Source organism: Schistocerca americana, chromosome X, assembly GCF_021461395.2.
Source record: "Schistocerca americana isolate TAMUIC-IGC-003095 chromosome X, iqSchAmer2.1, whole genome shotgun sequence".
NCBI classification, from domain to species: Eukaryota; Metazoa; Arthropoda; class Insecta; order Orthoptera; family Acrididae; genus Schistocerca; species Schistocerca americana.
In genome coordinates this window covers 114,981,510-115,529,865 of record NC_060130.1, presented here as the reverse complement: position 1 = coordinate 115,529,865, position 548,356 = coordinate 114,981,510, and the positions used below count along the sequence as shown (strand labels likewise).

The window sequence follows — 548,356 nt, the reverse complement described above, 5'->3', positions numbered from 1 at the left end:
TCACCACGACTTTTAAGCAGTTTCTTGTTAGTATGGATAGCTTCTTCAAATGGTTTCTTTGAATAATTTCAGTTTCAAAAATCTTTAACACGCGAATGATAACGTTTTTCAAACAGCCAAAACTTTCGGTCAACACAGATTTTATTCTTTGTCCAAGATGCTAGTAATCTGTACTATATTCCTGTGTGAGCAAAGTAAACTAATTCTGATGAGGCACAATTAGCTTTGCAGCAAAAAATCAAAACATTCAGAACGACGAATTGCCATTTCTAAGTGAGTTTCGGGTCGGAGAGTTTCAAATCAACAACCGACCAATTAACAGCACTAGGTGCGTCTTCTCACGCTGCACTTTGAGAAAAGTAGACCCATACGAAGACAGCAAGTAATTATTTATAAGACTCGAGAAGAATTCGAAGTGTTGCGTGGTATTCCGTATTAAGTCAATTAGATTTCATCTAAGAGTGCGGCAACTACAGTGGGCAATAGAGTTCAAAAATGGTTCAAATGGTTCTGAGCACTATGCGACTTAACTTCTGAGGTCATCAGTCCCCTAGAACTTAGAACTAATTAAACCTAACTAACCTAAGGACATCACACACATCCATACCCGAGGCAGGATTCGAACCTGCGACCGCAGCGGTCGCCCGATTCCAGACTGTAGCGCCTAGAACCGCACGGCCACCCCGGCCGGCAGCAATAGAGTAATTCCGACGATATGACCCAATGAAGTTCCTGAAATTTACGGTTGGAATTTTGGCATGCATCGCAGAAGCTTTTACATGAAGCAATTACTGCTCGCACATTTAAAAAGCCGAGACACGTATCTTGACACTGGACTCTAGGAACAATTGGCAATATTTGGTGATAGGAATATTTTTTAATCAAACTAAGCGACTATCAAACTTACGAACGACGTGTTAAGTGATCTACAATGCCGTCGTTTACAGTTCGAAGACAAAACATAAAATCATTATCATTATGAATGATTCATCATCACTATCGCCTCCTAGGAAAAACGAACATCGCGGTTAACATCTCAATCTCACCAAGGTAATTAAAGACGAACTATTAGCTGGGTGGGACATGCTTAAAGCAGGAAACGCGTTGCACAATTCCCGCCAACCATTATGTCATTTAACGAGACCCGGGAAAAAATGAGATTTCCGTTCGTGTGAATTCAAAACCAAATGTTTTAATTTTGACAGGGTCCGAAAACGTTCCCCTTCCGAATGAGCTTTATTTCTTTGCAATGTTTTGTTCTGAAGGCTTCGCGGAAATCATTTACGAACGCTGGAATTTCCTAAGCCCCCGTCATTTTCAGACGGACATTCATAACAGAAACTACGCCCCCCCCCCCCCCCCCCCCCCCCCGACCCGAAGAAAAGTCATTTCGCCAGTTTATGATCCCTACCTACAATTACAATTTTGTATTTAAATGTAAATTAGATCAGAATATGTACCGCACTTTAAATTACGGCACAACATTGCAGTGCCGACGGTACGCGGCGTGTCTGACGGTCCTTGCTATTGACAACAGTAGTGCCCAATCAATCTTCGCCCTCAAGCTTGCATTCCTACTGCTACCTTCCGTCTTTGGTTTCTTTTTCCGGCAGTGTTAATTATACGTTAATAGTGGTACACAGCAGTACGGATAGGTGTACTGATTGAGATTTGGTCGATATGCACATCGCGCGTAGGCCCACTGAGAGCCGTGGACGCTATCCTAAGCCGTTCCCGCAGCAATGGCATTAATGCCGCGGCAATGAAAGTGGTTGTATTGCTCTGTGCATTGTGTTGTACGTTTTGGTGGTTGTATACTACAGGTTTCTTCATTCTTGTTAAGGCATATTTAAAGAGACAAAGGTAAGTATGGTCACAAACCGAATAAATCATAAATGTGTTATTACTCTGTACCGAGACATCGGAGATCACGGGTCCTTTGCACCGAAATACTCAGAATACTCTCGAACCACCTCAGAAATTCTCAGGGTTCTGGTTCACCTTGTATAATATGGGGAAGCACTAAGGAAAGAAGAATCACCAACAGAATCTACGTTTTGAACGGCAGAATTTTAAGCGACAGTTTTGAAAAATTTCAGATTCAAGGGTCAACTGGAACAAAATGCGACGCTTCTCATTTTTATGATGAACAATATAACTGTTCGTCGGAAAGCCCAAAAGTTCTCTTGGCTCCCACTCAAACCTCGGATTTGACTATTACATCTTCGAATGGCTCGCTTCAGTACAGGTTGACCACCATAAAACTGGCCTGCATTGTTTTCAGCATTCCGTAGAAACGTAATGTAAACAACGTGATTATTAGAAACCTGAAGAGAGAACCGAGCGTGAGAGTAGTATGTGCAGACGCGTCACAACTTGTTCGTGTCAGAGCTGCAAGTATGGGTCGAGACGGCTGCAAGCTGTTCCGGGCTAGCACATATATACGGAAGTCCAAAACAAGTGAGCATGCAGACCAAATATGTTTTGGATGTAATATTTAAAATTATTCTCTCCCATTTTTCCAGATTTTACTACGTCGATCAAACTACGTCGCACTTAGTGTAAATCATCTTGCCTTGAGGTTCCTGAAGTCATAAAGCTGCGGAAACAGTAACCCACAAATACGTATCACGGGCATTGTTGTATACGATTGTGTCTTAGCATTCGACGACTGCACAAGCAATAGTCTTTTCCGATCTGATAAATAGTGATTTGCACACAGTTCTTACATGAAATCTGACTGACTGGCCTCATACACCGCATTTTAAGAGATAACAAGACGCTAAGAATCCGTCTAGATTATTACCTATTCATGAAAGCTCCTCTACATGTTTAAGTAAAAACCGTAATTTTGCGACTTCCTTTTCCCTATAATTTCCTCAATTTGTTTAACCAGGTTGAAGAAGCCTGGAAATCAGTTATGTTTATCTCGCTTGCAATTCAGAGGGCCCACTCTCTTAGATTTCCCTCGGTATCTGTACACTGCCTCACGAGCAGTTGAACGAAACCGGCTTCACATACTGCTTAACTTTAAGCGTTTCCTCCCTCTTCGTTTAAACGAAAAATTTACTGCCTTTCTACGCATGTTTTCTTAGGGTTTGGTAGGTACTCTATTTTTCATTGGAACTTTAGTTAGCACAGCAATCATCGTTCGAACAACAATTCACGGAATCGTCCGAGTTATTTCCTGTTTCTTAAATGTCCCCATAATTTCTAACAAAATTTCGATACCATTCGAATAAATGTCCAGGAAATTAACTAATAACACACATGTAGGTCTTCAGGAGAAGTAGATGATTTCGATTAAATACCATGTTTTTCAAGTTCCATCTTTGGAATGTTGGAAAGATTAACTGGATTCCATATTACTATGAAACTCTGGAACCTCCACAAAGACAGATGCTATTAGCAAACATATACGAAGAAAACACTAAGAAACTTAATTCAGTTTTATCTCCACTGTTAACACTCAGCAATACTGCAAAGGCAACAACTAGCTATTATGGATATTGAATGAGCTGAAAATTCGAGCGAAGGGTAACTGAACAACTGAGTCAGAGAAACCATCAACGGAAACATATTTCCTTTACGAACTACGATCGCGTTGTGCCGTGTTATCTGTTTATCGATGTGCAGTTAACCAATTTGCTTGCCGTGTTGTGCATGTGCTGTCTGCAACACCGGGGGTAGGGGTGTTCCTCTAGCCGCCTAGCGAGTTACGGATCTGGCTACTTTCAACATTAAAAAAAAAATGTTTGCAGTGTCTCCTAGCAACAAAAATTCTGATCATCTTCCTCTGTCTAAAACCATAAGGCAAGGCAAGGCAAGAAGAAATCTACGTGTCGCGTGTCACACGTAACCTCTTCGATTAATTACACGAGACGTTTATACCATAATACATAATGAGCAAGAGATCGTGGATATGTTTATAGTTCAAGGGTTAGACCACACAGTGCTACAGAGGTGTATTAGATCCTCGTCTCTTGTCTGTGTGTGTGTTTCGAGCTTACAGGCGCTCAACGGCGAGGTTATCAACGCCCTAACACAAAAGAAACGAATGTGGATGAAAACACTAAAATTGTTGCACAAAGGCAGGATGAAACCTACTCATGCACGCACTCTAGCCTCACTCGATTTGATCGTCTCCTGTGTCAGGAAAATTTGGCTACCGAGAAGAATGGTTTTCAACCAATTCGCATTGTCAGTAACTAGTTGCGCCACGAAGTAGTTCTATTCTTGGGTACAACCAACGCGAAGATGGTGTTACGATTTCGTAAACGAAAAACAGCCTACTTCGGCAGAAGGAAGCAGTCGTCTTACCTCCATCTTGAAAACCAGTGGTGCATACAACAGGAAGTCATCGCTCCTGCTACTGATGTCGAGCGCATCCACGCTGTATCCATTATCAGACTTCAGAGAAAAATAAAGTATTTAAAGATAGTTTACGGAAACATTTTTTAAAGGAAAGACTATGGGTAAATCAGAAGCTCTCTGAGAAACGGTTCTCCAAGAAGGGCACTCTTTTATATAGCTTTATGACCAACCTCTTGTATAAACCATTTTGTATCTACAGCCAGAAATAACGCTTAGACGCTACATTTGTTTACCAACGTCGAAGATGTCAAAATATTTTATTGCGATGTTATACTCTATTACGATAATCTTCGTATCCTTAACCAATCCACTTGCTCAGTAACAACTATGACTCAGGTGTCACCATTTCTAAGATGAAACATAGCAGTGTTGATTCATGGTGAATGTTTATTTCATGAATCACACTGTTTTCTGACACTAGCGATAGCAGGATGGGACAAGGGCAAAGATATCACATTCCTTTCATGCTTGCACGGCGTTCTGCTCTGTATCAAATGACGCAATGCAGTAACTTGCAAGGAGTAGACGAGGGAGCAGAGATTAATGAGTAACCGGCGCCGCCGCTTGACTTTTGAACTGTTAAGACGTGAGGCGTTCACTTTCAACTGTGAGAAAGAGTAATGACTCACTGCCTACATAGGGAATTCGCTCGCTGTGCTGCTCAAACCTGTTAAATAAAACCTATATACACAATAAAAACCATAGAGGACATTAGTGCTGTTGAGAAACATTGCCTCTCATTTTTAATCATCATAACAACAGGAACTACCACTGGTTAACGCTGCAGTCTTGTCAGAACCGCACAAACGGATGGTACCAGCACATTTTAATTCCACGGAATTTGTAATATTAACACTTTTTTCTGTAATTCTACAAGCGTGCTATGTATAAATGTGTTAATTATCTCCAAAGACCTTATACACTGTAAGGAAATTACACTTTTTAAGTGCATTTCTTTAATTCTAATGTAATTTGCTGCAAGTAAATGTCTTAAACTGCATTTCTCTTTGTCTAATGTACGTATGCCACTTTTTTCGCTTTGTAGCGAAACAAATATGGTACTAAGTATGAAAGCGACTTCCTCTCGGGAAACGCACTCATCAAATACAATACGCACGAAGCCCTTGAAAAACAGTAAAGTCTCGAAACTTTTCATAAGTATCAAAACGAACCATAATTAAAAAGTTATTTATTACAAAAATAGGCCATTTCTCACAGAAAAGTTACGAACATGTACCTGCGGGTTGAGTGAAATCGCGATTCGTCAACCTATTTCAAGGAGACTGGGCTGGACACTTAAAATTATAGACGATGTTCAGAAGCAGTCTGGAAAGACAGAGTGATATAGAGTAGGCTGTGCAAAAATAATTATTAAGAAAAAAATTTCGATAAGTCACCGTTTCCAAGTCAAGTAGCATTGAAGTTAGCTAATCAGGCCGTAGCGCGCTTAAATTCAAGCGGCACGTCACCGACTGTGCATCGAAACAAGAGAGCGATATAAAAATTGGATCTGTGACACTATCAAGGCCCGAACTCGAACCAAAGGAGGAGCAGCCTTATGTGCTATCATCTACATTCTACGGTATGAGAACATCTAACTGGTGGGCCGCTTGAATTTGCGCCCGTGCAACGGTCTGGTTGGCCAATTTCAATGCTAATTAATTCTGAAACGGGGCAACGTATCGAAATTTTTATCTAAACAATTATTACTCAACGCAGCCTACTCTGCAATAACCTCAAAAGCTTCTTAAACTGTTTTTGACCACCCTGAATATTACTAACGATCCACCCCGGGTTCGCTCGGGAAGAGCTAAGTTAGGACGACTTGAGTGGCGTAGTGGTAATTGTGTTTACGGACCACTGTGTAGCGCTAAGATTCAGGGAACAACGTTAGGTAACTGAATATTAACTCCGAATTCTGTTATTACTTAAACGATTTACGCCAGCTAAGTTCTCAGGAGGCAAAACTCAATCGGCACTCACCCTCAACTTGCATGGAATACTTATAAATTATATACATGAACCCTCCTCGTGAGTCAGTCTATTAGAGAAAACCGTATCAGAATCCCTGCAGTAGTTCCTGAGATTAGCCTTTACATAGACAGCAAATCACGGTAGAGGATTTTAACTTACAATATTTAGTGAAAAGGAAAAAGCCTTTATGCACGTAGTCACGGCACGAGTGTTTTCCGTAAAACACAGCAACTGTAAATTCATCCTTGTACAGGTCCCGAATAATGGCTTACATTCTACCCATGCCAATTAACTAAATGCAGTCTTAAATAAGAGTCCGGTCGGCATTACACACAGTGGAATAGATCACGTTAGTTCTTCCACCATCCAACAGCAGAAACCTTTATCCTTCATTCAATGTACATAAAGCATTAGTTTACTTTAAATTCTTGACTGATATACACAAGATGAGACGTGAGCGCAGCTTACGCGTCGAGTTTTGAGGCTGTGTTTCGCCAAGGTCCGAAAGTGAGTCATGCGCGGCGTCTACATATATGGGGAAGTCATCATTTGTACAACAGGGGGTAAAACGTTATAAAATGGTTAAAAACGTGGATGATATTTAAGAAAACGGCTCAATCGGTAAAGTGGAAAAACGTATTAACCTTGTTTCGGGAAACCAATTCTTAACACTGCGTCAAGCGCAAGCAAAATTCACTCTAACAGCTGCCAATGCAAATTCGACGCACCTGGAGGTCTCTTCCACGTGAATACGCGGAAAACTGTTTCAAGCATTCCTCTGCGATGCCAAGCAATTATCGACGCTGCGGGTGACTTGACGTATTATTAACTGTAATTGCATATTATGTTTGTTCATATACGATGTATGTATGTGTATGCGTGTTTTCAAATACATTTTTCAACTTGTTAATACGACCACGATCTTACTTCACAGACTGTATGTCATTACAACGAATATTGGTATGAGCACCATAGACACAGTCAGAGATGGTATGCTGTTGCTTCCTTCTGTGAACCACGGGTGCGCAAACCTAAGTTAACGGCAAACCTAAGAGTGCAACACGTAGAACAAGTTACACTGCAATTTTTCATTTTTTTATCGAAGACGATAGTTGCCACAAAGTCTTAGAACTAAATGAGAGGTACTCGTAACCTCCCACGTAACAGACTGATTAAATCAACCGTATCCTCAAAACAAACACCTTAAAAGGCGGGTGACGAAATGTGGAAGACCATTCCATATGTATTATCATGGCCTCACATCGGTCGTTATTCATTAAACCCTGCCTCAAACCGCTTTAATTTAACAGGTAAGAGATTTAGCGGCAAGGTGATTAACCATTACACAAATTATAGGCTCTATTGTTGCCGTGATTAACAAAGTAACAGCGTCTCTGTACCAGTCAAGTCTCCCTCGTAATTAAAATGGTTAAGATATTCTTGTCACGTCACTTCACTTCTGACTACTACTCCTTGTTTAGATGCTGAAGTTTATCTCCTACCCTCCATGCACAAAACGTCATTCACATTTCGGGTAAGTCAAAATTGGATACAGGGACTGTAGCTACAGTGACGTTTATCTCGCCATACCACACGAAACAATTCCCATAAGCGACTTAACGGATACTAGAGTAAACAATAAGCTGACTTCCAGAGCCTTGAAAGACAACATTCACTGTCCGCAACAGGTGAACAACTCCAAGGCTCGCCAAAGGATAAAAAAAAAATTACAGATGTCTTCAATTCTAAGGTTGGTTTGAACATCAGTGTTTTACTAGGTATGATCTTATTGTATTACCGAACACTATGCTCACACCGTCAGTTACAATGGTAGCCCGAGTTTAACGCTGACTCCGAACCACCGTGCTGTTTATTTTTCTTCTTATTATGTAGAAGATATCTTCTAGTTAACCCACAGAAAAATTCTTGCGACATCCGAGGATAGAATCGCAGCCCTTTTGGAACTTTAATCACGATTACACAGCTATGTGCAGAGTTAGATTTTCCATTTGGCGTTTCGGTGAGGACTGCAATAATGATACGGAAATTTATCTTTCTTGTCGACATTTAAAGTTTAGACAGGAACTGCTACTATCAGAGATGTAGAAATTACCTTCACTCTTTGATTTAGCATGCGATGATGGGCGTGTACTGGCGCCATTGTGGACTCTCCGTGGACCCAATGACAACGCACAGCTTGCCAGCAATCCGTACCACTCAGGCTTCCGTAGAAAGCACGTACCAAGGTCCGGAAGAATGGCAACCATGCGCTTCCACAGAACAAAGACGGTCTGTCGCGCATTGCTGTCTTTCAGGGAAGTCTAGCCCCACCTAGTACATTTGTACTAATGGTCAAATAGTGTGCTGCCCGATTTTGATATTCGGGATCTCCATCACGTCATATTATGCCAGGATAGCTGAAAACGGTCGGTTAACTGCGTCACACATCATGTGATCTGAATAAATTAGTAATTTTGTATGACAGTGCCACACACATACATAAAGCAGAGAGAATTATGTCTACCTTCTATCAGTATGGAGGAAAAAAAAAACCTTTCGAACAACGACAATGTTCCCAAATGAGCCACAAGTGAACACAAAAATAATCCTGCAACAAAACAGTGTTTTACAGAAAGCTCTCGTCGTTTGGAGACATGGATACAACTGCTGGAGATGATTCTAATTAGGTACATCCATATATCGTAAAGCTTTTCTTTCCCTAATATGAACCGTTCAAGAAATGCACTATGTATTGAGCACCGTACAAATTTGGCAATTACTTCACGATATGAAGATTCATCCGTTCGATAGAAAGCAAATACAGACGTTACTTACTGAAAACTATCTAGCAATAGAAGAGTGAAAAATGTACGGTCGCTCCGACACTTGAGCGATACGCGCTGTGCACGACCTTCAAGAGTAACACTTAGAATGCAAATCGCATGTCTGAATAGGTTTGCTCCTAGGCGCGGCATTACGCTGAAGTGCTGACAGACAGTAGTTATCTCGTGCTCTGCAACAACAGGAAGCCGGAAGTCGTATCGTCTCGCCATCCAGGAGCGCCAGACTGACTAAAGCAAGGCGTATTTCCACTGCTGTCTTCCACCGTAGCTATTGTTCTACAAACATCTTTAACGAAAAAATCATTGATAACACGACTAAATCTGATAACCAGATTGCAGATGCCAGTAATAACCTCTCTATTATTTTCGAAGTAGCATTTTTTGCTACAACTGCAGGATTTTCTCCACCTTATACCACTGAAATATGTTGTAATTGAGATAGAATAACTTTATGCTAAAATTCGAGATCTACAGTAAAAAAACGGCAGACTGCGGCATAGCAAAAAAATTGATTCTCTGCTAGCATCTGAACAAATCTAGGAGTTCCTGCTACCACGCTTTGGTTATTGAGAAAGCGTATTTTCACAGTTTAGAATGAGTGCAACCTCTTTCAGATTTTCATCTAACATTTCGTAACAATGATACCTGTAGGTCTTCGTAAAATCTTGCGTTTCTCATTCAGTGAAACTCTGCACAGCGTTCTTTGACCTTCTCGTAACCGTAATACTGTATGTAGGTCTACGGCAATAACCTAATGTTTCCTTCGATACCTGTAGTTTTTGAGAAATACCACCTATAGCTTAAAATGCACGTGCCACAATCCTACCGTTAAATTTTACGTATTTACGCAATACAACTTTATTTACGCCAGTTAATAAGTCTGAAAGGTAATCGGTAACCATAACTTTTGCTTTCATGAGGAGGTACGACGGAGCTTCCACACGGAAAAATACGCTTCCAAATTCAAAATAGAAGAACCGCAAACTATGCAACATTCTTCCCACGCCAGATGAGTTTTAGCAGGACTTCAACTGTTCAAAGATCTGAAGCTGAAAACATACGTTTTCAATCGGCAAATGGTGAAATCCACAAACCTAAGCAGCTATGACATAAGCCTGGTTGTTACATCCGCTGCGTGGGAACGACTATCTTTAACTGCGAAGCTGTTCGACTGTTCGCTTGCAAATGATGTTAACATCCATAGAAATCACGAGTCGGCGGCAAGGTGTTAAATGTCCACGTCTCATCACAGAATGTGGAGGTCGCAGGCTTGCCCCCTCATTTCAAGCGGTGACCTGTGGTATATCTGACGACTGACTACAATGCCGCTGTAGACAAGTGTTTCGGAGCACATCGTTCAGAGCGCATTGTCGAATATGGGGCGCAACAGACGACCACTAATTGTTCTCAACGACTTAGTCAACTACGACTGCGGTGGGCACGGCATCATAGAGACTGGAGCGTGGAAACGTGTAGCCTGTTCGAATGACTCACGTTTACTGTGACACCAGGTCTATGATCGTGTCAGATTACTTTGTCACACAAACAAAAAAGTACGCATATTTATAGGGTTAACACAAAATCGTTTGTTTTACAGTTTTTCTGGATACTTTGCTCACCAGTTGAAATTCATCGAAAACGCTCGGCCTATAATTTACATCTTTGAAGTTCTAAATGTTAGTAGAAACGTTTTACTGAATTTTCAGTATTTCCAGTTTTTCACAATATTTGGCAGTCATTTTAAATTCTTTTCAGGCACGTTAAAACCTTTTTTTCGTAACTGCAGTACCACTTCGCTCACATTTTTATAGGCATGAAGTAACCACTATATAGACAGTGCGTAATTAAATTTTATTAGTGAGAAAGTGCTGACTGTAAACAATTTGGTGACCTCATATGCCTTGCGATGACTCTAGAACCGTTGCCATGTGTTCCCTACGTCAGTTAAAACTACATTTACGCCTCAGATCGGATATTACGTGCATTAGTATGGTAACTTTGAACCTAGATTTGGGTAACGAATAACAATATCAAAAAATGTTCGAGGTTCCCTGAGAACAATTTTAAAACATATGGTAAAAATTTCCACGATCACCCATGAATAGAAAGTATAGAAGTGGCCATCCCCACAAATAGTACCTTCGGTACCCAGAAATCGTGGGTTTTGGCGATTTCCTCAGGAGCCAACCACGAATAGGCCACCTAAGGTTCACCCTAGAACACACCTCATGCAAAAGAATCAACCGATTTGCTTAACTTGCTTTGTCTGGAAGACATGTACGATGTTTAAATTTTGATCCGGTACAGCAAGATAGCTAAAAGATGCCCGTTCTCTCGATGGGTATACAAATAGTCGCTAGGCCAAAACTCATGATCCCTTCAAATAACCTTACAGATCGGACCACCACACCTAAAAACCTTTTACATAGTGTGAAGGACAATCAAACAATTTAAAACTAGAGGTGGCAAAATAGTCTACATTAAAACTGAGTCCAAACCAGCACAGCTGCTGATTGAATTTCCACTGTATGGCGACCGGCTTCATAGCCTGGAGGTATACCTCCGAGTCATATAAAACTGATACTTCATGTGCCGCGAATTCTAAGCTACAAGTGCGCGAAAACCATGTCACTCCACGGTAAAACCTTGAGGATATACCTCCAGGGTATGAAACCTGTCGTCATACAGTGGAAAAACAAACAGCTATTGCGGATTTGGACATTCGCTCAATTTTAATAGAGACTGTTTTACCATCTCTGATTTTAAATTGTCTTCCACATTTTGTACTTGACGCTTCACCTCCGATCAGAAGAATCAGGGAGATAACCCCCTCAAAAACTGCTTTTTCGCGCGCGCCATTTGGAACTTGTTGATATCATGCGCAGACCGATAGGACACTTGTGGGAAACAGACTCAAAATGGCCTACAACCCACCTAAGCTACACCGCGGGAGATTTTGGCAAAAATAGTCCTTTGATATTAAAAACATTGTTATTGCATTTACAGGATGTAAAACTGCCACTTTTCTAAATTTTACCTCAATATATTGTGAATTTTAGCAGCATAAAGTATCAATCAAATAGTTTTGTTTGTGTGGCCAACTTACTATAAAACTGATTTGTTTGCAAGGGATGAATTTAGATCGAATTGTAAACGTAATTTCTTTTGCATAAAGTTTACAAAACTCTCTTTCATTGCCCTCACGGGAAATATTAAATTAACAATGTTAACCCAAATAACCGACTAAGCCGGTGACGTGAGAGAGAGAGAGAGAGAGAGAGCAAGATGATATTGAAAATACTGTGCAGCGCGCATGCGCTGCGGCTTCGCAAGGCCAGTTTTTAGTTTTTTCCGGTTTGATACACAATAAGTGTCCTGTATCAAACTGTTCGTTCAAAAATGTTCAAATGTGTGTGAAATCTTATGGGACTTAACTGCTAAAATCATCAGTCCCTAAGCTTACACACTACTTAACCTAAATTATCCTATCGACACACACACACACACACACACACACACACACACACACGCCCGAGGGAGGACTCGAACCTCCGCCGGGACCAGCCGCACAGTACACGACTGCAGCGCCTTAGACCGCTCGGAAACTGTTCGTTTCAACTTCAACTACACCACTGTAGTACGCTGTAAACAGTTATCGTTTACACCCTGTATGAAATCTGATTTCTGCGTGAACAATGTGGCAACGGTTCTATGTTCATCACTTGTCTTGTTCTGGCGTTTTTCTTCGGACCTTTGAGGAATTTAGCGATAGAATTTTAGATCTATTGAAAGTTATTCCAGTGTATATGGATTGATACTGAAAATCTCCAAGATCTGTTTAACCTGTTGCTTCCACAACTTCATAGAAACTCCACTGGGTCTAAACAGGGCACATTTCATTTCACTGTGAAACACCTTTCTAAGAAAAGTCTAGATCACTCACGCAATGGATACGTCCTAACCATCACAGCTGCTATTGAACAGTAATGTTCTCTTTGTAGGTTTAATTTTAACGGCTCAGACTCATTTCATATTCATAATGAGAGTTTCTGCTGGTGGAAGCGCAACAGCTTTTCCAAGTCTCAAAGAGTTACAGACAAAATTTCAGAGATGTATACCGGTGTTAACCGCTTTACACACAATTAGCTATGTGCACATCTTCAGATTTTTATTCCCGACTACTAGATGCGCCATTTTTGCAATGGTTGCACGATATGAATTAATTATCATCTCCGCTTCTTGCTCACAGGCACAGTGCTTGACGTTAGTAACTAGTTGTCTGTATACTCCGATACAGTATCGGAGATACAGATGTTGAAATCTGGAAGGACTTTCCATGTTGCAAATCGTGCTGGTACCTTTATTTAATGAACATTAATGGCGATCGCCAATCAGCCACATGCGCTCGAAGGTTTACTGCATCTCCTACCTCACCTCGCGTACTACGTGGTGTTTCAGTCACATGCGTACTGCAATTCAATAATCTTTGTGCCTCAGTTTTTTTCGTAGGGATACCTACGAAAATAGGGAACCCATTTGCTGAAATGGTACTTGAGCTCAACACTTCAGGTGTTTGTTTATATTTCATACAGCATAAGCACAGGAAAATGGAAGAGGCCTCTGGAGAAGAGAGTTCTAAGCATCTGTACGAATATCAAGCACTCTGAGGAAAACAAGAACTGAGAAAAGAAGGGAAAGCTGAAAGATGCAAGGAATATATACGGGGGCTATAAAATGGAAATGAATTTTAATGCAATATTATTGAAAGAGAAGAGGTAATACATGAAGAGGAGATGGGAAATATACTGCGAGAAGAATTTCAAAGAGCAACGAAAGACGCGAGTCGAAAAAATGCCCCAGGAGTAAGACGACATTTCCTCAGAACTAATGATGTCCTTGGGAGAGCTAGCCATGACAAAACAATTCCACCTGGTGTGCAAGATGTAAGAGAAATACGAAATACCCTCAGACCTCAAGAAGAATGTAATAATTCAAATGACAAAGAATGCAGGTGTCGATCGCTATCAATATTACAGAGCTATCAGTTCACTACCCGTATTCCACGTTTGCCAAATACTGGCACGAAAGGAAGATCAGTTTTGGTTGCCCTACGACTTCTCTTAGGATTTGTAGACTTAGTGAAAGCTATTGCCGATTTTGACTGGAAGACACTCTTTGAAACTCTGACGGTAGCACGGATAAAATACAAGGACCGAAAGGCTATCTACAACTTTTACACCAACCAGACGGGAGTTATAAATGGAAGGTCAGAAAACGAAGCAGTGGTTGAAAAGGGAGTGAGACAGGGTTGCAGCCACCCCCGTTGTTATTCCGTATATAATTAACGGGAGTCAAAGAAAAATTTGGAGGCGGATTAAAAGTTCTGGGAGAAGAAATATAAACTTCGACGTTTATCAATGACTTATTACTTCCAGAGATAGCAAAGGACTTTGAAGAGCAATTTAACAGAATAGACAGCGTCTTACAACGGCAATGTACGACGAACATCCACGGAAGCAAAACAAGGGTAATGGAATGTAGTCAAATCAAGTGATACTGTGGAAGTTCGATTAGGAAACGAGACATAATGAGATCAGTGTTGCTATTTGGGCAGTAAAATAAGATTAAGGCCGAAATAGAGGAGACAAAATGTAGACTGACAATGGTAAGAAACGCGTTTCTGAAGAGGAATTTCTTAATAATGAAGTGTTAGCAAGTCTTTTCCGAAGGTATCCGTATTAGTCTTGGATGTAGCCTTGTATGAAAGTGGAACGTGGACTATAAGTAGTTCAGACCGAAAGAGAATGAAAGCTTTTGAAATGTGGTGCTACAGAAGAATAATGATTATCAGATGGGTAGATCGAGTTAACTAATAAAGAGGCACGAATAGAATTTGGGAGGAAAGAAATGTGTGGTATAGCTTAACTTAAAGGAGTCTGTTGATAGGACACATTCTGAGGCAGCAAGGAATCGTGAATTTAGTATTTGAGGGAAGTGAAGCGGTAAAACTTGTAGACGCAGATCAAGAGATGAATATAGTAAAGCAGGTTCATATGGAAATAGGTTGCAGTAGTTATTCAGAGATGAAGATGCTTGTAAAGTATAGTCATGCATGGAGAGCTGAATCAAAACAATTTTTGGAGTGCGACGAAGACGACGAGTGAAAGGTGAAATATGATGGAGCAAGTACACTGATATGTTTCAGTCCGTAAGTGTTTTATTGTGTGAACAGATTTGGTAACCAGTAATGGTTTGGAAATCATAGTGCCCCCCCAGAACTTTGTAAGGCAATTAAGTTAGATTCAATTGAAAATATGTTGATATGACAGCGATACGCCTTTGCAAATGCCACACACTATGATCACTTTTACAATAGAGTAGAAATTCTGACTTTTACACGCCACCACGTAATTTCGCCGTTTCCCACATCAAGAGAGTAGGAACCAAGAAATAAGGCGCTACTCTTGAATTTACTTCAAAGCAATGTTATCTGGATCATAAGCCTTCCCAGATTTCAAGCACACCAGAACTTAAATCTTTATATGCTGTCTGTGCGGCCATCCTTCATTACTACGGTTTTTGAGGCACTCTGCAAAGGTCTTGCACCACAACTTCTATTCAGAAAAGTAATGAAATATTTCTTCCAATGCGCCAAGAGCTCTTGAATGGATCAAGAAGGTACAATTTTAGAGCTTTCAGAGCCCTGGATGAGCAATGGGCTGGACCAAACAATTTAGTCTGGTAGCATCAGATTAGTCTTTCTAGACGTGGATCTACATACGTACTCCGCGAGACACCGTAAGGCGCGTGGCGGAAGGTACCCTGTACCGCAGGTAGTCGTTTCTCTTCCTATTCCACACGCAGGTGGAGCTAGGGTTAAATGATTGTTTAAATGCTTCGTTATGAGCTCTAATTTCTCGTGTCTTGTTTTCGTGGTCCCTATGTGGCTGGCGGTAGTAGGCTCGTTCTGCAGTCAGCTGCAAATGTCGGTTCTCTAAACGTTCTCAGTAGTGTTCTTCGAAATGAATGTCTTCTTCCCTCCAGGGATTTTCACTAGAGATTCCGAAGCATATCCGTAACACTTGTATGCTTATCAAACCTACCACTAACAAACCTTGCAGCTACCATCTGAACTGCTTCGATTTCTTCTTTCAATCCCAAACTCTCGAGCAATACTCAAGAATAGATCGCACTACCGCCCTATATGCAGACTCATTTTCAGATGAGCTACACTTTCCTAAAATTCTCCCAAAAAACCGAGGTCGACCATTCGCCTTTCCCAATACAATCCTCACATGCTCGTTCCATTTCATATCGCTTAGCAATGTTACATTTACATATTTAAATGACCTGACTGTGACAAGCAGGACACTACTAATGCTGTATCCAAACATTACGGATTTTGTTTTTCCTTCTCACCCGCATTAACTTACATTTTTCTACATTAAGAGCCAGCTGCCATTCATCGTATCAACTGGAAAATTTGTCTAAATCATCTTGTATCAACCTACAATCACTTATCACCGACACCTTCCTGAACATCACAGCATCGTCAGGAAACAACCGCAGATTGCTGCCCACCGTCTGACAGATCATTTATGTATGTAGAAAATAACAGTCCTGTCACACTTCCCTGGGACACTCCTGATGTTGCCCCGCCTCCAATGAGCACTCGCTGTCGAGGGCAACATAGAGTGTTCTATTACTTAAGAAGTCTTTGAAATATGTGAAACTTCTGTTACCATAGTTTCTTCATGGCATTCGCTCGAGTTCCACAAAATTCCCCTCCCTAAACCTGCAATTTCGATATCGAAAAAAGGTTGCAAAAGTTGACCATTTAGAACTTATTAAACTTTTTTAAAGAAAATATGCTAAAAAACAATTCGCAACGTCTCAGTCTTATTTGTGCACACTAGACTGTTAGCCAGTCGCTCTAAAAATATTCGGAACTCTACAATAAAAAATACAATCTGAAAATTAATAGCAGATCTCCTACGTACACTTTTTTTTGCTGATTATGGTGGATTGTAATTCTTAGTTGACCGAAGTGACCAGCAGCTGTCCATTTTTCTTGTTCCGGTTTTCGCACTGGTGACTTGATTAGGCAGTCGAAACCTTGTGCTAAAGATCAACAGTTTCCGTCTAACGCAAAAACCAAGAGGGCGGTAATCCATTGGCGTTACGGTTCAGAGACAATTGCTGCCCCAACATTTTACCCGCGGCCGATGTCACTACCCACTCCAGCGTTAAAGCCGGCAAGTAACAAGAGCCTTCATCACTTCATCCACCAAACATGTATTCGGAAAGCCTGCAACTGTGTAAATAATGATTTAAATAATGACGTTACTATACCAGTTAAATAATTATTACTTAAACCCACAAGATTATCTCTATAGGACATCTTTGCAATGCATCCAGCTGGCTGGATCCGTTCTTCATATCTACACTAAATGTAGAGGCGGAAGTGCCTACGAGAGCAATTTAGGGATCAGTTATAAGTTTAAGACGTCGTCATGATGCCTAAATTACCTGTGCTTGTAGTAAGTTTTGGAAACTTACCAAGTTTCGTTTTGAATATGAAGCCTAATCTGTGAGCACAGTGTCTCCCCTTCTTTCTTTCCTTTTTCACGATGTAGCAATCTCAGACTGCTTGAAATTGTCTTCCGGTGTTGCTGCTTCATCTTCCCATTTGGGGGTGAGCAGCAGCTATCCTAAATACGCCTGTATTAGCAGCTATAGGGTCCATTAGGTTGTTACGAGGTCTCAATAAGACGATCACAACAACGCATACACACCTACCTACCTACCTACCTACCTACCTCTCTCTCTCTCTCTCTCTCTCTCTCTCTCTCTCTCTCTCTCTCTCTCTCTCTCGTGTGTGTGTGTGTGTGTGTGTGTGTGTGTGTGTGTGTGTGTGTGTGTGTGTGTTTTCAAAGTGAGCATCGATCCCAACGGGATCACAGTGCGACTCGACACGTACAGGAAAAGCCAGCACTTAACGTTTGCAGGTCAACCAGGAGAGTGTCATGGCGTCCTGCGCACGTCTCGCTCTAGCGCTTTAGTGACCAGTTTCGCCGTCAATGAGTTCCTTTAAAGGAACTGGGTTTCTGTGTCGCTTGAGACAAAAGTGTGATGAACCCTTTCACCGGCACAGCTGCATGACCTAATATTCTTGTCCTCCATACTCCAAAAGTTATGGTTACAACGAACGCTTAAACATAATTAGGAAGGATCAACTATTTTACGGTTCAATATCAAAGACTTAACTTACTAATACGAGTGAGAGATAAAGGTAACTCAACTTTGAGAAATTTATAACTCATTAATCTAATGGATTTTAAGAAGCAACTTATTCTGCAATGTTACTACTTTTAGTGGTTAGAAATTTAAAACCCAGTAAGGTGAAAACTAGAGAAACTGCTTTGGCATATAGCTTGTAACCATATCCAACCCCTCCCTCCCTCTCCCCTTTTCCCCTTCAGGATGTGGGCTCGTGCACTTTTGGCGAAGTTTAATTTATATTTGACTGCTAAAGAAGATTTCACAGGCAGGTTTCAACTATTCTTGTACTTTGTCCCTTACAATGGGTAGTCAAAAAAGCTATGCAATATTTGTTTCTTTGAAGGTACGTTTGTATAAGTCGAACACACTGAACCGCTCCACAGTACCGCAGCATGCCTCTAGGAGCCAAATTAATATTGTGCAGCCTATGAATGAAGTAGAGTATCGTCCGGTAATTCATTTACGCTGCAGCCGAAAAGGAATTTCAGCACGATACACCATCAACAGGCTGCTCAATTTTGTTTTTGCTCCTCTAGCAGGATGCTACGATAATGAGATTGGGAATTTCTTCAATTTGCAACAGGACTACAGACATGTAGCTACAGAAAAATTATCTAACTATTTTTTCGGAGTGATGAAACTGCCTACACCTCGTAGGTACCCCACCGACTTTTTTTATAAGTTATGATGTCAAAACGAAAATCGGTAACCAAGCCCAGAGACCTCGCGGTGCTGACCGACAGTTGTGGCATTACAACCAAATGGCCCCATTTGGATACGGTGTAGAAGGGCAAGGAGTCAGTAAAAAGTTCTCAGACGTCAGCTTTCAAGACCCTGGAGCCGCCACTTCTACTCATATAGCTCCTCAAATGGCACCCCGACGCTGAGTAGACCCCGATCCAGTCCTCGCACACGGGAAATCTCTGACAGCACCAGGAATCTAACCACTGTCCTCCACATGTCAATCACACGTCGTGACCGCTCTTGGCCATTAGTTATTAATAAAGAGCAAGATTCAGTATCCATTTATTCCCCTGCAGCAATAAGTGGATATGCAGGGTCTTTACTTCACCATATCTGAGGCATCCTTCCGAAACTTGTTGACACTATTTCGGCGGACACTGGTCAATGACACGTCGATACCAAATGAAAGGAAGATGGAAAAGAGGAAGAAAGCTGCTGCTGCTGCTGCTGCTGCTGTACATTGGTTTCTCTTCGGGTGTACGTTTACAAGAGAGTTTTAAATAGTGCCCATGATAGATTAGCCTGTTTGTGGGCAGACTACAGCCGCAAACAAAAATTGCGCCGTGTATACTACACATTCAAAGTAATTTTTACACTTCTGTGTGTCGCTATGAATTCACAGAGTCGAATATGTGCACAAATAATTATGTTAGACGGCAAACTATCATATAGAAACATTGTAAATCAACAATCTTTGAGGTCATAGAGCGAAACGAGTTTTGAAACCCTTTTACAGCCTGCTCGTTATGTTTATGGGATTATGGAAAGGACACAACAACAACAATAATAATAATAATGTCTAATCATCAACTTGCTGTGTGCTCTGCACGTTATCTACGCTTTAGTCGCTAACGTCTCAAGGGGTTGAGTTATCCTGTTTTCGCCAATACATCGTTTACTTTCTGTAGCTGGTGGGAAGAACAGCTACAATTTGAGCAGTAAATTCTTCACTAAGCCATACGGCAGAACTACAATCGTTTACACATTTAGGGAAATGAAATACAGCATTTACATCTACAAATATACACCGCAATTTATTATACAGTGTATGGTGGAGGGAACTTCGTGCAACAATTATTTTCTGATGTTTTCTATTGGCGTAGTGACAGATAGAAAAAATGTATCATCCATATCCCTACTAGAACGGCTGATATTTTTGAAAATATCGGGAATTCGATACATCGATATATCGACGGATAAATTATCGACGTACCGCCCTATGAAAATATCGGCTGCACATTGTAAATATATTGCCGTTTTTAGAGCTGTATATTTAAGTAATGATTTATTATTAGATATTCTGTACATCAATAAGCTAGCAGCCTGCTTAGAGCAAGAACTGAAAGGAAAACAATGCACGTTCACGCTTGGCGATAATAACTTTGCTAACAATGGTAATTGCATGTGAGTGGCACAATAAAAGGTGTTCGGTGGGTCAGTCGTCGGTTTTGTCACATATTTTGTCCGGAACGCTTCTTGTCGACTCCCCTTTTTTTCCATTTCTGCAAACGCCAGCGACTTAGCAGTTTTAGAGTAAAAAATGCGTGGCGAAGTTAAACGCTGCAGGTTTCTGTCGGTAGCACCGAGCGCGAATTACGTCAGCTATCCCTTCACACGTCTCTACCCACAGCAAAGATGAATCTTGTCATCAAGATTTTAATTTTTTTAAAGGCAGCTGATCTGCTATTTCTTCTCATCGGAAATCTTTTTATTACATTCACCCCCCCACCCAGTGCAATCTGACTACTACTTTGTGTCACCTATTCTCGCTTCACACAGTCAAAGAGAAATACTGGACGTGATGAAAGCTCAGAAAATAGTAGGACACCTTCACACAGTTAAAGTGAAATTATGTTCAACTACAATTTCAAACATTTACCGAAAACTGCAAAAAATATATGAAATAAAAATATCGGCACTCGACATTGCCATGTCTACATTTGGAATTAAATTATTGTCTGTAGATAATGACATTTCTTGGAAAAAATATAGATATATCGACATTTTAACAACCCTACGTCTTTCTTCCAAGGATTCTCGTTTAAGTTCCCAAACATTTCTATTACACTTTTACATGGATTATACAGACCTGTTAGGACCTTTTCACGTCTCTGAATTCGTTCGATGTCTGTCATCATGCCTACTTAACAAGGACTTCTAACACTGGAACAATACTTTCTAAATTGTCCAATTAGTCTTGTATACGATTTGCTTTACAGATGCTTTGCATTTTCCCAGGATAATTCTAACAAATTTAAGTACTCCGTTAGTCTTCCATCATACTGATTTTACAAGATCGCCTCACGTTGCTTAGTATTGCTCCCTAAATAATTATACGATGTTACATGGTCAAGATGTTCACCACTCGTCTTTTAATATTATACAACCAATTTTTTCTCTTTGCTGTAAGTATTATCCTGCATTTATTCACATTTAAGGAGAGCTGTCATTCATAACACCAAGCGGAAATGTTGTCCAAACGTTTCTGCATTTCCTTAATATAGCCCAACTAAACTTCCCTGTTGACAGCAGCAGCGTCAGCGAACAATCTTGTGCTGCTATTGATCCTGTCTGGAAGTTTATGTATACCGAGAACATTAGAGGGCCTCTTTCGCTTCCTTGGAGAGCACCCGATGTTACTTTCGTTTGTGTTGAACATTCATCCTGCAGTAATACGAAATGGGTTCTATTAGTCAAATATTCACAAATACAATTAGGTATCTGCGAAGCTACTCTGTACGGTCGTAACTTTCTCAGTAGTCTACGATGTGGCAAGAGCCTAATGCATTTTGGAAATTAAGGAGATAGAAGCCATCTGCTTCACTTGGATCGATTATTTGCAAGTAGAATGGCTACAATTTGAGCAGTAACCAGCCGTTTTTTACAGGAGCGGTTGTTCCCGCGCTATTCATCCTTTCCTCTTCCCCGATCAGAACACCCTAACCACTTTAGACATCAACCCACTCTCGACATCCCATTTGGGCTGCACATATCTCACTTGTCATGCCATGTACGCGAGATCACGGCACCTGAATCCCACGCATGTCTCAAGGCCGGATACAAGACCTTGCAATTCAAAGAGCAGGCGCTCATGGCAGTCTCGCACTGAATTCAATTGGTCCAACGGAGGCATTTCGAAATCCTATTCAGCTAACAACTGCGACACCACAACTACGCAAGTAATTCGACTCACACAGTTTTGGGTGATTGGTTGGGGGTTAAGGGCTAAACAGTGAGGTCATCAGTCCCTCGGTGGCTCATCTGGAGTTGGCGATTCCGCCACAAATTTGTTCAAATTATGAAAGTATGTAGAAACGGTATATTCCTTGAAAATATTTAGACCAAAACAGAGAGAATTTAAGGGCAAGTAAAAGTATGTGGCTTGGGCCCGTACGTAATTAAGAACAGACTAACCACAGAGACCATGAAGTGAAACAGACTTCCTACTATTAATGACTTGTTTTGAATATCGGTAAAACTACAGTGGCATGAAATTATCGAAATTCCTATTCTGACAGTACTCTCAACATTAAGTGCCCTTCCTGTTTGCACTTCCATTGACGCAGAGCGTAGACTCGTTCTGAAGTTTACAACGTAATGATATGGAGAGGTCAACCCTGTTTTTCAGGATAAAATAATCTAAAACTAAAGCAGATTAGAGACAGATCACAGTCTCAGCAGCACTCAGTGTACCACACCATAATGTGAAGGCTCTGGCTTGAACTGCACGACCTAGTGAAACTGCAGATCCTTCTGTATTCCACACATACGACAGTATGTGTTTCACTCGGGGTAGCCAAGACTACCAACTTTATTGTGGCGTTAACAACATCAAGATTAGACAATGAATGAATGCAGGAATATGCTCTTCAGATATCAATTTTCGCTTACTGAATGATGTTCTTCGCAGTCATACGAAAGGAAAGAGGTAGTCTGTATAATCACAAGTATACTGTGGACAGAGCCCAGTTTGATGCTTGAGGGAATGCAATATGGGGAAGCATGTCGGATGGGTTTACCTTCATGTCTACATAGGTGGTTGGGGAAATAATGAAGTGTTCAGAGGTATGGAGAGGAAGCACTGAAGTTGGGTGCTCTACTTATGAGGTAGTTCAGAATCTCTTCATGGACAGGACTGCCATCCTTATCGAGTTACTCTGGTGAATTTTATTTATTTATATTTTGTGCAGATATCCATTTTATGGAATGACCAGCGTAGTCTAATTCCAAGGCACCGCACAGGCCACGGGTATTTCTTAGAAATAGGATAACACAACCAATGGAGTTCTTGAGATACCTCCTAGAGAACTTGCCATGTCGCTGCCACACACATGTGGCAGCTATATTTGGTCATATCCTCATATTAACTGTTTGTAGTTTACGCGATTTTCTAGTTTATCACACTTTTAAATTTGTTCCTTCGACTCCGGAACTTCCCTAATTAATTGGACAATCATATGTCTAATGAGATTGCTTCTGGATCATGACACCGCAGGTCACGATGATACCGTCATGTTTTAACATGTGAACTGTAATACCTAGGTTCACTATCAGTGCCCACTGCTTAGCAGAAGGCGTGTGTTAGTTTCATGCCAAAATCGTTACTGGACCTACTCCAAAGAACACTATGAAAACACGAAGTAGGATTTCTGCTAGACTGCTGCAAATACAGTCTCCCAAAATAATTATTGTGGCGAGTAAGATTGCTTTACCAACAAATAAAAGATTCTGCTAAAGAAACGCGTAATACGATACTCGCAGCAGAAAAGACAAGGGGGGAGGGCTATATGAGAAACATTCAGTGTTGCGATTTTTTTTTTTACCAGCAACAACGTATTGCGCGTCAGACTTAAAACTCCATGGCAAACATGGATGTACTCGAGTGCATGACAGTTGTGCTGCTGTTTCTGGTGACAGGAATGAAACTAGAAATGAAAAGAGTAGTGAGTGAAATGTTACGCAAATATATCATTAAGAAAAGCAGACCGGAAGATTATGCACTGCCGGTAAAAAAGCAACACCCTGAAGGACAAGGTCATTTTACTGATATGTGAGATGTCAGGTACTTCGTCATTGAAGGAGTATATGATAAATTAAGACAAAGAAAAATACATGTCACAGTAAAGAATGTCCAAACAATCTCATCCTGCCATAGTGGCATCCTGTGATAGTCTTGAGCATCTTCCGGCTTTTGTTGCAATCCGGCAATGGTTCTTGCAGGTCCTGGAGAACGCACAAGTTCTTGCTTTATCATGTCCCATACATGTCTCAACTGGCGAGAGATCTGATCTTGTTCGTTAGGACAGTAGTCGTAAACCACGATGATCACGTTACTCCGTAGCAGCCTTATCTCCTACTGGAAAAGCACATCATTTTCCTCTCTAAGAAATAGCAGTAGCACGGGGATAACAGCCCGTGCAATGTAGCTTCTTTATCCTGAAGAATACAAAATGTGACCGCGAGTTGTAACTAACCGCAGACCGCGCAGAATTTTGCGATTTTATTCATCCTGATTAGAAATTGGGTGCCGCAATCTCTTCTAATCCATACAGGCGAAATTCGGTCAATGAGACTAAATGCCACTACGATATCATTGCGATTTAGTGACCTCACCAAAGAAAGACTGATGCCGCCCTCCCCTTAATGGATGACAATTTACAGAGGCCGACGTAAAATAATTATGTACTTAAAACGCAAAAATTTCCTTCGCTAAACACAAACGTTCATGACTACTGCAACAGACAGCATAGCATGCGGCCGAAAAATGCAGAAGCAGACAAAGGTATTTCATCGTGGGCGGATGACGATCTGCTGCTTTCAAAGTCATAACCAGCAGCTAGATAGCGCTGGTTGTTTTGTTATCGGAAGGCAGTAAACTAGACGGCACATGAATCTCTAAAATTCCTAGTAGACATCCATTAAGAAGGATTCCATGAGATTCGGTTAGTCAAGAATTCCTTTTCTCAATGCTGATCAAGTTGGTACCGGGACTGATCAATGACAAGTTAAAATCCACTAACTATAGTTGGATACATCTTCACATATATACTACTGCAAAACACACACACACACACACACACACACACACACACACACACAGTGCTAAAAAATTTAACCAGTCGCCCTTTTGACATGTCAGAGGACCTTTATTTAATACTTTGCGAGTAAACAAGTTCAGAACTTCACCAGAATTAAATGTCCAGAGAAGTAAGGAATAGATCTCTTCCAGTTTCCTCCATACACGACCACCTTCAGCTTTTCGCGCACAGTAATAATTCACATCCCACTTACACCATGTTCATTTGGACATATATCTCCAAACTGTAATACACGGTTTACATTTATGATTAACCTAGAAACGTAAATACAAAAAAAGCATAATTTAGTCGCGCATCACACGCAGTAGATCTGAAATACTGAAAGCACAAAGTATGCCGTCCTGGAAAGAAACTCGCTCTACCTGAACGCAATGGGGCAAAAAGTCAGCCGAGACGGAAGCTTTACGCTTGGCAGCTTATGTAGAGAAACTGGCCGCTGGAGTTCGTCGCAGATTCTGAGGAGAAAATACACAGTTACTCTTCAACTGATGGCGAACTCTTCTTTCATTAGCAGCCTGGAAGCTGACTGTTTTTGCAAAAAAGCCACCAACCTAAAGAGAAGCCACCAGCCTAGATGTCTCAAAGACAACGTCAACACTAACGAGCAGTGCATTGCAAATGTGTGACTAGGAGAGCTCCCTAATTAATGTGTTCCAAAAGTATTTACACTGCCCAAGCAGATATGCAGTTTTTAAGAGCTAAATTTAATGCTTTCATTTCATTAAACCTACAATGACTTACAGTTTTGTGTAAGTGTAGAATTTGCAGCCATTGTCATCTTCAAGAAAATCTTTCCAGGTATGTAACTCCATAATGTTACAAAGACCAATATTTCACCTACTGTTGCAACAGGCGTTCCACAAGCATTATAAGAGCCACCTTCAACAGTAGCCAAAAAGTTGGTCCACATGACTATGAAATCATATTTTATTGAAAAGTTACAGTTCCTTTTGTTTTCAGCTTTTGGGAATTCTGGAGTGACTTTAGTCACAAATGAGAAATGACAGATCACTCCAAAACATAGTGACCACTCACTCAAGAGAACAGAGCTGCATGAAAGTGTGTAAGCATTCTTGCACAGCAGCATTTGTTGAGAAAGAATCTTGTCCCTTGTGTTGACCTACTAGACAATGAAGATTGCTAAAAAGGTTCATCAGTAAACAACACTGTATATCACTTAACCTGAAGCTTACTGACAAAAAATTATGAGCTAGGCCACGAACTGAAGATGCATCTGACTATCATGAGCAACATTACCAACAGAATAAAGGGAAAGATTGGGGCGAGGATTAACAGTTTTCAGCTTTCCAGAATTTCCATATTACAACATACTGCTACAGATCAAAAGCTGCATTCTGACTCACCAGAAACAGGGTTACACAGTTGTCAACTTCCGTACAAGTTAAGCTACCGTAATTCTGCTTCCTACATGCGTAACACTGGATTGAGATTATTTAAAGAAGCTTTTTGGATTTCGTTAACAACACATATTTGAATGTGTGATTGATAAACAGTAAAAATATACAACAGGAATACTAAGCATTAACTGAAAGATCACGTGGCAGTTCTCCCCCTTTACACAAGCAATGAGAAAAAAACTGTGACAATGCCAACAGGACCACAGTCTCACTTTAGGATCAGTCATCTTTCACATTTGTAGTTGTTGCTGTTGCGGTCTTCCGTCCAGAGACTGGTTTGATGTGGCTCTCCATGCTACTCTACCCTGTGCAAGCTGCTTCATCTCCAAGTACATACTGCAACCTACATCCTACTGAATCTGCTTAGTGTATTCATCTCTGTCTCCCTCTACGATTTTTACCCTCCACGCTGTCCTCCAACACTAAATTGGTGGTCCCTTGATGCTTCAGAACATATGCTATGAACTTATCCCTTCTTTTAGTCAAGTTGTGCCACAAATTTCTCTTCTCCCAATTCTATTCAGTACCTCCTCATTAGTTACGTGATCTAACCATCTAATCTTCAGGAATCTTCTGTAGCCCCACATATCGAAAGCTTCTATTCTGTTCTCATCTAAATTATTTATCATTGCTGTTTAACTTAATACAGGGCTACACTCCATACAAATACTTTCAGAAAAGACTTCCCGACACAAATCCGTAGTTGATGTAAACAAATCTGTCTTCTTCAGGAACATTTTTTCCTTGCCATTGTCAGTCTACATTTATAGCCTCTCTACTTAGACCATCATCAGTTATTTTGCTTCCTAAATAGCAAAACTCATCTAATTTGAGTGTCTCATTTCCTAATCTACTTCCCACAGCATCACCTGATTTAATTTGACTACATTCCATTATCCCTCGTTTTGCTTTTGTTGATGTCCATCTTATATCCTCCTTTCACATTTAGAGGTACAAAACAAATTTGGAGTGTCAAAATGTGTACACTTCAGTTTCACACTTGCGTAAATATGGCACTTGTTTAGCAGTTACTATTTGAAACACCACTACAAACAACTGAAATATACAAAAGCGCACAGAAAACAGTACATGCATGGTTTATCAACATTTTTTATTGCTGGGGAAAAAAAATTAAATTAAAAAAATGGACTCTGGTCCTGGAATGTAAAAATAAATGATCTGGATAAAAAGACAAACATCCAGTTCAGTTATTCCGCTTAATGCTTGACCTGTCCACTGTGTGCTTAACTTCCCTTTTTCACTTGTATGCTACAACAACAATGTAACAAATGTAGACTGAATAATTCAATATATAAAAGCAATGCACATTATCTTGCTGCTACATAGTTTTTAATTTAATAATTCCTACCCACCACTTTTTATACATTACAGTGATAGAAATTCTTCTACACCATAAGAGTTGTCAAGGAGAAACTTCACCTGTTAGCTTGTTTTCAAATCTTACTTTGCTGTCTGTCAGACATTTTATATCACTGGGTAAGTGATAAAAATTTTGTCGCAGCACTGTGCACCATTTTCTGTGGAAAAGATAACTCAAATGTCGAGTAATGATTGTCATTTTTTCTTCTGGTATTGTAATTATGTACATCACTATTCCTTTTTCATCATAGGGGATTATTTACAGCAAACTCGATGACGGAATATACAAGTGAAGCTTCCACTGTCACTGATAAGAGTACATACAACTGAGTATAAAAGATGGGAAGAAATGGCAATATAACTATAAAACTAACGGCTGCAAGATATGTTACTTGCTGACATCTGCACTAGAGAATGCTCCAACCACTGTAACACTTAAGAACTTGTATAGGAACACCTTACAGAAGAAGGTGTGGGGTTGTAGGCAGTGAAAAATGGTAAGAGGCTACATGAACATAGTATAATTTTTATGTTATTAACATAACTTGTTCCAAGTACATAAAACATAAAATAAATATATGTTGGGCATAACTGAATGAAGTAGTTCATTTTTTGAGACACTGGCCTCAGAGTCAGGAGGATCGGGTCACAAACTGTGATTGGTCATCTCGATCTCATTTTTTCCAAATCACTTTATGCAAATCCAAGGACGGTTCTGTCAACAAAATCACAGCTGATCACCTGCCCTATCCTTTTTAAATGTGTGAGTACATTCATATATCTATATACATGGCTCGCGTTTTCCTTGTATTAAATTTACCCCCTTCATTTTACAATGATCTTTTCAGCAAATACCATACTAATACAAACTTTAATTCAAATTTTTATACAGAGCACCACATATCACATCCACAGTTGGAACAGAAGGTAGGTCCACATATAAATTCACATCCTGCATACTATGGAACACTCCAAGTGTGCCCTGCTGAAATATGAAGCTCATTGTTTGCCCCACTAATTGTGGTTAATACCCATCTAATAGGAAATGCCTTAACAGGACGGTCAAAGCTACTTTGTAGGAGAAACAAGACAGTGAAGTATTTAACTTCACTGATAATGGTGCAATGTCAATGTTTCTCTAACAAGACTTCAACTGACTTCTGTCGGCTTACTTATTTTCATTTCCCCAGTTCTTGGGTTTCCAATAACTAGTAGAATGATACCACCTACCAGACTTTTGGCGAAAGAATTAGGAGAATTTACTCTCTCCACAACACAAAATTTAATGTTGCACCAAATGAGTGGTCAAAACATGCACCAAAAGTATGATAATGAGAGCTCATAGCTCTTACCACTCAGTTCAGTATCCTGGATTTATCAAACCTAAATACAAACACTACTGGGTGAACTTCCATGTGATAGTCATTATTTGCCACCACCCACTGAGTGTAAACAGCCTGACTAAGGAACACTTCAGACAATACTCTCTTGATTGATCCTAAAGGGCTAACACCATAGTTTAATTTTTCATTGTAGGGGATGGTAGGAATGCAGCCCTGTGAATTTATAATTGTAAACAGCCCCTGACTAAAAGGATGGTTTTCTTGAATTCTTCAGCTATCCCTTACAGACACCCCTTCCCATAACACCGTGTTTCAGGTTACATGGCCCACAGGCAAGACTGAGCAGTGCGAGCCTCCGTGGCCATTTACAGATGTCGCCTGCAGCGGACGGACTAGAGAACCACAGCTACCACAGATGCCAACTGGAGACTACAAAAACAACATCTAGCCAGGAGAGTCAACAGGTGAGAAGCTCATTATCCCAGACAACGGCAGCTGATTGCGCAGACCCCACGTAGCAATCCGAGTGTTGTAACCTGCGGCCAGAGATCGGCAAAGGCAGCTGCAGTTTTTCCTCCAGATCGAATTGCAGTCACAGTTACAAAGCAAAAGCCATGGACTACTGAGAGATGCCATTGTCTTAACACACCGTATTAGTAAGCAGACTTGCTACTGAAATCACCACAGCCACAGTTGCTGCATTGCAGGTACAGACAGTCTTTGGAGAATGTTTACTATTGTAAGTGTTAACTTCTCATGGACTAAATTTTTGTCTGTATTGTATAAATAATAGAGTTCATGTCAAGGTTGTGACAACACCTATACTTCCATCAGTTCGACAAGGGACTTACACATGTACAGCATTTCTCCAGATAGTTGGCAAATTTATGGACAGCCACTGCAGCTGTTATACTTTGGTGGGCAGTATGTGGACCTCACCAACAACTAATTCTGTGTAGCAAAGTTATACAGTACAGTGTTGTTCTCCAGGTTTTCTATCTCTTAATATTGTCTTCAGAACATTCAGTGTTTATTGTGAACATATTTGTCACCAGATTTTCTCACTGCATTGGTTTTGGTCAAGTAGGACTTTATTAAATTTCTGGTTATTTGGTGGATGTTTTGGACTAGGATTCCACCTCTTGTAGTCTTAGTATGTGATTAAGAATTTAATTGTGTCTCATCTGTCCTAGGTGGCACAAGCACTTTGCCTTATGAACGTACTGCTGGCAGTCAGTGCCTCTGTAGAAAAACTGAATGCCGCTTAGAACTTTGTACACCAGCTGGAGAATCAGAAACAACGACAAGCGTTTGGCTAATAACACCAGCATTCCACCCATTTGATGCAGTACAGGAACTGTGGGCCAGTTACGTGGAGAGATCGACAACATTTTAATGCACACAGAACTTTCGGTGATGTAACTAAAGACACCTTTGTCTAGTGGTGGTGCTGATGTGTGTAGACCGGTTCATCAACTTTTCCCATACACAAACCTGAGGGTTACAGTAGTGTTGAGGACATGTTACGTGGATATTTTCAGAGTAAATTTCTAGTTGCAGCAGCATACCATAAGTTTTACAGTACACATAAGAAGCGTGAGCAATCATTTAAAGAACGAGTAGCTACATTACAAAGCCTTTCAAACAAACCAACCAAACAGATGTAAGTGCTCAACTGCAAGAAAACCAAAGTTTTTCAGACAGACCTCAAGTGTAATGATATTCACACGAGACAACGAAATGGGAAACACCACCAGGCACCTAGGCCTTATGCTATGCCTCATAACAAGGACAAATCATCTACCACTGTTAACTCTTCTTGAGCCAAATCTTGCTCTGTGTTGCTAATATGCATGAAGTGCTTATTTTGTCAGAAGATGAAAATTTATTTGAAGAAATTATGTCGGACTGTCAAATTCTCCAGTCACATTCGTGTCACAGATGATTCATTTGATTGATTGATTTTAACGCCGGCAATTTTGAAAATAAAGTGTATAGAGTTACACAACAGGGTAATTTTAGGGTATTTGATTTGAAAGTAATGTGTACAGTGTTCTTTCACAAAATGATGACACTGTGTTGGAGGATATTGGCACCAACTCACAATTAATAAAACATTCCGGGCTATTATGTCGTTGTCTAAGGGATTTCACTGGATGGGGATGGTGGTGGTGGTGGTGGTGGTTGTTGGATGTTTAAGGGGGACTAAACAGCGAAGGTCATCAGTCCCCCATTCCAAAATCAGGCGAGCCGAAAAGCTACGAAGCAGATAAAAACCAAAGGGGGAGGAGACGTCCCCCCAGGCGCTAAAAGCACACAAATGCAGCAACAAACACTACAATCAAGAACAGGACAGAGGAACACCAGACAGAAAGAAACAGAAGAAAGGAAGATGGCCGGAGACTGGTTGACTGACCACGAGATCAAAAATGGGAAAGAGTCAACCATCTCACGGCACACCAGAACAGCAACAGACACAAGGACAATAGACACAGAAAGGGAAAGGCGCAGGACCTCCCTAAATCGAACCATAAAACGGACTACCACGGATAAAATTTAAAACGGTATCAGCCATGGAGGCATCGTCGGATAAAACCAAAGCCAAAGTGCCCGGGAGATTAAAAGATTGCCGGAGTGTGCGCAGTCGAGGACACTCCAGCAAAATGTGGCCGACCGTCAGCCGGGACCCACACTGACACAAGGGGGGATCCTCCTGACGTAACAGATGGCCGTGCGTCAGGTAGGTATGGCCGATGCGCAGCCGACACAGGACTACCGAGTCCCTGCGAGAAGCCCGCAGGGAGGAACGCCACACATCGGTCGTCCCCTTGACAGCCCGTAGTTTATTCGGGGCTGTCATGCCACGCCACTCAGCAGCCCACATCCCAAGTACTCTACGGCGCAACACCAGCTGCTGGTCGCGAGCCGTAAGGCCGATCTCCAAAGCTGGGGCGTCTATCGCCCCTTTGGCCAGCCTGTCAACACGTTCGTTCCCCGGGATGCCAACGTGACCTGGCGTCCAAACAAAAACCACCGAACGACCAGAGTGGGTAATGGTGGAAACAGACTCCCGAATAGAGGACACCAGAGGAGAAGAGGGATAGCAGCGGTCGATGGCCTGGAGGCTGCTCAGGGAGTCACTGCAGATGACGACGGACGCATCTGAGCAGGAACGCATATGCGCAAGAGCTCGCAAGATGGCCACCAGCTCTGCAGTAAAAATACTGCAGCCAGCCGGCAAGGAGCGTTGCTCAACATGGGCAGCGTGAGCAAAAGCGTAGGCAGTGCGACCATCAACCAGGGAACCATCAGTGTAGACAGGCTCACAGCCCGGAAATGATTCGAGGAGCGCAAGAAAACGGCGACGGAGGCCCACAGGCGGAACCGAGTCCTTAGGTCCCTGTGCCAAATCCAGATGGACGGACGGCCCCGACAAACACCAGGGAGGCATAGGTGCACGGACCCGGAAGGGAGGCGGAAGAGGGAATGAACCCAATTCCGACAGCAGGGACTGAACGCGGACAGCGACGGAAAGCCCAGACCTAGGTCGCCGTTCGGGCAGATGGAGGACCATGGCAGGGAAAAGCAGGCGACGATTGGGATGGCCTGGCGAGCAATGGACGTGGACAGCATAGTCGGCGAGCAGACGATGGCGGCGAATCCGCAGCGGGGGAACCCCGGCCTCCACCAGTAGACTATCCACGGGGCTGGTGCGAAAAGCGCCAGTTGCAAGCCGAACCCCACAGTGATGTATGGGGTCTAACAACTTCAACACTGAGGGTGACGCAGACCCATAGGCCAGGCTCCCATAATCAAGCCGGGACTGCACAAGGGCTCTGTACAATTGCAGTAGCGTGCAGCGATCTGCACCCCAAGACGTGTGGCTAAGGCATCGGAGGGCGTTGAGGTGCCGCCAGCATTTTTGCTTCAGCTGAGTAACATGAGGAACCCATGTGAGCCGGGCATCAAACACGAGTCCCAAGAAGCGGCAAGTGTCCACCACTTCAAGCAGGTAGCCGTCGAGGTAAAGGTCAGGATGAGGGTGGACCGTCCGACGCCTGCAGAAGTGCATAACCCGAGTCTTGGCAGCAGAGAACTGAAAACCATGAGCCAGAGCCCATGATGCTGCCTTGCGAACGGCGACTTGCAACCTGCGTTCGGCGACTCCCGTAGTCGTGGAGCTAAATGAGATGCAGAAGTCGTCGGCATACAAAGAAGGAGACACCGACGACCCCACTGCTGCAGCCAGACCATTAATGGCCACTAGAAATAACGAGACGCTCAACACCGAGCCCTGCGGGACCCCATTTTCCTGTATATAAGAGGAACTAGAGGTGGCACCGACTTGCACCCGGAAAGAGCGGCGCAATAAAAAGCTTTGAAGAAAAGCCGGGAGCCGACCACGAAGACCCCACCCATGCAACGTGGCGAGGATGTGATGCCTCCATGTGGTGTCATATGCCTTCCGCAGATCGAAAAATACAGCAACAAGGTGCTGACGTCGGGCAAAAGCCGTACGGACAGCAGATTCCAGCCGCACCAAATTGTCCACTGCAGACCGGCCCTGACGGAAGCCACCCTGGGATGGAGCGAGGAGACCGCGCGACTCAAGGACCCAACACAAACGCCGCCCCACCATACGTTCGAGCAATTTGCACAAAACGTTGGTGAGGGTAATGGGACGATAGCTGTCCACCGCCAGTGGGTCCGCACCGGGCTTCACGATGGGGACAATAAGACCCTCTCGCCATTGCGACGGGAACACGCCCTCGTTCCAAATGCGGTTAAAGATGGTGAGGATGTGTCTCTGGCAGTCCCTGGAGAGATGCTTCAGCATCTGCGCATGGATACAGTCCGGTCCTGGTGCTGTATCAGGGCAATCGGCGAGGGCAGCGAGGAGTTCCCTCTCGCTGAAAGGAGCATTGTATGTTTCATAATGACGCGTGTGGAATGAGAACGGCGTCCGCTCGGCTCGCTCCTTTAGAGAGCGAAAGGCGGGGGGATAGGATGCAGTCGCAGAGCTCTGAGCAAAGTGCGCGGCTAGCCGTTCAGCAATGGCGGCAGCGTCCGTGCAGACAGCGCCGTCCAAGGAGAGCCCAGGGACACCCACAGGGGTCTGGGAGCCATAAATCCGCCGGATACGGGACCACACGTGCGAGGACGAGACACGGGAGCCCAGGGAGGAGACATACCTCTCCCAGCACTCCTGCTTACGCCGTGCAATAAGTCGACGGGCGAAGGCACGGAGCCTCTTAAAGGCGATGAGGGTCTCCAGAGACGGGTGCCGCCTATGACGCTGGAGAGCCCGCCTACGGTCGCGAATAGCCTCAGCAATCTCCGGCGACCACCAGGGGACAGCCTTCCGCCGAGGGAGGCCAGAGGAACGGGGGATGGTAGCCTCGGCCGCTGAAACGATGGACGTGGTTAAAACACGGACCACCTCGTCAATGTCACCCTGTGGGGGAGACGCAATGGTTACAGCGGAAGTAAAAGCTGGCCAGTCAGCCCTGTGGAAAGCCCAGCGGGGCAAGCGCCCAGAAGAATGACACTGTGGCAGTGACAAATAGATGGGAAAATGGTCACTACCACACAGGTCAGGATTCACCCTCCAGTGGAGGGATGGGACAAGTCCAGGGCTGCAAATAGAGAGATCAATGGCCGAGAACGAGCCATGGGCCACACTGAAATGCGTGGGAGCACCGGTGTTCAAGAGGCTAAGGTCGAGCTGAGCCAACACATGCTCCAAGGCCCGACCACGATCATCGGAGACAGTCCCACCCCATAGAGGGTTGTGGGCATTGAAATCGCCCAGAAGCAGCAAAGGTGGCGGGAGTTGAGCCAGCAGTGCAGCCAAGACATGTCGGGGGAGCTCCCCATCCGGAGGAATGTAAACAGAGCAAACAGTAATAGCGGGCGAGAGCTCAACCCTGGCAGCAACTGCCTCTAAAGGTGTCTGAAGGGGTACTGGCGAACTACAGACCGAGTTGTGAACAAAGAGGCAAACCCCACCTGACGCTCGATGACAGGCAGCACGGTTCTTATAGTATCCCTGATAACCGCGAAGGGCGGGGGTCCGTAGTGCAGGAAACCAAGTTTCCTGCAGAGCAACGCAGAGAACAGGGGAATCACTCAGAAGCATCCGGAGCTCAGGCAGGTGGCGGAAATAACCGCCGCAGTTCTATTGGAGAATGGAAGCAGGAAGGGACTGGGAGGGCGTGAATGCGGCTAAGAGGCAGACAGCGCGTCAGAGCCAACTGTCGCCACTGGGGGAGAGTCAGCTGAGTCCATAGGAGAGGCCCCCAAGGGTTCCGTGAGGGCGAGATCCGCGGCAGAGGCGAGGATCTCCACCTCATCCCCAGAGCCAGGACTATGTACAGCAGGCGGTGCTGAAACCGCCGGAACGTCCTTCTTCTTGGACACATTCCGTTCCTTCTTCTCGCGTCTGCCCTTAGGGTGAGAGGGCTGGGAGAGCTTCTCTGAAGGAGCGTCGGAGGCTGACGACGACGCAGAAGCCCTACGATCAGCAGGTGGCGGAACCTTCAGCCACTGGCTGACATCTGGCTGGGAAGGAGAAGAAACGGAGGAAGGGAGAGCCCCAAGGGACCCCTTCCGCGAGAGAGGAACCGGCGGAGGCAACGCCGCCGGAGAAGGAGGGGGAGGAATCGAGCCTCCCAGTTGTGGAGCAGATGTAACTCCCGAAGTAAGCTTGGGGGGAGCGACAGAAGAGGGTTTGCCCCCAACTGCTAAGGGGGCAATAGAGGAAGGCTTGCCCCCAGGCACGAGGGGGGCAGACTGAGAGACATGGCCCCGAGGGCCCACTGAAGGCGGCACAGATGAAGCGACAACCGTCGCTCGCGGGGGCGACGATAACGTGGCTGCAGCATAAGATGTTCGAAGGGAAGCAGGATACAACCTTTCATATTTCTGTTTAGCCTCTCGATAAGTAAGCCGGTCCAGGGTCTTAAATTCCATTATCTTCCGCTCTTTATGAAGAACGGGGCAATCCGGCGAGCATGGAGAGTGGTGCTCCCCACAGTTGACACATACAGGCGGGGGCGCACATGGAGAATCGGGATGAGAGGGGCGTCCGCAATCTCGACATGTAGCGCTGGATGGGCAACGGGAGGACATATGCCCAAACTTCCAGCACTGGAAGCACCGCATCGGGGGAGGGACGTATGGCTTCACGTCGCAACGGTAAACCATTACCTTGACCTTCTCGGGCAAGACATCACCCTCGAAGGCCAAGATAAAGGCACCGGTGGCCACCCTGTTTGTCTTGGGTCCTCGATGGACACGACGGACAAAATGCACACCACGTCGTTCCAAGTCGGCTCTCAGCTCGTCATCGGATTGTAACAAGAGGTCACGATGGTAAATAATCCCCTGGACCATATTTAAGCTACTGTGGGGAGTGATGGTAACAGGGACGTCACCCAGCTTATCACACAAGAGCAACGCTCGTGACTGGGCTGGGGAGGACGTCTTGAGGAGGATGGACCCATTCCTCATTTTTGACAACCCTGCCACTTCCCCAAACGTATCCTCCAGGTGTTCCACAAAAAACATAGGCTTCGTCGGAAGAAAGGAGTCACCATCAGTCCTGCTGCAGACAAGGTATTGCGGTACATAAGGCTCCCGCTTGGCACTAGACCGGCGTCCCTCCCATGGCGCAGCCAACGAGGGGAACGTCTGAGGGTCATATTGCGCAGCATCGAAGTCGACTCTACCTCGCTTAGAGACGCTGGTGGCCGTGCGACCACCAGCTTGGTGTGATTTATTGCGCTTCATTGCGCCACATCCGCCCAGATGCCACCTACTCCGAACGAGGGCTCTCCCCAAGGGCGCCACCCAGCCAAAGCAACGGGTACCTGGCCGATATCCCGTTGCCCGGAGTCCCCGTGCCCCAGACAAGATGGGCACATACTCCTTGGCATGCATGGGGAGGAAACAGCTCTGGCATCTGTAGTGCGATCCCTGCGTGGTCAGGGGGCTACCACCAAGAGGGTACATGACGACCCCACCACAACGGACTGGCTACCGTGCTGGATTTTAGGTGTTTAAAGGGTCCACAGTTGTCGTAGGCGCTAAGAATAAGAGTGCGCACAAGGCGAGAAGGAGACAACCCAGAAGATATTGGGCGTAGTCCCCCCCACACGACAATAGGTAACATGCAAGATGGTGGAGCATGATGGACCAATACAAAAACACCACGTAAGGTGTCCTTCCCCAAATGGCACGCACTGACGACGGAAATTTGGAAGAAAAAAGGAGGTCAAACCCAAGAGGGGACCATCACAGAAGGCCGAAACGTTTGAGACTCCTTTTAGTCGCCTCTTACGACAGGCAGGAATACCGCGGGCCTATTCTTACCCCCGAACCCGCAGGGGGATGGATGGGGATGAAACATCAGATTTTAAAGTGAAATCCCTTCGACCACAGCATAATAGCCCGGAATATTTTATTAATTGTGCAATTCTGGCCATGGAAGTTTACATTTTACACTGACACCAACTGCTGGATAATTTAATTTCAGCTAGACATTGGTTCATCAAAAACCATCAGCAACAAAGTAATACCTATGCTTTAACTGGGGCCCCACAGTTGTTCCAGTTTCATGGAATGTTGAGTTACAGTGACCAGACTATTCACATCAGAGGTCATCGTCAAGTACAAGAAAAAACATGTGCACTCTCTGCTTTTGGTAACAACTGTGTACAGCAGTCAGTACCTTGGGTCTAGACTTATTTCACCTTCTGGGTTTCTCAGTTCGAGATTCAACAAATTAGCATATGTGTCAAGGCTGGAGGAACAGCCTGCACACACCAAGTAAAGGCATATGTTTTTGGGCTCATATGATGGCATTAAGGACAATGAAGCAAATATCACCTGCACCCTGATGTAACACCAAAATTTTGTAAGGCACATCCTGCTCCTTTTGGACCGTTGCACAAGGTTAAACAAGAGTTGGACCGACAAAGCAGCTGGCATTAACGAACTGGTGTCCAGTCGACAGTGGGCCCCCTGGGGCTGTGAGAGCCCTAGCCTTTGTCAACACACATCCCATTCCACGAGCAAAAATCACGGCCAGGTTGGTTGGTTTGTTTGTTTGTTTGGAGTGAAAGGGACTAAACTGCAGGGTCATCAGTCCCTTCATCAGTTAAACAGCAAATCATGAGTAGCTGTAAAATGAAGGAGGCAAAAGGCAAATCCTCAAAAGCCCAAGTGTTACTAACACAATAAAAACAGGGATAAAGCTCAGAAAATGGACAGCACAGACAAGTAGTTAAAAGATCAGTCATGACAAGGCATTAAAATCAAGAAATGAAGAAGAATACACAGAATAAAAAGGTGGAAAGGGGAGAGGACAGACTGGGGCAGCCAGCAAGGGTGGCCAAGGGAACCTGAGGAGGGAGGGGGGGAAGTAGGGAGAGATTTTTTTTTTGGGGGGGGGGGAGCGAGAGAGAGAGAGAGAGAGAGAGAGAGAGAGAGAGAGAGAGAGAGAGAGAGAGAGAGAGAGATAGATGCTGTCTCAAAGCAGCCAAATTAGGGCAGTTTATGATTAAATAAGCCACCATCAGGAGGTCTCCGCATCAGCAGACAGGGGGATCCTCAACATTTGAGAATGTGGAAATGGGTCAGCCAAGTGTGGCCAATGCGGAGTCTACAGCAGACAGTGGGTTCCCTGCAAGAAGCACTCAGGGAAGACTGCCAGATGGTCGTGATCTCCCTAACGGTCCTCTGTTTGGGGAGACCTTTCTGAGGTCACGACTTCCAGCACTCGATGGCATATTAATGACAGAGTCCGGTTCTGGCACCGCCATTTCCAGAATCAGCATCCTGGTGGCCAGCATGGCCATCCAGTCAGCTCATTAATTTCCCAAATCCCAACATGACCAGAGGTCCAAACGAAAACGACTGGCCACGAAGCTTGATGGAGGCCGAGACAAGATCCTGCATAGCCGTAACCAGCGGGAGAGCAGAGTAGCAGTAGTCTATACCCTGAAGGCTGCTAAGGGAGTCACTGCAAAGTAGGATATTCTTACTAGTGCACGAGCGAACATGACCAAGGGCTAATTTAATGGCCATCAATTCAGCTGTGAAGACACTGCAGCCATTTGGCAAAGAGTGGAGTTCACTACATTGTGCATTTGTGTATGCAAAGCCTGTTTGTCTGTCGCCTGGTGAGCCATCAGTGAGTACTTCAAGGACAGTCAAGAACAGGCAGCCAAAAATCGTGGGGTTGACAGAATCTTTTGGGCCAAAGGAGACAGAGGCAAATTTGAGGTTGGGGCACAAGCCACAGGGGCAGATGCGATGTCTCCCTGACCAGAGGGAACAGTGGAAAAAGTTGCAATTCTGAACAGACATACTGGAGGAGTTCGGCACTTGTAAGCCAGTTCTGAGTTGCCACTGTGGGAGGTGGACCTTCCTAACTGAGAAAAGGACACGGTAGTTGGGATGTTCAGGGAAGCTACGAATGTGTGTAATGTAATTCAGCAGCTGTTGTCGACGCCTGAAGGGTAACGGAGGGACTCCAGCCTGGGCTAATAGGCTATTCACCACAGGGCTAGTTCGGAAAGTTCCTGTCGCAAGTCAGACCCCACAATGATGAATAGGGCCCAGTATCCGCAATGCTGAGGGTGATGTTGAACCACATGCAAGACCCCCCCCCATAATGAAGACGAGACTGAATCAGGGCTTTGTAGAGCCACAAAAGGGTAGAACGATCTGCACCCCAGTTGTGTGACTGAGGCAGTGAAGTGTACTGAGGTGTCGCCAGCACTTTCACTTAAGTTGGCGAAGATAGGGAAGGCCAATCAGCTGGAATTGAAGCCTAGTTCTGGAAAGCAGTGTGCCTGAACTACAAGAATTAATTTATCGCCTAGGCAAAGCTCTGGGTGCGGGTGGGCAGCATGATGGTGACAGAAGTGCACAACATGAGTCTTGGCAGCTGGAAACAAAGCCATGGGTGGGAGCCCATGACTGCACCTTTCATACGGTGCCCTGCAGGTGATGCTCAGCATCATCATACTAGAGGAGCAATAATAAAAGCAAAAACTGTTGGCATATAAGGAGGATGATACCAAAGATCCCATAGCTGCTGCCAGACCATTGATGGCCACCACAAAGAGATGACACTCAGTACTGAGTCCTGCGGAACCCAATTCTCTCGGATATGGAGGGAACTGAGTGAAGCACCCACATGAACCCAGAATGTAAGGAGTGACATGAAGTTCTTGACAAAAATTGGAAGCGGAGCCCAGAAACACCAGCCATGTTATGTAGTAAGGAAGTGGTAACGCCACGTTGTGTATAAGCCTTCTGTAAGTCGAAAAAGACAGCAATGCGGTGCTGGCAACGTGAGATGGTCGTCCGGATGGTGGACTCCAGGACCAACAGTAGAGTGGCCTTTGCAAAAACTACCCTTAGATACAGCCAAAAGGCCCCAAGACTTGGGGAACCAACACAGCTGCTTGCTCGCCATGCATTTAAGCAACTTACATGAGTGTCCATCTCATGGGGGTTCTTACCTGGTTTCGGTACCGGAACTATCGCGCTTTCTCGCCACTGGGATGGAAACTCACCCTCATTCCTGTTGTGATTAAAGAGGGTAAGAATGTGAAGCTCACAGTCCACTGAGAGATGTTTCAGCACTTGGTTGTGAATGCAGTCTGGCACTGAGGCCATATCAGGGCAATGGGGTAGGGCACTGGAGAGTTCCCATTTACTGAATGGAGCATTATATGGCTCCTGGTGTTGGGTAGTAAAAGATAAGCGCATTTGTTCATCCCACTGTTTTACGAACCAACAGGCAGGGTGGTAGTTCTCAGACGCAGATGCACGAGCGTAATGCTCAGCTACAGCATCTGGATCAGTATAAATGGTGCCATCTAAGGAAATACTTTGTATACCTGCAGCGGACTGGAAACTGGAGAGTCGTCTGATCTTGGACCATATCTGTGATGGAGAGGTACGTGATGTCCCGTTCCCATAATTGTTGTTTTCATCTTTTTATAAGGTAGCGAACATGGGCATCGAGACGTTTAAAGGCAATTGAGGTGCTCCATTGAAGGGTGCCACTTATGACACTGGAAAGCCTGCCCAAAATCTCAAATGGTCGCAATTATCTCTGAGGTCCACCAGGGTACCATCTTACAGCAGGGTGATCCTGAGGAAAAGGGGATGGCTTGGTTAGCTGCCAAAAGAATTGCTGCCATAGTATGCTGAACAGCTGCATAGATACTGCCTTGCAAGGGGGAACTAAGGATGACAGCAGTGGTGAACCCACTCCAGTCAGCATTGAGGAGAACCGATCTTGGCGGGTGTCCAGGGGAGCAACGCTGAGGGAGGGACAGAAAGATTATGAAGTGGTCACTGTCACACAGGTCATCATGGGCCCTCCAGTGAATAGAGGTAGAAGACCACAAAAATCAAGTTGTGCCAGTAAAGTTTCAATGTCTCTACCATGGCCAGTGATCATTGTTCAACCCCACAGAGGATTATGGGCACTGAAGTTGCTGAAGACAAGGAATGATGGGAGTAGCTGAGAGAGTAATGCATACAGTACATCCTAGACATGACATAATTGGGAGGGAGATGAACATTACAGATGGTAAAATCCTGATGTACCCATACGCGAAGAGCTATAGCCTCCAATGGAGCATCAGGAGGCTCTAGGTCACAGTACATTGAGTCCAGCACATACGTACAACCTTCACCTGGTGCCCTCAGTCTGTACGATTCTACGAATGGCCAACTATCTTGGTGATACCATTATCACTTGCTGCTGATGAGCGCGAACAGTATCTGGGTTTTAGCATCCCATCCAGCAGACTTGGAGATGGACACAGATGAGCTGCAATGGTCATCACAGCAAAATAGTACCAAATGCTGTCACAGAGGGTACAGACAAAGTATAGCATGGACAAAGCCACTGACCCATGTGTTTACCTGCTGGCAGCAATCGGCCTGGCCCAGCAGTTCTAATGCCGATTTGAACTGCTGTAGGCCAAGCCCTCACCTTGCACAATGCTCTGATTTTGTGCGCTCAGTTGTCAGTTGCCCATGCTGGTTGCATGTTGTTTTCCTTCGTGCTTGTTCCATACGCCTTGTTTGGACACACTGCTCCCCATGGATTGATTCTCACATCAAGTTTCATTTTTTCTTCCGTGGTTCAGAACCTGGCTTCTTGTCATGCCACCACCAGGTCATTTAGTTTGCATTTGTGCTAACAGTGATGCATTGCAGCATTGCCACATTTTGTACAGATGTTAAATGGGTCACATCCTCTCTGCAGATAGCATCTGTCACACAGAGAAAAACCTCCAGACTATCATCCTACTCCCAGGTCCTGCTAACATGAAACAGCTTCAGTATGTTTTAGAGCAAATTGTATATTACCAGAAGTTTATATTGGCAGCAGCCAGAACAGTGAAGCCAAGTCACAAATTACTAAGAAAAGCCAAACACTACAAATGGTCCCCCGAGTGTCACCAGGTGTTCAATAGACTAAAAGACGGCACTCCTGTGTTCCAAATGCTTCGTCCATTATGACATCTGCAAGCCTTTAATTGTGACCACAGATGCTTCTGACATTGGGATCGAGGTGGTGTTGTCTCACAGAACAGGCACAGTGCACAAGACAATAGTGTTCGTGATCAAAACACTGAACAGGGCTCAGTCCAGCTACCGCAGTTGAAAAACAGGTCCTTGCCCTCAGTTTTCACTGTCGAAAAATTCCATAACTACATCTACAGACGCAAATTTCTGCTGCAGATAGATCACAAGAACCTGGTAATGCATTTTCACCTGGCAGCCCAAACCCCTGTTAAGATGCAGAAGCACCCGGAACCTTGACAGTCGGTCACACTATCATCCTGTAACTGAGATTGAGTCCCGGACACCATCCATCCTTGATAAAGCTTTGTTCTGTCACAGCTACTGGCAGGCAGGGCTGCTTCTTTTAATGCATGTCTCTAAATATGTTTCAGGATCAATACTGACACTATTACGGCAGATTCATGAGAGGGACAAGTCAAACACTTCTTGAAAATGCAGTGTCTTTCATCAAAGACAGCCTAGCCATCATCAAAGACAGTCTTGACACACATCAAACTCGTGCATGTTTGGAGTTTCTGAATGACTCTGTCAGACTACTAAGGGGTCATCATCTACACTATGGTGGGCAACGCATGGGTCATTATTCCGGCAGGATGTCTTCAAGCTGTTGCATCAATGCCACTGGGATACTGTCACTACTAAGTGTATGACTCGGTAACATGTGTACTGGAAGGGAATTGAGAAATACAGAGTCCCTACTTTGAGCCTGTGAACTCTGCTTCAAGTACCAAGTGGCACCCCCAAGATGATATTTCCCCTGGCTTGTGCCACGGAGCCTTGGAGCTGGCTGCATCTGGACTTTGCAGGTCCCTTTCTAGGAGTGAATTGGCTCATCATGGTAGACGCCTCCACTTATTACCCTTATTTGTACAAATGCACAGTACTGGTACAACCCAAACAGAGTACTGAGCATATTTTCACTGTGAAAGGACTTCCACTCACCATCATGATGAATAATGGTACACAGTTCACAGCTTTCAGTCCTCCTGCACAACCAGTGCCTCCACAGTGCAACTGTCCATCCTTAATTGAATGGGATTGTTGAGCAGTTGGTGTAGACTTAAGGAGCAAATGCAGAAGTTTGCACATGACTATGTGCTGAAGAACACCTTACTATTGTTTCTCACGTATTACAGGAGTATCCCCCCTCCCTGCCTGGCGACACGCCACCAGCACAATTGTTGCATGGTCAATAGATGCAGAATCACTTGATCCTTATAGAGCCCCACCACCAGAACAACACTCACCACCGGTTTCGACAATAGGAAACGCCAGTTTGCTGTCAACACCAAGGTCTCATATTCAAAAGCACGAGTTGGTAAAAATGAATGATTGAAAGGGGTGGTAATTTGTCGAGTGGGCAACGCCATGTTCTTTATCTTCACTACTGATAGTGACAAGAGGTGGAAGCATCAACCAACTCCAACCAGGTATATAGGCACCCCTGCCTTCCAGCAATCTTAGCCCTCTCTCAGTTACAGGTGCCACTAACATGCCTTTCCAGGTGGAGGACAGGGGGAGACTTCGAAATCACAGCAGCCCACCAAAGCCAATGTCCTGCCATTGCCTGAGACAATGAGCACAGAACCCATCAGTGCCAACATGGAGGTCGAGATGCAGATGGACATCACCCTCCACAAACCGTACCAGCCAACGAAGATTTAGCTTAGACTTTCCCAGCCTGCCCCTGCTGGATAGACATCCCTTCCTACAGCATGGTGTTCTGGGTTGCATGCACCAAAGTCAAGGCTGTGAGCAGTGCGGACATCAGTGGCCATTCACAGAGAGCACTTGCAGCAGATGGACTACTGTGTCACACCCATCACGGGCACCAACCAGAGACTACGATGGCATCATATGGACAGGAAAACCCACAAGTGAGGAACTCATCTTCGACAGCAGCAGCCAATCATATGACCCCAATGTAGCAGTTCATGTGTTGTTATAACCTGAGGCTTGAGACCTGTAGGGTCCGCTGACGTTCTACTCTGGAGCACTGTTACGAAGTTATTAACAAGTTCTGTGGACTATTGACAGACTTCACATTGGAATACGCCTTGTTAGTAAACAGATTTGTTATTGGGATTACTACAGCCATAGTACTGCATCGCAGATGCTGACTGTCTCTGGAGGATATTTATTACTGGAGGTGATAACTTGACATGGGCAAAGATTCCACCAGTATGAAATACTGGTGCACAAAAGTTCATTTCAAGTTATTTTGTGAGTTATAATAAATAAGACTTCTTGTACTTTGAACAACTTATTTGTGTAATAGTTTCAGAACACTACACTGCCGAGTAAAGAGTGACAACAGTGACATGGCCTAACAGTAGTAGAAAGCATATCATAACAGTTTTTTATTTCCTTTTCGCATGATTGATTCTGGTACTTCCAGCTATATCTTCAGATACACCTATTCATACACCAAAACCTTCCAAAAATTACATTACAGCAGTGCATATCCATACTTCTATATAAAGACATGCTGTTTAATGTTCTTGACCGATTTGCTTAAAAGTTTTACATGATACTCTAATAAACACTAAGATGGACAAAGGCTATTTTTTTAAAAAATAATCTATAGGTTTTATGTTAAAAATGACTTCAAGAACGAAAATTCTATGTTGTGTTGCAAAAATGTGACATTTCTTTTTCTTTCCCAAAGTGAGTTTTCACTGCAACAGAAAAGCATTTGAACTACGAGACATCAGCTTTCCCATATATAATTTTACACAAACATTGCATACACAACAGTGTGCTGTTTTGTTTTGTTTTCTTTTTTTCTTCCTTGCAGCTGATTGTAACAGCAAAAAGAAAAGTTTTATTTATGGCTAACTTTGTAATCCAACCAGTTCACAGATTAAAACTATGGTATATACTGTCACTGAAGCTACCATCCGAACAGATCCAGCAGCTGGTGAGGAGTCTCATACCCTGTACACCTACAATCCCAACTGATTTAGCCATTCATTTTAAGCAACTTCCATTCCCAATCGAGGCTTCGTTTCCAACAACAATAAACAAAGCTATGGTCAGAGAGAGTGGAAGATGAGCTGTATTTTTTTTTTTTTTTTTTTTTTTTTTTTTTGGGGGGGGGGGGGGGGGGGGACAGAAGAGGAAGAGGACTGGGGGGGGGGGGGATAGGAGGAGGTAGTAATTCCAGTTCTTATATGTATTTAGCAACTGCAAAGCACTGCCGGGATCACTAGCGTTACTCGTACACTGTAAGTTACAAGTTTCAAATTTACCATTCATAAGATCAGATTAATATTCTTGTGCTTAAGTCAGATTATACACGAAAATGTTAGTACTCTTAGCCATAGACTAAATATTAGGGCAATAATGCTTTGTATCTTAATTATGTTATAATATTTTGTGTTTTAAGTGTGTTAAAAGTCATAATATAATGTTGGAAACCAATTTGAATTACAACCATTTACTCTGGGAATGTGTGTGCCACTTCATCTGATCTTATGACCAGTAGGTTCCACAACTTTTGACATGAACTATATGGGTAAGGCTGTCATGATGTGTAAGCACTGCCGTGATGTAATTTCTGCGAAAGGTTGCTATGTGAACAGCTGTATCTGAAAATCGGGCTGGCAGTCCTGAAATCAATTATTTAATAATGAAATTAACAACCATCCTTGCAGCTACAGGTTATTTTCTTTATATTTCCTGGCCAACACCGCCCTTTAATCATAATTACATAAAAAATTTCCCTCATTATGTATAAAATCTCTTAATAATCATTTGTGTTTAGAAATGCCTTTTATGCAATGGTAAGACAAAGTACCGAGTGAAAGATGGATGTTTTAATGATACCAGATTGCAGATCCCCTGACGGCAAAAATCTATTTTCTAGATAAACAAAACAATGAAATCACTGAAATTATGCCAAATGAAAAGAAATTTCAGGTAAAATGTAACTTGACAAGCCCATAAATGGGTTTACCTGCTTTCTTCAACAGTTAACAATCCTCCCTCCCTCCCCCCCCCCCCCCCAAAAAAAAACCGTTCTGGTGGGGAAAAAAAAGCAGAAGAAAACAGATGATGTGTAACAAATGGTTGCCATCAAACTTTACAAAATTTAACATATAAGAGAAACAGGAAAACCAAGCATGATTAGTAAAGTGAAATTTATGTGTGGAGATAAACATTTGAGGCCACAAAGTATATGAAAAATCAAAACAAAGAAATCTTTAAATAAAAAGAAAACATGTAGGTAGAAAATAAAGACTTGTCCGATAGGTCTTACGGACTGGAAAAAAAGCACTCGCAAAAATTACAGGGCTGAAATACGTGTGAAAAGTTGTTAATACCCTTAACATAACTACAGTTTCAATTCCTACACCATTTTGTTCCCTACATACCCTTGGGTCCAGTAGACTGACACTGCTGGATACTGACTTAGTAAGCAGACAATATACCCTAGACACTATGGAATATTCTCTTGTTCACAGACAAAATGAATAGACTTTTATCTAGGTTTGACACTAACAAATCATGAGACTGTCTTGTCAAAATGATTACACTGGACACTACACCTTACTTCCTAAAATACCGGATTTTGCAATTTGATGGCATGAAGTACAAATTAGCCTACATTATACCATAGCTCAAGATGCCAAATATCTTACAATTTATCTATTTGAACGTCGAAAGTAGTTGTGTCTTGCCATTTTGCAAACAAATGAATAAGTGTAGAAAAAGCTTGTTATGATTCAATTAACAACAAGTGTAAAAGTAATGAGGTGTTTTATTTACCCATTTGAAAATTAACAGCCTCAAGAGCACTTGGACATGAGCTTTTATCATAGACTTAAGTTCCTCATTTATTCCACTTCCTTTCAAACTGTCTTTAACTCAAGCCTCAAGAGCTGTGTAAACCTTCAGCATACATCAGTAAAGGACATCATTTAAGACTTATCAGTGAAATATACTTCATGTGATTATTACTACAATTTATTTCAATGAGTTGAAGACTATGTGGTCCATATCAGTTATGCCGTATTTGACATCAAATGTCAGTGGGTAGCTCAAACTGGGCACATGCACGATTTTAATTTTATATAGTTTGTTCTAAACGAGCAAGCAACAAACAAAAATATATTATGATAAGTTGCATGAAAGACTTGCAACAGCAGAACTATCTAAACCATGTGTGGCCCGTCATTAAGCTCACTGGGATCACATAAAATGTGTATACTTACTGCTTTACATTACTTAACTGTAACTGTTATGAACTGACAACTGATTGATTGAACAATATACATAATTAAAGCAATAAAATCTTTTTAGGCACCATTGTAAATCAGACAGTGAGGTTTCTTATCCTTCCCCCTTCTTTCCAGATAAGTGGTGAGCTTGAAACATGGGAGGAAATTTTCCCACCAGCTTCACAACCAAATCTTTGCACTGTCATATCAACATGTTTATTTAAGAAGTCTGATTCTTCAATCCGATTTTTACTGTACTTTTCTTGTGTATGGAAATGTGTACTTGCAAGTATGGTAGTGCAACAGTTTTATGTAAAAAGGGCCCAGTTTTAAGTATCAAATACGGCTGCACATGTGATCTCATATTTGAATCGATATGTCCACCCACATCAATGTATGACAACTACTACTGCTTCTTACTTCTTTATACCAACAACCAATGGGATTTAAGGGTTGTGCAACGTAAATATCACAGGAAAGTACTTGAATGGCTATTGGAATCCAGTAGTAATGAACCTGGTAAACAGTTAATGACCAAGAGTAGACAAATTCAACATTTTCAACTGGTTTTCAAAGGCTTCAATTTTTTTTACTCACCTGCAGTTTTTTATTCATTAAAACTTCAAAGGGAAAGTTGTTATAAATCACAGTAATTTAAAAAATGTCCATCTCTACAGAGAGTTAAAGGTAATCAGATTTCTGCTGACATACATTGTTTGAATAAGATGCTTTATTCAAAACTAACAGCAAATTTCCATAACACTCCTTTTCATACAGTGTAGAATGAAAAAGGAAACATTGCCTGTAGGCAGGTAGTACATTTGCTATTAGCAGATCACACTTCAAGTCAAAAAATAGAGAGAAATTTTCAAAGCATGTTCTAAATCCAATCAGTGAATGAAACTTACAGCACAAATTTGTCATCCTGTACTTATGTAGGTAAAAAAAAACTGTAGGGAGGTATGGAAACCCAACAGAGATTCACTAGATGTTCTAGTCTACAGCAAAGTGTTACTGGCACATGTTGGGGAGGGGGGGGGGGGGGCAGAGAGAGAGAGAGAGAGAGAGAGAGAGAGAGAGAGAGAGAGAGAGAGAGAGAGAGAGAGAGAGAGAGAGAGAGAGAGGGGGGGGGGGTGTTCTCTAACGACTCATCACAACAAATTTCAGTTTGTTTTTCTGCTACAGTAACTACAAAATCGAACTAGTTACAGTATTCTTCAAAATTTAACTGTGCAATGTGAAGGCACTGGACATCATGGTACTAAAACTGTAGTGTAAACACTGCAACAAACACTGTATGAAGTGCCTTGAAATTTTACATCCCTGTCAGATTGTGTAAGTTTGGGAAAGTTTCTCAGCAGTTTGCCTGACACTTTTTTTTGTTGAAAGGATTCATGTTATAAAGAATTTTGAATATGCCTTTATTGTCCAATGATGTTAACACACTACTTTAATTTCAGTTTGACGTTAAAAGTATAGCACACATTACATCTGCATAGTTTGCAGTTTATGTGAGCCGATGAAAAATTATGTAAATGTGTTGCTATGGCCCATGGTGGCTTAACCAGTGCCAATTTCTTTTCGAGTAAAAACCCAGTATCCCCAGTACCAAAGGGACCACACACAATGGCTATGCAACAGCAGCCATAGGTGGGTTTCTTTACACAGGATTCCCAGCCTGATGATACATTTCTTTAAGTGTCAGAACAAAGCTAGAAGAGGTCTCTTCAGACCCTAAGCAAATGTTTCCTTCAATTTACTTGAATTTTTTTTTTTACAGGTTTTACTAATTTGCTGTAGAACTTTCAAATGATACAGCACAGCAATCACTCGTCCTTTTCTTCCAGGTTTTATTCAGTAAAACTAGATTTCAGCTAGTGCATAGCCATTATCAATGTACCATTTCACAGTATCAATGCATGTTCTAGTACATCAGTCCTCTGTTGTTCGTGATTCTCACCCATCATCTTCCCATTTACCTGAGATGCCCAAACAGGGGACTGAGATACTAGAACATGCATTGATACTATGAAACGGTGCTCGATAATTGCTAGGCACTAGTTGAAACCTTGATTTGCCGAATAAAACTTGCAAGAAAAAGGACGATTGATTGTTGCGCTGTATCATTTGAAAGTCCTATCACAGTCATTGAGTGCAGCCCCATTCCTAATGGAAGGTAACCTGTTGCTGTAGAATGTCCCGAGAAAAAAATATACTGCCACCCAGATGATTGTCACAGAGTGCTGGAATAACTGCAATAATGGGCTGTTATGGAATCCAGCTTTTGTGACCCCTTCATGGACAATAAAGTGAATTTGTTGGGCCACGTGGGTGCACAAAGCTTACTGACGCACCCTTCTCCTCAGCGCAAGTGTCACAGATATATCCAATCCACCACTCTCTTTCATAAATGCATGCAACATCTAAAATATAATCACCTAGGAAGGTGGTATCACCAAAGCAGGAACTCAACAATTACTGGACTTTGTCATAGCTGTAGATGAGTGGAGGAGGACTTCACCTCAGAGTGGCTGAAAGGAGGTATGTCATAGTAGAGGAATCTAACAACTGCCACTTTCTGCCTCATTTCCACCCATCTTCTTCCCACCTACTCAACGGCAGGGTGGTAGTATTTAGTGGAATGGATCCTTAAGCCACAGGACTCGCAATATGTGCTTCCTTGGCTGCCACTTCATCTAATTTGTTTCTCTGAATTCCCACATGCCTTGCTATCCAGCAGAACAACACCGTGACAAGTCTTTAGCAGTTACCTGCAGGCAGAGAATTGTGCCCTGAATAGTCTGCTTAGCATCTATGCTCTGTATCCTAGCAGGTCATGCAGCCTGAGTGCACTGCGTATTTCACTGCACAAACTTACCTTGTTTGTTCCAGTGTCTCATAACAATAAACATTGCACCACATTACATTCATCTGGTGAGTGGTTTTGTGAACAAGCCCAGGAAACAATTTCATAGCAGTCAAGGAAGTCACCACAGCTTATACTCACATCTCGATACCACCATTTTAGTTTTAGCAAACACTTAAAAATTCACAAAATGTAGAATTAAAAATATATACTGCAGTACTGCCATTCTCATACATCAGGAATAATTCTGGAAGTCTTCAGTAATGTGGATGGCAGTCAATTCCAACCTTCAGTTCATGTTAGTGCACATCCCATTCCAACCACAACTAAGCTTTGCTTTGCACAGATCCTGAATCATCTTGTGGCTTCTGGAGTATTTTTGAAAATCATTTCAGTCATATGGAGGAGCTATGATTTGAAAGTCAATGATTCTGGCACAGTGAAGAACCTGTAAGTCTGACACCACAGGGAGCTGCTGTAAGATGACAAGTGATGGCTCTCCAGCCTCAGGCTGAGTTTGGGGCCAGTGCTGTAGGCACCTGACTTCACACAGTGTTCTAAATCTTGAGGTATGTAGGTTTTGGGTTTCCATATACCATAATCTAGTTGGGATCTGTAAGGGCTGTATATAACTGGAGAAGACATCTTATTTTGACAAGTACAGTAAATAAGGCACTTCAGGTTATTCAGCTGCTTTTGGAGACTTTTCTTCAGGTGCCTCAGGTGTGCTAAACATAATAAATGACTGACCCACAAACATTAGCTTATAACTTAACACTTTTGAGATCAAACCCTGAACACAGCTCCACCTGTAATGTGTTAGATTGACAACACCCAAGTACAGGGCAGGCCGCAATTTTCTTGGCATGTGAGCCACCTATCTCTCGAAAACTGGACTCCACATTTGTTGAGTGGGCAAGAAAGTTTGGAACCTCAAGAGGAAGAAACTGTTCAATAACATACATTTTCTGTCATTATTTTAAAATTCATAATCTATCTAAGAACTAAAGTAAATATGCAATATAAATCTTGAAGCTTGGCCCTTTTTTTAGCATGTATTGCACTTGAAGATGCATCAATTACATATGTGCCAGTGATTATTTAAATAGACACAAATGCCCAGTTTCCTAGGCCCAATATTCTTGTAAGTGGCCAGTCTCCAAATTGTTAATAACATCCCTCACATGTAGATCTGGGAAATTTAAGACAGACTAAGGAGAATTAAATTCAATATAATTGTAAAAACAGTATTTTCAGCCCAATGCGACTAAGTGACTGGCTGCTGCAACTGGAGATTTGTGGTGGGGGGAGGGGGGCAGAAGAACCTGAAAATCTTCCACAAATGAGAGAAATGTACAGGATTTACTTACATTGGAATATGTCATGTATATTAATTGTATCATAATTTATTTTTAAAAAAATATAGTACGCTGCCTGTAAGCTGTCCACTTAAGTTACAAGCTCCCAACAGTATATTATTATGCAAGTTTGCTTATAAAATTGACAAAACTACACACATTTTAACTACTTTACATGAACAATCTTGTTTAGTTCCACATTTTACAGCTCAATAACACAAAAAAAATCTGCATCTCCCCATGGCCCATATTCAGATAATGGCCAATACGGTCAGAACTGGCACAGGAGCTACCAGCTTCTTTTCTTCTAAGCTGGCTATGCATCCAATGACGGTCTTCTAGGTCAGTACAACTTAACAAATGGACTGGTCTTTCACATTACATCATTAGCACCTACTGCCAATTCACTGTACTACGATGTAATTTATTTATTAATTTTTTTTTAACAAACATCCAACAAATATTTCACACTCATAATACCCAAAATTGTGTCTATCCTGTTTCTATCCAGTAATTCGTGTAAGAATCCATACTGACAATACCCACGTGTGTATACTGTAAGGGGTACAACAGAATCATTCCTCTTCTTTCACTGTTCGCAGATTTAGTCATCTGTTGCATTGAATGGAGATTAGATTCTTTACTGTATTCACAAGATAGTTGGCAGAAAATATCCTAAAATACTGGAATGTTATGAAGTTGTAATTACCATGCTCAAAAGAGACAACTTACAGATAAGATTCAATGTCTACCATCCCTCACGCCTATGTTACAACTACTAAGAGCAGTGTTGCTTACAAACTGTTTTTCATACTACACTTTATGTACCTCAGACTACAAATCTTCACTGTATTTTACATGAAATCTCACATTTAATCCTTATTTTAATGTTCATTTCTTTTCATAACTGGGCTTAAATACTGACAACAACAATTAATGACATATGATTCTGACATCGTGATTAGCATGCATAACCTACAATGCAAAAAATCACTGTTCAAGTTATTTGGCCATGGAGACAATATTGTTGGATCACAAATATCAAAGGCTGCTGAAGAGCGCCACTGCAAGAGCAATGCAGCAAGAACATATCCCACTGAAAGAACAGTTTTTATTGATGTTTCTTCAGAACAACATTGCTCAGTAGAAAGTTGAATATTTCTGAGTGACATAATTCTCCTTTTACAACCTGTAAGACATAGCTTTACAAACTGTGAATTAAAAGTTTTGATCGAGATAAGAACTTATGAACATTGGTAGACAACCACACAATCCCCAGTGATGGTGCTAGGAATATTTCCTTCAGTTTATTCTAGTGTGACTGTAGTGTACGATACTCTGGATATAATTGTTATCAGTCACTATCGGGTCATTCCATGTCAAGTCACCCAGGCCTTGACGCCAACCATGTCAGATTTTGATGAAACTTGGTACAATTACTTCTTTTATCATCCTGAAAGCACTTGTAAAATTTTTTTGCTTTATCTCTTATAGTTTTTCTTTTATAAATTTTTAAAATTTTTAGATTTGGCGTTGTTCAGCAGTCGGAAATCTTAACTTAAAATGTGTCCTCACAACTAAAAAAATTTGTGTATTAAAGAATACTCAAGATATCAGTACGAAATTTTTGAATAAGTTTGTGTATTATATCTAAATGTTAAAAAAATTACCATAAAGATATATTAAAATCTTCCAAATGAAAAAAAATTTACAAGCTTTTTTTTTAGCTAACGGATGTTTAGTTTTACAAAAACTGCAATATCTAGAGTCTCAGACCTGATAGAAAGCTCAAATTTGTTTTAAAATACTCTCAATTGTATAGGCTATTAGATAAAAGAAAAATTATGTTGGCTTTTAAACCTGTTTAATAGTTATCTAATTTTTAAAATAATATTAATTATATTTTAAAAATAAAAAGTACCAAGTGACTTAGACACCGAAAAGAAGTTTTTGTCTTCTTGGTGTAACAATGTACGCTTTGATTTTGTTTTGTTACTCCTGTGTTTTGAAATAAAAAATTATTACAGTGTTAAATAGTGCTTGGATAGTATTTCATTAAGTTTATTCGAACTTTCAATAAGTACTGTTACTTACTTTACAGAGATTCTTTTCCAATATCCTATAAAAGTAACCAGAACAGTAATCAGACCAAAAGTGAAATCAGTATGTCAGATATTCAAACCTATAGCGTAGGGTTATTTAAAAAATCTGACTGTTTCCAAACAACCTACACACCTTCAAAAAAGTTACAACTGGTATCTGAATTGAGTGAGGCAGAAAAAGATTTGATCCACTTACGATCTGGAATTAATCTGTATGAAATTGAGAATATATGTTCACACCACAGCTACTACTTTTTTAATGTTTTTGAAAAGTAGTAAACAACATGTGTAGACCCACTAAAAAACACAAAAAGCCCATCAAAAAATCGTTGAGAAGTGTAGGCTTGGATCTTTCTAAACAATTACTGACAAAAAATATTAGCATAAAACCTGGACAAAAGCTTTGCTCAACATGCCGTAACTTTTGTGAGGAAAAATTAAGAGTTGAAGTCAATGCAGGTGAAACAGATGATGAAGTCGTGGTTGAATTAGAATCATTGGAATCCAGAAATGAATCCCTCGTACAAACAAACATTGCTCTTGATAATTTAGGTTAACACCGATAAAGCTTCATGGCTTGTCAGAACAAAGTAAAGGGTCTTATTTTAAAAGGAAGGTTAGCAGTATTGAAAAGACTGCAAAAAAGGCAGTTTCAAAAACATTAAAATATGATGCACCAAATTCTGATGATGACGAAGAAGATACAAGTGTGGTTGAGAAAGCAAAGGATTTTGATGTAATGATTTCTCTTACGAAAGAGAAGATTTCATCTGTTGGGAGGTCTAGAAAAATCCAGATTCTGACCTTGGCTCCAGATTCTTGGAGTCGAAATAAAGTGATGAAAGAATTTAATGTAAGTGAGTACATGGTGCGACAAGCTAGAAAGCTAAAATCTGAAAAGGGTATTTTGGAAACTCCTGGTCCAAAAAAAGGTAAAACTCTTTCTGAAAATACCGTAAGACTTGTAACAGATTTTTATGAAAAGGATGAAAGTTCCAGAGTGCTACCTGGAACAAAAGACAAAGTAAGTGTTCAAAAAAACGTGTGCATGCAAAAAAAAAAAAAAAACGACTCATTTTGTGTAACTTGAGAGAACACTATTATTCTTTCAAATGGGAGAATCCTGAGGTAGAAGTAGGATTTTCAAAATTTTGTTTCTTGAGACCTAAATGGTGTATCCTAGCTGGTGCTGCAGGCACACACACTGTATGTGTATGCAGTATCCACCAGAATGTTGAACTATTACTGGATGCTGTGAAAATTGAAGAGTCTTATAAAGACCTAATTAAGACGCTTGTGTGTAACACGGAAAACCAAAACTGCATGCCACATCACTGCGACAGCTGTCCTGCAAATACTGCACTAACTGAGTACTTAACTGAAAAACTAAGTGAAGATTATGATTTAGAAGAAGAAATTGTAATCAGTCAGTGGGTTAACACAGACAGGGCAGAAATGATCAAACAGTCTATCAGTGTTGAAGACTACATTTCTTTATTGGTTAGGTCATTGGAAAAGCTCACCCCGCACTCGTTTATAGCAAAATCCCAATCAACAGCCTTTAAAAGATTGAAAGAAGACCCACCACCCAAAACAGCAATTATTGTGATGGATTTCAGTGAAAATTATTCCTTTGTTATACAAAATGAGATCCAAAGTTACCACTGGAATAGAGGTGGTTGTACTCTACACCCAGTTGGAGCTTTTCTAAGAAATGAGGAAAACAATGTTTTTGTTTCCAACCACTGTTTTATTAGTGATGACCAAGAACATGACACTGGTTTTGTTAACTTTGTACAAAAAGAAATTACAAAGTGGCTGTCATTACATCATACTGACATTGACTCAGTTCACTACTTTACAGATGGTTGTGCTGGGCAGTACAAAAATAGAAATAGTTTTAAAAATTTGAATGAACACTTGAGAGACTTTAATTTGAAGGCCCAACACTCTTTTTTTTGCAACAAGTCATGGGAAGTCAATTTGTGATGGCCTAGGAGGAACTATTAAAAGAATTTTAAAGAAAGTCAGTCTACAGCTTTCAGACGAAGAACAAATAATGACAGCAATTTATGTGTACAAGTTTTGTGAAAAAAATATTGAAAACATTCATTTTCACTTTATTGACAAAAAAGAAGCTGATTTGCTACGGTTAAAACTAGAAAAACGTTTTTCAGCAACCCGAACCATTCCTGGAACAAGAAGTTTTCATAACTTCAAACTACTTCCGACAAATAACCTTGAAATTAGAAGGACTACAGATAGTGTAAAACCCTCCTTAGTCTTTTCTTTCCATTCTTCTTCTGATTGGGTTCGTGTTGAACCATCCATAAATAGCTATGTGGCTGCAAATTATGATGGTAACTGGTACTTTGGACTGGTAAAAACAATATTCAATGATGAAGAATATGCAAAAATTCTATTTCCACATCCTTCAGGACCAGCTGCATCATTTTATTGACCTCAAAGATAAGATTCTTGCATAGTGCCTTTGGAGCACATAGTCTGTGTAGTAGACGCACCTCAATCAAGCGGCACTGGAAGAATGTATTACTTCAAAAAAGACTGTATCAAAAGAACTGAAAGCTCTTGGATGAAGTGGAAAAACAATTTGAATCAGCATTAATGTTTATTAAAAAGACAAAATTACTCAAAAAATTCAATGTTTCAAGCAATCAGTTGGGTTATACATAAGTGTCGTAAGTACACTATCTTTGTACATAATTCTAATGTAATCTACTATAATTAATAAACATGTTAAAAAGCCATCATTATTTTTGTTTTATCAAGTAGCCTATATGTTTAAGAGTAAATTAAAACAAATTTGAGCATTCTATCAGGTCTGAAACTAGATATTTCAATTCTTATAAAACAATACATCCGGAAAAAAAAACATTTTTTTCCATAGAAAATATTAATATATTTTAATAGTATCATTTTTATCTTCAAATATGTATAATAAACAAACTTGCTGCAAAAATTCATGATGTTATCTAAAAGAGTTTTTAAGATAAGCAATTTTAAAGTTTTGAATACAAATTAAATTTACCATCTCCGAAGGTTCAGAAAATGCAAAACATAAAAACTTTAAAAATTTATTTAAAAAAACTATAAGAGATACAGCAAAAAAATTGCAGGTGTTGTCAGGATGGTATTAGGGCAATTTGAGCCAAATTTCATGAAAATCTAAGGTGGGTGGGTGTAAAATTTGTTTTTTATTGGGTGATTTGATATGGAATGACCCTATCACTATCTCATATTTTTCAATCCAGCTACCATCTGGAGAAGCAGCAATTATACAAGCCATTTTGGTTGAATTTGAAGCCTACAGTTGAAGTCCTATCAACAGAGAGAGGAGATGGAACACTACATCCTAGCAGGTGGTTTTTGTAGTCTTTGGGAAATGATTCAACATAATCTGAGCAGTGTCCATGTGTATACATTCATCCCTGTTTTGGTAAAGCTGCTATAGGTAGGTGGATGTATGTATTTACCAGAAATCATGTCAAACTCTCCTTGAGTTAACAGAAAGATTGAACCACTCCAAAAACATTTTCCACAACCTCTCCATGCTCTTAAGTAACTATTATGAAGTCTTGATAACTCAAGCATTTATTTGTCATCACTTTACACATTTTGATATATTCACTATCAGAATATCAAGTAGACAAAAATGAAACTTTAACAAGTCCAGCTAGCATGAAACACTTCCACAAAGAATACAGAAAATAATTTGAATATTGAACCTGTGTGACATTTTCTACATGACATTGCCACAACCTATGAATTTTTGAGTTGCATTTCTCCAATAACTGGGAAAAAAAAAAAAATGTTGAGTAACACCTCTCTGAGTGTGTTGAAGTTGAACCCCAGTCCATAGAGCACATTAAAGTCTTAATTTCAAGGAAATCTTTCAGAGCTTTAATATCTATACATGGTAACTAAAAAACCAAACTGTCACATTGATGGTGAAACAATTCCAAAACAAATTACCAACGTGCGTGACAGAAAACATAGTGACATCATCATCAGTAACAACTCGACCCACAATCCCATGTCAGGAAAGACTGTCACCCTTGATGAATTTTTAATTCACTTAGTACACTCTTGTTATTTGCTTTCCAATGGGTTTTTAGTGAACATAAACTGATTTCTTCAGTCAGAAGCTAAAATTCCTGGACTGTAATCATTCATATTGTTTTAAGACAACCACGAGGTTTCCTTTTCTTTCTTTTTCTTCTGGTGAGGTGTATAGCCTGCAACATTTATATGAGGGATTTCTGGGCTCAGAGTCCAGCAGCCTTAATGGGAAACTTCTGGTAATGAGTAGTAAATTTTTTTCTTTCTTCTTTTTGCAGCTTTTGTTTCTCTTTGATCGTCACAACTGGCTTGCACTACATATGTTTAAAGAGTTGAAGCAGATGGTGTTATGAATGTAGATGGTTATTTTTCACTCCGACAATACTTACTTCCTTCAACTGTCAGAACTCTATACCTTCATATGCAAATATTGCATACCAACAGACTACACCCTTACTAAAAATTAAAGCAATATTTCTTAGTAACTACTGAGTATATCACATGTGCTTTGATGCTAAGAATAGCTGATGCTTGACACGCTCTAGCTATCTCCAACAGAAGCATATCATTGTTCACTTTACTGACTTTGCAGTCACCACAGTTATATACCAACATGTGAAGGATGTGCTGTCTAAGTTTCTTTTTCTGCTGCAAATCTGACATGGTCATCAAATGCTGTTACCTAGTGCAATCTGTGTGTCACCTGACTGACTTAGTAATCATTCAGCATGTATGCCAATAAACTAAAAAAAAACAATAACAATATTAAAACACACTTGCTAACAGTCACTAGTTTACAGCCCAACTCAAGTTACATTGGCTTCTCTACTGAATGTTGCAGTTTATCATCAATACTTACTGCTTGTTACTCCATTGAACTACTATTTTTCCCCTCTCTTCCTTTACATATTATCTAAATCCATCCTATTCCCTTATCTAAATAAATGAGACTGGGTTGCAGTGTAATGAAAAAAGGAAAAATAGTAGTAGAATATGGACTGGAGGGGGGAGGAGAATGTGATTGCACACACTTGGTTTAAGAATTATGTAAGAAGGTTGGAAACATGGGAGAGATGTGGAGACACCGAGGTTTCAGACTAATTATACAATGATAAGGCACAGATTTTGAAATCTTATGTTAAACTGTGTGCCATTTTCAGGACAGACATACAATTTATTGGTTATGAACTGTAGACTAAAAATGAAGAAATTGCAAAAAGGTATGAAATTACAGAGATGGTACATGGATATGTTGAAAGCACCAGAGATAACAAAGTTTCAATGGGAGCATTAAGTGATGTTTGACTAAAACAGGAGAAGGTAATACAGTAGAAGATGAATGGGTAGCTTCAAGAGATGAAAGTGAAGGCAGCAGATGTTCACATTGCTAACTAGACAAGGCCTCTTAGAAATCATCGGATAACAACACAGGAAATACTGAGTTTGACAAAAAAGAGAAAGTACTGAAATGCAGTAAACATATCTGGCACACCAGAATACAGAAAAACTAAAAAATGAGGTTGGTAAAAAGAGCATAATGGTTAAGTGCCAATGGCTAGAGGACAAGTGCAAGACTGTAGAAGCATGTTTATCTAGGAGAAATATAGACAGACAATAGAAATACTAAAGAGATCTTAGGGGAAAGAAAGCAACTGCATACCAAGCATCGATTGATTGTTCTGTCTGTTCTTGTACGAATATTTTACACACCATGAATGAAATACACACAACACTCAACATTCCACAATATTTATTATTTGTTACAGGAACTGGTTTTCAGCCATTACGCCATCACCATGTACAAGGATAAGCAGGCGGTGCAGTGACATTTTGTTGGATCCAAGATTTTAAACTAATGCATGTACAGAGTATCTCCATTTCCTGAGATGGTGATGGTAATGTTAATGTTACAGTTATCAATAAAAATTCTTTTAACGCGATGAGAGAAATTATAGTAAATAAAGGAAATGGGGCATGTGACTAAAAGGGGTAATTTACGATTTGGCCTGGAGGGCATTATGAATAGTACCTGCAGTTAGAAGTTGTGAGTATGAGAACTGTGTGTGGTTTTTCAGTACCAAGCTTCAGTTAATGGATATGTGTTTATTAATTTCCATTAATTCAAGACAGTTCACCTTCCTTCCTTCATAGATGTGATATAATACTACGTGTTTCACCTTTTAACTATGGCCTTCTTTAAGCAGGTGGTCTGGAAATTAGTCTCTTTTTCTAAGTGTTCCTTCAAGCAGCTTCATACTGCCCTGCCAGACTGACCGATATGGAATTTGCCACAGTTACAAGTAATTTTATATATTCCACTCTTTTACAAAGCCAAAATGCTGTCTTTACCATTGGGCTAAAAGTGTACAACAGTGTTGTGCACATTAAATGATGTTTTTATGTGCCTGGATTAATTTTTCTGGCTCCATCCAGCGAGACTTTTCCCAAATATGGAATTGTGCATCATTTCCTGCATTCTTGATGTGAGGGTCAAGGACAGGGTAAAGAAGACAGTACACCTGGTGTTTCTGCTTTTTGTGCATTACGGAGTCCACTAAGGTATGAGGATATCTATTGTTTGATGCTATATGTTTGGTTGCATTTAATTCCATCTGAAAGTTGTCTCAACCCTTGGGGGTGGATATTAGCCGATGTATCATAGAATGAAAGGTAACATGTTTATGGGTCATCAAATGTTGAGAATTGGCCTGTATTACTGCAGCTTTGGTGGTAGGTTTCCTATACATCTTGAAAGTACAGATACAGTCAATGTTGTCTATGGTTACGTCTAAATAATCTATGCAGTTACCCCCTAATTCAGTTGTGAATTTTGTATACTGTGTTTAGAATTTAACTGTTTGAGAAATTTTTGAAGCTAGGTAGCATCTGTCCATTGACATAACACATCAACATACCTAAACCAGCATTTAACCTTGGAATGGAGTGGATTATTTTCTGAAAACTGTTTCAAAATTGTCCATGAAGGACAGGAATGTGCGGCGATCTCACAGCTAGACCATTCAACTGTTAGTATAACCTGTCATTGAAACACAAATAATTTCGTATTAGACAAGTTTCTGTAGCTAATCTTACGTCACCTGTGACAACCATGTTAACTACTGAATTATCTAGTATGACTATGAGAATTTAAGGCACTCCTGAACAGGTGAATAAATTGAAAACATCAAAACAAACCAGCTTAGAACTAGGTGGGATTTTCATGTCTCAACTTTTTCAGTAAGTCAACTGAATTAAGTATACCATGACTATGTTTGAGCTTGGATTCAGTCGACTTAGTGAACTAAACAGAGAACGCATGCAAATATCGAGAGCCTTAAAATTCTCACATAGTTATTAGGTATGTTATCACAAATAACATAACGTTAACTACAGAAACTAGTCTAATACAAAATTACTTCTGTTTTAATGACAGGATATACAAACAGTTGGATGGTCTAGCTACGCGATAACCACATTCCAGTTCTTGCTGTAATCTTCATCTTCAGTTTTTAGAAAGTAATTCACCCCCTTTCAAGGTTAGATACTGGTTTAGACATGTTGACAATGTGGTGTGCTTATGGACAGATGCTACCAGGCAGCTTCAAAAATTCCGTAAACAACTAAATGCTAAACAATATATAAAATTCACAATGGAGCTTGGTGGTAACTGCATAAATTATTTAGGTCTAACCATAGACCTCAGTGACTGTATCCATACTTTCAAGATTTATACAAAACCTACCACCAAAGCTGCAGCAATACAGGCCAATTCTCAACATTTGGTGACCCATAAACATGCTGCCTTTCATTGTATGATACATTGGTTAATATTCATCCCCAAGGGTGAAGACAACTTTCAAATGGAATTAAATGCAACCAAACAAATAGCATCAAACAACTGATATCCTCATACCTTAGTGGACTCCGTAATGCACAAAAAGCAGAAACACCAGGTGTACTGTCTTCTTTACCTGTCCTTGACCTCACCTCATGAATGCCATAAATGATGCACAATTCCATACTTAGGAAAAGTCTCACTGGATGGAGCCAGGAAAATTAAACCCAGGAACATAACATTATTTAATGAGCACAACACTGTTTTACACTTTAACCCAATGGTAAAGACAGAATTCCAGCTTTGTAAAAAGTGTGAGAGATATAAAATTACTTGTAACTGTGGTAAATTCTGTATAGTTCAGTCTGGCAGAGCAGAATATAGCTGCTTGAAGGACCACCACACACAGGATGGAAACTTAGGAAAGGAGACTAGTTTTGCACACCACCTGATTAAACAAGACCATAGTTACAACGTGAAATGAAGTATTACATCACATCCATAAAGTAACCAAGATGAACTATCTTAAATAATGGAAATGAAACATGTCCACTAACCCAAGCTTAGTACTGTATGACCAGACACAGCTCCCTTGCTAACCACTTCTAACTGCAGGTACTACTCATAATTCGATCCAGGCAATGTTGTAAATTACCCCTCTTAGTCATATGCTCCATTTCCTTTATTTCAGTTAGAATAATTACTCTCATTGTGTTAAAAAAAACTTTACTTGTATAACAACAGCTGCTTTACTCACATGCTTAATTCACTATTATATCTTACTTGTTTGTAATTTAGGATCTATTAAAAACAAGATTATTTTATTCAGCCATATCTTTGGAATATGACACCTAAGTTTATTGTTCAATTGTTTTCTTCTATATACCACTGTTGTAATTTGTCTATAGTCCATTAGTTAATATGCTACATATTTTAACTACGTTAAATACTCTTACACTGCATTTACAGTGAGTAATCCCTCTTCTTTTATTCATAATTGTAACATTAATATTTTCATCTCTGGAAATGGAGACACACTGTACATGCACTAGTTTAAAATCTTTGGCCCAACAAAATTTCTCTACACCACATACTTACCTTTGTACCCGATGCTGGGAGCAGGCAGCCAAAAACCTGTTTATGTAATAAATACTAAATATTGTAGAATATTACACCAGTTGCTATTTTGTCAAAAATGGACATTCTGAGCCCGTGGCTGTGTACAAAATATAGGTTGACTCTTACAGAGAAGACAACAGCAACAATACTATTTATTTATTTAAACAGCACCATTACCAGTTTCGAACCAAAAGGTTCATCTTCAGATGGCTGGTTCATATTATGACACATTTTACATTAGCTTTCACTATGTTTTCCCAAATGACGAAATTTCCTTTGATGGTGGTGTCCCACAACGAAAACAAGATGCAAGAATGTTAAATTTTTTTTTAAAACTGTAATTGTGCCTCACAACGATTTTAAATGACAAACTAATTACTGTTTTGGTTGTAGGACACCACCACCCAAAATTCCATAATTTGAGAAAACAAAGATTGAAAGCTAATGTAAAATTTATCTTAACATGAATTAAACATCTGAAAATGAACCTTTCTGTTCGAAATGAGTAAAGGCGCAGTTTAAATAAATGAATGGCGCTGCAAAAAGTGGCTGGTTGCTGTTGCCTTCTCAGTAAGAGTCAACTTGTATTACACCAGTGTTGGGTGTATGTTTCATTCATAATCTATATCAAGACCTCAGATGACAAGCCAACTAATCAAAGAAGGGAAAGTGGAGAGATGGAAGAAATATAACTAAGGGCTCTACAAGGGAAGTTAACTTTATGATAGGTTAGTACTTCATTCATCCTCAGCAAATGTATGTTATAGAAAGGAATGAAGAAGGAGACAAAGATTAGGTGGGATAAACAAATACACAATACTGCAAGAAGAATATGACAGAGCAGTGAAACACCTAAGACACAAGACGACCCCTGGAGTAAACAATGATCCCCAGAGTTACTGACATCCTTGGGAGAGCACACCATAATAAAACTTTCCAACTGACATGTAGTAAGATATACGAGACAGGTGAAATACCCTCAGACTACAGGAAGAAAGTAATAATTCTAATTCCAAAGAAAGTGGGTCCTGACAGGTATTAATATTATCTATCAGTTTAGTATGTCATACTTGCAACATACTAACTCAAATTATTTACAGAAGGATGGGAAACCTGGCAAAAGCCAACCTCGGGGAAGATCAGTTCAGGGTGTTGAGAAATGTAGGAACACATGAGGCAATACTGACCCTGTGACTACTATGAGAAGATAAGCTACATAAAGACAAACTCATTTTATAACATTTGTAAACTTAGAGAAAGCTTTTGTCAATGTTTGCTGGAACAGAGTCTTTGAAATTCTGAAGGTAACAGGAGTAAAATATAGGGCGTGAAAGATTATATACAGCTCATACAGCAACCACACGGCATTTGTAAGTGTCTAAGGGGATAAAAATGAAGCAGTGGTTAAGCAGGGAGTGAGACAAGATTGTAGCCTATACATTATGTTATTCAATATGTGCATTGAGCAAGCTGTAACTGAAACCAAAGAAAAATTTGTAGACAGATTTCAAGTTCAGGAAGAAGAAATATAAAAACTCTGACGTTTGTCAGTCACATTGTGATTCTGTCACAGACAGCAAAGGACTTGGAAGAGTTGTTGAACAGAATGGATAATATCTTGAAAAAGAGATAATAAAATGAGCACCAACGAAAGTAAAACAAGGGTAACAGACAGTGCTGCAAGTATGGATTACAAAATGAGACACTAATGTAATAGCTGAGTTTTGCTACTTGGTCAGCAAAATAACTGATGGTGGTCAAAGCAGAGCTGACAAGACTGGTTACAGGGCAAGGAAAGAATTTCTGAAAAAGAGGAACTGTTAACATGGTGGATGATAAGCAGTTGGACAAAAGAACAGCTTTTGAAATGTGGTGTTATAAAGGAATGCTGAAGATCAGATGGGTGGATCATGTAACTAATAGGGTGGTACTGAGTTGAACTGGGGAGAAAAGAAATTTATGCCCCAACTTGACAGAAAGAAGGGATCCACTGATTGGACACAGTGTGGGAGGTAAAGATTACAGAGAGAAACCAAGAGATGAATATGGTAAGCAGATTCGAATGGATATAGGTTTCACTGGAGTTGTTCAGAGATGATACGGCTTGCTCAGGACACACACTAGAGTGGATAACTACATCAAACCAGACTTTGGACTGAAGACACCAACAACACATTTTAATTTTGTGGGGATAGACACCACTAAGCAAGAACTTATCCATTCCTTCACAAGTGGGAAGAATACCTTCCAGACAGGGTACAGGTTCTCACAAGTTTCTGCACAGATTTTTATGAAACATTAGCTCTTGCTCTCACCATGCAGGTACAATTGCAGTTTGTGTTAAGTTAGCTTTGTTATCTATATGTATTCACATTAATGAGCAGGTGGAGAAAGATTATGTGGAGCTGAGTATTTTACTACTTCTTTATGTCACATATGTAGGGGCAATTCGTACACTCAGACAAGAATGACGACGAACCACGAAAGATTTATGCAAACTGGTCACAAACTGATATTCATATGGGTGGTCACAAATTGATATTCATACAGATGTCAAAGGAAAACATAAAATTGTAAACTCTGTCAGCCAACAGATGAATGCGTGACACTGCAGCGTAATTTCATCCCACAGCTGGCAAGGATAGTAAGCAGCTGACATGCTCATACCAGGGCATGAAGTCTCAGAATTTCATTCTGTGTACTCAGAGGGACAGTAACTATGCCTCACTGACAGGCACATGGACAAAGTACACAGATATCAGCATTTGAGACATGAAATGGAGCTGGGCTAAAAGAAGCTGATTGGAGTAATTGGTGAATCACTTTACCTTTGAACAGGAGCAATGCCACTATCGGACAATGTTTGCAGAAATGAGTGAACCATGACCAAACACACTGCCAAGAAGGTAGCGTTCAGCCTAGAGAGACGACAGAATGTGAGAACCAAGCAATCATCAGACGTACTCAAAGCCCCAGATGATTTTTTATTATTGATTTTCATCGCTCCAATGTACAACTGATGCTTCAGTGATCACAAGGATCATTAATAGGCAGCTCATGGATAGGGGGCAGAGCTCACGATATCCCTTGTGCCAACTACCATTGACCTCCCATGTACCAACAAGCCCGTTTGCTATGGTGCCTGGCACATTCATCCTGGAATCTCACTGACTAGAGTAGAACTGTCTTCAGTTATGAGTCCTGATTCAAACTGGGCCCCAATGACCATTGAAGATGTGTCTTGAGATGCCTCTGACAGTGGTGGGAAACCAACCTGTGACCTGCCATATGGCCCCACAACCAGGAGTGATGGTCACAGGTGCTATTTCATTTCATTTCATAGCAGGACCCCTTCGGTTGTCATCCTTGGCACCCTTACAGCACAGCGGTATGTTGACAATATTCTACACACACATTTGTTGCAAACCATTCTGGGATTACATTTCAACAAGATAATGCCCACCCACATACAGTGAGAGCTTCTGCTGCTTGTCTTTGTGCTTGGCATACTATCTTGGCCAGCAAGATCACTGGATCACTCTCCAATTTAGAACTGTTGGAGCATTATAGGCAGGGCCCTCCAATGAGCTCGGGATTTTGACAATCTAATGTGCCAACTGAACAGAATTAGGTATGATATCCCTCACAAGGACATCTGACAAATATCAATGCCAAGCACTGCATAACTGCTTGCATAAGGGCCAAAGGTGGACCTATGCATTATTAACTTGCTCGAGTTGTGAATCTCTTTCTCCTGAATAAACAATCCACTTTTTCTGAAGTTGTAATCATTTATTTGTCTTTACATGTACATCAGATCTACAGATTTCTGTCCCATTCAGATAATTACTTCGCAGTGTATCTGCTTTTTTGTCTTGAAGGGTATTTTGCTTTGAAAGCTGAGCTGGTTGTGAGGTAGGAGGACAGTCCACTAATGTCAGAACTCAAAACATATACTACAATGTAGTAAAGGTAAGTGCTGGGATGCTTTCAGGAATCAGTTCTTGTGCCCCATTCAAATCACTGGGAGCAGTTGTCTGTCTATTTGCAGATAACTCAGAAATGGGTTAATATTATAAGTGAATACATTTCTGATTTTCAAGGATTTAAGATTTCACTATACATTAAAGCAATTCTACACAGGCCTCTACATTGAGATCAGCCGATTTCTGTTCAATGGATTCAACGAGAAAAATGAAAGCAGCACTTTTTTAGCCCTCTAAAAGTTAGATTTACACAAGGTTTCACATTTTTAAAAATGTTACCATGGCATTTACTCCATTTTGAGAAATACATTGTTTTGTATATGTGCTCAGACTGTTTTGGATTCAAAGTGGTTCGACAATATTATCTGACCCACAAAGTGGTAAACTTTGGAAGACAGGTCACCTACTCTTAGCAAAAGTTAAAAAGTTGTGATGGCTATAGTGAGGGCACGTCTTACTGTGTTTCTATTTTTCGAAGCGTAATATAATGAACTAATGTGCTTATGTTTTCAAAAGTGTAATATAACCAAGTTTCCATGTTCTAGTTATATCAGTGATCCTACTACTTATGCTTGATGTCAGCTTCTTGTTGAAGAGACATTTTCTTTCCTTCTTTCCATGTTACACAGTGAGCAAACGTATTGGACTTGCATTTGACAGGAGTGATGCTCTTACCCAGTCCTGTCATCCCGATGGGCTTTCAATGGTTTTCCTACGTTGCTAAGGTGAATGCAGGAATGGGTCCTTTGATGAAGGAATGGCCAATTTTCTGTCCTCACCCAATCCTAGTCTGCTTTGTATTGTATATGTTTATACACATATATATTATTTTAGCAATGTAACAGACATTACCTATACGGCTGTGCTGAATAGTCAAAGGACAAATAAATAACAGCCTCTATTTAAATTTATTTTTGCTCACCCTTTCCCATTTGTTTACAAATTGCTGTGGTTAAAAACAGTCCATTTATTTCACTACACGACACTAGTTTTAAAACAAAACAAAAAATCCACACACTTTTTAGAACAGTTTGAATTAAACTTTATTAGCTAGTTTTTTTACACTGTACTGTCTAATGACAGTGCGCCAAAAACCGTTTTATGTTGTGTGACCACTTATTGAATCAGCAGCTTCAGGAAAGAAAACAGGCACACTGACAACAATTTAGTCTTTTGCTTGTGTTATGATTCTGTTCTACCCTAAATGGAGAGATTTGCAGTTTGAACACAATCACCAACAATTTTCAGTTCCAATTTCAGTACAAGAGCACAAGATGTATCAACATTTATTCGACAATGAGTGCTGGATTACACAAACATGAAGACTTCTTTTATGTGTATTCTGTCTGTCCATTTCAAATTGGAGAAGTATTTTACGGTATTATAAGTACACCAATAATTTAAGTGCAGTTTTATCTGCAGTCATTCAGCAGTCAATATACTTAGTAAATCTGCCGAACACCGCATTTCTATCTTAAAATCTGTCAACGAATGGTCGCAAAAGGTCATATTTTTGCGTTATTTACATGTCCAAAACCTCATATGTATCAGTCTTTGCAGAGTAATTGTGCGTCGAGAGGATGTGTTCCTATGTAATGCTTCCCATGACGATTTATAAATGATGCATGGTACGAAAATCTGCTGTAAATCTATGCGCTTCCATTACGACTTTAAACAACTGTCACTCGAACCGCCTATTGTGGGAGGACAGGAGTCATCACGTTTTACAATCACAAAGAACTTAAATTTATACAAGTGGTTAATCTGACATTCTAAAACGAGTCAATGGCTAAATCCTCATCCATACTAATCACGAAAGAAACCAATAATTTTTCCGCAGAGCAGAGCCACTGCAGTCACAGGATTTCAACACTCCACAACTATGCTAGAAGAACATACCATAAATGGGGATTCAATTACGCTATAAAAGAGAACTAACTGCTGTTATAGCTAGCTAATGCATCAAAGGCATTTTCACAAAATCATGACAAAATACCAATATTTGTAAACCAAGTACAACAACAAAAAAATAACAACAGTGATTCAGTGAATATTACACAAAACGTTGTTCAAAACAGTTTATACTTACTTGCTGGAATTACGGCTCGAGCCGTCAAGCCCGACGTTAAAGCTTGTGGACGTCATTTTCACCAGTCTCTTTGTGGTTTGCAGGTTTCTAGGGTGGATCTGTCTGAACGCTAACCGGCGTAAACCGAATCCGAGCGCACCTCCTATTGGTCCGTCAGAGTATGTAGGCAGCACAGCTCTGAATTTCAAAACTGTTCAAAACGAATGGTAGTGCATCTATGGAATCAGACGTTAGAACAACGAAACCGAGAGATGACAAATTTCGGCAGAGAACAGCTAACCTTACCGACGTCTTTTAAAGTCTATTTTTCCTCAAGCAGTCACCACACGTTAGTCAGACATGGACACAGATGTCCGTAACGTTTTATTAACATGTAAATATCGTAACAACCACTTTATTGTGTTGACTGCAGGAACGTAGCACAGCAGCTGAAACCAAAGTTTAAAAATTGTGGTTAAATTACTATATTCAGTCGAGTAAATTGTAATTTAAGGCATTAATATGAAAAGCAGCCACAAACCTGTAAGTTTTCAAAAAGGACTTCAGCCACTCCAAGTTACTGTGCGCACTATAAGCGTTAAAGATTGTTCCAAATAAGTGTCAATAGACCTATCGTGAGTAAACATATCAAGAGACATTTTTACAAAGAACACACGCAAAACAAAAAGACGGGCGTCGTTACTGGTTAATCACTGGCTTTGGAATAAATTATATTCGTTCAGACGTAATTTGAGGTTCTCATTTGAGATACGGTGATCGCATCGTGGCCGGCCGGAGTGGCCCAGCGGTTCTAGGCGCTTCAGTCTGGGACTGCGCGACCGCTAAGTTCGCAGGTTCGAATCCTGCCTCGGGCATGGATGTGTGTGATGTTCTTAGGTTAGTTAGGTTTAAGTAGTTCTAAGTTCTAGGGGAGTGATGACCTCAGATGTTAGTCCCAAAGTGCTCAGAGCCATTTGAACCATCACATAGTGCACAAAACATCTTTCGCTTTATTTCCAGCTCGTAGGTCTACTCGAGGTTTTGTAACGAAAGAGAAAAGGCGGACTTCCATAACAGTAGACTATGATACATCCATAACAAGAAAAGTCAGTTATCTGTACCGGTACAGAAAATATTTACTGCGGTGTTCCTAGGTTGGGTATACGCACGGCTTCAAGGAGTTTTCGTGTTTGATCTCGGTAGCCTGTGTATTAACAAAAGCGGCCATGGATTGAGCAACACATCGTTGTCTTCACCTCGAATATATTTTTCTTGCGTGTCTAGTAACTGGCCTGCTATCATTGATTTTACGCTAAATTGTAACTTTCTGTGTCAAAGAGGTAAATTGATAAGCATAATTTTGCCGTATATCCTCGCTAGAATGGTTCTACATTCATTTCTGCACCGCTTATACTTTTCTTTCCGCATCATGTGCCCACAACGCCACCAAACGGCAGTCAGTCTCGCTCTGGGGTCATAATGTTTGGATCATAAGTGTGTGTTCCTCCATACACTTCATAGTATCAGGTTGTTCGTATGACAATTTAACTAAATATAGATGAGGACCCGTGTCCAGTTCGCAGTGTTGCCTCGGATGGTCTTGGTGGGAGAAATGGAATGGCTGCACTCAGCCTCGATATGCAAATTGAGAAATAGCGGCTCCAAGGTCAGAGAAGCCGACTACGACTGGGACATTCCACCCAGGAGGATTCCACACCCAGGAGGATTTATGGGTCTATGGAATGAGTAATTAATGTAATCTAAGAGCGGTGTGCTGGCTTTAAGCCTTTCCATACCTCATCCTAGTGGGAAAAAAAGCCACCACCTTGGTTTCTACTCCGTCTGATTTCTGTACAAAAGCGTGTCATAAGTTTTTGCTTTTTTTTAAAGAGGGGGAAATAAGTAGCCAGATGTTACAGATTCTACACGATTGTCGAATCACTTCTTCACCTTGTGCCTGAAATCACCATTTCACTTGTTATTCCTTGCCTCAAATATCAGTGCCTTCAGAATATCCGTAGCTCTTGGAGAACAAATGAGAACATACCTGTGCTGTATACTGTGCAGTGATGGGTATGACCATGAACTAACTATCCTGCTAAATAGTCACAACTAATTTATGATGAAGAGCCTTTGAACCACCCATTTGCATAGTTTGTACCACAATGTAATGTGATTATCTGATTATGAACCTGATCCATCTTGGTTCTCCAACACTAACAAATACTAGCATTCTTGAATTGCTCAGGTAGCAACACTCTATGCAACATTTCCTTCATTCCTACTACCCTCATTCAATGTCTATTGTCTGCTGAACACAATTTGTCTACATCCCATGCTTTTCCCAGCATATTCCACTCACCTGCCTCATTCGGGAGGACGACGGTTCAATCCCGCGTCCGGCCATCCTGATTTAGGTTTTCCGTGATTTCCCTAAATCGCTCCAGGCAAATGCCGGGATGGTTCCTTTGCAAGGGCACGGCCGACTTCCTTCCCCGTCCTTCCCTAATCCGATGAGACCGATGACCTCGCAGTTTGGTCTCTTCCCCCAAAACAACCAACCAACCAACCAATCACCTGCCTCAACATTGGCTGCACTCTCCCACTTTTACCTTTCTTTTTCAGTCTGACTCGTTCATTAAAGGCGTACTGAGAAATAAGCGTAATAAAATATTGAGTGAAATGGCAGTAATCCTTTCTACACATTCAACAAGTATTATTATATAGAAATATACATTGGTGAAAAGCCACAGCTACACATTAGCTACAAAATTTTGCTTTTTCTGTGCTGTAATGGTCATATGGAATGCAAGAAAATGATTTTGCACTCTCTCTCAAAAATATATTAGGCCTAACTGATCTTGAATGAAGCATTGATGTTGATGTTGTTGTTATAGCTGTGTAAGCAAGCACACCTCACATGCATGACTGCCACCTCCAGCAGCTCCAAGAAGAATGCTGGAGACGACAGTCGTGCATGTGAGGTGTGCTTGCTTGTGCAAATGAATGTGTGTGTCTCATTTTCTGATGAAGGCTTTGGCCAAAAGCTGATGTATAAGCATCTTTTCATTGCGCCTGTATGCAACTTAATGTGTCATCCTTACGATAAGCAGCGATTTGTCCTTTCATTGTATTATTGTTATTCCAACCTGCAGTTTCTATTATTTGATTGTGTGTAACTTTGGCCAGACTTGAAAGGTGCTTTAAGAGTCAGACACACTGTATCAGACTGATAAAGAGCAGATGCTGTATCTGGCATTGGTTGATTTGTGTCAACTTATAAAAACATATTTACCATAATGAGGATCATCTTTATGCATGAAATCACTGTTGTAGCTGCCATTTATCAACCATTACGGAAGATAATATATGACTTTGTACCAGTGCTATAAGCCCTCTTCACTGGAAAGTTAAGATTTTTTTGAGACTCATTTTTGAAGTTAATGGGACACTAGAGGCGAAAGGAATTTCAAAGGAGGTGTGAGCATGCTGTTAAGAGTGAAATATTTCTCAAGTGACACCGTGATCCTTAGATACTTAGTTATATGCCTGATATATGAATAAGTTCACAGTATCTCCTTATGATAATGAATGTGTCAGTTGATTTACATGACATCACACACATTCATCCCTTCATGAAGAAGAGCATTCAGTGATGTGGGACAATTTAAGGTACTACAGTTTGCAAGACAAATGTTGAATTTGTATTTATTTTTTCCTCAGTTTCCATGGAATTGTGAGCTGAAGTCAGTTTATCATGGGACAAGCCATTATGTAATAGACTCGACAAAAGAAATATCAAGAAATAAAGAATTAAAAAAATAAATACAGGAATTTTCAGTTATATTCAGAAATGGGCTCCAAACTACAGTGATAAACTCCTGTATAGAATGAAATGAATATGCCACAAGAAAGCCTTTCATCTTAGCTTTATAAATATGGGGCTTATCATTTACATCTTTCAGTATTCCTGGAAGCATACTGAAACTAGAACTTGCAAAAATAGTGCACATCTTTTTGTACAATACTTATGGTAATGCTGTACAAATGCAAATATTTTTTTCTGCTTTGTGTCCACTGAATGAATTCTGCAAGTTTTTTATGTGCCCGGGTTATTAACCATGTATGTTATGTCTTGAGAGGATGTATTTGCAAGGTGGCAGATTAGGAATTGCAAGACACTTGAACAACAGTCCAAACAAAGGTGACAAGTAGCCACTACAAATCATTCTGACTTTTCTGGTGTATAAATATTATTTGTGAATACACAGAGTTGCCCCGGAAAATGTCACTAGACATAATAAAACAAAAAAAAGGAAAGTAAACATGCTTTTACACCTCATTGGGAGTGACAGTCAAAACTGTTCTTATAGTTAAGATAGTGGCACTCAGTTTCTGCACCAGATAGTGTATGTGAAATTATCAGGACAGCTTTCCCCCCGTCTTCAGCCATAAGAATTTAAAATGTTCAGTTTGATCATCTTTCAATGATAACATTCATTTTTTCCCATATTATGTGTAATAAACTGCATACACTGTGTTTTGCTACAGTTAACCGACAATTTGTTATTTGTAAGCCAAAAACTGATTTTACCAACTACCGTGTGTGCAAGATCATTAATTTTATGTGCCGCATTTTCTGAAATATGGTATTTTTAGTCCTTTTTTTTAAATATCCTGTCAGGTATAGAGGCAGATCAATGAAATGCATGAATAAAAGCAATGAACTTAGGTCATAGGTCCACCACTTTCCTATGTCCTAATAAAATTCAAACTTGTTCCCTGTTGACTTTGGAGGACAACCCCCCTGCTTCCTATTTGTGTACTAAGAAAGGAAACATGAACTTTTCTCCAATGTATGCAAAAGTATAACGTGAACCACACTGTCAGATATATATGTTAAATCAATGTCAGTAGATTAAATCAAAGAATATACGTTGAACATGAAAGAATAAATTTTCTGGTGATGCTCCTTTTCTGAAGCCAAAATGTGTATCTGACATAGTACATGTACAGAGACATGATATAGTCGTAGCCTTCTCAAAAACCTTGAAAACTTATTATTGAGGAAATTGGAATGTAATTATTGACATCATCTGCTCGCTCTTTGTATAAAGTGATTTTACTTACAAGTATTTTATTCTCCATGGATACTGACTGCACTAGCAAACTAACTGGACAGATGACAGAATTGCACTAATATATAGTGCCCTGATATTCATAAGCTTATCAAAACTGAAGATTACGGTACCCAGTTGACTTAAATTTCAGGACATTATTCAGATTATTCTACTGACTACATCAATAAAAGGTTATTCCATTTTACAATTTATAAACTAAAGTTTTGAGTTTCACGAATTTTTTTTTTTTTACTGTCCTTAGATTGTTTGTCAGTTACAATGCTATGAGCCTGAAATAACTAAAAAGCAGAACATTTCTATTCATTTTTCTTAAAAACAAAGTACTCATCTAGAGAATAAAATGGATTTTCTGTTAAAATGAAGTTCCAGTTTCAAAGTGCTGTAAAAAAACAGAAGCTGTTCAGAATTAAGTCATACTTCAACAGAATATTATCGAAGAAGGGGGAAACGTTATATAAACAAAAAAATATTTTTAAAAATTTCATTAATTTCTTTTTCCATTACAGTTTCACCTTCTTAGGTAATATTCTGTTCAAATTTGATATCATTCTGAGTTGTGATTCTTTTTTCTTTTCAGCATTTTGAAATGAACTATGATTATGATCACACTGTATACACACTTATAATGCTAAGCATACCTGAGAGAGAGAGAGAGAGAGAGAGAGAGAGAGAGAGAGAGTGGGCGTGCGCGTGCGCATGCGTGCAGGAAAGGAACTGCTAATTTGGAAAAATAACTGTAATTTTGTCAGTTATACTAAGCTTCAGTGTTACTGGCTAAAATTCTCTTAGTTTTCCAGCTGCATTAATTTTTTAATGATATCTCAAACATTTTATGACCATCTCCATTGCCATTATCAGCAGCTGATGGCTTTAACTGACACCGGGGGGGGGGGGGGGGGGGATATTAAGCGTGTAACAATGGGGATAAATTATATTGTGGTGATATCATGCAAAGGACACAGAATTTATGTATGCTACAACGGATTATATTGATGATTATGTCAGAGGAATGCTAGTAGAGCCATCAATCAGAGAGTAAAGAACTTGGCATACTCCTCTGCAGATTCTGAGCCCCAAATACCAGTTTCCTTGGACCACTAAGAGTTTAGCTACTTTCTTGGCCAAAGCTGTTCATTATCTGATCTTAATGGTTTCCTCGATGACAGAGACTCAATAGAGGTGAAATTATTTTGTGGCCTAGTGACTTGTCTCTTTCTGTACAGTGTTAGTGTAAAGTCGTGCATTATAAATATGTTGAATTCCTATGGTTATATTTATGAATACTAATGCCAAATTTTGAATAATAAGTGAATAAACATATTACGAAACTGCTATTTCAGTGTCTCATTAAGTAAACATTTTTAATAGATATGAAACTCTATACCAAATATGTCTCAGCCTGACCACAAATGTTTTGCAGTGCATGTTGTATATGATACTGATAAATATAAGGAAATACATACTGGATTATTGTTGTAGATAACTACACAAATGAGAAGTATGAATAATTTGTTGTGACTTGCCGATCATTCAAAGTGTAAGTCTCTGTTCCTTTCATGGATTTCACCTCAAATGTATCGGTTGTTGTCGCAATTGGCTCCTTTGAAAGATCCTGCATCTTTGGAAAGATCCTGCGTCTTTGTCCTTTGCTGAAATGTGCTGCTCACTTCTGTCCGTATATTTTCATAAGCAAACGCATGTGGTAGCCTCTCGTGTTGCCTTTTATCGTTGTCAAAAACAACCGAATCAATCCTATCGCGCTTGGGCTGCTGAGCTTCACGGCCTCAGTCGAAAGTGTCAATTTGTTACTGACGTTCACAAAGAATCCTACGCGGATTCCATGGTACGGGATGCTATTATCAGGTTGGCGCCCGACAAAGAAGTGAGGCAACGTGCCCTTCAGTTGGCAAATCCAACTCTAGATGAAGTCCTATCCATTGCGCAGTCTTTTGAAATTTCTTGCGCCGCTGGAGTGCAAATAGAGGCGTGGGGTGACGTTGGGGACATACAACCTCTGTGCGCTGTTGACGACACGTGCGGCGTGTCCCCACCGGCCGACGTGGCCGCAGTACGCTCCCATGCGCAGCCTCAGCCTAACCGTAAACAAACCTCTAAGAAACTGCAGCAAAACCCACAGCAACTTCCTTCATGTCCGCGGTGTTTTACGAAACATTCACACGAGGATTGTCCCCAACGTTGGGCCGTGTGTCACAATTGCAAAAAGAAGGGTCATGTGTCTTCCGTTTGCAAATCCGACCACATACATGATGTTCATGACCGTGACCCTGATTCTGCTTCTGTGTTGTCTGTCAATTGCACTTCTTCCCTTTCTTTCAGGGAAGTTATTCCTCACAGTCCAAATCCTTGGTCAGGATGTTCGCATGCAGGTGGATACTGGTTCTGCTGCCACTATCATTAATTCTCAGACGTATCTTCAGTTGGGTTCTCCTCTCCTATCACCTGTCACTCGGCAATTACAGATGTACAATAAACAGAAGATTCCTCTCTTGGGACAATTTAATGCTGAGGTATCTTACAAATCTGTCGTTAGCACTGTTCCCATATTTGTGGTCGACCAGAGTAACGCAGAAAATCTTTTTGGTTTCGATGCCTTTTGCGTTTTTGGGTTCTTCATAGATGACTCTGTCAATATCGTCTCTGATGCTATTCCGTATGCTCAACTGGATTCCTTGTCGACGACATTTTCATCCCTTTTTTCTCCTGGGTTAGGCCGTGCAAATGACTTTGAAGCTCATATCACGCTCAAACCCACTGCTCGGCCTAAGTATTTTCGGGCTTGGCCCATTCCTGTGGCCCTTCGTGATCGGGTAAAACGGGAGCTGGATCTTCTCACAACTTCAGGAGTCTTGCTTCCTGTCACTTCCAGTGATTGGTCCTCTCCTGTCATTGTCATTGCTAAGCCCAATGGTGACATTCGTCTCTGTGGCGATTTTAAAGCCACTGTAAATGCGCAATGCCTCATCCACACTTACCCTATGCCTCGACCTGAAGAATTGTTCACTAAACTTGCGGGAGGCCAGTATTTTTCTAAAATTGACCTGTCAGAAGCTTATCATCAACTTCCTCTTGATGCTGCTTCCCGGCAGTTTCTGGTCCTTAACACGCCTTTCGGCCTCTATCAATACCAATGATTGCCAATCGGGGTTGCCAGCGCCCCTGCTCTCTTTCAGTGATTCTTGGAACAATTATTGCTCCCTGTCCCTGGGTGTATCAATTACTTGGACAACATTGTTGTCACTGGCTCCACCACTGAAGACCATCTTCAGAATCTCCGCACGGTTTTTCATATCTTACAGACTGCCGGTCTTAAGTGTAATCTTCATAAATCACAAATTTTTCAGGCATCTATCACGTACTTCGGGTTCCAACTCTCTCGGGATGGTATTCATCCGCTTCAGAAAACTGTCGCTGCGATCGATGCCCTTCCTCACCCTACATCTGTTAAGGAACTGCAAGCCTTCTTGGGGAAAATAGCATACTGTCACAGGTTTTTACCGTCTGGAGCTTCGGTGGCTCAGCCGTTGCATCGCCTGTTGCATAAAAACGTGCCTTTTCACTGGTCCACATCATGCGATGCGGCTTTCCAGAAATTGAAGACTATGCTGAAGCAGGCCCCGTGCCTGGCTACTTATCGACCTGGCCAACATCTCGTTCTTGCCATGGACGCCTCTCAATACGGGGTTGGTGCAGTCCTTGCGCACCGTTTTTCTGATGGTTCTGAACAACCCATTGCTTATGCCTCCAAAACGCTCACAGATGCCCAACAAAAGTATTCTCAAATTGAAAAAGAAGCTTTGGCCATTATTTATGCTCTTCATAAGTTTGGTGTTTTTCTCTATGGATCCAAATTTCATCTTGTTACGGATCACAAACCACTTGTGTCATCCATCAACGTCACTTCCCGACAAGGCTGCACACCGCCTCCAGTGTTGGGCTCTTTACTTGTCTCGTTTCAATTATGAGATTCATTTCCGGCTGACGGCTCAACATGCGAATGCTGATGCACTGTCTCACCTTCCCATGGGTCCTGATCTGGCATTCGATAGGGACGAACTTTTGTGTTTCCTCCTGGATGTTGCCGAGCAGCGGGTTGTGGACGGGTTCCCCATCTCCAGGGACCGGCTGGCGGGTGCTACGGGTTCTAACCCTACCCTCTCCCGGGTTTTACGCTGTATTCAGAAGGGTTGGCCAGATCGTCCGTCCGCTAAGACTTCTGATCCATTGCGGCACTACTACACTTTGCGCTACCGCCTCACGTCTAGGGATGGTGTTATCCTCCTTTACACCGACAATGCTTCACCGCCTGTTGTGGTACCTGTGTCTTTGCGTGCGTCGGTCTTGCGCCTGCTTCACCAAGGGCACTGGGGTGTCTCTTGCACAAAATCTCTGGCGCGCCATCATGTGTACTGGCCCGCCATCGACTCTGAAATAGCATACATGGTCGCTGCCTGTGGCCCTTGTGCGTTACAGGCCGCCACCCCGAAGTCGTTTTTGTCACCGTGGCCTTCGCCTGAGAAGTCCTGGGAGTGTATTCATGCTGACTTCGCGGGACCTTTTTTAGGTACTTGTTGGCTACTCGTAATTGACGCCTTCTCCTACGGATGCCGACACATCGCCCATGTCTTCTGTTATAACAACCGGACTTGCCGCAAGGGGCAGATTGGTGCACGGGGCCCCAGCAGACTCGACCCCTATGTCTCCTGTCATCTGGACCCGTTATCATCAGGGACACTTCCGTCCATATGGGAAGCCGCCGCCTCGAGACTTTACGGCCAGTCAAACAACGCCTATGGACGTTAGCAATCTACAGGCCACCTCCATCAAGACCAGCGCAAAAATTTCAAAGGGGGGAAAAGTGTTGTGACTTGCCGATCATTCAAAGTGCCGCCGCGCAATTACGCGCATCCTCTACATGCGTGCTGTCTGACAGCCATGCAGCAGCCACGCCACCTAAGCGGCCAGCCAGCCAGCGGCCGCTAGACTTGGACTCAGTGCTAATTTGAATGTTACCTTGTTCACATGTTTTGCTTGGTCAACTTGCTCTGTGAGTTACATATGTTGTGTTGTTTTGAAATATATGTGTTTAACTTGATGTTATAACATAATTACTCTGAGGAAAATGTTGATACACACCATATTGTCTGTTTGGTTTCAAGATTGGCCTCTTTTTTTTTTGTGCTGTCCCCCAGTTTGGTTCCATTAAATGAAATTATTGTTGTATTAACTTTGATAATACCATCTATAACGGTAGCATGTACAATGTTTTAAAGGCAGATATGACAAGAAAAGCACATTTTCTTTTACAAATTTATGCTCCTTGATGAAATACCTTTTTATGCCTTCGAAACTTATAGTGACATTCCTACACATCTTGAAGCATATTCTGCTTCTGTTTCTTGTTTTCTGTAATTTATTTATGATCCTGATGTTGGACCATCTACAACTTTTGGTTTAAAAACTAGCTGTAGCTAGCTTTGGTGAAATCTTTATGTTCACCCCACTGCAAAGGGTCTTACTGAAGGAACCTTTCATTCAGATAATATAGGATAACAGTATTGTTATTTTTGTTATAAACAAATTGTGTAGTCCAATTATTGCTAATTTCTTGGTGTTGGTAGACTGTTATCAAAATCATTTTAATTTCTTTATCTGAGGATTCTGCTTCATGATTCAGTGCATGAACCATTTTAATTTTTGATTCAGAAAACTAAGTTGGATTAAAGACATGCAAAGCAGCATAACAAGAAACAGGCACCAGAAATGATTTTTCTGTTTTTATAAAGTAATGTGAAAGATATCAGAGACTATGGCAACCTGATGCTTATAAAATGTCAAGTCAAAACACCTCCAGCTGTATAAATTTCCAGTTCTTATTTTATTTTAGCAATCAATCCAGCTCTACATTACTCTGTCTTCGGCCCCCAGGCTGATGTATAGGAAGAATCACACCCCTGGTCCAATCAAAATAGGGGTCATCATTCAGTAACTGGTATCCATAGAGTTCTTCTTAGCACAGTGATCCCTTTGATTGTCACTTGCCAGCTCATGTGATGAACAAAGGGATTGCTGTGTTAAGAACAAATCTGCGGGTACAAGTCACTGAATGCTGGGCTCTGTATTGACTGGACCAGAGGTGGGATTCTTCCTAAATGTTGGTTGGGGCCTGAAAATAGCATAATGTAGTGCTGAAGCTGGTTGCTCAAATAAAATAACAACTGGAAACTTATATGGCTGGACGTGTTTTGATTTGACATTTTATACTGAACAGGCAAGGTCCAGCTTCAATCTGTATAAAGATGGACTTACAGAGACCTGATGTTTCTAAAGTTTTGAAAGAACACTAAAATGCAAATATGATGCTTTGGATTCAGAAGAGGAGTCAAATGGTGTTTGGACATGCACATTGATAAGGAAAACAAAAGCAACAAAACTCAAATTTTCTTCTTGCAGTTATTATTCAAATCTGTAATGAGAACACCCACATATGCAAGTAGTAAATAGCTTATACCACCCACCTAGTGTGACGTATGGCACCTGAAGCACAGGAAGATACTCCACAACATGGTGTTTCACCAAGAGAGGTTGCAGTTAATCTCAAAATGTCATGCAATCCTCTACAGGCTGCACATCAGAGTATCTCAGAAAATCTAGGATTTAAAACCTATCAATTTGATCCAAGTGTTCCTTGAATTTTATGTGCTGATGAGGACACAAAGAAATGACTGATATTAGCTGCTAGCGGGCATTGATTTAAATCAATGGGGAAAGTTAAAAATTTTTGCTAGACCAGGATTTGAACCCAGGTCTCTTGCTTATTAGGCATGTATGTTGACCACTGCACTATCTGGGCACAGTTGTCATTGTGACTGCATGGACTGCCATAGCATACCTCTCGCCAGACCGAAGTTCTCAACTTATCCACGCACTACTGATGTAGGGCCCCCGTGCCCATAATCCTCATTACTTGTGGCATTTCACCAATTCCTATGAGAGTATGAGCAACATGTTTGGAAGAACAGACACCACATATGAAATTAAGGTGAGAACAACCAATTGATCACTTCAACACAGATGCACATTACCTTTCATTCCGAACTAAGCATTTTGACATAGCTTCAAGACTGGTATAATTGAGCTTGTGTTTCTACATGCTCGTCTTTTCCTCAAAAATGCTTCTGAGAATCATTTTAGGTACCTGATGCCTGCAAGGTAAATATAAGAGGTATTTTTCTGAAAAAATTTCACTCAAGAAAGTACCTGTATTTGATGATGTGTCATAAACTAATGCTGCAGTATATGACAAAAACTCCATTCAGTGAAAGTTTTATAAACATTTTTCTCTTAAGTTAAACACCTGAAATCAGAGTAAATTTGCCAGCATTATATGAATAGTAGATTTTCTTTTATTTTCAAACATTTATGTGTAAAATTTATAAGTACTTAAATATATAACTTACTGAATTTTGTATTCAGTTCGCTCACTTCTTCACAGCTGCCTCTGCTTACTCAAATCATCATCTTTATTTCTCACCTAACTGCTGATCAAATCCATGCCTGAACGTTGTCCTTCCTTTTAACTGATGGTTTATTAAAAACTGACTATTTTTCTGACAGTATTATGAAAGGATAGTTGCTACTCACCACATAGCGGAGATGCTGAGTCGCAGATAGGCCAACAAGAAGACTGTCAAACAAAGCTTTCGGCCAAACAGGCCTTCATCAGAAGATAAAACACACACACACACACACACACACACACACACACACGGCCTCAGGACCAAGGCCAGACTGCGAGCAGCGGCACATGATGGGAGAAGCAGACTGGGAGGTGGGGGTAAGGAGGAGGCTGGGGCAGGGAGGATGAGGGATAGCAGGGTAGTGGGAGGAGGGGGAGGGGGACAGTAAAGTGCTGCTAGTGGGAGCATACAGGGCGAGTTTGGGAGAGGGTGGGACAGCTAGGTGCAGTCAGAAGGTTAGAATGGAGGGCGGCGGGGAGGGAGGGGGGAGGAAGGTGGCAGCGGAAAAGGAGAGAAGTAAAAAGACTGTGGGTGCACTGCTGGAATTGAGGCCAGTGTTGGAATGCGAACAGGGAAGGGGATAGGTGGGTAAAGGACAATGGCTAATGAAGGTTGAGGCCAGTGGGGTTACAGGAACATAGAACATATTGTAGGGAAAGTTCCCACCTGTGCAGTTTGTCTATTTTGATGAACGCCTGTTTGACCAAAAGCTTTGATTGACAGTCTATTTGTTGTGCCTGTCTGCAACTCAGCTTCTTTGCTGTACGGTGAGTAGCAGCTATTTTTTTCATAATATTGTCATTATTACATCCTGGATTTTCCATTGTTTGACTATCTTTTTGAATGTTAATGATATTGAAAGTAAAAGCATGCATTATGCAATCAAGTTTTTTTGAAAACAAATCTATTGCATTACATTTGTGAATCTCCAATAACTTTGCAGCATATTCTTGTGGTTGCCTCCATTATTGATAGAAAGCTCACAATTTCGATGTGGAGTTTCTCAGCTTCTTTGTCAGGTATTGTGATTTTTTTTTTCTAATGAATAATCGCTCCCCAACAAGCTAGATTCACAGGTAAATTACATGTCCACAAATTGTTAAAAAGAACTAGTAGCAATTGGTTGACAGATGACAGTTTACTTCCAGTTGTTTTGCGCAGAGAGGACCTGAGCAAGTGAATTATCTCCCATAAATAAACTGATAATGAAGACATTGTACTTGCTATGATTACTGTCTTCTCCCAAAAGTGAACTGCAACTGGGTTGCCTGGGTTGGGTCAAATAAATGACTTATGTAACTTAGAATAGCTCAACTTGCTATGTTCTCTCTGTACCTACTTTAATGTCACTGTCCATTACCTTATCAACATGATCTGTGAAATGAGAATGCATTAATTTAAGGACATTGAAATACTGTAAGCTATCTGGTTGCATTAGGCAGTGAATGAATTTATCATGTAGAAGTAATATTTTGAGAAGTTTGCAGTTTTTTCTCTAGATTTTCTGACTTTGAATGCCCAGGAGCACCCCTTCCCATTTATTCTACTGAGCTCAGTTTCGTTCAGTTAATTTTTACTTGAAATGGAACCAAACAGTGGAGGGGGCATGGGGGGGGGGGGGGGGGGTCGGAGAGGAGGGAGGGCACCGTGGTAACATAAGAAAAAATATGAAACTTTTTAAAAAGTGGTTTGTAAGAACCACCCCAGTACATATAATTTCTGATATTATACCTACATAGAGCTGTATAGTGTACAATGAGCAAAGAACATAATGACCAGAAAGGTTGCAATATTCTGATCATGTTAACCAAATATGGGCTTTCTTTTAGTTGATGTCTGGCATGATTCCAAGAACACCATAAGAAAAAAAGATAAATGTGAAAGCAATCCAGCAAAACAGATCGACAAAAGTTATTTCTTTGTTATCGGCATTTTCATGTTAAAAAATGTAGTGGTTCCGAACTGTAAAGTCGATGTTCGCCCTGGAATCCGACCACAGCAGATTGTGAAACATTTCAACAACATTAGGAACACGGAAAAATCCAACCAAAACAACAATGATTCCAACACAAATTTTAAAGGTGTGATAATTCACGTAGGGACAAACTCTATTAGAAGCAGCAGACAAGAAGAAATTATAAATGATATTCGTAATGTAATTTGACCAGCCAAAGGTTTGTTTACAAGCTCCAGAATTGTTATCAACGGAATTCTACAAAGAAGATCGGTGAGTAACGCGTATACAAACAAAACAAACACTGGCATCAGGGAACAGTGCGACAAACTTGGTGTTGTATTTGTTGACCCAAATAAATTTCTCGACGACAAATGTCTGGGTAGGGATGGCCTGCACCTAAACAGACTAGGTGCAATGACTTTCAGTAAAATGCTCCTGGACTTATGTAAAATTATAAAAAATAAGGGAAACTAATACGGTCTGCAGGGGGTGACTATCCAAGAATACCATATGCAAACAAAAAACGTGAGTGTAATCGTAATAAGGAAGCAGTTGAACCAAAACAGAACAACATTAAAACGAAAAAAAGTGGGAATGCAAATAGTGTTGGAAAAAATTACTTAACAGTTGTTCACCAAAATATATGTTCCCTAGCAAATAAGACCCAACAGCTAGAAGTTGAGCTGGAGTCTACAGAGTGCTCAGTTGTTTGTCTCACTGAGCATTGGTGCAATGAGGCTGAAATTAATCAATTAGTCTTGCAGTCTTATAATTTAGCGTGTGCATACTGTAGGACTTCTATGAAGTGTGGAGGCAGTTGTATTTATGTAAAACAAAATTATCAGTATAAGACCAGAAGCGATTTATGTGTAATCAGTGAAGAGCAACATTTTGAACTGGCAGCAGTTGAAATCAGGGACCAATACAGGTGTAGGAATTTGATTATCTTATGTATATACAGATCTCCTAGTGGAGACTTCAACATCTTTTTCTCCAAACTTAATCATGTTCTTGACAAGATATCCACTCCAAAGAACCCCATTCTCATATGTGAAGACCTAAATGTGGATAAACTGAATCCTGATTCTACATGGGACTCATTACAAAGTCTTGCTCAAAGTTTCAATCTAGTTCCAATGGTTAACAGTGCAACTGAAATAACAAAATACTCAAAGACAGCTGTTGATCAGGTATTAACAGATTTAGGCAAATAAAACTGTGAGGTGGTGGTAGCAGAGCTAGGATTATCTGATCACTCAGGTCAAATCATTAATATAAAAGTGGCTCCAGAAGAAACAAAGAAAATGCATATTTACAGATGAATTTTTTCTAAACAAAATAGACATGAGTTTGCCAAACAGATAGCAGGACAAACATGTGACTCAGTATACTTAGAGGTAGATGCAAATGAAAAATTCAAAAATTTCATGACATTGTTTAAATTAAATTTTGAAGAAACATTTCCTAAAGTATTATGTCCATTATCAACAGCAGGAAAAAGCAAGTGAGTCACAAAAGGAATCAAAAAATTGTCTGAACCACTAAAGTACCTGAGCTCCCTTAAACACAGCCAAACTAATCCTGCTTTCTCACTCTTTTATAAAACATATAGGAAAATGTTGCTTGCAGCAAAGAGAGCTCATAACTACAAACTGGTACTCTCTGCTGAAAACAAAAATTAGGCAGTATGGAAGATTGTGAAGCAAGAAAGTGGTACCAGGAAAATGAATCTGTCAAACTTGAAAATCAAAGAGGAAGGGACTCTAATAAAAGACCCAATATATTTGGCAAACTATATAAATGATTATTTTAGTAGCATAGGAATAAAATTACAGGAAAATTTTCTAACAGCCCATCAGGTCAAAAAGCCAAATAATGGTGTATCACACTCAATGGTGTTGTTCCCTACAACACAGGAAGAAGTCTATAAAGCAGTCAGCAAACTGAAAAACAAAAACTCAGTTGGTCTGGATGAAGTCCCCATTTATAATTACGGACTGTATCAAGAGCCTACTTCCACCTTTAGTTGATATTATAAATCAATCTTTCAAGCAGGGCTACTTTCCAGACTATTAAAAATATGCGAAATTACTACCTCTCTTCAAAAAAGATGATGCAGGAAAAATTGAAAATTATAGGCCAATTTCTCTACTATCATGCTTTGCAAAAATATTAGAAACTATTATGAAAGATAGGCTAATGAATTATTTAAATAAATACAACTTACTGTCTGTTGACCAGTTGGATTTCAATCAGGGAAAAGCACAGAATCAGCAACAGCACACCTCACAAAACACATTCTAGAAGCATTAGATAAAGGGAACTACACAACAGGTATATTTCTTGATCTAACTAAAGCGTTTGATACAGTAGACCACAACATATTGTTGAATAAGGTAGATGAACTGGGAATAAGGGGACTTGTGAAAAAGTGGTTCCAGTCATATCTAAAAAATAGAAGACAGATAACTGATATCTCACATATTTCAAGTTGCTCAAACTATATTGTAAAGTATACTTCAGACCCAAATTATGTAAATATAGGTGTCCCACAGGGTAGTGTCCTTGGCCCAATACTATTCCTCATTTACATAAATGACTTCCCACAGAGCATCAAGCATGGACAAACAATATTGTTTGCAGATGACTCAAATGCTCTAATCAGTGACAAATCACCAGATGCACTAAAAGAAAAAGCCGAACAAACACTAAACAGTCTACGTGAGTGGGCATCCAATAATAAACTAACACTAAATCTTAAAAAAAACAAATGCTGTTAACTTCTATGTCCGCAAAAAACCACACTATAACAACTTTAAGTTAAACGATGAAACTATAGAATGTGTATACTACACAAAATTTCTTGTTATGCATGTTGACAGTCAGTTAAAGTGGGAAGAACAAATTAAAATACTTAGTAACAGAATCACTACAGCCTGCTATGCTCTTAGAATTCTGACTGCAGTGTGTGATACTACATGTGTCAGATCTGTATATTTTTCTTATATCCACTCTGTTATTACCTATGGAATAATATTTTGGGGAATCAACAGTAAAAATATTCAAATAGTTTTCAAATTACAGAAAAGAGCAATTCGTATAATATGAAAAAGTCTTTAGTACACAGCTATGAAACTAGAAACCAATACAATCTGCATCTAGAGAGGAAAAATAAAGTTAAAACTCAGCAGAGCTTGTTGTACAATGCCGTTAAATTATATAATAAATTACCCCAAAAAATAAAAGATATTGACACAATCGGACAGTTCAAAACAAAAACTAAAAAAATTTTTATTAAATAAAAGTTATTGCGCAGTAACGGACTATCTGAATTAAAACATGTAGTGTAATTAAAGTAGCCTGCATTGTAATACATGAGGAAGTAATTATAATATGAAATCCAAAACTGTACAGTACTATAAGAAAATTACAAATTACATAAGGATATAAAACTAATTTAAGATACCTCAAAAATGTGTGTAAATACTAATTTTATGTGTATAATTGTAGGTATATTGTACTGTATATGATTTTGATGACGAAATCCACACAATGTAAATTGTTACATGGATTAATAAAGAAATCAATCAATCAATTTGTAAAGTGTTCCCCAAAGACAATGGTTTAAGGTTTTGTGTCAGCACTTGCTTCACTGCTTGAAGTTACGCAAAACGGTAATACATGGAGATCACAATGTAAGATCTGATAGTTTGCAGCAATGTAAAAATCTGTACAACTGTACAACATAGCTCAAGAGAGGTAGGTAAGTTGTGTAAATAGTATGGGCAATTATCTGAACCATCACTCAGCTGTGCCGCAAATTTCCAGGCATGTAAATTATTATAACAGTGTGCTCACCCTTGCTTCTATCCCCAGGGGGCTCACTGCTCTATGGCACATTTGTGCTTGGCTACCACATGGCCCCAGCCTTTGCAGCATCTTTTCCCTTATATGCTGCATGCCTGTCCTCTTGCTACTCCTTTTCCCCTCCCTTGGGGAACATGTCTGGTCTGTTTTTGGAAATGTGTTCTGCATTTTCAGTAGCTGTCATAAGAGCAGTCTCACTACTGTTTCTTGTTTCTTTTTTCCTTTCTTCATTCACCTTCTCCTATCCTTCCTCTGCTTCAGCGTTTGAGGCTCCTCTTTTTCTTCTTCCTCCCTGTGCGCTCCTGAAGGCCCACTGCATGCGTTTGACATGTAACAGGTGACTGGGTAACATGTAATTCCCAGCCGCAGGTTGACAGGTAGGGTTCGCACATACCCCCTGGTACAGGCCAGGCCTAGGGAGGGGTGATTGCCTGAGCTGCTACCTTCCCAAACTGCCGACTGGTCCCTCTGTCAGGTTTTCAGGTGTTCAGGAGGTGTAACGTGAGATGTGAACAATCACCTAAGGCGGGTGAGGCTCCCTCTGAGGGAAGGAGCGTGCCATCAGAGACACTGGCAATCATGGGTGATTTCCTCACAAGGAGCCAATCATCATCTTCGCAGGCCATGTCTACCAAATATAAACGGAATGAAGCTCCTGATTCAAAGACCCTCCCAACTGCACCATGGTTCCTTTTGGTTTCACATACTGAAGACGGTCAATCCTTTACAGAGTTAAATCCATTTCTTATTCAGAAAGGCGTTGATGGAGTTACCAGCCTTGTGAAATCCTTCTCTCGTTTACACAATGGCACTTTGCTTTTGGAGACTACTGATTCTCAAGCAAAACAACTGATTGCCGTTTCACTTCTCCACGGCTATCCTGTTCATGCCGAGGCCCATAAAACTCTGAATTCTTCCCATGGTGTTATTTACACCACACTGCTCAATGGTCTGACCAAAGCAAAAATCCAAATGTACCTCTCTGATAAAGGTGTCATTGCCATCCATTGGGTGATGAAAAAGGTAGATGCATCCTTAGTGCCCACAAGCACTCTTTTTCTCACCTTCGATACAGTGGTGCTTCCGTCCAAGATCAAAGCAGGCTATGAAGTTATCACAGTCCAACCATACATTCCAAACCTGATGCTCTGCTACCAGTGTCATCATTTCAACCACACTCAACACCCACCCAAATATGTAAACTGGGGTAGGGATGCGCACAAGGGTGGTTGTCCACCTCCTCGTCCTGGCTGTATCATCTGCAGGGGCAACCAGGCCGCATCCTCTCAAGATTGTACCATGTATCTTGATGAGTGTGCTGCCCAGGAAATCAAGGTAAAGGAGAAAGTACCTTACCCTGTTGCTTGCAGGTTATTGGCTAGTCGCAAACCCTGTGTTGTACCATCTGGCACTTACTGTACTGTACTGTACTGTACTGTACTGTACTTCCTACATATTGCTACATGAAGGACATGGCCACACAGACATGCAACCTCAAATTCAGCACTGAGGTTGTGAAATTGCTCAGTGTTTTGGTAGCATCACCATCTCCTCACCCTGCTGTGCAACAAGCCACCAAACATTCGCCTCCCGAGGCGAAGTCACCTGCTATACAACTGGCAGGCCAGAAAGGACAGAAGGAATACTACTGGGAAGACTTCCTATTTCCCTCCAGCCAACAGACATCTGAGTCTTCCTCTGCCAACCAGAAAGGCTTCAAGAAGTCAGACAAAGGCAAGTGGTCTTCTCCTTCACCGACTTGAAGATTCTCTTTGATGGTGTAGCCACACATTACCCTCACCCAGCCGACCTCCATGTCACCGGTGCTCACTGCCAACCATTTTTCTGACCTGGACTCTGCAAGTTGACAGAGGAAGATGCCGACACCCCTGTAGGTCTCATGGAGAAAGATGCTCTTGCCTCTGCACTCTGTAGCAGTGAGTCTTTGAAGGCTGGCACTTGGCAGCCGCTGAGGTGACACCACTTCATTTTTCCCTCATCCCCTTTCCTTGTTATGACCCTCCTTCAATGATCATGGCCTTCAATCAAACAAAGAGAATTTATGACTGCTCTTAGAATCACAGTGTTCGCTGACTTCAGGAAACAAAATTGTGTCCTCACAACTGCTTTGAGCTCTCGCAATTCGTCCCGGTCCATTTCAACCTCCCCCCCCCCCCCCCCCCCCTGAGGACAGCACTGCATCTCATGGGAGAGTCATGCTGCTCATATGGGATGACGTTCATGGTCAGCCCATCTCCCTGACTACCCACCTTCAAGCTGTTACAGTTTGCTTTTTCCTTCCTCACTTGACCTTTTCCCTTTGTACCGTTTACTTCCCTCCATCATTCGATGTCACTAGGGCAGACTTCCTCCAGATTATTGGGCAGCTACCTCCCCATTTCTGCTTCTTGGTGACTTTAATGAGCTCTCCCAAAACCTATCTGAGAGGTACCCTCTTGGCTGAACTTCTCAATTAACTTAACCTTCTCTGCCGTAACACAGGAGCACCCATGCTCCTTTCAGACTCCATGCACACGTATTCCCATTTGGACCTATCCTTCTGCACTGCCCAGCTTGCCCATCATCTCAAGTGGTCTATTGTCTCTGACATATACTCGAGCAACAATTTCCCGTTTATTATCTGCTGACTCCTACCCCACCTACATGTAAACCCAGATGGCAGCTTACAAAGGCTGACTGGAGGCTTTACTACTCCCTGGCAACCTTCGATGAACAATGTTTCCCCAGGTGTGATGACCAAATCAAATATCTTACAAACATTACCCATATTGCCGAGGAACATGCCATTCCTCGCACTTCCTCTTTACCACGGTGTGTCCCAGTCCCTTGGTGGACTGAGGCGTGTTGCGACACAATTCACAAGTTGAGATGTGCTCTCCACTTTTTTAATCATCATCCTATGATGGCAAACTACATTCATTATAAACAGTTGCCTGCAGTGTGTCATCACATTCTTTGGTGTAGCAAAATGCTAGCTGGATTTCATTCTCTAGTTCTGTTAACAGTTCCACTCCATCTTCCGTCATGTGGGCCAACATCCGACGGCTCTCTGGGACCAAGATCCATTTCCCAATTTCTGGCCTGACAGTAGAAGACGATGCAATAGTGGTTCCTATTGTTATCTCCAACACCTTGGGCTGCTATTTTGCAGACATTTCAAGCTCCTGCCACTATCACTCCTCCATTGTAAATGAGCGGAGGAGGCTCGGGCAATACCCTTCTCTTTTTAGAATCGTGATTGCTACAATGCCCCCTTTACTGCAAGGACATTAGAGCATGCTCTCACTTTATCCCAATCCTCCAGCCCAGGGCCAGATGATATCCACATTCAGATGTTGCAACACCTTTCTCTTGCAGGCAAGAACTTTTTGCTTCATACATACAACCACATCTGAGCAGAGGGCACGTTTACCAGACACTGGCATGAAACCACTGTCATACACTTGCCTAAGCCCAGTAAGGACAAACACATTCCTTCTAGCTACTGCCCCATTTCTCTCATCAGCGGTGTTTGCAAGGTGACGGAACGTACAATTCATGCCCAGCTGGTATGGTTGCTTGAGTCTCGCAATTAACTAACGACTGCACTTTGTGGATTATGAGCTCACCATTCTGCAGTTGCCCATCCCCATGTCACGAATGGTTTTCTGCAGAGATCCCAGACTGTGGCCATGTTTTTTGATTTGGAGAAAGCCTACAACACCTGCTGGAGGACTGGTATCCTCTGTACAGTCTACACGTGGGGCTTCTGTGGCCGCCTGCCCCATTTACTTCAGGAATTTTTGAAAGACCAAGTTTTCAATGTACGTGTGGGTTCTGCCTTGTTGGACGCCTTTATCCAGGAAAATGGTGTACTTCAGGGTTCCATCCTGAACGTGATCCTCTTTGCTGTCGCCATTAATTCTATAATGACCTGTCTCCCACCAGGCATCTCTGGCTCCATTTTTGTTGACAATTTTGCCATCTATTGCAGTTCTCCATGAACTTGTCTCATTGAACAGTATCTTCAGTGATGTCTCAATTGTCTTTACTCATGGAGCATCGACAGTGACTTTCATTTTTCCACTGACGAAACTGTTTGTATGAATTTCTGGTGATGCAATTGGTTTCTTCCACTGTCTTTACATCTTGGACGTGTTGCTCTTCTGTTCATTGAAGTTCCTTAATGTTCTCTGCGTCCCGAGTGGTATTTCCTGGGGAGCAGATCGTATGACCCCCCTCTGTTTGTACTGGCTTCTTGTCCATTCGAAACTAGACTATGGGTGTTTTGTTTATGCATCTGCACATCCGTACCTCTTACACTGTCTTAATACTATACACCATTGTGGCATCTGTTTGGCCACTGGTGCCTTTTACACTAGCCCGGTTGAGAGTCTGTGTGCAGAAGCTGCTGAACTACCACTGTCCTACCACCATGACTTTCTCCTATGCATGCTGCTTGTCTGCCATGCATGGCCACCCATCCTATGCCTCCTTCTTTGATGACTCCTTTGATCACGAGTATAGGGCATGCCCCTCTTCTCTGTTATCTCCTGGAGCTCACATTCAGCTCTTGCTCTGGCAGCTTAGCTTCCACTACCTGCCACTTTCCTGGTGGGTTTGAACCCTCCACCACCTTGGCTTCGTGCACAGCTTGTGTTCACCTTGGCCTTCATCTGCGTCCTAAGGACACTACTCCAGCCTCACTCTATCACCTTCAGTTTCGTGACCTTCGCACAGAACTTAGCAATAGTACTTTTGTGTACACTGATGGCTTTCGGACTGACTGGGGTGTCGGGTTTGCCTTCATCATTGGCACTGATGTTTTTCAGTATCAGCTTCCGGAACATTGCTCAGTATTTACAGCACGGCTCTACACCCTGTATCAGGCCTGGCATACATGTGGAAACACTGGCTTTTCAATTGTGTCATCTTCTCATCTGCTCTGACTCTCTCAATGCCCTTCAAAGTCTCTGTGTGTTGTACACCATCCATTCCTTAATGCAATGGGTCCAGGAAAGCTGTCACTTGTCACTATTGATGGAACCACTGTGATGTTTACGTGGGTTCCTGGTCATGTCAGTATGACAGGAAACGAAGCTGCTGACACTGCTGCCAAGGCTGCAGTTCTTGTACCTCAGCCCGCTAGTTCTTACATTCCCTCCAATAATCTCTGTGTTGCCATCTGTCAACATGTGGTGTCATTTTGGCATCACCTCTGGTCCTCCCTTCGTGGGAACAAACTCTGGGTTTTAAGCCTCTCCCAGTGGCTCAGATACCCTCTCGCCGTGAGGAGATTATTTTAGCTCTGTTGCGCATTGGGCTCTGTCTTTTTAGCTGTCACCAGTTGTTAAGTGGTGCTCCCCCACTACTTTGTGCTCATTGCACTCAACCTTTGACGGTCCGCCATTTCCTGACGGAATGCCCTTTTTTTAACCACTTACATTCTTGTTTGTATTTACCATCCGAGTTATGAGCCATTTTACCAAACGACGTGCATGTATGACCTTAGTTGCTTTTGTGCCCTAAACCAAAACAAAAAATCCTTGCTTCTGTCAAGATCAGCCAGTTCTGTTTATGAGACTTCATAATTTTGGTGTCATTAGTCCATATCAGCAAATCAATGGGCAACGTTTGTGGTTTTACTCAAAAAAACCTAATGATAGCATACCGTTGGTGGTTATTGTAAGACAACTACTAACACAAAATCTGAAATTAATCTTTATCCAATCTCACTGTCAAGACTTACTGCAAAAACTAACTAGTGGCCAGTATTTTTCTAAGATTTATCCCATGGATGCATATGTTGCTATTAGACAATCAGAAGCAACAGATCTTGGCATTCAGTATACATTTTGTGGAGTTAGCAGTGGTGGAGTAATCTAATGTTTCATGCATTTTGATTGAATATTGTTGTGTCTGCATTTGCAGACAGCAGATACAAGGAAGACATTTATGCTAAAAAGAGAGACTCTTGCATGGGTAAAATTCACACACTCTTATTTACGATTTATTTATTGCTGAAACTGGCAAGATTGTTGGATTTATAGTGATTTGTGTCAGAATACTGCCACTGATTGTCAGTAGTCACTTCTAATAATTAATAATTGGGGTGTAGGTGCTGATGATGGCAGCTCTCCAAGGTTCAGTGTGTCTTCTTCCAGATCTCTGCACATGCTAACTTATAAAGGGGTACAGTAGGATACTATTTGCTCCATTGTGGGTGTGTCCACTTGCAGCAACTTCTATCTTCATATGTGCTACAACCCGTCGGACTTGCAGTGAGTGATGGGGAATATGGTGCAAGTGCGGCACATGCTGATAGGCAGCCTGGATTTCATGTGCAATTGGCATGCACACTGCTAATCCCTCAAAGATAAATATGTAATTAACTTTGGTAGGTGCTGAGATGGAACTCTGAACTGTTGTTGCAGTAGTGTGAACAGGGTAAAACCCTTCCAGAAAGTCTTTGAATTTAATTGAGCAATTATCCCAGATGATGGTGGTCCTCTTTATCCTTTCTGGAAATATCATGGCTGCGAGCAGATGGACTAGTGGGACTTGTGACAGGGCCATAAACAGGAAAGTTCAGAGTGGTGTGGCTGCCACCCAAGCCAGTCATGAGAACTACATGTTGATTGACAAAAGGCAGTAATATTTGGATCAGAAACTACTATGAACCGTGTGTCATCATTGCCCAAATGTAATATATCCAGAGAGGAAGTTCAGAGGAAGACAGTCAGGTACAGTTGGTTGGTTCCAAAATAATGAATAGTACATGATATATAGCTTCACACAAGACTGGAGAGTTACTGTCAGGCTGCTGTGCTTGGGTACTTAATGCAATTACCAGGAAATGCTGATATGGTGTGAGCACTGCACACAGGAAGGACTGTGGCTGATTCGGACATTTCTAGGATCTCTGACTTATTGTCTTAGGTGACATTTGTATCTTACGATACTAAACCCTTCCTCTATGTAGCCTAACAAAAGGTAGCCATCTTTATCTCTAAGAATAATACCCACCTAATTATTGTACCCCCAGTTGTTGGAATTACTCATAATTTGATTTGGCAACTCAGATAAGGCAGCCAAATGAGTCAATGTCCACATGTGGCCGCATCAGTGGTGTGTCTGACCTTCACCTTTCAACAGGTCAACACCCCATGAGGGATCCTGTAGCTTTGTGTTCTGTTCCACTCACTCTGGTGACCTTCTCTCTTCTTCTGATAAAGGTGCCTTCTCTACCACCTGTTCCACCATTCTGTACTCACTGGTAAATGTTCTAATTAACAGTCCTTCACAGTGCTCTTCCTCTTAAATACATGAAGTCCTTGTGTGGTTTAGGTTGCTACGAAGAAATGTGTAAGTTACTTTTTTACAAAAACAGATCATTATAGCCTTACCTATTTATAATTATAATAGTTTGACATTTAACTCAATAAATGAAGTCTCACATTTTGAATCTGCCTCCTAGAATTTCCACAATGGCAAGTCCCATGTTGGTTTTGGTTGAAGTTTACTCCACTATTCCTTCATGTGCTGCACAAAAGATTCAAACAAATCCATCTTTGTATCCCTAAATTATTTTGTGCATTATTAAGAAAGAAAACTTTTTGACAGTTTTTTAAATCATGCTATGACAGTGCCATTACACACTAACACATCATCTCTGTCCATCCCTGAAGCTGATATGCAGCTGGACTCACTAGTAAGATGTACAGTGCTGATCTCCTTGCTTCCCCATCATCATGCAACTGCCCAGGGAATTATTATAATATGTGCTGATTAAAGGTGGATGGTATTTAGTATGACAGAAAATCAATCTCAACAGCAGGTCAGAGACAAAGCTGCAGTTGAGCAGATGTAAAACTCAGCTACCCCAGAAACAGAACCACAAGTATGTGACACAGCTGTGATAGTTACTTGTAGCGCTCTATAAACTCTGTGTGCATTTTCTACACCAAATAGCAGCCACAGACATCTATAGAGTCCAATGAGAATAGTAATTACTATTATGTTTTGACATTTTGAATTTAATGGCAATTGTAAGAAACCATCTGCCATCCTGAAGCAAGTTTCAACAGAAATTCTTCTTGCTTCAGGATTGGGTATAAGCCTATTGTAGATTTTGTCTTTACTGTTGACCTAAAATTACCACATTGTTGAAGAGAACTACTAGATTTCTTGATAAATACCAATGGCATGCTTCATATTACAGGTTCAAGGATGACAAAATTTTTGAGATGGTTAAATTTACGATTGCCTGGTGTTGGTAGGTGCAGAAGTTGAATGTGCGCCAGAGGGTATGGACCTGGATACCCTCTAGGGCTCTCTGTACTCCAGTGTGCGCCTGGACCGCAAGCCTCACCGTGCGAGTGCACCACTCTCCGTACCACGTGAAGTCCACGGCCAATTGCGTTTCCTGTGGTCATGTATTTATGCGACCGCACAGTGCTACCCCAGCAGTCTGGTACTCGCCGTAGTTTGCGTGTGCATCTCGGCCGTACTGCATTCCAGTTTTGTATGTTGAGATACATACTGTTGTTGTTTGGAGTGTTCATGCACTGTTGTTGTCTCACCATGTTTATCACGTAATTTCTTGCTCGCTTGCCTCGTGTTGTGTCCTGGTCAGTCATAGTGTCTGTCATCCCCTACTTGTTCATCTGTCCTGACTGTTGGTTGTTAGTGATACCTCCAGCAGCTCGCCTGCCTGGCAGCTTTGTGTCTCCATTTGCTGCCATGCACCACTCGCCGGTGGCTCATGGCTATAACATTGGCGGTGAGGTAAAAGGTTCGGTAGCATGGAGGCTAAGTTGGTCTGTCTCCTCGAGGAATAGCAACAGCTCATGCAGCAGCAGCAGCAGCAGCAGCAGCAGCAGCTGTTCCTGTTAGACGTCTTACAGCAATCCTTGCAGTTGCTGATGGACAAAGTCATGGCATGAGATGCCCTACTGCACCAGCTCCCAGGGGTCCCAGTTTCTGGGTGATTTCCCTAAATCACTCCAGGCAAATGCCGGGATGGTTCCTCTGAAAGGGCACGGCCGACTTCCTTCTCCATCCTTCCCTATTCCGATGAGACCGATGACCACGCTGTCTGGTCTCCTTCCCCAAACCAACCAACCAACCCAGTTTCTGCCACTTACACATGTCTGCCATTGTTTCTGCCCTTTAACAATGCTAAGAAAGACTCGGAAACATCATCTGAAACATTTCACTGTGTTTCAGGTCATGGATGACTCCCTACGGCGTCATTATTCTTGTCCTGGACGTCACTAAACACGTTCCTTCTGCTCTGCAAGTTGGCACCATTGTCAGACGGTGTGAGCTGCTGATTAACTACTATCCCCAGTGATACCATGTCGTGGCATCTCGGCTTGAGTTCCACCAGTACCATAAACAGACCAGTCAGTCATACTATTCTTGGGTCACAGACTTGCAGAGTCTCAGTTGCAAATGCGACTTCACTTGCACCAATCAGTGTTGCAAGGCATCGTATGCAAACTCCTTGATTCATGATATTGTCGTCCTACTGGCACCCGATCCAGAGGTCTGCACGGCTGCAATGAAACTCGATAACCCCTCGCTGGAAGATATTCTGCGCATAGCCCACTCCTTTGAAATTGCAGAACCGGCGAATGAGTGTCTCATGGTGAGGCCACAGATGGAAGCAGCAGAGTCCTCCCCATGGGTGCCTCCCTCGCTCAGTCAACGTGGTACTGTCCACAGAGAGCAATGTTGTCGAGATTCCTCCTGGTCCAACGTTTCTATGGCTTTGGAGCCACTGGTCACCCCTCATCGGCGGTTGCATGGTGACCTTCCGTCTTGCTCGCAGTGCTTTTCTGCCCTCTTTTGCGCAGACTGTCCTCATCACTGGAAGACTTGCATGCTCTGTCAGAAAGACTGCGATTTCTGATCTGTCTGTCTGCACCCACTCAGCCCGCTCTCATACCCACCCACAGGGCATCAGGATATGGTGGACATGCTGCAACCAGTCGTCCCACTGGATGTCCCATTGACATTCTGCATATTTAACATGGCCGTTCATTTCCAGGTCAATACGGGGGCCACCATTTCCTCGATCAATCTGGCAATGTATACACGCCTGGGTTTCCCAGAGCTGTCTCCCACCTCTCGGCAATTGGTCGCATACAGTGATAGTTCAATCCCCCTCTGTGGGAAGTTCTCGGTCCTGGCCACCTATAAACATGTTCCCCGGCTCCTGACCATATTGGTGGTCGCCCATCCTTTGGCTTCAAACGTTTTTGGACTCGATGCTTTCACACTGCTTGACTTTTCAGTTTCAGACAAAGTTAAGGTCGTTTCCACTGCCGTCCCATTCCAGGACCTCAACGATCTGTGCTCAGCCCATGCCATCCACAGCTCGCGGTCGTGTTCTCGCTCCCCGAGCATGGGTTCCCAGGTTCGATTCCAGCGGGGTCAGGGATTTTCATTGCCTCGGGATGACTGGATGTTTGTGTTGTCCTCACCATTTCATCATCATTCATGAAAGAGGCGAGGTTGGACTGAGAAAAGGTTGGGAATTTGTATGGGCGCCGATAACCGTGCAGTTGAGTGCCTCGCAAACCAAACAACATCATCATCATCATCATCTTGTTAGTGGTGATCAGGAAATCCAATGGTTCCCTTTGCCTATGGGGGGATTTCAGAGCTACAATCAATGCACAGTTACTCGTTGAAACTTATCCAATTCCCCAGCAGGAAGACCTTCTCACCAGACTTGTGCATGGTGAGTACTTCTCCAAGACCAACCTGGCGGAGGCTTGCCACCAATTACCCTCAGATGCAGAATCCCAGAACATAACTGTCATCAACATACCTTTGGTATTATATAAATTCCATTTGGTATTTCTGCGGCGCCAGCCGTTTTCCAGAGGTACCTGTTGCTGCCCACACAGCCCATCCTGGCTTGTGTCAATTATCTTGATCATCAGCTGTACACACCACAAGCATTTGAAAAATCTTTGGTACCTTATGTCACACCCTGCAGGCCGCAGGCTTATGCTGTCAGCTGGAAAAGTGTAGTTTCTTTCAACTGGAAGTTGAATACCTGGGGCACAGGCTCAGTAAAGATGGCATTTGTCCATCGGATTGCAACGTCATGGCCATCAATTCCATTCCCCACCCCAAGGATGTACCTGACCTCCAGGTCTTTTTGGGCAAAGGTAGCTACTACTTTAAGTTTTTTCTCCAGGCTGCTGACGTTGCACAACCCCTCAGCAAAGCTTTCAACTAGACTCCTGCCTATGATCAAGCTTTTCTACACTTGAAAACTATGCTCAAGTCTGTCCCTTGCCTGAATCCCTTCTCTCCGGATCGCCCCTTTGTTGTGGTGGCTGATGCTTTTGGCCTATGGTATTGGGGCAGTCCTGGCTCACTGGAATGAGGACAGTTGAGAACAGCCCATTGCGTATGCATCCAAGATGCTATCCACAGCACAGAGGAATAATTCTCAGATTGAGAAAGAGGCTGTGGTGGTTGTGTTTGCCATTCAAAAGTTTCCCATCTACCTGTCTGGGATGAAGTTCACACACCTCCCAGAGCAAACTGCTCAACATCTCCAGTGCTGGTTGCTGCTCTTACGCAATTGCACTTAACCTTATCTGTATTAGCCCACCTCTCAACATTCCAATGCAGATGCCTTGTCCCGTCTCCCCTCGGGCCCTGATCCCAAATTCGACCAGCAGAAAGTCCTCTGCTTTCAAATTGATACGACCTGCCAAGATACACTGGACAGATTTCCCGTCACAGCTGCACAGGTTGCGTCTGCAACACACCAGGTACCCCATTCTGTGGCAGGTTCTCCTACTTGACTCATGGTTGGCCAAACTACTTGACTCACCAGTTGAAAACTGAATTCAGCCCCTGGCATCATCTCTCACACAGGCTCTCAGTTGTGGTTGGTGTCCTTCTGTTGGCCACAGAGGCTGACACCCATCAGGTGATCATCCCACCTGATTTGTACAACCATGTCATACGGTCGCTACACTGCGGGATGTCCCGTATACAGACGTTGGCTTGCCAGCACGTGTATTGGCCTGACATCAATGGTGACATTGAGTGCTTGGTCCGTGGGTGCATGGTGTGTGCATGTCACCACTCTGCAATCATTTGCACCGTGGCCCACACCTCACCAGCTCTGGGACCGCACTCATCTCGATTTTGCGGGCCCATTGTAGGGATCAATGTGGTTTCTCATTTTGAATGCATACTCTAGATACCCATATGTGGTGCACATGGTGACCATCACGACTGATGCCACAGTCACGGTCCTGGCACAGGTTCTCGCCATCAGAGGCCTGCCTCGTACCTTGGTCTCCGATAGTGGCCCACAATTCACAGAATCCTCCTTCCACGCATTCTATGAGGCCAACGATATCAAACACATCCGCACCCCTCCATTCCATCCATCCTCCAATGCCACAGCAGAACAACTGGTCAGGACATTCAAACAACAGCTGACAAAAGCAGTTGAATCTGCTGCCACCACATTGGCCCTCACCTTATTCCGGAGCGTTTATTGCACCCCGCTGATTGATGATCATTGTCTGGCCGAACTCCTCCATGGGTGGCAAGCACGAACCCTGTTCCATCTGCTAAGCGATTGCTTTCTGAGCCCTGCTTCTGACCCTTTGCGCTACACTCCAGGCATGACCATGTGGGTCTGCTCATATTGGGGCAAGACTGCTTGGACTCCCGCCTCAGTAGTTGCATCCCACGGGCTGTGTGTGACATCGGTACAGACACAGAGGGGGCTCAAGTGCCACCACCATAACAAACTCCGGCTTGGTACTCCTTCGTGGCACCTCACATCCCCCAACCCCCTGCCTCCTTCTGGTGTGCTTGAGGCCTTCGAGTTGTCCCCACTGCCGAAGGCCGCTGCTGGCACTCCTTCCCACATCCATAAGGATAGGAGGCGCTGTGCGATGCTCTGTGCTCCGGTGACGTTTTGACTGATTCCATGGACTGCCTTCCCAACTCACTGCTGGCGGTCAACAACACAGTGTCTCCCTGTGTTCCCTCCTTCTGCTCACCATGGCGCCATCTGGGGCATTTCTCCCCCTGCGCGTAGGTTTTGGGGGGGAGGGGGGGGGAATCATTCTGCAATCAGCTTCAGATGGCGGTTATCTAATTTTTTCTCAATAGTATTCCACAAAATGAATGCCACCTTCCTTCCAGGGATTCCTATTTGAGTTCCCAAAGCATCTCCGCATGTAGTTTGAACCTACCAGTAACAAATCTAGCAGCTTGCCTCTGAGTTACTGTAATGCCTTCCTTTACCCAACCTGATATGAATCACAAACACTTGAGCAGTACTCAAAATAGTGCACACTAGTGTCCTATATGCTGTCTCCTCTACGAATGAACCACATTTTCCAAAAATTCTTTGAATAAACTGAAGTCAGTCACTTTATTTTTGTACCACAATCCTCATATGTTCATTCCATTTTATATCACTTTCTACATCTACATCCATACTCCGCAAGCCACCTGACGGTGTGTGGTCCTTATGCAAGTAGTTATTCGGCATGACATTTATTGATAGAGTTCTTGGATATCCTCCTGAGAGATATTGTGCCAAATTCTGTCCAACTGGCATATTAGATAATCAAAATCCTAAGCTGGTTGGAGGGACCCTGCCCACAATGTTCCAAATGTTCACAACTGGGTAGAGATCCAGCAACCTTGCTGGCGAAGGTGGGTTTTGGCAAGCATGAAGACAACTAGTAGGAACACTCACCATGTGCAAGCAGGCATTATCTTGCTGAAATGTAAGCCCAGGATGGCTTGCCATCAAGGTCAACAAAACTTGGCATCAAATATCATTGAAATACCGCTGTGCTGTAAAGATGTTGCAGATGACAACCTAATGGGTCATATGAAACAAAATGGCACCCCAAACCATCACTCCTGGTAGCCGGGCAGTATGGCGGGTGACAGTCATTTAGTATCTCACTGCTGTCTGAGTCATCTCCAAACACATCTTTGCTGGTCACCAGCGCTCAGTTTGAAGCAGATCTCATCACTGAAGGCATTTCTACCCCAGTCAATGAGATTCCAGGCTGAAGACATGTCTGGAGATGCCCGGACAGCAGTGGGATACCAACCTACTGTCAGCTGCCAAACGGCCTGACGCCCGCGGCTCGTGGTCTTGCGGTAGCGTTCTCGCTTCTCCCGCACGGGATCCCGGGTTCGATTCCCGGCGGGGTCAGGGATTTTCTCTGCCTCGAGATGACTGGGTGTTGTGTGTCTCATCATCATTTCATCCTCATTCACTTGCAAGTTGCCGTAGTGGCATTAAAGAACTTGTGGAGCGGCGGCCAAACTGCTCCGCGAGGATCTCCCGGCCACCAATGCCATTTGCTCATTATTATTAACGGCTTGACAGCCATGAGTGATGGTTTGGGGTGCCATTTCTTTTTATAGCAGGACCCTTTTGGTTGTCATCCACTGCATCCTTAAAGCACAATGGTACATGAACGATATGATGCTTCATGATTGCCAAACCCTACTTTGGCCAGCAAGGTCACTGGGTCTTTCCCCAGTTGAGAATGTTTGGAGCATTATGAGTAGGGCCCTCCAACCATCTCAGAATTTAGATGATCTAATGCACCAATTGGACAGAATTTGGCATGATATCTGTCAAGAGGACATCCAAGAACTCCATTAATCAATCCCAAGCCAAATAATTGCTTGCATAAGGCCAGAGTGGTGATTCTTCTGGAAAATCTGGAATTGTCAGGGAATTACCTCTTACCTGAAAAAATCAGGGCAATCTCAGGGAGTTTCAGGAATTTCATAAAATCTTAGGAATTCTGTATTTTTAACCTAGTACTGAAATTTAATTTTAGTGAGTTTTATAAATCACAAATTTTAAAATACTTAATATCTCAAAGTGTGCTAATTATATGAATATTATTTTCTATAAATTATCAGTGTCTAAAGCTGCAGTGAAACTACTGCTTATGACTAGTATATCTCAGCTGAGAGCAAAGAGAAAGTCTTACCCCTCCCCCACCCTCTCCACTCAACATTTCTTTAGCAGGAGCTTCTCATGATACCATCTTGCTCCTCATACCTGGAATTCCCATAAGAGAGAGAGAGAGAGAGAGAGAGAGAGAGAGAGAGAGAGAGAGAGAGAGGGAGGCTCTATGATGGAATGGGGTGGTCCACAGTTTTAATCAATCTCAGTCTCCTTCGCCTTATGAAATGTAACTGTCACTCTATGCATAATTGTACATGCACTTGAAACAGAAATAATGGGTCATTCAATGTTTCATATAAACTGGCATGGGAAATCTTGTGGAAATCACATTGAGCTTGGCTGCACTACCACGATTTTGTCAGTATTCCACATTAATAGAGGTCCACTGGACATGGCTTACTTGACTCACGCAAGAAATAAGCATTGACTGTTGTCAGCTATGCGTTGAGTTTGTATTGATTGTTTTAGGAGACAAAAATTTTTAAACAGTTTCAATAATTGAATAATGATATTCCAAGATTCAAATCTATAGTTTCCATATTCAACTATCCTACAAAAGTCGGGATCTGAGACCACGATGGCGGCCAAGTTGAAAGTGTATCATGTGTCTCCACGAAAAATCATAAATTTTGGTAGTAAAAGGAAAACGTGTACAAGTTGTAAGAATGAAATACTGAAGCTGAATGAACGGATATCCAGTCTACAGTTTACAATCGATGCTCAAAAGGTGGAAATAAGTAAACTACAATATGAAAAACTTGAGACGCTAATGAAGAAAGAAGACTCGGTCTCGGGGAAAATGGAAGATAATGATTGATGGAAGTTGTACTCAGAAGGTAAAAAATTTGAAAGGCAGTGAAAATTTGGTGCAAAAAAACTCTTTTGAAGTGCTTTCTGCCGTGGATTCAGTGAACACGTCGGAAAGGGTTGAAAAGTTGGAAAACAAAGTAGGCAAACCGTTGCTCGTTGTAGTAAGTCAAACAGTGAAAATACTGCATCAGGAGATATTCTAAAAACTCCGAAAATTAGTGTGCACACCTACAGTGCCACAGACTTAAAATGCAACAAAGGAAACTACGTTAACAAACGTATCTCCAGCGAAACTGCAAACTGAAGTACATGTAGAATACACGCGGAAAAAAAAACAACGCTAGTCAGGTGAGGAGAAGAACCTTAAATCCTCCGGTTACAAAAAGTGTGAAACGCAAAACAATCTGTGGGTTAGGTGATAGTCACGGCCGCGAAATTTCTGCAATGTTAATGAGAACATGTAGTTTCAAGGCATCTGGTTTCATAAAGCCAGGGCCCCCATTGAGTGAAACAACGGACCTAACATCAACTGACGTAACTAGTTTGAATAAAGACGATTTCGCTGTGTTAATAGGAGGATCAAACGACGTCTACAGAAACGAGACATGCAAGGTTATTACGGAAATGAGGAAATGTTTAAATAATTTAACCCACACAGATGTACTCATAGTGAACATCCCACATCGTCATGATTTACCACCCTGGTCGTGTGTGAACCGCGAAATTAATGTTGCAAACGAGTGTATCACTGAAATATGCCATAACTTTAAGAATGTCGATATGGTAGATATATTCATTTAAACACGCCAGGAAAGAAATTACTAGCCGGAAAAATATGTACTCGCATTTCGAAGAAGAGTGAAGAAAAAAGTATAAGTGACAAACAAACAGAGATTAAGAAGTGTTTTAGACGAGTTACAAGCTGTGCCAACGGACAAACGCAAATTCCCAAGTGGTTTAAATCGATTAGGCGAGAAACAAACAATCAAGTCGTCACCCGAACGAAAAATACGAAATGGTTTAAACCGAAGTGGACACATGTGGATAAAGCAAAACTTATACAAGCTCCAGAAGTTAACTCACCAGCTGATTGCCACCAGCAAGCAGAAGCCACACACAAGAAAGATAGCGAAATTTTTTTAGGGTAAGTGCTGTATTAGAAATGCCATTACGATAACGAATCAGAAACCGTTTCACCTAAAGTTACGAAATACTCAGATTTTGCTATACTACACCATAATGTTCAGTCACTCACAAATAAAATTTCCATGCTGGAAGCACTATTCCAGTATGCACTTAAAGATAGACATAATTCGCATTACTGAACAATGGCTACGAAATGAAGAAGTAAAATTAACCTCAATCTCAGGATATAGATTAACAAGTCATTTTAGCCGAGAGTTTTCCAAACATGGTGGCTCTCCTATCTTTGTGAAAGAATAAATAATGTTCTGTGATGGCAGTACAAGTTATATTGACTCAGTTGAAAAAGACTTTGATCTTTCGATTACTAAACTGGCAGAGCTTAATTTCATATTTCATAGTTATTAACATATATAGAGCACCAAGTGGAAACCTGCGAATCTTCATGAATAAACTAGAGGTCCTGCTGAACAGGATCAGTTCACTAAATATGAAGATAGTGGGGATTTTAATATTGATTTTTCAAAAGACAGCAGCACCAGAGATGCTTTGATAAATATGACCAACACATTCAATATGATCCCCACAATACACTGCCCAACAAGATTAACAGAATGCACAAATTCCAATATTGACCAAATATTCACAAATTACAGATCCACAAGAAGAGTGCTGAGTATGGGTTATAGTGATCATGAGGTACAGCTGCTGTGTATAGAAATGCCAACAAGTAGTAGCAGTTCCGAAAAAGTAGTTGAAAAAAGAACCTTTTCTGAAGATAACATTAGAATTTTTAATCTCTTTACTGGCGAAGGAAAACTGGGAAAGCATCGCCACTCAGAACAATGTTGATAGCATGTACATGAGTTTTCAGAGCATCTTTCTTCAATGAATACTTCACTTCACTAGCTGAAGACCTCATTCAAGTACACTGTCAAGGACTAGTTCCAAGTTTCTCCAGCAAGTCAGTGATCTAGACTGCTTCTGTGTATGTTTATGAAACAAACTCCAATAAAATTATACGTAAAATTAAATAATTAACCAATAAAATGTCAAGTGGTCTTGATGAAGTACCTGATTTCACATTAGAAGAATGTGCTCACCACATAGCAAACCACTTGGCAAAAATTTTCAACCTCTCTTTCAAAACTGGTGTATTTCCAGGTATTTTTAAAATAGCAAAAGTTTCCCCACTGCTAAAAAAAGGTTCTTCTGAAAAAATATCAAACTACCAACCCGTGTCACAGTTAAGTTCCTTCTCAAAACTTCTAGAAAAACTCTTCTATGACAGGCTTTTAAGTTTCATAAATAAAATATGCACCTCTTACAATACAACAACATTGTTTTAGAAAGTCTAAATCTACACAGACAGCAATTTTCGGATTCTTAGACTATTTTAAAATCCCTTGATCAAAATAAATTAGCTGCAGGTATTTTTCTACATCTTTCAAAAACTTTTGACGTCCTGGACCATAACATTCTGCTCGAAAAATTAAAAAGACGAGGAGTAAGAGGTGTGGCACATAGCTGGTTGTGTTCACACCTAAAAAACCGCAGGCAGGAAGTATCAATTCAGTACGAATTCAACAAAATGAATAAAACAATAAACAACTCCTTTCTTTCTAGCGAATTAACAATAAAATATGGTGTACCATAGGGCTCAATCTTAGGTTCTCTGCTCTTCTTGATTTATGTGGACAGCTTAGTTGAATATATGAGTCCCACAAAAACTATCCTGTTTGCCAATGTCACCAGCATATTGCTCAATGAATCCAGTCTAGAAACTTTGCACTCCATAGCTGAAAGTTCTATGAAAAAACTTTCTGAGTGGTTCACAAAAGACATCATTATAAATAATGAAAAAACTGTGTGTCGATTTTCATTTGATTCCTCCAACTAATCAAATGTATTCAAGCACAATTAAAAAATGATCGCCTAGGAAATGTAAGTGTCACAAAATTTTTGGGTGTATGGGTTCAGAAAGACTTAAAGTGAGACACAAATATAAATAACATGTCTAGAAAACTATCATCTGTGTGCTATGGCCTAAGAATTTTAAAGGCTACAACAAGCAAAACAACAGTACTGCAGGCATACTATGCACAGTTCTACTCACTAGTCCGATATGGGGTCGTTTTCTGGGGATACTCAACTCACAGTGTAAAGGTTTTTAGACTGCAAAAAAGAGCTCTAAGAATAATTTGTGGCCTTAAAAAGATGAAATCCTGTAAATCCCATTTTACTGAGCTTGGTGTTCTAAATGTTCCATGTTTATTCATTTATGAAACTATCTTGTTCACTAGGGACTGCCTCCTGATAGCAGCAAACTGCTACAGAACAAAACTATACACAACTATAATACCAGAGGGAAATCAAATTACATCAAAAATATCACAGAGCAAACACCTATCAGAAGAACATAATTAACATTGGTGTAATACTACACAATAAGATACCAGAGGAAATAAAAAATGCTACTCATCCAATATTTAAACTAAACTAAAGGCATTTCTAATAAAGCACTGTTTCTGTTCTGTCAGAGAATTTCTGAATACGTAACAAAATTAATTATAATAGGTACCTATTTTTAATTTGACTACTATTTTGCTAATACTATGTGTTATTGTAACTTATCTTTGGCCTGTCCAATATCAATTGTACAATTTGTGCTGTATGATAAAACTGGACCAATAAAAAATCAAATCAAATCACACAGAACAAAAAGCACCAGGTTTTTGGGCTATTGGTTATGGGTAGATAGGAAGCTCCCCTGCAAAGGAATATATCCACAGCCTCCTGCAGAAACTGAATACAGCTTATTTCTGAGTGCAATTTTGCTCGCATTCAGCATCACAGAAGAATGTTTAATTGGCATACTTTTAGTCCTTGATTTTATGTGGGATATTTTGGGGCAAATCACTTCAGGTGAAAGAATATCTAACACACATGAACAATCAGGGCTGTGTGAGGAGTTACTTCAGAAATCTCATGTAGCATCTATTTAACGGTGTTGGGGATTTTTATACTGATATCACAGTACAAGTACTCACTATGTCATTTGTGGTTGAAAACATAGACTTGCTTAAAAGGAGCACACCCTCAATTCAGGCAACACAAGACAAAGGAATGAGTTTCTTCGGTGAGCACATCATCAAGTTTTGTCCCAAAAAGTGTGAATCTCTCACTTTCATACATTTTCAGTAGTTTCCACAATAGTTAAAGATTCTTTGTTGTGAATCAAGGTCTTGAAATTTAATCTGCAGGCCTTTCTTTTGTCCTAACTCCCATCTCTTGCAGAAATACAGAAGGTTCACTGTGTTATGAGAATGTAGTTTACTGAGATGATGCCAATAGTAGACAAAACAGAGGGACTGCTCATTTCTGTTATTATTATTATTATAACTCACTAAAATGGAATGGAATATAATAAAAAAACTGTAAATCTAATGAGGGTTCAGACTTGTGTACGTGATTTAGCCATTCTGATTTAAGTTTTCCCAAATCATTCCAGGAAAATTCTTAACTGGTCCATTTTAATAGCTTATGGTCAACATCTTTCTCTTTCCTTGCTTTGCAAAAATTACATATATTCTTATGCTTTAAGTTTATTGTCATTAGTGTGTTTGTAACAGATTCTTGTAGTTCATTTTATTATTCTGATTTTTGTGTCACTTATAAAGTTCTGGATATGTTATGACCTTGTGTCATTGACAGAGTGGTCCAACTGAGTACAAATCGATTCGTTAAATACATTATAAGCGATAATGTGTTACTGTATGAAGTCCGTGATTACTTTTAATATGCATGAGATGATAGATGACTACCATTGAAATAGAAGATGTTTTGAGAAAGAATAAATTCTTACAATGGTGTACTCACTGCTGAAAGAGTCTAGAGAAGACTGGAATCAGCGATATACTTCCTCAGACCAGTTCACACATGTCATTTGATACTCAGATCAGATCATCCTGATCTATTCTCACAGAAGACGGTGAGTCAACGTGATTTTTTATACTAGACTATTGCATGGAGAGTTGTGAGTTGAAAACTCACCTGAACTGTAAAATTTTAATTTCTATGTTCAGTCTGAGTACATTCTAGAAATATCCATAAACGTCAAGGAACATTGTACTGGAATATTCTGTAACTGTATATATACCATATGTGCTCTGGCCGGACGCAATTCGCTCCGCACTCTTGTATGTGCAAGTGCCGAATAAACCTTTGTTAAGTGAAGTTAGTGTTCGTCATTCATCTAATTACACCTTCTTATGTGTGACATTATTCTGGTGGAGACGCTGGGTACTGGAACTTGTGATAGCGCACATTATTGATGACACAGTGGCTCCCATCAGGCCATGACAGAGCCGCTAGTTACGTGGCAAGAGACCAGGGTTTGAGCCATATTCAACAGATTGCAACCTGTTGGAGATAGAAGAAGAAGACGTTATGAAAACAGCAACTGTGTGCCACCACATGAGATATCCTTCCAGGTTCTCTGGTGACAATGGCCATGACCCAGAAAGTGGCTGAAGGTATATGAGCAATAGCCAAATTTAACAATTGGGATGACACCGTGTGTTTGGCTAACGTATTTTTCTACTTGGTTGGCACTGCCAAGCAATGATATGAGAACAACGAGGAGAAGTTCACAAGCTCGAAAGTATTCCTGGCGGAACTGTGCAAGTATTTAAGCGACACACAATGACAAAAGTGCAAGGCTGAAGATAAATTAAAGTGCAGGGCATAGCGTCCAGGAGAAACTACAGCATCCTACATTCAAGACATCTTGGAGCTGTGTAAAATAATGGATCCTAGAATGAAGGAGGAAGATAAGGTTGCACATCTCATGAAGGATGTTGCTTAGGATATGTATCAAGCCCTACTCCTGAAGGAGGTTTCAACAGCAATGGACTTTATAAAATGGTGCCAGTATATTGAGACAATGCATCAAAAAAGAATTACATGCAAGAAGTTTGAACGGCTTCCAAACGTCGTATCGATGTCTGTGATGGAGGAAGGAACTGATTTCACAAGTTTTCTTCATCAGATAATGAGAGAGGAAGTTCAGAAGGCACTTGTATTGCACGGCGAGCAAAAACCCGAGACGCTTCAAGAGGTCATAAGGGGGGAAGTGGAACAGACATTGAACCCAATCTCTCGTCCTTTATTTCCCTTTAAAACGGTGAAAAAGTTGAGACCCAGGCAAAGTTATGTGCCTACAATGTCGCATGAGGAACATGTTTAGGCACCAAGGAAGACTGACGTCTGGAGAACCCAAGATAACCAACCAGTACGTTTCCACTGCAGACGACTGGGACATGTGGTGCGCTATTGTCGAGAAAGGCGGCGGATATTTGATGACGCCCATGCTAGAAGACAGCAGACCAATTTTAGCTGACACCAACTCCGGGATGACGAAGATGAACAAGAAGATGTGGGTGCAGGATAACGTAGATTACCATCGCCACAAGCTAGCCGCTGGAGAGGACGCTCCCCAACACACTGATCAAGGTCTCCATCGCTGTTTAGAATCTCCAGCCGATCACCTAGCCACCGCCACCTGGAAAACTAAAGGGTGCGACTACGTCGATATCCTCATGGATGGCTGACAAGCCCAAGCTCTTGTGGACTCTGGATAATCATATTCAGTCATTTCAGAGAAGTACCATCGCCAGTTGCAGAAAACCATATTCATCGACAACAAAACATTTCTGCTGAAGGTGGCTAATGGGAAATATGTAAAACCTACAGGAAGATGCGTCATTTGTATGGGTATAAGTGGCCATACACAGCCCTTAGAATTCATCGTCTTACATGACAATTATGGATTGTGGTCACTCGAAGATTATGCTAGACGAGATGAGATAGTGTGGACAGGAAGATGCGCATCAGAGTGAGTGGAGACTATGTGTGCTGGATGAAGTGATCATTCCCGCAGTCAGTGCTAGAAAGATAACTGTCATGCCATGCATCAACCCATGGATCTTGTAGTGGAATGTAAGATAAGCATACCACTGAAGAATAACTTGGTCATCCCAGCCTAATTCGCCTCGTTTAAGAATGAATTCGGTGAATTGTGTATAGTTAACTGTCAACGAGAACCACAGATCATTCCAAGATGCATGTGCATAGCAAATGCTGAGCTGTTAATTGCCGAACAACTGAACATAGAAACCTCCCATGCCGAGTCTGTGGGCGAAATTGGCGCTACTACTACAAGACAAGATCTTCTAGCTCGACTATCACCAGATCTCACTAAGGAACAACAGAAGAAGCTGCTTGCATTCTTCAAGAGTTCTCTGAATGCTTCAATTCACAGGTGAAGAGCAAATTAGACAAATCGATGGTGAAGCACCGGATTAGCACTGGAGACCATCAAACAATAAGCCAGAGAGCATACCATGTGTCAGCAACAGAACGTCAAATAAGTCATGACGAGGTAGAGAAAATGATGAAGAATGACATCATTCAGCTTTTGCAGAGCCCATGGTCGTCACCAGTGGTTCTCGTCAGGAAGAAGGATGGCAGTTGGCGCTTTTGTGTCGATTACAGGAAGCTTAATGAGATAACTGAAAAGGACATTTACCCCCTTCCACAAATTGACGATACACTAGATTGTCTGAAGGGGGCTAAGTTTTTCTCAACCATGGACATGTGCTTGGGATACTGGCAAATCGAAGTAGATGAGGCTGGTCGTGAGAAAACTGCATTCATCACCCCTGAGGGCCTGTATGAGTTTAAGTTAATGGCATTTGGTTTGTGTAATGCACCAGCAACTTTTGAACGGGTGATGCATAATCTTCTAAGTCACCTGAAGTGGACGATGTGTCTTTGTTATTTAGATGACATTATAGTGTTCTCAGAGACATTTGATGAACACATAAAAAGACTGAGGGCCGCTCTTAAGTGTCTCCAACAAGGCGAACTAGAACTTAATCCAAGAAAGTGTCTCTTTGGAGCAAAAGAAATCAAAATACTTGGACACCTTGTATCAAACGAAGGTGTGCAGCCAGACCCAGAGAAGGTGAGATTTGTAACGGAATTTGCTATTCCTTAAAGTATTAGAGATGTGAGAAGCTTCCTCAGATTATGTTCTTATTACCATCGATTTATCCAAGACTTTTGTATCAAAGCCAGGCCACTCCAAGACTTGTTAAAAGCCAATGCTAAATTTATCTGGGGTGGTGCTCAACAAGATTCTTTCGATGTGCTGCGAAAAGCTCCGACGACTGACCCTGTACTTGGTCTATATGACGAGAGAGCACCTACAGAACTACACACAGGGAAAAGAGAAGGTTATAGTCTATGCTTCTGGGACACTTACAAACGCCAAGAGAAACCATTCAACTACAGAAAGGGAATGCCTTGCTGTGATCTGGGCCATGTGCAAATTTCGACAGACCATTCACAGTTGTTACAGACCATCATTCACTTTGTTGGTTGACAGGTCTTAAGGATCCAACAGGACGACTCGCCAAGTGGGCACTACGTCTTCAAGTGTATGAAATTACCATAGTGTACAAAAGTGGAAGAAAAAAACCAAGATGCCGACTGTCTCTCAAGAAACCCTGTGCAAGACATACGATAAGATCTACAAGAGATTTTTCTAGCCAGATTTGTTTAGGAATGTCTGTCACTGTGTGTCGCACTGTCGAGAGTGCCAGAGGAGAAAGGCAGTTCCTCCGAAGCCACCTGGCCGACTCATAGCAATTCCACCAGCCGAAACACCTTTCAAGCATGATAGGATTGACCTCCTCGGACGATTACCAACGTCTGCTAGTGGCAATAGATGGATTATTGTTTGCACAGATTATCTGACATGCTATGCCATTACAAAAGGCGTGAAAACAGCCGAATTCATCGTGGAAGACATTGTATTAAAACATGGTGCCCCCAAGGTTGTTAATTATGGATCGAGGGAAACTTTTTCAATTGAATCTTGTGACAGAGATAAACAGCCGGTGCAACATTACTCATCACATGACGACTGCCTACCATTTGCAAACTAACAGGCTTACCAAACACCTTAATAAGACCTTGGCTGACATGCTATCAATGTTCATCAATGTTGAGCAGAGCAACTGGGATGAGGTGCTACCTTTCATGACGTTTGCCTGCAACAACGCCAAACAAGACACCACAGGATTTACGTCATTTTTCCTGGTGCATTGGCGTGAGGCAACTACGACAATGGACACTGTGTTTCCATTACATCCTGATGACGTGAATGATGACTACATTGGCCAGGTGTTAACCAGAGCTGAGGAAGCTCGGCAGTTAGCTCAACTCCTCACACTGCAGGCTCAAGAAAACCATTGCCGAAAGTATGATGCGAGCCACCGCCCTGTTGCCTACCAGCCTGGTGACCTCATCTGGAGCTTCACTCCTGTTTGGAAGGTTGGTATCTCTGAGAAGCTCCTCAGGCGTTACTTTGGACCTTATAAGGTTGTAAAACAGGTGTCTGATGTTACTTATGAAGTTGAAGATTTCGACCCCGACGCAAGACGACGAAAGGTCAGAGATGCAGTCTACATCCTTCGAATGAAGCCCAATAAAGATCCTGCAACCCAGGGGAAATTTAAAGCTCTAGCGACAGGCAACAAGCAGATAGGTGACAAAGAGCGTAGCAGCAAAGGAAGTTCTAAGAAGATCACCGCCAGGGCGAACATCAGTCATCAGGAGTCGGAGTATGCAGGGCTGATGACTCATTCCCAGACTAGGAGGATGTAAAACCAAGATGCTGTTCTCTTAAGGAGGGAGCAATGTCGCAGAAGAACCTGCATGCATTCACCATTGTGTAGTGGTTATGATCCTAGACTGTTGCATGGAGGGTCGTGAGTTTAAAACTCACCTGAACTGTAAAATTTTAATTTATATATTCGGTTCGAGTACATTCTAGAAGTGTCTACAAATGTCAAGAATCATTGTACTGAAATGTTCTGTAACTTTATATATACCATATGTGTTCTGGCCAGAGGCAGTTCGCTCCACGCTCTTGTATGTGCAAGTGCTGAATAAACCTTCTTCTACATGACACTATTCAGACACCGAATTATTCTCTACTGAAAATATTTGTGCACAATATAAGCCACAAGTGGCTGAGCGTTAATTAGCACCTTGTAGAATTAAATCATCACCTATTGTACTGGTGTGGTCATATACAAAAGGATGAAAAAATATTGAGACAGTCTTTATGATAAGTGTGGTATTACACACAAAAGCCAGTTAAGAAAATGTGTTTTCTTTACTCATTATGATAGACTGAAAAGTATGAGACAAGCTTGGTGCTTACATTGTAGCAGTGCTGGGAGTGACTACTTCGTTAACTGGCGCAGTATCCCTTTCTACTTCACTATTTACAACAGACTTCCAATGCTGGCATAACTTTTCAATTCTGAAACTCTTGAAATAACATGGTTTTGAGGTGAAGAACTCATTGAGCCATGTTTGGAGACCATTTTCATCCAGAAAGGAAGTTTCTTGAAGGCTGTTTGATAGAGAGTAGAAAAGGTGAAAATCCGAGTGCTTAAGATCGAGTTAATAAGGTTGGTTTGGAATGACTTCCAAACCCAACTCCAGTATAGTGTTTTTCATCAGTCCAGCTGAATGCAGGTGTGCGTTATTGTGGAGAAGCACCACTTCACACAGTCTTCCTGCTCATTGTTCTTTGATTGCGCCTGCAAGACATCTCAGTTATTGGCAATAAATGTCAGCAGTGATGGTTAAACCTTGGGTAAGCAGTTTGTAGTACACTGCACCATCGCTGTTCCACCTGATGCATAACATTTCTTTTGTGAATGTGCCAAGATCTTTGTACAAGAGTTGCTGCTTTGTTTGGGCTTAACCATTCACTTCTTTCCCTTATGTTAGCATAAAGACACCATTCTCACCACCAGTAATGATACAGGATAGGAATGTAGGAATGGTCAGTGTTGTTCACAACCCAATTGATGACAAGCAAGCAGAGATGGACATGGGGCCACCCATTGATATATTTTTTACTATTATTACTGAACCTTCCCCATTGCATGTGTATGTTGCACAATGGTTGAATGATCACAGTTCATCACATTTGCCAGTTCTTGAATACATTGACATGGATCATTTGGGTTAATGTGTTTAAACCATCTTCATCCAATTTTGAAGGTCTTCTTGAAGGTGGAGAGTCACTGATGTCAAAACAATCCTCCTTAAAATGAGAATACCATTTTCTTGCCATGCTCTGTCCAGCGGCACTATCCCCATACATGGCGCAAATGTTTTTGGCTGCCACCATTACTGTGACCCCTCTATTAAACTCAAACAGAAGAATATGATGGAAATTTTCTGATTTCTCCACTTGGCACTCCATTTTCTAGCATCCACAGCACCACTCACTATGTCCAAATGACAAAATGGCAATATGTAAACTCAAACATCAACAGTGAACTACAAATAAAAAATGACAGTCGATAAATAAACCCATAACAACTGGAATACCAAAAGAGAAAACAAAAATGCTATGAACTTATGCACCAGCCTAATACTTAATGGCATGAAAGCTTTAGGTATGGGCCTGAAGATAGAAAAATAAGCTACTGAGTTTGCAGCAGACATTAACTGAAGTAAAGATGCAGCAAAACCAAGGCAAGAGGGGACAACCAATCCCTCAATTGAAAATAGATGATGTTATAATGGAACTGTCTTGCCACTGACAGAGCAGATTTTGGGATACCAGGGACCATCCTAAACAGATTCACTGGACTGATCCAATGTTTTACTACTGTGCCATATATACAGTATGTTCAAAAAAAGTCTCAAATACATTGAGAGGTGGCATTACTCATCAAATCAAGATAAGTAAGATCAGTAAACATGCATCCAGGGATGCATACTTTCTGCTATAAATACGTGTTTACAGGTGGTGTTCAACATGGTGTCCATTCATTACAATGCACCCCTCAGCCCTGCGGCTTAAGGAATGGCACACCCTTTGAAATATACCCTGTGGTTGTAGTAGCTGTTGGCTCGCATTAAAGATGCGGACCTGTAGTGTTTGCACATCATTGATTGGTGTGGCGTATACCAATTCCTTCAAGTGTCCCCATAACCAAAAGTCTAGGGGATTGAGATCTGGGGAACAAGCAGGCCAAGGCATGCCCCCTGCCCCCCAACCAATCCAGCAGTCATGAAATGTCTGCATCAGATGTTCACACACATTGTGACAAAAGTATGCTGGTGCACCAACATGCATGAACCACATTTGAATTTGTTGCTGCAATGGCACAGCCTCCAGCAAGGTAGGCAATGACATTAATGAGAAACTCTAGATAATGTGCCCCAGTTGACCTATGGCCCTATTAATCTATTGCCAAGTCTGCCTGCCCAGACATTGATTGAGAATCGGTGTTGATGCCCTCTTTCTCGAATTGCTTGGGGATTTACTTCTGTCCATACATCCTGGTTATGGAAATTCACAACACCACCACTTGTGACCCTGCGTCATTGGTAAATAAAATCTTGGATGGGAACAGTGGATTTGTGGCACACTTCTGCAACATTCACTGACAGAATTGCCATCTGCCATGACGATTCTGTGGTGTTAGGGCCTGAATGTACTGTAGATGATATGGGTACAGCAATTGTTCAGGGACTACTTCCCCAGATAAAAAAGTTAGACATGCCTTCCGCTGCTGCTAATCATTGCACATTGGTCCCAGAGGTTTCTTCCAGTGAACATGGCACACGCTCCCCTGTGTCAGCCGTGCGGACGGGCCTTCCACTGTCACTCTCGCAAGGTGCAAGGGTACCTGTGTGTCTCAGACTCTTCAAAAATCTGGTGAACAGCTTATCAGGGGATTCTCTGCACTGTGGATATTTTTCAGTGTTGAAGGCACAGGTCTTGCAGGCTATGTCGGTTTGCTAAACCATATCAGAATATCATATCCGTCACTTCACTTGTTGAGTAGTAGGCTTCCATTGCCAGCAAGTGGTGGAAGAAAGAAAATGTAAATTTATTACACCATTTGTACATACAAACAGCACAACAACAGTAAACATGTAAGTGAATCCACATTTGGATGAAGATAAAACACATGGATATGCACTCAGTGTTGGCAGTACTGTACAATAAGGCACACAAACATGACAAAAACTGACGTAGCCCGCAACGTGACTAGAACCACACAACTGACTGCAGACCACTTAATAGTACATTGAGTATTGTGAGTAAGACATTATAATACCCTGCTGGCACATTTGACAGAATACCAATGTAACGGCTCTGCTAATATCTGCAACAAAGTGTCACGCAGCCTCTTCTCTAAACACATTTATCTCAGAAAGTATGCATTTCTGGACTCATGTTTATTGGGCTTATTTTTCTTGTTTTGGTGAGTACTACTGCCTCTCAAAGTATTAGAAACTTTTTTTGAACACCCTTTATAAAGAAATCAGTGACTGTAGAAAACTCTCACACATTCAGACAACCACAACTAACACACAAGGCCACAGTTGTCTCCGAGTGCTAAGGACCAATTGCGACTGCGTTTGAAGTAACCAACAGTCCAGTTTGGGTTGGTATTGCAGCTCCAGAAGAAGCATGGAGCAGGGAGAGGGAGGGATAGCAGGGTAGAGATGGGGAAAGATGCTAGAGCTGCCTCTTCTACACCCTCACTATACACCAAAGCTGGACTGCTGCTCCCATCAGACACAGTTGCATTCAGGCTTTGCCACCCAGAGATGACATTGGCCCTGTGTGTATCAGTTGTGCTTGTGTGAATGCATGTGTGTTTTCTACTTATGATGAAGGACTTAGCCCAAAAGCTGAATATTTATCTAGTACCTCCTGCTGTGGAAGTTGAACATGCGCCAGAACAAATGGACGTGGTCAGCCCATAGAGGGCTCCGCGTCCGCGGCGGCTATTCCGCGCAGCGGCTCTTGCGCAGCGAGGGCGCCACCGCTATGCCACATGCAGACAGCGGCCAATAGCCGCTCCCTCTGGTTTCACATATAGGGACCCACTCTGCCCTAGTCCAGTCAGTCTGGTACTCGCTCTGGATTGTGTCTATATCTCGGTGGTACTGCGTTCTGGTCGTTGCTCGCTGTTGACATTTGCCTGGCTCTGGTTCTGAGTGGATTTACTGTTGTGGTTTGTACAAGCCTCTGTTGTTTATCTCTTTCTTGTTGTGTCGGTCATTGTCAGTTGTTGTCGGTTGTCATTGGTCTGTCGTCTGACTCGTCCTTGTGTTTACCCGGTGGTGCGTGCTCCACTGCCGGCGGCTTCTCCGCATGGCGGCTCCGATCCGCAGCCCAAGGCGGTTGGTTTAGGTTACTACAATTTATAGCATTATGTCTGTGACTCAGTGCCTTCTTTGTGTGATGAGTAACATTCTGTCCATTTCATGTGGCTGTTACTCCATCCTGGACTTTCCACTGTTTTAATTTGGTGGTAGAATTGTTTGAAAAATGACAAGTATTAGGAATTGTGGTTTATTTATCTCATGATGTACGTTTACAATCCATTTGGTTTGCATACAGGAGAGATTATACGCATTGTTATGTCTGTACTTCAGATGTGGATGGTAAACAAAGACATTAAATTTTATTTGCTTTTTATTTAGTATACAACAAAAGGTGAGGAACAAAGCAATATAAAAATGTATTGAGTCAATTTACACTGAATAACTTAATTGTAATACTACATACAGTGTCAGCTTTCTCAAATAAACTCCCTTAGACTGCAGTACAGTTTTGGTAATGCAGACAAGCAACTAAATTCAAAATATTTTAGATCTACCACACAAAGGAAAAACTGACATCACATTTCATATGGGAGCTTCCTGGGGCTCCAGGAGGATCTCATTCACAGCACAATAATCAGGTTGTGTAAGAGCATAAATTACTGCCTGGGCAACATCATTTGGTGTTAAAATCTTTACCTTATCACTGGCATCATACATTTCTTTTGCCTGAAAACAGAAATGAAAGTGTAACAGTTCCACATATTTGTGATCAACTTCAGGGATAATGATAAGGTTTTAACCATAGCATTATGTCAAACCCCCGTGACAGATTCATCATGTAAAACAGCCTTTATGTAGACATATAATGTACATCAAGAGTTGAAGGTAGCCTGAGGAGCTTTATAATAAATCTACATCTCATTAATATACACTGTTTCATTTCATGTACACTTGTGACTACAATATTTTAGAACACTGAGAACTTCCATAACATAATTTATGTATAATTTGTATTTAGTTCACATAATAATGAATGTATTTGAACTAATTGATCTGTAACTTGTGTCACGCTCAGTCGAGAACATATGCTCAGTTTTATCCTTAAACTTCAGCAAATTATGTAAATATGTATGATTATGTGCAAGAAAGTGAAAAAATTTAGTACACAAATATCAACTCAGAGCCAAAAATTGTGCATTTTGTCAACTGTAAAAAATGATCTTGACATCAGGATTATTGAATTAGACTATATACTTACATAATTTACATACTTTAGACTAAAAGTAGCATCTGCAATGAACCATACAAATGTTGGCTTGTTTCCTGCTTTCATGCGGTATGATCAGCCCCAACTGAACATCTCTGTCAGGAAGGTCAATATGGAGCTAGATCAGCTACTTCGGTTGGCTACTTTGTCAGGCATAGGTTTGGTTCCTGTTGATGGTATTGGTAGGTGGGACTTCACAAGACATGGCTTGCATCTCAATAGGAAAGGAAAGGGTAAATTGGCTGGGATGATGAAATGAAATGATCACATGGCATTGTTGGCTGGGAGGTCCAAGATGGGTTCGGCCACCAAGTGGAAGTCTTATTTCAGTCAGCACAACATTGGGTGACTTGTGGCTGATGATGAGGATGAAATGATGATGAGGACAACACAACACAACACCCAGTCCCCGAGCAGAGAAAATCTCCAACCCGGCCGGGAATCGAACCTCTGCCCAGTTCATGGGAGGCAAGCATGTTACCACCAAGCTAAGCAAGCGGATGGCTGGGATGATAGCAAAATCTTTAAGGGGGGGGGGGGGGGCAGTGAAACTCATGGAAGTACCACTTTTTTAGGCTAACATCAGTGTCCAGTTATCCTTAAATGAAGCTTAATGAGAAGCTCAGGCAGGCAGGTACTAGAGATGTTAAAATATCATAAGATTCTCATAACAGTATAGTAAAAAATAATTTTAGTGTGTCTCAAGATTCTCATAAAATCACAGTGAAAAATAATGTTAGTATATTGCATCAGAATATCAGGGGATTAAAAAACAAAGTAGATGAGTCTCTTGTTTTTTTGGCAGATTTAGAAACTGAGGGTGGAATGGATGTATTATGCCTGGCTGAACATCATATAGTCGCAGGTATGGAAATGGTAAATGTAGGTGGATATAAGCTTTCAGCACATGTAAGTAGAGACAGTACGGAGAGAGGAGGCGTTGCCATATACGTTAGAATCTGTCATAGTATGAAAAAATTGGAAACTAAAAAATTCTGAGTAGAGCAACATGTGCGTGTGAGATTAAACTAAATAATGGTACTTTTGCAATTGCAGCCATGTATAGGACACCATTGGCAAATTTTCAGCTATTTTTGAAACACTTGTAAACTTTGTTGTGCTATTGTCAGACAGAGGGAAGCAAATTATTGTTTGTGGGGATTTCAATGTAGATTTTCTGAAAAAGTCGGATAGAAAGTTTGACCTTCAAGTATTGTTTGGTTCTTTCAATTTGGCATCAGTTATTAATTTTCCTACTTGTGTTGTATGGGAAACCAGCACACTGATAGATAATGTTTTTATAGACCAAGATAAATTTAATCAAATAAAAACTTTTCCTGTTAAGAATAGCCTATGTGATAATGATGCACAGCTAGTTACGGTATACGTATGATACAGCTCCATACAGTAATGCTAAACATTCCTCCACAATAATGCATTCAATTAACGATTTAACAATTGAAAATTTTAGGGAAAGCTTGAAACAGTTAGACTGGGATGAGGTGTACAGGGAACCTAATGCTAATTTGAAATTTAACCTATTTCATGACACCTTTGTGAGTATATTTGTAAACAGTTTCCCTAAGACAACAGTGAAATATAGTTGTAAGAAACGATCTAAAAAGCAATGGCTTACTAAAGGGATAAAAATATCTTGTAAACAGAAAAGGAAAATGTATCTTATAGCTAGGAGGTGTAATGATCCAAAACAGTGAAAAATTATAAAAACTACTACACTGTATTAAGAAAAGTTATTAAAAAGTCCAGAACTATGTGCATTATGTCTGAGAGTAGCACATCTGATAGTAAAATTAAAACAATTTCGAATATTGTTAAAAGGAAAACAGGGCAACCGAGAGTACAGGAAGAATGTATTTCTATCAAACTCAATGAAAAGTTTGTTAACAAGAAGTCAGAAGTAGAAAACATTTTTAATAATCATTTTTAAGTGTTGTAGAGAAAATAAGATCCAGCTATTCATTAGAAAATGCAAGGCATTACATGGAAGAGTCAATACCTATGCAATTTTATAAAATCGAAATTCAACCCACCTCTCCTACTGAAATTAGAAAAATAATAAATTCACTCAAAAGTAAAAGCTCACATGGAATTTATGGCATTTCCAACAAAGTACTAAAAGCTTGTTCCCAATAGGTGAGTGGGATACTCAGCAAGATACATAGTAGATCACTGAAACAGGGCATTTTTCCAGATAGACTGAAATATGCTATATGGGGATAGGTCTGATGCTAACAACTAACACTCAGTCTCACTTCTGACAGCTTTATCTAACATTCTAGAAAAAGTAATGTATTCTAGAGCAGCATCACATATTTGTAAAAATGAAGTACTAACAAAATATCAGTTCGGTTTTCAGAAAGACTTTTCAACAGAAAATGCTATATATGCTCTCACTGATCAAATATCAAATGCATTGAATAACTGAACATCACTCATTTGAATATTTTGTGATCTCTCAAAGGCTTTTGATTATGTGAATCATGAAATTCTTCTAGATAAGCTTAGGTATTGTGGTATGAGTGGGACAGTGCACAAATAGTTTAATTCATATTTAACTGGAAGAATGCAGAAGGTTGAAATTAACAGTACAGATAGTCTTCAAGAATCAGCAGATTTCTCTAACTGGAGAGGTATCAAGAATGGTGTCCCAAAGGGTTCAGTCTTGGGTCCCTTATTGTTCGTAATATTAATGACTTGCCACTTTATATTCAGTGCTGAGTAATCAGCTGATGAAACTGTATATAATGTCTTTCAGAAGATTATTAAGTGGTTTTTTGCAAATGGGCTCTCACTAAATTTTGAGAAAACACAGTATATACAATTCTGTACAGCAAATGGCAAACCACCATTGATAAATATAGATTATGAACAAAAGTCTGTTGGTAAGGCAGAATATTCAAAATTTCTGGGTGTGTGCATTGATGAGAAATTGAACTGGAAGAAACACATCGATGGTCTGCTGAAACGGTTAGGTTCAGCTGCTTATGCTATTAGGGTTATTGCAAATTTTGGTGATAAACATATCATTAAATTAGCCTACTGTGCCTATTTTCATTCACTGCTTTCATATGGCATCATATTTTGGAGCAATTCACCATTAAGAGAAAAAGTATTCATTACACAAAAGCATGTAATTAGAATAATAGCTGGAGCCCACCCAAGATCATTTTGCAGAGATTTATTTAAGAAACTTGGGATATTCACACTACCTTCACAATACATATATTCACTTATGAAATTTGTTATTAATAATGGATCCAATTTCAAAATTAACAGCAAACACTACAAGAAAGGATGATCTTCACTATTCTGAGATAAATCTGACTTTGGCAAAGAAAGGGGTGAATTATGCTGCCACAAAAATCTTTGGTCATTTGCCAAATAGCATTAAAAGTGTGGCAGACAGCCAAACAACATTTAAAAACAAATTAAAAGAATTTATGAATGGCAACTCCTTCTATTCAATAGGTGAATTTTTAGAGCTGTAGTAGCAACTGTAAAAATAAATAAATAAATAAATAAAAATAAAAAATAAATTATTTTGTGTAAAAAAACTTATGTTAAAGTGATACATTCCACAATATTACAAAATGTTGTATTCGTGATATGGAACAAATATTGATGTATGTATGTTGGAAGTATGATTGGGTGTTAAATGAAATGCTCACATAGGTTCAGCTACAAATGAAGAATGTGGTAGGTTTCATTTTATTTTTATGACATAAGAAACTGCTGTCAGTACATGGAAGGAATTAAGATCTACTAAAATATTTATGAAGTATATGGTGTTCATACAAGATTGCAATAACATGAGGTATCAAGTGTGTGTGTAATAGGGGAGATTAGAAAGATGAAAAACTGAAGAACCTCGAATGGATGATACTTGATGAAAGATGCACAATATCAAACAAACAAAAATATATTTCGAGAAGTAGTTTCCAGTGAGCCATCTAGGATTATTTTCAGAGACCCTGGATACCACTCAAACATATTTTGTAAGTATATAGTCTGACTACAGCACACATGGAAGCATAGAAGATTATATGGTTCCTAAGCTCTATCTTTGAATTGAAAGGAAATGTACCCATTTTACCTTATTAAAACAAATATCAATTTTTCACACTTCACAGTGACTTGTTGAACATACACGCAAATGTAAAATGACTGGTAGAATCATTTGGGAGGTATTTGCTTACTACCAATCAATTGTACAAGGTGTACAACTTTGCTTCCACCATTTTTTCCCCACCATTTGAAGCTTTAATGAAACAAATTGATTTCACATGTATCATTCAAAGTATTTTCCATCACTGGCTACTACTTTTTCCCATCTTTTGGGCAGTGTACGAATCCTGTGTCGAAAAAATTGTTCATCTTTTGAAGCGATCCATGAATCGATTCATTTTGTGACTTCTTCATGAGATTGGAAGTGCTAGTCAGCTAGGCCATCTGCCATTGATCTAAACAGGTGATAGTTCAAATGGCTCTGAGCACTATGGGACTTAACTTCTGAGGTTATCAGTCCCCTAGAACTTAGAACTACTTAAACCTAACTAACCTAAGGACATCACACACATCCATGCCCGAGGCAGGATTCAACCTGCGACCGTAGTGAAACAGGTGATAGTCAGAGAGATCAATGTCTGGAGTATAAGGCAGGTGGGGTAGGAATTCCCGCTTTAATGTTCCCTAGTACATTTTGACCTCTTTTGCAACACGGGGTTGAGCGTTGTCATGCTGCAAAATCACTTTATCAGGCCTCTCGCTGTATTGCAGCCATTTGCCTTTTAATGCTCTGCTCAAATGCATTAATTTCATTCGATAATGAGCACCTGTGATTGTTTTACGTGGTTTTAACACCTCATAGTACACAACGCCAATCTGGTCCCACCAAATGAGGAGCTTCACCTTGGAGCCGTGAATATTCGGTTTGGCCGTCGACGTGGAAGCCTGGCCGGGATATCCCCATGATTTTCTGCGTTTATTGTTATTGTAATAAACCCATTTTTCATCCCCAGTCACAATGCGATGCAGAAATTGCTTCTGTTTTTGCCTCTGAATCAACTGTTCACTAACACATAAATGCTGTTCAACGTCTCTTGATTTCAGCTCACACAGGACCCAAGTTCCTTCTTTCTGAATGATGCCCATAGCCTTGAGACATTTTGGGATGGCTTGCTGTGTCACTCCCACTAATCGCGCCAATTCTTCTTGAGTTTGACATGAGTCTTCAGTCAGCAATGTCTCCAATTATGCATCTTCAAAAACATTCTCTCTTCCACCACTATGCTGGTCTATGACATTGAAATCACCGTTTGTGAAGCGTTGAAACTACTCAACACGTTCTTTCACTAATAGTGTCCTTAACATATGTACTTGAGAGCATTTGATGAGACTCAGCAGCTGTTTTCTTCATACTGAAACAAAACAGTAACACCTCCCGCAAATGACAAGAATTAGGGTTGTAAACTGACATTTTCAATCAAGAACAACTTTATGATGCAGACACAAATCGAGTAATGTTTGAATGAGGTTATGTTGGCTGAGGTCCAAGCTAAGTGCCTAACATCTGCAATCTGTCTCTTTCGACCGCTACTTACCGTAGTCACCACCTATCGGCAAACGGCGGGAGCAAAGTTGTACACCTTGTAGCTTTTGGTCTGACTAGAAAGTTGTTGTTGAAATTGCAGAACTATTTTCAACCTAGTTTTTACTGGAACGTCTTTTGCTGCTTTATGTTTACAGCCATTCTCAAAATGTATAGAATATTGTATACTGAAATACTAAACTGAGACAAATTATTAATATCTTTACCAATGAGTAAAAGTCAAACATGGTTTGATACTCACTTCTACATCTGTTGAGTGACCATGGAGCTCTGTTTTGACATCACCTGGTTGTATACAAGTTACTTTGATACCTGTTCCCACTACTTCTTCCCTTAGCGACCTTGACAAAGCTTCAATAAAAAACTTTGTGCCTGAATATACAGCAAGTCCAGCATATGCCTGAAAAAGAAACAAAGAGAACATGTTATGAGGGTCTTACAGCAAACTTTTGTATAGTTGCACTTTCAGAAGCCTCACCTTCCTTCCAGCATCAGATGATATGTTTATAATATGTCCACACTTTCTGTCTACCATCCCACCCAACACTGCAGACAGACAAGTCAAAACACCATTTATATTCACATCCACCATTCTTTTCCAATCAGATAATTTTAGGTTTTTCATTAACGTGTAATACATAACTCCAGCATTATTTACCAATATGCTGATAGGTCCTAACAATGATTCTGTTTTTTTCACTCCTGCACACACCTAAAAGGAAAATTTGAGGTTATTAGTATCAAGGTGACATTATCACACAACATAGTGCATTTAGTTCTAAGAGTTTAATGTATGGTAACCACAGGATAAATATTTTAGGAGTGAGAAAACTCCACATTTAGAGATAAATTAACATCATCAGCTAGCTCTTAAATTGATTTAGTTACACTACCGGCCATTAAAATTGCTACACCACAAAGATGATGTGCTACAGTTGCGAAATTTAACCGACAGGAAGAAGATGCTGTGATATGCAAATGATTAGCTTTTCAGAGCATTCACACAAGGTTGGCGCCAGTGGTGACACCTAGAACCTGACATTAGGAAAGTTTCCAACCGATTTCTCATACACAAAGAGCAGTTGACCAGCATTGCCTGGTGAAACATTGTTGTGATGCCTCGTGTAAGGAGGAGAAATGCTTACCATCACGTTTCCGACTTTGATAAAGGTTGGATTGTAGCCTATCATGATTGCCGTTTATTATATCGTGACATTGCTGCCCGTGTTGGTCGAGATCTAATGACTGTTAGCAGAATATGGAGTTGGTGGGTTCAGGAGGGTAATACGGAACGCCATGCTGGATCCCAACGGCCTCGTATCACTAACAGTCGAGATGAAAGGCATCTTATGCACATGGCTGTAATTGATCGTGCAGCCACATATCGGTACCTGAGTCAACAGATGGGGACGTTTGCAAGACAACAACCATCTGCACAAACAGTTCGACGATGTTTGCAGCAGCATGAACTATCAGCTCGGAGACCATGGCCGCGGTTACCCTTGATGCTGCATCACAAACAGGAGCACCTGCGATGGTGTACTCAATGATGAACTTGGGTGCACGAATGGCAAAACGTCATTTTTTCGGATGAATCCAGGGTCTGTTTACAGCATCATGATGGTCGCATCTGTGTTTGGCGTCATCGCGGTGAACGCACATTGGAAGCGTGTATTCGTCATCGCCATACTGGTGTATCACCCGGCATGATGGTATGGGGTGCCACTGGTTACACGTCTTGGTCACCTCTTGTTCGCATTGATGGTACTTTGAATAGTGGACGTTACATTTCAGATGTGTTACGACCCATGGCTCTACGCTTCATTCAATCCCTGCAAAACCCTAAATTTCAGCAGGATTGTGCATGGCCGCATGTTTCAGGTCCTGTACAGGCCTTTCTGGAAACAGAAAATGTGCGACTGCTGCCCTGGCCAGCACATTCTACAGATCTCTCACCAATTGAAAACGTCTGGTCAATGGTGGCCGAGCAACTGGCTCATCACAATACGCGAGTCACTACTCTTGATGAACTGTGGCATCGTGTTGAAGCTGCATGGGCAGCTATACCTGTACATGCCATCCAAGCTCTGTTTGACTCAATGCCCAGGCATATCAAGGTTGTTATTACGGCCAGAGGTGGTTGTTCTGGGTACTGATTTCTCAGGATCTATGCACCCCAACTGCGTGAAAATGTAATCACAAGTCAGTTCTAGTATAATACATTTGTCCAATGAATATCCATTTATCATCTGCATTTCTTCTTGGTGTAGCAATTTTAATGGCCAGTAGTGTATTATCCTCATTTTTACTTCAAAGGGTGGCAAACTTATGCTACATTGATGTTCCTTTAGAGCTTTATTTTCATTCACAGAAAACTTTGATTTTTGATTTATTTTTACATCGTTCATTATATTCAACATTCTGATGTCAACAAGGTTAAATGACAAGAAGGAAACAACTGTTTTTTGGACAAGAGTACACAAAAATGAAGGGAGAGGTGTGAGAGTGAGTAGGAAGCCAAAGATGGTGTATCAGTAAATGCTAAGTCAGCTTTGGTATAGAGATAATATACAATGTGTGATCAAAAAATAATGGGATTTTTTTTTATTTTGTGGCCTTTATACATATAGTTTTCAATTTTTTTTAAATCTCGTTGGTACATATGTTCCTGATACATGTTTTCATTTTCAGCTGTTTTGAATATTTGATTTATTGTTGACAGTCAAAAAGGTTATACATATTTTTGAGTGCTCAGTGAATTTTTACTTTTGAAAAAGATGGATCAAGGAATTTCCATTAAATTTCACTTGAAAACTAGAATAAAGTTCAACAACACTTTTGAAATGTTGCTGTGGCTTTTGATGAATCTGAGTGATGGGTTACACCAGAAAATTATTCCATAAGAGGCTATTGAGTGGAGATTTGAAAAATACGCCAGGAGGTTGATTTGTTTGTCCAAGACTAGCAGTTATACAAAGAGCAAAATTAGGTGAACTAATTGTTTGAGAAGGTCAGTAATATGCTTCCTCCAGTTCAAGTTTTCATCAATATGTACTTCCAAAAATTTTGAGCATTCTATCATATTTACTGAGTACTGCTTATGTGCTGCATCAATAGAATTGTTAGTATGATTGTCTTTGTTGTACAGATCTGAATAAAGTGTGTTTTTTCAAAATTTGGGGAGAATTCATGTTCTGAGAACCACTTGTACCAATTCTTCTAACTGAATGTTAAGTGGGAGGTCATTCATGTAAATATGGAATAGAAGTTTCCACAAAATTGAGCCCTGTGGGACTCCCATTGTGATTTCTCCCAAGCCACAAAAATTTTCTGCCCTTCCAACATTGTTTGAATTATTCAGCACAACTTTTCACATTGTTTGTTAAGTATGTTTCAAACCAGGTATACATAAAGCCATCGATTCCATAAAACTTAAGGTTTTCCTACTAGAGTAATATGACCTACACAATCAAATGCCTCAGAAAGATCACAAAAATACCAACAGATGATATTTTATCATTTAAGGCTTGTACTGTTTCATGAGTAAATGTGTAAATAGCCTTCTCTGTTGAGCAACCCATCTGGAAACCAAACTGTGAAAATGCTAAGTAAATTGTTTCAACTTAAGTGTGAGATAACACTTGAGTACATTAATTTCCGAAATACTTTGGAAAAAGATGTCAGCAAGGATACTTTATGAAAACTGTTTAATTCTGTCTTGTCACCTTTCTTATGAAGAGGTTTAGCAATTGCTTTTTTTTTTACCTGTCTGAAAAAATTCCCTGTGCCAGCAGTGCATTGCATGTATCACTAAGAATGTTACTTATTAAGTTGGAACAGCTTTTCAGAATTCTGTTTAAAATTCCATCAGCATCAGATGAGCTTCTGTTTTTTAGAATTTAATTAATTCCATTAATTTCTGTATGTTGGTGCTACTTCAAGTTGCTTAAAATTTTGTAGAATGACATTTTTAATATATCCTCTGCTTCTTCTGCTGAACTATTGTATCTTATATTTGCTGCTACATTTAGAAAGTGATTGTTAAAAGTACTTGCAACTCAGTAACAACACAGACATTTAGTCTAATTGTTATGGTATCTTGTCCTCTGAATTACTGTCCTATCTCCCATTTGAAAATATCCTATATAGTTTTAGTCTTACTAATCTGCTTTACTTATTTCTGTCAGGATGTGCATACTTCTGGACATTTCAATTACCTTCCTTAAAATACTACAGTATTTTTTGTAGTATGCAAGCTATGGTGTCATCACAGTGACTTTGGTTACTAAAATTAATAATTCAATCAAGGAGGCCAGGAGAGTATTTCTGCTAGAAAGAGCAGATAGACAATTGTTAGCATCCCACTAGAACTGAACTGACATCAGTTCCAGTACAATGAACATAGAGGAATTATGGGCAAAATTTTAGTGGATTATAAATCATACTTGGGAGAAGTATGTGCCGAGTAAATGGATTAAGAATGGGAATGACCCACTGTGGTTTAACAATGGAATTGAAAAATGCTGAGGAAGCAAAGTCTGTTGCACTCTCGGTTCAAAAGAGAATGTGCAAATGACAACAGGTAAATTAATAGAAATTCATGCATCTGTAAGAAGATTGATGTGTGAAGCTTAAAAATGCTTTAACTATCAATTTTTTGTGTGCACTGCTTCATAGTTCGTGAATGAAGTTTGTGCTTGATTTGGCCACTGGAGGATATGCGGCCTGCTAATATGACAGCAGTTGCATGTGCAGCCTGCTGGCATCAGTGGAACTAATGAATATATAAGCCAGAGCACAAGGCTCCACTGGTCACCTGTGTACTGCTAATTGTATTATACCTTGTCTTCCATGTGTGTACTGCTCAAGCAATAAATTACAGTGTTCCTGGGTTAAAACACTTTTTGGCAATGAGGATGGGATTGTCTCCATGTGCTCCACATCAGTCATTACTCCTTTGAGTTTAGTTTCCGTGGAGGCAGTGCTTAAATCTCTTCTTGAGCAACAGCAGGCACTGACAATTGCTATTTTCAGTTTAATGACTACATTGGCATAACTTGTGGTATTGCCAACAACTCATCTGCAGCTGTTTCCTGCATATGATGATGCAGAAGAAGACTGAGACTCTTACCAAAAATGCCTGCAGCAACATTTCTAGGCACTTTAGGTAACAGACGTAATCTTGGGCGAGGCCCTTTTTTGTCATGGATTTCACCTTGCAGGTATCAGTTGCTGCGCCAGCTCACCCCCATACAAGAACCTTCAAGTCTTTCTTTTGATCAGATGTGTGAGTTACTTTCTACCTATCACTGTGAACTTACATTACTGCTGCTTGTGTGGAGTTTACAGCTGCCAATAGCAGCAAAAAGAGCCTATGCCAATCAGATGGTTTCAATTATATGATCAGAGAAATCAGATGATGTAATTATACATCTTGCTCCTGATAGGGAAGTTGGAGAGTGAGATCTACAGTGTGTAAGTCCTACACTTAGGCAAGTATTTAACATAGCTCAGTCATTTGAAGCTCATGGGCTACTGGTAGTCTGATAGAAACCTTGTCCAAAGTTTCAGAAATCAGTTCCTATCAACCATCCCAACCTTCAGTCAGCTCACAAGGGAATGTAGATGCTATAGCAGCAGTCCAGCAGATGCCTCAGCATCGTGTAGGTAATCGGTGTTTGCGACAACAACAGCCCGCATCACATCAGTGACAGCCTTGCGCTCCGCTGCCTTCATGCCCATACTGCTTCATTCAACATGAATGGATCCCATGTACCAAGCACTGGGCAAAGTGTAATAGGTGTCATAAGAAAGGAAATATTGCTTCTGTATGTAACTCCTTTCCAAACCTGAGCGAGGATGAAATGAACTGGGATGTGAACAGTGTGTTCAGTGATGATGTCTCAAAGCAAATTATACACTGAAGCGTGTGTGTTTAACAAGTCATTGAGAATGCAGGTGGATACTGGTGCAGCAGCAACATTGGTGAATTCTCAGACTTATGTAGACTTGGGTTCTCCCCTTCTGACTCCATTGTCATGGAGGATGGTGAGTTATCACAAACAACAGATTCCCATTCTTGATCAGTTTTCTGCACCTGTGACTTACAAGGCTATGATTCGTTCATTAACGTTCTTAGTTGTGGATAATGCTTAACTGAAAATCTGTTTGATTTGAAAACTTTTAAACTGTTTGAAATATTCATCAATGCTGAAGTGCATTTGCTTTCTGATTAAGTTCCATATCAACAGTTAGATGCTCTCTGTGTCCAATTTTCCTCTGTATTTTCTCCAGGACTGGGCTGTGCAACAGAATTTCAGGCTCATATTACAATGAAACAGTCTGTCCACCCCAGTTTTTTCCTGGTACTTTACTGCTAACTTTATGGAATCAAGTAAAAGCAGAATTAGATCATCTTCAGTCCCTTAATGTTGTTCAACCTCTTTTTCCAGTGAATGGTCAGCACCACTGGTGGTAGTGAAAAAGCTACTGAGTAAATTATGCCTCTGTGGTGATTTTTGAAAATCTATTAATGCAGTCAGGCACTGATACCTATCCTTTGCCATGACCTGATGAGCTGTTCACAAAATTATCAGGGAGGGTCATTGTCTTTCAAAGATTTACTTGGTAGAGGCATACTTATTTACAGCTGCCACTCTACAATGAATCTAAACCCCTTTTAGTTATCAATATCCCATTTTTGAAAATCTATTAATGCAGTCAGGCACTGATACCTATCCTTTGCCATGACCTGATGAGCTGTTCACAAAATTATCAGGGAGGGTCATTGTCTTTCAAAGATTTACTTGGTAGAGGCATACTTATTTACAGCTGCCACTCTACAATGAATCTAAACCCCTTTTAGTTATCAATATCCCATTTTACACTCATCAGTACCAGCTTTTTCCTTTTGTTGTGGCAAGTGCACCAGTTATTTTTCAGTGCTTTTTAGAGCAACTTATTGGATCAGTTTCATGTTGCATCAACTATTTAGATGACATAGTGGTGTCTGGTGCCTTTACAAAGGAAAATTTGCAGAATCACCATGCTCTATTTTCTGTTTTACAGTGTGCAATGTTAAATTGCAGTTATGCTGGCATTAAACCATTGTGCCAGCATGCTGATGCTATTGCAGCATTGCCACACCTCATATCCATCAAGGAATTACAGGCCTTATTAGGCAAGATTGTGTACTACCACAAATGCATACCAGATGCTGCTACTGTGGCACAACCGCTCCATGCACTATTACATAAAGATGTTCCTTTCCACTGGTCCCCAACTTGTGACTGGGCCATTTAAGTTATTGTTGAAATATAAGCTGCAGTCAGCCCCTTGTTTGGTCACTTTTCAGCTGGGCCAACACGGCAACAGATGTGCATCTCAGTTTGGTCTTGGCACCATCCTTACTCATAAGTTTGCAGACAGTTCTGAACACCCTATTGCATAGGCCTCTAAATTCTTAAATTCAGTGCAACAGCATTATTCTCAGATAGAGAAAGAGGCTTTGGCGATCGTTTATGTTCTAAAAAGAAATTCATGTTTTTCTATATGGGCCTAAGTTTCATCTAATCACAGACCACAAACCACTGGTGTCTCTTTTTAACCCTTCAGCGTCCTTGCTGGACAGAGCCACACAGTGCTTGTAGCAGTGGGCTCTTTTCCTGTCGGGATACAATTATGAGATACATTTTCAACCTACAGTGCAACATGCAAATGCTGACACCTTATTGTGTTTGCTGACTGGTTCGAATCCAGAGTTTGATAAGGAGGAATTACTTTGTTTTCATTTAGATGGTGATGGTTGTCCTATTACTAGCACTAAAATTGCAACCACAGTAGCTGTGGATCCTATTTTAAGCAAAGCTGTTTCTTTTGTGCAACACGGCTGACTGGACAAGCCATCTGGCTGTGCCTCTGATCCTCTGAGATATTATTTTGCATTGCGACTTTGTCTTTCTGTCTGGGATAGAGTGCTGCTACAGAGGACACCACTCCTTGGGTTGTACTCCTGTTTGCCCTTCGGTGTGAGGTTGTGTGTTTATTTATTAAATGTGAACCACTGGGGTGTGTCACGTACAGAAGCATTAGCACGCAGAAATGTTTTTTGGGCACCCATTGATGGAGGAAATAGCACAAGTTGATGCAGCCTGCCTGCAGAGTGCCACCAATTGTGTGACTCCCTGTGCTGCTTTGTTACTGTGACTGGATCCACAGCAGCCTTGGGACTGAATTCATGTAGATTTTTCAGGACTTTTTTGAATTTCTACTGTCTAATTGTAATTTACGCTTATTTCAAGTTTCGGTATGTGATGCATTGTCTGTCTACTTTTGTGACAGCAACAATTTCCAGTTTGTCAAAAATTTTTGCAACGGAAGGTCTTCCATATACGTTAGTTACAGACAATGGCCCCCAGTTCATATCTCAGGAATTTGAAGATTTTTGTAAAATACATGGTGTTTATCATGTCACAGCTTCGCCTTTTCACCTTTAATCGAAAGATCAAAAACGGAAGCAGAATGACTAGTATAAACATTTAAGACTCAGAGGAAAAGTATGTTTTAGATCTGTCACCAAAAGTAACTTTTGGCCAGTTTCCCAGTTCTTATAGGTTCACCCCTGTTGGCAATAAGAGTCTGGCAGAGGTGTCACACGGTCGTCAGCCTGCTTCAGCCAACACTAGGCTGCCCACCTGCACCAGCGCCAAAACGCTTCCGGCCTGGCACAGCTGTTTGGCCTCAAGGATTTGGCTGCTGGCTAAAATGGGTGCTACTGCTAATTGCTGACTCCTGTGCATCATTTGCACAGCTAAGGGGTGGGCATTGCAACATGTCAACCAGCTATGATCTCGTGTGGGTGCACCTCTGCCACCCCCGTGTCCTCCATCTGCCTGACCATCTCCTACATTGCAGCCGGGGCCCTCACCTTCTACGTTGCCGCTGCCAACATTTTCACAACTGTCTCCTCTGCTGTGGGTGCCCCCTTCAGCAGTCAGGAACCACGGCATGACCCCGGCTGCTGTGCTGTCATAAGCAACACCTCCAGCTCTGCTGTCACCATCACAACTGGCACCACCTGTTCCACCACCTTTGCCACAATCTCCTTCCCGGGGGGTTGGACATGGATATGAAAATGGATGCTACACCAACGTCACCTGTTTTGCCATATCCCCTCTCACTGTGAGGTGGGCACTGCACCTGTCCACACTAATGCCCCTTCTGACCCTACAAATGGGTGGCAGTGCATCACATGACACGGCAACCTATGTCGGCCATAGGAGAAATGGACATGAGCACAGTGCTCACTTCTTCACACTGAAAGAGGAGTGCTGTAATTCCTAATTTTGTGTGTACACTGCTTCATAGTTCTCATGAGAAGTTTATGCTTGATTTGACCACTAGAGGCCACTAGGCCTGCTAATACGACAGCAGTTGTGTGCGCAGCTCCCGGCTGTGCCCCCTGTTGGACCTAATGAATCCACAGGCCGGAGAGCAAGGTTCCACTGGCCACTTGTGTATTACTAATTGTATTGTACTTTTTCTTCCATCTTTTTGTACAGTTCGAGCTATAAATTACAGTATTCTTAGATTAGAATAAGAACAACTATCACTGTCATAGCTTAGCAATAGACCTTGAGAACTGAAGAAAATTCTGGTGCTACATAAAGTCGCTAAGTGAGTCTAAGGCTTCCACCCAGCCACTCATTGACCAGCCTGGTGTGGCAGCAGAAGATAGCCAAAGTAAAGGTGAATTTTCAGATTTCACATTTAAAAAATCTTTCATGCAGAAGAATCATACAAACATACTGTTGCTTGACCATCACACAAACTCCCATGTGGAGGATATAGTAATAAGCACCACTGATGTAGTGAGATAACTGAAAGAGTTGACAGCAAATAAGTTACCAGGTCATGATGGAACCACAGTTCAGTTTTACAGAGAGTACTCTACAGCATTGGCCCCCTGCTTGCTTTTATTGTGAATCTCTCATCCAATGCAAAGTCTCAAGTGACTGGAAAAAAGTGCAAGCACCTCCTATATATAAGAAGGGTAAAAAAATGGACCCACAAAATTGCAGACTAATATCTTTAATGTCAGTTTGCAAGAGTCCTTGAAAATATTCTGAGTTCAAATATAATAAATTTCCTTGAGAGGGAAAAGCCTCTGTCCACAGATCAGCACAATATTAGAAAGAATTGCTTGTGTGAAACTCAGCTTGCCCTTTTCTCACATGAGATTCTGTGAATCATGGATGACGGGCAACAGGCAGATTCCATATTCCTAGATTTCTGTAAATCATCTGACACAGTGCGACAATACTGACTGATAATGAAGGTACAAGCATACCAAATAGGTTTGGAGGTATGTGAGTGGCTTGAAGACTCCTTAAGTAAGAAAACTCAGTATGTTGTCCTTGACAACATGTGGCTTCTCAGTCATATAGCACTCTCTCTCCTATTGTCCACCCGAAAGTTTCCCTAGAACCCCATTTATTGTCCCCTAGCCAACTTAATCCGTACTTTTGAGGAACAGACCTATAAATACATCAGGGGGCCATTATGGGAGCCAATATGGCCCCTAATAAGCTAATTTACTCATGGGCTGTTGGAAGAGATATTCATGAAGACCTAGAAGGTGTGTCCCCGGACATGGTACAGATTTATTAATGACATCTTTGTGATCTGGTGTGTCTGGGCAGAAGGAGGGGCATAACTGGTGGCACTCTTGCTCAGGCTCTAGAGGGAGGCATTCACACTGTCTTCGCCAAAATCAGAAATCAATGAAAGTTATCTACAGAATGTATTTGCAGGAAGAGAGCCCAGTAGTTGGCTGCTGAGAGTTAAATCTGTGGGGAGGGACTGACCCTCCATGCCCAACCTCTACACCAACAAACAGAGATATAATTTATTATAATGGCTGCCTGTTCTCATGAAACACAAAATCCATTTGATGGCTATTTCATTGTCTGTGAGTATGAAATATAGGATAATGTCCAGCTTCAGTTCCTTGCTCATGTTGGTGAAAGTAGTACATTTTACAAGTGTATGGCTCACTGTCAAGGGGGTTCATACTCAATTCAGGTCAGATTCACTCATTCTAGGATAAATTAATAGATGCACCAGGTGGCATCTAAAACTGCAGAATCTAAGCATATCAAGTGTTCAGTGGAGGGCCAGAATTTGTGGGAGCTGCATTCTACGAATTCCATATAGGCCTGCCAATGTGTTGATCTAGCAGCACTGAGGAGCTGTCATTCACTGAATGGGTCATTGAACTGTTGAGCATGTTCTGTGTGCATGCTCTACTGTGCTGTGCGGTGCTTATGAAGTAGAAATGAGAATGTGGGGCAGTAATTACTTTCAATTGTATATTTATAAACTAACTTGTCCAAAGTCTTATACATAAGCTGCTTTTGTAGACAACAGGACCAATAATAATACAATACAACCACAGGATTTGCCACATCATTTCTTTAAACAGTTAAACATAGGTACTGTGCTCCTGAAAGTAGTTCAAATTCAGTATTACACAGTCAGAAGAGACAGAGTTGTTGTACATTGCTGAACACCAGACTCTTGGTCCTATTAATCAAATGCTATATTTGCCACTGCTGCTTTGATGTCATGGACATGATAAGGATTTGATGTGGACATAATTAAAACAAAGGCATTTCTTATTGCAGCAAGATCATACAAAATTTCAATTACCTACCCTCTCCTCTGAATGAAAAAATATTTTGTTAACGTTGACCTGTGGAGAAACGATCAGCATAATAAGATAAGGGAAATTTGAGCTTGCAGAAAAAGAAATAGGTGTTAATTTTCTCTGTGCTCTGTTCTAGAGTTGAATAATAGAGAATTCTGGAGGGTAATACAGAACGCCGTGCTGGATCCCAACGGCCTCGTATTACTAGCAGTCGAGATGACAGGCATCTTATCCGCATGGCTGTAATGGATCGTGCAGCCATGTCTCGATACCTGAGTCAACAAATGGGGACCTTTGCAAGACAAAAACCATCTGCACGAACAGTTTGACAACGTTTGCAGCAGTATGGACTATCAGCTCGGAGACCATGGTTGCGGTTACCCTTGATGCTGCATCACAGACAGGAGCACCTGTGATGGTGTAATCAACAACGAACCTGGGTGCATGAGTGGCAAAACGTTATTTTTTCGGATGAATCCAGGTTCTGTTTACAGCATCATGATGGTCACATCCCTGTTTTGCACCATCGCGGTGAACGCACATTGGAAGCATGTATTCGTCATCGCCATACTGGCGTATCACCTGGCGTGATGGTATGGGATGCCATTGGTTACACGTCTCGGTCACCTCTTGTTCGCACTGACGGCACTTTGAACTGTGGACGTTACATTTCATACCCGTGGCTCTATCCTTCATTCGATCCTTGCGAAACCATAAATTTCAGCAGGATAATGCACGACTGCATGTTGCAGGTCCTGTACGGGCCTTTCTGGATACAGAAAATGTTCGACTGCTGCCCTGGCCAGCACATTCTACAGATCTCTCACCAACTGAAAATGTCTGGTCAATGGTGGCCGAGCAACTGGCTCGTCACAATATGCCAGTCACTACTCTTGATGAACTGTGGTATTGTGTTGAAGCTACATGGGCAGCTGTACCTGTACACGCCATCCAAGCTGTGTTTGACTCAATGCCCAGGCATATCAAGGGCGTTATTATGGCCAGAGGTGGTTGTTCTGGGTACTGATTTCTCAGGATCTATACACCCAAATTGCGTGAAAATGTAATCACATGTCAGTTCTGGTATAACATATTTGTCCAATGAATACCCGTTTATCATCTGTATTCCTTCTTGGTTTAGCAATTTTAATGGCCAGTAGTGTACACGTAGATGTAAATGTAGAAATGTGAAGAATGATATGGCGCTTGGTAAGTTTTTTCTCCCTCGATGTGAGACTTATATGTATGAATTTCTAAAATTTTTCAGTCTTATGAACTGTGTGCAGTTCCCTGTAAGCATACCTCATCCTCATTGCAGACATCCATTTGCACGGCAATAGCCATTGCACCCTGTTCTTCTATTTCTAGCTGAAGTTGTTTAAGCCTTTCCACTCTTCTTGCAGCCATTGCGACTTTGGCTCCTGCCAAAGCTAAGCTCTCAGCGATTGCTGCACCAATTCCAGAGGAAGCACCAGTCACAAGTGCAACATGTCCAGAAAGAGGCAAAGTACCTGTAAAAAATGTACTGATTAAAAATAAAAACTTATGCTAACAGTTAGTCTTTACAGACAATTCCTGCATATCGATTTATTTGCCTATAAAACCAATATAGCTATAGGTGTAGTTATACCTCAATTTTCATCCCAATTTCTCTGATATACTACACTAGACTATCTTCCTGAGTTGAACATTTGAGTTATGTTCACAGTCACAACAGTCATCAGTTCATGTTATTTTACATTTTCTGAGTATATTACGATGAATTGGTAAATCAAATTAGCGCACATTTTTCTTGGGTCTTTTTAATTCTAAGATGAATAGTAATATATAGTGCTCCTTTGGTGCCCATTGCTTTTAGGTCGGTATTGCATATCAGGTGTAGTAATGCCCTCTGTTCTTGATTAAATGGTCTCTATTGCAATTGTAAGAGCTTTGAAACTGTGTAAATTTCATTCAGTGAAAGCTCTTGCAAGTATGAATTATATCATTCCATCACACTGGATGTCATTGGGTGGATAAAAATGTCTCTTTATTTTGTTTTTGTTACTGGCAATTTCATATGTGAATTCTTGTTCACATGCATGTATAGTACAACACATCAAAATCAATATATTTGTCTAACAGCCCACATCAAATTACACAATGGTAAAAACATTGACTAGATTTTTAATTAATCTTTGTTTATTGAAGTTGGATCTGTAGACAACATACATAGTATGGATCCACTCAAACTTGTATCATCGGTTCTAAAAAGTATACATGTACCTAGCGTGCCCAGTTAGCCATGCAGTCTAATGCACTGCTTTCCGGGCGGGAAGACGTGCCAGTCCCCGGCATGAATTCACCTGTTGAATTAGTGCCGAGGTCCAATGTGCTGATCAGTCTGTGGATGGTTGTTAAGGCGGGTTTCCATCTGCCTGGGTGAATGCGGGCTGATTCCCCTTATTCCACCTCAGTTCCACTATGTCGGCGACTGGTGAGCAAACACCGTCTCCATGTACGTGTATACCGTAATTGGTCTACCACGCAAACATTTGGGGTTACACTCATCTGGTGTTGGTGTGAGAAGTTCCTGAGGGGAGGGGGGGGCCTCCACTGGGGCTGAACCGCACAATAACCCTGGGTTCGGTGTGGGGCGGCAGTGGGATGAGTGGACTGCTGTAGCCTGTTGTGGGGTTGTGAACCACTGAGGGCTGCAGCGGGGATGAAGGCTCGCCTTTGTTTCTAGGACCATAGTTCAATACAAAACAATACAATACATATACCTAATAAGTAGCATTTAGGAAATTATGATTGCATGCATCAATATTCTAGGTCCATACCACTTTAATTACAATGTTGCTTACACTGTCTATGTTACATGTGTACATATTTCTATATGGTCTGAGAGTTTCTTTCTCTCTCTTTTTAAGAATGTATTGTGTGGTTTAAGTGAGCTACAAAACAGTTTCCTATCATAAATGTTTTGAGAGATTTTTTTTTTGAAAATATTTATATTGTTATGTCTCGCAAGTTTGAAGGAAGTTTTCTAGGTAGTGTAGAATGTTTGAAATGTTCGTAATTCATAGTCTGATACTCTGGGATGAAGTTACAGTGAAGATACTTCATATTAGAAAATCCACCATTGTTTTCTTGTTGCTCTTTTTTACACAGAATTTTTGTGTCCTCGTTGAAGTTCCTGGCTTCTATTCAGATATTCAGATTATTAATATTTTTTGTGGGAGAACTGGAGAAACACTGTTAAGATGTGTTAGCTTTTTCTGTATATTTTGCAGTACTTTTCATGTACTGTGTGTTGTTCAGATTTGTTGGTTGGTGTTGTTGATTCTTTTCACAGAGATGAGGTGTTGTGACCTTTCTGTCTTGTCTGAGCTTTGTCGTATTTTCTATTATCTGCGCAAACCTAAAGGAAACCTTTTTCTTACCTAGTCTGTTTATATGCAGCACATGGAGATTAAAATGAAACCTCCTAAGTCTCAAAGTTCCCAAATAAAAAAAAGAAATGTGAGTAAAGTAGGGCAGAGATAATTTGTTATTTGGAATTAAGAGTCATTGACAGAACTAGATGGAAATATATTTTATGTCATTATAGGCAAATCAGAACTAGAAGTAACATCAAGTATGCCCCTGAAAAGTGTATAATAATTGTAACTTTAGACTTTTGCAGGTGATTAAGTTATCTATAATGAAGTAATATCTGTATAAGTTGCACAAATATATAATCTTGATAAGATTTCAAAGTGGTGCAAAGATTGTCAGCTTGCTTTAAAAGTGCAGAAATGTGTAGTTGTGCACTTCCCAAAATGCAGAAAAGTAGTATCCTACCACTGCAATATCAGTGAGTCACAATTGGAATCAGTAAATTCATACAAATACATGAGAGTAACAATTTGTGGGTATATAAAATGGAGCAATCACCAAGCAGGTGGTAGACTTAATTTTATTGCTGGGATACTGGAAAAAAAGTTAGTGTACAAATGAGACTACTTAAAAACCACTCATGCATCTCAGCTTAGAATACTGCTCAACTATGTGGGACATATACTAAACAGCCCAACAGGGGATATTGTATGTTACGGTCATGGCTGGTTTGAGAACATTTTTCCACACAAGAGATATTTTATTTGGTAGCCGCTCCCCCTCCATCAGGCATTAGTTGTCCTCACTTGGGCCCTTCATAAGACATTTAAAAATAAATCTAAATCTAGTGATCATGGAAACGGCTTGTTTTCTCTTTTCAGTAACTACTGACTGACCTATTTCACTGTTGACATCATTTTCCAAAATTTTTGAGAAGGTGATGTACTCTAGAACAGTATCTCACCTTGGCAACAATAATATCCTCAGCAAATCACAGTATGGGTTTCAGAAGGGTTGCTCTACTGAGAATGCCATTTACATGTTCACACACCATATATTACAAGCATTAAATATCAAAATAGCACTGGTAGGTATTTTCTGTGACCTATCCAAGGCATTTGATTGTGTGAATCATAGCATACTCCTGGATAAATTGAAGTTTTATGGGATTGATGGTATAGCCAACCAATGGATCATGTCATATCTAACCAAAAGAATGCAGGAAATTGTACTTAGTAGTAATTCACCCAATAGAATCCAGGGACATAATTCTGACTGGGGAGAAATCACCTATGGGGTTCTTCAAGGCTCAGTCTTGGTCCACTACTGTTTCTCATATATGTAAATGATCTACCATCTAATGTACAACAAGCAGAATTAGTTCTTTTTGCAGATGACACCAGTATTGTAATCACTCCCAGTACACATACAGAAATGGAAGAAATGGTGAACAAAGTTCTAAATAGTATCATTGACTGGATTTCTGCAAATGTCCTCACCCTGAATTTCACAAAGACACATCATATTCAGTTCTGCACCTCTAGGGGTTCTGCACCACTGATAAGTGTAACACATGGTGATGAAAGAATATACAGGGCTATTACAAATGATTGAAGCGATTTCATAAATTCACTGTAGCTCCAATCATTGACATATGGTCACGACACACTACAGATATGTAGAAAAACTCATAAAGTTTTGTTCGGCTGAAGCCGCACTTCAGGTTTCTGCCGCCAGAGCGCTCAAGAGCACAGTGAGACAAAATGGAGCCGAGAAAGCGTATGTCTTGCTTGAAATGCACTCACATCAGTCAGTCATAACAGTGCAACGACACTTCAGGACAAAGTTCAACAATGATCCACGAACTGCTAACTCCATTCGGCGATGGTATGCGCAGTTTAAAGCTTCTGGATGCCTCTGTAAGGGGAAATCAACGGGTCGGCCTGCAGTGAGCGAAGAAACGGTTGAACGCGTGCAGGCAAGTTTCACGCGTAGCCCGCGGAAGTCGACGAATAAAGCAAGCAGCGAGCTAAACGTACCACAGCCGATGGTTTGGAAAATCTTATGGAAAAGGGTAAAGCAGAAGCCTTACCATTTACAATTGCTACAAGCCCTGACACCCGATGACAAAGTCAAACGCTTTGAATTTTCGGCACGGTTGCAACAGCTCACGGAAGAGGATGCGTTCAGTGCGAAATTTGTTTTCAGTGATGAAGCAACATTTTGTCTTAATGGTGAAGTGAACAGACACAGTGTGCGAATCTGGACGGAAGAGAATCCTCACGCATTCGTGCAGCAAATTCGTAATTCACCAAAAGTTAACGTGTTTTGTGCAATCTCACGGTTTAAAGTTTACGGCCCCTTTTTCTTCTGCGAAAAAAACGTTACAGGACACGTGTATCTGGACATGCTGGAAAATTGGCTCATGCCACAACTGGAGACCGACAGCGTCGACTTCATCTTTCAACAGGATGGTGCTCCACTGCGCTTCCATCATGATGTTCGGCATTTCTTAAACAGGAGATTGGAAAACCGATGGATCGGTTGTGGTGAGATCATGATCAGCAATTCATGTCATGGCCTCCACACTCTCCCGACTTAACCCCATGCAATTTCTTTCTGTGGGGTTATGTGAAAGATTCAGTGTTTAAACCTCCTCTACCAAGAAACGTGCCAGAACTGCGAGCTCGCATCAACGATGCTTTCGAACTCATTGATGGGGACATGCTGCGCCGAGTGTGGGAGGAACTTGATTATCGGCTTGATGTCTGCCGAATCACTAAAGGGGCACATATCGAACATCTGTGAATGCCTAAAAAAACTTTTTGAGTTTTTGTATGTGTGTGCAAAGCATTGTGAAAATATCTCAAATAATAAAGTTATTGTAGAGCTGTGAAATCGCTTCAGTCATTTGTAATAACCCTGTATAGGGTGGAAATTTCAACATTCTTAGGTGTCCATATTGATGATAATTTAAATTGGAATAAAACACATTTTGGAACTCCTAAAACAACTTAGTTCAGCCACATTTACACTTAGAATCATAGCAAAATCTGGGGAGAGAGAAATCAGTAAGCTGACATATTTTGCTTATTTTCATTCAGTAATGTCATATGAAATAATGTTCTGGGGTAACTCATCTTTAAGAAAGAAGGTCTTCATTGCCCAAAAATGTGCTGTAAGAATAATATGTGGTGCTCACCCGCGATCACCTTGTAGACATCTGTTTATGGAGTTGGGCATTCTGGCTACTGCTTCACAGTATATTTACTCCCTCATGAAGTTTGTCGTAAATAATGCACTACAGTTCAAAAGGAACAATTAGGTACATAATAACAATTAAATGTTGCAAGTGTGATGTTTAATTCTTCAATGATGAAAACATCAACCTCAAATACGTGAGCTTAACAAATAAACCTACAGTGAAGAATTTTAATGTCGATTTAGTGTCAGATAAAAGTGAAATATGTATATTAGGAGATAGCCACCCCAAAGGAGTAGCCAGTATAATGATAGCTATGCAATCTCGCTACAAAATTACAATTGTTGTGAAACCAGGTGCTCCTCTTGGTGAGATTATGAAAAACTGTGAGCAGTTAACAAAAAATTCCTCTGTCTGTGTCATAATAAGTGGTGCAAATGGTGTTTATCATAATGAAAGCCATCATGCAACAAGAACACTCAAAGAAACTTTGGAAAAACTCTCACATATAAAAGTTTTCGTGCTTAGTGTTCCACATAGGCATGACTTAATAAGTAGCTCATGTGTTAACTTAGAAATTAACAAAGTCAACAGGAGAATAAGAAAACTCTGCTGCAGTTTCCCACAGTCTACCTTTATTCATGCAAACAGCATGGAGAGAGGTCACTTTACAAAGCATGGTATGCACAGGAACACACAGGGAAAGGAAGCTATGTGCAAACAAGTGTTAAATGCTATTAACTGCAATGCAGTGGAAGGTCATGCTGTAATCCCTCTGCCAGTAAGCTTAGTAACAAAAATGAAGGAAATGAATGCATCAGAATTTTTAGTAGTTAGATGCTCAGATGATACAGTTTCATCATCAAACAGAGTTAACTCAATGGTTACATGTACTTCAGAAGAACAGAAGAAATCAGAATTGAAGAAGAAAAGGCAGCAGTTCCACCCTTTGAATCTACAGTAGCACTACTTGTGCACCAACCTTCATGCAGTTCATCAAAAATATCATCGTTAGCAGAAAGGCCAGCTGCAACAACAGTAAGACCCCAAGAACCTACAGTAACAGCAATCTTATTCCCACCTACAAGCAAGTCAATAGCTTCATCATCTTCAAGGGAAAAAACAGCATCAGCTCAAGGTAAATCAACAAGTAAGTCAACAGATTCATCATCTTCAGTAAAGAAAGCAGCATACACTGAAGAAAAATCAACATCGTCACAGAGAACAGCAGGTAAACGTAAAGTTGTGTGTCCTCCTCATCTGAAGGATTTTTTTAACCACAGGCATGAGAAAGAAGAAAACACCAAAATAGGTAATAACCCAAACAAATTCTCCATTTTTCATCAAAACATAAGGGGAATAAGAAGCAAACTAGATCAATTAGAAGTTAACATAAATGAAAAAAAAAAAATTATGAACAAAGCTCAGATCTTATGTTTCTCAGACCACCATATTACAGAAGGAATTGAAACATTACATATAGACAGTTATAGCCTTGCCACCTACTACTGTAGACATAGCATGGGAATAGGTGGAGTAGCTATTTTCATTAAAAATAACTTAACTTTTAGATCTGTAGATGTAAGGAAATATTGCATTGACCAGCAGTTTGAAGTATGTGCAGTAGAAGTGACATTAAACAGTTCAAAATTAATACTGGTTACAGTCTACAGGGCACCAGGTACCAATTTCACAGTCTTTATGGTGCAGTTTGAATTGATACTATCAATCTTATTTTAAAAAATAATGACATTATCTTACTCTGGGACTTTAATGTCAACTTTGCAACCAAATACAACAACAAAGGAGAGCTCCAGAACTTGTGGAGTTTCTACAATTCTACATTGGTGGTTGACTTTCCTACTAGGATAACACCTGACTGTCAATCTCTGATAAACAATATATTTTTAGATGTAAGTTTATACCAGAACTTCACTGTCACCCCAATCTTAAATGGTATATCAGTACATGATGGACAGCTCCTCACTCTACATGACTACAGACCTCTCAAGAAAACAATCCCATCCTGGAAGGCGATCAGACTTATGAACGAAGAGTCCCTGGAAATTTTTAACCATAAGCTGCAGCATATTCATAAATCTTTTCCTATCCCACTTTGAAGAAGCTTTTCCTAAAAAGTTTGTTAGGAACAATATTTCCTCATCCTTAAAGAAGCCCTGGATCACAAAGGGTATTGGCACTCCGTCTTCAGGCCACAAGTGGCCCATCGAGACCATCCGACCGCCGTGTCATCCTCAACTGAGGATGCGGATAGGAGGGGTGTGTGGTCAGCACACTGCTCTCCCAGTTGTTATGATGGTTTTCTTTGACCGGAGTCACTACTATTCGGTCGAGTAGCTCCTCAATTGACATCACGAGGCTGAGTGCACCTCGAAAAATGGCAACAGCGCATGGCGGCTGGACGGTCACCCATCCAAGTGCCGGCCACACCCGACAGCGCTTAACTTCGGTGATCTCACGGGAACTGGTGTATCCACTGCGGCAAGGCTGTTGCCCAAAGGCTATTAGAGTGTCATGTAAATGTAAGAGGGAACTTTATATTGCAGCCAGAGGGTCCAGGGACAGAGAATTAATCAGCCATTATAAAACGTATTGCAAAATCTTAAAGAAAGATATTCAGACACCAAAAGCACTGTATTATATAAAAGAAATTGATAACTCCAATAATTAAATGAAGACTGTCTGGCAAACAGTTAGCAAGGAGACAGGGAACAATAAAAAAAGACCCATAGAAAACTTCAAAATCAAACACGAGGGAATCTTGTGGAAAATCCTCAGATCATAGCTGAAATCTTTAATAAACACTTCCTGTCAGTGTCTGAGCAAATAGGCTGCAAGGATTCTGTGAATGATGCCTTGACCTTTTTGCTAATGCTGTCCCTAACAAAATCATATGCATATTAGACACATTACAGTATGAGAAATTGAAAACCATGAAAACCGAGAACTCCTGTGAAGTAGACAATATTTCTAGCAAATTGATAAAACAGTGCTGTACTTCTGTAATACTGTGTCATATTTTCAATGCTCCTTTGCAACAAGAAATTGTTCCATTGATCCTGATAGACTAAAGTATGCTATCATGAAGCCTCTCTTTAAGAAAGGGGAGAAACCTGATGTTACAAATTTCAGACCAATATCTCTTCTGACTGTGTTTCCAAAGGTACTAGAAAAACTTATGTATTCTAGAATTTTAGAACACCTACATAAATTCAATATTCTTAGCAAACATCAGTTTGATTTCCAGAAAGGTCTGCAACTGAACAAGAGATATATGCCTTTATAGATAAGGTTTTGGAATCTCCAAATGAGAAAATAGTGACAACAAGGTTATTTTGTGATATATCTAAAGCCTTTGACACTGTGAACCACCAAATACTATTACTGAAGGCAGACCATCAAGGAATAAGTGGTGTAGCAGACAACTGGTTCCAGTCATACCTGACAGATAGGAAACAGAAAGAAGTCTTAGATACATTAGACAATTTGTGTGGTGGAATGATTTTATCAGAATGGAGAGACATAAATTGTGGAGTGCCACAGAGCTCTATTCTTGGTCCTTTACTGTTCCTGTTATTTACAAATGATGTACCTTATTCGACCATGATACAGTGTAATTTTACCATCTTTGCAGATGACACAAACATAAGGGTTAATGGTCATAAACGGGAAAATGTTCAAGAGTCTGTTAATATTATTCTTATAGATTTAATGAAATGGTTTAATGCAAATGGTCTTTCACTAAACCTTAGTAAGACTAATTATATTCAGTTCATCCCAACTGCCAAAACTGAGGAAGCAATGACTGTTAAATATGCCACACAGGTCATAGAAAGAGTGGAAGTAACAAAGTTGCTAGGTGTGAAGATTGACTGTAGAGTAAATTGGTCCGATCACATTTTAGATCTTTAGAAGAGACTCAGCTCTTCAATTTTTGCAATGCGAATCATCTCTGACAGTGCAAACTTAAGCATTAAAAAAGCAGCATACTATGGTTACTTCCATTCTTTGATGGCATATGAAATTATTTTTTGCAAAGAAAGTATTCATTTCTCATAAGAATGTTGTAAGAGTGATATGTGGTGTAGACCCTAGATGCAGTTGCAGAAGCCTATTCCAGAATCTGGGTATTCTTACAACTACTTCTCAATACATATATTCACTTATGTGTTTCATAAGTAAAAACACTGATTTATACAAATGTAACAGTGAATACCATCAGTGCAACACAAGGAGGAAACGTGATTTCCACACTTAAGGTAAAAATTTGAAGGTTGTGCAGAAGGGTGTACAGCACTCTGGTATAAAGATATTTAATGCTCTTCCTCCAGAAATCAAATGTGAAATAGCCAACACATTTACATTTAAAGAGCTTCTAAGGCAATTTCTTTTAGCCACACCATTTTACAGTTTGCAAAGGTTTATGAAATACAGTGAGAAACTGCCTTAAAATAAAATAACATGTATTATCATATAAACTGAACATTAAGCTATACATTCTTGTCACATATGTAACTCTATTAGTGTTAACTGCTTATATTTAACTCTCTGGGTTATATGATGTTTTCATATTTAATTTATTATGTTTTATACTTTGTAATCTGTAGGCCTAAGGTTTCTCATTTCATCATATTGTGTTACAGATCATTGTAGCAGTTACATAACTTTCTAAACTTTACTTGTGAACATAGTGTATAAGTACTTGTCATTGACAATGTAAAAATTGACACACACTACGTACATCTGAAATTCTCACATTTGGATTCATGGTGTAAGAAATAAATTGCAATACTAGAAGAGAAAATGACATTCATTACTCAACATTAAGGTCGTCTTTAGCACAGAAAGGGGTGCACAACACTGCAACAAAAATTTTTGACCACTTACCCAGTGATATACAGACAGCAAGGTAAAATTTGAAAATAAATTGAAAAAGTTTCTCCTTAACAACTCCTTCTATTCTGCAGAAGAATTTCTATGTTTGTAATGTGTAAAAGGTGGTGGGTAGGAATTGCCAACTCAATCTGTAAATTTTGTTTCCATTTCAGGGGGCTGGGGGAGGGGAAGGGGTGAATAATTATATGGTGATGCTTAGAGTACAAATAGATGCACAAATTAATTTGCAATATGAATGTAAAATGACTCGTTCCACATCATGATGCCGGCCGGAGTGGCCGAGCGGTTAAAGGCGCTACAGTCTGGAACCGCACGACCGCTACGGTCGCAGGTTCGAATCCTGCCTCGGGCATGGATGTGTGTGAGGTCCTTAGGTTAGTTAGGTTTAAGTAGTTCTAAGTTCTAGGGGACTTATGACCACAGCAGTTGAGTCCCATAGTGCTCAGAGCCATTTGAACCACATCATGACGTTTATCATGCAAAATGATCCATGGGACATGAAAGTAAGTAACTAATTACTACACACACATTCCTCAGCAACAGAAATAAATTTCTAAATCTCATTTCATTGCTAAATATAAAAACAAGAAACAATTCATTTCCATTTAGGCTTATTCTAAGATCTCTAAAAATTTGTAGTGAAAGCAGAAGAAACTAAACTTATTGTATTGTTATAGTTTCGATAACAATGTGCTATATATTAAACTAAGTGACAAAAATGTAAATATAAAATTTTCTGCTATTTTTTGTTTACTAATAGAACTTTTTAAATCTATAGTTTAAAAGTTGTTTCACTTTTCAATGAAAAAAATGAGACAGAAATACAAAAAAATATCATCTAATTTTATGTTTTCATGTATCAGACACTGTTCAATTGTGTAAAATGTACGTTACATTAAAAAAAAACCCTCATCAGTTCAAAATTGATAAACATGGTCAAAATTTTTATGTACATTACTGAAAAGGAAGGCACAGGTTTGTGTTTGATACAAAAAACAAATGCTCTATTAATAAAGTAATATATAATTGTTACAGTTGTTCAGCATATGTACCGACATTTTTTTCCATTGCATAAAATCATTGCACTGAAATTCTTGTAGCCTTCAACTAGTAAAATCTTTCAAAATAGACAAAATAGAATCACAATCTTTTGACATCAAGTTATTGCATTCCATAGCTAAAGTTGACATATCATACAGTCTTTGGGAGAGTGTTGACCGAAGGTGTATCTTTACAAACTTGTTTTTGAAAAACTCCTTTCATCATTAGCTACAGATATAGGTAAAGTGAGGAAGTTGCATATACTTCCAAAACTATTGAACAAAATGTCGAAAAGATAGCTTTTTGCAATATAAGGTAATGAGCTATGTGAAAGAACTTTCAGCAGGAAGAATGGGCAGTAAACTTCATCCAATTAGAAGGGGATTTGATTAAAAGTTTACATTTCAAATACAACTCTATTAACGAGAGCAATATTTGATACTGAATTAAGTGATAGAATTTTCCACTTAGGCACCTCCGGTGTCCCTCTCAGCTTGGCACACTAAGAGATTACTTGTGTCAATTGGACCTTAAACTGCCCCTGGTTGAGGTGTAATATACACTCAGATAGAGTGGTGTGTAACCCTACGCCTGCTGTACTGGTTTTTACCTATCTCGTTTCTTCATAACTGAACAATTGTGGAATCTTACGCGGTACATTGTGGTAGGACCACACTCTCACCACGTGGTTTTGAATGAGAATAATACGAGTAGCTCCAGCACAATTTCAGCAAGACTTTTTTTTTTTTTTTATTAGTAGCTGCTGAAATATTACACACTGCAGATCTCGTTTGTCTAGGGGTTCTTGAAGTTTTATCTGCAAAATAATCATTCCAACAATCATGGCCTGGGTTTTCTTCCTGTTTGAAATAAACACTACCGGATCTGAAATACTTTCAGCTAAACATTATATTTATTCGTACTTTTTGTTAGTAACTACACCATTTTCACTATGAACATTGATACTCTAAACGCATTATACTGCACTTGTCACATAAACACGTCCATCTCCCTCCAATACCGACAAAGAAGTGGCGGGCAAGCCAACATGTGCCCAGAAGTTTCAGACATTCCTGCATTCTAGATTCTTTGGTCTACTGACTTTAATAAAGTCCAAGGATACATATAAATAAACACATATAAATATACAGCATTTAACATCTCAAACGAATCCATTATTTATCATAAAAGAAAATATTCATAATTAAATAAATTAAATACATTTTCTGGCAACATAATGAAATTACCTTAACTCTTTACTGTGGGCATCGTACTTTTCGCATGAGATAAACTTTATCTCTGACACTTAATTACATTACACTACGTAGACAATAAATGATGGTTACAATAGTTGAAACCCTGTATTAGTTAAATAGTTAAGAATAGACAACACTTTGGAGATTTTATTTTTGTAATTTGTTTTTGCATGTAATGTGATGTGATGGGGATGCCACATGTCGTCAAGGTGGAACGTTGTTTGCAGTGTTATCAAGAGTTGTGGTACCTGTATTTTTACCATGGTTTTGATGTCCTCACTCGGAATAGCAAGGCGTGCCACCAAATAAGGAACTTGCCATGACAATGATGATGATGTCACAGTGAACAAAAGAAGTCCCAGAAATGTCAGGTCATTTTCTCATTCATATAACATCAGTGTTGAAGGAACAAACTCAAAATGTACATATATGAAATGTTTCTCTACATTAAGTAACTGTATATGTTCTCAGAAGAAGTGCTTTCTATTCATTTGTAGAAAGTTGGAAATAGTTCAAGACTTAAAGACTTCAGTACAATAACTACTGCAAGTACAAACTTTTAGCACCAACCCAGTCTTATTTAATCATTTCTTTAAGGTGCTGCAGTTGAGAGTTCTAAGTGAGGAAAAACACATAGATATATCTGCCATAGAGATAAGCAAGACAGATGAGGCACAAAGGTTAACTATAATATGTATTTACCGTTCACCCAGTGGTGATATAGATACTTTCACTGCAAAACTAATCCAGATTCTAGACATGGCTTCGAATCCTAAAGGGAAGGCTCTCATTTGTGGCGACTTAAATATAAACACACAAAACCCAGATAGATTCTGTAACTCATTCTTGAATATATTGCGCTGTTATAAGTTATCACCATTAGTTAACAGAGCCACGAGGATAGCCAAAAACTCATCATCAACAATTGATCACATCATCACAGACATAGATAAAGAAAGTTGTGAAATTATTGTAGATAACCTTGGCCTTTCTGATCACTCCTGTCAAATCCTAAAATTAAACATAAATACAGACAATACAAATAAAACATACACATACAGAAGGGTTTTCTCCAAACCAAACAGATCAGAATTTGCCAAGCAAATAAACAGTTTAACTTGGGAAGAAGTGTATGCTGAAACTAGTGTAAATAAGAAATTTTCTAAATTCATGTCACTATTTAAACTCAGATTTGATGAAGCATTCCCAAAGGTGCAAACTGCAGTACACTCACACAAAAGAAATACCTGGGTGACCAAAGGAATAAGGAAATCCTCTGCAACACTCAAACAACTGAACATGTTAAAAAACAACCATAGTGATCTTGGTTTCCGAAACTACTACCACACATACAAAAGAATATACAGAAGAGTATTACAAGATGCAAAAAAAGCCCACAATGACAGTATTATAGAAAAGGCAGAAAATAATATTAAAGCAGCCTGGACTGTTACCAAACAGGAAACAAACAGTAATAAATTATAAACAGTAAATATTCAAATTAAACATAATGGTGCTATTATACATAACCCAAATACACTAGCAAATACTGTAAGTGAGTACTTCAGCAGTGTTGCTACCAAGCTACAGCATAAGTTTGGCAAAAAACAGCCTGAACAAAAATTGAACTATATGGCTAACTCAATGTTACTGTTACCGACTTCTACAGAATAAGTAAGGATGGTTGTGAAGAATCTAAAGAATAAAACATCAGCAGGTTTAGATGAAGTGCCAGTGTGCTTACTGAAGGACTGCATTGACAGCATACAACATCCTTTGGCACACATCATAAATGAATCTTTCACTGCAGGCTGCTTCCCAGAATACTTAAAATGTGCAAAAGTCCTACCTCTATTTAAGAATGGCGATCCAGAAAATATAGAAAACTATAGGCCCATCTCATTACTCTCATCCTTTTCCAAGGTAATAGAAAATATAATGAAAAAGAGACTAATGGATTTCCTAAACAAGTACAACCTACTGTGTAAAGAACAGTTTGGTTTCAGGCCAGGAAGAAGCACAGGTTCAGCAGTAGCTCACTTCACAAATTTTGTCTTAGAAGCACTTGACGAAGGTGAACATGTAACAGGCATATTCCTTGACCTTAGCAAAGCATTTGACACGGTAGACCACAAAATACTACTAAACAAAATGGAGGCACTAGGAATAAGGGGAACAGTAAATAATTGGTTTCAATCGTACTTGGAAAATAGGGTACAGTGTGTAGAGATCTCACAAACGAAGTTCAGCAAATTGACAAAACACATTTCCAAACCAGAACATATTAACATAGGAGTCCCTCAGGGAAGTGTGTTAGGGCCAATACTGTTCCTAATATATATCAATGATTTTCCCCAGAGAGTCAAATACGGGGAAGCAATACTATTTGCAGATGATAGCAGCATCCTTATCAGTGATGAGTCACCAGACAAATTGAGAGACAAAGCTGAAGAAACTCTAGATCATATATGCAAGTGGGTAATAAGCAACAAATTAACCCTCAATATTAAAAAAACAAACAGTATTAATATCCACATAAATAAAAAACATAATAGCATAGGCCTAGAAGTTAAAGATGAACTTATAGATTGTGTCACAAACACAAAATTCCTAGGAATGCATGTTGACTCACAGCTTAACTGGACTGGCCATATTGCAGCACTAGAAAAGAAAATTGCTACTGCTTGCTATGCACTCCGGATAATTATGTCAGTATGTAATAGTTCATGTGCTAAGACTACATACTTTGCATATGTGCATTCAATAATTAGTTATGGCATAACCTTCTGGGGTACAAATGTGCAGAACATACAAGCAATTTTCAAGCTGCAAAAGAGGGCAGTGCGAATAATAACAAAAAGCAGCAAGAGAGCTCACTGTACTGATTTATTCAAAACCATGGGAATCTTGACAGTACCATGTGAATACATCTTTCAGACTGTGATATATATAAAGAAATACATTGACCAGTACACACAAAACAGATCTATACACCAACACTGGACTAGATCCTGCCACCATTTGCATCTTATACGAAAAAACAAAACAAAAACACAAAATTGTTTATTATTTAATGGAATAAAAATGTATAATAGACTTCCAGAGGAGATCAAAGCTGAAACTGGAATACATGCCTTTAGGAAAGCTGCAAAAAGTTATTTAGGAGATAAATGTTACTATACTGTCAAAGAATACTGTAAATGACATGTGTTCACCTCAATTCATGCAAGAGTACCTTTGTAAATTTATATTTATCTGTAATTAAGATTGGTGTGTATTTGTTTTGTGTAACCCATGCAAGAATACATTTGTAAATTTATATTTATTTGTAATTAAGATTGGTGTGTATTTGTTTTGTGTACAAACGATTAAGTTGCACCATAGAAATATGTACTACCAGAAGTACTATTATGTATATACTCATTCCATGTATACAGTTGACGACATCCATACAATACAAGTTGTCTACGGATGAATAAATGAATAAATGTGAACAATCTGAATCAGAACATATATATAAAAGGCAAATGCAATGAAGGTATACAATGAAGGGCAGCACAGATGACCACAAGTTTGTTTCACTCATGGAAAAAGTGCTGAAAGACTTGAAATGCCAGACTCTTGAAGACAAGACACCAAATACCCTGCGAAACCCTATTTTTGAAGAACCAGAACTAAGTGGAGAATCTAGAAGTGTACTTCAGCCCCTACATATCACAGCCATTCTTGTGGCACTACTTATGTGAATGGAATGGGGTGAAACTGTGAAATGTGGTACAATGGGAAGTACCCTCTGTCACGCTTTTCACAGTGGTTTGCAGAGTGTGGATGTAGATGCACACATAGGTGTAGATGTAGACATAGACTGAAGAGGTATATTTCAGCAGCAGAGTGGTTCAACACATAAATCTTATTCAGAAGCACCATGGTTCAAATTCCTATCCAGCCATCTAGATCTTGATTTTCTGTGCTTTCCCTAATTTGCTCAAGGCAAATGCTCAGATGATTTCTTTGAAAAGGACATGATCAATTTCCTCAATCTGGGCATCTGGTCTGTGACCAACAACACTGTTACTGATTAGACTTGACATACTAATTTTTCTAGCAACAAATGCAACAGGTGACAATAAGGTAAAAATAAAGTTAATCTACCACCCGAAATCTGGCTCACAAGGACAGGAAATTAGAAACCGGACTAATAGATCATTTACACTATCTGTCAAAAACCACATTGAGCAAAATAATCTGCTTTAATTTATTGAACCTTATATTATATTTTTAGCTGTCCAATGGACTTACAACAAGACATGGGCAATTAGATTATACTAAGGTGATTTTCTCTCTCCCATCCCCCCCCCCCCCCTCACAAGTCACCCTTCCAAAGACCAAATTTATGATTCAACCCATGGATCATCCGATAATTGCAGATAAAAAGAAGCTCTATGCACAGGCACTTTTTATTGGGTGCTTTGAAACATGTGGAACTACCAACACAACTCTAAGAAAATTTAGGAAGAAAGGATTCATTACTGCCATATAAGTGAGCTAAGTAAAATTTAGGAAGAAAGGATTCATTACTGCCATATAAGTGAGCTAAATGTGAAAGCTTGACAAGAAGTAACAATGAACTGTCTAAAAGCCATTAAACAACTGCAACTGAGGATTATATTGAATAAGTTGAGAAATTCTCTTCAGTTGTAAATGACATATTTTTTATTGCACAACTACTTTTGGCGACTATTGCTCCATAATTAGGTCCCACACATTGTAAGATTTATTAATTCTTCTGTGTACCGGGAGGTAGGCACTCCTCTTATTGCTCCACTGCTTCCTAATGCTGCATGTGTGAGAGTTACATCTTCTGCAGTTATCTGGCTCACACATCCCACACACGACTTAACAAACCATATGATGTATGTCACACTATGATGGAACAATAGTCTTCAAAACTAGTTGTGCAATAAAAATACATCATCTGTCTAATCAGTTCACCAGAAACAGTATCCTCCCTTTGGTAAAGAGGAAACTTAATATAAAGGGTGCAAGCCAATAAAGGATATTGTGCATTTGTTCATACCCTAAATTGAAAGTACACTGAAGTGCCAAAGAAACTGGTATAGGCATGCGTATTCAAATACAGAGATACGTAAAGAGTCAGAATAAGGCACTGTGGTTGGCAATGCTTACATAAGACAACAAGTGTCTGGTGCAGTTGTTAGATCAGTTACTGCTGCTACGATGGCAGGTTATCAAGATTTACATGAGTTTGAATGTGGTGGTATAGTCAGCACATGAGCGATGGGACACAGCATCTCTGATGTAGCGATGAAGTGGGGATTTTCCTGTATGACCATTTCACGAGTGTTGTGAATGTCAGAAATCCAGTAAAACATCAAATCTCTGACATCACTGCGGCCAGAAAAAGATCCTGCAAGAATGGGACCAATGACAGCTGAAGAGAACTGTTCAATGTGACTGAAGTGCAAAACTTCCACAAATTGCTGCAGATTTCAATGCTGGTCCATCAAAAAGTGTCAACATGTGAACCATTCAACGAAACATCAGCATGGGCTTTCGGAGCCAAAGGCCCACTCATGTACCCTTGATGACTGCATAACGCAAAGCTTTATGCCTCGCCTGGGCCCATCAACACCAATATTGGACTGTTGACAACTGGAAACATGTTGCCTGGTCAGACAAGTCTTGTTTCAAATTGTATGTGTATGGGTATGGAGACCACCTCATGAATCCATGGATGCTGCGTGTCAGCAGGGGACTGTTCAAGTTAGTGGAGGCTCTGCAATGGTGTGGGGCATGTGTAGTTGGAGTGATATGAGACACCTGATATGTCTACATATGACAGCATCCTGTCTGATCATCTGCAGCCATTCATGTCCATTGTGCATTCCAACAGACTTGCGCAATTCCAGCAGCGCAGTGCAACACCCCACACATCCAGAATTGCTACAGAGTGGCTTCAGGAACACTCTTCTGTGTTTAAACAGTTCTGCAGACCACCAGACTCGCCAGACATAAACATTATTGAGCATATCTGGGATGCCTTGCAACATGCTGTTCAGAAGAGATCTACACCCCTCGTACTCTTACGGATTTATAGTCAGCCCTGCAGGATTCATAGTGTTGATTCTGTCCAGCCCTACTTTAGACTCCATGCCATGTTGTGTTCGGCACTTCTACATGATTGTGGGGGCCCTACATGACTTTAGGCAGGTGTACCAGTTTCTTTGGCTATTCAGTGTATAAGAAGAAGAATGTTTTGTGATGCGTGACCAAGAACTTGATACAGAAAACCTGAGCTAGTTTTTTACACAACAGGATGAAGAAAAGGAAATTTCACCAAAAGATGACGATGAGCAGCTAGAAAAAATTTCAAATGGTGAAAGCATGAATCTTTTGGCAAAGAAGGAGGAAGTTCAAAATGTATCTATGCAACTGCAACAAATCTGAAGTCTATGCAGCTTCCAGATACATTTTAAAAAGAAGCAACAATCAAGAACTTCTTTTTTACAAGTTCATCTATAAAACTCTGAACTGATTCCAGTTGTCCTCATGGTGTCCGACAGATAAAAACTTTTTCATCAGCAGTTTCTTTCATTAATGTTACCTTTTTGTTGAAATATAATAAATAGCTGACATTCATCATATTTGTAGGACATTTTAAACTATTATTATCTCTATATTTTATATGTGCTGTGGTTTTAGGAATTAATTAATCAGTTTTCAGTTGTATCTTCACCTTCAGTTTTTAGTTAAATATTAGACCTTGGATAAAAACGTTTTAGGTTAGTGGCATTAACTATGAAACAGAATGCTGTATTCAACTAACATATTACTATAGTATTTAAAAAAATTATTATGTTTTTTCCCTTGCTTTTTTTCTTTTTCATGGGTATGTTTTAAGCAGGAACCCAATAAGCAGATCATTTCAAAACAGAGGGAAAGACAAATCCACAATGTTTATTTCCATTATCCTTCAACACATGATGCTGAACTACACTCTTATCTTGTGAAATCTGAGACTCTAATCTACATCAAATATACAGAATGAAGCCATTACATAGTGAAATTTACTATTTCAGGGTCACTGGCTGCAAATTTTGAGTGCCAAATATGTGCAGATGTGTAGTTTGTATATTGTTGGCTAACACTGCGCCAGCTTGGAAAAACTGAATAACGCAGACTACATGTACCATTAAAATTCACCATTCCCTGAAAGTAATAAGGGAACAGGAGAAAAACAGCATAAAGTAAATAAGTAAGCATAGTAATGCCTCAGGTGTTCCCCGCATGACTGATTAATCATGTACATTCAAATTTTCACCTGAACTGTTGATGAGACCAACAACTTGGCCGAACACCTGAAATTACACTACTAATAAATATTAATGAACAATATAAAAAACAGTTGTTAAATAGAGGTGAAACACCACCAAACTGACATCTCAAGACAAAATAATCAATGAATACAATTTAAAAAAGAATTTTTAGCACTAAAACAAACAAATACTACCTACTTTCTCTGCGTGCCCTTTTTGGGCAGGGAATCAAACCAACTTTTGACAGATTCTGCAGGTAGATTTTCATGAGGTCTGTATTAACTGGAGGATACTGAAGCCGCATTTCTTTTAAGGCTTCTATGAGATTTTCTTGCCTGAATGTGCTTTGATCAGAAAAGTAGCTAGCATCCCTGAAAATTTTAATTATGTATGTATAAAAGGAAAATTGTATGTAATGACTAATTATTTCCAACAATAGGACATGCTTGATTCAAGACATATTTCTTTTTATACTCACATGACATATGAATCCAGTAAATAGAGGAGGGCTTTCAGTGTTTCAGAATGATCATCTCCAGTTTGGACGCCACATTTTATGATATTATACCACTCATCATATGGGACAATTTCAAGGTTATAGCCCTCCACTTTAAGAAGCTGCCACATCAAGCTTTACCAATGTAAAATAAAGAAGAAACAGATACAAAATGTGTGCATGTACAGAAATTGTGATCACTGAGAAAATACACTACTATAACGTTCACAATCCATGTCAATGGAAACACACCATAGGTAGGAACAAAATGAATTGGAAGAAAAAAAAAAAGAAAATAACACCACTGTTGAGGATCCTTAAGTGCCAAGTGCCCTCTCCAATCTCCCCCCTCCCCTCCCCCCCACCCCCTCCCCACAAACACACACACACACACACACACACACACACACACACACAGTGATTCTATGTTGATTTCACAGAACAGTAATTTAAACAGGACATTTTCACTATTACAGTCGTTTGTGGTGTAGAAAGTTCCTAGTTAGTGTCTTGTCCCCCTAAGATATTAGAGAATCATAGAATGTCCCTGAAAAATGGGCTGTGGCTTTGGAAGTCATAAATTTTTTGAGAAAGTATCTCTTGCTTGCTTGAAAATGGTTACTGAGTATATGCACTATCAGTTGAACATAAATATTCAAGTGGTTTGAAGGAAGGAAGGGAGTCTATGGTTTAACATCCCATAAATTGCTTTGAAGATGCTCCTAAAGCTAATATAATTATAAACTCCACGTGTAAGACTTATAGTTGATTTCTGTTGGATGAAAACATTCAATTCTCACAGAACTTTTCCAGAGCATTAGTCTGTGGATAAAGAGAGACTGGAAATGTGTAAAGTATGTGACCTGTTTTACTTACATGTCAACTCAACAGAAATATGGAAATAATTGTCAAAGCAGGACCAAAATCATTTCTACCTGAGATTAGTTTTTTATACTTTAAGTGGATAAGTTCACTCGTACTAATGCTTAAACCTTGTGAATTTTGTTGAGTATATTCAAGTAGAGATAGGGGTGTACTGCTTTAATTTTGTCTTTATATAGGAATGTTTCCATTCTTCTTTTGGACTTGCAGTTCTTGTGTTTTTTTCTGAGTTTGCAATTAAACTTATTGGATATAGGTTACACCTGTCTTTAGGCCTCATTCTGTTAGACCAGTTACAATCTAAAATATGTTCACTTTTTACAGTTTTTCAATAAACAAAATCCACTGATTATGGCACAGAGGTACCGAAACATGTTGGGGTAACAAGAAAAAATGGTGTTTTGCAAAGAAGGCAGAACCTATATCCAATAAGAATGTTTCTATTTTGTCTGTTCCACATACATTTGTTATACAGCCACATGTAGAAATGAGGCTAGCAATATAAGAGAAATGAAGATTTGTGAGTGAAGTTGTTTTTTGTGGAGTAGGGTTTATGTACAGATTGTCCCAAACTGTTCACACAACCACTTCACCATACAATTGCAGTAGTGAATTTGAAAATAAGAATATTCATTCATAAAATGTTGTGTGATACATTGTTTGTAGGAAAACCTGTGATAAATTTCACTGTGGCAAAACTACAGGAGACAGAGGACAGTGCAGTGAAATTTGGCATTAATGGGCTATGGCAGCAGACAACTGATGTGGAAGCCTTTTCTAACAGTATGATATCACCTGCAGTGCCTCTCCTGGGCTCATGACCATATCAGTTGGGCCCTAGAGGACTGTAAAACAGTGATCTGCTCAGATGAGTCCCAGTTTCATCTGGCAAGAGCTGATAGTGGGGTTTGAGTGTGGCGCAGAACCCATGAAGCCATGGACCCAAGTTGTTAACAAGGCACTGTGCAAGCTGGTGGTGGCTCCATAATGGTGTGGGCTATGTTTACACAGAATGGACTGGGTCCTCTGGTCTAACTGAACCAACCATTGACTCGAAATGGTCATGTTCAACTACTTGGAGATCATTTGCAGCCATTCATGGACTGCATGTTTCCAAATAACAATAGAATTTTTATGGATGATAATGCATCATGTCACCAGACCACAGTTGTTCGTAACTGGTTTGAAAAATGTTCCAGACAGTTTGATTGAACAATCTGGCCACCCAGATCACCCGGCTTGAATCCCATTGAACATTTATGGGACATAATCAGGAGGCCAGTTTGTGCACAAAATCATGCACTAGCAACACTTTTGCAGTTTTGGATGGCTATAGAACCAATGTGGCCCAATATTTCTGCAGGGGGCTTCCAATGACTTGTTAAATCCATAAGCTGCAGCACTATGCCAGGAAAAAGCTGGTCCGACATGATAGTAGGAGTTATCCCAAGACTTTTGTCACCTCAGTGTATTACATATGATCTGATGTTAACATTGAACTTCATCTTAATATTCATGACCAGAGTTGTGCTCTATCTAAAGTACAATTCAGTAGTTCTGGTAAGTACATAAATGATGTAGTAAATGGTAGGATAACCAATAGTGTTGGTAGCATTATTACAGAAAGAAACACAAATGAAAGTGTGTGAGAGAAACTGGGAATTGACCACTTCTCTTTGTATTTTGTTTCCTTGGTTTCTTGTTTTGCATGTACTTAAAAATGCACATCATTCAGTGTTAGTCCACTGTGTGTTTTATATACTTGCAAAATATTAATTACATTTTATAAATAATAAAAATTAGTTGATAACATAAGTTCTACATTTTTATGTAACCATAGCAATTACTTTTGATGCAAGCTCAGTTTGCATGCACAAACATAAAATATCTATATAATTGTTACTGTTATTTTGTACTCAATAGAATGTTCTTCATCATGATAAAAGGCAAGAGTTTCCCGTTGTTGTTAATAAGTGTGAAAGTTGTTTATGGATACCAGGAACATATTTTATGTGAGATCTGTGAAATATTGAAGTGACATATGATATGTTTTTGTTTTGTATTTTTTTTAATTTTTCAGGACATTGCATTCCCTAGTGCTATATGATAAATCTCTATTTTTATATTTTTACTGCAACATCCCTTTTTTTCACATCACAAATCAACAATTTTTAATAAAACCTTAATCAAATATTGACAGTTTCAATTTTGCTATAAATACTGCTTATTTTTAAGTAACAGGCAGAAGGATAAATATGTAAAATAAAAATGTTCTGTATGTTACATGGCCCTTTATATGTATCCTAATTCAGTTTCTGTTCTGTTTGGTTCAATGCTTCCCATTTCTGGGGGAATTTAGTAATACATTGATCACATATGCAAACAAAGGGATTGAAATGAGGTAATGCCTGGTAGGTATGCAACAACCTAATGTTCAGGTAACAAAGTTATGGTCCTAACTGACAAAGGCTACTGCAAAAACTACTGTAGTCTATGCTTACTTATGACAGTCTATGGTAGCCTACAGTAGTTTTACAACTCTGTTCATGACTATTACAACTCTATTCATGACTTATTAAGATATGGTGCAATATAAAATTCAATAGAGTTACAACCACAACAGTAGGCATACTTTCTCCAGTGAGAAACACTGAACATACTTGAATTAATTTATAATTTATGTGTAATCAACTATCAGTGCATTAATTTACAGTGTTCAAAATGGTTTCTGTTCCCTGCAAATATATGCTTCAGAATTTTAAGCTATGTGCATGAACATTTTGCACTGAGAAAGCATCAGTGGTAGTCATGGCTACATGTAGGAGTGCTGTCAATACAAACACAGTATCTTGTTCATTTCTATTGTAACTCAATGACTTCAGGTGACCCAACAGTAATGAATCAATGGGATTCAAATTAAAAAATCTTGCTGGCCACTGAATATAACTACCAGACTCTAGTCTCTTATTTTGCCACTTATTTTGAAAAAGTCTTGCAGCAGGATCACAATGTGCCGGTACATGATCCATTTGGATCCACATATATTGGTATGCTCTCAGAGCGACATCTACTAACAGAATAGGAAGTACATATGTGAGGAAAGTATGGAACTGAATTGAATGCAGTTCTCAGGAACAAAATACAGATTACTGAGCCATTTAAAATTCCAGCTCGAACATTAACAGACATTTGAAATTGACCACACCATTCATGTAATATACAACGGTCTCCAGGTATCCACTGATGCTAGTTGTGTGTGTTCTCAATATCTTCTATGGTAAATCTAGCTCCATCAATCCAAAACAGATTAGTTAGCAAATCTTGATGTTCATTACACTGTCGCAGTTGCCAATAGAGCAAATTTTCAGTCAGTTATGGTGATACTCCAACCATAAGCTATGAATTCTAGTGTAGTGATAAGGGTAAACACCACACATTGTAAAGGCGTATGGACAGTTGTATGTGGGATTCCCATATGGTATACTGCCTACTGCCTGCCAAAATGATGACTGGGCATCTTTGTGTACAGTGCAAGTACACAAGTTTCATTTGCAACAGTTTGTGTACTTCAGTTACGTCCCACATCAATACACCCAGCAGAAGCTGGTTGACTAATTTAAAAGATGTAAAATAACATTATGGTCTTGTTGTCATCATTCTGGAAAACATTCTGCATAAAGCCAGGAAGAAGTGTTTATGATGCTGTTATATTCTGCGAAAATCATATACATGTGTGCATACTCAGTTAAGTTACACTTGATGTTTGCAGGATGACTTGAAAGTAATTAATGGATTATATGGCCACAACTTGTACAGTACAGATGGGAATGTACTGACTACACTTTTCATACCATTAACTATTTTTGTGGGTATGACAGACGTAACTGATTCCATTTATGTAGTTGGCATCAAATTATGTAAGTCAAAGCTCAGAATAGCTGGAACTGCTGCATTTTTTAGCTACACCACCTGAACCTGTTATTGGACAAGTGCTACATAGTGCAGTCATCAAATTCACTATGTTTTACTTAATGACTTGTGAAATAAAATATTGTTGTGTTGCAAATGCCTGCATCTATATGCTTCAAAATATGGCCATGTTCAATGGCATTGGTAATGTTAAACATAAATTTCTGATTTTACGGTACAAGATTCGCTACACTGCTTCTGCCTGTTGTTGACAATAGTGTCTGATTCAGATGAAACTGCAACATTCATTTAGTGAAAAAGAGACCAACATTCATTTAGTGAAGAAGAGATTGAAACATGATTTGCATTTGGATAACACTTCATTATGGATTGTGCAGAAATGAATGTACTACTCAACAGGCTTGTCTTTCAATAGGCTTTCAGCAGAATTGAAAAAGAAATAAATGATTACCCCAAGTTTTCAACCTAAGTTGAAAGTCTTCTTTGTGGCACACTGCTCGAAACTACATAACAATGAATCATATAAAATAAAGTATTAGTGTAATCCTAACACTAAGAGCTAGTGTGAGAAATTGACATCATTCAAGATATTTCTATTCTGTACAGATGTTCTTACAGTAGTTCAGAACACTTGTCTGTAATGTATTTATTTGTATACTGTTCACATTTCTTCATATTTTATTAATCCTTTAATTTATTTTGTTTATAAATGTTCTAATCTGCATTTTTTAAACTGTGTACTCACTCATTTGATTACATAATAGCTTTAGTTTGCATGGTTCCACAGACTATGATAAATTAATAAATAATTCTTTTAGACACAACAAGAAACATTCTTAGATTATTTTGATCTTTCCCAGTATTAGTTGTTGTCAAGAGTCATGCTTGGTTTGTGTCACTATTTGTTTCAGTCTCCCATGACCTTGTATCAAATCAAGTTAATTCTCTCTGTGAAACTCCAGTCACAAGTATTTCCCACTCTGTTTTCTCATTTCCATTGTGAACTCATTTTCTCACATTTTTATTTTTAACTCTTCGTGACATAACTTTTTGGAAATGTAACATCAAACTGCTGGAGAAAGAAGTATGAAAATTAACCAGTTTTAACACCATCCACAATCAAATGCTGCACTCCACATCATAGTAACATACTGTGAATATGATCCATGTAACATGCAATTAATTAACTATCCAACACATGACTGGTTAACCTCTTCCCAGTGGAGCTGTTACAGGTGTGGTATGTTACTAAATTACTAGTAGCAAGTTTTAGAGTTGTCATTTCACCAGAATTGGCAGATATACTGTTTACTATAGCCCACTGTTTATAGTTTAGAGTATGTATCGTATACAAATAGTGTGCTAATGGTATTGGCACCAACTACTTTTGATGTCAAATAGTCATGCAAATATTGTTGGTGTGGGAAGTAATTTAAAAGTAGCAATTGAATTGTAACTGCCAGTAGTTGCTACAAGCTGATAAAAAATAAATGTTAAAAGTCTTAACTTACAATTATCTTACTGCAATATTAGATTTCTCTTACAACTTTTTACAACTGCTCAAAGGACTTTCATATGTTTGAACTTTCAGATGTTTTCTGCTTGTGAAATATGAAATTCTATAGTTGTGGAACCAGTGGAGCTGTTACAGGTGTGGTATGTTACTAACTAAATTACTAGTAGCAAGTTTTAGAGTTGTCATTTCACCAGAATTGGCAGATATACTGTTTACTATAGCCCACTGTTTATAGTTTAGTGCCTCTTTTCACTGCATTGCAAAATGAATCTGCTATGAGGTCTAGAAAAAGTGAGACTAAGTGAATGATATACTGATAGCATTAGCCCTTTTGCTGATGAGCCACATAAGTAACTTCTTCCATTTTGCATTTACATTGTAGTCATTATTTTTCTGATGTTTCCAAATTTGTGGCACTGCATTAATCACTTGCCTGGGAGATGCTCTCACTCTCATGAACAATTTTCTGCACTCTGCATCCATGTGTTGAACATAATGTATCCTCCAGAACAGATCAAAATGCTGAATGACTGAAATAATCTGATAATATCAAACAGCAATTATTTCATACAGAAATTTTTAAAACTAGTAGAAGGGAGGCATTAGTTGTTGAGATGAAGCAAATTATTTTTCTTTCATTCAGTCTGTCACAGAGACTGGAATAACAGTTAATTATATCTGCAGTTGATGATAACACCTCTAGAGTAATAACAAATTTCAGTGCTTTACTGGAAATATTACTGGATGTAAATTGAGCTGTTCCTCCAGGGATTGAATAGTGTCCTAGGTTCAATAAAATGTGAAAATGAACTTGGATGATGTCCCACAAGTTCCTGTCTGTGTGTCTGTAAATGCTGTAACTCTTTGTCATGCCCACCATTTGATGATGAGCCTTAAGTGGGTAAAAAATGACATTTCTATTTTGCCTCTAATTTACTTATAACCCAGAAGCATTCTCTTTCAGTTTCTTTACATAGGGCTCAGAAATAGGTCATTCAGAGGCTACAGTAGGTGAGTGGATGTGATAAATTTAAGCTTTCGTTTCTCAAAACCTGAAGATCAAATTTTGACTCACAAAGTTCAAACTAAAAGTGCAAATAATATTTTCTTTGCATTAGTAGCACTCATGCTTTAACAGTATATCAGCCAAAAGTAAAAATGTTTGTGTTGAATTGAAGGGCACTTGACTGGCAACAAACAAATAGAACTTCTTTTAAAATTAATTCCAGATGTTAGTGGCTTGAAAACTACCTGAAAATACAAAGAAAGGGCACATTTTAGTTTGTATTTAAAGAGTGAAAGATAGAAAAAATATATTACCATATAGTTCAAATATATAGAGAATAGCCTACTACTTGAAAATGTTTCCTTAGAAATGCTAAGTTGCTGTCCGTATCTAGATTGCAGGCTACCAAATTTTGTTTGACAAGATAGCTGCTGAGTAAAAAAAAGCTGTTTTGGGAGAATATCTCTTGAGCTTTTTTCTGTAAAATACTTTATGCTGCAACACTTACGACTGCTGATAGTTAGATGAAAATGAAATAGTTACCTGCTGTCCATTGTTTTAGTGTTGATAAGATTGAAGACTTTTCCCAGAGAATGAATTTCCTGTGTCATGTTTACAATTACTTTGCTTAAAAAATCAACTGGTGTGAGTTCAATCTGAAATAAAATTTATTAACTGAAGTAGCATCATGCATACATTGTGGTGGAACTATAGAAAGAGAAACAAGACTGTAAATATACTTGGCAGAGTAAACACACACACAATTTGTTAAAATTATAACATTCTTATTTATTACAGTTAAAAAACAAATATTGCCACAAAAACAAATCAATATTAGTGTCAAAGGCCTTCAAACATATGTCTGATTCATATTGATAGGCCTAATCTTGAAAATATAGGACCACCTGAATGGCTAACACAATGCATTCGTTACAGCCTACTGTCAAATGTCAACTGTTCAAACTTAGACAATAATGCCTCCCTGTATTTTCTAATGTTCATTTGTACATTTTTTAACTTGCTAAGACTGCAGTATATGGGAGGTAACAATTACCAGACTTATTTTATTTCTATCATTCTGAGCAATATTATTATGAGAAGGAAAGCTGTTACTCACCATATAGTGGAGATACTGAGTCGCAGATAGGCACAACAAAAAGAAAGCTTTCAGCCATTGGCCTTCATCGACACTAGACACACATGTGCGAGCAGCCCCCCCCCCCCCCCCCCCCCCCACACACACACTCTCTCTCTCTCACTGTGTGTGTGTGTGTGTGTGTGTGTGTGTGTGTGTGTGTAGTGCTGATGAAGGCCAATGGCCAAAAGCTTTAATTGTGAGGCCTATCTGTGACCCAGCATCTCTGCTATATGGTGAGTAGCAGTTGAACGGAATGTAAAGTGTCTTGAAAGGAGGATATAAGATGAATATCAACAAAAGCAAAGTGAGGATAATAGAATGTAGTCGAATTAAGTTGGGTGATGCTGAGGCAATTAGATTAGGAAATGAGTCACTTAAAGTAGTAGAGGAGTTTTGCTATTTGGGGAGCAAAATAACTGATGATGGTCAAAGTACAGAGGATATAAAATGTAGACTGGCAATGGCAAGGAAAGCATTTCTGAAGAAGAGAAATTTGTTAACATCGAGTACAGATTTAAGTGTCAGGAAGTCGTTCCTGAAAGTATTTGTATGCAGTGTAGCCATGTATGGAAGTGAAACATGGACGATAAATAGTTTGTACAAGAAGAGAATAGAAGCTTTTGAAATGTGGTGCTACAGAAGAATGCTGAAAATTAGATGGGTAGATCCCATAACTAATGAGGAGGTATTGAATAGAATTGGGGAGAAGAGAAATTTGTGGCACAACTTGACTAGAAGAAGGGATCAGTTGGTAGGACTTGTTCTGAGGCATCAAGGGATCACCGATTTAGTATTGGAGGGCAGTGCGGAGGGTAAAAATTGTAGAGGGAGACCAAGAGATGAATACCCTAAGCAGATTCAGAAGGGTGTAGGTTGCAGCAGGTACTGGGAGATGAAGAAGCTTGCATAGGATAGAGTAGCACGGAGGGCTGCATCAAACCAGTCTCTGGACTGAAGACCACAATGACAAGATGCCATTTGGGCTCTGTTTTGCAGAGGAGAAGGGAGGTTCAAGAAAAATGAAGACCTACGTGACAGTCATAAAGCTTCAACTCTTGTTGCCCATCATAGGGAATAGGATGTAACAACATGACCAGAATGTGAAGACCTGCCAGTGCTGTCATAACGAGGGCCACTGAAAGGATGTAGATCCAGGGTTCTGTAGTTGGCTGCAATGAGGACTTCTCACTCAATGGGCAACTGCTTCTCCAGGAGAGGAAGCAACGCTGTGAGCTTTTGTCTTCCACAGTCTGTGGTTGCTTGTGATGCCTGGAAGAAGTCACATCCAAGAATAACATCATGACTACATTCTGCTTCCTATTGGTTGGAATACTTATGATTCACAGGCTTCAGCAGAATCACTTTCATATCATGGAACAGAATATTCTCTGGGTGCCAATGATAAGCATTTGACACTACAGAAAAAGAATTAGCTGAGTCAACTAGTGCCCGGACCGGTTGGTCTTTGATGGTGACACCGATGAGATTTCCTGTCACATTGGTAACTGACTTTCATCTGTGGCACCCACACCTCCATAGATAACCACCTCACTTAGTTTTCATGAATTTGGTGGCTAGGCAAGCGGCTGGCAGTGCTCAACAACAACAGGATTCAAGAAAGGCAATAGGAGTAATCCACTATATTACAGGCCCATATCATGAACGTTGATATGCAGCAGGATTTTGGAACATATATTGTGTTCAAACATTATGAATTACCTCAGAGACAATGGACTGTTGACACACAGTCAACACGGATCTAGAAAACATTCTTGTGAAACATAACTAGCTCTTTACTCACACAACGTTGTGAGTGCTGTCAACAAGGGTTTCCAAAGTCATTCCATATTTTTAAATATGCACACTCCTTCAGGACATCTGAAGCACCCCTTCTTCCTGGTGATAGCATATTAGTGAGCTTAAATTCCATTCCATCTCTAGCTGCCATCTTCACAGTTCCTCCAGTTGACTCCCAAGACTTTTGTCAAAACAACTGAGATGGGGAGACATCTGCTGACGGCAATTCCTCATCAATCTTTAAATATTTATCACTGTTGTCTCTGGCAGAAAGCTAACAATATATGAATTCTCCAAAATATAATAAATCATTTTACTTGCAAAAGACCACAGTAGTGCAACATAAAAACCAATCTAGTTGATGAGGTGAGGAACAACAGCAACATATGAAATGTGACTGAAAATTTATGTGAATATGTCCACAGATTGGAACCCTTCTGAAAAACTGTAAATCATCATTCTAGGCAGTGATTGTTGACCAAAGCAAAATTCAATGCAAGTTTCTTTGTAATTATCACAACCCTGATATTCTAAAATGGAGTTAGACAGGGGTCAATTGACCCTTCCCACTGTTCTATAGATACTTCATGAAATTTCCATGAAGTAGTGAACATTCAGAAAATTGCAATACACTGTCAAGAGTATAAATAATGAAGAAAAGTCATGAAGTCTCGTGGAAAGACATTAAAAATGAATTAGTTATTGCAGAAATAAAAGCTGAAAGTCTTTTAACCCTTCTCACTGTTCTAGTGTTAATTATTTATGAAAGCAGTCAAAGAATGTTTTTTCTTTAAATTACAAATGTTATAATTATCCACATTACTGTTCTCAAATTGTAAGTAACTCTTAGAGTGATGTGCAGCTTATAAGGTAGGTGGTGGAGATGTGAGTACCTCATGATTCGCCAGCCAGTGGTATCATTCTGCCACAAGTGTTTATTGCCATCACTTTGGGGATGCTCTATGAGCATTAATTGCCATTGCAATCTTCATTGTGGGTGACACAAAGGAATCACAACAAATATTACAGTAATTGAATCTAGTAGAGCCTCATGAATGGAAAAAAACGAGAGAAAGAAATGAAATGATCATGTGGAATTGCTGATCGGGAGGCCCCGTCTGGGAAAGTTCAGCTGCTGGGTGCAAGTCTTATTTCAAGTGACACCATACTGGACAACTTGTGTGTTGATTATTATGATATGATCATGATGACAACACAACACCCAGTCCACTGGTGGAGAAAATCTCCAACCCAGCCAGGAATCGAACCCGGGTCTGCTGCATGGTAGGCAAGCATGTTACCACTAAGCAAAGTATGGGAAACCCCATTAATATAAATTTGTTGAGAGAGTATATTGCCAGGAGATTAAGGAATTGGGGCATATGGAGTGTGGAGGAGACATAGAGGAAGCGTTCGCTTCCTCTCTCTGTGCAGAAAGTGTCATGCAATGCACTTAGTTATACACACATCACTTTAGTGACTATTTTTATATGAGAATAAATTTATCAGAGAGTTTTTTAAACAGTTATCCACAATAGTTTTAATCCAATTGTCCACAAGTTTTTATGAAATGGTAACTTCATGGTTCAGTATTGTAGTAATCAAGTAATAAACAAATATGATCCAAGTACACCAACATGGCTTTATTCATATACTTCTGAACAATAATGGAAACAAGCCTCTCATGACTCGACATGTAACAAGACAAAAGAATCATACTGAAGGTGTAACTCAAGTGATACACAGAACAACTCATGTGAGTGATGCAAACTAAAAGAACATAGCAGGAGTCAGCGCTGCACTGCGTGCATATAGGTGTGAGTTGCCAGTAGATGACACTGCAGAGACTGTGCCATGTACACACTTCCTACAGGTGGCCTCAAGTGGTTGGCTGCACTGATGCAGTTGACAGTTGACTTAAGCACACACACATGGCAATACTAAACTTGGTGCATTCACACTCACATGCACTAATAGGAGGATACAGCACACATCTCCCTCATGTGATGAGGGCACCCAGGTGATGGAGGAGACACTGGCAGCCCAAAAAGAGAGACACCATTTGTTCCAGAGTGGCAGCAGCCAGTGGCAGGGATAGGATGCCATGCCAGGTGGGCACTGGAGCAGAGGGCTGGAATGTGGGGAGACGTGGGCATGCCTAAGGGAGATGGGTCTGTACTGCATCCAACGACAGCACTGGGGAGGAGGGTGCTGTCACCATCTCTGTGTTGTCATCCACAGGCAGGTCAAAGTGCAGAGGAGATGGGGCTGGACCCACCAGTGATGATGGCTGAGGTGATAATGGTGAGGGGGCCAGTGGAGACGGCCCGACCGGAACAGCAGGCTGCAGTAATGGATGCGAGGCTGGAGGCAGACCAGCACCTGGTGGTGCAGGGAAGCTGGAACCCAAGGGCACTGCACATGGAGGAGGCAGCCAGTGGGATGGGGGTGCCTCCACAGCAGGCAATGATGGGCTCAAGGTGGAGGGCAGCTGGGTGGGCTGTGGCAACTAGGGCCACACCCATGAACTGGTAGCTTCTGGAGAGCAGGGTCGCAACTGATCAAAATGGCGTGCCACCAGCCCATTGGCCTTACAGACATTACAAAGACAATATCCCCAACAGTGGTCAGTATCCACCTGGGCCAGCAACCAAACCCTTGCACCCACACAGCCAATCCCAGTGCAAAGTTACCAGTTGATCCCAGTTGTGGCAGGTGCAGCACATGGCACAGAAGGTGGAGGAGCATGCATGGCTGCTGACTTTGAAGCATCTCAGCCGGGCTCTGCTCCCCCATAGGTGTGAAGTGATAGGTGCTCAGAAAATGGTAAAGGACATCGTCCAGGAAAGAATCCACTACGTATGCATTAGTCATTCTACTTTGCCATTTGATTGAGGGTGGAATGGCAGAGCTGTAACATGATGAATGCCATGACGGAAATGAAACAATTGAAAGGTGTGTTAGAAATGAACTGAGGCCCATTGTCAGAAACTAAGGTACAAGGCAACCCCTCAATACAAAAGATCCTCAAAAGCATATGAATTATGATCTCAGCTGATATTCATGCACACCAGAGAATGTTCGGAAACTGTGAAAGTCCATTTACAACCAACTGCCAATAGGAATTCAAGAAGGGTCCACTAAGTGTACATGAATGCATTCCCATGGCTGGTGCTCCACACTAGCGAGGGCCAGGGGACAGAGATGCCCTGGGGGTTGTCTCTTGTTGGGCACACTGCTTACAAGCCGTGACAAAATGAACAATTTCACCATCAGTCCCTGGCCGAGAAACATGCCTACTAGCTAAAAATTTAGTGTGTAAAACTCCCCAATGGCCCTGGGAGAGAAAGCTTTGCAACTCATGCCATAATGTGCTGGAATTGAGAACTCTGGGAGAGAAGTCTTCCGTGGACAACAGCAAACACCATCAAAAACAGAAAGGTGATACTGTAAGGAAAAATAGTTGCACAGTGCTTCCAAAGCCCAACCCAGTGGTTTATCTGGCCAGTCCTGTTGAGCAAACCGAACCACCTTGCATAGAGCCGGGTTGGCGGTAACAGCAATTGGTATGCGTGAGTTCACAATTGGAAAATCCTCGATTGTGGCCTGCATTTAAATATCAAGATGGAAGCAAAGCAATTCTTCATGATCACTGTCAGGATCAGGACCCACAGGAAAGTGGATAAAGTGTCCACACTGGCATGTTTAAACACAGGTCAAAAATTGTTTGTAGCAATATGAGAACAACGTCCAGTGTTGTAGGTGGGGTGCTGCCTTTTCAGTCAAGGAAGTGTGAGGGTTGAAAAAGGAATCCAAGGGGTTATGATCAGTAATAAAGTGAAACATGGAGCCATACAAAAAAAACATGAAATTTCTGGAGAGCATAGACTACAGCAAGAGCTTCTTTTTACTCCTGAGAGCAACACAGCTGGGCCAGAGTGAGAGGTTTAGAGGTGAAAGCAACAGGTCGTTCAGAGCTGTCCACATATTGGTGTGCTAGGATTACACGAAGGCCATACTGTGAGGCATCAGTCACCAAAACTTTGTGCTGGTCCCGAGAGAACATAGCTAAACAAGAGGCTGAGAGTATTTTGGATTTCAAAATTTCAAAAGCACATTTTAAGTCTGAGCTCCAACAAAAATGACATTCTTGCATAACAATTAATGCAATGAGTGGGCCAATGTGGCCACCTCTGGCTAGAATTTATGGTAGTATGCTATCTTCCCCAGGAAGGCCTGAAGCTCCTTCATGGACAAGAGGCAAGGCATAGACATAACAGTGGATGTGTGGTCTGGCAGAGGGCAAACCCCATCCAGTGAGGTTGGAAAAATTAAGATCGTGTGAGGTTATATCTTAAGCTTGCAGATTGTAAGACAGGAAACAAAGTGTGCAGATTTGTCAAGTGATTGGCTGTGGAGGAGCCCATGACAAAAATATCATCCAGATAATTAATGCAACCCAGGACAGACATCGTCAATTGCTCTAAACATTATTGGAAAATAGCCACACCAAAAGGAAGGAGGAAATATTGATAGATACCAATAGAAGTATTCAGAACCAGAGTTCACTGAGACTCTTCATCCACAGGAACCTGCAGATATGCTTCAGATAAATCAGTTTTAGAAAAGTATTGGCATCTTGTCATTTTCAGCAACAGTTCCTCCTGGCATGATTGTCTGCATGTTGACAATAGTACTCAAGTTGCCACAGAGGTGAAGTTTCCCCGACAGCTTCCGAACTGCAAGCAGCAGAGATACCATTCACTAGCAATAACAGGTTGCACCACCTCTTGAGATTGAAGTCCATCCAATTCTGCTCTCACTTGATCTTCCAGGGTGACAGGATAGGCTGCACATGACAAAAATGAGCAAAGCCGTAGATTTCAAAGAAATATGAGCATAAAAATTTGCAGCACAGCCTATACCTTCTGAAAACAGTTGTGAAAAATCCTCACACAGTGTTTCCAATTGAGAATACAGTACCTGATTGGACACAAGGTGAACTGCATCAATGATAGAAAATCCAAATGTCTGGAATGCACCTGTCCCGAACAAGTTCTCAACACCAGCATGGAACGAACCACTGACTTGTAAGAGGCAGATGCCCTAAATTGTCCCAACCGTGGTTCAAAATGGTTCAAATGGCTCTGAGCACTATGGGACTTAACATCTATGGTCATCAGTCCCAGAGAACTTAGAACTACTTAAACCTAACTAACCTAAGGACATCACACAACACCCAGTCATCACGAGGCATCCCAACCGTGCAATGTTCTGTTTGTTATAACTGATCAGCTTACACAGGACTGATTGCAATGGCAGTGAACCTAATCAATAACATCACTGCACCACCTGTGTTGACCTGAAGCTGGAGCACTTGGCAAAAAATACTTAACTCAATAAACAACCTGGAATAAGTCACAAGAATTGGAGTCACACATTTTATGATCATGTCCGTATCCTGAGCAACCTTCAGCAAATGACACACAGAGGTAATGTGGCCTTTCTTCTGGCATGCATAACAAGTAGCCCAGCTCTTAGGACATGCCGGAAACAGAGAATGCTAATACTGATGCTGGCACTGTGGCAGTCGTGGCTGCTTGGGCTGGTCTTGGTCTGCTCAGTGCTAGGCCCGCATGTTTACCACAGCCACTGCCGCTTGCTTGTGCAAGCTCTCTGTCATCCAAGAGAGTAGATTTTGTGACACTACTGCCACATTGCCCCATGCTTCAATTTGGTCACCTGCTGCTTGAAAAACTTCAAAAGATTGTGCTATTTGCAAAACTTCTGCCAACAGGGGTTTTTCACAGAGTAAAGCCTTCTGGTGCACTCCATTGTCTGGAGCTAAACAGGTAATTGCATCGCACACCATACAATCTGCATAAGAGCCATAATGGGTATCAGTAACTTGCAGTAGAAGAGATCCACAGTCAGAGGTATTGGAACAATTTTTGCTTATAACTTTCAACTTGGCCATTTATGACCAGGGTCCCTTTCCTCAAATTGATACATTTATACTTCATCATCATCCTTGATTGTCTGTAACACGATCACAGAATCACTTGGTGTAATGAAAGTGGGAGTGATTACATATACAAAAGATGGAATTAATTCAAGGCCATAGACCTAAACCAGTACAGCTCTTTGAGTACTGTACCTCAGTAATAGACTTGGAAAAATGGATGAAAAATAAAAAGTTAAGCAAATTTTTTATTTTCATTACTAAAATCAGTTACCATACACAAGCTGTCAATTGCTGAACTTATGCATTTCAGAAGTCGATGGTAACATTGACACTGAATAGATGGTTGAGATGTTCAAGTGCTGACAAATTTGATAATTTTAGTAGTCTCAACCTGCTGTAGATATAATAGCTAGTTAGATGTTTAATTTTAGTGCATCTGCAGCTGTATAAGTATTAGCATATGAAAGTTTACAGAAATTAAGTGTCAAATAATGCTATTAACATTGTTACAATGACAAAAAATTTAAATACTGTAGTAAATAAGAGTTAATATTTTTTTAGAGAGTAGTTATGAGCAGAGGATGAAAATAACTAATTGTTTTGATGTATGTTACTTTTGTATAAGCTATCACATACACATGTTTCTTCCAAAAAATAAATGTAATAAGTCAGTTGTTTCTGATTAAATAAAACAATAAAAAATCGTGAAATTATAAATTTTTTAGCAATCACTAATCTGTCTAGTCTAAAAAATGTCATCAGAATGGGCAAGAGTGCAAACTGCCACAAAGATGTGAAAAATGCTTATCAGGGTGAAGAAAGCTTACACATTTTTCATGTTAGACACTGAGGAGCAACAGGTTTGGATGGAGACATGACAAGCTTTTGGCACTGCAGTAGTTGTACCTATCACTGCATGATTATGAAGAAGGAGCAGTTGATCTTCAAATTCAAAGTTGATCTGACAGTAGCACAGGCTGAATTAAAATAGTTAAGAGTGACTTGTGGCAGCAGTAAGGTGAAGAACAGGATATATGACTAGACTGTTGTCAAATCTGCCAAATCAGGCAAGAGGTTCAAAAGATACTGCAAGTCTGTTAGCTTTAGTCTAGACATCTGCAACAGCTTCACTGTTCTGCAGACTATAGGCGAAAGTGTGCAGACAGACACAGAAGTTCAGGAATGCACTGACAAGAGAGGAAAAAAAATGTAGGTTAAGATTAATAGAAATTAGAGCATTAAAAAGTCTTCTGCTGGGGATAATCATGGGCTGAAAATGTTTGAACCTAATACATAACTTGTTGGGTAAGGAATATCAGGTAATTAGCATTCCCAGACAAGCACACCTGTGATTTAGGCTCTCTGGAAAAATTTCTTGGTAAGGATTATTTAGTGATTATTGAGGGTACAGGGAACAAGTTGAATCATAACCTTGATTATGCAATTGAGAATGGTACCAGGAACATGAAAATGCTCCACATGCTACTGTGAAAATTGTATCACTCTTGGAGCAATATGACAACCCCTGGATGAAGTATTCTGTCAAATGTATAAATTCTGAGCTTCTGGAGTCATTAACAGGGCACTATGTGCCCAATCCCTGATATTTCCAATATTTTCACTTGGCCTTTTTAGGGTTAATGTTTCTGAAAGCCAGAACTGCCAAATAACAACAGATACAGATCAGAGGGAAAATAAAAAATTATAATTTGGACAGCTGAAAGGGTGACATTCATAATACATTTTGACTTTCACATTGCAGCATAAGAAGCTTGTTATACAAGGAAGATGAGCTTCTTGTATCACAGTAGGAAACTGAAAAATCTAAAAGCATTTATATAGATGTACTATGCATTACCTGAACATCATTCAGAAGTTACAGACATTGAACCAATGCACTTAAATGGATACAAAATCACCTTATTGTAGTCATAATACAGAGTGATTCCATGGTGGTGGACTTGTTAAGTAGAAGAGATGTGTTTCACAGTAGCAAAGATGAACAAGGGCTCATAGCTATTAAATTATGCATTTTAGACGCCATGTTTACTTAACATTTCTTCTTTTCTTACGATATTGCAGTGCCTGTGTTATTCTGATGACGATGCACTGCGGCGACCACAGCCCTTGTGAAACATATCAGATGAATTCACAATTGGGAATAATGACCACCATCAGCTGTAGAATGGAATGGCGACAATGAAAATTTGTGCCGGACCGGGAATCGAAGCCAGAGTTCCTTCTTATTGTGAGCAGTCACCTTACCATTTGGCTATACATGCACATTACGAACACATCAGATGAATTTGCAATTGTGAATAATGACTACCATCAGCTGTAGAATGGAATGATGACAGTGAAAATTTGTGCCAGATTGGTACTCGAACCTGGATTTGGCTATCCATGCACGGATTCCTCACTGCAGAGACAGAAACTGTGGGGAATATTCACAAACGTTTGTGCAAAGCCTACAGAGCATCTGCTGTTGACAGAACAGTTAGCAGCTGGGCACAGAGGGTGAGGTCATCAGGAGGTGGTTCGGTGGAGTTCCACGATTTGTAGTCATCAGGGAGACTATCCATGGATGTCACACCTGACAGTCCTGACCTAGTCCCCTCGGACTTCCACTCATTTGGGTCATTAAAGGATGCCATTCGTGGAAGACATTTTGAGGACAATGAGAAGATGATTCACACAGTGAAGCAGTGGCTCTGCCACCAGGACAAAGAATGGTACCGACACGGCATACGTGCCCTTGTTTCACACTGGAGGAAGGCCACAGAACAGGATGGAGATTACGTGGAAAAAATGGGTGTGCAGATAAAACACCAATCTTTCATGTGTCTAATTCTCATTATGTTCAATAAAGAATTGTTGAATAAAAAAAAAAATTGGTTCATTACTTTCTGGGCAACCCTCATACTTAGACAGGCATTTCATACCCCACCACAAGGCATCAGTTCTGCTAAATTAACTCTTACAAAACTTACAAAAAATGATTAGGCCACTGAAAAGCAGTAATTCTTCTGGCTGTGATGGTATCTGAATCAAGGTACTAAAATCCTATAGTGACTCGGTAGTACTCCACTCGAACCCCCATCCCTTGAGAAACCTTTGTACTGAGTCAATAGGTCAAGGTGTATTAGCTGAATAACTGGAGCATGGCCTAATAATACTCATTTACAAAAATGCAGCTAAGTAAGTGACTGGTAATTATAGACCCTCCTCCTGCGTTCCCTTATTCTCAAAAATATTTCCATAGATAACTTACAATAAAATACTGAATCACCTTTTTATGTTCTGGGAATAACCTTTTAACAACATCTCAGTTTGGTTTCTGTAAAAGCTTCTATATTGAGAAAACAAAACATGATTTCATGAACTCAGAAAAACTGCCCTGCTGACATTTTTGTCATTTTGTTGAGACCTTTGATAGTGTAATCATAAAATACTACTAACAACAGATAACAAGAACTTGCATTAAAATGATATTACAGTAATAAGACTAAATTTGGAGTGAGAAAACATTAAATGCAGTGTACCACAAGTTTGGCGCTTGGGTCACTCCTGCACTCAGCCTAAATAACTGATTTATCTGAGACATTAGAGGAATCTTCAAAAACTGTAATGTTTACTGATGAAGGGCCCAAACAGATCCCTAGCAGACAGAGCCAGGAAAATAGTAGAATGGGCTTACAACTGGTTTGCAGGAAATAGCTTTACCCTTAACCGTACAGAGGCTCATATAATGCAGTTCCAGACCAACAAAAATAACTTACAGGTACCAGAGGAAGAAATCAGTGGACACACACACACACACACACACACACACACACACACACACACACACACACAAAAAATGAAGCTTCATGTGGGAAGTCTCAAGGCATCCAAATGGATAATAAACTGAGGTGGTAACAGCACATGGATAAGTTAACTAAACACACAGCTCTGCCTGCTTCATATTTAGAAATTTCTCTCATTGTGGTGACCTGCAGATAGGATTGTTAGCATACTTTCACTCAATACTTCCATATGACATAATCTTCTAGTGTGATGCAGCTAATGTCAAAAAAGTATTTATTCTACAGAAGTGTGTGGTAAGAATATTGTGTTATTAGCTGCTACAACAACAGTTTATAAGAATATTTGGACTCTGATGTGTGTGTATTAAATAGAAAGTGATGAAGTTACCAGTTTATAAACAGCAATACTTCTCTGTGTAAAGTCATGCAAATGTTTTATTTGAAATTAGAAAAAAATAGCAGCTGAATTGTTTAAGAGGTGAAGTAGCGGGTTTTTCAAAGTAGTTTTTCTCCTCCTACATGCGCATACATATAAAAAGTAATCCAGATGTAACTCTCATAATTATGAGTGTAAGTAGATGACCACTAGTCATAATTTGTTGACATAAATCACGGCAGTAGCCTGTTGTCACTGATTCTCCTTGCTGAAGACCAATTTAACTTTGAAGCCTCTCCTTCATTGTAGAATTTATGGAATATGACATGTGAATGAATGGACCATAACGAAGTTTCTAATTCCATTTCTTATCAATATGCACAAACACAAATTTTGAACATTCTCTTTTTACTGTGAAATTTCCATGGTGTTCTGTATTTATTGATGAAATTACACAAGGCTTGCAAGCCCTGTATTTTATCAAAGTTAATTTGTAAACTGAGCAGTAATACCTCTTAGGGACTCAGTTACTGTTATTCAATCATGAAGTCTATCTTTCTCTTGTCATATCAGATTGTAGTCATTTCACATAAAAAAATAATTAAAGAAAAAAAAAGTAAAACCAAAGTGAGCACATTATTAGATCCTGTACAGTACTGGTGGCAGCTTTCACCCTTCATGACAAGATGATTTATGTATTGGGAATTGCTTATGAAACTGAAGAAACTGCATATCATGAGTCTCTGTTTCTTATTGGACAAATGTGGAAACTAAATTAGTAACTGCACTTTCAGTTTTGTACAACTTTACTTTTTCAAAGAAAGTTATTTGCATTAAAACTGTTTAAAAAATCACAGATAATCCTGACTGGTGATGTTTTACTGTTTAAATATTTTCCTATGTGCCTTGTAAGTTGAAAGGAAGAAAGTCAGTAATAAAAAACAGTGATGACTCTGAATCATACTTATGAAATGAACAATTATTATTGTCAGCCCAAATAGCAATGTATCTTTAGGAGCATACTCCACTCTGTCTAGAAGGAAGGAAGATTAAGGTTTAATATCCTGTTGACAATGGGGCCATTAGAGATAGTGCCTAAGACTGAATTTGTTCTTTTGAAAAGAATCATTACCATATTTTAAGTGATGTAGGGAAACCACAGAAAATCTAAATCTTGATAACCAGATAAGGATTTTAACTCCTCTCTGGAATATGAGTTCAGTACAACTGTGCCACCATACTAGATTTCTGTCTAAATAGTAATGAGGTCATACCATATATGACTGCTTTACTCAAATACTACTGTACTCTATCTTTTAATATTTTTACTCAAATATTATCAAATGAGTGAGAGATTTTGCTTTTATTAGATTAATTATCTTCTTTATTACATTAGAAGCAGTCAGTGGCAGTTGACTGAATGTATGTGATACTGTTCCTCTTGTCTACTCCAAAGTTTGCTCACTTTAGCTACGCTATTTTCCTTTGAAATATCTATAACAGTGATCAATATTTTCATGGAAGTATTAATTTCCAGTATATCCCAAAATTTTATTATTATTATTATTATTATTATTATCATTATCATCATTATTATTATAATTATTATTACTTTAAATAACTCATCCCTATATACAATAGTACTCTTCTTAGACATTTACTAATTATGTGGCAACATACTTTTAATATCCATGCACTATCTGATGCCTGTACTGGTACAATGTTTTAGAGTTTTCACTGGAAAATAACTGTTAACGTGGAGATAACTCAATTTAGAAAAACAACAAATTTGAAAATGAATACATAAGTCCCCTGTCCCCCTTCCAGTTCCCCACATATGCTGTAAAGGAATGACATTAGTAAAATTAGTGATATTTATCATGCTGCTTAGGGACCTGACATGTCTTTTCCGTCTTCTAAACTGTCATCTGCCCCTCTAGATCAGCTATTTGGAAGGGAGGGGGTTTAATTACGAATTTACTGGAGGTAAGAGTCACTAAATTGAAAGTCTATAAAATAAATAAATAAAAATAAAATATAAAAGTAGAACCAACTGGTGAGTAAATCTGTAAACTTTTAATTTATAATCTCATATTTACCCATTAAGCTCCCTAACACCATGTAAATATTATAATGAAACATTACCGAAATGTAACATATTTATGAAAAATATAGTTTTTTAACTAAAAAATCTGAACTGCTAAAATATGGATATAGACACTAAAAGAAGATCAGTTAGAATGAGTTTTATGAATTCATATCTCTTGGCATTACAGTTCAGTTGACCTATATGATGCACTGAAGTAAAGCTGCACATACTACCTGCAATACATTTATCTCTGACTCTCAATGAAAATCCTGTCAAAAACTAAATATTGTATTTTATGGTAGTACAAGGTGTCTCCTTCTGGGAAATTTGTAACAGAATGTTGTATGGAGAATTTATTGTATTGTGCAATTATAAATTTCCACAAGACTGAATTGGGAAACCACCACAGCTACTTATCAACCTGCCCAACATCTGGTTCTTGCCACGGACGCCTCTCAATAAGGGGTTGGTGCAGTCCTTGTGCACCGTTTTTCTGACGGTTCTGAACAACCCATTTCTTATGCCTCCAAAACACTCACGGATGCCCAACAAAAGTATTCTCAAATTGAAAAAGAAGCTTTGGCCATTATTTATGCTCTTCATAAGTTTGGTGTTTTTCTCTATGGATCCAAATTTCATCTTGGTACGGATCACAAACCACTTGTTTCCTTGTTTCATCCATCAATGTCACTTCCCGACGAGGCTGCACACCGCCTCCAGCGTTGGACTCTGTCTCGTTTCAATTATGAGATTCATTTCCAGCCAACGGCTCTACATGCAAATGCTGATGCACTGTCTCCCCTTCCCATGGGTCCCGATCTGGCATTCGATAGGGACGAACTTTTGTGTTTCCACCTGGATGTTGCCGAGCAGCGGGTTGTGGACGGGTTCCCCATCACTGGGGACCGGCTGGCAGCTGCTACGGGTTCTGACCCTACCCTCTCCCGGGTTTTACACTGTATTCAGAAGGGTTGGGCAGATCGTCCGTCCGATAAGACTTCTGATCCGTTGTGGAACTACTATGCTTTGCGTTACCGCCTCACGGCTAGGGATGGTGTTATCCTCCTTTCAACCAAAAATGTTTCGCCGTGTGTTGTGGTACCTGCGTCTCTGCATTCCTCGGTCTTGGACCTCCTTCACCAAGGGCACTGGGGTGTCTCTCGCACAAAATCTCTGGCGCGCTGTCATGTCTACTGGTCCGGCATTGACTCTGAAATAGCACACATGGTCGCTGCCTGCAGCCCTTGTGCATCACAGGCCGCCGCCCCGAAGTGATCTTTGTCACTGTGGCCTTCACCTGAGAAGCCCTGGGAGCGTATTCATGCTGACTTTGCGGGACCTTTTTTAGGTACTTATTGGCTTCTCATTATTGACACCAACTCTAATTTTCCTTTCATTGTCCGTTGCACATCGCCTATCACTGCGGCAACCACCAATGCTCTAGCTCACATTCTCTCTTTGGAAGGCCTTCTTGCTACTCTTGTTACTGACAATGGTCCACAATTTGCCTCTTCCGATTTTGTGGATTTTTGTTCCTGTCATGGTGTCAGGCATGTCACGGCCCCTCCGTTCCATCCACAGTCAAATGGTGAGGCTGAACGACTGGTCTGCACATTTAAGGCTCAGATGAGGAAACTCCTGACTTCTTGTGCTGCTGATGCGCTTCTCCAATTTCTGGCTTCTTACTTTTTCACCCCCATGGGCGACCACAGCCCGGCTGAGCTCTTACATGGCCGACAGCCGCGCACGCTACTTCATCTTCTGCGGCCTTCCACCTCACAGCCGCGGGTGCCTTCGCTTGGCCGGTTCACCGCCAGCGACCTTGTATGGGTACGGGGATATGGTAGGCAGCCAAAACGGAGTTCTGGCCGCATCTTACGACACTGTGGCCGACGCCTGTATGAAATCCAGATGGACACGGGTGTTGCAGTGCGTCATTCGGACCAGCTTCGGCCTCGTGTGCTAGCAACGCCTGTTCCGGATGCTACTACACCACCTTCGGCTCTACCTGACGCTTGGGATCCTGGAATCTCTCATTACTCACAACGCAGTCCTCTCACCATCATATCGGTGCCAGCACAAGAACTGACACCACCAGGAGACTTGCCCATGCAGGAACCAGATGACCATCATCTGTCGGAGCAACTCTACTCGCCTCCTTCTCCTACAGACACAGACACATCGCCCATATCTCCTGTTATAACAACCGGACTTGCCGCAATGGGCAGATTGGTGCATGGGGCCCCAGCAGATTCGACCCCCACATCTCCTGTCATCTCGACCTGTTATCATCGGGGACACTTCCGTCCGTACGGAGAGCCTCCTCCTCGAGACTTCACGGCCAGTCAAACAACACCTATGGACGTCAGCAATCTACAGGCCACCTCCATCAAGACCTGTGCAAGAACTTCAAAGGGGGGGGGGGAAGTGTTGTGACTCGCTGATCTTTCAAAGTGCCGCCGCGCAGTTATGGGCATCCTCTACATGCGGCGCTGTCTGCCAGCCATGCAGCAGCAGTGTCACCTAAGTGGGCAGCCAGCCAGTGGCCACTAGACTTGGACTCAGTTATGATTTGACTGTTGAAGTGAGACACATCTTAATCTCTTTACTTGATCTGTGACTTTCATGTATTGCATTGTCCTTGAAATATATTTGTTCAACTTGAAGTTTTAACGCACCAGCCTCCACAAACTTATAATTTCAATGAACTTTCATTTTTCCATCGAACTGGAGCATTTTAGTGTAAATTAACTCACCTGCCAGTTAATGTTTGGTGCTGAAGATGTATAAATACAGCTCTGCAGCATGAGCAAAAAGAAGTCATTGGGGTTCCAGCAAGATTTATCCTGTGGTCCAGAAACATTTCCACATCTGAAAGAAAGTTGAAAAAAATGCTAGTAAAAACCAAAAGATTAATTCCATGTATGGATTATTTACAGTAATAGCTTTCTGACAGACAAGAGCAATGTATTGTTCTTCTAAAATGTAAGTCGAAGATTACTGCAAAAACAAACAAGTGTATAGTATTTTCCCATTCATTGCTTCTTCACATTAAGTAAATCTTATTTTAAAGGATCAGTAACTGTGATCCAGGCATTAGTAAAGCTAATTCCTAGGATAAAAGATTTTTATTCACTCACTGTGCATATCACTGATTTTTCCCCAATGCAAAGATCTACAGCATCTATTACCATACTTTTACCACCACCACCACCACCACCACCACCACCACCACCATTCTCACAGTACTCTTCCACAACCAAAAGCCAGTCGTTTAAACCATTGCACTTCACTTCAGCATCTTGGGAAAGCATTGCAAAAACTCGTCATGTATTCAGGCTGAATCCTTGCACAAGAAACTGTGCCAAGTGGTTGCAATAACGCACAGGTCACATCCATCTACAAGAAGGATAACAGAAATGACCCACAAAAATGCCATCCTATATCACTGATCTTCAACTGTTATCAAATCTTAGAATATATTCTGAGCTAAAATGTAGTGAGACATACAACTTCCACCATGATATGTTAGCAAAACATCTTGCCCAAAACTCCAAAAAATTCTGGTCCTATGTAAAGTCACTAAATGAGGTGAAGCATTCACTCTGCCACTCATCAACCAGTCTGATGTGACAATGAAAGACACAAAAGGAAAGTTGCAGTTTTAAATTTCTCATTTAAAAAATCTTACATGCAGGACGATCACACAGACATAACTTCATTTGACTGTCACACAGACTGCCATAAGGAGGACATAGAAATAAGCATCCCTGGCATTGAGAAGCAACTGAAAGAATTGAAAACAAATAAATAAGTAAGTCCAGCTGGAATCCCAACTTGGTATCACAGAGACCACTCTTTGACATTGGCCCCTTAACCTGCATTTATCACAAATACCTCACCCAGTGCAAAAGTCCCTAGCAACTTGAAAAAAGTGCAGGTGCCTACCTTATATAAGAAAGCTAAAAGAATGGACCAGCAAAATGAGAGACCAATTCCTTAACATTGGCTTGCTGCAGAAGTCTTGAGCATATTCTAAGTTTGAATATAATGAATTTTCTTGACACAAATCAGCATGGATTTAGAAAGCACTGCTCATGAAAAATTCATCTTGCCCTTTGTTGCACAATATCCTGTGAACCATGGAGGTAGGTTAACAGCAGATTCCATTTTCCTAGATTTTCAGAAAGTGTTTGACATAGTGCTGCACTGCAGACTTTTAATGAAGATATGGACATAATGGAGCGGGTTATCAGACATGAGAGCAGGTGGAAGACTTTCCAAGTAATACAATGCTATGTCGTCCTGGATGTTGAGTGTTCATCAGAGACACTGGTATCATCAAGAGTGCCCCAGGGAGGTGTGATAAGACTGCTCTCGTTCTATACATACGTATATGATTTGACAGATAATGTAAGCTACAATCTGTGACTATTTGCTGAAGATACAGTTGCTTGTCCTGTTTCAGAGGAAACCTCTCAGCCTATAAGATCCAGGCAATCACAGTGTGTGGGATTATTGGTAGTTGGGAGCTCCAATGTTAGGCACATTATGGGGACCCTTAGGGACATGGCTGCCAAGGATGTGAAGAAAGCCAATGTGCACTCTGTGTGCATACTGGGTGGAGTCATTCTAGATGTGGAACAGGTCCTTCCAGTTGCCATGAGGTGCATAGGGTACAGCGAACTGCATGTGGTGGCTCACATCGGTAGCAATTATGTGTGTCGCTTTGAATCGGAAGAGATTCTCTATGGTTTCGAGCAGCTAACAGAAGTGGTAAAGGCTGCCAGTCTCACTTGTAAGATGAAAGCAGAGCCCACCATTTGCACCATAGTTGAGAGGACAGATTGCACACTTCTGGTACGGAGCTGACTGGAGGGTCTGAATCAGAGGCTTAGACAGTTCAGTGACCATGTAGGTTGCAGATTCCTCAACTTGTGTCAGGGGGTGGTTGGGTTTCAGGTTCTGCTCAATAGGTCAGAAGTCCACTACACACAGAAGGTGGCTAAATGGGTAGCAGGGGCTATGTGGTGTGGACTAAGCAGTTTTTTAGGTTAGAAGGTCTTGGGGAAACACAAAAAGGGCTTCAGTCTCAGAGGATGCAGATAAAACGCAGGAAGAATGTAGATCCAGGAACCATCAGTATAACAGTTATAAATTGTCATAACTGTGTTGGGATAGTACCAGAGCTCCAAGTGCTAATAGAAAGCACTGATTCTCAAATAATTATAGGTACTGAAAGCTGGTGAAAGCCAGAGATAAGTTCAGCTGAAATTTTTGTGAAGGACCTAACGGTACTCAGAAAGGACAGGCTAAACACAGTTGGTGACGGCGTGTTTGTTGCTGTTAGACGTAGTTTGTCTTGTTGCAGAATTGAAGTAGATAGTTTCTGTGAGTTAGTAAGGGCAGAGGTTATTCTTGGTGTTGTGACTTGGCAAGACAGCCAAGCCACTAGGAGGTAGCCGAAAGGCACGCGTTTAAGCTCACGCAGGCTGGTGTGAGGTCTGGAACAGGTAAAGTAATTATACTACCAAAAAAGGTACGTAGCTTCTGGAATACTTAACTTTAATACATAATTGGTGAACATCGGTCTGACGGTACATGCATCACAAGATAAATAGCAAATGATAATGGCGCCTTGCTAGGTCGTAGCAAATGACATAGCTGAAGGCTATGCTAACTATCGTCTCGGCAACTGAGAACGTAATTTGTCAGTGAACCATCGCTAGCAAAGTCGGCTGTACAACTGGGGCGAGTGCTAGGAAGTCTCTCTAGACCTGCCGTGTGGCGGCGCTCGGTCTGCAATCACTGACAGTGGCGACACGCGGGTCCGACGTATACTAACGGACCGCGGCCGATTTAAAGGCTACCACCTACCAAGTGTGGTGTCTGGCAGTGACACCACACTTGGCAACCGGATTAAAATAATAACTAGGTTCTTTTACTGATCTCCCAATGCAGATGATCCAACTGCTGAAAGGTTCAAAGAAAACTTGAGTTAATTGTAAACACATGCCCAACTCATACAATTATATTTGGTGGGGTGACTTCAATTTGGCCTCGATATATTGGTACATATACATTGGTACATATACATGTTTAAATCTGGAGGCATGCATAAAGCATCATCCAAAACTGTGCTAAAAGGATTCTCTGAAAATTATTTCGAGCAGTTAGTTCATGAGCCCATGTGAATAGTAAACAGTTGTGAAAACACACTTGACCTCTTAGCAACAAATAATCCTGAGCTAATAATGGGTATCAAAACAGATATAGGGATTAGTGAACACAGGGTCATCATAGCGAAATTGACTATTATAACCCCAAAATCCTTGAAAAATAAACGAAAAATTCACCTATTCAAAAAAGCAGATAAAAATTCACTTGACACCTTCCTGAGAGACTGTCTCCACTCCCTCCAAATTAACAATGTAAGTGTAGAACAGGTGTGGCTTGAATTCAAAGAAATAGTATCAACAGCAATTCAGAGATTTATACCACATAAATTAACAAATGATGGAGCTGATTCCCCTTCGTACACATAATGTGTCAGAACACTGTTGGAGAAACAATAAAAAAAGCATGATAAATTTAAATGATTGCAAAATCTCCAAGATTGGTGATCTTTTACAGAAGCTCGAAATTTAGCATGGACTTCAATGTGAGATGCTTATAATAGTTCCCATAACGAAATTCTGTCTCAAAACCTGGCACAAAATCCAAACACGTGCTGGTTATATGTAAAGTATATTAGCAGCAAGACACAGTCAATGCTTTTCTGCACAATAGCAATGGAAATACTATGGATAACAGTGCTACTAAAGCAGAATTACTAAACACAGCCTTCCAAAATTCCTTCACCAAAGATGATGAAGTAGATATTCCAGAATTCGAATCAAGAACAGCTGCCAACATGAGTAACATAGAAGTAGATATCCTCAGAGTAGTGAAGCAACTTAAATCACTTCATAAAAGCAAGTCTTCTGGTCCAGACTGTGTACTAGTTAGGTTCCCTTCAGAGTATACTGATGCAGTAGCACCGTACTTAACAATCATATACAACCACTCGCTAGACAAAAGATCTGTACCGAAAGACTGGAAAGTTGCACAGGTCACACCAATATGAAGCTGCCCCTCGAGGTGAAAGTGAGGTTGGGTGCTGTTGCAAGTAAAAATGAAATCATTGGTATTTTTGTGAAGTTGAGGAAACAATCAGTTTTGCAGCATGTCCAGGTATGACATTCCTGTCACAGTTTCCTCCGCAAAAAAAGAAAGATCCATAAATTTTGGAAACAGAAACAGCAAAAAATCATATACAGTTTTGGTGAGTCTCTTTCATGTCCAACAATGACACCAGGATTTTGTGACCCTCGAATTTTTACATTATGGCAGTTTACTTTACCTGAGAGATGAAACACTGATTCATCTGAAAAGATGAATCATTTGGAGAAAGTGTTATCTGCCATATCCTGGAGAACTGAAATGAAAATTCCTACTTTCTGTTATGGTTGCCAGAAAGCAGTTGCTGCCATAACTGCAACATGTAAGACTTCATATGCAGGCATCATTTCAGAACACACCGCACTGACGTTTCAGGAAGTTGAAGTTCCTGCCCTGCCCATCTTGTGGGCTTCTGAGGACTCCATGTGAATGCATCTCTAATACACTCAACATTTTCATCAGACGTGCATGGCTGACCAGTGCTGTTCACTTTGCAGATCCAACCAAACTCCAAGAATTTTGTATGACAGTCATAAATCTACTTTGCAGTGGTGGCTTTTCACTGAATCGATAGCAGGATGCACATTGCACTTGGACAATGCACTGACTTTGTGGAAATTCCAACACACAAAATGATTTCCCTTGTGGTGTTGATGCTGTGTTTGCAACAAACAACAGTGCAGCTGTGTCAGAACTTTGAACCTTCCTCTATCCAGTGACACATGCAATGTGTTTCTGACTTTTGTAGCTTGTCCGTAAGAAACAACTGAAATCTTAATCACCTGGTACACCTCTGTAATGAGGCTTATGATAATTTATGGGGCTACAGAATGGTTGAATAATATAGAACAGAAGGTAGCTGCTAAGGAGCTTGGGAAGGTGCAGAGATAGGTCTGCCTAACCAAAACAGGAGGAATTAGCAGGACACCCAAACTGAGATGGAGACCATGATGGACATGCCCTCATTACACGTTTGAGTTACAGTGGAGGCAGTGGAAGGGGCAGATAGGTTAAAATCCTGAAACTGTTTAGGATAGTCAGCATCCCAAACCAATATAATGAATGTGGTAAATATATGAATGGTGAAGAAAATGTCAGCTGACTATACAGTAACTTGCAGCAGCTTCAATGAACCTTTTAATGTAATGGTTGGAAGTAGGGAGCATCAGAAGGATGAACCATGATACCATTTAGGAGACATGATACTTTGGTTTACTGATGGGTCAAAAACAGATGAAGATTCTGGGGCCTGGATACAGACTAGACAGGGGAGTGGATTCCCTCTAGGGAAGCTGCCTATGGTATTCCTGGCACAGATATTTGTTATCAGAGTGGGCATGGAGGAGAATCTACAAAGGAGCTACAAGTATCATGGCATCTACATTCATTGTCAGGCAACTCTGAAATCGCCATCAGCCCAAGCAATGACATCAAAGATAATTGCAGAATGCCATAAATCCTTTACGAGGCTAAAGCAAAGCAACAGGGTAAACCTGCTATGGGTCCACGGTTACTCAGCGATTAGCAGTAATGAACAAGCTGATAGGCAGGCCAGGACAGGAGAAATTGTCTTACCCATCACTAGGGCAATGGTAAAACCAAAACTATGTAGCTAGATCAGGAGACAGAAAATGACTGGCTATGGGAACTTCAGGAAGCATCTGCACCTGATGGATATAGAGAAAGAAGCTCGTAAGTATAGACTATGTGGCGAGGGGGACGAAACTGCACCAGATGTAGTCTTCCAATAAAAAGCACTGGAGACTAAAGGACACAGAATATTTGGGTCATTAATTGCTGAAGAAACCTTATATAATACAGACCTTGTGAAGAGTCTTCTTTAAGAGTACTGGCTGGCTTTTCTAGAACGACACAGAGAGAAACTGCACAATAAACTAAGTTTCAGCACAGGCAACAGAGGGCTAAGACTACTAATTTTTTGTCTCCCTGTGTAAATCAAATCAATACCAAGACACTTTTGTTTCATACAGCATGTGGCATAGTATAGCCATCTCTATACCAAATGTATCACCATATTACTTTGTGGCAGAAATACATCTTGCATGACATCTACACTACACTAAGATCTGAATGTGCTGGCATAAGTTGTCGCCAGCACTTTGGGTGGCAAAGAAGTTGCTAGAAGATTGATAGTAGGCACTGGAGCAAGCAAGACTATCAGCAGAGATGCCAAAGACAGACATGCATGAAACATACCACCAATGCCCTCTCAGCCACCAGTATTTAGATCGCCCAGTCAGTCATCCAGTGAGTCACTGAGTCAAGTCATCAATTGAAGCCCAGACTTGCAGTCGCAGACTGTCACAGTTGCAATCAGAGTTTCAGTCTCAGACAGTAATAATAGCAACCAGAGTAGTGTACATAGTGGACTTGTACTTCACGAGCAGTGAGGCTGATGTGGACTATTTCATATGTTTCCTAAGTTACATATGTTAAAAGGTAATTAGGAGGTATCACACATTTTTCTGGATGTAGCTGCTACTTATAACACTTGGTATGTAAAATAACACAGTTTACCAATGTTTGTTACTTCAGAACTTCATCCCTGGTACAACTCTCCTTTCATACATTAACAACAAAACTGTTCTTATGTGTGAACACACAACATATAAATTTGTAAGTAGAGAATAAATTGCTCTTCCTATTGGCTTGAACTGGTGCTCAAAGTGTAAGAGAAATGAAATAAATTGACACTTAGTGTGCAAGAGAGCAGATAAGGAATATTATCATTTTACTAGAAGGTAAGCTTTTATCTCATGACAGTGCTTGTGATAGTACTGAGAGTAATACAAACATCTTCAGCTAGAGGTAGACATAGTCTGCAATGACGTAATCAGTCAGTGTACTTACAGTAGTGTAACAAATTTATGGTAATAGCTTGGTGAAAATGTTGTAAATACATGTAAGGATTGGAATTTAAAATGACTAACAATTTCAGTCACCTTCATGTAATGAACATCATGGTTTTTGTCTTATGTAATTCAAAACAGGAATGTATTTTTTTACTTTCTCAGTAGTTGTCGATGCCATTCTTGACAACTTACAATTCCCTACCACTTTTGTAGATGCTGCCATTTTTACCTAAGTAGTTCAGTCAAAAATACTCTAAATCTGTGATATTTGAAGACATATCTCACCTGTAAATTGACACTGGATGACCTCTTGTTCTAAGTTTAAGAACAAGCTGTTCTGCAACCCACTTTGACTGCGCATATCCACATTTAAGGTGTTGTGCATATTGTGACATGTCATCGTCTTCTCCACAGTCAACCATTCCTTCTGGATACACTGCATTAGTACTGTGAAATGATACAAAATATTGATATTTATTCAGAAAATTGTGTAAAGCCATATTACCGATTAATGGGGAGATGTGAAGAATTTGGTAATGAACAACAATGGTCCTTCATTAATGGGAATGTATGCAAGAGAACAAGTGTAAATTCTCAATTTCCACAATGAAACAACTAATTTGTTTTTTTACTTCCTTGTGTTATTCTATTTTCAGTATAAGGTTAGTGCCTAATGAATATTTGGTTAGTGTGCATCTGATACCTGTTTCAGTGTATGGACAACCTTCCCAAAGCCATAACACAACCCTAAGCTAATTGGAGGATTAGTTGTACACCATTTGTTCATGCTCATTTAGGTTTTACATTTTATCTTTTTGTGTCATATTTCTCAGGTTGTGTAAAGAGAAATATATTAGTAAAAGAAGTATTGGCAGACTGAAGATCTAGATCAGTCATTAGGTGTGACTGGATGGCTCAGATGCTTGAGAATTGTAAGCAGAAGGAAAAGCAATAGAAGTTTATATACAGTGATTACTTCTTAGAAATGATTTTTTCCAACGTTTTCTGCTCTACAGGGAAAATTTTATTCTGGCAAGAGACTTCTGAAAAAACAGAAATAGAATTGAATAGTAACGACTATACAATGAACAATGTGAGAAATATTTTACTAAGTTGATAGCAAAATTATTTTTACGGCACTATATAAGAACTCCAAAAGTTTTGTTCATGTATGAAATTAGATCTCAGATAATAACTGTCCATTCAGTTTCTTGTTGAACAAAGTGATACAAAAATGAGAGAAAACAAAGTGAAGGTTTAAATTATGAATTCCATTTTTCAAAACTTACTGAACAAAGAAGATAGTGATACAGCTATTTTGCTCAACCATCACAGGGATGAGAAGATGTGATACAGAGAGATAAACAACTGTGAACTCAAAGAGCAGGTAAAATCTCTGCATGAAAGTAGAGACCAGGATGCAGTTTCTGTTGAATTATTCTGAAGTAACTACATAGTGGATGCACCTTGAGTTTGTTATTATATATAATGTTGACATCAGTGAGGTATTGATAGTCATTGTTTTTAGTTGGTGCATCTTTGTTTTGTCTTAGATGTTTCACTGGATAATCTTTGACCTACTCTGCACAGTCCACATTAATGGTTATGAGGGCATGTGGACACAATGTTGTACATATACAGCTGGTAGTAATGATGGAACATTGTACATCCAATACCTCATACTGTAATTACAAAGATGAATAGCTGAGGTGGTTTTATAAGTACTTTGTTAGAGAGATATAAGTTGTGATGTATTTATTGTTGCTTCACTAAACAGCTGTATACTTTTATGTTACACACTTTGTTACATGTATTTGTATTCTTCTTTGGTTCAGTGAACCTGATGATGGTCTGAGCCTAGAGTGAAATTTATTGTCTGTGATAAAATGTACCGTTACAGCTGTGTATTGCATAATGCAGTTCTTAACATTCATTAAAGCTGTACACCACCCCCATAAAATATTTCTAGCTAAACTCTGTCCAGAGAGGCTCAGGCTTCAGAATGCCCAACACTACTGACTGATCACTGTGTCATCCTCAGATGACTGGCATCATTGAATGCAGAAATGTATGAGCATGGGATCAGCACACCAATCTCCCGTACATTGTCAGTTTTTGTGACTTGGAGCCACTGCTACATGGTTGAGCAACTCCTCAATTGGCATCTTGAGGGTGAGTGCACTCTGGTAGGTCAACAGTGCATGGCAGCCTAGATGGTCACCCATTCAAGTGCTACTACAGCCAACATTGCTTAACTTTAGTGACCTATGGGAACCAGTGTATCCACCACAACACAGCCATTGACCATTGAATTCTTCACTGTGAGTAATAAAATTAAAGATAGTCACCATACTGGAGAGAGACAATTTCTCTTGCTACAATGAATGGAGTAGCTTGATGTGCCACAGGACAGGTGTAATTAGACTTCATACTGACCTACAGATTGGCAGTTGAATGTATGATGGACAAGACGTGCGGTATCAGGTCATTTGTTCTGGCCAGGTTGTTGGCTAGGAAAAATCCTCTGTCACCTGAGTTAACTATCACAGTCATTAATCTGTTGATTACAGGGGCTTTCATCAGTTATTGCAGATAGTAAAAGTGGATAGGCAGACCACACAACAGCAAAGCATTCACTAATTCAATGCTGGTCCTGTCTCTAAGGACTGTCATTAAAAGGTAATTAATCCCTAATGTTCCTTCCTTCCTTCTTCCAATGTAATATAATAATAAGAAGTGAAACTCTTACATCCCAAGCTGCCTCCTTGATATGGGGTACAGAAGCCACCTCTGATCTTTGAATACACAAGGGCACAGAGATTAAGAGGGACATAAGATAATCACCATTAGACACTTGAGCCATGATAGAATGTTACCTGGACTGGTGAGTCACTGTACATTGCAACATAGCAGACCAAGAAACATATATTGGAGTTTAAAAGTTGTGCCACAGTCACAAAAAAGTTTTCAGTCATCCAGGAAAATCTCTTTTTGCACCTCATAATGTATGCCATAGAGCATCCTATTTTATTTGTAATTAATTTAAGTAACTGTAAGTCAATCTAAATTGTATTACTAATGATATTCAGACCACCTTTAATTGCTAGAAATATGATATTGACTGGAGGCTGTGAATGACAAGAGACTGTGTTCAAGACAGAATTTTTTAGTGCTGAATGAGTGTTTGAGTCCAATCCAGATCACATATCAGTGTTGAAGGTCTGTGTAAATTCAGTTCAAGATAGTTTCACTGAATTTCAATCAAAATTAAAAGGCATGTGATTGTCAGTTATTTATTATGTTACACTTATGTTCCATAAAATTAAAACCCAGGAAGGTGGAGACTGCAGCAAAGAGATTGTAACCCCCATTGTCAATTTAGTAATGAACATTCAAGCTGATAATTATCCTTTATTTTAGTGACATACGACTACTGAATTTAGTAGATTTGTGATATCCTTTGTTCTCATGAATTTAAAGAAGCAAAACACAAAATAATAAACTTTGACTTTTATTGTCACACTGGTAGTTGCTTATGTTACAACATCTATGTACACATTGAGAGGAATGTATGAATATGCCAAAGAACACGTAAGACAATGCAGCATGCTTGCCCAAAAAACACCATTCAGACAGATTGCAGAGGTATTCTCATGTGGGGAATGCTTACACAGGATGAAATAGGGCGAGTGATACATTTGTCATCATCACTTAAGTGTTGGGTACAAACTGCTATTGATGGGATGAGTATATTCACAATTTTGTTTTAAATAATGTCATTAGAAACTGAATCTTTCACTCTGCACTGAAGAGTATAAGTCTCTCCCTTCCCTGTTGCTGTAAAACTCCCTGATAAATTAAAAATCTGAGCCAGATTGGGACTTGGATGTGGATCATTACCTTTTGCAGGCCATTTTACTACTTGTTGAGCTATGAAGGCATTATTTGTTAGTAAAATATTCATTCCAAAACTAATCCATAGGCTGTGAGTAAGCCCTATTCCAATATCTTCTTTATACTAAGAATGTTGGTTCATCATCAGTATATGCAATAGAACTACTGTGGGATTTGGTAACTAGGAGGGTGATGGTGGTGGAACTGAAGAAGTAGAGATGGGCCATCAATAATATCTGCATAGTTCAACAGACAAGAGTACCATGCGCAAAAGCCAATGGTCTATGTGTGATTACTGGTATAACACAAAGTTTTAAACTGTCAGAAAGTTCCGCAAAGTCATCAGAGTTGTCAGATACTTCACAGGCAGTACTGTCATTTATGGTGCAGCCTGTCATGAGGATTGTTACCAAATCAGGTGCGTGTTCATATAATTTCGTCCATGCCCCACAAATATCAGATCTTTGAACTTTGGTTTCACCTCAATTTACAACTGCAGTAGCATTTACAAACAGAAAAGAAGAAAGGGAAAATCTAAAGCAATGATTTGATATCTTCACTAATCTTCTTCCAATCATAATTTCATGAAATCATCAACAGCTTCTACTCTTTAAGAGAAATGTGAGCCTATGTGTATATTTTTAATATTAATATTGCACCAGTTTCTAAAAGTCTTATCCCTTGTCCATTAGTATTCAATTGATAGCATTTTGGGTAATCTTGGAGAGTGTAATATAGTTTGCAACATTTTCAAGGGTGGTTGTGAAAACACTACGAGTCATACCTCAATTAAACAGCACATTAGTATTGAGTTCTGACTTTGTCATAACTATATTGACACTTATTCCATTACTTACTGTTTTTGATAAAAAGTCTCATTCCTAAAGGAAAACATTACAACCCGCCATCCATTTCCCTTTCCTTGGTTTACGAGGGTGGTTTGAAAAGTTCTCGGAGTCACCACAAGAGGTCAGCGCTAGCACAACAAGTTGTTCATGTGTTATTCATTGGACTGTTGCCTGTAAACATGCGCCATGTCAGTGCTCTTGGAAAAGAGCTGTGGTGGTGATGTGGATCTGTTATTGTCCCATGTAGAGATTTGCGAAGATGGAAAAAAAAAAAAAATCAAGATTTCAGCAGTGATTAAGTACTTCGTAAAGAAAGGTATGGAAGCAAAGGACATTCATGCCAATTTCCAGAATACACTGGGGGACTCTACTCCTTCATATTCAACTGTTGCCAAATGGGCAAATGAATTTAAATTTGGTCGAGAGAGCTTAGATGATGATCCGCTCAGTGGGTGGCCATGATGTGTCATTAGAAATCATTGCAAAAGTGCACAAAATGGTCATGGAGGGTCACCAATTGAAAGTGCATGAAATTGCTAACGCTTCCCAGATGTCATCCAAAAGGGTATATCACATTTTAATTGAAGAATTAGAAATGAAAAAATTATCTGCAAGATGGGTACTGTGACTCTTGACGCTGGACCAAAAATGCATGAGAATGGACATATCGGAACAATGTTTGGCCCATTTTACGAGAAACAAACAAGATTTTTTGCATTGGTTTGTGACCACAGATGAAACTTGGGTGCACTACTATACCCCAGAACAAAACAACAGCCAAAGGAGTGGAAATGTGCTGATTCTCTGCCACCAAAGAAAGCAATGACAATTCCTTCGGTGGGAAAGGTCATGGCATCAGTGTTCTGGGATGCAAAGCGGATTCTGTTTGTAGATTATCTCCCCACTGGGCAAACAATTACTGGAGAAAACTATGCTAACCTCCTGGACAAATTACAACAAAAAATGTGCAAAAAAAGGTCAGGTTTATCAAGGAAGAAAGTCATCTTCCATCAAGACAATGCATGCCCGCACATCTGTGCTGTCACCATGTGAAAATTACACACACTAAGGTATGAAGTGTTGCCACACCTTATTCACCTGATATGGCTCCATCAGACTTCCATCTCTTCCCAAAACTGAAAATTTTTCTTGGTGGATGAGGATTCACTTCAAACGAAGAATTGATAGTTGGAGTTGACAACTATTTTGCAGGACTGGTGGAAACTCATTTTCGAGATGGGCTCAAGGTGCTGGACCAAGTGCATTAATCTATAAGGAGACTACATTGAAAAATAAAAAAATTTTCAATGATGTAAGTACTTTTTTCTATTCCTTTCCGAGAACTTTTCAAACCATCCTCATACTTACTACATACATTGTCTGCCTCTTTTTGTATGAAGAACTTATCCTCTTTTCAATTTGCATTAAGCATCGCTTTTATACTTGCTTAAATCTTTTATTCTACTTAAATTAATTTAATATTTTCATACAGCCAACATTCACCCTATTGCATATGAGTTGGATCACAGAAAAAAAAAAGAAAAATATATATATGATTATAATAGAGGGAAACATTCCACGTGGGAAAAATATATCTAAAAACAAAGATGCTGTGACTTAGCAAACGAAGCGCAGGCAGGTCGATATACACACAAACTAACACAAACAAACACACAAAATTCAAGCTTTCGCAACAAACAGTTGCCTCATCAGGAAAGAGGGAAGGAGAGGGAAAGACGAAAGGATGTGGGTTTTAAGGGAGAGGGTAAGGAGTCATTCCAATCCCGGGAGTGGAAAGACTTACCTTAGGGGGAAAAAAGGACAGGTATACACTCGCACACACACACATATCCATCCACACACACACACATATCCATCCATATGGATATGTGGATGGATATGTGTGTGTGTGTGTGTGTGCGCGCGAGTGTATACCTGCCCTTTTTTCCCCCTAAAGTAAGTCTTTCCGCTCCCGGGATTGGAATGACTCCTTACCCTCTCCCTTAAAACCCACATCCTTTCGTCTTTCCCTCTCCTTCCCTCTTTCCTGATGAGGCAACAGTTTGTTGCGAAAGCTTGAATTTTGTGTGTTTGTTTGTGTGTCTATCGACCTGCCAGCGCTTCGTTTGGTAAGTCACAGCATCTTTTTATATATATATATAGTTAGTGTACAGGAAAAAAAAGGTTGTAATTAACTCATTTATGAATGTACTATTTTGTTATGTATTACAACCACTAACCTGATATAATGTATTGGTTTTATCTTGTTATCTAGAGCAAATCTCAATATATTGTCTGTCCCAAGAACATTAGGACCATGAAGAGCTCTGTATGGGTAAATTAAATTTACTGTTGCTGCAGCATGTATTATCACGTCAATTTCATAAGACAGACACATATACTCATCGTCACTCAGTCCCATGTTCAGTAGAGTGAGATCACCTGGAAGAAATCCTATATTAATTTTCTCTGTAATGGAAGTAAGTAAAAGTGAAAGTCATCTTTCTTCATGAGCTAATCCTACCACACCACATACCAGCATGTCACAGAACTGACTAAACATTTGCCTGCCATCTTAAATTATGACATGAACAGGTTATGATTAATGTGATCACATTGTAATTCTCAGCAGTAATATTAAACTACACTGACAAATCAAATAAAATGGTCTTTACAAGGGCCCAGATAAAAATGCTGCAATCAAGTGTAATAAGTACACCTCAAAGTTCAATGTAAGTTTAATAGCCCATGCTGCAGAAACCACTGACAACTACTTGTCACATGTCTGTTATTTGTATTTAGCATTCCTCAATCCACTTCTTTTACACAAAAAGTCCAGGAAGTCACTGTGCTGATAATCAAATTAAAGCAATTAAAACTAGGATACACTGTATGCTTGTGAATGTCCTTGGGTCTTCAGTTGAGTTAACTGATTAGTATGTTGCAATACTTCTTCTGCCAGTTGAAATGTAGCAGACCACTTTGGAAAGCATAGATCAAACGTAAGGACTTTATGGAGATATGCAGCCATAATCACAATCAATATAAATATGACTCTAAAAATTCTGATGGGCTGCTGAAATGAAGGAGATCCAGATGATAGTAAATCCTATATTGTGCTGGCGCATCCCGGGCAAAGCCCATCATCCAGCACTCTGATAATACCCTTTGCCTGTCACATGTCAGCACAATATAGGATTTACTACCATCTGGATCTCCTTCATTTCAGCAGCTTATTACCATTTTTAGAGTCATATTTCAGGGCAAGTCAGCACCCGGATTCAAATTAAAATGATAATTTAAATGTCACAACCAGTGATCTCTACCTTGTTAATGATGTAATATGTAGATGATTATCAAATACCAACACATCAAACCAACAAAACTAGGGCAATTGGTAGGAACGTCTTAAATTGTCATATTCTGTTTTAATTAACATATAATGAAACTGTGTTATACCACATCACTCATTTTCATTTTGTTGGCCAAAATATTTAAAGAAATGTTTGGAATAACATGAGAACTGCTTATATCCAAATTTGTACAAATGTATGTAACAAAATTTACTAGTTTTCAGAATAGTTATAAAATTTTGCAAAATAATGAAACTGACACATGTAAAAAAAAATCGCAAGAGGTACTTTCTGAGCAAAAGACAGAATTACAGTTAATACTGGCCAAAAACTCTAATCAAAGATCTGTTGAAAACATGGCAGGAACTCTGTACTTAGATTTGTTATTTTGTAATTAATGAAACTGATCATTTTTTGGTCTGCATATCTGATGTAAATTCAAGTGATAACATTGTGTTCTGGCTGATCTGTATGTATGAAATGAATATTAGCCATTGTAACATTTCTGTACGTATGTCAAATTAACCTGAGGAGATATTTCTTAATGGTAATATCTTAAAACTGTAAAGTCAACAACGAAGTAATTGTTTGAAAGTGTATATAAGGGTATAACTCAGAGGGTTCAGGGTTTGCTGTTGATCTGGTATTCACGACAGACCATCTGTGTCACTCTGAGCAATAAAATGTCATAACTTGTATGAAAGTGTATCTTTTAATTAATTTACCTAGCACACGGAATGGATATACATCCAGATCTTATTCTTGTGAAGAATTCCAGGACACTAAATATGAGGAAGTTAACTAACTTAGTTAAACCACCCATCTTAACTATTTATATTTCATCGAGTTTAAATTGCAGTAAGTTTATGACATTTTAACTGTGAAGAAATAAAACACATTTAATTGGAAAAGAAGTTATGTCTACACGTGGTGAAGGAGCTGGGTTCCAAATTAATAGAGGATAAAGTGCTAATGCTGTTTTGAGTTTCAGTTATGCCGACTGTAGAGAAAATAGAATTAACATGATAATCTACAAATATGAACCAAGACTGTGGAGCAATATGTTGGAGCCAAACTTAGAGGAGAGAGATTGAATTTTGAAACCAAAATCAGACATGTTACAATCAACATCATGGACTTCAACAACTGAGAAAGTACTTTAAAACATTAATATCATCTACTTTGTTCATCTTAGTGTTTCAGTTCTGCGAAGAACTTTATGTTTAGATTCATTAATTAGTAACTTATTTTTAATAAGTGATCTAGATGAAGCTGTTGGTCAGGAACAGAAGGTAGATGAGAATGCAGGCTTAGAACAAGACAGTGGTGATGTGCAGTCTTTAGTGAACAATGGCAATTTACATGACAAAAGTCATGGAGAGGGAGCTGTAGATGGAGGCTTAATTAGTTGATGCTCCCCTTTTCATGGATTTGATCACTGGAGAATGTTAGGCAGCAACAGCAACTTATTTAAACAGCTCACAAAAATCTTAGGGGATAAAATAGACAGTGTAAAGAAAGAAGTAAGAGGAGTGAAAGGCCATTTAACCAATAGAATCATGCCAGTTGGCAACTTGAAGGAGGATCTAAGCAGTTTCAAATTTTCTGTCAGTGCAAGAGTTAATTAATAATAAAGAATCTGTTGATAGGATGTCAGAAGATGTATTCAGTAAAACAGGAGAGGGAAAATACCAAAATTCACAACAAAGTCACAGATGTAAGCAGTATTGTTGACGCTTGTCACAGGTGCATATCAGATGTTAGTAATATAGTAGGCATATGGCTCAGTGCCACTCTTTAGGCCAATGTGGTTAATCGCTAATCATAGCTGGAGGGAGGGAGGGAGGGAGGGAGGGAGGGAGGGAGAAGGAGGAGGAGGAGGAGGAGATGGACAGAGAGAGAATAGAGGAGAAGATCGACAGAGAGAGGATAGAGGAGGAGATGGAAAGAGAGAGGAGGAAGGAGGAGATTAACAGTGAGTGGGGGAGGAGAAGATGGACAGGGAGAGGAGGAGGAGGAGGAGGAAGAGGAGAAGGACAGAGAGTGCAGATGGAGGAGATGAATTAATAGCAGATTGGAATAAATACATATATGGGCAATGCTGGGTACTCAGCAAGTATTCGATAAAGTGAACCTAGCATCAAAATACATTCCATTTAATGATATGGTTATAATAGAGGGAAACATTCCACGTAGGAAAAATATATCTTAAAACAAAGATGATGTGACTTACCAAATGAAAGTGCTGGCAGGTCGACAGACACACAAACAAACACAAACATACACACAAAATTCAAGCTTTCGCAACAAACTGTTGCCTCATCAGGAAAGAGGGAAGGAGAGGGAAAGACGAAAGGATGTGGGTTTTAAGGGAGAGGGTAAGGAGTCATTCCAATCCCGGGAGCAGAAAGACTTCACACGTCCGTCCACATCAAACCCACCAACAAGCAACAGTACCTCCATTACGACAGCTGCCACCCATTCCACATCAAACGGTCCCTTCCCTACAGCCTAGGTCTTCGTGGCAAACGAATCTGCTCCAGTCCGGAATCCCTGAAGCATTACACCAACAACCTGACAACAGCTTTCGCATCCTGCAACTACCCTCCCGACCTGGTACAGAAGCAAATAACCAGAGCCACTTCCTCATCCTCTCAAACCCAGAACCTCCCACAGAAGAACCACAAAAGTGCCCCACTTGTGACAGGATACTTTCCGGGACTGGATCAGATTCTGAATGTGGCTCTCCAGCAGGGATACGACTTCCTCAAATCCTGCCCTGAAATGAGATCCATCCTTCATTAAATCCTCCCCACTTCACCAAGAGTGTCTTTCCGCCATCCACCTAACCTTCGTAACCTCTTAGTTCATCCCTACGAAATCCCCAAACCACCTTCCCTACCCTCTGGCTCCTACCCTTGTAACTGCCCCCGGTGTAAAACCTGTCCCATGCACCCTCCCACCACCACCTACTCCAGTCCTGTAACCTGGAAGGTGTACACGATCAAAGGCAGAGCCACGTGTGAAAGCACCCATGTGATCTACCAACTGACCTGCCTACACTGTGACGCATTCTATGTGGGAATGACCAGCAACAAACTGTCCATTTGCATGAATGGACACAGGCAGACAGTGTTTGTTGGTAACGGGGATCATCCTGTGGCTAAACATGCCTTGGTGCACAGCCAGCACATCTTGGCACAGTGTTACACCGTCCGGGTTATCTGGATACTTCCCACCAACGCCAACCTATCCGAACTCCGGAGATGGGAACTTGCTCTTCAATATATCCTCTCTTCCCGTTATCCACCAGGCCTCAATCTCCGCTAATTTCAAGTTGCCGCCACTCATACCTCACCTGTCATTCAACAACATCTTTGCCCCTGCACTTCTGCCTCGACTGACATCTCTGCCCAAACTCTTTGTCTTTAAATATGTCTGCTTGTGTCTGTATATGTGCGGATGGATATGTGTGTGTGTGTGAGTGTATACCCATCCTTTTTTCCCCCTAAGGTAAGTCTTTCCGCTCCCGGGATTGGAATGACTCCTTACCCTCTCCCTTAAAACCCACATCCTTTCGTCTTTCCCTCTCCTTCCCTCTTTCCTGATGAGGCAACAGTTTGTTGCGAAAGCTTGAATTTTGTGTGTATGTTTGTGTTTGTTTGTGTGTCTGTCGACCTGCCAGCACTTTCATTTGGTAAGTCACATCATCTTTGTTTTTAGATATATTTTTCCATTTAATCATTTAGATAAGCTGCATAAGGGATAACATGAATTAAATGGACCAACATGGGAGTGAAAATAACTTTGAGGCTCACACATCTCTTTAGTTGGAAATACAGCCTCCATTATGTTGTGCACGACAAGTCTTATTTGCAGAACAGAACATATTTAGAAAGAACTAGACAGTCTGAAAGACCAGAGGTGATCTCTCCTATTTCATCTAGCAGTTGGGAAATCCCAAAGGTCAAACAGTTTGATATGCTTTTTGATGTATTTGAGTCCACAAAAAATATTCAATGAAATATAGACATATACCCCAATATACATCCAAAATAAATGGTAGCAAATTTACCCAGGAACTAATTCTTTTCAAAAGCAGATCTAGGCAAAGTATAGTTACAGTTACATATGAAGGTGGAAATATAGCAAGTCTTAGACCCCATTTGACAAGTATATATATATGAAAGGCTTCCATATGGGATTGTGGTCTGTCTTTGATTTTTCAACATTATCTGATACACGCCATCCAAAGCATACTACAGTGTGTTAATTACATTGATGACCTAATTGCAGCAGTACACTGTCAAAGTCTTTGTAACAAAGTTCCTGAATTTACTTCCCTCCAGGAAAGCTGTCACACTCAAGTTACTCTTGGAACTGAGAGATAGCTGAAATCCAAAATAGAAACCTCCAAAATATTTAGTGAGGCCTGGAACTTAAATCAAACAGACAGATTAGATACCATGGGAGGGTGTATGTTCATTACAGCTGAAAAGAATGTTGTGTTTATTAAGGCCAAAATTGAGTCTAGCTGTAAAGTCAACTGGACATGGTTAACTGGTTTAGGTGAACTCACATTAATTATTGGATGTTTTTACCAGCCACCCAATCATGCCGTGATAGTTTTAGAATCATTCAAAGAAATCCTATGCTCAGTAACATGGAAATGTCCAGATCATGCAATATCAGTTGGAGGTGACTGTAACCTATTGAGTATACCCTGAGATGTCTATGGATTCATTGGAGGTGGTAGGGACAGACAGTCTTGGGAAGCAGTTTTGAACAGAATTCCTGGGAACTGTCTTGAGCAGTTATTTCGACAGTCCACATGCAAAGGAAATATTTTAGGCCTTGTAGCAGCAAAGAGACCTCACCTTATGAACAGTCTCTGTGTAGAGACAAGGATAAGTGATTGTGATGTCATCATAACAATGGTGATTACTAAAGTTATCAAACCCATCAAGAAGGCTACAGGAGTATTCTTCCTAGAAAGAGCAATTAAGCAGTTGTTAGCATCCTGCTTAGACAATGAATGACCATCAGTTAGTTCCAATATGATGAATGCAGAGAAATTATGGGCAAAGTTTAAACACATTGCCAATAAGATTTTGGAGAAGTATGTATGAAGTAAGTGGATTAATGATGGAAAAGATTCAAAGCAGTTTAATAACAAACTTCAGAAAATGTTGAGGAAGCAAAGATTAATACAATTTTCGTTGGATGTGTTCCACAGCTTTGATAAATCACGGAAGTGATGTATTGCAACGCATGAAGCTGCTGTACATTTTTAATTGTTCTTGCAGCAGATTCACATTTTACATTTTACAATATGCCATTTCTACAAAAGCAGAGGCTGTTGCACTCTCAGTTTGAAAAAGAACACACAAATGATGATATGCAAAAGTTAGTGGAAATTTGTGTGTCTGTAAAAACATTGGTGCATGAAGCATGCAAAGCTTTCACAATCATACCATAGCAAAAGATCTTGCCGAGAACCCGAGAAAATTCTGGATTGGTTGGTTGGTTTAAAAGACGGGGAAGGGACCAAACTGCTAGGTCATCGGTCTCTTGTTCAGAATAAAACAATGTCACAGGGGTGAGAATAAAACAAGCGAGACTGACAACACAAAACGGAGAGAAAGGAAAAAACCACAAGAATGACGGAAGGGCAACAAACACTTAAATGGACAAGAGGGGAGAAGAAAACCACAGAAACGCAAAACACAGGTAGAAGAGATTAAAAGGACAAAACAGATTACCATGGCTGGCTGACCATGAGAATAAAAAGGCGAAGCCAGCCACTCTGCAACACATTAAAACCTCCACCCTAAAAGCACTAGGGTGGAGGACATAGAGGGACAAACGACATGTGCTACAACTTAGATCATATGATAAAACCCTGGAGTCTGGTGGGCAAGGTGAACGATGCTCTCCACAGTCAGTTGACACAGATGGGTGGCTGGGCACATGGATTATTGGGATGTGGTGGATATCCACAATCTTGACATGTGATGCTGGAAGTACAGTGGGAAAACATATGGCTGAACTTCCAACACTTAAAACACTGCATCAGGGAAGGGATATATGGCTTGACATCACAGCGGTAGACCATCAACTTGACGTTCTCTGGTAAGGTATTACCCTTGAAGGCCAAGATGAAGGCACCAGTGGCAACGTGATTATCCCTCGAATCCCGATGGATGTGCCGCATGAAATGAACACCTTGTCACTAACTTGGCATGCAGCTCATTGTCAGACTGCAAAAGAAGGTCCCAGTGGAAGATAATACTCTGGACCATATTTAAGCTCTTATGTGGCATGACGGTAACAGAAACAACCCCCAGTTTGTTACAAGCCAGTAAAGTCCATGACTGGGCAGAGGATGCTGTTTTTATCAAGACTGACCCAGATCACATTTTGGACAAGCCCTCCACCTCCACAAACTTGTCCTCTAAATGCACTACAAAAAACTGTGGAGTCCCCATCAGTTCTCGTACATACGAGGTACTGGGGTGAAAAAGGTTCGCTGTCATCGTTAGCCTGATGTTCCTTCCATGTTGTGGCCAGGGAGGGAAATGATATAGGGTTGTACTTTCTTATTGTACTGGGCCTTGGAACGCTTAGAGACTGCTGGTGTTTGATCACCAGCAAGTGGTGACGCAGTATGCTTTATTGCGTGTCATCCACCCTAATTCCACACAATCCCACCAGGGGCCCTCCCCACGGGTGCCACCCAGCCACAGCAATGGCCACCTGGCAGGATGGCCACTGCTGGGAGTCCCGATGCCCCAGGATGATGGGCATCTATTCCTTGGCATATGTGAAGAGTTAACAGTGCAGGCATCAGCAGAGCGATCCCTGTGTTGTCGGGGCTACAACCAACAAGGTACATTGCAGCCCCACCACAATGGACTGGCTACTGTGCTGGACATGAGGTGCAAAGAAGTCCATGGTCATTGTTGGCACAAAAAGTGACACCGCATAGTGCATGGTGGAAAACACAACCAGGAAGGCGTCCTCGGCCAAAAGATGGAGAATGAGCTGGACTGTAGCGCGAAGATGAGAAAGTGGGCTAAAGATCTCAAGGCACGATGGACATGATGCACCATGTAAGGCACCCATCCACAATTGACTCGCTGTTCGAGAAAATTTTGAAGAATGGATGTTAAACCCTACAGGGGACCATCACGGAAAGGCTGAAATGTGTGAGACTCCTTTTAGTTGCCTCTTATGACAGGCAGGAATACCTTGGGCCTATTCTAATCCTCGGACCCACAGGGGGGTGCTAACTGGATCAAAAACTTCTAGCCAATCACTCACTGGCCAGTCTGGTGTGGCAATAGAAGACAGCGGAAGGAGAATCATAACAAACATACCATCATTTGATTGTCCTACAGTCTCATATGGGGGACATAGTAATAGGCATCCCTCGCACAGAGAAGCAACAGAAAGAGTCGAAAACAAATAAGAATTCCAATTTGGTTTTACAGAGAGTACTCTATGGCACTGGTCCCTTAGTTATCTTTCATTTATCATGTATCTCTTGCCCAGCATAGAGTCTCAAGCAACTCGAAATAATTGCACATGACTTTTGTATACAAGAAAGGTAAAAGAATGGATAACAAAATTACAAACCAATACCTTGACTTCAGTTTGCTGCAGAATTCTTGACCATATATTGAATGAACTTGACTGTAATAAATTTCCTTGAGATGGAAAAGCTTCGGTCCGCAAATCAGCATGGATTTAGAAAGCATCATCTGTGCAAAACGTTGCTTGTCATTTTCTCACATGATATCCCACAAACACTGGATACAGAGCAAAAGGCAGCTTGCATATTCCTAGATTTCCAGAAATTGTTTGACATGTCACCCCACTGCAGACTGCTAATGAAGGTCCAAACATACAGATTAGGTTCCCAGATATGTAAGTGGCTCAGAGACTTCTTAAATGATTAAACCCACCACATTGTGCTCAACAGTGAGTGTTCATCAGAGAAAAAGGTATTGTCAGGAGTGCCCTATAGAAGTGTGATAGGACTGATCTTATTCTCTATATACATAAATGATCTGATGAACAGAATGAGTAGCAATCTGTGGCTGTTTGCTGATGACACTGTGGTCTATGGGAAAATGTCATTGTTGAGTGACTATAGGAGGATACAAGATGACTAAGACAAAATTTCTAGTTGGCGTGATGAATGGCAGTATGCTCTAAATGCAGAAAAATGTAAGTTATTATAGATGAGTAGGAAAAACAATTCCATAATGTTGAAAAACAGCATTAGTAGTATGCTGCCTGACGTAGTCACATTGATTAAATTTCTAGGTGTAATGATGCAAAGCAATATGAAATGGAATAATAAGGACAGTAGTAGTGAAAGCAAATGGTTAACTTTGTTTTATTCGAAGAATTTTATGAAAGTGTGTCTTATGTATGAAGGAGAGCATATATAGAACACTAGTGCAACCCATTACTGAGTACTGCTTTGGTGTTTGCAGTTTCTGCCATATCAGATTAAAGGAAGACAGTAAAGCAATTCAGAATTGTGCTGCTGGATTTGTTACTGGTAGGTTTCATCAATACACAAGTATTATGGAGATGCTTTGTGAACTCAAATGGGAATCCCTGGAGGGAAGATGACATTATTTTTGTGAAACACTATTGAGGAAACTTAGAGAACTGTCATTCGAAGCTGACTGATGAATTATTCTACTCTCTTCAAACTATATTTTGCTTAGGGACCATGAAGATAAGAGAAATCAGGGCTTGTGTGGAGGCATATAGGCAGTCATTTTTCCCTTGCTCTGTTTGTGAGTGGGATGGGAAAAGAAATGTCTAGTAGTGGTACAAGGTACCCTCCACCATACACTATACAATTGTTTGCGGATTATGTATGTAGATGTAGAAACAAACTTATAATGGACATAGTATTCCTAAACAAAGGCCTGTTTGTGAAACACTTTCAATCAACAAAAGTTAATTCTGAATAGTTGTAGACTGTGACTTGGGCTCTATTTAAAATTCTGAGCCTCACATTAGAGAAGAAGTCCTGGTCCAAGTGAAACTGGAAGTGACACTTCAGTATGTATAATATAGATGTAGATGTAATTGTAAAAGGGAGCAGCATGTATAACCTCTCTAGGTAGTATTGGGGAGAGGGGAGACTCATGCCAAATGCTGTGCATTATCAGCTTAATAAATGCAGCTTCTTTGAGTCTGTCATTAAATAATGAAGACACATATTGAGTAAGGATATTTTAAACCCCATAGTGAAATGTGTGGATACAATGGCACACCCTGAAGTCCCTATAAAGCTGAAACAGCTGCAGTCATTCATGGTGAAAGTAAATTATTACAGTAAGTTTATATCTTAGGTGGCTCATATTCCATATCCATTGAACTACCAGAGTCAAAAATGTGTCAGATTTGCATAGTCAGAGGCATTCCAGAAATTATTTACATAGTTAAAGAAGTACCTCAGATCTGCTCCTTGCCTGACAACATTTACACCAGGAAAATGCTTCAGTATTAGTGGATACAGTATAGGTGTGGTTTTGTCTCAGAAAACACAAATGCCACAAAACAACCAAAGCATTTACCTCAAATACACTATCACCAGCTCAGTTAAATTGCTCTCAGGTGGAAAAGAAAGGTCTAAAGATAATTTTTGTGTCAGGAGGTTCCATATTTTCCTATATGGTACCAAACTTTGTATAATACGAGGGTAATCCCAAAAGTAAGGTTTCCTATTTTTTTATAAGTACATAGACCTGTTTATTTCTACAATGGTTTACATCAGTTTACAGCTTGAACATTTAGCTATTTTACAACATAATCACCATTTCTGTTGATGCATTTTTGTAGACACTGAGGAAGTTTTTGTATGCCCATGTCATACCAGCTCGCCACCAAGCTGTTCAGAAAGTTATGAACCTCTTCTTTCACCTCGTCATCGGAGCTGAATTGCTGGGACCACAATTAACTCTGACAGATACTGTGAGACTCTGAATAAACTTAAATGGGCAATTCAGAACCAGAGAAGAGAAATGTTGACCAAGGGCGTACACATTCTCCATGACAACGCTCGCCCACATATCGCTCGGTAAACCATTGCTCTCCTGCAACACTTTCAGTGGAACATAATCACCCACCCACCCTATAGTCCTGACTTGGCGGCCAGTGGCTATCAACTGTTCCCTACCACCCACCCACCCTATAGTCCTGACTTGGCGGCCAGTGACTATCAACTGTTCCCTGAGTTAAAAGAACATTTGGCCAGAAAGCGATTCAGCTCCGATGACGAGGTGATGAAAGAAGAGGTTCATAACTTTCTGGGAAACATGGCGGTGAGCTGGTATGACATGAGCATACAAAAACTGCCACAGCATCTACAAAAATGCATCGACAGAAATGGTGATTATGTCAAAAAATAGCTAAATGTTCAAGCTGTAAACTGATGTAAACCATTGTAGAAATAAACAGGTCTACGTAGTTATAAAAAAATAGGAGACCTTACTTTTGGCATTATCCTCGTAAAACCCATAAGGCACTGATTGCATTGTTCAGCCTCTGAACAAAGCTAGTTGAGAAAATTGCACAACAGTTGTGAAGATGGGCCTTATTCCTGAGCAACTACAATTTTGGTATTCACTAAAGGTCAATCTTACGGCATGCCAATGCCCTATTTTGCCTGTAAATGGATCTCGATGCCAATTTTGATGGGCACGATGCCTAGAGGAATTCACCACTATGGTGCACAAAATAGCCCGAAATATCGAACTATAGACCTTGATGATCTGCTTTGTGGCATATTGTCATCAGTTTGGTATGGGATGCTGGAGAACTTATCCAAGCATACAGTCACACCCTACAAAATGAATTTCTCTTTGCAACACCATTTTAATGCATCAGATGTCCTTTTCTTAGTTACCATGGAAATGAGATTCCAGGTCATCATTACATCCCCAATTCTATTTGTAATCATCCTGTTATTCCACCATTTGCACTGAAGTATGAGTATGATTAAGGTGATGACACCATGTCACACATAATGACCGAAAATCTACACTGAGAGAGACTAAATGGTTTGCGACTTCCATGCATGTCCACAATAAGAGTCATCCAGGCCCAAGCCAGAACAATCCTGGAAGGGAGTGCACATAGACTTTAACACAGAATTTAATGGTTCCAAGTGGCTCTCAGTAGCTAATTCACATTATAATTTCCTGTATATAACGCACATGCAAGCAACAAATACATTCACAATGATCAGGCCACTGCCAAACATATTTGCATAGAGGAAGTACCCCAGACCTTGATATTGGTTACTGACCCACATTTTACCACACCCAAGCTACAAAGATATTGCAAGCACAATGGATCATCTTCCTAAGCACTGTCCCTTTCTACTCTGCATCAGATTCAGAGGAGGACTGGTTGGCCAATATGCTTAAGTTTCAGATAAGGAAAATCATGCTAGTGACCTCTTATGAGGAAGCCCTCACAAGTGCTGTTGTGAACAGTTTCACAAGCTATTAATATTCTGTCTGTGGTAGACTGCCACAACAGTCAAACTGTGCTATGCCCTGAATGTGGTTCAGCTCCGATGTGCCCTTTGTGCAGTCAACTGTTGTAGAAGTTTTGAAACACGTGCTTACTTATCATTTAGATGAGGTGAAACATACAGTCCATTTACTTGCAGCACTACTGTCACTCTCTCCTCAAACATTATCTTTTGCACAAAATCCAACAGATGGCATTTCAGTGTACAATAATTAACTTTGTTGTGAGTTTGAAGCTAGCACTTTCAGCAGTCATGCACCACATTTTGTAGTTTTCTGTAAATCTACCATATGTTGACTAAACATACAGTGCCTGATTTCTTTGTCAGTTCAGTGTCATCACTTCTGACAGAATTTCACCACAATTTATAGTGTGCTGTAAGCCCTCATATATAATGTTTTAACATTCATTCTGTGGATACTGTCAATTCCACATTTTCATGCTTTGTTGCAAGGCAATGTTGCTAAAGACTACTGTAAATAGAGTAAATACTGTAAAGAAGTACTCCAATTCTCCCAATTCCTGCATAAAACCCAGGGGAGGAAAAAAAAAAAAAAAAAAAAATTTGGCTGACAAATGCTGGGCGTATTAGATGTATTCAGCAACAATCAGCATGGGTGAGGAGGCATCCACATAGGCTTTAATTTTATATTTATTAATGGTCCTTGTTGATACTAACATATATCTTTTCCCAAAAAATGGCGCAAAGCACAGACATAATACTAGGACCAAAAATAATCTCTACATAGACTTCAAGAGACTAACATTAGAACAGGTAGGAGACAAATATGAATGCAGAACAGAACCCTGTGGCACTTAACATGACCCCAGTCAACTACAACCCTCTTCCCTGTTTGTGGACACCAGAGGACAACATTCTGTTCCTACTCTCCAAATATGAAGTTCACCATTGCTGAGATATTTCCCTAATCCCATTTTGTTCCAACTTATGTCAAAGTATTGTATGGTCCACACAATCAAATCCTTTTGTTAAATCAAATATAATACCTACTTTCCTCAACCTATCACCTTGCCCTGCTAGTGCTGCAAACACAAAAGAATGTATGGAATTTTCAATATTATGAAAAGGATAGATTGCCACTCACCATATAGTGAAGATGTTGAGTCACAGAGGGGCACAACAAAAAGACTGCTAAAAAAGTAAGCTTTTGCCCAAAAAGGCCTTCATCTGAAGTACTCTCTCTCTCTCTCTCTCTCTCTCTCTCTCTCTCTCTCTCTCTCTCTCTCTCTCACTCACTGCCAAGGTCAGAGACAGTTGTCATGTGTGCACAAGCTGTGCATACGTGAATACGTGTGTGCGTTTTTTTCCTTTTTGGCTAGTTTAGATGAAGACCTTTTGGCTGAAAGCTCATTTGTTTAGCAGTCTTTTTGGTGTGCCTGTCTGTAACTCAACATCTCAACTATATGGCGAATAGTAATATATCCTTTTCATAATACTGTCATTACTCTAGCCTGGATCTTTCATTGTTGGTACAGAATTTTCTATGGATACTCCCTCCCTAAAGCCAAACTGAGACTCTGACAGCAAATGACCAAGTTAAAAAAGATAGTAGCAATCTCACAGATAATGTATTCATTCAACAAGCAGAAGTTAGACACATGCTTATCCAGTGGTAAAAGGGCTGTCACATCATGATGCACAATTAGACACATTATATAACACAGGTCCATCTACAGTTTGGAAACACTCTCAGAAAACAATGAAGATTTTAAAGAAGGCTTAAAAAGTGTTGATTCAGGTGAAGTTTACAATGAATCTAATGTTAACTCTACATTCAACATATTTCTCAATGAGTCTTTATCCATTTTTGAAAGAACTTTTCCTAAAATGATAAATGTAATAATAGTGAGTGATTAAAGAAACCATGGATCAATACATTTATCAGTGTCTCTCCACAATGATAGAAGAAATTATAAAAAATAGTCAAAACAAGTAATGACCCAGAAGTACTTTCTTATTACAAACAATACTCTAACATATATAGAAAAGTTGTAAAAAATTCCAGGAGTACGTATATCTTGTTATATTGACATATCACATAATAAAATTAAATCAATATGAAATATTGTTAGAAAAAAGACACAGAAAGAAGCCATACAAGATTAAATAATTTATGTTAAAGGTAACGGGATCATTGTAAAAGAAAATTTATGTGTAGTAGATATTTTTAATAATTACTTTTCAAAAACAGGTGAGAAAATTGGTGCAAATAGTTCAGATGGGAAAGCAAAACAGTACACTGGAGCAGCAGTACAGAGGACATTCAGTGAATTAAAAATTAAGCTCACATCCCCATATGAAATAAAGATGATCATCATGACTCTAAAAAGTAAAAGTTTATATGGCGTGGATAATATCCCAAATATGGCACTAAACAGTTGTGGCCCATAATATGTAATGTCCTTAGCACTTGTTAATGCATCATTAAATCAGCCCATTTTCCTAGAAAGATTGAAATATGCCATGGTTAGGCCTCTCTATAAAAATGGTGACTTGACAGATGTCAATAACTACCACCCAGTGTCATACCTTACTTCATATGTAATGTGCTGCGAATACATAGAAAGAAAGATGCTTTATCATTTAGCTACAGTATAGCAGGTCAGCAACTGGAAGAAGTTAATTCTGTGAATTATCTGGGAGTAGGCATTAGGAGTGATTTAAAATGGAATTATCATATAAAGTTGATCGTCAGTAAAGCGGATGCCAGACTGAGATTCATTGGAAGAATCCTAAGGAAATGCAATCTGAAAACAAAGGAAGTAGGTTCAGTACACTTGTTCACCCACTGCTTGAGTATTGCTCACCAGTGTGGGATCTGTATCAGATAGGGTTGATAGAAGAGATAGAGAAGATCCAACGGAGAGCAGCACCCTTTGTTACAGGATCATTTAGTAATCGCGAAAGCGTTATGGAGATGATAGATAAACTCCAGTGGAAGACTCTGCAGGAGAAACGCTCAGTAGCTCAGTACGTGCTTTTGTTGAAGTTTCAAGAACGTACCTTCACTGAGGAGTCAAGCAGTATATTGCTCCCTCCTATGTATATCTCGCGAAGAGACCATGAGGTTAAAATCAGAGAGATTAGAGCCCACACAGAGGCATACTGACAATCTTTCTTTCCATGAACAATACAAGACTGGAATAGAAGGGAGAACTGATAGAGGTACTCAAAGGACCCTCCGCCACACATGGTCAGGTGGCTTGCGGAGTATGGATGTAGATGTAGATTTTCTAAAATTTTTGAGAAGGTTATGTCCACCAGGATTGTCACCCACCGGAATATTAATTGGATACTTAGCCAATTACAGTTTGGGTTTCAAAAGAGCTATTCTACTGAGCCCGCTCTTTGCACATTTATTGAGCACATAATAACCAATAGGCTATTTTCCTATGTTAAAAACATGATTTGGATTGTTGTTCAGAGTGATTATAAGATTCAAATCGCATTTATGGTCAATATTCTCACAAAAATCTCTTATTTTTATGTAATTAAACCTTAAAAATCATTAAATATCCAGATTTGGTCACATGATCAAAAATGCTCTGTTACTGGCTGATTGCTCTGATGACGCCACAGACTAGGAGTAAGATGAATTTACAAATGTGTTACAGGACTGTTAGCCATAGTTAATAGGTTTTTACATGCTTTTTCTACAAACAGTTTAGCTATTTAGTGCTTGAAAATTCATTTACAGCTTTTAAGTAACAATAGAAAGGAATTATGTGACGGCTGATAATGGAAATCTTATAAAAAGCGTTTAGAGCAATGATATGTGCAAGTAAAAATATAGTTTTCCCCAGTCCCTGCAACATCATTAAACCCATTCAAAACTAAGCAATTGTGGAACTTTTGCAAATGCGTCCATATCTTATATCTAGATTATTGACTGTCAGTCATGATGTACAACCCAAAGCACAATAAAATCATTCTTGGCAAATGTTAGTGCTGACTTCTGCTCTAGAATATACTCAGCAGAGGAACAGTGAGAAGTATGGACTCTGTGGTGCAACACTTATAACTACAGATAATAAGAATGTGGCTTGAGTCCTGGAAAGGTCACATATTTTTACACAAAATAGGAAAACAGCTCTAGCAAGAACTCATTGTAGCAGTTGTTTTGATGGTGAGCTGTATTGTATGTAGGTTCACATTAATCTTAGTCTGAGAAATGGACAAGTGAGGATAAATGCACGTTCTTTGTTTACAAACAATTACCTTTTTTAGAATGCACTGCTAGTAGTGAAGATATCACCATACTCCCGCAGTACAATGACGTGTAGGGTTATGTGGTTTTGTATGCGGAGAAATATAAAGCAGGTACAACATGAAGGTAACACAAACATAAGTGCTGTGTTTTTGTGAGTATAAACTAATGTCAGTGTCTAAAGCAGATTTAACTTCATCTTACGTATGCAGGTAACAAAATATAAAGTATGTACAACATGCAGGTAACACAGACGTATGTGCTGTGTTGTTTGTGAGTGTAAACTAACATCAGAGTCTGAAGCAGACTTAACTTCATCTTATGTAAGATGATGAAATTTCAAAAGCTTAAACAATAAGGATCCTAGCTGGACAGTATGAAGATTTAAAAAAAAATTGTTTCTAATAAAGTAAAAAGTGTGTAGTCACATTAACTAGAAAATATCTTTTGAACATGATGTGTGTGATCACTCCCCCCTTTTGCAAATGTAAGCACATGTACACACCAAGAAAACCACAATAATACTCTGTTTCTAATTGGTATAGTGAAGTTTTGTAATTGTGACTTGGTTTTCATATGAAAGTAGTGTCGACTTGTTTTATAAAGGTTAAAATACTAATGCACACCAGATTCAAATCAGGGACCTCTGAATATCATATTTCACTATTCGACAGTCTACTGCTCTACCAGCTGAGCTAACAATGATGTGTGAAGGAAGCGGCTATAATGATAATTTTTACTAACACTTTAATTTCATCAACTGATGCTATCCTTCTTTGTAACAATGGGAAAGTGTATCTCTGAGGTAAATTACTGTTAACTTCATAGTGAAAGGCTTTTTAATTAAGTAAGAGTACTTCGGCATCGATGTGGTGGTATTTTGCCAGTACAGTGCAATCAATTTTTATGCCCCTTCTCATTCTCTGAAACACTTAACAACAATTTTTCAAGAGTTTTTATGGATGTGTTTGTACTGTGTGGTATTACACACCATTCGCAATCCATTTTCTGAAACGTAAATTCCAAAACAAGACATCACTGTGAATTAGCTTTATGACAGTAGGAGTAGCGAGCTAGCCAGTGACGTGACAGGCATCACATGACTCGAATGGAGCATTTTAGAGGGGTTTAAAATTATTTGAATTTCATTTCTGCTTTTATAAAAGAATATGGAAATTCAAGAAGGAAAAAAAGCATGTTATGAGCATAAAATAACATAATTAACCATTTAAGACGATTTCCAGAAAACAAAGACATTTGATTGTGTCAGTCATCATGTCCTATTAGAGAAGTTAAGTTATTATGGAATATGAGGTTCACCAAATGACTGATTTAGTTCTTATTTAAGAAACAGAATGTGGAAAGTTACACTACTGGCCATTAATATTGCTACACCATGAAGATGACATGCTACAGACATGAAATTTAACCGACAGGAAGAAGATGCTGTGATATGCAAATGATTAGCTTTTCAGAGCATTCACACAAGGTTGGCACCAGTGACGACACCTACTACAACATGCTGACATGAGGAAAGTTTCCAACTGATTTCTCATACACAAACAGCAGTTGACCAATGTTGCCTGGTGAAACGTTGTTGTGACGCCTTGTGTAAGGAGGAGAAATGTGTACCATCACGTTTCCGACTTCAATAAAGGTCGGATTGTAGCCTATTGCGACTGCGGTTTATCGTATTGTGACATTGCTGCTCACATTGTTCGAGATCCAATGACTGTTAGCAGAATATGGAATCGGTGGGTTCAGGAGGGTAATATGGAACACCATGTTGGATCCCAACAGCCTCGTATCACTAGCAGTCGAGATGACAGGCATCTTATCCACATGGCTGTAACGGATCATGCAGCCACATCTCGATCCCTGAGTCAACAGATGGGGATGTTTGCAAGACAACAACCATCTGCACGAACAGTTTGACGACGTTTGCAGCAGCACGGACTATCAGCTCGGAGACTGTGGCTGTGGTTACCCTTGACGCTGCATCACAGGCAGGAGCACCTGTGATGGTGTACTCAACGACGAACCTGGGTGCACGAATGGCAAAACGTAATTTTTTCGGATGAATCCAGATTCTGTTTACAGCATCATGATGGTCGCATCCATGTTTGGTGACATCGCAGTGAACGCCCATTGGAAGTGTGTATACGTCATCGCCATATTGGCGTATCACCCGGCATGATGGTATGGGGCGCCATTGGTTACACGTCCTGGTCACCTCTTGTTCGCATTGACAGCACTTTGAACAGTGGACGTTACATTTCAGATGTGTTACGACCCATGGCTCTATCCTTCATTCGATCCCTGCGAAACCCTACATTTCAGCAGGATAATGCACGACCGCATGTTGCAGGTCCTATACGGGCTTTTCTGGATACAGAAAATGTTCGACTGCTGCCCTGGCCAGCACATTCTACAGATCTCTCACCAATTGAAAACGTTTGGTCAATGGTGGCCAAGCAACTGGCTCGTCACAATATGCCAGTCACTACACTTGGTGAACAGTGGTATCGTGTTGAAACTGCATGGGCAGCTGTACCTGTACACACCATCCAAGCTCTGTTTGACTCAATATCCAGGCGTATCAAGGCCGTTATTACGGCCAGAGGTGGTTGTTCTGGGTACTGATTTCTCAGGAAATTGCGTGAAAATGTAACAACATGTCAGTTCTAATAAATATATTTGTCCAATGAATACCCGTTTATCATCTGCATTTCTTCTTGGTGTAGCAATTTTAATGGCCAGTAGTGTGCCTTAGACTATTTGAGTAATACAAAGAGGGACATCACATCATCAGCATGGGAAGAAATGACAATGGGAATCTGACAGTGTTTGATTATTGGCGTACTACTGTATTCGCTTTATGTTAATGATCTGCCATTTTATTTGAATCAGTAGGTAGAAATAGGACTATTTGCAGATGATACAAACATTGTTGTGTAGTACAGCAAAGAGGCATCAACAGAGAAGATAGTAAATTATGTTTTTGTGAAAGTTACTGAGTGGTTTTGCACAAAAACTTTGGAAAAAAACCACAGTTCACCCACTTTTGTTCTGTCAAAAATATGCCACTTCCTATTAACATAGTATACCAACAAAAAATAATTAACATGATACAAAATTGTAAGTTTTTAGGTATGCATTTTGATGAAAACTTAAACTAGAAAAACCATTTGGCAGACTTGCTAAAATGTTTAGATTCAGCTACTTTTTCCATAAGAATAATTGCCAACTTTGGGGCTACAGCAGTCAGAAAGTGAACATATTTTGAGTATTTTCATTCACTGATGTATGGAATAATATTCTGGGGTAAACCCTCACTTATGCAAAAAGTATTCATTGCATAAATGAAAATAATTAGGATTATGTGTGGATTTCTATTACATACATATTGGTGATACCTCTTTAAGCAGATGGGAATATTAACTACAGCCTCACAGTACATTTATTCATTTATGAAATTTGTTATCAACAATCCATCTAAGTTTCAGAGTAGCAGAGGTAGTACAAGTAAAACACCAGAAGGAAAAAAGATCTGCATTGCCCTTTAAAGAATCTAACTATGGTACAAATGGGGTGAAATATGCAGCTATAAAACTCTTTGACAATCTATCCACAGAAATAAAATGTCTGATAGATAACATTTTCAAATGTATATTAAAAAAAACTGAACATAAATGCATGTGCTAGCCAAGCCTACAGATTGTGCTGCTGTATTTGATCACAAATCTGCAATGTTCTCAATATGTTGCAAGTGTCAGTCCTGGTCAGAACAGTGTTCTGTGTAGTTGTGAGTGCATTATGTCCGACGTAAGCAAGTTCGAACATGAGAAAATTGTTGGTGTTTGTGTGGTGCTTGCTTCCATAACCATGATAGCCAAAATGGTTGATGTTTCAAGAAACAACCTTTCAAAGATTTATACCGCATACAGGGAAAGTGGAAAAACATCATCCACCAAGTCACAACATGGTCAAAATGGCTCTGAGCACTATGCGACTTAACTTCTGAGGTCATCAGTTGCCTAGAACTTAGAACTAATTAAACCTAACTAACTTAAGGACATCACACACATCCATGCCTGAGGCAGGACTCGAACCTGCGACCGTAGCGGTCGCCCGGTTCCAGACTGTAGTGCCTAGAACTGCACGGCCATTCCGGCCGGCACAACATGGTCAAAAGTGTTGGTTGAGTGACTGTAACAGAAGGTCATTGAAGAGAACTGTGATGACAAATAAGAAGACAACAGCTGCAAAAGTCACTGTATAACTGAATGCCACACTTACAAACTCTGTCAGCACCAAAACTACATGAAGGGAGCTCCAGAAGCTGGGAATTGCAGGATAAGCTGGAATTCTAAAGGCGCTCATCAGTGAAGCAAATGCCCATGGCAGGAAAACATGGTGCTGAATCCATAAAACCTGGACTACGGAACAATGGAAGGAAGTCATTCTGTTGTATGAGTCTTGTTGGGCCCTGTTTCCAACTTCTGGCTGAGTTTATCATCCCAAGAGCGAAACATGGCAGGGGTTCAGTGATGATTTGGATAGCCATATCATGGCATTCCATGGGACCCAAGGTTACTCTGCAAGGTCACATTACTGCCAAGGATTGTGTGACTTCTTCTCCTCTTTAAGAAACAGAAGAATCACCAGTCATCAGATCTCACTATTAATGAGCCTTTGTGGTCTGCTTTGGAGAGAAGGGTGCACAATTGGTATCCACCTCCACCATTGTTACCTGAACTTGCCACTATTTTGTGAGAAGGATGGTATAAGATTCGCTTGAAAACCATAAAACACCTGTATTTATGCATTACAAGATGACTGGAAGCTGTTGTGAATGCCAACAGTTTTTCTGCAACATATTAGCCATGTTAAGTATTGTGTTTTTGGTGTTGTGTTTTTTTGTCTACACCCTTGAACTGTCCTATTTTTGTTCTGTTGACATGTTCCACATCATAAACTTTATCGTGAATTTAACTGATTAAGCAAGTAACTAACTAACTGACTAACTATCTAATGTGTACTGAGACTACTCTCCTACAGACATTGCTTTCTCAAAATTTTTTCAAAACACTAGCAGTAAATAAACTTGCTGGTAATTATCTACATTATCTCTTACATAATTTTTAAAAAAAGTTGTTTCACTAACAAGTATATCAGTCTGTTAGGAAACTGACCACACCTGAAAGACTCATTGCACAGCTGACTTAAGAACAGATAAAAATACACATAGCAACAGACTTATAATTACAATAGTATAAATAAAGTAACACACCTGCAATAGTTATAACATTCTGGTTCAGTTTCTCTTGTATTAATCTGGCATTATCTCCTTTCAAAATCCCATACTCATTCAAGGTTTTTTTCACACGGTCTAGCAAGGTAACTCCTGGTGCACCTCGTATAAGGCAGTACACAGTAGCCTAACACAAGGAAAATGTATTCCATATAGTTTAATTACTAGTTCATTTATATGATATATGAAGACTGCTAAGTGTAATTACTACTAATTTTTGTATATGACCAACCGTTGTGTTCAGGAGCAGTTCCTCCAGAATAAATGCTCCAACAAAACCAGTGACTCCAGTCAGGAGCACTTTATCACGTCTCCAGTTAGTACCTGAAAGCTGGAAAGATCTCCAGAAGGCCCTAAGCCTTATGTCCATTCTTGAAAAAGAAAAGTGAATTTTTGTAAGTAAATAAAATGTGTTCTACATATGGATATCTTGTGACATTCATTCTGTGCATGCGCAAAATCAAAATACATTGCTGGTCATGTACAATGGAACCAGTTTAAATAAAAAACAAAACAAAAAGTACAGCATACATATAACTGACATAACACTGCAGTTTAACAAAAAGAAAATGAGTGAAAAGATTACAGTCAGGCTCTAATAAGAAATATGATCATCCAAATAGAGGGTGGTCAGAAACAATCTGGAAAGCTTGCAAGGATGTTGCAGGGTAGGTTGTGCAGAGAAATAATTGTTAAGAAAAAAATTCGACACACTGCACTGTTTCTTTATTAATTAGCACTGAAGTTAGCCAATCAGACCACTGCATACACAAATTCAAGTGGCCCACCAGACATTGTCACCAACGTGTTTTTGTTTGGTTTCCTAAAACTGAACAAGAGAGTGTTACAAAATCTGGATATGGCATGGTAGTAACCTGACCCAAATACTGAGCAGTCTTGTGTGCATCATCTATGCTATGAGAACAACTGACACTAAATTTCAGTGTTAATATGCTAATTAACTTGGAAATAACACAATATATGGAATTTTTTTCTTAACAATTATTTCTCTGCACAACATAGTTTTCACCACCATTTCAAGCTTTGCAAACTGTTTCTAACCGCCTTTTATATCTAATACTAATAGTAAATACCATTAATTAATTCACTTATATTCAATAACAATTTACAGTTTCTGTATCGCTTAGTGATCAGGGGCACAAGATCGACTGGACAATGATGAAGACCAACTGCATGTGCTCAATATAGTTAAGGGTCAGAAACATTGCCAGACATTCATTTCCTTTACAGTATCCAGCAAGAACTGGCTGACTTCATATGCTAAATGTTAAGAGGTATTATCATTCTGGAGGATGATTTCTCCCACTCAGTCTTGGCAAATCACCTAACATTACAATCAAAAGTACCTCTATGCCCCAGAACAACAATGAGGAAGACATGGATGTATATGCATATTTGAAAAGAGATACCACAAGGCAACACTCTTGAATCCCCAAATTCATCCTTTCCAATGTTTTTGATTGGATGATAATAGATTCCCCATTCTCTCTAAATATGCATCCCATACCTGTAATGTAGGTTACATGCTTTTCTGTGTGTACTCGTGAGATTATAAACTTTATCACTGCTTGTTACTAAATTTGGCTCACATTTATTGCAGCTCAGTGAGACCTACTGCATTAAATGGAACTTTATTCTACAGATTAAAGATCCCCAAAGGATGAACATTAAGCCATCTTTCCATCACACCCTATCCTTGACCTGCTTAGGACATCCCAGCTACATGCCATCACTGTGCATTACATGGATGTTGACTACTAGTAGTTTCTGTTGTTTACCTCTGAATTTGTGAGAGAAAGCCTAAACACTTTACATGTAAAGCAGGGCAGCAATGAAACTATTATATGCTTTCAGGATGCATTTTTCTTCTTATTTATCACAGGGATTAACAGGCCTGGATTTTCAAAAGTATTTCACAAGACGATAGATTTTTTGGTTATTTATTTATGTGCATTGTACTAGGCAATTGTTTATTTAAGTTAGTATTAAAATGACATCTAGAAATTGTCAAATTCCTTTGCGAAATAGGTACAGTTAGACACATAGTTGATAAATATTAGCGTACATATCTTTTGTAAAGATTTATATATAAAAAAACAAAGATGAGGTGACTTACCGAACGAAAGCGCTGGCAGGTCGATAGACACACAAACAAACACAAACATACACACAAAATTCAAGCTTTCACAACAAACTGTTGCCTCATCAGGAAAGAGGGAAGGAGAGGGAAAGACGAAAGGAAGTGGGTTTTAAGGGAGAGGGTAAGGAGTCATTCCAATCCCGGGAGCGGAAAGACTTACCTTAGGGGGAAAAAAGGACAGGTATACACTCGCACACACACACATATCCATCCACACATAGAGACACAAGCACACATATTTAAATATGTCTGCTTGTGTCTGTATGTGTGGATGGATATGTGTGTGTGTGCGAGTGTATACCTGTCCTTTTTTCCCCCTAAGGTAAGTCTTTCCGCTCCCGGGATTGGAATGACTCCTTACCCTCTCCCTTATAACCCACTTCCTTTCGTCTTTCCCTCTCCTTCCCTCTTTCCTGATGAGGCAACAGTTTGTTGCGAAAGCTAGAATTTTGTGTGTATGTTTGTGTTTGTTTGTGTGTCTATCGACTTGCCAGCGCTTTCGTTCGGTAAGTCACCTCATCTTTGTTTTTTTATATATAATTTTTCCCACGTGGAATGTCTCCCTCTATTATTTTGTAAAGATTTCGTACTTATAAACACAAGGAGACGTAGCAAGTTTCATAACCAACAGACAGAAAGGTCGAGCTTAGGCAGTAATAAATATTCTGATAACCACAAACAACAAGTTTTTAAATTTAAAATTAAAATGCAATATCCATATTTCAGTGTTTAATTTCTTCACACTGCCTAGTTAGCTACTTTCCTAACAATCGTCATGTTAAATTGCTAAGTACTTTATTACAGATTCTCTCTACTACTTGATATTAACTCCTATATTAAAAAAGAATAAGCCTGTGAATCATTGTTTTGCCCATTTTTTGCAAATACTTCTGATTTTTCTCTTGAAGCTTGATACAAAATAAGGCTTATATTTTCCAGTACAGCTTGCAGTGCTGTAGTTTCTTTAATCATGTGCAGTTACTGGGCATTCATTGTAGTCTAGGGGTGGTATGTATATTTGTTAAAGTGTACAGTTGTGCAGAAGCTCATCAGTTATAATTCTATACCACAATTCAATGAAAAAGAAATAACTTCATCACAAATGAGGGTTGCAGAGGTCACAGACATGTGACAATTATTTCCATATGGCATGGTGAGAAAGACATGTGCATTTGAAACAAATAAGAAATTTCATAACAATTTGACACAATAAAGGCAACTGTAATAATGTCCCTGGTGATTTGTGTGTTATAGGCCATGGTCTAAGGCATGGTTCAGTGCCCAACATTTCATCCCACAATGCGGAATACATCCTCAGAGGCTATAAAAGTGTAGTTAGATGATGTTAAAACTTAAACAAGGATGTTTGCAACATTAAGAGATGAAATGTTGGGCACTGAACCATGCCTTAGACCATGGCGTAATATCCATAAACAGAAATAATCAAAGATGTAAATACTGGCCACATTGCATTGTATAACCAACAAAAATAATAGTTCATATATCATGCTTCAAAGCCACTCATTTTTCTAAATGGGACTCTAAAATAATATCCATCTATTTGGTCTTAACATTAATTAAGTACTACATCTATGTATTCTATTTGCATCTTTATAACATCAATGCTGAAAAGATTTCCTTGGAACTCATGTGTATTACCTTCAAAAAGTATGTAGATTTTATAGACAACAAAGACAGGAATGATAACATAGTTTACTAACAGTGGGATGTTGTTCCAAGGAAAGATGTTCATTAACAGATATTGCATATAAATCACTTGACAGAAAAAATGAAGTAACTAGAAGGGGATGGGAAAATGAAATGAAACTTCGTGAGTGGAGAGGTTATCTGACATTTCAGTGATTACAATATTGAGTCAAATTTACAAAGGATGTAGTAGTATGAGCTCACTTATCAGTATGAAATTGCTTCCCCTTTGGCCTTGATGTATGCACTGATTTGGTTGGGAAGAGTGTCATAAATCTGATGTATGTTCTCCTGACGCAAGCTGACCCACAGCTGTTGTAACTAGTTCTTGATATTCTTCATCCTGGTACTTGGACAGAGTTGACATTTGAAATGGTCCCACACATGTTCTATCAAGAACAGGTTTGGGGATTCTCCTTGCCACAGGAGTACCTCAACATCATGCAGACAGTTCACAGAGACAAGTGTCATGTGTGGATGTGGACTGTCCTGTTGAAAAATCGCACAAGGATACTGTTACATATGAGGTAATACATGAGGATGCAAGATAGCTGTAATGTACCATTGTGCCATCAGAGGTTCCTCAGTCCCTGCCAGTCATGACCTGAATTCATACCCCATGGATCCCCACATCTCTATGCCTCTCATGAACATAGGAAGGAATGGACCTCTCCCTAGGTTGCCGTCATACTTGTTTATGACGGTCAACTGGGATAGGGCAGAACCACAGTTCATCACAGAACACATTGTGACATCATTCATCAGCAGTGCATGATGGCAGGCACAGATGTGAAGGGTATGCAATGAGCTTGGTGCACAATATGGCAATCCTTCCTTGAGATGGTCAGAAATGGTCTACTGGAACACTAATGATGTCTGTGTCTGCCCTCACATTCCCATGCAGTGAAACGTAGGTCACTGCCATGTCCGAATGTCTCACAAATCTGGATATTGCATGATTCAACTAGCCATGCTAATGGAGACCCACAATGAGGCCCCTTTCAAACTCTGTTAATTGCTGCTAAAGCTATCTCACACCAGCACGTGGCATGTCCATGTCTTTTACAGTGATCGCTTGACAACTGATGCTGATCATGCCCCTTATATACCGTATCAGACATGACAACAACACAAAACGTAAACACCACTCAGGCACTTTGCTAATCTTTTTTACCTGTCATATAGAATTGCAATTCTTATCATTTGAAATTACACTGATATTTGACCATGTCCTCCGGGTGCTAAAAAAAAAAAAAAAAAAAAAAAACAAAAAGTTATATATATATATATATATATATATATATATATATATGCTTGTGTCTGTGTGTGTACGGATGGATGTGTGCGTGTGTGCGAGTGTGTGTGCCTGTCCTTTTTTCCCCCTAGGGTGGGTCTTTCTGCTCCCGGAATTGGAGTGGCTCCTTGCCCTCTCCCTTGGAGCCCGCATCCTTTCGTCTTTCCCTCTCCTTCCCTCTTTCCTGGTGGGGCGGCCGTTGGTTGCGAGGGCTAGAATTTTGTGTGTATGTTTGTGTGTCTACCGACCTGCCAGCGCTTTTGTTTGGTAGGTCTCATCATCTTTGTTTTTGGATATATTTTTCCCACGTGGAATGTTTCCCTCTATTTTTATACATATATATATATATATATCACATTAAAATACTTACATATCTTTCCCCTGACTGTGACGTTCAACTTCTGCAGCCAGATCAAGCTGGACTGGATCACCTCCATTAACTGTTTCAGGGTCTTCAATAAAGGCTGCCATGGATGAAACCGTTGGATGTTTAAATAAGTCACTCATTACTAAATTGACTCCTAGTTTCTGATTCATTTCATTTAATATGCGTGCTGCTTGGAGTGAATGCCTAATATTACAGAAAAATAACATTTTGTTGTTAAAAGAGAGAACTGAATGAAATAATAACACATATTAAGATCTAACAAGACAATTAATTTTACAAATAACCATATAGTTCTGTCTACCCTTGATCTACAGAATGTGCTTCCAACAAAAACAGATTAATTCATAATCAATAAACTACAGTGGGCAAATGCAGCACTGTACTTCACAGTGCTGTGCTGAACACATTATATTTGTGCATCTGAGGCAAAAAGAGAAATCAGCAGTGGCCGTGCACAGCCTCAATGAAGAACATACCTTTGATATTGAAAACACTAAGCTGTGTTGAGTGTTGTGTTGAGTGAATGGCTACTGGTAGAGTACAATAGGGAATCCATAGAAATAAAGGTTCCCCACAATCTCATCAACAGGGATGACCACCATCAGCTTAGTTCAATGTGAAATCCTGCATTAGTAACAGTACCTCAAGAGCAAGGCTAGCCAGGGTCACCTTGTCTGGCATATCAAGAATACCCACAAATGGAACCGATCACAGCTCCCAGCCTTGGCACAACATCCCTCCCCCACCATCAGTGTGCATTATAGCACAGTGTTTGCCCCAGGGGAAGGCGGTAGATACCCTTCATGTATAAATAGAAAGGCACATAGTGCATCTCAACACTTCCCCTGGAGATGACGAATATGAGAGTACGACACTCATCAAAATGTCAGATTTTTCAAGACTAACACCTAGCTGGAAACCCATGGGTTTTTCATCAGTAGTATATGCTGGGAAAGTCTACATTCACAAATACATGACAGGCTCATGGAAGGATGGCACACTGGCCACAGAAAATACTTTTTGCATATGATCATCTCACATGACAGATTTCTCAGTACGTAATTTCTTCCTGTGAGATTTCCTCAGGGAAAATGTTCATGTCCATCACTTCTAACAATTTTCTAAGAATTGAGAAGCTGTATTATCACACTTCCTGAGAACAATATGCCAGACCTGCTTAAATAGTCTTTGCTGAGAATGGGATTATTCCCTGGACATCTATTACACTACATATGTATCTTACATCAAGTGTATCTAAGGCCAGAGATAGAGATTAAAAACTCCAAACCCAGTCTCCAAGACTTTGTTAGATCATATGTTTTCAAATAGAAAATAGCTAGTAATTAGCTGTGTCCATTACAGCATCCACAGTACTTAGCTTGGGTGTAGCATTTAGTTTTGTTAGTTTATTATGTACTTCCATGCAGAAGTGAACAGCAAATTTTTACTGTTTTCAGATGTTCTATTAATTTTTCAACTGCTTTTGTATTTGAAAGAGCTAGTTTTGCATCTCACTTTCACCAATAGACATATTGTGGGTATTGTGGGTGCACGATGGAAAAGATGACTGCTGTTTGTAAACAGTTGGAAGCAGCACTGACAAGTTGACAACAGTTAAAAGCCTTCCTAGGAGTACTCTGAGCTGCACCAGTGATGGAGTGGTAGGGTGGTCTTCTGTTGCTGCAAAACATTGCATTTCTTGCCAGACATGGTCTGTAACAACCTCATTTGGACACTAAACTGTCACCTAATGGTGACTGTTGGGTCATTCCATTACCTGGAACATCTTCTTTGTTGAGGACTATGCTTAAAAAAGGGGGTAACAAATCAGTAGTAAGCAGTTTGAATGTTAGGCATCTGATGGTTCTTCTTAGGCCAATTAATGCACAAAATCTGAGGGTACTGTTGGTTATTTCCAGAGACTGTCAGAAGTAATGCAAACAGATGCTTAGCTCATGGGGCCTCGGCACTGCTGTTCATTTGCAGTGTTGTTTGAAATACTGATCAGGATACTCTGGCCAGAAGCTAACTATAGGCTCTAAACTGCACACTTTGCCAGTATTGTGAGGAGTATACCTGTATATTCACCAACTGCACTAGAGATGGAAACTTGTTGTACTGCACTGGTTAGATTAAGCATGCATTGTGTGCTATAGAAGTGGTTACTTAGGTGGCTGATTATGTGTAGAATGTACATGGTGTTTTCTTTTAGAATGGGTCTGTTAGATCCTCAGGTTAAAACCCCAACATCTCACTAATCTCTGTCCATGAAAGCAGTCATCCTCACAGAATATTAGGGAAAAATTATTTTAAACCTGAAACAGGACGTAGGGAAGCTGTCAGGAACATAAGGAAAAATATCAGATTGACAGATTAATTTCCCAAGGAACTGGAATATTTAAAGCAACAAGCAGAAACATCACAACTAGTGAGGTCACAACTGAATCAATGTGAACTCATGTGGACAAAAGTAATGGGCGATGGTGGATGTGGAATAATAACTGAATATTTCTACAGAATTAATTAATTTATTTATTCATGCAGGGATCATTTCATGATGATACAGGATTTGCCATCATAATGCAATGAAAATAAATATTTAAAAATATACATATATAGAATTCATAAGAGTGTTTTATGAGGATAGTAAAAATGGACAGCTGTGGTCTGGCTGGAGGAGCCATCCCAGTATTTGCCTGAAATCATTCAGGAAAACCACAGAAACCCTAAACTGCATAGAGAAAACTCCACCCTTCTGAATACAGGGTCAGTGTCTTAACAACCACACTACCTCATTACTTACACGTATGAAAGTAACGATATATAAGGCCTTTAAAACAAAGATACTTACATAGAGTAGCCAAATAATATATTAATATATTGGTGGATTGTGAAAGCATTAATTTCAGTTTTCAAACAAGCATCTCATCACATACAAACTCACAGTAAGAATTTCACCTTTAAACAAGCACGACAACCTTCTTAGATAAAAAGTACAGAACTAGTATTGATTTTCCATTGATGAAGCTAGGACAGGACATAAATTTATGATGGATGGAGAATATCACTCCAAACATGATTCCATATGAATAAAAGTGTTGGTGTAGTACTGGAAATTCTAAAGTTACTATTAAATATCAAACATTTTAACAGACACATCAATCACATAGTCATTCAAAGGTAGTTTAAACACCCCCATGTTAGTGTAGTAATTGAGGGTGACTTTAGTTTGCTTGGTATTGATTGGGTAAACTAAGCATACATAACTGGTAGTAAAGACAAACACTCTTGCAAAATAATGTTGAATGTTTCCAGAATCCATCTTTCAAACTGAAGCTGTGTGTGTGTGTGCAGTTTCCAAACTTCCTGCTGGATTAAAACTGTGTGCTGGAAGAGCAAGTGAAACTGGAATCTTACTTTCTGTGGGAAATGATCTCATTAACTTAACTATCCAGGTCTAGATAGCTCAGTTAATAAAAACTTTGTTCATGAAAGGCAATGTTCTGGATATGAGTACTGGTATGCAGTTTTAATCCACCAGGAAGGTTTGATATTGACCCTGAAGAGGGCCAGAAGCCTTTTCAGTAGATCAGAAACAACAGTCTGTATAATTGACTGATCTGACCTTGTAACTGATTCCACCATTGTGTTGCTGTGCTGTTAGTGAAAATGGCTGAAAGCAATGGGAAACTACAGCTGTTATTTTCTGTGAGGGCATGTAGCTCTTCTGTTTTTGGTATCAAAGATGTTCACAGGTACAGTGGCTGTTTGCACAAGAAGAGGCACTCTAGAGATCTATTGCCACAAACCATTAAAATGTATGGGAATGGCAGAAGTTAGGGATGAAAATTCTAATTCACAATGCCCTGTGGAGTATATATGCAGATGTACTGCAGATACATTCAAAGCTGATAAAAATTTAACCTTATGAAAAGAGTCAATAAATTCTTAGCTCTCTCTTTTTAAAAATAAAATGTTAACCTTTCTTAAAGCTAGTGTAGAGACCTTAATAATAAGATATAAGACATTAGCACATGCATGCAGGCATTGCTGCCATGTTCCATATGAAAATGGAATAGGCTAATATTGGTAAAAAGTAAGCTCCGTACTGTTGCTTATGGAGGATGACAGCAGATAAATTCTTTCAACTACAGTGCATTGCAAAGGATTTTAATACTACAAAAGACACAAGAGCACTACATACATTTCATATTACCAACAGGGAACCTGTCAAAGACTATAGACATGCAGTGAGAGCTATCAAATCACATCACTCAGACAGTGGATTTTGAATTTGAGGTGGTTAAGGAAAGTGAAATAAGTAAGATAATCTTCACATTAAAGAACAAATACTCAGCTGGATGGGATGGTACATTGAATGTTGCAGTTAAAAAATGCTTAAAAGAAATGGTTAAACCACTAAGTTACCTCATAAAATGTAGTATTGGTGAAAACACTTATACTAGTAGTCTAAAAATAAGCACTGTTAAAGCAGTGCTTAAGAAAGGAATTACAAAAGAAACTTCAAACTACCACCAAACATTGATGTCTACCTTCAATAAGGTTTCTGAATTGATATTCATTTCTCAGATCTATGTTTATTTTACACAAAAAATTGTTAACAGGCAGAAACCATGGCTTTACAAAAGATCATTGTGCAACATCTGCAGTTATTGAATTTCTCCATAAAGTGTACATCCTCCTAGATGAAGGAATGAGGACAACAGGGATATTCTTAGATCTTACCAAAGCCTTCAACTCAGTCAACCATGGGCTGCTCATTGAGAAACTGAAGATATACAACATCAAAGACTCATCTATGCAGTTACTGTCCACATACTTAACGAACTGTAAGCAGTGCTCTAAATTTTCATGCAAAATAGATAACAACATCATAATTTCCCATATTTTAGGGATACAGTAATCCAAAGGGTGCCACAGGGTCAATCCTTGGTCCCTTCCTGGTCTTGGTTTATGTCAGTGGCATGACACAACCTTTCAACTCACATCTAGTAAGCCATGCTGATGACACCTCCTCCTATTTTTTTTTAGAAAGACTCGTCATTACAGTAAGTTGCAACTAATGATGTAACAGAAGTAACCACGTATTTTCTACACCAATGTCTAGCCACTAAAATCAGTAAAGTCCACATACTAATATTCAAACAACCAGCTCTCATGAGGTTGAAATAAACAACATATATAGTTTTACATCAATAGAAACAGGTAAAATGAATTTCCTTGGTTTAATCTGGACAAAAATCTTGATTTGGTAAAGCACATTAATGCTGTATGCGACAAAATCATCAGTAGCTTGTATCTGGTAAGCCAACTGCCAAAAATAGTTCCAATCATACACTATGGAATAATTTATGCATTTCTTAACTATGGTATGAATTGTGAGGCTGTGAAGCAGACCTATACCTGAACAGAATACTATTGTTACATAAATGAGCAGTTAGTCTAATACATGGACTAAGGTTCAGAGTGTCCTGTTGTGAAACCTTTGTCCAACATAAATATTTAACAATATATTCCTTAGATTTGTATACATTTATTATATTTTTGTGAATAACAAAAACAATGTATAAGAATGTAGTGATACACAGAATTATGACACTAGGAGTAAGGGCAACTGCTTCAGGAAGAGGACAACATAAAAAATAACTGTTGATTGTTCTTATACTAATGGGCAGACATGGTTCAACAAGCTGCTGCATACTTTGAAAACTTGTGAAGCAAAGGTGTTCCACAGTGAGTTAAAAGAGTTTCTAATAAATAAGTGTATCTACTCGGTGAATTATAAGCTGCAGGAACTGGGTTGCAACATGCAATATAATAAGAATATTAAGATGAATACATATATCATTACTGTATGTGTTATTTATATTAATTTATTACTCAAATTATGTATGACATTTGCAAAAATCTTCATCTTGACAGCTACATGCAAAAAATTTAAATAAATAAATGGTGTACTAAGAAATGAAAATAATAAGATATTTACTCACCCTCCCAAGTCGAAAAAGTCTTCTTGGACATCAATGGTTGGTATTCTTAAAATGTTGCACCATATATTGGCAATCAGATGCTCCATAGGTGTTGATGGCAGATCTTGTGGATCAATACTGCAGTCTTCATTTACATCAATTTTTGGTAATGCTCTCTTATCTAATTTCCCTGATCCTTCCACAATTGGCGTACTGTTTAAAAAATACAAAATCAAAAATATAACAATAATACTACTACTTTATGTAATCTTTGTGGATATTTATCTCAAGCAACAGAACACTAGCAGATATCCACTGCAACCAACCTCGAAAGAAAGAAGAATTTTGATGGTATCATGTAAAATGGTAACCTTTTCTTCAGAGCTGCTCTCACTGCTTTACGAGAAGTTTTACCTTCTGGCACTATGTAAGCAACAAGAAATTTATCAGAGCCTTCTTCTCCTAGTGCTAGTACACATCCACTGTTGACCATGGGCAACTCCAAAAGTGCAGCTTCAACAGCCTGTAAATAGATTGATAATATAAATGTCACATAGTAAGTTAATGAAAGATTGCAGGTATCTTATTTTATTTAATGCTACAGTATTTGCTATCATCTGTGAATTGATTGTTATGATTTTTCTGGCAGCAATGATATACCTCATAGGTGCTGACAGTAAGGGCAGCAAAATTATTTTCTTCTTAATATGTTAATCTCTCTATATGTGGCTAAATAAACTAAGGAGAATTTAACACCTGCATATAGTCAAGAACAAAAGAAAGAATTAGAAATATACTGTAGCATTAACTTACTGCAATAAATGGTGAAACTAAGAGCAGCTCAAAACAATAAAATGGTAAATCATGAAATTAAGTTTTGAAACTAAAGAAAAACTGGAAATGGGAAAGTAATATCACAGTGGCAGTAAGAGAAAAATGAAGGAAATATCATTCAGAGCTCTAAATCATATGATGTACACGAAGCATAAGATAACAACAAGTTCATACAAGATACCATATGTTGGTAATGTATAGTATAAAACATAGAATGACCTATTTGGGATATTTATTAGTAATATAATGTGAAACATTGAGTTATGCCTACAAATTGCAGACTTAAACATTTCAAAAATTAAAAACAATATCTATGTTTTTCCAGACAGTGACCTTTTACTACTTTAATGAAAGAACCGCTCAGTCCATTCCAGCGTCACACACACACACACACACACACACACACACACACACATTCCCTCACTGTATTTACCTTATGAATTAAATAAAATTTGCAGCATTGTCCCCAGTTGGTCTTGAGTCAAATGGAAAGATTGAACCAGAGACTTTGAAGGCTCAGTGACAAACTGGGCTGTGACTTTCTGGGCTTGCACCATCAGGTTAAAAACTGTAGGGTCCTCCTAAATGTGTCACATGTACACCATACATCAAAGGTTGCTACCCAGGAAGTATTGATAAAAGATTCAAAGAAATGCCACCTACAGGCAAAGGTATTAAAATCTTAGTGATTACCTGCTAAAGTATTTGCAACAAAATGCCACTACACTTTAAAAAACAGTGGGCTGCACATGATACTAGCTACAGAAAACTGGTTAAAACCCAAAATTGATAGCAGTGAGACTTTTGGGGAAAATATAAGTGTATATCAAAAAGACAAGGGTAATAGTACAATGCATGTTTTTTTAAGTATGTACTGTTTTGAAATAAAAATAACACAAGTAGAGTTTATTAGAAATTTTATTTTCACATGAAAGCCTGACTTTAATCTACTTTTCTAAATAATTCCCACCAGTATTCATTGCTTATATATTTGGTTGTGAGTACGTGAAATGCCTCCATCGACTGAGAATCCTGCTGTCCGCGAAACATGCACTGTGATTCATTTTCTTACTACTGAAGATGTGAAAGTGGCTAAGTTCATCATCAGGTCAGTGAAGTGTATGGAGAAACATTACGTGTGATGAGATGATATGGTAATGGGTAAGAGCTTTTAAAGATGGCCGTATGAATGTACATGATGATTTGATGCAGGAAATTGATCAAAAAGTGAGAGAGAACAGACACTGCATGATTTTGACATTATGTGGTGAATTTCCTCAAGTGTCAAGAAGTGTGCTGTTATACTTGGTCTTATGCACATGTGGGATCTCAATTGGTTGATGCAAGTGTGGAGCACAATGCTGTATTGACATAAAGGCAGATAATTATCTTTTATTCTTAGTACTAATAACATTAATAAAGGAATGAATACATATCTTTCTCATAGCAGTTGACTGTACAAGATCCTTGTTAAGACAAATACACAGTTCTGAATTATCCAGTCACACTTCACATTATGAATGATAATTACAGAATACATAAGCCCTGGCCAGCAAGTACATGAGAACACTGAATAGCAAGTACAAGAGCAAGTCACAAGTGAGCCTGAGAGAAGCTGTTTTCACAACATAAATACATCCTCTGCTGGACCTCAGCCCTCTGGTTGCAGTGGCAGTTGTGGGAAGCTAAGCAGTGACTACATCTACATCTATACTCCGCGAGCCACCTTACGGTGTGTGGCGGAGGGTACTTATTGTACCACTATCTGATCCCCCCTTCCCTGTTCCATTCACGAATTGTGCGTGGGAAGAACGACTGCTTGTAAGTCTCCGTATTTGCTCTAGTGCAGCATGTACTTCAAAGTGCGATCAACTGGTAGTGGTTAATACTGTAAGTGCTTTACACAGTTTTTGCCTAATCAGGTGGCAAGGTTTCTACAAGGATGCTATTCAAAAGGTAGTTGTATGGTACATTAAGTGCCTTAATATTGGTGGGATTATGTAGAAAAGGACATTAAAGTACAGGATTTTATGTAAAAATGAAACTACTTATAAATGTCTACTTCTTTTATTTTTATTTCAAAATGGTACTTACTTAAAAAACACACCTTGTAGATGGAAGTGGTGTATTTGTCTCAGTAGACAAGAAACTAAAATCCTCCAAGACAGATACTGAAACTGCTTGGGAGATTGTCTTGGTAAGGAGCGCTATCATGGGTTGTCATAAACTTATGACTGGATCCTTCTGTTGGCCACCAACTCACCTCCATATATAACCAAAAACTTTGGAGAAAATAAAGTTCACTAGTATGTAAATTTCCCAATCATACTGTCATCATTGGAGGAGACTTTAACTGTCTAACAACAGATTGGGAAAATTACCCCTTTGTTAGAGGTGGGTTTGACAAGACTTCCTGAAGAATATTACTAAATGCATTCCCTGAGAACTATCTCAAGCAGATTGTTTGGAAGCCCACTCATGATGGAAATATAGTGGATCTAATAGCAACAAATAGATATGACCTCTTTGAGTGTGTCCACATAGAAACTGGTGTCACAATAATGTGGCAATTGTAGCAACAATGGCTGGAGAGGAGTATGTAGAAGAACTATGGCTCAGATTTTCACAAGAAACTTCTAAAGAAGGCAATGTGTGAACCCTTCAACTACTATTGCAGCAGCATATTATTGAAGGACCACTCCCAAAACCCAAAGAAATTCTGGTCATATGTTATGGCCATTGGTGGTACCAAAATTATCATCCAGGCACTCATGTATGAGAATGGGGCTGAAGCTAGCATAGCAAAGCAAAGCAGAAATGCTGGACTCTGTTTTTGATTTTCCTTTACAAATGAAAATGCAGTGGTATCGCCCCAATTCAATTCACACATCACGACAAAGATTAGTGATATAGACACTAAGGTCAGTGGTATTAAGAAACAGCTGACATTGCTAAAATTGAATAAAGTTCCTGCCATTCCATTCTATCTGGCATTTGAAGATATTTGCAGCCACTCATGGGAATAAAACATTTGCTTAAGATGAGCCTAATTGTTTTTTCTTAAAATTATATCAATATATGGTGTTAATGCACTCTCTTTTATTGAGATGGAATAGAAAACCTGAATTTTAACTGAATAACATTTCCTTTATTTTCAGTTTATGGTACACAAAATGCAACCAAATTTTCAATTACTTGTGTGCTTATATTCTATATGAGTTTTTTGACATCCATTCAAGCAACGCTCACCTGTATCTCAATACTGTAACCACGTATTTTTATCATAGAATCACAGCGACCACATATTTCAAGATTACCATCTGTTAGCATGTAACCCCAATCACCAGTACGGTATAGACGTGGACCAACAGTTGGAGGTACATGGTCTGGCCTTGGGATAAAGCGTGTAGTATTTAAATCGGGACGATTGAGGTAGCCCATTGCAAGTGTTGGGCCTCCAACATATATCTAAAAATAAACAAAAGTAACAATTCTCTAGTAGCTTTTTAGTTAATCAAGTTCTGCAAATATATCTCTATTTCTTCCAAATTTAGTACACTTGTTAATTACATAGCATTTCTTAAATATCTCTTGAGTTATGGAAAATTTTGAAACTGTGCATTAAATTTAGAGCTTTGGTGAAATTTCCAAACAAGCATTTAAATGTAGTTGTTTACAAAAGCATTACATAGATAAATTTCCTTTCTAATTTTATTATCTTGCTAATTGTTAAATATCAGTTATCTGTGATAATAGTTTATTGCATTACAAATGTGAAAACAAACAACATCAACAGCATTTACTTCACATAAAGCTGATAACTTTAGGAGAAGTAGGACAAAATTGTATACAGATGTTATTTAATAGAAATGTGAGTTGAACAAATGACCAGAGTTACGTACATAAGGTAATCAGATGTAAATACAAAGTTTTCTGCTAAATGCGTTAAAATTTTCCAAAAGTTAGAAACAAATATCATACCATTAATAAGAAATGAAAACAAGGGACCTAACAAAGAATTTATGTATAAGTTTGAGCATGTTTGAAGTACACAAAACAATATGCGGTCTACAATTTTTATATACCCCAGGCCCAGCCACGGCATGCCATACTTCATGTGTGCAGGTTGTGTGGGCTAAGGCCCGGCCTGCCTCGGATTTGCTTGGTCCTTCTCAGAAGTATCCACAAGAGCACAACATTTCATTGAGTATTGTGATGTGGTATTTTTCAGTTGGCACAACTCTCTTCAGTTTGGCAGAATTGTGGAGTTAGTGCTGTTTATTTTTCATGTGCAAGTGCTCTACCAACTAAGCTACCCAAGTATGACTCGTGACCCATCCTCACAGCTTCAGTTCTGCCAGTACTTCGTCTCCTACCTTCCAAACTTCACAGAAGCTCTTCTGCAAACCTTGCAGAACTAGCAGTCCTGGAAGAAAGGATATTGTGAAGACATGGCTTAGCCATAGCCTGGGGGATGTTTCCAGAATGAAAAGGCAAAGGTCCTGAGTTCAAGTCTCAGTCTGGCACACAGTTTTAATCTGCCAGGAAGTTTCATATGGGTACACACTCCACAGCAGAGTGAAAATCTCATTCTGGCAGAGCCCATTATGTTCCATGAAAATCCATTACACTAATGACTTCAGACAATAAAGAGTCTTTATGTGGGGTGACTTTCTTTAGAAGGGATCACAAACTCCAATATATTTCCACATGAAACTGAGAGTGTGCAGCGCTATAGACAATATATACTTCTTGCTTCCATACCTGTATATGATGGATGAATAAGTGATAATTTTATCTAAAGAGATAAATTTCAACTATACATATTTCACATTCTGCTCAACCATATATTTTTGTTTTAAAAAAAATCTGCTTTGTCATCAAATATACATACACGATTAAATGGAATTCTGAATCACAACAGACAGAACAGTTAATTGCTACCAGAGTGAGACACTCTGCACTGACATTGTTATTCTTTTAACAGTAACTAATCCTTTTGATTTATTTTGGATTGTTCTTGAAGATGATTACAGCTCTGTTGGCTTATCTGTTGTTCTTGTACTCCATTCATTCTTTGTTGATAGATGTAAAACATACTGATAAGATGACTGATATGACTGCCTTAAGATCTGCTTTACCCTAAATGATTTGGTATTTTTCTTTTAGTTGCAGAGTGTTCAGTCTCTTGATGTATTTTACTCTCTCTCCACCAAACTATGGATGACAGGCAACAGGCTGATCGAATATTTCTAGAATTCCGGAAAGCATTTGACATGGTACCCCATTGCAAGCTGTTAACAAAGGTACGAGCATGTGCAGTAAGTTCACAGATATGTGAGTGACTCGAAGACTTCTTAAGTAATAGAACCCACTATGTTCTCCTTGATGGCGCATGTTCATCAGAGACAAGGATATCATTAGGAGTGCCCCAGAGAAGTGTGATAGGACCACTGTTGCTATTCACCTACATAAATGATTTGGTGGGCAGTGTGGGCAGCAGTCTGTGGTTTTTTGCTGATGATGATCTGGTGTATGGTAAGGTGTTGAAGTTGAGCAACTGTAAGAAGATTGAAGATGACTTAGACAAAATTTATAGTTGGTGTGATGAATGGCAGCTAGCTCTGAATGTGGAAAAATGTAAGTTAATGGGCAGGAAGAACAAACCTGTAAGGTTCAGATACAGTATTAGTTGTGTCCTGCCTGACATAGTGAAGTTGTTTAAATATGTGGGCATAATGTTGCAAAGCAATATTTAATGGAATGAACGTGTGAGAACTGTGATAGGGAAGGCGGATGGTTGACTTCGGTTTATTGGGAGAATTTTAGGAACCTGTGGTTCAAATGTAAAGGAGATCACATATAGGATGCTGGTGTGACCTACTCTTGAGTACTGCTCGAGTGTCTGGGATCCGTGCCAAGTAAGAATGAAGGAAGACACTGAAGCAGTTCATAGGCGGGATGCTAGATTAGTTACTGGTAGGTTCGAACCTATGGGGATTCTATGGGAATGCAAATGGGAATCCCTGGGAGGAAGGTGATGTTCTTTTCGAGGAATACAACTGAGAAAATTTAGAGAACTGGCATTTGAAGCTGACTGCTGAACAATTCTACTACCACCAACATACACTGTGCATAAGGACCACGAAGTCAAGATATGGGACATTATTGCTCATGCACAGGTACATAGACAGTCTTTTTCCTTCACTCTATTTGTGAATGAAACGGAGGAGGGAATGACTAATAGTGGTATGTGGTACCCTCTGCTATGCCCTGTGTGGTGGCTTGCAGAGTATCTATGTAGATGCAATATTGAATCCCTGTTCCCTTAAAATTAGATGAAATTTGATAATATGCAAAAAGAGACTGTTAGTGGTAGTAGTAGAACACATTCTGTAGTGAGGGAGAATTATGTAACTGTTGCTGGAGGCAATTATGACTATGAAGATGATGATGATGATGATGGTGCCTCTAGCAGCTGACAAATGAATATAATTTTGTCACTTCTGTTTTACTGAAACTCAATACTTTATAATGCAGCTTATAAGTAACTGCACACTTGTAAATTCTCATATTACACACAGCAGCATGAGACATACAAATTAAATTCCTAATAAGGGTACAATGAATGTACTAACATACAATGATTTGATAAAGCAATTCTGCACATCTTCTGATCACAGCTGCATGTGCTATCTTAAAGTGAATCCTTGGAAGAGTACTGTGCACATGCAGCTATCTGGCTGTTGTTTACCATACCAAATTTGCTGCTGTGTGTTCAAAACAAACTTATAGAACAATTCTACAAAGTTTGTCAATTACCAGAGCTGGGTGCACAGTGCTGTATTCATGTGCATATCTGGCTATTTTTCCAAGAAGCCATCATCTTGCTCATATTACAACTCTAGGTCAGTGAAACATCTTTAACATGTTGCTTGTGGACAGCTATGTGCTGCAAGAGACTTCTAGAGTTTTCTCCGTGACAACTTTTTTTCGTGCACATATATGCAGCATTCTCTTTGACTGTCAGAGATTCAAGATCACAAAAAATGAGTTTTTTTCTAAAGGAAATCATTTTTCAGATATTATGTGGCAATAGTGTGGTTGCTTTTTGTGATTACAGCAAAATGAGTGACAGAGAAATGTCACCGACACAGCATTGACCAGCATGCATGTAGGTGGAGACAGTGCTCAATAATTTACATGAAATTATACTGCCGTGACTATATGTATTTTTGAGAATTTTTAAAAAGTAAACTGAGACAGAGTATTGCTGACAGGGTATGTAATGTTGAAGGTGAAGGTGCCTGTCACTTCCTACATTAAGACTGAAGACAGATGTTGGGAAATAAGAGGTAGTTGGCTCTGAGCACTATGGGACTTAACATCTGTGGTCATCAGTCCCCTAGAACTTAGAACTACTTAAACCTAACTAACCTAACGACATCACACACATCCATGCCCGAGGCTTGGGAAATAAGAGCCAGTGACTGAAAAATTAAATGTGAATCAATTATTTAAGAAGTGGCATGATTACCACCTAAAGGATTTCCCACTGGGCACCAATGTTACTAACTTCTTTGAAATGTAATGGATGACATATCCAAGTGGACTTTGAGTTTTAATAGAAATGATCAATGGCTCATCTTTTCACTGCATACTGAACTTGCTCCTACATTTAAATGAGTAGATTACCTGATACACTCCATAAATTTACTATATGATGAAGACAAGTTAAAAATTATAATTTTCCATTTTATAGAACTTCAATGTCATCAATAAAATAGTTTTGCATGCGCGAACACACACACACACACACACACACACACACACACACACACACACACACACACACACAGATATACAGAATAATTGTTCAAACATGAATCTAACATGAATAATATTAATTTTATATTTTTCAAAAACCTAATTACTTTTCATATGCTGGATTTATTTCAAAATCTGGATATTCATTTTTATTTTTATTTGAAGTCACTGATATCAAAAATTGTTAAATATAAGCTGTCAAAATAACTTGAAGCACTATTAGTGGCAAATAATTTAGTTGTTATGTAAAAGAGTTTCTTTGATGCATATATTAGCTTTGATCTCAATGCCTATATTAGCTTTGATCTTCTTGAGTTGGTTAGAAGAAGCTGTTGTATGTAGCTGAAGGGAAGTGAGATGTGAAAATTGGTTTTGTTTCATGCACATGTTGTGTTGTGTCTGTAATTGATTATGTGAATCATAACCATTTAGAAAATATGAAATAAACATGTCTACCATGGATATGAACATTTGCAACCTTTATTTGTAGTATAAAATGCAACAGTAGACAAACCCAATATCTTTCTGCATCCATTTGGTATTTAGGTGCCTCAAGACTGCTGGGCTGACAACAAGAAAATGTACAGAACTTAAACAAACAGATAATTGAAAATAATTACTTTCACTTTTGCTACTACTGGAAATGATATACAATTTGTAATCTGTTGTCTCTTTTCTAGAACTGTTTAAGAAGTTGAAGAAAAATGACTGCGACCACTTCATTGTAAAAGTGAGGTTTGGGAAGACATTTTGATTTTTCATAATTATTGGTACATTATCGAGGTTGGGGGTGGGGGGTGGGGGGGGGGAGATTAGTGTTTTAACATCCTGTCGATAAGAAGGTCATTAGAGGTGGAGCAAAGCTCGGATTAGGGAAAGATGGGGAGGGAAATTGGCCATGCTCTGTCAAATGAACCATCCCAGCATTTGCTTGAAGCGATTTAGAGCAATCACGAAAGACCTAAATCAGAGTGGCCAGACATGGGTTTGAACTGTTGTCCTATACAATGTGTATCCAGTGTGCCAACCATTACGTCACCTCTCTCAGTTATTAGCAAGTTGGTGGACATTAGAAGTTCTTGGGTGTGTACGTTGACAGCAAATTAAACTTGCTCTGCCTTGTCCTACGTCTAGCAAAAAGACTTCATCCTGAAACTTTTACTTATGCATAATTGCATCATCTACATATAAGGATGCTACAAGAGTTGCTTACATTCTAACTTTTTTATACATTGTTGTCTTACAGAAACATGTTTTGGGGTAATCAGCTAATAGCAAAAAAATTTGTAGCTCAGAAGAGAGCTATCGATCTTGAAAGGTGCTCATCTAAGACACTCTTGCAGAAATCTGTTCAGAAAACTACAGATTTTTACAAAGATATCTTATTATGTTTTCTCCCTTGTATGTTTCATTAACAAAAATCTCACTCTCTTTCAAAACAAGTAGTTCACATTATGGTCGACATATGAGGTCTAAACAGGACTTACACAGTAGCCAAACCAAGTTCGTCCTTATGCAGAAAGAAGTAAATTACTCAGGTGTGAAATTTTTCAGTGATCTACTTACAGATGTAAAAAGTCTTAGTCTTTACACACACAAATTCGAGATCAGACTGAAAAAAATAACTGCTGCAAAATTCATTCCACTCAGTTAGCGAATTTTTTGGCATAAATGCGAATGCATGTGTGTAATTTTATTGTATAACTGGGATGTCCCATTAGTATAAGCATAAATTATCTTGTTGTAAAAGATATACTGACGTTTATGTATTAAGATATCTCTGATATGAATGTCTTGTAGTGTATGAGTACATATTAATTCTGATGTCTTGTTGTATTATGTACCGTACTTATTTTCATGTATTATTACATAATATTAACTAATATGAGTACTATCAACCATATTGTACCCCGCTGTATCCAGTACTGTAAATTTTATAAATAAATCATGATTGTAAATATTGTTAAAAACCTGACTGACTCAGTTAGAATATAATGAATTTCCTTGAGACAGAGAAGTTGCTGTCCATGCATCAGCACGGCTTTAGAAAGCATTGCTCCTGCGAAACACACCTCACCCTTTTTTCACATGATATTTTGCGAACCATGGATGAAGGGTATCAGACGGATGCCATATTCCTTGACTACTGGAAAGCGTTTGACTCGGTGCCCCACTGCAGACTCCTAACTAAGGTATGAGCATATGGGATTGGTTCCCAAGTATGTGAGTGGCTCAAAGACTTCTTAAGTAATAGAACCCAGTATGTTGTCCTCGATGGTGAGTGTTCATCGGAGGTGAGGGTATCATCTGGAGTGCCCCAGGGAATTGTGGTAGGTCCGCTGTTGTTTTCTATCTACATAAATGATCTTTTGGATAGGATGGATAGCAATGTGCGGCTGTTTGCTGATGATGCTGTGGTGTACGGGAAGGTGTCGTCGTTGAGTGACTGTAGGAGGATACAAGATGACTTGGACAGGATTTGTGATTGGTGTAAAGAATGGCAGCTAACTCTAAATATAGATAAATGTAAATTAATGCAGATGAATAGGAAAAAGAATTCCGTAATGTTTGAATTCTCCATTAGTAGTGTAGCGCTTGACACAGTCATGTCATTTAAATATTTGGGCGTAACATTGCAGAGTGATATGAAGTGGGACAACCATGTAATGGCAGTTGTGGGGAAGGTGGATAGTCGTCTTCAGTTCATTGGTAGAATTTTGGGAAGATGTGGTTCATCTGTAAAGGAGACCACTTATAAAACACTAATACGACCTACTCTTGAGTACTGCTTGAGCGTTTGGGATCCCTATCAGATCAGATTGAGGGAGGATATAGAAGCAATTCAGAGGCGGGCTGCTAGATTTGTTACTGGTAGGTTTGATCATCATGTGAGTGTTACGGAAATGCTTCAGGAACTCGGGTGGGAGTCTCTAGAGGAAAGGAGGCGTTCTTTTCGTGAATCGCTACTGAGGAAATTTAGAGAACCAGCATTTGAGGCTGACTGCAGGACAATTTCACTGCCGCCAACTTACATTTCGCGGAAAGACCACAAAGATAAGATAAGAGAGATTAGGGCTCGTACAGAGGCATATAGGCAGTCATTTTTCCCTCGTTCTGTTTGGGAGTGGAACAGGGAGAGAAGATGCTAGTTGTGGTATGAGGTACCCTCTGCCACGCACCGTATGGTGGATTGTGGAGTATGTATGTAGATGTAGATGTAGATGGTTCCATATCCTACCAACTCTGATTCTTTTGGAATCAACAGAACTCAAAGGACTCACTATTAAATTAATAATATTATTATTATTATTATAACTATTGGATAATAAAGCTGTGTCTAGAATAACTTTGTTTTCACAGTATAAACAAACATTTTGTTGTTGCTGCCACATTACAAAGCAATATTGGTGTCTTCCCTGATCATTATGGGAACAGCTACTGCTGCTGCTGCAGAAATGCACTGCCCAGCTCTCATAATTTATCTGAGGTGAACAGTAATTGCAAAATGACACAGTGATCTTGGTCAAACAGATTTACTTGATATGACACCACATTTTGTATTGAATTCTGGATATCAGTATTTACTGATGATGATACGTTTTACTCTAAATACAGAAAGGTTTCTGCTCTGCACACCAAAGCTGATACTAAGGTTGCAGATTCACTTAAGAAAATAAACAGAAGAAGCTCATGAATCTATATAAATTCTCTTAGGAAAACAGATTTGTTTCATCATTTTCAAAGAGTTAATTCATTATCTCATAATTAACCATGACTGCAATTTTACAATTTTGAAAGCTTCAGTTGTTGAATGTATCAATAGAACTCTCATGAGAATAATGTTCAAAATATTCACACCACTAGGATCCTTCAAATGGACGAATGTGGTATAATACCTGCTGGGTCAGTACACTCACACCAACACAGTACAATTAAAATAAGGCTGTCTGGTGTAAAAGATAATAACTTTTTATTAATTGCCAACAGCAAATGCAGATTACTGACTCATGTATATCTAAATTTATGGTTGATGATTTTATTATGATCAACAGACATCAGAAAGATTCTGAAAATGGGGTACACCAGTGCCGCAAATTTGTATGCCAAAACAGTTTGAGTTTTAAAAGAACAGAAACAAATCTAAGAACATACTTGTTTGAAGATAACATGTCCACACACATAGCTGTAGGTTTCTACAAAGTAAAATTGCAGAAAATGAAATATCCATTAAATATCTCGAGAAAATCAAATGAAAATACAGAACCAAGACTTCATTTATTCATTTACTCATTTATCACACCCTGTAGACCCCATCAAGGAGAACCTTCAAGGTATACATTACCAAAATGCACGCAACTTGCAGTAACTTCATCTATGCATAGTATTAAAAATAAACTTTACTGGGTATCTGCTTAATACAGTTCATACTAACAGCAGCAAAATATGCTACTGCCTGCCCTGTTATACTAAATAGTAGCTGCTGTTTAGTTTCTTTTGGTTTAAAGTGACATATCACCTGGATTACCTAGTGGTGTCACGATCTGATGTTATTTGTGTGTGTGTGTGTGTGTGTGTGTGTGTGTGTGTGTGTGTGTGTGTGTGTGTGTGAGAGAGAGAGAGAGAGAGAGAGAGAGAGAGAGAGAGAGAGAGAGAGAGAGAGAGAGATCTCAAACAGAGCTTATTGGAGGCTAGTACAGGAAGGACATTTGCAATGGAACTGTTTGAGGGAACATGAAGGGGGAAGGGGGGATTGGGGGGGAGGGCTAGGGGTAGAAGAAGGCAGGAGTCTGGTATGGAAATACTGAGCCAAGACTGGTAGATCCAGCAACATGTTTAATATAAGACAATCACTTTAATTTGTTAAATTCCCCTTCACCCTCCAACGTTGCTGGAGGACACACTCTAACTGTCTCTTACTATGATTCCACATGGTAGTTCATGTCATAAATTAATGATTGCATGTTTGACTTTTTGAACTGGTGGACCGAAACAACAAGGTAGATTGTGGTGGAACATACACAGCTGTTACATCAAAATGATTTTGAGAAAATCAAAGGCTGTTATACCAGTGTACCAATTGAAATTCATACTTTAGACAATCCTGAATGCAAGTACCCTTCACAAGATGTTGCTTATCAGGTAAATATGAATATTTATTTAAGAAAGTAAACACTGTTAAGTCCTGTCCTTTATCATAATTTACTTTAATTTACATGACAGGGTGATGTTAGAAATATTAAGGGCCAACCTTAAAAATGTTTACATGCTGTAGCAAGGTGCTTGCTAAAATTATTTAGATTGTGCTGAATTGCAGATTAATTTTTGAGGTTGTTATACTTCATTATCGAAAGAATTGTTAATGCAAATCTTAGAATTAAAAACTGAAATAATTCTGATGTTTTAAATTCACATTTTTCATTGGTCTTATAGTAAAGTTTTGTTAATTCATGCAGAAAGTAAACAGTGGTATGGTAAGTCAGTTCTAACCGAGGGCACTCAGTTTGCAAGTGAATGTTGTTGAGCACCCATTGATGAAGTTTTAAGAATAAATTTTTTGGTAGAATTCGTCATTTTACGAATACAGGTTTGGGCAAAAATATGGAAACAGCATGTGAAATGTATGCTTGAACATAAATGTGGCTGCTAGCCAAGCTCACGAGATGTGTTGCTGTATCTGACCACAAATAGCCTATGTGCAGTGTCCTCTATGATGAGTAATTCACCAAAATTTATATCACATGACACTGCGAAACCAAAGTACGCAACATATGACAGCTTTCCTACTTATACATCACATATGTCTGAGAATGTTCTCACTGTAAATAATGAGATAAACAAAAGTAACATAAGTATTATGTTCCAGTCAATCTACATGAAGTATCTTGGGATCTACAAGCAACAGAACACCATCTCAAAACTATTTTTGATGTTATTAAAATGACTAAACATGATTCATAACAGAAAAAGATTCTTCTGTAGCTCAAGAATATCAGATAATGAGATGATATATGTACACCAACTGACAGGATAATGTGAGTAGAGTGGGAATAACACTATAATATTTTAATTTATCTCTGAAAATTAATCATATCTGCGTCATTTAGACTTACGTGATGACTGAATTTTAAAATGAAGTGGAAAAAACCACTAGTGAAACAGACTCTTTATACAAAATAAATTTTCTATTTAAATATAATGTTCATCCCATCAGAATTAATTAGAAATGTTAATCTGATGGCAGGGACTTTTTAAAGCGTCATCAACGAGCAATAGTGGCAGGATGTTTATAGTGCTGATAACATAGACAACAGATATAATGTCTTCCTAAACACATTTCTCATGCTCTTTGAAAGTTGTGTTCCGTTAGAACATTTCAAACATGGTACTAGCATTAACAGACAACTTTGGTGACTAACTACTGAGATAAAGATATCATGTAGTGCAAGGTGAGAAATAAATCAAAATTTTAGAAATATTCACAACTGAGAGGCCGTAGCACATTACAAATAGTACTGTAAGGTGCTTAAAGATGTCATTAGCAAGGCAAAAATCATGTGGTGTACAAATCGAATAGCTCCTCCATAGTGCAGCATTAGTGTTACCGCCTACCGCGCAAGAGGGCCCGGGTTCAATTCCCAGCAGGGGACTGGGTGTTGTGTATCTGTCATCATCATTGACATGCAAGTCGCTGAAGTGGCATCATCTAAAAAGACTTGCAATATGGTGGTTGAACCCTGAAGGGGATATCCCAGCCAATAGATGGCATACAATCATTTCATTTTCATCAAATAGCTAATTCTCAGGATAAAATTAAAACAATGTGGTCAGTTGTGAAGGAAGTGTCTCACCAATAGTACAAGTTCAAGGATGTAAAGTCAATACACAGAAAAAATGTTTTTGTTACTGATAAGTTAGATATATGTAATGTATTTAACAATCACATTCTAAACATGTTGTTGTTGTTGTGGTCTTCAGTCCTGAGACTGGTTTGATGCAGCTCTCCATGCTACTCTATCCTGTGCAAGCTTCTTCGTCTCCCAATATGTACTGCAGCCTACATCATTCTGAATGTGTTTAGTGTATTCATCTCTTGGTCTCCCTCTACGATTTTTACCCTCCACGCTGCCTTCCAATACTAAATTGGTGATCCCTTGATGCCTCAGAACATGTCCTACCAACCGATCCCTTCTTCTTGTCAAGTTGTGCCACAAACTCCTCTTCTCCCCAATCCTATTCAATACTTTCTCATTAGTTACGTGATCTACCCATCTAATCTTCAGCATTCTTCTTTAGCACCACATTTCAAAGGCTTCTAGTCTCTTCTTGTCCAAACTATTTATCGTCCATGTTTCACTCCCATACATGGCTACACTCCATACAAATACTTTCAGAAACGACTTCCTGACATTTAAATCTATACTCGATGTTAACAAATTTCTCTTCTTCAGAAACGCTTACCTTGCCATTGCCAGTCTACATTTTATATCCTCTCTACTTCAACCACCATCAGTTACTTTGCTCTGCAAAACTCATTTACTACTTTAAGTGTCTCATTTCCTAATCTAATTCCCTCAGCATCGCCCGACTTAATTCGACTACATTCCATTATTCTCGTTTTGCTTTTGTTGATGTTCATCTTATATCCTCCCTTCAAGACACTGTCCATTCCGTTCAACTGCTCTTCCAAGTCCTTTGCTGTCTCTGACAGAATTACAATGTCATCAGCAAACCTTAAAGTTTTTATTTCTTCTCCATGGATTTTAATACCTACTCCGAACTTTTCTTTTGTTTCCTTTACTGCTTGCTCAATATACGGATTGAATAACATTGGGGAGAGGCTACAACCTTGTCTCACTCCCTTCCCAACCACTGCTTCCCTTTCATGTCCCTCGACTCCTATAACTGCCATCTGGTTTTTGTACAAATTGTAAATAGCCTTTTGCTCCCTGTATTTTACCCCTGCCACCTTCAGAATTTGAAAGAGATTATTCCAGTTGACATTGTCAAAAGCTTTCTCCAAGTCTACAAATGCTAGAATTGGAGGCAAACGTAGGTTTGCCTTTTCTTAATCTAGCTTCTAAGATAAGTCGTAGGGTCAGTATTGCCTCACGTGTTCCCTTATTTCTACGGAATCCAAACTGGTCTTCCCCGACGTCGGCTTCTACCAGTTTTTCCATTCGTCTGTACAGAATTCGCGTTAGTATTTTGCAGCGGTGACTTATGAAACTGACAGTTCGGTAATTTTCACATCTGTCAATGCCTGCTTTCTTTGGGATTGGAATTATTATATTCTTCTTGAAGTCTGAGGGTATTTCGCCTGTCTCATACATTTTGTTCACCAGATGGTAGAGTTTTGTCAGGACTGGCTCTCCCAAGGCTGTCAGTAGTTCTAATGGAATGTTGTCTACTCCCGGGGCCTTGTTTCGACTTAGGTCTTTCAGTGCTCTATCAAATTCTTCATGCAGTATCATATCTCCCATTTCATCTTCATATACATCCTCTTCCATTTCCATAATATTGTCCTCAAGAACATCGCCCTTGTATAGTCCCTCTATATGCTCCTTCCACCTTTCTGCTTTCCCTTCTTTGCTTAGAACTGGGTTTCCATCTGAGCCCTTGATATTCATACAAGTGGTTCTCTTTTCTCCAAAGGTCTCTTTAATTTTCCTGTAGGCAATATCTATCTTACCCCTAGTGAGGTAAGCCTCTACATCCTTACATTTGTCCTCTAGCCATGCCTGCTTAGCCATTTTGCACTTCCTGTCGATCTCATTTTTGAGACGTTTGTATTCCTTTTTGCCTGCTTCATTTACTGCATTTTTATATTTTCTCCTTTCATCAATTAAATTCAGTATTTCTTCTGTCACCCAAGGATTTCTACTAGCCCTCGTCTTTTTACCTACTTGATCCTCTGCTGCCTTCACCACTTCATCCCTCAAAGCTATCCATTCTTCTTCTACTGTATTTCTTTCTCCCATTCTTGTCAATTGTTCCTTTATGCTCTTCCTGAAACTCTCTACAACCTCTGGTTCCTTCAGTTTATCCCGGTCCCAGCTCCTCAAATTCCCACCTTTTTGCAGTTTCTTCAGTTTTAATCTACAGTTCATAACCAATGGATTGTGGTCAGAGTCCACATCTGCCCCTGGAAATGTCTTACAATTTAAAACCTGGTTCCTAAATCTCTGTCTTACCATTATATAATCTATCTGACATCTTCTAGTATCTCCAGGGTTCTTCCATGTATACAACCTACTTTCATGATTCTTGAACCAAGTGTTAGCTATGATTAAGTTACGCTCTGTGCAAAATTCTACCAGGCGGCTTCCTCTTTCATTTCTTAGCCCCAATCCATATTCACCTATTATGTTTCCTTCTCTCCCTTTTCCTACTCTCGAATTCCAATCACCCATGACTATTAAATTTTCAGCTCCCTTCACTATCTGAATAATTTCTTTTATCTCATCATACATTTCATCAATTTCTTCGTCATCTGCAGAGCTAGTTGGCATATAAACTTGTACTACTGTTGTAGGCGTGGGCTTCGTGTCTATCTTGGCCACAATAATGCATTCCCTATGTTGTTTGTAGTAGCTTACCCGAACTCCTATTTTTTTATTCATTATTAAACCTACTCCTGCATTACCCCTATTTGATTTTGTATTTATGATCCTGTATTCGCCTGACCAAAAATCTTGTTCCTCCTGCCACCGAACTTCACTAATCACCACTATATCTAACTTTAACCTATCCATTTCCCTTTTTAAATTTTCTAACCTACCTGCCTGAATAAGGGATCTGACATTCCACACTCCGATCCATAGAACGCCAGTTTTCTTTCTCCTGATAACGACGTCCTCCTGAGTAGTCCCCGCCCGGAGATCCGAATGGGGGACAATTCTGAACATAGCAGATGAAATAAAAACTTATTATCTACAAGGAATAACCCTCTTAGAAATGGCTTTCCAAGGCTGGTATCTGAATTACAGCTTCATCTTCACGATAATGACAAGGGGGGCCGGGGGGGATGATTGAGTCAATTGTCAAATTGCTGAAGACTGAAGATTCTCGTGGAGATAATGAGATATCTAGCAAGGTACTAAAGCACTGTTCAGTATACATTAGCCCAGTACTTAACCACATTTGCAATTTTTCCTTTAGCATTGTTCAGTTTCCTGAATGATTAAAGTACTGAATGGTGAAACCACTTTATAAAAAAAAGGAAAAAGGGATAATGTAGATAATTTTAGACCTATTTATACGCCACTGGTGTTGTATAAGTTATTAAAAATGTTGTATATATAAGAATATTTGATGAGTTCAGTCCACATAATTTTCTGTCACATTTACAGTTTGTTTTTGAAGAGGTTTAGCAGCTGAATACACTATATTCTCTTTTCTCGGTGAGGCACTGGTGGGATTAAACAAAAAGTTGCAAACAATAGGTGTTTTCTTTGATTTACCTAAGGCATTTTATTGTGTTAGTCACAGAATATTACTGTAGAGGTCAGACCATTATGGAATACGAAAAGCAGCTCACAATGGGTTCCTCTTATACTGTAACAACAGACAGCAAAAAGTTATTCTCCATAGTAATGAGAACAACTATGAGGAGGCATCTGACTGAGGCATGGTTAAGTGGAGGATGCTGCAAGGGTGAGGATGACGACTACTATTTCTGTCTTTTAATGTGATTCTAAAATATTTGTGTTTGCTCATAAACACTAGCTTGGTCATGAAGGATGATACATGGGTGATGTATCAAACAGTACACTTCAAGACACGTTCATGGCTTGTAGAAGATAAATTGATGCTTAACCACAGTAAGACTCAGTTTTTACATTTTATAACACACAATTCAATTAAAATTGACATTTTGATTAAACTGAACTGGCATATTATTATCAAGTCTGGTCAATCCAAATTTCTAGGTGTTTAGATAGATGGTAATCTGTCATGGAAAGCAAAATTTCTGAATCTTGTTCAAAAAATGGGTGCTGCTATACTCACCACTGGAACAGTAACTGCAGTAAGAGATATAGTGATGTGCAAATTAGTCTACTTAGCCTATTTTCATTTGCTTATGACATACGGATATGCAAGATGTGGTAACTATTCCTATTGACAAAGAGTATTCTTTGATGATTTTGTTGTTAACAATATGAGCTAATTCACAAGATTTAGTAGCTTTCATTCGGTTAACACTAGGCACACATACAATCTGCATTTGAATTGCACCTCCATGACTCTCGTGCAGAAAAGTGTGCAGTATTCTGCTGCATCCATTTTCAGTAAGCTATAATAATTAAAAACTCTTAGCAGTGATTCTCACACTTTAAAGTCTAACCTGAAGAATGTCCTCATGGTTCACTCCTCCTATTCTATTGAGGGAGTTATTGGAAAAACTTGAGATATATTGTTGATTATGGTACTATATACAGTTTGTCATCTGCACAGGATTCATGTAAATTTATTTTTATCTATTATTAACTTTTCTGACGTTAATTTCATGTACTGACATATTCCATGATAATGGAGATTTGCCCCCAGTTTGGTTCCATGGAACTAGATGTGCAAAATAAATAAATCTCTCCACACAGACTTTCCATCCCAGAGAACAACTGAAACTGATACTGAATCATGTAATTAACCAGAAAATTTATGGATGTTGATAGTATGTAGATATTATAGCTAAATACATACCTCTCCTGGTACAGCAACTGGTTTAATATTAAATTCTTCATCCATTATAATTACATGTACTCCTGGTAGAAGCTTCCCCACAGGACAAAACTTACGCTTTTCTGGATCAGGTATTACTGACAAGTCTGCAATGGAAGATAAAAAGAAGAATGGTGGAATAGCCTTATACTCATCATCAGGAAAATTAAATCAGATTCAAACATAAATCTTCAGGATACCTGCGCATGCAATATCATGGCATTCTGAAACACTATACAAATTCAGCATCTTCACTTGAGGAAAAATTTTTGCAAATCTGTCTCTAAGTATCATTGTAACAACTTCTCCACAGAACCATATTTGCCTGTAACAAGAAGTAAACTTAGATCAACAGGTATGTAAAGTGTAGCATTGATTAGGAAATATATCCAGTGTTTTATTACCTCATGTGTTTGAAAGCTTCTTGAATTGCATTATCCTTGTTGAAGTCAAGCAGTGTCTGAAGCAGTGATGGAGTGAACATCATTCGTGTAATTTTATGCTTTGATAAAAATGTGAAAAGCCTAGGTGGATCATAAATTATATCATCTGGCACAATGTATAAAGTTTTCCCTGTGGACATAAAATTATTTATCTGTTTTTTAGCAGACTAAAGACAACCTGCTTTATTACAGTTATCAAAATCTAAACCTTAAATATGTGGAAAAAGTAAATGTTTAAAGTTTCAATTTATGTCATGAAAATTCATATTTCCAGACTTTATTACATCCTCTATGCCTTGGTGTAAATAAAATAAGGTGTATTGTATCATTAACTTGAACATGATGATACTATATTCTGATGGTTTGGGAACATATTAAAGCATACAGTGTTGGAAACTCCCTATGCAGTTTGTTGGAAAGCAATACCTGTGATGTATCACCTTCACAAACTTTTTGATGTGCTCTTGCTGGTATTCTATGCACTGCTGCATCTGTTCATGGTAGGCTTCTTTTGGTAGGCCTTTTAGGTATGTATCATAAACAGGGACAGTTACGTCAGGGCTAAGAGGTGGATGGGGAAGTGTCTGGACATGAGAATCCAGAGCAAAGAGTTTGTTTTAGGAGTATGGTGAGCTGGTACATCGTAATGATGAGGCAGAATCCCTGCTAGACATGATTTGGATGTTTCTGCTTGATAAATTCAAATAGTTCAGGCACTGAATCTCCACAATGCCAACCTAGAATAACAGTCTTACTTCTGTCAATACACTGGTAGTGACATGCCCACTTTCCACAAAGAATGTGTATACCATCCTTTTCCTGACACTTTATGCAATTTCCACTATTACTGGATGGCTCTCCTCTCAGATCGTCTATACGGATGACTGCCTCCAATTTGACCTGCCAGAATCAAATTTTCCTAGCATATGCTGGCAAAATTAAATGCTCTGAGTTTCTTGATCACAAGTTAGAAGGTGCAGTGTCCAATGACTAAAGACATTAATTAAAAGATCCTCATACACAATCTTATAAACTGCTGCTGATCTCCATGAGTGCATTCCATTTGTAGACAGGTGCAAGAGGAATCTGGACTCAAAGGTTGTTTACTTTAGTAGCACCAGCTACTGATTTTTGTCCTCAAGAGAGTTTCACTTATGCCTGAAATGATGAAACTAGTAACACACTGTTGTTTTGGAAAGTGAAGAGTCATCAAAGCCTGCTGCAAATTTTCCAGACACATCTGCATATAACACCAACTTGAAATAATAAAGATTATCTTCATAGAAATGCATCTGTTACAACTTCATTACTGCCTCAATTCAGTTATACCACCCATGATATTGAGATTTTCAGGTAGCCACCTGTCTAGCCAGCCACAATTATATTGATTTTTAATACAAATCAAAAGTCCATTACAGGAAAGGATTAAAATCCAATCTTTTTATTTTGTGGGCCCTGCTCTACAATCACATGTCTCGGTGCACTCATTATCACTGTCATTCAGTGTAAGCTTATGTAGTCTTTGGGTTGGACAGCAGCATTCTTGATAATTATTAATCTCTAACTGATAAGAATATCTTGGACATTAATAAAGTGCTTCAGCTGTATTTAGTCCTTTATTATTGGATCACTACCAATTTTTTGACACTAGAAGCCACATCTTCAGGTGAACATATAACTAAAACATATGATCACCTGAAGATGTGGCTTGTGGTGCCACGAAACCAGTAGTGACCCATAATAAAGACTAAATACAGCTGAAGTGGTTTCTACTCATAGCTGTTGTTGCCCTAACTACATGTACACTGAGGCTTTTAACCACAAAATATTATTCAAATAATTATATAATCAATTGTTTAAGACTTTCCTGATGCAGAAAATAACACTGAGTATCTCATGCATTTGATACACTGCTCAGCATCATCTGATTAGTTTTTCAAAATATGGGTGAACTACATCAAACTACATAAATATGTGGAAATATCACATTAATTAAAAATTGTTATCCATTCTATATAACTATATCAATTTTTTTCTTCAAGTGAATGATGTTTGAGTAGGGAAAAATGAAAGGGAATCTCAAACATCTGCTACATAAGTTGTCGCAATTTGAAGAATGAATAAATTAATTTTACTCTTCAGGAGTCAAGTAATATTACCAGATTTAGGTTTTCCATGATTTCCCTTTGAAAAGGGCACAGCTAATTCCCTTCCCCATCCTCAAAACAATCCAAGAACGTGCTGCATCTCTAATGACCTCATTGTTTATGGGATGTTAAACCCCATCTTCCTTCCTGTTTTTCTAGTCAGCATCCTATGGATCTTGAATGACTCCCCCAAGTACAACATAACTCTATTCATGACTCATGGTAGACTTCCTCTGCAAAAAACTCTTAACATTACACACACAGCTTAACATTATGTAGGCTACAGAGAAGAACAGGTAGACCCTGCTCAAACTTTCAAAACATTTCTCTGAGGATATCTTTTCTACAGATGTGGATGAAATATACCAAAATTTCATTTTTATAATTATTTTACTTCTTCTGTCATATTATTTTACAGGTCAAACAACTTACCTTTCATCAGCGGCCTTAGCATTTCCCAGACAAAAAATACATTGCAGGCCTCTCGCTCTGTCTCTTCATATGGATATGCAAGATGTCGCCAGTGGTAAGAAAAAACTGCTCCACGATGTGGACACTGTATACCTAATGGGTATGACACAAAAAGTAATAAAAAGGTAAGTATTCAAAAGCAGTTTTTCAAATATTTCAATAACATGGTTATTTTTATTCTTGGGCATTATGTCATGGTCTAGGGCATATTTCTGTGCTTGATGTTTTGTCTCCTATTCCTGGAGAAATCCATTGAGGCTAAAATACGCAGTTAGACAATATTCAAACTTCAGCAAGCTCAGAAACTAAACTGTTATATATAAACAATTTGGCTTGTTGACTTTGTTTCAAGTTGGTGTATTAACCTACTGCATAATTTAGGTTCCTGATGAAACATAAGGCACCAGGAGATGAACATTAGGCACAGAAACATGTCTTAGACCATTACCTAATGTCCAAAGAATAAAAACTGCAAAGACTTTCAATAACTGGCATTTCAATTAAGAAGTAAAATGTACACCTTCACTGTTAGTTGCAACTTAAACATACTGTTATATCAATTTATGGTGCCTGTTCACATGTGTTTCTTTCAAAATATTCTCATTAGGTTTAATTGATTAAATGTATATGATACAGCTCTTTCTTGGCTAGTAGTGCAGTGCTATGATGAGTCTTTGTGATCTTCCCAAGGTGTTTTATTGTGTAGCTCATGTTATTCTCTTAGAAAAACTCAAGTTTTATGGAACTGATGGCTTTATATACACCTGGTTTGAATAATACCTAACAAAGAGAATAATAATTCAAACAATGTTGGAAGGGTAGAAAATTTTAGTGACTGGGGAGAAACCACATAGGATGTCTCATAGGGTTCAATTCTGTGCCAACTCCTATTCCTTACATGTGTTAATGACCTTCCACTTAACATTCAAAAAGCAGAATTGGTCATAAAATTGACTCTCCCCAAATTTTGAAAAAAAAAAAAAATAAAAAAAAATGCTATATTTAGTTATATACAACAAGTAGAGTCATGCCAATAATTGATGTAAAACATGAGCAGGGGTCACTAAATAGGGTAGAATGCTCCAAATTTTTGGGAGTACATATTGATGAAAACTTGAACTGGAAGGAGCATGTTACTGAGCTTCTCAGACAATTAAGTTCAGCTATTTTTGCTCTTCATAAAATAGCTAATCTTTGCTACAAACAAATCAACCTCTTGACATATTTTGGATATTTCCACTCAATAATGTCTTATCAAATAATTTTCTGGGGTAATTCATCACTCAGAAAGGAAGTATTGATAGCAGATAAATAGGCAATTTTAACCACGCCGTTACAAAATATATATTCGCTAATAAGACATGTTGTAAGTAATCCATCACATTGATATCCATACCTACAACACTAGAGGGAAAAATGACTTTTATTACCCCATGTTAAAAGTGTCAGTGGTTCAGAGAGGAGCTGAGGATGAAGTAATAAAAATTTCAGATCATTTATTAATTTATTTTATTTATTTATTTATTTAGCACCCGTATTATCACATTCATGATATTGGACTTGTCAAAGCACAGAACAGTATAAAATATTACATATTTACATCATGTACAAAATCTTATCATTGGTATCAACACATCTTTATAACAAAACATTATTCTGCTTACATACTACATACAAATAGCAGAAAAGCTTGTGAAACCCCTTGATTGATTTTACTAAAACTATTAAATACCAGTACTTTAGTTAACTAGGCATAGTAACATACAGCACAAAAGTTAGATGCATAATTGCATACATACATGAATGAAAGAAGTTTGGTTTTATCTAGGTATGGTTGATAACTATGAATTTTTGTTTAGAGTTATGAAGTAGATCTACAGATTTGAGCAAAATTCCAGGCATTCGTTAATGCTGTAAAAACTGTTGTTTATTAGTTGATCTTTTTAGTTCTTTTTGGAATGTATTAGTGTTTGGTATTTTTTGATGCTATCTCTACAGAATTTTTGGTTTGTAAACAGCACTACCCTGATATAGTGATTTTCTGTGCACATCCCTATGATAATCATCCCTGTTTCTTGTTTGATAATGGTGGATCTCACTATTCAAAGGTGAAACTTGATGGTTTTTAATGAAGCATATGCTTTCAAATATAAATATAGATGGTAAAGTCATGATTTTTAATTCCTTAAAGATACCCCAACATAGTGCTCTGTAAGCAACATCACTTATTAACCTTAAAGCTTTCTTTTGGAGCCTAAAAGACTGCTTTGCAAAAGAGGTATTTCCCCAGAACACTATTCCATACTTCAGTAGACTATGCAGTATGTGTAATAAGCACTTAACACTGTTTCAGTATTGCAGCAATCTTTAAGCACTCTTAATATGTAACAGTACTTGCTTAATATTTTGTGAAGCATTTCTACCTGTTTTTCCCATCTTAGATGCTCATCCATCCATAATACTAAGAATTTTATGTGATTCTTTTGCTAAATTTGGCTATTCGATAATCTGAATTTTACATTGGTCCTATTTTTGTTCCTTATATGTTGACGTTCATCAATACAGTTTTCTTGTCATTGGCAACTAGACAATTATCTTTAAACCATTTTTCTGCCACTTCTGCTGTTTGTCGACTTTTTGCTGCATCTCATAATCATTCTTCTCTTTTATAATGAAACTGGTATCATCAGCAAATAATATGGTATCATCTGTTGAAAACTGATAATTAATATAAATCAAGAATAACAATGGTCCTGATTCTGAGCCCTAGGGCACCCCATAATTAACTTTTTTATATTCAGAATGGTATACATTCCCGTCTTGAGTAATTTTTACTCTTTGTTTCCTTTCAATTAAATATGACTTGAACCACTCGTAGGAAATACCATGGACAACATAATTATACAGTTTTAACAGCAATAGATTATGATTTATAAGATCGAACACTTTGGAAAGGTACAAAAACAACTCATAGATCAGTTCCTTGTCCTCAATAGCTTTGTAAACAAGTTTTAGGAAACTGAAGAGAGCTGGTTTTGTGTAGATTTGCCTTTTATGAAACCATTCTGTGCATTCACAAGAATTTTATTTTTGTTTAGGAAGACTAGCAATCTGTCATACATTATTCTTTCAATTATTTTCGAAAATACAGATAATAATGATAGAGGTCTGAAATTTTTAATGTTAAACTTGTCACTACTTTTATAAACTGGTATTACTGCTGACTGCTTAAGTTTACTTGGAAACACACCAGTTTCAAAGGAGTCATTGATTATGTACACAAGTTGAGAGACAACATTATTGGTACTATATTTAATAATTTTGTCAGGGATACCATCAAATCGACAGGTCATTTTGTGGTGTTACCACCAGACACCACACTTGCTAGGTGGTAGCCTTTAAATCGGCCGCGGTCCGTTAGTATACGTCGGACCCATGTGTCAACACTATCAGGGATTGCAGACCGAGCGCCACACGACAGGTCTTGTCTAAAAAGACTCCCTAGCACTCGCCCCAGTTGTACAGCTGACTTTGCTAGTGATGGTTCACTGTCTACATATGCCCTCATTTGCAGAGACGACAGTTTAGCATAGTCTTCAGCTACGTCATTTACTACGACCTAGCAAGGCGCCATATTCAGTAATTAGAATGAATTCTGAACAGACAATATTGTTAATCATGTACCGTCAAGAGCGACATTCATCATTAATGGATTAAAGTTAAGTATCAAACTAATTATGTCCGCTTTCTGAATTCTAATTACTTGTCATGTTCTAGACCTCATAGTCAGTATAGTCTTTCCCTGCTCACGCCAGCCTGCATGAGCTAAAACGCGTGCATTTCAGTCTCCCCTAGTCACAAGGTGTTGGCTCTTCTGCCAACACAACATTGGCGACGAGTGTAAAAACGGTGTTCTTATCTATACTACCCTGATTTAATTGTGTAATGGCTTCGCCACAATCTCCAGATGTACTGTCCGAATTTTATCGCTTACAGAGTCATCAGATGCAGGCATTACTGGATGCCCTTAGACAGCTTGTCCAGGGTCAACGTGCAATGCAAAACGATGCGGCAGCCGCCGCTCCACCGCTAATGCAGCCACAACAAGCAGTTGCACCGACCTTCAGTGGAAAGCTGGACGGAGTGGTCACACCAATTTGGATTCCATCTCGCCACCTCCAGAATTCAAGGTATCGAGTGGTAGCCTTTTCTTTTGCCGTCTGTCGGTGTGCAAACCTACCGAGTGATAGTTAAATTATTTCCCCGACGCGACATAGCAACTCTGTCCTACGACGAAATTTTGTCTGCATTAGATGCATATTTCAAACAAACAGTGAATGTAGTTGCGAAACGGTATACCTTCTTTCGTACAAAATGTCAGACTAATCGGGAGTGGGTTGCAACCTTGCAAGGCCTTACTAGGGATTGCGCTTTTGAGTGCCAATGTGGACTCCCATATTCAGATACTATGGTAAGTGATGCAATTGCACAGAACGTTTCTGATGTTAGTATAAGGGAACAGATTTTGAAACTAGCAAATCCCTCCCTTCAACAAGTGATGGACATATTGGATCGGCAGGACACACTTGACTTTGCTCAGGAATCATTTGAAACTTCGCCAGCCGTGTGTCAGGTTAGCCGGCCCGCTGGGCGAGCTGCACGGAGCAGTAAACAGCCCTCGCGCCCAGCCGCGCCGTTGCCGCCAGGCTCTCAGCCACATGTGCCGCGCCAGCAAGCAAATGCAGTGCTTAAAACATGCGCTACTAAACATTCACGTGCGAATTGCTCGTCACGTCAAACTATTTCCTTTTACTGTAATAAAAAAGGACATGTTCAGAGTGTTTGCCAGAAAAAGCTCAGATTGGAAACTCCAAACCATTCCAGGACCTTTTCTTCGCGTCGGAATTGCATTGGATTTCGGGATCGGTGCTGTGCTTGCACACAAAGATGGCTCGCACGATCGCCCTATTGCCTTTGCGTCCAAATTGCTCTCGTCTGCACAAAGAAATTATTCACAGATCGAGAAAGAAGCATTGGCTCTCGTATTTGGTGTTACAAAGTTTCATGACTTCTTGTGTGGTCGTCACTTTACCATAATCACAGACCACAAACCTTTGACATCGCTTTTTCATCCGAACAAGCCTGTATCTCCACGTACAGCGCAGAAATTCATTCGCTGGTCTATTTTCCTCTCGCAGTACCACTACGATATCTTGTACCGGTCCACTGCTAAGCATGGAACCCGATGCGTTGTCCCATTTGCCTGTTGCTGAGCATAGGGCATTTGATTCCTCCGAACTTGCTTGCATGTTCATTGATTCGGAAACCAATACGTGGTCGAATCATTTCCGATTGATTTTCGTCATGTGGCTACAGCCACAACTGCCGACCCTGTCCTTGCTACCGGTCTGCATTTTGTTGCTACGCAATGGCCCTTGTCCAAGTCATTGGTTCGCCGATTTTTTGCTCACAAGGAGAGAGTTTTTGTTTGACGTGGTGTTTTGTTTTTGCGTTCTGATAATGATCAGTCCAGGGTCGTGGTACCACGTTCGTTACAGCCCTCTGTCTTAAAACTTCTCCACCAAGGACATTGGGGTATAGCGAAAACGAAACAACTTGCTCATCAGCACTGTACTTGGTTCGGAATCGATGCCGCGATTACGACTATGTGCTCTTATTGCATGGCGTGTGCTGAACAACAATCAACACCACCGTGGAAATTCTTTGCATGGCCAAAAGCCACTTTCCCTTGGCAACGCCTACACATCGATTTTGCTGGTCCATTCTGGAATGCTCGAGGGTTGGTTGTGATAGATTTATTTAGTAATTTTCCTTTTGTTGTCCAGAAGTCTTCCACGACATCATTTGCTACCATCCAAGCGTTACCTGCTATCTTTTGGATTGAAGGTCTTCCACAGACGATTGTTTCTGACAATGGCCCACAATTCATGTCCGCTGAATTTCAGTCATTCTGCAAGGCCAATGGTATTCAACGTCTGACGTCTGCGCCCTTTTTGCCACAGTCAAATAGTGCCGCTGAACGATTGGTCAGGACTTTCAAGTCACAGATGTTGAAGTTCAAAGAGTCGCATTCTCGGGAGGATGCGTTACTGCTCTTTTTGTCCTCGTATCGCTCTCAGCCCTGAGATGGTCGCTCACCGGCTGAGTTGCTCCATGGTTGCTCTCATTGAACCTCTGTGCAGCGGCAGACACCTACTTTTTCCCCAGGCGACGTTGTCTACTACTGCCACTATCGAGGTTCATGACATTGGCTCGAAGGGCGCATTCTTCACTGCCTCGGACGTGCTATGTATCTGGTTTTGGGGGCCTCTGGTGAGGTGCGCCAGCATCTCAATCAGCTGCGCCTCTGTCATCGCACGGGATCTGCTGCTCGCCGTCTGCTTTCAGCAACGGTGCCATCCAGTCAGCGCCCCGGGGACCCATCTACTGGCTCGCCTCAGCCCCAGGTGTTACTGACGCTGCCTTGCATTTTGCCCCATGGCGACGCGCTGCCGCCGTGACCAGTTGTCCTCCGACATGGAACTCTTGCCCGCTCCAGACCATATGTCGTCTTCGCCCGTCGGGTGCCCCGGCCCGAAGGAGGTAGACCCTTCGGCCCCTTCTGTCTCTCTATGGGCGCAAACACCGCATGTTGGCGTGCACCCTGGAATAGGTTTTCAGGTGTTCACTAGCTCCCCGCAGTTCGAAAGGCAGGCTGCGGGTGGCACAGCCTCGCCTGTTGTTAGGCTCTCCACCTCGTCGCATACGTCAACATGGGGGTCCTCCCAATGGCGGGCGGAGGCCTTATACCACAACTGTCCGACGATTTGTGGGGGAGGAATGTGGTGTCACCGCCATACACCACACTTGATAGGTGGTAACCATTAAATCGGTTGCGGTCCGTTAGTATACGTCGGACCCACGTGTCGCCACTATCAGTGATTGCAGACCGAGCGCCGCCACACGGCAGGTCTAGTCTAAAAAGACTCCCTAGCACTCGCCCCACTTGTACAGCCAACTTTGCTAGTGATGGTTCACTGTCTACATATGCCCTCATTTGCAGAGACGACAGTTTAGCATAGCCTTCAGCTATGTCATTTGCTACGACCTAGCAAGGCGCCATATTCAGTAATTAGAATGAATTCTGAACAGACAATATTGTGAATCATGTACCGTCAAGAGCAACGTTCATCATTAATGGATTAAAGTTAAGTATCAAACTAATTACGCCCGCTTTCTGAATTCCAATTCCTCGTCATGTTCCAGACCTCACGTCAGTATAGTCCTTCCCTCCTCACACCTGCCTGCGTGAGCTAAAACGTGTGCATTTCGGCCTCCCCAAGTAATACGGTGTTGGCTCTTCTGCCAACACAACACATTTTACTCTTTAGTTTGCTAATAGCCGATTGTACTTCTTTGGGTGTTGTGGGATATATGTACATTGTCCTTTCATGTATTGGAGTTATTACCTTTGTCTTTGGATTATATTTAGAGGTGATCAGGTTTTGGGCTACATTAATATAATGATCATTAAATATATTAGCTATTAGAAGTGGACCATCAACAATTTCATTTTTGTGTTTTATGGTGATTTTATTACCTGCACTTTCATGTTTGCCTGCATGATTAGTAATAACTTTCTACATAGCTTTCATTTTGTTGTTACCCTTTCTGATATATGAATCATTGTGCTTCCTTTTTGCAGCAATTATAGTTCCCTGTGCTTTTTCCTATAACACTTGGAATATGGTTTCAAGATAGTATTTTGCTTGCACACTTATGTAGCATTCTAAGACTTTCTGATCACTCTCTGATTTCACTTGTTATAAATGAATTTGATTTTTTTAAATTTTGATTCTCTTTAGATGGAATGAAATATCATAGCAGTATGTATAATTTGACAAGAACTTGCTGAATTTTGTATCTACAGAACTATTCCTTTCCATGTCTCAGTTTACAATTTTTAACATTAGATTAAATACCCTAATGGTCATCATTAATTAATATTCTCTCGATATATCTCCCGTTGTCACTTTTCTCATGAGATTTACCTAAAGTCAATTTAACTGCTTGATGATCAGAGAAACCTGTATCCAATACCTCAGATTTAAAGCCACATTTTGATTTGTCAATGAATATTTGGTCTATAGTACTTTCACTTTTGCTGCTGTATCTTGCGATATCTTCTACACACATGTTCATATTGTATGTTTTTAGTAGATTAACAAGTTTTTGCCCTTTTTTACAGTTGTCCCTGAAATTAATATTGAAATCCCCAAGCACAATTTTGTATTTTGACTGACTGTTTAGATAGTTGAGAGGATTTTACAAATTTTCAGAGAATAATTCAAAATTGACAGATGGGGACCTATATACACATGCAATTATAATTTTACTATCTGTTAGTACACACACACACACACACACACACACACACACAGTGATAGACACACAAACAAACATACAAACAAAATTCAAGCTTTCACAACAAACGGTTGCTTCATCAAGAAAGAGGGAAGGAGAGGGAAAGACAGGATGTGGGTTTTAAGGGAGAGAGTAAGGAGTCATTCCAATCCTAGGAGCGGAAAGACTTACCTTAGGGGGAAAAAAGGACAGGTATACACTCGCACACACACACACACATATCCATCCGAACATACACAGACGCTCCCGGGACTGGAATGACTCCTTACCCTCTCCCTTAAAACCCACATCCTTTCGTCTTTCCCTCTCCTTCCCTCTTTCCTGATGAAGCAACCGTTTGTTGCGAAAGCTTGAATTTTGTGTGTATGTTTGTGTTTGTTTGTATGTCTATCGACCTGCCAGCGCTTTTGTTTGGTAAGTCTCATCATCTTTGTTTTTATATATAATTTTTCCCACGTGGAATGTTTCCCTCTATTTTTATATATATATTTTCCACCCCCTCTGTATGTTTCCCTGTAAAAGCTGCTGATCAATTGGAAGTCTGAAATCCCAACTGCTCATTTTTGTACTTCTTGTAGCCAGTGTTCAGTTATACACAAGATAAAAATCTCCTTCAATGAACCATTCAAAAGGACCTCTAGCTTATATAGCTTATTGGTAAAGCCCTGTACATTATGATATAGGAGAGTTAAAGAATTATTCAGTTCTATGACAGGTATGTTTCGTGCTTGGTTACTTATTTGAAGAGTAGGCTCTCGTCCTTTCGTTTCTGACCTGATTTTCACCTCCTGGGGGTCCTGGACCTCTTCTTGGTTGTTTTCTTCTGCTGTGGATTGAGCCATAAAAATTGTTCATATGTTGTTTGGAGGCTAACTTCTGCCTTGTGCTTCATCATGATCTGTTGTTTTTAACTTCTGTCCACTCTGGTAAAGCTTTCTCCTCAGTCTTTTTACATGGTGATATTGTCTTCTGTGCTGGTTCCCTGCCATTTGTTCATTCCAGTGAAGGTATATTTACTGTTAACTTTTTGGTTTCTTCTTCTGTGATTTTAACATACTGGGGTATTACTGTTTTCTGCATTGCTTCCTTGTCAATTGTTCGTTACATGGTACGCATATTTACTGTTCATTTTTTAATTTCGTCTTCTGTTATTTTCCCATATTGCCCAGTAACATAAAATGTCTGACTGGTAATGAAGCAAGTTTTAAATTTAATTTGAAATTATTTCTCCTGGACAACTCCTTGTCTTAAATTGACAAATTTCTACTTAAAAACTGGTAGCCATAAAAAACTTGTTTTTTTAATGTAGTTGCATGGGTGTGAGTGAAAAAAACCTAACATGTTCATTAATGTTAACATTAATCACATATAAATATCCTCCAATCATTTTTATGATTTTGATAAAAGAATCATTTGTATTATCCATGGAAAATGTAACTACTACCTAATCAACTAACTGTCATGAAATTCCATCCCAGCCTAATATATTTCATATTGGGTACTTTGTTTCATAACTTCCTACTTTGGAAAAAGGAATGTGTCACTAAATCACAAATATTTATTCTGTTTTCTTCATAATTAATTATGAAAGCTATATTTCTGAGTATGAGAATATAGTTTATAGCTCTTCATGGTTGTAGAGCATTAGAAGAGCTTCAGAAATGAAAATTTACATCAAATTAAAAGACTGATAATTTCAGTAGGCTGTTGTTTATTATTGCCTATTATGTAAACATAGCAATACATTCCCAGTAAAAATAAGTATTAGTTTTAAAATATTGCTTGCTCTTTTAAGCTGGTATTTCAAATCAATGAATTATATTACTCATTTCACACATGTCTTCTGTACTCTAATGCACAGAAAAGACACAGTGTTCATACCATATGACATTCTGAGACAGTTCTACATGGTTATGAATGTCTGCTAAATCAGTAATTACAAATCTGGCACAACATTGTAAGCACATAAACGTTTTTCTGTCACAGACAAGATATGGAAATTGTTACTGTAAAGTGCAGTAAATAATCAACCAAACCTGCAACAACAACCATCCAGTTGTAACTTACAGTTTGGAGTGGAGTGCAGATACTGGTTTCAGATTTGTACAGTGAAATGTATGTATGCTGATTTTAATCACTGTAGTTCTTTTGAATTTGCCTGACCTGCTCATGAGACACCATTCTAAATTTCAAACATTAATTGAGGTTTCTGAGCCTCATATTTGATTCCAGGCTGTCGTGGCTACCAAACAAAAAAACCTAATGGTGAAATCCATCAAGTATGAACCTCTTGATGTGCCTCTGTCATAAATCTTGGAGGGAGGAGGGGGGGGGAAGACAAAATGAGTTTGATACCATTTTTAAGACTTTTGTGTAATACTGGCTAGATTATGGCTTCATAGGTAAGGACAATGGAGACCTACACATCTCAAAACCACTAATGCTGTTCGTCATGGTGGGATTACTGGCCATGGGCACTTACAGAATGAGACACAAATATAATCTTTGTACTGTGTGGGGAGCACTTTCTATATGGTGGCAGCTCCTCTCAGTGCATGTGATGGTTGTTGCAGAATCATCATAATTCAAAACCACTGTATGCTCTAGCATGCACAGAGTTTTACAAATCACAAGAGCAACAAGATTATTTCAGATCTGTCAAAATCATGGGGTAGTAGCTCATGGTGTGGGACAAATATTAACCTCAACTGGAGCTGTGTGATGCACTAGTTACTGAAGACATCCAGAGTTATTTTACAGCTGGAGTACACGAGACACTATATCTCTGGAGATGTTTTTAACTCAATATTTTACAAAATTTTAATGAATGCACCATCTGTACAACAATATTCTGTGTGGATTCCAGCAGGGAGAGACTGTGTTTGAAGCAGAGACCCATATGGTGTTGAGGGCATTTGGGCAGATAAGACACATTTGTGCTGTGAAAGTTTTTGCCTGCTCTTCCTCCCTGAATGGCCTTCAATTTATACAACATACAAATCTAGCAGATGAACAGTCCAGACCATACAGTATATCTTTCTCCACCTATAAAGACTGGGAAGGAAGTGTGATCATGCTGAGAATCATGACATGTGGGCATAGCATTCATGGGAGACTCTATGGCTCTGTTGAGGTTTAGAGGTATGTGGTGGTGGGAAGATAGTGAGCTGCAGTTGACAGACAACAAATTGAGGCTGGTACAGCCGACTCAGCCATTCATACATCTTTCAGACCCTTAGACAAAATGAAATAGCTTTCACGTGGCAACAAAAAGGGAACAAGCTGAAGACTCATGGTTTCTTGCTCCAACAAGAATACTCATCAATGCATAATTGTTGTGGCATGCAGATTTTAGTATTTTATATTTTAACTGAGTGTATTTTATATTCAGACGAGGAGGAAGGGGCAAGTTTACTATCTGTTGTGTCCTTTATTGTAGTAAAAGAGACAACAAATGTGGTATAATGTTTTAAGATTATGTGAGATGTCCATTCTTCTTTTTCATTTATTAAGGGGTAGATCTGATTGCCTTATTAATGTAGTTGGCCCCACTAATTATTGTTTTTCTTTAAACTTATCATTAGCATCACTTCCTGAGTTATCATTACTGTGTCATATTATCCAAGATTTTAGCAGCTTTTAGGGGGCAAACCATTTTCATAGTCTTGTGTGATTAGTGACATACTGTGACTGCGTGAGTAAATGTGAAAGGGAGAGACATAATAAGACTAACTGAGTGTATATTTTATGTGTTTTCCACGTAGGAAATATATATCTAAAAACAAAGATGATGTGACTTACCAAATGAAAGTGCTGGCAGGTCTTTCCTGATGAGGCAACAGTTTGTTGCGAAAGCTTGAATTTTGTGTGTATGTTTGTGTGTCTGTCGACCTGCCAGCACTTTCATTTGGTAAGTCACATCATCTTTGTTTTTATATATATACAATAAAAACCCAAGCAGTTGTAAGTAACTGAACAGCCCAGGTGTAACTATAGGTTTGACAAAGTCCATCGAGAAAAGAATCACATGAAGTCAATTGAAAGTACTCACCACAAACAAGCCCAGTAGAAAGAGGCAGGTTGTCTGCCAGCACACATGTATAAATAACTATTAAAAAAATTAACATCTACTACAGTTCCATCAGCATCAAATGAGCAAGTTATAAAATAGTGTAACAGCACTGGAGACATCAGTTTCATATGTGTGGTATCATCCAAAGATCATGGTGCCACACCAAAGTTGGCAGTACACATCAATACTGCAGACATTAGCAATGTGTTACAGCAATATGCAATGACGAATGGGAGAAGCAGAAGAAGACACGTCCTCTCTCTCAGCACAGCAGTGCCCTTGCAAGGGGTCAATATAGAGCTGAATATGGAAGTGTTCTGTTCAGTTTGTGGCCTCTGCTGAAGCAATTAGCATCATCAAGTAGGACTAAAAAGTTACTCAAGTCTCGGGAATGTACTTTTGTAAATGCTGAAAATTGAACTTCAGGAGAACAGTTAGTTAGTTAGTTAACAGTTAATAACAGTCATAAATTATCACACTCTCCTGTGGCAAAGGATTGTATCAAGTGAAGAAAATCTTTTTATCGGTCATTTAATAAAGTGACCTAATATTTCATATTTTGTAGGCTAGATGAGCCACCTTCCACAGTAATTAAAGAACCCACAGTTACAAAAGGACAATTGTAGTTTCATCTGGCCATAAAGATATGGATATGTAGACCACCTGATATAACCTGAAGATGGCAGTCATGATGAAATAGGCCTACAGTGATAAACAACATAATCAAATACAGCAATGTCTTTTTTCTCACAACACAATATAATGACTTGCATATGTTTGCATGCAACTATGTGCATCAAGGATCCAATTAGTTCTGAAATGGAAGTCAGAGAGAGAGTTATTTTATTTTTCAGTCATATTTAGCATTGTAAAAAGACAAGTCTACACGTGTAGACTGGTCTTGGAACATAACGTATATACTCAAATAACTCACTCATGTTTTTTCCCGAATTTAATGATGAAAAACTGGGGAGTGTGGATTATTCAAAACATGGTTGGAACTGCTCTGCCTCCAATAAGAGATCCCATTATACTATTGCATTGTTGTGGCTTCAGTGTGTGGCATATCAGTAGCACATTAGAAGTGAAGTATTAACAATGACTTCAAACTCGTTAATTGTGGCTACAAGTTCTTGTTATCACCCATCCACTGCTAAAGAAAAACTGAAAATTATTGAAGAAGCCAAGAACATTGGAAACCATGCAGCAGGAAGAGAGTGTGACATAAGTGAGTGTTGTATTTGTGACCGGCAAAAGAACAAAATGCAGCTTTAATAAACTAATAGTAATCGCCAGGCATTTTGTGGCCAAAAAGTGAAGCATCCGGACTTCAAAAAAAGGCTCTGCAATATGGATGCATGGTGATGAGTAAAATGTGCCAACTTAAAGCTTTGGTTTTAGCCAAAGGACTAGGCATTACCTGTTTCAAAGCTAACCGGGGTTGGTTATCATGATTTTTCAACTGAAATGGATTAGGATTCCAGAGGAATACTACTGTTGGTCAATGGCTTCCAGGTGATTACAAGGAAACAATAGTGCATTTTCATCATTATGTGATAAATCTGCAACACGAACAGTCCTACATATTATGGCAAATTGGTAACGTGGTTCAAATGCCAGTCTTCTTTGAGATGCCACTCGACAACACCGTGAAAAGGCAAGAAGAATCCAGCATCCTAATATGAACTTGTGACAGTGAGAAGCAAAGGTGTACAGTGATGTTGTGTGTAACTGGTGATGGATGAATGCTACTACCTTACACGATATTTGAATGGAAAACAATTCCAAAAATATAAGTGAAAGGCATATCACTGAGAGTGAATCCGAAAGGGTGGTTGGAAAATGACCTTGTGATTGTGTGATGCCTGTTTGGCAATGTCTTCCTGGCGCATAACTGAATTTACATAACATGTTGGTCATGGACAGCTTCCGCAGACATAGAGCTAAGTGCGAGACAAATTACAAGAAGGGAAAACTGACTTGGTCATTATCCCTGGAGGCGTAACATCCATCCTACAACCACTAGATGAGTGAATAAATTGGCCATTCAAAGCTGCACTTAAACAGCGATATACGTAATGGATGGATGATGAAAACCACAATTTCACACAGAGTGGAAAAATCAAATGGCTGGATTTGTCCCAGATTTGTGAGTGGGTGAAAAGTGCATGGGACTCCAATCTGCAACCACTGGTGGAAAAAACCTTCACAAAATGTGGTATTACAAATTCACTGGATGGAACAGAGGATGACACTCTATGGGAAGATAGTGACAACAACAATTATTCTCCCGCTAGTGATGACAATCAAAGTGATGATGAATAGAGAGGTAAGGGAGCATACATACTGACTAAAATACTTTATTGCGTATATTAACATTAAATTCTTAAACATGGTAATACTTCTTTTTTCCTACTGTAGGTAGGCCTGTGGAGTCCCAGCTGGCAGGGATAATGTTCCCAGACCAGCTGCCCACCTAATGCGCTAGCCAGCAGGCCACATGGTGGCCAGCTGCATGCTGCTGAATTGGTTGTGTTTTAATGATTTATCAATCCGTACAACAACATGTGAAGAATATTATGCATTTCTTCAAACCAATTGATATTATATATAATTTTGAACACATTGTACTGTTAGAACTTTTTTTTTGTAAATAAAACAAATTAAAGCAAAAGAAATTTCCCTCCCACAAAATTATTCAAGGGCGCAGACTATTCGAGTATATATGGAGCTACAAGAGGTGCCTTTTACCTGCTTTGCCATGATTCATGCAAACATGGCCTTTTCAAAGTCACAGATATCATGGTATTTCAATAAACTGTTACAACTTATAAATGATGAAAAAGAAATCTGGTGTCAGAGTTCACCATTTATGATTGTGAGGTCAGGCCTGGAATGATGGAGACATTCCTCATTATGAAGGTGTACCCTCATCTTTGATGGCACATTAGATGCTTCCAATGAACAAAACCTCTGCTTAGCATTCACACATGCGAAGGATCAGGCTGGCTCACCTACTTTACACTTAATTTCTATGTTGCTTTTACTCTGCTTAAATCATTTGTTAATAGTCTGCAGTTGACCTACTCTTTCAAAAGGAACTGATGCTTATACTGTTTGTGACAACTTTGTGGCTTCCAGTGTTCTTTTTCAGTAGACTATTAAGAGGGGCGTTAGTATTGCTTGTGACAGCACACCTGTTTCTGCTTATGCTGATTTTTACTTGTAATTTCTTTGTGCAACGAAGAACTGGCAAGCAACTGAGAAAGAAAAGGAATTTATAACATATTTTGCCAGGTCATAGACGCTAAAGAGTAACTAATTGTCACATTATTGTCTGTAGTTATAGCTATTTCAGTAATTTTTTGTAGCCTCACAGAAAAGAACTCAAAATATATTTTTCATTTTGAATAAATAAATAAATTTTATCAATTACATCACATCACATCAACGTCAACAGGGATGGTGACAAAGTTAACTTTTATCTCATATCTTTACATGAAAGCATCAATTTAAAATGAGATCATTGCTTGCAATCATATTTTTGTTAAATACAAAATGTTTTGAGAACTTTTAAATGAGTAACCTAATTCTATGGCATTATTCTGCATGGGTTCAAGCAGGGAGTATTCTCTTGTATGGTTTGCTGTTATCCCTGGGTCTTGTGTTAAGATTCACTTACCAAAGAAATTTACTGTGCTTAATGAGGATCATACATGATCTTGAAGCCACTGGGCCAGACGAAACACACTCATGGTGTGAAATTCCTTGCCTGCTCTGACTCCCTGAGTACTCATCAAGTCATACCACGAACGTACCCAGCAGATGAGCAAATCCAGTCTAGCCTATTCAGGATCTCTTTCCCCACTTGCAATATCTGAGGCAGGGAGTATCCTTCTGCTGGGTAACAGGACACATGTTAGACATGGATACAAATCACCAGATTTGGCAACCAGGGAATCATATACAACTAGAATTGTGCCTTATGTAAACTGCAGTAGGTTAATTTTGGTGCTGCACACAAATAACATAGTAAATGGTAGGGTTGATTGTAGTATTGGTTGCATTATTATGGGAAGGTACACAAATGAATATGAGAGAGAGAAACTGGGAGCTGAGAACTTCTCTTTGTTTGTTTGTTTTGCATATAATTAGAAATGCACATCGTTCACAGTTAGTCCATTGAGTATTGTATATCCTAACAAAATATAAATTGCATTTTATAATAAAAATTAGTTGATCATGTAACTTCTGGGCTTTTGATGAAAGTACAGTTTACATGCACAAACATAAACAATTAATATAATTATTGTTGTTATTTTGTAATCAGCAGAATGTTCTTCATCATGATGAAATGCAAGAGTTCCCTGTTGTTATTAATAAGTGCAAAAGTTGTTTGTGAGTAACAGAAACATGTTTTTGTTTTCTGTGTTTTTATATTTTACTTTTTTTTGAGGAATTTACATTTTATAGCACTATATGATAAATCTTCATTGTTTTTCTATTTTTACTGCAACATTCCTCTGTTTCACATTACAAATCAACAGTTTTTGAATAAAAGGTGATTAAACATTGACAATTTCAATTTTGCTATAAATACTGTAGCAGACAGGAGGATAGCTATGTATAAAAAATGTTCCACAGGTCATTAGGCCTTTTAAATGCCCTCATACAGTTTCTAGACGGTTCGCTATTTCTTGTTTCTTGGAGAATCTAGTAAGACACAAATTGCATACAACAACAAAGGGATCAAAGTGAGATAATGCCCGATAGGGTTCTAAAACACCTAATGTACAGGTGACGTGGTTATGATCTTAACTGACCAAGGCTACTATGAAACTACTGTCGTCTATGCTTACTCGTGATAATCTATGGTAGCCTATGGCAATTTTACAACTCTGTAGGCAACACAAAACAGCCAAAAATATTAATGTTTCACACATGTTGTTGTTGTTGTGGTCTTCAGTCCTGAGACTGGTCTGATGCAGCTCTCCATGCTACTCTATCCTGTGCAAGCTTTTTCATCTCCCAGTGCCTACTGCAACCTACATCCTTCTGAATCTGCTTAGTGTATTCATCTCTTGGTCTCCCTCTACGATTTTTACCCTCCACGCTGCCCTCCAATACTAAATTGGTGATCCCTTGATGCCTCAGAACATGTCCTACCAACCGATCCCTTCTTCTGGTCAAGTTGTGCCACAAACTTCTCTTCTCCCCAATCCTGTTCAATACTTCCTCATTAGTTATGTGATCTACCCATCTAATCTTCAGCATTCTTCTGTAGCACCACATTTCGAAAGCTTCTATTCTCTTCTTGTCCAAACTATTTATCGTCCATGTTTCACTTCCATACATGGCTACACTCCATACGAATACTTTCAGAAATGACTTCCTGACACTTAAATCAATACTGGATGTTAACAAATTTCTCTTCTTCAGAAACGCTTTCCTTGCCATTGCCAGCCTACATTTTATATCCTCTCTACTTCGACCATCATCAGTTATTTTGCTCCCCAAATAGCAAAACTCCTTTACTACTTTAAGTGCCTCATTTCCTAATCTAATTCCCTCAGCATCACCCGACTTAATTAGACTACATTCCATTATCCTTGTTTTGCTTTTGTTGATGTTCATCTTATATCCTCCTTTCAAGACACTGTCCATTCCATTCAACTGCTCTTCCAAGTCCTTTGCTGTCTCTGACAGAATTACAATGTCATCGGCGAACCTCAAAGTTTTTATTTCTTCTCCATGAATTTTAATACCTACTCCGAATTTTTCTTTTGTTTCCTTTACTGCTTGCTCAATATACAGATTGAACAACATCGGGGAGAGGCTACAACCCTGTCTTACTCCCTTCCCAACCACTGCTTCCCTTTCATGTCCCTCGACTCTTATAACTGCCATCTGGTTTCTGTACAAATTGTAAATAGCCTTTCGCTCCCTGTATTTTACCCCTGCCACCTTTAGAATTTGAAAGAGAGTATTCCAGTCAATATTGTCAAAAGCTTTCTCTAAGTCTACAAATGCTAGAAACGTAGGTTTGCCTTTCCTTAATCTTTCTTCTAAGATAAGTCGTAAGGTCAGTATTGCCTCACGTGTTCCAGTGTTTCTACGGAATCCAAACTGATCTTCCCCGAGGTTGGCTTCTACTAGTTTTTCCATTCGTCTGTAAAGAATTCGTGTTAGTATTTTGCAGCTGTGACTTATTAAGCTGATAGTTCGGTAATTTTCACATCTGTCAACACCTGCTTTCTTTGGGATTGGAATTATTATATTCTTCTTGAAGTCTGAGGGTATTTCGCCTGTTTCATACATCTTGCTCACCAGATGGTAGAGTTTTGTCAGGACTGGCTCTCCCAAGGCCGTCAGTAGTTCCAATGGAATGTTGTCTACTCCAGGGGCCTTGTTTCGACTCAGGTCTTTCAGTGCTCTGTCAAACTCTTCACGCAGTATCATATCTCCCATTTCATCTTCATCTACATCCTCTTCCATTTCCATAATATTGTCCTCAAGTACATCGCCCTTGTATAGACCCTCTATATACTCCTTCCACCTTTCTGCTTTCCCTTCTTTGCTTAGAACTGGGTTTCCATCTGAGCTCTTGATATTCATACAAGTCGTTCTCTTATCTCCAAAGGTCTCTTTAATTTTCCTGTAGGCGGTATCTATCTTACCCCCAGTGAGATAGGCCTCTACGTCCTTACATTTGTCCTCTAGCCATCCCTGCTTAGCCATTTTGCACTTCCTGTCGATCTCATTTTTGAGACGTTTGTATTCCTTTTTGCCTGTTTCACTTACTGCATTTTTATATTTTCTCCTTTCATCAATTAAATTCAATATTTCTTCTGTTACCCAAGGATTTCTACTAGCCCTAGTCTTTTTACCTACATGATCCTCTGCTGCCTTCACTACTTCATCCCTCAAAGCTACCCATTCTTCTTCTACTGTATTTATTTCCCCCATTCCTGTCAATTGCTCCCTTATGCTCTCCCTGAATCTCTGTACAACCTCTGGTTCTTTTAGTTTATCCAGGTCCCATCTCCTTAAATTCCCACCTTTTTGCAGTTTCTTCAGTTTTAATCTACAGGTCATAACCAATAGATTGTGGTCAGAGTCCACATCTGCCCCTGGAAATGTCTTACAATTTAAAACCTGGTTCCTAAATCTCTGTCTTACCATTATATAATCTATCTGATACCTTTTAGTATCTCCAGGGTTCTTCCATGTATACAACCTTCTTTCATGATTCTTAAACCAAGTGTTAGCTATGATTATGTTGTGCTCTGTGCAAAATTCTACCAGGCGGCTTCCTCTTTCATTTCTGTCCCCCAATCCATATTCACCTACTATGTTTCCTTCTCTCCCTTTTCCTACACTCGAATTCCAGTCACCCATGACTATTAAATTTTCGTCTCCCTTCACAATCTGAATAATTTCTTTTATTTCATCATACATTTCTTCAATTTCTTCGTCATCTGCAGAGCTAGTTGGCATATAAACTTGTACTACTGTAGTAGGTGTGGGCTTCGTATCTATCTTGGCCACAATAATGCGTTCACTATGGTGTTTGTAGTAGCTTACCCGCATTCCTATTTTCCTATTCATTATTAAACCTACTCCTGCATTACCTCTATTTGATTTTGTGTTTATAACCCTGTAGTCACCTGACCAGAAGTCTTGTTCCTCCTGCCACCGAACTTCACTAATTCCCACTATATCTAACTTCAACCTATCCATTTCCCTTTTTAAATTTTCTAACCTACCTGCCCGATTAAGGGATCTGACATTCCACGCTCCAATCCGTAGAACGCCAGTTTTCTTTCTCCTGATAACGACATCCTCTTGAGTAGTCCCCGCCCGGAGATCCGAATGGGGGACTATTTTACCTCCGGAATATTTTACCCAAGAGGATGCCATCATCATGTAATCATACAGTAAAGCTGCATGCCCTCGGGAAAAATTACGGCTGTAGTTTCCCCTTGCTTTCAGCCGTTCGCAGTACCAGCACAGCAAGGCCGTTTTGGTTATTGTTACAAGGCCAGATCAGTCAATCATCCAGACTGTTGCCCTTGCAACTACTGAAAAGGCTGCTGCCCCTCTTCAGGAACCACACGTTTGTCTGGCCTCTCAACAGATACCCCTCCGTTGCGGTTGCACCTACGGTACGGCTATCTGTATCGCTGAGGCACGCAAGCCTCCCCACCAACGGCAAGGTCCATGGTTCATGGGGGGGGTTTCACACATACAAATGTACAAATACAATAGTTATTAGATGGAACATTTTGCAAATAATCACTTTTATTTTATTTTGTTTAATGTGCAAAATGCGAATGGACACAACAGTCGCTTTTCTTCCTGTAAATTTGTTGCTTTCCTAGTTGGCAGTAGATCTGTTACCTGTCCATCATACATGCAATATTGAGTAAACAACTATCAGTGGGTGATTTTTAACCTTAGTGGTTTAACAGCATTACTCAACAATAATGGTATCGCCAAAAAACAGGACCATTAAGAAAGTAGTAGTTCAGGGTTTATACATCCCAATGGTGATGAGGGCATTAGATATGGTTCAGAAACAAAACAGAGAAGATGTAATATAAGGCATTCATCTATATATTTTTTCTTGAAAGGTGTGAATGAACCAGTCTTATGCATTTAAAAAATAGTGGTAGAAAGTATAAGATGATCTGAATGCCCCACTTTATGTTAGACAGTATATGTGGCTTAGGCATGGTGATGCAGAGCCATGTTTCAGTGAAGTAGTCAGATGTATACTGAATTAATGTTTTTACAGCAAATGGATAAGCAGAGCAGGATCTTCTGGGTGACTTACAGACACCATTATTAAATTAAATACAGATAGTTTTTTGAGACTATCTGCAACAAATTGTTTATTCACACCTCTCTTGCAGCACTGAAGTTTTTTGTTATTGCTTGTTAGATGACTGTAGAAAATCCATCAAACACCTAATACATTTGAGAAAGTATTTGAATGCTACAAGACAAAAACTGCAAGTGCATTATTCACAGTAGTAAAAAACTCTACAATTACAGCATAAAAAGTACCATTGTAACTTGAAGTCATGGCAAAATGGGCCCTTTGTTGTTACAGACTTTTCTGTTTACTCTGGTATATGCTAACCATGTGTGATTACACATTAATACATTTAATATTTATTTTGTGTGAAGATTATATTGGTATTAGACAAAATGCAATGTAATTTTACCTTTAGGTTTTCCAGTGGTTCCAGCGGAGTACACAGTGTAGGCCATGTTATCAAGGGAGCACTCAGCTTCTTTTTCAAATGGTGGATATGCCATGCAGTTTTCAAGCCAATCGCCTTCTAATAGAATGGTCATATCTTCTTCAATCAGACCAACAAGACGATCTGAGAATTGTTTCTTACTGCACACTGCTATAGGTCCTGCATCCTCAAGTACTGACATAAGTAATGAAGGGGGATAAGAGACTTCCAATGGAAGATAAGCTCCACCTGAATAGAAATAATTTTCAATTAACATTTGCTTTGCTATAACTATTGAAAGTAAGTGTCATCTATGAAGCCTACTTAACAACTTTAAAAAGAATTAAAATTAAACTTTACATGAAGTTAATTTCAACCATATTGTTAAGCATACAATAACTCATCCATCTGGAATAAATAATTGCAATTGAATGGCACTCTATATCAAAAATAGCCTCATAGCTAGTATGGAAAAGGGTTATTCCAACAGTCAGCAAGCTATATATTCACAGAAGTCTCTCAACCTTTGATTGGCTGTATTAAATATGTGTTGTTGAAAGTAGTAGGGCACGATTCGTCACAACTTAAAAATTAAAAATCTTTAACTTTTACATAGCATGATAAGGTGAATGATAAATTTAGTACATTTGGGAATGCATGGACTGGACGAGCAAAAAATAATAAAGATGCACTGGCCATTAAAACTGCAACACCAGGAATGATAGAGAAAATATGTAATTTTACTTATTGAACATAAACAGAATAGTAGGAAGAGTAAATTATTACATTTATTGGTCATCTGGGGGTATACAGGGAGAAAACTTTAGTACATAGGCTATCTCTGGCAGTGATAACCACTCTAATCAAGCTGGGTATCAAGTCAAACTGAACTTGGATGACAGGTGGAGATACATCATTACATGCTGCTACTGCTCTATGCCAGGGTTCATCAATTGTATTAGCTGGTGAGTGGTGGCTTGCCAGTCTCTCAGCAACCCATAGTTAGATGTTTGTAATGGATGAAACATCTGGAGACAGTGCAGGCCAGAAGAACAGACAATAAGTCAGGATAGGATGGGCAACATGCAGTCTAGTGGTATCTTGTTGAAAGACAGTGTCACAGAGTCCTTGAAGATATGGATAATCACTATCCTTAATACATTAGAAATGTAATGGCTGCTGTCCAGATAATTGGCTATGTGAGCCATAAGTGATCGTGTTGTGCACCCAAATCTCATCACACCAGGTGCTGGATCTTTATGATGATGGTGAATGGAGCCTGGCAACCTCTGTTCTCATTGGAGCATCCACACATGCATATGTTTATCATGATGCTGCAAACAGAAATGGTATTCACCTGCAAATACACGCTGCCACTTCTGTGTCCAGTGTTGTAGTTGGGAACACCACAGTTGGCACACCTCCCTCTACTGTTGCATCAAGGGAAGCCACAGCAATTGATACCACACTGACACGCAGCAGAGCTCTAAACATCATCACATTGTCTAAGGATACATGTCTTGCTACAAACAAGCTCATCTCCTGATTTAAGGTATGCACAGTAGGCTGCAAAATCTTGCATGGACGAGTGAACAATGTGTCTATCCTCTCTGGTGTTAGTCAAGTGGGACAACTGAGATCCTGCATGGAATAGAATACAGACTGGAACCCACTGATTCCATATTGATATGACAATTGTGGGCTCCTGAGCAATGTGAGCAGTAATACCATGGAACAATAAAACTGCAGTCTTGATAGGTAAACCTGCAGTATTAGTTTTCTTTATGCACAGAATGTAGACGGCATTATTCCTATCTACTTTGTGTGGTTGTGCTGAAATGCTTATCATTTGCATATTGAAGTATATAGTGCATTTCATGCCAGTTTGAAATGTTTTGCATGCTGCCTTCATCATGTTGCAATGTTATTGGCCAATAGTGCAGACTGAACAAAAAGATGTTTCTCCCTTTTTTCTGTTAACATTCAGTTTCAATACACGGAAAAAGCAAAACTTCAGAAAGAGTGCGTTATTTCAGTTTTAAAGAGGTTCGAGTAAGAATTAGTAATTTTTCCTTGAAAAATCTGTTCTGGAATATATTTTGAAGGTTTGTGTAGCTGGTACAGGATTTGAGTTTAGCTCATTCCAAATAAGAGGGCAGGATTTTCAGGGATTCAGGTAACATGAAGAAAAACAAAACCCTGAAATAATAACATTCTGAAATAAATATAATATTATATCTACAAACTAACAACTGAAGATAGGAAAATCACAAACTGAAGCAGCAAAAAAATACTGGAAAGGCCTAGCTAATTATTATTTGCAGAACTGAACTGTGAGGCAACAGGTCACCATATCAAAAAGTTTATTTTGTCTACAAGCATTATAATTTACATCAAACAATGAATCAATGTTCACTACCATTCCTGTTAAAGCTACTGACTTCTTCATTCTTGGTCTTCAGTGCTATTTTTACAACATTACTCGGAGTATATTTTGCAACCATCCCCCTAATATTGTCAAAATCATGTCAGATTCTATGCTGATCCCCATATTACTCTAGATCCCTCAATGGCAAGACTTATTTTATCAAAACTGAGCTACCTGTGAGAAGACTCATATATCAGCTGATCAGCAACCACTTTTGTATATCCTGTGTCAACATTGTGATCATTCAATTGTTATTAACAATGAACAGACTCAGGCAGTGATTAAAATGGCAACAGAACGACAAAACTGTTACTCAACATGTCAGCTTCACCAGACTGTAACTTCAGATCGTCCTCCCTGCACCCATTACCCAGGACTTGTCAGGTGAGAACTTATTCTACACCATGTGCTTATTTCATATCACCTATATGGCTTCAATTCATCCAAATCACTTTTGTTATTATCAATGACCCTGTTGGCTAGTGTCTTTAAGACATTCGTGCTTCTATCACCTCCTCACCACTTCACATTTATTTATTTTTAATTGTCACATATCTTCTACATTTTGCATCTCCTTTTGCTATCTTCTTTTTCTTCCAGTTTTTTCTTATTCAGTCATTCCATTGCTGCAATCTTAGTGTCATCCATGCTTCAAGACAAGGTACTAGTGACAGACTAAGAAGCATTCACAGAAGATTGCCAGAATCTGAAGAGTTTTTGAAATGCAGTGGTCTGCCATAATAACTTGTACTTCAAGTCTGCTAAAACTCAAAATATAATAGCAGTGGAATTCTTGGAACAAATCTAAGTGTTCTACAGAATGTCAGGATGCATGGAACTTGAGGCGATGAATTTGTAGTGGTAAGTAGGGGACAAAATTTCTCTGCTGAGAACCAGCCAAGTGTGTAAAATCATTTGAACAAAGTTAACTAGCAGAGTACATTAAAAACTGAAATTGGATACTTCTACTAGATACCATACTCATCTGCAGAAATAACTGAAAATTTCATAGAAAATCTGAGTGCCCCAGTCTACATTTCTCACTCAGGCTATAATACTGCAACAGACTTTAACTATACTGCAATACAGTGAGAATATTACAATTTCATAAAACCTCCCTTAAACACTAATATAAGAACATACTTTAAAAACTACTCAGAACAGGTAGTTCAAAGACTAACTCAAAAGTTTTTTTATGATGAACAGACTTTTCAATGAGGATATTGACATAAAGACTAGGATAAATGATAATGGTACAATTACAGTAACAGTGATCAGTGGGTTATGAAGTGCTCCAAAGACAAATAGTAGCCTGCACAAACAAGTGGCAACATCATTTCTAAAATAGGAGATAGATGCTCTTAAAACTGGCACAGAATATTCAAGTGAATTTTGTGGCACATGCTAAAGAAACTAGTTGAGCAAACTCTATAAATATATATATCTAGCAAAAGGCTTAAGGATGTTGAAACCTTCATCATGGTACACAAAAAATGTAAGAGGGCAAGAAACAATGCCCACTTCACAATGGTCCTGATGTGGAATGTAGAACTGAAGTTAGGCAACTGATAATTTAAACAAAAAATGATGGATCCTCAGAAGGGCAATTGCAAAAATTACTCAGAATGGTGCATTAGGCACATTCTGCACCCCACCACAACAGTACAACATGCAGAGAAGGATGAAGTCATGAAGAAAGATGCAGCCACTGCCCCTGTACTATACACCAGCACACTATCAGGAAGAATTGGGTGCATATTGAAAAAGGACAGAGTAAGAACTGTCTTCTGCTTTCCCAATAAAACAAGGGCATTACTGGGAAGTATTGAGGTGATCTCGGTTTAAGGAAGGCTAGTGTATATCAGATTATGTGCCAATTTGCAAGACATATATTGGACAAACAATGAACACCATCAAAGATCGATGCAGAGAACGCCAGTGGCACACTTGACTAATCCATCCCATCAAGCCGGTAGTCACAGAGCACTGTTTGTCTGAGACTCATCAGATGGAATACTGGGACAGAGTCGTCAGAGAGTCCATCAAAATATGCATCAGGAAATATCTCATCAACCGTGACTGTGGCTACTACCTCAGCAAGGCTTGGGAAGCAGCATTGGGTCTAATTAAGAAGACACTCAACAAACACTATGTTCCGGCGGTCAGGACAGATGGATTAACTACACCCACACTACCGCAACAAGGGGCGCCCTGCTAGGCGTTGCCAGCCACATATGTCAAAATGACTGCCTGCTCTGCTGCTGATGAGTCCTTGGGCATAGATAACATACAGAATGGCTTGTGGGGGCACGGGATATAAGTTGGCCATACACCCCAGGAGAGCAGTTTGTCAACACACCTGACGATGGCAACAAGTATTATCGTCAAAATATTGTGCCCATTGGACACTTCAAAACAGTTGTACACCTGTAGACTGTTTGATCGACAAGTACACCAGGAGAAATGAAAGACTCACAAACCAAAATGTTCAACAACTTTTGTAAAAATTCTGTTGAAGGATCACCCCAAAATGGCTGTTGTCGGCACAAGACACAGTGTTCAGACACATGTTAATGTTGTAGAGGCTAAAACTGTAACAGCTGTATGAAAGTTGAAATACTGATTTTCACTTTCAAATGGGTCATCACAAAGTAAAATAAAAGAATTTGATTGTAATGACTCTACAAAGAGGAGTAATGTTGATATCATATTGCCTAGGAAAAAGGCTGATACTGTTAAAATTCAACAATACCCCATGTTTTGAAAGACTTACTGTGAGGTTTTGCACAGAAATTTGAAGTATCTTATCTCCACTTTTGTTTTAACTGAGATTCCTTGAGCAGAAAACTGCCTCCAGTCTTTGGAGGAGAGCACAGGTTTTAACTACCCACAGAAATGGCAACAGAACTAATCCACAGGAAATGCTATACCCCTAACATCTTTCTGTAGTAGATCTGTAGAATGTATTGTGTCCAAATGTAATAACACATCTGAAACAAAATGATCTTCTGCATAAGCTTACAAAAAGGCTATTTATGCAAAACCCAATTTGTACTCTTTGTACCCTAAAGTACTCTTTAAGGGGTATTTGGGTAGTTCCATGGTCTCGTGATATTCAAAAAGCATTGGGTTCAATATTGCTGTGATTTAAGCTAACGGAAAAGTGCTAATATGGAATATGCAGCCTTTTTTGTGAATGGGTTGAGACCTTTTTGACATGCAGAACACAGCATATTATCCTGGAGATGGGAGGATCCACAAACACAGAGGTAATATTGGATGATCCCAAGAAATAGAGATAGTGCTACAATATCTGCAACTATATGTGTACATACTCTGAAATCTATCTTATAGTGTGTGTGAACGGGTACCATATGACACTATAATAACCTTGTCTACCTATCTTGTTCCATTTGTGAAAGTGCATCAGGAGAGCAACAGTCAGTGTCTCTGTATAATTCAAATTTCTATGATTTTACTGCTATGCACATTTTGTGACAAATTTTTTAGAGTAATAAATATGTTGCTTGAAGTATTTAACAGAAGTATTATGTGAAAAAAGGCAGTAATATGCAATCAGATCATGATAAGACACAACTTGATGGAAAGACTGGAAACTTGCTGTAAATGTATATAAATTACAGTTTGTGAATCATAGAAAGCTAGAGATACCAAACAAAAGCCTGTGTAACAGTGTATGGGAAAATTCAGTGGAATAATCAAAATGTACATCATCGGTGAAGTAATTGACAGACTTCAATTCATTGGTAGGATCCTGAAAACTACAGTTTGTGCAAAAAACAGATTACTTGCATGACCTATCCTGCCACAGTGTTCAAGTGTATGAGATCCATATTATGTCTAATAGGGAACATCAAGCATTCATAAAGAAGGGCCAGTGCAGATAGTCATAGGCTTGCTTGACTTGCATAAATTCAGAAAAATTTGAGCAGGAGGAAAGATTCCTAAAAGCCCATAAAAACTAGACTAATACCAATTTGCAGCTCTGTCCCTGTAAGGAAAGGGAAGAAACTTCAATATATGGGAAAAACTGTAGAAAGGCCTTTCCACTTTACATTTATTTGGAGCACAGCCAGTTCGAGAACATTTTTCCACATCATTTGGTGCCCCCTCCCCCCCCCCCCCCCCTCCATCTCTCACTCTCTCTTTGATATACTTCATCTGTGTCAGTTTTCACTTCTAATTATGACACACCCTGAATAATATAAATCTTGCACTTGTGTACTTCTCTGCTTGGCATCAAAAGTGGCTGCTTGTGTTTATTGGGCCTTAAGCTGGCCCTTGTTTGGCTAGTATAATTACAAATCTAGAATTTTGTTTATTTATTTTTATTTGTTTATTCATTTATTTTAACTCCACTGTATCCAGGTAATGAATAATTTTCTAGGATGCAGGAAGAGAGAAAGAGAAAGAGAAAGAGAGAGAGAGAGAGAGAGAGAGAGAGAGAGAGAGAGAGACAGAAGCACAAATGATTGCAGTAATTGTTATAATTTACATCAAGACATAGAAAATACAATGTAATAAACTATTTAGTCATAACATAACAGCAGTTTTTTTTCATTGTGTTTACAATGAGCAAATAGAATGGACAACAGATACGGTACTTAAGGGAAATTGAAGGCTTCGCAAAATAAAGGATAAACAATGTTCATAAATATCTACTGATGACTACCAGCTACCACTAATTTACATATGTGTTAAAATTAGTGAATTGCAATCAAAAGTATACCAGCATCAGATTGTTCAAATTTAACACAGGCATTTGGAATACAAAGACCCTGTGGATTAAGTTAATGTAGGTAGAACAGAATTGCCAGGTATATAAATTACAGATATTATTATTGTTGGTTACAATATTCATCCAGGGTACATATGGGGTTTTCTATGATTGACTACTTAAACTGTTGTTTGAATTTTAAAAGTTTGTTCACAACAGATTTAATTTGAGGAAGGAGCAACTGATCAGTTTCTTTTGCTTGTATAATGCACCACTTCCTATAGCACATTAAGGTTTTTAGTTAACACTGTACATCAAGATTTCTCCTTGTATTGTGGCTGTGTTATTTGATATATACAGGATCTCATTCTTACAAATAAAACACATCAATGAGCAAATGTATTTAGGGATATTATTAGCAGAATTCCTAATTTTCTAAAGAGGTTTCTTTGTGAATGTCTGGGATGAACCCTGCACATGACTCTCATCACACATTTTTGGGAGGTGAAAACCCTTGTTACTTTTGTTTGGTTCCACCAGTATATAATTCTGTAATCTGACAGTGAATGGAAGCAGAAATAGTGTGCAGTTTTGACAGGATAAATATTCCAGCCAGAAATAATTATATGGACAGAATAACGGGCCGAACTTAGATTTTTTCTACGTGAAGACTATGATCAATCCACTACGATTATTCTCAGAATAAGAATTGAGATGAATCCACAGTTTTTAGGTCTTGACAATTACATATAACATTTACCTGGTACCTGCTGCATTCTCTTAGTAGCAGTGAAATGAGTAAACTGTATTTTGTTGCATTTAGTGAGAATCTATTTGAAGCAACTCACTTTTTAATGCCATTAAGGGGAATGTTTGCAGTTTCCTTAAGATTGTTTTGGGTATTTTGTTAGTAATAATAATTGTATCATCAGCGAAAGTGTAAAATGAATCTCAGAGATGGCACACATCATGAGATCATTAATAAAGATGAAGTATAATAGGGGACAAAGCTCAGGGTCATGTGACACTTCTCAGTTAATAGGATCCCACTTAGACGATACACATATTCCATGTGCAATGGTTCAACAAGACGTTTTGCTTTCTGTCATTAGATACGGTTTAATCAACATTCTGGCTATCTCACTTAACTTGTAATACTCTGTCTTCCTTGTAAGACTCTCACTGTTGATTCAATCAGAAGCCTTGGATAGATGACAAAGGGTTTCAGGATTCCAACACCAGACATTCTTCTATTAATGGATTATTAAAATAGGCTGATAAATGAGAATATTACTTGTTTAGTTGATACACCCTGCTGGTAACCAACATGGCTTTAATTCAGTGAATTGTAGTTTTTGAAGTGTTTCCCTAAAATTTTATGAATTGGTTTCTCTGAATTTTAAAAAAGCATGCTAGAAGGTAGACTGGATGGTACACAGTCATCTATTTCAAAAATATGTTTGACAGAAGCATACTAATGTCTATTTAGGATAATTCCTTATTGCAATGAATTGTGAAAAATACAACACAGTATCTCATTTATAGTATAGTAACAGTACACAAGAATTTTAATAGCTATTTCATTCACTCCAGAGAGTTGACTGCCATTCTTTCATTCATCTTGGGCAAATAACCTCTTGTGATGTAAGCTTACAAAGAGTTTTCTCCCCATTTTCACTTCTGGTTTCAGTTCTTTCATCTCTCAGAAGAAACTTGATTAGAAGCTGTTAGATCATTACATTCTTACAAAGTGGTCTATACAAAACATTTAATCTTTTGGTGTCTACAACTATCTGGTCTGACATTAACCATTTTACAGTCTCCAACCTTGGAGAGAAGAGTGCCATATGACACTCTCCCACCAATTTTATTTTCTTGTAGATTCATATGTTCCTCTGCATTTCTGAAATTCATTATTTATGGCTTAAGCTATTTCTACACACTTTTGAAAGAAACACGCATACTACTTAAGAAGGAACAAAACTGCATGCAGTTCATATCATAAGCTACTAACTTATGATGTCCAAACATTATGTTGAAGATAATAATTTCTTGAGGCTGGAGATAGTTGGTAAAGTTATTTTCTTTTAGAAAGTGGTGCTGGTTATTTTAAAAACTAACTGCTAGTACTAATTCTTACCTGCTCTGAGTATTGCGATGTATGAGATTGTGTACTCAAGACAGCGATCCATTAAAATTCCCACAACAGTGTTCTTTTTCACTCCCATATGACGTAGTCTTACAGATAGAAAATAAGTTAATCTGTCAAGTTCTTCATATGTGATCTGCAATAATCATAAACTACATTTTAATTAATGTTTAAAGTGAGTTTTATTTTTTAATAGGCTGATGAGAAAGATAACTGAATTGAGGATATTATATCACAAGCAGACTTAGAATATATTGTTCCTGAAACTATTCATACATCTTTAAAACATGACAGTATGGAGCTGCATGTTAATTTTCTCATAACTCATGTAACGTATTAGTCATTTAATTGTTCATCATAAAGATTTTATGTTTCCTTTGCTGTCATGTGAACACACCATAAATACAGAACATGGCCTTCTCATATGTCAATGCTGCTGTAGCACAGAGAGTTTTTGATTTGAAGTGACAGGGAACGTGTGACTGACATGATGAGGGTCAAACAGTAGTACAAAAGGAAGTAAATGTGAGGAAGCTGACCTTTTGCTACATCCACTATCCCTATTTATCCCTTCTTCTCTCGCACACCCAGCTACTGTTCCACCCACATCTCCATCCTATCTCTTTACATATGCAAATCAGTATATTATCATTTACTGTGTATGGTAATTTTTCATATACACTTCGTGGCAAAGAAAATGAAGCACACAGAATGGGAGGAGGAAACGAAATGGAGTTTCATAGGTTGAGAGGATATGTGATGCTATTGCAGTGATTACAAAATTGAGCCAAAATGACAAAGAACTTTGTTGTATAAGCTCACTCATCAGTATGACATTGCTCCCCCTCTGGCCTGGATGCATGTACTGATTCCACTGAGAAGGGTTTCATAAAGCTGTTGTATCCTCTCTTGCTGCAAGCTGGCCCACAACTGTTGCAATTGGTCCTCGATATCCTGCGTACTGGCACTGGGATGGAGTTCATGTCTGAACTTGTCCCACACTTTTTGTGGGGGACAGATTTGGGGATCTTGCTGCCTACAGGAGTTCCTCAACATCGTACAGTCAGTTCATAAAGATATGTGTCATATGTGAACTAGCATTGTCCTGTTGAAACATGGCCTCATGATACTGTCACATGAGAGGTTAAAAATGAGGACACAGGATGACTGCAATGTACCATTGTGCCATCAGGGGTATGCTCAATCACTACTAGCAATGACCTGAAGTCATACACAACGGCTCCTCGCAGTATGCTGTCTTGTCAAAAACACGGAAAGAATGGGAATTTTGCCCAGGTTGCCGCCACACTCGTCGATGACTGTCACCTAGGGTAGGGCAGAACTGCAATTTGTCGCTGAATACAATGTGACACCATTCGTCAGCAGTCCGTACTTCCCAGTCACAGCACCACTCCAAACACAATAATTTGTGTTGTAGTGTTAACAGCAGGTCTCACACGGGGTGGTAATTCCCTACTCAGGCTGCTGCTGGTCTCAGACCAATGGTTGCAGGATGACACAGAATGTTGCAGGGACTCAATTACTTGCTCTCGGATGGTAGGTACAGGTTTGAAGATATTACAGCATGTTTGGTGCACAACACGATCCTCCCTTGTGGTAGTCAGTTGTGGTCAAACAGCACTTTGAAGATAAGTACAGCTGCCCTCACACTTTTGTGCAGTCCAGCATTGGATCACTGTCACATCTAGATGCCCCACAAACCTAGATACTGTGAAATTTGACTATCTGGCCAAATGTAGATGCATAATGACGACTCCTTTCAAACTCTGTCAGGTGCTGACAACACTGTCTTACTCGAGTATGCAGCATCTCCACACCATTCACAGTGATCATTCGACATCTGACACGGTTGACGCCTCCTGGTAACAAACTAAACATGAACAATATGGTCACTCTGGTGGCCACTCTACGTGTCTTTGAGAACTGCAACATAAAGCTTTGTGTCGTGCAGTTATCAAGGATACATGAGTGGACGTTCATCTCTGAAAGCCCGTATCAATGATGTTTCGTTGAATGGTTCGCACGCTGACACATGTTGGTGGCCCAGCATTGAAATCTGCAGCAGTTTGCAGAAGAGTTGCACTTCTGTCATGTTGAATGATTCTCTTCAGTCACCATTGGTCCCGTTCTTGCAGGATCTTTTTCCAGTCACAGGGTTGTCAGAGATTTCATGCTTCACCAGATTCCTGATATTCATGGTACACTCATGAAATCGTAAAATACCCACTTCATGCTACATCGGAGATGTTGTGTCCCATCTCTCATGTGCTGACTATAACACCACAATCAAACACACTTAAATCTTGATAACTTGCCATTGCAGCAGCAATAACTGATCTAACAACTGCGCCGACTGCAGCACCATATTCTGCCTGTTTACAAATCTCTGTATTTGAATATGCATGCCTATACCAGTTTCTTTGGCACTTCAGTGTCTATAGTCAACTCAATTTAGTACCTCTTCAGTAGTTATCCAATGTACTCTTATAATTTTCAGCATTACTTTGTAGCATCTAATTTCAGAAGCTTCTACACTCTTTTTATCTGTAGTATTTATTAACTACATTTCACATTTGTAGAAGTCTCCATTTCAGACTAATACTTCTAGAAATGATGTCCTAATACTTACATGTATATTAGAAGTTAAAATATTTCTCTTTTTCAGAAACAATTTTCTTGCTATTGTCAGTCTGCATTTTGTGGCTATCTTTTCTGTTTCTGCCACTGTCTATTTTGCTACACAAATAACAAAAACATCTACTATGTTTACTGTCTCATTTTTTAATCTAATTCTCTCAGCACCACCAGATTTAGTTAGATAATAATCTGTTAGTCTTGTTTTATATATATTGACATCCATTTTAGAACCTTTTTTCAAAACCGTATTTTTTCATCAAAAACCTCAAAGTTTTTATTTCTTTTCCCTGAACTTTAATCCACTTCTAAAATTTCTCTTTGGTTTCCTTTACTGCTTGTTCAATGTAGAAACTGAATATCAAAAGGGACAGGCTACTACTGCTTCCCTTTCGTGTTTTTTGACTCTCATATCTGCAGTTTGGTGCCTGTAAAAATTGTAGATAACCCTTGTTTTATTGATGTGTGTTTTCCAGTCAATATTGTTAGAAATTCTCTCTAAATCTAAAAGTACAACAAATGGAGATTTGCCTCTCTTCATCTACCTACTGAGATAAGTCAAGGAGACAGTATAGTTTTACATTTTCATACATTTCTCCAAAATTCAAATTGATCTTCCCTGTGGTAGTCAGTTTATATTCTTCTGTAAATACTTCATGCCAGTATTTTGCAACTATGATTTATTAAACTGATGGCTCAGTAATAGCCACACTTGTCAGTACCTGTCTTCTTTGGAACTAAGGTAATAACATTATTCTTGAAGTCTGAAGGTGTTTCCCTTATGCCATATTCTGTATGTTTGAATGCCAGATGAATAGTTTTGCCATCATTGTTCTCCCAAGGATATCAAAAATTCTGAGGGAATGTCATCTACTCCAGGCACCTTGTTGCAATTTAGGTCCTTCAGTGCTCTGCTAAATTCTTCTCATCGTATCATGTCTCCCATCTTACCTTCATCTAATCCATTTTACTTTTCCACAGTATTGCCTTAAAGTTTGTTTCCTTTCTGTAGCCATTCTATACAGGGTGTTACAAAAAGGTACGGCCAAACTTTCATGAAACATTCCTCACACACAAAGAAATAAAATATGTTATGCGGACATGTGTCCGGAAACGCTTACTTTCCATGTTAGAGCTCATTTTATTACTTCTCTTCAAATCACATTAATCATGGAATGGAAACACACAGCAACAGAACGTACCAGTGTGACTTCAAACACTTTGTTACAGGAAATGTTCAAAATGTCCTCCGTTAGCGAGGATACATGCATCCACACTCCGTCGCATGGAATCCCTGATGCGCTGATGCAGCCCTGGAGAATGGCGTATTGTATCACAGCTGTCCACAATACGAGCACAAAGGGTCTCTACATTTGGTACCGGGGTTGCGTAGACAAGAGCTTTCAAATGCCCCCATAAATGAAAGTCAAGAGGGTTGAGGTCAGGAGAGCGTGGAGGATATGGAATTGGTCCGCCTCTACCAATCCATCGGTCACCAAATCTGTTGTTGAGAAGTGTATGAACACTTTGACTGAAATGCGCAGGAGCTCCATCGTGCATGAATCACATGTTGTGTGGTACTTGAAAGGCACATGTTCTAGCAGCACAGGTAGAGTATCCCGTATGAAATCATGATAACGTGCTCCATTGAGCGTAGGTGGAAGAACATGGGGCCCAATCAAATCATGACCAACAATGCCTGCCCAAAAGTTCACAGAAAATCTGTGTGGATTACATGATTGCACAATTGCGTGCGGATTCTCGTCAGCCCACACATGTTGATCGTGAAAATTTACAATTTGATCACGTTGGACTGAAGCCTCATCCACAAGGAGAATACTTGCACTGAAATGAGGATTTACACATTGTTGGATGAACCATTCACAGAAGTGTACCCATGGAGGTCAATCAGCTGCTGATAGTGCCTGCACATGCTGTACATGGTACGGAAACAACTGGTTCTCCCGTAGCACTCTCTATACAGTGACGTGGTCAACGTTACCTTGTACAGCAGCAACTTCTCTGACGCTGACATTAGAGTTATTGTCAACTGCACAAAGAATTGCCTCGTCCATTGCAGGTGTCTTTGTCGTTGTAGGTCTTCCCCAGTCGCGAATTATAGGCTGGAATGTTCCGTGCTCCCTAAGATGCCTATCATTTGCTTCGAACGTCTTCCTGTCAGAACACCTTCATTCTGGAAATCTGTCTCGATACAAACGTACCGCGCCATGGCTATTTCCCTGTGCTAATCCATACATCAAATGGGCATCTGCCAACTCCGCATTTGTAAACATTGCACTGACTGCAAAACCATGTTCGTGATGAACACTAACCTGTTGATGCTACATACTGATGTGCTTGATGCTAGTACTGTAGAGCAATGAGTCGCACGTCAACACAAGCACCGAAGTCAACATTACCTTCCTTCAATTGGGCCAACTGGCGGTGAATCGAGGAAGTACAGTACATACAGACGAAACTAAAATGAGCTCTAACAAGGAAATTAAGCATTTCCAGACACATGTCCACATAACATCTTTTCTTTATTTGTGTGTGTGGAATGTTTGCTGAAAGTTTGGCTGTACCTTTTTGTAACACCCTGTATATTTCTTCCACTTTTCAGCCTTCACTTCTTTGCTTAGTACAGGCTTACCATATGAGTTCTTGCTATTCATGCAGTTGTTTCTTTTATCCCCAAAGGTTCGTTTAATTTCCTACAGGTGGTATCTACTTTTTCCATGGTTATGCTTGCTTCCACAGCTTTGGATTCCCCCTCTACACTTTCCTGCTTTGCCATTTTACACTTATTGCCATCTCATTTTAAGATGTCTGTATTCCATTTCACCTGATTCATTTGCTGTTTCTTTATGTTTTCACCTTTTGTTAATTAAATTCAATATCTCATGCATTATACAAGGATTTCTATTGCATGTTGTCTTTTTGTCTATTTGGTGCTTAGCCATCTTCACTATTTCATTTCTAAAAGCTACTCATTCATTTTCTATTTTATTTATTCCTTCAGTTTCAACCAGTCACTAGCTAATACATCCCTAGAAACACTGAACAACCATTGAATCTTTCACTTTATCTAGGTCTCATCTCTTAAATCCTTCTGCCATTTCTTCCTTCCTTACTTGTTGTGGGGGTTCTTGAACTGTTGCCACATTTCACATCTCTGTTGCCAAATACCTCGATCTCACCATTCATCTTCATGCTCTTCCATTCCTCCTCTCTCCATCACTTCTTGGATACCACTTAGCCTCACTTTCCATGGTCTTCCTCTTCTTTTCCTTCCAGGAGATTGTCATGATATTACTGTCTTGGGCCATTCATCTTCACCCATTCTTTTGACATACCCAAACCATCCTAGCTGTCTTTCTTCTATTTTATCCATAATACAGTAAAGAGCCTGTGTCCTTTCTCTTATTTCCTCATTTCTTATGTGATCAAGTCCGGACATTTTACAGTTTCATGTCAAGTGATCCATTTCTAACACTAAGTCTTTTTTCATTTCTTTTTGTGAGTTCCCATAGGCTGTTACTGGGTCCACGATGGATTTGTATAAATGAATTTTAACTTTTAAACTCATTTTTGAGAACTGAAGTACAAAGTTTAATTTTTGGATAGCCGCCCTACCCTGCCTGATTCACTGTTAGATATCTCTGTCACATCTTCCACCATGTCATAGGATACTACACAGATACTTAAACTCTTTAACACTTCAATAAGATGTCTGACAATGTCCAGGTTATTTCCCTCTTTTTTGCAACATCTATCTTCTCAAAATTAATTTTTAAACCCTACTTTTTATACTCTTCCAACAACTTCCTGAACATGTAAGATATACCCTCTTCATCATTTGCTGCAATGATCTGATCATCAGCATAGAAAAGTATGTACATATACTGGTTCCCTACTTCAATCCCCATTCCGATGTGCTTTTTATACTTTAATGACACATTCTGCCAACTTGTAGAGGTTTATGATGCTTCTTACATAAAGTTTTGGCAGTTCCCCTGAACGTAGCACCTCAAACAATAGCTTTAGTGGCACTGTGTCATATTCTTTCTCAAGATCTATGAAAACCAAATGACTGCTTAGATTCCTTGCCAATCTCTTCTCCATGATCTATCTTAGGGTAAAGATGTTATCTGTACATGACAAGGCACTGCAGTCTGGAGCTGTGCGACAGCTATGGTCGCAGGTTCAAATCCTGCCTTGGGCATGGATGTTTGTGATGTCCTTAGGTTAGTTAGGTTTAAGTAGTTCTAAGTTCTAGGGGACTGATGACCTCAGAAGTTAAGTCCCATAGTGCTTAGAGCCATTTGAACTGTACGTGACATGTCTCTTCTGAAGCCACTTCGTTCTTATGCTTCATTTACAAACTTTTCCATTCTTAATTTTAAATTCCTCCCTTACAGACTGATAATTGTACTTGTGACACTTATGCCACAATAATGATGTGACTTACCAAACGAAAGTGCTGGCAGGTCGATAGACACACAAACAAACACAAACATACACATGAAATTCAAGCTTTCGCAACAAACTGTTGTGTTTTTAGATATATTTTTCCCACGTGGAATGTTTCCCTCTATTATATTTATGCCACAATAACTACTACATACTTTCTTGCTTCCTTTTATATGTATGTGGCTTAAATATGTTAGGTTCCACTCTGCTGGAATTTCCTACCCATCCCACATACATTTATTAAACAACTTCTTAGATAGTCATACAGAATGGTTGGGTCACACCTCACTAATTCTATAGGTACAGTTCGATGCCCTGGTGATTTCTCAATTTTTGTATTCTTTGTTATTAATAACAGTTCACCCATATCCCTATTTTCTCATTCACTATTGGACCTACCTCTATGTTACTCATAGTAAATTTTGTGTTGATAACTCTGTACTTGCTTTAGCAGATGTCCTGCTCTTCCTGCCGCCACACTTCACTAATTCCCACTATATCCAATTTCAACCTGTCCACTTCTCTTTTCAGTCTGTCTAGCTTACCTGCACGATTAAGAACTTAAGTTTCCACACACTGACCCAAAGCGACAATTTCTTTTTTTAATGACAACCTCCACCTACGTAGTCTACACTGAACTACTAGGACTTTTTACCTCCAGACTATTTAGCCCAAAAGGATGTGATCATTATTAAACCATGCAGAACTACATGCCCTTATGAAATATAACAGCTGTAGTTTCACCTTGCTTTCAGATGTCTGCTGTATGAACATAATAACATGTTGGCTAATGTTACAAGGCTATATCAAGTTTTTGCTATCAACTACTGAATAGGCTTCAGGAATCCTATGTAAGTCTAGACTCTCCATAGATATCGCTCTGATCTGGTTGCACCTATGGTACAGCTATTTGTATAGTGAACCATGTAAGAAACTCCACTGCAGATAGGTCTATGGTTTGTGCAGGGACAAAGTTACTGCCAAAACAAAAAGGTGCTGAATTTTAACTAATACCTTATTCAAAAGCTTTGAAATAGTAAGTTGAAACCATATGTGGCCTACAAGATATGCAGGTTTTGACAATGCAGCTTGCAGATGTTAAAATGTTGTGTTGGGCTATGTTATGCGCATCGGAAGGCACAGCCACATTAGGTATTTGTGGGTACCACAGCCATACTCAGTGGTGTCCAAAGGCTGTCACAACCCAGGGCAACAATCTGAAACCTGTCTACTGTGGACTACACAGGTTCTAGCTTTTTCTGGACACGTGCCAACACCCCCAGCATCTGCACACAGTGAGCACATTATCTATCGGTATTTACAGTAACAAGAAAGAAAGTATTAACCCAAACAATGTCACAGCTACCAAAGACTGCAGGGAGACAGCTATAAAAAGAGATCACACTAAAAGTCTGTGGCAGTGCTTGGAGAATTTAGCAACACTATTGAAATTTCAAACTACAGAGAATGAAATTGTGAAAACAAACTTTGTCACAGCATCTTTTAGGTGTTGTTGAAAACTAAACTTTTTGACAAAAGCAAAAATGCACACACTGACTACTGTACCACACTGTACACAGATGGACAATCAAGTGAGAGTAACTGCATTCAGCTCTATCATGTTCAAACGGAACAAAAACAGCTCTAACTTCCTTATTAATAATGTAAATAATTCCAACTTTTCACGTAGTTCAAGTGATTCTTCCTTTGTACAATCATTTAAGAGTGTATTTTCTTTTCTTTTGCTTGTATAGTGGATTGCATGTCAAAGCAACAAGATATCTTTGGGTTATTGTTGAAGAAAGGGTGTGGGCTATTCAAGACCCTTTGATAGTTGCAGAACATGTATGGGTATGACCCCACTGAAAAGAGCAATGCACACAGGTGATTGTAGAAGTTTATAGAAGATGTAATCACCAACACGAAATGCCTAGTGGATGAGTTTATTAGTGCAGGTAGACTTGTCAAATCCCAATGTGCAAATAAATCATTATCACTATGTTAAGTAGCAATGTTGTGTAGAAGAAGAATCATTTAAACTAGGTATAGCACTGGAACAATGAACATCAGTTATCCAAGAGGTAGTGCAATGATGAGAGAGTAATTTCACGTAACCACATATAAAGGATAGACAAGCTACAGCCTGTATGGGCAGTATTTTTACTGGCATAAAATCTTTAGTTTTGCAAGTTACAATCCATACAGGCTATAGCTAAGCTACAGTTTATGGCCACTCAGTTTCTCTTTCAATCTGAGAAACCAGTATAATCACTATTTGAAACCCAGCTGTACCATGCCATGTTATTCAAAATATGAGCAGAGATAAACTTTTAAATTTGGACTCATGGACAAATAAATTGTTCTTGAGTAATTAACAATAGGATTAATGACACAAAACTGGTCCTTTGATGTATTGTTGTGCAAAATTTGCATTGAGATTTTAGGAAATTTAATGTACTACAGCTGGTCTGTAGTAAACAATTGGAATGAAATAATTGGGCAAGTACACATGATCATTTTATTATTATGTGTACAAGGGAGGCAACATGATACACTGAATGATCTTCAAAAGTATTATTATTGTCTTCTGTGTGGTGCATAAACTGAATTAAGAAATCATTCTGCCAAGGAAATGTAGTACATTTTAGTAAGTGTATTACGTTATGTCATGGAGAGAGACCATTTGTATTTTGCAGAGAAACTATTTGGCTAAAATCTGAAAATATGACTGACATAAAATATTCCTTTATATGAGATAATATTGTGCTACTTAGGAGACAGCTTACCTGTTGCCCATCGTGAGTTACTACAGCTATGTTATGAGGAGTTAATCTGGCTTGTTTAATAAATATTTCATGCAGGCAGCCCTGCTTGTCATAACCATCCATGTTGATAGAGTATGAGGAAGGGGTATACTGGGACATGTTGATATAGTTCTGTAAATAAACAATTACATAAAAATAGTAATATATACAACAGTCACACACAAGAATCATTAAAAAATTAAATATAATATGTCTGATCATAAATGTGAAATCCCCTAAGAACAACAACAAAATAAAGCTACACGATTAAAAATTTCCTAGACTAAATGTTATAATAATAATAATTATTCATTCTTTGATATATCTAAAATTGTAGGAACTTATCGCCTCCAGTTTGAAAGATGTTCAGTATGAGTGGTGACCATTTTTCAAAGGTTTGACTGGAATAATCGTAAATATTGTGTTCATCTATACCACACTAATGTAGGAGACATCATTGAGGGGACCACACTGTGGTTCAGGTCGAAAAAATAGACTTTCGGTTTTCATCATATTTCGATACATTAAGGTTTTATTTAAGTACTCTGAAAAGGATTTTGCTGAAAAATTTTTTTCGGGCATTTAAAGAGCATTTTCCTACCACGACATTGCACGTTAGTTTTTTTTTTTTTTTTTTTTTTTTTTTTTTTTTGCTCCTGAGTGTTTTGGCTATCCTTGGAATGCAAGGGTCGGTATTAGAGATGGGCAAACTGAAACACGTAACTGTTTCGAAACAAATGAAACAGTACAACGTCATGTTTCGATACGCTATTTCGAAACAGTGAAACAGTTTGTGTTTTGTAATCTAGTAAACCTAGACATTTTATCATCTTGAATGTCTACTGTATAGGTATGTCCATATAAACACAAATGAGGTGCGAGAGCGCTAATCATATCGCAGAAAGTATGAAACTATCACTTAGGCGTCTTGGCAGTTTTGTGTTTCATGCAGCAAATGCGCTGCTTTCGTGTCGTGTGACTTTCATACTTTTCAATTGGCTGAGGACAGCCATAGCTGAAGACAGAAGAACCACCACGAACGGAACTGGAGGTGGGAGCGAACTGCAAAAACAAGGGATATGCTACTGGGATTCCCACATTCCGCTAGTATGGGTAATATACCCATCCTGCTAATTTCCATGCACACAAAGGGAATCATTGTGGATAATAGGCAGAGTGACTATAGACGCACAAATAACGCCAAATAATTCGAATAAATAACAAAATATAACAGAAAAAATTTTGTCTTTCAAGGTGTTTCGAACCGTTACTGTAAATTCACCATGCTTCCCAGCCCTTCCCGTTCACCATTACACTAGCAGTGATATGTCAAACAGATTGCTTGCAATTATACCTACATTAAATTTATGTATATGTATAATAACTGTCACTCTACGCCTTTTTTTTTTTATTCAAAAGTTCTAGGCTTACTTGCGTTTCTTAATATGATTACTGTACTTGAACAGAGAAACGTATGTTATAAAAAAAGTGTAATTTAACTGAATGATTTTCACATATTTATTATTTTGAATGTGAATAGTATGCGTTGTTTTATTGTTTGGTTAGTGTTTATAAAGCAAATGTTACGCCATTTCGGAATAGGACAGTCATCTAGAAACGAAGCTTTATTTTCGGATATCTTAAGCTTCATGCTATTGCTTGTCAAAACGATTTCGACACTCTTGAAAGTGTTTCACGAAGTGGTATGTTGTGTTTCAGTACCTGTGCCGAGCCCGAATCTCGTCCGACACAGAGCGGAATGAAACATCACTGTTTCGATACAATCAGTCCGTTCCAAGCACAGGTGGACTGAAACAGCCTTATTTTGAAACAACGATACAGTTTCTGTGTCTGGCTCGAGATCGAATCTGGTCCGGATTTCCGAGACAGGGGCGGAATGAAACACCACTGTTTCGAAACAGTGAACCGCGGCCGTTCCGAAACACTGAAACAGTTCCACGTATCGATACGCTGTATCGAAACATAGAAACAGTGGCCAAGTCTAGTCGGTATTCTTTTGTTTCTGCTGTTTTTAAACAACACGCTTTCAAACACACGGTTAGTTTTGTTCAAGTGTGATTGCGAGTAGTTGTTATAGAAAACTTGCAGGTATACTATGGGCAGACAATTGGGAGAAATAAAGAGAATCTGGGAGCAATGAAGAGAGATGTTTGGGCCATATTCTTCCATAAGTACTCTACTGATGATAAGCCATGTCGGATTGTGTCCATCAGGAGAAAATTCGTGGTGCAAATACAGTAGGGCTCAGGCAACTTGAGAATCTTATTCTCACCAGCATTCTCTTCCTGCTGCTGTTATTACAGCAATTAAACCTATTTTCAGAGACTTGGCTCATCCTAACCTCCTAAGGAAATGTCTGCATGGGCAGACACAGATCCCAAATGAATGTTTCAACAGCATAATTTGAAACTGCCTTCCTAAAACTGTATTTGTAGGCATGCATACAATGAAACTAGGAGTTCCTGACTCTGTTATTACATTCAATTGTGGCAAAATTGGAAAGTGTTGGGTACTGAAAAAGCTGGTAATTAATCCTGGTAATAATATGATCACTGGGCTGCAACATTGCGATAAAATGAGGGTAGCTGATGCACACAGGTCTGTCTCTAATATGGCCAAGAAACCAAGACAAACATCCAGGAAGGTGAGAAAGAAGCTGGAAGACCTGCTAGAGGCCAAAGAAGGGCCATCATATGCGGCAGGACAGTTTTAATTAACTGTAAGTAACAAATTTCAAAAGTTTTTTCTTTAAAGTCGATTTCCCACAAACTAAAATGTTCAGTACATATGCCCCATTATATCAGAAACTATCATAGATAAATGTATGAAATTTTCAGGGACTTTGCATAACATAAAAAGCCACCTCTGGTACTACATTCATTAATATTCCCCCATTAGGAAGTTCACAAAAAATATTTTCTGCAGAAAAAACTAAATATTGTTTACTAGTAAATTTAAAAAAGTATTTCTCAAAAACTATAAAATGGATAAAGTAGATTTTAGTACAGTTGACTCTGTTAGCATCATGTAACATACAGTAATAACATTAAGGTCCTGCATCAAATAGTTTTTTTCAGAAATGGGTCAAGTACTTGCCTAAATTAACGTGGGTTAGATAGGCAGGGTGTCGTCCCCTTAAAGGCGCAGAGTGGGAAAAATGGCATTAAATTCAGTTCTTAAACATTACTGGTTTTTCCCTTATTCGCGAGTAAAATCACGCCAATAAGAGAAAATTGCGTAAATTCCGAATTTAATGTCCAGGGTACAAACTAATTGTAATACTCTATTCAACGCTTTGTTACCTTTCGTTTGATGCATATGAATTTTCATGTGCAGTTATCTGCTGTGTCGATACTTTGGTGATTTATCGAAAATTTGCAGGTGGCACAGATAATGTAATGTGTCTAAAATCGACAGTGTTGACCAATGTCTGGTAGGACAGTGTCGCTTTGGACGCGATAATTGTTTTCCCTCCACGGCCGTTTCTACCATTAGGCAAGGCTATGCGGCTGCCTAGGGCGGCAAAATTTTAGTGGCGGCAAAGGGAGGAAAAAATTAATTTCAAATCAAATAGCGAAAAGATCGGGCAAACGAGGTGAAAAAACGAAAAAGTGGAAAAATTAAAACACCAAATTGTTTTCAAAACCATACAGAACAGTTTCTCAATAAGTCTTTGATGAAAGTGAACGCATTGCGTCTACATATCTCAAAACTAAAACAGCCGCCAGTTAGTACGAAACGGCAACAAACATGACCTTGATTCATCTCTGTCTTGCGCTTGAGCGGGGCAAGTGCGCTGCCGTCATGTTGCGATTTGATACCATGCCTCCCTCAGTGCTTTTTTATGCAGACCATTTGTCAAGCGTCTGATGTATTGAGTGCTTCTGTTGATATTTTTAGTTTTACTATTATTTCCTGTAGATAATCTATCATGTATTCACAAGCTAGGTTTTGTATTTCTCTCTCAACATACCTAAAAGTAAAAGGTAAGTGCAGCTGATCATACCTGTACATAAAAATGAGTTGGTATCTGTCTGTAAAGCCTAGTTTACACCACGACATTGGGTTGCGCCACTCGTTGCATGGAATGAGTTGCACGCAAGTGATTTCATATATGACTGTAGACGCGGCGACATCAGTATACACTTCAGTTTCGTCGTTTTGTGGGTCCCTGATTCGCGTCTGAAATGAAAGTTTTGGCAGCTGCACTTCGCACGAGTTGTAATGGAGTTAAAGCTTGTTGTGTGGAATCGCTAACAAGAAAAAAATAAGAAATGTGTTTCGATTCGTGACTGATGTTGTGTGATGTCCTTAGGTTACTTAGGTTTAAGTAGTTCTAAGTTCTAGGGGACTGATGACCATAGATGTTAAGTCCCATAGTGCTCAGAGCCATTTGAACCATTTGATTCGTGACTGGATGACGAAAAGACGTCAGCTCGGTTGCTCAGTTTACTTGCTGAAATAATTTATAACAGAAGATCCAAGAAGTTCTTTTAATTATCTTAGAATGTCACCAGAACTGTTCACGTTTCTTCTAAATAGAGTTAATTATTTGATAAGGAATAAAGGTACTGTAATACATGAAGCACTGTCGCTAGAACTGAAATTACATATCATATTGTGTGTATTACAATCGAGAACACTTGGCATGCTATAAGATACGGTTTTAGTTGCTGATGACGCTATTTCATTAACACCAATACGGTAATTATTAACATTAACAGTAATAATTATTAACATTAGCAACAATAATTATTCGAAGTAGGCCACATTAAGAAGAGAATGGTTTGCAAACTACTCTCTTGAAGATAGATCTGTACAATGGCAATACTTCAAAATTCTAACATATATGAATGGGGAGCACTCCAGCGACGTTTTAAATAGATGAATACTGAATAAAGAATGCAGCTTCTTGGATTTGTATAGCCTTCCCTCCTGTCAACAATATTCCTTATAAAGAGTTGGCCAACTCGAACGATGGGATTTTAGTCTTGTAGACAAGAGCATTACCACAGCTAGAATTACACTTGCTTGTATTTTTCTGAATCCGGTTGTGTATGTGCTCCTAACTCAATAAATTTTGCCCTGCACATCAGGTATTTTCAAACCATCTACATTATGATGATACATGACGGTCTCAGCGGCAGCAATATGTTGCTTATTTTTGTAATCAGCATCACTGAAATCCTACAAACACCTATGCAAAGCATGGAAATCCAAAAAGCGAACATTATTCTCCGTTCCCCACTTTGTATTTCAGTCTGTCTACACTCTACGAACACACATAACCTCAAAACTCATACAACTAGTGTCGCCAAAGTTGGAACACGCCGAAAGTGTTTAGTTTTAGTGGCAGTTGCCTGCAACATAGTGTCGTCGTGTAAACTAGGCGTAAGTCTGAGCGTCCGAGACTAGCAACACGAGAAAAGAACTACATTGTCTTTTCTCAAACAAATTAGCTGTTGTTTTCTTAAAATTTGATGTATAAAAAAAAAAAAAACCGAGAAGTGAGTGTCATGACTTGTATATTCTAGAAAATGTGTGCCTTGTGCTTGCAAGCTGATGTCTTATTATAACTTACACATTAATGCATACGACCGTTTGTATGCTTCATATTGCACGTTGCTGACAGTTGTATTTACACAAGTGAAGTGCAAAAGGACATTTTCTGCTTTAAAGCGTTTAGAGATTAGGCTTCGTGCACTGTTAAGACAAGAATTCTTAGAAGCATTCGTGATCTTGGATATTGCAACAGACATTATTAACAACATGTTTCATGATAAAGTTATAAATGAGAGGTCCACTTCATCCAAAAGTTTGATGAAGTTGTGGACTGATTAGCCAAGTTTCAATACAATTCGACAGGTGCGATAACATCATAAACGAGTTCTGCATTGTTGAGGACTTTCGTTGTCCTCAGTCAGTTGTAAAGGGACTGAGGACAATGCATGAAAATTGGGGACTGTCCACAGAAAATGAGGGTATCTGTTTACCTTAGGTTAAGATTAAAAGTATAATAGGAGGTCTGCATTGCAGTGACGTCGGATGTTGGTGGTGGTGGAGAGGGGAGACGTATCGGAGAGACGGATGGTAATAAAATTTTTCAATATTCTCGCCTAGGATGGCAAAACCCATAGCAACGGCCCTGTTCCCCTCAACTAATTTTCACTTTTTATTAGCCTTTACTTAGTTGCAGATTTGAAGCGTACTACATTTTCAACAAATAAATTTATAAGATAAACATTCTGTACCACTGAAATTCGATTACCAACGGTATCTGGTTCAATTCAAAGTGCTGCAGTGCATGTTCCTATGACTGATATTGCAAACTTACGTTTTGTCTTCCATCGCGGATTTTAGTTTTTATCTGCCTGGGTCTCATTATTTTGCACAAGTTCAGCGATTTTAATTTAATTCATTAATGTTTCGAGACACGGAACTGGTTGACTGTCACATGTTCACATGTGCTCAGTTGGGAGTTGAGTTCACAGCTGCTCAACATTGTTGTGCTGAGCAAAGTACCTCGGAAAATTTATCCAAAGCAACTTGTAGGAAGAGCAGGCATAGGGATTTAACTATAACCTCGAAAAAGTAGAGTTAGGTAACTAATTTTTTGAATGTTTTCAGGTAAATGTGTGCAGTCTAAGTATGTGCCACAATACCGTTGCCAAAGGAAATGGTGCAGTCCACTGATAAAATGGAGTATCGTGTGGCAACTATTTTTATGGATTTGAAGCGGTAAGACCTCGAAGAGATAAAGGCAACGATGCTGCAACAATTTATGCCAAGTAGATGGAAGTGTACGACAAGAGTGCACCATCAATTAGGGATGGCGGTTATCGCTGAAACAACCAGTTTTAGGCTATATCGGTTTTTCCCACGCCACTTTAATCTGAGGGTATAAACCGCTCAAAATAACCGATTTCTGAAATATCGGATTTTCGGTTTTAATTCCCATTATTTTCTATAATGAACTCAAAAATCGAACAAAGATTGAAACATTTTGACTCTCTCAGTTTCAAAATACATAGAATCAAAATATTAAATGAAATAGGCAAGTAAAAGGAAACTAAGTCCTTCCACCATTCGCTGATTTCCTCGAAAAGTGATAACATGTAGAGGTCTTTCGCTGCGGAGTCCCGCGTTCAACAATGCGCCGTGAACGGAGTGCTCCGAAACACTTGTACCAGCATTGTACTCTGTCGTGAGACGCGCGACAGACAGTCGCATATCCTGCTGCACAGACCGGGCAATCCTCCGGCTTCCACGTTGCCGTTCGACACCTTGACACCTACTCGTGGTTTCACCGCCGTTCAACCATTTTCTATAGATACTCAAGAGAGCAACATGCGTACAGCTGACCAACTTCGCCCTTTCCGACATGTTCATTCCCAGGCGCAGTGCCTTAATCTGCCCTCAGTCAGAATCGACTATGTCAGTGGGTTTTCCCATTTGTGGTCCGTATCACGTCTAGAATAACTCCCCATCTGTCTCTGCTCTTCTTATATAAAAGGTGACCCGAAAGTCCGTTAAAATTTGAAAATTCAGTCATTCACGGAATAATGTAGGTGGAGAGGCAAAAATTGACACACATGCTTGAAATGACATGGGGTTTTGTTGAAACAAAAAAGTGCATAAAATGACTAACAGATGGCGTTTCAGATGATACACAATCAATAACTAGCTTATCGATTGGTTTTTAGCAAAGGAGACGTTCTTGATAACAGATGCTCAACATGTAGGCTGACATTCATCAGCAGTGCCTGTAATGGATAGACAATGTTGTGAATAGCACTGTATGGCGCGTCACTAGGTATGGTGAGAAATTGCCGTCGGACGTTGTCATTTAGCGTCCCTAACGAGGTGGGACAGTCGCGGTAGACTTGCAACTTCAGGCACCCCCACAACCAATAACCACATAGACTGAGGTCTGCGGACCAGAGAGACCAAGCATGACGGAAATGGTGGCTCGGCACGCGGTCCTCACCAGCCGATGTGCGCAAGAGAGCTTTCACACGAGTAGCAATACGGGGCGGAGCGCCATCCTGCGTAAAAGTCATACCTTATAGCGGCCATTTATCATCCAAGATAGGGATGATAAGATTCTGTAACATATCGACGTACCTCGCACCCGTCACGATTCTCATGTGGTGCCATCTGTTGGCCGGATTTTGCACTCGTGTTTTTGGTTTCAATAAAACCCCATTATTTGTGCATTAGTACGTTTTGAAATATTGATTGACTGTTTGGTCACCCCGTACTTTTCTTTCCGCCTCACGTTTTCACATCGCCACCAGGAGATAATCAATCTTGCGGTAAACAGCAGTCGTTATGTTTTGGCTCGTCAGTGTAGGTACATTGTTATATTTAATAGTGGTCGATAATTTAAGTAGCAGTCCCCCCCCCCCCCCCCACTAAGTTTTTTCCTCTCCTTCCCCGCCTTTCCTTTCCCGTCATATATCATATTTGTGCCAATGTTTTAGTGCAGTGTCCAAGTGAATGTTCAGTGTTGTTAGTCTTTCCAGTGTTGCGAACAGAAATCATGCTGTCGCTGGGTGTAAAATTTTATATCTCTTGCGAACAGAAACCAGACTGTCGCCGTCTGATTTTTTATTGTCTGTCTGCTTCATCCGTATTTTATTAGCATCATCAACCCTTTGTTCTATGTTTTAAGTTCCACGATTTACCATTTAAGTCACCGATTTTATCGCCTGCTTTGATTATTTATTATCTTCATCTTTTTAAAACAAATTCTGTATGCTGAAGAGCGGCGTACTAAGCTGCTGCCAGCCCGCCCCCTTCGGGGGGAATCGAAACTCAATAAAGAAAGAAAAAAAAGTAGCAGTACTTTAAATCTCGATATAAGTACAGTTTCATCATTATCACTACTACAGTAAGATCTGCTGAGGTTCGTTTACTCGATACCGGGCACTGAAGAAGCTTCAACGCCCTGATCTTCCCAGATTGACACAGTAATACACTCCTGGAAATGGAAAAAAGAACACATTGACACCGGTGTGTCAGACCCACCATACTTGCTCCGGACACTGCGAGAGGGCTGTACAAGCAATGATCACACGCACGGCACAGCGGACACACCAGGAACCGCGGTGTTGGCCGTCGAATGGCGCTAGCTGCGCAGCATTTGTGCACCGCCTCCGTCAGTGTCAGCCAGTTTGCCGTGGCATACGGAGCTCCATCGCAGTCTTTAACACTGGTAGCATGCCGCGACAGCGTGGACGTGAACCGTATGTGCAGTTGACGGACTTTGAGCGAGGGCGTATAGTGGGCATGCGGGAGGCCGGGTGGACGTACCGCCGAATTGCTCAACACGTGGGGCGTGAGGTCTCCACAGTACATCGATGTTGTCGCCAGTGGTCGGCGGAAGGTGCACGTGCCCGTCGACCTGGGACCGGACCGCAGCGACGCACGGATGCACGCAAAGACCGTAGGATCCTACGCAGTGCCGTAGGGGACCGCACCGCCACTTCCCAGCAAATTAGGGACACTGTTGCTCCTGGGGTATCGGCGAGGACCATTCGCAACCGTCTCCATGAAGCTGGGCTACGGTCCCGCACACCGTTAGGCCGTCTTCCGCTCACGCCCCAACATCGTGCAGCCCGCCTCCAGTGGTGTCGCGACAGGCGTGAATGGAGGGACGAATGGAGACGTGTCGTCTTCAGCGATGAGAGTCGCTTCTGCCTTGGTGCCAATGATGGTCGTATGCGTGTTTGGCGCCGTGCAGGTGAGCGCCACAATCAGGACTGCATACGACCGAGGCACACAGGGCCAACACCCGGCATCATGGTGTGGGGAGCGATCTCCTACACTGGCCGTACACCACTGGTGATCGTCGAGGGGACACTGAATAGTGCACGGTACATCCAAACCGTCATCGAACCCATCGTTCTACCATTCCTAGACCGGCAAGGGAACTTGCTGTTCCAACAGGACAATGCACGTCCGCATGTATCCCGTGCCACCCAACGTGCTCTAGAAGGTGTAAGTCAACTACCCTGGCCAGCAAGATCTCCGGATCTGTCCCCCATTGAGCATGTTTGGGACTGGATGAAGCGTCGTCTCACGCGGTCTGCACGTCCAGCACGAACGCTAGTCCAACTGAGGCGCCAGGTGGAAATGGCATGGCAAGCCGTTCCACAGGACTACATCCAGCATCTCTACGATCGTCTCCATGGGAGAATAGCAGCCTGCATTGCTGCGAAAGGTGGATATACACTGTACTAGTGCCGACATTGTGCATGCTCTGTTGCCTGTGTCTATGTGCCTGTGGTTCTGTCAGTGTGATCATGTGATGTATCTGACCCCAGGAATGTGTCAATAAAGTTTCCCCTTCCTGGGACAATGAATTCACGGTGTTCTTATTTCAATTTCCAGGAGTGTATGATCGGAAGATACGCCACAGAGCGCCTTGTTACGAATGAAAAAAAATCTCATCGAGAAATTAGAAACAAGAGATAGACATACGAGCTTGAGTAAAATCCTGTCCAATAAAAAATTAGTGAACTCAGGAGATGACATAACCGTCTATATCTATCTGTCTGCACTACAGTTCACATTTAAGTGTTGTCAGACGGTTCATAGAGCCACTTCCAGACTATTTCTCGAGCGTTCCGCTACTGAATAGCATTTAGGCAAAATGGATATTTACGTCTTACTGGGCCAGTTCTGATCTCTGTTCTTTTATTACGATTGTCATTTATCCGTATCTAGGCTGGAGTCAAGAAAATATTTTCGTATTCGGACGAGAAAGTTTGTGACTGACAGTTTTGAAAATCTCTCGCTGCAACGAAAAGCCTTTGTTTTAGCGAGTGCCTCTTTAATTTACGTATCATGTCCGTCATACTCTCTTCCCTATTTCACGACGATACAAAACGAGCTACTCTTCTGGAAACTTTTCGACGTGCTCCCTGAACCCTATCTGATAAGGAGCCGATACAGCGTAGTAATAATTCAGAAGAAGATGGACAAGCGCAGTGTACGCAATCACACTAGGAGAATCATTGCTACTTCTAGTGTTCTGTCAATAATACGTAGTCTCTGATTCGCCTTTCCCACAACATTTTCCATGTGATGGTTCCAGTTTAGGTTGTTCGTAACTGTAATGCCTAGGTATTTAGTTGAACCGACAACCTTTAAATTTGTGGGATTTATCGTATGACCGAAATTTAACGGATTATTTTAGTACTCAAACTTTTTATTGTTTAGGGCCGCCTGTTACTTTTTGCACCATGCAGGTATTCTGTCTAATTAATTTTGCAGTCTGTTTTGATCTTCTGATGACTTGACTGGACATTGAACCGTGAACTCAATACATATGTACGAGGGGGTGCTGAAAAGTAATGCCTCCGAATTTTTTATTCTGTTGTCAATATCGGTTGAGGTATCGCATGTCACGGATATTGCTCGGTCGAATTTCCCGCTTCGCCGACGCCAAGCTGCAACCCTCTGCCCCTAGAGGGTTCCAAGTTGTAGCGTGTAACGTGGCGGTGTGTAGTGTAACTATGACAGAAAACTGAAAGCACAAATCTGAAGAGATCGGTTACACATGGCGCTCCCTCTCCTGAATGAAAATGCCACACCACACACGAGCGCCCTGCGATATCTGCAACAATCCGACGCCTCGGGTTCACTGTCATTGGCTGCGCTCCATACAGTCCCGACTTGATCCCATCCGATTTTCATCTGTTTCCAAAACTTACGAAAACCTTCAGGTACTTCACTTTGATAGTGATAAAGCGGTGTAAGCAAAGGTTAGGTTGTGGCTCCGTCAACAAGGTGAAATATTCTACGGTGATGGTATCGACAAACTGGTCTCTCGTTGGGAGAAACATGATTGTCGCCAGGATGACTATGTTGAGAAATAAATACGTACACGTGAAGAATAAAGATGGAGAACGTTAATAAAGTTTGGTTTATTTGAAACGCTTTAAAAGTTTTCACATAAAAAAATTGGATCCATTACTTGTCAGCACGCCCTCGTAGAAAAGATCACAGACACCACTGGAGGTAAGGATTTTTTTCTATGGCCACATTGCTCGTATGAGTCCTACACAGTTGAGCAGTCGATCTTCTGCTACTTTCTCAACAAAAAATCCAAGCAGGTGTGGTTCACCGAGGTAGAAAAATACCCGCAAAAATGGGAATAACTCGACAGGATATCCATAACCGTCTTCCGCTCAAGAAGACTTTCCAATAGCTGCTTGGTTCGCAATAGAAGCAAAAACAAAAAGCTGGTAAAACGCTGACTGAAGCGAGGAAGGAATAGGACAGGAAACTAATTCAGGAACACTGGGCTAAAGCCAAAGTACAGACGCAAGAAAAAGGAAAAGTACAGTTGACTAGCGTCTTCCGTAGATGGTAAATGCATGCATCAGATTGCTGCTGCTTTCGTCCTTATTAAGTCATTTATAACACCACTTCAGAGGCATTCATTCAACTACTTATTCTGACGATCCAGTCAGCTTCCCAGCTCAACGGACCGCAGCTGGGTTTTATTCCGCTGATAGTTACTAAAAACTATATTTGGTTCCGCAAGTCACATAAAAATGTTCTGCTGAAATTTGTAAACTGAACCCTGTGGTGATGGTTCATCCTCCGCCTCTTATTTGTCGGCAGTATCACAAAGCTACGTGGCAGCACAACGCTCTCCCTGGCTTTATAATGCGAACCGCTTACTCTCAGTTGTCCTTGCGGGGATTAAGGAATTTCCATCCAGGAATCATCTTTGGCCGTTCCAAGGACAGGGTCTCTGGCAGTGGTACATGCAAACACCTTGGCCACGGACTAATAATTAGATCAGATATAACAAAAGTAAATGTCTTTTCTGTTTATGGTAGAAGAGTCTGCAGTGTGAAGCTGCAGACGCTCACATCCTGTCTCTTGACCACGTTCGGGAGGTTGAACAGTAATTGGGGAAATCAACTGGCATCAAAAAGTGTTCCAGTGGAAGGAATAAGAACAGCGAGCAGTTAAGCTGTAAAGCTTTTCTCTAAGGTCGTCAGTGGACGAGTGATTCAGTGAAAAGTATCCATAACTTGGAAAAAACAAATTGCGTTGCTCTATAATATCTAGACAGCATCCGAGAATTTCAGAGAGTTTAATTCTGCCTGGATGGCCCTTCCCTGCACTGAAGAGAATATTTTTACAGAAAGTTTATCTAGAATTCGCAGTACACTGCAAGGCAACTTAAGTCACCTTCATTTTTCATCGCTGTCCCAATACTTCACAAATGACAAAAGGCACCTCGTGTCTCGTGGTACACAGAACTGCTCAAACAGTTGGAAAGCGTCATATATACATGAATACATAAATACATTGTTCTCTCTCTCTTTCTCTTTAATCATAAACCTCTTCCACAGTGCTCTTTTGGCTACAGGAAATCGCTATGTGGAGCCAGCCGTGTAATGACAGAGATAAAATAAACCTCCATTCTTGATGCTGCAGTTCTATAGAACGCGCTGTCTCTTAAGTCGTGAATGAGACAATACCACTTGTGTATACCATTCAGTTTTCCAACATGCCCTGAAGAATCGAGAATGAAATTTTCACTCTTCAGCGGAGTGTGCGCTGATATGAAACTTCCTGAAAGATTAAAACCGTGTACGGGACCAGTACTCGAACCAGGGACCTTTGCATATCGTGGACAAGTGCTGTGCCATCTTTTTTTGTTCATCTCATTTTGTTTATTATTGCTTGTTGTATTTGTTCGGGGCAGACGTCCGATTACGCTTATTCGAGGTCATCGTTGATCCATTAACCCAACACTTTTATTGCAGAGGGTAGCTATCCCTCTGACCGAACATGCTGAACTACCGTGCCGGCAACCATCTCAGCTACGCAAGCACGGCTCACGATCTGTTAAAATGGTTCAAATGGGTCTGAGCACTATGGGACTTAACATCTGAGGTCATCAGTCCCCTGGACTTAGAAGTACTTAAACCTAACTAACCTAAGGACATCACACACATCCGTGCCCGAGGCAGGATTCGAACCTGCGACCGTAGCGGTCGCGCAGTTCCAGACTGAAGCGCCTAGAACCGCTCGGCCACACCGGCCGGCTCACGATCCGTCTTCAAGGCTTTACTTCAGGCAATACCTCGTCTCCTACCTGCTAAACTTCACAGAAGCTCTCCTGTGAAACTTTACAGTACTAGTACTGCTGAAAGAGGGTACTGCGGGGACATGGCTTAGCCACAAGCTGGGGGATATTTCCAGAATGATATTTTCATTCTGCAGCGGAGAATTTCGTTCTGGAAACATCCCCAAGGCTGCGGCTAAGCCATGTCTCAGCAATATCCCTTCTTCCAGGAATGCTAGTCTTACAAGTTCCGCAGGAGAGCTTCCGGCCATGTTACGGATTGCGCGGCCCCTTCTGCCGGAGGTTCGACTCCTCCCTCGGGCATGGATGTGTGTGTTGTTCTCAGCATAAGTTAGTTTAAGTAGAGTGTAAGTCCAGGGACCGATGACTTCGGGAGTTTGGTCACACACACACACACACACACACACACACACACACACACACACACACACACATATGCGCGCGCGCGTGAGAGAAAGAGAGAGAGAGAGAGAAGTTTGAAAGGCACGAGACGAGGTACTGCGGAAGTAAAGCTGTGAGGACTGCTCATGAAGCTCGCTTGGGTAGCTCAGATGGTAGAGCACTTGCCCGCGAAAGGCAAAGGCCCCGGTTTCTAGTCTTTGTCCGGCGCGCAGTTTTAATCTGCCAGGAAGTTTCCTTGAAGAATATTTTCAAGCTTAGACCGTGCAGGCAATTTCACTTTACAGCAGAAAGGGATCGGCGCACTGCCATTTTGGAATCAACTGGTACGGTTGTGTCAGCCCAGACCAGAAAGTACATAACCGACTCCATATGGTCACTCTGACGCCTATAGAGCCATCTGTACTCTCCTCCCCTTCCTCCCTCCTCTCCACTCCCCCCTCCCCTCCCCTCTATTCTTCTCCTCCCCTCCTCTCCATCCGTCCCTTCTCTTCCCCCTCCCCCTCCCCCAAATACACTCACACACACAGCACCGTGAGGCATGCAAAAGGCTGGCCACAGAAAAATGTGTAAAGAATGATTTTGTTAAATTGGAAAAACTGCAGGGAACGATCGCTGAGAAGATGAGGAACAGCAAAGGTCATGTGGATGTACGGGCGGAAATGCTCTCCAAGGGGAGTACCCCCATTTGAAGGTGGAGGTAAAAAATGTTTGACGGTGACCCTGGTATCAGCGCTAGGCAGTTGCCTGACTGCGTAGATAAGTCAGATGGCCTTATGGAATATTCTTCGTGATATATCTGGTATTCCGGCTCGATGTGTTTGAAGGCTCTGTGCACAGCATGGAAATCGATGACGGTCCCCGGGCAACGCAGCTGGGTCTGCGGGCGCTGCAGCCGCCGCAGCAAGCGCCTCCGCCCGGCCACGCCCACAGTGCCGGCCTGTCGGCGCCCGTGGCTTCCCTTTAAAAGCCGACTGTAAGTAGTCAATTGTGATCCCTCTACGCTAAATTAAAAATCTCCTACAAATCGCTGTCTTGGCTCTGAATTCGCTACATCTTAGTTTTCGATTTTGGTTTGCTCGCTGTATTTGTTATTCTGTCATGTCGTCTCCGTTCTCTCTCTCTCTCTCTCTCTCTCTTCTGTCTCTCTCTCTCGTGTTGTCCATCTATTAAGCCGTTCTATCACAGGACGTGGAAACGTACATGGACGAGGAGCTGATGACGTCACAGCGTGGAATTCGAGGCCCACTAGAAGTGGCCCTGCAACGAACTTGTGACGTCAGACTAGTCGGCATGTCCGCCACACTTCGAGAACGCTCGGCTCCGTGCAGGGCCCACGAGAAATCAATACGTAATTGAAAAGGTACCCACTAAATGTCTTACCTTCGTCGTGTGCTATGGAGAGCTTGCACGCGGTTAAATGCTCAGCCATGAATTATTAAACTCGTCTGAAATACCGAGTGGTTATAATGAAACTTTCCCTATTTAACAACGGAAACTAATTACCGTAGGAGTACTTAACTTGATAACATTAATTTCAAGGACAAGGGGAAGAGAAATAATGCAGAATCAATTCAACTGAAACACTTTTAATGTGCTGCTAAGGTACATCATACCATTACATGCCCGGCACCACTACTGCTACAAAAGAGGCTCAGTATGGCGCCCATCAGTTTCCAGAAGAGTCTGAAAGAGGAGGGTTGCATTCCGCACAGCAGAACGAAGCATGTCCGTAGGTATGCTGGCTACCTCTCTTGATGTGCTGCGCTTCAGATCAGCACATGTGTTAATGTTGCCCTGGTAAACCCTATCCTTCAGGTAGCTCCACAATCAGAAATCACAGGGAGTAAGATCAGGTGACCGTGCCCGCCAAGCATTTGGAAACGATCGGCTGATGATTCGATCGTTTCCGAATGTGTTTCGGAGAAGCAGGTGAACTTCACGAGGGGTGGGCCCCATCTTGCACGAAAGCTGTTGAGTTCAATGTGTCTCTCTCCTTAAGGGCGGTTACAACATGCTGGCGGAGCATATCGCAGTAACACTGGCCAGTCACACTGCACGTCTTTGGCCGTTGAGCGCCAACCTGTTCAAAAAAGAATGCGCCAATGATGAAAGTGAAACCATACCAAACAGTGACACGTTCACCATACAGAGGAACTTCATGCACAGTGACTGGAGGTGAAGATCTCAACATTCGGCAATTCTGTGTGTTCACCTCACCCGTCAGAAAAATGAGCTTCGTCTGTCCATAGGATCGTCCAGGGCCAGCTCTCATCAACTTCAGTCTTTGCTAAAAAGGCGAGAGCGAAGTCAACACGTCGTTGTGCGTCCTGTGGTGCAAGCTGCTTTACGATGTGGATCTTGTACGGATACCATTTGAGAATGGTTCGAAGCGCCTTCCGTACAGTGGGTCACAGGATGTTCAGTTGTCGTGACACAGAACGCGCAGTGCCTGACGATAGGGAATTGGGCGCAGTGTTGTCTGCCATAGAAACAGCGATTTCATCAACCACTTGTGCAACCGGTCGTCGGTCTCTCTCCAGTTGATTCAAACTTCTTCATCAAGTGCAGAAAGAGAACTGTTCCGTAATCCTTTCAGCCGGCGATATTCTCGAAGTGCAGCTGCAGCATTACTGTTGTTTTGATAATAGATCTTGACCAATAATGCCCTGTTCCTTTTGTCCAAGCCCATGTTGACACGTCAATAAGTGCACTGCGACTGGTCAGGTGTGTGAGGCTATGAATCACGATGAGTGATCACGGCACCCAGTGGCCATAGTTGGAACTGGACGGTGGCGCTGTGGCGCATGGAAATCACGCACCTCATAGTCTGAACACTGATGCTACCAAGTTTGGTACTCGTAAGATTACTAGGTTCCGTCTTATAACGTGTTCAATAGGGACAGTTTAATTATAACCATCCGGTAGTTACTCTTTCTTCGCCGGAGACGGTGCTGGCACGCGTAAGACCTACAGTGTCATGCGCTGTGACGTACGCGCCACAGCCCGCCTTTCTCGGGGATCTCGGTGGAATTCCACGTTCCACTACAATGCGGAGCGGGAAATAAAAGAACTGGCATCTCAGATTTTTGTCTCGCGGAGAGGAACGTGGCCAATGAGATGGGACATCATTTTACGTAACAAGCGGAACATAGGAACCGTCACATTGTACGGCGTTAAACATAGTATTTGGTTCGTTTTCTTTTTCATACAGTACGTGGTATGAATGTAAGCTGTTTCAAAGGATCAGCAAATTGAGGATCTCTCGAAAACGCGCCGTTTAAGCTACGATTTGTTATAATAAAATGACAGGAAACTACACATCGGTAGGCAAAGGCTTCTTACAGTTGAGGCTGTTAGTGTCATAACTTCGGCGCTACGAAAGTATACCGTTTCATTGGTACGGCACAATGTACAACTATCAGAAGCGCGATTTTTTTGTACAATTTACATATTAAATTTCAAATAATGACATTTATGGATACAGTCTTTTGACACGGTATGCAATAAATGGAGGCCCTAGTGCTATCTCGAAGCTGTAGCGTAGTTGATAGCGTCGTGAGCAGTGAAGTTTAAAATAGAAAATTCGTGTCCAGCTCCATCAAATTTTTTTCACCTTTCGTTTTCTAAAAGATTCTGGGTCTTTCTCATTCATTTAATAGAAGTGTTATCGGAAAAGTCGATGTTATTTATTATAAATAATGTATTTGCTGCAGTTCTTGTTGCAAAGGCCAAGTGGCCAGAAATCTTAACATGACTGGCAGACTGTCAGAAAGTAGACATAAGTTGCACACCAGAAGTTTTTGTTTGCTATTGTGCAGCCAGCTATTGTATTGTAGAACAAGTGACGTTCAATAAACTGTTGGAGAATACAACAGACATCAACCCGTGCCACCTATTCGCCTTCCTCAGCATCGTCCGGCGCGCTTCTAGTCCTACGCGCCCATTTTAGGGGGGAGGGGTCTGGTATCCCGGCCCGGGGCCCGGAGTGTTTGAAAGCGCGCTGGACGCTACGGAAATCGATGGCGGCCGGTGGGCGGCGCGGCTGCGTCTGTGGGCCCTGCTGCTGCCGCCGCCCACCGTGCCGGCGCCTTCGGACACTCTCCGTCGGTCATCTGGGCTCAGTTCGAAGCGGGACTCACCACTGAATGCAATTCTGCTCCGGTCAATGAGACGTCAGAAGATGTGTCTAGAGACGCCCCAGAGACAGTGCGATACCAACCTGCATGTCGACCGCCATACGGCCCGACAACCACGAGAGATGGTCTCGAGTGGCATTTCTTTTCGTAGCAGGACTCCTTTGGTTGTCATCCGCAGCACCCTTACAGCACAACGGCGCGTCAACGATATTATACACCTCGTTTTGTTGCCCTTCATAGCAAGTCGTCCTGGGCTTACATTTCAGCAAGATAATGCCCGCTTGCACACGACGAGAATTTCTAACGCCTGTCTTCGTGCTTGCCAAACCCAACGTTGGCCAGCAAGGTCGCCAGATCTCTCGCCAACAGAGAGCGTTTGGAGCATTACGTGCAGGGTGCTCCAACTATCTTCAGATTTTGACGCTCTAATGTGCCAGTTGGAAAGAATTTGGCACGATATCCCTCAGAAGAACATCCGACAAGTCTATCAATGCCAAGCCGAATAACCGCTTGCATAAGGGTCGGACTTAACATCTGAGGTCATCAGTCCTCTAGAACTTAGAACTACTTAAACCTAACTAACCTAAGGACATCACACACATTCATGCCCGAGGCAGGATTCGAACCTGCGACCGTAGCGGTCGCGCGGTTCCAGACTGAAGCGCCTAGAACCGCTCGGCCACACCGGCCGGCACACAATACTGACTTGCTCAGTTTGTGAAGGTCTTTGTCTTGAATAAATCATCCAATTTTTTGCTTGTTTGTACATGTACATTGCATCTACCAGTTTTCGCCCCACTCTGACAATTCCTTGGTGATGTACCGCTGTTTTTGTCTTAGTGTGTATTTCATAGAGACGTGTTGTCCATGTGGTGCAGTTTCTATGGTACTAGTGGTCATTCTAACAGCACATAAATTCAATAGATTCCAACAGTAGAACCCAAGACGAATTCCGTATGGAATAGCGGTAGATTCATTGTATTGTATGGAACAGGGGACCTAGAAACGATGGGAGGCTTCGTCCCTGTCATAGCCCTCTGTGGTTCACAACCCCACAACAGGCTGCAGCAGTCCACTCACCCCACCGTCGCTTCTCACCGAACCCAGGGTTATTGTCCGGTTCGGTCCCCAGTTGACCCTCCCCCCTGGGAACGTCTCACACCAGACGAGTGTAACCCCAAATGTTTACATGGTAGAGTAATTACGGTGTACACGTGCGCGGAGACAGTGTTTGCGCAGCAATCGCCGACATAGTGTAACTGAGGCGGAATAAGGGAAACCAGCACGCATTTGCTGAGGCAGATGGAAAACCATCTTAAAAACCATCCACAGACTGGCCGGCACACCGGACCTCGACACTATTCGTGCCAGGGACCGGCACGGCTTCCCACACGGAAAGCAGTGCACCAGACCGCATGGCTAACTGGGAAGGCCAGTAGATTCGTACTATAGATTCAAATAGTTTCCCAACAAACTGTAATAGTAACAGGATTTCTAAATCATATCCCTACACTCACATTACTCATCTATTCACAGTGGAAGCTTATTTGTAATGGTTTATGATATCAATGCACAGCGAAAGCTCGTTTGCGACGAGCTATTACAAATCGCACGTATCACACCAGCTGACAGCTGTGGCGCTTTTTCACGCTGAGCAGAGGATGTGACTCATATGTTTGGAATCTGTTTACAGACAGGCACACGCTTTTGTGGATGCAGGTAGCAGTCTCGACAGTTGGGATCGCTGGGCCGATCTCCACTATAAAGGGTGTAACAAAAATGTATGGCACAAACTGCACGACACATTCCTCGCAAGTAGTTGAAAAAATGGTGTTGCCATGTTACGACTCATTTTCTCCAACTCAGTAATCATGGGAAACACACACGAACAGAACACACCAGCATACCACATGCAATTCTTTCTCACAGGAGATGTTCAATATGCACTCCGTGGGCATTGATATATTCATCAACCCGCCAGTGTAGTGAATCTCGGCTACTTTGATATATCCATGGAGCATTGCATATGGTTTTACAGCCTTCTATAATATGGGCACGGAGACTCTGAACATCTTGTACTGGGGTTCCATACACAAGAGCTTTCAAATGCCCCCACAAATGAAAGTCCAACGGGTTTTTAGGTCTGGAGAGTGTGGAAGGCCAGGCAATTGGCCCATCTCTACCCATCTATCCGTCACCAAATCTGTTAGTTAGAAGCCGACAGACATTAAGACTAAAATGAGGAGATTCTCCATCGTGCATGAAGTACATGTTTTGTCGCACAACTAACAGCACATCTGCTAATAAATGAGGAAGAACATTCTCTACAAAATTATAACTCACAGAACTGAGCCTGGGTGAAAGGAAGTAAGGCCCTACCAAACAGTCACCTACAATGTTAGCCCAAACATGTCAGAAAATCTTTATTGATGATTTGCTTCAACAGTTGGCTGAGGATTGGTGTCCATCCATATGTGACGATTGGGAAAATTTGCAGTCTGATCTCGTTGAAGCTCGTTGGAATGAGTTGTAATGTGGAAACAAAGAGTTTCCGGAACCATAATCATATAAAATAATTTCTTCGTTTATGCGTTAGGAAAGTGTCCTGCAATTTGTCCCATACATTTTGTTACACCCTGTATTGTTTTGTTTCGCATCCGACAGGAGGCGCCTGGGTCCTGCACCATGCACAGCTGACTGTCTATCGTACTGAAATGCTGCATACAACTTTGTTACAAACCATTACTCTCGTAATGTTTCATTCTTTTCATCGCATGTATTTTTAATATTTTTCGTGGTCACATAGCTCTTTCACTTAATATAAAGGTGTTTTGCTATCACTGTGCAACGGCCTTGCCTCAGTGGATACACCGGTTCCCGTGAGATCACCGAAGTAAAGCGCTGTCGGGCGTGGTCGGCACTTGGATGGGTGACCATCCAGGCCGCCATGCGCTGTTGCCATTTTTCGGGGTGCACTCAGCCTCGTGATGCCAATTGAGGAGCTACTCGACCGAATAGTAGCCGCTTCGGTCAAGAATACCATCATAACGACCGGGAGAGCGGTGTGCTGACCCCACGCCCCTCCTATCCGCATCCTCCACTGAGGATGACACGGCGGTCGGATGGTCCCGGTAGGCCACTCGTGGCCTGAAGACGGAGTGCGGAGTGCTATCACTGTGCTTGAAACATGTCTGTTGCATAGTATCCTCCCATATTTGGACGTATCTGAGGTGGCTGGCTGTTGACATAACCGTCACCTGCACATTAGTTTCTTGCAGTGATTTTTATGAGCATAATACTTGAACCTATTTTTTTTGTTTCCTGAACCACTGAAACAAGTACTCTGAGGGGATAAGCATGCCTGAATTTTTTAATTTCCCTGCGAAATGTATGTGTGGGCCATCAATCATTTTTAAACTTAGGACAACTTTGAATTTCCTGCCATTATTCAACATGCACTAAAGTGTAAGTATGCTGTTTGCATTTTCAAATTTTCCTCTCATTTCAACTTGGTTCACGTGGACTGTGATGTTCGAAAGGTTGTGCGTGAATGCTGTGCCGCCACAAATAAACTATTAGTGGCGGAAATTGGAACCACTAATTTGGATAATTTCCCACATTTTTTAACTCAGGGCTGTGTACTCTGTGTTGGGGTGGCATATCTCAGTCTGCACTTCCTTTCAGACAGTCAAGCAGTGTGAAATCACAGTGCACAGAGACCTGGTGAGATGAGGCAAGTTGCCTATTCATCTGGTGCTAGAGCACATGTAAGATACATATTCATGTGCCATCAGCCTGATGCAGTTGACAATGGCTGGCAGCTCTCCTCAACACAATGCGTGTGGCTCCAGTGTGGTAGCACCAACACGGCAGTTATGAACTTTGTGATGTGTGGAGAAGGGACACTTCCTGCATTTTTTGTTAATTAAACATGCAATTTTTCATATCCTGTCCCAGCAGTGGTGGCAACTGTTTACACATTAAAGATGAGCAAAGCGCAAGAGGACATTAACTTAGGACAGTCAGCTGCAAACTTATGGTGGCAATCGTTTGCACATGTAAGCTGTGTGAGTTTTAAACTTAGAGGCAAGTGGACTCTTAGCACAATTGCAACGTCATAGGAGTGGAGGAAAACCACAAATTTTTGAATTTCCCATCATTTTATACTTAGGATAGGATAGTAAACTTAGAACAGACATGAAATCTGGCAGTGATGCAGGCTGTGGTGAGGTCTGCCACATTAGACTGTGACATTATAGAGCTGGAGAAAACCCACGAAATCTGACAACCATGCAGGCTGTGCTAAGGTCGATCATCTTGGATTGTGACACCATAGGGCTGTGTTGACATGAGCTATCTTGGATTGGCGGGAAATCTGACAATCAATCAGGTTGTGGATTGTGACACCCTATGGCTGTGTTAAGGTTAGCCATCTTGGAAATCATACCGATAGGATATTTGTCCATCTTGGGTTTCCCAGCAATTTACACTTATGACAACTGGATAAGGTCTGTCATCTTGGAATACGCAATTTTGTATGTAGGACAGTCTGGCTGTTTTTGAATTTCTCACCAGTTTTTGAAGAAGGAAAGGAAGGGAGATTAGGGTTTCATGTCCCATTGATGATGAGGTCATTACAGATGAAGCACAAGCTCAGATTGTTTAAAGGTTGGGGAAGAAAATTGATTATGCCCTTTCAAAGGAACCATCCTGGAATTTACCTGGAGTGATTTAGGGAAATTGTGGAAAACTAAATCAGGATGGCTGGATGCAAGTGCAATGTGCTAAACACTGCACCACGTCACTCAGTGTCAAGTTTCGAATTTCCCCCATTTAAGACACAGGGAAGTTGGCCTATGACGTCATAGGGATGGCAGGAAAACTAGCAACAGTGCATGGCGTCATAGGGGTGGAGGGTGAGGGGGGAATCTGACAACAATGCAACCTGTGTTGCAACCCTTATAACTCCATTACTAACGTTAACAATTACTTGTGTACATCAGAAAACAGCATGTTAATGTATTTAGTAGTTGTAGGTATATTTTGGAGATCTTTCTTAGATCTCTGTCACTGAAACATCAGACAGAACATCTCTTCTGTAGGAAACAAAAATTTGACCAACCAGCTTTATATGCATGTGCCAATTACGTCAGAAGCGCATCACATGGAAAACAACTATCATGAATTTGCTCAGCAGTTGTTTACATCGTTTACAAATAAAAAGACTGTTTTTTTGTAACTAAGAATTCCAAAAACATCGTCGGGTGCTTGTTTGTAAATAACTGCTGAAGTACACTACTGGCCATTAAAATTGCTACACCACGAAGATGACGTGCTACAGACGCGAAATTTAGCCGACAGGAAGAAGATGCTGTGATATGCAAATGATTAGCCTTTCAGAGCATTCACACAAGGTTGGCGCCGGTGGCGACATCTACAACGTGCTGACATGAGGAAAGTTTCCAACCGATTTCTCATACACAAACAGCAATTGACCGGAGTTGCTTGGTGAAATGTTGTTGTGATGCCTCGTGTATGGAGGAGAAATGTGTACCATCACGTTTCCGACTTTGATAAAGGTCGGATTGTAGCCTATCGCGATTGCGGTTTATCGTATCGCGACATTGCTGCCCGCGTTGGTCGAGATCCAATGACTGTTAGCAGAATATGGAACCGGTGGGTTCAGGAGGGTAATACGGAACGTCGTGCTGGATCCCAACGGCCTCGTATCACTAGCAGTGGAGATGACAGGCATCTTATCCGCATGGCTGTAACGGATCGTGCAGCCGCGTCTCGATCCCTGAGTCAACAGATGGGGACGTTTGCAAGACAACAACCATCTGCACGAACAGTTCGACGACGTTTGCAGCAGCATGGACTATCAGCTCGGAGACCATGGCTGCGGTTACCCTTGGTGCTGCATCACAGACAGGAGCGCCTGCGATGGTGTACTCAACGACGAACCTGGGTGCACGAATGGCAAAACGTCATTTTTTCCGATGAATCCAGATTCTGTTTACAGCATCATGATGGTCGCTTCCGTGTTTGGCGACAACCCTTCATTCAATCCCTGCGAAACCCTACATTTCAGCAGGATAATGCACGACCGCATGTTGCAGGTCCTGTACGGGCCTTTCTGGATACAGAAAATGTTCGACTGCTGCCCTGGCCAGCACATTCTCCAGATCTCTCACCAATTGAAAACGTCTGGTCAATGGTGGCCGAGCAACTGGCTCGTCACAATACGCCAGTCACTACACTTGATGAACTGTGGTATCGTGTTGAAGCTGCATGGGCAGCTGTACCTGTACACGCCATCCAAGCTCTGTTTGACTCAATGCCCATGCGTATTAAGGCAGTTATTACGGCCTGAGGTGGTTGTTCTGCGTACTGATTTCTCAGGATCTATGCACCCAAATAGCTTGAAAATGTAATCACATGTCAGTTCTAGTATAATATATTTGTCCAATGAATATCCGTTTATCATCTGCATTTCTTCTTGGTGTAGCAATTTTAATGGCTAGTAGTGTAATTTACTAGACAGTTTTAAAATTGTTCCGTGGCGGAGTTATCACGTCTCCAAAGGTGGTTTATTGAAGACTAATTAACAGCAAATTTCACATGCTGAAATGCCCTGGAAATTGACAGGAGGAACTTTAGAATCTAACGAACCGTCGATGATCAGAGCAGTAAAGGCGAAGAACTAGTTCGATTTTAGAAAGACTGGTTCTGACGTTTGGGAAACCACCAAAAAGCTAAATCTGTATAGTTTAACACGCCTTCAGTGCCGTATTCAATGCAACACCTCTCTCGTTTTCCATCTGTATGCTTTGTATCAGTTAAGTAGCGCACGAGCTCTTCCTGATGAAACAGCACGTTACATTATGATTTAGCAGTACTTTCTTGAACTTGAACTTGTATGATGAGATAAATTTTTCTGCAAAAAGACAGATTATTGGATCACAGGTCACCAGTTGAGATAGGGGCTTCCGTATTCGTGCTGTACATGTGACTGACCTCCGTGATAACTCCGAAAAATCTGTCAGCTTCTGTGGAACGATTGTCCTCTTTCCATTATGCAATGCGAACGCCACCAGTCGAATGTGCTACATAAAAAAGTGTTAAGACAGACACTATTTATTTAATTTCTATTACATTTACGGATTATATACGCCAATGTGGACTCCATGGGGAATGTGTACGTAGAGGCGGGTAATGTATTTTTAGAATCATTTGTTCGGACGGGTTTCCGGAACTTTAAAAGTAGCTTTTCACGTAATATACGGAGCCTTACTTGTGGTCTCTTCTACCTAAGTCTGTTCAGTATTTCAGTAATGCTCTCGTGTCGATCAAATGGGCTTGTGAAAAACCGCGTACCTCTTCTTTAAACTTTATCAGTTTCCTTTCTCACTCCACGTTCATAATGGTTCTACACAAGAGGTGTTAAACTGACTGCCGAGCGACTGAACGAATGCTTCCAATCCATTACATGGTCAGTCAGATAACACGAGCGCTTCTTCTTTCTTAGAGAATATACGTCTCCTATGAGTCGTACACGTGAAATGCAGCCTACCATTTACCTTTCCCACTATAATATTCATGTGTTCGTGTCAACTTACATGGCTTTGAGGATCACGCCGAATTACGATACACATACCTTGAAATCAGGCGACCTAGACGTCAATGGTTTAATGTGAGGTTCGTTCGATCCTTACGGCTTGTCTATCTCTGAGGCCATACTTTTGACGCAAATGATACCACCTGAACTGCACCTATTGAAACGAAAAAAAAGGTTTTCTTTTGTTGCTGTGTTGTGTATTTCCATTGCGACGTACATTGGGCAATGAACGAGCGAGCTAGATATCTGCACCACGGAGACTTCTAGTGGCAATCACATGGACCAACAACTTACTGTCGGTGCCCAAGGTAAAATTTTAGTTTCGTTACGTAAGTTACACCTCTGATCTTGCGCCCAGTAGTTTTCCAGATGCGTGCTGTAGGGTTCAGATCGTGGACAAGACATCAACGCGAATCCACTACCATGCTCGTCAAACCAGTGTGTCACGATTCTGGCTTTGTGACACGTGCAGTTATCCACACACTCATCGCCGGCGGGAAAGACATCAAGCATGAAGGGATGCATGCTGCCTGCAATCGTGTTCGCGTAATCCAGAGCTTCCATGTCTTCGATTATTACCACTGGTCTCATGGAAACGCAGATGATTCTCTGCTGTAGCACAATACTGCCACCACTGGCCTGCATCTGATGCGCGGTGCGTGTCTTTTTTTTATTATTATTATTTCAATTTATTGGCGTTCGGGTCGTGTCCATTCCGCCATCTCAGTAAAGATAAAACGATACGATAACGTATTGGAGACGATTTTCTTGTCACGACGATACGAACGTAGAGATAACACAACGCCCAGTCCCTGAGCGGAGAAAATCTCCGACCCGGCCGGGACTCGAACCCGGGACCCTTCCACTAGCAATCTGCACAGTGTATATTTCGAGTAGCCGTTCACCTGGATGACGGTGTATCCGGACATAACCACAGAGCTGACGTTCCAAGATGCTACTCGATGCGAGTGTAAAATGAATGTGCGCAATGGAAAAACTGAATGCGTAAATGAAGATTTGGCCCTATCTGATTACCCCCTGAAGCAGATCTTAGGATCTCTTAATGGTGATATCTCCTTCTTCTTGCTCTTTAACATATAAATTACAACATAAACATAAATGAAAGATTAAGGAAACTAGTAACTATAAAATGATGAATGCTGTTTCTGCTTGTACATTTATTGTAGGTTAAAACCCCTTTATATATTACAAATGTGTATATATCGATGTCCAATGGACATAAAGAGACACAAATGAATTTCCTAACTAATATCAGTGATCAATTGCCCAAATCTGCCCCTTTTCATGGCTACACGATCTAATGTAAATAACGCGAGATGACTGACATCATCTACGTACCAAACACTAGAAGACACTACTTTCAAAGATGTTCTATAGTGGTGTGCAACATCAGTGGAAATAAAACACGTGATCACAGCAGTTTAGCCTTATAGCCCCAATAAGCCGAAGCAATTAGCAATATCACGGTATGTACTGCGTCCGGCACGTCGGAGTAACGGTTCTTGTACACGTCTGTGACGATGGAAGAACTCCTGCCACAAATAAACTCTTTCAAACACTAGGACGGCAGAAGGTGGTCCTCTGACTAGCATACTCTAATACTGTCTTCCCCTCTCTGTGTTCTACAGACGAGAAACTCGAACTCCCAGCCACAAGGACGGAGTTCAGGTAACGTCTCAACGTGAGTATAGGTAGAAGGTGGTCCTCTGACTAGCATGCTCTAATACTGTCTTCCCCTCTCTGTGTTCTACAGACGAGAAACTCGAACTCCCAGCCACAAGGACGGAGTTCAGGTAACGTCTCAACGTGAGTATAGGCAGAAGAAGCACTCTCAATCACTGAACGCTGCGTACTCACCGACGACTCCCTACCTGGAGGCGAAGTCCAGAATCGTATATGTTCGCAGCAGTACAGTGCCCAAGGAGGAGGAGGAGGAGATTAGTGTTTAACGTCCCATCGACAACGAGGTCATTAGAGACGGAGCACAAGCTCGGATTAGGGAAGGATGGGGAAGGAAATCGGCCGTGCCCTTTCGAAGGAACCATCCCGGCATTTGCCTGAAGTGATCTAGGGAAATCACGGAAAACCTAAATCAGGATGGCCGGACGCGGGATTGAACCGTCGTCCTCCCGAATGCGAGTCCAGTGTGCTAACCACTGCGCCACCTCGCTCGGTACAGTGCCCAACTGTTCTAACTATAAAATCTCCTGAGAGCAAAGACAGCAAGTCCATCTATACTCCATACCAACGAAAGCTGATACTCAGCGACCGTCAAACCCGGGCGCTCAAAACGAAAGACCTCTTCTCTCCACCGCTGGCTTCCCGGCAAAGCTCGGCTCCCCTCCCTCGTAACTCAGAAGGCGAATCATATTCTCGAAGCCACGGAATATTCTCCTTCTCTACAGATTCTTCCGAACGCCGACCAACCATATTTTAGTCTTTTGTCGTCCAGTGCGGAAAGTCTGCGAGGAAATATCTACTCTAATACAACAGTAAGCTTCTCAGAGTAAAAATCCTCGGAAATAAGCCAGTCTGCGATTTCCGAGGTAACGTTTCCTCGTTCCTCTCTGCTGCATCCAAGATTTTCAGAGTTTCCGAACTATTATCCGGTTATCCTTCTGGCCCCCACTCCCACACGGGCCGGCCGCCGCTGTATTGTGCTTCCGCGCTCAGGTACCCACACCGACCGTCTTGGCACTTCCTGTGTGAAGCAGAACCAACATAGCTGTGCGGGCTTTTCCACCCAGGGCTTGAGTTACGCCTGCCGTTTCATTTCCATTGTCGTTCCAACCTCTACTAGTATAGGCAATCATTCATTACGCCGTTTTGATAATAAAGACACTCCGTCACCTTTCATGCAAGAAGCGTTAACAATTATTTACGAGGTGTATGTGACAATGTCAGTCTTCTTTAAATATTCATGTATACGATGTACACCCTACCAAATGATACCTAATTCCGGTTGCAAATCACGGCAAAATGTTCAAATGTGTGTGAAATCTTATGGGACTTAACTGCTTAGGTCATCAGTCCCTAAGCTTACACACTACTTAACTTAAATTATCCTAAGCACAAACACACACAGCCACGCCCGAGGGAGGACTCGAACCTCCACCGGGACCAGCCGCACAGTCCATGACTGCAGCGCCAAATCACGGCAAAGTATGTAGATGAGTGCTTGTAGGGTGCGAAATTATAGCCACCTTACAACATAACAAGAAACGTTCATTCCTCGAGGTAACATATCTCTGTTGAACCATGGTCAAATCTCAATGATCCCTTGCCCACTGCAGTCGTAACTGACAATGTCCTTGGGACAACAGGCCACACATAGGGGTCGTCTACTGTGGAGTTGCATGTTCAACAATGTCTACCTAACGGTGTGCTCTGAAAGGCTTTTGCATGCACCAGCATTATACTCTGTCGTCAGGTGTGCGACAGATCGCCGGCTACCCTGCTTTACAGTGCGGGTACCTGCAACACCACATTCTGTGATGAAATGCAGGCGCCTTGCCTACTTGTGGTTTCACCGCCCTTCAACCACGTTCCACTGATGTTCACGACAGTGGCATGCGAATAGCCGCCCAGCTTGGCCGTTCCGGTATGCTTATGCCCAGGAGGCGGGCTATGGCAATCTGCCCTTTGTCAAAGCTGATTCCCCTACTTGTGACCTGATTGACGCTAGAATGACTCCCCATTCGTCTCTAATCCGCCTATGCACTTCCTGAACAAAAGTATCTGGACACCTATTAGTGGATTTAATATGGAGTGTGTCCACCCACTGCCCTTATTAACTGCTTGAACTCTGCTCAGGACACTTTCAAAGAGGTGCGCGAATATCTGTGGAGGAATGGAAGTCAACTTGTATCCAAAAGCTGAAACCAGAGAACGTCGTGATGCTGGACGCTAGGGTTCCTGAGAGAAGTCGACGGTATAACTCGTCCTAAAGTCCTTCCATTGGTTTCAGGTCGGAACTCAAGACATGAATGTTGCTGTCCACAAACCAGGGGCCCACAGATGCTGCTTTATGACAGGGTGCATTGTGATTCCGATACGAACAATCATTGTCTCAGAACTGTTCCTCTACTGCCGTCTGCAATGCTGTAAAATGTGTTCGCATCGCTCCGCGTTTAGCGTTTTCTTAAGTGAAGTAAGTGGTGCACAACCTAACCACTAAGAACGCCACCATACTGTAACACCATCTCCGCAGTACTTCAATGTTGGCACTGTACATGATGGCAGGTAACGTTCTCCAGGCATTCGCCAAACCCAAACGGTTCCATCGGACTGCCAAGGGTACAGCGTAAGTCTTCACACCAAATCACTCGTTTCCAGGCATACACTGTCCAGTGGCGTCGCTTAGCGCTGACTACAGAAATATGTGGCTTGTGAGGAGCTATTCGACAACTGTACACAGTCACTGTGTTAGCTGGACTGCTGGTAGTTCTCTCGAACTCTCGAACGATTCCTTCCACTGATTCCATGCCAATTTTTACAACCAGCTTCTGCAAAGCTCGACGGTCGCTTTCGGTCAGTACACGAGGCCTGCTCTTGGTTTAGCTGAAGTTGTTCCTTTGCGTTTCAACTTCAAAATCACATTAGTCGACTTAGGAAGATTTTCTAAATCAAACAAATAATTTTGCACCATGTCCAGGCATGACTTTCCTGTCACAGTTTCCTCCGCAAAAAAGAACAGAAACGTCACAAAACACATTCAGTTTCGGTGAGTCTCTTTCATGTTCGACGGCGATGTCAGGATTTTGTGACCCCCAAATTCTTACATTATGGCGGCTTAATTTAGCAGATAGATGAAAATGCTCATTCGTTGGAAAAAATCAGTCGTAGGGAAAAAGTGTCCTCTGCCATACCCTGGAGAACTGAAATGCAGAATTCGTACGTTCTGTTACGGTCACCGAGCGAGGTGGCGCAGTGGTTAGCACACTCGACTCGCATTCGGGAGGACGACGGTTCAATCCCGTCTCCGGCCATCCTGATTTAGGTTTTTCGTGATTTCCCTAAATCGCTTCAGGCAAATGCCGGGATGGTTCCTTTGAAAGGGCACGGCCGATTTCCTTCCCCATCCTTCCCTCACCCGAGCTTGCGCTCCGTCTCTAATGACCTCGTTGTCGACGGGACTTTAAACACTAATATTCTCCTCCTCCTCCTCCTCCTCCTCTGTTACGGTCGCCGGGACGTAGTTGGTGCAGTAACTGAAACTTGTAAGGCTTTATATACAGGCGTCGTTTCGGAATACACCACACCGTCATTTGAAGAAGTAGAAGTTCCTCGGCTGACCGTCTTATAGAGTTCCGAGAGCTCCGTGTGAGTGCATCTCGGATAATTCGACATTTTCATGAGACGTGCCCGTCCGACCAGTCCTCTTCTCTTTGCATATGCAACAGACTTCCAAGAATTTTGCATGTCAGTCAAAAATCTACTTGTGCAGAGGCAGCTTCTTGCTGGATCGCGGAACGCAGGTTGCACTTCAACAATGGATTGACTTCGCGCAAATTTCGACACACAAAATGATTTCTCTTGTGATGAAGCAGCCGTGGTGCTACAAACCAACAGCGCAGCTGTATCTAAACTTTGACCCTTCCTCTATCCAGAGTCATGCGCAATGTGTTTCTATCCTCTATAGCTTGTCAGTAATAAACAATTGGAAACCTGTCCTTTCTTTTTAAATCAACTGTTATACGAAAGTCAACTGGGCATTCGTGAGAAATGCAATCTAAATGTGGTGCCAATATAGCAGAGCACTTTGTATAAAACCGAGTGGAGATTCTATCCGGGACGCATGTGAATGACAAGAAACACTTTGCTATGGAATTACATATTACAGACGCTCAATGACATTTAATATCAGTTACAAAGACAAAAATCTAAAATACATCTTTCATAAAGTTGTAGAAACTTTTCCTTAATTTGTCTGCCATGTTGGAATGCAAGTTGCATTATCAAACGAGGTGGTCCTTTGCTTTTGCTGCTGCTAGCGTCCGACACTTGTTTGCCTTGGACGCCTCTACAATCCCGATAAGCTTCACTAAACGGACCTGGTTTAAGCTATGGCAGAACATAAATTTTTGACGGCATATGTATTTTCGTTTCTACTGCATTATACCCTTGTGCCTATGACACATCATCTTGTGTACATGTCCGGAAATTTTTAAAGACAAACTCAGAATATGAAAATTCTAAAGCGAAAATAGTAATAATAATAATAATAATTCAGAATAAGAATATACTTTTATAGTAGGTGCAGGGAATGGAGGAATTATCAGTCATGAACTTTGCATGGAATAATTTCAAAACGATGGAAAACCCAAATAAGAATGACTGGATCAGTACCATGACAAAAAAATCAAGTAGACCTACAGCACCAATAACTATGTAAACTTTAATATCCTACTTTCTAACTAATTTCAGGTGTGTGGAAGTTGTCACGGACTTCTGAGCCATGCAGTTCTGATTGGCACTATGCATGCCTATATTACGAGTATAGTACAATTAGGAGAAAAATCTACTTCTTTGCTTACGGATTATCGACGTTACATAATTGCAATAATGTGACTGTTCTAAATGCAAGTGACGTTCTAAAGATCTTCATGTAAACAAAAGTTCTTAGTGGGTTAAAGTAGTTACTTTCTGCTCTGAAAGAAACAGCATAATTTAATATTTTAGCAGTAGTTGGTAGGTAAAATGAGTTTCGCAGTCAGCAGTAAGCAGAAGATTGTTGATCAGTCTCTTCGCACTTAATGCAGACGTATCAATTTGTCAGAATACACTACAACACATTGTATTCATCTTATTAATAAATGCTTTCTTTAATGGAGGCAAGTTACTGGTAGAGCAGAGAAAAGAATTTTTTTTTTTAAACCGGCATCGTTACTGTATGTGTGGTCCGGTAGCAAGGAGGGTTAGTGTTAGGCAAAAGTGCCAAAAGTCCAGAGTTCAACCCTCGACCGGTCCAAAAATATTTTGTTTCACATACCGCGCCTTTCACGTCTGGGAGTGATTTGTTAACGAACAAAATTGCAAACTGTATCTTTACTCAGAATCCACGTGCACCGTAGACCCCTTCTTTAACTGATGGTTCAGAGGTCGAAGGAAGGAAAGGGTACATCATCTCGAATATGACCATGCCTAATAAAGCGTTATAGTATTCAAATCAGTGTTCAATTTGACGACAGCTTTACGTTACTCAGTAACGTACCTCTAGTGTCAGCTTCACCTAGGACATAATTTTGTTCACTCGCCTTTTTTAAGTACTCGTTTTGTGTATGCTTCGTTTAAATGGATAAACTGGAATACCGTCTTGTCATAAAAAACTTAAGTTTCGACGGTCTACCACCAAAAAGATATTCGTTCAAAGTTCATTAAGGTTTACGAAAAGACTGTTCCTCCAGTTTCACTGGTTAAGAGATGGCAACTGAATTCAAAGTTTTCCATGGCTCTTTTGAAGATGATCCATCAGAAGAAACTTTGCAAACCTTACGCACACATGAATAGCGAGGAACTGCGTAACATGGTATTAATTGCCGGCCGGTGTGGCCGAGCGGTTCTAGTCACTTCAGTCTGGAACCGCACGACCGCTACGGTCGCAGGTTCGAATCCTGCCTCGGGTATGGATGTGTGTAATGTCCTTAGGTTAGTTAGGTTTACGTAGTTCTAAGTTCTAGGGGACTGATGACCTCAGATGTTAAGTCCCGTAGTGCTCAGAGCCATTTGAACCATGGTATTAATCGATCGGAAATTAACGACTGTCACCACAGTCATTCAAGAAAGGGTACGGTAGATTTTACATGACGAATTACCTATGAGAAAGCCTATTACTAAACAGGTGCTGTAACTACTGATTGCTGACTAAGTGCAAATACGAACAAAAACTTCTGAACGTTTTTAAAAGAGGCCGACTGATTGTGTACACCGATGTTTGAATTATTTGATGGCACGTGTGGCTGTAGCTCTTTCCTTACTTGTGTACTTTCGGTCTTAGGCCTCTTTCAAATATCCCACGCCCGGGTTCCCGGGTTCGATTCCCGGCGGGGTCGGGGATTTTCTCTGCCTCGTGATGACTGGGTGTTGTGTGACGTCCTTAGGTTAGTTAGGTTTAAGTAGTTCTAAGTTCTAGGGGACTGATGACCATAGATGTTAAGTCCCATAGTGCTCAGAGCCAGAGCCTCTTTCAAATATCCTATTAAACGGGAACAACAGAAAGTCCGTGAATTCAAGTCGGTTAAAAGTTAAACAAAGTAACAAATAAGATGATAAAATGTGCTAGGATGAATAGAACTTACCGCTTAAAAATTCAGGGATGCCTTAGTAGTCTCTGCACATGTTATATTTGGACGGCGTCCACTATAAATGCAAAGGCGCTAAGTGCAAATGTTGTCGTTGTCATAAAAAAATGGTTCAAATGGCTCTGAGCACTATGGGACTTAACAGCTGTGGTCATCAGTCCCCTAGAACTTAGAACTACTTAAACCTAACTAACCTAAGGACATCACACACATCCATGCCCGAGGCAGGATTCGAACCTGCGACCGTAGCGGTCTTGCGGTTCCAGACTGCAGCGCCTTTAACCGCACGGCCACTTCGGCCGGCTAAAACCAGTATCACTAGCACCGATATTAAGGGCTCACGACACACATTTAAAATTACATGTATTTCCACGTACAATCAAACTCAGCTTAGACGTTATGATGGGAAAGCTTATACTAAACTACACAGCAGACATACAGAGGTGATGTACTCAACATGCAGAGATGATGCACATATGTGTCACGATAATTCTATATCTATCGAAAGGAAGATTAGAAGTTAAAGTCCTGTCGACGACGAGGTCGTTAGGGACAGAACACAAGTTCCGATAAGGAAAATATTAGGAAGCAAACCGACGGTATTCTTATCACAGGAACCATCGCAGCATTTACCTTAAGTGGTTTCGGAAACTCTCGGATAACGTAAACTGGATGGTCGGACGGGGATTTGAGCCGTCGTCCTAAGTGCAAGCCCATGGTGCTAACGACAGCGCCCCTTCGCTCGGTCCATCCTGTGTCCTTCATGCAGAGTTAGTCAGGATGATAACTGAAAAGCGCTAGTTTGCTTTTGTTTTACAGTATTACTTTTATTGTGTTAAACGGTTTTCAGCTTACAAGTCCATCTTCAGATATTTACTGATTACTGTCGCCAAAGAAAATACAATGTTTGTAAACGACATTCGAAAAGAAGTTACAAATCTAGATTCAAGCAGAAGCGTACAGTAAATAACATCTTTGGCAGTGTGGTGGTAAACACTGTCAAAGATGTTATTTACTGTACGTTTCTGCTTCAGTCTAGATGGGTAACTTCTTTTCCAGTGTCGTTTACAAACGTCGTATCTTCTTTGGCGACAGTATTCAGTAAATGTCTGAAGATGGCCTTGTAAGCCGAAAACCGGCTCATACAATAAAAGTAATACCGTAGAACAAAAGCAAACTAGCGCCTTTCATTTATTACAATGTTGTTCTACCAAGAACCAAACGGAAGATTTGGTTAGTCATGATAATTAAAAATGAAGACCGAAATTACACAACAGTAAACAAAGAAATAAATGGCAGCTGCAGGCGGTATCAAGCCATTCAAACGATTAGTTGCAGCTGCAGATCCAAGCTCAACGATCACGTGTATATCGATTTTACTGTAGCTGAAACGTGTGTCAGTCATTTCATGCCAGAAAACAAGATGGTATCAGAGCTGTGGGTGAAGGCGTGTCGTTTAGCATCATTGTAGGTGATGTCGATTACATCTGCTGGAAACGTTGTGGCAGATGTTTTCCGTCAGTGTCGACAAGCAACTTTGTAGCTTTTATGTAACGGAACGCCATGTTTGTAGCAGTTGTATTGCTGTCGCTGTGTCAGACCGTAGTGTGGGACGATGGTTATTGTAATACGTTGGTGCTTAAGTTCGTAGCGTTTTTCCATAAGATTAATAAACACAACAGATACACATAACAGAGACTTTAGTCATCAATGGTTTATTCTCATTCAATATTTACAAGTCTGCCAACGCCGGGGCAAGAATAAATTCTGCGACTATGGAAATCACGTTGTTTTGAGGCGAAGAAATCGTCGAGCCATGTTAGGAGCGCATTTTATCCGGAAAGGAAGTTCCTTGAAGATCGTTCGATAGAGTGCGGAAAAGGTGAAAATCTGAGGGCGCAAGGTCCGCAGCTCGCGCTCTAGTGACGCCGGCACGGTAGCTCAGCGTGTTCGGCCAGAGGGCTGCTCGCCCTCTGTAATAAAAAACTGAGTAAAGGAATCAACGATCAACTTGAACGGATGTCTTGTGACGTCCGCCAAGACCAAACGTGACGAACAATATCGAACAAAATGAAAAAAAATGAAATAAAAAAGAAAAAAAGTGGCTAGCGTTGCTGCTTCGGGATTACGGGGTCCCAGATTCGATTCTCGGCCGGGTTGGGGATCTTTCTCTAACCGGAGACCGGGTGTTCGTGTTGTCCTCATCATTTCATCATCATCATTCGTGACTGTGGCTGGTTAGGCTGTGTAAAAATTGGGACTTTGTACGGGCGCCGATGGCCGCGCAGTTGAGCGCCCATAAACCAAACATCGTCATCAACATAGGGGCGCAAGATCAGGTGAATGAGGTGGGTGCGGCATGACTTCCCTCCCCAACTCCTGTGCAGTTTTTTTTGTCAGTCTAGCAGAATGCGGACGCGTGTTATCACGCAGTACCATCATTTCACGGAATCTTACTGGCCGTTATCCTTGGATTGTGTCTACAAGACGTTTCAATTGTTGACAGTAAATGTCAGCAGCAATGGTTGCACCTCGAGGAAGCAATTCTTAGTACAGCACACCATAGATGTTCCTTCAGACGCATAATATTATCTCTTGTGGATGCGCGCAGGTATTTGTACAGGGAGATGCTACTTTGTTTGGGCTCAACCATTCTTTTATTTTCATTATGTTGGCAGAAAAACAAAATTTCTCGTTAGCAGTAACGATACTGGGTAGGATTAGTCGGTGTTGTTCACGAGCCAATTGACGAGGAGAAAGCAGAGAGGAACGTATGGCCGGCCACTCGCTGATTTTTGTGATTTTGGTTTAGAGCATGCGGTACCCACACACCAGATTTTTGAACCTTCCTCATTGCATGAAAATGATGGACAATGATGTAATGATCACAGTACATCACAGCTGCCAGTTCTCGAGTACAGTGACGTGGATCATCGTGGCTTAATGCGTTTAAACGATCCTCATCAAATCCCGAAGATCTTCCTGAACGCGTAGTGTCTCTAATGTCAAAACGATCCTTCTAAAACGAGAAAACCATTTTCTGGCCGTGCTCTCTCCAATGGCATTATCCCCTCACATGGCGTAAATGTTTCTCTCTGCCTCCGCTGCTGTTACCCCTCTACTGAACTCAGCAGGAGAATATGTCTTAAATGTTCCGATTTCTGCACTTTGCACTCCATTTTCTACCGTTCACAGCTCTACTCACTATCTCCAGATGACAAAATTAGAATACGTAAACTCGAACCGCAACAGTGAACTACAAATAAAAAACGACAATCGATAAATAAACCCATAGCAACCGGAATACACATATGAAAAACAAAAATGCTACGAACCTATGCACCAACCTAATATTACACTTGTGAATTCGGTAATGCTTCGCTATTGCTAAATATGCATGGGAATTAGGGATACATCCGAGACTCCTTCCCCCACTCCTTCTCCTCTCTTTGTCCAGTTCCTCCTCCTCCCCCCCTCGCTGTGCATCACCCCCTCCCCTCTATATCTATGCGTCTCCTTCTGCCTCCGTCTATCTCTATTTCCTCCCCTCCTCTCCCCCCCCCCCCCCCTCTGTCCTCTTAATTCACTCTCTCACCTTCAGCCTTGTTAATTGCTACTGCAAACGAAACTTATTGGGAAATGAAGGAACATAAAACGACACGGTAAATCGGTTAGGACAGTAGGTATATGGGGTATGAGGTATACCTTTCTAGCTGCTGGATCTATGGGGACAGGAGCTTCAATGGCAGTATTTCGCATAGTTTTAATCTGCGAAAAGTTAGGATTGCAAAGTTTCGGACGATTCAGATTCCGTAGTAGTGTTCTAATGATAGGTCGGCAAGCCACAACTACAACTCCTTTGTTTTCTCTGAGAAAGAAAACAAAGCAGCCCATTCCTTCGCATACAATCTTTATTTACAATTATATTTAAGGAGGAAGAATACATACGGAAGATATAATGGTTTTAAATACCCGTATGTCGTAGTTAAGACTGATTGCGAGAAAGAAAACGATACCGCACATTCTTACAGCACGGGACAGCAGTTTTTTTCTCGCAGCTGCTTTACACAGAATCCTGTAAATCGTTGTTTAAACAAATATAAAGCCTGTGTAAGTCTAAATGTTAACTAGCGTAGGGTGTAAAAATTTGAAGTAATTCGGTCAAGAACTTTTCGAGAATTTTGGTAGCAAAATTTCCTCTTTATATATTACATACATTAAAAAAACATATAGCCTATGTCCGTCCGAATGTTCATTAGAGTATCATGTAAAAATTCGAAGTAAATCAGCCGAGTACTTTTCGAGATTTTTTGTAACAACGTTAAACAACGAATTGTCTCATTAAATATTCATTTATATGTCTATATAACTATATAAAGACAATTTGTTGTTTAACGTTGTTACAAAAAAAAAAAAAACCTAACCGAGAGCTTCACAAGTACTGTAAAAGTATCACAGATGTAGCTAGGAAAAGACGTCTAGCATTTTATGGGCAAGTTTACAGGATGCACCATGACAGACTGACTAATCAGCGTCTCTGTTACTGTCAAAAGAGGAAGACGAAGTCACCATGGTTGATGGAAGTGGAGAAAGATCTTCAAGAACTGGGAATAAAAAAGGAAACTTGAAGGATCGGACAATACTCAGGAAGAAGCTTAGACAAAAGAGGTTCCAGGACAGACTACCAAGAAAGAAGACTGGTGCCCTCTGGACACAGGAGAAGAAGGAACAACACAGCCAGAGGATGCGTAACTACTGGGCAAACGTCAAAGCCCACTCCAAACGCAACAGTTGAATGTCGTGGTCCTTAGTTGGCCTATACGAAATAATAATAAGAAGAATATTTTATGAAAATTCATGAATTCAGTAGAATGACTTCAAAGAGATAACCTGATGAAGTGGTGAATTAATATTTATAGTGACTATCTGATCTGTTGCCATAACCGCTTCTTCGTCTCGTATCTCCAGAGAAATAACGGCTTACCTGAAGATCTGTCTCCCTGACCGTGGCAGCACCGTAGATGTAACCTACAGTAGCTGTTTCAGGCAAAAATTATGTAGAATAAGGGACAGAGGGAAAGCCACAAACATGTAACAGAAAGGCAGAAAGTCATTAAACACAATAGCATGCGAGGCATTCTTTACAAAATGGGATGGCGTCAATCCACAATTTCAGATTTTCTGTCGCATCACAGCCCTTCAAGGGAATAAGAATTTCTGAGAGAAGTTCGTCAAAGATAAATAAAATGTTCTTCCAGCCCCTAGGCAGTTCTAAATAGTAAAAAAGTGGGAGATACTCGTGATAATGGCAGAAACGAGCTTCCAATGCAAAGGGCGGCAGCTGTTAACTCACACAGGACTGGCATTTGATGCGCAGTCAGCTTCCAGAACAGACTGCATGCGCTCCTCATTTTGGCAGTTGCGGTGCTCGTCGGTGTCCTCTCGCGTTGTGACCAGATTCGTACCGATATAATTCTAAACACGACTGACCGCAAAATAATGGTGGTCAGTACATGCTAAGCAAAAAAGGCGGCAAGTTGGGCGGTAATTCTAACAGTGATCTAAAAGTAAATCTGCACCAACGAGAACGTGCATCAGAGTGGAGCTGGAGAGCATGTCTCCAACAGTTTTATTGTCTCGGTGGAACGTCTCCACCAATAAAAAAATATTTCCTGCAGCCAACTTTACTGGGGAGGCTGTGCTGACTCATACTGCGGCGTTTTAGGCGGTACGGTGGGGGCGTCTCCCTGGCTCTTAACTTGGCCATTCTGAAATGGCATCAATCCGACACCACCGAGAAAAAAGGTCTTCCGCCATGGCATCGTAGCTATAAAGCCAATTTAAACTAAACGGGTCTTTTTTTCAACGATTCACACCATCTTGGGACTTTCTTAAACAATATTTCTGGCGGTGTTAAAATTATTTTGACGTCACAATGCGATGCTCCTGCAGCTCATCAGTATATAAGTAGATCAAGAATACGGAGAAAAATTGATATCATAGTGGAAATTTGCAAATTAAGTTTCTCATCTTACTAAATATGCGCGCAATGGACACGTGATTGTGGTCATCAGATTTATAATTCCCTCTCTTGTATGAATCAGTATTTGATGTTACATTAACTGACTACTTCGGTGCTCTTTCATTTGTAAGCACTGGTCGAAACGGCCGCTAAGACATCTCTACGGGCGTGTGAAACACCGACGAAAAGTCCAGTTTTACGACTTGCACGGCTGTAGCTTACTCACTTCCAAGGAAGAAAGGAAAGAAAACGAGGTTTAATGTTGATTACGACGTCATCAAAGATGGAGCGCAGGGGAAGAAAATAGGCCGCGTCCCTTTAAAAAGAACCACCCCACCATCCATCTTAATCGATTTAGGGAAACGCATGTAAACACCTAGGTGGCTTGCAGGCATTTCAGACCCACTCCTCCCAAATATGTGTCATCTTGCTCAGTCCTAATGTTGTTTCCTTCCACTCCACACGCCACACTAAGACAGAAGCGAATATCTACCGAACGTTCTCTTGATACCGGCGCTGGCTCAGTCGCATGTCAGAGAGTTGCGAGGGGCTTTCAATAAGTAACGCAACCCGTTTTTTTCTGTGAGGAGATTGGTTTTTTATTCAGGATTCCAATAGACCATATTAATCCCCACCCTTCTGCCTACAAAACCCTATTTTTCAACATAAGCTCCGTTCAGTACGACGACCTTACGGTGCCGTGCTGTGAGGCCCTGTATGCCCGGATGGTACCACACCACTGGTCGACGTCGGAGCCAACGTCTTGTTGGACGAGTGTGTCGGCACTACCAACACAGAATGTGAGTTGTCGATCACCTGGAATGGGAGTGCCCGCAAATCCCAGCTGTGTGCGGCCAGCCGGCACGGGGGCAATCGGACAGGTTTGCTCGACCTTGTTGCAATGATGACAGACGCCTCGCCCAAGGACTCACAGCGCTTCTGTCCACTGCCATGGCCCTTAGATATTCTGCAAGCGCCGGCCTGTGTGGCCGAGCGGTTCTAGGCGCGTCAGTCTGGAACCGCGCGACCGCTACGGTCGCCTCGGGCATGGATGTGTGTGATGTCCTTAGGTTAGTTAGGTTTAAGTAGTTCTAAGTTCTAGGGGAGTGATGACCTCAGATGTTAAGTCCCATATAGCTAAGAGCCATTTGAACCATTTTTGAACCATATTCTGCAAGCGCCTATGAATATCCGCGACGCTCTTGTTTTCCGCCAAAAGATCTCCATGACAGCTCTCTGCTTGGAACACATCTGCGTTACAGACGCCATTTTAAAGGCTATGTACAGCGCCGGCACCTATCGGAACTTCATGAAACAATAAGGGGCGGAAACGAGAATATTCCACGATGCCCCACAACAAATGTCGCATATTTTCAACCGAAACTAACCGAGAAAAATGTGTTGCATTACTTATTGAACGCCGCCTCGCACCATTCTCTTTGAACGATACTGTTAAGTTATAAATAATTATTCCGTTTCATTCCGCCGAAATATATGTTCTAGATGATTTCGCAGGCTTTCTTAGTATATTTTCAACCGCGTAAAAAATGTAACGCCACACATGAAACAAATAACTTATACACCATTCATTTTTATGTAGACTATAGTTGAACGATCCATTCGTAGCTGATGGTTGCTGAGCAATGACGGCGACAGTGTATGTCACTGGTTAATACGCCACAATTTCCTTTAGCCACAGTTAGGAGTGTCATTACGTCAATGGTTATTAATAATGAGAGTTTTAAAGTCCAGTGGTATACACTGAAGAGCCAAAGGAACTTTTCCACTTGCCTAATATCGTGTAGGCCCCCGCGAGCACGCAGAAGTGCCGGAACACGATGTGGCACGGACTCGAATAATCTCTGAAGTAGTGCAGCAGGGAACTGATGCCATGAATCCTGCAGGGCTGTCCATAAATCCGTAAGGGTACGAGGGGGTGGAGATCACTTCGGAACAGCATGTTGCAAGGCATCCTAGATATGCCCAATAATGTTAATATCTGGGAAGTTTGGTGGAGAGCGGACGTGTTTAAACTCAGAAGAGCGTTTCTGGAGCCACTCTGAAGCAATTCTGGATGTGTGGGATGTCGCATTGACCTGTTGGAATTGCACAAGTCCGTCGGAATGCATAATGGACATGAATGGATGCACGTGATCAGACAGCATGCTTACGCACGTGTCACCTGTCAGAGTCGTATCTAGAGGTATCAGGGGTCCCATATCACTCCAACTGCACACGTCCCAAACCATTGCAGAGCCTCCACCAGCTTGAACAGTCCCTTGGTGACATAAAGGGTCCATGGATTCATGAGGTTGTTTCCCTACCCCTACCCGTCCATCCACTCGATACAATTTGAAATGAGACTCGTCCGACCAGGCAACATGTTTCCAGTCATCAACAGACCATTGTCGGTCTTGGTGGGCCCAGGAGAGGCGTAAAGCTTTGTGTTGTGCAGTCATCAAGAGTGCACGAGTGGGCCTTCGACTCCGAAAGCCCATATCGATGACGTTCCGTTGAATGGTCCACACGCTGACACTTCTTGATGACCCAGCATTGAAATCTGCATCAATTTGCGGAAGGGTTGCACTTCTGTCACGTTGAAGGATTCTCTTCAGTCGTCGTTGGTCCCATTCTTGCAGGATCTTTTTCCGGCCGCAGCGATGTCGGAGATTTGATGTTTTACCGTATTCCTGATAGTCATGGTATACTCGTGAAATGGTCATACAGGAAATCCCCAATTCATCGCTACCTCGGAGATGCTGTATTCCATCGCTCATACAACGACTACAATACATCGTTCAAATCTTGATAACTTGCCATTGTAGCAGCAGTAACCGATCTAACAACTGCGCCAGACACTTGTCTTATATAGGCGTTGCCGACCGCAGCGCCGTATTCTGCCTGTTTACATATGTCTGTGTTTGAATACGCATGCCTACACCATTTTCTTTGGCGCTTCAGTGTGCAAGGAATGGGCGTAGCACTTCCTGGATAGGACAATAATTGTGGAAATAATAGACCACATCCTTCTTCAAGGCGTTGTAGGTATCACTTGGACAAACACGCTACATTTGTAATGCTCACAGAAATTTGCAAAGTAATAAATCTACATGCAACTTCTAACTTATTTTTATAAGCTGACACTTCACTAACAACTTTGACTGTACTAAGAACATCAGTTTCTGTGAAACACTAATCTTCTGGATTCTAAAGGATAAAAAAATTTAAAGATCTACCCAGATAAAGAGGGTGCATCAATCTGGACATCTCTCTCCATGGGAAAAACTGTCCTTCATTCATACAGCTTCGTAACGTTCTTTGAAGACGGCATTACCAAACGATACTTCATGATAAGAAGAAAAGCTGTTTTTACATAAGAGCAGTTGAGCGCCCGCGAGCACCATGTACATACAAGTAACCTATCGAAGAAAAATAGGAAGAGTGAATGTAGCATTAGAGACTGAAACACAGCAAAATCGGGGAGTGATATACACTGTGCACTAGTACGAGTAAAATTTTATTTAATATGAAGGAAATCTGCACTCAGCAAGCCACGTTACGGTGAGTGCTAAAGGGTACCACTATCACTTCCCCTTCCCCATTCCATTCGAGAATGCTGAGTGGAAACGACTGCCGACAAATCTTCGTATAAGCTTTAATCAATCTAATTTTCTCGTCTTGTTCCTTTCACGAAACGTGTGTCAGATGAAGTAAAACTCTCTCTCGAAAAAAAAAAAAAAAAAAAAAAAATGATCGCAAAATCAAGAAAGAGTTGTGCGACATAAATTGAGGTTGGTAGACGTGTTCCTATACCTGAAAGATCGTGTCTACTCAAATTTCGCACCCATCGCATAAAAGTGGCGCTAGTAGCGCCATTATGAGGGTGCAAATCAGGTTTCTTTTAAATACACGTTGTAACGGTCGTGAGTGTCAGTTATTGTGGTGTGCGTACTGTAAGATCTTCGGTACTCACACCATCAGATTATTTGACTTGTCGCTCTAACGAATTAGGCGAGTGTCAGCAATATGTCTCGTGGTCTTATCATGGCGTGTTTATCTTCTGCCAGAAATCACATACAGTGGCTACATTCCTGCTAACACTTTCTGCAGTATCGCAGAAGGAACATCCAGCTTCTCATAGCCCTTCTACACAAACGCGTTCAAACTCAGTGAGGTGTTGTAATGGGGTCTTTGTCGGCTTAAAGACATTCTTGACTAACATCAACTCACCACGTTCAGTCTCAAAGGTAACTGTTGTGTACATAGTTCTGCGTAGTCAGCGCGTACACAACTTTCCCACTAGAGCGCGCCCCCCTAAGCACAACAGCGCAGGCGCAGCGCACGCCCGTCTCTGCACTACGAGATGGCGCTGTCTTAGAGACGGACCAAATTCTGCTTCCGCCGACCCGCGTATTAATATGCCGTTAGGTCAGACGATAGAAATGCCACTTGCACGCTTAGAGTAGCAGATTGACGGTGACCAACTTTAAACAGAACTTGATTAATTTTCACACACATTTATTAAAATAATAAAAATCATAGACATTACGTAACTTGATTCTGGATGCTGGTCACAATTGACAATCTGAAGTTCCTTTGGTCTTGGTACGTTAATCTTATCCTCACATATCTCTGATACTTGACAAAGTGTCTATACATTTCTCTTCATGGCTATGAACAGGAATATGGTAATGTTATTAGGCGCAGACTGAAACTTGACTACAGACTAATGCAGACTGACTAATCGGAGGTCTGTACACTCGTTATAATACCTCGAGCATTCAGGTATCACTGCGCGAGTGTGATCCGTGAGGAGAAAACGTTCTGCGTTAGCAGCAATCTCATTGGCTGCGAGACATATTAATACGTGGGTCGGCGGAAGCAGAATTTGATCCGTCTCTAAGACAGCGCCATCTCGTAGTGCAGAGACGGGCGTGCGCTGCGCCTGCACTGTTGTGCTTAGGGGGGCGCGCTCTAGTGGGAAAGTTGTGTACGCGCTGACTATGCAGAACTATGTACACAACAGTTACCTTTGAGACTGAACGTGGTGAGTTGATGTTAGTCAAGAATGTCTTTAAGCCGACAAAGACGCCACTACAACACCTCACTGAGTTTGAACGCGTTTGTGTAGAAGGGCTATGAGAAGCTGGATGTTCCTTCTGCGATACTGCAGAAAGTGTTAGCAGGAATTTAGCCACTGTATGTGATTTCTGGCAGCGGTAGTCACGAGAATATTCAGTTCCAAGACGACCGGACTCCGGACTGTCACGTAGCACTACCGTGAGGGAAGTCATCGCGTTCGGCGTGTGGCTCTGGCGCATAACGCTGCATCCGCAGCAGAAATTTGAGGAGCACCTGGCACCAAGGTGACACAAAGAGTTGTTACCAATCGGTTACTTCAAAGACAGCTTCGAGCCACACGCCCTGTAGCGTGCATTCCACCGACCCCTAACCACTGCCATTTACAACTGCAGTGATGTCAGGCGAGAGCTAATTGGTGGGCAGGGTGGAGGTTTGTTCTGTTTTCTGACGAAAGCTGGTGTGCCTCGGTGTCAGTGATGGCCGTGTGTTGATTAGAAAGAGGTCAGTTGAGGCCTGCAACCAACCAACCTGCCTGCGTGCTAGATACACAGGATCTGCACCTGGAGTTATGGTCTGGGTGCGATTTCGTGTGACAGCAGGAGCGTTTTTGTTGTTATCCCACGCAACCTTACTGCAAATTTGTATGTCAGGCAGGTAATTCAACCTGTTGTGCTGCCATTCATGAATAGCATTTCAGGGGCTGTTTTCCAACAGGATAACGCTCGCCCACATACCGCTGTTGTAACCCAACATGCCCTGAGGGGTGCCGACATGTTGCCTTGGCCTGCTCGATCACGAGATTTGTCTCTAATCGAGCACATATGGGGCATTGTCAGACTACGACTGCAGCGTCATCCTAGACCAACATTAACCGTCTCTGTATTGACCGACCAAGTGCAACAAGCATTGAACTCCATCCCATGAACTGACATCGAGCACCTGTACAACACAATGCATGCACGTTTGTAAGCTTGCACTCAATATTCTGGCGGCTGGACCGGTTATTAATGTACCAACATTTCACATTAGCGATAGCTTATCTCGCGCTGATATTAATATGTGATCTTGCAATGTTAACCTCTTAAATACGATACCAAGACAAATGTATTCCCGAAATTTCATTACTGAACATTAATTATTATTTGGTGTTTGGTTTTTTTTCGTCAGTGTATGTTGGTGACCTTTTCTTGGAATGTATGCTCTCAGAATTTTAACAGAAAATCTCTCCATGATACATAACGCCTCATTTTTAGCATTTGTCATTGGGGATTACTGGGCGTCTCCATAACGCAGTCACAATTATAAAACGATTCAGTAACAAAACCTGTAACTTTTCATCGAATCTTGACTGGTAAGGGTCCCAGACTGACGAGCAATACTCAAGAACCGATCGAACTAGTGTTTTGTAAGCAACCCTTCTTTGTGAATGAATTACGTATCCTGAAAATTCTCCCAACGAATCTCAGCCTGGCATTTGCTTTTCCTACAGTTAGTTTGAAACGGTAATTTAATTGTAGGTCGCTCCTGACGGTTACCACTAACAAGGGAAGATCCCCATCGCACCCCCCTCAGATTTAGTTATAAGTTGGCACAGTGGATAGGCCGTGAAAAACTGAACACAGATCAATCGAGAAAACAGGAAGAAGTTATGTGGAACTACGAAAAAATAAGCAAAATATACAAACTGGGTCGTCCATGCGTAAGATAGGCAATATTAAGGGCAAAGTGTGGCGAGGAGCGCCGTGGTCCCGTGGTTAGCGTGAACAGCTGCGGCACAAGATGTCTTTAATTCAAATCTGCCCTCGACTAAAAATTTTGCTTTCTTTATTTTCGCAAAGTTATGATCTGTCCGTTCGTTCATTGACGTCTCTGTTCACTGTAATAAGTTTAGTGTCTGTGTTTTGCGACCGCACCGCAAAACCGTGCGATTAGTTGACGAAAGGACGTGCCTCTCCAATGGGAACCGAAAACATTTGATCGCAAGGTCATAGGTCAACCGATTCCTCCACAGGAAAACACGTCTGATATATTCTATACGACACTGGTGACTGCATGTGCGTCACATGACAGGAATATGTTGTCGACCCACCTAACTAGTACACTTGGCGAATGGGTAAAAAGATTCTTCTACCTTGCCCGATTTAGGTTTTCTTGTGGATGTAATAATCACTCCAAAAAAAGTGATGAAAACATAAGAGTTTGTCACATAAACTGAAAATAAAAAGTTAAAATTTTCGGTCGAGGGAAGATTTGAACTAAAGACCTCTCGTTCCGCAGCTGTTGACACTAACCACGGGACCACGGCGCTCATCGTCTTACACTACCCTTACTATTGCCTATATTACACATGGACGACCCAGTTTGTATATTTTGCTTATTTTTTCATAGTTCCACACAACTTCTTCCTGTTTTATCGATCGATATGTGTTCAGTTTTTCAAGGCCTATCCACTGTGCCAACTTATAACTAAATCTGAGGGGGGTGCGATGGGGAGGTTCCCTTGTAAGTACTTTAACCGCTTTTAATGTTCCCAGTGATTTATCTCTAATAGCATAGTATACTGCCAACGGCCTTGCCGCAGTGGTAATACCAGTTCCCGGCAGATCACCGAAGTTAAGCGCTGTCGGGCTGGGCTAGCACTTGGACAGGTGACCATCCGGTCTGCCGAGCGCTGTTGGCAAGCGGTGTACTGATTACATGCCCCTGCGTATCCCCATCCGGTGACGCCTGTGGCCTGAGCATGAGACGGCGACCGGTCGGTACAGTTGGGCGTTCTAAGGCCTGTTTGGATGGAGTTTAGTTTAGTTTAACATAGTATACCAGCAATTGATCTCTTAGCCTCAGCTCCGCGCGGGGTAGCCGCGCGGTCTGAGGAGTCTTGTCACGGCTCGCGCGGCTCTCCCCGTTGGAGGTTCGAGTCCTCCCTCGGGCATGGGTGTGTGTGTTGTCCTTAGCGTAAGTTAGATTACGTAGTGCGTAAGCTTAGGACCGATGACCTCCGCAGTTTGGTCCCATAAGACCTTAACAAAAATTTCCAATTTTTTCTTAGCCTTAGCGTTACATTTACTTACGCCCAGAGTTAACTATCAGTTCTGCAGTAATCATCGTACATCCATAGTTCTTTCTGCATTTCACTACAGTCTTCCGGCATTGCAAGCTACCTATAGATAACAGAATAGTCTGCGAATAACCTCACGGAGCTTCCTACGTTATCCATTTAATCATTAAATATATTATAAACAGTAAAGACGTATTACCATTTTCATGGAGAACTCCCGAAATAACATTTACATTTGTGGATTTAATGCCGTTAAAAACGTGTTGAGATCTATCCACAGGAAAGTCCAGACTCAACTCACAAATAGCGTCCGCCACTCGCAGACTCTTATTTTGTTATACAGGACATGTAATCGCACTTGCGAATATGATCCACTTTCGGCTGTATACTGGAATGATGACAACGAAAACTTGTGCCACACGGGACACGAAGCCGGCTTTCCGTTTTACTCGAACAGTTGCCGTAACAGCTGCAGCCATCCGAACACGAATCACCGCCAGAGTCAAACTTCCATACGTCATCGTCCATACGTCACAACCTGCACTCGTACGTTACGGCCAAGAAGGACATATTTATTGAGAGTTGAGGGCCTGGTATTGGTGAGTAAGTACGAAATAGCAGTGCCTATGTTATTAAGAAGTACGATGCAATGTTTCTTCGGACATGCAGACATCGTAGTTCTTAATAACACAGGGATTGCTATTTCGTGTTCGTCTTATTTTGTTCACTAAACGCAATGTGGAAGTGTGCCGAAGTCAGGGAACAAGCAAACAGCCTGAGAGCCTCTGTCCACACCACAATGAATATCATGGACGTACAGAACGCGCTGCCTTTCGCAAAATCTCCATTTACGGAATCCATGCTGGTTTTTATAGAGAAGATTTTCATTCTCCAAAACTTCATAAAGGATCAGCGTGAAGCATTCTCCATATTTCTTCAGCAGATTGACGTCAGCGACATACGTTCAGGCGCGAACCCAGGGTTTGGTTCTGGGGAGGTTCTCAGTTTGTTACTGTCTCCTTCTCCGATAAAAAGTATCCGTAATATAATTTGCTGTCATCTCCACTTTCAACGTGCCATAGATTTGTATGACTTCAGTTATAATAACACTAAAATATATAAAATGTTTTAACAATAACAATAAATTAATTTAATACTCATAAAATATTTTAACGTAATAATAATAAAATAACTCTCATTATTTACTTTGTATTGAGTGAAATATATATCCCAGCTGTTTTCTATTGTCGTCATTTATTATGTTTTCCATCATTCCTTAGTTGCTTCTGTATTCTCGGGCCGGCGGGGGTGGCCGTGCGGTTCTAGGCGCTACAGTCTGGAACCGCATGACCGCTACGGTTGCAGGTTCGAATCCTGCCTCGAGCATGGATGTGTGTGATGTCCTTAGGTTGGTTAGGTTTAAGTAGTTCTAAGTTCTAGAGGACTGATGACCTCAGAAGTTAAGTCCCATAGTGCTCAGAGCCATTTGAACAATTTGAAATAATAACAAACATGTTGCTGCATTACAGTTTTCCGTTATTCTCTTGTTCTTACGTGAGAAGCAACTTTTGCAGCACAAGTTTCCTTAGGATAAATTATTGTTTGGTTCTGCTTACGATGTGTTATCTTATTTATCCATATGTGGCGTACTGGAATTGTACATAGTTGGCCTGCGTATACCAGGATCTATGAGTGTCGGCGTTTTTCGAACACATTTCAACTGAACACCTAACTTTTACTGTTCATTGTGTTCCGGTATGGTGTGTTTCCTGTATGAAGAGTTGTCAACTGTCGCTATGTGTTTGTCGTTTTTTGTGTTGTGATGTCTGTATATTCTTTTGTATATTGTGTGTGTGTGTGATTTTTTTGGAGATATTAAATTATTTGGTCTGATTATGTTCTGAACCTCTGTTACTGTTTTTGTGGGCGACATGATCAGTGAGTTCTCACGTACATTGACTGGGTCATTTATTACTTTCTTCTTCATTACAAAGGCTCTTTGTATGTGAAAGTATTCCTGTACCGTTACACGAGTTTTCTGATGCCGTCGTTTATTCTAATAATGTTGATATCATGTTCGATGGTAGATGGTTCATGTCCATGTTTATTAGGTGTTCAACAAAGGTGGCATGGCAGTTTCCATATTTCCAGCGTCTTATGTGTTTTTTACATCTAGTTTTGAAATTTCTGCCCGTCATTCCAAGATACATTTATTTACAGTGTTGACATTCTAACTAGTATATACAAGCTCCTTGATGTTTATCGGGTTACTCTGTTCGTGTTTGTAAATGTGACTGGAGTATGTGTCTTGTTCTGTACGCCGTGTTTTTCTCAGTATTTTTGCTATTCTGTGTGTTGATTTGTGTTTGTATATTAAAGAGTTCCATGCCTTCTTAAGGTCATGTCAATACATCCAATAAAGATAAGGAAAATGGATCCGTGTGTAGAATATAAGAAATAGGCTCATGAATTATGCAGCTCACGAATTATATAAGTAAAAACTGTGAGAGTGCATTCGAAAGTGATTACCTAATGCAGGATATTTCCTTAAATACTTGCCGCTCGGGGTAACCGCGCGGCCTTAGGCGTCTTGTTACGACCCGCGCGGCTCCCGCCGTCGAAGGTTCGAGTCCTGCCTCGGGCATGGGTGTTTGTGTTGTCCTTAGTGTAAGTTAGCCTAAGTTAGATTAAGTAATGTGTAGGCTGAGGGACCGATGACCTTAGCAGTTTCGTCCCATAAGACCTTACAACAAATTTCGAATTTCCTTAAATATTTACTTAAGTAAAACAGAAGTCGTTTCTGGCGTTCCCCAAGATAGTGTTATAGGCCCTCTGCTGGTCCTTATCTACATAAGCGGTTTAGAAGACAACCTGAGCAGCCGTCTTAGGTTGTTTGCACATGATGCTGTCATTTATCGTCTAGTAAAGTCATCAGAAGATCAAAATAAATTGTAAAAAGATTTATAAAAGTTATTTGTATGGTACGAAAATTGGCAGTTGACCCTAAATAATGAAAAGTATGAGGGCATCCACAAGAGTGATAGCCGGCCGGAGTGGCCGTGCGGTTCTAGGCGCTACAGTTTGGAACCGCGTGACCGCTACGGTCGCAGGTTCGAATCCTGCCTCGGGCATGGATGTGTGTGATGTCCTTAGGTTAATTAGGTTTAAGTAGTTCTAAGTTCTAGGGGACAGATGACTATAGCAGTTAAGTCCCATAGTGCTCAGAGCCATTTGAACCAAGAGTGCTAAAAGGAATCCGTTAAACTTCGGTTACACGATAAATCAATGAAATCTAAGGGCCGTAATTAAACTAAATACCTAGGAATTGCAATTACGAACAACTTAAATTGGAAAGAACACATAGAAAATTTTGTGGGGGAAGGCGAACCAAACACTGCGTTTCATTGCAGAACACTTAGAAGATGCAACAGAAATACTAAATAGACTGCCAACACTGCGCTTGTCCGTCCTGTTTCGGAGAACTGCTACGCGATGTGGGATCCTTATCAGACAGGATTAGGGAAGTGCATCGAGAAAGTTCAAAGAAGAGCAGCACGATTCGTATTATCGAGAAATAGGGGAGAGAGTTTCACTAACGTCATACAGTGTGTGAGGTGGACACCATTAAAACAAAGAGGCGTTTTTCGTTGCGGTGGAACCTTGTCACGAAATGTCAATCACTAACTTTCTCCTCCAAATCCGAAAACATTTTGTTGGCGCCGACCTACGTAGGGAGAAACTATTGTCATAATAAAATCAGAGCTCTCACAGAAAGATATAGTGTTCGTTTTTTTCCGCGCGTTGTTCGAAATTGGAATAATAGAGAATTATTGCGAAGGTGGTTCGATGAACCCCCTGCCAGACACTTAAGTGTGACTTTCGGAGGACCCATGCAGATGATGTATTTTACAACCTACGTTACAGTTCTCCATGCTAGTCTATTCTGTGCGAGCCTCTTCATCTCCACATAAGTATCGCAGCCTACGTCCACTAGAACCGGATTACTATTTTGAACCCACGTCCCCTCCCCCCCCCCCCCCCTCCGTATAGAATTATTCCCGAGGATCCGCACCTGGATAGGTCTATAATTAATGCATCTGCCTGACGATCTTTTTTAAGCGGTAATAATCTGCGCTTCTTTCCAAACGCTTCGCGCCCTTCGTCTCTCCAGCCACCTACGATAAAGTGCTGCTAGAAGGGGGGCACGGTATTTCATATAATCTCACAGCTACCTCATCTGGTTCAGATGCCTTTGGAGTGCCGAGCGATTTCGGTTGATTTTCTATTCTGCTGTAGAGTCACAGGTACCTGCTCAGCCGCAGTCGCATTTTCACTGTTGAGCGATTTTAGCTGCTATTCTATTTCGCTGTCACTTACCTCAATATCTGCCATTTCAGCTCTGGTATGGTGGTTGAAAGGAGGAACCGAATTACGATCCTAGGCGGTGAAACAATTTCGGAAGACGGAAATTAGTATTTAGGCCTTTTCGCTTTAAATTTCGGTGTCTGTATCGAGACTGAGCGACTGAATATATGCTCTCGTTCCGTTTACTGATCTTACATAGGATCAAAGCTTCTTATGGGTTTTTGGAAAGGTCGGTTGGCAATATTTTTTTCTCGAATTCATTGAGCGCTTCTCGCATTGAACTCCTTTCGTTCTATTCAGTTTTTGTTTATGTACTAGACTTTTACTTCGGTTAAGTGTGTGATGAAGCTCTCTTTGCTTACACAGTAACTACCCAACACGGGTATTGAAGCATTGTGGGTATTTACCATCCCTCACAAAGACGTCCCAGACTTATGGTCTAAAACGAATTGTACCATGTTTCGAAAGTTTACCCATTTGTAACTTCCTGGCAGATTAAAACTGTGTGCCAGACCGAGACTCGAACTCGGGACCTTTGCCTGTCGGGCGTAAGTGCTCTACCAACTGAGCTACCCAAGCACGACTCACGCCCCGTCCTCACATCTTTAAATCCGCCAGTACCTCGTCTCCTACCTTCCAAACTTCACAGAAGCTCTCCTGCGAACCTTGCAGAACTAGCACTCCTTTAAGAAAGGATATTACGGAGACATGGCTTAGCCACAGCCTGGGGGTTGTTTCTAGAATGAAATTTTCGTTCTACAGCGGAGTGTGCGCTGATATGAAACCTCCTGACAGATTAAAACTGTGTGCCGGACCGAGACTCGAACTATGAACCTTTGCCTTTCGCGGGCAAGTGCTCTACCAACTGAGCTACCCAAGCACGACTCACGCCCCGTCGTCACAGCTTTTAGGTCCCGAGTTCGAGTCTCGGTCCGGCACACAGTTTTAATCTGCCAGGAAGTTTCATATCAGCGCACACTCCGCTGTAGAGTGAAAATGTCATTCTAGATTTACCCATTTGTGTCTCACATATTCGTCGTCAGAGCTCAACATTTACTGCTGAATACTCAAACAGGTTGCGATTTCTTTCCTGTAACTTTTACTATGTAAAAATATTTCCCTGTCTTTCTTGTAACACGTGCAGTCATTGATGTTGCCGTACCCTTAAGATCACTCGTTCACTCTCTACGTTAACTAATTCAAAAATTTTATATCTGCTGGTTACTAATGTAGGAAGACTAAGTCATTGGCCGGCTGAAGTGGCCGTGCGGTTAAAGGCGCTGCAGTCTGGAACCGCAAGACCGCTACAGTCCCAGGTTCGAATCCTGCCTCGGGCATGGATGTTTGTGATGTCCTTAGGTTAGTTAGGTTTAACTAGTTCTAAGTTCTAGGGGACTAATGACCTCAGCAGTTGAGTCCCATAGTGCTCAGAGCCATTTGAACCATTTTTTGACTAAGTCATTTGTTGACTATGTCATTGCTCTAACAACTCGGTTATCTATCTGCTTGAAGTAATTTTCAGGCGAAACAGTCAGAAAAATCTCATACTCATCCCTGTCTCTCGCACCAGTTTTAATTGCAAGAATCTCTCATTCTATAACTGCCAAACTGAAGTCTCCCCTCTGTCAAGAGCACTGTCAGGAAACTTAATCGCGACATTCTGCAAGTTTTCTCTGCAGCGTTCTCCCACTACAGCGCCGGAGGCTGGTTTTTCTGTAAGAGCATCCGATTAACAGGTTCAACCCCTCCTCATTTTACTTTCACTTAAATTATTTTAAATTGGAGCGATGTCATTATCCTGAAGGAAGTCATTTATAAGATGTGCAAGATGGGGGCGCAAACTGTCGTCCTCGAAGACGAATGCCTCGCCAATATGCTGCTGATATGGTTGCACTATCGGTCGTAGGATGGCATTCACTTATCGTGCAGTCGTTACGGCGCCTTCCATGACCACCAGCGTCGTGCGTCGGTCCCCCATAGTGCCACCCCAAAACAGCAGGGAACCTCCACCTTGCTGCACTCGCTGGACAGTGTGTCTAAGGCGTTCAGCCTCACCAGGTTGCCTCCAAACACGTCTCCGACGATAGTCTGGTCGAAGTGATATGCGACACTTTTCGGTGAAGAGAACGTGATGCCAATCCTGAGCGGTCCATTCGACATGTTGTTGGACCCATCTGTACCGCGCTGCATGGTGTCGTGGTTGTAAAGATGGACCTCGCCATGGACGTCGGGAGTGAAGTTGCGCGTCACGCAGCCTACTGCGCACAGTTTGAGTCGTAATACGACCTCCTGTGGCTGCACGAAAAGCATTATTCAACATAGTGGCGTTTCTGTCAGGGTTCCTCCGAGCCATAATCCGTAGGTAGCGGTCATCCACTGCAGTAGAAGCCCTTGGGGGGCCTTAGCGAGGCATGTCATCGACAGTTCCTGTGTCTCTGTATCTCCTACATGTCCGAACAACATCGTTTTGGTTCACTCCGAAACGCCTGGACACTGCACTTGTTGAGAGCCCTTCCTGTCACAAAGTAACAATGCGGACGCGGTCGAACCGCGTTACTGACCGTCTAGGCATGACTGAACTACAGACAACACGAACCGTGTACCTCCTTCCTGGTGGAATGACTGAAAGTGATCGGCTGTCGGACCCCCTCCGCCTAATAGGCACTGCTCATGCATGGTTGTTTACCTCTTTGCGCGGATTTAGTGTTGTCTCCGAACAGTCAAAGGGACTGTGTCTCTGATAAAATATCCACAGTCAACGTCTATCTTCAGGAGTTCTGGGAACCGCGGTGATGCAAAACTTTTTTTGATGTGTGTATTTTCCCTTTATGATCCGCAAGAACGTAAGTTTTCCTCCAAAAGTAACGTGGATGATCTTTCTCCGAATGCGGCAGGTAATTCAGCACTGATCCTATGGGGCGCTTTTGCCTAAAAAAAAAAAAAATCCCCATGTACACGCCACATGTACTCTGTTGCCAGAGTAGCCACTTCCTTTCTGTGGTGCACGCCTCACGTACTGAGGAGGGTCCTACAGTTCACCACCCGATAGTGGAATTGAGATATTCGCAGAGAGATCGGCTCATAACCGTCTCAGCCTCTGATTTAGATCTTTCAATTAGCTGTATACAAGAGGACCACGAGAGATAATAGCTACTGTGTTACAAATAGCGAACCGTCCTTCTACCTCGTGTACGAGGCTAGCTGTCTTCATCTATCCAGCCAACCATCCAAAGGAAACAAGATTGGCCCCAGAACCCAAGAGGCAAGCGACATTCGTGCCGACACGAGCTACTGCTATTTACAGTTTGTTGCATCCATTGCGTTCAATAACCGCCGGCAGAGCCTCCTCTACATCTCGGACGAGATCAGCGGTTAAGAATACAGAGTGCACACTGGCCATCTTTAGCGAGTTACGGTGCTATTTCTCTGAGCAACTCCATTAGTGACACCGAGCGACGCGGCGCAGTGGTTAACACACTGGACTTGTATTCTGGGGGACAAAGGTTAAAATCAGCGTCCGAACATTACGATTAAGGTTTTCCGTGATTCCCCTAAATCGCTCCAGGCAAATTCCAGGATGGTTCTTTGAAAAAGCATGGCAGAATTCGTGCCCCATCCTTGAAACATGCCGCGTTTGTGCTCCATCTTTAATGACCGCTATGTCGATGTGAAGCTAAACCATGATCTTCCTTCCTTCCTTTTATTAGCCGCCTAACATTAGATTTTCCGGTGACCAACATACCCATCATCCATGCTCGTTCGGCCTTTTCAGGGAAATCGATCAATGGCCCAACGGACGAGGCAGCCAGTGTTGGCTCAGGTTTGTTATCAACACTGGGTAGCACCTCGTACCCGTCGCTAAAGGCGTGAGGCTAGTAGCAAATTGACACGCGTATAGCGCGTGTGACGCGACGATGCGCAGCGCGCGTTTTTGTAACTTCACTGGTTGAAACGGGACCGCGCAAATAGGGACGCGACGCGACTGGGACGCGACGCGACTGGGACGCGACACGCGCCTGCGCCGAGTCGCGCGGCGTTGAGGGGACAGTCGTGTGACCGGTTCCCACATTCGTGTCCCGCCCCGAGACATGCCAACTCACCACTGTCCGCAATTCACCCGAGAGTAAGGAGAAGCCGTTCGTAGTACGACTTTTTTTATTTTGTCCAGGCGATGTTGAAGATCTTTCATAAAAGTTAAAACCTGCATCATGCATTAAACAGCGGTAACTATTTTTATTTCGACTGTCGATTCCGGCCACAATGTGACCGTCCTCGGACCTTCTGTGCCAAAGGAGAACATTTGTGTATAAAATTCATTACGATAGATGCACATAGTACCTCATAAAATATTTTTCGACGAATATACATGCATTGTACACAGAATGTGAATTATACAAAGAATATACTTACAAAAGACGTTTTTAAATGTGTATTCTAAAACTGCAATAGAAAATGTGTGTGTGTGTGTGAAATTCTAAGGGATCAAACTGCTGAGGTCATCGGTCCCTAGCCTTACACACTACTGAAACTAAATTAAACTAACTTATGCTAAGAACAACACACACACACACCCATGCCCGAAGGAGGACTCGAACCTCCGGCGGGAGGGGCCGCGCAGTCCGTGACATGGCGCCCAAGACCGCTCGGCCACTCCGCGCGGCACAACTGCAATAGATAATCACTTTGAAAACACTAGAACTACTCTTGATGAAATACACTTTTTTTATGAAGCATACAATGAAACCATTAAGTGATTTTAATTTGCTACGTGACACACATTTGCGACCAACAGTACTGTGCTGCACATCATCAAAATTAGTTATTGCAGCTGTGGAATGCACAATTAAATGTCTATTTTAAGTACATTCTTAGTATGACTGAGTGACACTCTATGCTCTACGAAAAACGTTTCTCGAGGTGCTGTGAACAGTTACTGTATGTTCTTCATGTATAGGTGTTCTCCTTTGGTACAGATGGCCCGAGGACGATCTGAGTGTTTGCGAAATGGATTTTCATAGCAAGTATAGCTTTGTATTGCATGATCCAGATCCTCACCCTTACGAAATTTTTCTATGTTCATTAGTCTTTATTTTTATTTGTAGCATTATTTGCTGCAAACAATGTACGAAATTGTACATGACTACGTTTTGTAACGACTGAGACTGAGTATACCTCTTCTACTTCCATTGCTGTCACAGCAAACGGCATACTTAACGTCGCAGAGTACCGCACCACAATGCATTTAAGCAGAGTACATATTTAGAGCGGTTGGTAATAGATAACTGTGCACGTAGCCCAGATCATGGCAGCGACTGTTCAACTGGCTGAGTGCTCCCTTCATTAGACAGAGAACGAAGTAAGAAATACCTTGTGACAAAGGAAGATAATTAGGCGTAATTTTTGTGTGGCGGCATATGAATCTCATGTTTCGTAAGGAGACTCAGATAGTATAATATTCCTGACTTAGAAAAATCATGCAAAATATTAGTTATTATTGCAAATAATGCTATCCTAATTTTCTAGACACTACACTGCACCTACTCCCAGCGTTGTTACCTTCACTAAAATAGTTACACTGAGAGTACCTTTTACCTAAATCGCTGAATTCGCTTCAACTACAAATAACTGTAAAAAATCGGGAGCCACATGAAATAACAATATAAAAGTTACAACAAGCAGTAAGCTACGTTCGAGTTTTCAATTGTTGAAATGTGACTTACGTAAGTCGGAGGAATGTCAGTACGATGCCAAAGTAGGTAGAAGTACCGCTGCTCAGACCCTAGCTCTGGATATGAGAAGAGAGAAAACTCTACTGGGATTTAAAATGCGGTACAGTCATATCGCATCATACGAGGCGGCTGGACTTTGACCATAGCTGACACACGCCAGTACAATTAAAGTGAGACGCTACGATAGCTGAGGAATGAACTGAACTCTGGGAGGTCAACAACGATAAGAGTGTCTATAACCGAAAGGAAAGCTACAGTTTCCTATGGCAAGAGCAGTTTTCGTCTTTCAAGAGGTACCGAGAAAATTCCCAGAAAATTTTGAATCCAGTAGTGACGGGTTTATGATATTTACCGTTATAGGAATGTAACAGCCAGCGAATTGTTCCTCAGCAGCGCCTCGTGAAAGGGACAGAAATTTAAGAAATGTGGAGTAACGGAAATGTAGATTTTCTAGGTAAGAGGTTACCTACAGAACGCTTGCATAACCTGTAAATGAACACTGACAGTGTATTCGGCTTCTATACGAAACTGGACAACAGGGCTACGTTAGAACGTGAAGACAGAGAGAGACAACAGTGATGGTTGTGCGTTTATTAAATTTTTACAAATTTTCCTACAGAAGTATTGAACCATCCGAAATTGCAATATGTCATTGAAAGAACGATAATTGTAATAAAATTGCTCGTGAGCGTTCAATATCACACATATTCTCTCTCTTTTTTTTAATCTCATTTTGTTCGTTAAGGCTCGTTGCATTTATTCGGGGTGGACATCCCACAACATCCATTCAAGTTTATCGTTCATCCGTTCACTCAGTTTTCTTTATTACAGAGAGCAGCTATCTCTCTGACCGATGACGCTGAGCTACCGTGCCGGCATTCTCAGGTGGCTCAAAAATGGCCCAAATGGCTCTGAGCACTATGGGACTCAACTTCTGAGGTCATCAGTCCCTTAGAACTTAGAACTACTTAAACCTAACTAACCTAAGGACATCACACACATCCATGCCCGAGGCAGGATTCGGACCTGCGACCGTAGCGGTCTCGCGGTTCCAGACTGTAGCGCCTAGAACCGCTCGGCCACTCCGGCCGGCGACTTCTCAGGTGGAAATGTGTATTCGGAGACAAGCGTAGTTCATCGTTCTTCCCACAACACTTCTCTGAGAGAAATGGGAAAACATTTAGTTATGTCAAATATGTTATTGTGATATGCAGAATACAGAATAGTGTACGGTAATTTAGTGAGATATTTGCTAGTCGCGCGTCTTCAGTCACAGCAGTTTATTTTTCTATTTAAATATGACGCAGTTCAAAATGGAATTGTACCTCAGAAACGTGTTGGAATTAAACATAAAAATTATAGTATTATGACTGAAGATGCCATATTACTAGCAAAAGTTGTTGCTTTATTGTGGTTACAGTCTTGGACCACAATGTTTATTTGTAATCAGGGTATTAATTCCAGTCGGTAATGGCCATCTTTAGATCTAGAAAATCTTGAATTGGAAGAAGCATGTTATTGAACATCTCAGACAATTAAGTTCAGCTACTTTTGCTCTTCATATAATTGCTAATCTTGGAAATAAACGTATCAACCTCCTGACATATTTTGCATTTTTACAATGGATACTGTCGTACTGAATAATTTTCTGGGGTAACTCATCATTTAGACAGAAAGTATTGATTGCACAAAAGTGAGCAGTGATAATAATGTGAGCTGTTCATCCACGGATTTCATGAGGAGCTAGGCAATTTAACTGTGCCGTCACAATACATTTTTTCGGTACTGAAATTCGTCATAAATAATCCAACACAAGCTAAGAAAAACAGTGATGTATATACCTACAACAATAGAGAGAACAATACCTTTAATAACCATTGATAAAGCTGCCAGTGGCTCAGAGACGAGTTCAATATGCAATTTGTCCAATAACATGTCTGACAGGTAGCGAAGCAAATTTTAAATATAATTTAAAATCAGTTCTCCTGGAGAACTTCTATTCTACTGACGAATTTCTACTTAAAAACTACTAGCCAGAAAAGAACTTGTTTTTAAATGCATCTGCATGTGCAGGAAATTAAATGTGAATGTTAACAGTAATCACGATTACACATCCTATAAACTGATTCATTTCAAATCATTTCGACAAAAGAATCGTTCAAATGGTCTATAGAACATGTAACTAACTAACTAAGCACGTAGAGGCAGCGTAATTCACAAAACACTCCTAACTATACAAATGTAAAGCAGGAAACAACTGTACAACATATCCATACCTGAGTCAAAGCATGTTGCATTACATCTACCACGCCAATACATATGATGGCGCAGTAGAAATCATTGGCCATTTCGGCTTCGTCAAACAAAATTATAGTATGTAAATAGCACTATTCAAGCGTACGAACATGAAGACAAACTCAGTACGTCAGTATAACTAAGTTTTCTTCATGTGCAGTATGTACACTTGAATTTACTTATCATAATTTTATTTGTTTGACGAAGCCAATATGACTAATGATTTTGACTGTGCCATCACATGTAAAACCGTGACATGTGTAATGAAACACGTGTTCACTCTGGTAGGGATCTGTTGTACAGTTCTTTTGTAGATGTTTTCTGCTTTACATTCGTATAGTTATGAGTGTTTTGTAAATTAGGCTTTACATTCTTATAGTTAGAACTGTTCAGTAAATTATGCTGCCTCTACGTGATTATATTTCCTAGGTCCGAAGATGGTCATTTCCGACTGAAACTAATAACCTGATTACAAATAAACATGCTGGGCCAAGACTGGAATTATAATAAAGCTACTATTTTCCTGAACCGCTGGAAATGTTTTCGTGACAACTTGTAACTAGAAAAAATATCCGTATCCTATAAACTACAGTCACGGACAGCACACGACTACGGTATGTAGTTTTCAAGGGCGTAATGGTTAATGGACCGACTAGTTGTGGCATTGAGTAACCGCTGACGACACAAAATGATGAGACAGCCTCACAGGCTGAAAACGTCACAAGTTCCGCGTACTGCGCAGAATACTGCCACGAGGCTGGGTCCCTGGAGAAGTGTCTGTGGGAAACATAACTACGACGTGTTGCCAATTTTTTATATCCAGGAATTCTACCTCGAGCTAACAGCTGTTCGTCGCTTCCAGTGTGTGTTTCTTGCAGTACTAGAACGCCCATTTTGTGTTCCTCTAAGATCTTAGTGAGGTAATCACTCTTGGCTCTACTGATGCCCTCGATGTTTAATTGGCATATAGTTAGTTGTGGGCCTATTGTTCGTGTTTGGAACTGTGACTGTGCTGGCGTTCCACAAACAATGAAGCATATCGCAGTGGACTGCCCCCTCCGTGCCTTTCCTGGGAATGTAGTGAATTCGAACCTGGTTACTTCCTAAGTGGTGGACTGGATCAATGGCTTAGATATAAAGATCTAAACTGTATTTCAATGTGTCTGTGGTACTGTATTTTATGTGTTATTGTGATTGTTATGTTATCATACGCTAAATAAATAAATAAAAACTACGATGCGTTCCAGGAGCATCTACATCTACATTCATACCCCGCAGGCCATCATACGGAGCATGGTTGAGGGTACCTTGTACCACTGTTAGTCATTTCCTTTCCTGTTCCACTCGCAAATGGAACGAGGGAAAAACGACTATCTATATGTCTTCGCGCGAGCCCTAAATTCTTGTATCTTATCTTCGTGGTCCTAAAGCGGGATTTATGTTGGTTGCAGTAAGATCGTTCTACAGTCTTTCGCAAAATCCTATTCTCTAATCATTCTCGGTAGTGTGTGACGAAAAGGGCTTCTTTTTCTATCCAGCGATTTCTATTTGAGTTCAGGTAGCATATCCATAATACTCGATTGTTGATCGAAACTTCTGGTAACAAGTCTAGCAGCATGCTTCTGAATTTCCTCTTCTATGTATTCCTTTAATCTGACCTTCTTGTTGCCGGCCGGAGTGGCCGAGCGGTTCTAGGTGTTACAGTCTGGAGCCGCGCGACCGCTACGGTCGCAGGTTCGAATCCTGCCTCGGGCATGGATGTGTGTGCTGTCCTTAGGTTAGTTAGGTTTAAGTAGTTCTAAGTTCTAGGGGACTGATGACCTCAGAAGTTAAGTCCCATAGTGCTCAGAGCCATTTGACCTTCTTGGTATCCCAAACACTCTTAGAGTACTCAAGAATGAATCGCGCAAATGTTCTGTACGCGGTCTCCTCTACAGAAGGGTTAAACTTTCCTACAATTCTCCGAATAAACCCAAGTCGGCCATTCGCCTTCCCTACGACAAACCTTACGAACTCATTCCATTTCACATCACTTTGCAGCGTTACTCCTAAATATTTAATCGACGTGAATGTGTCAAGTAACACGCCACTAATGCTGTATTCGACTATTACAGGATTGTATTTCCTAGTCATCTTTACTAACCTAAATTTTTCCACACTTAGAGCAAGATGCCATTCATCATATCTAATAGAAATTATATCCAAGTCGTCATTTATCTTCCTGCAGTCACTTGCAGACGACACTTTCCCGTACACTAAACCCTCAGCAGCAAACAGTTTCAGACTGCTGCTCATACTATCCGTCATATCGCTGATGTGCACTCTAATAAGAAGAAGGAGAAGAAGACACGCCATGAAGGAAGTATCCGAATGAGACGGAAATCGGTAGATGTGATGCACATGTATGGACAAACAAATGATTACAATTTCAGAAAAATTCGATGATTTATTCGAGAGAAAGAGCTGCACAAATTGAGCGAGTCAATAACGCGTTGGTCCACCTCTGGCCCTTGCACAAGCAGTTATTCGCCCTGGCATTGATTAACACAGTTGTTGGATGTCATCCTGAGGGATATTGTGCCCAATTCTGTCCAATTGGCGCTCTTGATCTTCAGAATCACGAGTTGGTGATATGATCCAAACGTTCTAAATTGGGGAGAGATCGGTGACATTGCTGGCCAAGGTAGGGTTTGACAATCTCGAAGATAAGCACCAGAAATTGTCGCCGTGTGCGGGCGGGCATTATCTCGATGAAATGTAAGCCGAGGATGGCTTGCCACGAAGGGCAACCAAAGGCAGCGGAGAATATTTTCGTCGTAACGCTGTGCTACGGGTGCCGCGAATGAGAACCAAAGGTGTCCTGCTACGAAAAGAAATGAGACTCCAGATCATAGCTCCTGGGTGTAGGCCCGTATGGTGGGCGACAGCTTGGTTGATATCCCACCGCTGTCAAGGGCGTCTCTACACACGTCATCCGCCCTGAATCTTGTTGACTGGAATAGAACTGTCTTCAGTGATGAGTCCGCTTCGAACTGAGCCCCGATGATCAACAAAGACGTGGCTGGAGACGCACCGGACAGCAGTGGTATGCAACCTGAGTGTCGCCCGCGATACGACTCGAAAGCTTTTGACAATGTTGACTGGAATACTCTCTTTCAAATTCTGAAGGTGGCAGGGGTAAAATACAGGTAGCGAAATGCTATTTACAATTTGTACAGAAACCAGATGGCACTTATAAGAGTCGAGGGGCATGAAAGGGAAACAGCGGTTGGGAAGGGAGTGAGACAGGGTTGTAGCCTCTCCCCGATGTTATTCAATCTGTATATTGAGCAAGCAGTAAAGGAAACAAAAGAAAAATTCGGAGTAGGAATTAAGATCCATGGAGAAGAAATAAAAACTTTGAGGTTTGCCGATGACATTGTAATACTGTCAGAGACAGCAAAGGACTTGTAAGAGCAGTTGAACCGAATGGACAGGGTCTTGAAAGGAGGATATAATACGAACATCAACAAAAGCAAAACGAGAATAATGGAATGTAGTCGAATTAAATCGGGTGATGCTGCAGGAATTAGATTAGGAAATGAGACGCCTAGAGTAATAAATGAGTTTTGCTATTTGGGTAGCAAAATAACTGATGATGGTCGAAGTTGAGAGGATGTAAAATGTAGATTGGCAATGACAAGGAAAGCGTTTCTGAAAGAGAGAAATTTGTTAACATCGAGTATAGATTTATGTGTCAGGAAGTCGTTTCTGAAAGTATTTTTATTGAGTGTAGCCATGTATGGAAGTGAAACATGGACGATAAATAGTTTAGACAAGAAGAGAATAGAAGCTTTCGAGATGTGGTGCTACAGAAGAATGCTGAAGATTAGATGGGTAGATTACATAACTAATGAGGAGGTACTGAAAAGAACTGGAGAGAAGAGAAATTTGTGGCACAACTTGACTAGAAGAAGGGATCGGTTGGTAGGGCATATTCTGAGGCATCAAGGGATCACTAATTTAGTATTGGAGGGCAGCGTGGAGGGTAAAAATCGTAGAGGGACACCAGGAAATGAATAACTAAACAGATTCAGAAGGATGTAGGTTGCAGTAGGTACTGGGAGATGAAGAACCTTGCACAGGATAGAGTAGAATGGAGAGCTGCATCAAACCAGTCTCTGCACTGAAGACCACAAGAACCCAAGAGTGATGGTCTGGGGGGCCATTTCATTTCTAGCAGGCCCCCTTTAGTTGTCATCCGCGGCTCTCTTACAGCACAGCGGTATGACGGCGATACTCTACGCCCCGTTTTGTGGCCCTTCACGGCAAGCCATCCTGGGCTCACATGCCCGCCCGCACACGGTGCCAGTTTTTTACTGCTTGGCTTCGCGTTTGCCAAACCCTACCTTGGCCAGCAAGGTCGCCGGATCTCTCTCCAATTGAGAACGTTTTTGTCATATCACCAGTTCGTGATTCTGACGATTTAGCGCGGCAATTGGACAAAAGTGAGCACAATATCCGTTAGGAGGATATCCAACAAGTCTGTCAGTCATTGCCAGGCTGAATAACTACTTGCATAATCGACAGAGGTGGACCAACGCGTTATTGGCTTGCTCAATTTGTAAAGCTCTATGTCTTGAATAAATCTTCAAATTTTTCTGAGATTGTAGTCATTTGTTTGTCTATAAGCGTGCATTACATCCTTAGATTTCCGTACTATTCGGATAGTTCTTTCGTGCTGCGTCTAGAGAACAAGAGCCGTCTTGTCACACTAACTTGGGGCACGCCTGACGATACATTGGGCTCCGATAAACGCGCGCCGTCCGAGTCTACATACTGGGTTCTGTTCAAATGGCTCTGAGCACTATGGGACTTAACTTCTGAGGTCATCAGTCCCCTAGAACTTAGAACTACTTAAACCTAACTAACCTAAGGACGTCACACACATACCTGCCCGAGGCAGGATTCGAACCTGCGACCGTAGCGGTCGCGCGGGTTCCAGAGTGTAGCGCCTAGAACCGTTCGACCACCCCGGCCAGCCTGGGTTCTGTTACTCAAAATGTTTTCAGGCCACTCTTATATCTGAGAACCTCCTCCGCACTATCGGACCTTTTTAACAGTTAGTATCGTGGCACTCCATCAAACGCTTTCCGTAAATCTAGGAGTATGGAATCCGCCTGTTGCCCTTCATCCATTGTCTACAGGATATAGTGCGTGAAAAGGGCAGGCGATGCGTTTTAAGTTCGTGTTGAATTGCGGATAGAATATTTCCTCTCTCGAGGAAATTTATTATATTCGAAATTAGAATATATTAAACAATTCTGTATCAACAACGGAACAAATGAAACTGTGTACTTCAAGAAAAATTTGCAAAAGCGTGTTTTAAGTTCGAACGGAGGAAATTCATGAATTCACGTAGTGTGCTCCAAATATTGAGGATCGCGACAGCGATGAAAGAGAGAAGATTAGGATATAACATTCCGTCGACGACGAGGTCGATAGAGAGGGCGCACAAGTTGGGGATTCAGGTAGAATGGGTAAGGAAATCATCGGTGTCCTGTTTAAGGCAAACCATTCCGGCATTTGCCTAAAGTGATTCAGGGAAGCCGTGGTGATACTATATCTGGATAGGTGGACGGGGATTTGTGTTCAAACGTGTGTGAAATCTTATGGGACTTAACTGCGAAGGTCATCAGTCCCTAAGCTTACACACAACTTAACCAAATTATCCTAAGGGCAAACACACACACGCATGCCTGAAGGAGGACTCGAACCTCCGCCGGGACCAGCTGCACAGTCTATGACTGCAGCGCCCTAGACCGCTCGGCTAATCCCGCGCGGCGGGGGATTTGTAACGCCGCTCTTTTGAATCCGAGTCTTGTGTCTTTCCATTGCACCACCCCAGTCAATGCGACAGCAAAGATCCAGAAATGAGTTTAATTCCGATCTAGTGAGAACATTGCCCAGGAAAGTTATTTATTCATCTGTCTAGTGATACTCGTATTTTTAATGCTTGAACCTAATAAGTGATTAGTGGAGTACGCGATGCAAAGGTTTTCCCGATGCACTCACTATTACTATTTGCGACAAATTTAAAATTAATTCCATACAACAATACTCGTATTTTTACGCTGCAGAAATACTTTTGATTTATCAACTTAGATATTGGTTCAAATGGCTCTGAGCACTATGGGACTCAACTTCTGAGGTCATTAGTCCCCTAGAACTTAGAACTAGTTAAACCTAACTAACCTAAGGACATCACACACATCCATGCCCATGGCAGGATTCGAACCTCCGACCGTAGTGGTGTCGCGGTTCCAGACTGCAGTGCCTAGAACCGCGCGGCCACTTCGACTTCGATAATCTAAAAGCTTCTCAACCGACTGCTGTTGGACAACAAAGTTGCCAGAAACTTGTTTCGGAATGTACTATTTATACTAAAAGTTAATCAGCATATTTTTAGTGACCATTTAGGACACAAGAAATAACTTATATGTTATTTTCATACACATATACTTCAACATCCACATTTGAGCTAGCCAAAAGGTATTGATGAAGTTAAACGTTTCATCTACTACGTGTTTCTTAGAAACAATACGGGCGTAATTCAGAAGAATAGGGTAAAGAATCGGCAGAGACCTTGTCGAAATTAAGGGTGACCACGGGGACCTAAATCAGGTTTCCCGGACTGGGAATTGAACCCGCATTTCTTGACTACGAACCGAACATGGTGTTGCCATGGCCGGAATGGTTCCTTCGAAAAGTATATGGCCAACTTTGTATGCCACACTTGACCAGTCCGAACTTGTGTTTCGCGTCTAATGACACACGAAGCAAGCGCTTGTCTTCCTGAGTGTGATTTTAGTGCCTTAACATCCCAATTCAAATCCCTGCCAGGTCCCTCTGACTGAGATATTCTATGGTTCTCCTAAACTTCTTCAGGAGAATGTCGGGGTAGCTCCTTAAGCAAGTTCGTGGCCGATATCCTCCCCCCTCTAGCCGACTTGTTCGAAACTGGGTTTATGTCGAGACCAAGCAAAATGGAGGAGGAAATTGGCCACGGATTAGTTTAATGAAACGTTTCGGCATTCAGCCCAAGCAATTTTGATAACCCGTGGAAGTACTAAACCTGGATGCCCAGGTAGGGATTTGAAACTCGCTCCACTGCCAGAGGCGGGTAAGGCAGGCTGCTCCAAAAATATCCATTACGAGGATATGTATTAAGCTGAGGTTTTCACTAAGTTATAGCGGAACATGGAGTACATTTTCTGGCATACACAAGTAATTACTAAAGTTTATAGCTGCAGAGTTATTAGACAGACCGTCTTCTTTTTAAATGAAACTTAATTTTTCTGTGCCGTACTGCATCTGCAGCAGCAATTTGAGCAGCAGTTGTCACCACAGCGACGCAACGAACTGTCACAAATCGGTTACTTCAAGGACAGCTCCGAGTCGGACGCCTTTTAGCGTGTATTCCACTGACCTCAAACCACAGCCACTTGCGACTTCAGTGGTCTCAAGCGCGATCTCACTGGAGGGCAGGCTGGAGGTTTTCGTGTTTTCTGATGAAAACTGGTTTCGCCTTGGTGGCAGTGATGGCCGTGTGTTGGTTAGAAGGGCCTGCAATCAACCTCTCTGCGTGCTGGACACACTAGACCAATACCTGGAGCTATGGGCTGGGCTTCGATTTTGTACGACAGCAGCGGCACCCTCGTGCTTATCCCACGCACCCTGACTGCAAATTTGTTCGTCAGTCTACTGATTCGACCTGTTGTGCCGCCATTTATGAACAGCACTCCAGTGGGTGTTTACCAACAAGATAACGCTCGCCCACCTACCGCTCTTGTAACCCAAAATACTCTGCATAGAGTGGAAATATTGCGTTCGATCACCAGACCTGACTCCAATCGAGAACATTTGGGAAATCATCGGACGACAACTCCAGCGTCATCCACAACCAGCATTAACCGTCCCTGTATTGACCGACCAAATGCAACAGGCATGGAACTCAGTCCCATAAACTGATATCTGGCGCCTGCCATGCGTGCACTTTTCCATGCTTGCAGTCAACGTTCTGGCGGTTACACCGATTATTTATACACCAGCATTTCACATTTGTAATGGCTAATCTCGCGAGTACATTAATTTGTGATCTTGCAGTGTTAATCACTTAAATATGTTGCCTAGACAAATATGTTCGCGAAATTTCATTACTCTAAATTAATTGTTTTTTAGTGTTGCGATTTTTCCCGTCAGCGAATTACTCATATTATTCTAAGACAATGTTTCCGGATGTCTTAGAAGAAAAGAAAGAAAGTGTGTGTTTGTGTATGTATTGTGAGGTATCGATAGCATCGCGCTCCTGTTCATAGTAGAGTTTGCAGCCCGGCGCTTGTTACAGTCTTCGATGCGCGATTGTTACTCAGTGCCCGTGATGTTATCGCGCAAAGTTCGCTTCACTTTGGTATTTTTGTCTCTGACGGGTGGGGTGGCTACGGTATCGTAATATATCGGGCTTCAGTTCCCAAGTGAAGAGACGTTCCTGTTTTTAAAATTATGCGAAAATTTTATTTCGATAGGCGTCCGATCCTGGTAGCTGAGTGGTCAGCGCGGCGGAATGTCATGCCTAACGGCCACTCAGGGACTGGGTGTTGTGTTGTCCTTACCATCATCATTTTCATCCCCATCGACACGCAAGTCGCCGAAGTGGCGTCAACTCGGAAGGCGTGCTCCAGGCGAACGGTCTACCAGACGGGAGGCCCTAGCCACACGGCATTTCCAGTTCGATAGACGCCTTAATTAAGCTGTCCCAATTACGTGGAGACGGCACCACCACGGTGGTATTGTCGTATCTGACTTCACGATTTTAGTTCAGGCACTGCCGGACGACAGTGTATTTATTGGGATATATCAGTCAGTAAACAAGGACAGAGGTTTCACTTAAAGCAAGACTTAAGATCTGGTGTGTACCTCATTCGTCAGCCAGGAAACACCAATTGGATGTGCATTTCACGCACAAACGTCCTGGATTAGATAAAAAAAAGAAAAAAAATTGTTCTTCAAAAGCCGTTGGGAGTCTAACTCTGTAATAAGAAGAAAGCGAAGAGGAGGAGGAGTAGGAGATTATAGAGTTTAACGTCCCGTCGACAAAGAAGTCATTAGAGACGGAGCACAAGCTCGCATTAGGGAAGGATGGGGAAGGAAATCGGCCGTGCGCTTTCAAAGGGACCATCCTGGCGTTTGCCTGAAGCGATTTAGGGAAATCACGCAAAACCTTAATCAGGATGGCAGGATGCGGGTTTGAAGCATCGTCCTCCCGAATGACAGAAAGCGACTCAACAATACTGCAGTACGGATCGAGTCCAGGCAGCGAGCGCACATAAAAGCACCGTTCGCATAATCTGAAAAGAACTGCTTGGTAAGTCGGTCAGCAACGCGCAGAAATGGAATCGTCAACGCAGCTGATAACCCGAATATGTTGTATCTACCGACCACGGCGAGGTGCTCTCAGAAATTACCTAGGCTACAGAAATTATTGCTGGTCTAGTGGTTACTGGGTGACTAGTGAAAAGTGGACACAAAATATGGTGGTGATAAGGAAAGAGTGAAAGTAAAGTACGGTGAGGGTTGAGTACTGCACCTGAGCGGGCGGGCCGGGCGTCATTCTGTGGCGGGAGCGCACACACGACTGCTTAGACCAGACCTCGTCTCCTATGGCAAGGCAGGAAACAGCCAATCACAGCCCGCCACCCAATGTCACCGTTGCCCAACAGGGCGTCAGCTGGCTACCGCACCGCGCGCGCGCCGCCCGCCAATTGAAACCGCCGTGGGGTGGCGCCACATCGATTGTCTTATATCACGGCGCGCCACTAAATTTCCTGTCACTCTGTCGGTTACAGTGTCAAGCGGTTTGCTCTTTCGTAGCAGGAGGATTTTTCCAGAGCTCCCTTTCTGACTACTGATGCAGACACATTTATGACACATATTCTGAAAATGAGTTTCCATTTGCCTTAACCATCACAAATCGTCAAGCTTTTTAACATTAACATTTTACATCTACATCAATATTCTGCAAGCCAAATAACGGTGTGTGGCGGAGGCATGGGCGTCACCGCCGGAGAGGGGGGGGGGGGGGGGACGTGCCTCTCGAATAGTTTTTGAAAACCAGTAAAAATTAACAGTTAGCTGGATTTATTAACGTCCAAGTAAACCAAATCCACTTGCGTTTTCGCTAAAAAGACACTATTCCAAGTTTTAACGATTCTCTCGGTACGACTGCGAGTGTTGAAAGAGCGGTGTAGATAAGCACGAATCTTCTGGTTTTGCTGTAAGTTTGTAGGAAGGGTGGCCAGGAGGCAGACGGTTAACAATCTAACGCCACGTGATATTCACTTACAGTCCGGTGACGGTATGGTAGTACAGTTACTGTACAGTCAGTGTATGAGCCAAGAGAAATTACTATGAAGAGAGTTCAAGGCAATTCTTCAATACTGTCTTTCTTTAAAAGGAAAAGAGTGATGGTAATGAAAGGTTTATTACAGAATGTATTCCAGTTTACTCAGTCTCACCAGTACAATGTTGTAGAACACCGAGGTTGTAGCAATTTATCATCTGTTTTTAAACTGATTTAAATATAGCATGTAGCCTGTTATGTTCTACACAAATAATTAAAGATTTAGGACATAATACATAATAAACATACACACACTGGCGAGATATTTAAATGTTAGTACACACATCAAAAAAAGTTTTGCGTCGTCCCAATTCCCAGAACTCCTCAAGACAGACGTTGACTGTGCATATTGTATCAATATTGTATCACAGACACAGTCCCTTTGACTGTTCAGAGATGTCACTAAACCCGCTCAGAGATGTAAACAACCATGCAAGAGCAGCGCCTATTAGACGGAGGGGGTCCGACAGCCGATGAGTTCCAGTCAATCCCCCAGGAAGGAGGTACACGGCTCGTATTGTCTGCACTTCAGCCATGCCTAGACGGTCACTACCGCGGTTCGATCGCGTCCGCATTGTTACTTTGTGCCAGGAAGGGCTCTCAACAAGGGCAGTGTCCAGGCGTCCTGGAGTGAACCAAAGCAATGTTGTTCGGACATGTAGGCGATACAGAGACACAGGAACTGTCGGTGACATGCCTCGCTCAGGCCGCCCAAGGGCTACTACTGCAGTGGATGACCGCTACCTACGGATTATTGCTCGGAGGAACCCTGACTGCAACGCCACAGTGTTGACCAATGCTTTTCGTACAGCCATAGGACGTCGTGTTACGAGTCAAACTGCACTCCCAACGTCCATGGCGAGGTCCATCTCTGTAACCACGACACCATGCAGCGTGGTACAGATGGGTCCAACAACATGCCGAATGGACCGCTCAGGATTGGCATCACTTTCTCTTCACCCATGAGTGTCGCATATGCCTCCAGGTAGACAATCGTCGAAGACGTGTTTGGAGGCAACCCAATCAGGCTGAACGCCTTAGACACACTGTCCAGCGAGTGCAGCAAGGTGGAGGTTCCTTGCTGTTTTGGGATGGCATTATGTGGGGCCGACGCACGCCGCTGGTGGTCATGGAAGGCTCTGTAACGGCTGTACGATACGTGAATGCCATCCTCCGACCGATAGTTCAACGACATCAGCAGCATATTGGCGAGGCATTCGTCTTCATGGACGACAATTCGCGCCCCCATCGCGCAGATCTTGTGGATGTCTTCCTTCAGGATAACGACATCGCTCGTTTAGAGTGGCCAGCATGTTTTCCAGACACAAACCCTATCGGAATGCCTGGGATAGATTGAAAAGGGCTGTTTATGGAAGACGTGACCCATCAACTACCCTGAGGCATACACACCGAATCGCCGTTGAGGAGTGGGACAATCTGGACCAACAGTGCCTTGATGAACTAGTGGACAGTATGTCATGACGAATACAGGCATGCATCAGTGCAAGAGGACGTGCTACTGGGTATTAGAGGTACCGGTGTGTATAGCAATCTGAACCAGCATCTCTGAAGGTCTCCCTGTATGATGGTACTGAGTTGATGCGAAACGTTTTTTGACGTGTGTGTTATACAACTTCTTATACTCGGTAATCGCAAGATGCGTTTTAATCCAGGGTTAAAGTGGCAGCCCTAGGAGTTTGAAGTGCCATGGAATTATATGGTCTGTGGCATCCAGAATGCTCCAAAAAGTGGTTTTAGGCCTTAATTTTTTCAAAAGTTTTTAAGGGGATTTGCCGTTTAGAATGCCTTGAGATGTATACGCTGTCGTCGTGCCCCTCGCCCCTCCCCTCCCGCCAAATACACTCCTGGAAAGTGAAATAAGAACACCGTGAATTCATTGTCCCAGGAAGGGGAAACTTTATTGGCACATTCCTGGGGTCATACATCACATGATCACACTGACAGAACCACAGGCACATAGACACAGGCAACAGAGCATGCACAATGTCGGCACTAGTACAGTGTATATCCACCTTTCGCAGCAATGCAGGCTGCTATTCTCCCATGGAGACGATCGTAGAGATGCTGGATGTAGTCCTGTGGAACGGCTTGCCATGCCATTTCCACCTGGCGCCTCAGTAGGACCAGCGTTCGTGCTGGACGTGCAGACCGCGTGAGACGACGCTTCATCCAGTCCCAAACATGCTCAATGGGGGACAGATCCGGAGATCTTGCTGGCCAGGGTAGTTGACTTACACCTTCTAGAGCACGTTGGGTGGCACGGGATACATGCGGACGTGCATTGTCCTGTTGGAACAGCAAGTTCCCTTGCCGGTCTAGGAATGGTAGAACGATGGGTTCGATGACGGTTTGGATGTACCGTGCACTATTCAGTGTCCCCTCGACGATCACCAGTGGTGTACGGCCAGTGTAGGAGATCGCTCCCCACACCATGATGCCGGGTGTTGGCCCTGTGTGCCTCGGTCGTATGCAGTCCTGATTGTGGCGCTCACCTGCACGGCGCCAAACACGCATACGACCATCATTGGCACCAAGGCAGAAGCGACTCTCATCGCTGAAGACGACACGTCTCCATTCGTCCCTCCATTCACGCCTGTCGCGACACCACTGGAGGCGGGCTGCACGATGTTGGGGCGTGAGCGGAAGACGGCCTAACGGTGTGCGGGACCGTAGCCCAGCTTCATGGAGACGGTTGCGAATGGTCCTCGCCGATACCGCAGGAGCAACAGTGTCCCTAATTTGCTGGGAAGTGGCGGTGCGGTCCCCTACGGCACTGCGTAGGATCCTACGGTCTTGGCGTGCATCCGTGCGTCGCTGCGGTCCGGTCCCAGGTCGACGGGCACGTGCACCTTCCGCCGACCACTGGCGACAACATCGATGTACTGTGGAGACCTCACGCCCCACGTGTTGAGCAATTCGGCGGTACGTCCACCCGGCCTCCCGCATGCCCACTATACGCCCTCGCTCAAAGTCCGTCAACTGCACATACGGTTCACGTCCACGCTGTCGCGGCATGCTACCAGTGTTAAAGACTGCGATGGAGCTCCGTATGCCACGGCAAATTGGCTGACACTGACGGCGGCGGTGCACAATTGCTGCGCAGCTAGCGCCATTCGACGGCCAACACCGCGGTTCCTGGTGTGTCCGCTGTGCCGTGCGTGTGATCATTGCTTGTACAGCTCTCTCGCAGTGTCCGGAGCAAGTATGGTGGGTCTGACACACCGGTGTCAATGTGTTCTTTTTTCCATTGCCAGAAGTGTAATTTAGCGCTGTTGACTCCCGTGGACGAAGGCTGCCTCTGCTACCACCAAATCATCATCCTTCCTTCTTCCATTCCCGAATGACGAGTGGGAAGAGCGATTGTCGGTCTGTATTAGCTCGCATTTCTCAAATTTCCTGGTTGTGATCATTTCGCGAAACGTAAATGGGATGAAGTAATATGTTGTCCGACTCTTCCCGGAATGTACTCTGGTGAAATTTAATAGCAAAGCTCTCCGTGACTCACATCTCCCTCGTAGTGTCTGCTACTGAAGGTTGTTGAGCACTCCTGTAACGCTCTCGTGTGGACTAAACGATCCCAAGCCGAAACGCTCCGCTCTGCGTTGGATTTTATCTATCTCTTCTATCAGTCCTACCTGACAAGGGTTCCAGACTGATGAACACTACTCAAGGACCAGTCGAACAAGCGCCTTTTAAGACGCTTCTTTAGTGGATGAATTAAGTTTCATTAAGATTCTTCCTAGGAATCGTACCCTGGCATGTGCTTTTCCTACTATTTGTTTTATGTGGTCGTTACAATGAAGGTAATTCTGGATAGATACTCTTATATACTTTATGGCAGTTGCTGTTTCCTGCAATTTGTCATCAGTAATGTAGGTACACAGTAGTGGATTTCTTTTGTTATGTATGTGCAATATGTTACATTTATTTACATCCAGGGTCAACTGGGTCCCTGCACCATTCATGAACTTTCTCTGGGTCCTGGTGCAAATCGTTACTGTCTTCTGACATTGCTATCTTCTTATAGACAACTCCATCACCTGTGGACAGCTTTGAAAAACTCCGATGCATTATGCTAGATCATCTACACTGATCAGCCAGAGCATTATGACCACCGATCTACTATTTATATAAACCGGCTCAGGCGATAGCAGCGTCACCTGACTAGAGATTACAGCCAGCCAGACACACGCACGGTGCATGTATTACCAGTGAGCGTGCTGTCCGTGTGTAGAATGGGGAAAGGCGCGCTTGATCTACCTGAGTTTGACCGAGGTCAGATTGTGATGGCTCAGAGGCTCGGCACATGCATTTCGGGAACTACACGACTTGTCGGGTGTTCGTCGAGTGCTGTGGTGTCATAAACACGTGGCGAAACCGACGTCAAACCACGTCCAGACTTCGTGGGTTTGGGCAGCCACCCCTCGTTACAGATATCGGACGTTGTAAGCTGGGCATACTGGTAAAACAGGACAGGCGGCGAACTGTGGCGGTACTAACACCAGACTTTAACGCTGGGCACAGTACAAGCGTGTCTGCAGACACAGTGCCCGAACACTCGTAAGATGGACCTCCGCATCCGATATCAGCAACTACAACTGAAATGGGCACTGGACGTTGGTGTAGTGGCACAGTGTTGGGTGTTCTGATGAGTTCCGATACCTTCTTCATCATGCCGATGGGAGGGCGCGAATCCGTCGTCTTCCAGGGGAACAGCTCCTAGACACGTATGTTGTGGGATGGAGACGAGCAGGCGGTGGCTCCATTATGCTCTGGGCATTCATGTTGGCATCCATGAGTCCAGTGGAGCTCGTGGAAGGCACCATGACGGCCAAGGATTATCATACACTGGTTGCAGACCACGTTCACCCCTTCATGACGATCATGTTTCCCGAAGGCAGTAGCATTTTTCAACAAGATAATTCGCCTTGACTCAAGGCCAAGAATGTGACAGAGTAGTTCGAGGAACACAGGCGAGTTCCAGTTGATGTGCTGGCCGCTTAACTCGCCAGATCTGAACCCGATCGAACACATCTGAGATGTGATTGAACATAGCGTCAGAGCTCATCGCCCCCTCTCCGGAATTTACGGGAATTAGGTGACTTTAGTGTGCTGATGTGGTGCCAACGCCCTCTAATGATCTACTAAGGCATCACAGATTCGCTGCCACGACGAGTCACCGCTGTTATCCGTGCCAAAGAGTTATTAGGTTGGTGGTCATAATGTTCTGGTTGATATACTTTGTAAACAGTAACGCTCCTATCACACTTCCTTGGGGTACTCCAGAAATTACCATTCTGTTGCATATTCACCCACGCTTCTTCCTAACCCGACTTATTCATCGACTGTAAATTTGTCGATGTTGTTCCGTTAAGAGTGACGTGTTCAGTTCTGCCTGCAAGGAAGTATTGAATGCATTCGCAGATATGGTCTGATACTCGGTAAGCTCGTACTTTTTTTTTCAGTAAGCGGCAGTGTGGGAGAATATTAAATGCCTTCGGAAAACACCAAAAAAATATTGTGAGACAGTATACCAATAAATAAAATGTAACAGTGGGAATTTCTCAACTACTGTGAGGAATTACTGTATAGAATAGAAGATGTGTGCGAAAAGGAAACCTTTAACTTAGATTTGAAGATTTCTGGTTTATCACATTTTTAAAACCAAAGTTCTTCCTGTAATACGCTAATGTTATCTGCAGGTCTGACATTCAACTGTCAATTGATGATAGACTGATAATCCTAAATCCGATTTCTTATTAAATAAAGGTTGTTTTAGAATGTTATGAAAACCATTGTTTTTCCTTATGATACTGCAGTTCATGTACTGAAAGGAATTGCGTATAACGTGTTGTGTGACAGTTCCGTCCGCTCCGCATGACGCAAAGCGCAAAACACTTGCTTAAACGATCGGGAAGTGAGTCAGACGCAGATGGAATTCCCAGTGCCAATATGTCAACCTTGGCATGTCACACCGCGGCTTCTATACTAACGTAAGCTGCAGGGTCCCACATAAACGACTGGACTTGACAAAAGAAGGTCACCACTCTTTTCCGGATCATAATCATAAAATAAGTCTAGTGTTCCACCGTCCTTCAAAATGGGGTCCATTTTCGTTAAAAAATTCCGAGCGTAATATTGGAATTGCATCAGAGGCTACATGGAGAAACATGGTTCACTAGCAAAACACTGCACCCTTTGTCAGCATGACTGATGTTCGAATTCCGGTCCGGCAGTTGAACATAATCGTAATTTGCTTATATAATTGTAGGAGAACCGCTGGATGGATGATCTGAACACTTTCTTCCGTTGCCGACTTTGTAAGTTCTACTGATGTCGGAACTTGCGCTATGAAGCAGAATGGTCTGAGAGGGTTTAACGTCTCATCGATACTGGGTTGAGTAAAGACGAGCTCCTAGCTGAATTGCACATCAAAGAGAGGAAGTAAACTCTGATATTGAAGGAACCATACAGAGAATGATGAAAACGTAAATGTACATGACCAGACGAGGGCTGGAACACCCCTGGTCTCGAATACTAATCCACTGTGTTCACCCGGTCTCTAAGCGGGAATAGTCCCTACAGATGGAATTTTCGAGAAAGTTATATGACACAGAATTTATGAACCGCATATAGTAATTAAAATTTCCAGATCTTAATAATCATAAAATGAGGAGGATAATGAAACCTCTTACTGTATATCAAAAAAATTGTGTCGTTTGTATTAGACAAGATTCGAGTTAGACTTTATGAAGTTGGATTCATACATACGATAAAGGAAAATGGCTAAACGACATATTGTGCCAATATCTATGTTGCTTTAGCTTTCAGAGGGATTTTGGAAACTAAATCATCGGGTAGCAGTTAATCGTCTCAAAGTAGCTTGTAGAAAGAACCCTACAGCTACAGTTAAAGAATGCCTCCACTGCGGGAAAGATACTCAAATCTGACAACAGGAAAACAGCGGTGTTCTTCGCTCTAAATTAAAACAAGCACTAAACATTTCCTTTGTTGGCAATCCAAAACAATGTGATATCATTCTGCAAAAGTGGACAAATAGTTTATAGAATGATGTTAACCACTTTCTGTTAATTATTTGTATCCCTTTGTCGATCTGATCATACAACTCTCTCTTACAGTTCCACCAAACTCTTGAGGTTTGACACTAGTTAGTAGATGGGTTTGTAGCCCGTATTCATAATTTATTTTCCAAAGAATTACAGATCTCATGTCGGACATTAAATATTCAAACCATGTGCGATAAAGAACGAACTGACACTACATTTACCAGATAAGCTTCCACTTTAGAAGGTCTAATCGAATAATGCGTGAAATTTTTTCTTCTGAAATATATGTGAAATTATGTGTTTATTTGAAATAGTAGGTTTCGTGCAAACTGTTCGTGGAAAAAGAGAGAGAAGAGATTGAATATAAATGAAATTCAATCTAAGAAACAAATGATTCAAGCAATATATTCTCTCGAGACTTGTACACCTGGAAGAAGGTTCTCACTGCCCGCGATGATGTGAGAAAATGAATAAAGATTGTGCAGATAGTTTTTTCTAACCAAATAAACAATTATTTTGAGAGATTTCAGTTTAACCACCTCAGATAAGTAAAAATTCTGTCTCTGTAACGCAATGCACCAGACAAACATCATCAATATTTCAGGATAAAATACATTGTAAAGTAGATACTTATTTCTTAATCGGTTTTGCTGACCAAAATATTTATACTCGATATGATCATCACATAAATTTCAGTGTCCGGAGTCCAGAAAAAAATTTGTTTATCTCTAAAATGAAATCATGTTGCTGATACGCGATAATTATAATACAAATAATTTTTCATTATTGAATATGGAACTACGTTTGGCAAGTGTTTAATGTTGAAACTTATAAGATTTTCCGTATTGCAAGACATATGAAAAGAAGTTCATCAACAAAAAGTCAGAAATGATCCATAGCAACAATTTTTCACCAAAAGTTATGAAAACGATAGTGAAAACAAATAAAGACTAAACAGTGGCTTCGTTGTTCTCAAACTAAGTTTTAATGTTCATCGTCAATACAACACTGTAATATAGCACCAAATTCGTTTTCAAGAAAACTATCGCGTTTTTTTCATCCGAAAACACTAACATAATTTTTTCCAAAGGCAGAGAAACATTTTTTGCATAAATTTTCACCGTGTTGATTGTAAGCTGCGGAAAGTAATCTTCTTGGCAGCAGTTTGTAATGAAGATTAGTTTGAAGTGCTTCAACCTGAAGTCTGACAAAACAATGTATTCCTCTACCACAAGTCTTCGGATATTGATTTGGTTCGTTCCTTCTGCGATATTTCCACTGTACATGACTGCTGGCAGCGATGTTCACGAGAACGTACGATCGCAAGACCGTCCTCCGGACTGCCACGTGGCACTACTGAGAAGGAAGACCATCGTGATCGGCTTGTAGCTCTGGCGCATCGTACTGCATCTGCAGCACCAGCCTGAGAAGCAGTTGGCACCACAGTGATACAACGAACCGTTACAAATCGGTTACTTGAAGGACAGCGCCGAGCCAGACTCCTTGTAGCATGCATTCCACTGACCCCAAACAACCACCATTTGCTACTTCACTGGTGTCTCGCGAAAGCTCATTGGAGGACAGGGTGGAGGTCTGTCGTGTTTTACGATGAAAGCTGGTTTTGTCTCATGCCATTGGTGGCCGTGTGTTGGTTAGAAGGAGGAATTGTAACCAATCGGACTGCGTGCTAGACACGCTGGACCTACACCTAGATTTACGGTCTGGTGTGCGATTTCGTATTACAGCAGGGGCACTCTTGTGATTATCTTACGCACCCTGATTGAAAATTTGTACGTCAGTCTGGTCTTTCGACATGTTATGCTTCCATTCACGAACAGCATTCCACGGGGTGTCTTTCAACTGGATAACGCTCGCCCACATACCGCTGTTGTAACCGAACATGCTCTACAGAGTGTCGACGTGTTGCGTTGGCCAGATCGATGGCCAGATCTGTCTCTAATCGAGCGCATATGGGACATCATAGGACGACTACTCCGGTGTCATTCACAAACAGCATTAACTGTTCCTGTATTTGTCGACGAAATGCAACAGGCATGGAACTCTGGAAACCCATCCCACAAATTGACATCCGGCACTTGTAAAACACAATGCATGCACGTTTATAAGCTTGTATTCAACATTCTGGCGGTTGCACTAGCTATTAATGTATCAGCATTTCACATCTGCAATGGCTTATGTCGCGCTTATATTAACCTGTGATGTTGCTACGTCAATAACCTAAATATGTTACCTAGGCAAACTTATTCCCGAAATTAAATTACTCCACATTAACTAGTTTCGTTGTGGCGATTTTTTTTTCTGACAGTGTACTAACTTGTAACCTAATCACAACAATGTTTACACCTATGTATTACATACAGTAAGGAATATAAAATAAACATTTAGCTACATGCAGTTAAGTGTAAATCGTGTAAACTGTACAACAATGTCGAAATAAATGGAGTTTTATTTACGTGTATTATATTCATTACTGTACGTGATACGTAGTTGCGCCGGCCGATCTGGCCGAGCGGTTCTAGGCGCTTCAGTCTGGAACCGCGAGACCGCTACGGTCGCAGGTTCGAATCCTGCCTCGGGCATGGATGTGTGTGATGTCCGTAGGTTAGTTAGGTTTAAGTAGTTCTAAGTTCTAGGGGACTGGTGACCTCAGATGTTATAGTGCTCAGAGCCATTTGAACCATTTTACGTAGTTGCGGACACTCCTGCACTGAAGTTTATTTAGCTAAGAACCTGTAGCAAACGGTATGTGTACTGTATTTCGGGAATGAAGCGTATGATCATCGCCGTTCCTTACCCTACGAACAGAGAGCTGTATTAAATGCATGGCATCTGTGAGATATACATTATCGATAAAAACCACTAAAGTAGTAAAGTCTTTGATAACCTCTTTGCAATATGTTGGGACAGCTTTTTTGTACTTCAGTCTGCATGTGGACATATCACGAACATGAATTTGACGTGGATGATATGTGGATTCTCAGTGATTGTTTGTTTAGTGCGTAGTTACATTAAATTGTAAAAGTTCTGTCACAATTTGATACAGATCACGTTAATATCTATATGTGAGCTGCTGAATTGATTTGCTTGATTTGCGTGCTACACGTACTGCGATATGTCACATAGAGGTTATCCGGATGTAAGTTCTAGGTTGTGCTCTATGTTGTATCGACAACAGGCGATGAAAGAAATTGCCGTCCTATTATTAGAGTAATTTGTCGTTTTAGAATGTATTATCTTGATCCTTAGGACAGTATCGGTCTCATTTTATTCCAAGTAGATTCACTCTTGTGACTACACCAACTACCAACAAGGAGCAGAGATTTCCGACACATATTTTTTCCAAAAGATGATTTCAGAACTTCGTTTAATCATCTCGCCACTCAAAAAGATTGTGCAGTCCTTAGCACACTGGACTCATTCTGATATTCGGGAGGAGTGTGGTTTATTCCAATCGACACATTTAGATTTTGGTTTACTGCGATGCCGTTTGGCAGATGCCGGAGTGTATGCGGATTTCCTCCGTTAGCCTTGTCCATTTAGAGCTTATGCTCCCTGTGAAGTAACTTCGTCGTCAGCCTATGTTAAACTGTTTACTTTCTCTCTTCGGACATTCACAAACTTAACCCTCATTATCTGTATGTAGATTTTCTTTAATTTGTTGTTTAATGGTTAACACAAATGTACCGATTTTTCCGCCGGAAGCAGAAACTTTTTTCCGTGGTTGTTATGATGGAGATCACTAACAATGGAGTGTCTTATCCGTTCACAAACGGAGCGGAAAATTTTTGAATATTTTGTATACACCTTAGATAAAACACGGGGATGGATAGATGTTATTTACAGACTTAGCGCAATGAAATCCACTGTGTGAGCCTGATTTTGAGCCTTAACGTTTGGTCCAGGCAGCCTCTTTTATGAGAAAATAATTTTCGAGACATTATAAGAAATATAATTTAAAATGGATTAAATAACTGAAACGTATAACGTCCCTTTCTTTACAGGCTCGTTGCTTGCCGTCTTGTAGATCTGTTCATTGGCTGGCTCTGAGCACTATGGGACTCAACATCTTAGGTCATAAGTCCCCTAGAACTTAGAACTACTTAAACCTAACTAACCTAAGGACATCACACACACCCATGCCCGAGGCAGGATTCGAACCTGCGACCGGAGCGGTCACGCGGTTCCAGACTGAAGCGCCTTTAACCGCACGGCCACACCGGCCGGCATCTGTTCATTCTTTCTTGTCCTAAAGCAGGATGCGGTATGAATCGAGAAATTGAATTTAATCGTCACACACTGTGTTTCCGATGGACAATAACCATTTATTAATGTTAGCTTTATCCACTGCAATCAAACTTGCATGTCATTGCTTTTAATTGATCTGCCTGACCACCAGTTTAATTAAACCTTGAACCACCATGCGCGACCAAGTTTCTTATCACCCGCAGACGAATTATATCAAAGTCAAATTGCCGCCACCGACCTGTACAATCATTCACTACGTCCGCCAACCAACGACTGTGCCTACCGACTCGTGCCCACGGCGCTAAAAACAGGGCAAAACACGCGTGCTGTCGTGGCCAGGAATGCAATTTTATTTATTCTAACAACTCGTCGACGTTTCCTTTCTCTAGGTTCGCATGCACTTTTCATATTCGGACGAGCTGTGGGAACAACTACCTTGTATTGTATTGTATGTTAAGCGAGGACCTAGAAACGACGGAGAGGCTCCGTCCCCGCCGCAGCCGCAGTGGTCCACAACGTCACGACGACTACTGCAGTCCACTTCACCCCTCCGCCACCCCACACCGAACCCAGGGTTATTGTGCGGTTCGGCCCCCGGTGGACCCCCCCAGGGAACGTCTCACACCAGACGAGAGTAACTCCTATGTTTACGTGGTAGAGTAATGTTGGTGTACGCGTACGTGGAGAACTTGTTTGCGCAGCAATCGCCGACATAGTGTAACTGAGTCGGAATAAGGGGAACCAGCCCGCATTCGCTGAGGCAGATGGAAAACCGCCTAAAAACCGTCCACAGACAGGCCGGTTCACCGGACCTCGACAAAAATCCGCCGCGGGTTCGTGCCGGCGAGCAGGCGCTCCTTCCCGCCCGGAAAGTCGTGCGTTAGACCGCACGGCCAACCGAGCGGGCTACAGCTATCTTACAAACGCGTATTTATTTTTTCAAACTTCGGATGAATGAGTAATAGTTGTGGATTTGAGATATAGTCTAAACGGCATAGTAAACATAACAGTAGACAATGAGCGATATTTGTCGGGTAGTTAGTCTCCACTACAACAGAACACATGTGGCCTCAGTTTCAGTTGATTGAAATACTACCACTACTAACGTTGAGAACACGTGGAGCATTGGACGCTGGTATTCGGATAACTCCACGTATTGACGGAAATTATTACAACCATGGGGCACATGAGATGATACTTTAAAACTTCGCGATCTCTGGAACAATTCACTTGGGTCGTGGGACGGCTTTAACATCTGGGATTCAGTGTGTGAGACTGTCGCGCTCTGCCAATGCGTATACCTCCGCGGACTGTGTGAAGTCTGCTGTCCGTGTTCACAGTCACATACCTGGTCTATCTCTTACACCGCGCCCTTCCGGGTAAGCTTCACGTTTCTGTTTCCGGGTCCTTTACTGTCTACGGTGATGTAAGGTAAACGATGAGTATTTCGAACGATTTTGCACTCATGCAAAAGTGTCTCCTATATGGAACTCGTGTTCTCTATACATGCCATATCTAATCTTAAGCATAATCTTTAAATAAACTTGTGGTGTCACCGCCAGACACCACACTTGCCAGGTGGTAGCTTTAAATCGGCCGCGGTCCATTAGTACATGTCGGACCCGCGTGTCGCCACTGTGTGATCGCAGACCGAGCGCCACCACAAGGCAGGTCTCGAGATACGGACTAGCACTCGCCCCCAGTTGTACGGACGACATTGCTAGCGACTACACTGACGAAGCATCGCTCATTAGCCGAGCAGATAGTTAGAATAGCCTTCAGCTAAGTCCATGGCTACGACCTAGCAAGGCGCCATTAGCCTTACATTGCAATTGATAATTATCGTCTAAAGCATGTCTCAACAAGAACGATGTATACAACAAGGATGGATTAAAGTTAAGTGTTCCAAAAGCAACGTACTTTTCTTTATAGCATTCATTGAGCGTCCTGTTTCAGACTTCACGATATTCTGCGTGAGCTTATAGCGTGCATATCGGCCCCCTCAAAATAACACTGTGTCGGCACTTCTGTCGACACATCAAAACTGATAATCAGTTTTGTGCTTCTGTCCGAAGTCATCTCACACTCGTGCAGTGACTGGCATTCAGTAATAAAGTTGTAGAGTTTCGGCACGAAACAGTATCCAAAGGATTTTCACGGAATATTAATACCCAGTTCAGTTAATTCCTGGTTTCCGTGAAGATCTTTTCCCAGACATCCACACATTGTTCCATAGTGTATAGTCAATATTCGAATCATAGCATTGTGATTTATTTCCATGTGTTTTCGTGGGAAGTAGTGATGTAACGCCCCTTCTCTTCTGAGGGTACTGTATGCAGTATGTATCTGAGACGTGCGAATGACTGAGGAACGCTTGTGCAGGGTAGTCGGGTTTCTACTATTGTAGTATGATAATGGAAACGATAGTAGTGAAAACTGATGACCGCTGCTACTACTTCACTGAAATAGCATCAAAGGCGCTACCGAGCTTAATGTCTCCATTCGATGAGCGGATCACCACCGACAGTGTTACGTGAGATGTTGCACCAAGTTGGGGAGTTATCCCTGAATAAGCCATGCAGGCTGATGTTCAGGAACTGTACGTCGCTACTAATCTTTCTCTTGCCAAGTAAATACTGCATAAAGTCATCCGTAGCTCCAAAACCTTCTCAGTGTCATCCGTTCTAGCCACCTGCGTCTAAAACAAGATGTGTAATGTATGAGATCCTAAACAATGCAAAAACTGTGAAGTGTGTGAATATGTAATCTTGATTTCATCACATTAATTTCTCTCGTTGTTACTTATTCACAGACTTTAGCCTGGAACCTCCGGAATAAAAACTCTCTTCGCTGTCTATTTACTCCTCTCTACTACTCTCTTTCTATATCTGATCTCTTAATTATTATATAAAGTAGTCAAAATTAAACTGACGCTGAAAATATTTCATCCACATTAAGACAGACAACCCAACGTAGCTCATCCGCACCTGGGACAGGCGATGTAAGTTGCGTTGCCTATATAATGTGCATGAGATACAGGGCTACTCGAAACGAAGGAACAGATTTCAAATATTTATTGCTTCCAAAGTGAAAAAGATAGACACGCAATTCCAACGTTCCTGGAAAGAGAAAAGTTCAAATATTTATACAGTCAATGTGAACATCATGTGTTACACGACAAATATCAAAACGGTGGCTCATTTCCTGCCACACACAGAGCAGCTGATATCTCGGTATCGAATTCATAGCTTCAGCAGTGTGGTGTCGCAGACTTTCAAGAGTGTCAGGCATAGGGAGGGTGAAAACCCGGTCTTTTACGTAACCTCACAGATAAGTCACAAGGTGTGAGGTCTGGGACGTTAAATTGGAAGAGGAGAGGCAGAAGATGAACTTCATCGCCGGCGCCCTCCAAGACCTCCAGACCTCACAAAAATGGCTCTGAGCACTATGGGACTCAACTGCTGTGGTCATAAGTCCCCTAGAACTTAGAACTACTTAAACCTAACTAACCTAAGGACAGCACACGACACCCAGCCATCACGAGGCAGAGAAAATCCCTGACCCCGCCGGGAATCGAACCCGGGAACCCGGGCGTGGGAAGTGAGAACGCTACCGCACGACCACGAGATGCGGGCCAGACCTCACACCTTGTGACTTTTATCTGTAGGGCAAAGTAAAAGATTGCGTTTTGATCCCCCTATACCTAACACTCTTGAAAGTCTGCGACATCACGTTGAGGAAGCTGTCGATTCGATAGCGAGAGGTCAGCTGCTTCGTGTGTTTGTTAGGAAATGAGCCACCGTTTTGATATTTGTTGAGTAACACATTGTGCTCGCACTGAATGCATAAAAATTTGAATTTTTTCCCCAGAAATATTGGAATTGTGTTTTTTATCTTTTGTAGTTTGGAAGGAAATATATGTTTGAAATTTGTTTCTTCTTTTTGAATAGCCCTGTATTTTGCAAGCCTGATCTATTTTGCCGGCCCTGTAATTCTGTCTGTCTATTTTCATTACTCTTCTCTTTCAAAGTTTTGTTTTGTCGGATCCTTGATTGTATCATCAAATGTTCAAATGTGTGTGAATTCCTAAAGCACCAAACGGCTGAGGTCACCGGTCCCTTGACTTACACACTACTTTAACTTCTACTAAGAACAAGACACACACTCATGCCCGAGGGAGGACTCGAACCTCCAGCGGGAGGGACCGCACAATCCGTGACACGGCGCCTCAAACCGCGTGGCCACTCGGCTCGGGTTGTATCATCACTTAACTCCTGCTTTAAAGATAAAATTTCGTCATTACCCGCTGCTAAATAAAGCGCTTAAGGTACATTCTAAATTTATGTACACCTAGTACTGAGCTATTGTTACTGTATTTGTGCAAGCTTTACACTGTATGATTTTGTGCAAGAGGAAATTAACAAAGAACGAATAGCAAGAATTAAGAATAGCTTTCGGAGTACTAACTTGATCAAGCGAAATATTTTACAACTAAATAAAATTATTACTATGTGAAGGCGATAGTACTGTTGTTATTTCGACAGGTTTTAACTCTCTGTACTTGCCAAATTCTAGTAGAAAGACATCTTCTCGAGCCTGCGTGAAATACTGAAAGCGCATGATGGGCCTTCGGTAACATTAGGTAACTGCTTTTCACAAACAGTGCTTTACCAGACTGAAACATCCGAGAAAACCTCAAGGACAGTAATTCTCCCTCAATATTCCGAGGTCGACAGTGGCTCTCATACATAACAGCAACATTTATGAAAGAAGGTGTATGACAGCGGACTTTTTAACTAAGCCTTTTCGATTTCTCTCAGAAAAAGATCTGTCTCTTTGCAACGTAGTGTGTGCCAAATATTCTTCAAAAAATGGTTCAAATGGCTCTAAGCACTATGGGACTTCACATCCTAGACTTAGAACTACCTAACTAACCTAAGGACATCACACACATCCATGCCTGAGGTAGGATTCGAACCTGCGACCGTAGCAGCAGCGCGGTTCCGGACTGAAGCGCCTAGAACCGCTCGGCCCAGCGGCCGGCAAATATTCTTCCTTCCAAGGAAAAGTGCACAGAGCTTAACATCGGAGCCAAAGGGAAAGAACCTCTGTTTAGTGGCTAAAACAGAGGTTCACCAAAAATCGTCCTTCCCACGTACTATTCGCGAATGGAACAGGAAAGGGGGAAGTGGAACCAAAAGTGCCTTCCGCCACACGCCGTAAGGTCGTCTGCGGAGTGTGGATGTACATGTAGGCCAGAGATAACTCTGCATCCTATCTGTAGGAGCGAATTATGAAATTCGACTTTACTTCTATCAACTACAAAACGGTTTAAACCCTTACGTCCTCTAGGCAAATCATCTTAGACGGCGAAGTTCAGACAGATTTGTGCTTTGTCTCATCTCAAATGTCGGATATAAACTATTAGTGTGTTAGGATATTTCATTTATTTCCTTTCAACAATTTCGTGTTAGGCATTTGAACTACGCCTCGAATGTACATAGATCCGCTGACTAAATACACTCTAAGACAAAAAAAGAAAAATGCACTACGAAGGAATTATCCGAATGAGACGAAAACCGTTAGATGTGAGTACGTGTAAGGACATACAAATGATTGTCGTTGCTGTTGTGGTCTTCAGTCCAGAGATTGGTTTGATGCAGCTCTCCATGCTACTCTGTCCTGTGCAAGCTTCTTCATTTCCAAGTAACTACTGCAACGTACATCCTTCTGAATCTGCTCTGTGGATTCATCTCTTCGTCTACCTCTACTATGTTTACCCTCCACGACACCCTCCAATACTGAATTGGTGATCCCTTGATGCCTCAGAACGTGTCCTACCAACCGGTCCCTTCTTTCAGTCAGGTTGTGCCACAGTTCCCTCTTCTTCCCAATTCTATTCAGTACCTCCTCATTAGTTAACGTGATCTATCCATCTAATCTTCAGCATTCTTCCGTAGCACCACATTTCGAAAGCTTCTACTCTCTTCTTGTCTAAACTATTTACCGTAAATGTTTCACTTCTATACATGACTACACTCCATACAAATATTTTGAGAAAAGACTTCCTGACACTTAAATCTATACTCGATGTTAACAAATTTTTCTTCAGAAACGCTTTCTTTGCCATTGCCAGTCTACATTTTATACCCTCCCTACTTCGACCATCATCAGTTACTTTGCTCCGCAAATAGCAAAACTTATCTACTACTTTAAGTGTCTCATTTCCCAATCTAATACCCTCAGCATCACCTGACTTCAGTCGAGTACATTCCATAATCCTCGTTTTGCTTTCGATGATGTTCACGTTATATCCTCCTTTCAAGACACTGTCCATTCCGTTCAATTGCTCTTACAGGTCCTTCGCTGTCTCTGACGGAATTACAATGTCATTGGCAAACTTACAAGTTTTTATTTCTTCTCCATGGATTTTAATTCCTGCTCAAAATTTTTCTTCTCCTTTCCTTAATATATCTTCTAAGATAAGTCGTAGGGTCAGTACTGCCTCGTGTGTTCCCACATTTCCACGGAATCCAAACTGATCTTCCCCGAGTTCGGCTTCTACCAGTTTTCCCATTCGTCGGTGAAGAATTCGTGTTAGTGGAATGAGATTTTCACTCTGCAGCGGAGTGTGCGCTGATATGAAACTTCCTGGCAGATTAAAACTGTGTGCCCGACCGAGACTCGAACTCGGGACCCTTGCCTTTCGCGGGCAAGTGGTCCACCAACTGAGCCACCGAAGCACGACTCACGCCCGGCACTCACAGCTTTACTTCTGCCAGTACCTCGTCTCCTACCTCGCAGGAGAGCTTCTGTAAAGTTTGGAAGGTAGGAGACGAGGTACTGGCAGAAGTAAAGCTGTGAGTGCCGGGCGTGAGTCGTGCTTCGGTGGCTCAGTTGGTGGAGCACTTGCCCGCGAAAGGCAAGGGTCCCGAGTTCGAGTCTCGGTCGGGCACACAGTTTTAATCTGCCAGGAAGTTTCAATTCGTGTTAGTATTTTGCAGTCATGACTTATTAAACCGATAGTTCGGCAGTTTTCACACCTGTCGACACCTGCTTTCTTTGGGATTGAAATTATTATATTCTTCTTGAAATCCGAGGGTATTTCGTCTGTCTCGTGCATCTTGCTTACCAGATGGTAGAGTTTTGTTATGGCTGGCTCTCCCAAGGCTATCAGTAGCTCTAATGGAATGCTGTCTTTTCCCGGGGCCTTTTATTGACATAGGTCTTTCAGTAATCTGTCAAATTATTGACGCAGTATCATATCTTCCATTTCATCTTCATCTACGCCCTCTTTCATTTCCATAATATTGCCCTCAAGTACATCGCCCTTGTTGGGTTGTTTGGGAGAAAAGACCAAACTGCGAGGTCATCGGTCTCATTGGATTAGTGATGGACGGGGAAGGAAGTCGGCCGTGCCCTTTCAAAGGAACCATACCGGCATTTGCCTGGAGCGATTTAGGGAAATCACGGAAAATCTAAATCAGGATGGCCGGACGCGGGACTGAACCGTCCTCCTCCCGAATGCGGGTCCAGTGTACTAACCACTGCGATCGCCCTTGTATAGAACCTCTATGTACTCCTTCCATCTTTCTGCTTTCCCGTCTTTGCTCAGGACTCGTTTTCAATCTGAGCTCTTGATATTCATACAGGTGGTTCTCTGTTCTCTAAAGGTCTCTAATTTTCCTGTAGGCAGCATCTACCTTACCCCTAGTGATATATGCCTCTACCTCCTTACATTTGTCCTCTAGCCATCCTTATTTAGGCATTTTGCACTTCATGACGTTTCTATTCCTTTTCGCCCACTTCATTTACTGCATTTTTATATTTTCTCCTTTCATCTATTAAATTCAATATCTCTTCTGTTACCCAAGGAATTCTACTAGCTCTCGTCATTTTACCTACTTGATCCTCTGCAGCCTTCACTATTTCATCTCTCAAAGCTACCCATTCTTCTTCTACTGTATTTCTTTCCCCTGTATGTGTCAACCGTTCCTAATCCGCTGTCTGAAACTCTCCACAACCTCTGGTTCTTTCAGTTTATCCAGGTCCCATCTCTTTAAATTCCTACCTTTTTGCAGTTTCTTCAGTTTTAATCTACAGTTCATAACCAATAAATTGTGGTCAGAGTCAACATCTGTCCTTGGAAATGTCTTACAGTTTAAAATCTGGCTCCTAAATCTCTGTCATACCATTATATAATCTATTTGAAATCTTCCAGTGTCTCCAGGCCTCTTCCATGTATACAACCTTCTTTCATGATTCTTAAATCAAATGTTAGCTATGATTAAGTTATGCTCAGCGCAAAATTCTACTAGGCGGCTGCCTCTTTCATTCCGTTTCAAAAATGGTTCAAATGGCTCTAAGCACTATGAGACTGAACATCTGAGGTCATCAGTCCCCTAGACTTAGAACTACTTAAACCTAACTAACCTAAGGGCATCACACACATCCATGCCCGACGCAGGATTCGAATCTGCGATCGTAGCAACAGCGCGGTTCCGGACTTAAGCGCCTCCAACCGCTCGGCCACAACGGCCGGCTCATTCCGTAGCCCCGGTCCATATTCACCTACTACTTTTCCTTCTCTTCCTTTTCATACTATCGAATTCCAGTCCCCCATGACTAATAATTTTCGTCTCCCTTCACGACTTGAATAATTTCTTTTATCTCATCATACATTTCTTCAATCTCTTCGTCATCTGCGGAGGTAGTTCGCATATAAACTTGTACTACTGTGGTAGGCGTGGGCTTCGTGTCTATCTTGGCTAGAATAATGCGTTCACTACCCTGTTCGTAGTAGCTTTTATTCATTATTAAACCTACTCCTGCATTAACCCTATTGGATTTTGTATTTATAACACTGTATTCACTTGACCAGACGTCTTGTTCTCCTGCCACCGACTTCACTCATTCCCACTATATATAGCTTTAACCTATCCATTTCCCTTTTCAAATTTTCTAACGTACCTGCCCTATTAAGGGATCTGACATTCCACGCTCCAATCTGTAGAACGCCAGTTTCCTTTCTCCTGATAACGACGTCCTCCTGAGTAGTCCCCGCCCGGACATCCGAATGGGGGACTGTTTTACCTCCGGAATATTTTACCCAAGAGGACGCCATCATCATTTAACCATACAGTAAAGCTGCATGCCCCCGGGAAAATTACGGCTGTAGTTTCCCCTTGCTTTCAGCCGTTCGCAGTACCAGCACAGCAAGGTTGTTTTGGTTGATGTTACAAGGCCAGATCAGTCAATCATCCAGACTGTTGCCCCTGCAACTACTGAAAAGGCCGTTGCCCCTCTTCAGGAACCACACGTCTGTCTGGCCTCTCAATAGATACCCCTCCGTTGTGGTTGCATCCACGGTACGGCTAACTGTATCGCTGATCACTGAGGCACGCAAGGCTCCCCAGCAATGGCAAGGTCCATGGTTCATGGGGGGAGGGGGGGGGGGGAAATGATTACAATTTGAGAAAAATTGAATCACTTATTGCCGGCCGGAGTGGCCGAGCGGTTCTAGGCGCTACAGTCTGGAACCGCGCGACCGCTACGGTCGCGGGTTCGAATCCTGCTTCGGGCATGGATGTGTGTGATGTCCTTAGGTTAGTTAGGTTTAAGTAGTTCTGAGTTCTAGGGGATTGATGACCTCAGATGTTGAGTCCCATAGTGCTCAGAGCCATTTGAACCATTTTTTGAATGACTTATTGAAGATAAAGTGCTTGATAAACTCAGCAACTCAACAATGCGTTGGTCTACCTCTGGCCCTTATGCAAGCAGTTATTCGGTCTGTCGTTGATTTATGGAGTTGTTGGATGTCCTTTCACGAGATATCGTGCCAAATTATCTCCAACTGTCGTGTTACGTCTTCAGAATCCGAGGGCACTGTCCACAATGCTCCAAACGTTCTCAGTTTGGGAGAGATGCGGCGACTTTACTGGCCAAGGCAGGGTTTGGCAAGCGCGAAGACAAACAGTAGAAGCACATGCCGTGTGCGAGCGGACATTACCTTACTGAAATGTAGGCCCAGTATGGTTTGCCATGAAAGGCAACAGAACGGGGCGTAGAATATAGTCTACTTACCACTGTGTTGTAAATCTGCCGTGGATGACAATCAAGGGGTTCCACAAGCTACGAAAACAAATAGCACCCCAGACCATCACTACTGGCGGGCGACAGTCAGGTTGGAATCCCACGTCTGTCCGCGGCGTCTCCAGATACGTCTTCGCAGGTCATCGGTGCTCCATGCGAAGAGCGACTCATCACTGAAGACATTTCTGCTGCAGTGAATGAGATTGCAAGCCGAAGACTTGTCTGGACATGCCCCGGTAATACGGCCCGACAACCGGGTGTGAGCGTGTCATCCGCGGCACCCTGACACCACAGCGCTACGTCGACGATATTCGACGTCCAGTTTTGTTGCCTTTCATGGCAAGCCATATTGGACTTGCATTTCAGCAAGATAATGCCAGCCCGCATACGGCGAGAATTTCCACTGCTTATCTTCGTGCTTGCCATGCCCTACCTTGGCCAGTAAGATCGCCAGGCCTCTCCCAGTTCAGAACGTTTCGAGCATTATGGGCAGGTTCCTCTAACCAGTTCGGGGTTTTCAAGATCTAACGCGCCAATTGGAGAGACTTTTGGCACTATATCACTCACGAGAACATCCAACAACTCTGTCAATCAACGCCAAGCCGAATAACCGTTACTATAAGGGCCAGAAATGGACGAACGCGTTACTGATTTGCTCTATTTTCAAAGCTCTTTCTTTTGAATAAATCATCCAATTGTTCTGAAATTGTAATCATTTGTTTGTCTATACATGTACATCACATCTACCGATTTCCGTCCTATTCGCAAAATTCTTTCGTGGTGCGTCGTTTTTTTTTGTCTTAGAGTATATGATTTAAATAATTCATTAGAGTTCAGTTGGATTATGTACACATTTAGAAAACTGGAAGAAAAGTAGCCTTAATTACTGTGCATTAAAACAGTTACAGATTATAAAGATGTGAAAAATTGTACTGCCAAAATATTTACTCCTTTTTCTGTGATATGAAAGTCTCAAGATACTAAAGCCAAAACTGGAAGCTAGTTACGAGCTTTTTAGGCAAGTCCTAGTTAATAGTAAAGTTTTTGTTTCGAAACCTGTAGCTTATGTAATGCAAAAGAATTTAATCCTTCCGTTATTAACGTAAGTGTTTTGAATATTATTTAATCTCATCTGTGACTACTCAGTAAGAAATCATATACACATAAAACTGTGTTATATAAACTGCAAGTTAACTCCGTGTTGTTGTTGTGGTCTTCAGACCAGAGACTGGTTTGATGCAACTCTCCATGCTACTCTGTCCTGTGCAAGCTTCTTCATTTCCAAGTAACTACTGCAACCTACATCCTTCTGAATCTGTTTAGTGTATTCATCTCTTGGTCTCCCTCTACGATTTTTACCCTCCACGCTGCCCGCCAGTACTAAACTGGTGATCCCTTGATGTCTCAAAACATATCCTACCAATCGATCCCTTCTTCTAGTCTAGTTGTGCCACAAATTCCTCTTCTCCCCAATTCTATTCAGTACCTCCTCATTAGTTATGTGATCTACCCATCCAATCTTCTGCATTCTTCTGTAGCACCACATTTCGAAAGCTTCTATTATCTTCTTGTCTAAACTATTGGGCGTCCATGTTTCACATCGCTACATGGCTACACTCCATACAAATATTTTGAGAAAAGACTTCCTGACACTTAAATCTATACTCGATGTTAACAAATTTCTCTTCAGAAACGCTTTCCTTGCCATTGCCAATCTACATTTTATATCCTCTCTACTTCGACCAGCATCTGTTATTTTGCTCCCCAAACAGCAAAACTCATCTACTACTGTAAGTGTCTCATTTCCTAATCTAGTTCCCTCACCATCTCCTGATTTAATTCTACTACATTCCATTTACTCGATATACACCTTCGTATTATGTGGCACGAATGACCTACTTAACACATAACTAATTAATCTAGGCTAAAATATATCCGATAGGAAACAAGGCTGAAATCTCATGTGTTATTTTCCTTTGTTAATGAGAGTTTTATCGTCGGATATTCTTATCTAGGAACAGAATCTTATTATTGCCTTGAACGTAAGACAAACACTACTTGCACTCAGTAAGGATCAGCAGCTTAGAGAGCAGCCACCGTCGTCGCCTTCTGGCAGAATACTGGCCACGGGCGAAGTGGCGTTGGTGCTGCGCTGTCGGTCTGCTGTCCACGCTAAATGCTACGTGATTAGCTGCACCGCTTGCCTCGCGAGACGTTACATTCACGACTGCCTTCGCCTACACGCCTACACGCGACGAAATGCTTCATAGCATCTTAGCAAGATTCACAGCAAGTCGAGTATTGAGGGGGGAGGAGTGCAAAGGAAGCAAAGTTAAAAGAAAGAAAGTAACGGAGGAGGACAAAACAGCGATGAACAGTATAGGAAAGAGAAAAAAAAAAACAAAAAAAACGTGGAAGCTGACTCAAGTCTGCTGTTTTATTTATTTATGCTTTTCACATATGTAGCATAAACAGCTTTTAAAGTGGTGGCACAAACTTACTGTGTGAATGGAATATGTCTACTTCAGAAAAAAAAAATTCTGAAAATACGCCGAGTACATGGTGTTTCTGTGCAACATCCTGACAGTATGTCTCTATAGAGTCAACAAGACGCACGGAACTGATATGTGCTCTATTTTTTAAGTACATGAAATCGTGTGAGCTGCACAAGAAGTATGTGCTGCAGTCTCAAAAGCAGCTTTCATTCTAAACTTAATTCGACGAAATTGTGACAGTTTTTAGCCCTTTTTCAACTTTTATTTTTCTACAGTCGCGACGTTCTCAAACCATTGTGGATTAAATAGTTCACTGTTATTACTTGCCGGAGAAGCTTTTCACCACGTTAGAAGTTAAGCAATGTAATAGACAAAATAACTTAACTGAGCTTGTGTTTGTACAGTAGAGTTATTTTCAGATTATAAATGGGTACTTACTTTCAGCTGTTATGTAAAATACTTTACTATAAACAATGACTGAGAAATGCTTAATTTGTAAATGTGATTTTGTCAATGACTTATGTAGTATTGGCGGGAAGGGATTGGGTTGGTAACTGCAGCACCTTCCTGCTATCTATCGTTGACAGCATTCATCTACATCTATATCGTTAGTCTGCGAGTCACAATTAAATGCCTGGCAGAGGGTTCATCGAACCACCTTTAAGCTGTTTCTCTACCTTTGCACTCTCGAACAGCGCTCGGGAAAAACGAACCCTTAAATCTTTCCGTTCAAGTTCTAATTTCTCTTATTTTATTATGATGATCATTTCTCCCTATGTAGGTTGGCGCCAACAAAACATTTTCTCTGAGGAGAAAGTTGGTGACTGAAATTTCATTAGAAGGTCCTTCCGCAGCGAAAAACTCCATTGTTTTAATGACTGCCACCCCAATTCGTGTATCATATCCGTGGCACTCTCTCCCTTATATCGTGATAGTACAAAGCGAACTGCCCTTCTTTGAACCTTTTCGATGTCTCCTTGAATCCTGTCTGATGCGGACCTCTTACTGCAGAGCAGTACCCCAGAAGAGGGCAGACAAGCGTGGTGTAAACAGTCTCTTTAGTAGACCTGTTTCCATTTCTAAGTGTTCCGCTAATAAATTGCAGTCTATGGCTTGCTTTCCCGACGACATTATCTATGTAATCTTTTCAATTTAAATTATTTGGCATCTGTATGAACTGAGGCCTAAGTATTCAGTTGACTTTAAAGCCGTGTAATTGTGTTGTAGTCATTTGGTGGTGAATTTATGAATGACCAGAATGTTGTGCACTTCTCTTACCATTAACTGTGTCATTGGCAGACTACATTAATTTCTTCTATTCAGGAATTGCAGGCACTTGTCTAGTGGTGTGTACTGAGTGGAGCCACTTACCACACATCCGCAGCATACCTTGCAAGGAGGGCGTGAATATGTATGATGGAAAGCGGCTGATCATGTTCAAGTCTAGAATAGTAATTTGCTGTACTGTGTTGCTTGACTTACGTTGGAATGTCTGACATTCCATAACAGCTAAGTGACCGACTTCTGTTGCAGAGGTAGCCAATTTAAGTTTCTGGGTCACTTCGGATGTTGGTGGAGCTGAAGCTTGTATGGTGCTTTTGATAACCCTCATGCTGTGAAAAGTATTCCAGCCATTGATAGTGGAGGCAACGAAATCGATATTTTTGAGTATGTACACCTGCAAATAGGTACTCAATTAATAACTGAAAGTAACTCCACTATATGATCAGGTGCTCAGTGACGTTATTTTGTTTACTTTTATAAGAGATCCAGACAGGAAATACGGGAGAGGTATAGTCTGCCTGTAAACTGAAAAGCGAGCAGCGTTCGTTGTTGATAAGAATTGTCTTTCCTAGAAGAACGCTACAGCTGGTGCACAGGACGATTAAGAATCAATTTCCCCTCTAGTGTGCAGAGATTTACGTAGAATCTGTCCATATGCACTGTTCAAATCATTATTAATACTATCTCATTTATTTCTAGTCTCTGTAGAGATAACGCGCTTTGTGGGAAAATAAAAGCCTCCCTAGTATCTCTGCGCCCTTCGTCGCCCGTGATTCGTAATGCGTGCGTCAGAATGGTCGGTATATGTTTGTGAAACACTCTTTAGTAGTTTCTTGTGACTTAGTAGTGTAGAAGAGTGGGAAATGGCCTGCTCGCTCTTCAGTTTGTAGACCTAAGGAGGAGGATAGTGCTTGATCACAACCCGGCAACCTAACTTTCCTCTTGCTTCTGCGCTCCCCTACGTACACCCCGAAGATCACAATTTAACTCTGAATACGGCTCTACTGCACTGAAATGTGATACGTACATTTAATATTTGTTCTTAATCCACTTCACTGATTCGGCCAGATAGCTGAGCTTGTCCGTGCGCTGCTTCCGGGACGGCAAGGTGCTCTGCCCCGGATCGATTCAGCCCGACGGGTCAACGGCGTGAGTCGCTGTGCCTGGATGTGGTTTTTATGCTGTTTCCCGCATGCCACTACGCGAATACCCAAGTGCCATGACAGTTCCACGATTCGTAAACACTTAGAAAACTTTACCTCACTTTTACACGGATGATATTACATGCAGACAGTTGTGGTACTCATACGAGTACGGGGTGGCGACAAGAAGAGCATCCGGTCACCCATTACATTAACCTTGCCAAATTTGTTAATAACACCGCCAACCCTGAGCAAACGCGCGAAAAGGCACTTACGAAAAAAAGAAGACTCCATCTCATTTAAAAACAAACATACTTTTATATCATTAAAATACTGTTTTTAATAATCTACGATTTTTTCATCGCCTGCAGCGCGGAAACTATTATTCCTAGGAAAAAATTAATATAAACTTTTTTGCTGGAAACTTAATGTAGTTTAATTTATTACTGGGATAAATTTTCACTAAAAGTCCCGGTTTTAGAGTTATTCATGAAAAACATAAAAAATTACCTTTACATACCCACCACCACGCTCACACCTCACAAGTCAGGATTTTGAGTATGTTGTTCATAGCCTTCCCTCCTACCAGTGTACAAGAATTTGCGACAACACGATCCCTCCCTCCCCCACCTCCCCCTTCCCAATGGAACTACGTGTGGGATGTGCAACAATATCACTATCTCCGAGGATGACATCCGACGCTTCTATGATGTTCTCTATCTATGCCACACCAGCGGCTCGTAGTGAAACTGCGTGCTTATGGAATATCGTCTCAGTTATGTGACTGTATCTGTGATTTCCTGGCCGCGCGGGATTAGCCGAGCGGTCTAGGGCGCTGCAGTCATGGACTGTGCGGTTGGTCCCGGTGGAGGTTCGAGTCCTCCGTCGGGCATGGGTATGTGTGTTTGTCCTTAGGATAATTTAGGTTAAGTAGTGTGTAAGCTTAGGGACTGGTGACCTTAGCAGTTAAGTCCTATAAGATTTCACTCACCTTTTTTTGCGATTTCCTGTCAGAGAGGTCACAGTTCGTTGTAACTGACGGAAAGTCATCGATTAAAACAAAAGTGATTTCTGGCGTTCCCAAAGGTAGTGTTATAGGCCCTTTGCTGTTCCTTGTCTACATAAATGATTTGGGAGACAATCTGAGCATCCGTCTTCGGTTGTTTGCAGATGACGATGTTCTTTATTGACTAATAAAGCATCAGAAGATCAAGACAAACTGCAAAACGATTTAGAAAAAAAAATCGGAAAGGTGCGAAAAGTGGCAGTTGACCTTAAATAACGAAAAGTGTGAGGTCATCCGCATGAGTGCTAAAAGGAACGCGTTAAACTTCGGTTACACGATACATCAGTCTAATCTAAAAGCCGTAAATTCAACTAAATACCTGGGTATTACAATTACGAACAATTTAAATTGGAAGGAACACACAGAAAATGTTGTGGCGAAGGCTAACCAAAGACTGCGTTTTATTGGCAGGACACTTAGAAAATGTAACAGACCTACTAAGGAGACTACCTACACTACACTTGTCCGTCCTCTTTTAGAATACTGTTGCGCGGTGTGGGATCCTCACCAGATAGGACTGACGGAGTACATAGAGAAAGTTCAAAGAAAGGCAGCAATTTTTGTATTATCGCGAAATAGGGGAGAGAGTGTCACAGAAATGATATAGTATTTGGGATGGACGTCATTAAAAGGAAGGCGTTTTTCGTTGCGACGGAATCTTCTCACGAAATTCTAATCACCAACTTTCTCCTCTGAATGCGAAAATATTTTGTTGACACCGACTTACATAAGGGGGAACGATCATCAAAATAAAATAAGGGAAATCAGAGCTCGTACGAGATTGGAATAATAGAGAATTGTGAAGGTGGTTCGATGAACCCTCTGCCAGGCACTTAAATGTGATTTGCAGAGTACCATGCAGATGTAGATGTATGCAAAATTGCAGGAGTTCCTCTCTCTCTCTCTCTCTCTCTCCGAACAGACCTCGGAAGCCCCAACAACACCGACCGGCCGCTGTGTCATCCTCAGCCGATAGACATCACTGGATACGGATGTGGGAGGGCATGTGGTAAGCACGCTGCTCTCCCGGCCGTTGCCAGTTTTCGTGACTGGAGCCGGTGCTTCTCCATCAAGTAGCTCCTCAGTTGGTCTCACAAGGGCTGAGTGCACTCCGATTGGCAACAGCGCTCGGCAGACCCGGACGGTTACACATCCGAGTGCTAGCCAGGCCCGACAGCGCTTAGCTTCGGTGATCCGAGGTGAACGGGTGTTATCACTGCTGTACTATGATTATGATAATGAACAGCGTACAGTTGTAACGCTCTACGCTCTGGCGTACGTTAACTCTTTAAAGCCTGTACTATGATAAGTTGACGGGCTTCACCTTATAAGAAAGGATTTTAGTAAATATGTTGACCGCGTGTACCTGAATGGAGGCAAAATCAGACTTTCACTCACTCAGTAACAACAATGATACGTCAAGCAAGTATAAAGTGCAACTACACGTTAAGACGGGCAAGAAACATACACAGCAGATGCAACCAATCGTTAATAATACGGTCGCCAGCCAAATTAGGCATTAAGTGAGTTTTTTCCTTGTACAAGTGGATGTACGTACAAGCATAACAACACGTAGTAATACTGCATTATATGGTAAATTTTAGAACCAGAAAAATCTACTGAACTAATATTTTACCTTTCTGTACTAATTTGGACAAGCTATAAATACACAACATTACATTATAATGATTACTACACACTGCATTTTGTCTATTGATCCAACTGAAATCGGGCATAGGTTACCCTAGAACTAGCACTTTTGAAACACACATACAATATCAATTTTAATAAGGGTAAAACACAGATAAATTTAGATTTTATATTGATTTTGACTTTGCTGGTCAAATCAGTTCAGTACACTTCAGAATTTAAATGAATAGGAAAGAAAAGAGTGAAAGAAGGGGGGAGGGGGACAATGAAACTGTTATGATCACGGTGTTGAAACCATTAACTATTGGAAACATTAAGTACTCAAGATTTACAAAATATGAGTTATTACTCTTATTGTCCAATTACTTCCTCATTTAACTACCATTATTTTTGTCTCAAATTAATTAAGCTTCCTTACTAAGCCAATTCCAAAATTATCTTACAACTTTGTCAGACCTTTGCTCTTTACTTATATTTTCATTAACCATAAAGCTCCTTAAAATTCATTCTAGCATAAATAGGTCTGCAGGTAATTCTTATTAACATAAACTTTAAATCTTCATTTCGGGACACTCCGATTGCACAACATGTGGAAAGGACCCTGTCTAGGTTAGTGATGAGGATAATTCATTGATAGGACAAATCTGGTTAAAGTTAAGTTATTATTGAACAGTCAGGAACAAAATTAACACTGGTCCACCCGAATACAATTCTAAAGAATCAACCTGTGCGAGTCGATGCGGCGGTTGGCGGGCGGCGAGATGGCGAGGCGCACAGCACACATACAATCACAGCTATGGCTTTTGCTGTATCGGCACTTTGCTTCTTCTTAGCGTCGCAATCCTTTTCAATTCAGTGCCTATAGAATATAGCCATGCTGTATAGTCGTCGGAAACGGCACATCCGAGGCTCAATGAAACCACTTTTTCCAGGATAGCCTCCTCGATTCGGAACGTGTTCCTCAGACCGATGCCCAACTCCGACTGTCTTACTGAGCCCGTTATGCCGTGCCGCGCCCGTGTGCATTTTCCCGCGCTCGCCTGCCATCCACCTTTTACCGCTCCCCTACAGATAGGGTATTCACCAAAGGTTTTACATTCCACATATCTTAATACATTGCCTACGCATGGACCAGGCGCACAATTACAATTTCAAACATGTTACAATAGATTCAACAAGGGTTACACTTCAATTTTGTTATAGCATTGCTTGAAATCTGACATAAATATTAATATTCACATCTAAAGTTGCTTACATTTTCTTTAACATAATGACACGAAAAGAAAAAGAAATGAAATCAAAACATTGCTTACACTAATTTATCGAAAATCCGAAAAAAAAATTATTATATCTACAGTTGTTGTTGTTACACAGTGCCCATAAAAATTATTAATGTATGATCATTGCTGTGGGGTGTTCACTTTCCGTTTATTACTAGTGTAGAGCTTCAATTACTCACGAATTTTGCTTACAAAATCTTCCCGGATTATCAACTTCAATATATGACGTTTCATTTAGTTTCATACTCGTTATCTTCTAGCAGAAAATCCATGGGAACATTGTAACAACGGGATAGGGTGATGGACGTGAATGCTATCATGTGCACCACCGCTAACAAATTTTACTACGTGCCTAACAATACTTCATACTCCGCGCTGGGCTTTTTTTGTAGGATTCCCTATGTTAGCTTAGTACGAATAGCCTATATACACAGTCCATTTTTTGAGAGAATGATTGTAGGTATTTCATGAACAAACAAATAACTTGTCATTCCACACGGTGGCTGTCGTAGGTGTTTCCAGCCAAACTGTACAGGGCGGTGGGCGACAGTGGAAACGAAGTTTACTCGTAACTACTTCTGTTATGTTACATTAAATAAACTAAAATAATGTGTCGATTTCGTAGTTTGATGTCTCACTGTCAGTGCATCCGAAGATATCACTTTTACAATATCAGTCATTATATTTAGTGTGAATTTTAGTGCTTGAAATTGTGTGAGTCACTTTGTAATCCGACTCTGTTTTCAAGGCAAATATTTTATAACTAGCATAAATAACTGACAGAGTTTTCCAAAAAGCAAAATTTTCACAAGTTTTATTTATTTGATAATGTATTTCAGTGGTAACAGTAGCATTCGAAAGTCTGCTGTACCAATCGCCTGCTTGAATGACCATCGTAACTCATTAACTTCTATACGAGTCACGTTGTGCGTCAGAAATTTTGAGACTTTACGCAACGTTCAAAAAGTTAACGTGAAGGAGAGTGGAAATGTGAGTCAATGGGTCTGGGAAGAAACTTATCTTGACCATCTCAAATAGCTATTTGGCCAGAAGGAAGAAAAAATGTATCGAGTAAATGTTATTTAACTATCTGGGGGACATTAACCACCATGACTGCCTTTCTTGTAACTTTTTTACAAACATATGAACAACAGCATGTCTTTTTAAATAGCATCTTCAATCTGTTATTTTGTTGAAGGTTTGAGTCTGTACAATGTAAACCAATGTCGAAAAGGTAGAAATGGCACATATCATTTGAAAGGCCTACAGTACTGTGTATTGCATGTACACGTATGGTAAATAAGAAAACTTTGTTGCAGTGATAATAATAATGAGCGTATGGCATTGGTGGCCGGAATACCCCTCGCGGGGCGGTTAGGCCGCCGCTCCACAAGCTCTTTAACGCCACTACGGCGACTTGCCAGTGAATGAGGATGAAATGATGACGAGAGACACACACACAACACAACACCCAGTCATCTCGAGGCAGAGAAAATCTCTGACCCCGCCGGGAATCGAACCCGGGACCCCGTGCGCGGGAAGCGAGAATGCTACCGCAAGACCACGAGCCGCAGACTTCACTGTAGTTATTTTTCTGCTAACTTATATTCTCTTGAGATGAGTAGCACTTCTACCTCTAACTAACCTAAGTACAGCACACACATCCATGCCCGAGGCAGGATTCGAACCTGCGACCGTAGTGGTCTCGCGGTTCCAGACTGTAGCGCCTAGAACCACTCGGCCGCCCCGGCCGACTACCTTCTCTTCGTTGGTGTAAATTTTACTCACAAAAATCTTCAACTGAAGACCGTTCGCTGCATTTTCCCTGTCTTTTCATTTGTTTACTGTCAACTCCAGCAAGTGGACGAGTCACGCTACTCCGCGTATCTGCACTTTGTGCCAGTACTGGAGAATCTTAGTCAGTTTTATGATACGTTTTTAATACATTCATGTTTACGTCAATGGTACACCGTGATACGTTTTTGAACAGGTCTTGCGGAGAGGAAGTGGATTACCGAATAAAAAAGTATAGGGTGCTATTTTATGAAAAGGTACTGCTGTTCAGATATTCTTAACGGACGAAGTGACAGTCATGCTGCTTAATGTCCACTTGATAGATAAATAACATTTGCTTCGTACATTTTTCTATTTTTCTTCAGTGCTATAAGGTATTTGGGTTATTCAACATTAGTAGGAGCCCTAGTATAGTCGAAACACAGCTCCTCCCATCGCTTGATACTCTGTATTGCACTGTATAGACTTGGCAATGTCGACAAGTCAACATGATTAATTTTGAGCGAATTGAATTAAAAGTTAAATATTAACACTTAAAAAGAATCTTTAAACCACTCTGTTTTGACTTATCCAGGTTTCCTCGTGATGATTATCTGTTTATATCTTACATAACTTAAACTAGCGTTTGTTATGAAGCATCAGAAAAACTGAATGATCTAGTTACAATACTTACAAGGGAATGGTTCAATGTGACATGTCGAACAGCACCCTAAATTTTTTATGCAGGGAGAATACAACGAAAGACACGAGCTGTCAAAATTTTAGCTGCTATGACATACTGCAAATATTTTTTTTAAAAAAGTCGTTGAAGTTCCTCGTTTTTGTCTCACGAAGAACCCGAAATTTGAGCGTTTTGTACAGCCTCTCCTGCGCAGCGCGCGATCCACCGTGAAAGGAGAGCACAGTCCCGTGTAGCGCTAATATCCGGAGTGACACAAGGGAATTTGAAGCACCTAAACCATACAGAAAATGTCACGTATAATTAATGTTTTGAATAACAGGCAGCTTGTGTTGACAACCAAACTGCCTCATAAGTAATACTTTCAAAGGTGACTACGAGAGGAAAATAAATCAAGGCAGTGTTTGATGTTACATTACAGACGACTTCCATCAATCGTGACTTTAATTCATTGCAACTGAGTATTTCGTACATATACACCTTTTTATAACCTCTAGAAAACTTCATAAGATAATTTATGAATAATGTCTATTTTAGCATGAATGAAACAATACCTTGTTTATTCGCCATAGTCGTCACAATAAAGAGAATGTCATTTGTATGGCGGAAAGAAACATTTTCTTTGTGCCAAGCTCACCTGACGAAAGAAAAATTAGTGCTTTCAGGAACGTCACAGTAATTATGAATTCGACGGAATTGCGGCAGAGTGAGAAATGGTCCTAGCCGTTGCTCTGTTTATTGCTGCTTACCGAGATGCTTAAAACTATTCGTAAACTGTGCCGATGCAGGCTGATAATGCAAAAATGACTGTAGTTTAAGAATAATGTTCTCCGGATAAACCTCAGATGACACGTATCTATCAGAAATTACATTGTCACGTTGAAGACGGTGTAATTAGATGAATTACGAACACTAACTTCACTTAACGAGGGTTTATTCAGCACTTGCACATACAAGAGCGCGGAGCGAACTGCTTCTGGCCAGAACACATTCAGTATATATACAGCTACAGAACATTCCAGTACAATGATGCCTGACATGTGTTGATACTTCTAGAATGTACTCGAACCGAATACAAAATTGTTCAGTCCAGGTGAGTTTTGAACTCACGACCCTCCATGCAACTGTTTAGTATCATAACCACTGCACCTCGGTGCTCCTCAGCTTCTGCTGCGACGACATTGTTCAACAGTTTCTTTAAAAATACTTTCCACAGTCGAAAACCTTCTTTATCGAAAGTCACATTGGTTGATCCAGGTGGAATATGAATCATATCAACAGTCTTTCCGTCATCCTCCTGAAAGACAGACGTATCGTTATGTACCGGCCAACAGTCCAAGAGAAGCAATGAATTAGTTTCTGAAGCAGGTTAGAAACCGTTTTCAATGAAATGTAAAAAATTATTATTTCCTATTTTTCCAGAATTTTTATGAGCCTTGAGGTCCCTGAAGACAGATATAAAGCTGCAGAAACAGTAATCCATTCATACTTATCACTGTCATTGATTCATACGAAAGTGTCGTAGCAATAATCGATTGCACAACATACTCTGTTTTCTTTCGCCTCGAAGTGATAGAGTGCGATTTGCTCGCAGTTCTTTCAAGACACGTGACAGATCGACGTTAGACATAGCAGATGTAGGGATAACAGAAAGCTACATTTTCATGTCAGCTACGAATTAACGGCATATCCTCTACACTTTGACATGAAGTAAACTTCGGTTTTTTGCGACTTCTTATACTGCATGATTTTTTGAATCTGCTTAACTAGGTAGAAAAAAATTTGAAACCAGCAATGTTAATCTCAACTTTGATTCAAAGGGTCCAGTCTCGTAGGTCTCCATCGGTAACGGTGCATTGCCTGTCACGAGCAGCTCTACGTTGTACATATCTCAAGAAAACTCCTCTAAAGAACTGCTGTTTGTGTTATTTATTCAAGTTTAGGGATTTATGTTAATTATTAATGGGGTAACGGGACTTTGTGGCTATCCGGTGCAGTATGAAATGAAATGATCGTATGTCATTGTTGGCCGGGATGTCCCTCACGGGTTCGGCCGCCAAGTGCAAGTCTTACTTCAGACTATATGGTCTCATGTTAAAACTGGCAAAGACAGTCAAATGCAAAACAACGTTGAAGCTCATGAACAACATGCTGAGCGAAAGGAAGTTCAGGGTCAAATGAAATGGTGAAACCAGGAAGTGCCATACCCTAAAAAATGGTCTCCCGCAAGGATCAGTCTTAGTTCCCTGGCTCTTCGACATCTATATAACAGATTTGCCTGATCTGCACTCACGTAAATTTGCCTACGCAGATGATTTAGCTATTATAGCGCAAAGTAACTCGTTTGAAAACCTGGAATCAACACTAAATGAAGATCTAGCTACACTGAAAAAATACTATAACACATGGCATCTAAAAATCAATGTGACAAAAACAGGAAGCACAGTCATGCAACTAAACAACAAGGAAGCGAGAAGGGAACTGCGACTGGTTGTAACACAGAGCACGCGAAAGACCTTTCCCCCCTTCTAACAGCCGTGTACCGCAAGTCTCTAGAGGAACGGAAGGTTCCAAATGATTGGAAAAGAGCACAGGTAGTCCCAGTTTTCAAGAAGGGTCGTCGAGCAAACTATATCTCTGACACTGATCTGTTGTAGAATTTTAGAACATGTTTTTTGCTCGCGTATCATGTCATTTCTGGAAACCCAGAGTCTACTCTGTAGGAATCAACATGGATTCCGGAAACAGCGAGCGTGTGAGACCCAACTCGCTTTATTTGTTCATGAGACCCAGAAAATATTAGATACACGCTCCCAGGTAGATGCCATTTTTCTTGACTTCCGGAAGGCGTTAGTTACAGTTCCGCACTGTCGCCTGATAAACAAAGTAAGAGCATACGGAATATCAGACCAGCTGTGTGGCTGGAATGAAGAGTTTTTAGCAAACAGAACACAGTATGTTGTTCTCAATGGAGAGACGTCTACAGACGTTAAAGTAACCTTTGGCGTACCACAGTGGAGTGTTATGGGACCATTGCTTTTCACAATATATATAAATGACCTAGTAGATAGTGTCGGAAGTTCCATGCGGCTTTTCGAGGATGATGCTGTAATATACAGAGAAGTTGCAGCATTAGAAAATTGGAGCGAAATGCAGGAAGATCTGCAGCGGATAGGCACATGATGCAGGGAGTGGCAACTGACCCTTAACATAGACAAATGTAATGTATTGCGAATACACAGACAGAAGGATCGTTTATTGTATGATTATATGATAGCGGAACAAACACTGGTAGCAGTTACTTCTGTAAAATATCTGGGAGTGTGCGTACGGAACTCTTTGAAGTGGAATGATCATATAAAATTAATCGTTGGTAAGGCGGGTGCCAGGTTGAGATTCTTTGGGAGAGTCCTTAGAAAATGTAGTCCATCAACAAGGGAGGTGGCTTACAAAACACTCGTTCGACCTATACTTGAGTATTGCTCATCAGTGTGGGATGCGTACCAGGTCGGGTCCATAGAGGAGATAGAGAGGATCCAAAGAAGAGCGGCGCGTTTCGTCACAGGGTTATTTGGAAAGCGTGATAGCGTTACGGAGATGTATAGCAAACTCAAGTGGCAGACTCTTCAAGAGAGGCGCTCTGCATCGCGGTGTAGCTTGCTGTCCATGTTTCGAGAGGGTGCGTTTCTGGATGAGGTATCGAATATATTGTTTCCCCCTACTTACACCTCCCGAGGAGATCACGAATGTAAAATTAGATGTAGAGAGATTCGAGCGCGCGCGGAGGCTTTTGGCAGTCGTTCTCTCCGTGAACCATACGCGAGTGGTACAAAAAAGGGGGGGGTAATGACAGTGGCACGTAAAGTGCCCTCCGCCACACACCGCTGGGTGGCTTGCGGAGTATAAATGTAGATGTAGTAGATAAATGGTAAATCTGTCAGCCACGAGAATTTCCCAAAATATCTCGGTATTAAGCTAGATCGCAGCATGACTTTCAGACAACACCTAACTGATACTGCCCAAAGGTTAAAGACGAGAAATAACCTGCTCAACAGACTGGCAGGCACCACTTGGGGTTGTGATGCTGCCACTCTACGAAAGGCTGCAGCTGCAGTCATGGACTGTGCGGGTGGTCCCGGCGGAGGTTCGAGTCCTCCCTCAGGCATGGATGTGTGTGTTTGTCCTTAGGATAATTTAGGTTAAGTAGTGTGTAAGCTTAGGGACTGATGACCTTAGCAGTTAAGTCCCATAAGATTTCCCACACATCTGAACATTTTTTTTGAACTGCTGCACTGGCACTGATGTATAGCGCTGCAGAATACTGTGCCCCAGTTTGGAGCAGAAGCCCGCACGCCAAAAAAGTGGATGTACAACTGAACGCCACTCTGAGAACCGTCACCGGCACTCTCAGGCCAACCCCCCTTGAGTGGCATCCGGTGCTGGCAAACATCGCTCCTGCTTCCACACGTAGAGAGAAAGCTACCCAGGACATCGTAGAAAAAATTGAAGCAAACCCAAGGCTACCCATACATGCCGACGTGGGAGGACCCACGAGATTCGTGTCCAGGAAACCTATCGTCTGGAGCAGAACATTGGGCACAGAGGGGCTCGATGCTGAAAGGAAGAATGCATGGCAGGGTCTGAGAAGAGGCGTCGTGGAAAACCATCACCTAATCCACGACCCAACCGAAAGGGTTGAAGGCTTCAATCCCAACAGGAAACACTGGTCGGCTCTAAACAGGTTTCGCACGGGAGTTGGACGATGCAGACAGCAAACAACCATATGGGGCTATACAGACGATTCGTGTTGTGACTGTGACGAGGTACAAACAATGGACCATCTTCTGGTTTGTAACATTCATGGTTTCAGAGACGGCTCTCTGATGTTGCTCCACAAATTAACGGACAATGCCAGGACATGGCTCCATAATCTTAATGTTACTGTGTAATTAATTGTCTTCAATTTATGTGATTTTTGTTCCATTTAATGTAGTAATGTAGTTTCCCTGACATAACTGTAATGTAATAACTGATATAATTTGTTCCCTCATTGTAACCCCCTAAACGTTTATTGTGATTTGTATTAATCTTATCTGTTCTTTGTAAAATGTATCTGGAAGATCGAACGAGAAATAATAAACTTCAGTCGGCGCGACACTGGGCGACTTGCGGCCGATGCTGAGGGTAAAATGATGATGAGAACAACACAACACCCAGTCCACGAGCGGAGAAAATCTCCAACCCGGTCGGGAATCGAAACTGGGCCCAGTGCATGGGAGGCAAGCACGTTACCACAGAGCTAAGCAGGCGTAAATCCTGTACAGTAAAGCTTCTGGATAGTGTTTCTTTCACAGTTTTGCGAGTTTCATTTTGGTGCGTATATGTTCAAAACAATGGTTCAAATGCCTCTAAGCACTATGGGACTTAACGTCTGAGGTCATCAGTCCCCTAGACATAGAACTACGTAAACCTAACTAACCTAAGGACATCACACACATCCATGCCCAAGGCAGGATTCGAACCTGCGACCGTAGCAGCCGCGTGGTTCCGGACTGATACGTCTAAAACCACTCTAACACAGCGGCCGGCCGGTGCGTATTTGTTTCTTTGTGTAATTCTTTCTTTCATTTATACAGTTGACGGTTAGATTTTACGAAGCAAAGTCAAGTTTACCGATTGTTTAACATTAAGAGTTAAACACAATGAATATTAATTCAGTTTATCCCCATTGTTAACACTTGAGCTACCGCAAAGCAACTGGTAACTATTACGGATATTAAATGACTTGCAAATTTGAATGAACAGTAGATGCGGACAACTGTTTCAGAGAAATTGTCAACAAAAACTGAAATTCGCTTCACAAATTACCATTGCACCGAATCGTATTATCTGTTTACCGATGCACCGTCAACTAAACATGTTCCATATGCCCAGTCCTCTACAGCTCCGATAGGAAATTTAGAGTTCTCCGCCCACCTGGTGAACTACGAATTTGGAAGTTTTCATGAATTTTTAAAAATACTTGCAGTATATCTTAGCAGCTAAAATTTTGACAGAATTTTTCTTTCCGTGTATTCTTCCTGTCTAAAACATTTCAAGGCGTGATTCGACATGTCGGATCAGACCATTCCCTTGTTAGATGCTTTCTGAACATGAATGCCGGCATTAATATATGAAGGGGTACCAAAACACCGGAATTATTTTTTACAAGCTATATATTTTCAAATTGCTTGCAAAACAACCTTCGTCCCACCGGTCCTTCCACTGTTCGAAACATTTTTGTTGTCATCTTCAGAAATGGCTGACAGATCCTCCCTTGTTTCTTTCTTAACTTCTTCAATATTGTCAGGTCGGTGTTCTTTCATTCCACTTTTCATGAGTCACGCGTAGCCAGGTAAGGCGAGTAAGGTGCTTGGGGTAGCAAAACCAGCCAAAAACTGTCTAACAGATATGGCTGAGTGTGCAGGTGCATTGTCGCGGTGGAAGAGCCAGTCTCCAGTCTGCCACAAATCGCGTCTTTTTTTACGAACACTGTTGCGAAATCTTCTTAAAACTTCAAAATAAAAGTTTGATTCATGGTCTGACCTGAGGAAACAAACTCTGAATGAACTACGCCCTTGTCATCAAAAAAGCAACAGTTTCAAGATGTTGTTTCAAAGCTCGATATGTTTTAACTCGACGTTCCTTTGAATTGTCAGTTAGAACCCGATAAACGAACTTGGCAGCAACCCTTTTCATTCCCAAAGCCTCCGTTAAAATTAGCTGAACCGAGCTCCAAGATAACCCACTAATCTCTGACAGTTCATCAATTGGCTATCGGCGGTTTGTGAGCACTAGCTCTCGGATTTTTTCAATATTTTCGTCGATTCGGGCACTTGATAGACGTCGAGGTTTGCCATCCATCGACATGTCGCCGTTTTTAAAACGAGGAAACCACTAGTTCACTTGAGTTTTTCCCATAGCTTCACCTTGGTAAGCTGTTTTCAACATCAAAACAATTTCAGCAGCATTTTTACCGGGTAGAAAACAAAAGTTCACAGTTGCACGTTATTCACTTAAACATGCCATCATTAATAAAGGTACCTTTACACCGAAAGCCAACTCCTACAAACAAAAACATACAACTGTTGTGAGTTTGACAAACTATCCATTTCGGAACGTTGATCTCAGTTGTCCCAGACCCTTTTTTAGTTTTGACCATTTTACAATGCCCACGAGTGTACTGTGTTTTCTTAGTTGTCCATTTCCTTTTACACTCCACATGCGGTAAACCAATTTTGTCGGAAACTTCTTTCAACATATCTTTCCTTTTATATACACTACTGGTCATTGAAATTGCTACACCACGAAGATGACGTGCTACAGACGCGAAATTTAACCGACAGGAAGAAGATGCTGTGATATGCAAATGATCAGCTTTTCAGAGCACTCACACAAGGTTGGCGCCGGTGGCGACGTCTACAACGTGCTGACATGAGGAAAGTTTCCAACCGATTTCTCATACACAAACAGCAGTTGACCGGCGTTGCCTGGTGAGACGTTCTTGTGATGCATCGCGTAAGGAGGAGAAATGCGTACCATCACGTTTCCGACTTTGATAAAGGTCGGATTGTAGCCTATCGCGATTGCGGTTTATCGAATCGCGACAATACTGCTCGCGTTGGTCGAGATCCAATGACTGTTAGCAGAGTATGGAATCGGTGGGTTCAGGAGGGTAATACGGAACGCCGTGCTGGATCCAAACGGCTTCGTATCACTAGCAGTCGAGATGACAGGCATCTTATCCGCATGGCTGTAACGGATGGTGCAGCCACGTCTCGATCCCTGAGTCAACAGATGGGGACGTTTACAAGACAACAACCATCTGCACGAACAGTTCGACGACGTTTGCAGCAGCATGGACTATCAGCTCGGAGACCATGGCTGCGGTTACCCTTAACGCTGCATCACAACAGGAGCGCCTGCGATGGTGTACTCAACGACGAACCTGGGTGCACGAATGGCAAAACGTCATTTTTTCGGATAAATCCAGGTTCTGTTTACAGCATCATGATGGTCGCATCCGTGTTTGGCGACATCGCGGTGAACGCACATTGGAAGCGTGTATTCGTCATCGCCATACTGGCGTATCACCTGGCGTGATGGTATGGGATGCCATTGATTACACGTCTCGGTCACCTCTTGTTCGCATTGACGGCACTTTGAACAGTGGACGTTACATTTCAGATGTGTTATGACCCGTGGCTCTACCCTTCATTCGATCCCTGCGAAACGCTACATTTCAGCAGGATAATACACGACCGCGTGTTGCAGGCCCTGTACGGGCCTTTCTGGATACAGAAAATGTTCGACTGCTGCCCTGGGCAGCACATTCTCCAGATCTCTCACCAATTGAAAACGTCTGGTCAATGGTGGCCGAGCAACTGGCTCGTCACACTACGCCAGTCACTACTCCTGATGAACCTTGGTATTCTGTTGAAGCTGCATGGGCAGCTGTACCTGTACACGCCATCCAAGCTCTGTTTGACTCAATGCCCAGGTGTATCAAGGCCCGTTATCACGGCCAGATGTAGTTGTTCCGTGTACTGATTTCTCAGGATCTGTGCACCCAAAATGCGTGAAAATGTAATCACATGTCAGTTCTAGTATAATATATTTGTCCAATGACTATCCGTTTATCATCTGCATTTCTTCTTGGTGTAGCAACATTAATGGCCAGTAGTGTATGTTTTTATATGCAGAATCAGAAGGATCTTACATTGGTTTCCTCATTTCAATTTCTAACAAAAGCTTAATTGTTCGATCTGTTGACGACTAGTGAATTGCCATTGTCGAAAGAAACACAGCAGATGAAGAAAGAAACACAGCAGTCGACACGGCAAATGCGCATGCGGAAGTCACACAACTCTGCCATGTTTCTGCTCACTGACCATAAACTACAAACTCGAGACAAAACTTCCCTCAACTAGTTGCTCAGTCTCGCGACTTCAAACAGCTGTGACAACAGTTGAAAACTAAGTCAAACATCGAGTTGAAAACAGTTGTCAACCAAGTTTGTTGCAGTTGGTTTTCAGTGTGAAGGTATCTTAAAAAAACTAAACAAGAACAGAACCGCGCTAGCAAAAACAATCACTGCAGATGAACAGAACAAGCCAGGTCTGTTACGGCGTAAAGTGAAGCGCCAGCACGCCAGTCTGGAACGACAGGGAAGAGATGGCTGTGAGAAGAAGTCATCCAATCGTACGCTGACCGGACCTGCTCCAGGGCGACAACGCGGCAGCAGCGGCCCCTGTTAAGCGCCACGACCGACTACTGACGGCCCAGGTCCATAGCAGCTTCAAGACTACCGACCTGGATAGAAGCGTCAACGCTAATTACTCCGCTTGTCCTCTCTATGTAGCACAGACATGGAATTGTTTGTACTGAAGAAGATTGATTATTTTGTATGTCGCCCTTTGCTTGCGACACATCTGTGTAATTGGAAAAGTTAAGTATTGTAATTATCATTTTGTAATAAAACTCATTAACACGGTTTGTATAGCGACCCGAGTATGCAGACTTCCTAGACACCACAAGGTCGACAACACAGGCGGCACTGAACTGCTAATGAGTTGCGCTATACCATACACGCCTAGCGGCAGAAGTGTGTACTACATAAGCTCCGCCTATGGAAACGTTATTCCGGTTTTTTTGGGTACTAACAACGAATTTACAGACTGCTGCCGGCCGGAGTGGCCGTGCGGTTCTAGGTGCTACAGTCTGCAGCCGAGCGACCGTTACGGTCGCAGGTTCGTATCCTTCCTCGGGCATGGATGTGTGTGATATCCTTAGGTTAGTTAGGTATAATTAGTTCGGAGTTCTAGGCGACTGATGACCTCAGAAGTTAAGACGCATAATTCTCAGAGCCATTTGAACCATTTGAACAGAGTGCTCTAAATGGGTTAAATGCACTCGGTTAGGTTAAACATACGTATTTCAGGTATAAATCACCGTAAGCTTGTAACGCACAGTTGTGAATTGTTGAAAGAACACAGAGGATCGGGAAAGACACTTCTAAGACAGAGCGAATGTTAAGTCCGCATTTATCTCTCTTTTCTCCAGCAACAGACTATGCGTAGCCCGCCATGTTTCACAGTCCTAATTTCGGCTGAACAGTGCAAATGTTCTTGCTTTGGCGCTAAAATCTGGATTGCTGGGTTCACCGTCCTGTGCAACATGATGCCCGCTAACAGTTAGCGCGAAATATGTAGATTTTCGCCGCGCGGGATTAGCCGAGCGGTGCCGGCACGGTAACTCAGCGTGTTTGGTCAGAGGGTTAGCTACCCTCTATAACGAAAAAACTGAGTTGATGGATCAACGACGAAATGAAACGGGTGTCTTGCGACGTCCGCTCCGAGCAGATACAACGAACGAAAACGAACAAAATGAGATTAAAAAGAAGCGGTCTAAGGCGCTGCAGTCATGGACTGTGCGGCTGGTCCCGGCGGAGGTTCGAGTCCTCCCTCGGGCATGGGTGTTTGTGTTTGTCCTTAGGATAATTTAGGTTAAGTAGTGTGCAAATTTAGGGACTGATGACCTTAGCAGTTAAGTCCCATAAGATTTCACATCCTTTTTCTATTTTTTTTGTAGTTTCCCGCGTGGCGTACGGTGGTGACGCAATTCCTGCTCCCGCAGAGTCGTTTCGTTGACCTTGGCACAGACACCATTCATCCAACGCCACTTAGCTGGCGTTGATTCATCACGGCAATAAACGCAGGATCACCTTCATTAGCACAAGCATTTAACGCCTTTCGGAACGTTCCGGACAGTTGTTTACACTCGCGCTTGATACTACCTCGAAGTCACTACTAGGAACGGCTGAGCTAGAACAGGGAGACAAGCTACTGCAGGTGTATGTATATCTCATATATAAAACTGTAGGTCTATCGTAACTATCTCTCTGTTGGCTAAGCATACTACTTGTACGTCGTTCATAGCAGCCTTTGCCATGGAACAGAAAACTGTGAAATACGTTACAAGAGAATCCTTGCTTTACATAATTCTCTCACGCATTTAAATTTTAATCCGTGCAAAAAAAAAATTACTTCGTTTGATAGAAAGTCGCATTCATTAACAGTTTAACAGTACTTCAATAGGGTTTTCCGTCAGCCCTTAGCATATGGAGGAAAGCTTCGTGCGAAAATGAGGTTTCCCTTTTCTCGTCTGATAACCGTGGCTGAAGGGTAACAAACAGGTTCCATATTCCCAGATTTCAGAAAAGCGTTTGATACAGTGTCACACTGCAGACTGTTAACGAAGGTCCTAGGATACGGATTAGGTTCTCAGGTATTTGAATGGCTCGAAAACTTTTCATGTGATAGTATCTAGTACGTTGTCCTAGACAGCGAGTATTCATTGGAGACAAGGGTATCGTCCGGAGTGGCCCAGAGAAGTGTGATAGGACCGCTGTTTTCTCTCTCTCTCTCTCTCTCTCTCTCTCTCTCTCTCTCTATATATATATATATATATATATATATATATATATATATATATATATATATATATATACGATTTGACGGACAGGGTGAACAGCAGTTAATGGTTGTTTGCTGATGGCACTGTGGTGTACGGCGGGAAGGTATCGTTGCTGAGTGACTAAAGGAGGATACAGGATGACTTAGCTAAAATAAAATCTCTAGTTGGTGTCGTAAAGGGCACCTTGCTCTGAATGTACAAATGCGGATGAGTAGGAAAAACAATTTTGTAACTTTCGAATACAGCTTTAGTAGTGTCCTGCTTGACACATCACATTGATTAAACGTCTAGGCATAACATTGCAAAGCGATATGAAATGGACCGAACACGTCAGTTTGGTAGCAGGGAAAACGAATGGTCAACTTCGGTTTGTTGGGAGATTCTGGGTAAAGTGTACTTTATTTGTAAAGGAGACTGTGCGTGGAACACTAGTGCGACCAGTTCTTGAGTGCTACTCGAATGATTGAGATCTGAGGCAAGATTAAAGGAAGACATTCGAGCAATTCAGAGGCATGTTGCTAGATTTGTCACCGGTAGGTTCGATTAACAAGCGAATATTAACGAAATGCTACGTGAACTCAAATGAAAGTCCCTGGAGGCAAGAAGACTTTCTTTTCGCGAAACACTATTTAGAAAATTAAGAGAACCGACATTTGCAGACTTCAGAACGATCCTACTGCCGGCAACATGTATCTCGCGTAAGTTCCACGAAGACAAGATAAGAGAAGTCAGGGCTCGTAGGGAAGCATGTAGACAGTGGCCGCCATGCACCATACACGAAGATGACAAAAGTCGTGGGATACCTCCTAATATCGTGTCGGACGTCCTTTTGCTCGGCATAGAGCAACAACTCGACGTGGCATGGACTCATCAAGTCGTTGGAAGTCCCATGCAGAAATACCATGAGTGGCTACAAATGGTCAATGATCAGTTCCGTTGGACTGGAGGACCCAGTCCGTTCTATGTAAACATAACCCATACCACTATTGTGCCACCACCTGTTTGCACAGTGCCTTGTTGACAATTTGGTTCCACGGCTTCGTGGGGTCTGCGCAACATTCTGATTCTGCCATCAGCTCTCAAAAACTGAAATCTGAACTCATCCGACCAGGCCACTGTTTTCCAGTCGTCTAGGGTCCGACCGATATGGTCACGAGCCCAGGAGAGGTGCTGTAGGCGACGTCGTGCTGTAAGCAAAGGCACTCACGTCGGTCGTCTGCTACCGTAGTCCATTAACGCCAGATTTCGCCGCACTGTCCTAACGGATACGTTGGTCGTACGTCCCACATTGATATCTGTGGTTATTTCACGCAGTGTTGTTTGTCTGTTAGCACTGACAACTCTACGCAGACGCTGCTGCTCACGGTCGTTAAGTGAAGGCCGGCTGCCACGGCGTGGTGAGACGTAATGCCTGAAATTTGGTATTCTCGGAACACTCTTGATAACGTGGATCTCGGCAATACTCAGTTCCCTCACGATTTCCAAAATGGATGTCCCATACTTCTAGCTCCAACTGCCATTACGGGTTCAAAGTCTGTTAATTCCCGTCGTGTGGCCATAATCACGTCGGAGTGATTTTCACATGAATCATCTGAGTGCAAATGACAGCTCCGCCAATGTGCTGGTCTTTTATACCTTGCGTATGCAGTACAACCGCCATCTGTATATGTGCATATCGCTGTCTCATGACTTCTGTCACTTCAGTGTATTATGGTTTGCGAAGTAAGTACGTAGATGTGGGTAGAGTAGGTGTTAATCAACCGATATGCTGGAAAGATTTCGACAGTTGTTTAGTTGTTCCCAAGCGGATGAGGGGAACCCGTTTTCAAGGAAATATTCTTAGAATAGAGGGAATGTTAGGGTTTAAAGTACAGTCGACGACGAGGGCGTTAGCGATGGAGCTGATGCTCAGATAGAACAGTGAAATTTAAGGGAATTGACCTAATCCTTTGTTTTCCTTCTGAGGACTAGCATTCGCCTTAAAATTCGTTGTATATGTAAACGATTTAGGAGACAATCTGACCAGCTCTCTTAAACTGTTAGCAGATGACACTGTCGTTTACCGACTAGTGAAGTCATGAGAAGGGGAAACCGATTTGCAAAATAATTTAGATAAGGTATCTATATGGTGCGAAAAGTGTCAGTTGACCCTAAACGAGAAAAAGTGTGAGATCTTCAACACGAGTACTAAAAAAAATCCGTTGAATTCCGCCTACACGATAAATGCCAAAAATTTAAATGTTGTTGGTTCAGCTAAATATCTATGGATTGCAGTTACGAGCAACTTATTTTGGACTCATCATACAAAAAATGTTGTGAGGAAGGCGAACTAAAGACTACTTTATTCGCAGAACACTTTGCTGATGCAACGAATTTACTACAGAGAGTGCCTACGTTCCGCATATCCGTCCTCTTCTGTAGTATTGCTGCGCGGTATGGAGCCAGATATAATTGGAAGAAGACATGGAAAATGTTCAGATAAGGGCATCTCATTTTAGAGTTATCGCAAAATAGTGTAGAGGGTGTGATGGATATGGTACGTAACTTCGGGTGGTAATCATTCAAACAACGGCGTTTTTCGTTGCGGCGAGAACTTTTTACGAAATTTCAATTACTTTTTTTTTACTTCCGAATGCAGAAATATTCTGTTGCCTTCCACCTACATAGGGAGAGATGGCAATTGCAATAATATAAGAGATGTCATGGCCTGTGTTCATCTTTCCCATCTGCTTTTCGAGAGCGGAACAGTCGAGAAACAGTGTTAAAGCGAATCTAAGAACCCTCTGCCAAACACCTACGTGTGAATTGCATGGTAGTCATATAGATGTAGAGGTGGAATCGATTTTAAGTCTAAATCAACGTACCGGCTCCGCAAGCCACAGTACGGTGCGTGGCGGAGGGTACTCCGTACCACTACTAGTTGTTTTCTTTCCTTTCCCACTCCCAGACATAGCGAGAGAAAAAAGACTGTCCGTATGCCTCCGTACTAGTCCTAATCTCACTAATCTTATCTTCGTGCTCCTTACTCTAAAGGCACTTTGGCGGCAGTAGAATCGTTCTGCATTCAGCCTCAAATGTCGGTTTTTGAAATTTTCACAAAAGTGCTCCCCGGAAAGAACGTCGCATTCCCTCCAGGGAAACCTAGTTGAGTTCCCGAAGCATTTTGTGTAGCACTTGCGTGTCGTTCGAACCTACCGGTAACAAATCTTGTAGCCTCCCTCTGAATTGCTTCGATATGTTCCTTTAATCGGGCATGGTACGGATAGTAAAACTCGAGCAGTACTCGATAATAGGTGGCACTAGCATCCTATATGCGGTCTCCTTTGCAGATGACTCACACTGCCCTAAAATTCTCCCAATAAACCGAAGTCGACTATTCGTCTTCCCTCCGACAATTCTCAAATGCTCGTTCCATCTCATATCGCTTTACAACGTTACACCAAGATATTTAAAAGACGTGACTGCGTCAAGCAGGACCCTATTAATACAGCATCCGAACGTTATGGGTTTGTTTTTCCTAGTGATCCGCATTAACTTAACGTTTTTCTACATTTAGAGCCACCTGCCATTCATCACACCAACTAGAAATTTTGCCTAAGCCATCATGTATCACCCTACGATCACTGATCTATGTCAATTTCCCGTACACCACAGCATCATCAGCGAACAACCGCTTATTGCTGCCCATCCTGACCGCCTAATCATTCATGTATATCAGCACGAATAAACTGAATCCGGATGGCCTTATGCAGATCCCAACCCCATTCATCCAGAACGACATTCGAATTCCTCAGCCACTGCGACGCTGCGATCGCAAAGTTCTCAGCTCATTTAATCTCCGCGTTTTCTGTGTGGCAATTAGCACACTGCCCACTATGTCACGGAGGGGACCAGATGGTCTGAACATACGGGCCAAATATTAAGTTTCTAGATATACTGGTAGTTTGCTAGCTCTATGATTTGAAGGTTGGTGCCTCACGTAAACTGATGAAGTTCCCTCAGCTACAGTCTTCTGCTGTGTTTAATCCCGTATTGATACATTTCGACTATTCAGAAGAGACATGAATTCGAGGAAGAGGTTGAACCTGGCTGCAAGTGTGGCGTCAGTGGGCGCAGTGGTGCTGCAGTCGCGCCTCTTACACGCGTCGCTGTCACGCCACAGTTGCTCCGTCCGGTTTCAGTCAACATCAACTGTCAATCATATCCACGATAGGCGCGTCACACAAAAGGAGGAGTGGGGCATCCTGTAGTTCAAAATGGCTCTGAGCACTATGAGACTTAACTTCTGAGGTCATCAGTCCCCCTAACTAACCTAAGGACATCACACACATCCATGCCCGAGGCAGGATTCGAACCTGCGACAGTAGCGGTCGCGCGGTTCCAGACTGTAGAGCCTAGAACCGCTCGGCCACACTGGCCGGCTCATCCTGTAGTTACTAATCTGTTGTATTTCACGCAGACAAGAACACTTCCTTTCTATTATTCCAGTTGTGAACCATAATATTTTACAACAAGTAATTAAATTAAGCCTATGATGACCATCTTCAAGACCTAAAGAAGAAGACAGGCAACTAGAAGTACACAGTGCACCAAACTAACAAAGTAAGATAATCAATAATCAATTAATACGTAAATAACACCTTCTCATATTTGTGTATCTGGGTCGTTCAGAAAGAAGCGTGCCGCAGTCTACAAAATGAACACCGGTCAAGGGATCGTAGTGCGGTTGCCTACGGAAGAAGGTATGGATGTGCACGCGTCGACAGTCCACTGCTCTCTGTAGTGCTGCAAACAGTGAAATGGAGGCTTCAAAAGACGGGCAAAAGGGTTTGCTGACAGTGGAAAGAGTGCGGGGAACGGAAATTCATCAAAGAATGGCACACGTTTGCGCACTGTATGTTCCAAAAATTTGAAAAACTATGCCTAGTACTTTTTGAACGCTCCATCACTGCCATTTAGTGACGTAGCAGGAAACCAGTAATCTTAGTGAGGAGTGGAGGCATTGTGGTAGGGTCCTCATGTAAGTGGCCCTCTGGTGTCAAAACAAATGAACGGGTAAGTGGGGAGGAATTGTGTGTGTGTGTGTGTGTGTGTGTGTGTGTGTGTGTGTGTGTGTGTGTGTGTGTGACTTCAAATGTCTTGTAATGCAAGTTCAAGTATTTGCTTGTACGCTTTATTTACAAAACCGATGAGTGTGATGGTATGAACGTTGTGAATGTTCTGAAGCAACGAATTCAGTGTTAGTTGGTTAGAATCTTGGATGTGGACAAAAGTTACATTATCAGAATTTTCATCGAGGGCAGTAGATGTTGTGGGGAACTGTCTCGATCATGTGGCCGTGTGTCAGAGTCATGAATAAAGTCCCAAACGTTTCCGGAACGTCTTTTACTACAAGTCAGGTGAATGGGAACGTTATGCGTGGTGGTACTACGACGCTTTTAGAGGGGAACGGGTCAGATTCTCTTGCTTCCGTCATATAAAATACAGCACTTTACATGACAGCCATTTAACGAAGCTATATACAGGGGATACGCAAAATAATGTGAACACCTGTACTTACTTGGGAATGGTTTACTAAGGGGTTGGACTCCCATTTGCCCGTAATACAGCTGCGATTCTTCTTGGAATACTGGTATATAATGACTGTATAGTCTCCAGTGGAATGCTATACAACTCTTCGATCAGAACCTCTTATAACTCCTCTACTGACGGGGGAGGCGGAAATCTCTGCCGCGGAGTCTGCGCTACAATACCGCCCACTAGGGTTCGATAATGTTAAAGTCCGGAGACTGTACTGGCCAAGGAAGACGCTGGAGTTCAGTTACATGCTCCTCATCCTACGTTTGTACTGTCCTGGCTGGGTGAATGGTTGCATTATCGTGCTGAGATATGGCATCGTTATTGGGGAATAACATTTGAATCATGGGATGCACTTGATCACCTAAAATGTTCACATAATCATTGGCTGTAACACTTCCACCACCATGCTTAACCGTTGGAATCAAGCAATCAGGATTGTAGGCTTCTTTTAGTGTTCTCCAGACGTAAACCCCGTCAGATGTTTGAAGTAACGAAAACGTTGACTCGTCGGACCACTGATCAGCTGTCCAGGATTTATGCTCCTGACGCCATGTTTTACGTTTCTTTGCGTTGGTTGTCGTGGCTAATAATTTCGGTATAGCAGCTCGTCCGTGAATATTCGCTTTATGGAGTTCTCGGCGGACAGTGTCGATAGATACGGGGTCTCGAAGGGGGCTATAGAGCTCTGCAGTCACTTTAGCCGCCGTAGTTGTGTTGTTTTGACACAATTCGTGTTAGGGTACGACGATCTCTGCCATTTAGTTTTGATTTGCGCCCACTATTACGTTTACACGATGATATTTTTCCACGTTTTTTGTAAGTTGTCATGACTGTTGAAACAGCTGTTCTTGAAAAATTTTGTAAGTTGGCTGTCTTGACCACTGATGGTCCAACTAATCGGGCCCTCACAATCTGCCCTCTCTGGAACTCTGTTAGGTCTTTCATTACACTTCGACCTCGGAAATCTGAATGCAAATACGAAGTGTGTACTACTCGTAAACAACTTGCACTGAACACGCGCAGTCCAACGCGACACGTGTTCAAATGGTTCAAATGGCTCTGAGCACTATGGGACTCAACATCTTAGGTCATAAGTCCCCTAGAACTTAGAACTACTTAAACCTAACTAACCTAAGGACATCACACACACCCATGCCCGAGGCAGGATTCGAACCTGCGCCCGTAGCAGTTCCGCGGTTCCGGACTGCAGCGCCAGAACCGCTAGACCACCGCGGCCGGCCGCGACACGTGTCTGACCTGCGTTGTTGATCGTCATACCCAGCCATCCCATTACTACCACTGCTCACATTATTTTGCCTGTCCCCTGTACCTTGAACAGTTAACGCTTAGGACCCGTGGCTTATCTCGCAAAGGAGAGCTCACAATGAGACAAATTACAGGAAATCTCTCCATTTTAATGGATGATAATTCTTAAGGTGTCTCCCAAACGGAAATGACATGCCCATTCGTGGGCAACGCCTTATCTTGGATGGGTAACATTGAATTAGAAGAAAAGTGAGGTTGATCTTTGGCTGAAAATTCCAAGTACAGGGTTATTCATAAATACGTACAGAGTATCAGAAGATTACAGTGAGAAAACTGTACGACACACAGAAAAATAACATACATGAGTGGACAGAGCGTCTCTCCAATTACCCTTTCGTAAAAGATAGCCTCGTGTAGATGCAGAGCGCAGTACTATGGGGAAGACTTGTGAGAACGCGCGGACAAATCATTTCCTCCATTTGATCGCACTGACTTAGTTGAATCTGCAGACGGGCAACCCAAGAAAAAGATTTACAAGGCGAGCTCCTGTCGTTGTGCCTTCCTGGGCGGCGGCAGTAGTGTTCATATTTGCTGTGTGACAAACGGTGCCAATATCGAGCACCTGTAACAAACTTGGAGAGACGCTCCGTCCACTGATGTACGTCTGTTTCCTGTATGTCTTGCAGTTTCCACGCAGGTGTCTTCTGCATCCCCAGAGGCACTTACGAATAAGCCTGTATACACATAGAATGTCCGTGTTCTCAGATCCATTTAGTACGTCTCTGTGAACGTTTTGAAGGTGTGAAATAAGAAAAAGAAGGGAATTTTAAACTGTAATTTTTCAGCGAGAAAATTATATGTTGAATATTTTACTTGTACAGTAAAACTTAACAACAAAAAGAATACCTGTTGCTAAATGTTTTGAGTATTGTCAATACAATAATGTCACTGCTGTGTCAAAATATTGTTAAACTTCCCTTCCCCCGTCCGATTCACCTGCAGAAGAGATGCCATTGGAGTTTTTGCCTTTACATGTGTTAGTCAGAGAATTAATCTTGATAGACATAGTGTTTGAAAAAGAGCACATGTCGCACTCATCTACAAGAAGGTGCGCAAGTTAATCACATCTTTGTAGCAGAATTTAAAAAACAAATACTAAGCTGAAACATAATGACCTCCTGGGATGAAATCACCTTTTTCATGGAAACCAGCAAGGTTTCCGAAAACATCCATCATGCAAACCACAATTTCCCGTCTTCAAAAAATGGTTCAAATGGCTCTGAGCACTATGCGACTTAACTTCTTAGGTCATCAGTCGCCTAGAACTTAGAACTAATTAAACATAACTAACCTAAGGACATCACACGCATGCATGCCCGAGGCAGGATTCGAACCTGCGACCGTAGCGGTCGCTCGGCTCCAGACTGTAGCGCCTAGAACCGCACGGCCACTCCGGCCGGCTCCCGTCTTCACACGCAGTATCTCGAGTGCCGTGGATAAAGATGACGAAGTGGATTCGTTGATTCTAGACTTTTTATTCGGTACCATGTCGATGCTTGCTGAAGAAAATACGTAGGTGTCGAATATTGAATCACGTCTGCAACTGGATTGAAAACTTCCTAACAGGTAGAACTCAGTATGTTACCCTGGACTGGAAACTTCTTAAAAGGTAGAACTCAGCACGTTATCCTGCTTATAGCCTCAAGAAGGGAAGAAGGAAAGTAAGGGTTTAACGCCCTGTCAGCGACGAGGTCACTACAGACGGAGTACAATATCGGATTATGGAAAGGGGAGGGGGGAAGAAATCGAACGTGTTCTTCGCAAAGGAACCATTCTGACATTCGTCTTAAGTCATTTAGGGAAACCACGGCCAACTTACATCTCGATGGCCGGACGGGGATTAGAAAAGCCGCAGTCCCGATTGCAAGTCCATCGTCTTAACACTACGGTACAGACGCCGAAGTAGCGTGCTCCAACGCGGTGTAATAGAATCTTTACTGTTCACGTGATATGCTATTAATTTAGCGGACAGTATTATTTACAATATCAGGAGCCGGCCGCGGTGGTCGAGCGGTTCTAGGCGCTTCAGTCCGGAACTGCGCGACTGCTACGGTCGCAGTTTCGAATCCTGCCTCGGGCATGGATGTGTGTGATGTTCTTAGGTTAGTTAGGTTTAATTAGTTCTAAGTTCTAGGGGACTGATGACCTCAGAAGTTAAGTCCCATAGTGCTCAGAGCCATTTGAACCATTTTACAATATCAGGCTTTCCGTAAATGATTAGGTTCTCTACGAAGGACAGTTATTTCATGCCAAATTGTCAGATACTGACAAACTATCAGATTTTTTCAAAGACTAGCAACTAGCGCTAAATAATGTTTTCATTATTTTTCTTTTCAGTGCGAAGACTGGTTTGTTGCATATCTCCAAGCTATCTGTCCCGTGCAAGACTTTTGATATCCGCGTAACTGCTGCAACCTACAGACTTCTGAACTTGCTTACTTCAATCAAAATATGGTCTGCCTCTACAATTATTGCTCCCCGCACTTCCCACCACCGCCAAACAAAGGATTCCTTGATATTTCAAAACGTGTCTCATTAACCGATCCCACCATTTACTTACATTATGCCATAAATTTATTTTCTCCGCAGTTCGATTCATTACACACAGAGGTAATAAAAGTCATGTGATGTCTCGTATTATCACGTCGGACTTCCTTTCGTGCAGCGTACTGCAGCAACTTGACATTCCGTAGACTCGACAAGCCGTTGGAAGTCCCCTGCAGAAATACTGAGCCACGCTGCCTCTACAGCCGTCCATAATTGCGAAACTGTTGCCGGTGCAGGATTTTGTGGACGAAATGACTTCTCGATTATGTCCCATAAATAATGGATGGGATTCACGTCCGGTGATCTGGGAGGCTAAATCATTCGCTCGAATTGTCCAGAAAGTTCTTCAAACCAATAGCGAACAACTTTGGCCCAGTGAAATGACGCATTGTCATCCGCAAAAATTATGTCATCATTTGGAAAAATGAAGTAAATGAATGGCTGCAAATGATCTCAAAGTAGCAGAACATCACCATTTCCAGTCAATGATCGGTTCAGTTGGACCAGAGGGCCCAGTCCATTCCACGTAAACACAGTCCACACCATTTGGAGCCACCACCAACTTGCGCAGTGCCTTGTTGACAGCGTGGGTCCATAGCTTCGTGGGGTCTACGCCACACTCGAACCCTGCCATCAGCTTTTACCATCTGAAATCGGGACTCTCCTGACCAGGGAACGGTTTTCCAGTCGTGTAGGCTCCAACCGATATGGTCATGAGCCGTCTGCTGCCATAGTCCATTAACGCCAGATTTAGCTGCACTGTCCTAACAGATACACTATGTCAAAAGTATTCGGACACATGGCATACGTTCAGTCAGGTGCTGCAAGGTTTCTTGGGAAATAGCAGCCCATTCTTCACGGAGTACTGCACTGGGAGGAGGTATCTATGTCGGTCGGTGAGGCCTGGCACGAAGCCGGCATTCCAAAACGTCCCAAAGGTGTTCTATACGATTCAGATCAGGACTCTGTGCAGGCCAGTCCTTCACAGGGATGTTATTGTTGTGTAACCACTCCGCCACAGGCCGTGAATTATCAACAGGTACTCGATAGTATCGAAAGATGCAATCGCCATCCCTGAATTGCTCTTCAACATTGGGAAGCAAGAAGGTTCAAAATGGTTCAAATGGCACTGAGAACTATGGGACTTAACTTCTGAGGTCATCAGTCCCCTAGAACTTAGAACTACTTAAACCTAACCAACCTAAGGACATCACACACATCCATGCCCGAGGCAGGATTCGAACCTGCGAATTTCCAGACTGTAGCGCCTAGAACCGCTCGGCCACTCGAGCCGGCAGCAAGAAGGTGTATAAAACATCAATGTAGGCCTCTGCTGTGATAGTGCCATGCAAAACAACACGAGGTCCAATCGCCCTCCATGAGAAACACGATCACACCGTAACACCACCGCCTCCGAATTTTACTGTTGGCACTACACACGCTGGCAGATGACGTTCACCGGGCATTCGCCATACCCACATCCTGCCATCGGATCGCCACATTATGTACCGTGATTCGTCACTGCGCACAACGTTTTTCCACTGTTCAATCGACCAATGTTTACGCTCCTTACACCAAGCGAGGCGTCGTTTGGCATTTAATGGCGTGATGTGTGGCTTACGAGCGGCCGCTCGACCATGAAATCCAAGTTTTCTCACCTCCCTCCTAACTGTCATAGTACTAGCAGTGGATTCTGATTCAGTTAGGAATTCCTGTGTGATGGTCTGGATAGATGTCTGCCTAATACACATTACGACCCTCTTCAACTATCGGCGATCTCTGTCAGTCAACAGACGAAGTCAGCCTGTACGCTTTTGTGCTGAACGTGTCCCTTCACGTTTTCACTTCACTATCACATCGGAAACAGTGCACCTAGGGATGTTTAGGTGTGTAGAAATCTCGCGTGCAGACGTATGACACAGGCGACACGCAGTCACCTGACAAGGTTCAAAGTCCGTGAGTTCGCTGAGCGTCCCAGTCTGCTCTCTCACGATGGCTAATGACTACTGAGGTCTCTGATATGGAGTACCTGGCCACGTTGATTTCTGCGGTTATTTCACACAGTGTTGCTTGTCTGTTAGCACTGACAACTCTACGCAAACGCCGCTGGTCTCAGTCATTAACCCTTTCACGTACATGGGACACATTTGTCCCACATATAAATAACTTTACTAATTGGACTGTAACCACATTTGATGTGCTGCAGGTGCTCTACTTGCAGCAGAGTTATTTGTTTTCTTTAATATCGTACATCTTTGGTGGCAACAATCACTACAACTACCATTAGTCGTCGGTTATTGTTGGTGGTTCTCACTTCGAGCAGACACACAAATTTATTCACTTATTGTGTGCGTATTGTGTTCTCTGCCTTACTGTCAAAGCTTGAAAGTATATTCAAGTAAGTTTCTCTTTTACTTTAGACCATTCACTTAGAAAATAACTGTATTTCATCAGTGGAAATGTTTATTTTCATTCTTTGGGACATAGTTGTCCCAATGTCCCACAATGGTAATTTGTGTACTTGTTTTTGAATGTCATAAAATCGTTACAATCACGTAAAAAGAACGAGCAGAATGGTATTTAAAATTCGGTTGAAAATATATAATCTTTCATTTTATTAAATAAGCGGAAAAAATTTGTACTGGTATAATTTCAAATCTGCTTTTAGGTCATGTGCTCCAGAAAAAGAGAATTTTCATCACTGATGAAAGTATTATGCAGATTTTGGAGGCTTGCAGTAGTGATGACGAAGATAATTAGTTACTGGATGAAAAAGATAAAATTTTTCTTGAAGGAGATATGGAAGATGAAAGAGAACATGTTATTATAGAAGATCGTGAAAAAGAAATACGTAGCCCGCCTAGCAAAAGAAGGCATACAGACGAAATATCAGAACCAAATGCTGAGGTACCTGATTCCCTTGCAGATTTACCAGAATTTAAATGGTCCAGAACTTACCAACCAAGACAGTTCAGTCAGTGATAACGTGAATCGCGAATTTGGGAAAGTGGTTCTGTTTAGTGTCAGAGCAGTTGGAGGCGCTTCAGTCCGGAACCGCGCTGTTGCTACGATCGCAGGTTCGAATCCTGCCTCGGGCATGGATGTGTGTGATGTCCTTAGGTTAGTTAGGTTTAATTAGTTCTACGTTCTATGCGACTGATGACCTCAGAAGTTAAGTCGCATAGTGCTCAGAGCCATTTGAGCCATCAAAGGACATAATATTATGCGACATTATGTCAAAAATAAGCCAGTCAAATGGGGTTTCAAAATGTGGTGCAGATGTGATTCGGAAACTGGCTACCTATTTGAGTGTGATTTATACACTGGAAAAAAAACCTTAGGTCCTGAGGTAGGGCTTGGTGAGTCAGTAGCTCTGCAACTGACAAAATCACTATCCAGACTGGGATATAAAATTTACATAGTTAACTTTTTTAACTCTCCAGCTTTGCAGTATTACCTTGGTTTACAAAATATCAGATCATGTGGAACAGTGCGCACCAATCGTAAAAACATCCCAAAGACATTCCCTCCAGACAGGGAAATGAAAAGAGGTGATTCATATAGTCTCAGTAGCAATGGTCTGACAATCCTCAAATGGATGGATAACAAGCCAGTTTTTCTATTGACTAATTTTATTTCCCCAGTACCATGTACTACAGTGAAGAGGCGTCAGCGTCAGTCTGGTTCTTCTGAAAAGATCAATGTTCAGTGTCCTCTTATGATAAGAAAGTACAACAAGTGGATGGGAGGGGTGGACCTTATGGATCAGAAGAAAGTGACTTATGAGATTGACAGGAAGGCAAAGCTTAAGCATTACCTGAGAATTTTCTTTGATCTTCTTGACATTGGTGTAAACAATGCGTATGTAATATATTGAAAATTGGCAGAAGAATCAAGATTCAAATCAACACAATCATCCCTAGAGTTCAGAAAATGCATTACGAGAAATCTAATTGGAAATTATTCAAGTCGACAAAGGATTTTATCAACAGTAATGAAAACATCAAGAAGGTTGCAGACCAGTTGCAATCCAAAGAGTCCAGAGCACCGAATGATAAAATCAGACGTAAGGAAGAGATGTGTTCATTGTGCTTCAAAGTGTGTTGAAAATCGCAACTACAATATTTGTGAACAGTGTGGTGTTAATTTACGCTTTACTCCAAGCAGAAACTGTTTTGCAGAATTTCACATCAAATAGACAACATATACACAGCCTCTGTAATTTTTCGATGTATTAAGTGTAATGTGTTCTGTAACTGTCCTTTAAGGACCACAGGGACAAATACGTCCCAGCTTTTTTTTTTAGCAGTACAAACAAAAATGTTTTGAAATAATAACACATTTTGTTTACGAAACCTCCAGTTACCACAGAGATACAAAAATTATAGTCACTAGCACTTTAGATTTCTTATGTACCTGAAAAGGTTAAGTGAAAGCTGTTTGGCATTGCGTTGTCCACAGTGACAGGTAATGCCTGAAATTGATATTCTCGGTACGCTCTTGACACTGTGGATCTTGTAATATTGAATTCCGTAATGATTTCCGAAATGGACTGTCCCACGTGTCTATCTCCAACTACCATGCCGGGTTCTTATTCTGTTAATTCCCGTCGTGCAGCCATAATTGTTCCGGCGTATCGACAAGGGACGGCACGAAGATGAAGAATGCAAGAGCAGAGAAAACTGTGAGGCGACGTCAGCCACTAGCCCGCTGACTAGGACCGCACCGCTATAGGAGCGGCCTCTACAAGAAAAGAATATAAGCGCCGCTCTTGCCATCCGGACAGTAAACGGAATGTAGAAGATGGACATTAGCAGAGAGGTCTAGATGAGCAGTGATATCAACGATAGCAGTGACTTATGAGCGAGTGTGAAGCTTACATGGACATTGTGTATAGTGAAGGACATTGACTGGTTGCATGTCGCCCATCGCTTGTGACAACTCGTTGTAAATACAAAGTTAAGTATTGTCAGTCTACTTTATAGTAATAAAAACCATTAATGTGATTTGCTTGAATTTTTGTATAGCTATCCGAGAAGGCAGCATCCTTTAGGCACCCTGTAAGAGACGAGTGGGCAGGACCCCACAATAATCACGCCGGAAACCTTTTCACCCGCAGCACTTGAGTACAAATGACAGCTCCACCAATGCACTGAACTTTTATCTCCCGTGTACGCGATACTACACGCGTCTGTATATGTGCATGACGCTGCCCCTTAAATTTTGTCACCTTATTATACACTCCTGGAAATGGAAAAAAGAACACATTGACACCGGTGTGTCAGACTCACCATACTTGCTCCGGACACTGCGAGAGGGCTGTACAAGCAATGATCACACGCACGGCACAGCGGACACACCAGGAACCGCGGTGTTGGCCGTCGAATGGCGCTAGCTGCGCAGCATTTGTGCACCGCCGCCGTCAGTGTCAGCCAGTTTGCCGTGGCATACGGAGCTCCATCGCAGTCTTTAACACTGGTAGCATGCCGCGACAGCGTGGACGTGAACCGTATGTGCAGTTGACGGACTTTGAGCGAGGGCATATAGTGGGCATGCGGGAGGCCGGGTGGACGTACCGCCGAATTGCTCAACACGTGGGGCGTGAGGTCTCCACAGTACATCGATGTTGTCGCCAGGGGTCGGCGGAAGGTGCACGTGCCCGTCGACCTGGGACCGGACCGCAGCGACGCACGGATGCACGCCAAGACCGTAGGATCCTACGCAGTGCCGTAGGGGACCGCACCGCCACTTCCCAGCAAATTAGGGACACTGTTGCTCCTGGGGTATCGGCGAGGACCATTCGCAACCGTCTCCATGAAGCTGGGCTACGGTCCCGCACACCGTTAGGCCGTCTTCCGCTCACGCCCCAACATCGTGCAGCCCGCCTCCAGTGGTGTCGCGACAGGCGTGAATGGAGGGACGAATGGAGACGTGTCGTCTTCAGCGATGAGAGTCGCTTCTGCCTTGGTGCCAATGATGGTCGTATGCGTGTTTGGCGCCGTGCAGGTGAGCGCCACAATCAGGACTGCATACGACCGAGGCACACAGGGCCAACATCCGGCATCATGGTGTGGGGAGCGATCTCCTACACTGGCCGTACACCACTGGTGATCGTCGAGGGGACACTGAATAGTGCACGGTACATCCAAACCGTCATCGAACCCATCGTTCTACCATTCCTAGACCGGCAAGGGAACTTGCTGTTCCAACAGGACAATGCACGTCCGCATGTATCCCGTGCCACCCAACGTGCTCTAGAAGGTGTAAGTCAACTACCCTGGCCAGCAAGATCTCCGGATCTGTCCCCCATTGAGCATGTTTGGGACTGGATGCAGCGTCGTCTCACGCGGTCTGCACGTCCAGCACGAACGCTGGTCCAACTGAGGCGCCAGGTGGAAATGGCATGGCAAGCCGTTCCACAGGACTACATCCAGCATCTCTACGATCGTCTCCATACGAGAATAGCAGCCTGCATTGCTGCGAAAGGTGGATATACACTGTACTAGTGCCGACATTGTGCATGCTCTGTTGCCTGTGTCTATGTGCCTGTGGTTCTGTCAGTGTGATCATGTGATGTATCTGACCCCAGGAATGTGTCAATAAAGTTTCCCCTTCCTGGGACAATGAATTCACGGTGTTCTTATTTCAATTTCCAGGAGTGTATGTTCATTACTTATCCGACATATTCATCTTATCTTCAGCATTCTTTTGCAGCTCCACATTTCAAAAGTTTCTTTCCTGTTCCTGTCTGCACTGTTCACTGTCCCCGTTTCACTTCCGTAGGAAGCTTCATGGAAAGCAAATGACTTCCTGACCATTAAATTTATGTTAGATGTTCAGAGATTTATTGTTTTCAGAAATGTTTTCCTTGCTATTGGCATCCATATTAAATACTGTCTCTACTGCAACCGATGACACTTGTTTTATCGCCCAACTAGCTAAACTTATCAATTACTTTTAGAGCACCGTGGTCGCCTTTGACTGTAAAACTATTTATTCACTATTGCGGAATTGGCCGTGTGGTCATAGTCAACTGGAGTATCACTTCGGTTGAAGCATAGCTTTTGGAGTACTCACTTGATAATGGCCACACGCTCTGCACTATACAAAAAATACATGATTGTGAATCCCAGCCACGGAAAGTTGATTATTTTTAGTGTCTCATGTCGTAGTCTACATTGCATGATTCATGTTTTACTTCCGTTGATATTCATCTTATAACGTCTTTTCGAGACAAGTTTCATTCCTCTGAACTTCTTTTGCAAGTCTTTTGCCGTATTTGGCAGTGTCATCTTCAAACCTCAAAGTTTAATTCCTTTTCCATATTTCGCTTTTGCTTTTCTTTACAAGTGCACATGTGTAGATGAGTAGTCATCTGTACGATAGTTCAGTGTGTTCGGCCAGGGGACTGGCCACCGTCAGTAATAAAAGAAATAAGTGAAGTTCTTGGTTCAAAAATGGTTCAAATGGCTCTGAGCACTATGCGACTCAACTTCTGAGGTCATCAGTCGCCTAGAACTTAGAACTAATTAAACCTAACTAACCTAAGGACATCACACACATCCATGCCCGAGGCAGGATTCGAACCTGCGACCGTAGCGGTCAAGCGGTTCCAGACTGAAGCGCCTTTAACCGCACGGCCACACCGGCCGGCTAAGTGAAGTTCTCATCGATTTAATTTGAAAGACATCCTGAGACATCCGCTCAGAACCACTGACGATGTATATGTCGCAGAAGCAGATATACAAAATAAAAGTAGTCAGGTTAGATGAGTGCTATGCGGAGGACCTGTGTTGGATTGTCGGTACTGCAAGGATTTTTTCTTGGTGGGAGGAGTGGTACGGAGTGCAGTCAGCATCGTATGTCCTGAGCCCATGCCCCTCCATGCCGCATGCGCATGACGCGGCCGGTCGACATCCCTTGTGCTTGCAAATCCTGGACGACGAGCTCGTTCTGTTTCCCTTTACTGCTTGCTCAGTGCATGGATTAAATGACACCGGGAATATACTACAAACCTGTCCGTACGCGCATTATATGCAGGCAGCAGCAGGATCTTACGCAGTCAGCTTCAAATGTCGCATCTCTAAATCTTCTCAAAAGTATTCCTCGAAAAAGAACTTCGCCTTCCCTCCAAGGGGTCCCACTTGAGATTCCGAAGAATCTCCGTAATACTTGCGTGTTACTCGAACAGATGTAGCAGCCTGCGTTTGAATTGCTTCCATATCTTACTTTCATGTCCTGGTGCTGATCCCAGACACTCGAGCAGAACTCAAGAATGGGTCGCACTAGCTCCTACACGCTGTCTCGTTTACAGATGAACCACACTTTTCTGAAATTCTACCAACAAACAGAAGTCGACAATTCGCCTTCCCTACGACAATCCTCATATGCTCGTTCCATTTCACATCGCTTTACAACGTTACGCCCAGATATGTGAACGACTTGACTGTGTCGAGCAGGGCACTATTAATACTGTATTCGAACATTATTGATTTGCTTTTCCTACTCATCCACATTAAATTACATTTTTATACAATTAGAGTAAGCTGTCATTTGTGACACCAATTCGAAATTTTGTGTAAGTCATCTTGTATCATCCTACAGTCAGTCTTCTCCGACACCTTCCTGTACACCACAGTATTATCAGCAGACAACCGCAGATTTCCGCCCACCCTGTGCACCAGCCCATTTATGTATACAGAAAATAACAGCAGTACTATAACACTTCCGTGAGGCACTCCTGACGATACTCTTGTCTCCGATGAGCACTCGCAGCCGAGGACAACATACTGGGTCCTGTTATTTAAGCAGCCTTCAGGCCACTCCTATTCTTTATGCTCGTACCTTCGTTAACAATCAGCAGTGGGGTACCGTGTCAGATACTTTTCGGAAATCTAGGAATATAGAATCTGCCTGTTGCCATAGTTCACAGTATATCATGTGACAAAAGGGCAAGCTGAGTTTTACACGAGCGATTCTTTCTACAGCCGCGGTGATTCGTGCACGTAAGTTTGTTTCTGCCATACTCCATCCGCAAACAGAATGTGGAGAAATGTAAATACTTATCAGCTCGCGGTCTAGTGGCTAGCGTTGCTGCTTCTTCATCACATGATCCCGGGTTCGATACCCGGCTGGGTTGGGGTTTTCTCTGCCCGGGGACTGGGTGTTTGTGCTGTCCCCGTCATTTCATCATCATCAATCGTGTCAGTGGCTAGTTTGGAAAGTGTAAAAATTGGGACTTTGTAGGGGCGCTGATGACCGCGCAGTTGAGCGCCCCACAAACCAAACATATACAATAAAAGGCGTTTTTACACCGCACTTAATACAGATTAGCAGAGTATAGATTCAGATGTGGAAGGACAAGCTCAACTCGTTAAGTAACTCTCTAGGTATAATGTGAATAAGGTTAGAGGTACTCACCGTGGGGTAGTTTTAGAGGTGCCCTGGTGGGCGAATAAGCGGGCGACATCAGTTTGAGATTAGATGCGCTAACTCGAAGACTAGCGGTGCTAGCATCAGCAGCAGCGGCAGCACGAAGAACAGCGACAGCGACGCCAGCACCACCAGCCTCGACACCGTCAGCAGCATCTGCGGGCAACCAGGACACTGCAGCCGTGTATTCGTGCAACACTGCTTTAGGAAATCTGTTTACGTATTAATACGCATTTACACTGACCGAAAAAAATCGCAGCATCAAAAAGTAACAGATGTAGAGTAATGAAATTTTGGGAATACATTTGTCTAGGTAACATACTTAAGTGATTAACATTGCAAGATAACAGTTTAATGCCAGCACGAGATAGGCCATTGCAAATGTGAAATGCTGGCACAGTAATAACCGGTGTAACAGTCAGAATGTTGAATGCAAGAATGCAAAGGTGCATTCATTGTGTTGTACAGGTACCAGATGCCAGTTTCTGGGATGGAATTCCTATCTGTTTCACTTGGTCGGTCAGTACAGGGACAGTTAAAGCTAGTGGAGTTGTCGTCCGATGATGTTCCACATGTACTAGACTGGAGACAGATTGGTGATCGAGAAGGCCAAGGGAACATGTCGACACTGAAGAGCGTCTTGGATTACAACAGCGGTATGTGGGCGAACGTTATCCTGTTGGAAAACACCCCCTGGAATATTATACATGAGTGGCAGCACAACAGCTCGAAGCACTAGAATGACGTCCAGTTTTACAGTTAGGATGTGTGGGATAACCACGACAGTACTCCTGCTGTCATACGAAATCGCAAGACAGAACATATCTGCCAGTTTACGTCCAGTGTGTCTAGCACGCAGACAGGTTGGGTGGAAGCCCTCAACTCGCCTCCTTTTAACCAACACACGGCCATCACTGGCACTCAGGCAGAATCGGCCGTCATCAGAAAACACAACAGGCCTCCACCCTGCCCTCCAATGAGATGTCGCTCAACACAACTGAAGTCGCAAACGGCGGTGGTTTGGGGTAAGTGGAACGCACACTACAGGGCGTCTGGCACGGAGCTGACCTTGAAGTAACCGATCTGTAACAGTTTGTTGAGTCACTGTCGTGCCAACTGCTGCTCGAATTGCTGCTGCAGACTCAATACGATACACCACAGCCCTACGCAAAAAACGACGGTCTTTCCTCTTCTTGCGACCATACCTTCCTGTAACTACCGCAGCTAGAAATCGTGTACAGTGGGTACACCCTTGCCAAGTCTTTCTGCAATAGCACGTAAGGAACATCCAGCTTTTCGTAGCCCCATTACACGACCTCGTTGAAACTCAGTGAGCTGTTGATAATGGCGTCTTCGTTGATAATGGCGTCTTTGTGGTCTTAAAGGCATTCTTGACTGACATCAACTCACTACGCCCAGTCTCGAAGATAATTAACGCTCACGACCGTTACAGCACGTATTTAAAGCATTCTCATAGTGGAGTGAAATTTGAATAGGCGTTATCTTTCAGATGTAGAAACACGCCTACCAACTTACGATTATCTCGCACAACTCCTTCTTGGTGTTGCGATTTTTTCCAGTGTATTTATTTAAGTAAAATTCCGACAAATGAGTATAACTAATATGGAGTTGTTAGAATCTGTTATATATCAGGGTGATCAAAAAGTTTCCGTTTGAGGGCGTTGCTGCAGCGTATATGCAACATAGCGCGACTCCGATGTAGGTACAATAAGCACCGACACGCTGGCAAGGCATTTGTGTCTTTCTGACATGCGTGCGGTAAGTGCGGAAACGTCAACTGTGGCGACGTTATTATCAAATGATCCAAACAGGACCAAAGCGCTGTTACATCTTTCTTCGCAGCCGAAGGACAAACACCGGTAGACATCCATCAGAGAATGAAGAAGTGCATGCAGTTAATGCGGAAAGTCCGGGAAAACTGCGACGGGGGTGCCACTACTTCATGGTAACACATGTCTTCATATTGCGAATGTCGTAACACAGAAGTTTGGCCAACTTAAGTGATAGAAACTCGAGACCCGCCCTTTAGTACTAATCTTTCCCCATGCGATTATCACGCCTTTGGTCCCTTAAAAAAGACCTCGAAGTGGGGACAATTCATGTCGGGCGAGTGTGTGCAACAGGCAGTTACGGACATCTTCACGCAGCGAAACATGGTGTTTTATCCAATCAGGTGAGTCTTAATGCTGGCAGCGATTTTGCCTGATTGACGAACCCATTTTGGACTATACGGCCTCAGAACGGAAACTTTTTGATCGCCCCTTGTAATATCAATCTAAGACTGATTTCACGTCTTCACTTGGAACTCTCAGCTTCTATATTAATACGACAGTTCGACACGGACATGGTCGGTTCGAATCCTGCAAGTAGAAAAATTTTTCACCGCTGTTATTAGCCCTGCAGGGGGATGAGAGGTCGTGGCGTAAAGAACTAGCACGAAAGTCGTGACTCAAATTCAAAACCTCTCCACAGAGTCTAATGGAATCGGGCACATGCTGTTGATGATAGTGAACGCTGCATCGGATGGGGACATTCAACTCGTCTGTTCCCTTAGAGCTTAGAGAAGAGGAGTTGATGTGAGCAGTGGGCTTCGCTCACTCCATTTCCTACCCCTCCCTTCCTCCCTCCCAATGCCCCTCGCCGATTATCAGACTGTTTTGATGATACCCTCCGTCTTTCCCTGTATTGCGTTAATATTTTCATCTCAACATAATTAGTGAAACCAACGTATTCAATAAATTGCTTTGCCTGACCCTATTATTTTTACTCCCTACTATGGTGCTGTGGAGTCCCGGCGCCCTTCTCGTGAGATACTGCTGGAGCAGTTGCAGGGCAGGCGCCCCTCTGGGTGACTGGAGAGACCGCGAGCAGTTGTCACAGGGGCTCCTCTTTCTCTGGAGCCAGGGCAGCTGCGAACGCTGCTCTCTCTGCCGCCACGATGGTTCTAAGAGCCGCAGCTACTTTCTCGACAACGTCGCGCATTTGCGCGCGGTCTGCAGTTGCATCTTCTTACGTACCGGCGCCTGCTCCCTATCCCCCCGAGTGCTGACAGTCCTCCGCACGTTTGATTGGCATTCCGGTCGGTCAAAGAGGAAACCGTCTTTGTGGTCGGGGCCGCCACTTCGCCTTCGATCTGGGCTGTGGTTCGAGAGAGCTGGACGCCACGCCAGCTGGCAACATGTGGCTCGTCCCATCGAGGGCACGTCGGCGTGTCTTCATTGCGCCTGCCGCAAGCGCAGCTTTCGTGCTCGCCGGAGTACTTTGTGCACTTTTTCAGCATTGCGGCAGTACTTGGCAACGTGTCCTTCTCGCTGGCATCTGAAACACTGCGGCTTCGGGTCCAGGCGGGAGGGCTTCGGTCTTTACGGGGAAGCCGAGCAGCTCCTGCAGCTCGAAAATGCCGCCTGAACTGTCACCCGTACGCGTGGCGACGATAAATTGCCACGGCTTGCATCTGTTTGTTGGCTTGTGCAGCTTCAAAGCCGCGCCTCTGATCCCAGCTCGTCGCAGTCTTCCTCGACTGCTCGTTCGCCTAAACACATGGTCGTGAGGAGCGCCTCGGTCAGCTGGTCACGCTGCTTTGGCGGCGTCGTCTTCACAGGAGGTGCCTTAACGATGTGGGAGGTCACTCTCGTTGCCAGCAGCTGGCCAGTGGTGTCGGAGCCGACAGATGTAACATCCACTTCTTGCTTGCAGCAGCTGGCGATATCATCGAACAATACTGTCCGTAGCGAGCCTCTGCACTGGGTGTGCAGAGGCGGGACAGGTGGGCGATTTTCCTCTTCTTTCTTCTGACGTTCACGATTGGCGCTTTCGGGAATCCGAAACAGAGAAAGTCCCTTCACAACGTCGGCTCTCACACGACCTGCTCTACTTTCCCCGCCCATGCTGCGGCCTGAAAAATACGACAAAATTTGCTTTGCGCTGTTAGAACAGCAATCTAAAATTTGCCTTCCGCACTCGCTACAGCGCAGGAAAGCCTTAAGAGCGGTCTATCAGGGCCAAGCCCGGAGCGCGCAACAGCGGCGATGCGTTCGATTCCGCTGCTCGAGCTGAAATCGACGGGACGTTCGTCGAGTGGAACGGGTCCAGTCCCTACGCTCATCCCCCTGCATCGTCGGTCCCAGGCATCCCGTCTGCGGTCCGGTCCAACTAGCAGCGTCCTCGTGTGTCCCCATGCCGCACTAGCAAGCTACTTTATAAATTCCTTGTTTTCGTGGTCCCAGGTCGTCTTTTATATTTCCCAGTAGCCCTCTTATTTTGGTAGGTGGACAGAACACACATTTGGTATTGAGGTTCCTGAGAATCCCGATTTTGTCAGAAATAGATACTGTATAGGGCAGGCATGCCACAGTCTGTGCCTTATTTATTTATTTATCCGTGTCAAAAGCGTTGCATAAAATATAGAGAAAAGAGAAAAGCACACTAAATATATAAAATTAATACACAGAATTATACACTACCGGCCATTAAAATTGCTACACCAAGAAGAAATGCAGATGATAAACGGGTATTCATTGGACAAACATATTATGCTAGAACGGACATCGTGATTACATTTTCACGCATTATGGGTGCATAGATCCTGAGAAATCAGTACCCAGAACAACCACCTCTGGCCGTAATAACGGCCTTGATACGCCTGGGCATTGAGTCAAACAGAGCTTAGATGGCGTGTACAGATACAGCTGCCCATGCAGCTTCAACACGATACCACAGCTCATTAAGAGCAGTGACTGGAATATTGTGACGAGCCAGTTCTTCGGCCACCATTGACCAGACGTTTTCAATTGGTGAGAGATCTGGAGAACGTGCTGGCCAGGGCAGCAGTCGAACATTTTCTGTATCCAGAAAGGCCCGTACAGGACCTGCAACATGCGGTCGTGCATTATCCTGCTGAAATGTAAGGCTTCGCAGGGATCGAATGAAGGGTACAGCCACGGGTCGTAACACATCTGAAATGTAACGTCTACTGTTCAAAGTGCCGTCAATGCGAACAAGAGGTGATCAAGACGTGTAACCAATGGCACCCCATACCATCACGCCAGGTGATACGCCAGTATGGCGATGACGAATACACGCTTCCAATGTGTGTTCACCGTGATGTCGCCAAACAAGGATGCGACCATCGTGATGCAGTAAACAGAACCTGGATTCATCCGAAAAAATGACGTTTTGCCATTCGTGCACCCAGGTTCGTCGTTGAGTACACCATCGCAGGCGCTCCTGTCTGTGATGCAGCGTCAAGTGTAACCGCAGCCATGGTCTCCGAGCTGTTAGTCCATGCTGCTGCAAACGTCGTCGAACTGTTCGTGCAGATGATTGTTGTCTTGCAAACGTCCCCATCTGTTGACTCAGGGATCGAGACGTGACTGCGCGATCCGTTACAGCCATGCGGATAAGATGGCTGTCATCTCGACTGCTAGTGATACGAGGCCGTTGGGATCCAGCACGGCATTCCATATTACCGTCCTGAACCCACCGATTCCATATTCTGCTAACAGTCATTGGATCTCGACCAACGCGAGCAGCATTATCGCGATACGATAAACCGCAATCGCGATAGGCTACAATCCGACCTTTATCAAAGTCGGAAACGTGATGGTACGCATTTCTCCTCCTTACACGAGGCATCAAAACAACGTTTCACCAGGCATCGCTGGTCAACTGCTGTTTGTGTATGAGAAATCGGTTGGAAACTTTCCTTATGTCAGCACGTTGTAGGTGTCGCCACCAGCGCCAACCTTGTGTGAATGCTCTGAAAAGCTAATCATTTGCATAGCACAGCATCTTCTTCCTGTCGATTAAATTTCGCGTCTGTAGCAAGTCATCTTCGTGGTGTAGCAGTTTTAATGGCCAGTAGTGTATATACAATGTGAGGTAAATAGAGCCATATAATAATAGTTATATATAAACAGATTGCCGGGCGGAGTGGCCGTGCGGTTCTAGGCGCTTCAGTATGGAACCGCGTGACCGCTACAGTCGCAGGTCAGAATCCTGCCTCGGGCATGAATGTGTGTAATGTCCTTAGGTTTGTTAGGTTTTAGTAGTTCTAAGTTCTAGGGGACTGATGACCACAGATGTTAAGTCCCATAGTGCTCAGAGCCATTTGAACCATTTTTTATCAACAGATTACAAACACTAAATATAATCAGACCAAAAATTAGGAACTTCGACGGAATTGTTTCTGGCCCACAACTTGTCCTCGACCGTGCAGGAAACAGGCCACTGAGAATAGTTGTACAGGTGCTCGGTAGTTTGTTCGGCTCCACATTCGTATACAGTCATGGGTCCCCAAGGTAATTCCATTTGACCATATTATCCTTTGTTCTACCCACACCACTTATTAGTCTGTTGAGGGACTTCCACGTTTTCCATTGTAGGTTTTCACCTGGGGGGGAGGACTTCTGAAGTTGGTATCTATGATGCGATATCTACGTTTCTCGTTGTCCACAGGTTTTGTCGTGCCATTGACGGTGATGTACTATGACTGATCTTGTCCTTTATCTAGATTGTGTGGAGGGTGCCTGGTTGAAGAGCCTTCTGAATTTATGTAGCCTTGTATCCTTTCTTGCAGAACCCTGATTATTGATGCTCTATTTCTAATGCCAAACTATCATGGTCTGATAAGGTGTGTGCCATGTGGATCAATGTCAAATGGCTCAGATGGTTCAAATGGCTCTGAGCACTATGGGACATAACTTCTGAGGTCATCAGTCCCCTAGAACTTAGAACTACTTAAACCTAACTAACCTAAGGACATTACACACATCCATGCGCGAGGCAGGATTCGAACCTGCAACCGTAGCGGTCGCACGGCTCCAGACTGTAGCGCCTAGAACCGCTCGGCTCCGACCGGCGGATCAATGTCTTCGGAACACCATTCTTCTGCACTGGGTGGTGACAGATACTGGCTTCCAGGTATAAATCAGTGTGTGTAGGTTTGCGATACACACGGCGGCCAAACGAACCATCTGATCTCCTTCTGACAAGTACATCTAGCAAATTGCGACTCTTTTCCAGTTTCATGGGGAACTTAATAACTGGATGGCGTGAGTTCAGATGTTCCAGAAACTCACTGTACCTATCCCTACCATGAGGCAAAATCACAAAGGTATTGCTCAAATACCTGAAGAAGGAAGCGGGTTTGTATCTAGCCCCCTTTAACGCCTCATCTTCAAATCTCTCCAAGAGTATATTGGCAACCACTGGAGATAAAGGCCATATATTCTGTATGGGGCCAATATTACCAGCAAACAGAAGGTGTAGCTATGGGTGCCCTTTGTCTCCGGAGCAAGATGAGGCAAAGACTGGGGTATCTGCCCCACGCAGGATCTATTTCTGCCAAAATCAGCAAGATTCTCAGGAGGCACAATATTAAGTGTGTCTTTTGTCCACTTAACGAAATAAGAGGGCAGTTGGGGAATGCGCAAGACGACCTGGGACTACGAAAACCAGGGATTTATAATATACCTTGGCAATGTGACATGAAGCACCTAGGACAATGGACATCAGATGCAGAGAATATCAGAGGTACGCCCAACTAAGACAAGCAACCAAATCAGCCATTGCCGAGCAATGTCTGGAACTGAATAATTCCAAAAACTATGATGAAACGAGGGTGTTGGTACAGATCCCCAGATACTGTGACAGTGTTATAAGAGAGGCTATAGAGATAAAGGTGACGGAAAAGCTCACGAATCGTGACGCTGGGTACCAACTGAGTAGAGCCTGGTATCCTGCACTGGAGTTACTGAAAACGTAAAGGGGGCAGCAGCAGAACTCCAAAACAGATCTAAACTTGCGGACATAGGAAACGAACTCTAGATGGTACACCAGGGGCACCTGCTGAAGAGGGAATTTTGCAGGGCGCTTCTAACTAACAGATACTCTGGACCGAGGAGGGAATGCCCAAGTACACTGCTAATGGGAACGGACCGCAGACAGAACTCTTGGAACTGAAGATGGAGGAGTAAGAGCATAGGTATAAACACTGGACCCATTCCACTCGGTGAGCAGACGAGTTCAGCTCCAGCTGCCGAAGGGAGCCCATTGCTGCTATTGTGCAACCCGGTACATTGACTGACAGACAGCTGAGCAGGCGTGTTTGTGCTGTGGCGAGGACAAAGAGCAAATTGACGAGAGCATCGTAAGCAATGTGTCGTTGTTTAGCGCTGCTGTGTGGATAAAGAAAAAAAAAAGCAGGCCAGGCCAAAGTCACCTCAGCAAAGGGCCCATCAATGGTTGAACTCACTGATCGACCACAAAAACTGCAAGATGACGATGGTATACATGGTCCTCCTTTGTACACCCAGTGCAAAGACTTGGGACGGACAGCCCTGTAAGATCGGGCGGCGGACTGTTGTAAGCACAAAGTTGGCGTCGAGTCCGTGGAGTTAGTAAAGATGATCGAGCTGATGGCAGCGAACATCGCCGACTACAGAGCGCTGAATGGCACTGTGGCTGCTCACATCGTCACCACGCCCCTCACGAAGAGCGCACTGCCGCCAAAGTAGTAAAAGAAGCCCATCGAGGCGCTCCTCAGAGGTCTGCCCTGGCTCCTCGGTGAAGCAGTAGTCCAGGAAGGACTACCACGTGCAGGATTTTCCCACGCATCACTCTATGTGTACAACAGGACGAATAAGAAGAAGCCACCCTCGTATGTCGTCGCCGGAATTTTCGATCTGAGGAGGCTGCTTGGCTTTCTTGTGAAAGCAGAAGCTCTACTGCCCGACCCGGACTGGAAACCCCGCGCTTCCATTGCCAGCAGGAAAGACACGTTGCGAAGCACTGCCAAAATGCCGCGAGATGCGTCGAGTGCTCAGGCGAGCGCGACAGCAATACTCGCGGCCGTGGAAAACAAGAAATGCCGACATGCACCCGGTGTGCTGGGCGTCAAGTCGCCGACTGGCGAGGCTGCCCGGCATTCTCAGACCGACGGCGGTATGGCGGCCCCGCCCGCAAACAATCACCGGCGAATAAGACGACGACGAACACTGGCGAAGACAGGACTGTAACAGAAGACCGAAGCACTGCTAGCGAATTTCTCCACCTTCGGGAAGTTGGAATGTCCCATCAGTGGAGGGGGAGACCGACCACAAGCGAGAGGGTGGGAGAAACTGGTAGGTCTAAAGAAGACACAGCAGCAGGTGACAGACGACGCGAGCGAGGCAATGGGCGACGTGGCCGACGAAGCGACTGCGGCCCTCAAAGCCGACGTGGCTGCAGAGACGGCTGAGTTTGCGATACGCGAAACCACTGGGGTGATCCCAGAGAAGAATATGGCACGAGGCGACAAAGCAGAGGTGTTAGCAATTCTCAGTGAGGGTTCCGCACATGCGGAATGAAGCCGGACGAACCTCTCACCAACGAAAGCGCCGTGCAGTACAAGCAGCAGACATCCATACCGGCAATGAAGTTGCGCTGCCGGCGCTTCGCCACCTGCCCTGATGACGAGTGGCTGCCAGAAGACGCTGCAGCCAGCCTGGACCAGCCGATGTGAAATGTCGCTGACAAAGCGCGGCACTGCTGGCCCCACAGCAGGGCTCGGTGCTGCCGCACCTGCGAGAAAACCTCTCGTGACATCTAGTGGTCAATTCTGCATTATGAAAGGGTGTCCTGATACTTTTTGTGAGATAGTGTTTGTGCTGGTGTAAGCTGCTGGCAGCACACCAGGCGGCAAAGAGGTTGCGAGAAGATCGATTGAGGCCAAAGACAGACTCGTAAGAAACGCGCCACCAACGCCCTCTCGGGCACTAGTACTTAGGTCGCCGCCATGGACCGGGAGGCCCAGTCAGTCGTAGTCAGTCATCCAGTGAGTCAACGAGTCGGGTCTTCAGCAGCCCATTCGGAGTCGCCAGAGTAGTATACATAGCGGAGTTGTGCCTCACCAGCAGTGAGGCTAACGTGGACTTTTACGGAAGAGCGTAAACCACAACACATGGACTATCTTGAGTTAAGTAACTTCTTGTCCTTATGAATAAATAATCCTATTAATACATGCATGCAATTCTGTTATAGGAAGAGGATACCGGCCACCAAACACCATCCTCTCCTTGCTTCCCGTGGTACAATCCTACAGTGATTGTGAGTAGGTTGCAACACAATCTGCGGAACATTCTGTTTAGTACTTGTTTATAATGTACTTAACGGATGCACTTAATTTTTAACGTTCTTAGAGAGCAGCACGTTTTGTAAATGCTTCCAGTTTCTTCCTTTTCGGATCTGCGATGGCCCACGTTTCATATCCACACAACACGGTTCTCCATATGTACATTTTCAGCAGCTTGTTTCTCATATCGATAGCACCGTCCCACACCGGTAGAGCTCTTTCATTGAAGAAAGTTTTCTTCAGCGATGCCAGTCTACTCCTGATACATTCATTGCTTCGTCTAACGTAGTTAGGAGAATTATTTTACTTCTTCCACTACTGCGTCGTTTCCAATTCTGGCGTTAAGCAAGACTCTACTGCTCTTTATCTCTTTCGTCTTTGCCTCATTTATCCTTAACTCACGTTCTGTTTTAAGTATACTGTCGGTTTATTTCCTCATATCTTCCAAGTCTTCTATACATTTGACCAGAAGGCCCGTAGCATTGTTATGCGTCCCTCACAAATTTATTTGTCTTCTGAAATGTTCTTTCATTTGCTTCTTTGCTTCTTCGATATACGGGTTGTTCAACAATGGTGAAAGCGCTGCAGTCCTGCCTTACGCTCTCCTTAACAAGAAGTTAGCCATCTTGATCTTCCATTTTCATTACTGTCACACGATTCTTGCAGGTGTAAATCATTTTTATACTTCAGTAATTTAGCTCCAATAACATACCCTGCTTTATCTGCCGTGCGTTTTCCCTAACTAAGTGCAGTGCCAGAATTTTTCTCTAGTACCTTATCCCCTCCTAAAATCAAAATGATCTGCACCAAGTAGATACTCAGTTTTTCTTTCTACAACGGATCTGCAGATAATTCACGTCAGTGGTTTAGAAGCGATAACTGTCAGACTAATCTTCAGATGTGTTCCCATTATTTATTAATACACGCCTTCTTTGATACTGTGATAATGTTTTTACGGAAATCTGATCGCACATCACCGATTCCTATCATTTCCAGTGTCACGAATGACAACAAAATCACTGCATGACTCAACTATCAGACGCATCCGCCTGACAAATATCAACACGCGGTGCACTATGCTGAAGGAAGATTTATTTGATCATTTCTAAAAGACACAATATCGATACTGGCTAGTTCAGAGAACATTCTGCGCCGAGACTCCGGGGCGTTAACTTCCTTGTAGTCGCGGAGCATTGTTCACTTCGATTTGCGTATCTAGTGTCACTCAGTCACTTGGGTTCGTGCTACGTGTGCGATGACGATCTAAGTTCTTCTTGTTGTGACACGATAATAGGGTGCAGTAGTTGGCCCAAGAGCAGCATAAAGTTATTCTGAACGTGGATAGCGGGCCCTACGGGGAACGCGGCTACCCGGCCACTTTGCCAGTGGCCTTGTGTCATTCGATGTCAGACCAGCAGCTACTACACTCCTGGAAACTGAAATAAGAACACCGTGAATTCATTGTCCCAGGAAGGGGAAACTTTATTGACACATTCCTGGGGTCAGATACATCACATGATCACACTGACAGAACCACAGGCACATAGACGCAGGTAACAGAGCATGCACAATGTCGGCACTAGTACAGTGTATATCTACCTTTCGCAGCAATGCAGGCTGCTATTCTCCCATGGAAACGATCGTAGAGATGCTGGATGTAGTCCTGTGGAACGGCTTGCCATGCCATTTCCACCTGGCGCCTCAGTTGGACCAGCGTTCGTGCTGGACGTGCAGACCGCGTGAGACGACGCTTCATCCAGTCCCAAACATGCTCAATGGGGGACAGATCGGGAGATCTTGCTGGCCAGGGTAGTTGACTTACACCTTCTAGAGCACGTTGGGTGGCACGGGATACATGCGGACGTGCATTGTCCTGTTGGAACAGCAAGTTCCCTTGCCGGTCTAGGAATGGTAGAACGATGGGTTCGATGACGGTTTGGATGTACCGTGCACTATTCAGTGTCCCCTCGACGATCACCAGTGGTGTACGGCCAGTGTAGGAGATCGCTCCCCACACCATGATGCCGGGTGTTGGCCCTGTGTGCCTCGGTCGTATGCAGTCCTGATTGTGGCGCTCACCTGCACGGCGCCAAACACGCATACGACCATCATTGGCACCAAGGTAGAAGCGACTCTCATCGCTGAAGACGACACGTCTCCATTCGTCCCTCCATTCACGCCTGTCGCGACACCACTGGAGGCGGGCTGCACGATGTTGGGGCGTGAGCGGAAGACGGCCTAACGGTGTGCGGGACCGTAGCCCAGCTTCATGGAGACGGTTGCGAATGGTCCTCGCCGATACCCCAGGAGCAACAGTGTCCCTAATTTGCTGGGAAGTGGCGGTGCGGTCCCCTACGGCACTGCGTAGGATCCTACGGTCTTGGCGTGCATCCGTGCGTCGCTGCGGTCCGGTCCCAGGTCGACGGGCACGTGCACCTTCCGCCGACCACTGGCGACAACATCGATGTACTGTGGAGACCTCACGCCCCACGTGCTGAGCAATTCGGCGGTACGTCCACCCTGCCTCCCGCATGCCCACTATACGCCCTCGCTCAAAGTCCGTCAACTGCAAATACGGTTCACGTCCACGCTGTCGCGGCATGCTACCAGTGTTAAAGACTACGATGGAGCTCCGTATGCCACGGCAAGCTGGCTGACACTGACGGCGGCGGTGCACAAATGCTGCGCAGCTAGCGCCATTCGACGGCCAACACCGCGGTTCCTGGTGTGTCCGCTGTGCCGTGCGTGTGATCATTGCTTGTACAGCCCTCTCGCAGTGTCCGGAGCAAGTATGGTGGGTCTGACACACCGGTGTCAATGTGTTCTTTTTTCCATTTCCAGGAGTGTATATTCAGCGGTCGCGAAGGCCACGGACGTTCTCAGTGATTATCTGATCAATGATACCATTACCTCATCCGGTACCGGTGCTTCGGGTGCCGTACAGAAGCGGACCCTGGAGCATGAGGAGGAACAGAAGAGCCGCGCGGGGTAGCAGCGCAGCCTCAGGCGCGTTGCCACGGCTCGCGCGGCTGCTCCCGTCGGAGGTTTGAGTCCTCCCTCGGGCATGAGTATGTGTGTCACCCTTAGCGTAAGTCAGTTTAAGTTACATTAAGTAGTGTGTAAGCCTAGGGTCCGATGACTTCAGAAGTTTGGCCCCATGGGAACGTACCACCAAAATAGCAGAAGAGTGACAAACGAGCAGCACTCTCCATGGAGCAGTAAAACAACTAAACGAGGGAAATAGCCAGCTTATCGCAGCAGTGCGTAAATAAAGCTTTGCCCTCAGAGAGCCCCACAGCTGTAGACCCATCCCTGAATCTGCACTTGCCAAGCTCTTCTAGTGTTGCAACCACTCCTGTTACGAACAACGCTGTTCCTTCCGGTCGGTCACCATATGCAATGAATAAAAATAACAGTTATCGAGACAGTGACATTGGCCATTTCTGTATACAGGGTGGTCCATTCATCGTGACTGGGCCAAATATCTCACGAAATAAGCGTCAAACGAAAAACCTACAAAGAACGAAACTTGTCTAGCTTGAAGGTGGAAACCAGATGGCGCTATAGTTGGCCCGCTAGATGGCGCAGTCATAGGTCAATCGGAAATCAAGCGCGTTTTTTTTAAAATAGGAACCCCAATTTTTAATTACATATTCGTATAGTACGTAAAGCAATATGACTGTTTTAGTTGGACCACCTTTTTCGCTTTGTGATAGATGGCGCTGCAGTAGTCACAAACATATGGCTCACAATTTTAGACGAACTGTTCGTAACAGGTAGGTTTTTTAAATTAAAATACAGAAAGTAGGTACGTTTCAACATTTTATTGAGGTCATTCCAATGTGATACATGTAGCTTTGTGAACTTATCATTTCTGAGAACGCATGCCGGCCGGGGTGGCCCAGCGGTTCTAGGCGCTACAGTCTGGAACCGCGCGACCGCTACTGTCGCAGGTTCGAATCCTGCCTCGGGCATGGATGTGTGTGATGTCCTTAGGTTAGTTAGGTTTAAGTAGTGCTAAGTTCTAGGGGACTGATGATCTCAGATGTTAAGTCACATAGTGCTCAGAGCCATTTGAACCATTTTCTTGAGAACGCATGCTGCTACAGAGTGATTACATGTGCATACCACATTAATCCAATAAATTCTCAAAATGATGTCCGTCAACCTCAATGCATTTGGCAATACGTGTAACGACATTCCTCTCAACAGCGAGTAGTTCGCCTTCCGTAATGTCCGCACATGCATTGACAATGCGCTGACGCATGTTGTCAGGCGTTGTCGGTGGATCACTATTGCAAAAATCCTTCAACTTTCTCCACAGAAAGAAATCCGGGGACGTCAGATCCGTTGAACGTGAGGGCCATGGTATAGTGCTTCGACGACCAATCCACATGTCATGAAACATTCTATTTGTGGTGTCACCGCCAGACACCACACTTGCTAGGTGGTAGCCTTTAAATCGGCCGCGGTCCGCCAGTATACGTCGGACCCGCGTGTCGCCACTGTCAGTGATTGCAGACTGAGCGCCACCACACGGCAGGTCTAGAGAGACTTCCTAGCACTCGCCCCAGTTGTACAGCCGACGTTAATAGCAATGGTTCACTGACAAATACGCTCTCATTTGCCGAGACGATAGTTAGCAAAGCCTTCAGCTACGTCATTTGCTACGACCTAGCAAGACGCCATTATCAATAGATATTTAACTTGTGATGCCTGTACCGTCAGACCGATGTACACCACTTATGGATTAAAGTTAAGTATTACATCCACTACGTCCTTTATTTGCTACTATTAATTCCCTTAACTGTTCCAGCCTCGCGCCAGCCTGCGTGAGCTTAAGCGCGTGCCTTTCGGCTTCCTCTCATAGTGACTTGGCTGTCTTGCCAAGTCACAACACTATTCAATACCTCTTCAACCGCACTTGAACTATGTGCCGGACATTCATCATGTTGGAAGTACATCGCCATTCTGTCATGCAGTGAAACATCTTGTAGTAACATCGGTAGAACATTACGTAGGAAACCAGCATACATTGCACCATTTAGATTGCCATCGATAAAATGGGGGCCTATTATCCTTCCTCCCGTGATGCCGCACCATACATTAACCCGCCAAGGCCGGTGATGTTCCACTTGTCGCAGCCATTTTCCGTTGCCCAATAGTGCATATTATGCCGGTTTACGTTACTGCTGTTGGTGAATGACGCATCGTTGCTAAATAGAACGCGTGCAAAAAATCTGTCATCGTCCCGTAATTTCTCTTGTGCTCAGTGGCAGAACTGTACACGACGTTCAAAGTCGTCGCCATGTAGTTCCTGGTGCATAGAAATATGGTATGGGTGCAATCGATGTTGATGTAGCATTCTCAATACCGACGTTTTTGAGATTCCCGATTCTCGCGCAATTTGACTGCTACTGATGTGCGGATTAGCCGCGACAGCAGCTAAAACACCTACTTGGGCATCATCATTTGTTGCAGGTTGTGGTTGACGTTTCACATGTGGCTGAACACTTCCTGCTTCCGTAAATAACGTAACTATCCGGCGAACGGTCCGGTCACTTGGATGATGTCGTCCAGGATACCGAGCAGCATACAGAGCACACGCCCGTTGGGCATTTTGATCACAATACCCATACATCAACACGATATCGACCTTTTCCGCAATTGGTAAACGGTCCATTTTAACACAGGTAATGTATCACGAAGCAAATAGCATCAGTACTGGCGGAATGTTACGTGATACCACGTACTTATATGTTTGTGACTATTACAGCGCCAACTGTCACAAAGCGAAAAAAGTGGTCCGACTAAAATATTCATATTTTTTTACGTACTACACGAATATGTAATAAAAAATGGTGGTTCCTATTGAAAAAAACGCAGTTGATATCCGTTTGACCTATGGCAGCGCCATCTAGCGGGCCAACCATAGCGCCATCTGGTTTCCCCCTTCAAGCTAGACGAGTTTCGATTTTTGTAGTTTTTTCGTTTGATGCTTATTTCGTGAGATATTTGGCCCGTTCCTATCAATGGACCACCCTTTATACAGGGTGTTACAAAAAGGTACGGCCAAACTTTCGGGAAACATTCCTCACACACAAAGAAAGAAAATATGTTATGTGGACACGTGTCCGGAAACGCTTACTTTCCACGTTAGAGCTCATTTTATTACTTCTCTTCAAATCACATTAATTATGGAATGGAAACACACAGCAACAGAACGTACCAGCGTGACTTCAAACACTTTGTTACAGGAAATGTTCAAAATGTCCTCCGTTTGCGAGGATACGTGCATCCACCCTCCGTCGCATGGAATCCCAGATGCGCTGATGCAGCCCTGGAGAATGGCGTATTGTATCACAACCGTCCACAATACGAAGAAGAGTCTCTACATTTGGTACCGGGGTTGCGTAGACAAGAGCTTTCAAATGCCCCCATAAATGAAAGTCAAGAGGGTTGAGGTCAGGAGAGCGTGTAGGCCATGGAATTGCTCCGCCTCTACCAATCCATCGGTCACCGAATCTGTTGTTGAGAAGCGTACGAACACTTCGACTGAAATGTGCAGGAGCTCCATCGTGCATGAACCACATGTTGTGTCGTACTTGTAAAGGCACATGTTCTAGCAGCACAGGTAGAGTATCCCGTATGAAATCATGATAACGTGCTCCATTGAGGGTAGGTGGACGAAACTAAAATGAGCTCTAACATGGAAATTAAGCGTTTCCGGACACATGTCCACATAACATTTTTTCTTTATTTGTGTGTGAGGAATATTTCCTAAAAGTTTGGCCGTATCTTTTTGTAACACCCTGTATATGGAAGGACGTGCAGGAAACGTTGGTCGCCTGCATCCAATGGCAACTGTAAAGCTTGTGAACAAAACGAATTCAATGTGCAGGCAAGACATTGCAAATATCTTATCAGTAGGACGGAACAGGATTGAACTTAAATCCCCCAGAAATGCTAACATACTGGTACAGTCAGTCCCCAGTATTTTCAGCTCACCAACTCGAGGCCTACATAACAAGTTGTGTTATCACGCGCCAGGGTTTAATCAGAAAAACTGACACCAGCTTAAATGAGGATGAATAACTGCATGCGATACTTTCAACCTATAGCGTCCTGCATGTCAGGTGCATATCAAAAAGGGTGATGAAGGACGGAATTACCACTAACGGATCATCTGCCGCGTGTGTGATTCAGTTTGCCCCGCAAGTACTGCCAGACTCTTTCAATTTACTGCATGCGTTGCCCGTTGGATAAACTCTGAAGCACCAGAGAAACTGGTATAGGCATGCGTATTCAAATGCAGAGAGATGTAAACAGGCAGAATACGGCGCTGTGGTCGGCAACGCCTATATAAGACAAGTGGCTGGCGCAGTTGCTAGATCGGTTACTGCTGCTACAGTGGCAGGTTATCTAGATTTAAGAGAGTTTGAACGTGGTGTTGCAGTTGCCGCACGAGCGACAGGCACAGCATCTCCGAGGTAGCGAAGTGAGAGATTTTTCCGTACGACCATTTCACGAGTGTACCGTGAATATCAGGAATCCGGTAAAACATCTAATCTTCGACAACGCTGCGGCCGGAAAAAGATGCTGCAAGAACGGGACCAACGACGACTAAAGAGAATCGTTCAATGTGACAGAAGTGCAACCCTTCCGCAAATTGCTGCAGATTTCAATGTTAGGCCATCAACAAGTGTCAGCGAGCGAACTATTCAACGAAACGTCATCGATATGGTCTTTCGGAGCCGAAAGCCCACTCATGTACCCTTGATGACTGCACGACACAAAGCTTTACGCCTCGCCTGGGCCCGTCAACATCGACATTGGACTGTTCGTGATTGGAGACATGTTGTCTGGTTGGGCGAGTCTCGTTTAGAATTGTATCGAGCGGATGGATGTGTACGGCTATTGAGCGGATGGACGTATACGGGTATTGAGAGAACCTCATGAATCCATGTACCTGCATGTCAGCAGGGGACTGTTGAAGTTGGTAGAGGCTCTGTAATGGTGTGAGGCGTATGCAGTTTGAGTGATATGGGACCACTGATACGTCTAGATACGACTCTGATAGGTGACAGGTACGTAGGCCTCCCGTCTGATCACCTGCATCCATTCATGTCCATTGTCCACTCCGACGAACATGGGCGATTCCAGCAGGACAATGCGATACCCCAGACGTCCAGAATTGCTACAGAGTGGCTCCAGGAACACTCGCCTGCGGTTAAACTCTTCCGCTGGTCACCAAACTCCCCAGACATGAACACTGTTGAGCATATCTGGGATGCCTTTCAACGTGCTGTTCAGAAGTGATCTCAACCCCTCGAACAGCCCTGCAGTATTCATGGTGTCAGTTCCCTCCAGCACTACTTCAGACGTTAGTCGAGTTCGTGCCATGTCGTGTTGCGACATTTCTGCGTGTTCGCGGGTGGGCCCTACACGGTATTACGTAGGTGTCCAGTTTCTTTGGCTCTTCAGTGTATGTATCCCTTCTGTGCGGCAATGTTTTAACTGTCTCAGATTTAATCACGTAAGCAGCGAGTGCCGCTTTGCCATACGATGGGCCAAATGTGGTGGAAACCACGCGCGAGCCGGCAAGGCGTCACTTCTGTGGAAGTCCTAGTCCGATATTTCACGTAGGCCGCATGCCGAAGCTGTGCAGTCTCCTCCATCCCGGCGTGATGAACGAGCCTTCCCAGCTGTGCAGCCTCAGCCGCGCATATATACAGTCACAAAGCAGCGACGCCAAGCCTCCCGCCCCGATGGACGCTACCTCCACCTCTGCCACTGGGACCGATCCGCAGCAATCCGTACCCACCGTAACACCACGCCATCATGTCGCTGAACAGCTATTGAAGTTCCACCCGGGAGAAGGAAACAGCCATCCTGAGAAATCAGTACCCAGAACAACCACCTCTGGCCGTAATAACGGCATTGATACGCCAGGGCAGTGCGTCAAACAGAGCTTGGATGGCGTGTACAGGTACAGCCGCCCATGCAGCTTCAACACGATACCACAGTTCATCAAGAGTAGTGACTGGCGTATTGTGACGAGCCAGTTGCTTGGCCACCATTGACCAGACGTTTTCAATTGGTGAGAGTTGTGGAGAATGTGCTGGCCAGGGCAGCAGTCGAACATTTTCTGTATCCATAAAGGCCCGTACAGGACCTGCAACATACGGTCATGCATTATCCTGTTGAAATGTAAGGTTTCGCAGGGATCGAATGAAGGGTAGAGTCGCGGGTCGTAACACATCTGCAAAGTAACGTCCACTGTTGGAAGAGCCGTCAATGCGAACAAGAGGTGACCGAGACGTGTAACCAATGGCACCCCATACCATCACGCCGTGTGATACGCCAGTATGGCGATGACGAATACACGCTTCCAATGTGCGTTCACCGCGATGTCGCCAAACACGGATGCGACCATCATGATGCTGTAAACAGAACCTGGATTCATCCGAAAAAATGACGTTTTGCCATTCGTGCAGACAGGTTCGTCGTTGAGTACACCATCGCAGGCGCTCCTGTCTGTGATGCAGCGTCAAGAGTAGCCGCAGCCATGGTCTCCGAGCTGATAGTGCATGCTGCTGCAAACGTCGTCGAACTGTTCGTGCAGATGGTTGTTGTCTTGCAAACGTCCCCATCTGTTGACTCAGGATCGAGACGTGACTGCACGATCCGTTACAGCCATGCGGATAAGATGGCTGTCATCTCGACTGCTAGTGATACTAGGCCGTTGGGAATCAGCACGGCGTTCCGTATTAACCTCCTGAACCCACCGACCCCATATTCTGCTAACAGTCATTGGATCTCGACCAACGCGAGCTGCAATGTCGCGATACGATAAACCGCAACCGCGATAGGCTACAATCCGACCTTTATCAAGGTCGGAAACGTGATGGTACGCATTTCTCCTCCTTACACGAGGCATCACAACAACGTTTCACCAGGCAACGCCGGTCAACTGCTGTTTGTGTATGAGAAATCGGTTGCAAACTTTCCTCATGTCAGCACGTTGTAGGTGTCTCCACCGGCGCCAACCTTGTGTGAATGTTCTGAAAAGCTAATCATTTGCATCTCACAGCATCTTCTTCCTGTCGGTTAAATTTCACGTCTGTAGCACTTCATCTTCGTGGTGTAGCAATTTTAACGGCCAGTAGTGTACAAGACAAACTTTTTAATCTTATCATGCAGGTAATTCACGAAATCCAAACGGCACCACAAAGACCGGCCAGTTCCATAGCGATTCGGCAGATATTACTGGAAAGTCTGACTCATCAAAATGGCGATTAAAGTTCCACAACGGAACGCCAGAATTACTTTCACAAGACATACACATTGCTGCTTTCTCAGAAACTTGCTTTAAACCACATTCATTGTTGTCGCTCCCAGGCTTCCACATTTTTCGGGAAGACAGACACAATGGAAAAGGCGGACATGCACTGTTTGTTAGATTCTCAGATCTTACTTCTGCTACATCCGTCGACCTCACATACATGCGAGGCATTCACGCTGTAATACTCCTGTTTTACATTAGACACCAAAGAAAAGTCAGATTTTTGTTTTGGGAAACAAAAGTTCAAAGTGTGCTTTATAGGTCAGCCAAAGAAAAGAAAGATAGTCATATGTGGATTGTTTTCGTTGTATCCGGATTCGGAATCCACTTCTTTTCGTTGAGATTTCATGGAGTGTCAGTCTTTCTTGTAGAAACTCGGTCACCACATATTAAAATCTAAAATTTCCTCCCTCTTCACCATGTTGTCTGTAAAGGACGATTTAAAATGACAGTTGCCTTCTAAACTACGCTTCTCCAGGAGAAGGGAGCTTTCAAAAATGAATAAAAATGTTGTGTCAACATTGATAACTGGAGAGAGGACTTCTAAGCATAGTATGATGCATCTAGCTTTGGAGAATCACAAACCACAGTAAATTCATTTGACCAAAAAATTTGAGAAAGGACCTTTTAGAAAAGATGAGTCCAATTATTTTCCCTCTGAACCTCGGTATGAGTCAAGAACGTCATTAACATACACTAACCTAAGCTGTAACTCGATTTGGACACTACCCATTTTTGGAATGTAGGTGATGTTTCTTGTTGTGTATACTATTAAACTGCACAATATATCTAACATGATGGGGAACAGATGTATTGTAACGGCGTGTTGGAACTGTCAGGGAAGTACGAAACCGTTCTCATGTGGTGATACAAGTGCGCGACAAAAGTTTCATGCCAGTAAAAACAAAACAGCTCTTTATTAAGGTACTACGGAGTTTTGCTTCAAAATAGGTAGTTCTCTGTGATTTAAAGGTGTTAGTGGCCAAATTGTTTGAATCGAAGTCCACATTTTATTGAGATCAGCCGTGCTTCTGGTTGAAAGATGGTGTATCACATCACCGAGTGATCGCAAGTCAAATAGTTAACGTGGTGAAACGTCTGGCAAACGACCAGATCAAGGAAATAACAGGGGTTTCAAAAAATGGCTCTGAGCACTATGGGACTTAACATCTGAGGTCATAAGTCCCCTGGAACTTAGAACTACTTAAACCTAACTAACCTAAGGACATCACACACATCCATGCTCGAGGCAGGATTCGAACATGCGACCGTAGCGTCGCGTGGTTCCAGACTGTAGCGCCTAGAACCGCACGGACACTCCGGCCGGCTAACAGGGGTTTCCTGCCTCAGAAAAGTACTAGTATGCATCACGTGGTCGGATACTGTCTTGTTGGACACCAGAACCAACGGTGTACGAAAGAAGAATATTGCTTGCTACTACAGTTTCGCATAGTAGGCTATAAATTTACTTTCAGCCATTTAGATATAAGTCTTTCGTAGTTTTCCTAAAACGATTAAGGTCCACACTTGGATGGGCGCTTTGAAAAGGAAATTTATGGTACTTTGCTTTATCTTTGTCCAGTACGAAATTCTGTTCAACTTCTAGTGACCTTTCTGTCTACATCATTCTTGAGGTAGTGATTACTTCATATTCTGAGAATAATTCATACGTCTCGTGTGAAAACTCAGTGGCAATATCTCAGGAATTGTCTCTTCATATAGAGCAAAGAAAGGACGTGTGAAGACATAGGTTCAGAAATGCATAACTATAGAGTTAGCTGAATGCTTAGATTACGGAGTGGGTATCAAGATTCTCAACGCTTGTCAATGGTTGCAGTACGGTCATGTACCAGAAGAAACGTTCTCACTCATCTCTACTTCCTGAATACAAGCATTCACTTGTTGTCGCATTTTGTGCCACGTATGACCAAATAGGCCCGATGTAGATGACAGTGTCTGACAGGTAGCACCATGCCCGCGTTCTTTGCGTACCCGACTAACTTAACACGTCGACACTTGTAAAAGTTCAGGGTATTTAACTTATGGCAGGCAAATTGTTTACCCACCTTTCTCTTTCATTTTAGCATAAAGGATTCTGTGCATTAAGGTGCCCGTGGACTGCTGTGAGTATACCCATCGTGTATCCAGTGGAGCTAAGTTGTGACACGTCTTGCGTGTAAACAGACAGTGTAATACGCAAGTTACCTATGCCATTCTTCACAATAATCGAATATGGATAACGTTGAACAGGCCTACTAACAAGCTATCTCCAACAATGCCTGCCTGTGTGTTAAAGGGGAATATGTGTTAGTGGCATAATTAAATACTCGTGGTTGAACTGGCATTTGAGTCGATTCATAAGTGTTTCATATGGTAATTACTGATACTGTTATGATAGATCGGCAGTGGAGTCAGTCTTCGTGTAGCATTATTTAAAGGTTGCTGGGTGAAAGGTTAGATGTGCACAATAATTAATCCGCAGTATATTTGATTTTTTACTTTTTATCTTCCTTTTTTTTAAATTCGAGTTTGGCTCATTAATTAAGCTCTACAGACATCGAATCATTGTTTTATTCTAGTAGTCACACCCACCTCACACAGGTTGTAATTGCTGATTGCTATTGATGCTGTATTTTAAATTCATATACTGCATTATATATATCACATGCAATAATGGTGGATTTCAAACGCTCACCAGTATCCGAGATGGGAATCGATTGCATCATTTAAGCTTTCCGAGACGGAAGTTACTTCTGTATGAATTGTAGTTGGTGTTTGGGATGCGACCGTTTCACTTCTGTTCAAAAAAATGGTTCAAATGGCTCTGAGCACTATGGGACTTAACATCTGAAATCATCAGTCCCCTAGATTCCAGACTGAAGCGCCTAGAACCGCTCGGCCACTCCGGCCGGCTCGCTTCAGTTAATCAGTCCTTTCCCAATTAGGAATAACCTTTATTTGACCATGAGGCATCGAACTGAAACGCCAACTATCGCTTGCCATAGCTGCTCAGTCATTGCTATTACACGATGCACTTCACAAAAAAACAGAGCAAGCAAGCTACCACACATGAAATAATTAACTAGAATTTATATGTCAACAGAGGAAGAGACGCTGATGGTACATACAATTGAGTCCTAACTTTAGATGACTGATGGTCGGACACAGACATGTCAGATGAAGCAAAATAGCTGAAGCACCTCATCCTATCTGCATTTACCCTCACACACGATGTTAACATATAAAGCACAGCACAATAAAAAAAATTATATACTAATCATTCAATAATTAAATATATGATTAACCTGCATTGCACTGAGAGCACTGTGGTGGATGATCTTTTAGTTATAAGTGTGAGAAACATTTGTTTTTATAAATGAAAGTTTTACAGTAGTTAACTTTACGGTAATTATATGGAAGACAATATTTAACTGAATGTTACGCTAAAACGTAATTATGCTGAATAAAACTTTAATTTCGTCACACGCTAAGGAAGTTATGTTTCCAGTGCATTTTATTCACCACATTGCTTCTACTGATCAATAATGAATTTAGCGCTTTACCTTCTGAAGTCAGTCTTATTGTATCTGGCACAGCAGTTGGTATATTTACTACAGCAAGCTGTTTTTAATTTATATAAATATGTTGCTTCTTTTTAAATAATGGGACCAAACTGGTGAGGTCATCGGTCCCTATCGCGTTAATTGATTACAGAATATATGAAATCAAGAGCTTGTACCAGATTTCTTTTTTAACTGAAAACTAAACTCCGTCCAACATGCCAGAAAGGCCCAACTGTAGACCGGCCGCCGTGTCATCCTCAGCCCACAGCGTCACTGGTTTCGGATATGGAGGGGCATGTGTTATTTGACAGAAACTGGTGCTACCATTGCCGCAAGGCCGTTGGCTTCTTTTGTAACTGCTGAACACGAAATACTTTACCCACATGGAAGACAGGATCAAAATACACTCACTATTTAAAAAAATGGTTCAAATTGCTCTGAGCACTATGAGACTTAACATCTGAGGTCATCAGTCCCCTAGCACTTAGAACTACTTAAACCTAACTAACCTAAAGACATCACACACATCCATGCCCGAGGCAGGATTCGAACCCGCGACCGTAGCGGTCGCGTGGTTCGTGACTGAAGCGCCTAGAACCGCTCGGCCACAGCGGCCGGCTACTCACTATTTACCTAATGAAATACATAAGACCAACTGCAATCATCAAACAGATAATTATTAAAATATAAAAAATTCTACAGTTGAGAGAGATTGGCTTCACAAAATGAAAACTTAACTTTGCACAATAACCTCCTGAGAACGTGTCAACTGACTGCACAACACATGTAAGAAAAATACTGAAGTCTGTAGTTGTCTCAGTGCTGCAACCAGATTAATATTTGGCTCGATGCAGTGGCGTGTAATCCATATAAGCTGCTGTACTCCCCGTATATATAGCCACCCACCACCCACAAGATACATTACGATGTCTATTTCAGAGTTGCAGAAGCTTACTTTTAAATACTTGCAGAAATAGATCCAACACACCCCATTATGACGGGGGATTCCACAAGTAGCATTTTTACAGTTTATCCGAGACTAACAACATGTCTGCTCAAAACATGAGCACTCTGTAGGATCACAAAAGCGACTCCTCAGAGAACTATCGAAGAAACGGGACTGTATCATGTTGTTTGTCCAGCGATAAATCCCCCAACTGAAGTAATAGCTATTTCCCTAAAGCCGTTACCCTTATTAAATTACATATATATTTTGAGAATAGCATTTGTTAATTTTATATATGAAATAATTTAAGTACTGGACATCTCAATCGATAAGAAATATTATTTAAGACATAATAGAGTACATAGTTAATTATTTACAATCTTGGGCACTAGGTGGTAACAACTGACAGCACAATATCAGAGTTGTTACCGCACTCAGTTAATAGTCGCTACTGCCGCTAGGTATAGTACACTTTGACACAACTACCAGCCATACTGACGACAACATCACGCAGATGTGCGCGTTATTGGTAAATGTAACCAGTCGCAGAATATCGAAAATTGATTTTGAATAATTTGTATTGATGGTAATTCTTGTGTCGTTACATGTGTCACATTTTGATTGGGAAACAGGACGTTTAGCCTTAAATATATAAGGGCCACATACACCTATGAGATATATGAGCTAAAACGTTAGGACCGCTGCCCACAACAATAATTCTAGCAACGATACAGACCACTTATGAGGAAATCTGTTTAAATAAGAGACTTCGTCAAAGGGCAAACTGTTGTGATCCGGCACCGGAAATGTCCATCTTGGAAACGATGAGGCCTTCCAGTCGTTTGAGTGCTGCTGTCATAAGCATGTATGGAAAGGGATTGAAGGACGATAAAACCACGAATAGGCTGTTGGACATCCACGCCTCGTCACGGAGTGTGAAGGTTGGAGGCTTGCTGGCTCTGTAATATAGGCTAAAAGACAATCTGTGGCAGATCTGAGGATAGAGTAGATCGTTGGTGCAGGTGCAAATGATTTGGAGCACCCCGTTCGGTGCACATTGCTGAACATGGGGTTCCGCAGCAGTGTTCCGATGTTGACCCCATTGACATCGTCACTTACGATTGAACTGGACACGGGATCATCGAAATTGGACCGTGGATCACTGAAAACGTGATACATGGCTGGATAAATCACAAATATTTTCACAACAGGTTGATGATCATGTCCAGGTGAAAGGCTGCTCATAACGTGCGGGGCGCCACAGATCCAGGGCGATGGGGCAGTATTATATTATGCGGTACATTCACCTGGTCTTGCATAACTCCTACGGTGGTAACCGAAGGCACCACGACGGCTATGGACAACGTAATCGTTATCACAGATCACCTGCATCCATTCGTACTTGATGTTATCCGCAACGACGTTGGCATCTTTCATCAGAATAACTATCCACGTCACAAGGCTAGAATGCTGCTACAGCGGTTTGAGAAGTACGATAGTGAACTTACGCTGATGTCTTGGCCACCAAATTCGTCTTATTTGAACCAGATGTAACACACGTTGTAAGCTATGGGGCGTCGACTCCCTGCTCGGAAACCTTCGGCTCGTAGCTTACGGGAATTTAGTGACCCGTGTGACAAAGCTGGTGCTACATACTTCCAGTTGCCTAATATGCACCTTTCGAATCGACACCACGCAGAACTTGTGCTACATTGCCTTTCAAAGGTGGAGCAGTTCGCCCTTAAGCAAATGTTCGTAGTGGTTCGACGCATCAGTGTAAATTTGTAATTACGTTTTTCCAGACATATCTTGTTATAACCTTTATCTCTCTTCTCTTTGTATGAAAAGTTCATTCCTGAAGTTTTGTTACACTCTGTACAGAATCCCATTACACAGATCCCTTTTGGACCTGCACAACGCTGCAAAAAGCATGCTGCAAAATGACCCTGAACAGAAAACAAATCTGGTCATAACATGTAGAAGAATGTAATCAGTGTATTTAGAGTTGGCAGCAGCCTAAATTAGCTCCACACCCTTCACTACCATTCTACAGATCTTTCGAACTGCCGGTTTAGGTAGTTAGTGGCCTGTATATTAGGAAGAGTCGATCCAGACCATAAAAATCAATGTGCGGAAATACATCGTCTGTTGCGGGTAACGTACCAAGTCCATGATAATGACCGTTAGCTGTTGCCACACGGTTACGTATTACAGGGTGTGCTGCTGGAATTCGTATTTCCTCAAAGAGCGTTTGTGTATCAGCGGGAGACTCAGTTCAGCCTCCACACAAGCGTTTATAGGTCACCATTTGTCCCCGCCGATCGGTATCGCATTGTTGAACATTCATTGGCACGTATACTACTTCTACATCCGTGTTCCACGAGGGAGAGGGTACTTCGTGTGCCACCACAGGGCTCTATGACCTCGCTATCGACGGGACGTTAAACTTTAATCTGCCTTCCTTTGGTTACCACAGTCACTTACCATTTCCTGTTCTAGACCCGAATGGTTCGCGGGAATACGACTGCTGGTAAGCCTCTCTCTGAGTTTGAATCTCTCCAGTTTTATGTTCATGGTCATTTAGCGAGGTAAATGTAGGAGGAATCAATATACTGATTGGTTCTTCTAGGAGCGTACGCTCGCGGAATTTCAACAGTGAACCAGAGTCTGCCACTGGAGTTTGAAACATGCACGTATAACGACTCGCCACCAAGTTTGTAACTCGTGTGGCGCGTGATTAATGAAGGGGAGGTGCGATCGACTCAGTGGGATCGACTGAAAACGGTTTTAAAAGAAATGGCGGTGGGCTATTGCTGGTAGCCTATATTAATGGAGGTGACAATCGGACCTGCAGCTCTAACCGATACTTCCTCACTCTAGCTTCAGATGAGTACTTTCTTACCTGGTGCGCATGTCAGGATGGTAGCAGTTGGGCATCCGGAGTGTTTTTCCTACACGAAAATTGATAAATGCCAGGATTCATGGAAAAGATGGGCTTTATTCCAAAATACTACCACTAAAGAACACAACGTTCACGAAAACTGGCTATGGCCGCGGAGTGAACCGCACATGGTGCGGAAAGAGCATTTCGCCCTCAGTAGGAAGGACTGGCGGACACGTCCAGATGGTAAGGAAGCTGACAGGCAAGAGAGCGACCCGCTGTTGCGGCCGTTACCTCGCCGTACGTTATGTGACTGCACCCGGTCCTCCCATTGGCGGGTTTGAGACAGAAAGTTGGGGTCTCTCACTTAGCAATACCGTGGTGGCGTCCCTAGCTCAGCGCAATAGCGTGGGAGTCAGCCAGAAGTACTGCGGAGTAGTTTACGTAACAGCTCACGCCTTTTCCTTAAGCTAAGGTACAATGATGGAAGTAAAATACAATAAATTTTTTTACCATCTTCTCCCGTTACCATGTACACTGATAAGATCTTTCTGTCTACTTGACCGTTTCAACATCGGAAATCGGAGCCTATAGCAGGTGTTGTTAAGGCGTAAAATCAAGCGCCGGCACACCAGTCGGGAACGATAGAGAATAGACGGCTGTGAGAAGACGACAGCCAACTGCACGCTGACTGGGTGTCCCTCCAGGACGACAACGCGACAGCAGCGGCCCCTGTGTGAAGAAGACATAAGCGCTGCGACCGACTGGTGACGGCCCAGTTCAACAGCAGCGTCAACTCTAGTTTCGTTGTTTGTACCCTCCATGTAGCACAGACTTGGAATTGTTTATTATTTTGTATGTCACCCTTTCCTTGCGACACATATGTGTAACTGCAAAAGTTAAGTATTGTATCTTTCCTTTTTGTAAAGCAGGCTTCCTATACACCACAGGTGTTTCAGCCGAAGTGTATGAAGAATAAGGGACAGGGGGAAGGACACAGACAAGTCACAGATAGGCAAATATGCATTTAATTAATTTAGGAATATTGTCTCAATAAGAGAAATATGTGGCAGCATTTGCAATTTGGGAATACCAACAGTTCAAATTGTCCGATTATCAGTGGTGATAGCCTGTTATCCACAGGCAAAAGAATTTATATAACAAACTACTCCAAGAGAAAGAGAGGATTTTATGTAAACAGACTGAAGCAGCTAGTGCAAATTTGTACCAAGGCCGGGAGTCGAACCCGTGTTTCCTGCTTACCAGGGAGGTGCATTAGCCACTACGCCACCTTGAGACAGCGGTTCACATAATTGCTCGGGTTACCCTGGCACGGCTTCCTCCTCCAACCAAATTCTCACTGCCACCCGAGTCTACTTTGAATTCCCCCTTACACTCACGAACCGAATTGCCGAGGCTCTCCATGTTCTGGAATAGCTCCTCAGCATCGAACGTAAATGACGGATCCAGCCTAAAACCCAGGTGCAGGTACTTAGGCAAATGAAATGACGTAATTTCAAAGATTTTACTGGTCTCATACAGATATGATTTTATGAATACAGACTGAAGCGGAAAGCGAAAATTTGTACCGAGGCCGGAAATCAAACTCCTGCTTACTACGCATGTGCGTTAGCCATTAAGTCACCTTGACACAGCGGTTCACACAAGTGCAGTTACGTAAACAGTCGTGCCAAAGTGGCTAACTCACCTGTCCAGTAAGCAAAGACCCGGGTTCGATTCCTGACCTCGGTACAAATTTTCCCTCGGAACCTCAATACGTATACATAAAATCATACCTGTATGAGTCCAGTAAGTCTCTGAAATTGTGTCATTTTATTTGAGAAAGAGAGGAGATTTGTTGGCCTTGAGAGTGATGGAGGCTCGTTGCAGAGGGCGGCAAGCGTTAATCAAAATCGTCTGAGAGGGTCGTGTGCACTCGGCTCGCAGCGCAGACGGTGATGGCGTGTGGTCACGGGAGCCGCGGTAATCGAGTACATCCTGTCGGGACGGGACCGAATTATTACCTCGATTAAACTCGAGCCGTCTGAAGCCAAGGTGATGGAGGTCAGAACATGTTGTAAGCTAAGAAGGCGGCAGACTGCCACGCCAATCGCCACGAAGGGTCACCGTCAAGCGGACGAGGCGTGAGACTGCGTAAGAGAGGGCTGGAGAGGGTGACTCAGCTAGTGTTTTATTACCTAGCTGGAGTACGTGAGCTTCTAACACATAGTCTGCGTAGCCAACCTTTCAGAGGAGGCTGCGCTGCCCTCTCCCACTGCTTCCTTGCGGTGGAGGCGGAGGTGTCTTTCAGACTCAGATTAACCATTCCACTGTGGCGCTAATTGAGGACGCTGTAACAACGCCGTGTTCGTCCGTGACAGACTGGCCACGCAGAAAATTTGAACCAAACGGTTTTCCATTTCTGTCAACGGTCCAGACTATAATGCTTTGCGGGTGTCACAAATCTATACTGACCTTATCAACGAATTGTCCTATGCTACCGCAACATATCGGTAGGTCCAGAATATAGAGCAAAATTGATTTAAGCGGAGAAATTTGCGTAGTAAGTTTTTCAGATCACTCAATATGCACGTCATCGACACGTGATTGTGGGTATTGGACTCGTAATTTCAACTTATATCTGATTCTGCGATTGGATTTTAAAGTACTTAAATGTGTAATCTTCCCTTGCATGGGCTGGACGTCGCAGTTACTATTGTCGTACCACGTGCATGAGAGGCGCCCTGGAAAAAACTATGCTTTATGACGTGGTCTAGTATTTCAATGACGCTTTCGCGCTTATCAAATGAACCTGTAACGTAACGTGCTGCTCTTCATTCGATATCCTCTATTTCATCTATCAATCCTGTCTGGTTCGTACCGCAGACTGACGAATAATATTCAAATTGTGGCCCGAATGACGGTTTTCCAAGCTACGCTGTGTGATCAAAAGTTTGCAATATGCTGCCATCTACTGCCAGGTACTCCATATCAGTGACCTCAGTAGCCATCAGACGTCGTGAGAGAGCAGAATGGGGCGCTCCGTGGAACTCACGCACTTCGAACGTGGTCAGGTGATTGGGTGTCACTTGTGTCATACGTCTGTACGCGAGACTTCCACGCTCTTAAACGTACCTAGGTCCACTGTTTCCGATGTGACAGTGAAGTGGAAACGTGGAGGGACAAGTACAGCACAAAAGCGTACAGACCGACCTCGACTGTTGTCTGACAGAGACTGCCGATAGTTGAAGAGGGTCGTAATGTGTAATAGGCAGACATCTATTCAGATCATCACACAGGAATTCCGGACTGCATCAGGATCCAATGCAAGTACTATGACAGTTAGGCAGGAAGTGAGAAAACTTGGCTTTCACGGTCGAGCGGCTGCTCATAAGCCACACATCACGCCGGTAAATGCCAAACGACGCCTCGCTTCGTGTAAGGAGCGTTAACATTGGGCGATTGAACAGTGGAAAAACGTTGTGTGGAGTGGAGAATCACGGTACACAATTTGGCGGTCCGATGGCATGGTGTGGGTATGGGGAATGTCCGGTGAACGTCATCCGCCAGCGTGTGTAGTGCGAACAGTAAAATTCGGAGGCGTTGGTGTTATGGTGTGGTTGTGTTTTTCATGTAGGGTGCTAGCACCCCTTGTTGTTTTGCGTTGGCACTATCACAGTACTACATTGATGTTTAAAGCTTCCCACTGTTGAAGAGCGATTCGGGGATGGCGATTGCATCTTTCAACACGATCGAGCACCTGTTGATAATGCACGGCCTCTGGCGGAGTGGTTACACGACAATAACATCCCTGTAAAGGACTGGCCTGCACAGAGTCCTGATCTGAATCCTATAGAACATCTCTGGGATGCTTTGGAACGCCAACTTCGTGCCAGGCCTCACCGAGGGACATCGATACCTCTCCTCAGTGCAGCACTCCGTGAAGAATGGTCTGCCATTCTCCAAGAAACCTTCCAGCACCTGATGGAACATATGACTGCGAGAGTGGAAGCTGTCATCAAGACTAAGGGTGGGCCAACACCATACTGAATTTCACCATTACCAATGTAGGGCGTCACGAAATTGTAAGTCTTTTTCAGCCATATGTCCGGATACTTTTGATCACATAGTGTATCTCCTTAGTGCATGAACTACGCTTGCTGAGGATTCTTCCAAATAATCTCAATGTGGTGTCTGCTTTACGCACGATTTGAATTATGTGGTGGTTGCTTTTTAAATCGCGCACGTATTCATAGGTATTTAATGGCGGTGACTGTTACCAGTGGTTGTTCTGCAATCGCGTAACCATACAGTTAAGGGTCTTTCTGACGTGTCGAGTAATCGGCTCTTGTTGTTCGCGCCGTTCTCGTTCTCTGCTTGTAGTGCTCCCTGAGACTCAGGGAGCAACAGGAGAAGACAGTGAGTCACGCCGTCGAAATATCGTGCGAGAGCAACGCGAACAACCTGTAGAATAGCCGAGTATTCAACATGTCAACATATCGCCGAGAAAGCCTTAACAATTACAAGGTTCTTTCTGCCAGTTATACACAATACGTTCCATTTGTTTATGTTGCGGATTAAACGCCATCCTTCCACCTAGCGTTGATACCCTCCAGGTCTTCCTGCATTTCTGTACAATTTTCTAGCGACACAACTTTAATGTATACAACAGCACCATTCGCGAAAAGCCTCATGGAACTTCCGACGTTACTCACTAGGTTATTTGGCGAATTTTCACGCAATATTTCAGCAGTTACGGGTGAACCTTGTTGTATACTATGGGATACCAAATTTAGTCATTAAGACTGCGGTGTCGTTCTAAGAAGAACATGACTTACGACAATTCAGTCATTTATCACTATACGATGTACATCTTTTTATTTTCTCATATTTGATAAAGTTTGAGGGAAGCACAAAGCTATAGGGGAAGATTTCAGTTTGCCTTAGTGGAGAGTGAGAAGGCTGAGTGGTCACGTAGCGGTTTTGGCGTAACCACAGGAGGTCTTTCACGAAGGCTCTGGTGGAAGTGGAAGGAGGCGGACTCGACGATGCTGCTTTCCGCAGAAGCGTCTGTAGTGAGCCCTGGCCGTCCATTTCGGCTACGGATGCGGTTTTATCCTATGAAAGGAGTTTCCGGCTAGCCCCCAGAGGATTGCCATGTGTGACGATTTACGTATTTTGTGGTATATTCTTATCCTTAGAGCAGAAGTACAGACAGAGATAATGATAAGAAGGGACTTCTCGAAAGAAGACAGTTTGCTGCGAATTCTACATCAAACGTAAAAATATCGCGAAATTGAAGCAGCTATTTACTAACCAAAACGATTTTGCCATTTCTTCTAAACGTAATTAGAAATTGTTAACAAAAACAACTTCATGACTCCCCTCATTTTTTGAAAAACGAAGTGAAAATATTTGACACATGCTAATAGCCTAGCCTCCAGCCACCGCTTAGAGCAGCGGCAAGAATATGGAACGGTAATCCGAGGGTCCTGGGGCTCGAGTCCATGTGTAGCAGCTTTTCTTTATTTTCAATTTTTACTTTACTTACACTGAAAATAAACCCAGAGAATGCTCAATATAATGTATTTGATTTGATGAAATCCTATGTGCAGGAGAAGAAATTCTTCTATCAATTGACTCGTGGGGAGGACAAACAAATCCACAATTGTGTGACGAGATTCTTCAAGACGAAGAACGTTTGCCATCGCGCAGTGTAACAGTGATTTCCTCCAAATGTAAACTGCTAGTGCAGCCCTGCGTGGTCTACATTTATCGTCGTTTAAAGAATTTAATCAAATAACTTCAAAATTGCTCTTATCTTGTTGAGAGAGAAAAAGAAATCGCATCCCGAAAAGACTGCCTGAAAATATACACTCCTGGAAATGGAAAAAAGAACACATTGACACCGGTGTGTCAGACCCACCATACTTGCTCCGGACACTGCGAGAGGGCTGTACAAGCAATGATCACACGCACGGCACAGCGGACACGCCAGGAACCGCGGTGTTGGCCGTCGAATGGCGCTAGCTGCGCAGCATTTGTGCACCGCCGCCGTCAGTGTCAGCCAGTTTGCCGTGGCATACGGAGCTCCATCGCAGTCTTTAACACTGGTAGCATGCCGCGACAGCGTGGACGTGAACCGTATGTGCAGTTGACGGACTTTGAGCGAGGGCGTATAGTGGGCATGCGGGAGGCCGGGTGGACGTACCGCCGAATTGCTCAACACGTGGGGCGTGAGGTCTCCACAGTACATCGATGTTGTCGCCAGTGGTCGGCGGAAGGTGCACGTGCCCGTCGACCTGGGACCGGACCGCAGCGACGCACGGATGCACGCCAAGACCGTAGGATCCTACGCAGTGCCGTAGGGGACCGCACCGCCACTTCCCAGCAAATTAGGGACACTGTTGCTCCTGGGGTATCGGCGAGGACCATTCGCAACCGTCTCCATGAAGCTGGGCTACGGTCCCGCACACCGTTAGGCCGTCTTCCGCTCACGCCCCAACATCGTGCAGCCCGCCTCCAGTGGTGTCGCGACAGGCGTGAATGGAGGGACGAATGGAGACGTGTCGTCTTCAGCGATGAGAGTCGCTTCTGCCTTGGTGCCAATGATGGTCGTATGTGTGTTTGGCGCCGTGCAGGTGAGCGCCACAATCAGGACTGCATACGACCGAGGCACACAGGGCGAACACCCGGCATCATGGTGTGGGGAGCGATCTCCTACACTGGCCGTACACCACTGATGATCGTCGAGGGGACACTGAATAGTGCACGGTACATCCAAACCGTCATCGAACCCATCGTTCTACCATTCCTAGACCGGCAAGGGAACTTGCTGTTCCAACAGGACAATGCACGTCCGCATGTATCCCGTGCCACCCAACGTGCTCTAGAAGGTGTAAGTCAACTACCCTGGCCAGCAAGATCTCCGGATCTGTCCCCCATTGAGCATGTTTGGGACTGGATGAAGCGTCGTCTCACGCGGTCTGCACGTCCAGCACGAACGCTGGTCCAACTGAGGCGCCAGGTGGAAATGGCATGGCAAGCCGTTCCACAGGACTACATCCAACATCTCTACGATCGTCTCCATGGGAGAATAGCAGCCTGCATTGCTGCGAAAGGTGGATATACACTGTACTAGTGCCGACATTGTGCATGCTCTGTTGCCTGTGTCTATGTGCCTGTGGTTCTGTCAGTGTGATCATGTGATGTATCTGACCCCAGGAATGTGTCAATAAAGTTTCCCCTTCCTGGGACAATGAATTCACGGTGTTGTTATTTCAATTTCCAGGAGTGTATTTCATTGTACATCACAAACTGTCCTCACCAATATTTAGTGAAATGGAGCGTTAGCGTGGTTTGATGCGATACTGTGCGATGAAAGGCGAACTTTTATGAACGTAAACGAAGTTTGTTTTTGTGTGGAAACTTTAAAACAGCCATGTAAATATGCTCCGTTTATGAGCTGTGCAATATGTTTTTTTACGACGATTACTACCCCTGCTGTAAAGTACTAATAGTATCTAATTTTATACAGGAAGTTCTCGTGTACGCCTTACAATCCTGTCCTCGAAATTTATTCACAATCCTTAATTTTCCTTTGCTTTTCCTTTTCATGCCTTTTATGAAAATATTAGTAAGTACAATATATGCAGCATTGTTTCGTTTATTTGCAGTATAAATAACGTACAAATTGAAAATAAAAATAGTTTTCACAGAGGGACTCGATCCCACGACCCCTGGAATACCGTTCCGCACTTCTTTCGCTGCGCCGTCCGTTGCTTGGAAACTACGTTATAGTAAAAGGCTCGTGCCTCACCCGCCCAAGCCAAAAATATTATTTCTTTTGTAGACGCTTAGCCATTTGGAGTTCCCACTTCTGTCACCTTGATTTATGAACGAGTCTTGCATATAGAATAATTTTGGACTAAACCGATAATGAAGAGCAGGCGTGAAGTTTCAATTTCTTTTGTGCCAGTTCAACAGAATTTTAATTTATTCACCATGGTTCACACTGAAACACATTACATGTGTAAACATTGGTGCAAGTAGTCAATGTTCGCCTTGAGCAATGAAACAATAGATTTACGCGGGGTGTTAGAGGGTACACTTAGATATTAATATGAAAACCCTGCTCCGTGAAATTTTGATGTAGTACTTCAAACCTGTCTGTATCGTACTACAAGAACGCCCATTTTTGTTGATAGACTTACAGAAGAAAATACACACTTGCCCATTTAATAGGGTTCAGTTGTTGCAAAGTAGTTGTTAATGAATCTGATGTACGACTAAGCTAAGAGCCCATTATCACAAAACCAATTAAGCATTTATTATGAATACATATGCATCCACAATACAAAAATGGCTCTGAGCACTATGCGACTTAACTTCTGAGGTCATCAGTCGCCTAGAACTTAGAACTAATTAAACCTAACTAACCTAAGGACAGCACACACATCCATGCCCGAGGCAGGATTCGAACCTGCGACCGTAGCGGTCGCTCGGTTCCAGACTGTAGCGCCTAGAACCGCACGGCCACTCCGGTCGGCACAATACATGATAAACACATAGTGAAATATAACATAGTACAAACTAAATGGAAAGTGTTAACATTGGGGTACTGATAATTGCAGAACACAGATGGGAAACTTAAAACTTTTTCTGTTCTGGCAGCGTTTGAGAGTTCAGAGTAGTGCTACAAAGTAAATATCCTAGAAATGATATTGCTAGCTTGTAAGGTTTTCATTGCAAATATTTTACCTTCATTGTACTGGGACAAAGACGGAGAGTTCGCTGCACGAGTAGTGGATAAGATCCTTGATTCTGTGTTAAATGCAATCTGTGATTTGCTTGTTGGCCAGTCAGTTGTGCAACGTTAGGACATTCTTATTTAAACGCATAGTAGCCAGCAGTTGAGGTTTAGAGAAGGAGATTTGATATTTGCGAATCTGGGAGAAATTATCTGGAATATTTGTTATGGGGATGAAAACTTGTTTGTAAAGACAGTGTGGTGACTGTGTGGATGGAGAAGATTTTTGGATAAATATTTCAAGGTAACTAGCACACGTGGAAGAATTAAATGTTTGTTTGTCAAAACTGTTAACTGAAGGAAATATTTGTCCTATGGATAACTAATAATATTCATTATTAGTGCTAATTTTATTTCTTTGTTTTCATTAAGTTACAAATAACGCAATTGGTTGAAATATCTGTAATTTTTGTAATGAGTGAATCTCATAATTGTTAAACTTTTCTTATGTTGTACAGTGTTTTTTGACAGTAATCAGAGTTTAATTCTTCAATAACACTTTTATTTAAAGTAAAACCGTCCTCCATCATTCTTAATAAAGTTGTAAATATTTTATCGTGCTTCCATTGCACCTTACACCACACGCAGCCACAGGTTGTTTCTGACAAGCAAAGAAAAGTTTAGTAGTGAGTACTTTACTTTTCTTTAACTGCTGCATTTACTAATTTGAATTTGCTTTTGAGAATATCAGTACACCAGATTCAAAGCAGCCTGATGAACAAGAGGTAAGTTTTTTTCTTTCAGGGAAGATCTCACTTTGCATTCTTGTGAGCAAACAGTACGTAGTCAGAATTTTCAGGTATTGTGTTAAGCAAGCAGATTAATTTACACTGAACTGTGAAGGTAATCTCAAACATTTATTTTCTTCCGAGTTGAGCAGTATTTTATTTTTTGGATATTTCAAGTCAGACATAGTACTTCACGTTACATAACTTTCATAACATACTTCAGTATTGAGTTTCAGTGGAACTGTTTTCACTGAGTACACAATTGATTTCTTTTGGGATTTAATTAGATTCATTTTCATTTTTCAAATTCAGCATTTCACTAGGATTAAAGTGTTGTTTCGTGACACTGTCCAAGAGCACAATACAGGACCAACCAACAGTCAGTATTGCTCAGCACTTGAATACAATATCTTAAGAACACGTTACACAAGAAGAAAGTTTTTGAAAAAGAATATTCAATATTTAATATACAGATAAATTTCATAGAAAGCTTACTAACTGAATAAACAAAGAGGTGTGGAATCGCTATCTTCACTAATTTAGCAGTATTCTACATGGCCGAGTAAATGAACTCACTCTGGCATAGAAGTAATTTCTCAGAACGATGATTTTTATATTTTTTCGACTTTTAGTGTTGTCAGACCACGTAAGTATCGGTCTTTTCTGTTGTAGGTTCAAGATATGAAAGGTGATGCTGTATTTGCATCTGCTTTATAAACAATTCTGTGCGAAGGTCAATATTCAGCAATTTCCGGGATCTTTGGCCTTCCTTCAGTCCGGTGAGGACTGATCTCCCCGTTCTTCTTGTATAATATGATCCAGTCTTCTTACATATGATGTTGTATATTCTACTTTTATCCACTGGGAACTACACTGAAGTCCCAAAGAAACTGGTATAGGCTTGCGTATTCAAATACAGAGATATGTAAACAGGCAGAATACGGCACTGCGGTCGGCAACGCCTTTATAAGACAAGAAGTGTCTGGCGCAGTTGTTAGATGATTACTACTGCTACAACGGCAGGTTATCAAAATTTAAGTGAGTTTCAACGTGATGTTATAGTCAGCGCACGAGCGATGGGACACAGTATCTCCGAGGTAGCAATGAAATGGGGTTTTCTCGTACGACCGTTTCACGAGTGTACCGCGAATATCAGGAATCCGGTAAAACATCAAATCTCCGACATCGCTGCGGCCGGAAAAAGATCCTGTAAGAACGGGACCAACGACGACTAAAGAGAATCGTTCAACGTGACAGAAGTGCAGACCTTCCGCAAATTGTTGCAGATTTCAATGTTGGGCCATCAAAAAGTGTCAGCGTGTGAACCATTCGACGAAAAATCATCGACATGGGCTTTCGGAGCCAAAGGCCCACTCGTGTACCCTTGATGACTGGACGACACAAAGCTCTACGCTTCGCCTGGACCCGTCAATACTGACACTGGACTGTTGATAACCGGAACATGGTCGGACGAGTCTCGTTTCAAATTGTATCGAGTGGATGGACGTGTGCGGGTATGGAGACAACCTCATGAATCCATGGAGCCTGCATGTCAGCAGTGGACTTCTTAAGCTGGTGGAGGCTTTGTAATGGTGTGGGGCGTATGCATTAGAGTGATATGTGACTCCTGATATGTCTAGACACGACTCTGACAGGTGACACGTACGTAAGCATCCTGTCTGATCACCTGCATCCATTCATGTCCATTGTGCATCCCGAGGTACTTGGGAAATTCCAGCAGGACAATGCGACACCCCACACGTTCATAATTGCTACAGAGGGGCACCAGGAACACTGAGTTTAAACACTTCCGCTGGCCACCAAACGCCCCAAACAAGAAAATTATTGAGCGTATCTGTGGTGCCTTGCAACCTGCTGTTCAGAAGAGATATCCACCACCTTGTACTCTTTACGGACAGCCCAGCAGCATTCATGGTGTCACTCCCCTCTAGCACTACTTCAGACATTAGTCGAGTCCATGCCACCTCGTGTTGCGGCACTTCTGCGCGCTGGCAGGAGCCCTACACGATATTAGGCAGGTGTACCAGTTTCTTTGGTTTTTCAGTGTATTTGTCTTCAAAGTTGAAAATATCTTTCTAACAGGTACTGTCTACCCACGGCCTCTGTATTCTGGCAAAATAGACGAAGAAAACTCTGATTCCGCGTTTCCTTTAACGATACCGCTTGTGTGTTCTACTAGAACTCGCTACTCTTGTTTACTGCTCGAACACTTACAAGTACTCAGTTCAGTTATTCTACACCCCAACGATAAGTGATTGTATTCTTGTCCATTTAACTAGCACTTTATGTTAGATATTGAGCTATCGTTTCGTATACTGTAGGTCTAATTTATACATAGCTATTTTTTAATTTATTTGGTTATTGCGGACTCTTCTTGGTTGTACATAATAATGCATTAATAAACCTTCAGAACATTGTGACATTAAAAAATGGGCTTCAACCCGAAAACATGGGTCGTATGCAACAAAAGATTGTGAAACATAAATTGTGCTTTATTGTGTAATAACTCCATTATTTTACCTATAACCGTCGACAAGTCAATAACAATATCTGCAAACATTTACGTGAATAGAAAAGCAAGTTATAATGCATGTCGTTAGTCTGCTCACATGTTTGAAATCCTCCATAACTATCATAGTTTGAGATTCTTCAGAAACATTGTAGTATACGCCTATGTTATGCAAGTGTTTTGTAAATAGTTCCTTTCACAGGCTTGATGCAGTTTACCTGGTATGCTATCAGTGAATCAATATCTACATGTGATTTATCCATAGGAATTAGTACTTTTAAGATATTTGTGTAGCGTTAGTGGTTCTAGTAACGTTTCAGTTAACTGAGTAAAAAATTGTGATGTTATCACGTTTAGTTAATTGCAGGTCCATTTTGTTTTATCGAAAGCTAAATAGTCGTGTCTACAAAAAGTTGTAGTATTTTTAAGACGAGATTGATTATCATGCAACATTCCTCTCTCAAACGTATGTATCGTCTTGTGAGATCACGGATGAGCATTTAGCATACCCCTGAGATGCTAAAAAGATCTGAACCCGGTAACCTATACGCTGAACAGACCGCTTCCCATTAGGTAATATGCAGTATTAAGGAATAAGTCGCGCAATCTGAATTTAAATAAGGGTGACCCAGTCACACATGAAATATGTGTCCCATAACTCAAATAGATATAATGGGAAAACAGGTATCATCAAACTACGAAATGAGACCATTCACTGAGGTGAAAAAAGTTATGGGATGCGATACGCACACACGGTAAAAGAGCAGTGAATTAGTGGAGCTGTCATTTGCATTTAGGGGATTCGTGAGAAAAGGTTTCCGACATGATTATGGCCACCCGACGGGAATTTAAACGCGGAGTGGTACTTGAAGCTAGACGCATGGGATAATCAGTTTCTGAAATCGTTGGGGAATTCAATACTCTGACATCCACAGAGTCAAGAGTGTGCCGAGAATACCAAATTTCGGGCGTTACCTCACACCACGGACAACGTAATGGCCGATGGCCTTCACTTAACGACCGAGAGCAGCGGCGTTTGAGTAGAGCTGTCAGTGCTAACAGACAAGCATTACTGCTTGAAATAATAGGAGGAATCAATGTGGTACATATGACGAACGTATACGTTAGGGGAGTGCTGCGAAATTTGGCGTTAATGGGCTATGGCAGCAGACGAATTTCGTGAGTGCCTTTGCTAACAGCATGAAATCGCCTGCAGTGCCTTTCCTGGGCTCGTGGCCGTATCGGTTGGATCCTACGCGACTAGAAAACTATGGCCTGGTCGGATGAGTACCGATTTGAGTTGATAAGAGCTGGCGGTGCAGACCCCGCGAAGCCACGGATCCAAGTTGTCAACAAGGTACTGCTCAAGCTGGTGGTGGCTCCATAACGGTGTGGGCTGTGTTTACATGGAGTGGACTGGGTCCTCTGGTCTCACTGAACCGATCATTGATAGGAAATGGTTATGTTCGACTATTTGGAGACCATTTGCAGCTATTCATACTTCACGTTCCCAAACAATGTCATTTTTAAGGACAGCAGTGCAACTTGTCACCGGGCCACAATTGTTAGCGGTTCTACTCCAACGAATGATTTGGCCTCCAACTGAAAACAAATTGTGGCATATAATCTAGAAGCCAGTTCGTGCACAAAATCCTGCACTGGCAACACACTCGCAATAATGGACAGTTATAGAGGCAGCATGGCTCAGTATTTCTGCGTGGGCTTCGAACGAGTTGTTGAGTATATGCCACGTCCAGTTGCTGCACCACACCGGGAAAAAGGAGGCGCGACACGATATTAAGAGGTATACCATGACTTTTGTCACCTCAGTGTAGGTCACTATAAGATATTGTCTATTAGTAAAATACATTACTTGGATTCCAATAGACGAAGCAATTAATAATAAAGTCGATAAGGCTCAAATGAATTGTGAAGCGAACACGGTGAGATCTTGGAACGTGCAGCTGGAAATGAAATGATACACTTAGCTATGTCCACATAAACGCCCAATGACTGCGGAATTATTCAACAGACCAACGAAAAAAAGCCGGGACAGTAAATGTAAGCACCAGCACCCTTGCCCAAGTGTATGTTAAGTTTAACTAGCAGACTGTGTAAAATAATTAAGAAAACCATGTCTCTAAATTCCAACAAACAACTTCGCGGTCCACTCGTCACCATTCGTGCGAATGCGGTTTGTTCTAACCATCGCTCTAAGGCTCAGGTGCAGAGGATGGCTACAGTGACAGCTGAAAGTTATAAGTTCGGCCCAAGTATCTATGGACACCACTGGAACAGACTCGTCCCTCTCTGCAGCTCTAAGGTGAAAGCATCTCTCCCTCTGCCTGCCCAAGAAGAAGAGTCCTCTGTGCAGCACCTAAGACGAAGTTTGTACCTCCATCCTACTCAGAATTCTTGTTGGTTCTGCCAGCACTGGGTTTTCTTCAAGCAATCTTAACAGACCTTCTGAGTTATGACCGATGAAAAGTTTATAACAATAACAACAATATCCCTTCTCCTCAAGAACCTACCGTGATTAACTAGTAATGTATGTCTCTGTCTCACAAGATGTCAAAAGCAGAACTTTCCTCACACCATGAGATTGGTTTCACGTTTGTGCCAATGACTAGGGCTGCACATATGCACTCGCGACTATCTCTCTCCGCTCCAAAAATAATTTTGGCGAATCAGCTCGGAACTGCCTTACAGAATTTAAGCAACCGCTCCTGCTGTCCTACTTTGAATGAATCGGATTTCTGTCGGCCTGAATGCGTCATGTTTTCCACGTGATTGCAGATTCCCATGTATTTCGAAAGCTTTCTTTGCACAGCTTCTCACAATGGCAGTTTGCGGCCTGGCGAAAGTCGCCTTCACAGCTCTGTGAGGCTTTTATATGCACGCGGCAGCATTTTCTCTGACAAAGGCCACCTACGCGGAATACCTGCCTTAAAAGGCCTCCTGTACACAAGTGGACGAGTCTGCCGACCCATCCACCGAGGAGGTCTACCACAATCTTTTCATCTGATGGGTCCGTAGTCGCGTCCGTGGTCCGGATAAATCGGTTCGACTCGGAGACTTCTACTTGCTAGCCCCAACTGCTACTTGACAGCCCACAATGCATCAGTGCAGGCAGGTATAGTCTGCCAAGCTGTCTCCGGTGTCCACACACAGTCTGTCGAGTCGGCGACCCGGTCAACGGATGGGTCGGCAGACCAGTCGGGTTGTGAATGGGCCCCTTTAGGACTCAGCTACAGGTAGAAACATTTTTATCCCATGATAGCCACTGAACGGCTGCGCGTCTCACGTTCCCATAGACTGCCAGCGGCCCCGACTTAGAAAGAAGCATTACACATATATTTCACCGAAGAGAAATTAAAATGCCTCCGTATTTTGCTTGGTTTACCTTGTTATTCCATCCATATTAGCACCTCTCATTTTCGGAGCACTTTTTAACTTAATCTGGGAGAAGATTGTACAGTGGAATAGTTTATTTCAACCATAGTTAACGTTATGATGCAAATGACATGTGTTCTGCATCAGTTTAAAACATGTATATGTATTTATAACTATTTATCAAAAAATGGCTCTGAGCACTATGGGACTTAACTTCTGAGGTCATCAGTCCCCTAGAACTTAGAAATACTTAAATATAACTAACCTACGGACATCACACATATCCATGCCCGAGGCAGGATTCGAACCTGAGACCGTAGCGGTCGCGCGGTTCCAGACTGTAGCGCCTAGAACCGCTCGGCCACCCCGGCCGGCAAAACTATTTATCATTTTTTCCCATGCAACCCACTCATATATTTTATATTGCTTGTATATTTTATTCCTATGTTCTTTCCTTTCCCTCCCCTCTTGCATAAAAGAGTTAGTGGATGTGTGTGTCTGCTTTGTATTTCCAAGAAGGTTGTAGTGTAGTGTCCTCCGTCTGCTGTAGTAGCAGCAAGACCAACGCTGAGTAGCTTGACCAAGGAAAAGAGTTCTGTCACCTCTGTGTTAATGGTTCTACTGTTGTTGGGTTGGTGGTGGAAGGAACCCCTTTGGTCACTTCCATTTACCTGGTTAGCAAGCATGCTCGTGCAGACTGCTACTGGATTTTGGTGAGTGAACATCGTCGATCAACAGCGCGACTGGTAACTTAAAATCGTGAAAGATTGTGTACGTCTTCAGTCTAACTGAAGGAGTTCATAATTTTCTATTCAACTTTGTTTCCGGAATAATGTCCATGATTTATTTAGAGTAGGGACTGGCAGAATTTCCATGACTGACTAGTTTATTCAGAGACTTGCTTTGTTCGATTCGAATTTTCAGTTATGAAAGTGTGAAGTGCTTCGCGAGGTTTAGTTATGTAAGAATAATACGCTCTTCAGATTGAATCCGTGTGTAACAGTGTCTTTGCGTGTGTGTGTGTGTGTGTGTGTGTGTGTGTGTGTAATTCGTTTTCTTGCTGTAGTTTTAATATTTATTCTTTGTATCCTTTATCGTTGTGCTTTGTCCCACTGAACTCGAGTGTTCGTATTTCATTCAAGAGTCTTCAGCTACATCTTTTTCTAATTCAAATCGTACTCTCCTGTTACAATGAATTCCGTGTGATATTAATCCTGGATTTGTTTCTGAAACTTGCTTTGTTCGTAGGTACCACTACGAACATGACGAGACGTCAGATTTTTCTGTTCATTATTTGATCGTCACTATTACATTTCACTTAATATTTTTCGAATGTGTGTTGTTTATTTTGTCAATTTTCAACCATTAATGATAATTCACGTGCTTGCTACCTTTGTTCAGTTACTCAGCCAGGTGCGCTTTATCCTTCGTTTTTGCGTATGAATATTTTTCAAATGACTGATTGCACCCCGTATTTATGCTTGTTTTATTTACTGTTAAACGGAATTAGTCTTTGCTATATCTGAATGTATGGCGATAGTCTATCTTCTGCCTGTCTTTCATCTTCTGTGTATGGATCCAGTTACGAATGTGCTAATCCATTATTTCCTTTCCTTTAATTTCATATGTGATTCAACAAATAGAACCCTTTTAGGACGCACAAGGCTTTTAATTTAAGGTTATCTAATGAGTAAATGAGGCACCAGCAACCGTCAGCGTAAGGATGTCAAAATGGACAAATGTGTGAGAATTCCTAAGGAACCAAACTGCTGAGGTCGTCGGTCCCTAGACTTACACACTACTTGAACTAACTTAAACTAACTTATGCTAAGAACAACACACACACACACACACACACACACACACACACACACACACACACATATGTCCGAGGGAGGACTCGAACGTCCGGCGGGAGGGGCCACGCAATTCGTGACATTGCGCCTCAAACCACGCGGCCTCTCCGCGAGCCCGTAAGGATGTCCTTTCTCGCATGCTGATACCAGTGTTTTATGGAAATAAATTTTCATTGTGGAAGTTACCACAAAATTTTCTCACATAGGATTCCTATGCATTACCAAAGTGTTATTCATGACAGCGCATATGTCTTATGTTTTTGTTGAGAAATTGGATGACCTAATTTAAATGACCCGAAGGAGGCAATGTTTAAAGGCAATGAAGATCGTCTATAAGACATTGATAAATTAAGGCTATATCCCCCCTGCCCCCAAAAATAGTCTTAGCAGTAGAATAGTAGATAATCAAATGTGGTTTGGTGTAACGAGGCTTTCCCTGTTAAGCGTTTCCCGATGAGAGTGTCGTGTGATTGCTATGGTATTTGCTTTCAAGCGTTCATCTGTGCTGGTTGGCGGTAAGATCTCAAAATACAGTGTGCTTTGAATGGCTTCACCACGCAGTAGACAGTTTCATTTCATTTAGTTTTGCCACAGCCAGCCACACACTTCGCAGCCCACACACCGGCCACTTTTATATATTCAACCACACATAGACAACAGCCACCTTCAAAATTAAATTGACAAGTAATTACTAGTTTTGAAATCACTGCCGTTTGTTTCATTAACATTATCATTTTCATGTGTCGATTTCAATTTGAATTAAATACGGGTAGTTTAATTTGGATAACTGACTATTAATTAGGTTTCGGAACAGTTTCGGGAAAAAAATCTGTCCCGTAACAATCTCTGCAAAATTCGGCGTAACAACTACGTATGTCCGAAAGCCAGTAACATTCAGTATAAAAATAATGATCACATCATTCCTCCCAGGACCTAGTCACAGTGATGGGACTTTGCCTCATTCTGCTTCTGAATGAACTTGAAAAAAAAAAAAAATTAAAACGGTAACAGAAACCGTCTCGTTAACGTTAAGGTCGGTTTGCACGAAAGCTTGTTTGAAAACCGAGACTTGCGTTACACGTGGTCGACGCTCTCGGAGTGCTAATAGCTATGAAATCTCATAGGAGAGACCACTATAATAGAAAAGTGCTGTTTTCTAGTACATGCAGCAGGCAGCACGGTATATAGTATCGTGCAGTGGCTTACAAGATTCGACATGCTGCGCACTTTGTAAACCACTGAGAGTTCTGCTCCGCGATCGTAACTGTCTTCTCAGATTATTGATATTGCGGGTAACTGTAATGATAGTCCCGATGTTAAAATTCTGCAGAGACCCCAAGTAATATATGCGTGGTCCTCGTGATTTTGCATTAAATTCTGATTCTTACATACACACAACCCATTTGCGTACTGCGAATCTACTATGGAGACTGCCTACACTACGCTTGTCCGTCCTCTTTCAGAATACTGCTGCGCTGTGAGGGATCCTTACCAGATGGGATTGACGGAGTACGTCGAAAAATTTCAAAGAAGGGCAGCACGTTTTGTATTATCGCGAAATAGGGGAGAGAGTGACATTGAAATGATACAGGATTTGGGGTGGACATCATTAAAACAAAGGCGTTTTCGTTGGGGCGGAATCTTCTCACGAAATTCCAATCACCAACTTTCTCCTCCGAATGCGAAAATATTTGGTTGACACCGACCTACATAGGGATAAACGACCACCCTGATAAAATGAGGGAAATCAGAGTTCGTACGGAAAGATATAGGTGTTCATTCTTCGCGCGCGCTATATGAGACTGGAATAATAGAGAATTGTGAAGGTGGTTCGATGAACCCTCTGCCAGGCACTAAACTGTGATTTTCAGAGTATCCATGTAGATGTAGATACGAAACACTCGCATTTCCCATTAGCCATTAATTTCACTATATTTAGAAACATGCAAACAAATTCTCCATGAAACTTAAACGTTGCATTAATCAAAGTTTTGACAATGCCTTTGTAGCAAGTCGAACGCTGGTATAGCGTCTGATGTTTCCATTGCGAAGGCAAGTTCTGAAAGAAGAATATAAAAACGAATTTAATACTTGCCTTTAATCGATAATTTCTGTAGAAAGGCTTCGTTGTCCAAGTGTGCCGGGCTTTTCACATCACAAATGAAAACATTGGTTGCCCGATACTCGCAATTTATTGTTCGCATGTTTGATCAGACTTTTCCCATAAAACAACCCAAAATTAGTTTCCATTACATAGTCAAATATTTCAGCGTGACGGACGAACACTTCTTTTGAAACTTCACAATTATCAAACAAACAATAGTGATGTATTACCCTTCAATATAAAAAAAGGTTTTCGTGAACAACGACATCAACTTGGGACGTAGTAGTCAGACAAGAGAACTGCATTCCAAGAATATATTCACAGGAGAGCTTCTGTGAAGTTTGGAAGGTAGAAGATGAGTTACTGACGGAAGAAAAGCTGTGAGGAGAGCTTGGGGTGCTCAGTCTGACGCCGACACGGTAGCTCAACGTGTTTGGTCAGAGCGTTAGCTCTTCTCTGTAATAAAAAACTGAGTTAATGGATCAACGATGAACTTGAACAAGCGTCACGGGACGTCAGCCCCGAGCAAATACAACGAACAATAACGAAAAAAATGGGATAAAGAAAACAAGATATCGGTAGAGAACTTGTCCGCGAAAGGCAAAGGTTCCGAGTTCGAGTCGTCCAACACACAGTTTTAACGTCAGGAAATTTCATATCAGCGCACACTCTGCTGCAGAGTGAAAAATTTCATTCTGTAATAATAATAACAATAACGCATGAGACACTTACTAAACAGCATGCGCTTATCAAACTCAACGTTGGTAGGCATAATTAGTGGTTCCATGCAGATAATAAATACGAATGGTAACCGAGGTTGGAAATTATTTGCAAAGTACGTTGTTAGCGCTACTGGTGACGTAAGGTCCTAACAAAATGTAATGGACCTGAACATATCAATAATAATAGTTGGTACTAGTCAATGGGACCTTTGGGCGGGGGCAGGGGGGGGGGGGGGGTACGCAGAAAACAGGTTTAGGATCTAGTAGATGCACTACTGCGAAACAATTCGCGTCCACGACGTGCAAATTAGGCTTTAATAGCTAACCGATGAAAGCGATTATACTTCCCCTTCTATGTTCGTAGTACATAAGTGCAAATGTTCTGTAGGAGACCCACTATAATCGCTCTATGACGATCAAGCCGCTAGATACCGTACCACGCAGACTACATTTAGCAAATAAAAATAAATAGGCCTCGATCCAGAAACGAACCCGAGACCTCCTGCATGCTAATCCAAAATGCAATCCACTGCACCATCTGCACAGCACCAGTGCTACTTCCTGGCAGAGGTAGCTACCGCACAAGTGATTACAGTGTTTAGTGTTGCATGGCTGCCAGTCTTTAACGTCCATTTACTGCCGTAAATATATGAAAGACGAAAGTTTTTGAGAGACATTTTTGTATTGCTAGTAGGTGAGGAATCGCGCTGCGAAGTCCGAGTGTGTGAATTTTTCTTCACCCTGAAGAATTCAACTTTTCATTGGATGAAATGAAAACGATCAAAATCTTGAAATGTTTATAGAACCACTTATAAAAGGCACAAAACTGACTTCAGTATGATTGTACAAGACGACCATGAAGGTGATAACTCGAGAATTAACTCTGTTAACACGAGAACGCTAAGGAACCCATGCAAACATGAGAAATATAGATACCTGGACAGAAAATAAATAATAAATTTCTACAGCTGATGGCAAACATGCAACTATTTAATTTACTGACAGCTGTGTTGAGTCACCTCATAAAAATTGTCAGTTTTTTTATTATATCCGATTTTTAACTGAAAGTTTAACTAAAATATATGTTTTCGTGTACAGAAACTTAAAAAAACAGCGCCAACAGTTACTTTAAACGATTACATTTTTTGGTCGGAATGTTCCAGGATATCTGAGTTTCAGATGCCAGAGTGAGATTCATTGGAAAAACCTGCAGGAAATGTGATCCGACAACCAATACGGTAGCTTACAGAGCACTTGTTCGACCAGTACTTGAATACTACTCGTCAATATGGGGTCTGTAGCAGATTGATAAAGGAAATAAAGAAGATAAGATTGATAAAGGAAATAAAGAAGATAAGATTGATAAAGGAAATAAAGAAGATCCAAAGAAGAGCAGCGCCTTTCCTTACAGTTTCATTTAGTGAGCACGGAAATTTCATGGAGATTATCAACCAATTCCAGTGGCAAACGCAGCAAGAGAGGCATTCTGCATCACGGTGTGATGACGATGTTGATGTTGGTTTGTGGGGCGCTTAACATCGAGGTCATCAGCGCCTGTACAAGTCCTCAATATTTCCAGTTCCAATCTCATCACTTCCTAAATGATGATGAGATGAACCCTTCCAGGAGTCGAACCCAGGACCCGCGATACAGAGCTAGCAACGCTAGCCAGCTTCACGATGTGGCTTACTGTTAAAATTTCGGGAGCTTACGTTCCTGGAAGCGTCAACAAACATATTGATTACTTATACGCATATGTCACGAAAAAACCATGAAGACAATATTAGAGGGATTCTAGCACACACGGAGACTTACCGGCAAGCGTTTTCCCCGCCAACATTGGCGACTGGAACGGGAAACGGGGAAAGCGCAGCGGAACACAAAGTACCCTCCGCAAGACACCACTGGATGGCTTGCGGAGTATAGATGTAGATGCAGACGCACGGCCCGTGTTACTAATATGTCGCGTGTCCTTTTTAATGAAAATCATCTAAAAAAGGAGTGTGGCAGTTTTGTTTTTATTCCACTGTAACCGATTTAGGCGTCCATACCATCAACAAGTTTTTGAGGAACAATTTGAATTCCATTGCCAGTCTTAATACAGTTTATTTATAACGACAAGATCACGGCCATCAGGTACTCTCTAACATATAACCACGCAATCTGCATATTTTACATAATGTTCAATAACTAATAGGCGGAGGAAGAGGAGAAGGAGATTAGTCTTTAAGAACCCCTTGACAATGAGGTGATTAGAGATGGAGCACAAGCTGGGATTAGGGAAAGATGGAGGAGGAAAGCCGACGTGCCCTTTAGAAGGAACCTTCCTGGCATTTGCCTTAAGTGATTTAGCGAAATCACGGAAAACCTAAATCACGATGGCCGATTGCGGGTTTGAACCCGTCGTCCTCCCGAATGCGAGTCCAGTGGGCTAAACCACTGCGCTCCCTCACTCGGTTATACTATTAACGATGGAATCGATTGCAGCTATAGCAGAGAACGAAAATATGGTTTTTCCATAGTCCATGAAAAGTAGTACAACAAAGAAAAATTACACGGACGTAGATTCAAACTGAGGGCACTGGCAACAATAGACGTGTGAGTGGGGGTGGGAGAGGGAGAGGGAGAGATAGAGTAACGTGACCGAATATAAGTCATGAAGAAAGTGGAAAATGACTGAGAAAAAAGATGAACAAACATGGCTGGAAGTAGACGGGATCAATTGGTACTCCCATACAATGTAGACTTTCACGGCTGGTGTTTACTTCCGTAAAAACTCCCATATCACCCTCCGTCGGTGGAAGTTCAAGGTGCAGGCAATAGGTAACACAACAACCTTAGATACCGACATTGGTGGCTTATGATGGTCGACACATACAGAGTGGTCAGTTCAGCATTGACACTTCATTAGTGGCCGTAACAGGGCTATCGTTAGCCATGGTCGGAATATGATTCTACAAGGATTGTGAGAGGAACAGGGTGGCGCTGCCAGTGGCGGGGAGTCGTGGTTCCAATGTTTTGTAAGTCAGCGACCGTTTCGCGCGGGGCATCCATTTCTTCATAGAGACGCCTTGTCTTCTCTCGAATGGACGTCTTCAGAGTGACCATGTCCGTTTCCTCGTGGAGGGTAACTACCCTCTTGAGGGGAGGGGCTTGCAGGCCCCTTAATCTGCAGGCGCTGGAGGTTCTGCATCTGGGAGGCACTAATCGTAGCCCACGCAGTGGAGCCATAGGTGAGGGGAGGGTGGACAACCATCCGGTACAGTCGGAGCTTTGTTTCTAGGCTCAGTGCCCTGCTGTTGAACGTTGGGTACAACGCTTTTATTAGCTTTTGTCCTTTTTGAGTGACGTATCTGCAAGTCGTTGGAAGAGCAGTTTTTTTTGTTCAGCCAGACATCTAGATATTTGGTATCAGGGGACCATGAGACCTGGACACCTGCAACAGTGATGTTTTGGCGGAGGATTAGACGCCATTTAGTGAAGCAGACTGCCGTAGCTTTGGCGGCATTGAGGGCAATCTTGTTGGAACAACAGGTCACTGTCGCGTCCACCTGCCTCTGGAGTCGAGCAACGAGCTGATCCGTGTTCGGCCGAACCTATAAAGCGCCGTATCAGGGCGTAAAACGCCAGGTGGCAGTGTGGGATGACTGGCATATCATTAACATAAATATTAAAGAGGATGGGAGACAATACAGAGTCTTGAGTGGTACTCATCGACATTTGACGTAAGCTTGAGCGTTTTCATTGCTGAGTAACCAAGAAGATTCTATCGCGGAGGAAATTATCTGCGATCTTGACAGAGATGTCGGGGATGTTCATCTGTGTCAGCATTTTGTACACAAGATTGTTCTGCCAAATCTCGTCATCCGCGTTTTGCAGGTCCAGGCAAATCGCTGGCGTCGACGTGGTGGAGTTAAAGCATTGAAGGGTTCGAGACGCCCCGCGCGTTTATAGAGCCGCATAGAGAGCGCCACCATTCGTCACGCGATGCCGATTGCGAGTTTATCTCTGGCTGTCGCCATCGTTCTTGGTTAAGAGTAATCAATCGTCAATCTGTTGGCGCAAGTCAACATCCCTATTTTATCTAATTTAACAACTTTTTCTTTTCTGTTGAAATGATTTGTGTTTGTAAATCTATATGGTCTCTCTATACATGCGCACATGATAATACATTGTCTTTGCTAAAACGCTCGTCTCACTGAATTAATTTTCTGGGTGTGTCTATAATCAAATGCGCGGACGCATTTCTGAGACATAGTGTGTACAGGAGAGCTGGACACATTGATCGGTACCTCCATAAGGGATTCAGCCATCACCCAAGACAAAAAAAAAGTTGACAATAAATCTTGGTGGCCAGGACTAATAAAGTTTAGCAGCCGATTAATTTACAATATGAGCTTGATCACATACTGTTGCCTTTCAAGAGAAATGGTTCCTCCAGTAAACAGGTGGGTCGAGGACTCTATCCAATAACAGAGAAAGTCAGGACTAACGTGGAACGTTTTCCTCCTGTTTATACCAAGATCACAGATGGCATTGGGAAAGTGATGGCCAAGTATGGAGTTGAAAATATTTTTATAACCATCAATAAGATAAAAGAATATTTAAGAACGGGAAAAGACGTACGTTGTACAGCATCCACTAGCGACACTTGGGGTATATAAAACTCCTTGTAGTTGTGGGCAAGCATACACTGGAAGCAAGGAAACAAGTATTAAAACTCGTTTGGCCGAGCACAAAAGGAACAGCCGCCTGGGAAGTGCTGACAAATCGGCTGTAGCAGAACATGTTTTACGAGATGAAAACCACGAAATAATATTCTGTGAGACGAGCATTTCAGCAAAGACATGCACGCAGCCGGCCGCGGTGGTCTAGCGGTTCAGGCGCTCAGTCCGGAACCGCGCGACTGCTACGGTCGCAGGTTCGAATCCTGCCTTGGGCATGGATGTGTGTGATGTCCTTAGGTTAGTTAGGTTTAAGTAGTTCTAAGTTCTAGGGGACTGATTACCACAGATGTTAAGTCCCATAGTGCTCAGAGCCACATGCACGCATGTGTAGAGAGACGTAGAGATTTACAAACACCATAATAATTTTAATGGAAGAGAAGAAAGTGTTAAGTTAGATAAAACATGGATGTCGACCTTGCGCTAACACATCGATGATCGATTACTATTAATCCAAAACGCTGGCACCAGCCAGAAATATCGCGCATTCGGTATCACGTGACGAATGGTGGTGCCCTCTAAACTTTAAACTGCGTCCGAACAGGCCTCGGAAGGTCTAGCGGTACCGACCGACCGCCGTGTCATCATTAGCCGGTTGAAGTCACTGGATGCGGATATGGAAAGGCAATGTTCAGCACACCGCTCTCCCTGCCGTTGTACGTTTTCGTGACCAGAGCAGCTACTTCGCGGTCAGTAAGATCGTCAATTGGCCTCACAAAGACTGAATGCAGCCCGCTCGCCAACAGCGCTCGGCAGAATTAGACGGTCACCCATCCAAGTACTAGCCAAGCCCAACAGCGCTTAACTTCGGCGATCTGACGGGAACTGGTGTTACCGCTGCGGCGTAGTCGTTGGCGGTGCCCTGTATACAGCTCCATGAATTCGGGTACCGTTTCCCTTCCCCACCGAAGATGTCTCCCTCAGTCGGAGACGAAACGTTAGAGAATTGTTGCGTGTATCAATCATGGCCTCTCAGCCCGAAAGTTTCAACCGAAACTGCTATACTGTTTGACAGAGAGACTTGGCCATATGACGCACGTAAAGAAACTACAAATAAAAGATTTTAGAGTTTTTGTAGGAGGTGAAAACAAAAAAGCAAAAAAGGCCACAGGTACACACTTTTCCCTCTTGGGGTCTATAAAGGTTTTTGACACTGTTGGTGTACAAAATGTAGCGTGATGAATATTGTTTGAGAGATGCTACTGAAAATACCATTCGTTTACATTAAGGAAAAACTGGTACCTGAGTGGTAATGATTGAATAACGCTACTGAAACGACAATGTGTTTCATGAATAATGGCTGCAGAGTCAGTCAGTCGGGCAACCAGCTCTTCTGGAGTGTCTATCGGTGTCTCATACAGCATACGTTTTATCTCCCGCTTCAAAAAATGCATACCAATGGGGTCAGGCGAACGTTGTGGCCACGGTACGGTCTCATCCCTCCCAGTCCAGCAACTGGGGAAACTATGGTCTAAATGTTCTCTGACATCAACAGCAAAAATGTGGCGGGGCTACATCACACTTGAACCATAATCATCGCCTAACTGTCAGCGGGACATTATCCAACATTTCCGATAGTAGTTCACTGAGAAACATATGGTCATTTCCTCCACTGAGTGTGTTGGGCAGAAGATGCGGCCCAATCGGATGATTGTGAACAATACCAGCTCACACGTTTATGGTAAATCTCTGTTGATGGTGGAAGGCTCTAGTTGCCTCAGGATTTTCCATTTCCAGACATGGTGGTTGTGGCTAAACGATTCCATAATGGAGTCCAAAATCAAAACCTTCAAGTTTCCAGAGCGGGGAAACGGTGCACCTGGGACATTTCAGTCATATAAAAAAGTTTTTATTCTTATCTCTGTGATGTCACGTATCAATACCACCCTACAGGCGTCGCGAAGTTGGCAACAGAACAGCAGGTTTCTGTCTGACGCCAACAGCGGTCGTGTGGGATCTAGCGGACCCTGTGGTGCGCTCCCACTGAGCCACACCTCCGTCTGTGGACTACGAGCGCCCTCTGCCGCCGCGATATAGGACGGCCGGCAGCAGCCACGCAAACGACTTGCACTTAGACCCATTGTGGAATGCACCTACATTCATGCATAGTACAGCAAGCCTCATCCTAGTTGACATTGTGATAGCTGAACTCCGTTACTTACTGCACTATTTGTAAAAAGTCTTTGTATGTTTGGAGAAATACAAGTTAAATAAGTCTTCTGGCTACTGTGTTAACTTGTTCACTAATCATTTCTGGCGCTGTCCAGCTTTCCTACAACGACAGTTCCTGCACCATACTGTCGCTCACCTCTCCTTACCATTGTGTACGAAGTCATGCACAATAATTTTCTCTAAACTTTCTAAAATTTTGTATATGTAGTTTTTTATGTTAATTTTTCTGAGAAACGTTATGTGACTGACAAAAGGAAATGCTTCATCTTTTTCTTACACTCGACAGGGTGCACCTTGTCTGGCTGCAACAATCCTAACTGGACGTATGAAGCTCCGACGTGATCATATGGAAGGATGTTCCACACATAACGCACACAAGCATTGACGATTGGTTCTACCCGTCTATAGTTTTCAATACTGATGCCCTGTTTGATTAGATAGCAATACGGAAGGTTCGCCAGAACGAATAAATGCACAAGTTTACGTTTCACATCCTGAGGTTCTGAAACTCTTTGAGGGTATAGAGGCAAGCGGAAGATGCCCTACATGCGGAACAGTATTTTCGACCAGCTGAGGTGTTCATCCAAAGTTACACCCAGTTCATTCGCCGTTTTCTGGTATGGTGTTGGAATACTGTCTAGAGTCTAGACGAAAAGGTAACGATCCGTCGCAGAATTCTGAGCTAATTTGTTTCTATTAGGATATTGAAATTACTTGGGATTTATTCGCATTTGGTTTAAGCCATAGGTTTTGCACCCTTCTGACAGCTGAAGAGAGATAGTAATTCATCTTGCCGATAGCAGTGTTAATATCTTAAATAAAGCTGAAAGTCGTTGACATATAAACGACACTGCCACGAGCTCTGGCGCACACAGCTATTTGGTAGTTATCGTATTTGGAATGTTCTTGAAATATATTCTGTTTGTAAGTTTTGTTCATTCTGGGATATTCGATGTTTGTATAGGCAGGTATACTCTCCGCCCAGGAGTTCAGTTTTGTTCTGGCAGTACAATGGTGTCAGTAATGAACGCGCTTTAAGTTATTAGTGTTGTACAACACTGACGTCCCTATCTTCGCATTTGGACTTGACTGTGATTTCGACGCGACATTCTATGGTGGAGACATCTGGTACTTCAAAACGTCACCTTGGCTCCAATTATGCAACGTAAAAGCCGTCGCCTACATGGACAGGAACCAGAATACTAGCAGTAAAAAGTTCCTAAGATCTTTGTATTCATGAGAGAGATGGATTCCAAAATGGCAGTAAGTCACCTGCACATCAGCCACCTATCAGTGTTTCCCGGAACGCTGGTCAGGACCCAGCGAAATCGCTGAAAGAAATCGACTGAGTCGCCAAATACAATAGGTGGAAGGGCATGACGTACTTGGTTAATGTGTACTTTTACTTGGAAGGCACAACCCAGCAGTGGTTATAGAAGAATGAAGAGAAGCTAAATAGCTGGCACAAATTCTGGGGAGAACTGAAAACATTCGGCGACAATCACCAGCAAGTCTGCTTAGCGGAAGAACAATTGAAGAACAGTGCCCAGCCTCATGGAGAGATAATACAGTCCTATATATAGAATGTTTTGGCCTATGCCACATCTTACTTCGAATATGACAGAAGTGGAAAAATCTCAACTTGGTGAAAGGAGTCGCAGAAGACGCGTAGTAAGCTCTCCTAGTAAAGGAAGTCACGACGACAGAGGAATTCATAAAGTGGTGGCACCGAGTCGAGAAGAAAAACCCACTGTCGGACAGAGTACTCAGGGGATAGCAGCCATGAATGTCGACCCCATGCGGCAGGAGGTAACAGAGAACGTCGAGGAACGGGTGCATCGAACTTCGACACCAATCTCCACCATCTCCACCATGAAGAATGGACTAGGCCATTTCGAACTTCTGCCGCAATCGTCGAACGGTTGGTTATACACTGAGCTGACGAGTCATCGTATAGCGATGTGTGTACATATACAGATGGCAGTAGCGTCGCATAAACAAGGAATAAAAGGGCACTGCATTGGCGGATCTGTCCTTTGAACTCTTGTGATTCCCGCACGACGGGAATTAACAGACTCTGAACGCGGAATGGTAGTTGGAGCTAGACACATTTCGGAAATCGTTGGGGAATTCAATATTCCAAGATCCACAGCGTCAAGAGCATGCCGACACTACCAGATTTCAGGCATTACCTCACACCACGGACAACGCAGTGGCCGACAGCCTTCACTTAACGACCGAGAGCAGTGGCGGTTGCGTACAGTTGTCAGTGCTAACAGGCAAGCAACACTGCGTGAAGTAACTGCAAAACTCATTGCGGGATGTACGACGAACGTATCCTTTAGGAGAGTGAGGCGATATTTAACGTTAATGCGCTATGGCAGCAGACAACCGACACGAGTGTGTTTGCTAACAACACGATATCACCTACAGCGCCTCTTCTGGGCTCATGACCATATTGCTTGAACCCTATAGACTAGAAAACCGTAGCATGGTCAGGTGAGTCCAGATTTCAGTTGGTAAGAGCAGATGGTAGGGCTCGAATGTGAAGCAGACCCCACGAAGCCACGGACCCAAGTTGTCAACAAGGTTGTGCAAAGTAGCGGTGACTCCATAAAGGTGTGGGCTGAGTTTACATGGATAGGCTTGGGTCCCTTGGTCCAACTGAACAGAGCATTGACTAAAAATCGTTATGTACGTCTACTTGGAGACAATTTGTAGCCATTCGTGCAGTTCATGCTTCCAAACAACAACGCAATTTTTATGGATGACACAATTGTTCGCGACTGGTTTGAAGAAAATTTTGGACAGTTCGAGCGAATGATTTGGTCACTCAGTTCGCCTGACATGAACTCCATCGACCATTTATGGGACGTAATCGAGAGATCAGTTCGTGCACAAGATCCTGCACTATCAACATTTTCGCAATTATGGCTGAGTATAGAGGCAACATGGCTCAGTATCTCTGCAGGGGAATTCCAACGACTTGTTGAGTTCGTGCCACGTCGAGTTACTTCACTACGGGGGAAAACGATCTCCGACACGATATGTGGAGGTATCCCATGACTTTTTCATGTCAGTGTAATTAAAATGCAGCTACTTACAGCGCGCCATTGTAGGCTGTAATTATTGGATGGCAGCGAAACTTGGTAGATATGCTAATGCGTTAATGCGGAACCGATTGACGCTTGAAAAAAAAATAGTTCCAGTTTTAGCCACCAGGTGCAAATCTGGTGCTGTGAATCCAAGAAATACACATAGAAATGGTTCCATATGTTAGGAACAGGATGGGGGCAGAAAAGGTCAAACAAGTGGGAAAGGCATAATGTTGACTGCTGCTTTCACAATTTGTTCAATATGGCCACTGGAGATGTCGACGAGATGCTGTATCTGGAAAATGACGTGATCAACGGTTGCTCGCAGGAGTTGCGGTGGAATCTGAGCAACGTGCCTGTATACTGACCTTCAGATCAAGAATAGACCGAACATATCCCCGGTAAACGCTTTCCTTAAGACGTCCCCAGAGCTAAAACTCACACGGATTTAGATCAGGTGATCTGGTAGACCATGCATCTGGGAAACCTCTGGAGATAAAAAGTTCGTGGAAGGTTGCATTAAGCATATATTTTACTGGACGAATAACACGGGGATTTGCCTCATCTTGCATGAAAACAGTGGTTTTCAAACAATTGCGCTCTTCCAAAGCAGAAATCACATGCTGTACACGACGGTCTCGATAACGTGCGGACGCCACGGTATACCTGACAAGCCCTTGCGTGTATTCCCGTCAAAGAATAACGGACTGAGAATAAAGGTGCTTGTGAATCTACATCACACAATCCCATACGATGGATGCAGTGGCTCTTTGTACACACCACGTGGTTTAACAGTACCCAAATTCGTCAGTTCTGTGTATTCGCTGCACGCTGTAGTGTAAAATGTGTCTCGTCACACCATAGAATATTGCCCGGCCATATGTCATCGACTTCGACACGTGACAGAAACCGAAGAACAAATTCAGTACGCTGCTGCGGATCATGCTGTTTCAGTTGCTGCACAGTCCACCAATGTAAAACAGGCCGCACAACTTTCCACACGGTCGACCGTGGGATGGAAAATTCTCGTGACACTGCACGAGCACTAGCACTACTCGGGACACGTTCTGAATGGTCAGTTACAGCAACAGCAACCTCGTCGATAGCTTCCGCCGTGATAGGCCGCGTTCCTCTTCCACATATCACACCAAGCTCACCCATGTTTTCGAATTTCATTATCATGTTCTTTAAACCATTTAATGACATGGAGCCTCTCCTCAGTCCTTCCAGTCAGCGACTCAATGTAGCACTGTAATTGCTGCAGTTCACACAAAACTGTTTTACTAACAGCGCACGGTCTCTTCTCGATAGCCATACTGTTCACTCACTTTATGGCATGTCAAATGACAGGGTAGATGTTATACCGTCAAACAAATAGTGTAAGCGCTAGATTTGCACCTGGTAGTCGAAATTGGAACCAGTTTTTTTTTTTTTTTTTTTTTTTTTTTTTTTTTTTTTTTTTTTTTTTTTTTTTTTTACAGAGCAAATCGGTTCCGCATTAACGCATTAGCATATTTACCAAGTCTCGCTGCTATACGGTAATTACAGCACACACTGACCTCCGTTAGTAGCTGAACTTTAGTTACAACCACCCGGTACAGCGCCTCGCAGAAAAATACATATTTAAAGGACGAAGAACAACACGTCAGTATGTTTTCACTGTGGGCACCTTGGAGACGTTGTAAGCTAGTGCAGAGTGAGGAGACGAGTGTTCGGCGAATATTACGCCGCAAGACACCAACCATTACGCCACTCGACTGCAGACGGTTATAGTCAACCTGTGGGACGAATCCCATAGCCTTGCCCTAGACGACATCGCTCCCTAACACGCCGTAATTACCCTAAAGATATACCAGCCCCTTACCTAGCCGCCGACTTCAAGAAAACTAAGCGAGGCAACCGTCTATGGAGGTAAGCAGCCACAGATGGAAATCCTCCTTGTACGACAGTTACCAAGATGTCAGGAGACCTTACTGACGTCATCATCGACGGCCAACCTGTCCGGGAGCTAGTCGATTCAGGGCCTATCTTTTATGTAATGCCGTATGCTCATAGTCGTCAGGTAAAGAGGTCTATATTCGGTGATTCAAAATCCATTTTCCTGAAGGTAGCAAATAGGAAATTCATCCAGCCGACAAGAACATGTATTGCAAGAACATGTATTGCCTTTAGAATTTGTCGTTTTAGCAGAATGTACTCAATGATCTTATGCTCGGATGGCACTACTTGCACGTATCACAAGCTGTCATAGACTGAGGAAGATAAGAGCGCCATATTAACGAAACTATTCCAACAAGAGTGCATAACAAAGTTTGCTCTGGGCAATTGTTTGCCGTTGCAGGTGTTGTTATACCGCCGACATCAATAAAACGAGCTGCAGTTGTCAACCGAGATGTTCAGTTAAATTGTAAAGCTCTTACCAATCGCGAAAAGCTCCTCAGGCTCACATACTAGCGACGATCGTAAGCACTGGACGTCGTAAAGAAGAACTTTGGATCATTAATTGTCACGAGCGACCACAACTCATTCCTAAAGGTGTGTGCTTAGGGATAGCCAAACCAGTCCAGGTTGGGCGGTTCAGTGACACCGACAGTCGTGCTACTCTATCACAACAGACAACGCAGGGTAGGAAGCTACTACCGAGCTGCCACTAGGATCTGGCCTGATAATGGAACAACGTTGGTGAGTGAAAGCGGTTCTGTGTCATTTTTTGGTTGCTTTCAAATGCGGAGTGGAGAAATGACAGAGAAAGCAGCCCATCGTGAAACACCACATCAACACTGGGGATAATCCATCAACCATGACCGGCGGATAAGCCGTGAGAAAGTAGAGGAGATGCTGCAAGAAGACGTCATTGAACCTTCAGTGAGTCCTTAGTCGTCTCCTATGGTCCTTGTGAAGGAGAATGACGGAACTCGGCGTTTCTGCATCGTCTGCCAAGGACTGAACAAGATCACAAAGAAAGACCTCTGTTCATTGATATGCACTGAGACTGCTTGAAAGGGGCAAAGTTTTTCTCAACTGTGGACATGTAGAGAGGCTACTGCAAAATCAAAGTTGAAAAGGCTGACCGAGAAAAGACTGCCTTCGTGACTCCTCACGGCCACTATGAGTTTCAATTTATGTCTTTTGGATTGCATAATGCTCCAACCACCTTCAACTGTATGATGGAGGACCTGCTCCGACATGTTAAATGAACGACGTAGTTTCGCTATCTGGATGACAATGCCGCTTTTTTTAAGACATTTGTAGAACATCTAAGCCACCTGACAACCGTGTTGAAGTGTGTTCATACAGCAGGTCTCCGTTTGAACCCAAAAAAGTGCTTCTTCGTCCCCCAAGAAATAAATATTTGGACATCTAATGAATGGCGATGGAGTCCGTCCAGATCTAGAGAAAATAAGAGCAGTCACAGATTTTCCAACTCTGCGAAATATACGTGATGCTAGAAGTTTTCTAGGAATGAGCACGTACCACAAGCGATCGATAAAGGACTTCTGTACCAAGGCACATCCCTTGCAAGAACTACTGCAGGGAGACCCCAAATTTTCCAGGAACGAGGCGCAAGGAAGACCTTTCCTTGTTCTTAAGGAGGTGCTAACGTCTTCTCCAGTTCTAGCGTTGTATGACGAGAATGCAGAGAGTGAACTTTACATTGACGGCTAGCGGTTTTGGAAAAGGGTCAGTTATAGTACAAATTCAGGAGGGTTCTGGAAAGGTGACAGCTTATGCTTCCAGAATAAAAATTCACGAGCGTGCTGAAATGGTGATAGCATACGCTTCCAGAGTACCACTACTTACAAACAAGAAGGAGTGCCTGGTAGTTGTTTGGCCCTTTAGCAAATTCTGGCTGCACTTTTTTGGCAAAACATTTAGCGCTATGATGGATCACCACTCTCTCAGTCCGTTGCATTGTCCGAAGGTCGACTGTTGAGATGGGCGCCGATGCTTCAGGAGTATGATGTCACAGCGGTCAACAAAAGTGGACGCAAACATAACGACACTCACTGCCTCTCAAGGAATTCCTTGTGAACACAAAAGCGTGGATGAAATCTCAGTCACAGCTGAATTAAACGACACTGCTGCTGAACAGAGGGAAATCATAGAAGCACTGAAGAAGGAGTAGCCGACCAAAACAGAATTCTAATTAATTAATTTTACAAGAGGAACTATGGTCAACTGGGGCAGATAGGGTTGTTTGTCATCCCAGCTCATCAACGGCCAGCTCTCCTAAAGTTTTTCCACGATGCTTCAGCAACATAAGGTCATCTGAGATTCGCGAAGACCTAGGCAGAATCAGACGCAGGTGTGACTAACCAAGTCTCTATCGATCTGTTAGACACCACGTGAGCCACTGTAAGGAATACCAATGACGGAAGCACGTGCTGCAGTTACCTCCGTGGCGTCTGGTACAAATTCCGCTCCCAGTGGCACCATTCCACCGAACTGCAATCGAGCTCTTGGGGAAATTCCCAAAGTCGACAAACGGGAATTGGTGGATAATAATCTGCACTGACTACCTCACTCGATATGCAGCCACTAAAGCTATGTCGACTGTCGAAGTGCTGGAAATGTCAAAGTTTCGTGTAGAGATCATCACTTTGGAACACGGAGTACCCCATGTGACGATCTCTGATCGAGGAAATGTTTTCCTGTCGACACCAGTCTCAGAGGCAATTTCACGTTGCGACATCACCCACAGGTTGACAATTGTTTACCATCCACAGACGAACGGCCTCACAGAACGTTGATGTCAGATAGGGAGATTGGGGTACAATATTGCACATCGTTACATTCGCATACAACGCAGCAAAGCAGAACACTATTGGCTTTACAACAGTCTTTCCGCTCCATGGTAGCGAGGCCGAAACGACAATCGATACACTGTACTGGTTTCAACTGGGCGATGTCCGTCCCCGGTAGCTGAGTGGTCAGCGCCACAGACTGTCAATCCTAAGGGCCCGGGTTCGATTCCCGGCTAGGTCGGAGATTTTCTCCGCTCAGGGACTGGGTGTTGTGTTGTCCTAATCATCATCCTTTCATCCCCATCGACGCGCAGGTCGCCGAAGTGGCGTCAACTCAAAAGACCTGCACCAGGCGAACGGTCTACCCGACGGGAGGCCCTAGCCACGCGACATTTTATTTCAACTGGGCGATATTCAGGATGACTACGTGAAACACCTTATCACCAGGATTGACGACAACTGGCTCGCATGCTGTTCCTGGACGCCTGAGAGAAGGACCGACAGCGGTAGAGTGTGAAGTACAGTCTAGTGAGGGCCGTATTGTGTCCTTCGTCGCTTGTAAGACACCACATATGAAGTCGAGGATTATGACCCTACACCATGAAGACAGCAGCGTGGAGACGTCGTCCATATCCTCAGTATGAAGCCGTACTACAGTCCAGAAGCACGGATCGGCGATGAGTGGTCCAGTGACAGTGAAACTGAAAATCGCGAAGAACGACGGCAGAGGCTACCATCGATGCTCATCAGAGCAAAGAGGATATACCAACAGACCAGAAGGCAAGGATTCGCCAGAGCTGCCATACAGAGAATCAATAACAATTTCTATATCGAGGGTGGTGTACTCGGCTCCAATGGGAATTTCTGAAACGGGAGCTCCAGGCGCGGAAGCTCCCTGCCGCCGTTGGATAAGCAGCTGCCAGCAGAAAGTCGTATACTCTGTGGTGTCACCGCCAGACACCACACTTGCTAGGTGGTAGCCTTTTAAATCGGCCGCGGTCCGCTAGTATACGACGGACCCGCGTGTCACCACTGTCAGTGCTAGCAGACCGAGCGCCACCACACGGCAGGTCTAGAGAGACTTACTAGCACTCGCCCCAGTTGTACAGCCGACTTTGCTAGGAAAGGTTCACTGAGAATTACGCTCTCATTTGCCGAGACGATAGTTAGCATAGCCTTCAGCTTAGTCAATTGCTACGACCTAGCAAGGCGCCATTTATCCTTTGCTATGTATCTAATGAAGCATGTACAGTAACAAGACCCATTTTCACCAATTGTGGATTAAAGTTAAGTATTCCAGCAGCTACGTACTTTTCTTTATAGCATTCATTACGTATCCTGTTTCAGACCTCACGCCAGCCTGCGTGAGCTTAACGCGTGCCTTTCGGCTACTTCCGAGTGGCGTGGCTGTCTTGCTACGCCACTACATTCTCCTAGCTCACTTATTTGTTACATAGTTTAATTCTTAATTTCTTTGCGTGTTTTTGGTACTTGCATTGTTTAATTCATAAATTTCGGGCGTATTATAGTATTTGAGAGTTGTAGCATCGCATTTTAGTACCTGAATAGTGTAAAATCGCGTAGTCTCCTTCCGCCGCCGAGCAGTATGTCAGCAGTGCGCAAGTAGCAGCATTACTGCATTTGCTAGTCAATCCTGTATTTTAATAACCGCTTAAATTTTGTGTCGAATTGTTTGTGCTCTCTGTAGATTAGTTCAGACGTTCTTTGCACAACAGTTTTTAGCATGGATAGGGACTGCAACTGCTGTGTTCGGATGCAGGCTGAGTTGGCATCCCTTCGCTCCCAGCTTCAGGCAGTGTTGGCTTCGGTCACACAGCTTGAGGCTGTTGCCAATGGGCATCACTGTGGGGGTCCGGATGGGGGTTTGTCGGGGACGGCCAGCTCGTCCCGCACATCCCCCGATCGGACTACAACTGTGGCTGCCCGGGATACTGCCCACATTGAGGCTGATCCCTCACCTGTGGTAGAGTGGGAGGTCGTCTCGAGGTGTGGCAGGGGGCGAAAGATATTCCGGAGGGCTGAACGGAAGGCCTCTCCAGTTTGTCTGACGAACCGGTTTCAGGCTCTGTCTCAGGCTGATACTGATCTTCGGCTGGACATGGCTGCTTGTCCTGTTCCAGAGGTTGCCCCTCAGTCTGCAAGATCCGAGCGGTCGCAGAGGGTGGGCTTACTGGTAGTTGGGAGCTCCAACTTCAGGTGCGTAGTGGGGCCCCTTAGGGATATAGCAGCGAGAAAGGGGAAGAAAACCAATGTGCACTCCGTGTGCATACCAGGGGGAGTCATTCCAGATGTGGAAAGGGTCCTTCCGGATGCCATGAAGGGTACAGGGTGCACCCATCTGCAGGTGGTCGCTCATGTCGGCACCAATGATGTGTGTCGCTATGGATCGGAGGAAATCCTGTCTGGCTTCCGGCGGCTATCTGATTTGGTGAAGACTGCCAGTCTCGCTAGCGGGATGAAAGCAGAGCTCACCATCTGCAGCATCGTCGACAGGACTGACTGCGGACCTTTGGTACAGAGCCGAGTGGAGGGTCTGAATCAGAGGCTGAGACGGTTCTGTGACCGTGTGGGCTGCAGATTCCTCGACTTGCGCCATTGTGTGGTGGGGTTTCGGGTTCCGCTGGATAGGTCAGGAGTCCACTACACGTAGCAAGCGGCTACACGGGTAGCAGGGGTTGTGTGGCGTGGACTGGGCGGTTTTTTAGGTTAGATGGCCTCGGGCAAGTACAGAAAGGGCAACAGCCTCAAAGGGTGCGGGGCAAAGTCAGGACATGCGGGGACCAAGCAGCAATCGGTATTGTAATTGTAAACTGTCGAAGCTGCATTGGTAAAGTACCGGAACTTCAAGCGCTGATAGAAAGCACCGAAGCTGAAATCGTTATAGGTACAGAAAGCTGGCTGAAGCCAGAGATAAATTCTGCCGAAATTTTTACAAAGGCACAGACGGTGTTTAGAAAGGATAGATTGCATGCAACCGGTGGTGGCGTGTTTGTCGCTGTTAGTAGTAGTTTATCCTGTAGTGAAGTAGAAGTGGATAGTTCCTGTGAATTACTATGGGTGGAGGTTACACTCATCAACCGAGCTAGGTTAATAATTGGCTCCTTTTACCGACCTCCCGACTCAGCAGCATTAGTGGCAGAACAACTGAGAGAAAATTTGGAATGCATTTCACATAAATTTTCTCAGCATGTTATAGTCTTAGGTGGAGATTTCAATTTACCAGCTATAGACTGGGACACTCAGATGTTTAGGACCGGTGGTAGGGATAGAGCATCGAGTGACATTATACTGAGTGCACTATCCGAAAATTACCTCGAGCAATTAAACAGAGAACCGACTCGTGGAGATAACATCTTGGACCTACTGATAACGAACAGACCCGAACTTTTCGACTCTGTAAGTGCAGAACAGGGAATCAGTGATCATAAGGCCGTTGCAGCATCCCTGAATATGGAAGTTAATAGGAACATAAAAAAAGGGAGGAAGGTTTATCTGTTTAGCAAGAGTAATAGAAGGCAGATTTCAGACTACTTAACAGATCAAAACGAAAATTTCTGTTCCGACACTGACAATGTTGAGGGTTTATGGAAAAAGTTCAAGGCAATCGTAAAATGCGTTTTAGACAGGTACGTGCCGAGTAAAACTGTGAGGGATGGGAAAAACCCACCGTGGTTCAACAACAAAGCTAGGAAACTACTGCGAAAGCAAAGAGAGCTTCACTCCAAGTTTAAACGCAGCCAAAACCTTTCAGACAAACAGAAGCTAAACGATGTCAAAGTTAGCGTAAGGAGGGCTATGCGTGAAGCGTTCAGTGAATTCGAAAGTAAAATTCTATGGCAAAAAATCCTAGGAAGTTCTGGTCTTACGTTAAATCAGTAAGTGGCTCGAAACAGCATATCCAGACACTCTGGGATGATGATGGCATTGAAACAGAGGATGATACGCGTAAAGCTGAAATACTAAACACCTTTTTCCAAAGCTGTTTCACAGAGGAAGACCGCACTGCAGTTCCTTCTCTAAATCCTCGCACAAACGAAAAAATGGCTGACATCGAAATAAGTGTCCAAGGAATAGAAAAGCAACTGGAATCACTCAACAGAGGAAAGTCCACTGGACCTGACGGGATACCAATTCGATTCTACACAGAGTACGCGAAAGAACTGGCCCCCCTTCTAACAGCCGTGTACCGCAAGTCTCTAGAGGAACGGAAGGCTCCAAATGATTGGAAAAGAGCACAGGTAGTCCCAGTCTTCAAGAAGCGTCGAGCAGATGCGCAAAACTATAGACCTATATCTCTGACGTCGATCTGTTGTAGAATTTTAGAACATGTTTTGTGCTCGAGTATCATGTCGTTTTTGGAAACCCAGAATCTACTCTGTAGGAATCAACATGGATTCCGGAAACAACGATCGTATGAGACCCAACTCGCTTTATTTGTTCATGAGACCCAGAAAATATTAGATACAGGCTCCCAGGTAGATGCTATTTTCCTTGACTTCCGGACGGCGTTCGATACAGTTCCGCACTGTCGCCTACAGAATATCAGACCAGCTGTGTGGCTGGATTGAAGAGTTTTTAGCAAACAGAACACAGCGTGTTGTTATCAATGGAGAGACGTATACAGACGTTAAAGTAACCTCTGGCGTGCCACAGGGGAGTGTTATGGGACCATTGCTTTTCACAATATATATAAATGACCTAGCAGATAGTGTCGGAAGTTCCATGCGGCTTTTCGCGGATGATGCTGTAGTATACAGAGAAGTTTCAGCATTAGAAAATTGTAGCGAAATGCAGGAAGATCTACAGCGGATAGGCACTTGGTGCAGGGAGTGGCAACTGACCCTTAACATAGACAAATGTAATGTATTGCGAATACATAGAAAGAAGGATCCTTTATTGTATGATTATATGATAGCGGAACAAACACTGGTAGCAGTTACTTCTGTAAAATATCTGGGAGTATGCGTACGGAACGATTTGAAGTGGAATGATCATACAAAATTAATTGTTGGTAAGGCGGATACCAGGTTGAGATTCATTGGGAGAGTGCTTAGAAAATGTAGTCCATCAACAAAGGAGGTGGCTTACAAAACACTCGTTCGACCTATACTTGAGTATTGCTCATCAGTGTGGGATCCGTACCAGATCGGGTTGACGGAGGAGATAGAGAAGATCCAAAGAAGAGCGGCGAGTTTCGTCACAGGGTTATTTGGTAACCGTGATAGCGTTACGGAGATGTTTAGCAAACTCAAGTGGCAGACTCTGCAAGAGAGGCGCTCTGCATCGCGGTGTAGCTTGCTCGCCAGGTTTCGAGAGGGTGCGTTTCTGGATGAGGTATCGAACATATTGCTTCCTCCTTCTTATACCTCCCGAGGAGATCACGAATGTAAAATGACATCGAATATATTGCTTCCCCCTACTTATACCTCCCGAGGAGATGACGAATGTAAAATTAGAGAGATTCGAGCGCACATGGAGGCTTTCAGACAGTCGTTCTTCCCGCGAACCATACGCGACTAGAACAGAAAAGGGAGGTAATGACAGTGGCACGTAAAGTGCCCTCCGCCACACACCGTTGGGTGGCTTGCGGAGTATAAATGTAGATGTAGATGTAGAGCTACGGCACACGCAGCGCCGCGTTTTAGTGAGGATCGCTAGTTGCCTTGCTCCGTGTCGCCTGTTCAAATCTAACGACTAGCAATTATTTGTTATTTAGTATTTATCATTACTGAAATGTTCTTGATATGTCTTATATTTGCAATAAATATATATTCTGGGACATTCGATGTTTGTATAACTAGCAGTGGTCTCCGTTGAGGAGTTCAGTTCTGTTCTGGCTGTACGGTGGTGTCACTAATAAACGTGCATTCAGTGCTAAGTATTGTACAACAATGAAGACCCTGTCTCCAGATTTGGACTTGATTGTGGTTTCACCTTGACATTATTTGGAAGCGGACAAAATCGAAGATTCATCATTGACACGAATGGACTACGACAGTGGGCCCAAGATTGTGGCACTGCCGACACAACGCACTTCCAGGGCGACTTTTCGCCCTCACGGACAACAAGCTGCTATCTGCATCTCCAATAGTTTTCATTTAAATCTACATCTACATGGCTACTCTGTAATTCACCCTTAAGTCCGTGGCAGAGGGTTCGTCGAACCACCAACAGACTATCTCGTTACTGTCCCACTCTCTAACAGCGCGTGGGAGAAATGAGCACCTACATCTTTCTGTACGAGATCTGATTTCTCTTATTTTATTACGATGATCACTTCTCTCTATGTAAGCTGGTCTCAGTAAAATATTCTTTAGTAGACCACGTTGCATCTTTTAAGTGTACTGTCAATAAAATGAAGTCTTTGGTTACCTTCCCCTTGTCTATGTAATCGTTCCAGTGTAAGTTGTTCGTAACTGTAAGTCCTACGAATTTAGTCGAATTGACAACCTTTAAATTTGTGTGATTTATCGTGTAACCGAAATTTAACGGATTTCCTTTCTTACTCGTGTGGATGACCTCACACTTTTCCTTATTCAGAAACAACTGCCATTTTTTGCACCATGCGGATATCGTGTCTAATTATTTTGCAATTTGTTTTGCTCGTCTGATGACTTTATTAGACGGTAATGACAGCATCATCTGCAAAGTCTAAGAGGGCTGCTCAGATTGTCTACTATATCGTTTATATAGATTAGGAACAGCAGGCGGCCTGCAACACTTGCTTGGGGAACGCCGATTATCACTTCCGCTTTACTCGATTATTTTCCAACAATTACTGCGTACTGTAGCCCTTATGACGGGAAATCACCAATCCAGTCTCAGTGGACTGCTACCTTCGAGATAATTCAAATTGTTCGAGCACAGCGTAAGTTCCAAAATCCTACTGCAAATCGACGTCAGTGATATGGGTCTGTAATTCAGCGGATTGCTCCTATTTTATTTTTTGAGTATTGCTGTGACCTGTCCAACTTCCCATGCTTTTAGTAAGGGTATTTCGTCGAGCGAGCTGTTATATAAGATTGCTAAATGTGGGGCTATTGTATCAGCATACTCTGGAAGGAACCTAATTGGTGTGCTACCTGGGGGCGGAAGACTTGTCTTTATTAAGGGCTTAAGCTGCTTCGCCACACCGAGGATATCTGCGTCTAAGTTATGCTTGTTGGCGGCTGTTCTTGATTCGAATTCTGAAATATTTACTTCGTCTTCTTTGGCGAAGGAATTTCGGAAAACTGTGTTGAATACCTCCGCTTTAGTGGCGCTGTCATTGGTAATATCATCATTGGTATCGTACTGTAAAGGTATTGACTGTGTCTTAGCGCTAGTGTACTTCACGTACGACCAGAATCTCTTTGGTTTTTCTGTCAGTTTTCAAGAGAGTTTCGTTTTGGAGACTATTAAAACCATCTCGCATTGAAGTCCACACCAAGTTTCTAACTTCAGTAAAACATCGACAGTGTTGGAGACTTTGTGTTCTTTTAAACTTTGCAAGCTTCTGGACAAAAACGACATTTTGTCCACGGAGTGCGTGATTGATTCGTTTATAAAAATTTTTTTGTTTATTTATAGACACAATCACATGTTTATGACACTGTCATAACCGGTTTCGGCCATACAATGACCATCTTCAGATGCTAAAGGCGGCATACACTGAACACAGATTCATGCGTTGTCAAACGAAACCGGTTATGACTGTGTCATAAACATGTGATTGTGTCTATAAATAAACAAAAAAAATTTTCATGCTTCTTTTGTTGTTTCTGCAAGTGTTCTGACATGTTTTGTGTACCATGGGTGATCGGTACAATCTTTTATTAATTTATTCGGCATGAATCTCTTAATTATCTCAGATTAATTTAAGGCTAATCTGGTTTATACTTGCGTAGTTAGTTGGGAAGGAGTGGAGACTGTCTCTTAGGAAGGCCACAAGCGAATTTTTATCTGCTTTTTTAAATAGATATAATCTGCATTTACATTTGGTGGATTTTGATGTTGCGGTGGTCAGCCTGGCTCCAACGACCTTGTTGTCTCTAATCCCTGCATCTGTCACGATGCTCCATATTTTCTTAGGATTATTTGTTGCTAAGATTTTCACAACCATTTGTTCCTGAACTAACTGCCCAAAATAATTTTCAGTGAAATCATTTAGTACGATTTCGGAAGATGTTTCATGCTTACCATCAGCTTGGAACGTGTATTTTCGCCGACATATCAAGGGTAGATTGAAGTCATCGAGAACTATAATTGTGTGATAGGGTTACCCATGAGATAATACTCAAGTTTTCTCTGAATTGTTCAGCAACTGAATCATCTGAGTTGCATGGAGACGGGGGTTGGTAAAAGGAACCAGTTGTTAATTTATTCCGGTTGTCAAGTTTAACTTCTGCCCATAATAACTCTTAGGAACTATCTAGTTCAATTTCGCTACAAGGTAAACTTTTAACAGCAACAAACACGCAGCCACCAATTTCTGAATACTGTTAGGTTCCTTGTAAAAATTTAGGCTGAACGTGTCTGCGGCTTTATCTAGCTTTCGGTACCTATAACGATTTGAGTTTCGGTGCTTTCTATTTGTTCTTGGAGCCCTGGTTCTTTGCCAACACAACTACGACAATGCACAAGTACAGTATTGATTGTTGCTAAGTGTACCCTCTTCCTGTGTTCATCCTGCAGCCTTTGAGATTGAAGCCCTTTCTGCACTTTCCTGAGACCCTCTAACCTAAGAAAACTGCCCAGTCCATTTGACACAGCCCCCGCTACCCGTGTAGCCACTCTTGTATGTGGCGGACACCTGCCATATTAAGCGGAACCCGAAACCCCACCATCCTATTGCGCGAGTCGAGAAATCTCAAACCTACACCGTCGCAGAACTGTCTGAGCCTCTGATTCAGACACCCCACTCGACTCTGTACGAAAGGTCCGCAATCGATCCTGTCGACAATGCTAGAGACGGTGACTTCTGCCTTCATCTCGAAAGAAAGACTGGCAGTTTTTACCTCTCCAGCTAGCCGCCAGAAGCCAGAGAGAATCTCTGCTGATCCTAAGCGACACACATCGTTACTACCGACATGACCCACTCCCTGCAGTTGGCTACACCCTGTGCTCTTCATAGCACCCTGAAGCTCTCGTTCCACGTCGTATGCACACAGAGTGCACACTGGATTTCTTCCCCTCCTTGGTAGTCATGTCCCTAAGGAGCCTCGTTACACACCTGACACTGGAGCTCCCAACTACCAGAAATCCCACCCTTTGTGAATACCCAGATACTACGGGCAGGGAGGCTTCCTCTGGAGCACAGCGAGCGACTGCATCTGGCTCAGGATCTTTGGCAGCCACAGACAGTGCCCAGAATTCCAGACGAACTGGGGAGGCCGTACAAACGGCCCCCTGGAAGGTGTTTCGCTACCTGCTACACCTTGAAACAACCTCCACTCGACCACAGGTTGTGGCTGTTGCTGCAGGAGGGAAAAGTGGTCGCAAAGTTGAATGAAATTAATTTATCAGATCATGAAAACAGCGGGCCTCTTACAACTATGGGCCTACCTACTTCTACGTTTACACGTGTTGCATAAAAATATGGGAACTTCGCGAGAAACGCACTCTTGAATATAAATCCAGATGATAGCCAAGAATGCAGGTTGCGCTGTTGTACTAGACCACGAACAGCACCTGTGTCATGTCCTCAGTACGTTGCAAGTATGCGTCATGCTCAGAAGAGTGAACTGTGTAGTTGTGAGTGCATTATGTCGGAGCCAAGCGAATTCAAAAGTGGGCAAATAGTTGGTGCTCGCACGGTGGCTGCCTCCGCAACCAAGTGTTTGGTGTTTCAAGAGGCATCGTGTGGAAGATTTATGCCGCATACAGGGCCGGCCGGCGGTGGCCGAGCGGTTCTAGGCGCTACAGTCTGGAACCGCGCGACCGCTACGGTTGCAGGTTCGTATCCTGCCTCGGGCATGGATGTGTGTGATGCCCTTAGGTTAGTTAGGTTGAAGTAGTTCTAAGTTCTAGGGGACTGATGACCACAGCAGTTAAGTTCCATAGTGCTCAGAGCCATTTGAACCGCATACAGGAAAAGCGGATAAACATCATAACGTAGATGAAAATGTGTGTTGAGTGATAGTGACCGATGGTGACTGAAGAGGTCTGTAACGAAAAAGTAGGTGGACGAAAGCTGCAAACGTCACTGTAGAACTGGAAGTGGAACTCGCGAACCCTGTTAGCATCGAAACATCACGAACGGAACTCCAGAGGCAGGGCATTGCAGCGCGAGGTAAAATTCCAGAGCCAGTCATCAATGACGCAAATGCTCGTAATAGGAAAACGTGATGTGGAAGCCAGAACACCTGGAAAGTGGAGCAATGGAAGAAAGTAATTTGGTCGGATGAGTCTTGTTTCCCACTGTTTCCAACCTGCCGGCCGCTGTGGCCGCGCGGTTCTAGGCGCTACAGTCTGGAACCGCGCGACCGCTACGGTCGCAGGTTCGAATCCTGCCTCGGGCATGGGTGTGTGTGATGTCCTTAGGTTAGTTAGGTTTAAGTAGTTCTAAGTTCTAGGGGACTAATGACCTCAGATGTTAAGTCCCATAGTGCTCAGAGCCATTTGAACCATTTTTTTTGTTTTAATCTCTATCCGAATTAACGTACCATCAATCAAATGTGGCAATGGTTCGATGATGATTTGGGCAGCAGTATCGTGGTACTCCACAGGCTCCATGATTACTCTGCATGCTCGTATTATTGCCAAGGATTGCGTGATCATTTTGACCTATCAGGTCTACCCCACAAGATCTCAATGTTATTGAAACTTTACGGTCGACTTTGGAGAGAAAGTTTGATGATCGCTATCTCCTTTCAACATCGTTACCTGAACTTGCCACAGTTTTGCTGTATGGATGGTATAATACTCCTTGACAACCATAAAGAACCTGTGCTCATGTATTCCGAGATGACCGTTAGCTGTTTTCAATGCAAACGGTTTTCATACACCGTATTAGGTATGGTAATGAATTTTGCTTTTGATGTTTCTGTATTTCTGTCAACCTCCTGTACATCTGTACTTTATAAGCCACCTCGGTGTTTGTGGCGGAGGTACTTTGTGTACCATTGTCACTTCGCCGCTTTCCTCTACCGGTTGCGAATGATTAGGAGGAAGAACGATTGCCGCTACGCCTTAGTGTGGGCACGAATCTCTCTAATTTTTTCTTCATGACGTTTTGTAAGATATGCTACGAGGAAGAAATGTATTTGTTGACTCATCTACGAACTTACGCTCTCGGAACTCCGCGATGCAGGACGCTTCTCTTGCAGTATCTGTCACTGCAGTTGGTTGATCATGTACGTGACATTTTCGTGCTTACTAAATGAGTTTGTAAGAAACGTGTTGCTCTTCTTTGGATCTTCTCTATTTCCTCTGACAATCCTCTCAGATGCGGATCCCATACTGACGAACAATTTTTAAGTATTGGTCGAACCAGGGTTTTGTAAGCTACCTCCTTTGTTGATGGACTTCATCTCCTGAAGAGAACTCTGGCATCTGCCTTTACTGCGATTAGTTTTATGCGGGCATTCCACTTTAAATCCCTCCGTACGCATACTCCTAGAAATTTTATCGATCTCCAGTCGTGTAGACCCTGGTCATATAGTAACTGAACTTCCTCTCTATGTTCAAAAAGTGGCTCTGAGCACTATGGGACTCAACATCCGAGGTCATCAGTCCCCTAGAATTTAGAACTACTTAAACCTAACTAACCTAAGGACATTACACACAGCCATGCCCGAGGCAGGATTCGAACCTGCGACCGTAACAGTCGTGCGGTTCCGGACTTCGCGCCTAGAACCGCTTGGCCACCGCGGCCGGCCCTCTCTATGTATGCGCAATACATTACAATTGTTTATATGTATATGTTTATGTATGTTTATATGTATATGTGTTTATATAACTACAATTGTTTATATGCAGGGTCAACTGCCACTCCTTGCGCTATCTGTAGATCCACTGCAGGCCTTCCTGAATTACGCTACTACATTCTAGCGCTATGATTTCTTTGTATACAACAACATCACCCGCGAAATGCCTCGTCGAACTTACGAACTACCATCCCATTTATACAGCATTTTCTCTGGCGTTTCAGTTCTATGGAGCTCGAGTCAGCCCAAACAAACAGCAATACAGCAACGATTGAGTAGAGCTGCACGCTTGGCAGTAGCAGCCATAGCGGGTGAGAGCAGTGCTGTCCCTGCTGGAGCACTGGTTATTCTTAGTGTTTTACTGTCCTTGTTAATGTATATCGATGGGCACGTAAAATTCCACTGTAACGCGAAGCAAACCGGCACTTCCTCCAACTGCACAACACAGAAACGAAATTACAAATATCTGATGAAACACCAGACAAAATGTACCTAACGACTCTTGGGAGAGACACATAGTATATTCTGAGAAAATTAGTGGACCTACAGCAGTCTCTTGCGGTAGACCCGAAGCTACTTTAGCGTCTGAACTCCTCTTTCCTTTGAGAATGACATACTGTGTTCTGTGTGATAGAGATTCTTCAATCCAGTCACAAATTTGTCGTTATATTCCGTACCCTCGTATATTGTTCATTAGGCGGCAGTGCCGAGTTGTATCGAATGCCTTACGGAAGTCGAGGAACAAGGCATCTACGATGAGAAAAGAGATAGAGGAAGTGTCTTTCAATGTTGAATTATCTGTCATGTAAGCTTTTGTAAACCCTCGTCGCCAGTTTGGTAAAGGCCTCGTCGCTACTGCTGTGGGGCCGAGTTGCCACTGTTGTTACGGTAGGCCGAGTTTGTGAAAAGGCTTCTGGTTCAGTACACCGCTAAGACAGTATCTCTCTGCCACTATCACACAGCTAAGCCCCAGGGTCAGGTAACAGGATAGGAGAACGAAGGTTCTACAACACTCCAACAAATTAGTGAGAAAGTCACACAAATGAGTTAAAAAGGTTTACTTATCTTTGTGATTTGTCGAATGAAGAAGTCTGCAACACTACATTTAATATAACATCAAAAAAGGCTAAGTACACTGGCTAAGTGCAATTAATCTTAGGTAAATTTCACAGTACATAGCAAATGCAAGTTACATGTTTGTTCACTTCTAAGCGTTCACTAAACGACGTTCCCTAAGTCAGCCCTGGACGATGACATAACCAAGTGGGCGAGACCTGCTCTTCTATCTCGCGAGTAGGTTTCTGCCCGTTGTCGTCCGGTCATTGGCGGATTGCACTCGGCCGACAGCTGGCTGAGGCGAAGTCGATATCTTCGTTTACAAATGATAGAACACAGCAATCAGTCGTCCTTTTTTGCGGGTTTTACTTGGAAAACCTAGATTTCGGATACTGCTTAGCCATTATCAATGCATTACGTCATATTATCAATGCATACCAGTGCCCTGTTTTTCTGACGTCTCTCACAGTTCTTTCAAGACTAGACTTTGAGTAGGTCAGTTGTGGCTGAAAGCAAGGGGAAACTACAGAGTAATTTTTCCCGAGGACGTGCAGCTCTACTGGATGGGGAAATGATGATGGCATGGCATCCCCTTGGGTAAAATATTCCGGAGGTAAAATAGTTTTTGTATGTCCATGCTTGTGATCGATGGTCTGCGGGACGTCGGCCGTTCACTTATGCAATAAAATGAAAGACCTGCAGCCGTCGACCTGACGTTATTTTGTTGTACTGCAATATAATAAAGTAACATCGAAACGACGCCTACAGGGGTTTCATTTTATTACGTAAGGGAGTTAGCACCACATCTGCCTACACAAGTCATCAAATTCCCGTGAATTCCGGGGAGGGAGGCAATGAGCTCTGACACGCTATGTTCAGTCACATCCCAGATGTGTTGGATCGGGTTTAGATCTGGCTAGTTGTGTGGGCAGCACATTAACTGGAACACGCCACTGCGTTCCTCGAACCACTCCATCACACTCCTGGCCTTGTGACATGGCGCATTATCTTGTTGAAAAATGCCTCAGCCGTCGGGAAACATCATCGTCAGGAAGGGGTGTACGTGGTCTGCAACCAGTGTACGATACTTCTTAGCCATCATCGTGCCTTGCACTAGCTGCGGACCCATGGATGTCAACGTGAATGTTCCCCAGAGCTTAATGGAGTCGCCGCCAGCTTGTCTCCGTCCCTCGGTACATGTGTCAAGGAGCTGTTCCTCTGGATAGCGGATTCGCGCCTCCCATCTGCATGATGACGAAGGTATCGTGATTCATTAGATCACGCAACGCTTCGCCACTGAGCCAACGTCGATTGCCGATTGTCACGTGCCCATGTCAGTCGTAGTTGCCGATGTCGCGGTGTTAACACTGGTAGATGCATGGGTCGTCGGCTGCAGAGGCCCATCGTTAGGAGTGTTCGGTGTACTGTTTACATTTACATTTACATTTATACTCCGCAAGCCACCCAACGGTGTGTGGCGGAGGGCACTTTACGTGCCACTGTCATTACCTCCCTTTCCTGTTCCAGTCGCGTATGGTTCGCGGGAAGAACGACTGTCTGAAAGCCTCCGTGCGCGCTCTAATCTCTCTAATTTTACATTCGTGATCTCCTCGGGAGGTATAAGTAGGGGGAAGCAATATATTCGATACCTCATCCAGAAACGCACCCTCTCGAAACCTGGCGAGCAAGCTACACCGCTATGCAGAGCGCCTCTCTTGCAGAGTCTGCCACTTGAGTTTGCTAAACATCTCCCTAACGCTATCACGGTTACCAAATAACCCTGTGACGAAACGCGCCGCTCTTGTTTGGATCTTCTCTATCTCCTCCGTCAACCCGATCTGGTACGGATCCCACACTGATGAGCAATACTCAAGTATAGGTCGAACGAGTGTTTTGTAAGCCACCTCCTTTGTTGATGGACTACATTTCCTAAGCACTCTCCCAATGAATCTCAACCTGGTACCCGCCTTACGAACAATTAATTTTATATGATCATTCCACTTCAAATCGTTCCGCACGCATACTCCCAGATATTTTACCGAAGTAACTGCTACCAGTGTTTGTTCCGCTATCATATAATCATACAATAAAGGAGCCTTCTTTCTATGTATTCGCAACACATTACATTTGTCTATGTTAAGGGACAGTTGCCACTCCCTGCACCAAGTGCCTATCCGCTGCAGATCTTCCTGCATATCGCTACAATTTTCTAATGCTGCAACTTCTCTGTATACTACAGCATCACCCGCGAAAAGCCGCATGGACATACTTGTACTCTGCCCAATGTTAGTTCCACGACAGTTCGCCGCCTTCCTGTTGCAGGAACGATAAAATAAAAGGTCTAACAACGTTCAGTACATACCGAGCGCTGTAGAGTGTCCCCTACAGAAACACAAAGGTGAACAAGAGTTGTAGCTTACTGCACCCTAGACCAGAAGCTCTGGAGTGGGGCCAGTGTGTAGTGGATGGATGCACTCTGCGAGACAGCGCTCACCAGGTCTGCGCTGTACCTCAGTTGCACGCAGGCAGAATCTGCTTTCAGCGCTGAAGACCACTGCGCGCCGTTCCGTCTTCCAAGTGAGCCTGTGATGGCACCAGTTGAGCCGTGCACGTCGATGCTGTGACGCGAGTGGAAGACGTGCTAGAGGTGTGTGTGCTCGTAGTCCCGTTGCTAATAACCGGTTGGCAACAGTTGTGTTCACGTCTGAGCTCACAAGCCCTCTCATCCGTGTTGTGGTAGCTGCTCGATCTGCCACTGCTGCCCTTACAATATTAGCGGGCGTCCGTGCTTCGTGGACTTCCAGAACCTCGTATATGGGTGTGAGAATGATCACGTGTCCACTGATACCGGCATCGTTGCACAGCTGACGCAGCACGTCCAACTTGGGTGGCAGTTCACTGAAAGGACCATACCGCCACTCGGAAGGTCACAATTTGACCCCTTGCAAACTCTCTCAGTTGGTTCTAGGAAGCACGAGTGCGTCTCTGTGGCACGGTTGCCTGCTTGCTTCACACATTTGCACATCACTGAGCCTTGTGGCCGTGAGCATTCCCCATTAAAGGGTAGACACAGATGGGGCTCTGGTGGCTACGCCACTACGCCATCTGTTGGCGGACGAAGGCGAAACCATTATCAGTACATCTACTACCTCCCTCGTGGCAAATACCGCCATCGGATCAAAGTCGACATGGTCTCTACAGGTGTCCCGCCAGTTTATAGACACATGGTACACATGCGGCTTTGTACCAGGAAACAACTGTCGTCGCGTTAAGTCACTTCTAGCCCCCTAGATTGTCGCGCCAGGGTACTAAACGGGTGATATGTAAGCATAAAACTGTAACTCCTGAAGCAGTTTCAACCAATCGTAGTACACGTATGGCTTACAACATACTAAAAATTTCTGTGTGGGAGGATTTTTTAATCCGTCACTAGTACCTCTGGGAGAGGAGATGAGATGTATACATAATCGACACCGACGAATATTAGTATCGAATCAGTAGTTTCCGCTGTTTCTAGGCCTCAGTGTTATGTAACCATCACAGTATGAGTAGGGGTGGAGAGGGACTGACACGTGAAAATAATAAAAAATACGTGACTGAGAAGTCTATAATTTTCTTGACCATTAGCCTGGAATGTGACAGTTGTGATGATGTTTCATCCCAACTCTAGTGGAAGCTGTAGCACTGATGTGTATACCCATCAGTACACCAACAAATCTGAATTCCCACAATCCTGATGAAATCTAATTGAAGCTGTATCATTGGTGTGTACATCCATCAATACACTAACAAATCTGAATTCCCACTATACTGATGAAGTCCAATGGAAACTGTTGATGCATTTATACATCAACACGCTACCAAAGATATAATCAATGTTTTGTTTCTCAAGGACCGTTAGTACAGAACGACGCAAAAGTTTTCTATAAACAAGTGAATCCCATTCAAAATGATGAATGAATGAATGAGCGTATGGCATTGGTGGCCGGGAGACCCCTCGCGGGGCGCCACTACGGCGACTTGCTGGTGAATGAGGATGAAATGATGATGAAAGACATACACAACACCCAGTCATCTCGAGGCAGAGAAAATCCCTGACCCCGCCGCGAATCGAAGCCGGGACCCCGTACGCGGGAAGCGAGAACGCTACAGCAAAACCACGAGCCGCAGGCATGCAAAATGATAAATTTTTACTGACTACTTTGCACTACAGTTCTTAACACGACTTAGATTAGAGCAATTGCGCAGCACTACTAAAGACAATTTTTCTTTGGTTTATTAAAATTGAGCGTTTTTTCTGTTTACTTGACAGTGATTTTACTGAATTTTTGTGCATTGCCGAGAGAAGATTGATATGCCTGTAGTTTTATTTCTTATCTGTCTCCTTTCTTGTGAAGTGGAATTATTACAGCAAGGTTCCAGATTTGGGCAGTAGTCTGTCTTCGTTAGAGATTCTGCTAACAGTTTTATAAGTTCCATTTGTATCACTTCTCCTCTTACTTTAACGATATTTCTATTTAAACGTTATCATTCCTAGTAAAATTTGCTGCCTGTGGTTCGCTGTTGTGCCATCTGAAATCTGATTTGATGAAATGTGGTGTCTATCTAACGTAAGTTTCCGTTTTATCTTTTTTGTAATCTTATAGATTTCAGTTGTTTGTCTCGTAAAATTTTTATCGTATCTTCTCAGAGCACGTCGAAGACATTTTCAAAGTAGGTGTGTTTACGTCAGCGTGTACACTCATGTTTTAGTTATTGTGTACTGGAAACTTTCTTCTCCTCTTTAACAGATGTCTTATTCCATTTCAGATTTTTATTTTTTGCGTTATTCATATCTGCAACATCTTATGTTTCATCTTTAGTACCTTTGTTAAGTAAAATCCCCTTCCGTCTGCGTCTTTAAATTGCGTTAAAAAAGTATCGAATATTTTAAAGGTGGTAGTAACCATCAAAACAAAGCAAAAAGTCCAATATACATGGGTCCGGGAACGGATACTTTCTGAGTTTGTATAATTGTCCATAGTGGCTGAAAACGTTTGGTTGTGAATATGTCTGTCTCCGTGAGAGACAAGGTAAACATCGAGGAAACAAATATTGTATGGGCACAGTCGTTGCCTCGATCATCTGTGAACAGGGTTCACTACTGTACATGTCTGTCTGTATCGGCGTACTCTAGCGTACACATCAATCGTAGTCAACAGGCAGTTGTGTTGCTGGCGTTGTGTTTTAGGTACTGTAGTTTCAGACTTGTTAGTCTGTGTTATTTGCAGTAAATCACTTGTAATGCTGGGTATGTATCGCAGTCTGTATATATTTCCAAAAATGGCTTAATTGTTGTTTACTGCCATTGTGGTGTTTTTACTGTTCTGTACAGGAATGGTTCAGTACATTTTCTTGTCTCTTCCACATGTTAGCAACGGAAGTGAAGTACTCCACAAGAGACATGGCGGTATAATTTTCTGCTACGGGTTAGAAAATGGAGGTAGCCTGCGAGACCGTACCCTCTACACGGAGAAAAGATGCATGTCGAAGATTACCATCCGATAAGCCGTTCAGCCGACTTCTTCAGCGCCTTAAGCACACAGTTTCTCTAGCATCCCGCAAGATGAACAGTAGACGGCCTCGGTTAGTCCACACACCTCAGATGGAGGAGCACGTTCTACATTTACTGGACGAAAGGCCAGGAACCAGAGTGCGGCGACAGGCACCAGCATAAGTTGTGAGTCATCCTCTTGTCTTGTACTGCATGTACAACTGCTGTATCCATACCATCTTCAGCGCGTCCGGGCACTACGGTCAGAAGATCAGCGTAGCAGGTTGCTACTCTGTGGCCAGTATGGGTGCACGTTGCAGAGCATGGATTGCTGTCCGTGATGATCACACACCCTGTTGAGAACCACGTCCGGCCTTTTGTAATGCCAAGGGGACCATCATAAACCGCGGTGATTTTAGTGTAATTACTGTCTGAATAAAATTGTCAGTTCTGTTCGTCTCATTGCGCAGTTCTTTCAGTTTACTTTTGTAGTGTACTGCAACACGTCCTTATATATATGGTCCAAATTTCATCCAGCTATGTTACTTGAGTGATACACCGTGCGAAAGTTACTTTCGTCCTTTAAGTTTTGTGCATCAGGGTATCTGGAATTTCGTTTCCCCGATGTGCAAATGCAGTTGAACCAAACAGCGCTCACGAACGGTTTCATCCGACGCCCAGCGTCGGTGGAAAACGTCTATTATTGTTCATAATTATAATTTGTTTTACCGGAGAACTTTATGTACCCATCCGATAGAGTAGTTTAAAATTAGTCTAACGCGATATTCAGTTTAACACTATGTGTTGTAAAAGACCTCAAAACTCGAAGAATAGGCAGCATTGCAGTTGCCAGTGGGGGCTGCCTGTTGCACGGCGGTAGCAGCGGGCTGGCACACCAGACGTGGCAGAATAATGTTTACCAATCTTCCGATGTCTATTGTTGTTATACACTGCATCAGAAACACAAGGAGAGGGAGCCATACTAGTGCCACAGTACTAAAGCAGGCTGGGACACTATCACTTTCAAGACGTTTTCGTTAAATTGCTGAATGTTTCATGTGGTGTCACCGCCAGACACCACACTTGCTAGGTGGTAGCTTAAATCGGCCGCGGTCCATTTAGTACATGTCGGACCCGCGTGTCGCCACTGTGTGATCGCAGACCTAGCGCCACCACAAGGCAGGTCTCGATATCCGAGAGAGCACTCGCCCCAGTTGTACGGACGACATTGCTAGCGACAATACGGACGAAGCCTTCCTCTCATTTGCCGAGAGTCAGTTAGAATAGCCTTCTGCTAAGTCCATGGCTACGACCTAGCAAGGCGCCAATTGTAACAATGCATGTATCTTACGAGTCTCATTTGTATAGTCCAGAGAGATGTATCACAAGGAGTAAATAAAGTTAAGTATATTCCAAAGCTAAGTATTTTCTTGATAGCAGTCATAACGTATCTTGTTCCAGACTTGACGCCAGTCGGCGTGTGTGTACGCGTGCCTTTCTTTCGGCTACTTCAGTGTGGCGTAACAGTCTTGTTACGTCACAACATTTCACATTCCATATCCCCACCACGATCTTATCTGCTGATTTTTTTTCTTTCTATGCTTTCGGATAAAAAACCTGACACCTCCTATACCTTCTAACACCTCTGAGACCAATAAACACTAATTCGCCGAGTCTTCCTTAACCCTGTGTGCCGGACCGCTCCGCGCTGTCTACTTCTGCCATGCAACTGTGCTAGACAGTCTCTGCTGGAGTACTGGTTATTCTTCTTGGTTCTCTCTCTCTGGTAACACATGTCGTAAAACCGAATATCGCACGAGACTGATTTAGGAGTGCTCGATCGAATGAAGGTCATGAAATTCCACTTACAAAAAATAGTTGTTTGTGATGTGAGAGAAACGGACGTCTTCCGACGTTTTCATGAAACACACGATGATTAATTTATGTATGGATTGTCTATATATCGCAAAAATGAAATTGCAAATAGTATTTACCGGATGAGCAGAGAAAATGTTCCTTATAACTCAGAAGACACAGTTCGTGCACAAGGTGACACTCTAGAGGTCGGCCACCTCCATTACATCCAGAACGAGCAAATTTATCGAGTGTGGACAATTTAGCGAACTTTCTGAGGTACGAAAGCAATTTTAACGTTTATAGCTGCCGAATAATGGCACGGAGTACGTTATTTCTTGAAATTGAACTATATACTTTTTATGTAAATTTAAGGAGGAGGGGGGAGAAAGGAAAGGAAAAGAAAGGGACTGTTGATATTCGCTGCATCAGGACTTCGGTTGGTTTAAAAGAGGGGGGAAGGGACCAAACTACTACGTCATCGGTCCCTTGTTCCTAATAAAACAATGCCACAAATGTGAGAATAAAACGTACGAGACATATAACACACAATGGAAAGAAAGGAAAACCACAAGAACGAAGGAAAGGCAACGAACACTAAAAGGAACAAACGAGGACAAGAAAATAACAGAGAGACGTTAGAAACAGAAGTGAGTAATACAAGAAAGCAGGTTACAGTGGCTGGCCGACCGCGAGAATAAAAAGGAAAAGCCAGCCACTCTGCAACACATTAAAACCTCCACCCAAACAGCACTAGGGTGGAGGACACAGAGGGACAAAGGACACGTACTAAAACCTACATAGAAGTATAAAGCCCACTCTCACGGATAGAACGTAAAACTAAAGCTGCTGTTGAGGCATTGTCGCCCAACACCGAAGGCAGGGTGTTGGGAAAGTTAAAAGTCCACCGAAGAGCAGCTAAAAGTGCGCAGTCCAGCAAGAGGTGGACGACTGTCATTTGGGAGCCACAGCGACACAGAAGTGGGTCCTTGCGACGGAGTAGGTAACCATGCGTTATCCATGTATGACCAATGCGGAGCCGGCAGAGGACAACTGATCCTCTGCGAAAGGAGCGCACGGAAGACTTCTACACATTCGTAGTCTCCTTAATGACACGCAGTTTGCTGTGCGTACTGTTATGCCATTCCATCTCCCAGAGCCGGAAAACCCTGCGAATTAAGACAGAACGCAGGTCAGCTTCGGAGATGCCCATCTCCAGAAGCGGTTTCCACGTCGCCTGTTTGGCCAGCCTGTCGGCAAGTTCGTTACCGGGTATTCCGACGTGTCCTAGGGTCCACACAAACACCACTGAACGGCGGGGCCGTTCCAGGGCATACATGGACTCGTGGATGGACGCTACCAGACGATGGCGAGGGTAGCACTGGTCGATACCTTGTAGGCTGATCAATGAGCCAGTACACAGGAGAGATGACGCGCCAGGGCATGAGCGGATGTGCTCAAGAGCGCGAGATACGGCCGCCAGCTCTACAGTGAAAACACTGCAGCCATCTGGCAAGGAGTGCTGTTCAATATGTCCTCCATGAAATTACGCAAAGCCTACGTGACCATCAGCTATCGAGCCGTCGGTGGGAACCACGTCAGAACCCCGGAACACATCACGAATCGAGAGGAAGTAACAGAGGAGATCAACGGGGTTAACGAAGTCCTTTGGGCCATGCAAAAGGGCAAGACGAAGCTGCGGCCGAGGCGTACACCAAGAGGGCGTAAGTGAACGGTAGAGGTGGTAAAGGGAAGGACTCTAGTTCGGTGAGAAGCGACCACAGGTGAACAGCAATCGTTAGCTGATGCGGGAGATGGACTGCCACGGGCGGGAAAAGGAGACGGTAATTCGGATGTTCAAGAGAGCTATGAATGTGTGCAACGTAACTGGAGAGCAGTTGTGCACGTCTGATCTTCAATGGAGGGACTCCAGCCTCCACCAGTACGCTTGACACCGAACTCGTTCTAAAAGCTCCTGTCGCTAGTCGAACTCCGCAATGGTGCAATGGGTAGAGCTAACGCAATGCTGAGGGCGCCGCCGAACCATAAATCACACTCCCATAATGAGATTTTCACTCTGCAGCGGAGTGTGCGCTGATATTAAACTTCCTGGCAGATTAAAACTGTGTGCCGGGCCGAGACTCGAACTCGGGACCTTTGCCTTTCGCGGGCAAGTGCTCTACCAATTGAGCTACCCAAGCACGACTCACGCCCCGTCCTCACAGCTTTACTTCCGTCAGTACCTCGTCTCTTGCTTTCCAAAGTTCACAGAAGCTCTCCTGTGAACCTGGTGGACTGGCGGAAGTAAAGCTTTGAGGACGGGCCGTGAGTCGTGCTTGGGTAGCTCAGTTGGTAGAGTACATGCCTGCAAAAGGCAAAGGTCCGGAGTTCGAGTCTTGGTCCGGCACACAGTTTTAATCTGCCAGGAAGTTTCATATCAGCGCACACTCCGCCGCAGAGTGAAAATCTGACACTCCGCTGCAGAGTGAAAATCTCATTCTGGAAACATCCCCAAGGATGTGGGTAAGCCATGTCTCCGTCATATCCTTTCTTCCAGGAGTGCTAGTTGTACAAGGTTCGCAGGAGAGCTTCTGTGAAGTTTGCAAAGTAGGAGACGAGGTACTGGAGGAAGCAAAGCTGTGAGGATGGGGCGTGAGTCGTGCTTGGGTAGCTCAGTTGGTACAGCACTTGCCCGCGAAAGGCAAAGGTTCCGAGTTCGAGTCTCCGTCCGGCACACAGTTTTAATCTGCCAGGAAGTTTAACACTCCCATAGTCAAGACCGGATTGAACAAGGGCTCTGTACAGTTTCAGCAGCGTGGAGCGATCTGCATCCCAGTTGGCGTTGCTCCGGCAGCGGAGGGCACTGAGGTGAAGCCAACACTTCCGTTAAGCGGACGAAGATGAAGAAGCCAAGACAAACAAGCGTCGAAAACCAGACCTAAGAATCGATATGTCTCCACGACAGTGAGTGGATCGTCATTAAGGTAAAGTGCTGGTTCCGGATGAACAGTACGACGCCGACATAAATGCATGACACACGTCTTCATGGCGGAAAACTGGAAGCCATGGGCTAGAGTCCATGACTGCGCCTTGTGGATGGCTCCCTGTAGGCGACGCTCAGCAACACCAGTACTGGTGGAGCAGTACGAAATGCAGAAGTCGTCTGTCTACAGACAATGTGAGACGGAAGGCCTGACAGCTGCTGCTAGACCGTTCATGGCCACTAAAAATAGAGAGATGCTCAATACAGAGCTCTACAGGACTCCGTTTTCCTGGATATGGATGGAACTATGGAAGGCACCAACTTTGACACGGAAAGTACGGAGCGACATGAAGTTTTGGATAAAAAACGGGAGCGGGCCCAGGAGACCCCACTAATACAATGTGGCAAGGATATGATGCTGCCAGTTCGTACCTTATGCTTTACATTAGTCAAAAAAGACGGCAACCAGGTGTTGGCGTCTGGAGAAGGCTGTTCGGATGGCAGACTCGCGAGACAAGTGATTATCAGTGGTAGAGCGACCCTGGTGGAAGCCGCCCTGACAAGCAGCCAGTAGGCGAACTGACTCCAGGATCCAACCCATCCGCAGACACACCATACGTTACAGCAGCTTACAAAGAACGTTGGTGAGCCTGATGGGCCGACAGCTGTCGACAAGAAGCGGGTTTTTACGGGGTTTGAGCACCGGAACGATGGTGCTCTCCCGCCGTAGCGATGGAAAGACGCTATCACACCAGATCCGGTTGAAGATGATGAGAATATGTCGCTTGTAGTCTGATGAGAGATGTTTAATCATTGTAGTCAGATGAGAGATGTTTAATCATCTGGCTGTGGATCCGATCAGGCCCAGGAGCTGTGTCGGGGCAATGTGCAAGGTCACTGAAGAGCTCCCACTCTGTAAATGGGACGTTATAGGATTCACTGTGGCGTGTAGTGAATGAGAGGACTTTCCCTTCCAGACGCCGTTTGAGAGTGCGAAAGGCTGGGGGGTGATTCTCCAATACAGAGGCTCGAGCAAAGTGCTCAGCAAAGTACTCGGCAATCGCGTTTGCGTCGGTAGATAACACGCCATTTATGGTACATCTGTTGGGGTCTGGTACCCGAAAACGCATGTGATCTTTGTCCAGACTTGGGAAGGTGACGTATAGCACCCAATGGTCGAGGCATATCTCTCCCAACACTCCTACTTCCGTCTTTTGATAAGCTGGCATATGCGGGCACGGAGCCGGTTAAAGGCTGTGAGGTGCTTCAGGGAAGGGTGCCGCTTATGCCGTTGTAGAGCTCGCCGACGCTACGTAATTGCTTCAGCGACTTTCGGCGACCACCAAGGGACTGCCTTACGTGAGGTATCGCGTTTTCTACCGCAGAAACGTTTGTTGTAGTCACCTGCTCATCCATCACATCGATGGACCTGTGTGGAGGAGATTGAATGGTGACAGCAGAGGTGAAAGTTTCCCACTCCGCCTTGCTTAAAGCGCACCTGGGCAGGCGTCCATGGGCGTGGTACCGGGGCAGTGACAGGAAGATGGGGAAGTGGTCACTGCCACACAGGTCGTCATGTGCTCTCCAGTGGATAGATGGGACAAGTCCTGGGCTGCAAATTGATAAATCAGTGGCTGAGTAACTACCTTGAGCCACACTGAAGTGTGTGGTGGCCCCAGTATTTAAGAGGCAGAGGTCGAACTGAGACAGTAAAGTTTCGAGATCTCTGCCTCGGCCAGTAAGCACGGTGTGGTGCCACCCCAGGAAGGGTTATGGGCGTTAAAATCTCCCAAAGGTAGGAAAGGATCAGGGAGTTGATCATCAGTGCAGCTAATACATTCAGAGGTACTGTACCATCTGGGAGAAGAAATACATTGGAGACAGTAATTTCCTGTGTCATCCTTATTCTGACAGCCACAACTTGAAGAGCGGTGAAACTCCACCTAATACTCGATTATAGTCGCTACGATTGCTGTAATATCCCTTATAGCCATGGAGGGCAGCGGTCTGCATTGCCGGGAACCATATTTCCTGGAGGGCAATGCAGATAGCAGGTGTAAAGCTTAACAGTTGTCGTAGCTCAGCCAGGCGGTGAAAAAAACCGCCTCAATTTCACTGGAGGATGACGTCATCGTGAGACTGGGAAGGCATGGAACATTCAAAGAGGCAGTTTACGCCTCTGGGTCACCTGCTGCCTCCGACTTTTTGCCTGAGCAGTCTCTATCCATTGTTTCTGAGGGTCTGGCGAGATCTGCCGGCCAGAGTGGCCGAGCGGTTCTAGGCGCCACAGTCTGGAACCGCGCGACTGCTACAGTCGCAGGTTCGAATCCTGCCTCGGGCATGGATGTATGTGATGTCCTTAGGTTAGTTAGGTTTAAGTAGCTCTAAAATCTAGGGGACTGATGACCTCAGCAGTTACGTCCCATAGTGCTCAGAGCCAATTGAACCATCTGGCGAGATCTAGGTCCTCAGCGGACGCCAGAAATTCTACCCCTTCCTCAGACACAGAGCTTGTATGTAGCAGAGGTGTGGCTGCCACCGCAATTTCCTTGGTTTTAGGGGTCTCCTTTCTGGATTTCTCTCGCTGCTCCTTGGGTTTCCCTGTCTGGAAGGACTTCACTGGCTTAGTCTCTGGGACTGAGGATGAGTGTGAAGCCCTATGACCAGCTGCTTTTGAGCTCTTCAGCCACTGGTGGGTGTCATCTTTCCCACTAGCAGAAACCTGGGAATGGAGTGTCCCACAGGACCCCTTCCTAGTGAGAAAAGCCGAAGAAGAGTTATGTTTCTCCTGCTTAGAAGTGGTGATGGACGTCCCTGATGGTTGGGGAGGTGTTGCTCCCGAAGGAGATGGTACAGGAGCAACGGGGAGGGAAATGACCCCCACCATCAAGGGGGCAGGTGTAGTCTTCCGGCTCTGAGAGATGAATGGGGCAAGAACTGTTGTAGCAGTGGCATAAAACGATGTCATACGTACAGGATGCAGGCGTTCCAATTTTCTCTTAGCCTCAGTGTTGGTCAGTCGGTCCAGGGCCTTGTACTCCATGATTTTCCTTTCTTTCTGGAGAATCCTCCACTCTGGCGAGCAAGGCGAATGGTGCTCTCCGCAGTTGACACAGATAGGAGGTGGGGCACATGGAGTATTGGGATGTGAGGGGCATCCGCAATCTCGACATGTGACGCTGGAAGTACAGTGGGAAGACATATGGCCAAACTTCCAGCACTTAAAGCACCACATCAGGTGAGGGATATAGGGCCTTACATCACAACTATAGACCATCACCTTGGCCTTGTATCACCCTCTAAGGCCAAGATGACGGCACCAGTGGCAACCTGATTATCCCTCGGACCCAGGTCGACACGCTGGACGAAATGTACACCTCGCTGCTCTAAATTGGCGCGCAGCTCATCGTCAGACTGCAAAAGAAGGTCCATGTCAAATATGATATCCTGGACCATATTTAAGCTCTTATGGGGCATGATGGTTACAGAATCATTCCCCAGCTTGTCATAAGCAAGTAACGCCCGTGACTGGGCAGAGGATGCTGTTTTGATCAAGACTGATCCAGGTCTCATTTTGGACAATCCCTCCACCTCCCAAAACTTCTTCTCTAAAGGCCCAACAAAAAACATAGGCTTCATCATCATGAAAGACTCCCCATCAGCTCTCGAAAATACAAGGCACCTTGATGAATAAGCCTGACATTCCTCCCATGGTGTGGCCAGGGAGGGGAACGATTTGGGGCCACACTTCTGTGCATTGGATTGAGCTCGTGAAAGCTTAGAGACTGCTGGTGTCTCACCACCAGCAAGACACAATGGACTACGCTTCATCGCATGTCATCCACCCTGATGCCACCCACTCTGACCAGAGGCCCTCTCCACAGGCGCCACCCAGCCACAGCAAAGGCCACCTGGCAGGATGGCCATTGCTGGGAGTCCCGATGCCCAAGGGGGATGGGCATCTACCCCTTGGCATATCTGTTATAGCTGTGCATTCCACGTGGTGTCTCTTCTTTCGGACATAATTTTTCTCATGGAACTGTCAAGAGCTATCGAGGAAGACTACAACGACATAGCCGGCCGTTGTGGTCGAGCGGTTCTAGGCACTTCAGTCCGGAACCGCGCTGCTGCTACGGTCGCAAGTTCGAATCCTACGTCGGGCATGGATGTGTGTGATGTCCTTAGGTTAGTTACGTTTAAGAAGTTGTAAGTCTAGGGGACTGATGACCTCAGATGTTAAGCCCCGTAGTGCTCAGAGGCATTTGAACCATTTTTACACCGACATAACAGGTGTGGAATTTTTACAGATCCATATATATTATAAAGATGGATGTACGTATATATTTATGCATGTGCGTTCCACATCTCCTCCTAAACCATTGGACCAATTCCACCCGAACATGGTGCACGTATCACTTGCTGTCTGGAAAGAATCGTTGTGAGGGTAAGAACCACCTGTGTAGCAAAGGAGTGGGGGTGGGTAGGAAAAAGAAGGGTAGCCAGCGACGCGTGAATTCTGAGACTTTGTTCATTCAATATTTGAGAATGACATTACTTAGCGACTTGAAACAAACTTTACACGTAATTTCAAAGCTTTACGAATTTTGTTTCTCGCTGATAACCCCCACAAATTGATAAAAGGATACATGTTTAAAACTTACTACTTTTCTACTGTTCATGCACTAAAAGTACCACATAAGGCACGAGGTTATAATTTATTACTTATTTACTACGAAATGGATTCACGACACATTTTGCAGACAGTATTCTCACATACCACTGAGTGTACCTGCAAAATTATATCATTGTGTGACTCATAGTTGAGTAGATATGACATTTAAACCCTGAGATGCAGGAAAAATTGTCGCACGATGTATGTCGCTTTAGTTTATTACTTCTTTACTACTAACTCTATTTGCAACACCTTTCGTAGGGAGTATCTACATACACCACTGGATGTTCCTGAGGAGTAATGTAATTGTACCGCACATAGTTCAGGAGATGACACCATAAAATTGAGCGGCGTGAAAAAGAAACTGCAGACTGAAATTCGCGAGAGATATAGGCGAAATACACTACTGGCCATTAAAATTGCTACACCAAGAATAAATGCAGATGATAAACTGGTATTCATTGGACAAATATATTATACTAGAACTGACATGTGAATACATTTTCACGCAATTTGGGTGCATAGATCCTGAGAAATCAGAACCCAGAACAACCACCTCTGGCCATAATAGCGGCCTTGATACGCTTGGGCATTGAGTCAAACAGAGTTTGGATGGCGTGTACAGGTACAGCTGTCCATGCAGCTTCAACGCGATACCACAGTTCATCAAGAGTAGTGACTGGCGTATTGTGACGAGCCAGTTGCTCGGCCACCATTGACCAAACGTTTTCACTTGGTGAGAGATCTGGAAAATGTGCTGGCCAGGGCAACAAGCGGTTGTGCATTATCCTGCCGAAACGTTGGATTTTGCAGGGATCGAATGAAGGGTAGAGCCACGGGTCGTAACACATCTGAAATGTAACGTCCACTGTTCAAAGTGCTGTCAATGCGAACAAGAGGTGAGCGAGACGTGTAACCAATGGCACCCCATACCATCACGCCGGGTGATACGCCAGTATGGCGATGACAAATACACGCGTCCAATATGCGTTCACCGCTATGTCGCCAAACACGGATGCGACCATTATGATGCTGTAAACAGAACCTGGATTCATCCGAAAAAATGACGTCTTGCCATTCGTGCACCCAGGTTCGTCGTTGAGCACACGACCGCAGGCGCCCCTGTCTGTGTTGCAGCGTCAAGGGTAGCCGCAGACATGTTCTCCGAGACATGCTGCTGCCAACGTCATCGAACTGTTCGTGCAGATGGTTGTTGTCTTGCAAACGTCCCCATCTGTTGACTCAGAGATCGAGACGTGGGTGCACGATCCGTTACAGCCATGCGGATAAGATGCCTGTCATTTCGACTGCTAGTGATACTAGGCCGTTAGGATCCAGCACGGTGTTCCGTATTACCCTCCTGAACCCACCGATTCCATATTCTACTAACAGTCATTAGATCTCGACCAATGCGAGCAGCAATGTCGCGATACAATAAACTGCAATCGCGATAGGCTACAATCCGACCTTTATCAAAGTCGGAAACGCGATGGTACGCATTTCTCATCCTTACACGATGGATCACAAGAACGTCTCACCAGGCAACGCCGGTCAACTGCTGTTTGTGTATGAGAAAACGGTTGGAAACTTTCCTCATGTCAGCACGTTGTAGGTGTCGCCACCGGCGCCAACCTTGTGTGAATGATCTGAAAAGCTAATCCTTTGCATATCACAACATCCTCTTCCTGTCGGTTAAATTTCACGTCTATAGCACGTGATCTTCGTGGTGCAGCAATTTTAATGGCGAGTAGTGTACGTGTCCAAACATGAGTGTAATGTCTTAAATATATGTGACAAGTGCGTATTGCGGCAAAACGCAGGTAAAAAGCTCTTCGTAAACTCCTGGATCAATTTCGACCAAATTTGGTACACAGACAGTCTTAAGTTCTTGAAACAAATACTGTGGTGATAAGAACGAGCGACTTCCCGTTCGTGTGAGAGTGATAATGTTTACAGAGTAGAGGGACGAGAAGATGGACAGACAGAGAAAGGGTAGGAAAGGATGGACAGAGAGACAGGGACAGAGAATTAGACAGAGAAAGGGAAGAAGGGCAAATGGGAAGAGAGTGGTTGTGGAGGAGATGCACAGAGGGGGGGGGGGCGTGAAGGAGACAGAGGAAGAGAGGGGAGGAGCAAACGAACAGACAAAGGAAAGAGTAGGAGATGGGCAGGGAGATAGGTGGAGGAAATATGGACAGAGAGATGGGGAGCAAGAGATGGACAGATTGAGGGATGGGAGGAGATGGACAGAGAGACGTCGCAGATGAGATGGGCTTAGAGGGTGTGAGGAGGAGATTGAGAGGGATGACAGAGAAGAAAGAGAGGATGAGATGGACAAAGGCGGAAGGAGCAGATGGACAGAGATGGTGGAGAGGAGCACGGGGACAGAGTAAGGGGGAGGCGGAGACAGACAGGTAGAGGGGGAAGGAGCAGGTGGACACAGAAAGTGGAGAGGAGCACCTGGACAGAGTAAGGGCGAGGCGGAGACGGACAGGTGGAGGGGGAAGGAGCAGATGGACAGAGAGAGAGGAGAGGAGCACGTGGACAGAGTAAGGGGGAGGCGGAGACGGACAAGTAGAGGGGGAAGGAGCAGATGGACAGAGAGAGTGGAGGGGAGCACGTGGACAGAGTAAGGGGGAGGCAGAGTCGGACAGGTAGAGGGGGAAGGAGCAGATGGACAGAGAGCATGGAGAGGAGTACGTGGACAGAGTAAGGGTGAGGCAGAGATGGACAGGTAGAGGGGGAAGGAGCAGATGGACAGAGAGAGTGGAGAGGAGCACGTGGACAGAGTGAGGGGGAGGCGGAGATGGACAGGTAGAGGGGGAAGCTAGGAGATGGACAGAGAGAGTGGAGAGGAGCACGTGGACAGAGTAAGGGGGAGGCGGAGACGGACAGGTAGAGGGGGAAGGAGCAGATGGACAGAGAGAGTGGAGAGGAGCACGTGGACAGAGTAAGGGGGAGGCGGAGACGGACAGGTAGAGGGGAAGCAGATGGACAGAGAGAGTGGAGAGGAGCACATGGACAGAGTAAGGGGGAGGTGGAGACGGACAGGTAGAGGGGAAAGGATCAGATGGACAGAGAGAGTGGAGAGGAGCACGTGGACAGAGCAAGGGGGAGGCGGAGATGGACAGGTAGAGGGGGAAGGAGCAGATGGACAGAGAAGGTGGAGAGGAGCACATGGGCAGAGTAAGGGGGAGGCGGAGACGGACAGGTAGAGGGGGAAGGAGCAGATGGACAGAGAGAGTGGAGAGGAGCACGTGGACAGAGTAATGGGGAGGCGGGGACGGACAGGTAGAAGGGGAAGGAGCAGATGGACAGAGAGAGTGGAGAGGAGCACATGGACAGAGTAAGGGGGAGGCGGAGTCGGACAGGTAGAGGGGGAAGGAGCAGATGGACAGAGAGAGAGTGGAGCGGTGCACGTGGGCAGAGTAAGGGGGAGGCGGAGACGGATAGGTAGAGGTGGAAGGAGCAGATGGACAGAGAGTGTGGAGAGGAGCACGTGGACAGAGTAAGGGGGAGGCGGAGATGGACAGGTAGAGGGGGAAGCTAGGAGATGGACAGAGAGAGTGGAGAGGAGCACGTGGACAGAGTAATGGGGAGGCGGGGATGGACAGGTAGAAGGGGAAGGAGCAGATGGACAGAGAGAGTGGAGAGGAGCACGTGGACAGAGTAAGGGGGAGGCGGAGTCGGACAGGTAGAGGGGGAAGGAGCAGATGGACAGAGAGAGAGTGGAGTGGTGCACGTGGGCAGAGTAAGGGGGAGGCGGAGACGGATAGGTAGAGGTGGAAGGAGCAGATGGACAGAGAGTGTGGAGAGGAGCACGTGGACAGAGTAAGGGGGAGGCGGAGATGGACAGGTAGAGGGGGAAGCTAGGAGATGGACAGAGAGAGTGGAGAGGAGCACGTGGAGAGAGTAAGGCGGAGGTGGAGATGGACAGGTAGAGGGGGAAGGAACAGATGGACAGAGAGAGTGGAGAGGAACACGTGGACAAAGTGAGGGGGAGGCGGAGATGGAAGGTAGAGGGGGAAGGAGCTGATGGACAGAGAGACTGGGGAGGAGCACATGGACAGAGTAAGGGTAGGCGGAGATGGACTGGTAGAGGGGGAAGGAGCAGATGGACAGAGAGAGCGGAGAGGAGCACATGGACAGAGTAAGAGGGAGGTGGAGACGGACAGGTAGAGGGGGAAGGAGCAGACGGACAGAGAGAGTGGAGAGGAGCACGGGGACAGAGTAAGGGGAGGTGGAGACGGACAGGTAGAGGGGGAAGGAGCAGATGGACAGAGAGAGTGGAGAGGAGCACGTGGACAGAGTAAGGGGGAGGTGGAGATGGACAGGTAGAGGGGGAAGGAGAAGACGTACTAATAGCAAATTGAAACTTCCTGGCAGATTAAAACTGTGTGCCAGACCAAGACTCGAACTCGGGACCTTTGCCTTTCGCTGGCAAGTGCTGTAGCAACTTAGCTACACAAGCACGACTCATGTCCCGTCCTCCTTAGAGCTTTACTTCTGCCAGTACCTCATCTCCTACCTTCAAAAAAAAAAAAAAAAAAAAAAAAAAAAAACTTATTCTAATAGCAGATTTGTTGGTTGGTTGATTTGGGAGAGGGGTTTTCCGTCCAGCAGACTTGAATAAATATATACCCGTGAAACAGTTTGTGCTCTGCTGCTGTAGCGATAAGACAGGTCGCTCGTGAAGCTATTCAGACTTTCGCAATGTATACGAAGTTCGAAAGAGGAAATATGACTTTCGAATATGGCGAATGACGCCAAACTGTTGGAGCAGCAGAGAGGTTTTGTTTTCTGAAAAGTATCCTCATAGTGTCAAACCTGACGATCCATCTTTGCACATATTATTAAAAAAATTCCAAGAAACTGGTATTGCGAAAAAAAAAAGAACTGATGAGAGATATGAAACCAACATGCTAGCAACCGCAACGCAACAGATGTTCCGACGGGGCTGTTTGAATGGCGAGTGCGATCAGTCTGACAATCTACCGGCACGGTAGCTCAGCGTGTTCGGTCAGAGGATTAGCTGCCCTCTGTAATAAAAAAAACTGAGTTAATCGATCAACAATGAACTTAAACGGATGTCTTACGACGTCCGCCCCGAGCAGATGCAACGAACGAAAGCGAACAAAATGAGATAAAAAAAAGGACAATAGTACATTCATACTCTCCATATTTCGCTCTATCAACAGACTTACGGCAATGACTTTAAGAATCGATTACTATGTTCCGAATGGTGCCCACGAATACTACAAAGTGAAGAGACGTTTCCACTCAAGATTTTGCTTACGGATGAAGTCTAGTTTACAAATCGTAGGCAATCAGCGTTCACAGTATGCACTACTGATAAACTGAAAATCCACGCTAGCTGATAAAAGTTGATAAAATTGAGAACTGTACAAGAATCAATCGCTAATAACCTGTTTATTGCAGATATAGCTAGATTTCAACCATTGTGTGGCTATTATTAGTGCTGTAAGACGTAAGTCAAATCGTCATTATCGCTTGCCCTACAAATAGCCCAACTAGACTAGCCATGTCAGTATTTCAGTCCACACTAATCTGATAACGAGTTGATCCGTCAACGTGTGGTGTGCTATTGTCAGGAATCGCATCATTGATCCCTATTTGATTGATAGTCTGCAAACAACCATAAATAAAGAATCAGACTTTTGTAGCGTAGCAGATGTTTAAAAATGAGTATTTTTAATGTCGGTAGTCAGAAGAAATTTTCTTACACATTCCGCTTTAAATAACTATTATTTTGCTGTTTAAAAGTAAAAGTTTTAAACTTTTTTCGTCGTAAATAATGATCATGTAAAATAGAAATCATTAAAACAGGACAAAACTGCTAATTTTCAATTTACTGTAACTACTGTTCAAATACTTTTTGCTTGGACACAAGCACATTAGTGCTCTGTGTTCGTATGCTTTGGATACGCCGAAATGTTTCTGCAGCTGTTGGTGACAACCACATTTCCTAAAATCTTTTTATCATTTAATCGCTAGTTGTAGGACACGATTAATATACGTTTTCAGATGCGTCCCCGCAAACAATCAATGAGGACGAGGTAATTCTGGTCAGTATTTTCCACTTCCTCGGCAAGGAAAAGATTTATTTGAGGAAATTCTGGTGGTCAGCTGACAATGTGGCAGGAACATAGTGGCCAGAAAAAAGCAAATATACTCCTTTATAACTATTGAAAAGATTATTTCCCACTAAAGATCGTAATGGTCTATAAAAAATAAAAATAAACAGGTGATTACTTAAAATAGGATGTGCAAGGAATAATTTCTTCCCACAAAAATTTTTAAAATTTAATTTTTATATATTAATAATCTCACAAAATTTATGTATCTTGTTTTAGTTATTGTACAAGTTATCAGCGGCAGGAACACTCTTTTAATGAAATCACAGAATTGGCGAAATATACAAAAAACGTTCAATTTCATGAGCTATAGTAAAACGCCAAATTTTTGGCAATGTTCTCATTTGATATTCTGCTCATTGTTTCCTGCAGCTTTCAGAAGGTTGTAAGAGTTAAGTTTGCCACTCAGTTCGACCTTTGTGGGTTTGCGGAAAACGCTTTGCCAGCAAAAGGAAGGGTGTACTGTTTTCTACAGAAAACGTCTATGTCCATGTGGACATGGAGGTCGTTAGAGGCGGTTCGCAAAGTTCGTGAAGGCCACCTTTCCATCAGTACCCACAGGTCTCACTCGTAGCACAAACCTTCAAACAAGGAATGATTCATTTGTAATATATTATAAGATATTAAAAGGAAAGCAGATCTTTAGAGGATTTGTAGTATCTCCGTCCTTCCGCATAATTTCGTAGTTCACGTAATTATCACTTTTTTTTTAGATTACGTTTCCACTATTGATAAGAGAAACATGTTTGGGCCAGTGCCTCTGCTACACATTCCACATTCAGATGTCGCGGTAAAGAAGGAGAAAGTGATAAATGCAGACTGAAGGACACTGTTGTTTCTGATGCTGAAAAACTTAGGCGTAAACCACAGTCAGTCTGGCTCATGCATACACTCTATTTTGTGACCAGAACAACATTACGTATTAGCAACTGTACCATGAAAATCAATATACGAGAACTAAGACATGTTCCGCATATAACTTGTTGGACCTGCAGAGTTATTTTATGTATTTTAAATAACTTCCTCTTAAATTTAACCGAGTTCTCACTTCGAGATGAGCCGAAAAAATTAATTAACCTCAATATCTTATAGAGAAATATTTATTTTCATTTATTTAACTTCTTCACATTAAGGCCTTCGAGCACTCTCTTACATCGGACAAGGCTTTCACACATACAACACCTTTTTACATCATTGTTATCTAAGAAATAACAATAATTTTAATGTGACAAATAGTAATAAAATGATCTGAGTGTCTGTAGAGACAATATGAAAACATAGTACTGATTAAGAGTTAATATAGTTAATACTGGCAGTATTCCTGCTATTGCTGCTTCCAATAATAATGATATTATTATTATTAATAATATTAGTGACAGATAAATAATTATAGGGGTACAAAATAGTGATTGTGGCAGATATAAAAAGTATTTATAGGTGCACAAAATAGGTATTTTCTGATATAGAGAGTTCTGGGAAGGGATATTTAAGAAGACTGCACCAGCTAAGAACGTCTGGAAATAGGGAAGATCTGGTAGGAAAGAAGATATGGAGGGGCAATGAATACTTAGAGGAAGAATGGTAGTCATTACTGTTGCTTCGGTAGATATGTCATTAACTGTCTTTTGAAACTGAAGATGGATGAAACTTCGAGAAAGTGGCTGAGCGGTGAAGGGGACAGAAAGGATTTTGATGTGATGGGAACGGGTGGCTTTGACATATTGTTCAGAGTCAGACAGAGAGTTAGTTAGTTTTATGTTCCATGGATATTTTTCGCGAGTTGACCTAAATGAAGTGAAACGAGTCATTTTACAATCACATCCCAAATTAATGTGTAAATACGGTTACAAGCTGAACATTTGTAACCTTCTTTTTTATTATACATATGTAAGTTAGTAATTCCTATCTACCATCCTTTACACACCACTACAACAGAAATATTTCTACGGAATTGAAGGAGTTGTCAAGGAGAAACTTTTTCAGTTTGTTTTCAAATTTTACTTTGCTGTCTGTCACACATTTTATATCATTGGGTAAATGATCAAATTTTTGTTGCAACATTGTGCACCGCTTTTTGTGCCAAAGACAACCTTATGTGGAGTAATAAAGGTCATTTTTCCTTGTGGTATTGTAATTATCTATATCATTGTTCCTTTCCAAATGTAGTGGATTATTTACAACAAACTCCATGAGGGGAAAAATTATACTATGAAGCAGTAGTCAGAATGCACAACTCATTAGACAGATGGGTACTAGATAATCGTGCATAAGCACCACATATTATTGTTACAGCACGCTTTTGAGCAACGAAGACTTTCTTTCTTCAGCCAAAAGCGTTAAGGTCGATGAGAGATATAAGGGACAGTGTACGTCGATAAGACAACGAAGGGGAGAGAGCGTATGGAAACAACGGCACTTGTCTGCCCACAGCCAGGACTGCTGTGCCTGTGATGGTCAAATATGATCGAAGAGTCGAACGTCACAGATACAGTATATAGAACACAGGCGTTCATACGGAGTTAGAGGAGCCGCGAGCCTTCCCGCGAAACTCCTTAGCACGTCAGCTTCGCTGTGATTAATAACTGGAAGTACACTGAGGTGACGTAAGTCACGGGATAGCGATATCCACACACTCAGATGACGGTACTGTCGCGTGGACAAGATATAAAAAGGCAGTGCATTGGCAGATCTGTCATTTGAACTCCAGCGATTCATGTGTAAAGGTTTCCGGCGTGGTTATGGCCGCACGACGGGAATTAACAGACTGTGAACGCGTAATAGTAGTTGGAGCTGGATGCACGGAAATTCCATTACGGAAGTCGTTAGGGAATCCAGTGCTCATCGATCCACGGTGTCAAGAGTGTGCCTAGAATTCCAAGTTCCAGGCATTACCTCTGACCACGGACACCGTAGTTGCCAGTCTTCACCTAACGACAGGGAGCACAAGCGTTTGCGTAAAGTTGTCAGTGCTGACATACAAGCAACACTGCACGAAATAATCACAGATATCAGTGTGGAACGTACGACGAACGTATGCGTTAGGAAAGTGCAGCGAAATTTGGTGTTAATGGGCGATGGCTGCAGAGGACCGACGCAAGTGCCTTTGCTAACAGCACAACAACGCCTGCAACGTCTCTTTTGGGCTCGAGACAATGTCGGTTGAACCCTGGTCGACTGGAAAACCGTAGCCTGATCAGATGAGTCCCGATTTCTGCTGGTAAGAGCTGGCGGTAGGGTTCGAGTGTGACGCAGACCTCACGAATCCGTGGATCCAAGTTGTCAACAAGGCACTTCTCAAGCTGGTGGTGGCTCCATAATGGTGTGGGCTGTGTTGATGTGGAATGGACTGCGTCCTCTGGGCCAACTGGACCGATCGCTGACTGCAAATGGTTACGTTCGGCTACTTGCAGACCATTTGCAGCCAACAACGATGGAGTTTTTGTGGATGACAAAGCGCCATGTAACCGGGCCATAATTGTTCGCGATTAGTTTGAAGAACATTTTGGATGATTCGAGCGAATGATTTGGCCATCCAGATCGCCTGACTTGAATCCCATCGAAAATTTATGGGACATATGGATAGATTAGTTCGTGCACAAAATCGTGCACCGGCAACACTTTCGCTATTATGGGCGGCTATAGAGACAGAATGGCCCATTATTTCTGCAGGGGACTTCCAGCTACGTTTTGAATCCATGCCACGTGGAGTTGCTGCTGTACGCCGGGTAAAAGAGGTCCGACACATTATTAGGAGGTATCCCATGACTTTTGTCACCTCAGTGTACAAGTGTTTGTATAAGTTCTTTTAGGTACGCATGTACATACACTGACGAAAAAAAATCGCAGTATCAGAAAATGATTAGTGTAGAGTAACGAAATTTCTGGAGTACAGCCGGCCAGCGTGGCCGTGCAGTTCTAGGCGCTACAGTCTGGAAACGAGCTACCGCTACGGTCACGGGTTCGAATCCTGCCTCGGGCATGGATGTGTGTGATGTCCTTAGGTTAGTTAGGTTTAATTAGTTCTAAGTTCTAGGCGACTGATGACCTCAGAAGTTAAGTCGCATAGCGCTCAGAGCCATTTGAACCATTTTTCTGGAATACATGTGTCTAGCTAACATATTTAAGTGATTGACATTACAGTACCACAGGTTAGTGTAAGCATGTAATAAGCCTTTGCAAATGTGAAATGCTGGTACGACAATAACCGGTGTAACTGCGAGAATGTTGAATGCAAGCATGCAAACATGCATGCATTGTGTTGCACAGGTGCCGCATGTCAGTTTGTAGGATGGAGTCCCATGCCTGTTGGTCGGTCAGTACAGGAACGATTAATGCTGTTTCTGAATGGTGCAGGAGTTGTCGTCCGATGATGTCCCATATGTGCTCGATTGGAGACATATCTGGTGTTAGAGCAGACCAAGGCAACTTGTCGACATTCTGTAGAGCATGTTGAGTTATCCTGTTGGAAAACATACCCTAGAAACTGATCATGGGCCGCGCGGGGTAGCTGCGCCGTCTGAGGCGCCTTGCCAAGGTTCACGCTGCACCTCCCGTCCTCCCGTCGCAGGTTCGAGTCCTCCCTTGGGCATGGGCGTGTGTGTTATCCTTAGTGTAAGTTAGTTTAAGTTAGATTAAGTAGTGCGTAAGCCTAGGGACCGATGACCTCAGCAGTTTGGTCCCAAAGGAACGTACCACAAATTTACAACATTTCGAAACTGATCATGAATGGCAACACAACAGGTCGAGTCAACAGATTGACGTATAGTTTTGCAGTCAGAGTGTGTGGGAAAACCACGCGAGTGCTCCTGCTGTCGTACGATAACTCCAGGTGTAGTTCCAGTGTGTCAGTACGTAGACAGGCTGGTTGTAGGTCCTCAGCAGACCGCCCCCTAATCAACACACGGTTATCACTGGCACCGAGGCAGAACCAGCTTTCATCAGAAACCACAACAGACCTTCACCCTGCCCTCCAGTGACCTCTCGCTTGACCCCAAAAATGTTCAAATTTTGTGTGAAATCTTATGGGACTTAACTGCTAAGGTCATCAGTCCCTAAGCTCACACACTACTTAATCTAAATTATCCTAAGGACAAACACACACACCCATGCCCGAGGGAGGACTCGAACCTCCGCCGGTACCGGTCGCACAGTCCATGACCGCAGCGCCCTAGACCGCTCGGCTAATCCCGCGCGGCCGCTTGACCCCGCTGAAGTCGCAGATGGCGTTGGTTTAGGGTCAGAGGAGTGCGTGCTACAGGGCGTCTAGCTCGGAGCTGTCCTTGAAATAACCGATTTATAACATTTCTTAGTGTCACTGTGGTGCCAACCGCTGCTGCAGGTGCAGTACGACGCGCCAGAGCCACAAGCCGAACACGATGGTCTTCCCTCTCGGAAGTGCCACTTGGCCGTCCGGAGTCCGGTTCTCTTGCGACCGTACATTCTCCTGAACACCGCTGTCAGCAATCATGTACAGTGGCTACATTCCTGCCAAGTGTTTCTGCAATATTGCAGAAGGAACATCTAGCTTCTCTTATCCCTACTACACAACCGCGTTCAAAGTCAGTGAGGTGGTGATAGTGGCGTATGTGTGCCCTGAAAGGCATTCTTGACTTAACATCAACTCACTACGTCCAATCTCGAAGGTAACTAACGGTCACGACTGTTGCAGCGTGTATTTAAAGCGAACCTAGCTACTAGCGCCACTCTTATGCGACTGCCACGAAATCTGAATAGACATCAAATTTCAGATGTAGAAACACGCCCACCAACTTCCGTTTATGTCGCAAACTCCTCCTTGGTGCAGCGATTTTTTTCCACCGGTGTACATATTCCGCAAACCAGTGTACAGCGATGACGGAGGGTATTCGTATTTTATATCCTATACCATCTGTATATTGAGCGATGGAGAAAAGACTCGTCTACATGCCTCTGTACGTGTCCCAGGGTCTCTTATCTTATTGTCGTGATTCGAAAGCTACAGACACGATGATGGAAACATGATGATGGAAACATAAGGGTGGTACTCTTCTTTGATTACAGGCTCTATAAACGTACCCGACAGATTTTCGTGAGAACTACGATGTGTTTCTTCCGAGCGGTCCCATTTAGCACCCCTGACCATTACCTTTGAATTTCGTAGTGGGCTACACCCACTTATTATAATCCGGCAGCGAATCCCAGAGCCGGCCGCTGTGGCCGAGTGGTTCTAGGCACTTCAGTCTGGAACTGCGTGACCGCTACGGTCGCAGGTTCGAATCCTGCCTCGGGCATGGATGTATGTGATGTCCTTAGGTTAGTTAGGTTTAAGTAGTTCTAAGTTCTATGGGACTGATGACCTCTGATGTTAAGTCCCATAATGCTTAGAGCCATTTGAACCACTGAAGGAATAGGCCGTAGCACTGTCATCCCTACATTCGTTGCAGCTGATGTAGCTACATCCCCAAAGTAATGGCCCAACGTGTAACCGACAAGCAACGTCATATGAACACATGTCCTGACCTTAACAGTTTCCGAGTAAACTAACGTAAACGTTGGGGAACAGAGCAAATGCAAGTTATAGTAAACGAAACATTGTGATCTAATTTTCTGTTTAACAGCGTGCATTTCCTCACAAAAGATTTCCAAAAACCCCACCGTCAACTGCAGTGATTTTTCCAGCTTTCGTAGATAGCTGCTGTGTTGTTTATCTGACAGTGAGCTCATTCGCACGGCCCTTCAATTGAGCACGTGCATGTAAAACTCGAACCCCACCATGCGCAAGTATGGTGTGCCCTGAAATGGTCAGTAAAGACATCACTGCGTAAACGTGATGTCGCTTTCGTTGTACTCACAAGTGAGCACTGGTGAAGAGGAACATGCGACAGACGTACGTGAATTTCAAACAGCTGTATGTCGGACGTTTTTTCTTCAGAATCACGATTACTGTCACCCCTCAAAGCACGTACCTTTCCTTCTGACTTACCCTATGTAAATAAAGGAGTGTCAACAGTTACTGCCGGCCGAAGTGGCCGTGCGGTTAAAGGCGCTGCAGTCTGGAACCGCAAGACCGCTACGGTCGCAGGTTCGAATCCTGCCTCGGGCATGGATGTTTGTGATGTCCTTAGGTTAGTTAGGTTTAACTAGTTCTAAGTTCTAGGGGACTAATGACCTCAGCAGTTGAGTCCCATAGTGCTCAGAGCCATTTGAACCATCAACAGTTACTTCCCTTCTTCTGTTCCCCCTCCTCGCCGCAACCATCATCACAGCCACCCGCCTACAACAGATGCAAATGCATGTACGCAACGTAAACGTGCACGCATCCTCAAACAGCGCGAGTTTGACTTCCCGCCAGCAAGATGGTGTAGACAATGCGCAAACTCACGTGTCCGCGCGCGCACACACACACACACACACACACACACACACACACACCCACCCAGACAGAGAGAGAGAGAGAGAGAGAGAGAGAGAGAGAGAGAGAGAGAGGGGTGGCGAGACGCGGGGGGGGGGGGGGGGGGGGAATGTGCAGTGACGTAGTCAGTTAGACGAAGAAACTATTACATCAAGAAAAATTCTCTTTTAGTCCTCATCAATGATTCGTTCCTACGTGGGAACAGAAGCGCGTCCCAGCCAGCTATTACAACGTTAATGACAGCAGCGCTACGGGCGGGGTTCTCTGCAAGCAACTGCGAGGGTACAATCAATAAGGACTCCAACATGGCGCCACCGCGTGCGTTCGCACAGACTATTTCTTCCTTCGTTTGAAGTACAGTAGAATGTTCGCCTCGAACTGAACGCGCTAGAGGCAGCAACCGAAGTCGCTACCCCGTCTGCCACAAATGTTCTGAGTGCGCAGCCAGTGCGTATCGAGCTAATTTCTACTCGCGCGCCCCAGCGCTGTGCATATCTCGAGCAGACTGACAGAGAGAATAGCCACCTTACCGCGATGCGAGGGTGAGCAGCTCCTTCGCACAGACACGGCCGGAGACTGAGGGACGCTGTGGGCCACCCGGTCTGCGCGCGAGTTCGCTGTTGACAACACGTGCCGCAGCGTCGACTACGGAGCGCCGCTGCGCGGAAGAATCGACACTGCAGTCTGATCGATTAGCCTGTCATCACAAATATCCCGTGGCAAGTGTCGGCCATGGCGGACCCCACTCCTAACCGCAAAACAAAACAGGTACTACTTTTCGTTAAGTGTATACTATCTATTTGAGGCATGTTTTACGTGAGCTCAGAATAATGTCTATGACACATGTGTTCCACAAGGGATACGTATTTTCTTATCTTTCACTCATGTCTTTATTCTTAATTTTTTTCAGCTATGCACGCGCTGAATTGCTTCCTGTATTTAATTTGTTCAATACTGATTACAGTAACAATAATCTTTCTGAGACGCGGTCGCTGTCAGCGTGGTGTGGAATCCGGCTGACACGTCCCGCAGAAAGTGAGTAGTCTGTTGTGTCAATTATTCTGCATGTTCTGCGATTTTAAGATTTCATTCTGTTACAGATCAACAATAGTAATTTTGTACTATACATTGTAATATGCGAGATCACGAACGTTCTACAATAATGTATTATTTTAAATTTTTTTCTTCTGTAACGTGCCTATACTCACGACCGTATTCAGACGCAACGTAGGGACACCCTCCACGAACATTTAACGTAAAAAAGATATCTTTTAATACTGCGCTGTGGAGAGGTGGACGTAATTTCTTTTTATGGACTTTTTCGGCTGAGGGCTTTTCTTATGAGTGGACAGCTGATAATTCAGTTAACATTCACCTCTTAAACTTTGCTCTGTCTCGATTCAAATTCAGACTGACTCCCAGTCAAAAGCGTGTCATTTCAGTTGGCAAAACAGCAAAACCTTTTAAAAGAATGTTTGAATTTTTGCAATTTGACATTTTGCGAAAAGCCTATTTCTTGTTTATGCCATTTCATCCAATACAGGAACCATGAAACGTCTGAAGTGTTTTCATAATTTCGAGATCGCTTTAAGAGTGTACCTGTCACTTATTATTACAAGCAGCTATGAAAAAGGGTTGTTTTAAAATTGAAAAAATTGAACCTCGATTTTAGAAGACATGTTTCACATATTATTTTGGTTCGATACTGAATGTGTTTTAAGACAGCTAAGTTATGGAGATAATGTAGGTAGCTTCATTAGTGCGAAGCATAGGGGCAATGCAATTAACCAATAAGTTTATTTAAAACATTGATTTTATGGCTGATTATTTTGGAATGTGTAGTATGAGCTTTAAATGTAGGCATAATATGCTTGGTTGATACATTCCTTTTGTTATCTTGCATTTGCTGAGAAACATATCTGCTTAAAGTTGAGGTATCTTGTTTTTAGAATTGAAATACTGATTTTTGTATTCTCAACTCAGTTTCTTGTTCTTTTTAAAGGAATATAATTTTCCTCCACGATCTTAATAAATCGTATTGATTACCCTAACGATTTTAGCTCATTTGGGTTTATTAATCTTATCAGTTCATTAAATTATGAACTGTATAATAAAACTGACCTTGCAGTGGGATGTTCTGTGTTCTCTTCTGACTACTGTATCAGCAAAGCTTGCACATTTCTCATATTTAAAGGGTGTAATTATATTTTTCACTATTCAGTCGCCTGGATTAGTTTGCTTCATATGAACAGCAGCAATGGAAATTAAGGTATTAAACTACGTCATGGCTGGTGATGAATTACATAGTTAACCAATTGCTGGACAGCGTGGTTAATGTTTCTACACTGTCTTCTACATTGTCACAATATGTTCACGGCTAGTTTTAGAAAATATTGTCACTGTCTGACAGAACTGGGCTTATGAAAGAGGTAGTTACTGCAATCAATAATCAGCTATACGTAATTCTCATTAAGCGAGTCTCTGATATACTACGCAGTAATACGTTAAAAACGGGTCACCACTGCCATGAACATGCGAATTCTTTGTGTACGGATACTTGTTTGTACCAAACTAAATTGATTATTCTGTTGTATTCAACAGTTACGATGGGCGCTGACTCTGGTACAAGCTTTGGCCGAAGTAGAGACTTTTCAAAAATGTTTGCGAGGAAAAAAGACTGCTCTTATCTTAGCGACTTAGTTCGACATTAAAGGGTTATTTGTCATTGTGCCTCGAGTTTATAGTACAGTATATACAAAGCGACATCGACTTCTAGTTCAGAATATAGTACTTTACAGAAAGCAACTTTCATTACTTCGTTTTGACAACGAATGTAGCTGTTAGAGATACTAATTTGCGCAGATCGTGCACCTGTAATAAAACATCCGCTTCTGTGTATTTATCTTCTAACAAAATATCTAATGGACTTCTGTGCCATTCTATACATGTGTAGTGTTTCTACAAGTAATAATTATTCGTTTTGGGATTTCATTTTACGACCTCAACAACTCTCCCTCTTCACACACACACACACACACACACACACACACACACACACAGAGAGAGAGAGAGATTTACGGCGTGATAGTAAAGGAGAGGGGAGGGGAGTACGACAAGAAATATGAGTGTAATATAAAGAAATAAGGCAAAGATCTGGATAGATCACAAGACCACACGGACAGTTACTGATTTCTTCGTTGGTTATCATCTATTACATACCTTTCTACAAGTTGTGAACATTTTCAAAACAATGTGTCAAACAGTTCCATATATTTTTAGAGCCATAGGCTTTCCATATTGTAACATTATTAAGGTTTCAGTGTTTCTAAGAGCATATGGAGTACCTCCACTGATTCATACTGAATGACTCCAGTTGCCTCCGGCTAAAAGTCTTGTGTATGGCTGCAGCCACTATTGGCATTCGGAATAAAAATCGTTCTCTAATGTTAAACAAACGTCGTTGTGGCAGACAGCAGTTCAGTGCACCGTCTTGGCCTAACTTTAGGGGAACGAATAGAGTCTTCCTCAAGAAGTGAGATAACAGACAACAACGACATAGAGGCGCAGAAGACGACGAGGACCGTTCCATTAAAGGTAAAAAATGGTGTCCACACGACATGCACTCATCTAAAATATTTCCCTTAAAAAGTTACTCATCCTCGTGTAATACCGCCTCTAGTACTCATAATCGTCTTAATTTGGCGAGAAAGAGAGTCCATAAGTTTATTCAGGTATGCCATGTCCAGCTGAAGCAACGCATTGAGGAGTGAGTGTTATAAAGTTCCCATATTGCGGGGATGTTGATTGCTACGTTTGTTTCACCGGCTGTTCCAAATTTCCTGTGTCCGACAGCAACCTTGACAACGAGTATGCCTGCCATCACGATCCCACGCAGTCCACTTTTGGGCTATTGTCACACCCGAATGGCCTACAAGTCGCACTATTCGACCAGCTGGCCAAATGGGGACCCACAATGAGTCCACTTTTACACTCTTGCGAGGTGCTGATAACGCTGTCTCACACGAGTACGCAAAATCTCAGCACTAATGCAATCTGCTGGCTGTTCTACCTGTCACTGAGAACTGCAACTCTAGTCGTTTACATACCCGCCGATAGTGTGTACGTGTAAGCAGTTACATTGTCGACCGACCATATCTTGTGTGTTCTTCACTTCTTTTGTCAGGCAGCGTACCAACAGTTCGTGTTTTCCTGTCCTGACACCACTTGTGAGAAAAATCTAAAGGGAGATGCAAGAGGTACAGACAATTGCCATGTGAAAAATATTCAGTATAAAGAGTGAAGACACAGAATTCTTAGTATGTAAATTGAAGAGGAAGGGGGGAGAAAGGAAAGGAAAGGGAAGGAACTAACGATATCAGCTGCATCGTGACTTTGTGCAGAATCAGCGGCGACGAGTGAAAATGTGTGGTGGACTGGGACTCAAACCCGGGAATCCTACTTACAAGGTAGTTGCGTTAACCACCGTGCCACTTGGACACAGTGTTGATCAAAATTGCGCCGCCTATCTCGGCACGCTCCCCGCTCGACTCAAAATCGCAGCTAGCGCCCTCTACTCCAGGCCCCGTCCGTGTCCTCCATGCTTGCTAATTGTTGATCCCTGCTGGGGATTGAACGCAAATGTGCATGCGCACTGAAGGTTCTGGATTCATTGCCCTTGGAGGCGAATCAATTATATGAACGCATGGTGTACTATGCATTCATATAATTGATTCGGTTCCTTCCCTTTCCTTTCCTTCCTGTCTCCTCCACCATCAATTTATATATTATATATCACAGCTGCGGATCTCGCGTGTCCGAAAGAACAGACACCACGTATTCATATAATAGAATTCTTAGTCAAGTTTCGGGACATAAGAAACAAAATCGTAGAACCCGTATATTTCTATAAACTTGAGACCTGGGAAAAATGTCCTCTGAACTAACGTTTTCATCGCCCCCTCTATTCGACATACTTTGAAAATCATCCTTTTCGTACAGATTTGTTGCTAATACTGACAACATCACTGCTCGATAAGGAACGTGATATGATTCAGGTTCCCGATATTATCTGCAGATAAAGGAGCGTCACGCGTTAATAGTTCAATACCTGTAAGTAACCACACATGGAGGTCTGTCGGTCAAGTGTCTGGTGGACTGTCTAACTAGAAATGTGGAGAATGTCGACACAATTAGTAATGCTGACAAGTTTTAATGTTAATTAATTTTGTGCACAACGAACGAGAGATGTTTGCAGTGTTCGTTAACTCAAGGCGTCTTACCATTCCGTTGTCAGGCCAGGAAGGCGCCCTCACTGGCTTACATTCATGCTCACAGATTGTGACAGACTATTTTACACCGCGTAGCAACACTTAAGTTTATATGTAGTATGTTCACTTGTGAAAAAAATAAACACTCGCACATATAGAACCAAAACTGAGAACTGATCTTTAACCTCTCCCCCCCTCCCCCCACCCCCTCCACACACACACACACACACACACACACACACACACACACACACACACACACACACACATTCTGTAAGTTTCCCCTACTGGAATGGTTAAAACTAAAAAAAAAATAATTGACAAAGCATTGTTCCACCAGCCTTCACTAGCAATTAGACAAATATGGGATCCTGTTTGAATAAACCTAGCTCATGTTCTACGTGTGAGGGGCGGATCACACATTCTCACACTATGCCCTGCTATATTTATGTAATACTAGCTAATTTTTCAGAGACAGCTTCCAAGATTTAATGATAGCTTTCAATAAACATTTGAAAATGATTTATTGAATGGAAGGTCATTCAGAATTGAATAACATGTCCTGTTTGTTCAGCAAGCAACAGAAATAAAATAAATAGTTTCCACTGCAAATTTACAAATGTAAACGAAAGTCGAGATATTAATTACTTAGTAATTAGTTATTGATTCGGGCTGTAGTAAAGTTCGTATTTCGGAACACGTGGAGAATTTCTGTCATGAATTGAGAAGACAGATGTGTAAATGCGAAGTATCTATGCACCGGCACTTAACAAAAGTAAACGCAAAAAATGCTGTTAAATAAGTATAAGTCCTGGAGAATCACATGCAATGTCAGTTCAAGTTCCAGAGTATCCAGAATATTCGAAGACAAACGATAGCAAAACTTCCTTGTTGTAGACCAAAGTTGCAGTCCAGGCTCACGTGAAATTTTCTGCTAACAGCAGTATTTGTTCCAATTAAATCTGTGCAGCTTTATATAGCTCTGAGCACTCTGTATCACGGCTTTTAGGTCGATAACTGTTGTTATTAGTGGTGAAAAGCAGGTGCACAGAAGTCATATAATGGTCTTCGACCCCTTGCGCGACTTCATGTCGCGTTTTTTTTATATATTGGCTTTCGGGACGTGCCCGTACAGTCATCTCAATAGTAGAATGTCAATTATGTCGATACGAACGTGAAGACAACACAACATCCAGTCCCTGAGTGAAAAAAATCTCCGACCCGGCCGCAAATAAAACCCGGACCCTTTCGGTTAGCAAATGTCGCAAGTTAAAGTCATGCAGCGCATCACTCTCTGACCTTTGAAATACCCTAATAAAACGAGCGAGAAATGTCTAAATCTCGCAACAGCGAGAAAAGACATAAAACCGCAAAAACATCAAATAAAATTATTACGATATACATGGCATCCTTAACTCGTGCATGTCTTTCTGCTGCATTAGTTCAGGCTGTTACATTTATTCTAAGTTCAAATGGTGCAAATGGCTTTGAGCACTATGAGACTTTACTTCTGAGGTCATCAGGCCCCTAGAACTCAGAACTACTTAAACCTTACTAACCTAAGGACATCACACACATCCATGCCCGAGGCAGGATTCGAACCTGCGATCGTAGCGGTCGCGTGGTTCGAGACTGTATCGCCTAAAACCGCTCGGCCACCCCGGCCGGCTTAATTTATTCTAAGTGGCACCATACTTGTATACTGGCAGTTTTATTATTGGCCAATTAATTAACATTACTTTCATTAATAATGTTAACTTAGCGCTACCATTTGGAAACGTGAGAATGAATGTTACGCATAGGTCGTTACAGATTTGCTTCTGTAATGCGTGTTGATCACTACACAGGGTTTCTCACTTATCTTAATCACCCCAAACAACTTTTAATCCTGAAAATAAAAAAAATTATCAAGCAAATGTTACTTAGCTACCAGAAGGACAACAACCAGCGTTATTGCCATTCTCGTAACTTTGTTCGTTACGAATAGAGGTACGACGTTTTTAAATAGCATCCTACATTTTTTATTACACAGTCCCTTTTCTCTCTTCAAGACCTTTCAGAAACGTATCACAGTGTACCATTAACATAACATGACGTTATTAAAAACGTAACATAAAATTAACTTTGAACTCCTGCACCAGCACCAGCAGGTATCTGGGTAATGTATCTCGTCCACTTGCTAGAGTTGATGGAAACAGAAGGAAAACATTATTGCCATTGCTACTCAACTACCATAAAGTCTCCATAGGTAAGTAGCATTTCTACCTTCTCTTCGTTGGTGTACAGCGTGCTCACACAACCCTTCAAATGAAAATGGGTGACTGAGGGACCAATGTGAATTTTGCTTGTGTTTACATTTTTTTACAGTCAACGACAGTAGGTCGTCGACGCGTTATGTTATCCCGGGTACCAGCACTTTGTTGTGGTACAGGACTGTTAAAGGTAGTTTTGTGTTACGTTTTTAATAACGTCGTGTTACGTGAATGATACACTGTGATGTGTTTCTAAACAGGTCTTGAAGAGAGGAGGTGGATTGCCGTATAAAAATATAACCTACTGTTTTAAAAAGGATGTACTACTGTTCATATCTTCGTAACGAATGAAGTTACATGAAAGGGAATCGTTCTGGTTAAAGACACCCTGATAGCTAAACTGAAAGTTATTTGGGGTGCTCGAGATAAACGGGACATCCTGTATAAAGATTCTGGTCTAACTGTATGCGTCTTCGCACAGCGAAGCTTTAGTTGTTTTTCCGCAATTTCATAAGTCATAAGATATATTCCAATTTTCACAGTTTCGTTCGTACGTTCCAATTCAAAACTGCAACGAATTTGGGGGTTGGGTGGGGTTGTTTGGGGGAAGAGACCAAACAGCGAGGTCATCGGCCTCGTCGGATTACGGAAGGAAGTCGGCCGTGCCCTTTCAAAGGAACCATCCCGGCATTTGCCTGGAACGATTTAGGGAAATCACGGAAAACCTAAATCAGGATGTCCGCACGCGGGATTGAACCGCCGTCCTACCGAATGAGAGTCCAGTGTGCTAACCACTGCGCCACCTCGCTCGGTTTTAACGAATTTGTATCGTCAGTTCAAAATCGCTCTGAGAACTATGGTCATCAGTCCCCTAGAACTTAGAACTACTTAAACCTAACTAACCTAAGGACATCACACACATCCATGCCCGAGGCAGAATTCGAACCTGCGACCGTAGCGGTCACGCGGTTCCAGACTGTAGCGCCTAGAACCGCACGGCCACACCGGGCGGCTGTATCGTCAGTAAAAAGAGTTTGACGTAATTAGGTATTTCGAAGATATCGGGGATATGTAAGTAACATTTTAGGCGGTATGCCACAGTCGGCACACGGAAGTTAGTGAGAGGTCGCAGCGAGCTGGGCAGCGCTTCATCTGGAGCCCCGTATTCACAAATCCCCACAGGCTTCAGCTCGCTATCTGGTCCTGTCCACAGATTAAAGGGCGCTAACCCGTCAACCAATGTCTGACAGGCTGTCGAATGCCAGTAAACCCGCAACACACACACACACACACACACACACACACGCACACACACACATCAACAAAAAACTATCATTACTTATTGTCTCCTGAAACTGTTGATACCTCGTCCTCCAGAATTCTAGCACCACATCATGCGCTGCTGCGACAGTAGCATAGCAAGGGTCGACAGCAGCGGCGGATTAATTTCTACTCGGTCCTGCACGAGGAAGAAAAATTGGCATTTAACGTCCCATTAACGATGAGGTTTTTAGAGACAGAACAGTAGCTCTTTTCAGTGAGTTAGCGCACTCACATGAATCTATTGCTCGGTGGGCAGATGGACAACAGAACATAGGTCATCCCGAATCCAAGTTTAGTGCCATTTTGCCTTGACTACTGAGCCATGTCGCTAGGTGGCCCTCTGCACTGGATGTCAGAGGTTGTAATGAGGAAAGTGATACGTCTACCGAAGGTGGTGCAGGAAAAATTCCCAGGCATAGAATGAATGAGAAGTTTATTGTAACAAACGTAAACAATCTTTTCCGACTGGAGTTGCTGTGGAACACAGCAATTGGAAATATGTTACTTTTTGGATATTGAAAGAATGATAGTACTATCTGAGGGCTGAAAGCCTGAAAATGTCACGGTAAACTGAAATCTTCAGAATCCAGTGTCCAGAAGGGATGTGCGAAACTTAATGTCCTGAGAGGACGAGCAGAAGTTCCGGTCACGAAGGGATACACGAAAGTGTAAGTCCAGCATATTGCCGACGAAAAACAAAGACAAATATTACAAAATCCAATTGTTGGTCACGGCCACGGATGCTACGTCTTTGAGCCTGGCAGCTCCCAGAGGCGATGGTCAACGTGAAAGGTGTTGTCGTCATGGCGGCGTTCCCATATTTGATTATGGCAATTCTTTCGCAATCGACACCTGGCCCAGGAAATTCACTCGGTGTGAACTGGTCGAGCATAGCCCACGCGCCGGCCCAGATACTTTACGGGCATCAGGATACTGCACATACTACTTTCAGTCACGTGGTCTATGAAAGAGAAAAGGTGACCTGTGGCGGTGGCTGGGTTGCCGCCTGGTGGCCGGCCAGAGTGCAGCCCCCCCTTGTTTGCAATCTGAAGAGCTGTCCCCTGTTAGGTCAGTGCCTGCATAGCCCATCTGTGTTGATGGATTCTGGGCAAGTAGGTGCAAGGCCTTGACACAGCAGACAGCGTGAATGCTGCATGTAGTATCGATGTCTGTGAAGAGAATGGAAGTATATAATAGGCGAACCAGAACTCTACTGACAAAATTCTGGAGGTTGTTTAGGGGTATTTTCTAAGTATTTTGGTATCAGGGACACTAGTTCAAATGGTGGTTCAAATGGCTCTGAGCACTATGGGACTCAACTGCTGAGGTCATCAGTCCCCTAGAAGTTAGAACTAGTTAAACCTAACTAACCTAAGGACATCACAAACATCCATGCCCGAGGCAGGATTCGAACCTGCGACCGTAGCGGTCTTGCGGTTCCAGACTGCAGCGCCTTTAACCGCACGGCCACTTCGGCCGGCCAGGGACACTAGTCTCCGATGGCTCGTTACAGAGCAATTTTAAATCATTTGAACATCTTTAACTTTGTATCTGTAGTGGAACGAAAATATCTGCATAATAGTGCAAGTCAAAGGTAAGCTCTGTGTATTTTGTTAGGAAGCAAACTTGTTCGTTTCACTCACGGTATTTGCTGTTGACAGTAGCAATCCCCGCTTCATTCTTCGCCCTCGAGTTTACAGGGTGACAATTATTGAACTATATATTAAAAGAACGTAAATTAGTTACACTTTACTCGACATGCAAAAGTCATTACAGATATTCGGATTTGGGTTATGACATGTTCGATATGCCTGCCATCATTGGCAATGATGTGGCGCAGACGAATAGCGAAATTCAGCATGACCCGCTGAAGTGTCTGAACATCGATGCTGCCGATGACCTCCTGAATTGGTGTTTTTAGCTCAGCAGTGGTTTGGGGGTTATTGCTGTACACCTCATCTTTAATATAGCCCCCCCCAAAAAAGGAGTCACATGCGTTCGGATCCGGAGAATATGGTGGGCGATTGAGGCCCATACCAGTGGCTTCTGGGTACCACAGAGCCAGAATGCGGTCCCCAAAGTGCTCCTCCAGGACATCAAACACCCTCCTGCTTCGACTGGGTCGAGGTCCGTCTTGCATAAGCCACATCTTGTCGAAATCAGAGTCGCTTTGGTTAATGGGAATGAAATCATCTTCCAAAACCTTCATGTACCATTCGGCAGTCACCGTCCCATCAAGGAATATCGCACCGACTATTCCGTGACTAGACATTGCACACCACACAGTCATCCATTGAGGATGAAGAGACTTCCCGATCGCGAAATGCAGATTCTCAGTCCCCCAAACGCTTCAGCTTTGCTTATTGACGAACCCATCCAAATGAAAGTGGGCTTCGTCGCTAAATCTAACCATACTGCGCGTGCTAATTCCCATCGTGCCCCGCCGTCAACCGTGCAGTTTGAACGTCCTAACGCAAACCGTTCAGAAGTTATGACGATGTTATTTCATATAGTTCAATAATTGTCACTGTGCACATTCAGTACTACTCGGTTCTGTCTCGGGTTTGTTTTTGCAGCAGAGTTAGTTCTGAGGTGACAGTGATACACAGCAGTATGGATAGGTTTACTGAGAACGAACTGGCCGATATGTGCCTCATATATGGGTCCAGTAAATGCAGCGGAGGAGCGGCACGACGACACTATGCTCAGCTGTTCCTGTAGCGATGGCAACAACATCACAGCACTGAGGACTGCTGGTCTGCTCTGTGTTTTGTATTGTACATTTTAGTGATCGTACTTTATGGCTTCTTTTGCTTTCTTTTTGACTTCTTTTTTCCCCAGAAAGAAAGGTAATTGTGCTAAGAAACTAAATTATTACTCCATAATGAGGCACTGGAGACCACGGGTGCCGTAGACAAAAATACTCTGAAAATATCCTGGAAAAATCTCCGAAAGTTTGTCGGTGAACTTCTGGTTCACTCTGTGTATGCCAAACTGAATATTATCATACTTTACTTTACTTTACATCTGGCAAGGGCCTTATCGACCATACGCCTGCTCTATGAGCCTCTTCCGCTTCTGCCTGTCCAATGCGATGTTTGTCTAGATGCTGTTGATGTTCATTCAAGTTGTGTCCTCCCGAATGTTATCCCGCCATCTGATTCTGGGTCTCCCTCTCGTTCTGCTGAATGCCATTCTAGGTAGTCTATTCTTTGTCATTCTTGCTATATGGCCTGCCCAATTCAACCTTCTCCTCTTGAGCACTTCGATGATGTTACGGTGTTTGCACAGCCCTCTTAAATCTTCATTTCCTCTTATTCTCCATTCCATATTATTTTTGTCGTATACAGGTCCAAAAATTTTCCTTAATACTTTTCTTTCGAATATTTACAGTTTTTCTTCATCTTTCATTCTAAATATTAATGTTTCACATCTATATAACATCAGAGGTATAATCTTCGATTGATATAAGCGGATTCTGAAGTTACTGCTAAGTGATCTTTTTCTTAGAATTTTGATGAAACTAAAAAGTGTCTTGTTAGCTGTTGATAAACGGGCATCTATTTCTATATCTGTTCTGTTGTTATTACTAAAAAGACTTCCTAGGTACTTGAAGTGGTCAAGAGTCTTGAAACTGAATCCCTCTACAGTCAGAGGTGCATCTTTTCTGGTTTTCTTACTTATGGGCAGGTGTTCTGCCTTTTCTTCATTAACATGTAATCCTGTTTTCTCAGCAATTTTGTAGTAATTTTGCATCATTCTGATTAATTCTCTATTGGAACTACTTATTAGTGCTACATCATCTGCATAGGCAAGTCTTGTAATGTTCACATCCTGTAGCTGGATCCCTTGTGGACTGGTTGTAAAAAATTCTCTATCGATCTTCACTAGGACAAGGTTAAATAAAATAGGTGAAATGGTATCCCCTTGTCTCAGTCTAGTGTACACCTTAAAATCTTCAGTTT

At 42.0% G+C, this 548,356-nt stretch overlaps 1 protein-coding gene and 2 pseudogenes across 3 annotated transcripts; 1 reads left to right on the top strand and 2 right to left on the bottom strand.

Annotated features, from left to right (window-relative positions):
* Positions 1-118,757: 118,757 nt before the first annotated feature.
* LOC124555577 (linear gramicidin synthase subunit D-like) lies at positions 118,758-536,202 on the bottom strand. Of its 3 annotated transcripts, XM_047129541.1 has the most exons (25): positions 536,080-536,202; positions 431,223-431,390; positions 296,376-296,525; positions 286,453-286,597; positions 277,129-277,395; positions 255,364-255,495; positions 252,746-252,914; positions 252,542-252,666; positions 252,324-252,448; positions 236,046-236,264; positions 232,289-232,485; positions 231,984-232,175; positions 225,955-226,155; positions 220,655-220,793; positions 220,402-220,549; positions 198,199-198,400; positions 191,502-191,663; positions 183,879-183,993; positions 166,495-166,607; positions 158,600-158,752; positions 158,320-158,492; positions 138,311-138,519; positions 125,780-126,013; positions 125,543-125,701; positions 118,758-119,131 (listed from the first exon to the last, which is right to left on the bottom strand). In XM_047129541.1, exons 3-25 carry the CDS (start codon positions 296,511-296,513, stop codon positions 118,988-118,990), a joined length of 3,861 nt encoding a protein of 1,286 aa, XP_046985497.1. In that variant the 5' UTR covers positions 296,514-296,525; positions 431,223-431,390; positions 536,080-536,202; the 3' UTR covers positions 118,758-118,987. The 3 variants fall into 3 exon arrangements, with proteins under 3 accessions (XP_046985497.1, XP_046985495.1, XP_046985496.1); XM_047129539.1 differs by lacking the exons at positions 431,223-431,390; positions 536,080-536,202 and adding an exon at positions 367,187-367,238; XM_047129540.1 differs by lacking the exons at positions 431,223-431,390; positions 536,080-536,202 and adding an exon at positions 355,258-355,341.
* Positions 317,915-318,032, top strand: LOC124557522 (annotated as a pseudogene).
* On the bottom strand, positions 484,705-484,823 carry LOC124557284 (annotated as a pseudogene).
* Positions 536,203-548,356: the final 12,154 nt, after the last annotated feature.

What these genes read in the sequence shown, in the direction of transcription:
- LOC124555577 (XM_047129539.1), bottom strand. Translation starts at nt 367,210, where the DNA reads ATGACGCCCGGCCCGCCCGCTCAG. An exon ending in GAAGCTTTCAAACACATGAG is followed by an intron (nt 252,667 to 252,745) that starts GTAATAAAACAC and finishes TTCTTGTTACAG; the next exon opens with GCAAATATGGTTCTGTGGAG. An exon ending in AAATTCTTCTTTCTTTCGAG is followed by an intron (nt 232,176 to 232,288) that starts GTTGGTTGCAGT and finishes TTTTTTAAACAG; the next exon opens with TACGCCAATTGTGGAAGGAT.